Here is a 496,303-nt window from a genome sequence, read left to right on the forward strand (position 1 = left end):
TTAGCCTCTAAGTTTTTCATGTAGCAATTTTGTGACCTTTGATGTTAATTCATGTATTGTGGTTTTAATGTCCAGATCTGTGAAATGTAATTTTGGTTCTGGTTCGCTTTTCAAAATACAACCCAAGACAATACAAGCAATGTAATATGAAGAAATGAAAAATTAGATGATGAATTTAACCAGTTTATGAAGTTTGAACTCAAACTTCCCCTGGATTGCAAGATTCGTCTTTTTTTTCTCTATAATTACCAAAATACTTGATTCAGTTATCCAATTAATTTTATATATTAATTTTATATATAAACTTTAAATTGCAGCTTTTAATTGCCTTATTCCACCAGGAAGCATGTACATACTTTTTTCTTTTGAACTTTTTCTTGCTTATTTTTCCCTTTGCTTAGATTTATCCCATCATCTACAGTTAAGCCTGTTTTATAGGAAGTCTTTGCTTTCTTTAAATTATTTCTTTTAGTCTAATTCCAGCTCTTCCCAACTTTAATTCAGCATATATCCTGCACTTACCTATAGTACTTGTGTCAGCATTATTATTTCATTGGCAACACTGTCACCACTGGAAGTCAGTCTCAGTTGTGACAGAGAATTTGCTTAGGCATAACAATAGCAATATTGAAAAGATATTTTCAAAGTCTTTTGTAAAGAACTGAAATAAAATGCAAGCCTCCCTTTAATCCATTGGATCTTTTGCAGATAAAAAAATTTTTTAAGTAAAAATGCACTTCATTTTTCTCACTAATGCATCCAAGAAGATCCTTTTATACTTTAAGGAGTACCATTTTCACTTTCATAAAGAATTCTGAAACCTATTAGTTACTCAGATCCAGCAGTTTGTTCCTTTCCACAGATCGGGACGAGCAAACTGCCCTGGCAGGAAGCCACCAGAAATTCCAGTTGCAGACTGCCATCTTCCTTCACAAAAAGGGCCTGGAAAGTGCTAGCAATGCCCTATTCCTCTTAACCATCTCTAACCCTCACTCAAGAAAAGGGCAAAGGTTAAGTAAAAATGTTTGGCACAGTCGATTTTTAAATGAAATAAAAACACATACTCATACTATGGATAAACTCCTTTTTAAAGTATGTTCTGCCTTATTTTCTGGGGCATAAAAATATTTTTAAGGCAATTTCAATGAATCAGATTTCAAGAAACTACTAGAACACTTTTTGTGAGTTGCTTTCATTGTGTCTGAATTATGATACATATTTCAACACTTTGCTATACCAGGGTATGTAGGTTTGTCAGTCACTTCACAGCTGTCAAAAGGAAATTCTTATTTTAAATCTCTACATCATCATTAAATAGTTCTAATAATAAAAGGCCTAAATTTTAGGTCCTCAGGGACATCAAGGTATCTCATCTACTGTGTTGTTCAAGCTCTGGCAGCATGTTGTAAAACAGATATGTAACAGGCAATAGAGGGTAGGAACAAAACCTAACATTGTTACCTGGTGTTGACACCACCTAAGATGCTGAATAAGATGATACAATATTTTGTTTAAGACTAGTAGGCTATTTTAATAAGTGAACCAAACCGGGGTGGGGGTGAGGAATTCTAGGCACATCTATTTCAGGATACGACCTATCATTGACCCTTTTTCCTCCTTAAGTAAATGTATTCCTCTTCCTACATAGCTCAGAGCATTGTCATAACATCCTTGTGAAAGCAGTCATTTAAAAATGAAGTTCAAAGTCCACATTGCAGCCTTGTAAGGTGATCCAATTATGTGATGACCTTGGAGATTTCGCTCCAATGGGCAAAGTCTAGTGAAGTGGACCTAGCATAGCTTCGAAAATACAAAACCCCCAAATTCCTTTTTATTCTACTAAATATTTGTACTTGTTATGGTTTCCCTGAGAAAGGGTTGGTGCTGGTAAAAGGGCAACAAGCCCGATGGTCTGAATTTGACAGCCAAAAATAAACATGGAAAAACTCCTGACTTTCAGATGTGTGACTCTGAGATTCGGCCTAGGCTGAAGTCAAGTTTACCTTTGCACTGTAAAAAAAAAAAAAAAAAGTTTGCTAGGCAGACAGGTAAACAGTAGAGTTTATCTTACTTAATAATTACTTTCAAACTATCCAAGACATTTTAGGCTCAAAATTGTTTATTCACAAGTAATAAAGAGGAGCATTACAAACACACCTACAGAATTATCTCATTTTCATCACCTGATCCTTTTCTTTCCCTATCAGTTGTGTTGCTGTGTGTTTTTAAAGTAACAAAAGTTTTTTAAAGTTATAAATTTATAAAAACATTTGAAACTTTTAGAAAAGCTGTGAGATAGATAGACATGATATATGGAGAGAGAGAGTATATATGTATGTATTTTATACAGACTTTTCCCCTGGTGATTCTCAAGCGGAGAAACTGAACTGGGAAGCATTTGGAGATGGATGAGGGCGATGGAGGATCCTCAGTGATGGAGGATGTGCCAGGCAGTGAGCTACTGACATTCAGGGCCAGAAGCTAGGGATATGAAACATGCCGCAAGAATGGAGTGTTCCCTGTGAAGAAGTACAGAGACAGAGTAGTGTAGACACTCTATGTGGACTGTGGAGCCATACAGCTTGAGCTCAAATCCCATTTCTGGCTGTATGACCTTGGCCATGTTAACTAAGTGGTCTAAGACTCAGTTGCCCCATCTGTAAAATGGACATGCTGGTAATGTCTGCCCCACAGAATTTTGTTGCATGGATTAAACAAGTTAAAATATATAAAGTGCTTGACATATGGTAAGCTCTCAATGTTGGCTATGGCTATTACAAGTTCACTCAAGTCATTCATTTTATGTTAATCAGAACTGTTAAGAGAATGTATCAATATAAATACAGTTTTTGAAATCTTCATCTCCTAAATTAAAAAATTCTCAGTATGGAATCCATTATGTATTAGAAGATATTTCTGGATGATGACAGTCATAATGGAAGCACACTTTCAGTCACTAAATATGTTCAGACAAAGCAGTAGGAGAAGATTAACAGTAAGAGTGGGAAGCATTCTCAGGTGGAAGAAAATTTGTGTGGGCTGTAAAATAGGAAGAGTGTAAGCGGATACTTTACAGGGCGAAGGCATGCAGAGGAGGTCTGATCAAATTATCACCGTGAGTTTGTACAGTGGTGACGATGGCTGATGAGATGCAACCACGGAGAGATTATTACTGACCTAGGACCACGAGGAAAAATCAAATCCAGATCACAGTCAACTTGGAGGGTATTTGTGGAACACACTACACTTCCATGTGGCCTGCAAGCCTTGAGCCTATCAATGCAGACTCCCAACATTCTGAATAGTTAAATGCTTCTTTATATAAAAGAGAAGACTTCTCACTCAGCACCTAAATCTTGGATTTGCTGTTTGCATAAAAGGGTCTTTCTTATGCAACACTCATTTTAAACTATAATTCAGAGTCTTTTGAACACGTAAAGGAAAAGCCATTGAAAGCCAGTTTTATTTCTATTAAGGATTTATAAGCCCAAAAGTGAGCATTAAACTAATCCTAGTGTTTTATACATACAAAAACAAAAAACAAATACTGAATCCAAACAAGAATGAGGTTAGTGCCTGTGGGAAGAACAGAATAGCTCATCACAGGTGGATGTAACACATTTTTCATAAGTACAAATTAAGCAGCCTGAAACAAAAAGGACTAAAAAGATAAAAGTATACCAATCGCACTTCCAATTTTTCAAATCGAAGTTCTGTCAACTGTCAGATGTTTTATTCAATGGTTAAAATAATCAAGTGCTTTAATCAAAAATAGAATTGAGTATTAGCACCATTAGTAGGAAACTTCCAAAAATAGCAATAATAGTACTATGTTGATTCATTCTCTTTCAAAGACTGAGTCACAAAGTACAAAATCTAGTGATCTGGAATTGATGACAACTATCCCATTTCCCCTGTATCTTTCTTGGTTCCTCTTCCTGCCCTTTAAACCTTCACATCGCTAAAGGTCTAACAGCCTCCATTACGTTCTCTGGCTACACACTCACATCACACACACACACACACACACACACACACACACACACACACACACACACACACACACGCTTTTTGGAGACTCCTTAAAGTCATCTTACTGGCACTACTGTGAATGTTTCTCAAACCTCTGTCTCCAGCATCGTCCCCTCCCTTGCGCTCCAGTCTTAGTTTCTGAGAGCTATATTGCCACTTAAATACAAAAATTCTACCGTCAAATTCACATTTTCCCCCTTACATATCACACTCAAACCATCAACAAATCGGGTCTATTTTCCAAATAACATCCAAACGCTCACCCCACTCTCTCTGCTTCCGTCCTGGTCCGAGCCACCACCAACTCTTCCTGCACTGTGGTAGTGGCCTCCTCACTGCTGTCCATGCTTCCACCCTTCCCCCACCTCACTCTCCTGGACACAGCAGAGTGGCGTTTTTAAAATGGAAGTCACATCCCGACACAACTCTGCTCAAAACCCTCCAGTGGCATAATTTCTCTATAAGAAAGTATGCTATCCCACTTCTGCCACTGAGTTTGCTAGGGAAAGCTACTTAACATCTCTGAGCCTCTATTACCTCATGGTAAAATAAGGACATAATTTTCTTACTGATGTATAGGGAATATACATGCTCATTGCAAAACACATAGCTGAGTGTAAAAATTGTACTTAATTCTGCTGATCTCCAGGGAAGGCTTGTGTGGCAATGAAATGAGCCATATGATGTCCTATCAAGCTCAAGAATGAAGACAGATCTGCAGGGTTAGGTGGTAACTGAATCTCAGAGCATAACCAATCTGTGATTCTAAGAAAGAGCCCATGAGGATATAAGTGTAAGGCAGACCCACAACCAAAAGATCCATCCAAGACAGAGATCGCTGATTGGGCTCAATACTCAAGATCCAGGGCATCTACCTGGATGGTAGAGTGCAAGCAATCACCAATATGTTAAGTAGATGGAATGATCAGGTCTGGGAGGTCCGACTTTTTTACTTCAGTAAGTGAACCCTGTGATTTTAGTTGGACACACAGACACTCAGAATTGATTCTATCACCCAGCTTCCTTGGCATCTGAGTGTTCTGTTTTCTTGGGATGGCAGCAGAGGGATGTATGTAACTTTGGGGCTGTAACTTTAAACAAAAAAAGCATGTCTTCCAACCCCTCTTCTCCATTTTGCTGCTAAATAGACATCTTGGATCTTGATAAGGACCACACCCTAAGATAGTAGAGAAAATAAGACAGCAAAAGCTTGGGTCTGGGGACTTCCCTGGTGGCGCAGTGGTTAAGAATCTGCCTGCCAATGCAGGGGACACGGGTTCCATCCCTGGTACGGGAAGATCCCACATGCCATGGAGCAACAAAGCCCGTGCACCACAACTACTGAGCCTGGGCTCTAGAGCCCTCGAGCCACAACTACTGAAGCCTGCGTGGTCTAGGGCCCGTGCTCCACAACAAGAGAAGCTACTGCAATGAGAAGCCCACACACCACAACGAAGAGTAGCCCCCGCTCGCCACAACTAGAGAAAGCCCGTGCGCAGCAACGAAGACCCAACACAGACAAAAAAAAAAAAAAGAAAAAGAAAAGAATTTGGGTCTGGCTATTTTAAAGCTGCCATATTGGCCTTGAACTGTCTAAATTTATGCTTTAATATTGTTTGTTAGGACAGCCAAACTAATATATAGCAGATGACAAGAAAGCCTGTTAATTATCTAGCAGTAAGGTTTTTTAGAAGTAGCTTAGGTACAAAGGACAGGTTGTAACCTATGGACCCAGTCTATGCTGTCCCTGGGAGGTGCCAGCCCTGGCTCCAAGTTGTGACCTCAACATTACTCCCTTACATTGTGGCCAACAGTAGCTGAACACTGCCCCAGTCAGAGCTCCTGTGACTGCGTTTCCCTCTGTGGTTTGACACAGGGCTACCAGAGCCAACTCTGGACTCCCAGATTCTTTCCTATGCCAGCTTGATTGTGTGCTGGTGTGTGGTCATAGACCCCAGTTTTGTCCTTGAGGTTCTCTCCTGGCTTCTGATAGAAATTAAGAACTGAAGACTTAGGCTTCAGAGACCACTGTCATAAACAGGGAACAACCTATCTGATCCTAAAAGTCATTGGGATGGACCACTGATTTAATGCTGTGCAGGTCTTTCTCCAGTGAGTATGGACTTTAGCCTGAGATCAGCATTCAGGAAATTCCATATACTAAAATGAAGAACTCCTTTGTTATTAGATGTCTTGAAGTTCATTTTGGGTACCATATGCAATATGTAGATTTTCTCTATACTTCAGTAATTCCAAAACTGATAAATACCTTCTATTTCTGTCTCTCATCCTAGGGGGTATTTTTTTTTTTACTTTGCTAAAATATACATGATATAAAATTTACTGTTTTAACCATTTTAAGTGTATAATTCAGTGGCAATAAGTACAATCTCATTGCTGTGCAACTATCACCACTCTCCATCTCCAGAACTTTTTACCATCCAAAACTAAAACACTGTATGCATTAAACACTAATTCCCCATTACTCCCTCCTCCCAGCCCTTGGTAACTACTATTCTACTTTTTGTCTCTATGAATTTGACTACATTATGTACCTCAAATAAATATGAAGCATGGAATCATACAATATTTGTGTCTGGCTTATTTCAAGGTTCATCCATGTTGTAACGTGTTTCAGAATTTCATTCCTTTTTAAAGCTGAATAATATTCAATTGTATGTATAGACCGCATTTTGTTTATCCACTCATCTGTCGATGGATACTCGGGTCGCTTCCATCTTTTGGCTATATAGAACATTTTGCTGCTATGAACATGGGTATACAAATATCTGTCCAAGCCCCTACTTTCAATTCTTTTGGGTATGTACTTAGAATTGCTGGATTATGTAGTAATTCTATGTTTAATTTTTTGAGGAACCACCATACTGTTTTCCATAGCAGCTGTACCATTTCATATTCCCATGAGCAATGCACAAGATTCCAATTTCTCCACACCCATGTCAACATTTGTAATTTTCTGGGTTTTGTTTTTTGTTTTTTTTTTAAGATAGCCATCCTAATGGGTGTGAAGTTGTTTCTGCTTCTCATTTTTAATGTTCTCAATCAATTCGAATTTTAGAAACCCCTACCAGTCAGTACTGGCTTGAATCTTCTAGCCCTGACTATTCCTTGATTAAAGTGGTTAATGAAGGAGTTCAATGTGGGATGGACTTTCAATTCACCTTGTCTATTGGTTTTCACACCTCAGTCTCCAAAGCTGCTTCCCCAATTTTCAGCCAAACTACTTCTGACTCTGATTTCATCAGTTTTACATAGTGCACGTCTGAGTAAGATTTCATTTGATAAAAGAGTTCCTCAACTTAAAAGGAAAGTTTGAAAACTTAGTCCATACTCTCTAAGGTTCAGAGAAATTAAATGACTTTCCCAAGGTCTCTCAGCTCAGTAGTAGCAGAGGTAGAATTTGAACAGAAATACATCCAGTAAGACAGAAGGTATGCCTAGTAGCAGTCATGTTATGCATGCATTCCATCAATCATTTGTTTATTTCTTCAAGGTATACTGCACACACAATCTAACTGCAAAAAAGAATTCACTTACAAAATAGACTAGACCAGTTGGTCTTTATCTCTCACCAATTTAACAAGGAGAATGGTAAGGAATCAGAGGAATGAGACATGCTCTTGTAAATACCATCATCTTAGCAGGCACGAAATCAACGATAACAAATGAAACTTCACCCCTTCCTGCCAAGAGAACTACACATGAGAGATATACAGTTATATTGAAAAAGTATGGGGATAGTCAGTTCTAGAGAAAAAAAGTATCATAAGTCAAAATTTAATAATAGTTATGAAATTAAGAATATTTCTGTGAAATTCACTACATTAATACTATAGGAAATATAAAGTTGAAGAAGGTGGCATAGGCCATGCGTGTAAGAAGCTTATAGTATAATAAGGGGCTAAGACAAGTATACAAATAGCCATGAGCAGGGTAACAAATACTTGAGAGACCAGGGTAAAGTAAGAGTGCGGAAAGTTTTTTTAGAGACTTAAAGGAGAGAAAGATCCTATTCGGTCGGGGAAATCCAGAAAGGCTTTGGAAGGGACTTTGTAAAAGAGAGTCTAAAGGAAGAGTACGATGGCATATTCTCTGAAAGGTGGACAGGTGTTGAACAAGTAGATCTTGGGGAATCAAAGGAGGGAAGGCCAATTCCAGTTAAGAGAAAATATGTGCAAAGACACGAATGGGGATGATTACAAGTTGTATCCCAGAATAGGCTGTGTATGGGCTAGTTGCAGAATAAAGGCCTAAACAGATGAGTTACGAACATGTGGTGGAAATACCCTAGAATGGCAAGCTGTAATGCATATGCTCTCCTAACCAGAAAAGTAAAGGAGAGTCATCAAAGGCTTCTTAGATCACTGGGTCTTCGAGGCAGGTTATATAGACAAGCAGTTTCTCTGGGCCTCATGTTGTCATATGTGCTTCATGCCCTACTACAAGCACTGCTTTAGGAAGATTTATCTTACAGATTGTTCCCTCCCCTCAAATGTCACGGAGGACAGAGGCAAAGATTATGTCCGTATAAGTGAAGCAACTTGGTGAAACAAACTTAACTATTTGTGCATTGGATTAGGTACAGAGCTGATTGGAGCTAGGGTAACATTTAAGAATATTACAATAGTCCAGGTAAAAAGTAAAGGGCCATAACTAGGACCTAGTCATGAGATTGGACACACACTAGAAAAGCACACTGGAAGAAGAAGGTAGAGGACTTTGCAAACAACCAGTGGAGGAGGGGAAAGGGAAGGCACAGATAAGCAGGGCTGAGCTTGCAAGATTGAGTCATTGGGAGAATGATGGTACTACCCACCCAAGTAGTATGAGCTAGGAGGAAGAGGAACCAGTTTGGAGCTGAGGTTGTGGAAGATTATGGGTTTGGTTGGGGATCTGTTGATTTTATAGCACCAGTGGCCATCTGGGTCAAGTTATCCAACAGGAAGTTGGATTAGGTTGAAGGTAGGGCTACATTCCTAGGGACTGTGCAGAGTGGTGAGAGTTATTTAACCTACGGAGGAAGAGGCCTGCAGGAAGCCCTTTGAGGATGAAACCTTGAGAGATGGCCAGGTTTAAGAATAACCTGGAGAAGAAGAGACATGGACAGGTTGATTAGAGGGGTAAGAAGGAGGTCCTATTGTGCTTTGGAAAACCAGGGGTGTCAGATAACTTATACTGGTTCCTCCAGATTCCCTCTCCACCCTCCTACATTCTGCTCCCAGTCCCAAGGCTGCCCCATACGGCCCCATGCCTTTGGCTTTAGGATGTGTTTAGTCAAAGGGGAGCCTGGCAGGAGGTCCAAAGGTGGGAGAAGAGGGAGAGGTTGCCTTGGACTGTCCGCGACCTACCCTCCTCATTGCTCCTCTCACAGCACCTGCTGTGCATGACTCTCCTTCCAGGCTCCATAACTTTCCCTCACCTTTTCCCTTTGGGCCCAGGAGTGATAATTGCTCAGCTGCTGTCATTTCTGAATTCATCCTATCCCTTTTGGTTCCCTTAATTCTGCCTGCAGTTTTGTAATTAGCCTCTTATAAACCTTTCTAAGTTATCCTAATTTGAGTGTTCTACTTGTTTCCTGTTGGGACCCCAACTGATAAACTCACTAAACCCTAATATTAACAGTAAGTGGTAACTGGGAGTATGGGAACACTGACGTTGTCCTATCCCCAATCAATAGCTCCTTTTATTTATTGGTATCGACAGCAAAATTTAATTTCAGCCATAACTCTACCTAGTTCTTGGACTCCTACCCAGAAACTGCTGTGCAACTGACTAAAAGGGACCTTTGCTAATCAAACTAAGCTGTACCTAGGCCTAAAACCAAGAGCATACTTTTTGATAAAGTTGCTGATTGATGCATGAAGAAAGTGAGCACACACATAGATAAAAGGGAAGCATCCCTGATTCTTGATCCTCTCAAGACGGACACAAGTAGCACTCTTGGTCAAACGCTCTAGGGTACGAAAGAATCCCTGCTCCTTGACTGTCTGGAACACTTAGTGCTCTCCAGGAGGTCAGTGGCCAGCCATTGTTGGTAGCCCAGCTTCTCATAAGCTTCTCGATGTTCAGAGCTATATCTTAAACACTGATTTTTCTAGCTTAAAGAAGACTTCCAGGACAAGAATATCCAATTCCAGATATCTACCTGAATCAACGCTGGGGGCCCATAGAAACAGATGAACTCAGGATTTAGTGGTCTTTTTAAATGGAAAAATTTTAGTGATGAGAATTATAGAGGGAAACTTCAGTAATTCTGGGGTAAGCAGGGGTATAGGGAGACTGGTTACGTTTCTGAAATTTTATCTGTCCTTGCAGTGTAGAAGAATATCTAAGGACGGGGTTTTGTGGCCTTGTCAGGGATAAGCTTTAGATTTCCAGAGAGAAAGAAGGAGTCTGATAGTTAGGAAACATGTCCAAGTGGTGAATAAGCACAGGCACTGAGGTTTCTGAGAGCAGCTGGATTTGGGGATGTGAGGCTGTTCCTTCTCTCCTTATCATAGTGAGGCAGGCTTCTGTGGTCTCTGAGTATTTCTTTGGTCACTGGTCAGACCTGTAGTAGAGCTTCCCTGATCCTGAGAATACGTTGAGAATGAGCTGTCCCAAGAAGCTTCCAAACCCTTCAGCATTGCAAAGCCAGGGCTGGCAGATTTCTGGTAAGTGATGGGCCCTGCTTTTAGGATTCTGCAGCAAGAGTCATAGGGCTGGCAGATGCTGCTAAAAAAGCAAGCACATTCAATTCAAGGCAGTGCTTCTAGCATTTGGAAGCTGAAGTAGGGATATACTCTGGGGTGGAGCCAAGGCTTAGTGTTGGAGGTGAGAGTGATTTGATAGGTAAAGCTTGACCTCTCCCTTTAAAGAGGAAACTACCAGGAAAGGATTCTAAACCATGAAATAGGTTGCTGAGGTTACTTTTACTATCCGCAAGCTCCTGGCTCATATAATTATTGGTATTCCCAGTCTCACCTTGTGGCTCTAGGAATGGACATGCTATCCTATGATGGGTATGTTTTAAGTTATTTTTTCTATGCATTTAGTATCTTCAACAGAAATGCACCAAGATTTGCTATCAATAATCCTGATCAGGATAGTCAAAAGCTGTGGCCACACGACTTCCTATTTTTCTTCTACTCTGATTTGTATCTGCTGTGTTCTCTGAGATAACAGCGACGCTATTTATTACTGCTAATTCCTTGACACAGACTCCTCCTGAAGGGTATGTATCATTTCCCTTTTCTCCCAAACGTACATGCGTGCTAAAAATCTTTCTTGTAAGTGGGGAAATTTATAGCAAACAAAAAAATGCTGCATCAGTTCAAGTTTGCAGAGAAATCCTGAAGGGACTGAAGCAAGAACATTTAGCTGAGCTGAACGACAACAACACGAGGCTAATTCTGGGGAAGAAGAAGGGAAGGCGTGATTAGGAAAATGTAGACTGCAGTAAATGGACAGTCTCAAAACGACATAAATGCGAGGTCAAATTCATTTTTAATAATCAAATGTCTCATTCGCATTGTATTATTAAGTCCCGGACAGTGTTCTGAGTACCTGGCATGCACCATCTGATTTCATCCTCACATCAACACTCTGAGGTATAGGTACTGTCTTTATTCACGTTTGCTACATGGTGAAATGGCCCCAATCACGCTGTTTGTAAATAGTAGATCAAGTGTTCAATTTAGGTCTGTCTGACTCCAAAGCTCATTTATTTCATTTCCCCAACAAATATTAATCGGGCACCCACTCTGAGCTAGGCATTGGTAAACAGGCAGACAGTGGTGTCTGTCCACATGATGTTTATAATCTAGTAAGGGTGACAGATGTTAGTCATGTATTTAAGTTATAATTGTGATACACATCACAAACAAATGGTAGAAGGTATTCTCTAATATATTCCAAACTCCTAGACAGTGCCTGTGTCAGATGCCCAATAAATACTGGTAGAACGGTGGACTAAGCCCAGTCTTGGTAGAGGACCGGGAAGGCTTTTCTGTGACAGTAGTCTTGCACTTTGAGACGTGAAGGATGATTTGGGCTGATTGGGAAGGTAGGAGAAGCTTGCCAGAAAGGAGTGTTTTAAGCTGCCTGCCTAAAATACTTGATTCAGGGAAGAACCTTGGTAGTTAGAAGGGATACAGTGTAGACCAATGAAGTTGAAACACGGAGGGTGGGTGAGTGTGAGTGAGGGTGGCCGAAGACGAAGTATAAAGGTAAGAAGGGTAAGAGATCCAGGGTCATGTGGGCCATATAAAGATTTTTATCTTGATTTTAAGAGCAACAGGTTGCCAGGGAAGTGTTTTAATAAGGAGAATTTCCATTAATCATTCTTGCTGGAGTGTGGTCAGTGGGGAGGTCAGTTAGGAATCTATCACCAGGGTCCAGATTTGGACTAGGATGACGGCAGTGGAGAAGAGGAGTGAGCAGATACTCAGGAGGCAACTGCCTGGATATGAAGGGTAAGAGCGGGGGGAGTGTGTCCGTCAAGGTGCCTGTATTGTTATCTATTGCTGCAAGACAAATTACCCCAACCAACAAGTATTTATTATCTCACACAGTGTCTTGAAAGGTCAAAGACCTGGGAACAGGTTACCTGGGTGGTGCTGGCTCAGTCTCTCATGAGCTTGAAGTGAAGCTGTTGGCAGGTGTTACAACCCTCTAAGTTTTCACTGGGGCTAGAGGATCTGCTTTCAACCTCACTCATATGGTTGATTGCAGGCTTCAGTTCCTTACCATGTGGGGAATGCTTGATGTGAAGGCTGGCTCACCCCAAAGTGAATGATCAGAGTGAGAGAGAGAGCACGAAGTGACCAAGAAGGAAGCTTCGGTATTTTTCATGACCAGTCTCAGAAGTGACACACCATCACTTCTGCCATCTTCTACGGTGAACACAGACCAAGTCTGATACACATGGGAGGGGACTACACAAGGATGTGAACACCAGGAGGCAGAGCCTGTTAGGGGCCACCTTGGAGGCTGGTTACCACTGCGCCCATTGTGAAAAAGACGGCACTTTCAAATCACGATAATTTGAGAAGTGTGTGTGTATGAATAGTTGGTTTGTTTTCTCACAAAAGGACAATTTACAAAGAAGTGTGAAGGGAAGAGGAAGACCACAAAGGAATAATGCAAGTGTCCAGAGCTGGAAGCAGTAGAAGCTGTTATCACCCCTACGCCCAAAGGACAAGAGGACAGAGAGGTTGCCGGAACTCTGAAGGTGAGAGAATCATAGACAGCACGGCCACCTTGAGAGGAGCTGTGTTATTCTGTCGGGCGACACAGCCAGCCCTGTGCTAGGACACGCGGGAGCTGACTGCTACCATCATTTCCCAGCTCTGCATTCCATGATGTCACATGGGTAGCCACATAGTTTGTGGTTGGTAATATACCAGAGAAATCAGCGAATACTATGAACCAGAACTTTTTTTTTTCAGAGTGCCAGTTGTTAAACATTTACAAGCACACTGCTGGACACAGCCAGCCTGAGGCAACCTCTTAAACTGGGAGCTAAGAAAACTCACACCCGGACCTCACTCTCAAGATAGGAGGAGGACCAAGCTAAACCAGGAAGTCAGAGAACACAGGAGCCTCTTGACTCAATTAATTACTCCTGACTTGTTCTATTCAAACCATCCCCTAGGGGAGACAGCAAGTGGAGGAGGCTGGAGAGTGGATCCAGCACAGCATGACTGCCTATCAAGCATAATTCTCCATTTTCTTCTGTGAGCAATTGTGTGGACAGGGATTCATTACCGGAAATAGAAAAAAGACAAAGTATCATTTGTCACAATCTCTCTTAATTATATTGATACTTTCCTACCCATCCCCATCACTCCTGACACCCCACATCAGTGGATGTAACTTTGGCAGACAATTGAAAACTGGATTTTCTAATAGGGTCAGAGAATTAGTTCATTTTTGTTTGTTTGTTTAATGGTTTTAAACAATAGAAACTGACTCTAAGTTGAGAGAATTTATTAGAAAGATGTGAGAGAGTTCAGATAATCGAAAAAGGACCTGAAGAAGGAGGCTCACAAAGGGCAGAAACGGGGCAGCGCTGGCTCATCCAAGTGGTAGGAAGTAATCAATGATCTCAGGGCAACTCTGATGAAAAAAATCGTACTCCAATATTTTTTTCTTTCATAACAGTCCTTGAGTTGCTCTGCTCAAGATGCACTGTCCTAAAGTAAAATTTGATTGGCTAGCTTCAGTCAATGACTACTCTTGGCAAGGAGAAGGTAAGGGCTCCTTGACTGACAGTCTCACTGGCACTGTCACAATAAAGAGGCAGTAATTCCCAACAAGGAATTCATAATTAAGAACAGGAGGGTGGAGGCTTCCCTGGTGGCGCAGTGGTTGAGAGTCCGCCTGCCGATGCAGGGGACACGGGTTCGTGCCCCGGTCCGGGAAGATCCCACATGCCGCGGAGCGGCTAGACCTGTGAGCCATGGCCGCTGAGCCTGCGCGTCCGGAGCCTGTGCTCCGCAGCGGGAGAGGCCACAACAGTGAGAGGCCCGCGTACCGCAAAAAAAAAAAAAAAAAAAAAAGAACAGGAGGGTGAATGGGTGCTGGGAAGTCAAGGAGTAGCAAATGTCCACTATAGTCTGGGATATGACTTTGCTCCAGGGTCCCTCCTCAGCTGGGGGGTAGGGAGAGGAGCAACTTTCAGATCATTAATGTGGAAGTAACTGGAAATTAACTGTTCTTTAAAAATCTCTAGGCATAATGTCAATAGTTCAGAAATGTCACACGATTTGACATTAAGAGATATAACAGTGAAAAATCACAGGTAGGTAAATAAATGTTGGAACTAAAAAGGAAATTGAAAGTAAAACTGAAATGTGATGTTTTAAAAGGAAGATCAGCTGTCAAATATCAAAAGCGATGAACAGATAAGTGTACTGTTGCTCTGAGGAAGCGGGAAATCTAGAGTTAAAATGGAGACAGGCTGTTAAGTATTCTGAGTTTGTAGGAGGCTTTCTGGTATACCTCAGTTGTAAATATGAGTTAAGAGAAAATGCTTGACCTCTAAGACCATGGGTCCCCTGACCTGCATTGCTCTGCTCTCTTCACTCATCTCAGCTCTGCTGTCCTTCAAGATCCAGCACACGTCTTCTCCTCTCAGAGCTTCCTGGACCAGCTCAATCCAGCCCAATCCACAATTACATAGCACTTCTTGTCCCATGCACTCGACACTTCCTAAACGTCCCCACGGGTTGTTCCACGTCTTCTCATGTGTGCATCCTGATCCTCGTCGAGTCCAAGAATGTTAGAGGCAGGATCTCTGTCTTATGATGATAAGTTGGCTGTTGGAGGTTTAATGTAACTTTTTAAAACCTTGGTCTTTCTTCCCTTTTCTAGTTCCTCTTCTGCCTTCACCCTGAAAGTGTGGACCTTAGCAAGGATTTGCCCCTTTTCCCTCTTTTTTTCCTACCTCACAATGTTCTTGAGAGAATTAATGAAAGTATACATGTAAAAGCCCAGCCTTACACTCATGTTTTAATTTTTTTTAATTAATTTATTTTATTTATTCTTGGCTGCGTTGGGTCTTCGTTGCTGCGTGCGGGCTTTCTCTAATTGCGGTGAGCAGGGGCTACTCTTCGATGCAGTGCGCGGGCTTCTCACTGCGGTGGCTTCTCTTGTTGTGGAGCACGGGCTCTAGGCCTGCGGGCTTCAGTAGTTGTGGCACACGGGCTCTAGAGCGCAGGCTCAGTAGTTGTGGCACACGGCTTAATTGCTCCGCTGCATGTGGGATCTTCCCCAGACCAGGGCTCGAACCCGTGTCCCCTGCATTGGCAGGTGGATTCTTAACCACTGCACCACCAGGGAAGCCCACGTTTTAATTTTGTTTGCTGCTCTTTCCCCTATCAGTCGAAATCTCCTAAGCACATAGAAGATCCTTGTAATGGTTACTAATATTGATAGTATTTGTCTCATGCTACATGTCCTTCCTCAATGATTTCATCAGCTTGGGCAGTTTCAGCTGTGATCTTTAAGGGGCTGACTCGCTATCGGCCTTCAGCTGATTCATCTTCCAAGCCCCAGGCCCATATTTCCAACTGGATGTTCAGTAAACATCTCAGACTCGACACGTCCCTAATTGAACTCATCCTTCCATACAAACCCAATCTTTCTTTTTACTGAAGTACTTGATCACAAGTCATAACTGGGCTAGACATGACTGACTTCTGCTTGAAATATCAGAAACGTTCTAGCTCCAGCGTCTCCCTTTTACTCTCTCCCACCCGATATCCCGGTGGAGAGTACCTTGTGTTCCTAATGTTCCGTTTTCTCTGCAGCCCCATGTCTGACCTTTGTTAAATCTCAATCCAAACCTTACAAGAATGTCCTGGCTCGTCCCTCTATCTCTGCCCCTCCACCTCAGCCCATACTCTACACTGTCATTAGAGTTCTTTGCCTAAAACACTGATAAGATCTTATCAAACCTCAGCACCCTCCCCACATACATCAAGGCTTTCCGTCTCCCTCCTGTTGCATGTAAGTAATCGAAGCTGTCCACAGTTTGCTGCCCCTGCCAAACTTCCTGGCCTCATCTCCACTACAGTCCTCGAACCCAATGCCACTCCCTATTTCACATTCCCAGAATATGCCTTCCACGGTCACACAGTTAACTCTGTTGAAGTTGTTTCCATTGTCTTGAATAGTCTTGCCAACCAGGATCTTCCTAATCTTACCTCTTCCAAACCACTTTACTAATTTTAACAGTTAAAATCAATTGTTCTTTTAAGTAATAACTACCCATTATAGAGAACTGAATGTGTGCCAGGGGATTTACATACACTATCACAGGAATTCTCACCACAACTGAGCAAGTTGGGTATTACAGGCCCACGATCCCTTATCCACAGCCATGAGGCCAACCGTGCTTCCAAATTCAGAATGCCTTGTGTTTTGTTGTCAGTTTCCCCATCTGTAAAGTGTGGAGGATAAGGATTAGCACTCTACCTACCTCATGGGGTTGTTGTGAAACAGGCAATGTGTTCCATCAGAGAAGCGCCTAGGGAAATGCCCTTATTTATTGCATTTTGGGAATCTATTCATTTGTTATAAATAACTCATAATACCTATGACAATACCTTACTAGGAAATAAATGGATCTAACTTTTACAGTTACCTAATTTGTATCAGTAATTTGAATGGTGATAAGAGCCTCATTTTGTTGGATGTCGCATTTCTTCTTCTTTACTTTCACTTCCTTCTGCTGCATACCACACCCTTTACTCAGCATTTCCTACCAAAATTACAGGCCTCCTGCTGCTGCAGTAAATACGCTTTCTTCAGTTTTCTGGCCTATTTTACTATTAATTCATAATTTTCTCTGGCAAAAAAAAATTATGCTAGATAATTATTCCCTTCCTCTCTGACAAAAATACTTCATGACAATTATGCTAATTTTTAGGAAGTCAATGAAAACACCACTAACAAACTCATCTCCTTTACTCTTCCATGGGCTTGGATGCAGACGAGATTAAGAATGTAGTGCTGGCAGGGACCTTGAAGATCAGCTGGTACACATGACCTGGGTTTATTGAATTATCTACAGGCAGACCTCGTTTTATGCTTCACTTTACAGCACTTCTCAGATTTTGCGCTTTTTACAAATTGAGGGTTTGTGGCAACCCTGCACCAAGCAAGTCTCTCAGCACCATTTTTCGAACAGCATTTGCTCACTTCATGTATCTGTGTCATATTTTGGTAATTTTCACAGTATTTCAAATTTTTTCATTATTATTATATTCGTGTGGTTATCTGTGATCCTTTGATGTTACTACTGTAATTGTTTGGGGGCACCATGAACTGCACCCATGTAAGATGACAAACAATTGATAAATGTGTGTGTTCTGATTGCTCCTGTGATGGGTCAGTCCCCCGCCCCTTTTCTCAAGGCCTCTCTATTCCTTGAGACACAACATTTTTGAAATTAGACCAATTAATGACCTACAGTGGCCTCTAAGTGTTCAAGTGAAAGGAAGAGTTACATGTCTCTCACTTTAAATCAGAAGCTAGAAATGATTAATCTTAGCAAGGAAGGCATGTCGAAAGCTGAGATAGGGCAAAAGTTGTGCCTCTTGCCCCAACAGTTAGCCAGGTCGTGAATGCAAAGGGAAAGTTCTTTTTCTTTAAAAAAAAATTTATTTATTTATTATTTGGTTGTGTGGGGTCTTAGTTGTGGCAGGCGGGCTCCTTAGCCGGGGCTCGCCAGCTCCTTAGTTGCAGCACACAAGCTCCTTAGTTGTGGCATGCAAACTCTTAGTCGCGGCATGAATGTGGGATCTAGTTCCCGGACCAGGGATCGAACCCAGGCCCCCTGCATTGGAAGCACAGAGCTTTATCCACTGCGCCACTAGGGAAGTCCCGGGAAAGTTGTTGTTTTTTTAAATAAGTTTATTTATTTATCTTTGGCTGCATTGGGTCTTCGTTGCTTCGCGAGGGCTTTCTCTAGTTGTGGTGAGCGGGGACTACTCTTTGTTGCGGTGCGCAGGCCTGTCATGGCGGTGGCTTCTCTTCTTGTAGAGCACGGGCTCTAGGTGCGCGGGCTTCAGTAGCTGTGGCACTGAATTTATATTTGCCTTAAGAATAAGTAAATGGGGACTTCCCTGATGGCGCAGTGGTTAAGACTCTGCCCTCCCAATACAGGGGGCCCAAGTTCGAACCCTGGCCAGAGGAGCAGCAAATGAAGCTTCACTCGCTCACCCACTGCTCACCTTCTGCTGTGTGGCACGGTTCCTAACAGGCCACGGACCGGTACCAGTCCTCGGCCTGGGGGTTGGGGACCCCTGCTTCAAAGGACAGGCTGACTTTCTCATTAGAGGCTAATGCAGCTGGTGACTTTAAGTTGAAGCCGTCACTCATTTACTATTTTGAAAATCTTAGAACCCTTAAGAATTATGCTAAATTGACTCTGCCTGTGCTCTATAAATGGAACAATAAAGCCTGGATGACAGCCTAAGTATATATTATAATTTTTATGTGATAAAACAGAATTTTAATTTACTTTTCTAATTGTTCATTTCATTGTATAGAAATACAATTGACATTAGTATATTAACCATATCTCTTAAGTACTCATGAGTTCGAGTAGCTTTTTCTTGGTTCTCCAAGGGTTTTCTATGAATACAATCATTTCATTTGTGCATAAAGCCAAATGTATTCCTTCATTTTCAATATGAATGCCTTGTTTCTTTCTTTCCTTCTATCCCCACTGTCCTGCCAGGATCTCCAATACAATGTTCAATAGAAATGGTGAGAATGGACAAGCATGTTGTACTCTCAATGTTAGGGAGAAAACATTTAGTCTTTCAACATTAAGGATGATCTTAGCCTAAGATTGCTTTGTTTTGTTTTGTTCTGGTTTTTTGTTTGTTTGTTTTCGGTAAGCGGGCCTCTCACTGTTGTGGCCTCTCCCGTTGCGGAGCACAGGCTCCGGACGCGCAGGCTCAGTGGCCATGGCTCACGGGCCCAGCTGCCCCGCGGCATGTGGGATCTTCCCGGACCGGGGCACGAACCCGTGTCCCCCGCATCGGCAGGTGGACTCAACCACTGTGCCACCAGGGAAGCCCTGTTTTGTTCTGTTTTGAAGATGTCCTTTATTAAGTTGAGAGAGTTATCTTTTACTCCAAGTTTATTGAGAGATTTTATCATGAAAAACTTTACTCTTGATATGTTGAGTTACATTGATTGATGTTAACCAAACTTGCATTCCTAGGCACCTCACCCCCCCCCCAGCCCCTTGCTCATGATGTATTATCCTTTTTTTCTTGAATTTGATTTGCCAAAATTTTGTTAAGGATTTTTGCATCAATGTGCATGAGGAATATAGGTCTGTAGTTTTCCTTTGTCTATGCTTGGTTTTGGTGTCCAGTTAGTACTGACCTCATAAAATGAGTAGGAAATCATTCCTTCCTTCTGTCTTTCCCGAAAGTTTTTGAAAATTTGTATCATTTCTTCCTTAGGTGCCTGATAAAATTCATCAGTGAAGCCATCTGAGCCTGGAGTCTTCTCTGAGGCAAGATTTTAAATTACTAATTCAATTTCATTAGTAGGTATAAGATTATTTGGGTTTTCTATTTCTTGGTATGTCAGTTTGACAAATTGTGTCTTTCAAGGAAGTTGTCTATTTCATCTAAGTTGTCAGAGTTATAGACATAACTTGTTTATGGTATCTCCTTATTATCCTTTAATGTCTGTAGGCTCTATAGTTGTGCTCCCTCTTTTATTCCTAATGTTGTTAATTTGTACTTTCTCTTTTTTTCATTGATCTTTTCAAAGAACCAACTTTTGGTTTCTTTAATATTCTGTTTTTGTCTTTTTGTTTCATTGATTTTTTGTTTTTATTTACTTATTTGGTTGTGTTGGGTCTTAGTTGTGGCATGCAAGATCTTTTTTTAGTTGTGGCATGTGGGATCTAGTTCCCTGACCAGGGACTGAACCCGGGACCGCTGCATTGGGAGTGCGGAGTCTTAGCCACTGGACCATCAGGGAGGTCCCTGTTTCACTGATTTCTGCTCTTATCTTTCTTCTTTCTTTCTTACTGCTCGCTGTGAGTTTAATTTGCTCTTATTTTTCTAATCCTTTTTCCCCAGCTTTATTGAGATAATTGACATATTGTGTAAATTTAAGGTGTACACTATTTTAAAATTTTTGTAAGGTCAAAACTTTAATCATTGATTTTAGACCTTTTTTTTCACACTAAGTACCACTTAGCAAACAAATTTTGATATGTTGAGTTTTCATTATCATTCAGTTCAAAATATTTTCTTTCCCTTGTGATTTCTTCAATTCATGGGTTATTCAGACATGTGCTGTTTAATTTCAGAATATTTGGTGCTTTTCTATTTATCTTATTGTTATTATTTCTCATTAAAGTCCATTGTGATCACAGAATACACTCTGTAAGATTTCAGTCTTTTGATATTTATTGAGACTTCTTTCATGGCCCAGGATATGATCTGTCTTGGTGAACATTCCTTATGTACTTGAAAAGAATGTATAGTTTGAAGCTGTTGGGTGCATTATTCTATAAATGTCAGCTAAGTTATAGTGCTGATAATGTTTTTCAAATCTTCTATAGACTTACTGATTTTTTTGGTTGTTTGTTCTATTCATAACTAGAAAAGTACTTAAAAATCTATAACTATGTTTATGGATTTGTCTATTTCTCTCTTCAGTTCTATCAGTTTTTGCTCCATGTATTTTGAAGTTCTACATATATAATTATTATGTACCACAGCAATGCATAATATCATTATGAAATGTCCCTCTCTGCCTCTTATAAAACTTTTCTTGAATTCTGTTATTTTATTAATATAGCCACACTAGCTGTCTTATGTTTATGGTTTGCCAGATATACATTTTTTGATACTTTTATTCTAGTTATGTTTCTGTATTTAAAGTGTCTCTCTTACAGACAGCAAATAATTGGGTCTTGCTTTTTAAATTCAGTCTGACAGTCTAACAATCTCTGCTTTTTCCCCCCTTTATAAATTCATTTATTTATTTATTTTTGGCTGTGTTGGGTCTTTGTTGCTGTCAGCAGGCTTTCTCTAGTTGTGGCGAGCGGGGGCTACTCTTTGTTGCGGTGCGTGGGCTTCTCATTGCGGTGGCTTCTCTTGTTGTGGAGCATGGGCTCTAGGCGCGCAGGCTTCAGTAGATGTGGCACGCGAGCTCAGTAGTTGTAGCTTGCGGGCTCTAGAGCTCAGGCTCATTAGCTGTCATGCATGGGCTTAGTTGCTCCGCAGCATGTGGGATCTTCCTGGACCAGGGCTCAAACCCGTATCCCCTACATTGGCAGACAGATTCTTAACCACTGTGCCACCAGGGAAGACCCCAATCTCTGCTTTTTTATCAGAGTGCTTAATCAATTTAAATTTAACATAATTGTTGATCTCATTGGATTTTGGTCTACCATTCTGCTATTTGCTTTCTATTTGTCTCAACCAGTTTTTCCCCCGTTCTTTCTTTCCTACCTTCTTTTATGTTAGACAACTATTTATAGCATTTCAATTCCTGTATTGACGTTTTAGCTATATCTCTTGGTATTATTTCTTTAGTGACTGCCCCAGGGATTACAATCCTTAATTTATCAATCTACTTAGAGTAAATGTTAATTTAACTCTAATGTTAAAATATAGGAGCCCTGTATATAAATACATATAAATGTATGTATAAATCTGTATATATTATAAAATAAAAAATACTAGATCCCAAGTTTCTGCTCTACCATTCCTGACATGTGGTGAGATATTCAGTTTTAAACCACATCTTAAAAGTTATAATCTAATGCAACTGAATCAAAACCAATTTCTCATTGGGCTAAGAAATTTTCTAAAACATTTTGGGTCTTTATGCCATTATAAAAGCTAGTAATGGGGAAACCTGAGCAGCTCACTGAGATTTATTCCTTGACTCTAAAACAAACATATGGAACATTTAAATTTCAAAGCTGAAAGTGAATTAAAAATCCTCTAGTCAGTGCCCTCATTTTATACACAAAGAAGTGAAATCCAGACATCTAAGATCACATACTTTCATTTATTTAGTAATTTACTTTAAAATAGACATTCATTCTAAAAACATCTATTAATTGCTTACCTGTTACTGAAGATATAAAAGTGAGTAAACACTAAAAATCACTGAATTGCATACTTAAAATAAGTGAGTATTATGGTACGTAAATTATACCTCAGATGAAACTGTTTTAAAAAATGAGTAAAATTCAGTCTTTTCCATGAAGGAGATCACAGTGTAATGACAGTCTAAGACAAGCGTAAACAATTACAATAAAATGTGAACATGCTATAACAGACCCGTATGCTTAATCACTTTACACTGGAGTACCCTGGGGCTCAGGCTTGGACCTCTTGTGTCTTCTTTCTACAACCACTCCCTTCATGATCTCATTCAGTGTCATGGCTTTACATATCAATTGTATGTTGATAACTCCAAAATTTTTATCTACAGCAGATGTCTCTCCCAAACTCCAGACTCACTAATCCAGCTGACAACCTGACATTTCTCCTTTAAAGGCTAATTATCATCTCAAACTGAACATGTCCAAAACCAAATTTCTTATCTTCACTTCCATATCTGTTCCTTCCACAACCTTCATCATTGCAATTCATTAGTATCTTCATCTTTCCAGTTGCTCAGGCCAAAAACCTTGGAGTCATCTTTGGCTTATTTCTTTCTCTCGTTTACTCCATCATGAAATCCTACTGACTCTACCCTCAGCATGTATCCAGAATTTGACCACTTCTCACCATCTCCCCTGGCGCAAACTTGGTCCAAGCCACAATCTTCTCTTGTCTGGATTATTGCCTTGTCCTCCAACAGTCCATATTCCATAAATCAGAGGAAGCTTTAAAATTGTGACTCAGATCAAGTCAGTTTTCCAATCAAATCACCCAAAAACTTCCTATCACACTCCTAGTAAAAGCCAGAGTCCTCACAATGGCCTCCAGGACCCCATAAAATCTTGGCCCCCATCTCTACCCTATTACCTTTCTGATCTAGTCTGTTCTTTCTGCTCACTCTGTTCCATGCACATGGGCTTCCTTGCTGTTCCTCAAATATTATTGGCAAGCTCCTGCCTCAGGGCCTTTGCACTGGCTGTTCCCTCTACCTGGAGCTCTCTCCATCAGATATCCCCATTGCTCGCTCCTTCAAGTCTTTGCTCCCGTGTCCTCTCCTCACTGAAGTCTCCCTGATTACCCAATTTCAATCTGTAAACAATTTGTAGCCCCCTGCCCAAAACTCACACCCCCCACACACACTTTCTATTGCCCTTCCCACTCTGTTTTCTCCATAAGCACTTATCACTTTAAATATACTATGTAAAATGTACTTATTTGATTCATTGTCTGTTTATCTCCATTAGCTAAAAGCCCTATGAAGGAATGTTTGTCCAAGCATCTAGAACAATAGGCATTCAATAAAATATTTGAATAAGTGAACAAAAGTACCTTAGAGTATTAGTTTCCTTCTGCAACCAGGCCAGGTTTGTCTGTTTGGGTTTTTAGGGGCAGGGGGAGGGTAACTGTAGCTAAGATGGGGGAAAAGATTGCTGGTTGTTAGGGAAGAGTTAACTGTGGAAGTGGCAGTTAAACTTAGTTGTGAAGGATGATCAGGAATTTTCCAGACCAAGAAGATGGTGAAGGGTATTCCAAGTAGAAGGAACAGCATGTGCAAGAGCAGAACATTTTGCAAATTTGTGGAATGGTCATAAAAGGCCAGAGAGTTGAGTATTACACCAGGGAACTATGGAAAAGGGAAAGTGAATTGGTGGGTCCAGAGAGGAGGCCTGAAGGGCCAGTCAGGGCCAACTGTGAAAAATGGAGGCAGATTAGACCCTAGTCTCCCAACCCCCTTTCCAATGCTGTTTCCAGGCTTCATACAGCCTCACTTTTTCAGTCTAAAAGTTATATTTCTTTAGATATTGTAGGCTGATGCCTTTACCATTCACATTTTCCTTTATAAATAAAAATGCATTCATGATGCCAGAGTGTGAGATTTAAGCTAGGTGATTATAAAAAATATGCACATTTTAAAAAGCTAAAGGGGCTTTTATTTTGAAATAGATTATACATTGATTGCTTAGATGCAAAGGACTGAATAATCAAAACTTCCAGAGAAATGACAGCTGGTGCCTAGTGCAAGCCTTAGAGATCTAACCCTGTAGGAAAAAAGTGCCTACGATACAGCACACAGAGGGCTGTGGAAACAGATGTAAGTTTGGGGGGATTGAAAAATATGCTCCGAATTTTTTGGCGTTGGCAACTGTTAAATCGACATTGATATTATATTGACTATTGTATATTTGAATTGTTAAATTAGGAATGAAAAGTAGGAAATTGTGTGCAGTAAACTGATCATGGACTATAATATCAGTTTCTTATTCTTTTTTTCTTTAACATCTTTATTGGAGTATAATTGCTTTACGATGTTGTGTTAGTTTCTACAGTGTAACAAAGTGAATCAGCTATAGGTATACATATATCCCCATATACGCTCCCTCTTGAGTCTCCCTCCCACCCTCCCTATCTAGGTGATCACAAGGCACTGAGCTGATCTCCCTGTGCTATGCGGCTTCTTCCCACTAGCTATCTATTTTACATTTGGTAGTGTATATATGTCCATGCCACTCTCTCACTTCGTCCCAGCTTAGCCTTCCACCTCCCCTTGTCCTCAAGTCCATTCTTTACATCTGTGTCTTTATTCCTGTCCTGCCCCTAGGTTCTGAAACTTTTTTTTTTTTTAGACTCCATATATATGTGTTAGCATATGGTATTTGTTTTTCTCTTTCTGACTTACTTCACTCTGTATGACAGACCCTAGGTCCATCCACCTTGCTACAAATAACTCAATTTTGTTTCTTTTTATGGCTGAGTAATATTACCTTGTATATATATGCCACATCTTCTTTATCCATTCATCTGTTGATGGACATGTAGGTTGCTTCCATGTCCTGGCTATTGTAAATAGTGCTGCAATGAACATTGTGGTACATGACTCTTTTTGAATTATGGTTTTCTCAGGGTATATGCCCAGTAGTGGGATTGGTGGGTCATATGGTAGTTCTATTTTTAGTTTTTTAAGGAACCTCCATACTGTTCTCCATAGTGGCTGCATCAATATGCATTCCCACTAACGGTGCAAGAGGGTTCTCTTTTCTCTACACCCTCTCCAGCACTTACTATTGGTAGATTTTTGATGATGGCCATTCTGACTGGTGTGAAGTGATACCTCATTGTAGTTTTCATTTGCATTTCTCTAATGATTAATGATGTTGAGCATCCTTTCATGTATTTGTTGGCCATTTGTATGTCTTCCTTGGTGAAATGTCTATTTAGGTCTTCTGCCCATTTTTTAACTGGATTGTTTGTCTGATATTGAGCCGCATGAGCTGCTTGTATATTTTGCAGATTAATCCTTTGTCAGTTGCTTCGTTTGCAAATATCTTCTCCCATTCTGAGGGTTGTCTTTTTGTTTTGTTTATGGTTTCCTTTGCTGTGCAAAAGTTTTTAAGTTTCATTAGGTCCCATTTGTTTATTTTTGGTTTTATTTCCCTTTCTCTAGGAGGTGGATCAAAAAGGATCTTGCTGTGATTTATGTCAGAGTGTTCTGCCTATGTTTTCCTCTAAGAGTTTTATAGTGTCTGGCCTTACATTTAGGTCTTTAATCCATTTTGAGTTTATTTTTGTGTATGGTGTTAGGGAGTGTTCTAATTTCATTCTTTTACATGTAGCTGTCCAGTTTTCCCAGCTCCATTTATTGAAGAGGATGTCTTTTCTCCACTGTATATTCTTGCCTCCTTTATCAAAAATAAGCTGATCATATGTGCATGGGTTTATCTCTGGGCTTTCTATCCTGTTCCACTGACCTACATTTCTGTTTTTGTGCCAATACCATACTGTCTTGATTACTGTAGCTTTGTAGTATAGTCTGAAGTCAGGGAGCCTGATTCCTCCAGCTCCGGTTTTCTTTCTCAAGATTGCTTTGGCTATTGGGTTTCTTTTGTGCTTCCACACAAATTGTGAAATTTTTTGTTCTAGTTCTGTGAAAAATGCCATTGGTAGTTTGATAGGGATTGCACTGAATCTGTAGATTGTTTTGGGTAGTATAGTCATTTTCACAATATTGATTCTTCCAATCCAAGAAGATGGTATATCTCTCCATCTGTATCATCTTTAATTTTCATCAGTGTCATACAGTTTTCTGCATAGAGGTCTTTTGTCTCCTTAGGTAGTTTTATTCCTAGGTATTTTATTCTTTCTGTTGAAATGGTAAATGGGAGTGTTTCCTTAATTTCGCTTTCAGATTTTTCATCATTAGTGTATAGGAATGCAAGAGATTTCTGTGCATTAATTTTGTATCCTGTGACTTTACCAACTTCATTGATTAGCCCTAATACTTTTCTGGTAGCATCTTTTGGATTCTCTATGTACAGTATGATGTCATCTGCAAACAGTGACAGTTTTACTTCTTCTTTCCAATTTGGATTCCTTTTATTTCTTTTTCTTCTCTGATTGCTGTGGCTAAAACTTCCAAAAATATGTTGAATAATAGTGGTGAGAGTGGGCAACCTTGTCTTGTTTCCAATCTTAGCGGAAACGGTTTCAGTTTTTCACCACTGAGAAAGATGTTGGCTGTGGGTTTGTCATATATGGCCTTTATTATGTTGAGGTAAGTTCCCTCTATGCCTACTTTCTGGAGGGTTTTTATCATAAATGGGTGTTGGATTTTGTTGAAAGCTTATTCTGCATGTATTGAGATGATCATATGGTTTTTATTCTTCAGTTTGTTAATACAGTGTTATCATATTGATTGATTTGCATATATTGAAGAATCCTTGCATTCCTAGGATAAACCCCACTTGATCATGGTGTATGATCCTTTTAATGTGCTGTTGGATTCTATTTGCTAGTATTTTGTTGAGGATTTTTGCACTTATGTTTATCAGTGATACTGGCCTGTAGTTCTATTTTTTTTTGTGACATCTTTGTCTGGTTTTGGTATCAGGGTGATCGTGGCCTCGTCAAATGAGTTTGGGAATGTTCCTCCCTCTGCTATATTTTGGAAGAGTTTGAGAAGGATAGGTGTTAGTTCGTCTCTAAATGTTTGATAGAATTCACCTGTGAAGCTATCTGGTCCTGGGCTTTGGTTTGTTGGAAGATTTTTAATCACAGTTTCAATTTCACTGCTTGTGACTGATCGTTTTATATTTTCTATTTCTTCCTGGTTCAGTCTCGGAATGTTGTGCTTTTCGAAGAATTTGTCCATTTCTTCCAGGTTGTCCATTTTGTTGGCATAGAGTTGGTTGTACTAATATCTCATGACCCTTTGTGTTTCTGCAGTGTCAGTTGTGACTTCTCTTTTTTCATTTCTAATTCTATTGATTTGGGTCTTTTCCCTTTTTTTCTTGATGAGTCTGGCTAATGCTTCATCAATTTTATCTTCTCAAAGAACCAGCTCTTAGTTTTATTGATCTTTGCTATTGTTTCCTTCATTTCTTTTTCACTTATTTCTGATCTGATTTTTTATGATTTCTTTCCTTCTGCTAACTTTGGGGTTTTTTTGTTGTTCTTCTTCTTCTTTCTCTAATTGCTTTAGGTGTAAGGTTAGGTTGTTTATTTGAGATTCTTCTTGTTTCTTGAGGTAGGATTGTATTGCTATAAACTTCCCTCTTAGAACTGCTTTTGCTGCATCCCATAGGTTTTGGGTCGTCGTGTTTTCATTGTCATTTTTTTCTAGGTATTTTTTGATTTCCTCTTTGATTTCTTCAGTGATCTCTTGGTTAGTTAGTAATGTATGGTTTAGCCTCCATGTGTTTGTATTTTTTAGTATTTTTCTCTAATTAATATCTAGTCTCATAGCACTGTGGCTGGAAAAGATACTAGATAGATTTCAGTTTTCTTAAATTTACCAAGGCTTGATTTGTGACCCAAGATATGATCTATCCTGGAGGATGTTCCATGAGCACTTGAGATGAAAGTGTATTCTGTTGTTTTCGGATGGAATGTCCTATAAATATCAATTAGGTCCACCTTGTTTAATGCGTCATTTAAAGCTTGTGTTTCCTTATTTTTTTCATTTTGGATGATCTGTCCATTGGTGAAAGCGGGGTGTTAAAGTCCCCTACTATGATTGTGTTAATTTCCCCTTTTATGGCTGTTAGCATTTGCCTTATGTATTGAAGTGCTCCTATTTTGGGTGCATATATATTTATAATTGTTATATCTTCTTCTTGGATTGATCCCTTGATCACTATGTAGTGTCCTTCTTTGTCTCTCGTAACAGTCATTATTTTAAAGTCTGTTTTTTCTGATATGAGACTTGCTACTCCAGCTTTCTTTTCATTTCCATTTGCATGGAATATCTTTTTCCATCCCCTCACTTTCAGTCTGCATGTGTCCCTAGGACTGAAGTGTTTCTCTTGTAGACAGCATATATATGAGTCTTGTTTTTGTATCCATTCAGCCAGTCTATGTCTTTTGGTTGAAGCATTTAATCCATTTTCATTTAAGGTAATTATCCATATGTATGTTTCTATTACCATTCCCTTAATAGTTTGGGTTTGTTTTTGTAGGTCCTTTTCTTCTCTTGTGTTTCCTACTTAGAGAAGTTCTTTTAGCATTTGTTGTAGAGCTGGTTTGGTAGTGCTGAATTCTCTTAGCTTTTGCTTGTCTGTAAAGCTTTTAATTTCTCTGTCAAATCTGAATGAGATCGTTGCTGGGTAGAGTAATCTTGGTAGGTTTTTCCCTTTCATGACTTTAAATATGTCCTGTCACTCCCCTCTGGCTTGCAGAGTTTCTGTTGAAAGATCAGCTGTTAACCTTATGGGGATTCCTTTGTATGTTATTTGTTGCTTTTCCCTTGCTGCTTTTAATATTTTTTCTTTGTATTTAATTTTTGATAGTTTGATTAGTATGTGTCTTGCCATGTTTCTCCTTGGATTTATCCTGTATGGGACTCTCTGTGCTTCCTGGACTTGATTGACTATTTCCTTTCCCATATTAGGGAAGTTTTCAACGATAATCTCTTCAGATATTTTCTCAGTCCCTTTCTTTTTCTCTTCTTCTTCTGGGACCCTTATAATTCGAATGTTGGTGCATTTAATGTTGTCCCAGAGGTCTCTGAGACTGTCCGCAATTCTTTTCATTCTTTTTTCTTTATTCTGCTCTGTGGTAGTTATTTCCACTATTTATCTTCCAGGTCACTTATCTGTTCTTCTACCTCAGTTATTCTGCTATTGATTCCTTCTAGAGAATTTTTAATTTCTTTTATTGAGTTGTTCATCATTGTTTGTTTGCTCTTTAATTCTTCTAGGTCCTCCTTGTTAAATGTTTCTTGTATTTTCTCCATTCTATTTCCAAGATTTTGGATCATCTTTACTATCACTACTCTGAATTCTTTTTCAGGTAGACTGCCTATTTCCTCTTCATTTGTTTGGTCCGGTGGGTTTTTACCTTGCTCCTTCATCTGCTGCGTACTTCTCTGTCTCCTCATTTTGCTTAACTTACTGCATTTCCAGTCTACTTTTCGCAGGCTGCACGTTCACAGTTCTTGTTGTTTCTGGTGTCTGCCCCAAGTGGGTAAGGTTGGTTCAGTGCTGTGTAGGCTTCCTGGTGGAGGTGACTGGTGCCTGTGTTCTGGTGGATGAGGCTGGATCTTGTCTTTCTGGTGGGCAGAACCACATCCAGTGGTGTGTTTTGGGGTGTCTGTGAACTTATTATGATTTTAGGCAGCCTCTCTGCTAATGGTGGGGTTGTGTTTCTGTCTTGCTAGTTGTTTGGCATGGGGTGTCCAGCACTGGAGCTTGTTGGTCGTTGAGTGGAGCTAGGTCTTAGCGTTGAGACGGAGATCTCTGGGAGACCTCTTGCCGATTGGAGGTCTCTGGTGGACCAATGTCCTGAACTCAGCTCTCCCACCTTAGAGGCTCAGGCCTGACACCCAGCCGGAGCACCAAGACCTTCTCAGGCACATGGCTCAGAAGAAAATGGAGGGAAAAAAAAGAAAGAAAGAAAGAAAAATAAATAAATTAAATAAAATAAAGCTATTAAATTTAAAAAAAATTTAATATTATTAAGATAAAAAATGTAATTAAAAAAAGGAGAGGGCTTCCCTGGTGACTGCTAATGCAGGGGACACGGACTTGAGCCCTGGTCTGGGAGGATCCCACATGCCGCGGAACAACTGGGCCCATGAGCTACAACTACTGAGCCTGCGCGTCTGGTGCCTGTGATTCGCAACAAGAAAGGCCGCAATAGTGAGAGGCCCGCGCACCGCAATGAAGAGTGGCCCCCGCTTGCCACAACTAGAGATAGCCCTCGCACAGAAATGAAGACCCAACACAGCAAAAATAAATGAATAAATTAATAAACTCCTACCCCCAACATCTTCTTAAAAAAAAAAAAAAGGAGAAAGCAACAAAACCAATAATCAAATCCACCAATGATAAGAAGCACTAAAAATTATACTAAGATAAACATAAAAATCAGAAACTAATGCATCACATACAGCAAACCCAAAGTCTACAGTTGCTCCCAAAGTCCACTGTGTCAATTTTGGGATGATTCGTTGTCTATTCAGGTATTCCACAGATGCAAGGTACATCAGGTTGATTGTGGAGTTTTAATCCGCTGCTCCTGAGGCTGCTGGAAGAGATTTCCCTTTCTCTTCTTTGTTCGCACAGCTCCCAGGGTTCAGCTTTGGATTTATGCATGTAGGTCGCCTGAGGGCATTTGTTCCTTCCCAGACAGAAGGTGGTTAAAGGAACAGCTGATTAGGGGGCTCTGGCTCACTCAAGTCGGGGGGGGGAGGGGTACGGAATGTGGGGTGAGCCTGCAGCGGCAGAGGTCGGTGTGACGTTGCAACAGCTTGAAGTGTGCTGTGTGTTCTCCTGGGGAAGTTGCCCCTGTATCATGGGACCCTGGCAATGCCAGGCTGCACAGGCTCCCAGGAGGTGTGGGTAGTGACCTGGCCTTGCACACAGGACTCTTCGTGACTGCAGCAGCAGCCTAAGTGGTTCATGCCTGTCTCTGGTATCTGCGCTAATAGCCACAGCTCATGCCCATCCCTGAAGCTCATTTAGGCAGTGCTCTGAATCCCCTCTCCTCATGCACCTCAAAACAGTGGTCTCTTGCCTCTTAGGCAGGTCCAGACTTTTTCTGGACTCCCTCCCAGCTAGCTGTGGCGCACCAGCCCCCTTCAGGCTGTGTTCACGCAGCCAACCCCAGTTCTCTCCCTGGGATCTGAACTCCGAAGCCTGAGCCTCAGCTCCCAGCCCCCACCTGCCCTGGCAGGTGAGCAGACAAGCCTCTTGGGCTGGTGAGTGCTGGTCGGCACCGATCCTCCGTGTGGGAATCTCTCCGCTTTGCCCTCTGCACCCCTGTTGCTGCACTCTCCTCCATGGCTCCGAAGCTTCACCCCCTGCCCACCTGCCATCCCTGCCGTGAAGGGGCTTCCTAGTGTGTGGAAACTTTTCCTCCTTCACAGCTCCCTCCCAGAGATGCAGGTCCCATCCCTATTCTTGGTCTCTGTTTTTTCTTTTTTCTTTTGCCCTACCCAAGAAACAGGGAGTTTCTTGCTTTTTGGGAAGTCTGAGGTCTTCTGCCAGCGTTCAGTAGGTGTTCTGTAGGAGTTGTTCCACATGTAGATGTATTTTTGATGTATTTGTGGGGAAGAAGGTGATCTCCATATCTTACTCCTCCGCCATCTTGAAGCTCTTCCTCCAGTTTTTTATTCTTAAAAGTGGTATTTCTTGTACTTCAGTTCTCCTTAATTTGATATGTAAAGCTGAAGATCTTGCACTTTTTTATTAACTTCATTAATTTGGTTTTAGATTCCAAATGACACAAAAGCAAGTAACTATTTCTCTTTTCTTAAAATAACCATGAGGAATACATTGATCCATAGTGTAGAGAATAACCATTCAAATGAATCTGCAAATTTACAGTCTTGTTTGATTAAGATGAAACAGTTGTGAGAATCCCCCAAAAGCCCTATGGAAATCAGACCATTTCCATTGACTCATATGCACAACTGACTAAAACTTTGTTGGAAGTCATACCTGCCTGTATTTGCCTTCCTACAGAGATGTCACTTATATTCCTTGTATTGGAGTGAACTCAACCCCCATCTAGCCCTTGGGAGCCTGAACCACTGTAATAAGACCAATTTGCTATGCATTAAAATATACATCCATAGTATTTTTTAAAATATTTATTTATTTAGGCTGCACTGGGTCTTAGTTGCGGCATGTAGGATCTTTGTTGTGGCATGTTTAGTTGTGGCATGTGGACTTCTTAGTTGTGCCATGCGGACTTCCTAGTTGCACCAGGCATGTGGGATATAGTTCCCCGACCAGGGATTGAACCCAGGCCCCGTGCATTGGGAGTGCAGAGTCTTACCCACTGGACCACCAGAGAAGTCCCCATCTATGGCATTTTTAAATTACATTTCTTGCAGTATGTAGCAAGAGCCAATAAATGTTCTGTCACTTTGACCTAGCAATCCTACTCATGGGAACGTATCCAAAGAAGCTAATTCCACAGAAGGTGAAGTCTAGATGCACGAAGACATGTATTGCAAGGCTATATATAACAGCCAAAATCTAGGAGCAACCTAAGTTTCTACAACAGGAAAATGATTTAGAAAAGTATAGTGCATCAACAACATGTCCTATTATGTGATCACTAAAAGCCAGAATCATGAAGACTTCAGAAATGTCAAAAATATTTTTGACAAACCTGAAATTAAAAGGCAGTATTTTTTCAAATGGTACTGTGATTATAAAGGTGTAAAAGCAGATGAGCATGCGAAAGACTAGATGATAAAATGGAAAAATGAAAACAACTGTATTGGGATGATAAAATGGAAAAATGAAAACAACTGTATTAGGAGTTTGTTTTACTTATAAAAATGTTTCAAGTTTTGTTTTACATCAACTTTTCAACTGAAGATTATGCCAGGCAGAATCAATTCATACCATGTAGATATGTCGACAAAGATGACAAATAAAAGCTGGATTTTTACAGAGTTGACCCATTTGTGTTTTCTGTGAGCTCCTTACTATAACTGTCTCTGTAGTATCATCATTTGTACCATTGTTTTCAACCTTGCAGAGCTGTTTCAATATACATATGCTGGGCCCCATCTCAAAATCTACCAAATCTGAAACTCTGCAAGTGGGGCCTGGGCATATGTATTTTATTTTATTATTTTTAAAAATTGAAATATAGTTTCCATGCAATATTATGTTAGTTTCAAATGTACTACATAGCAAGTTGACATTTGCATGTATTATGAAATGAGCACCATGATGAGTCTAGGAACCATCTGTCCTCATACAAGTCATTACAATATTATTGACCATATTCCTTATGCTGTGTATCACATGCCCTTGGCTTCTTCATTTTATAACTGGAGGTTGTACCCCTTATTCCCCTTCACTTATTTTGCCCACCTCCCACCCCTCTCCCCTCTGGCGAACACCCATTTGTTCTCTGCATCTGTGAGTCTGTTTTCATTTTGTTTTGTTTGTTGGTTTGCTTTGTTTTTTAGATTGTATTTTAAATCCACCCCCAGGTAATTCTAAGTTGCAGCTAGGGTCAGAACCACTGATATCACCATGCAAGAGAACCAGTGGCTTCAAAGCCAGCCTTTTGGAAATTAAAAAATTTTAACTTCATTTTAAATAAAAAACAAAAATTACAATCAATTTTCAGGTGACTATTTTCAATTTTCATTCCCTGGGATGTAGGAAAATGTGGCAAATGTGTTCATACAGCTACAACCCAAGGCACACTTTCCTACGGTCCTCAGAACACACCAAACCAAAGAAGGAAGGTCCTAGAGCCACCGCAGACCTACCCTCAAGGCAGGGCCCCTGTGGCCATGGTGATCTTGTAAAACGGCAGGCAAGAGGTTCTTGGGAATTTCTCAGAAGGCACACATTTCTTTCTTCATTAAATTTATATGGTGCTCAAACCACTCAGAATTTTTATTTTGATTTCTAGAAATTTTCAGACACTCCACTGCTCTCTACAGGTGCATGAAGTTCCACTGCCTCCAGCATCCCCTACAGCAGGGTAGGTGGCAGCAGAGCATTCCAGAGGCAGAGGAGGAACAGAGCCCACCATAAATGGTCCTCTCAGTTCTGCCCTGAGGATGAGGCCTCTCCTCCTGTTTCTTTCTCCAAAATGGGCACCTTACAATTCACTCTATTTTGGCTAGTGGTTCTCTCCTTTTCTCTCTGATTTATAGGTTTTATAAATGTGCCATTTTTAGGTCTCAGAATATTAGAGTTGGGAGGAACTTGCCCCAATTCTTATATTTTTAAATTGAGAAAACCAAGGTCTAAAGAGGATAATAATTTTCCCAAGATCACATAACTTTGATGAGGCAAAACTGCTTCCTTGGGCTTTCCTGGTGGCGCAGTGGTTAAGAATCTGCCTGCCAATGCAGGGGACACAGGTTCGAGCCCTGGTCCGGGAAGATCCCACATGCCACAGAGCAACTAAGCCCATGTGCCACAACTACTGAACCTGTGGTCTAGAGCTCACGAGCCACAACTACTGAGCCTGCGTGCTACAACTACTGAAGCCCGCGCGCCTAGAGCAGGTGCTCCACAATGAGAAGCCACTGCAATGAGAAGCCTGTGCACCGCAACAAAGACTAGCCCCCCACTCGCCGCAACTAGAGAAAGCTCGTGTACAGCAACAAAGACCCAATGCAGCCAAAAATAAATTAATTAAATAAATTTATTAAAAGAAAAAAAAACTGCTTCCTTGTCTTAAAGTCCACTCTTCTCATTATTATTAGGAAACTTGTACCATCAATCCACAGACTACAGGGCATGTGCTTTAAATTGTTCTAATAGTGGGGAAGGTTGGCAGTGATTCATCCACACCCTCTTGCCCAACCGCCATGTGACAGGTGACACATATCTGAGACATCTGCTGTGACGTACTGAAAGCGTTCAGACGGGGTCATGCTGGGAAGGAAGCTCAGGAGGGTCATGCTGGGAGGGAAGCTCAGGAGAGACTGAACCTTTGACACCGGCCTTGTTAACTACACACCTCCTAAGAGCAGGTGGTCTTTGAGTAGAAAAGGAGAATCAAGATTCATTTGTAACCCTATGTACCCTAGATTGCGTGTCAACCACTCAACCACTCACCACAAAACGCCAAGCATGAGTTAAATAACACGGTACAGGGGCTCTGTCTATGTTATCAATCATCTATATTTCTATATTCAGGCAGTTGCCAAAATATGAATGAGATATAGTCTATATTACTTGAAAGGATTTAGTATTTGGAATTCTTTAGCCACTTTTGTTAGACAAAAGATTATAGAATGTTACTGCACAACAACCAACTTAGCCCCGTATTGCTGGATGTGGCACTGACAGGACATACTGAATTGTGTCCTCCCCAAATTCATATGTTGAGGCCAAGGGGCCCCTAGGCCCCATGTGACTGTGTTGGAGATAGGGCTTTGAGGAGGTGATTAAGGGTTAAATGAGGTCACCATCTCTGATCCCACAGAACTAGATTATAAGAAGAGGAACAGACACCAGAGCTCTCTCTCTCTGCCATGGGAGGACATAGCAGGAAGGCAGACACCTATAAGCTGGGATGTTTCTCACTAGAACCTGACTCTGCTTGGACTTGCAGCCTCCAGAACTATGAGAAAATAAATGTGTGCTGTATAAGCAACCCAGTCTATGGTATTTTGTTATGGCAGCCTGAGCAGACTACAACACTAACCTCCAAGAACCACGTGGACTCTCTGGGCTTGGTGTTCCCGGCTCCACAGCATGGGCCCAGGAACACATGGTGCTCCCCGCCCTGGCTGCCAAATGTCCAGCTTTGGGGGGAAGTCCAGAATCGGTAACAGTAATGCAAGTTCTGCCAGCTTTGCCAGCCATTCATAAGCAAGGTACTCAGAAATTAGGTGCTTTCATATATATACAAGAAAGAGCAACAACACACCAACGTATGCAACTGCTCATTCAACAAATATTCACTGAATACCAACTATGTGTTGGGCACACAGGCACAAGGGGTATGGTGGTAAACAGAACAGACAAAACTTCCTGTCCTCAGACAGCTGATCCTCTACTGGAGGAAGACAGATGACAAATGAAATAAGTAAAATATATGATATGCTAGACAGTGATAAGGAGAAAAATAAGGCAGCAAGGGGCTAAAGAATACGTGGTGATTTTCAATAGAGACATCAGGGGACGTCTCACTAAGAAGATGCCAGAGGAGTAAAGAAAGACCTGACGGAAGTAAAGGAGGGAGCCATGTGTATGTCAGTAAACCAACATCCCAGAATGACAGAAAGTACAGAGGCGTGTTGGAAAACACCAAGAACGGCGGTGTGGCAAGGACGAGATGAACTGGGGTGATAAAGATGCAGTACAGATCACGCAGAGCTTGTCGACCATTCCATAGACTTCGCCCTCTACTCTGAGCAGAGCAGCAGTACGACCTGCTTTATACTTGACCAGAATCTCTCATGCTGCTGTACTGGCAGAGCTGCTGTGGAGCAAAAGCTTGGAACACATGCTCTATTGGCTTCCTAGGGCTGTTGTAACCAGTTACCACAAACTGGTGGCTTAAAACAAACGTAATGTATTCTCTCATGTTTCTGGAGGCTAAGGGTCTGAAAGCAAGGTGTCAGCAGCGTTGGTTTCTTCTGGAACCTCTCATGGAGAATCTGTCCCATGCCCCTCTCCCCGCTTCTGGTGGTGGCAGCAATCCTTGGCGTTCCTTAAATTGTAGCCACATCACCCAGATCTCTGCCTCCATCTTCATGTGGTCTTTTTCCCCATGTGTGTTTTGGTGTCTCTGTATCTGAATCTCCCTCTCTTTTCTCTTATAAAGACTCTGGTCATCAGATGTAGGGCCCAGCTTAATCCAGTATGACCTCATCTTAACTAATTCAATCTGCAAAGACCCTGTTTCCAAATGAGATCACACTGACAGGTTCTGGATGGACATGAATTGGGGGAGATACTACACAACTCACTCTGCATACCTGACATTAAATACTGCATTTAGGCTTATAATCTGCAAAAAACCAGCCTTTTTTAAAAAATCAATGCTAAATTCAGGTCCTGCAGTTTATAGGAAGGAAAACACCATGTGAAATAAGGGTAGATCCCTCAGTAAGATGGAACTGGCTGAAAACAAAGTATAAATAAAAATGCCAAAGTCTAAGGGACTAATCCTTTGGGTTTTCTTGGTTCCCCTCCCCCAAGTAATAGTGAACTTATATGAGCACATACATATGAAAAGAAAACCAGAAAAGCCTTTCCACAAAATTACTTTCAGTAATGACGTGTTTAGCCCTGGCTCTGGGAGTGAATGGTCTTGACTCTGGCCAGGGGCTCAACAGGTCTGCACTCAGGCCTCCAGGATAAAGACGGGGTAAGGGCTGCCAATCCTTCCCTGGTGACTTTTAAAAAAGGGATATGTTTGTGCTCCAGGAAACAAAAATGTGGGATAAATTCAACCTCTGCAAATAATAATAATCGAACAAATTCTTAAAGTACCACATCTCTTCCCCAGGCTCATCCACTTGCCACCCGTTTCCACCGGGCCTTTGGAGCCTGGTTCACCAAAGTCCAGGAAGAAATCCCAGGAGAGCAGCTCAACAAGGGCAGCATGGTGCCCTGCCTCCTTTTCCTGCCTGGTTTGCCAGCGGCGCTCTTCAGACGGCCTGGTCTTAGCACATTTCTATACGGCTGTGTCCACCTCAGAATAAAGTCATGGAGCACTTCTGGAGAAAATACTGGGCACAGGAAGCTGCTTCGTAGCCATAAGCTAGTGATGTCTGGTGATCACAGGAATTCTCTCTTTCGCGCGTGTATTTGTGTCTCTTACACACACGCACACACTTTAATGCACTGTGTCTTCCGCACGCCATCTTCCGGTCTAGCTGTTCTTTTCCGCGCCCTCTCTCCACACATGCACATTTCACACACACACACACACACACACACACACCGGCACCTGGCCGTACGGAGCGCCTGCGGCAGCAGCCTTTCCACCCACGTGGAATGCTGCCCACCTGATAATCCCAGCACAATCCCGCGCCTTCCCATTCAGTGTGCCACATGGAGCTGTAGCTGGGTCACACAAGAAATCAGATTGCCTGCAACACGGCTCCACGCACGATTCAAGGCCTCTTAGGGGAGAGTCAGCCCCCAAAGCCTCCAGCCGCGAAGAAAACGGACACCTTTGCCTCTTCTCTCCACAGACAACCCCTGCCCCGGCGGCCCATATTTTTGGTATTTCAACACTAAGGCTACACTGAAGTACAGAATAAGTGTGAAAGCCCAACTATAAAGAGAGGTAACCACTTTCACTAAAAAACATTATTTTTGTGCACCACTGCATTAAGATTCAGCCTCTTTTGATAAAACATCAGTAAACTCCCACCTTTCTTCTAATTCTCCTGGGCCCCACCGGCGTTTTCACGTTTTCCTCAGTGCTCTCACCGGAGATGCGCGCAGCCTCCAAAAACGCCGAGGAACTGAAGAGAAATGAGAGGCGCTGGGAGAAAGGCCCTCTGCACAACCCGGAGAGGCCTGTCCCGGCCGCAGGATGGAGGCGAGGGCTGCAGAAGACACCGAGCTCCCCAGACCTCAGCTGACGGAGAAACAGGCGTCGAGAGGGGCCACGAGGACAGCGGCACTCACTTCCTGCCCCCGGGCCAGAGGAAAATCGCCTCTGGCACCATAGGAGTTTAAAACGCGGCTAAGCGCTCCTGCGGCAGGAAAAGGACGGTTTGTACGCAAGACGCAGGCGCGAGCGCGTCACGTAGGCTGCTGTGCTTCAGGCTGATTGGTCGATTGTTGGAGGGCGGGTGGCATGGAGGCTCCGGAAGGGAAAGTGGCACCGGGGACCTCTCCGGGGATAGGACTTTGAGGGATATGAATATTTTTTTCTTTTGTATTCATCAGAATAGGGGCCCATTATCCGGGGCTCACTTAGAATTTAGGATTAGGTGACACAGAAACTGTCTTAGTTTGCAATGAGTCCATTTCAAGAAGCAATTTATTAAGTGGTGAGGTCAGAACTGCTAAATCAAAAAGACTTAAAACAATACCTGAAATATGTGTGGGTGTTAAGTGGGTTCTGGTTTGCACAAATATGCTGCAAAAGACATTTTGAAAAACATGAGGTATATTTTAACATAAACTGAAAATTAGACTGTTGGGGAATTATAATGTTTGGAATTTGTTTTAGAATTTTAAACTTTTACTAAATCAAGGATACGGGGTTAAATGGAAGGCAAGGAACTATTATGGATTAAACAAACAAAAAATACCTAAGACCATATAAACTGAATGCAATAGATGGACCTTGCTTGGATCAGGATTTCTCTCTGTTAGAAAGCGTCATCACAATCAGGGGAATTTGAACATTGACTTTTTATTATACAACATTTAAAAAATCATTTTATTAGGGGTAATCAGGGTTCTTAGCTATGTATTTTTAAGTCCTTATATATTAGGTAGATACATGGAAGAATTTATCGTTAAAAATATTATCTGGGGGCTTCCCTGGTGGCGTAGTGGTTGAGAGTCCGCCTGCCGATGCAGGGGACACAGGTTCGTGCCCTGGTCCGGGAAGATACCACATGCCGCGGAGCGGCTGGGCCCGTGAGCCATGGCCGCTGAGCCTGCGCGTCTGGAGCCTGTGCTCTGCAACGAGAGAGGCGACGACAGTGAGAGGCCCGCGTAACGCAAAAAAATAAATAAATAAAAATAAAAATGTTATCTGGGATTTGCTTTAAACTATTCCAGGAAAAATGTTGGTGGGGGAATAAATGAAACAAGATTGGCAGTATTGATAATTGTTAAAACTGAGAAATAGGTACATGGGTAAGCTTATTATACTATTCTCAATTTTTTTTTTTTTTTTTTGGTGATACGCGGGCCTCTCACTGTTGTGGCCTCTCCCGTTGCGGAGCACAGGCTCCGGACGCGCAGGCTCAGCGGCCATGGCTCACGGGCCTAGCCGCTCTGCGGCATGCGGGATCTTCCCGGACTGGGGCACGAACCCGTGTCCCCTGCATCGGCAGGCGGACTCTCAACCACTGCGCCACCAGGGAAGCCCCCTCAAATATTTTTATATGTTTGAAATTTTCATAATGAAAGTTTGAAATGTATAATTTTCAATAGTGTAATTTAGATAGGAAACAAATGCTGTAGAGAGAACGCTGTTTCAATACCTGAAGCTGTTCATGCAAATAGTCAATTAACAATCTATAATAAGAAAAAAAGATTCAGCCTCTTTTGCCCTTCTTTTGTTTTCCCACTTTTTCCTTTAAATGTTAGCATATTAAATACACGGCTGTACCTCTTGCTTTTTAATACATCTTTATTGATGCATATTTTATGTGTCATATAATTCACCCATTTCAAGTGCAAAATTCATTTTTTTTGATAAATTACCAAGTTGTGCAACCATAACCATAAGTCAGTTTTCAATTGTTTCCATCACTACAATAATTGAACAACTTCAATTGTTTCCATCACCCTCAGGCCCATTTACAATTACCCCTCTCCACTCACCCCTCCCTCAGGCCCAGGCAACCCCTTTTGCCTCCTGATTAGAAACTATGCTAAAACAATTCTTGGTATTGTCATCAGAGTCTAAACAGACTTGGCCAGTTTCTTTCCCATCAGAGGAACCGGGCATTTCACAGTGGCTGTCTTCATGGACTAAACCCAGGGTAGCTGTAATAGTAAAATTGAAGGCTGGGGGAAGAGAGAGGAGGCTGTGGCTAGGCACATTGAACTGTGCTTGAACCTATAGGCCCTTTTTCCCCAAAACCACACCACAGTGACTGTCCCCTAAACCAGTTCTGGCAAGAACAACTTTTTTAAAAAAACATAAAAACCAAATTCACAGGAAAAATGACTATATGCCTGAATCTTAATTTACTTTAATTTTTTTAAAAGTAATTTAAAAAGAAATCCTGGATGATTATGACCAAATAGGTTTTTCAGAGCTAAAAAGCAAAAGTTGAGATAAAATGACTGAATCACTATCTTCAGGTACACAGGAAAATGCCTGTCACTGACCATTTGGAATGTTTTTTAAAGAAAGGAAAGAGTCAAAGCAAACACAGGAATCAAAACCCACAGAATTCTGGGCTTCCCTGGTGGTGCAGTGGTTGAGAGTCCGCCTGCTGATGCAGGGGACGTGGGTTCGTGACCCGGTCGGGGAGGATCCCACATGCCGCGGAGCGGCTAGGCCCGTGAGCCATGGCCGCTGAGCCTGCGCGTCCAGAGCCTGTGCTCCGCAACGAGAGAGGCCACAACAGTGACAGGCCTGCGTACTGCAAAAAAAAAAAAAAAAAAAAACCCACAGAATTCAAATTAAGACTCCATCAGGGCTGTTTTGAAGAGCAATGATTGATCACAAAATGAAAAGAAAGGTGAGCAAGTCAAGTTGTAATGCAAGTTGATTTACATAACAAACAGCTCTTGCTGCTTCCACAGCTTCCAGTGAAGTCCTCTATGCTCCATGAGAGGAGGAATACAATAGGTCCTCAACTCAATTAATGTTTGCCTCAAGAATGAGTAAATGGGTACTTCCCCCATGGCGAAGTTGTTAGGGACTCCGCCCTCCTGATACAGGGGACCCAGTTTCCATCCCTGGTCAGGGAACTAGACCCCACATGCATGCTTCAACTATGAGTTTGCATGCCACAACTAAGGAGCCCGCCTGCTGCAACTAAGACCTGGCGCAATCTAATTAATTAATTTTTTAAAATAGTTTAAAAAAAAAGAATGAGTAAATGAATGAAGGCCTATTATGTTCTAAGCACTATGCAAGGAATTGGGGATCGGAAATGACAAAGGTCCCGATGTCAAGAAAACCAAGTACAGTGGAGAAGCAGACATGTAAACAAATACTTTTTATGTAGTGTGGTAACCACTAGAAGTAATTTCAAGGTATATTATAGAGTTAGCTCAGAATGGGCAGTAACATGGTTGGGGTACGAGGTTACATATACTCATATTCTCTGGGAAAACAGTGACAAGGAGAGTGTTCTAGGCAGAAGAAATAGCATTTGCAAAGGGAATGAGTAGTTCAGTCTAAAGCGTTCGTTAAATGCATCAAGATAGATTTCCCCCTGGAGCCATGGGACACAGAGCAAAGGTGAAGGAAGTCCTGGGTGAGGTCAGATGTGGGAAGCAAGAAACAGTTTGATAGTCAAGTTCAAGGAGGTCTATGGAAAGCAAGAACTGGGCAAAAAGTAAAGGTCTTCAACAGAGGACAGACTAGATGGGTGTGAGCAACAGTGTGCAGAATAATGGAGCAAATTTTTTGTCCTAGTTTATGTGCAGGAGCTCAGAGCTGAGCATGTAGGAAAGTGGCAGGAGTCAAAGTCACAGCTTTGATGGAATAAGGTGGCAGATGGAATCGTATGTGAATTTTGTGGTGGGGCAGTAGATGTACCAGACAGAAGTAAAGGAATGCTCTTCAAATATGCTATTCAATATTCTGTGAAGAAGAGATAGTATATGGGTAAATGTGGACTTGGATGAATTTTTTTTTAAGTTACTTTACTCTTTCTTTTAAAATTAATTTATTTATATATTTTTGGCTGTGTTGGGTCTTCATTGCTGTGCGTGGGCTTTCTCTACTTGCAGCAAGCGGGGGGCTACTCCTTGTTGCGGTGCGTGGGCTTCTCGTTGCTGTGCGTGGGCTTCTCGTTGCGGTGTGCAGGCTTCTCATTGCGGTGGCTTCTCTTGTTGCAGAGCATGGGCTCTAGGTACACGGGCTTCAGTAGTTGTGGCTCACGGGCTCTGGAGCGCAGGCTCAGTAGTTGTGGCGCACGGGCTTAGTTGCTCCGCGGCATGTGGGATCTACCCGGACCAGGGCTTGAACCCGTGTCCCCTGCATTGGCAGGCAGATTCTTAACCACTGCGCCACCAGGGAAGTGTGGACTTGGATGAATTTAAACAGCATCCCCTAAACAGGTAGAGAAACAAATAAAATGAATAGTAGATATCAGGATTGTTAAGGTGGGCTGGGTCAGGATAAATTAGCATCTTGTCTGATGTATTGATACATACAGAGGTCTTTGTGGATAACGGCCCCCCACCCACCGGAGAAGTCAACTATGACTATAAGGGCAAACAGAGTAAGAAAGTACTCCCTCTTGGGACACCCTGGAAAATCTTTTATTGACTCAGTAGGGAGACAGCCTCTTCTACCCCTAAATTTATGTCACATTGCTTTGCACAGAAATCCTTTGGCTAACGGGATGTGGTCCATACACTCCTCTACAGTGTTCTTAAAAACGTTTTTTCTCAGTATTGGCCAAGCTTTAATTATATAGACAGTAGTTGAGACCCGCTCAGACCAGAGCACCATGAGATATGTGAATCATAGCTTCCCACTATCAAAAGGCATGCGATACACTGGTCATTAACCCATAACCTAAGAGAATATCTTTCTTGCAAGTGGAGAATCCAGTATGACTTTGATTAGGGTATAGAGATAAAGAGCTGGGTGTGGGAGCAGGAACCTTAGCAGTGGGGGACAGAAAAAAGGAAATAAAGTCTCTGACTCAGACAATAGTGAACTTGGGGAGAAAGGGCAGTTTCAGGTATCAGATTCAAAGCGGTGCACAGAGAGCAAGAACCAGGTTACAATAAAAGTAGAGACCAGGGCTTCCCTGGTGGCGCAGTGGTTGAGAGTCCGCCTGCCGATACAGGGGACACGGGTTCGTGCCCCGGTCCAGGAGGATCCCACATGCCACGGAGCGGCTGGGCCCGTGAGCCATGGCCGCTGAGCCTGCGCGTCCGGAGCCTGTGCCCCACAGCGGGAGAGGCCACAGCAGTGAGAGGCCCGCGTACCGCAAAAAAAAAAGTGGAGACCAGGAAGAGTCCCCAGACTGTGGTAGGCAGAGGAAGGAGGCTGGTATAGAGACCTGTGGTCAGGTCTCCGCACAGCTTGAGAGCTGTTGAAGATGCTGTTGATTGAAGGTTTTCACCACATATGTAAGGTTTGGCAAGCAAACTTAAAAAAAAAAAAAGTCATCCTAAGAGATCTCATTAAAAAGATCTGGAGAATGATATCAGAAACCTTTTAATTTGTTTGGGGGAAAAAAAGCATTGATACAAAGCAAATTATCTATTTCTATACAAAATTGTTCTAGTTCCAGAGAAATAATTTCACTGTCAACAAAATTTGCTGTGCTCTTTATAAATTCCAAGTTAACAAACCCCTCAAACCCCTCTGGTATTGTTTTATATATATACACACTACACACATACCTGGCCAAGGTGGGCAATAAATTTGAATCAAGGTCTACGTTTCCAAAGTAGCAGAGCCAAGTAGAGAGTCCCCCGGCAGCATTCTTTTTTTAAAAGGTTTCTTATTTATTTTTAAAGGATTTTGGGGTTCTTTTTGTGGGGGGCAGGGAAGGGAATCTGAGCATGCTCCATCTATCTACATGACACCATAATAACTTGTAGACAAGATAATCATGTGGTTCCAGGAAAGACATTGGGGACTAGGGTGAAGGCAACTCTCATTCAAGAGAATGGAAGCAAGAAAATTCTGAATGTGACTTCACAATGCGGGTAAAGGTGGTGGTTTGGGAACATGCGGTAAGGGTATTTATTTGCCTAATTTCAGCATTGCTAGAGCACATGCTAACAATGGTATTCCACTTCTGAAATTCCACTGGTTCTGGAATTCCAGCAAAGGTCCCTCCAGGTCATCGTGTTCTCCCCGACCTCATAGTGCTGCTTGGGAAGGCACTGCCTTTTCTTTGCATCACAAATTGTTTAGCAAACTATTCATGAAAGAAAAAATAAATTATTAAATTCTATGAAAATTGTCTTGAGCTCTGACTCAATGTATCCAAATATTTTTTTTTTCTGTATATAACATCCTTAAAAATGAAAACTCAGCTGAAGCTTCAACTAGTTGATCGTTTGGCATTTTGAGAAGTCAGGATTCAAGTAGAAGAGGCAGCCCCTTGCTTTACCACATTCATCCTGAGCCTGTAACTGAGACAAGATGTCCTGCCCTCTGGAAGAGGGGTACCACCACACTTTGTCACATCTGCCATTTTAGAATGTTCCCCAACAGCTGCAGCTGGGCCTGCCAAGGGGATGCTTCCGTGACACAAAAAGCCTTTCATTACAGTTTTCAATGCTATTTGAGATGCTTGGATTCTTCTGTTGTTACTGTTATTCTTGAAGTTTGCTTCTGGTTTGGAGCCCTATTTAAAACCTGGAGATCTCTTTTCCTTAGATCAAAGTTATCTTGTGCCCACAGACAGTGGTATATATGTACCGTAAACAGAGCTTTGGCACAAATGATCTTCCAGATGGGAGAAGAACACCTGAGCTATTCAATACAAACCCACATTTTTACTGTGACAAGCATGTCTTATATTTTCGTGTTATAGCCTTCTGACTTCAAGTCTTCATCCTACTTTAAATGTGCAGATTTTCTTTAATCCTATTTCTTAATGAAAAAAGAAACTATTAGGGAGATAAAAAGTTTAGCGTTTTTAAGTGTATGCTTCGGGGATATTGATTTATTCATTTATCACCCTTGGTAATCCAAATGAGAAAGGATATCAGGCTAACTTAGAAATTCGCAGGGTCTTCCCTCTCAGGCTTCTGTGCAATTAATTAGAACAACAGGGAAGGCTTTCATGAAAGTTATATCTTCAGGCTCACCCTCATGTTCTTTTATCTGAACATAACATGTTGGTTTCTAATTTCTTTTCTTTTTTCCACTCCCCACCAAATCATGTAGGTTAACAGCCAATCAAAAAGCAAAGAGATTTTCTAATAATAAGATTATGATGTATTTAATATGATAAACTACTTTCCTAATTTCAAAGTATAGCTTTCATGCAGAAAAAAAAAATGTCATTATGTAAGTTGCTCTCTTCAAACTGCAGTTAATATGATAATTAATTTCTTTGATTTTTGTCTATCAGTACATATTCTTGAGCTCCTGATGGGGTCATAGCAGTATGATCCATGTTATGCTTCTTTTGAGCCCGATTTAAATCAGGGATCTATCAACAGGGGTCTTGTTGACCAGTGGGGGAAGTCAAGTGGACGTATGTGAAAGCATCTTTACCAAGCTAGTGTTGGTTTTTATGGTGAGGGCTGGGGTGTGCTCTTCTTCAGTGTATTCCCCAGATTCTGGGAGTGATGGTGACCCCCAGCCTTCAGTGAAGTACTCCTCCCAGGATTGCCCTCAGCCAAAGACTGCCATCCCCCCAAGGTCATGCTCCCTCCCTGAACACAGCATTTATCCAATGACTGGTTGATGAGAGAGCAAGTATTAGAGGCTCCAGGCCCTGGCCTTGAGGCAGGATAACTCAGAAGGACCATCCCAGCTTCAGACAACCTGGGGAACCACTTACCTTTGCATTTTAAGTGCATTTTAAGTCACTCCTCTCTCTGCCCTCCTCTGTGCTAGTCCCCAGGGCACTGCCCAATATATTCCCAATATATTTCTTACATGCAGATCTGTCTCAGAGCCTGTTTTTTGGGGGGACCCAGCCACAGCAGCATCAAATGTTGATATAATGAAATCAGAATGCCCAGGTTTTGGTCCTGCTCCTGCCACCACAGAGAGTCCCCTCTCTCGACTTCCTTTAAAAGGGTTGCTTTTAAAGGAAATCTCGACTAGATTTCCAAAGTAACATCTCTCTAAAAGTCTAAGATAACTATCATAGTAAGCACTCAATCTTGATTGTTCTTCTAAATATTATAACTAATATCAACTGAAAAGAACATGGAATCAAAAATCAATGACCAGGAATCAGTTTTAATTACTAATTTGTTTGACAACACAAAATAGATTTCCCCTTACGTATCTATTCCACAACAGAAGATACGCTTATAAATCATCCCTATTCTGAGTTTAATTCAGCAGCTTTCATTCCATTCTTCTCTCTGCCCAGGTTTCCAGGAGCACAGGTAAATCCACTCAGTCATCTCCTCTCCATCTGGAACCAGAGCAATGATTGCAAGGAGGGTTTGTAGAATCCATCTGGAGTCAGATATTTCAGAATCAAGCAACAATGTGTTCGTATTCTTAAGTGGAAAAGTTTTAAAAGGAAAAGGGACTCCTTAAAAACAACTTAATGTAATAGGGAAAGAATTATAACCAACTTATTAAATGAAATATATCCAACTAGATAAAATATATGACTCCACTACTTAAAGTCCCAAGTCCTTTGTTTTTCATTTTATCCTCTTAGATTACTTCTTTGATGTAGGTATCATTAAAGCCATTGCAGTACTTGCAGTAACTCTATCCTTCTTGGTTGGTGCCTTAAGAGAACGTAAACACCCACCCAGAGAGGCAGGGTGTCAGTTCCTGCCACTAGCACCAAGGTGTTCTTGACCTTAGGGTAAAGTTTTTTTACAAATTCACTTTGTTTCTATATTTTCCCCTCCCCTTCCTTTCCTGTTTTATCCATCCTGCTTTTTGGTCCCTCCCTCTGGCATACACTTTGTCCTGCATCTTTTCCTATTAGGGTGTACTCTGTGCCCGCGTTTGACTGCTGTTACTGGGGTTGCTTCCATTCTCTTCCTGCCTGTTGGCTCCACAGCTTGCCTGAGTGCTGCAGAACTCACTTCCAAGTGCCCATCTCAGCATGAGGCAGCCTTCTCCTGGTGGTGTGGGGAGAGGTGAGGGTAGTGAGCTATTATGAGATGAGGTGTGGGGAGGCGTGGTGAGGTGTGGTCAGGTATGGTGAGACGTGGGGAGACATGGGGAGGTGTGGTCAGGTATGATGAGATGTGGGGAGACATGGGGAGGTGTGGTTCTATTTTTTCTAAAGTGACTCCATGCACAGTGGGAGAAACTATAACCTGCCCTGGAACACCTATCATTGGCCAAAAAGGCCTAGCTTTCTGGCAATACTGTCTGGTTACCCAGTTGACCCTGGAAAACAATCACATTCTCTGTGCATGTAATTTATCTCATCCACATAGGAAAGTGGCCTGGATTACCTACCACCTGACGTCATCAACTGTGGCAACCTACCATCCTAGAAGCACTTTGCTTTTAACCTACTACCACGTGGGAGGTGTGTGCAGACTTTTATCAAAAGTTTTGGAGAGGGCTTCCCTGGTGGTGCAGTGGTTGAGAGTCCGCCTGCCGATGCAGGGGACACAGGTTCGTGCCCCGGTCCGGGAAGATCCCACATGTCGTGGAGCGGCTGGGCCCGTGAGCCATGGCCACTGAGCCTGCGCGTCCGGAGCCTGTGCTCCGCAACGGGAGAGGCCACAGCAGTGAGAGGCCTGCATACTGAAAAAAAAAAAAAAGACTATAACTCCACTGCCTGTATTAATCTGGTTGGAATTCCAGTCTGATCTTACGTGCCTCTGTAACTAGGCAATCAGTATTATCCATTGCAAATCAGCGCAACTGTAAGTTTGTGACTTACAACCATAGACAAATCCTCTGCACTGCTGTGCAGTCATCCTATGTGTCTTTAAACAGCCACCTCAAACCTAAATTTCTAAACAGTGTTTCTAAATCTTTACCACTCTCCTCATGACCCCTCCCCAGAAATCATCATCAGATGGGAACTCCCTCAACCTCTTGCCCTTCTTCTACCCAACTACAGATTTATCTTCATTTACACCTGTCCTTCCCTCCTTCCATCTCATTTGAGAGAGTATTTAACCACTTATTCAAAGCTGCTCAGGATACCAACTTTTCTTATCTCCTTTAATGTTTCAGTCTTTTCATGTATCCGTTTTATGCTGTATCCTCAATCTCTCCCTCCCTACTGCTTTCTTCCCTTAGCCTATGAACAAGCCCAAGCTTTTTATCTTTAAGGAGAAAAAAAGGCCTTCTGTCTTCTACACAAACTCTCCTTCCATTCACAGACAACCTTCTGCAAAGATCAGTCTATGGAACCATCACTGCCTCTTTACTACCCTCTGGTTCACTACTTTACCCACTTCAATCTGGCTTCCAACCCCACTTGAATTGGGAAGCTACCCCCGCAGATGGCAGATGTGACATCTGTATCACCCAATCCAATATAAAATTCTTAGTCTTTGATATACACGCTGTCTCTGTGTCATTGACCATTGACCACATTTCTTTCTGAAGTCCCCTCTTCTTTGGTAACTGGGACATCACTTTCTCCTGGTCTCCTGCTTACCTCTGATGATTTCTTCTCAGTCTACAACTCCTAACACTTTAAATGCTTATATTCTCTAGGGCTCCACCCTCACCCTTCCTCTTCAATTCATTCACACTCTCCCTTGGTGATCCTGACCAACTCATACTTCCAATTCCACCTACAATCTGATAGTTCCCTAAATTTTCTGCCTAGATATCCCAGGCATCCCAGAGCTCTTCTGGGCCCTAGGACAGTAACTCCCTAATGGACATTTCTACTTGTGGGTCACACGGACACATCAAATTCAACATGTCCCAATTCAAAGTCCTCATCTTCCCCCCCACCCACTCCCCAGCACCTGCTCCTCCTGGGCTCTTATTTTGTCTGATGATACCATGACCCACCCAAGCACACAAGCCAGATATCTGAGTCTGATCCTCAGCTCCTTCACTCAAATCCTCTCTTTCTGTCTTCTACTCTCAGTTAGTAAAATCCTATCAAGACTTTTTAAAATCTCTTGAATTTGTCTCTTTCTCTCCAGTTCCTCAATTACTGCTCCATCATCTCCAACCTGGACTGCTCTCCTGACTCCAGCTTTGTCCCTTTCCAATCTGTCCTTCATAAGGCAGCCAGCAGTTGTCTTTCCTTGTTGGGATAACTTTCTAAATAACGTAACACTCAGCTTAGAGTCCTTAAGTGGGAGGAATATGGCCATTGGGTAGTAAAGTTACCTAAATTTATTTTACTTAATCTATTTTTAACCGATAACTTTTATATTAAATTTATAATTATTTATTTATTTATTTTTGCGGTACGCGGGCCTCTCACTGTTGTGGTCTCTCCCGTTGCGGAGCACAGGCTCCGGACACACAGGCTCAGCAGCCATGGCTCACGGGCCCAGCCGCTCCGCGGCATGTGGGATCCTCCCGGACCGGGGCACGAACCCGCGTCCCCTGCATCGGCAGGCGGACTCTCAGCCACTGTGCCACCAGGGAAGCCCTAAATTTATAATTTTTAAATAGCAGGACAAGTTTGGTAGAGGACTATGAGGGACTTCCATTCTAGAACCTCTTTCTCAGAATCAGGAAAGTTAATATGGCATTCAAGAGGTTTTTTTTAATATTTATTTTTATTTATTTATTTATCTATCTTTATTTTTGGCTGCGTCAGGTCTTTGTTGCAGCATGCAGGGCAGGCGGGATGGTTTTAGCTGCAGCGCGTGGGCTCCTTTCTAGTTGTGGAGAGCGGGTTTTCTTCTCTAGTTGTGGCATGTGGGCTCTGTAGTGCGTGGGCTCTGTAGCTTGCGGCACTCAGGCTCAGTAGTTGTGGCGCATGGACTTAGTTGCCCTGTGGCATATGGGATCTTAGTTCCCCGACCAGAGATTGAACCCACGTCCCCTGCATTGGAAGGTGGATTCTTTACCACTGGACCACCAAGGAAGTCCCAAGAGTTTTATATTTAATACTTCTCAGTTGCCAGTTTGGTGAAATACACACTATATATCCATGAAATTTAATGTGCAAATCAAATAATTAAAAATGTGTTTATTTCATTTATACAAAATTTTAAAGTTCTCACTATATAAAAAAAATCAGTTTGTCAGTAATTTTCTTAAGATGGGATCCAACTCCCTCTCAGTTCTCTGGGATCTGATGTGAGGACAGCTGGTTTATAATTGGGAAATACTGAGTGAATGCGGGCAGCTGCAGACTTTGTATTTATTTGTTTATGATTCCTTTTACCTAAATGGGAATTCCTTCTCATTTTTCCTACCAATCCTTGGGTCTGGGAGAGGAGGAAAATGGCAGCAGAAGGACCCAAATCTGTGCTTACACTAAATAGATATTTTTTTCTTTCTTGTTTTTTTAAATTGGGATATAATTGACATACATTATAATCGTTTCAGGTGTAGAATCTAATGATTCAATATTTATATATATTGCAAAACAATCACCACAATAAGTTTAGTTATCCATCACCACACGTAGTTACAAATTCTTTTCCTTTTTTGTGGGCCGCGCCCCTCGACATGTGGGATCTTAGTTCCCTGACCAGGAATCGAACCCACACCCCCTGCATTGGAAGCACCAGGGAAGGCCCAAATTCTTTTTCTTGTGATGAGAACTTTTAAGATCTACTCTCTTAGCAACTTTTGAATATACAGTAGAGCATTATTAACTATAGTCACCATGCCTTATATTTTAATCACTATAATTCTAAATGCGTTTTGATATCTGATATTACCGTTATCTCCTCTTTACTTTTTTTTTAAAGATCATATTATCTTTCATTTTAACCCTACTCTCGCTTTTCAAAATGTCCACTATTCTTACATGTTTATGCCAAATAATTAAGTCTTCGGTCAATAAATAGCAAAGGGATGGAAGGAGAATGGACATTTAGAATTTCTTTTTATTTAGTTTTCCAAAAGGAAGACTGAAAAGGCATTTAAAAATTCTTGAAATGCTAACTGTAGAGGTTAAGACTCACTCTGGAAGCCATGATCTCCCAGCTTTGAATTCCAGCTCCACCACCCACAAGCTGGGTAAGCTTGGACAAGTTTCTTAACTTCTCTGCGTCCTCAACAGTAACATTGGGATAATATTATTATACCTATTTAAAGTCTTTCTGTGAAGATTGCATGAGTGAATACATAAAGCTTTTGGACAGTACTTGGCAGGCAGGAAATGCTTAGTATATGTTAACTCATAGTAATGCCTGTCTAGAACATATGCACCACGAGAACAGGAACTTCTATTTTGGCCACAATCCTATTGCCAGCAATAAAGACCTTGCAGTTCAGTTCATTTAAGTTCAACAAATATTCATGAATACTTATGACATGCCAGACAGACACCAGAGATGCAGTGATGAGTAAGAATTTGGCCTCGCCCTAGAGAGGCGAAGACACATAGGAAGGTAGAATTTTCTCTCCATTCTTTCTTTGCTGTGCTGTTCCCTCTTCCTGGAACACTCTTCCGCCACTTCTTCACCTGCTTAATTCCTACCATTATTCATATCCTTAAAACTCTCAGCTCAGACATTACATCCCCACAGAAAACTTTCCTGACATTCCAGGATGGGCGAGGAAACTTCCCCAGCCCCTGTGCAAACTTCTGTTGTGTTCTTAGCAGATGCTGACTTGTCTGTCTCCTCTGCTGACTAGTCTAAGTAAACAGAGGTCAGGAAGGTGGATTGCAGCTCTGTGGCCTCAGCACCCAGCCCAGGATCTGCTATGTAACATGTGTGCAACGTGTGGTAAGAAACTAATGATGGGGCTTCCCTGGTGGCGCAGTGGTTGAGAGTCCTCCTGCCGATGCAGGGGACACGGGTTCGTGCCCCGGTCCGGGAAGATCCCACATGCCGCGGAGCGGCTGGGCCCGTGAGCCATGGCTGCTGAGCCTGCGCGTCCGGAGCCTGTGCTCCGTGACGGGAGAGGCCACAACAGTGACAGGCCCGCGTACCACAAAAAAAGAAAAAAAAAAAAAAGGAACTAATGATGATGAAGAAACCTGGTAATCTTTCCACGATGAGAGGACTCTTTCTGAACAGTCGTGCCATAGCTTTAAGAAGCAAAGACGTGTATTGCAGTACAAATTATGACTTCAAAATGGCATAATAGCGAAACAGACTCACAGACATAGAAAACAAACTTGTGGTTACCAAAGGGGAGGAGAGGGAGAGAGGGACAAATTTGGAGTATGGGATTAACAGATAAAAACTACTGTGTATAAAACAGATAAGCAACAAGGATATATTGTATAGCACAGGGAATTATGGACATTATCTTGTAATAATTTATAATGGGGTATAATCTGCAAAAATACAGAATCACTATGCCATACACCTGAAACCAATATAACATTGTAGATGAACTCTACTTCAATAAAATGTTAATAAAAATGAAAATGACATAATAAGCCAAACTTTATAAAATCTCCTTTTGACCCTTCCTAGGTACTACATTGTTCTGAAAGTTACATGAAAAGAAATAACTAAGTTAAATGGTGAGAAATGAAAATAGAAGATCACTGTTATCTCAGTGGTGACCATGTAGCCAGTAACACTAATTGGAAAAGCCAGACAGGTGACCGCAAGCCTGGGGTCATTTTTACACAGCAGCATCTATTTTACTCCTTTAAAAAACAGTGGGAGAGGGACTTCCCTGGAGGTCCAGTGGTTAAGACTCTGCGCTTCCACTGGAGGGGGCATGGGTGCCAACCCTGGTTGAGGAACTAAGATCCCACATGCTGTGTGGCCCTACCAAAAAATAAATAAGTAAATAAATAAAATAATGAAAACAACAACAACAAACTGTGGGAGAGGTGAATTCCCCTACGTCAGAAGTATTTTATAGAGTACCTTATAAAATTATCATTTAAGGTAAGCAAGTCATCTGGGCTCATACCGAAGGATTAACTGCTGTGATAATCCTGGTGGTGGTGAGGTTTCCGGAGACTCAAGTGTCGCTGATTTCTTCACACCATGTCCCCATATCGACCTTCCCTTCCTCTGGTATTCAGAGAAGGAGGGATGGCTAAAAATGGTTCCCACAGAGGGAAAAGTCTCTAAATCCCTTTTCTGTGCTTCTTCACCTCTTGGTGATCTTCCATGTTTTGCTCCAAGGGAGGCGCTGCCCCCTCCCCGCCATCACACATTCAGCCTCATCTCCAAAGAGCCAGGATCCCTTTGCTTTCTCTCCACCCAGTTGGATCTGGAATCAGTGAGGACGGTATCATCAGTGTAAATAAGGCCCAGAGAGTTTATCGTGTGATCCTGAGTAGGGATGTGAGTATTTTTATAGATGAAGTCTTGATCCAAGAAAATGAATTCCTGCTTTTCAAAGTTTCAGGCATCAACAAGCAAGCGGTGGGAGGGGTTTTGGGGTCTCGCCCATGGCAGCTGTCTACTCCACCTACTTAGATGTCTGATGTGTCTTCAGTCTTGGTTTCTATTTTTAAAAAACGTCTCTTCCTTCTTCCATAAAAATTTGCCTAGGGTTCTGGCCCATAAAAACATTACAATCGCATGTAACGGTTTGAGAAAAACCACAATTATGAAAACCTCAGGGTAATCTTACATCCAAATACTTCATATTATATGAAATTATCAAAAGTTAATACGGTTACCACCTCCCCCTCCCCAAATCAGAGCAGAGGGAAAAGGGTTTTGAATCAAACATCCTTTCCTCAGTTAAAATCATTCTGGAAAAAAAACAGCATTTGATCAAGTTTAGACAAGACTTTTTTGGTTGTTGTTGAAGATTGCTGCAATGGTTTCATATTAGGTTTTCTTGCCCCTTTCCAATTTGTTTACAATCATCCCTCCCTCCCCAGGGGTTTTGGAATGAATCATCAACTTTTCTTTTTCAAGTACACTATTAAATTAGGCTACGGCCTGGAATCAAACATTTGTTCTTACAAGCATTTCTTTCATGTCATCAGCTGTAATGGAAACCAGAAATTCAGTAGGCAGGCCTTATCTCCAGCAAAGCAGAAGCAGGGACATCCAGGCCCACACTTCTGCTGTCAGGCATCATTTGGACAAATCTAAAAATCATATTTAGGGGTTGGAGAATTGATACTAAAATTAGAAAAGGCCAACTTAAATTTATGTGAAAATTCATAATTTCTTTTAATTCAGAAGTGATACGTGTCATTCATATTGAGTAAGAAGTTAAAAATAGCTTCTTCCTCTGAATTTCAATCTTACATAAGATGCTTTTAAAGGACATCCACACTTTAAAATAAACAGTGTTTTTCAAATTCCAGCTTCAAGAGCTTAAAGATACCTTCAGTCCATTTTTAATTTCAGGAAACAGCAATTGTTGAATATAAAAATACTTATAAGAATGGCTATCTTTTAGTGATAAATTATTATGAAAACCAGACCTTCACCAAAAGATATAAATGAGATGACATATAAGATGACCATTTATCCATTCAGCCAATAGTGCTATCACTAAGTTAAGGATTAATGATGTAGCAATAAACAAAACATACAAAAATCCCTGTCCTGTGGAATTTATATCAAAGGGAAGGCAAGTGAGATAGATTATAAACAAAATACATCAATAAATATATAGAGAAACACTATAAAGAAAACAGAGCAGGGAAGGCGATTAGAGAGTGGTGGGGATGGGGAAGAAGTTACAGTTTTAAGTAGGAGGGTCGGGAAAGGTGGTGTTTTTGTAATGTCGTAAAGGAGATGTGACTTTGAAGAAGAGGACTCCATGCAGAAGGAACTACCAGTGCAAAGGCGCCGAGGCAGGAGTACCTGGCATAGTTAAGGGACAGCAAAGAGTCCCACGTGGCCTGTGCAGAGTGAGTAGGCCAGAGGGTGTGAAGGGGTTAAGTCATAAGTTAACCCCTTGAGTAGGGTTAACCCTACTCAACCCTACTTAAGTTAAGTAGGGTTGGGGTGAGCAGACTATATAAGGCCTTGGAGGGCATTGTGAAGATGTTGCTTTTTACTTTGAATGAGGTGGGGAGCCTTTGGAAGATTTTGAACAGAAAGTGACATGGTCTGACTTAAGTCCTTAAAAGATTACTTTGGCTACTGTGTTACAAATCGATTTAAGAAAGGGAAGGCTAGGGGCTTCCCTGGTGGCGCAGTGGTTGAGAGTCCGCCTGCCAATGCAGGGGACACGGGTTCGTGCCCTGGTCGGGGAGGATCCCACATGCCGCAGAGCGGCTGGGCCCATGAGCCATGGCCGCTGAGCCTGCACGTCCGGAGACTGTGCTTCGCAGCGGGAGAGGCCACAGCAGTGAGAGGCCCACGTACTGGGAAAAAAAAAAAAAAAATGACAAGAAAGGGAAGGCTAAAAAGAGGAAGACTAGCTGGGTACATACTGGACGCTCCAGAAATACTTGTTTACTACACACTGCGTTGTTACATTAAGTTCCCTCTTTTTTACTTATTTCACCTTTTAAAACTTTACTTCAATAACCTATAAGGGAAAAGAATCTGAAAAAAAAATAGATACATATGTATGTATAACTGAAACACTTTGCCATATACCTGAAACTAACACAACATCATAAATCAGTTATACTTCGATTAAAATAAATAAATAAAAGAAAGGCAAAAAAATTTTACCTTATTTATTTCCTTATTCTCCATGTTATTTAGGGCTGTAATTCAAATTTGAAAGCAATACAATTGCATTTCTTTGAAACACTGAATTCATCTCAGACTTTTCACCATCGAGTCAAGCTCGTCTCTCATTTAACTTCCTCTTTCCCCTTCCTTAATTTGGGCAAAGAGTTAAAAATAGTTTGTTCTCTGTGAGCAGAAACAACTACAGATCAACAGAAGTAGATAGGAGTAGGTTTAATACTAATGGCTAACATTTTTGGAGTGTTCTACATGTACTAGGCACAGTGCTAAATGTTAGTTCATTTAATCTTTACAATGACTTGCTGAAGTAGGTACTGTTATCATTCCCATTTTCACAGGAAGAGAGAAGTTAAATAACCACTTGAGGTTATATGGCTGGCAAAGGGCCAGGCCTGGATTGAAACTAAGGCCATGGGACTCAGAACCTGTGCAGGTGATGGCCACAGTATATTACTATTACCTCCCAGCCGCCCACAGAAATGCCCACGCTAAGAGATGGAGAGACAGGGAAGACCTCGGGAAACTTTGACTGGAGAATGATGCTGTGAAGTAACAATGGTCCACTTGGTCTTCTTGTGGTCTATATGGTTAATGAACAGATGGTATTTCTGTTTATAAATCAGTCTTCTGTGAGTTTGGTTTGCTTGAATCAGCACCTCCCCCTCCCCTTCTGCCTCCCAGACCCCACTGCTGCCCTCCCCATCTCCCTCCACTGCCTCAAGCTTTATCAATCCAGAGGCTGGACTACATCATGCAGGCTAGACTAAAGGTGCTGCCTGCCCCTAATAGACAGCTCTCCCTCTTTACACACCATGGTTCCAAATGACTATTCAGAGTTGTTTACAACCTAATACAAAATTATTCGAGGCTACGTTATTTTTGTGCCATGATTTTGATTTATTTAGGCTTCTTCCATGTAAGTGAAGAGGTTTTTAGTACATTTTGGAAATTTGATTTGTCATTTTGTGCTCTGGATCTCTGTTGCCTCTTGGGAATGCATGGTTCCTATCTTATTTGCCATCCGAGGTAGGGAAAGCTGAGGTGGTGGACATTTACATTTAATGCAGTTAATGTGACGTGGATTCTAGATTTATCCTTTGCTGTAACTAGATGTATCCTTTGCTGTAAGAAAACGGATTTGGAGTTTAAGTAAACTGGTAACTGACAATATTGGAAAAACACCAAAGAGTTTTCTCAGCTACTTCGCTCTCTTTTTTGTGAACAGACTCTTCATCAAGTCTTTGCGTTCCATCTCATTCCCTAGGACTGCTCAGCACATTGTTTTTCTTGTGTAAACATTTGATATATTTTGCATATATTTTATATGTGTGTACATGTATATGTGTATGTATTATATAGGTATGTATTGCTTTTATTTAAAAAAAAATCCTGCTCTTTTATAGAATATAGTAGTTGCTTGCAGGGAGAAGAATGTGGTAGCTAGGAAACAGGGGTGAAAAGGAGGTTTTATTCCACTTTGTATATTATTTTCTACCTTTTGAAATCTATTCTAGTTCATTAATTGATTTACTTTTACAGTAAAACTATTTCAGATTAAAAGAAATTAATTCTCTCCTTATGTAGTTGAAAACATCATATCCGTTATGATGAACTTATTTTTTCTAATTAGAATAATAAACTGCTCTTGATAAATATTGTTTTAGGAAAATATTTCCCCAAAATGGTTGTTAGACAAATATTGTATGATCTCACTTATATGTGGAATCTAAGAAAAAAAAAAAAAAGAACTAATAGATACAGAGGACAGATTGGTTGCTGCCAGAAGTGGGTACTGGGGGGGTGGGCAAGATGGGTGAAGGTGGTCAAAAGGTACAAACTTCCATTATAAAATAAATAAGTCCTGGAGAGGTAACAGATAGCATGGTGACTGTTAGTTAATAGCATGGTGACTGTATTGCATATTTGAAAGTTCCTAAGAGAATAGATCTTCAACATTCTTGTCACAAGGAAAGAATTTCATAACTATGTGTGGTGATGGATGTTAACTAGAATTACAGTGGTGATCAGTACAATATATACATATAGCAAATCATTATACTGTACACCTGAAACTAATATAATGTTATATGTCAACTATACCTCAATTAAGGAGAAAAAGAATGAAGACCCCATGGTCAGACAGCAGATAGCCAGGTAGAAATCTCAGTTATGTTACATTCCAGCTGAGTGTCCTTGGACACACTGGGTAAGCTCTCTGGGTGTCATTTTTTTCCCATCTGCAAACAGAAGATATGATGGTCTCTACTTCACAGGGTAGTTGTGAAGGTTAAACAAGTCTTGTGTGTAAACCCATAGCACAGTGCCTGGTACACAGTCAAGTCTCAATAAATGTTACCTTCAAGACAAAAAAATACAAAATTGTTTTAACCAAAACTTATAGCAAAAAAAAAAGTTGTTAAAGGAGACTACATCTAGTAGAAATTATAACAATATATTCTTAAAACATAATTTAAAGAGGTTTTACAGCAAAATCATATCTCCTCATCTTATATCAGTAGCAGCAAAATATAGATGCAGTAGCAGATACTGGAAAGCATTTATTACTCTAACGTGCCATACTCAGTTGTGGCAAAACTCTAGAAACATTCCCTTTAAAAAAAATTTATTAAAGTATACATGATTTACAATGTTGTGTTAATTTCTGCTGTACAGCAAAGTGGTTCAGTTATACATATATATACATTCTTTTTTCATATTCTTTTCCATTATGGTTTATCACAAGATATTGAATATAGTTCCCTGTGCTCTACAGTAGGACCTTGTTGTTTATCCATCCTATATATAATAGTTTGCATCTACTAATCCCAAACTCCCAATCCATCCCTCCCCCATCCTCCTCTTGCTTGGCAACCATAAGTCTGTTCTCTATGTCTATGAGTCTGTTTCTGCAGAAACATTCCTTTTAAAATGAAGAAAAATATGAAGATGATGTGATCATCATGTTTAAAAAAAATATCTGAGAAGACAAAATAATAAGTACAAATACTGTCAAGGAAAAAGCAAAGTTATCATTTGAACATGGTATTATTACTTGAAAAAAAGAGAAATCTATTGAATCTACTAGAAATAATGTTAGGTGGAAAGTTACAAGATGCTTAAAATCAATAGACTAGGAACAACTAGATATCCACGTGCAAAGCAATAAAACTGGACCGCTACCTCACACAATACTCCAAAATTAACTGAAAATGGATCATAGCTCTAAAAATATGACCTAAAACTACAGAACTCTTAGAAGAAAATGTAGTAGTAAATTTTTGTGACCTTGAGTTAGGCAATGGTTTCTAAGATATGCCAAAATAAAAAATAGATAGATGAGAATTCATCAAAATTAAAAACTTCGAAGGACACCATCGAGAAAGTGAAAAGAAAACACACAGAATGGAACAAAATATTTGCAAATTATATATCTGATTCATCTGATATTTGGACTATATTATTTAATAAACTCTTAAAACTCAACAGTAAAAAAAAAATAACCCAATTAAAAATGGGCAAAAGACTTGAATAGATTTTTCTCCAAAAAAGATATGTAGTCCCCCTTTGCCCATGATTTCACTTTCTATGGTTGTAGTAAACTGTGGTCAAAAATATTAAATGGAAAATTCTAGAAATAAACAATTCATAAGTTTTAAATTACATGCCATTCAGAATAGTGTGAGATCTTGCTCTGTCCTGCTTCATCCCACCTGGGATCATCCTTGCGTCCAGTGTATCCTGCCCATTAGTCACTTAGACTTAGTAGCCTTCTCAGTTATCAGATTGACTGTAGTTTATCGAAGTGCTTGTGTTCAGGCGACTCTTATTTTACTTAATAATGGCCCCAAAGTGCAAGAGTAGTGATGCTGACAATTAGGAAATGCCAAAGAGAAGCTGTAAAGTGCTTCCTTTAAGTGAAAAGGTGAAAGTTCTTGGCTTAATAAGCAAAGAAAAAGAATTGTATGCTGAGGTTGCTAAGATCTAGGGTAAGAACAAATCTCCTGTCCTTAAAATTGTGAAGAAGGAAAAAGAAATCTGTGCTAGCTTTGCTGTTGCACCTCAAACTGCAAAAGCTGAGGTCACAGTGCATGATAAATGCTTAGTTAATACAAAAAAAGGCATTAAATTTGAGAGAGAGACCACATTCACAAAACTTTCATTACAGTATATTGTTATAATTGTTCTATTTTGTTATTATTGTTGTTAATCTCTTACAGTGCCTGATTTGTAAATGAAACTTTATCATAACTACGTATGTACAGGAAAAACATAGTATATATAGGGTTTGGTACTATCCAAGGTTTCAGGCATCCATTGGGGGTCTTGCAACAAATAGCCCAAGGAGAAGGGAGACAAATGTCTACAAATGGTCAAAAAGCACACAAAAAGAAGCTTGTTGCCTTTCAACCCCAAGTGGATATTCTGAGATTCAATCTTGGCCATCCAGGGTTAGTGCAGACCCCACAAGGTAAAGGGCACGACTCCCACAGGACTGTCCTTACTTCAGATGTCAGATCCACTTTGGAGGTCCCAGGCCACCCATACTTCTGACCAACTGGCTATAAATTCAGGGCTTTCAATAACCCCCTTAAGTCCAATAATTCACTGGAATGCCTCACAGAACTCAGGAAAGCTATACTTAAAATTTTATTAGGAAGATTACAGATTAGAAACAGCTAATGAAGAGACAGCTGGGCGGAAGAGAAAATAGGAGCGATTGCTAATGGATTTGGGTTTCTTTTGAGGGCAATAAAGATGTTCTAAAGTAGATGGTGTTGATAGTGTACCACCTTGTGAACATACTAAAAAACCACAGAAATGTACACTTTAAAAGAATGAATTTTATACTATGTGAATAATATGTCTATAAAACTGTCAATAGGCTTGGTAAGAGTTAGGAAGTATAATGAAAAAGTATCCCATTGAACAATAAGAGCATTAAGAATTAACTTGATGGGCTTCCCTGGTGGCACAGTGGTTAAGAATCCGCCTCCCAATGCAAGGGACACGGGTTCGAGCCCTGGTCCGGGAAGATCCCACATGCTGCGGAGCAACTAAGCCCGTGTGCCATAACTACTGAGCCTGCGCTCTAGAGTCCGTGAGCCACAACTACTGAGCTCACACGCCTAGAGCCTGTGATCTGCAACAGGAGAAGCCACCGCAATGAGAAGCCCACACACCGCAACAAAGAGTAGCCCTCGCTCACCGCAACTAGAGAAAGCCTACGCACAGCAACGAAGACCCAACACAGCCAAAAATAAATAAATAAAATGAATAAATTTATTTAAAAAAAGAAAAGAATGAACTTGACATGAAATATCTTAGGCCTATGTAAGGAATCTACAAATCCTGATCTAGGGTCATAATCAAAGACCTAAATAAATGTTTAGGGTATGTTTCCAGATATTTTGAAATATTCTGAAAAGTAAATTCTTCCTAAATTCACATATAAATTTAATAGTATTCCAAAGGATTTCTTTTGAGGAGGATGTGTCAAAAGTAGTATAAAAATATATGAAAGAGGGACTTCCCTGGTGGTCCAGTGGCTAGGATGGCTAGGACTCCACGCTCCCAATGCAGGGGGCCCGGGTTCAATCCCTGGTTGGGGAACTAGATCGCACATGCCGCAACTAAGGGTCTGCATGCTGCAACTAAAAAAGATCCCGTGTGCCACAACTAAGACCCAGGGCAGCCAAATAAATAAATAAATATTTTAAAATATATGAAAGAATATATAATATAGTATAGTATAAAAATACATATGGAAGAAATAAGTCAATGTAAGTTCATCCATTGTAACAAAAGTACCACTCTTGTGGGGATGCTGATAATGTGTGGGGGCAGGGGATTTATGGGATCTCTCTGTACCTTCCTCTTAGTTTTGCTGTGAATCGAAAACTTCTCTATTAAGTATAGATCGTCCCCAACATAGGATGGTTCGACTTACAATTTTTCGACTTTATGAAATTGCGAAAGCAATAAGCATTCAGTAGAAACCATGCTTAGAATTTTGAACTTTACTCTTTTCCCAGGCTAGCGATCCTTTTTCATGATGCTGGGCAGCGAGCTGCAGCTCCCAGTCAGCCTCGTGATCACAATACACTTACAACCATTCTATACCCAGACAACCATTCTGTTTTTTACTTTCAAGTCAATAAATTAATGCTATATTCCACACTTTATTATAAAATAGGCTTTGCATTAGATGATTTTGCCCAACTGTAGGCTAATGCAAGTGTTTTGAGCACGTGTAAGTTAGGCTAGGCTAAGCCACGATGTTCAGTGGGTAGGTGCGTTAAACGCACTTTTGACTTAACAGTATTTTCAATTTATGTTGGGTTTATTGGGATGTAACCCCATCGTAAGTCGAGGAAGATCTGTATATATGGAAGAATACATATATAAGAATAATGGACATTTTGAAAAAGAGAAGAAGAGGTAACATTAAAGATAATATAGTCTAAAAAACATACAGAGGAGATAAGGGTCATATCAGATACCAAAACACATTATAAAACAATACTGATTAAACGTATAGTATAGGCATAGGACTCACAGACAGAACAACCAATCAGAATGAAAAGTCCAGAAGCAGATTTAAAGTTATTTACAAATTTAGCATGTATCAATGACAGCATTTCAGTTGAAAAGAGAAAGGATGGATTATTTTATAAGTTTGGGATAACTGCCTAAACAATAGGAAAAAAATAGACTCCTGCCTCACAGATATAATCAAAAGTTTAGTAGGTTAAAGATGTAAATGTAACAAAAGTTTCTAGGGCTTCGCTGGTGGCGCAGTGGTTGAGAGTCTGCCTGCCGATGCAAGGGACGCGGGTTTGTGCCCCGGTCCGGGAAAATCCCACATGCTGCGGAGCAGCTGGGCCCGTGAGCCACGGCCGCTGAGCTTGCGCGTCCGGAGCCTGTACTCCGCAACGGGAGAGGCCACAACGGTGAGAAGCCCGCGTACCGCACCAAAAAAAAAAAAAAAAAAAAAGTTTCTAATGAATCCATTAATTACTAGGAGAAAATACAGTTTCTCTTAGTTTATTTATATAATCTTGGGTACAGAATGTCCTACATTGTGTAGGACATTTAAAAAAAATCTTTATGCCCAGAAAATTAAATTTAAAGTTAAGACAAACCGGATGGAAACTTGTTAGAGTATATGTAGTTCTAAATGTAGAATACACACAGATGTACGATAAATATATAGACAGGGCTGTTAAAACTCAATAATATAAATATTCGAAGTCAATATCTTATGTTCAGAGGACATGAACAGACATTTCACAGAGGAAGCAATGTACATGGTCAATAAACATTGTTTTTAAAATTCAGTCTCACTAGAAATCAAACAAAAGCAACTAAAAACAAGATCCTATTTTTCATCATTAGATCAGCAAAGATTAAAAAGAATTATATACTCAGCGTGACAAGAGTGTGGGAAAGAGCATTCTCAGCCACTATTGGTGGGAATATAAATTGAAACAATTTAGCAATAAGCATTTTTTTTTTTGCTATAGCCCAGCAATAAGCATTTTTAAAAATCTTAAATATGTAACTACTCTTTGATGCAGAAATCCTACTTCTAAGAATTTGTCCTAGGGAAATACAAAAAAAGAATTTGTCCTAGGGAAGTAACCAGTTATTTGTACAAAGATTTATTTGCAAGGATGTCCACTTACACATTGTTTATAAAAGTAATAAAAAAGGAAATAATATAAATGTTTCATAGCAGGATATTGATTAAAGAAGTTATGATATGCCCATACTATAAAATAGTGCATCTGTTCAATATTTTAATGGTGTATTTATTGACATGGACAATATTTATTACATATTGGTAAGTTAAATTATAACATGGCATGAGTATATTTTCTAAAAATTGTAAACACTACTATATACACTATTTTGGCAAAAGTCTGAAAGAAAATAAACCACCAATGTTGATTCTGGTTTGTTCTGGTGACAAGATTATGGACACTTTTTCATTTATCCCATTTCCATCTTCTCTGTAATTATGTAATAAAATGATGATTATCAAAGAATGACAAAATTCAAAAATCTAAAAGGAAATAAATGGAGAAATAACTATTAAAAAATAAGAGTCCTGAAGACAGAGTCTCTTTGTGACTATATCTCTGAATATAAGTTAAGCTACATGGGTTCCATGAAAAAAAAAAATCCTCTGGACTTCACTAAACGCTGACCTGAAAGGGAGAGAAGCGCCTGAATGTTCTTTGCGAAATCCCACCTGCACGATGCTATTTTAAAAATCGTACTAATGGTCATAAAGGATCTTGAAAGGTGAAGGCTAAATAAATTACAATGATGGAAACAAATCAGCAAAAATAATCTATGATCTGGGAATTGTTATGTGTGTGATAAATCATCTCAGCAACAAAGGCCTGCTTTTCTTTAGATGCAGCCACATAACCCCTGCTGGGGGATTCTTAAGGAGAGCTGCCGAGCTGGCTGTTTCATTTCGTGATTTACTCTTCAGTTCTTCCAAGAATATTCAGACTGAAATTGGACTGCCTGTTGTTATGCATCCTTAAAAAACAAAAATAAATTCTAGCAGAACGGGAGCAAAACTTGGTTCTCTTATCTAACGCATTCAGAGGTCAGTTATAATAAGCAAAGAGACTACTCTGTGTGACAGACAAAAAGATATGGGACCAAACAGACATAAGGGAGAGTTTTTTCCTCCCACAAGTGTGTGTATGACGTGCAAAGTGCACAAAGCAAGCCCTGGGATGGCCCAATAGCGCACTCGCTACTCTGGGCACTTCCCACTTCATTTACCTTTTATATGCTGTGCCTTAACCTACACAAAATGTAGAGAAATTTGCATGATTTGGTTATTTATTATTTGAATATGCGGTTAATGAGGTCTCCTGGTGTCTTAGGTTGGGCACCAGGAAATAGACTCTGAGACAGAGATTTGTGGGTGGGAAATCTATTGGGAACAACACCTATAAGGGAGCCAGGGGAACAGGACAGGGGCAGAAGGTTGGGCTCAGGTGACCTCACGGGAAGTTCAGGAGGTGGGATGGCTCATCCGAGCTGTCTCATATTGAGGCAAGACAGCTGGATCTTTGTACTCTCTTCCACTTGTACCTATCACTCACCCCTTTGGAAAGGGGCCTAACCTTAAGAAAGGCTGCTTCCTTCAGGCAAGTCCTTGAGAGGACTCAGCTGAAAGCCATCAGGAGCCAACCCTTCCGGCACGTGGGGGTCTCCAACCTGAAGGGGGATCTAGGCTGGGTGCTATGGACTGAATGTTTGTGTCCCCCCTTTTCCAAATTCGTATGTCAAAACCATAATTCCCAGCGTGATGACACTTGGAGGTGGGACATCTGGGAGGTAGTTAGGGTTCGATTAGGTCATGAGGGTGAAGCCCCCATCATGGGATTAATGCCTTTAGAAGAAGAGGAGGAGACACATGAGATCTCTCTCTGCATGAACGAACCAAGGAAAGGCCATGTGAGAACGTAACCAGGAAGAGAGCTCTCATCTGTACCTGGCCATGCTGACCCCCTGATCTCAGACTTCCAGCCTCCAGAAACCTGAGAGATAAATGTTTGTTGTTTAAGCCACAGTGGTAATTAGTTTTGGCAGCCCGAAAATTTTAAGATACTGGGCATTGCGGTGAACACTATAGACAGTAATACCCTGACTTATATTAACAGTAGAACATTTCTCAACTCTGTCCTGCTCAGGTAAAACATGAGAGGCAAATTAATAGTTGAAGGTAGAGTTCTTAAGAAAGCAGTTATGCATTTTAATCAAAAAGTATTAACTTGACTTCTAGAATGGTAAAGTAGGAATAATTGTTACTCTCCACCTCTTGCCCTGTTATCAATCCAGGTCATGTAGTAAGTTGTTCTGTTAATAAAGAAGTGAACTTAGTATCCAAGAGAAAAATTTGAATTATATTTGTTTCCCTCTGTTTCTGTCACTGTCACTTTTCTATCTTATTTGGAAGACTAAAAAGGCCACTTAGGGACTTCCCTGGTGGCGCAGTGATAAGATGACACACTCCAAATGCAGGGGGCCTGGGTTAGATCCTTGATCAGGGAAGTAGATCCCACATTCATGCCGAAACTAAGAGTTTGAATGCCACAACTAAGGAGCCCGAGTGCCACAACTAAGGAGCTGGCAAGCTGCAACTAAGGAGCCTGCCTGCCACAACTAAGACCTGATACAACCAAATAAATAAATAAATAAATTAATTAATTAATTAAAAATAATTTTTAAAAGGCCACTTAGGGTAGGCTGCTTACATTTCATAATAAACAGTGAAAATTTTTTTGTTTGTTTTTCTTTTTTCTTTTATTGGCCATACTGCTCAGCTTTGGAGATCTTAGTTCCCTGACCAGGAATTGAACCTGTGCCCCAGCACTGAAAGTGCCAAGTCCTAACCACTGGACCTCCAGGGAATTCCCAATAGTGAAAAAGCTTTGATTTGAGTTTTATCTTGAAAAGTGAAATAAAAATTGTGAAAGTATATTTACTTTATATTTACCAAAATATAGGCTATAATGATAACTACAGGCTTACTCTTAGAACTAAGAACAAGTCCAATGACTGACTGGAATTTTTGGACATAATTTTTTCCAACAAAATCTTATAATGGCACAAGTGACATTTTTCCTTTGTATTTTATTTGTGCAGCATGAAAATGAAGATGGATATTTAACAAAATGCTTGAGGGTTTTATTAATTTTCCCACAGTCTCTCAATCCTTCATTTAAAACTCACGGGGAGTTGAACTCATCTTTGGAAACATCTCTGCTGTCTTCATTCTTTTGGATGTTTCTCTCTAGTTGTGGACATTTCCACTTGGACATCCAAGAGACATATCAGTCTTCACGAGTCCAAAACAGACCCTTGGTTCTCAATTTTCCCTGCCCCTTCCCCACCTCTACTCCATTTTCTCTCCTCCAGCTGCCCAAGACAAATATTAGGAATTATCCTTGATTTCTTTTTTTTTCTTCTCTCACATGTGACATTCAATCCATCAGCAAGTCCACCTGGCTCTGCACCCCCAACCTGACTCCTTCTCACCACCTCCACTGCTTCCTTCCAGAGCCAGCCACCATCTACACCTGCCCAACCAACTTCACCACCTTCCTAATGGTCTCCCAGCTTCTACTCTTTGTCCCTACAACTTCTCTCCACAGAGCAGCCAGAGTGATTTTTAAATGTATTTTTTTTATTAGGTACAACATTTACATGGTTCGAAGTTCAACACACTATAAAAAGACAGGCTCAGAGAACTCTATAACCTACTCTATAACTACTAACTCTATAACCTACTCCCCCACCCCAACTCTCTAATGATATTTATTTCCATTGGTATCTTTTTTTTTTTATCCTTCTAGGATTTTTTTTTTTTTTGCAGTACGTGGGCCTCTCACTGTTGTGGCCTCTCCCGTTGCGGAGCACAGGCTCCGGACGCGCAGGCTCAGCGGCCATGGCTCACGGTCCCAGCCGCTCCGCGGCATGTGGGATCTTCCCGGACCGGGGAACGAACCCGAGTCCCCTGCATCGGCAGGCAGATTCTCAACCACTGCGCCACCAGGGAAGCCCTATCCTTCTAGGATTTTTAAGGCAAATGCAAGCATATGCAAATATATCTCTCACCTTATTACATAAAAGGTAGCCTACTATAGAGACTATTCTACAGTGTTCTATATCTTGCTTTTTTTCACTTACCAATACATCCTAAAGCTCTTTTCATATTAGCACATAGAGATCTTCCTTATTTGTTTTTCCCGCTCTTATCATACCATCGTTTATTTAACCAGGTACCTTTTGCTGAACAAATAATGCAACAATGAAAGACTTCATACAGGTGTCATTTCATACATGTGGAGCTGCATCTATGGGATAAAATCACAGAAATACAGTTGCAAAATCATGTATTTTAGTGTATTTGCCAGTTTCAAAATGAAAATTTTAGAGATAAATCTGATTGTCACTTGCCCTGCTTAAAGGCCTCCCCCAATTCCCCATCCCAATCAGAATAAAAACAAAAAGCACTGAGACCCACAAGGCCATCCCTAATCTTAATCCTAAACAAGGCCTTTGCCTACCTCTTCAATGTCAATGTCTTTTCCCCTCTTTCACTGTGGACTAAGCTCATTGGCCTTCTTTCATCAATCTCATAAAATGATCTTTCATGAGACGCGCAATTTCACTTTGTAGTTGATTTCCGTTGTGTTTGGACTGTATTGTCAAGTATGTGTAAAAATCCAGTCATCAGCTCGAGACTTGACAAAGAAATTGACCCTAGAAGGGGAGAATAGATGTTAATGTTTAATGGGGATGGGTATTTATAAGCAGTCATTTGATAAGTAAACGTTTCTAAGTTACGATGACTTTTACTCTCCTTCATAACTTCAAACTTCAGGGATTCAGAGAATGAATGCTGAGATAATGAGGACTTTCTGTCATTCTGTAGCTGTGTGACCACAGATCCCAGACACATAAAGGTGGAAGTCTAACCTTACACAGAAAGCCAACACGGTCGGAAAAGAACAGTGGGCTGGAAACGGCAAGCGCTGTGTTCTGCCACTAAGTAAGCTGTGGGAGCTTAGGCAGGCCATTTCATCTTTCTCTGCCTCATTTTATATGTATGAAAAGGAAGAAAATGGAATTCATCATGAGTCTCAACCTTTTCACTCCCCAGGGATTCCTTTTATTACCCCCACTCATTTTTATAATATGTTGAGAAATTTTATCTACCGAAAGTTATTTGTTATAATTTATGTTACCATGTTCATTGTTCACTGTTAGCATGTTCATTGTTAATTTATCAACACTATATATAATTTTGAATTCTGCTTAGCATTAAATAATCAGCTGCTGTTGGTTGACCCAAAGCAAAGAAATTCATATTTTCATTTGCCTGTGTAGCTCTATCTTGTTTAATTCCTAAGGCTGGGAATCTCAGGACCTACATGACTGTAAGTTTCTTTACCAGTCTGGGAGTCAATGTCATGTATATAATCATCTAGTCCAGAGGATTTTTATTTTTATTTTTAAAATTTTTATTATTTATTTATTTATATTTTCGCGGCACTGGGCGGCTTGTGGGATCTTAGTTCCCCGACCAGGGACTGAACCCGGCCCTTGGCAGTGAAAGCATGGAGTCCTAACCACTGTACTGCCAGGGAATTCCCTAGTCCAGAGGATTTTTTTTTTTTTTTTTTTTTTTTTGCGGTACGCGGGCCTCTCACTGTTGTGGCCTCTCCCGTTGCGGAGCACAGGCTCCGGACGCGCAGGCTCAGCAGCTATGGCTCACGGGCCCAGCCGCTCCGCGGCATGTGTGATCTTCCCGGACCGGGGCACAAACCCGTGTCCCCTGCATCGGCAGGCGGACTCTCAACCACTGCGCCACCAGGGAAGCCCCTCCTGAGGATTTTTAGATGGTGCCTCACAGAGCCCTGGGGCTCAGAGCTGAAGTGACGGTAGGGAAGGAGGAGGTGAAGCAAGGAGTCTTAGGGCCCCCAAACCTATTTTATCTAGAGTACCTCCACTTTTTTTTCTGTCCTGTATATTGTGTTCTGCCTAGGATTTTGTTTGAAGAAAGGGTTTAAGCTATTAAAAATAATTTGAAAAATACATCAATCAAACTCGATTGTATAGATGAGGATAATGAGGCTCAGAAAAGTTCAATGAAATTTGCCCAAGGTTACAGAGCTAATTAATGGCCAAATGTTCATTCAGTCAATCAACACATACTTATTGAACATTGTGGAAATTAAAATTATAAAACTTTGATTCAGTCTTGGTCTAAAAACAATCTATGGGTCACCATGATGTTTGATCAGAAGCATTAGGATAAAAGAATCTTCTTTTCTTTTTTTTAATTCAATTTTTTTTTTTGGCCACAGCCCGTGGCTGGCAGGTTCTTAATTCCTCGACCGGGGATCGACAGTGAAAGCGTGGAGTCCTAACCACTGGACCAGCAGGGAATTCCCTAAAGAATCTTACTTTCACGAACTGGTGGAGAATTGACATTAATGTGCATGCTACTCCTGTTTGGTAAGAAAAGGAAGAGAGTGCAGAAGAATATCTGCATGCTGGTGACCGCGGGAGAGTGATGAACAGAGTCCTGTTAGAAGACAGGCCAGGTGGGGTAAAGGTCTTATTTCAGTTTAAATTCTTAGGGGTTCTGTCTCTGACTGTCACACTATTGCTATTTTTTAGTGTCACAGAGGAGGAGCCAAGATCATCTATAAGGTTTTTTATTTCATTTACCAAATTAAGCATGTTACCTCTGAGCTTGGAAAAACCTGTGGCTATGCGAAATGTGTTAATTTAATCTATAAGATATATTTGTAATAAAAGTCAATTGATTGAATTTGCTCAACTTAAGCTGATAATAAATTCTCTGGCCTTATGATAGTTTACCTACAACGGGGTGTTCGGTTTTTAGTCCAAAAACTACAGACTCTCTGGTTTTAGCTTTCTCCCTGCAAACTATTTGAAATAAAGCGTGTCTTTGGCAGATTCAAAGACAAATGTACCACAAAGCCTCATTCTTTCTCAGCACCAATCAAGTCAGCCATTCTTCTAGGCATTGAGGATACAGCAATGAACATGTGGAAAGAGTTTCCTGCTTCCATGGACCAGAATTGGTTCTCTTGGTTTCTGGTCCAATGCTGTTTCTGCTACACTGTGCAGACTGATTCTGCTCTTTTGCAAATACTTGTCATTACAGAGTGTGCTTATGTCTCCCCCATGTTATTTATTCATTTATTCCACAAATATTTATTGAGTAGCTTCTATTACCAGATTATGCTAAGTGCTAGGCATCCTGACATGAATTAGCTCTCAAGGTGCTCACAGACCTATGGAACAGAGACTTGTAAACAAATTTCAAACCAGCATAATAAGTACGATGGAGGGAGAAGAACGAGCTACAGACATACTACACAGCTGCAACTGATTAACTCCCTCTGGCATGATATCCAAACTTGGATTTGAAAGGTTAATAGAGGTTTCCCAGGCAAACCCAATGACGGCGGGAGTAGGAATGGCATATACAAAGGTACAGAAGAAACAAGAGAGAACATGCACATTCTCAGAACTATCTGCTGTTTGGTATTGATTGAGTTTGAAGCACAAAGTGGATGGGAGACAGGAAATTGATGGAATCTCTATGTAATGGCCTCTGTTTTCTCTGTGAGTGAAGAAAGACAGCATTTTTGGAGACTAAGGGAGGCAGAGGCTGGTAGGAAGTTTGAAGAGAGGTTTAAAAGAGCTGCTGAATTGTTTATAAAAATAGAAAGGATTAGGGAAAAAACAGAAGGTCCATTCATGGGAGACTGGCCTAATATAGTTCACTTGTGCAATGGAATACTATGCAGCCAGGAAAAAGGATAAATACTGATATTAAAAGATCTACACGATATCTTATTTAGTGAAAAGAAGCAAGATGCAGAACTGTGTGTACTACTTTAACTTTTGTGTAAAAGGCAGTAGGAAATTAAAAATATTTCCTTACATGCATAAAATATCTCTGGAAGAATGCATGAGAAAGAGATAGCTTTGGTTGCTTATGGTAAGGGAAGCTTGATAGCTGGGTTACATTGTAGGGGGGAACACTTTACACTGTGTAGTTTTTATTTATTTATTTATTTGGTTGCACTGGGTCTTAGTTGTGGAAGGCAGGCTCCTTAGTTGCAGCACATGGGTTCCTTTGTTGTGGCATGTGACCTGTTAGTTGCAGCATGCATGCGGGATCTAGTTCCCTGACCAGTGATCGAACCCGGGCCCCTGCATTGGGAGCGTGGAGTATTATCCACTGTGCCACCAGGGAAGTCCCCTACACTGTATAGTTTTGAATTTTGGATCACAGTAATGTGTTATCTACTCAAAAATAATTTAAAAGTGAAATCTCTAAATTTTTTTTAATAAAATGAGAAGGAATAGTTTCTTAGGACAATGGAAGATAAAACTAAATTTTGGTGTCAAGGCTATGTTCCTCTGGAACCTGGTACTTACGCCTAACTTGAGGAAATGCAAAGGGGAATCTTTATTTTCATTAGCAGAGCCTATTTAAGAAAGGTGATTTGGTTGAATCATGGGGATCAGAGTTGTAGAGAGTCTATAGAAAAACCTAACCAAGGCTTCTGGCTTGGCTTCTTGCAGCCCAGGGTCTCCAACCATGGCTTCTGCAGCTTATTTACAACATCTCTTTGGTTACATCCAAGCAGCCCCTTAAATTCCTTTACTGCACTTCTTGGTGCAAAACCATGTTGGTACAAAGTGAATTAAAACAGAACTTTGCTCTTCAGGAGCTAGGAAGTTAAAGGACCCTGATTATTTCATAATGCGTGAACAAATAACGAACAGGACTAATTTTTGCGTGTGGATTGTTGAATCTGGTTCATTCTCTCACAAGCAAACCCTTTTATCTCTAAGCAAGTATATAAAGAAATGTTCTGGGTGTCCGACAGCAAGCCTGTGAAGTACTGTCTACGGGCCACATAACATCAGGGAATGAGGATGCGGGGATGACCAATCTGTCATCCCTGGGGTCTGGGACCACACGGGGCAATGACAGAGACATGAAGAGAACATTGGAATAAAGTGTGGTCCTTGCTATCAGGGAGGCATGAACGAAATTCCGTGGGAGCCCAGAGGTAGGAGCAAGTAACTCTGCTTGCAAAGAGTTAGGAAGGGCTTCATGGAGGAGAAAATATGTAACCCAAGTCTTAAATAAGGAGTTGAAGTTGAGGGAGGTTGAGAAAGACATTCCAAGCAGGGAGAATACAGTGGGCAAAGGCAGTGAATATCAGAATAACCTGGTTCGTTCATGGGACACCAAGCAGCTTGCTCTGACTCCACAGCAGCCGCTTTTCAGGGAGTGGCAAGTATCCGGGCTAGAAAGGAAGGTCCGGACAGGGTTATAAAATGTCTTGTGTGCCGGGCGAACAAGTTCAGACTTTGTCATGCTCTCAGTCAACAGGCTCATTCGGTACTTTGCCATTACTCTCTAACCTGTTTTAAGCAGGTCGTCCTGTTGGCTTTCATACTCTTGTTAGACACAGAACAGGGATGTGGAAGGCAGGTTGGTAAACAGTGTTATCTTCCCCATTCTTCCTTTTTATTCTTCTCTCACATCTAATTAGTCATCAAAGTCTATTCTGTCACAAATGCTTTCTTTGTTTTTGCCTTAGATCAACCATTTAGCAAGCATTTGCCTGAGGCAAGTACTGGGCTAAAGACTTTATACACACCGTCTTATTCAACCTTCAAACAGCCCTGTGAGGTCACGTTTTAGTCAGTGTTCTTGGTAGCAGGCAACAGATGTCTTAAGTAGAAAAGCAATTTACTGGAAAGTTATCAGGCAACTCACAGAATTTATAGGAAGGTAGAAGACTAGGTTCAGGGAAGAGCCAAGGGAAGAAGCAGAGCACAAAGTTGGGATCCAACCTCAGCTACAATTCCCAGGACATGCCCCGCCATGCCTGTGGATGCTAATCTCACCACAGAGACTTCGAAGATTCTCAAGCTGACCACAGTGCCTTTGCATCACCACCCCCCAGCACAGAGAGGAGGGAGAGCATCAACTGGCTCTACTCAAAGCATGAGGAACAGCTTCTCTTTTGTGGCTTCCCAATCCCATTGGGATTCATTCAAATTAGGAAGGATGTCTAGATAATGCACTTCAAAAACGACAAACACCCATGAGTGCATTTTGTAGATGAGGGAATAGCCTTACAGCAGGTAGGTTAGGTAGTCAAGCAACTCAGCTAGTCAGTGGGGAAGCCAGGCTTGGAGCCCGAGTCAGCTTGTTTGCAAAGCCCACGTGTGATGCAGTCCTTTGCACTGCCTTCTCTAAACGATCCCAGCTCCATTTCACAGCCCACACACCAGTCCACGCTCCCGTCACCTCGTCTGCATTACCGCCTCCTACCTGATCTCCCTGCTTTGTGCTCCCCCGTCTCAGTTCATTCTCTACACAGTTGCTAAGATAATATTTTTTGAGTACCATCCACATTACATCAACCACTTGTTTAAAAATCCGTGACTCACCCCTTCGAGAGCCTTTCCTGATTGATATCCACGCCGATCACTCAGTAATCAGTGAAATAACATCGTTACAGTGCTATCACAGATGCATAATTTATACTACACTAGGTTATATTATGCATAGTCTCTAGCTATTCCATTGATGTGTGACTCTGCTAAGGTCGGAGAGCCTGTCTTCTGCTGCTTTTGCGACTCTAATGACAGTTACTAGCATCTAACACCTTGACTGTCTTCTAACTGAATCCTGGGGCCCTCCAGGAGAGTTGTGGTACTATCATCAATGTTATTATTTGCAGAGCACTTCTCATTGGCGAATTCATTATTAGCTTCCCTGACATTTCCCAATTGCTTCCTGTGTTTCTCTGCCATATATACTGTGCCCTACCTAGATTAAGTGTGTTACAAAATTGCTAATAATGCTAACAATTTTATTTCAGCTTTTGGAAATGTTTCTTTACTCCACCCCCAGATACTGTAAGTTGAGGAAAGGTAAAAAGTGGTATATTTTTTCTTTGAGCTGGGAGGTGAGAGGAAATATTATTTAGAGCATGCCCCTCCTTTCCAATTAGGAATAATAAAGGTTATATAAACATGGTGCACCACATGTGATTAGGGTGCCTGGCCAGGTGACCAGCTTGAGGTTCCTATAAGAAAGCCTCTTGCCTGGTTCCTGAATTGCTTTCAGATGGCAGAGGGCATCATTACAACTAATAATGCTCTGGACTCTCAAAACCCTCTAGACCCCTCTAAATCCAGATCAAGGAGGCCAAGGACCAGAGCGCTGTAGGTGTTCTACCTCCCACCTCTCTGTGCTCCAGTCTCTAGCAACGTTTTTTGAAGACTTGTCTCTTTCTTGAGTTTATGACATCAGAAGAGGTCATACCTACACACACAGCACACAACTTGAGGATCGCTCCCACCGCTAGAATGAACAAAACTCAGAATTTATTTAAACAATACTCATATATGCTGTGGTCTCTTCATAGATGTCAAGAGGAAGGATAAAAAGGTTAGGGTTTCTGTCTTCAAGGGGTTAACCTTCTGTATGGGGAGACAAATCTATTAAACGTACAATTGATGAATAATGGGATGAGGCAAAAAGTAAGTCTATGCTGGGTATAAGAATGGCACATGGAAGGGAGTAATCCACTCTGTTTGGTGGCGGGGCGGGGGTGTGGATACCCAGAGGCCTTACAGAGGATGAAATGCTTGAGCTAAGACTGAGGAAAAGAGTAAGAATTTGCCAGACAGATGAAGTGGGGAAGAACATTCTAGGAAGAGAGCAGAGAGGTGTACCATGGGACGAAAGGCTTAGGTTATTGTCAGGTACCTTGGATTCTGAAGATGCTTATTGAGCACCCATTCTTTCCTTCTCTGCAAATTTCCTAGACAGGGGGTTGAGCGTAACTGACCTCGCTCCCGGCTCCAGGGATGGGTCTTGATTGGCCTTAGCCAGCTGGCATAATCCATTCCCCTGTCATAGCTGGTTCCCAGAGAGGCAGGTCCTCCAGGCCTAAGAAAATCAGCCATGGCATTCCTCAGGTATATTAGTTCAGGGCTGGCTATGTCCAATCAGAAAGAAGCCCAGGACTTCGGCTTGATAGTTGGGGAAGAGGAAGCATGTAAACCTGAGAGCCGCTAGTTTCCACTTTGTTACTTCAAGGGGAGCCCACCAGAGGAGAAAGACGTCACATGGAGCTAAGGGAATTGCAGAGAAATGGAGCCAAATGGCCTGAACAAACTCCGACCAGAGATTAAGTGGAGCCTTGTGTTCCCTTCATTCTCTGAAAGATCAAGTCGGATTTTTTGTTACTTGCAGCTAAAATCATTCTACCTGACGCAGTGTCACTGGATTTGAGGTTGGAGGGGGTAGAGGGTGGGGAATGAATGGACTGGAGAGGTAGGCATGGGCCAGACGATGGGTATAGTTTCAACTCTAGAGACAGGGAAAGCTGTCAAAGGTTTCAGGCCGTGTTAGGGAGTAACAGGATCTGATGTGAGTTTTAGAACGATTACTCTAGCAGCGATGAGAAGCGTGGCTTCAAGGGAACACGTCTGGGGCCGAGAGAACAGGAAACCATGACACATTGCCACTTCCTTCATCATGCCATTCAAGGGTGCATGTTCTAGCTCCTTTTTGCATGAATCCCAAAAGGGAATCAGATTTTTTAAAATGCTTAATCTGAGAACATATGAAATAGGACATAAATTCTTCAGGATTTTATACCTGGGAAGTAAGGATGTATGTTTCAGATGCCCATAAAATTCTTCAGGGATTGAATGTAGGAGATCAAAGTTAGGGTTTTACTGTTTGGGCTGTCAGTAATACGTTGGCCTCCTTCTGTTTCTCGGTAGAACTTCCAATTTGTTCTATATTCCCTCTTAACTCTTTTTATTTATTTGTCAGTGCAGTCTTTTTTCTCATTGTTTTGAGTTTTTTGTTTTTGCTTTTTTCTCCCTAGAGACAGGATGGCAGTTGAAGAAAGAAAAACGTTGAGTCAATTGGCACAAAAGCCCTTTTCCCATGGTATGTCTTCTCTTGAGGGGAATTAACCTGATGCTCACCAATTTGACTCAAGAGGAGGCATCTTTGATAACAAATATTCGTCCCAATCTCTTTGGACTCCATTTATTAATTGCCAAGTAAATTCTATTGATAGGAGCTATGTGGGTATGTGACTCTGCTCCACTTCACTGGAAACTGTTCTGTAAAGATATTAAGATTTAGTTAATCTTTCTGCTTGCTTGTCATCGCTGAGCTTCCTCTTCATGCCTTGCACTGTGCTTGATACTGGGGACAATAGGAGAAGAAAGCTGAGTCTCTGCTTAAAAAGGCTTGTAGGATAAATTCTGATGATGGGAGGTGTTTTCCTAAAACCAAGTCAATGAGGCCTAAGCAATAACAGTGGTTCCTATCTAAGATGGCTGTGTTATGTTGATCCTTAAACTCATGAGAGGTTTTAAAAAGCCTGATTAGATATATACAAAGAGTTTCAGATGCCGTTCTGCCAGGACTCCAGTGACATTAGAATTTTGGTCATTGACCACTGATCTTCAGTCAAGGTCTTTGAGGATAAAGATGATCTCATTCTTTGTTAACAGAATCATTTCTCTCCCTCATGTGTACAATTTTAGATGGAAAATGGAGCCAAAAGCAGGTACTTGTAGAAAAATGTGTTATCCCCCAAAGTTGCCACAATACACAAAATGTCCATTCTGTAAAGAACTGTAGTTATATGTGAGAGTTAGGGATTGTTTCCTCCAAATGAATAAACCATCTTGCCCAAATGGCAATAAATTTCACCTCTTCCCCATTTCACTATTTCCTATGGGCGATATTCATTCTCCAAAGTTCCCATTTAATTCCTTCTTACACTTTTTTTTTCTCTTTTTTGGCCGTGCCACGTGGCTTGAGGATCTGCAGATCTTAGCTCTCCAACTAGGGACCGAACCTGGGCCCTCGGCAGTGAAGGTGCCGGGTCCTAACCACTGGACCACAAGGGAATTCCCCCTTCATACATTCTTTTAAACATTATTTGATGTGGGAGATTTACAGCAAAACTGACCGCATACTTGTCCACCAGAACCTGAGCGTAGTCCTGACCTTTATTTTCAAACCAAAATCTTTTCACATCAACTCCTCTCCTCTGCTTGCTCATTGGACTCTAGAGCCAGTGACCCTCTAATGATAAAACCAAGATATGAACCAAATCGAGCTCTGTCCTTGACTTCGCAAGGGAGTTAATCACATCTAGAGCCTGGCTCAGAGCAGGCACTGAGCAAATATTTGCTGGATAAAAGAATAAATGAAGATAATGTCTAAGGAGTTGTGAGTTAGTTTGAGTTTTCTTGAGCTAAACTGAGGACTCTGGCAGATTTAAGACCCTTGAATGACAAGCTGAGGAGGTTATATTCTCATTTCTGCTTTCAGTCAGCAAGTTTTTGAGACCCACCCCGCTCTAGGAATAATAGTCTCACTTCCTCTTGACCAAAGGCACTTGGGGTTCCTCTGCTCTTGGGTTCCTAAGAAGGGAGTTCACTGGTCACAGTCCCTGCCCCTTGCTTCAGCCCAGGTCAGGGCTAGTGTAAGGGTGGGTCTGCAGTGGCATCAAAGTTATTAGTAAAGAGAAAGCCAAGAAGGAACAGAAGCATACACTCTCTTCCTCCTTCTCTTTTCTTTCACTATTTCACCCTGTCACCATTTCCCTAGAGTGGGTTCCCACTCCCACTTCATTCTACCCTGTCCTCCGAGTTCCTCTGCAGAACATTCCAGAAGAGCTGGTTTTCCTTTGAAATATAGATGACCCTAATTCCTGTTTATTGCTGGCAGGAATGCAAAATGGTGCAGCCACTTTGGAAGACAGTTTGGCAGCGTCTCACAAAAATAAACATACTCTTACCATGCAATCCAGCAGTGTGGCTCCTTGGTATTTATCCAAAGGAGTTGAAAACTTAAGTCCACAGAAAAACCTGAACACGGATGTTTACAGCGGCTTTACTGATAATTGCCAAAACGTGGAAGCAACCGAGATTGAGTAGGTGAACGGTACCTTCAGACAATGGAATATTATTCAGACAATTCAATATTATTCAGTGTTAAAAAGAAATGGGCCATCAAGACATGAAGGAACTTTAAAAAACATGTTACTAAGTGAAAGAAGCCAATCTGAGAAGCCTGCATACTGTATGATTCCACCTTTACGACATTCTGGAAAAGGCAAAACTATGGAGGCAATAAAAAGATGAGTGGTTCCTGGGGGTGGGCGGCAGGGAGGGTGACTAGGCAGAGCACAGATGACTTTTAGGACAGTGAAATTATTCTGTATGATACTATATGATGGATACATTTCATTATATTTTTTACTTTTATTATTATTTTGTTGGCCGCACTGCACGGCTTGTGGGATCTTAGTTCCCCAACCAGGGATCTAACCCACACCCTCGGAAATGAAAGCACAGAGTCTTAACCGCTGGACCACCGGGGAATCCCCTATACATGCCATTACATGTTTGTCCAAACCCATAGGATGTACAACACCAAGAGGGAACCCTAAGTTAAATGATGGACTTGGGGCGATAATGATGTGTCATTGTAGGTTCACCAGTTGTAACAAAGGTACCACTCTGGCAGGGGAGGCTGTGCGTATATGGGAACAGGGGAGATATGGGAAATCCCTGTACTTTCTGCTCAATCTTGCTGTGAACTTAAAATTGCTCTAAAAAAATAAAGTCTATTCAAAACATACATAGATGGGTAGTTAGATGATACAGCTGTAGATATAGATATAGATACAGATATAGATATAGATACAGATATAGATATAGTTATAGATATAGAAATGAAATTTACTTCAGACCTTTGAGTACATGAAAAGCTATTTTTAGCCCAAGGTTTCCTGGGCTAAAGAGGAGTGGGGAGGATTGAAGAAGAAGATTAAGGAAAAAGCCTTGCAAAAGCCTGTGCTTGCTTCCAGCACAGGTAAGTAGGCGAAAAATCACAGGCTGTTTTCTGTTACTCAATGGGCGCCCCCACCAAAAAAAAAAAAAAAAAAAAAAAGACATTGGTCTGATCAGAAACATTAGATGCTACCAATGGAAGAGCATGCAGGCTGGCTAGTCTCTCATTCTGGGAAAGGAAAGGCAACGGGAGATGGGCCCTGTACTTGGAGACCCAGCCCTCTGTATCTCGGATCACTTTTCCTGTACCCTTCCATTGGATTCCCAGGTCTGTGGTTCCCGGATTACCCTAGACACCAAGGGCCACCTGCATCAGAATCACCTGAAACGCTTTATAAAGAGTCAGATTCTCAGGTCAAGCTCCCAGAAAACCAAGTTCAGCCATTCAGGGACAGGATCCAGGAATTTTCCAGAAGTTCCCAAGGCACTCAAGTGCAGCCGGGTTTCAGAAGCAAAAAACCCTTGTTGTCGAGGGAGTCCTAGTGCCTGCTGCTGGGAAGGGAATGGGGAAGGAAGGGAGGAGGGAAACAAATGGAGGGATGTTTATCTGATGTTCCTGGATGTAATTTAAAAGATATTCTTCCGGAGAAGCATCATTCGTCATGGAAGTCCTAGGCCAAGGGACTGCTAGTTCTGCACTGGAGGGATTTTGTGAGCCTGCCTGGGACCCACAAATGCATATTTGAGTCAGCAAGAAAATTCAGAGTTCAAAACAATGAATGCTAGACTTCCAGTAAGTGTGGACTTCCAATAAAGATGGAATCTCTATTCTCAGATTTTTGCCCTTTGAAAAGTTGGGACTTCTGCTGCAAGATGTTGTGGCCCTGACTTGTGACCCAGTTCTGATCATTAGATTTCTCCTTTGTTTTGAGACTAAGTCATCATCTCCACCCCTTTTCTTCTGTCCCCATGTTTTCCCTGTGGTCCCCTTCCAAGTCCTTCTCAGCTTTCCCCTCTTCCTTTAGAGGAGCTACTTGCCAGATGCTGGCCTCTTCCTTCAGATGAATGACCTTATTCTTGTTTCACAACAACTCTGGGAGTTTGGTGTTGTAATGTTACAGATGAAGAAAGGGAGGCTCCAACAGATTCAGTGACTTGCTAAAGGACACACTGGTAAGAGGCTCTACTCCCACCTTGCCCCCTAGTTTTGACACCTAGGACCCTGTCCAGGCCTCCTACTCAGAACACCAGTCCTTGAGACCCGGGCCCTACCTTGCTTTCCTAAGTTGTCATCTCAGATTTGAATGCCCTGCTCTTGAACCCAAGCCTGGAGGTGGGTGCAGAGCTGCCTCTCCGATGTCCTCGCTGCTCACTGACTGCCTCTGGCTCTCACACCAGTATCCCAGACCCCTCTCGCTAAGTGTGGGTTTCATCTGATGAGGCCGGATCCCCAGATCCCTGCTGCATTAGGGAAAACCCAGTTCTTCTCCTGTGTTTCTCCTTTACTCTCACACAACTTCCGCATGCACACTTCTGACACCAGATGTGTGGGGTTATTCTCCCATCAAGCAATTCTCTGACACCAGCTGGGTGTCCTATACTTTAATTCAATTCTGACACTGTCTACCCGGAGAGAGCACCAGTTCCCACAGGTTAAGGGCTCAGTCCCATGAGACTGCCCCCCACTTCAGATGCCAACTGAAAGTAGTAGGTCTCCAGGTCACCCCCACTTCTGTCCAATTTGGCTACAAATCAGAGGTTCCCACCACCCCCTCCTCTAATTCAATTGATTTGCTAGAATGGCTCACAGAACTCAGGGGAACACTTATGTTTACCAGTTTATTAAAGCATCTGATAAAGGATACAGATGAAGAGCCAGATGAAGAGATACATAGGATGAGATCTGGGAGGGCCCAAAGTGCAGAAGCTTCTGTCCCTGTGGAGTTGGGGTCCATCACCCTCCTGGTGTGAATGTTCTCACCAGCCTGGAAGCGCACTGAACTCCCTACCCTGGGGATTTTGTGGAGGCTTTCTCACATAGGCATGAGCAATTATGAACTCCACTTCCAGCCCCTCTCCCCTCATGGCGGGTGGGTGGAGGGGGGCAGTGCATCTCCAAGCTTCTAATCACAGCTTGGTCTTTCTGGTGACCAGCCCTCATTAGAACAAGAGATATTCCTAGTGCTCTTATCACTTAGGAAACTACAAGGGTCTTCAGAGTTCTGTGTCAGACACCAGGGCAGAGGCCAGGGTATATGCTTCTTACTATTTACACCTGCCCAGCTTTCTATTGCCAGACTAGACTGCTGAGGATGAGCCAGAAAAATACATGCTGCTTACTATTAGGAAAAGCTTTGGACTCAGCTCTGACCCTTTTCCCTGGACTAACCTTGCTTCCTATAATTGGCCTTCCAAGAGTGAGGAATCAATGCAAAAGAAGTTGCCTTGTCCAATTATTAAGCACAATTCTTCTCGTTTAATGCTTCCCTAAAAGCTTCCACGTCCTGCTGGAGTGGCAGCCCCCTTTCTGTTTCCTAGATCAGTGGTATCCAAACTGTGGCCTGTGGAGCTCTGCTCCGTGAAAACTTGTCAAGTGGTACACGGACACACATCATTATAAGGGTATTCATTTCCAGATCCTCAACATTTTTTTTTTTTTTCTCTTGCGGTACGCGGGCGTCTCACAGCTGCGGCCTCTCCCGTTGCGGAGCACAGTCTCCGGACGCGCAGGCCCAGCGGCCATGGCTCACGGGCCCAGCCGCTCCGCGGCACGCGGGATCCTCCCGGACCAGGGCACAAACCCGCGCCCCCTGCAGCGGCAGGCGTACTCTCAACCACTGCGCCACCAGGGAAGCCCCCCAGATCCTCAACTTTTATAGGTACTTTTTCCTAAAACCAATTTGCCTGAGGATCTGCCTGCATTTATGTCAGATGTTCTCCCATCTCATAAACTTTCCCCATTCCATGTCTTACTGTGGTGCTTTGCATGGGGTAAAAACAACAACAAAAAGGTACTACAAAATATTGATTTGGGGACTTCCCCGGTGGCGCAGTGGTTAAGAATCCGCCTGCCAGGGGCTTCCCTGGTGGCGCAGTGGTTGAGAGTCCGCCTGCCGATGCAGGGGACACGGGTTTGTGCCCCGGTCTGGGAAGATCCCACATGCCGCACAGCGGCTGGGCCTGTGAGCCATGGCCGCTGGGCCTGCGCGTCCGGAGCCTGTGCTCTGCAACGGGAGAGGCCACAACAATGACAGGCCTGCATACCGCAAAAAAAAAAAAAAAAAAAAAAAGAATCCGCCTGCCAACGCAGGGGGACACAGGTTCGATCCCTGGTCTGGCAAGATCCCACATGCTGCTGAGCAACTAAGCCCGTGCTCCACAACTACTGAGCCTGCGCTCTAAAGCCTGAGCGCCACAACTACTGACGCCCGCGTGCCTAGAACCCGTGCTCTGCAACAGGAGAAACCACTGCAATGAGAAGACCGTGCACTGCAAAGAAGAGCAGCCCCCGCTTGCTACAGCTAGAGAAAGCCCGTGCGCAGCAAGGAAGACACAATGCCTCCAAAAATAAGTTTAAAAAATAAAAATTAAAAAAATATTGATTTGGTGGAAACTTTTGTATCGAGATATAACTGATGTCTTAGTTTCAGGTGTACTACATCATGATTCAATACTTGAATATATTGTGAAATGATCACCACAAGTCTAGTTATCATCCATCACCACACATAGCTACAATTTTTTTCCCCTTGGGATGAGAATACTGCATCATTACATCCCCAGGACTCATTTATTTTATAACTGAAAGTTTGTACCTTTTTGACTACCTTCACCCATTTCACTCACCCTCCATCCCCTTAGGGGATTTCCCCTATCCCCCTTAGGGGGAAACGCTAACGGTTTCTAAGGCAAGTTAACTCACAGATCTTTCTGGCCTTCTTTATAAGTATTCCTGATAAGAGAGAAGAAACAAGGATATTTTGGCTCCTCTTAAGAGGTTTTGAATTCTATAAAGCAGAAATGGGGGTGCATATATCTTTTCTAATTAATGTTTTTGTTTTCTTCAGCAAAATACCGAGGGGTGAAATTGCGGGATCATATGGTAGTTTTGTTTTTTATTTTCTGAGGAAACTTCATACTGTTTTCCATAGTGGCTGCACCAATTTACATTCCCACCAAAAGCGCCACCAGGGAAGCCCCAACCTCTCCATATCTTTGTCAACATTTGTTATTATCTGTATTCTATTTTAGCCATCCTAATAGTTGGAAAGTGGTATCTCATTGTGTTTTTTTTTTTTTTTTTTTATTTGCTGTATGCGGGCCTCTCACTGTTGTGGCCTCTCCCGTTGCGGAGCACAGGCTCCAGACGCGCAGGCTCAGCGGCCATGGCTCACGGGCCTAGCCGCTCCGCGGCATGTGGGATCTTCCCGAACCAGGGAACGAACCCGTGTCCCCTGCATCGGCAGGCGGACTCTCAACCACTGTGCCACCAGGGAAGCCCCTTATTGTGGTTTTGATTTGCATTTCCTTGATGACTAATGATGCTGATCATCTTTTTATGTGCTTATTGGTCACGTATATATATTCTTTGCGGGAATGTCTATTCAGATTCTTTGCCAATTTAAAAATTGGTTTATTTGTCTTTTTACTATTGAATTGTAAGAGTTACTTATATATTCTAGATATAAGTCCCTTGTCAGATATATGATTTGCAAAAATTTTCTCTTGACAATGTGATTTTTGACATGTAACTCAGAAAGAATTCAAAGAGTTGAGTAGCACTGATATAACAAGACTCGTTCCACTCACATATATTGGGTTGGCCAAAAAGTTCCTTTGGTTTTTAAGTAAAAATAAAAGACACATTCTTCATTTTCACCAAGAACTTTATTGAACAACATATTCACCCTTTTGTTCCACTACCTTCTGCCATTTTCCAGGCAACTTCACAATCCCATCTTCCCAAAACTTTTTATCTGTTTGAGCAAAGAACTGTTCCAGGTGCTTTTACAGTCTTCCAGGGAATTGAAATTTTTTCCATTAAGAGAATTTTGTAAAGACCGAAATAAATGGAAATCCGAAGGTGCAATGTCTGGTGAATATGGTGGATGAATCACAACTTCCCAGCCAAGCTCTAACAGTTTTTGCCTTGTCATCAAAGAAACGTGCGGTCTTGCGGTATCCTGATGGAAGATTATGCGTTTTCTGTTGACTTATTCGGGATGCTTTTTGTTGAGTGCTTCTTTCAGGTGGTCTAATTGGGAGCAGTACTTGTTGGAATTAATTATTTGGTTTTCCGGAAGGAGCTCATAATAGAGGACTCCCTTCCAATCCCACGATATACACAACATCACCTTCTTTGGATGAAGACTGGCCTTTGGTGGGGTTGGTGGCGGTTCATTTCACTTGCCCCACGATCTCTTCCGTTCCACATTATTGTACAGTATCTACTTTGCATCACCTGTCACAATTTGTTCTAAAAACAGAACGTTTTCATTACGTCTAAGTAGAGATTTGCTGGCGGAAATACGGTCAAGGAGGTTTTTTTCGCTTATGTGGAACCCAAACATCAAAGTGATGAACTTAACCAAGCTGGTACAAATGATTTTCAACACTTGATTTGGGTATTTTGAGTATGTCGTCTATCTCCTGCATGGTATATTGTTGATTGTTCTCAATTAATGTCTCGGTTTGATTGCCATCAACTTCAACTGGTCTACCTGACTGTGGAGCATCGTCCAGTGAGAAATCTCCAGCATGAAACTTGGCAAACCACTTTTGACATGTTTGATCAGTCACAGCACCTTCTCCATATACTGCACAAATCTTTTTTACCTTTCTTGAAATAATAAAGCATAAATGGCTGAAAATGTTGCTTTCTTTCTTCCATCTTCAATATTAAAATGGCTACACAAAAATTCACCAATTTTGATGTCTTTTTTTAAATGCACACTGATATGACAGCTGTCACATACAATCTAACAAAATTGTTTTGACTGAAGTTAAAGACAACAAACCATCTTATGGAAAAAACAAACGAATACTTTGGCCAACCCAATATTTATATAAATGAGATTTCTTAGCCCTTATATTTACAAGATAAAATATAGGAACAGAATTCATCCTGAATCCTCTTAATTCTATCAGTAAATCATTATTTATCCTTGGATACAGGGGAATGTAAAAACGTAGCCTTGTTCATCTTGAATAATAATTTTCATTAAACATTTCTAGTTAAAATTTACTTTTTATGTTTAATAATTTTTATATACATTTCTAATAGACTTATGTTGTTTTGACCTATTGTGTACTAACAATTGTAAGGATCAGTTAATGTAGAAGAAACTTTTAAAAATCAGAGATTTATGGCCTTAGTATATTAAGTAAATCGTAGAATTTAAATATATATACATATTTTTTTGTTTGTTTCAGATAGTATTACAGGGAAATCAATAAAAGATCATCAAGCGTGAACTATTTACAACAAATGTTAATATTTACAAGATGCTAGAACTCAGACTTTTCGGAATATTTAAATTTATATACTGAAATTCTTCAAAATTCTTTAAGGTGGAATATGAACAAAGGAGTTTGAGAATCATTTTTCTGGCAGTAGTCTACTTCTTTCCGTCTTTAATCTCCATTAGAATGCCCTTTCCTGAGGGTGGGGAATTGGGGCTAAGCGGTCTTAGATTTCCTGAGAGTTAGCAAGAGTTCCCAACCTGGGTCTCTGATACTTGTGTGCCTTGCGAAATTGCACGTAAAATTGCACGTAAAATATAAGTGTACATATACATACACTCCCCACTCCAGTTGATCTGTAATATTCAACTGGTTTTTCATAAGGTCTGTGACCTAAAACGTTTAAGAACTACTGTAACTACTACCTTCCTCTCACCTGCCTATTAGTACACCTCATTTATCTCATGCTAGGCCTTTCTCTTGGGTACCAATTAATCACTTGTTGCCTTTACCATACCGCTATTATCGTCTGCCTGCTGGATATCATCTGCAGTTTTGTGTCTTCTCCCAAGGATCACCCGATCCCAGGAATTAGGGCAAGTTCCAGATACCAGTCTTTCCATTATGCTCTAGTGGAACAGAGTTAAACAAATCCTGAATGGCCTTTCTATTCATTTATTTAACGAATACTTAACAACATGCCTCCTGATATGCCAGGTACTATTCTAAAGGCTAGGAATACAACGATGAACAGGCAGACAGGTCTCTCCTCTCCCAGTGTTTCTCTTCTGGAAGAGGAAGACTAAGAACTAAATAAGAAACACACAAGATTATTTTGGGCAGAAGTAAGTACTGTGAAGAAAACACACCCGGGTGATATGACAACGAGTGTTATGAAGAAGTAGGGTTCGGTTGGAAGGTCAGGACTCTTTAAGGAGCTAACATCGGAGCTGAAGCCTGAGTGGTGAGAAGAAAGTAGCCGAGAGGTGAACACAGTTGGTGCAAAGGCCGCCAGGAGGAAGGAGGTTGGTGTTTCTGGGGAATTTCCAAGCCAGAGCTTGGAAAGTACTGAGCAGAAGAGGTGAGGTTGGAGAGGCGTTTCATCCCGAGTGCAACAGTAAGCCAATGATGTGTTTTAAGCAGAGGAGGAACTGATCTGGTTTATATTTTAAAACAAAATCCTTCTGGCTACTTTGATAAAAATGGATTGTATGGGTTCAAGAGAAGAAATAGAGAAAGCAGTTAGGCTACCATGGTAGTAGAGGCCAGAGATTATGGTGACTTGGACTGGGGTGGAGATGATATAAATGGGAAAATTCCAGATATACTTTGGAGGTGGAGCTGATGGGACTTCTAAATCGTCTGGATAGAATCGTGAAGGAAAAGGGAAGAGTCAAGGATGACTCCTAGGAAGTTAGTTTTGAACAAGTGGGTGAATGATGCAGTAGATTTAAAGATACTATTTGGGAATGTCTGGAACACCTACTAAACAGTTAAGTGACAGAGTGGAGTAGCTTTAGATACATGAGCCTGGAGTTAGAAATGTGGTCAGGGTAGAGATTATTATGGGAGTCAGGACCTTACCGATGGTATTTAAAACCACTGTGGCAGGCTGAGTAATGTCCCCCTGAATATGTCCATGTCCTAATTCCTGGAATCTTAAAGAACCTACTGTGTATGAAGGCACTTAAAATCTGTCACTTGTAAGCCTCACAACAACCCAAGGTGGGTGTTATTATCCTCCACTTGGCAGATGGGGAACTGGAGGCTCAGAGAAGTGGAAAGCCCTGTTTTGCACTGTGCTTTGAGACAGGTCCAGCTTACCTACCTCCTCGGCTGCCCAAAAACCTGCCTTATAAAATGCATTTCTACGCGGCCTGTCCCATTCCTTGTCTAGCTCTGGCATATTATTTTTCTCACCTTCAGAGCCCTTGCCAGCCCAATTACACCACAGAGACCATGACCACTCCTCAGCTAGCTTGTTAACTGTGGAAGGGCTTAGTGGGATTATCACATAACCAACTACTCCGCATGCCAGGCCCTTTGCCAGGCACCTAACATGCATTCACAAATCACAGATTACTCTATCCATCGTCTCTGGAGCAATCTAGAAAGGAAGGATTACTGGGGAATGGGAAGAAGTCAGGAGCAGGGGCGCCTGAGTTCAAGTCTGGGGGTGCTATAGCCCTGACTTGAAGCTAAAGTAATCCTGGTCTAGTAACTTAACCATCTAAGAAAACGAGGAGGTTAACACTACAGATCATCTCTGACCTCTATCAAGGATGCTTGCATGACAGCTTTTCTTCTTTTCCCACTCCTGGAGCTCCACTATTATGTGCAGTGGCAGGGCCGTAGCGACTGTCTGCTCCGCGATGGCTGCCCTTCAGTTCCCTGCCTTAGAGGCCAGACCCAGCCGTGACTCGGCCAATCGCCCAGGAGGCCGCGGAGCCCCTCAGGCCAGGAGCGGTGAGAAGTGGGCGATAGGTCATTTCAGGACAAGGAAGCGAAGGCTCTGAAAAACTACAACTCCCAGAAGCCCGTGGGGGTGCCAATCGGAGGCCTGTGGCTGGTGCGTCTTGGGAGCTGTAAACCACGCTTCATTGCAAGGCCGCGCCGGACAGGTAACTCGGGCGCATGCCCAGTCACGTCCCCACTAGCTCAGCTTTTTTCCTTCCTGCGGGATACTTCTCTTTCCGGCCTCGCCCAGGCGCGCTTTTCCCCGCCCCACCTCCGCCCCCTTTTCAGGGATTTCGGAGTGGGCGGGGCCACTGGCAAGGGCGTTCCCAGGAATGTGTACGCGCGCGTTCACGGGAGATTAAAGAGGGAGGGGACTAAATACTGGGTGTGGAAGGTGGCGAGGAGGCCGCGGATCACGGAAGGCGCAGGCGTTCTAGAGGCGGTGCCGCGCAGCTTCGGGAATGGCGGAGGGGCGGGGTGGAAATGGGCTCGTGGCCTGACGCATGCGCATTGGGCCGCCAGCGCCCCGCCTCCTTTTTCAGTTTCCCCTCCTCCTCCACCACCCTTCCGGAAGTGCAGCCGCCCTGGCGCCCACCAGCGGCCACCCCCTGCGGCAGGCTCCGCCCCCGCCGGCCCCGCCCCCACGGCTCTCCGCCCCCTCCTCCGGTGGTGGTGCCGGGTTGCAGCGCCGGTCGTGGAGGTTTCGGCGCCCGAAGCCGGGAGCGCGGAGTCGTTCCCGGGAGTGCCGGCCAGGCTATGATCGCGGGTCCCCGGCGGCCCGCTCCGGCCAACCAGAGTCCCTGTCTCAGCTTGTGCCCGTGCCCGAGCGGTCTCCTCAGCTCGACCCCGCGGCGCAGTTGGCGGCGGCGCCCGCAGTGCGCCCCCTCCTCCGATGGCGGCAGAGATCCAGCCCAAGCCGCTGACCCGCAAGCCGATCCTGCTGCAGCGGGTCGAGGGGTCTCAGGAGGTGGTGAATATGGCCGTGATCGTGCCCAAGGAGGAGGGCGTCATCAGTGTCTCGGAGGACAGGTACGAACCGCTGCCCCTCGGCCGCGAGGAGGGGCGGGACGCGCCGGCGGTCCCAGAGCCCGCTTCAGGGGCTGTGCCTCCACGTCGGCGCGAGTGTAGAGCGCTCTCCCAAGTTGTTATTATAATGCGTATCCTGGTGCTGCCGGTGTCCAGCTGCGCGTGGCCGCCGCTGCGTGGCTCCGGAAAGCGGAGCCCGGACAGCGACGTTCTGTTTGGCCTTGCCCGGGTGGCGCCTGCCGGGGCCAGGGTGGCCCTTGGACTAACGGTGCACCGGCCACTGGACCTTGGTCCAGCTCCTAGGACAGGAAGGGGAGAGGGTGGAGCTGCTCGGCCCTGCAGGTGTGTGCGTGGGGAGGATGCTCCAAGCCGCTTGTGTGACATAACTAAGAGGTTTTGAGAACTCTGGTATAGTTCTTAAGGCTCCAGACCCAGGAAAGCAAATGCCACTCCCTTCTCCCAGACATTCCCACCGAATCCAGATCTCCCAGACATCTTACACTGAATTCAATGAATATTGCAAGTTGTGAAGAGTATTAGGGCTTCTGCCCAGGAGAGGTGACTTCTCTGCTTTGCCCTCCTTGTCTCTTCAAGCTCAAGGGGAAGCTCCTAGAACTTTCAAGGGACCACTGCTGCAAATAGCTCTTGAGTTCCTTCCCTTTGCTTGCTTCCTTTCTTTTTGCCTAATTTTGCTTAATTTGCCGAAGTAGAACTAGTTGTTCTGCCTTTAGTATTCTCCCTTGTTTTTCAGACAGTGCGTTTTTTGCTTTAACTTAATGACCTTTAATGCAGAAATTATGCAGATGAAGCTAGTTTCCAGAGGAATGAAGCTTGAATATAGTAGTTATGGTTTTGATCTGGAATTGTTGCTTTTATAATATCAACTAGTATTCTAAAAAATGTCACATTATAGAGGTATATGTCAAGGAGCTTTTAACCTTAAAATAGGAGTTACGTTTTCTTAATGTAAGTTCAAATTATGCTGAGGTAGAAAATATTTTTTTCTTGGTGACTTGTAAAATTTCCAGGCAAAGGTAAAGCAACAAAGTGTTCATACTGTCTTTATAGTCATTTCAGTGCTTTGCATACAATGTGGCTTCAAAAAATATGCCTGATAGGTCTATTCATATTATAGGTTCTTCAGTATAACTAGGATGACTATATTAATGACATATTTTTGTCTACATCATACTCCATACAAATGGCCAAATGGTGCCTGATTCACTTCCTGTGCAGATTCAAGGGAAAACATTGTAAACATACACCAATGGCAAGCAGTATGCCAAGAACAGAAGAAATTCATGGCTGCAGTGGAATACATGGATGTAGAAACCATTTGAAATTCACGAAGAAGGCTTATGAGTGTTTAACTTTTCCATGGAGGCAAAATTCTACAAAAGAGATTGCTTCTGGACTTAGAAATTCTTTGTCACAGAATCGTGTTTTAAAAAGAATATATTGATAGACATCACTTTCTCTGTAACTACTGGAGATGAAACTGCTCAACCGAACTGCGGTAGGAAATTCATAAGTAAGTTTGTTGAATCAAGGAAGAGAGGCAGAAAGGTAGCTAAACCTAAGCTCCTTTAATAATCAGTTTTGAAACTTTTTGCTTTGGTTGATGCTTTGGGAGTAGAGGTTAGTTTTCATAGGTTTTTTTTTTTTTTTTTCCTAAGTGTTCAAAGGGATCTTAGAGGTTATTTGCTGTAACGGCTTCATTCTACAGATGAGAAAATTAGGCCAGAGAATTTACCTGCCCAAATTCATGTAACTAGTGGCGGAGCCGGGCCTGGCTCCTGTCTTCTGATTTCCATTTCACTGTGTTTATCTTGAAGGAAACAGCTTTAGTCGGGGTGCATTTCAGAATATTTGGAGAAGCTGAAGTCGCGTATATGACAGAGAGTGAAGATAAGTTTCATTTGATTATGGGACAACATAAATGCAATAATGTTTAACTATTTATTAAGCTTAATTTTCACTTTCCCAGTTTACAGTGTAAGTAATAGAAGATATTTTATTATGCAGTTGCTGTTAAATAAGTAAGGCTAGGATTTATTCTTTACATATCTTTTTATTATTACTCAAGTTGACCAGTCTATGTTTCTGTAGGTCATATAGTCACATGTGACAAGAACTTTGTTATTTAGAGCTCAGTTTCGATTATGGTTTCCATTAAAAGAGAACTGATCTGTATTCTTGCTTTTCAAAATCCAGTGTCACTGTCAGTTGACATAATTATCATTATCAAGATATGAAGAGAGAATATTGATTTTCATCAAAACCTACCAAGCCATTTCCATCAACCACTTCAGTTAGAAACTAGTAGTTTTCATTCCTGAACTGTAAGGTTAAGCCACAAAATATTGTCCCATTCCTGAATGGCAGCATCCCGTAAGTTCTTTTGAAACCTTGGTTTTCCTTTTTGACCTCTGATTCCCAATAGCCTTTGAAAACGCTTAACATTTTCCATCTAAGTGTTATAGGTACTTGTTATCCATTTATCTTCTTCTCCATGAATTCCCTAAGATGCTATGTGCGTCTTACTCATTGTAATATCTGTAAGGCCTAGTATGGTGGCTGGCACACAGTAGGCCCTCAAGAAACATTTGTTGTGTTGGTGACTGGTCTTTTTCTCGTTCCTGAAAGCACAGCATCTTAACTGTTGTAGACATTTCATTGATATTTGTTTGAATGAACTTTATGACAACCTGTGAAAGTTCTGTTGGACAAATGTACGGAAAAGGATTGGACTGGATGGCCTTTAAAGGTGCCTTAAAAATTTGAAAGTCAATGCATTGCTTCATTCATTCCATCAACAAATATTTGAGTCCCTACTGTGTTCTAAGCACATGTGTACACTTCATTGGTGAAAATAACAAGGTCCTTTCAAGATACTCACAATTTATTTGGGGGGGGCAGATTTTAGAAGAAAATAAAACCACAAACTCTAAGATTTAATATTGAAAAGAGAATTTTTAGATGGGGATTCCACAGCCATTGTTGTTCCCTAAATTTTACTTACCTTTGGAGGATTCTTCCACTTGGACTACCATTTGCACCCTATGGCTGCCGTTAGTCGTGGGCTGGTGATATTCTAATCTTCAGGCCCAAGAGTGGTAAAAACCCTTACCCTCAGTTCATCTGAGCACAGTTAAGACAGCCTGGACCTTTCCTGGATACCAAGGGAGAAAATATAAGGAAATAGAAGAAATATAAAAACGGGAGTTCCCTGGTGGTCTAGTGGTTAGTGGTTAGGACACAGCACTTTCACTGCCATGGCCTGGGTTCAGTCCCTGGTTGGGGAACTCCTGTAAGCCTCACCTCACAGCCAAAAAAAAGAAAAGGAAGAAGAAATATAAAAACAGTCTGACTTACAAGTATAGATTTGTGGTGCTATCATAAAATGGAATTTGTTCTCAGAACTCACTGTTCTTATCTGAGTCTGTCTTTGCTTTGGTTGTAGCTGGATTCTGTCTCCAAAGGATATTCCCAACTTTGGTACATTGGGTTCCTCATTTCCCAGCTTCTGTCTGGACTGTCTCTTCTGAGCGGCTGCCATTTTTTTTTTTTTTTTTTTTTGTGGTACACGGGCCTCTCACTGTTGTGGCCTCTTCCGTTGCGGAGCACAGGCTCCGGACGCGCAGGCTCAGCGGCCATGGCTCACGGACCGAGCTGCTCCGCGGCACGTGGGATCTTCCCAGACCGGGGCACAAACCCGTGTCCCCTGCATCGGCAGGCGGACTCTCAACCACTGCGCCACCAGGGAAGCCCGTGACTGCTATTTTAACATTCCTTGCTTAGGAGTTTCCTCACAGACATCTTGGGTCTATTTTGGTCAATACCGATCTCTAGCCTGCAGCTTACCAGGGTAGCTGGTAAGCCACCTGCAGCTCCCTTGTCCAGTGGCAGCCTCTTCAAGTGTTGAAAGCCAGAAGAGACTGCTCCAGGTGGGAGCCAGCCCTGTCCAGACGTTTTAACTGTGTAAATTCTTTATATGCATATCTTAACACAAGTCAGCAATCTTAGAATTCATACAGAGAGTTTCTCTAGGTAATTACTATTAGACAGTTATAGAAAATTGTGCCTTCACCAGGAGTAAAAGGGGGTCAGATTTTTATCTCATATAAGGAGATGTGTTGAAGACGGGTACAAACACCATCCACTGGGGTCATCGAAGCATCTTCTCTGCTTGCAGTGGTTAGAGAAGAGATCAAGGAGCTCTCTTCCAGGTGGGTCTTGTGGGATGAGTAGAAGTTCATGTGAGAAAGCTAGGGTGTTGGAAGGGGCATTCTAGCTAGAGGGGGAAGAGAAAACTCCTGGGGCACTGAGAAGCACTAGAACGAACTGGTTAAGAATGCACTCAGGAGCCATGCAGCTTGAATTCAGAACTCAGCTCTGAGTGTCACACTTGGAGGAATCTGGAAAATTGGTGTCTCCACAGGAGTAATTGTGATAGCGAACATTCCCAAAACCTCTGAGTGCAAGAATTTGGAATTCTCTTGGGAGATAAAAAGAGCTGAGGGTGTGGTGGCAGAGTGTTGTGGAGGAGACAATGGGGAGGGGTCTGCAGGGGAGAGGGTAATGGGGAGGGACTGCGGAGTTTGCGTTTTCATTTTTGGCCACGACTCGCAGCTTACTGTTTCTTAGCTCTCTGACCAGGGATCGAACCCGTGCCCCCTGCAGGGGAAGCACGGAGTCTTAACCACTGGACCGCCAGGAAAGTCCCGGGGAGGGACTGTGGAGAACTGCCACCTTATATTCTGACTTCATTTGGGACCAATTTAGGCAACATTCTTATCTGTGTTCTCTGTAGGCCCTAAGGGCACATAGGACCATGCAGTGGGTAATAGGAGGTCCCATTTTTGTCTCAATATATGGTCTGACCTCCAGTGCCTAGCACAGAGGAGGCAGCCCATATATATGTTCATTGAATGGATTAAGCAATGACTGATCTATCAGCTGTTTGGAATGGAATGGGCCTGAGGAGGTTGTGAGTTTCTTAGAGCAAAGGTTTAAGTTGAACCTGAGAGAAGCTTAGCTCCTTACTTTGGGCCAGGGTAGTGTTTACAACAAGGGATAGGGGTGGGAAGCGGTTGGAATGAGAGAGTGGTTTGGGTTTTTAAAAATCTTTAAGGCCTTTTTTCCCCAACTCTGATTTTTTTTTTTTGGAATATTTATTTATTCATTTTGGCTGCACCGGGTCTTAGTTGTGGCACGTGGGATCTTCGTTGCGGCAGGTTTTAGCTGTGGCATGTGGGATCTTTTTCAGTTGCGGCAAGTGGGCTTCTTAGTTGTGGCATGCAGGTGGGATCTAGTTCCCCAACAAGGGATTGAACCTGGGTCCCCTCCTGCATTGGGAGCATGGAGTCTTACCCACTGGACCACCAGGGAGGTCCCTTTTCCCAACTCTGAACCACTCTAAGAGTCACTACTTGACTATTTCTTCTTCTTCTTTTTTTTTATTGGAGTAATAATTTTTATTGGAGTACGGTTGATTTACAATGTTCTGTTAGTTTCTGCTGTACAGCAAAGTGAATCAGTTATACATATAGCCACTCTTTTTTAGATTCTTTTCCCATATAGGTCATTACAGAGTATTGAGTAGAGTTCTCTGTGCTATACAGTAAGTTCTCATTAGTTATCTCTTTTAATATATATAGTAATGTGTATATATCAATCCCAGTCTCCCAATTTATCCCTCCCCTTCCCCTTGGTAACCATGTTTGTTTTCTACGTCTGTGATTCTGTTTCTGTTTTGTAAGTAGGTTCATTTATGACTATTTCTTGAAAACTATGTTAAAATATCATTTATAAATCCTCATACTATTGGCTCATACCATTGATTCTTTTCACTGTGAAATTGCACTATCTCGGTTCTCTGGTTGAAACCATTAGTTTTCACTAAATACTTAGACCTTGGATCCGTTCAGTTGAGCTCATGGAGTTTTATGTACCATGCATTTCATAACACTTGGATCAAAACATTTTTTAAATGCAAATCAAAGTTTTTCCCAATGTGCAAGCATAATTCTGAAAGTTGAGGACTTCCTAGAGTGATGGCGTGAGGTCTCTGAAGTTGACAAAGTTAGAAGCCATCTGAACTATTTTTTGAGTGTGTCAAGTCTCTATTTAATGGCATAAAATTAATAAACTTTAAACTATGCACTAGAGATTCATCACTTGGAAGTAGTAATTGCTGGTTTCAAGGTTCCAAAATGGGAATTTGCCCCATATGATTTTGAAAATTAGACCTTTACCCTGAATTCAGAGCATGAGGCAGGCTTCATGTCAGCAAATCTGTCTGGAAACAGGCTGCCTCTGGGTCTCTAAAGGTCAGAATACAAATTGACTTTTTAAGAAAAAAATCACTATGGGAAAGCTGTTTAAGGAGCTTCGCTAGAGGGGCTTAGCTTCTAGTGACCCCAAAGCTCCTGAGGGTTCTGAATTTCCTACTTGATTTCCATAGTTAAACCAGACTCTATCCAGGAGCTCAAAGATCTTAATCAGGATACATTCATCGGGATATTGCAAGATAATGGAAAATGTTTGACGCTCCTAAAGTGAGTGACTCTCAGATTTTGAAATCCTGAGCAGCTATCTTGTATCTCAAGTGTTGCTAAACTTACTTTGAAAAAGAAAAATAGGTAAAAAATCATAGGACAGTAGTAGCCATAAGACACTTCAGAGAGTTGATCTTTTTCCAGGCAAACAAAATCAGAACTTTAAAAATGGAAATACTATTTTTTCCTTGCACAGCATCTTTCGCTGGCTCTGTTTTCAGTTTGAATTTGCCTTTGAGAGGGAGAGATTTTATGTTTGTTGCCGAGAGCCGTCTGGATGTCCTTACAAAGTAACAGCTTTGGGGAAATTAAAACAGCACCGTTTAGAAATCAATAAGTAAATGGTGCTTTAAGACAAAATAAGTAGTGATCTCTTGATATCTGTGACACTAAACTAAGTTATATTCAGTGTATACGTACCATCAAGCCAAACTGTTTTTCTCAATTACAGTATCAGAATAGAAGGAATTCAAAAGCAGGCAGCACTCGTTTATTTTTATGTGAGTAGGTCTCCCAAGGAGAGTGCCACAATTAACCTAGAAATTCCCTAATGCAGAAAAAATAACTTCCCTGGTGCAACTTCAGTAAGCAGTCTCATTAACTTTGTTTTTTATTTAAAGGGCCAGGGTCCTCCCCATCCAAATGCTTCATTTAGTCATTAGTCTGAAAAATTGAGTCAGAGATGTAAGTAACAAGACCAAAAGAGAAAAAAAGTCGTCCTGCTTGTCTCTTGGCAGGCAGTGCTGCTTTGTGCTCTCATGTGCCTTTCATTTAAGGAATCTTGGAAAAGAACTGGACTGGGAGTCTGTTCTCTGCTCAACCCTGCATTGACCTTGGGCATTGGGCATTTCATTGCTGTAAACCTCAGTTTCTCCATCTGGCAGAGGAGAGCCTAGGATTTCCTAGCTGTGACTCTGACACTGTGATGTACCCATATAAGGACTAGATAAGTGTAAAGTCTCTGCAGACCCATCATCCTACACCTGGAGCTGAAGAAAGTGTGCAGAGGGGGCAAAAAAGTGGCATGTGCTCTGTGAGGTGATGTAAAACGATGCCTTTGGATAGCGGCGGTTCTTTATTCCTGGATGAAATATTAAAGAGCCGTTTGTTTTGTATGGGTGCCTAACACCTAGTTGAACTGGGTTCACTACATTCTTATTTCCAGATAAATCCTTTAGTTTCAAACACTAAGCAGTTTAGGTCTGGGTGGTTTTCTGGGCCTTAAGTCAGGGCCTGGATTGTCTAGAGTAACGCTTTTGAAGCTTTTTTGACCATAAATCATAGTAAGAACTATATTTAGCATTTGCTACCCAAGACTCATGTACACTGACACAAAACACACATATGTAAGTGAAACGGAAGTTTTATTAAATGGTGTCCTTTTAAGGTGACACGCATACTGATATTTTCTGTTTTGTTGTAGCCTTCATAAAATCCTAGCTGTGACTCAGGCAAATGATTTCATGACCTGTAATGGGTTGAAAACCACAGTTTTGAAATACAGTGCCTTAGAAGAGCTGTTGAAGTTTTGTATCCTCTTTTTCTCTCTATGTAGTTTTGGTTTTCTAGGAGATGGAAATACAGTTCAACTCAGGGACCTGTACCCACCAGCCTACCCCACCCCTGGCCTGTCTTGCTTTTCTGAATTTCCATGGATTAGAGAATTGGCCTAGTCTCATTGGAAGCCTTGGTGTCAGAAGATAACTATTCTAAGCCCTTTCAGCCCAGAGCCGGAGAGAGTTCAGAAGAAACCAGGAGTGCAGCAAAAACAGCTGTTTACGTGGCTGCATTTTGACTTCCTGTGATGTGTTCATTTATTACTGAGTTAGGACTCAGAAATGATACATCTCATCTAAGTTATGAATGTCAGGTGCTAACCTCTCTATATGACTGTGCTTTTCTTTTTAGCTGGGTGGATTTACCTATAATGTGGAGCTATTTGGGGATTTTATGTATTTTTTATGTTATTAAATTTTTAATCTCAGTTTCTAAGGATCAATTTATATTTTAAGTAATCATAATCCCTCTGGAGTGTGTTTACATTTTAAATAAAGGTAATATAACCATAATAAAGAAGAATTGCTCATAAATCTCTTAGCACAATGACTGTTTGTATTTTACGTATTACCTTCTAGCAGTTTTTTTAATGCAACTTTCAGAAATATGACTGTAATCATACACTTTAATGTTCTTGCTCCCACTTAAAATTGTGCCACCAGCTACCTAGTCTTTAATTATCATTTTAAGTGGCTGTATATTTTTCTTTTCCTTCAGTATTCACCCATATTTATTTAAAGCTTGTACTATATGAATTTGGCCCTGGAACTCCCATTGTGAATACGATATCCTGCTCTCAAGGTACTGTAATCTATTGGGTACAGCATCATCATTTATCTATCACCTACTGTTGGCTATTTATTTTCACTTTTGTAAATGTTATGATGAACAACATGGTTGTGCATATAGGTTGTTTTGTTTTTTTTTTCCAGATTTTGGATTATTTCTTTAGGAAAAATTGTAAGAAGATTGCCATGTTGCTTTCCAAAAGTCTTGTGCCACTTTATAATATTTACAGCGACATATGAAGTATTAGTTTTGCCACATCTGAACAGCCATGGATATTATCATTTACAATTTTTTCTGGGGGAGAGGGATAAATTGGGAGATGGGGATTGACATATACCACACTACTATATATAAAATAGATAACTAATAAGAACCTACTGTATAGCACAGAGAACTCTACTTAATACTCTGTAATGACCTATATGAGAAAAGAATCTAAAAAAGAGTGGCTAGGGCTTCCCTGGTGGCGCAGTGGTTGAGAGTCCGCCTGCCGAGGCAGGGGACACGGGTTCGTGCCCCGGTCCGGGAAGATCCCACATGCCGCGGAGCGGCTGGGCCCGTGAGCCATGGCCGCTGAGCCTGCGCGTCCGGAGCCTGTGCTCCGCAACGGGAGAGGCCACAACAGTGAGAGGCCCGCGTACCGCAAAAAAAAAAAAAAAAAAAAAAAAAAAGAGTGGCTATATGTATATGTATAACTGATTCACTTTGCTGTACAGCAGAAACTAACACAACACTGTAAATCAACTATACTCCAATAAAAATTAATAAAAAATAGTTTTTTCTTGATAAATTGTAGAACTTCATTGATGTTAATTTGTATGTTTTGGCTGACTTGTGAATATTTTTCTGTTTGCTTGTTTACTTGTTATTTTCTTCTTTTGTGAATTGTCTGTTCCTGTCCTCTGTTTCTCCATTGAAGTCTCCTGGTTCTTCTGAACAATATTTTGTAAATATATATTCTATAAATATAGTAAGGCTATTAACCGTGTGTCTCTTATGTATCCAGATATGTCTTATACTCCATTGTTTGCCTTTTTACTTTTTATATAGAAAATGTTTACTATTTAGTTTAACCATCTATCCTTTATTATAATTTAAATTTCTTCCATCATTCCTAATTTTTGAACGTAATTCTTTACCCAGAGATTCATTGAATATTCATTTTTCTTTCATCCTAGTTATATAATTTGGTTAAAAAAATAACTTTTTGATTTATTTTGAAATGTATTTCATTGGTTGGTGTAAATTGAGGAATGTAATGATTTTTCTAAAAATTGCTGTTATTCAGCATCATTTATTTATTTATTTATTTTTTGCGGTACGCGGGCCTCTCACTGTTGCGGCCTCTCCCGTTGCGGAGCACAGGCTCCGGTCGCGCAGGCTCAGCGGCCATGGCTCACGGGCCTAGCCGCTCCGCGGCATGTGGGATATTTCCAGACCGGGGCACGATCCCGTGTCCCTTGCATCGACAGGCGGACTCTCAACCACTGCGCCACCAGGGAAGCCCCAGCATCATTTATTGAATGGTCCTTATGCTTTCTTTTATATTTATTTGTGAAACTACCTTATATTCTCATAAACAAGGCCTACTATGGGCTGTGTTGTATTTTGAGGATCTCTGCTTTTAATACCTGCCCTATACTTAAAAAAATTTTTTTTTCTTTTCTTTCTTTTCTTTCAAATTGAAATACAGTTGATGTACAATATTATGTTAGTTTCAGGTGTATTACATAGTGAATTGACATTTGCATATATTATGAAATTATCACCATGCTAAGTCTAGCAACCATCTGTCCCCATACAAAGTTATTACAGTATTATTGACCATATTTCTTATGTTGTGTGTTACGTCCCCATGGTTTATTTATTTTATAACTGGAGGTTTGTGTCAATCTCCTTTACCTATTCTACCACCCCACCCCCTTACACTTTTAATTATTGTAGCTAATGTGTTGTTCTTGATTGTTTGCCATTATGTGTCTATGATAATAGCTGGACTCTCTCTAGCGGGGTCAGCGAATTAATGGGAAAGGAATCATTTGCCTCTAAATGATTGGCTCTTTCCCAAACTTCAGGATTTCAGAGTCTCAGTTTCTTTATCTAAAAATTGGGAATAATGATTCCTCCCAGGATTGTTTGGAGGTTTACATGGGATGATATTCCTGTAGCACGTGGCATTGTACTTGGAGCATAGATGGTGCTCAGTACAAGTTAGTTTTATTGTTTGTTTATGGTACCACCATGCCTGTTGCTGTGGTTCCATTAAGGCTTGACTATTTTAAGAATCACCTTGGATACACCAAAGTGGGGCTATTGAATTTTTGTTGGCTTGTTTCATATAGTTCTGAGTCCCTTTATCTCCTCTAGATGTGCCAAGGTGGGGTTACTCTGTCATCTTTTTACTGCCGCTTCCCAAACTTGTTCTGTGAAAGCCAGGGGTCAGGGGAGGTATGTGACTGGTGGGTTCTGTGTTCTCTTTTGCAGCCTTTTATCTCGCTCCATTTGCCATCTTGTCCTGAAATGATGAGTTCATTGTCCCTGCTGGTCTCCTGGAGGGCCAGGGCTGTGTATCCTGCGTCTTCCATGGGGAATACCTTGAGGTAGGGATGAAATTTTAATTACCCCAGTTTAGCTGCCCTCCACTGGAAGACTGGGCATTATAAACCAGCAGCTAGTGGGCTGAGGTCCACCCGCAAACAGATTTTGTCTGTACACAATGTTTTTAGAAGTTTGAATTAGTAGCCAAGTTTTTAAAATCTGGATTTCACATAAAAGTCTGGCTTGTTGGCTTCTCTTGACAAATGGGAAGATGTAGCTGGGCCAGGCCGCAAGTTCCCCTGCTGTTGGTCCCTTGATCTGCCCACTTCGCCTACGGTCATCTGAGTGAGGCCATGAGAGGCCACGCCCATGCTGCCCCCGCTGCCTGCTGGTGGGAAAACAGGGCACAGTAAGTAGCCAGAGAGCTTTCCTGTTTTCCTCTGAATCTGAAAGGTATTTCCCCTCTTATGGAGTCAGTGGTTAGAGTTTTCTTGGTATTTGGAAGAAGAAGAAGGAGAAGAAGTTGAAAGATAACCAGAATGCCTGTATTTTTAAAAAATTAGGTAGAGGTGGAGGGAGGAAATTAATACACCTTTCATAAGAGATCCTGATGTTGTACACACAGTAAATAAGTGTATAAATAAAGGTGGGTGTTGGTAAATTAGGCGTGGCATCTAGCCTGCCCCTCTCTGGACGCCTTGTAACAGTGATTGAGGCCAGGGATCCAAGTCCCAGAAGCCTGGGTTTGACTCTTGGCTCTGCCAACTCCGAGCTGTATGATCTTAATCATTTCTTCAAAGCCTTCCCAGCTGTAAAATGGGAGTTCAGACAGTACCTGCCTCATAGTGTTATTATGAGGGTTAAACGAATAAAGTGCTGAGTCCCAGCCAGTCCTCCAGGAATATTAGGGTTTTTGCTGCCCTTCCTCCAAACTAGTTTTCTAATTATTTAATAACTCTCTTTTCTCTCTAACTCTTCTTTGTCTCTTCTTTGTCTTTGAATCAGTTTCTCTTTCCCTTTCTCCCTTAGTTTTCTCCCTAGTGCTTCTGGAAAGAGTGCTCAAGCATCCTTACACTAGTTCTTTGACATTTGGAAAGTCACTAACCCTCTTTGATCCTCATCTGAAATTGATTTTTCATAGTTTGAAATGACATAATATATGTGAAAATACTTAATATATCAAACGTCCTATAAAAATGTTAAGGATTGTTATCATTTAGCTGCTCATAAATATGAAACATGACTGTATACTTTGAATTTAGAGAGTTTTGTCTTCTTTATCCTCATTTTAAAAGCAGATGAATATAATATTTAAATACATTTAAATTCTAATTTTAGAAAAACTTAAAATTAACATTATTACCTTTTATTGTGTAGAGCTGGATTAATATTTTTCTGGAGTCAGTTATCCGTAATAGAAGAAAAAGCTTCCCATGTTGTTAGAGTCTCAGTAATCTGCTTTAGTATTGATATTGGCACTTATGGGACTTGGAAAATCCTAGCTGTCTGATGTTTTATAGGAAGATTTTGTTTGGGGAGAAAGGGTGTTGGGACTAGCTAGGTTATTTCATTATATTCTGATTTTTGAAATATTTTTGAATTCATATTTGAGTGGCTTAATAAGTTCTCTTTACATTTCAAAGTTTAGATCTTTAAACAATTTGAAAGAATGAATAATTTTTCTCCAGAAGGTCAAATTAAATTAGGGAGGTTAGTTATGCTTAATCTGATGTGTGGGTTATCTGTAGGTACGTATATGTCTGTGGGCTCTCATAGTTCTCAGGTGTGGTTCTCCTACCCCCTCCGTTTTATTTTTTGTTTGTTTTCTTTTAAAAAAATATTCTACCTTACTCTTTTTTTAAATTTAAGACAATTTTTTTAAGCGGTTTTAGATTTACAACAAAACTGAGAGGGAGGTACGTAGATTTCCCACACATATCCCTGCTCTTACACATGCGTAGTCTCCCCACTATCAGCATCACTCACCAGAACTGTACATCTTTAATCAAGCATGAGCCCACACTGACCCATCATTGTCACCCAAAGTCTACATTTTACTTAGGACTCACTCTTGGTGGTGTACATTCTACGAGTTTGGACATATGTATGATGACGTATCCATGTATAATATCATACAGAGTATTTCCACTGCCCTTAAAAATCCTCTGTGCTCTGCCTATTCATCTCACCCTACCCCATCCCAGCCACTGATCTTTTTATTTTCTCCATAGTTTTGCTTTTTTCCAGAATGTCTGTCATGTAGTTGGTATCATACGGTATGTAGGCTTTTCAGATTGGCTTCTTTCACCGTAGTAACATACATTTAAGGTTCCTTCATGTCTCTTCATGGCTTGATGGCTCATTTCTTTCTTTTTTTAAAAAATAAATTTATTTATTTTATTTATTTATTCTTGGCTGCGTTGGGTCTTCGTTGCTGCCTGCAAGCTTTCTCTAGTTGCGGCAAGTTGGGGGGCTACTCTTCTTTGTGGTGCGTGGGATTCTCATGGTGGTGGCTTCTCTTGTTGCGGAGCACGGGCTCTAGGCGTGTGGGCTTCAGTAGTTGTGGCTCGTGGGCTCTAGAGCGCAGGCTCAGTAGTTGTGGCTCATGGACTCTAGAGCGCAGGCTCAGTAGTTGTGGCTCATGGGCTCTAGAGCGCAGGCTCAGTAGTTGTGGCACACAGGCTTGGTTGCTCCGCGGCATGTGGGATCTTCCCAGACCAGGGCTCGAACCCATGTCTCCTGCCTTGGCAGGCGGATTCTTAACCACTGCGCTACCAGGGAAGTCCACGGCTCATTTCTTTTTAGCACTAAATAATATTCCATTTGTCTGAATGTACCAATTTGTTTACTCATTCACCTACTGAATTGTTTGTTTCCAAGTTTTGGCAGTTATCAATAAAGCTGCTGTAAACATCCATGTTTAGGTTTTTGTGTGGACATAAGTTTTCAGCTCCTTTGGGTAAATACCAAGGAGCACCACTGCTGGATCGTATGGCAGGAGTTTTGTAAGAAAGTGCCAAACTGTTTTCCAAAGTGGCTGCGCTGTTTTGCATTCCCACCAGCAATGTATGAGAGTTCCTGCTGCTCTGCATCCTCACCAGCATTTGGTGTTGTTAGAGTTCTGGATTTGGGTATTTGTAATAGGTACGTAGTGGTATTTTATTGTTAATTTCATTTTCATTTCTTTGATGTCAAAGAGTAGAGTATTCTGGTAGGGTATCTTCATAAGCTTATTTGCCATCTGTAGATTTTCTTTTTGGTGAGGTGTCTGTTAAGGTGTTTGGCCCATTTTTATTTTAGTTAAAGTCCTTTATCAGATGCGCCTTTTGCAAGTATTTTCTCCCAGTCTGTGGCTTCTCGTCTTTTTTTTTTTTTTTTTAATTTTTTATTGGGATATAGTTGATTTACAATTTTGTGCTAATGTCAGGTGTATAGCCTAGTGAATCTGTTATACATATATCCACTCTTTTGATTCTTTTCCCATATAGGCCATTACAGAGTATTGAGTAGAGTTCCCTTATTAGTTATCTATTTTATATATAGCAGTGTGTAAATGTCAATCCCAATCTTCGTGGCTTCTCTTCTAATCCTCTCAATATTGTCTTTTTACAGAACAGAAGTTTTTAATTTTAAAGAAGTTCAGCTTATCAATTTTTCTTTTCATGGATTGTGTCTTTCGTGTTGTATCTAAAAAGGCATCATCACACCCAAAGTCATTTAGATTTTCTCTTATGTTACCTTCTAGGAATTTATAGTGTAAGTGCCTGACATTAAGCTTTTAATTGCCGAGGCATCCATTTCAAATGACATCCATCTTTTTTTTTTTTTTTTTTTTTTTTGCGCACTGTTGTGGCCTCTCCCGTTGCGGAGCACAGGCTCCAGACGCGCAGGCTCAGCGGCCATGGCTCATGGGCCCAGCCGCTCCGCGGCATGTGGGATCTTCCCGGACCAGGGCAGGAACCCGTGTCCCCGCATCGGCAGGCGGACTCTCAACCACTGCGCCACCAGGGAGGCCCAATGACATCTATCTTGAATAAAACATTGCCAGCTGTATGACACAGCTACTAGCAAAACAACAGGATAATGAATTAGATGCCCCCCACCTGTGAAGGTCCCTTTTTCAGAAAGCCCGGGGTAGCTAGATAACTGACCACCTGAGTGACCCTGTTCCTCCCTTCCTGCATCCCATTTCCCACTCTTATGCTTGAAATTAGCCAATACAGAGTGAATTCATGAAACCCTAGACACCCCACCCTTGGACCCTAATAGAGGCAGGGCCCCAGGTCTGCTCTTGTATGTGCTCTCCCCCCTCATCCCTCCCAACCTGTGACCTTGCTGTGTGGCTCTTAGGTGTGCTGTATACCCTCCAAGGCCTGTGAGTAATAAATCTTGTCTCTCAAAGTTCCCTGATGGTGTTTTGCTGAAGTGCATCCTGAGATCAAAATAAGAACCACAAGAGCTAGCCATTCCATAAATAGGGGCCCCAGTGGGGGAGATGTCTGTTGAGCTCACTACAAATGATATGTACCTGAGCAAGGGCTACAGGCATTCCTAACACAGGCCCCTCCTGAGCTAGGTCCAAGCATAGGCTTGGGAGTGATATAACAGAGTTTTATTGTTTTGCATTTTACATTTAGGTTATAGTCCATTATGAGTTAATTTTTGTGAAGAGGGTAAGGTCTGTGCCTAGATTCATTCTTTTGCATGTGGATGTCCATTTGTTGAAGGGACAGTCTTTCCTCCCTTGTATTGCCTTTGCTCCTTTGTCAAAGATCAGTTGACTATATTTATAGTGGTCTGTTTCTGAGCTTTCTGTTCTGTTCCATTGATCTATTTGTCTATTCTTTCACCCATACCACACTGTCTTGATTACTGTAGTTTCACAGAAAGTCTTAAGGTCAGGTAGCATCTGTCCTTCAGCTTTTATTCTTCTTTTTCTATGTTGAGTTGGCTATTCTGGGTCTTTCGCTCCTACTTATAAACTTTACAGGCAGTTTTTCAACATTCATAAAATAACTTGCTGGGATTTTGATTTGAATTGCATTGAATCTATACATCAAGTTGGGAAGAGCTGACATCTTGACAGTATTGAGTCCCCCTATCCATGAACATGGAATATCTCTCCATTTATTTAGTAGTTCTTTGAGCTTGCCCACCGGAATTTTGTAGTTTTCCTCATAGAGATCTTGTACATATTTTACTAGGTTTATATCTAAGTATTTTATTTTTGGGGTTGCTAATATAAATGATATTGTATTTTTCATTTCACATTTCACTTGCTCATTGCTGGTATGTAGGAAGCCAGTTAACTTTTTTATATTAACCTTGTGTTTTGCAACTTTGCTATACTACCTATTCTTGAAAAATTTATAATTATTAGAATTATAAATTATAATTTATATTATAAATTATAATTCATTATAAATGAATTTTTAAGAGTTGCATCCATCTGAAGGTACAGATCAGTATCAATATTGAACCCAGAAGAAATATACACACTCTAAGTTGTTGATTTCTTGATAACTGAACAAAAGGTTAATTTCTTGAGATTACTCTGATCTGAGTAGCTTCCAGTGGTCCATTGGAACCAGGATGGCCCTCTTTAAGTGTCTTTGACTTAACTGACATTTTATATTTTACACTAGGCCCTTTTTGATATCTTACCACTAAATAATTACTGGTAAATTCCATTCTTGAGTCTGAAGGACTGAACTTGATCTTGAAAACTTGAAGCAATGGACATTTTTTACATTGCACAAATATCAAGTTTGTATTTTTAGGGTTGCTATTGTAGTCAGTATTTTTAGTGTCCAGCATTACTTATTTCTACTTTTCTAAAATGTTTGCTTAAAAAATTGATCTTAAAAAATTTTGTTGCCTAGTAGTCCCATGCCTACATATGTGGAAAATTGAGTTTAAAGCTGGTGGCAAATACTGGATGGATTTGCAGGGAGAATGGATCAAAATGGCAAAATATTTAGTTATTTGAAATGGGTTTTAGCTGGGAGAGTGCCTCACTTTGAGCAATAAATAATCATAGTCAAAAGAAGCAGGTTTTAAGGTTAAAAATAGTTACTTATTTGGTAGTTTATTTCCCTTAGGGACTGGTTCATGGAGACTATAACTGAAGTTCTGAATATTTGAATAAAAAATAGCAGGTAAAAATAGTTAGATACTAGCAGTATATTTAAAAAATAATTAAACTTGTTTTTAAGGCGATAATACATGCATATGTAAAATTCTGAAGGCTATACTGAGAAAAGTTGTAAGATTTTATGAAAGGAAAACTGATAGGATTTGCACATGCTCTGATAAGTGCCCTTATATGGATCTCTGGGCATTTCTGCTTTAGCGACTGTAAACTTTTCATTTGCAGAGCTGCTCTGGGATTAGCAATGCTTGCACAGGGCCTCCTCCAGATCTCCTGATAGCTGCATTCCCTTAGTTCACTCTTCATGTAGTTCACTCCTCACATGCATTGACATTTTTCTGCTTACCTTATGTTCTGGGATCCTCATCACTGTTTCTCAAGGCCTCCAGCTCAGGACTGAGAACATAGTAGGCAAAATTGGAGCAACAGAGGTTTGTGTTGTGTGTTAGTTCGAAGTGAGGCCTCCCTCTGGTTTATAGGGGTCACTCTGAAACTAGTTGCCTTCTAATACTATATCACGGTGGAGTCTCTTAGGTTTCTTTGGTACTGTGAACAGAAATCAGCCTGGCAGGAGGCTCAGGTATCTTGCAGAATCCAAGCAAGGATGGGGATGCCTTTGGGCCTTAGGAAGTGAACTAGAGACTGGAGCATATGGAGAACCAGGAAGTGCTCTTTCCATGCTGCTCATGGGTTTGTCTGTGTCTGCTTCATTCTTTTCTCTTGCTCACACTGGCTTCAGTGTTTCTTACTTAGTCCACATGGCAGAACATGGCTGCCAGCTGCTCCTGAATTTTACATGTTCTAGTCTAGATAGGCAGGGAGAGATTGATGTCAGGCACCCAGTCCCAGTTCCAGAATTCCTTGGGAAGGGACTTATTGGTCCAGCCAGGTCAGCTGTCCATTCTAGGATTGTGGCCAGAAGTGGGGTCATGTTGCAGGAATATGATAATCACTGCTGCAGCCTGTGGGTGAGGAGTGGAGGACAAGTCTCAGAAAAGAGATGTAAGGTCAACAATCCAGCATGTGCCCACCTCTGGGACGGGGTGGGCATGAGATGAGCCCATGCCCTAGCAGCCTGGCGTGTTGTTGGTTGTTGTTCTGGTAGCAGCAGAATAATGAACACTGACTCTTGCTTTTCTCATGATTTTCCTTGCCTTTTCTTTCTTGAAATCTGCTCATGTGTATAGTGTTGACATGTTCAGGTAGCCATTTTCTCCTCATTGCTTCATTTGCTGATTTGACATGTTGACTGCTGTTTTCCTCTAGTGAATATAAAGTGAGGAATGGGTAGATATTTCACAATGAATGTTTGCTGAGCAAAAAGCCATTGTTCTTTGACAAATTTCAGCACTGGTGAATGGACCCCATATGGTGACCATATTTCTAAACTCCACGTCAAAACACATGGCAACATAAAAGATTTTCTTCCTGATGGATGAATGTAGATAGATAGATGAACATATATGTAGATAGATATAGTTATATAATATATTTCATTATACATCTAGCAAACTGAAATCCAAAAAATGACTTGAAACTAGACTGCTAAGCACATATGGACACAGTATGTATCCTATTTCAGGGAGGAAGCTGAAAAGCCTCAAGGATATTAAAGTAATGAATAATAGTTAACATTTACTGAGTACATACCATGTGCCAGGCACTGTGTTTTAGGTGCCTTTTCTTATTTAATCCTCCAGATGATTTTAGGAAGCTAGTATTTTAGTCTGATTTGAAAGATGAAGGATCAGATGCAGCCGGGAAGAGGCAGAGTTGGGGATGTGCCTGCACCTGGTTCATTGGACCCCACAGCCCTTCATTCATCTTCACGGTGCTACACCAGCTCTCAGAGGCTCTGTTGAGGAAGGTGTAGAAGGACCAGTATGGAGCCTCCGTGGAAATCACAACAGGCTGAACTTGGTTTTTCAGAGGAAAAGCTAGCAAATCAGCTAACCGATCAACAAGTGACAATACAAATTAAGTAAAAAGAGGGTAGACATCCTTTTTACACCCTTGCAATGCCTTCTTTACCTGCTCTAAGTATTGGTATTACAAAATTGCAGATATGACTTTGAGTGGTATCAGGAAGGGCTATGCGTTTATTGATGGACAGCAGGGTCTGTGAATGAGGAGGGCCTTGTTGGCTGCGTGCAGGTGTTTATAGCCTGATTTTTCTCACATAACAAGACATCTGGAGATAGGTGGTCCTTATCTCTTTCTGTTCTGCCATCTCCAGCTTGTGGCTTTCATCCCTATGTTTGCCCCATGATTGAAGATGGCTCTTTGGCTTTTAGCTTCACATCTGGTCATAAATCTATCACAAGACCACCTAGCTACAAGGGAGGATGGAGCATTTGTTTATTCGTTGACTTATTCATTTTTAACACTTTAACAAATTTGGATATTGGGGAAATAAATAGTATGATCTCAAACAAGACCTTTGTCTAGGGGAACTGCACTGTACTCTTTGGGCCAGTGGGCTTTAAGCTTAGGAATAGATTGGTCCCCACATGGGTTCCATTTGAATTCTGTACCCTGTAAAACTGATGACAGCTTTTCCTCCTATTCCCAACTGTGCCTCTTCTCACATTGCAGTACTGCCTTTGCTGCTTGGAACAGATTCCCAGATTGGACAAATGCTGTAATCTAAATTCTAATATCAGGATTAGAAACCTGTGGTTTGTTAAATTCATGGATATAGATCTGGGACTTTTATGATTAATGGGTATAATTGGCCATGGACCACCCTAACGTTCATCAATTAATCTGGCAAATAGAAATATCAGAAAGTTTCCCAATTCTTGCCAGCCTTTTAGAACCACACGAAATCATTCATTTGCTCTTCTCATTTATAACCAGGTATTGAACTGCTGGAAGAATTTGTAAATGCCCAAGTATGGATGCTTTCTAATATATAGTTATAGTGTGTTTTCCACTAACATATTTAAAAAATTTTTATTTTATATTGGAGTATAGTTGATTTACAATGTTAGTTTTAGTTGTACAGCATAGTGATTCAGTTATACATATATCTATTCTTCCCAAATTACAGAGTATTGAATAGAGTTCCCTGTGCTATACAGTAGGTCCTTGTTGATTATCTATTTTATATATAGTAGTGTGTATATGTTATAATACATATTTTCCCCTCCCCCCCACCTTTCCCCTTTGGTAACCATAATCTACTAATGTTTTAATTCTAGAATATCTGGAGCAGAAGTCCTATTCTGGGGGTTTAAGTTATAGGTGTGGTGAGGTAGTGATGCTTTCAGCCTTCAGCATTGCCTGTTAGGGCCCGGAGCCCCTGGAGCCCCTGGGCTGAGTGCTTCTGGCTGGGAGGACCCCTGTCTCATTACTCAGGGTGCTGTCAAAGGTTGGGAAGCACTTCTGTAGGGACACTCATGGCTTTTTTTGTGTGTTTTTTTAAAATTTTTAAATATTTCAGCCGCGCCGCGCGGCTTACAGGATCTTAGTTTGACCAGGGATCAAACCCGCGCCCCCTGGAGTGGAAACATGGAGTCTTAACCACTGGACCCCCAGGGAAGCCCCTCATGGCTTTGACGCTGTACTTACAATAACCAACTCATCAAACCTGGCCGTATTTTCTCAGTGACAATTTGAGCAAGATATTGAAGGATGTTTTCTTTACATTATAATGTAAGTCATTTGCCCCAAATTTAAATCATAGAACTGTTCTTGGACTACTGTCAAGCAGTATGTCCTGTGGTAGAAAAAGCATGAGAGAGGGAATTATGAGACCTAAGTGAAAATCACGCTTCTCTCACTGTCTTCATTTTTCTTTTAGTTTCAGCTTCCTAATGGATAAAACAGGGAGAATAAATACGACCTTCTTCATAAGACTGTGATAAGAATTAAATGAAATAACGGATATGAAATTTCTTTGTAACGCTCTGTTAGGGGTCATAGACTCACATGGCCATAGGCACAAAGCGTGTAACATAAATGAGTGGAAAAGTCTGCTTCGACGATAATTACTAGTTGGAACTGGGTTGGGCCTCAGTGTGAGCCGTACAAGAGGGAGTAGTGAGGACTGTGGCAAACTGGAGGGTGTTTGCCTAGTGAAAGAGTACAGCTGCTTCTCAGCTCCAGCAGATGTTTGCCATGGGGGAATGCAGGCCCGGAGTCTCCAGATCACTGGATTTTTTCAAGAAGTACTGAAAATCCTGATGTGCATGTAAAACTCTTCAATTTTTAAAGTTAGTGCAAAAATGTTTTTAAAAACTCTGCCAACCAAGCAAAATATTAACATGGACCAGAGTCTTCCCTTTGTGCTGTAAATATTAATTTCTTTTGAAAATAATGCATGCCAATTTATAATATTTATTGACAATGTTCTCAGTTAGAAAAAGCATTTTTAAAAAAAAATGTTTTGGCCATTCTGCACAGCTTGTGGGATCTTTAGTTCCCTGATCAGGAGTTGAACCCTGGCCCCAGGCAGTGAATGTGCTGGACTGCCAGGGAATTCCCAGAAAAAGTATTTATATTAGGGTTGCCTTCTTCATTTTGTCCCCTCACAAATTTCTGCTTCATATTCTTCACTGAAAGGCCCTTCCCTGAGTATGTTGAGAGGAACATATAACTGTGATCCTGCCTCTATCAAATAGAAACTCATGAAGAGAGACTTTTTTCACAGTTAAGAATCAGATTAAGCAACTTCCCTGGTGGTCCAGTGGTTGAGAATCAGCCTTCTAACGCAGGGGATGCAGGTTCGATCCCTGGTCGGGGAACTAAGATCCCACATGCTGTGGGGCAACTAAGCCTGTGCGCCACAACTACTGAGCCCACGTGCCTCAACCAGAAAGCCCGCATGCCGCAACTACAGAGCCCGTGCGCTGCAATGAAGAGCCTTCATGCCGCAATGAAAGATCCTGCATGCCACAACAAAAGATCCCGTGTGCCGCAACAAAGATCCCATGTGCTGCAACTAAGACCCGACTCAGCCAAAATAATTTTTTTAAAAATTAAAAAAAAAAAAAAATCTAACCTCTTAAAAAAAAAAGAGAATCAGACTAAGTCATAACCTTTAGTTAATAAACAGAAATGCACCCAAAAGCCTAAGGAAAGGGGAGTTTATTATGAGTCTCCTGGAGAACTCCTGGAACCCAAGGGGAGAGGGAAAGTGGCTGAGCCTTGTGAATGCCACGGCTTGGGAATAGGAGAGACTTGAGGACTGGGTAGAGTTATATTGTCTAATATGGTGGCCACCAGCCACATGTGGCTTTTTAAGTGTAAATTTAAATTAATTAAAATTAAATACAATGAAAAATCCTTTAGTGGCACTAGCTACATTTCTAGTGCTCAGAAACCACATGTGGCTGGTGGCTACCATATTAGTGTGGATTATAGAACATGTCCATCATTGCAGAAACTTCTGTTGGGCAGTGTGGATAGAGGATCAAGGGTGTGAAGTGGGAGGTCTAGTTAAAGGTTAAACTAAATGGTGGTGGTGCCTGGACCGAAGCATTGGCAGTGGGGCACATTGAGAAGCAGTTCAGTTACTGAGGAAAGTTACCTTTGTGGAGGCAGCATTGGGTAGGGTTTAAGAGCAAGGACTGGTGTCAGATTTGAGCCCTTGCTCTACCATTTCTTAGCTGTGTGGTCTTAGACAAGTTACTTAAGGCTCAGTTTCCTAGGTTGAAAGATGGGGATTATTGAAGCCTCGGAAATGGATGCCATATTCCAGGGACAAGTAGAATGAAAAGGGAGGAGGTGAGCAGTGTGATCAAAGAAAGTGCTGGGGAAGCTTGCAGTGAGGAACGTTAGTTGGGGAAGATCTCAGAAAGAGATGGATGCTAACCAACTTTCTGAAGATGAGTGGATTTTAGAGTTGGTCCGTGTCCACATAAGGATAGCAATTTGGATTGAGAGCATGGGCGTTAGAGTGAGACCTGGGTTCAACGTCACCACTAACTAGCTCTGTGGTATTGAATAATTAGCACACAAGCTTGTAATTACCGGGACCTTTGTTTCCTTATGTGCGAAATGGGCATAGTAATAGAATTTATTTCAAAAGGTTGTGAGGATTAAGGGATGTAATTCATATAAGATTGAGTAAAAAGCCTGATAGATTATAAACATTCAATAGATGTTACTAAGAATCCATCCTTGAAAGGTAAAAGTTCAACATCAAATAATAGAGAATCATGGTGGATGTGGATTGTACAAAATTGGAGAATTTCCACCAAATATGTATAATTAAAACTAAAGGGCACCATGTTGGAAATTTAGAATGTGAAGAAAATAATTTTGGTGTAAATGAACAAGTTTTGCTTTTGTGAATACAGTCATTACTCGTGGAACTCATTATTCAGAGCCTTATAGACAAATATGTTTAATAAAGTTAAGAATAATTGAATTTCTGGATGATAAATCCACACTGGACGATTGAGGAGGATGCTAGGGGTGTTTGGTGCATCTGAGAGAGCCTGTCAAGATGCCCGAGACCTTTTAAATGTTCTCATTGGGGACTAATGGTCACATGCCTTACGGGATGCAGAGGAGGGGTTTCCAAGCATTTTATCATGTTGAGTTGCTTCCAAGATGACTTTTTTTCCCTTGTTACTCTATGAGTTTGTTCTTGTCTTTTATTCTAGCATAAATTGAAGCAATTCTCTTCTCACCGTAAATCAAAAGCTCAAGGCAGAGACAGCAAAAGGCAGTGTTGGGCGGTAAAGAAAAGCCAGATAGACCTGCCTGAATTAAACCCCAGCACCTCCACGTACTAGCTGTGTGACTTCTCTCAGAGAGGTTAAAGTCATTTTTAAAAGGTGTCATGGTGGGGCTTCCCTGGTGGTGCAGTGGTTGAGAGTCCACCTGCCGAGGCAGGGGACACGGGTTCGTGCCCCGGTCCGGGAAGATCCCACATGCCGCGGAGCGGCTGGGCCCGTGAGCCATGGACGCTGAGCCTGCGCGTCCGGAGCCTGTGCTCCGCAACGGGAGAGGCCACGACAGTGAGAGGCCCACGTACCCAAAAAAAAAAAAAAAAGTGTCATGGTGCTTGTATGTATTATAAGTATTAAAGTACAGAAGGAGTTGTATGTAAAGCTTCTGGTGCATGATAGGATTTTTAGATGTTAGAAAATGCCTTAATTCAGTTGATTTCCAATTCAGAAATTTAGGAGATTTGGTTTTTGGTGGGGATTTTCTGTCCATAGTTTTAAGTATAGTGTCAGGCACATTATAAGCACTCAGTAACTAACTCTGCATTAAATTAATAATTCAAGAATTTATGTAAAAAAACCCAAAATAAACAAAACAACAACAACAAAAAAGAATTTATGTAACTCTTTGTATAGGTGGAGAAGAAATTGCCTAGGGGTAAAGTTGTTACTTTTATTGCTTATTTATCTTCAGTTATACACCCAGGTCAGGTATTATTATTTCGTTGTTTGGGAAATAAGCACTTTGTAAATGGTAGCTATTATCACAATCCAGAAACTGGATTCTAAAGCAACAGTGTAGGAAATGCACCTATCACAAGGGAACTGTCATTTGACCTTTTGTTAACAAAATACATCTTGTTTATGTCAGCGGAGTATGAACAAGGTCATAACATGCCTATAAATGCAGTATTGTAATAAGAGGGAACTGGAACCTCTTTTGTAATTAGAATCATTTTGGTTAAAAATTGCTAATGTAATAAATACAATTCACAGTATGCCACTGCATTTTCAGTTTTTTGATAAAATTATACATTTTATCTAATAAAATTGAGATATTTGCCAGCACTGTCACTCTTAATTTATGATTCACAGTACCTACCTGAATAACAAAGTAATAATTTTTCACCATTTAATTCTAGTGATTGTTAGTTTCTTTCCCATTGGATGGACAAGATAATTTATCTTGCTCTAATATTCTGTGGCAGAAAGCAGTATCCCTGCAGTGCCAGTGATCACTTAATTCAGTGACTTCAACTACGTGAAATGTAACCAAAAACCGGAAAATAAGCAAAAATGACCTTTAGCAGCCAAAATGTGATATAGAAACCCTACTCACTAAAATTTGTGTATTTTCCTCCTAGACACACCCATTAGACACTTAAATACGCTGATATTATACTGAAATGTACTTACTGAAATACAATATTTCATTGACTTGAAGATCCACATTCTTTTTAACCTTTAAATTTTTCTGACGTCAGGATTTTAGTGGCTTCAAACAATTACTGTTTGCCCAAGGTCAGTGAGTTGGCCGGGGTGTCTGGTAGACCTGCCTGGACTTGTTTACTTGGTAGAAAGGCAGCAGCAAGAGAAAAGGGTAACCCCAGTGTGCAAGCAGTTTTCCAGCTTCTGTCTGAGTCACTTTTGCTAATGTCTCATTAGCCAAAGCAAGTTACAAGGCCAAGCCCAGAGTCAAGGAGTGGAGAAGTAGACTCTGCCTCTTGATGAGAGGGGCAGTCACATTGCAAAGTATGTCCACAGATACTGGGATAGGAGGGATTTCTGAGTGTATTTTTGCCAACCATCTACCATGATATTACAATGAAATCATAGTTTAATCAATGTTTTATCTTTCTCGGTCATAAATAAAATAATGTATCTATGATTAGTATCTTAGAGTTGATGAAATAGGGTATATATACTCAGTTTTTAATTAAAACAATACATATTCAGTGTCAGAATTTAAAGTAATATGTAAGTATATGAGTTGAAGTGCTTCCTCACTCTCTTTCCCCCACATTGCAGATCCTAGAGGCATCTTCCAAGGACAGTTCTGCGTATATCTTGTGTGGTGGCCTGAACAGTGGCCCCCCAAAGATGTCTCCATCCCTATCCTAGCCTCCAGATCCAGAGAATATGTTACTTTATATGGTAAAAGGGACTTTGCAGATGTGATTAAGGATCTTGGGATGGGGAGATATCCTAGATTATTGGGTCTTTAAAAGAGGGAGGCAGGAGGATTAGAGTCAGAGGAGGAGGCAATGTGAAGGTGAAGGCAGAGATTAGACTGATGTGACCATAAGTCAAGGAATGCCAGCAGCCTCTAGAAGCTGGAAGAGACAAGATTCTTCCCTGGGACCTGCAGAAGGAACCAGCTATGCTGACACCTTGATTTTAGCCCCTTAATTTAGACTCATTTGGACTTCTGACTTCCAGAACTGAAAGAGAATACATTTGTGTTGATTTAAGCCACTAAGTTTGTTGTAGTAGTTTGTTACAGCAGCAAATGGAAATGTGTATTTATTTAATTTTTTACTTGTAAAGAAATGCTTGGTTATTGGCTAGGAATTCAAATAAAATCAAAGGGTACAAAGTAGGGACTTCCCTGGTGGCACAGTGGTTAAGAATTCGCCTGCCAGTGTGGGGGACATGGGTTCGAGCCCTGGTCCGGGAAGATCCCACATGCCGTGAAACAGCTGAGCCTGTGCTCTACCACAATGAGAAGCCCACCCGTAGCAACAAAGACCCAATGCAGACAAAAATAGTAAATAAAACGAATAAATTAAAAAAAAAAAAAAGGGTACAAAGTAAAATCCCCTATTTTTTCTCATCAGCTCTTCCTACTGTTAATAGTTTGTTATGCATTTATAAGACTTCAGGATTAGTCACATTCATTCTCTCCTTTTTATACAAATAAGATCATATCAGACATGCATATTTCATTGTGCAACTTGCTCATTTAAATATGGTCTTGGACATATTTTCATATCAGAATAAGGTGATCTGCCTCATTCAGTACCATAATTTATTTTACCATTCCCCTATTATAGAACACTTATGTTTTCCTTTCTTTCCTTCTGTTACAAAAAGTGCTGAAATGAAGGGTCTTCTGCAAATCTCATTGGCTGTCACCTAAAAATATAATTGCAAGCAATTGAATTACTACCTGAATGAATGTCGCTGAGTGTGTGTGTGTGTGTGTGTGTGTGTGTGTGTCTATGCAAGTGTGTGCTGGAATAAGGGTGGGGAAACGTATCTTCCCATTCGACTTTTTACATATATGTTATTTTAATGTTTTTTTTAAGTTATGAAAAACACCTAAAACATAAATGTATAGTTAAGTGCGCTATTGGAAAGGAAACACCCATGTCAAGAAATTGAACAGTGTTGGCCCCTCAGAAGGACCTTGTATGCCCTTTCCTGATTACAGCCCCCAAAGGTAAACAGTATTCTGGCTTAATTATTTACCACTGTTAAGTAGAACTCTAACAAACTTGGTCATCTGGCCCTCAGAACATTAGGATCGTGATATGAAAAAAGGATATATATATATGAATCACTTTGCTGTACACTTGAAACTAACACAACATTGTAAATTAACTATACATCAATTTAAAAAAAGAATATTAGGATTATGAAAAGAGCTAATTAAGGTCTTCATAATAATATGATCAAGAATTGACAGTTGACCTTGGAAAAATTATAGAAAGTGGATATAAGAACCAAAAGCAAAGTGAGAGTTTGGGACATGTAGTGTTAGAACAAGCAGTTCTGGGACAGCTATATTTAAGGCATCAAAAAAAAAAGGTTAATTTATGTTTAAGAACAGATGAAAATATTTTAGAAAGGATACCATAAGCGTGATTAAAAGGAAAAAAAAATAGAATTTGAAAAGCTAACTGCCTGTCACCTTGAAAATTCACTCCGAGAGGTTGCCTCAGTGTGCTGCGATGTCAAATCTATGCATCCATTGTATGGTGCATTTGGCGACCTGATCTTCATTTTTAAAAACTGAATTGATTCTAAGGGAAGTTCCTAGGAGACTTGATTTAGAGCAAGCCCTGAAGGTCTAGTTCTCGTCCATTATGTGGTACATTTGGCCACCTGATCTTCATTTTTAAAAACTGAATTGATTCTAAAGGAAGTTCCTAGGAGACTTGATTTAGAGCAAGCCCTGAAGGTCTAGTTCTTCCTCTATTCTGTTTTGTAAACTCCCCAAAGGAATCCTTTCTGATCAGTGCTGATTAGTCAAAGGTGGAATGGAATCTTAGGCACATGTTAATTCTCGTCTTTTTTTTCTGACCTATACCCAAGCCCAGAGGGTAGTACTAAAAATTGCAAAGACAAGTTTCTACCGTCAGAAAGCCTTAACTAGGTTCTTTGGTTGTGGTGGTGAATGCATGGAGATAGAGATGCGCAGACAGAAAGGTAACATCCCTCATCTCAACAGCCGATAGCTGTGAATGTCCTGAGTTGCATTCAGAGTTGTATCATCTTGGCTGTGTTGCTCTCAAACTTATTTGGCTTTCTTTGGCCAAATAGCCAACTAGCTAATACCTTCCACTGATTTTTTATGGATATAAAGTTTCAGGGATTTCAGAAGTAAGAGGAAAGTTAAAACAGAAAACTTAAGGGAAGAGTAGTTAGAGTTTGTCATTTGGTTGTCACTGCGTATGTTGCAAATGCAAAGGGGAGTGGGGAAGTGGCTTTGTAACACAAAGCAATGCTTTCACACTGTCCTCTGCTTAGAAACAGATACAGGAAATCATGTATCTTTCTGAATAAAAAGAGAAAAGTTGGCATGGGCTTGGGTAAAGATCTCTAAAATGAATCCTTAAAAAGCTCTGCTGAACACTCATTTGTTTAGGAAATAATTTCTTTTCCCCCTCAAATAAATGTGTATAAGTATTATATATTTATTGCATGAAATTACTAGAGAAAAGTTCTTTTAACTGGACTTTCGATGAATACTTGCTTAAGTACGTAAGTTTCATTCCCTTTTCTGATTTGTGTGACTCCTTGGTATCGTATAACTCTGCTTTTGTGGATATGAACAGTTAGGCAACCAGATCCTCTTTGCATCCAATAATATTATTTATCTTGTTTGGTAAGGATTGCTGTGAATGTAAAATTTACAGTTGTCCCTCAGTGTTCGAGGGGGATTGGTTCCAGGACCATAGAGAATACAAAAATCTACGGATGCTCAAGTCCCTTATATGACATGGTCTAGTATTTGCATATAACCCACACAAATCCTCCTGTGTACTTTAAATCTTCCCAATTACTTATAATAACTAATACAATGTAAGTGCTATGTGAATAGTTGCTGGTGCTTGGCAAATTCAAGTTTTGCTTTTTGGAACTTTCTGGAATTTTTTTCCAGTCCAAGGTTGGTTGAAATCCATGGGTGTGGAACCCACAGATATGGAAGGCCAACTGTACTTGTAAGATTCTCGGTAAAATATATAATGTCAGATCTGCCGTTAATGGATGACAATCATGGAAAACATCCTTTGTAGGTTTGTTCTTAGGATTCTTTGGTTATCTGTATTTTGTGTGTATTTGATTGTTTCTATTCTGTAGATATTGATGCTATTTTAGCTCTACCCTTTGCTAGTATCATCTTTAGAAATGATAGCTGAAATGTGGTTCTGCTTTTTGGCCTTCATCCAGAATTGGGGGTTGCGGGGGAAGCAACGAAGAAGAATCTGATTAACTTATCCTTTGTTCTAATGATGAGAGCCTGTCAATTTCTTTCCCCCCCTAGATTCATGATTTTATTTATTTATTTAAAAAAAAATCAGAGTGATAATTTTTCTTTTAAATTTATTTTATTTTATTTGGTTTTGGCTGCGTTGGGTCTTGGTTGCTGCGTGCGGGCTTTCTCTAGTTGAGGTGAGCGGGGGCTACTCTTCGTTGCGGTGCACAGGCTTCTCATTGTGGTGGCTTCTCTTGTTGCGGAGCACGGGGTCTAGGCACGCAGGCTTCAGTAGTTGCAGCACTTAGGCTCAGTAGTTGTGGCTCGCGGGCTCTAGAGCACGGGCTCAGTAGTTGTGGCGCATGGGCTTAGTTGCTCCTCAGCATGTGGAATCTTCCTGGACCAGGGCTCGAACCCGTGTTCCCTGCATTGGCAGGCGGATTCTTAACCAGGGAAGTCCCCATGATTTTATTTTTGAGTGGTATGGGAAAGTAGGAGAAGTCAACAAAAACCAAAGTTATTGTAATTAACTTAAAATTACCCATGCTCTGATAATTTCATATGTTGGTGATTAAGAATGCTTGTCTTCAAAAATAGTTATGCAGTTAAGTATCAACATGGTAGAAATTTTGCTTTGTTTGCCGTGTTGTCCCCAGTGCTTAGGATAGTGCCTGGTACATAGTGGGTGCTCAGAAAATACTGCTGAATATAGAGTAGAAGTACATATTGGCTGTAAAACCTATTGCTGATGCTTCATATTGTCAATCTGTGTGTATTTGAAAAATGCATATATTCATCGTAGTTCAGGACCTCACATTTTATTATTTGAATTGTGATCATTAATAGTTTGCTGTTAATGACTTTTTAAAAAAGAATATCCTTTATTTTCAATGAATCTATTTCATCATTTGAGATTTTGGGGAACTCTGCTTCCTCAGTACACAACATTCTCCTTGAATGAATAATAGTGTCTTACATCTGTAAAGCATGTTATACTTGACAGTTTTTTCATGCTTTATCACTTGATCCTCACTGAAGTACTGTGAAGTAAGGGGTTCCCAACACTTGATTGTCTGCCTGGTTGTCTACTTCACTCTTTCTTGCTGGCTGAACCCCAGTTTTGTTCAGGTGTCCATCCCTACCCAACATGACATCAGAACTAAATTCTGATTAGTCTAAGCCTGTTATGGTAAGTTCCTTCCCTTTGCCATGGATTGGTTTAGGAATAGGCATGTGACCCATTTCTGGCCAATGATATGAGAGGGGAGGTCGGCTGGGAGTAAGGGAGGGAGGTACATCTAGGAAAATTCCCCTCCCTTTTCCCGGACACACAAGGAAGAAACAAGCTGTGTTTTTCTGCTACCTGCTGTCAGGACTGGATGTGACCACCTGGAGCTGCTATAGCAGTTTCATGACCGTAAGGAGAGGTAGCCCGAAAATAAGTCGGCATGTTGAATATGGTGGAAGAAAAAGACGGAAAGAACCAGCTACCAAATGAACCAGCCCTGGAGTTGCCCTGCTGATTGACTTGTTACCAGAGAATAAATTTTTCTTATTCCAATTCAGAACATCCTAACTGATATTGGTATCCTTATTGCCCTTTTATAGGCAAGGAAACTGAGACTCACAGGTCTTTAACTAGAATAATCATCATTAGAGGCTGACTTCACCAGGAGAATTGAAACACGTATTCTGGTTCCTCATCTAGTGTTCTTGCTGTTCCACTGTGTAGCTTCTCTATAAACAGCCCTGCCTCCCTGCTTGGGAGGGAACTGATTACCAAATTTAGGTACTTGTGTTTGAAATGCATTTTAGATAGTTCCTAATTATTTTGTGGCTGATTACCTGTGACAAATACTGCTTTGAAATTCTCACTGATATTGTTATCTACCTTCTTACCTTGAGATTTTGGGGAACTCTGCTCATAAATTGGAACTTTATTTACAAATTAACTCATACATTGGAACTTTATTTACAAATTAACTTTTACAATTAAAGTAAAAAAAGTAAAAGTAAAAAAAAAATTTTTTTTAATTACCTTGGGAATATACATTTCAAAAAGTTTGTCACACTCTGCCTAAGTTTGTAGATATATATTTTAAAAATTGTGTTAAATTCTGAGAAGTGGTATGGCTTATTTGTAAAGGAATTAAAATAATAACTGACTAACCTACTGGACTGAATGGGAGTAGGGGCTATATGTCTGGCTTTGGAAGCTGTACTGACATTTGTTAATAGGGAAAGGTATGGTTGATCATATACTTGATGTTCTTTGCACTGCCATTTACAGAATGGCCTTTGACTTTCTTGTCTGCATTCCACCCCGCTCCTCTCTCATTTTCCTTCCCCCTTACAGGTTGAGGGTAGAGAGACTGATCAGTGGCCTGCGGTCCATGCCTTCTTATTGCAGAGCCAAAGCAGGACAGTGTTCAATCAGAGGAAAGGAGTTCATTCATAGTTGAAGAATTCAGTTAAAAAATATTTAATGTCTTTTGAAAAACACTGATGGAGGATGGTTGGGTATTTTTTTTTTTTTTTTTTTTTTTTGCAGTACGCGGGTCTCTCACTGTTGTGGCCTCTCCCGTGGCGGAGCACAGGCTCCGGACGCGCAGGCTCAGCGGCCATGGCTCACGGGCCCAGCCGCGTCGCCGCCTGTGGGATCCTCCCGGACTGGGGCACGAATCCGTGTCCCCTGCATCGGCAGGCGGACGCTCAACCACTGCGCCACCAGGGAAGCCCGGGTATTTTTTTTTAAAGAAAATTATTCTTGGTGGAAGCAGTGACTGAGTCCCCCACCTCCTGGAGATTACAGTGTGTGTCTCCTTCCTCCCCTTCTTCCTTAGGCTGAAGCAGTGGCCATGTTGGCGAGGCCCTCTGTCGGGGGCAGAACCTGCTTTTCTCTCGGCCCTTTTGCTCCTTCCTCGGGTTGGAGGGCCGTCCAGCTGAAGTGAGAGGACTCAAAATAGCTCTTTAGCAGAGTGGCTAAATAGTTCCCTCAGCTTGTTCTTTTCCTTCCTAATCTAGTGAAATACTTTGAAGAATCTGATCTTGGACAGTGGTGGGGCTTTCACTGGGCACCTTCTAGAGTATTTTCTTAATTCTTAATTTTATTTAAAACTACAAGTGAGCCCAAATTCTTGGGAGTGATTAATGACAAAAATTAAAATTCAGTTTTGTATAATTAGTAAGAATATCCTCAGTGTGTGATTTTTTTCCCCCCCCACCATTGGAAAAATTTTTTTTAATTTCACAATAAAATGATCTTGTGTGGTGTCCTGATAAGGGTAATTTAGCACCAGAATTAACATAGGTGACACCATATGTTGCTGACTTCTCCTTAAGGGTTCTCTTGGATTTCTATTCAAAGAGCTTAATGATTTGATTTCCTCTTTTAAAATTAAATAAATCTGTGAATGGAGAACTTTCCCCTCAAACCAGCATAGCTGTTCTTCAGGAGACCATCTCGAGCCACAAAAATGAAGAGTATTTTAAGATCTATATGAAGATATTTGGGTTCACCATGACATGCAGTTTAGATATTACATTCTGCTGCAATTAACAGAAAACCTGACTCATTAATAATGTCTCACACAAGTAAGGGGGTTATTTTCCTCTTGTATTAAGAAGTCCAGAAGTGGGCATTCCAGGATTGGTCAAAGCCATCAAAGACCCAAACTGCTTCTGCCTTTGCATTTGGCCATCTTTAGTGATCTTGTCACTTTGAAGTCTCAAGATGGCTGCTCTCCAGCCAGCGTTGCATCTGCCTTCCAGGCAAGAAGGAGGAGGAGGGCAGATGGCAAAAAGACATGTACCAGCTGTGCCTGTTCTCTTTCAAAGAGCTTCCTGGAAGCTCAGTTCAGTGACTTTCGCTTGCATCTCATTAACCAAAACTGTGTTATGCTGCCACCCCCAGCTGTACACGAGGCTGGGAAATGCAGTTGTTGGGGTGGGGCATGTTGACACCCTGAATACAGTTGGAATTCTGATGGAAAATATTTTGAGAAGAATTGTGTGCCTCTTGTCTCTCAACTAATGAGACTCTGGAGGAATAAAATTAATGAACATTAATTGAAAGCCTGCTGCAACCTGGGTCCTGTACTGGATGCTTCTGGTGCGTTATCTTTTTTAAGTTTCATCACTCAGAGAGTTAGGTCATTTATTTTAAAATATTTTATTTAATTAATTTATTTTTTTGGCCACACCACTCAGCATGCGGGATCTTAGTTCCCCGACCGCGATCGAACCTGTGCCCCCTGCGGTGGAAGCGCAGTGTCCTAACCACTGGACCACCAGGGAATTCCCATATATACATTTATATAAAAGACTAAAGTAAGTTCAAGGTGGATTTAAAGAGCTAAAAAAGCAGTATTAATTTATTTGGGGAAATATTCTTGTAGTTAACCTATTAAGCTTGGAATCAATTTAAAGGACTATATCTTGAAACCCAGATATTATAATGGGAACTTTTGACAAATTTAGTTATGTTAACTTAAAAGAAATCAATGTGTTGAACCCCAGCATTCATAAATGGAGGCTTGGAGAAAATATTTGCAATATAGATTAAAATGTCTTAATATTCATAATAAAAAGCTTCTACAAGTAAATAATAAAAAAACTTACCTTATTAAAAAATGAAAAATATGGAAAAGCAGCCATTTCTCTGAAGCAAACAGTCAAGAAAAGTTGGAAAAAAACAATGCAAATTAAAAGAAATACTGAAACACCGTGTTTTTGATTCCTAGCTTGACAAATATTTTATAAAATTGATAATATCCAGTTTTGTAAGATTCTAGGGAGAAAAGGTACTTTAATATACTATTGGCAGCACTGTTAGATTGATACCATCATTTTGGAGAGCAGTTTGGCAGTACCTGTCAAAATGTGAAATGTTTGTACCCTTTGACTCAGCAGGCCCCTTCTTGGGATAAATTTTACAGAAAAAAGTGGCCTGATTTTACAAAGATGTTTATTGTAGCATTGCAATTAAATACAAACGTGGAATGGGCCAAAATGTCCATCAGTAGGGACGTGGTTAAATAAATTATGTGATGTCCATACAATGCAATTGTTAACTGGAAAGCTGTCTATGGACTGTTAAGTAGACAAGTAATAAAGTAACATGTATACTATTTTTGTGATACCTCTCCCTCTTAAAAAAGGAATCTATGTATGCATATAAAACAGTTGGAGTGAGAGGTCTGACGATTTTTCAGTTTTTATGTGTAGGTATTATTTGAATTTTTTGCAAGGACCAATTACTTTTGTGTGTGTGTATGTTTTGCAAGGATGAATTACCTTTTTAAAAAACTAGTAATGACTTGAAAGCAGAATTTAAAAAATAAAGGAATGTATACATTTTAAATTCTATAAAAATGCTAATAGTGATTTTTCTGACTTGTTTTCTGGGAGTTGTCGGGGAGCAGAGGGGCGCAAATGATGTGGTGGGGAGAAAACAGCCTGGATTAGTGAACAACATGAATGACAGAATATTGGAGAAGAAATATTATGTATCTTTCAACTATCTTCTATGAGTCAGAATAGGCTAGATTCTATTGCAATGACAAACAACCTCTAAATATCGGAGGCTTACACCACAAAGATTTATTTCTCAGTCATGGTTCATGGCTATTGAGAGTTGTCTGTGGGCTCTGCTAACAGCTGGGTGGGCTAACAGAGGCTCCACCAACTTGGGCATCGCCACTCAACACGACAGTGCAGGGGCTTCGTAGCTCCTACACTGGCTTTTATAGACCCTCTTCCCAGAAGTGACACACATCACTTCCACTTATACCTCATCAGTCAAAGGAAGTCTTGCGGTTACGCCTAAATTTAAAGAGGTTGGGTAGTGTCATCCTACCACTTGCTTGGAAGGAGGAGGTTCAGAAGATTTGGGAACACCCAGGTGACTCTCATAGCGCTTCAGGGTGGAACTGTGAGATGAACTTCTAGACCAGCACCTGGCACGTAGTTATAAGTGTTTTCATTTTCCTAGATACACAGTAATTTCTGCTAATCTAGATGAATTTCTTAAGAAATATGTAAGAGGGACTTCCCTGGTGGTCCAGTGGTGAAGAATCCACCTTCCGATGCAGGGGACGTGGGTTCGATCCCTGGTGGGGGAACTAAGATCCCACATGCCACGGGGCAGCTAAGACCTCGTTCTCTAGAGCCCCATGCGCCACAACTAGAGAGCCCATGCACCTCAACGACCCCAAATGCCGCAACCAAGACCCGATGCAGCCAAATAAATAAAAAGAAATATGTAAAAGTGATTTGTATATTTATTGAATGAACGAGCATTTGTTGAGTTCACATTATTTTACTAAACTTGTGAAAGATAAAAAGATTTGTTTGTGAATAGGTACTTCTTAAAAAAAATTGAGGTATAGTTGATTTACAACATTATATTAGTTTCAGGTATACAACACAGTGATTGAAAATTTTATAGATTATATTCCATTTAAAGTTATAAAATATTGGCTATAGTCCCTCTGCTGTACAATATATCCTTGTAGCTTATTTTATAGATAGTAGTTTGTACCTCTTAATCCGCTGCCTCTATCTTGCCTGCAGCCCCCCTCCCCGTAACCACTGGTTTGTTCTCTATATCTGTGAGTCTGTTTCTATTTTGTTATATTTGTTTATTTTATTTTTCACATTCCACATATGAGTGATAACATACAGTATTTGTCTTTGACTTAATTCACTAAGCATAATACCCTCCAGGTACACCCATGTTGCTGCAAATGGCAAAACTTCATTCTTTTTAATGGCTGAGTAGTATTCCATTGTATAAATATACCACATCTTTATCCATTCATCCGTTCATGGACACTTAGGTTGCTTCCAAATCTTGGCTATTGTAAATAATGCTGCTGTGAACATTGGGGTGCATGTGTCTTTTCGAATTAGTGGTTTCATTTTCTTTAGCTGTATACCCAGGAGTGGGATTCCTGGATCATACAGTAGTTCTGTTTTTTTCCATAGTGGCTGCACCAATTTACATTCCTACTAACAGTGTGTGGATAGGCACTTTTAAAGTAAGATTTTGTGACAACTTTTCGTAAATATCTTGAAAATCCTCTTCCTCCCTTTGTACATTCTAACTCTATGAAGAAAGTGTTCATTACAGGTATAAAGGAAATTTCTGTGAGGCTTTTGGTGTATTTTTTAAAAACTCTAACTTAGTGAGGTTTTAATCTATATAATAATAAATTCCTATTTATCATAGCTATCAGGAATGCATTTTTTAGCAGTAACTCTTTAGCTATGCTTGTTGGCTGAGTGGGAAGGCACATTCCATGAACAGAAAGGACGTCTTTTTCGACAACCCCCTATATGCTTGAAGTCCAAGGGCAGAGTTCTTAACTATTGTGATGTCCATCGTTTAGTAGGAAGTTGTTCTCTTCTGGGCTTGATGGAGTTCCTCTTCTCCTTCTAATCTTTCTTCCTTTCCCTATAATCCTCTGTCTTTTTTTTTTTTATGGTTTAAAATCTCATTTGTTGTTGGTTTTTTTTTTACAATTTTTATTTTGTTTATTTATTTTTGGCTGCGTTGTATATTCTTTGCTACACACGGGCTTTCTCTAGTTGCGGCGAGCCGGGGCTACTCTTCGTTGCAGTGTGTGGGCTTCTCATTGTGGTGGCTTCTCTTGTTGCAGAGCACGGGCTCTAGGTGCGCGGGCTTCAGTAGTTGTGGCTTGCAATCTGTAGAGCTCAGGCTCATTAGTTGTGGTGCATGGGCTTAGTTGCTCCGCGGCATGTGGGATCTTCCCGGACCAGGGATCGAACCCGTGTCCCCTGCATTGGCAGGCGGATTCTTAACCACTGCGCCACCAGGGAAGCCCTCCTCTTGTCTTTTTATCTTTATTTGGTCATAAGTTCCATCCTGTTTTCTCATAAATAAGCAGACTTTTCAGGTCCTTAAATTCCTCAGGATGGAACAAGACAGACAAATCTTTCTCCTAGGGTATGGGAGAAGGTAGAAAATCTCTCCTGCCACTTTAATCAAATGGTGGGTTGAATCTCAAGAAATTTCAAAAAATGTGTCCATAGCCTAATATATTTGAGATGTAGGCCAACTTCCTAGGCCTTCAATTTTCCATGCTGGGACTTTCCTGGTGGTCCAATGGTTAAGAATCCGCCTTCCAACGCAGGGGACGCAGGTTTGATCCCTCGTCGGGGAACTAAGATCCCACATGCCGCGGGGCAGCTAAGCCTGTGCGCCACAACTACTGATCCCGCGCGCCACAGCGGAGGATCCCGCATGCTGCAACTAAGACCCGACACAGTGAAAAATAAAATAAATATTAAAAAAAAATTTTTTTTCCATGTTAACTTGTTTGATTTCTTGGTTTTATTTTTCTTACTTCTCTGGTTGTTAAATAGAAAAAGCTCTTCATTCTTTGTAGTACTTAAAGAAGCTTGATTATAAAGGATGAAACTGCGCCTTTGTTTCTATTTAATGATCATTTGTCCTGCCATCATTCAGCAGTCTTGCACTGACCATAGGACTCAAACTCCTGTGAAGAGAGAAGTCCCACCTTAGCTGATTTAGAACTACATCAGAGTTTGGGGTGCCGCTTAAGTACAAGTGACAAGCCCTGTATGAACTCAAAAGAATTTTGTCTTATTCTCAGGCCCCCTGGGATTAGGGCTACATTTTGACAGCATTTCTTTCAGAGTAGCAGTAAAGAGAGGATATGAAAGATAATTAACATTCCTTTTGAGCACTTAGACTGTGTGCCAGCACTGTATTATTACACTGACCCCATTAGGAGTTTGCTCTAGGCTAACAGATGGCCTGTTTCTAAGACTAGTCAGTACCAGTGATATTGATAATAAACTAAGACTCAACAGTATGGTGCTTTACTAGTCTGTCTCTGCTACTAGCTTCCGAGCTTCTTGAGGGCAGGGGCTGTATCTTGTTCTACTGTGTATCCCCGTGGTGTCCCACAGTATGTATCAGTAAAGTTAGTTCAGTGAATGCCTGTGTAAGTGGATGGGTGAATGGAGGAACCGGTGGACTCAGTGGTACCACCTGGTTCCTAATCTGGAGAACTTCGTGATTTACAAATAACTAATGGATCTTGATATGATCAGTGGATGTGTGAAGGGTTTCCTATGGTAGAGTATGATGCAGCCTGACGGCGTTGTATAAAAGGAACCTACCTGTCTGTTCCCGTCACTCATGACATATGCCCAACCCTCGCTGTTAGTATATAGCGTCAGCCTGTGACTCATTAACCCATGTGCTGACAGAATGTTGCTGGAATTTCCCTGAACACAGAACATCCCAGTTCTAGAAGATGGGAGGCTTGCCAGAGCAAAACAATACAGGCTTGGAGGGCCTCCTCCCTGCCTGTCGCCATTGTGATCCTGGAAGAGGGCCTGGTGAAGAGGAATGAGCAGTGCCACATTCCTGTCAGCAAGCAGCTGTCATAAGACTGATGGAGCTTCTCCACCTTTGGTTAGGCTAGAGAAGTGAACAAAATATGTGATGCCTGTTGTCTCTCAAAAACTGTGCTGGGATGGTGAGCTGCAAAAGCTCAAAGTAGGGAAAAGCAAATGGTACCTCACTTTCTTTCGTTGACTTTCCATTCTCTCTCTCAACTATGTCTTTTCTCTCCTTCCTCACAAGACCCACTTCTTCCACCTCCAAAAACAGGCAAAGAAGGAAGAACTCTAGCAAGTGTTTAGTAGAGGTTCTCCCCCCGGCCCTTCCAAAATTAAATAAGGAACTGAGTTCCCTCAAATAGGATTGGGGACTGTTTTCCTTACTCTACTTCATATTGTGGGCAGTCAAAATAAGGGTAGAAGAAACAGTGGTTACGTAAGGTACACACAGGCAGAGAGAATGATTCCTAGTTTCTAGTAATCTGGGCTGATCCTGTTTACTAGCCCCTTCCCAGTGTGGAAGTGGGGGAATGGCCTACATATGGGTCAATCCATTACAATTAGTCTGATGCAACAGTTTAAGGAGCTTATAGATAAATGCCCACTTTTAAATATGTAGCGTGTTCTGATTATATTTCTTCTCCCTCCACATTTCTCCCTAAGGTGGCATCTGGGTGCGGTAGGGGTGGGGGGGGTGACCCACCTGGTGACCTCTGGATCCTTTCTGGCTCTGCCACGGAGTAGCTGCCCTGGTCCATCACCTGGACCGGGGATGGCCGAGGGGCGGCGTTCCTGCGTGGAGTCTGCCGCTGAACACTTCCAATGGTCGAGCTCCTGTTTTCCTTGTCATGCTTTGTCATGCCTGGTGGTGCCCTTGGCGGGCTGCGCTTCGCTTTGGCTCTTGCAGGTATGCTTCCCCTCTGGGTCTCTGCCATATCCTTCATCCAGCTCCCGGCCGAGTGGTCTGGTGCCCTGCAGTCTTTGTAGTCGCATCACCTCGCCCCTTACCGGGCACTCTGTGGCCCTCAACCCATCGCACCCGACCTGTATCTGCTCACTTCCATCCCACATCCATCCAGGCAGGATTTTCTGGGTCTTCTGGAAACAAAAGTCAGGCCATGAGGTGAAAGATAAGCACTAGCCATTGTTCTGTGTGACTTTTTTTTTTTTTTGCGGTACGCGGGCCTCTCACCGTTGTGGTCTCTCCCGTTGCGGAGCACAGGCTCCGGACGCGCAGGCTCAGCGGCCATGGCTCACGCGCCCAGCCGCTCCGCGGCATGTGGGATCCTCCCGGACCGGGGCACGAACCCGCGTCCCCTGCATCGGCAGGTGGACTCTCAACCACTGCGCCACCAGGGAAGCCCGTTCTGTGTGACTTTGCTGTAGCAGAGTTTACCTTACTTTGACTGACCTGGGGTTGGTGGCGTGGCCTGCGAGGCAGTCCTTCCCCAGAGTCTGAAATGGGAAGCATGGAAAAGCCCCTGCCCTTACGCTGTGGGCACACCTGCCCGTGGAGAGGTTGGGACAAGCTTACCCACTTCTCCTGATTCCGGCTCCCCTCTTTCCCACTTTCCTCTGGGCCAGGCCTCCCTCCTTTCCTCATCCTGTTAGATAGAACTTTTTTTTTGGGGGGGGGGGTCGTGTCATGCGGCTTGTGGGATCTTAATTCCCCGACCAGGGTTTGAACCTGGGCAGTAAAAGCGAGGAGTCCTAACCACTGGACCACCAGGGAGTTCCCCCAGAACTTCCTTTCCATATGAAACTCGATGTTGGCTTCAGTATGTCCTGTTGGCTTCAATGTTTATGAACTTTGGGATTCCTGCTGCAAAATCCTGTGTCCCCCCTCTCCCCTCACCCAACCACGTTTCTGTTCTAACAGAAGCCTCACTGAACCAGACAGGTAGGTGCCTTTGATAGATCGGGTGGTGGTCATGTTCGGTACAAGTACTTTAATAGCACAAAGATGCTCTCTTCATTAAATCTATAAGAATTAAAGGGACCTTACTTAAGACCATTTTGAATTGAAGAGTCTGTGGGCTTCATATCTTAAACAGAGTTGCAAGTAATAAAGGGGCAGCTGCCTCAGCTCTCTGAGTGAAAGTTTTAAAGTACACGGTGGCCAGATCCGTCCTATTGGGTTCCCTCGGGCACACATGGCAGTTGCCAGCAGAAAAGATACAGAGAAGATTAGATCAGCTCTGGAGCGGCCACATGGTACTAGTGGCTCAAAAACTTGGGTGGAGGGGTTTAAAGAAAAAAAACAAAAACTTCAATATTAATGTGATGATGCTGAAACTGCCCCAGTTAGTAATGCAGTGGGACGTTCTGGTTTCAGGTCAACAACAAAAAAATACTTCCTTCAATCCTTTTTTCTTGATTTTATCTTTTTGCTCAGTTTAACTAGATGTGCAGAGCTAGGAGTGTGTGGTGGTTGAAGAGAGAACGAGCAAGGGAACGACGGGTTGTTCAGCTTCATATAAAACAGTGCACTTTAGGTTTATAAAATTACACTGAAATTGGAGGTCATGATAATTTCCGGTTTCATGAGGAGAAGGGGTTAACCCAGAACGCATTTGTGTTGGGCTTTCTCCTCACTCCAGGAGGCCATATGCTGATAGTGAGAGCTTTTGCAGTATTTGCATCCCTAAAGATGATATTTGAATTTTAAAAGAATGTTTAAGTGGAGCGCTCAACATTCCTCTCTGTGTTCTGAGTCCCTGCTTCTTTAGGTAGCTTCTTTGTTTTAATTATTGCTCCTTATTTCAGTCTTGTGAATCTGTCCAAATACGTATAAGCCCACGCCCATTGTCTTGCAGCCACTGTCTCCCGTGGCGGCCCTCTGGTGGGTAAATGACTGTTCTTTACTTGGCCAACAGCACACATTTACAGTGTCCTGTAGCCCACTGGCTCTTTCTCTTGTTGGTCTCAGGGACAGCTGTGGAACAGTTTCCAGGTTTCCAATTCTGAACCTGGGGGAGGACAGTAAAATGAAAATTAACCAGTAGGGATTTTAGGATAACATTCATTCATTTGTTCATTTATTAAACATTACGAACAATATGCCTGGTACTGTGCTGGGTTGGGAGCATAAAAACACAGGATACACCATTCTGTTCTCCCAGTTACAGTAGAGAAGTTAAAGTAGAGAAGGGTGATTATTTAATCCAAACTGCAACACTTTTTTTTCCTTTTGGCCATGAGCAAGGCTTGCGGGATCCTAGTTCCCCAACCAGGGATTGAACCCGCGCCGTAGGCAGTGAAAGCACAGAGGCCTAACCGCTGGACTCCCAGGGAATTCCTAAACTGCAACACTTTAAAAGCAAAGGTACACTTAAAAATGGTTAAGATGGTAAATTTTATGTTGTGTGTTTTTTCCTACAATTGAAAAAAAAAAAACAACGGTTGTTACTACTTAGGTCAGGACCACAGACATATACAAGGGCCATCCTGGGCAAACCAGGTGAATGGACAGTGGAAGTCAGAGCTATGCTAGAAGGATGTAAGGGGGCCTGGAGGAGGGGCAGGGAGAATGACAGGGAAATGAAAGCACACCTGCCTTACTTTCCTCATCTGTGAAATGGGGATGGTTATAGCACCTAATCCATAGGGGTCCTTATGAGGATTCAGTGAGTTAATTCAAGCTCCTAGAATTCTGCCTAAGAGTTCAGCATATTTTTTTTAATCTCTTCACCCATTTTTCAGTAGTCACCTGTGACTCTCCTTGGTTGTAGATGTTGATATTTTTTTTGTTTTTTTACACAGTAGCCTCTCAACAGCTGTTTGTAGTTTAATCTTTCGACCTTATTGTAGTCTCATCAGTGAACCACTCACCTCTCCAGCACGCCACAGATCACACCACAGAATGCACATCCTGTGAACATTAGGAAGCTGCCTTATTTTCTAGCTTTTTCTCATTCTCTCTAGAAATTCTGGATATTTCGTGGTTCCTGTCCTCCCAATCTTATGGTCATTTCTGTCTTTCCACAACAGGCAGTTTTATATGCAGCTCTCTTTTAAGGGGTGTATCCTTTTTTAATTTATAGAAGTAATTTCTTCCCCTCCCACCCCTTGCTTTTAAAATAAAGGGGCAGAATAAAGAGACATAATTAAATGACTGTGCTCCCACTGTCACCTCATACTCCTTTCAGGAGCGGTCTTTGAAGTGATTGAACCCTGTTTTGAGATAATATAATAAAAGATGAAGGATTCAAGGAGAGATCAGGTTGGGAGAAACCAATATAAGTGGAATTGATTCATTTAATCAGAGGCTGCTCCAGGCACCTGCTTTTCTTGGGGTAGATGTGGACAGATTACTGCTGGGTCCTGATAGAATGAATTTGCTAAAAGCAAGAGTTCAGATTTCATCCAAGATCCTCTAACCCTCTATGTCTCAGGCCTTGCCTGATTACTTATAGTTGTTCCCAAGAACTGTGGTCTGAGCCATCACTGTTGCACTTTTGTGACTCTTGATTTGCTTTTCCGGTTCCATTCATCACTGGGAGTGGCTGGATCTTGTGTGCTGGACGTTCATGTGATCACATTAGGCCACTTTCACTCTGCCTGTTTTACTTTAATTCAGCCTGTGTTCAACAAATATTAGTTGAGTTCCTAATTGTGTCAGGCACTGTTCTAGGCAGGGGATAATGTTAGTAAACAAAACAAAGATCCCTTCTACTGTGGAGCTTATGTTCTTATGGGGAGAAATAAACAATGATCATAAGAGGTAAGTATTGGGCTGGCCAAAGAGTTCTTTCGGGTTTTCCTGTAAGATGTTACGGAAAAACCCAAACGAACCTTTTGGCCAACCCAATAAAGAGCGTGTTAGAAAGTGATAAGCACTGTGGGAAAAAAACACATAGCAGAATAAAAGGACTGGGAATGCAGGTGTGGGGGGCAGGGAAGGAGGTGATGTTTCCACTTTTTAAAAAGGAATGGCCAGGATGGTACTCACTGAGGAGGCAGTATTTGAATTAAGATTGGTAAGGTGAGGGGGTTAGCCATGGGGCCTTCTGGGTGCAAGTCTTCCTGGCAGAGGGAACCATTGGTGCAAAGGTCCTGGGGCAGGAGCATCCCTGGTATTGATCAGGGAGGTCAGTGTGGCTGGGAGGAGAGTGCTAGAAGGCAAGGTCGGGGACTGTCACAGGGTAAAAGGTTGCATTGTAGACCACTGTGAAGATGTTGAGTTTCACTCTGGTAAAATGGGAGCCACTGAAGAGTTTTGAGCGGTGGAGGGATGAGATTTGGCTTGTTTTAGTAGTATCCACTGACTGTTGTATAAGAGTTGCCTAGGTGCAGGGTGGGAGTGAGTGAGCCCAGAAGCTGGGGGGCCCTATCAGAGTAGTAGAGGTGATAATGACCGACCAGGATGAAGGTGGCAGAGGTAATGAAAGGTGGTTGGGTTCTGAATATACAGTCATCCCTCGGTATCTGAGTGGGATTGGTTCCAGGAAACCACCGCAGATACCAGAATCTGCAGATGCTCAAGTCCCTTATGTAGAATGGCATATGTAGTACAATGAATACTGTATATACTTTCATAATCCAAACTTTACTTAGCGGTTTCTGGTCAAGCATATTCTGAATGAATAGCAGTTTAACCACACACATTCCTAGTATTAGTGGATGGTTTCCTCTTCTGAGAGTGCATGTGTGTAGAACTTGTTTGTGTAAATGTTTGGGGTACAAAACTCCTGAGTTGAATCACTTTAAAGCTGGAACGAACGTAGCCATCTTTTAGCTTCAGTTATATAATAAAAGAAAAAGTATCTGTTTATCTTAAAAGTAGTAAGCCTTTTTTAAAAACCCAAAAAGATATTTATAATATACAAAGCAAAATTGTTTCACGGCAGTCACCACTAATGTTTGGTACCTATTCTTCAATAAGAGTCAGTAAGGATACTCCTCAATTTGGAGGGTTTCCGAATTTCAGTACAAACATGGCAGTTGTTTATAGAATAAGTATCTCTGGACTTGAGAACTAAGCAAAAATAGTACTGAGGCCAACTAAAATCATGTGGCATTCAGCCAAGATAGGCAGCTCAGAGTAGGGCCAGCCCTGGCTGAGGGCGGAATGCTGACAGGGCAGGGTTGAGGTGCAGCCAGAACTTCCAAAAGGAAACTGATATCAATGGAGGGAGTTTTCACCTGATGTAGCGTTTAATACTTAGCCCTCCAGTGAGTTCCTTCCGTTGGACTGTCTTAACAGTTCCTAGTTGGGTGGCCCAGAGCCCCGTGGCTGCCATGCCAGGGCTGCTGCCACACCAGCGGCCTCCCAGGGAAGATCTGAGGGGAGAGAGACACTGAAGGGGAAAGAATATTCTAGAATTTCACTTGAAAATCTTGAACTCTTAATTAAGTGAGGGAATGAGGCCCGAGTTTGTCTTTAGAACACAAATTCTTCAACAGTAAGGCCCAGATCTTTTCTCATTCTTCACAGGTACTTGCTCAGTGGAGGGAAGACAGGGTTTAGAGTGAGACTGGTCAGGTTCAAATTCCAGCTTCCTGTTATCTGTGAGCCGCAAACAAGGTTACCTCCCCAAGCCTCAGCTTCCTTCTCTGTACAACAGGGTTTTTTTCACATCTACTTACTAGGGGTGTTGTAAGGATCGGACCAGGCAACATGCACAAAGTTACAGGAAAGAAGCATCTTCCGTGCAAGGCTCATTAAATAGCTCCTTCCTCTTTCTCCACCAATGGCTCAAACCATTAATTTTGATGGACGATGAAATCATAGATGTCGATAGTTTGTTGAATTTTGTATATGAAGTATATCACATTTCGTAATTTATGTGATCAGTGTGGCAGGGCCTAAAACAAAGTGAAACCAACCTGACAAAAAATTTTATTTTGGTGAACTTTTGGTTTACAATTTGGTGTTTCCACATTCTTCTCTTCAGTGCCTCGTGTCACATTACTGAAGACAACAGTATCAAAGAGGCAAAGATTAATTTCCATTCTTTGTGGATGGAGAAGAGGAAGGGCACGTAGCTGCTTTACTCTGCATGTCATGATTTAACCGAATGGAATTTTCTTACTTGAGGCTTTTCCTATGTAAAAAGGACCTGATTGAGCAGCATTTTAAAAGTAGGCTCAGAACCAAAGATTAAGCAGCATGATAAATTCTTGCAGGGTTTAGCCCCTCTTCAGAAGACATCCTCATGTGCTCAGTAGAACGTTTCTGTTCATAACTGTGATCCATTTTGACGGTTTTCAACTATGTCTTGACAGCTTCCTTGTGTGTCAAACGCGGAGTTTGACTAGAATATTTCTCATGTGTCCTTCAGTTTTGAAATTGAAATTCTGAGATCCAAATTTTTAATTTTAAGCTATGCAGAAGCAGTCTTGGAAGATGCCTGTGAAGTTAGCCGATTGATACTCTACACTGGGAAGTCACTGACGCGCACCAAATGGATTGTGTAGGCTTCTCCTAGCCTGCTTTGGTCTAGACATTCGTTTTGTCTACAGGAGATTTAGGAGCACAGGTGGTTACTACTGGTCTTAATTAAATATCTAAAAGAATTAGAGCCCCTTGGAAATGGTGCAATATAACCATGAATTTGTCTTAATATTGTCCTTATGAAACATGGTACATGAAAAGAGAATGCTATTGGGGTAAATTGTATTTAAATTTCCCAATTTAACGTGATTTTGGGAAAGGCTCTTGAATGTTGGAAGTTTCAAAGTCCTCACTGCGAAATGCTCTATTTATCTATTTTTATTTCCCTGTATTTATCTGTAGAGACTGTAGTCAGTATTCATGAAATAAAACCATGTGAAAGGGAGCTGTTACATTCTGTACAAGTGTTACACTCTACATAGAGGATAATCATTAACAGCATCACAAGCTTTTTATACAAAACTACGGCAGTGTGGTGGAGAATTAGAACATTCTTACACACAACACATCAATTTGAAAGAATTCTAATTGGAAAACAAGGAGAAAATACCTATGTCATATGGCCAAAGAGTTGAGCCCCTTTCTTCAGTAGCTCTTCTCTTTTCCTTTTTTACTATGTATATATTTTTTTCTTGTTTCAGTTTATACACATATTACTTCTTAAAAAAATATGGAAAGTACAAAAGTCTGTAAAGCAGGAGGTAAGGAACCACCCATGATCCCACCATCTTGGAGCAACCACTATTAACAGATTTCTTTTAACTCTTATATTCTTCTGATTTGGGTATAGTTAAGATCATGTAATATATACAATCTTATAAACCTTGTATTCGCCTACCAGGATGTCCACAGCACACCAGAGGTGATGGGGTGGAAATATGGAGCCTTGGCCATTAAAGATATATTAGAGCTACTGAATCAACCAGGAAATGCCTGCCTTCCAGTCTTTTTGTTTAAATCAGATCCTTTTAGTTTAAATCACTTTGGTTGGGTGTTCTGTTATTTGCAGCTCAAATCATCCTAAATGGAGGAAACTATCTTGAATTTACTCATCCTTTCCATGTATAATTTCTTTTATAACATGTGGATGTAGAATACATTTCTACAAATGGAATTTCTGGGTCAAAGATGATATACTTTATTAGTTTTTGACCTCTGAGGGTTTCCTTTTATTTTTCTGCCAGCTCATCATGAGACTTTAAAAAATATTTTTTTATTTTAATTTTTTGATGTTTTAAATTGGCAAAGTTTCCTCTTTCTTCTTCTTTTTTAAAGTGTTTGGCTCACCACAGTGCCTTAGTGTTCTTTATATATACTCTTTTTGCACAACTATTATATGCCTGGCATTTTCTGCAGATGTGGCCTCGTTTAATAACCCAGGAAGGTGAGTGATATTTTGCTCTTTCACCCAGTTTGTGACTCTCTCTTTTATAGCCGTAGGTAACCCGTTAGTGTTCACTGAATGTTTGATCTTACCCTTGGCATCTTGTGTTACGTTTTCAAATTATTATGCTTCCTTATTGTTGGCCTTTTTCCAGTTTTGTCTTGCTTTATTTATCAAGTTTTCTGTTCTTTTAAAGAAGAAAAAATGGGGAGAGATAAATTAAGAATTTGGAATTAACAGATACACAGTACTATACATAAAATAAACAGCAAGGATCCACAGTATAGCACAGTAGGAAACTATATTCAATATCTTGTAATAACCTATAATGGAAATGAATTTGAAAAAGAATATATTGGTATAACTGAATCACTTTGCTGTGCACCTGAAACATGGTAAATCAACTGTACTTCCATTAAAAAAAGAAGAATGAAAACAGTTCTCTTTGTAACGGAGTTAATGTGTCCAATTTTTGTTCTAATGGTGGGTACCTTTAAAATTTGTACTTATCACTGGAACGGTGTCCGTGGATTCCCCTAAACCATATGCTTCAGCACGTTCTTTCCTTCCTTCCTTCCTCTCACCCATGAATTTTGTTGAAATACTTAGAAACGTTTGTCCATATGATTTTTCTTTTATATTTTGCTTCTTCGAACGTCCTCCTTGCTGAATATTTCTGTCACAGTGTCAACACCATTAGTGTGCATGATTTAGACCACTGTAGTTTCATTAGCTTTATTGCTCACTGGTATTTCTTCTTTCTCTTTTTTTTTTTTTTTTGGCTGTGCCACGTGGTATGTGGGATCTTAGTTCCTCTACCAGGGAAATGAACCTGTGCCCCCTGCAGTGGAAGCGCTGAGTCTTAACCACTGAACCGCCAGGGAACTCCCTGCTATTTCTTTTATACTTCTGTATGCCTACACTAAAGATGTCTATACTCCCTAAGATTTTTTTTTTCCCTGAAAAGTATGTGGAAAGTATACTTTTGAGTCTTTTTATGTCTATTAATAGATTTCTTCTGCTTTATAATAATGATAAGTATCGATACAATATTGATAATTTAGTTAAGTTTAGAATTCTTAGCCCACAGTCATTTTTCTTCCGACTTCTGGAAATCGTACTCCTTTGTCTTTTCGCAGTTAGTATGGCACCTGACAAACCTGATGTCCATCTCATTCATATTCCTTTTTTATTTTTAAAAAATCTTGCCGGGGGGTTTCCCTGACGGCGCAGTGGTTGAGAGTCTGCCTGCCGATGCAGGGGACACGGGTTCGTGCCCCGGTCCGGGAGGATCCCACATGCCGTGGAGCGGCTGGGCCCGTGAGCCATGGCCTCTGAGCCTGCACGTCCGGAGCCTATGCTCCGCAACGGGAGAGGCCACAGCAGTGAGAGGCCCGCGTACTGCAAAAAAAAGAAAAATCTTGCCTGAGATTCAGATTTTATTGGATTATTTTTTTCTCCCTGACATTCAGAAATTTGGGGAATGCATGGATCTTTTATGATTAATTCTGCCAAGTTCTGAGTGAATAATTTGTCTGAAAAACTCATTTTAAGTTGCTTTTCCCCCCTTATTAATTATTATTTCTCCTTTACTTGTTATTTCTCCCGTTTCATTTTCTCTTTCTGAAATTCCATAATACACATATTTGATCGGTTGTTCAGGTGCTGTCTTTTCCTTGATAATTTCTAGTTTCATCATTTTCCTGTGAGTTCTGGGAGCTTTCACTGAGCGGATCTTCACAGGCACCAGTCTGGTTGTCTGCAGTAGCCAGTCTGCATTTCACTGCCTCTGTTCTTCAGGCCACCAGTTTCACTTTTACCTTCAAATACTATTTCCTGTTGTTTTCATCTGCCTTTCATTATCGTTACATTTGTATCAGAGATTCAGTCCTTTTGAATCTCCCTGAGAATGTAAAATTTCAAATTTGTGAAGTTGTCTTGTTTCTTGCAGTTGCCCTAACTGTTCAGATTATCCCACTGGTCTTAAACATCTGAGTCTCTCTGGTTTGCTAGCTTCTCTGCCCCTCTGACAAGTGAGGTCTAGTTTGTTCAATATTGGTAGCTGAAATCTGCTTTGTCAGAGACTGTGTAGGTCATTGTTCAGTTCTTTTCATTACAGGCGAAAATAGGGGAAAAGTTAGGTGATGGTAGCTTCTCATCAGCAGCTTAGAGTTCTGATAGCTTGTGTGGGGTAGGGGCGGGGCTGTGGGCAGTGGAGACAGCTGCAGGGCAGAGTTTCCCTTTGTTGCAGAACAGTCTTCCTTTTGTGCTGCTTTGGCAGCTCTGAGCCTACTGGAGTAGTTTCCCTTCCCCCTGCATAGCGGCCTGGCCTGGCACCCAGGCAGAAGCTCCAGCACGGCTCTTTGTCCAGCACCGGTCTTGCTGCCTCCAGAGCCGTCTGCAGGCTCTGAAGAGGGGACCTGGTGGCCTTGGCCCCTCTGTGTGTATGGAGTGCTGAAGAGTTTAAGCTTGAGTTTTACAGCCATTGTGTCCCAATCCTGGCTTGGCTACTTAGTGGCTGTTTAACTTGGGGCATCTTGTTTAACCCTCTGAGCACCAGTTTACTCCTGTGTATAATAATACTGAAGTTTGTTAACAGCCTAAGGCACTTTGTAGGGTCTCTGGTTCTGACTGATGTTCCGGGGCCTGGCTGTTGATCAGGCTTCTCCACTCACTGTGCTCTTTCCTAACCCACCTCCTGCTGACTCTCCTCAAGGGTTCAGCTTTGTGGGTGGGGCTCTTGTTAAGTGGCCAGTTGGTGGTGAAGAATGTTCCCAGTTGAGTTAGTTGGGTGTTCCTACCAAGAAATGTTGGGGAAAGGGAGTCACATGCATCCAGGTACTCTGGCTGTAATTCTTTAAGCCACTGAAATTTATTTTAATAAATGGTGTGAGGTAAGGGTCCACTTTTGGGGAACTAAATAATTAGGGCAGCACCTTTGATTGTATAATTCATCTTTCCCCCATTATTTATAATATCTTTCTAATATGCTGGGATTAGTAGCATACTTGAATCTGTTTCTGGGCTTTTTGTTCCATTGCATTGATGGGTCTGTTAAATCTGGTACGGTATCATGATACTTGAGTCTTCCTTCAGTGGCAGGAATAGTTGTTAAGAGCATGGGGTTTGGAGACAGGCTGCCTGGGTTTGAATTTTGGCTCCTTTAATTCCAAAAAAGTTAAGTAAATTTCTTAAACCTCTCTGTACCTCAGTTTCATCATCTTGAAAATGGATGTAGTGATAGTGCCATCAATCTGTAGGACCCATATAAAGACCCATATTATTAAATCAAATAATTCTCACAAAGTAACTTCAACTGAAACTTGGCTCAATGTAAGCACTCATTAAATGTTAGTTATTATTATTACATCTTAAAATCTCTTGCCATATGTAACACAGACTTACTAATTTTTTTTTTTTTTTTTTGCGGTACGTGGGCCTCTCACTGTTGTGGCCTCTCGCATTGTGGAGCACAGGCTCCGGACGCGCAGGCTCAGCGGCCATGGCTCACGGGCCCAGCCGCTCTGTGACATGTGGGATCTTCCCGGACCGGGGCACGAACTCGTGTCCCCTGCATCGGCAGGCGGACTCTCAACCACTGCACCACCAGGGAAGCCCCCAGACTTTTTAATTTTTAAGGCCACCTTCTCAAACTGGAGATTGAAAAACTGGAAAGATTCTTCTGTTTCATGATCTTTTTTCCCCCTTATTTCCAAGCAGAGACATGGCTTTAATTATATAAATAACAACACCAAGAACTAATAGTGTAGGCTTGTGAAGTCCTGGAGGTGTGTTTTTTGAGGAAGAGTGGATGAAAACCCAACTCTGTGGGCATGTGAGGGCTGGGACCCCATTTTTACCCTTTCTGTGTTTCTAGTACTAGTCCTGGTTTGTGATAAGCACTCAATACATGCTTTTCAAAATGGAGGAAAAGTAATACTTCAGCCTCTTAATAAACAAAGATATTTAAAATATGGACCCAGCTGAGGGTCAGTTAAACTTTGGTAAATTTACAATCCCTTTTAGCACCTTAGGAGTGGCAAAGGCTAATTTTCTCATATGTTCAGTAGCAAGAAATAACTTTAGTAGAGCAAGGAGGACTTTTTTGCTAAAACGTTTGTGTATTGATCAAAGCAATCAGATGTGTTATGTTTGGATTAAGTGGGTTTCATCCACACTGACAAAGCAGAGTTGGAGGAGAAGGTAGGGAAGTACATATAGTTGCCCCAACAGGAAGCCCTAATCCTTTTAAATGGCATAAGAACAGTGGAGAGGTAAATCATGAAGTGATCATCATTTTCTATGCCAGACTGTAAGAACAGCAGCTCTGTGTAGCTGAGAGAATTTCGCAGAGCAGCATGTTTTTTGTCTGGTGTACCTCTAAGCGTATTAGATGTGATCAGATCCAGACCTGAATAATGCCCTGTGCAAGGTGCTCTAAATGCCTGCCAGCCATTTTCTTGGGTTCCTGTCTTCTGTTGTCGTCTAAGTAGTGAAAACTTCACCAGGCTTCCTTCATTTCTCCTGTTGTCCTCGTGGTCTGTTTTATTCCTCTTTCTGAGTGGTCAGGCAACTTCAGGAATAGTGTGGTGGGTAAGTAAGACCTAGGCTTTGGAGTCAGACTGCCTGGAGTAACTCCTGGCTTTTCCCCTCCGTGGCCTGGGGACCACAGTTCCTCACTTCCGAAATGGGAACAAAAACAGGACCCCCTCAGAACATTTGTGAGGATAAAGTGAAGGAAGTAAGTCACATTGTGTCTTACAGAACAGATGCTCGGGATGGTGGTGTCTTAGTCAGTTGGGGAGAGATCATGTGTCTGCTGTTTCTTCCTTGAAGGATGCTACTGACCCCCTTCACGAGGGCCCCACCTGCATGACCTAATTACCTCCCATCTCCTAACACCGTCACATGGGGCTTAGGCTTTCAACATATAAATTTGGGGGGAACCCATTTAGTTCTGAGCAGTTATTATTCCTTCTACTACTGTTAGCCAACTGTCTCAACGGATAGAGGGAGAGACAGAAGCTTTACTGTAACCACACCACTGCTCTCCATTTCTTTCCTGGTGTCCCCATATCTGGGCAGCGCCACAGCGTAACTCTCTTCTCAGACTCTGGAAGCTCCCATTTACACTTTCATCTGGCTTGACTCAATGGAGAGGATGCCCACCAGAAGTTTCTTCTTTTTTACAACGTGTTGGATGCCCACCTTTGTTTTCCTTGGTATCAGAAAGCCTGACAATTGTCTGTTGGGTAGTTGGTGATATTTCTTGAAAGAGTTTGGCTTTTTCTGGGTTTTGCTCATTTTTAGGTCCATGGGTCAGTTAGCTTCGGCTGCTTTCTATAGCTCACATTCATGCACGCACATTTACAGTCACACACTCTGATTTATAAATGTGCTTTAGACTGAAAAATTCCTTATTTTATGATTCTCCTTTGTTATCTAAGATAATCTGGCCATCATTAACTGGTTATTATCAAAACAAACTGGTTATTATCAAAACAGACCTGTGGGACATAAGCAGTAAAACTTGGGGAGTGACGTTCCCAGCAGAGGGCAGAAGGGTAACTGACCTTGGCCCATTTAGGCAGGATGGAAAACAGCCAGTCCGGTGGACTTGTGTTCTGTCTTTTTAATCACAGAAAGAAAAATCATTGCAGCAATTACCCAGGGTCAGTTAATTGAAGGGACTCACAAGACTTCACGAAGTATACTTACCTAAGACTTTGACGGATGCAATATAACAGGAGAAAGAAAACACAGGTAAACATCAAGGAGGTCTGGAATATTCCAGGTCCTTTCTTTGCACAGAATAGTTTTGTTTTTGGATCATGAGCCTTCAAGATCATATGAGAAAACCTGGCCAAGACAAATAGATCAGTGGAACAGGCAGAGAGTCCGGAAAGAGACCCACACACATACATGGTCAATTGATTTTTGACAAAGGAGCAAAGGCAGTTCGGTGGAGAAAGGACTCTTTTTTTCAACAAATGGTGCTGGAACAATTGGATATCCACATATTAAAAAAATGAACTTTGATCCATGCCTCATACACATACAAAAATGAACACAAAATGGATTATAGACTTAAATGTAAAACCTAAAGCCATAACTCTTCTAGAAGAAACATAGGACAAAATCTTTGTGACCAGAATCTGCATTTTACAAAACCCCCAGGTTATTTTTATGCACATTAAAATTTGAAAAGGACTGCCTTATAAGGTGAGATTTAAAGATGAGTACTGGTTATGCAGGTGAAGAGGGGGGATGGGGGAGAAACAGGTGCTTCAGCAGAGGGTCAGCGCCTTCAAGGGCATAAAGATCTGATAAGTGAGGGCAGTGGTTTCATTGAATAAGTTCACATGAGATTTCTCACCAATGTGCAGTGAAATTTTTTATAAAGGACAATATAATGAGCCTTTTGCATCTAAAATTAAATTTATTCAAATTTTAGAATTCTAAGATCATGTTCTTTTTGTAAAATGAATGTGTTAGCAAAATGTAGATTTTGTTTTTGTTGGCAAAATACAAACCTGGTAAACTGATGTTTAACTCACCACCCTTTCAGGTTTAGTTTTTGTTTTTGTTCACCTGACCTATGATATCCAACCAAAAGTTACTGACTATTACTGAGTTAGAGAACTAAGAATAGTTTGGTAGGGTATTGGACAGATGGGATGGTAGGGCCAGAGAAGCAGAGAGGCGTCAGATCCTGGAGGACCTGGTAGACCATAGAGTTGAACTTGAACCCCGCATCTTTGAAGGCTGTGACATAATTGGATTTGCATTTTAGAAAGATGACTTGAGTGACTGGGTGAAGGGATCAGAGAAGGGTGAAATAGGAGGCGGGAGACCAGCTTGGAGGCTCTTGCAGGTATCATGAGAGTGTGACCAAGGCAATATTATAGACAATAGAAAGACAACGGGTGTTAGTTATATTTTAGGAGGCAGGATTGACAGGGTTTAGGAATGTATTGGATGGAAGAACAATGTAGACAGCAGAGAGAGGAGACTTTAGTTATTGTACATTAAGGAGAATTGGCAGGAATTAGCAACCTACTGGATGGAAGAAGTAACTTTACATAATTTAAATTATTCTCTGACTTTAAATTTTGGCGAATTTAGTATAACCAAATAAGTGCAAGTCTGCCCAGTTCTCAAAACTCTTAAGTGGATTGATTTAAATGACTAGAGTAGAGTGATTGAGCATCTGTGCAGTGTAGTCCCTCAAAGACAAAGAGAAAATCATTAAAATGAGATCAGAGACTTAATCCATCTTCACACTTAAGTACCCATTCAAGAAAAGCTACGCTGTGTGTCAGAAAATGCTGATTTCATTCATTTTATTACATATATAACTCCTTGGGAGAATGCTGGCTAGTAAAAACATTGGGTTCTTCTAAGCTTTTTGGACTTTTATTTTTGCAGGGATTAACTCACTACTGCTGCATATTATGTAGAACAATAATTTACATAGCATGTTTGCTTTACAGAATGGCTTTTGGTGGAGGGGCTGTGTGTTATGTCAGCCTTAGCTCAAGATTCTTATGAATTTCAGAATCTTTTTGCAAGTAATGAATTCTTAAAAAGAATTTTAGAAAATAATTTTGTTTCAGCTATTACTTTTACCTTACTTCTCCCACAAAAGCATAAATGAGGGTTGACTAGTAAACAGAAGGTTCTGTTTTTTCGGCTTGCTCTTTTCATTTAATGAGTTTACACGTATGCTTTTCTGTTGGCATGGCTTAAATCAAACAGGTTTTCCAAGGGAGGCCAAGATACAGTGAATTATTTCCGGTAATAGACTTTTCTTCAACCAACTTATGAAGAAATTTTGTTGTTGTAGGTTCATCTGCACTTTTTTACACCATGTACATCAAGGAAATTCTATAGAAGCTTATGGGGAAGGTTCAATATGGAAGGAAAGTTAATGTGATTTTGATTTATGGGATTTATTAACATTCATGAGTATACAGTGTGTACCTCAAAAAGCCACAGGAAGGGAGGTTGATTGTAGGAAGAGAGGATATCTGTATACTCTGGTTTCTCAAGATAACATGAGATTTTTTTAACCATTCATGCTAAATCATCACTTTACTCAAGCAGACTTGTAGAGGACAGTAGCTACTGTTATATGTTTATTTGACCTGACAGAGTAAAGATGTAGTATCAGTGTCTTTTTGATTTTCCTGTTTTACACCTCCTTTGTACTACTACAAAGCATGTCAGATGGATTTAAAATTAGTGAGAAATATGGTTAGCCTTAGTTACTTTATAAAATAGGCTGGATTGTAAGGGCTTTTGTGATTCCATCTAGAAACTGAGTACTTGTCTTTGTCATAAAGGAGAGCAGATGGATGTTTGAAATAATGTAGATTATTTAATATGGAATCTGAGTTCATTTATGCCACTAGTAGCGAGGATAATTTAATCATCTAATGAAATACACTTAAGCACTGCAGAAAATAGACATTTTATCCACTCTGCTAACTTCAAAACAGCCCATATGCTATTATTGTCTCCTTTATCATTGACATATGCTACTGTAATTTATATATTGAGAATATTTAACATGAGAGCTCTAAAAAAAATTTCCAGCAGGATTATTCTGTTACTTGTGCCACTTTCCGTTGGGCGAATATGTTAAATATTTTGCCTCAACCGTTTACACCTTTTAAAGCATAACTTTTCAAGGTTGTTCATTCATTTTAGAGATCTGGAAGTTGTTGCCTATTCTCTAGAAATAGAAATCACATACAAATCACATTTGTATGTGATTTAGTAATAACTACAAATGATACTAAACCAATGCAGATTGCCAAGTGGATGACAAAAGTGTTTAGTATTACTTGAATTAATATGCACTACTGTTTCTCTATTCATAATCTCTCTGTACTTCCAAAGGAGGCTATGCCTTTCTGTTACATACAGTTATATACAGTTGTTGTAATGAGTCAAGGCCTCAAGATTGGTAAAAACAATTTATTATGGACAGTTTCAAACATATACAAAACGTGAACATAGCAATATACGATCAATATTCAATCATCAGTCTTTCGCCAATCTTGTTTTATATATCTCCCCACTCCACCCTTTGTTGGGTAGGGATGCTGGGATTCACTTTAAACGAATTTTGGATTACTGTATCATTTCATTTCACCTGTTAATACTGTAAATGATAAGTTGTTCTACGTTCCACAATGCCATTATCATCAGAGCTAAACTAACAATAATTTCTTAGCATCATTTAACATGTTCAAATTTCCCTAATTTGAATGTATATTTTTTATGGTTGGTTTATTCAGAGCAGTATCCAGACAAGGTTCACACACTGTATTTAAGACAATAGAGATTTATTTATTTATTTTTGGCTGTGTTGGGACTTCGTTGCTGCGCGCAGGCTTTCTCTAGTTGCGGCAAGCGGTGGCTTCTCTTGTTGCAGAGCATGGGCTCTAGGTGCACGGGCTTCAGTAATTGTGGCTCGCGGGCTCTAGAGCACAGGCTCAGTAGTTGTGACGCACAGACTTAGTTGCTCCGTGGCACGTGGGATCTTCCTGGACCAGGGATCGAACCCACGTCCCCTGCATTGGCGGATTCTTTTTTTTTTTTTTTTGCGGTACGCGGGCCTCTCACTGTTGTGGCCTCTCCCATTGCAGAGCACCGGCTCCGGACGCACAGGCTCAGCGGCCATGGCTCCCGCGCCCAGCCGCTCCGCGGCATGTGGAATCCTCCCGGACCGGGGCACGAACCCGTGTCCCCTGTATCTGCAGGCGGACTCTCAACCACTGCGCCACCAGGGAAGCCCCTACAATAGAGTTTTGATGTGACTTTTCCCACCATCTTTCTCTGTAACTGCCATCAAATTCCTCTAGGTTCCTAAAACCTTCACATAACCACTGGGAATTATTATATTTTTGCTTTTTTCATCTTAGAGTGTTTTGTAAAGGATAATGAGAATTAGAGGAAGGCAGACAAAATGGATGGACTTTATATTTTCTGCCTTAGTCTATTTAATTTCATTAGTGAAAGTTACTTCCCAAAGCCGTGTTTGGCCTGTGTCCATCTTATTCATGGAGCATTTCCAGTCACCGTTGAATTATAAGAGGTGGTATTGAAAAATGTATGTGGTATGTTTCTTATGAGAATGTGGGCAGCAAAGAAAAATGGTTATGATATAATGTTGCATGACTGGATTCCTATTTCCCTACCAAGGCCCACATACATTCTTAGAAAAAAATTTTTTTTGTCATTTTTTTTGTGAGTGCGTGTCTAAAGTTCTAGGATATCAGAAAAATAGGAGAATAGCTGAGTTACAGTCACTATCATGGTCTGATCAGTTCGTCTAGGAAAGGAAGTAACTTTTGATCTGATCTGGGCTAATTTCCTGTCATTGCTTGTCTTCATCTTAGAATCAGCATCTTTCAAAATTTCTTTAAGAGTCTGAGCCGTTATCTCTCAACTATTGCCTCTTTCCCCACTCTCTCTATTACTTCTTATTTATTTATTTTTATTGGAGTATAGTTGCTTTACAATGTGTTAGTTTCTACTGTACAGCAAAGTGAATCAGCTATACGTATACATATATCCCCTCTTTTTTGAATTTCCTTCCCATTTAGGTCACCACAGAGCACTGAGTAGTCTCTATTAGTTCTTACAATTATGCATATCTTATACCTTTTCATTCTAATCTTTTTTGCTCTGTCCTTCATGTTTTTAAACTTTTATTGTTTTCCATATCTTTGTGAGGACCGTATTGTAGATTGTTTTTTATTTATCTTCTAATTTATAAATTCTCTCTTTGTGTCTGATCTGTTTGGTTTGTCTATTGAAATTTTAATTTCAGTAATATGTGTTTCATTTTCAGAAGTTCTATTTGGTTCTTTTTCCAATCTGCTTACTTTTGTTTCATTTTTAAACCTTCTCTTTTATTCCTGAAACACATTAAATGTAGTTATTTTATATTCTGTTTCTGATGATTTTAGTACCTGAAGTCTTTGTTAGTCCCTTTTTGTTCTTTTGTTTTTGCTGGTTCTCACTAAGTGATACCTAGTTTCCTTGTGAATTTTGTCATTAAAAAAAATTGTGATCCATTCATTTTCCTTAGAAATTCACCTGGAGAAATTTTTTAAGGTCTCCTTGAAGTTGAGCTCCTCTGTAGGACTGTGTTTACTTTTGCTTCTACTGGTTGCCCAAGGACATTATAAATCTAGGACCACTTAAAATTAAATTCTCCACTTGAGGCTGCTCAGATGACATAAGTAGGTTATATTTGTACTGAATCTTTCATGAGGGTCAGCTTATGGAGAATAGCTTGAGTTTTAGTTTTTATTTTTCCTTTCATCCAGACAAGTTTCCTTGCTGTCCTGTTTTTGCATATGGGGGTTTATTTCTTATAAACTCTTACACTAAGGGTGTAGCCTTTGGAATCCCAGCTTAAATAGGGTCTCTTATTCGATTCTCCGTGTTAGTCGGGCCCTAGGCCTTTTCTCCTATATCCTGTGCCCAATGTGGGATATAGGAGTAAAATGGATGCTTAAGATCTCCAGGATCCAAAAGAAATTTTTAAGGTTAAAAGCTATTAAAAACTCCCTTATTAGAGTTTCGGGGATCTGCAGATCCGTCACTTTCAAAGAAGTTGGCAGTGTTTTAAAATAACAACAATAAAAAGAAAATCAAATTCTACTGAATTTTACCTAGCGTTCTGATTGTCCTAATCCCAGAAGATCTCACATTGCTGGAAATCAATGAGATTTTCCAGTTTCTGTCTCTCGGAAAAGTGATTTGACTTTGTGAGGCCTCTGCTTGTTTTTAAACTATGGGCTTGTGCATCCGTCGCAATCTGCCATCGTCATCCATATGGCCCTCCAGGCTGGAAATGTTGTAGTCACCTATGGCTCTTTCTCCTCCCCTTGATGCCCTGTTAAAAACATATCAAGGGTTTGGTTCTTCCTCCTTATTCTCCTGCCACCAGTGTATTCTAACATGTTGATCCCTATAGCAGGCTCTCACTGGTTTTGTAGCCTTTAATTTTTCTCCTGTCTAATGCAGGTTGCTCAGTACTGCCAAAGTAGTCTTTGAAAAACACCCCCTTTCATTATGTAACCTTACCCACTTATATCTGGTTCAGAAACTCTCCTTTGTTCCTCTTTTCATAGTATATCAAGTCTAATTCCTCCAAACCCTAATTTTGAATTGGATTTGAGTGCTGGATGGATACCCTGCTGCCCTACCCTGCTGGAGTGGGCAAGTGAATTCCTTTTACACATTCTCAGCCAGGACGCCCTCTGTAGACCTGTTCTAAGGCCAGTCTGTCCGCAGCTGTCTTCTAATTGCTGTGACTCCGGCAACTCTGTGAAGACTACAGTTTTAGAGAGATAGTCTTTCTGCTGTGTTTCTTTGTTTTAAAGATTAAAAAATTGTTTTCTTTTTTTTAATTGTGGTAAAATAGACATAAAATTTAGCATTATGACCATTTTTTAAAATAACTTTTAGTGGGGACTTCCCTACTGGTCCAGTGGGTAAGACTCCACTCTCCCAATACCGGGGGCCCGGGGTTCGATCCCTGGTCGGAGAACTAGATCCCACACGCATGCCGCAACTAAGAGTTCACATGCCGCAACAAAGAAGCCCACGAGCCAGGCTAAGACCCGGTGCAGCCAAAATAAGTAAATAAATAAATATTTAAAAAAAACAACTTTTATTGGAGTAGAGTTGATTTACAGTGTTGTGTTAGTTTCAGGTGTCCAGCAAAGTGAATCAGCTATACATATACATATATCCACTCTTTTTTAGATTCTTTTCCCACATAGGTCATTACAGAGTACTGAGTAGAGTTCCCTGTGCTATATAGTGGTTCTTATTAGTTATCTATTTTATATATAGTAGTGTGTATATCTCAATCCCAATCTCCCAGTTTATCCCCCCCCATGTATTATAACCATTTTTAAGTGTACGATTCAATGACATTAAGTATATTCACAATGCTGTACAACCATCACCACTACCCCTTTCCTAAATGGAAATTCCATGCGTGTTAAACAGTAACTCCTCATTCTCTCCTCCCCCAGCTCTGCTGTGTTTTTAAGGTATAAAATTCGTGGGCCTTTTGCTACCTGTGGCTACCTTGGAAGAGAGTAGTTAATCTATCTAAGCATTCAGAACAGTGGCAGCCAGGGGCATTCTCTGAGTCACTGCTCTTTCCGTTTACTATATCATTAAGTCCCTGTTGAGCATTTGTCACATGCCTGCCATTGTACCCGGCTGTAGGAATAGAGTGGTGAGTGGGATGACATAGACCCTGCCCTCCCGCTGCCTACAGAGCCAAGAACAGTATTTAAATCTGTAATATATTGTTCCTCTAGTGATTCCATCCATGGTCCTCCTAATGGGTGATACTGATGAACACTCTTGTGCTATTGACTTGCTCAGACTGACAGCTCAAGGCTTGTCCTCACGTTTCTCTGGCCTGTGAGGGACTCTGGCTGGGGAGCAGTTGGTGTTGCTGATGCTAAGATCCAGGAGCTGTCCACCCTCTGAGCTCTGGTGCTTCCCTATGGGCTGTTCTTCACCATTGCACTGGGAATGTGTTCAGTTTTTTCTCTTCTCTTTTATTTCTCGTTCTCTTTTGTCTTTAGTGTTTTTTTTTTTTTTTGCGGTACGCGGGCCTCTCACTGCTGTGGCCTCTCCTGTTGCGGAGCACAGGCTCTGGACACGCAGGCTCAGTGGCCATGGCTCAGGGGCCCAGCCGCTCCGCGGCATGTGGGATCTTCCCAGACCCGGGCACGAACCCTTGTCCCCTGCATCGGCAGGCGGACTCTCAACCACTGCGCCACCAGGGAAGCCCCCTTTAGTGTATTTTTATGACCTTTTTCAAGCATCTCTCTTATACTAAGTACTGTATGTATTCAAAATAAAAGTACTGTAGGTATTAAGAAAATCAAAGCTAAAAATTTTGAAGTCTTCAGGGAATTCATTGTCCAGTGGGGGAGATGGACTTGCACACTAGCCTTGATGGCTAATGTGACAGTCCTAACAAGAAACAGTGTGATCCCGAAGCTTGATTTTGCCCAGGAGTCCTGAAGGCTTGTTGGGGAGTTATGCTAATGTGGGACAGCAGACAGCCAGGTAAGAGTTGTTAGAGGGAAGGAGTCTGCAGATGCTAAAACCCACAGCTGTGCCAGGGCAGGAAGGCTGTGCTTAAATGTTAGCCACTAGGAGTTAAATTACCAAGACAACAAAATATGCAAAACAAGTCTAGACTGCAAGGAGACTATTTGCAGACACAGAATAGTGATTATCAGTAATAAAAGTACTCAGAATTAAGGGCTTGTGGGGTGCTGATTTTTTTTTTTTTTGGCCGCGCCATGCTGCTCGCGGGATCTTAGTTCCCTGACCAGGGATTGAACCTGCACCCTCAGCAGTGAAAACACAGAGTCCTAACCACTGGACCGCCAGGGAATTCCCCCTACTACTGATTGATAAAGATCACAATTCCATATATTTTGTGTGTGTTTATAATCTCTCACCTGGCATCTGTGTCCGTTTAACCTCATTTGGAGACTTCACTTCATAGATTTTAAAAAGCAGTGAAGATATTGCCACTTGATTGTCATTTTTCTTTCACAACCTTTGGTTGGAGAGAAATGACCCAACCGGTTAAAATTCCCTGGGGGGATGGCTGTAATAAGGACACCTTGATGAAGCACAGGGCTGTAAATGACCAGAATGACTGTTTTCGTTTTTAAAGCAGGAATAGCGTCCAAAGCTCAAGGTGTTGAAATATAAAACAGCCAAACGTCTTCTCCAGCCACCGATTGCTAGGTTGCTACAGCCATGGGAATCCAGGTATCTGCGGTTCAACAAAGTTGTTCAGGTCTGACGTAGTGAGGCAGTTAATACTTGGAACTGAGCCTCTCGCAGGCAGTAAGGTCTGGAAGCTGGAGAGCGCCCAGCTTGAGCCCCTGTCTCTGAAACCCCCCGGCCGCCTTCGTTTACTCCACACAGCAGCCTCTGTCCGTCCCTGGAAAAACCCTCAGTACAGAGATGCACAGTGTTCTGTAGAAGACTGGGTTTAGTTTATTTACAACATGTGATCTGAATGCATATAATGAGAATCTCATAGTTTGTTCTTACTACAAATAATCATAGAAAAAAATCTTTCAGTTCTGTTTTCCAAGAATTTCCACAACGTTCTCTGCATTAGAGGCATTTTTTTCCCTTTGAAACAAGTCACTGTAAAAACTACAAAAAGACATTGACTGACATCCCATTGCTCAAAGTTCTTCTCTTAGTTTGCAGATTGCTAGGGACTGCCTTCTGTTAGTATTGAGGTTGTAATGTGCGATCTATTAGAAAAACATTCCCTGAAAATTCAGGGTCTTCAAAACACAGTAGGATTCACCCCCCGTCTCCCCCCAGTTACTTCAGTGGTAGCAAAAATAACAATTGTCCCCTGGGAAATGAAGCTCATCGCTATGGTAACTAATGAAGGTTGCATCATTCTAGGGCACATTTTAAAAAGCCTGGATTTCGACATGGGTAGACGCCCCGTCTTATTTTACTCAGTAGCTTAGCAACCTGTGGTCTCCTGTTTGTCAGCACCCCCAATCTTCCCTCTTCCCTCAGAAAAGTGACCTATATAGATGGTTTTTTATTGTGGGCACGTTCTCACTGTGAATTTGGTTCAGTCTTATGTATGTTTATAATGACCTTATTTTCTGGACTAAAAATTAGTACACATGCTGGGTCTGAGAAGTAAAGGCTTTTTCTCCTACTTCCCTGGCAGCCCACACTGAGGTCTTCACAGATCTTTTATGTTCTGTACCCCTTAACTTTTAGTGTTATTCAGGGCTTTGTCTGTGGCCGTCTTTTCTTCGGCACCGATGAGTTACCTTCTGCTCGTGTGCTGGTGACTCCCAGATCTTCATTTTCGGCTCAGGTCTCGCACCGCACCGAGGCCTCCCGCGAGCAGGCAGGCCGTTACTTCACTCGCTCAGTCCCCAGGCTCAGCAAGTTCAAGATGAAGTCAACGTTGCTTTGCCACAAGAATCACTCACTGACCAATGGCACCATCGTTCACGCAGCACCCCACCTCCGGTCACCCCAAGTCCAGATGCTCTGAAACGTGGCCTCTTCTCTCCTCTAGGGCCTCATCCTTTTTTGCCTGCTTTACTGCCCACGTCCTCCAAAGTGGTTACTTCAGGGTAACCAGGCTTCTTCCAGGCCTCCCCCAAACAAAGTATTAGGAGTTTGTGACCAGCTGCTTATCCTCCAGCGGCTCCCCGGCATCCTCAAAGTAAAATCCACTCTTCAGTGGGGCAGACAGGGCCCTCAGCGGCCTCCTGACTGCTCCTTTGTCTAGGCTGGTTTCTCATCACTCCTGCCTTGCTCCCTCCCCTGCTTGCTCTCACCTCCTTCTGCTGCACCACCCTCTCTTCCTTTCCTCTGGCAAATGCCTCCTCATCCTGCATTTCAGACACCATCCTCTCTGGGAAGCTTTCTCTGCTGTCACCTGACCGGGCTGCATCGTCAGAGTTAGATGCTCCTAGGTGCTCCTGGAGCAGCACGGGCTTCTCCCTACTGTAGATCTTACCTTGCAGAGGTGACATTTGTTTGTTTTTGTGCATTTCACATACTAGTACCTAGTAGGTATTTAATAAATGTTTGTCGAATGAGTTAATGATCAACAAGTCGATTGAATGTGTAAGTGCACTTTTGGGGCGGTGGGGCAGAATTTCTAACTTTTAGTAGTCTTAGAAAATCCAAGTTGTTCCAGTCCCGGTAGTTCATTTTCCCCACTAGTATAAGCGGACTTAAAGATTGCTAGAATGTAGAACAAAGGATACATTTGGATAGGATGTGGGAGGGTGGACCTGGCGTGGTGCTGGCCGTATATCTATGTATAAATGTCTTCACACACAAACACACATGCACAGACACACAGTTCAGTAACCGTGTCTAAACTCTACTGGCAGCGTGTGGGTATCAGCACAGGTCAAAGCAAGGAAGTCAAACAAACGGAAATCTGGAGGAATCTCATAAAGGGAGCATGTGACTCCCCTGCTTGATTGAACCCCTCTGTGTGAACCTGTTGGCTGCTGGGCTGAGGGCTGCCTGTGAGGAGGACACCCCCATCCTGGCTAAGGTTGTAGCTCAAGACTGGCGCTGGATTCGGTCCTTTGGAGGGACTTGGGGTGGGATGGGAGGCAGCCTGGGAATACCATTCCCTTACTTATTTCTTTAGAGTGTTAGTGGATGCTGGCGCTGTAAAATGAAGAATTTCTAGCTGCTTCCCATCATCTCGCCCGACACAGTGTACAGATTTGGCGGGGTCAGCCCAGCTTGGTTGCTGCCATCCTGCCCAAGGCCCCTGTGCAGGTGTACCCAGAGACTTCCTGACAAGGACAGGTGGGACGTGGGTGACGGGAGGGACGAATGTTTAACCGATCCTTTTGATATGTCGGAAATGATGAGCACCAGTTTGGGACCTCGTGTGGGGCTTGGCCCTGGGGCAGATGCCAAGTACGATAAAGTGTGGTTTCTTCTGACTGTTTTTAGAGCTTAGCCACGGAGTCAGCCAGCTCTGATGCTAGGAGAGTTTTGGTAAATGCTACAATTTATCTAACATCTATTTTAACCCTAAAAACCAACAACAACAACACTTTTTTAGGTTTAAGGAATACTATTTAACGCCAGTATTTTAAAATAAGTTTTACTTCCTGACATGTGGTCAGCTGTGTCCAACGTAGAGTAAGACTATGCTATTTTCAGAGTGGCCCAGCTGCTGGACTGGTTGAGGCCCGCTGGGGGTACCTTGTCTTACTTTGAGATGAGCAGTGATTACTTCTCCCCAGTGTCTGTTTCTGCCTAGTGCTAAGAACTTGGGGGAGAGGAAGAGGCAGGGGGAGAAGAAAGCAGGGCGTGGCAAGGTGGGCTGTGCGGTGCTATGTTGGGTTCGTGTACCCCAGGGCTTTGTGTCGGGGGTGAATGCAGTTTCCCTGCCTTTCAGCAGGGTCATGCACTTTTCTTCCCCGGTACACTGACCTTTACTGGCTTAACTCTGACTCTTAATCACAGCTGTTTTTTCTTAAATTTTTTTTCAAGGAAAAAAGTTTTCACATAGTATTAAAAGCTTTTTATGTTGCTCTTTAAATATAATTTGCGGAAAAATGAACACTTGTAGGCTTTGTATAGTGGAATTTACATTTATTTAAGAAATTCCTAGCCACCCAAATTGTGCCTTTGACCTCTGGGTTGCAGTATCTTTTTTCTATTTTAAGCTGCTATTACACCTCTGAATATAAGAGAACAGATGTTTTTGTAGCAGTTTATTTTTAAGTTGTAAAACTTGTCAATTGCCAGGTACATGCTAGTGTAAGGAAGGTAGTATATTTAGTGCAGAGAGCACAGGATTTAAAATAACTGCATCCACTCACTAGTTCTGGGCAAATTGCTTAAGCTCTCTGGGCTTTACACTTTTACCTCGAAAGGATAGTTTCTATTTCATAGGGCTTTGTAAGGATTAAATGTGTATGTTTGTTACTATTATTAAAATTAAAACTCATAGTATCCTGCCACCTTTCTGACCTGTACAGCTATTTTAGAAAATCTTTAAACAAACCTGTGCTGACTGTATTGATGTGTACCTTTCTTAACTGGGATTTCTAGGAACACTGTTACTTAAACAAAATGTGTGTTTGTATATGCTTTTATATATTTTAAAAATAACTTATGCATCAGAAAGACCATTGGTTCAGCTAACATGACGATAGGGTAACAACCTTGGTGCACGTAGGGTAGGTGCTCCCTTTACCTGGAACCCTCATGTAAGAAGCTGCTCCACGTGTAATCGTTACTCAGATGATCTGTAGCCATTTTAAACGCAGAATGTTGAAGTGAAACTCGCCGGTGTTTTCCCACCTTCCTCCCCACCCCTTGTTAGGGAGCAGCTCCGCACGGTGTAGTGGATGAGAGAGCACAGCCTCTGAAGGTGGGTACCTGGCTCACCCTCGGGCTCTGTGCAGCCTGGGCCTCTCTGGGCTGCAGAACCTTCACCTGTAACATGACAGTAATAATCATACCCACCCTGTGGGATTGTTGGGAGGCCACGACGGGCATTCTGTTGGCCAAACGGTACCCTGGAAAGCCTGGTAGACTTCTTTTTCTTTGTTTATAGGAGTATCTCTAACACATAAACTCTGCTAAGCATCTGGTCTAGCTTGAAGTCTGTTGTCTTCTACTTACTGGCCTTTGTGCTCTGCCCATCCTTCTCTGGTCAGTCTAACTGCTGCTCAGGAAGAAGAGGAGAATGAATCTGGTGTAGACAACCAGCAGGCTTTGCCACCTGGGACTAACACCTTGTAGGGGTGCAGAATTTGCCATCCCCAAATATCTCTTTGGTTTTTTTTTTTTTTTTTTGCGGTACGCGGGCCTCTCACTGCTGTGGCCTCTCCCGTTGTGGAGCACAGGCTCCGGATGCGCAGGCTCAGTGGCCATGGCTCACGGGCCCAGCCGCTCCGCGGCACATGGGATCTTCCCGGACCGGGGCACGAACCCGCGTCCCCTGCATCGGCAGGTGGACTCGCAACCACTGCGCCACCAGGGAAGCCCGGTATATTAATTTTAAGCTAGTTATTTTCTAAGAAACAGTAGACATGGGAAAAACTCTGAAAATCAAGTAGGAGTTACCGTTTTGCAAGAAACATTTGCCTTTGTAAGGGAAATCTCCACTGTGTAAGGGTATCTCCCTGGATGCAGCAAGAAGAGGATGACAAATCTCTGGAAACTCTTATCGATGCAGAAAGCAGTGACTTAAATCTGCATCACAATCCTCCCCTTGTTCACTGTGCTTTTCCTGGGAGCTTCCCACAGCTGACTCTCCCTGTCCTCAACATCCTCTTTTGTCTTTAGCTGAGGATGGTATTGAAGGTGAGGGCTTCAGCCATTTTGGAGGGTTACTCAGTTTTCCCGGGTCTCTCCCATGTATACATGTTATTAAACTTTTGTTTGATTTTTTTCCTGTTAATCTGTCTCATGTCAATTTACTTCTTAGACCTGCCGGAAGAACCTGGAAGGGTAGAGGAAAATTTCTTCCTACTTTCATTCACCCAACAAATATTTATCATACATTTACCATGGCCATGTACTCCTAGGCTCTGGGTAGACAGTGATGAGCAAGTAAGAATATTCTTTATTCTCATGCTTCTTTTCTTTCTTCTTTTTTTTGGTCGAGCCACGTGGCTTGCGGGATCTTAGTTCCCTAACCAGGGGTTGAACCAGGCCCTCGGCAGTGAAAGCACTGAGTCCTAACCACTGGACCGCCAGGGAAGTCCCCCTCATGCTTATTTTCTAGTGGGCGAATCAAATTGTAACCGAGCAGGACCCTCTGGGGCCTTCCCTGGACAGACCCCTCCTCTGTATCCTGTGCTTTAACTCCTCTCTGGAGTACCTAGACAATAGTATCTGATGCACACTTCCTGAGTTGTTTTACAGATGCTAAAAACAACACCAAATGGAAGATGTTAACTACTTAATGACCATGAGCACATAGCCGCCAGGCCTACTGGAGCCTAAGGATTGATGTTAACCCCTGTGATACCGCCCTGTTACCTCACCATCAGCCAATCAGAGAACTGTGCATGAGCTAATCACAAACTCTGCCCCCCACCTCCTTTAAAAATGCTGTCCTGCAACCCATGGGGGAGTTTGGGGGAGTTTGGGCTTTTTGAGCACTACCTGTGCCGGATTACCTGTCTGGCGCCTTACAATAGTTGCTGTACTTCCCTTCACCACAACCCAGTGTCAGTAGATAGGCTTTACTGCCTGTGGATGAGCAAGTTTGGTTCGGTAACAGGATAATAAACACATTTACCAGTACGTAAATCAGATAGCAGACTGTGGCCGGTGCCATGAAGGAAATACATGAAATAACAGACGGTGCTATTCCTTCAGAGTCAGCACTTCCTGAACCTGCCGCCCTTTGCCATGTGGATTAGATACCTTTCCTACATGGCCTTAAATACATATAAAATAGCTTGCAGCTCTTATCAGGTACTGTTTTAATGATGTTTCCTTGTCTGTCCACATGGAGCTCCTGCACAGAGCCTGGCACATAGTAGACGTTCAGTACGTGTTAAAGAAATGCATGCAGGAATGGATAAATAATTTATGACACCTTTGTAGATTGAGTGTAAAATCCCTTATAACAAGGAGTAAGATGTTCAGTATGTTGGCAAAGCAGGAAAAGGTTTGGGATCTTGAACTCTCCCAAGCTATGGTTGATTGATAGGTTTTTTTGTTTGTTTGTTTGTTTGTTTTTTGCAGTATGCGGGCCTCTCACTGCTGTGGCCTCTCCCGTTGCGGAGCACAGGCTCCGGATGCGCAGGCTCAGCAGCCATGGCTCACGGGCCCAGCCACTCCGTGGCATGTGGGATCTTCCCAGACCGGAGCATGAACCTGTGTCCCCTGCACCGGCAGGTGGACTCTCAACCATTGCGCCACCAGGGAAGCCCGATTGATAGGTTTTTAAACAATAGTGATGATAATCACAATACTAATTGTTGGCATTTATCCACTGCTTGCTATGTGCCAAGCACTATTGTCAAGAACCTTATATTTAATCTTCAGAGCAACTCATGCCATAGCCTCTAATTATAATTGTCTTTTGTTCACTCATTAGGAATTCTAGGCTAACTTAAAGATACCTCTCACTCAAATGTTCAAAGTGAACTCATGATACTCCCCCAAATCTAGTCCTTTTCCAGTGTTCCTCATCTCAGTGAATGACAGTGCCATCCATGCAGTTGGACAAACCCAAAACCTAAGGAAAGGCATTCCTTTCTTTCGTCTTCTCTATCAGTTAACATGTATTCAGATCCTGGTAATAAAATCCACTAAACAGTGGCTTAAGGTAAGAAAAAATCAGATCATCTCACAAACAAGGCTAAAGTTAGTCTAAAGGGTTGGTGGGCCAATGGTGTTTGATGTCATTTTTTTTTTTCTGCACCACACGGCTTGGGATCTTAGTTCCCCAACCAGGGATTGAACCTGGGACATGGCAGTGAAAGTGCCGAATCCTAACCACTAGACCACCTGGGAACTCCCCTTAGCATGCCAACTTTTATCCTCAAGCTTGTTTGTCTCATGATCAAAGATGATTGCCTCAATTCCAGGCAAAGTCTTTATTGATTCTGTTCATTTTTCTTCATTCTTTTTCTTCTTTTTCCTCAGACTAGGTAATTTCAGTTGTCCTGTCTTGAAGTGTGCTGATTCTTTTGTCTTCTCACACCTATTGTTGACCATTTCTAGTGAATTTTTCATTTCAGCTATTGTACTTTTCAGCCCCAGAATTTCTATTTATTTTATTATATAATTTCTATCTCTTTACTCATATACCCTAATTGTTCATACATCCTTCTCCTGATTTCCTTTAGTTCTTTGTCTGTGGTTACCTTTAGCTCTTTGAGCATATTTAGATAGTTAATTAAAGTCTTTGTCTAGTAAAGCCAGTTAGTGTTTGGACTGCTTCATTGGTAGTTGTCACTTTTTTCCCTGTGAATGGGCCATTTCCTCTTTCTTTGCATACTTTGCAATTTTTGGTTGAGAACTGGATATTTTATTTAATTTTATTAAAAAATTTTTTGATGTCTAGAAATATTTTATTTTTTAAATTTATTTTTTAATTGAAGTATAGTTGATTTACAATGCTGTGTTAATTTCTGCTGTACAGCAAAGTGACTCAGTTATACACATATGTACATTTTTTTAATATTCTTTTCCATTATGGTTTATCCCAGGATATTGAATATAGTTCCCTGTGCTATACAGTAGGACCTTGTTGTTTATCTATTCTATGTGTAATAGTTTGTATCTACTAACCCCAAACTCCCAGTCCATCCCTCCCTCACTCCCCCTGCCCCTTGGCAACCACAAGTCTGAGAACTGGATATTTTAAATATTATAATGTGGCAACTGAAAATCATACTCTCCCTCCTCTCTAGAGATTGCTCTTGTTACTTGTTGAATGCTGCAGTTGTCTGTTTAGTGACTTTTCCCAACCCTTTCTGCAAAGACTATATTTCATGTTGTATGTGATCATGTGATCATTGAAGTTCCTGTTCTTTTATCTCTGAGGTCAACCTGTGATTTCTTTTTTTTCAATTTTATTCATCTATTTATTTTTATTTTCGGCTGTGTTGGGTCTTCGTTGCTGTGCGTGGGCTTTCTCTAGTTGCAGCGAGTGGGAGCCACTCCTCTCTGTGGTGCACGGGCCTCTCATTGCGGAGACCCCTCCCATTGTGGAGCACGGGCTCCAGGCACGTGGACTTCAGCAGTTGTGGCACGCGGGCCCAGCAGCTGTGGCTCGTGGGCTCCAGAGTGCAGGCTCAGCCGTCATGGCGCATGGGTCCAGTTGCTCCGTGGTATGTGGGATCCTCCCAGACCAGGGATCGAACCTGTGTCCCCTGCATTGGCAGGTGGACTTCCAACCACTGTGCCACCAGGGAAGTCCCAACCAGTGATTTCTTTTAATGCCTGAATTTCATAAAGGAGAGAAAGGTCTTCCTTTTAAATTCTTTTGGCAGACATTGCCCGGGAAGCCCTTCAGACCTAGGTGATTGAAACAATGGCCAGTATCTTCTGTAGTCTCTCAGTGAACTGCCAGGCAAATCACAATATGCATCCCCAAATTTTGGAGGACAGGGTTCCCACCCTGGTACCTGCAAGTCACTCCGTGACCATGGGCCACTGTCCCCACAGCTGCCTGCTCCAGGGATGGGGCACGCATGATGGTAGCTGCAAGTAAGATGTGAAATTCATTGACATATAGCAGCTTCTTCATCAGGCATTTCCATGGAGCTGCAAGTGTCTAACTAGACTTTAGAATTCTGAAACAGTGATTCTGACAGCTCAGTAGTTGATTTGGTACAGGGACTGATTCTTGGAGCTTCCTATTCTGACATTTTCCATGATGTGACTCCTGTATTTATTCTTGTTGAGATAATAATCTCCATATTAAAATGTTGTTTTGACATATATTATAAAAAGAATTTAAGTGAAGGCTGGTATGATATGTGTATAAATAATGTATGTATTGAATTCTTTCTTAAGAATTACTTTCCGTTATACCATCTCACAAATTGGCTGGTTGACCAAAAAGATGGACTTTTACATGTATATGTAGTGGTGTCACTATATATCACTACATCGTATCTTATGGCCATGCAGAGAAAGTGGCATTTCTTTATCGTGTCTGTAGTTAGTCTTTTTTTCCTATTCTGATGGGGAGACCCACTGATTAACTGGGGAAGAAATCCAATACAATTTAAAACTTTATTATGATGACTTAAATAGTCTATTTAGGTAGTGTCCATCTCTCTCTGAGATTAAAATTCTCAGTGTCTGCTTTTTACCCTAGGATGGTTTAAGGGTGTGGGGTGAGGGGTGTGGTGTATATGATCTTGTAGCAGCAGTGGGGCACTGTTCGTTTCCCTTGGTTTGATGTTTGCTACTTCCTCTGGTCTCTGGGGCAATATCCCTTTACCTCCTAGCTGTGTTTGCCTTGCGTGCATGTGCTGGTGTAATTCGTGGTAGGGCCTTTCTGGTTGATAAGAACCTCCCAGTATCCTCTGGTTCATTCTCTCTTTGGCCCCTCCTCTCTGAGCTCTCCTGGATGTCTGCTATGTCTCTATCTGGCCTTCTGGCCTGGAACTTCATCCACAGCCTTTGCTGCAGGATTACCCTGTTCCATGGTGCGTTGCATGGCCAGCCCTCTAGCTCAGTAATCTGAGTCTCAGAGTTTACCACTGCTTGACTGTGTTTGCAAAAACCTTCTCTCAAGACGATGCCGTGGCTTGTGAGACTGTGAATTTACTATGTCATCCTTCCGTGTGTGTCAGATGTTGCATATTGCTTCATTTTCTCTCCCTACTCCCTTCCGTAGTAAATCCTAATTACTCCCCAGAGAGATGAATGCTTCCAGCCGACTGGGGCAAAGGCCCTATACTCCCAGAGCAAAACAACTACAAAAATAATTTTCAAACACTATCCCATGCGTGTATATAAATATACATGAGTATAAAATTTAATTATCCTCAAATATTTAATTATAAAAGTCATATGTAATTTTAAATGTATACAGCCTTAAATTTAAGGAATATAGGAATATGCCTTTAGAGAGGCATAAATGGTGTGCACGCACATATATGTAATGTGTATATATATAATTAAAATATATATGCATGTATTATATAGAGATATGTTATACACAAACATATGTTATACATATTTGTATGTAATATGTTATTAATTATAACAATGTAGTTATGTCATATATACACACAGAGTTGACCCTTGAACAGCACAGGGGTTAGGGGCACTGACCCTCCGTGCAGTCTAAAATCTGCATGTAACTTTATAGTTGGCCTTCTGTGTCTGTGGTTCCACATCTGCAGATTCAACCATTCATGGATTGTGTAGTACTGTAGTACATATTTGGTGAAAACAAAATATGCTTATAAGTAGAATTATATAGCTCAAACCCATGTTGTTCAGGGTCCACTGTATATATAATTAAGAGGTTTGGTTTCTATCTGTCAACACTCCCATGACCAAAAATAGTGTGATTTAACACACACATTTTCTTTTGTTGCAGGACTGTTCGTGTGTGGTTAAAGAGAGACAGTGGACAATATTGGCCAAGCATATACCATGTGATGCCTTGTAAGTATCTGGATCTCTGTCTCTAAAAATCAGACATGGACCCCAACTCCCCTTCCTTCCCAGATTGCCTTCTCTGTATTTTCTTGAGTAGAGATGCTTGAGGTTGGGATTATCATGATAATGGAAAGTACCTTGTTAAATCATTCTAGCTCTCAGTATGTAAAATAAGAAAATTGTTCTGAAATTGACTATATATTCACAGTTTCTGAATAAGATTAATGGAAGGACTACAGCACCTAGACTCCTTAATTACACAGTCTCCCTCTCTTTTCCAATTTTTTTGTAAAGTACTTCCTTAGACAACTCAAAATTTTGTCCAGTGATTACATTTGTGAAGTAAATTTGTTCTTGCATTATTGTTATACTATTTATTCAAATTCAAAACATTCAGTGTTGAACATTCAGTTCTGAAAAGGATTTGCTTAGGATTGAAACGTTCTGATTAGAAGTCAGTCTTATTTCCCCAGAATCTTATGTGAGAAATATGTCCTTGCACTGATAAATAGTGAATCTTTCAAATACACCTTTAAAAAAAGATGACTGATTCTTAGATTCTTGCAGTGGCAGAAGTTCCCCTGCAGGGAGAGAGCTGGCTCCCTTAGATACGAAATTTCTTTTTTGTCTAGTGTTTTGTTGTTAAGATGACTGAAGTTTAATTGTCCTATTCCATATTTATTTTCATGTAAAATAATTATTTAAACTTATTTTCAGTTATATTATGAAATGTTTCTCTTACTCTCCTTCCTTCAAATCTTAATTGAAATTGACATGCTAGAAAAATGCCCCGGGTTTGTGGTTTGGGTTCAAGTACCCTCTGGCTTCCTGCAGTGTGCACCACTTCCCTCGATACGGGTATTCCAGTTTGAGTAGTACATGCCACCACGTACAACCAAAAGAAATTCATGCTATGCTGTAGATGTGATTAAGTTTATGCCTCTGGCAAAAGAATACTGTAATAACTTAAACAACAATTTTGCCTGTTTATGAACAAATACATTATTAAGGATGTAATGGATTTCTCTGATTTTCAAATTTGTCTTTGAGGTTTGCATTTCTTTAGAAGTGTAGTGAATAGATGATAGCCCGTTGTTGAACCAAGCATCCCACTCTACATTAGTGAAAAGGCAGCCTGTAATTCCAAGTGCTTATATTTTCCCCTCACCGGTCATGCTTCCAGCAGACACCGTTGCACAGCCAAGACCCTGGGGGAACTTCCTTTTAAGCCTTGACAGTGATGAGGGTTTAGGTAAATGGAAAGGGAAAGGGAAAGGAATTCTCTGATTGATTTTTTTTTTCTCTCATCTTTAAGTGGTATAACCAGTCTTACCTATGGTCTTTTTCATCACACTTGACATAATATCTAACAGGACGAGATGGTGAAGTTCTATAGTCCAGCAAGTTGAAGTTGACCCCAGAGGCTTGTCGTTCCCATATGACTGCGAAGACAGAGGAGAGGCGGACGTGGGTAGAGTGACGAGGGCTTGGGGATGGTGCACAAGGAGTCGTCTTCTTTTTTTTTTCTTTAATTAATTAATTTATTGCTGCGTTGGGTCTTCGTTGCCCCACGTGGGCTTTCTCTAGTTGCAGTGAACAGAGGCTCTTCTTCGTTGTGGTGCACGAACTTCTCATTGCGGTGGCTTCTCTTGTTGCGGAGCACGGGCTCTAGGCACGTGGGCTTCAGTAGTTGTGGCTCCTGGGCTGTAGAGCGCAGGCTCAGTAGTTGTGGCGCATGGGCTTAGCTGCTCCGCGGCATGTAGGATCTTCCTGGACCAGGGCTTGAACCCATGTCCCCTGCATTGGCAGGCAGATTCTTAACCACTGCACCCGCAGGGAAGTCCCAAGGAATCTTCTTGAGATGGACGTCGATACTTGATAGGAACCTCTTGAAGATGTTGGATCGTAAGCAGTTGCTTACCCACCGCCTCCCCCATACACACATCCATACACATTTGGTGTCATTCTCTAATGTTCTCTTTATTTGAATATCACTGAGGATACAGAGACGCCTCAAGTTGTATTTTCATCCTTTATTAAGCTGTATCCTTGAATGACTAAAGGCTGCTGTAGCTCTTGTACCTGGCATAGGTGCTCAGTAAAGAAGTACCTATTGGCAGGGCTTCCCTGGTGGCGCAGTGGTTGAGAGTCTGCCTGCCGATGCAGGGGACACGGGTTCGTGCCCCGGTCTGGGAGGATCCCACATGCTGCGGAGCAGCTGGGCCTGTGAGCCATGGCCGCTGAGCCTACACGTCCGGAGCCTGTGCTCCGTGGCGGGAGAGGCCACAGCGGTGAGAGGCCCGCGTACTGCAAAAAAAAAAAAAAGAAATACCTATTGCAGACTTGAATCTGATAATAAAGATGAGTTTCCCTGAGAATATTATCATACATTTTCCTAAATGACTGAGCATGATCTTTGAGAAGAAGGACCGTCTAATTATTTGCATAGTTTGCCTATGGCCTCCTACTAAAGGGAGTAAAGAAGGGATTACTTTGCTATTAACATTTGGTCTGTAGACCAGCAGCATCAGGATCACCTGAGAACTTACTAGAAATGCAAATACTGAGTTTCACCCCAGATCTACTGAATCATAATCTGCATTTTAATAATATCCCTAGGTGATTTGAATGCCCTTTTAAGTTTGAGAAGATTGCCTTTTGGCGTTGTCTGCAACATGCTGATCTATTTACATATGTTTATATCAACACATGCGAAGCCTCATGCATATATAGTGTTTATTTGTAAATACATAGATATAAGTACACGCTCTAGTTGATCAAATATTTACTGTACACCGACTGTATACAGGCCATCAAGCTAGGTGCCAGGAGATGCAGATGAACAACGCGTGAATGGTCAAGATGATTTCTGTAATCTTTCATTGTTGGATGGTTCCATCTACCGTGGAGAGGGGTAAAAGAACAAAAGGCTGCATTCTTCACAGTTGATCAGAAATTGGCTTTTATTTTCCTAGGGGTCATATGCATTCAGATAACATAGGAACTGATCTCTGAGCTAGACTATAAGTTTTGTTTAACTTGAGATAAGCAGAATCTTATTGCACAAGGAAATAGGCTACATTTTCGTGTCAGTTAGAATTTATTCCTTTTATTCATTTATTGAATTTCCGAAGGGCTTTTTTTTTTTTTCTTTTTTTTGGCAGTCCTTTCTATTGAAAGGTGTTTTGTTAAGAGGTTACTCAGTATTATCCCTAAATAACGGTTATGTGGTATTAATTACAAAGTAAGTGGAAAAGTACAGTATATCTGGAGGCTATAATATGGACACCGCAAGGCAGATATGACCATGTTGTGTGTTTTTAGTGGTACATAATAGGTAGTATTCCAAGTCCAGAAAAAAACATACAGAGACTATCTTGTACATGCAATATATGGTTTATCTGTTTATTTTGTCCATTAAAATACCTTAAAAAAAGAGCCGAATTCATAGAAACAGAGTAAAAAAGTGGTTGCCAGGGACAAGGAGGTGGGAGAGATTGGTAAGAGGGTGTAAAGTTCAGTTATGGGGTGAATGGAATCTGGGGATCTAGTGTATAACATGGTGTCTATAGTTGATAACACTGTATTGTATGATTGAAATTTGCTGAGAGAGTACAACTTAAAAGTTCTCACCAAAAAAAAAAAAAAATTAAGTATGTGAGGTGACAAACGTGTTAACTTGATGGCAGGAATCCTTTCACAATACATACCAATTCATCACATTGTACACTTCAAATATCTTACAATTTTATTTGAAAATTATACCTTAATAAAGTTAGAAAAAAAAATAAAGTCACAGAACCTGAAACAAACAAACACTGGAAAAAAAAAACCCTTTTAATATAGGATTTGTCAGGACTTCCCTGGTGGCTCAGTCGTTAAGAATCCACCTGTCGATGCAGGGAACACGAGTTTGAGCCCTGGTCCGGGAAGATCCCACATGCCGCGGAGCCACTAAGCCCGTGTGCCACAACTACTGAGCCTGCGCTCTAGAGCCCATGAGCCACAGCTACTGAAGTCTGCGCGCCTAGAGCCCGTGCTCCACAACAGAAGCCACCGCAGTGAGAAGACAGCGCACCACAGTGAAGAGTAGCCCCCACTGCCGCAACTAGAGAAAGCCCGCAGGCAGCAACGAAGACCCGACGCAGCCAAAAATAAATAAATTTATTAAAAATATATATATAGTATTTGTCATGTTCTGGGTAGGATAGTAATGTTTTATAGCATTGAGAAGAATTTGAAGTTGATTGGAGGGACGGGAGCAGAAGGCGTTAGACGAGAAAGAATGAACAGTGAAGGCCAAGTTTGAGGGCAGGAGTGAGCCTGAAAGGCAGAAACTGCGTGAACTTCAGAGAGTGGTAGGTGAGAGAAAGATGAAGAGGAGACTCATCACGATGAAAAACCCAGCCACTGCTTTGGGGGTGTCCTCATACCCTGTCTTTTCTGAGAAACTCCTGCTTCCCCTCCAGGAGGCATCCAGGAGAAACCAGATGTGTCTGGTGAAGGCTGTTTGCCCCTGAGTCAGATTTTCCCAGGAATTTAGAGTTTGGAATAGGATATGCTAGTCTCAACCTCGGCTGGTCCCTTGAGCTGGGAACACAGAAATGAAACAGCTGTGAGGCATTTGTGTGCATGAAGAAACAGTGGAAGCTGATGCCCTGAAAAGGAAGTGTGAACCAGGGAGGAAGGATCACTTCGCTCCAGAGCGAGTGAAGCCTGAGCAAGTGTTGCCTTAAGGTTTTCTTCCTCATCCTCCGAACTCCCAAGGCTGGCTCTGCTTCTGCCTTTGAGTCCAAGAGATACCCTCTGTCTCACTGCCATGTGCCCATTTGCGCTTGAGTCCATGCCAGTGGGTATCTGCTACTCGTCACTGCAAGTATCTGACTCAGCCTTGCCCTGACTGTACACCTCCCACTTCCTGTCTTTTTACTTTCTCCTGGATCTGTGATCTTTAAAGAGGAAGAACCGAGCCGTACATGTCCCTATTGGTGCCTCTGCGGTGTTGAGCTGAAAATAGTGTGGGAAACGTGAGGACAAGTAAAGATGAAAAGCAGAAAGAAATATCCTGTTTTCTTTCATTTCTTTGGACAGTGCATTCAACTAATTTTAAGTGTTTCTTCCATCCAAACGCCGTGCAATGTACAAAGGGTAGAGTGTTTAATACAACAGGTGATTCCCATCTTCATGGTGTGTACAGTCTAGTGGGGGAGGCAGACCTCAGAGGAGTACCGTGCATGGTGTGTGGTGTGGTATAACCAAAGAAGTAGGTGTAATGGGCACATGGTCACAAAGGGTCCCCAAGGGAGGTCTGTTTTAAACCCTGCTGTCTACAGAGAATTTGGGGTTTCCTATAAGCTGATTTTTATGGATAAGTGAGAAATAAGAGCATATCCTTATCAAATATTCTTTCAAAAATAATATCTTCTTGACATATCTCACATAGTAGCTGGAAAGTAGCCTATGACATGATCAAGTTACAGCCTGCCCAGCTGGGACCTGCCTGACCTTGGATACCAGAGGGACCTTCCTGAGGGTACAGAGTTAAGGTTTCAGTTATAGCCATAAATGTGATGATTTGTTCCAGGCTTCTAATAGATACCATTTCAGCCACCACATTTGCATCACACGGCGGAGGAAAAAAACCAACACATGAAAAGCACAAGCATTCCTGTTTTCATGGTTGAGTTATTTTAGATTTACTTTACCAAGTAGGTTTGCTATTCATGGCGTCAGACAAAGGAGTGGAGGAGAGAGAGTGCAAGCAGGAGCCAGGGTGGCAGGTGTTTGAGATTTTTCTTACTCTGCGGTATTGGGTATCAGGTCTGGGCTTTTATTGCCAACTTTTCCCCTATGGAGAATAGTTAAAGCAACTTGGCTGCCAAAGGTGTAGTGAATAGGAGGTTAAGAGGGCCAGCATCTCAGGCCTGAGTGAGGGTTAGGCAATTGGAAAACCTCTGTGGATTCTGTCATTGCCAGGACAGGCAGGTGGAATTTACTTTGGCTCCTAAGCGTTTATGGATTTGTCCTCAAAACAAAACAGAAGGTGGTTTTTCAAAGGTAATTACAAATGAAGGGTACACCTAATAACTAAAATGACCGATTTTGTCGTATATCCAGCTCTCTGCCTTGGCCTGGCATGATGGCATTTGTCCAGTCTGAGGCTGTGGTTGGGCCCCTTCAGTTTTCCCACCACTGTGGCCACTTTATCATTTGCTCAGCTAACTTTTAAAGCATAGGATCTCTACTCAGTGAAGTAGGTCAGACAGAGAAAGACAAATACCATGTGATTTCCCTCATGTGGAATATAAAGCACTAACAAAATAAATGAACAAACTAAATAAAAGTAAACACATAGACACAGTGAGAAGAGAGTAGTGGTAACCTGGGGGAAGGGAGGCAAAATGGATAAAAGGGATCAACTGTATGGTGACAGAAACTAAATTTTTGGTGGTGAACACGCTGTAAGGTATGCAGAAATAGAAATATAATGTTGTACACATGAAACTTACGTAATGTTATAAGCCAGTGTTAACCTCAATAAAAAATACATCTAAAATTTTTAAAAAGTTTAAAATTTAAACAAATAAATAATAGCTAAAAAATAAACAAGTACAGGAACTCTAGTCCTCACTGGAAACCTTAATTTTGAACTGCTTTCCAGTTTTTATCGACAGCCTGGTTGAGAGAAAGGCTGTTTATTCTTTACGGTGGGCAGCATGAAGGACATGCAGTTGATTATTCATCTGCATCCTGAGATTTCGTGCTTTGTGCCAGCCCTCTGCAGAAATGCCTTCGTTCACTGTGCCCTCAGCACATATTGCTGTGTGTATACAAGAGATGCTTTATCTGCTTTTGAAGTAGTTGTCTACCATCGTGCTCAGCGCCCCTTTGAAGAAGCACCAAGGGAGATTACTTTTCAGGTAGGAGAGCCAGAAACCCTGCCTTTCTCTAAGGCAGAACCTCCCATCCTGTGTGCCTCAGCATACTGGGATGATCCAAATGGATTATAGGCCCCGAGAACTGATTTCCTTTAGCTGGGCAGGGGTGATCCGGTCATCTGGGCCCTAGCAGTCTCTTCCATTTCCTCCAGGGACTGTTCACATCTAAGTTTCTGTGTGTATCATGAGGCGAAAAAGGTTAGGAGGAACAGCGCTAAGGACCTGGTACGAAGTCCTTATGGATAATGTGAAACATGGGATCTGTTATATTCCCAACGGATTTTTATTTTGATTTTCTGTCTGTTCTTTTATATATATTTTCCTCGGTCAAGACTTTTTGCTTATTTCTATCGTTTGTTTTTATTGTATCTGCTTTTAAAGCCATTTCCAGTTCTTTGCGAAATGAGGTAGGGAATGCATTGAATAAGTTATCTTAGTTAAGACAGAGTGATGCAGTTTGAACACAGTCTTACTGTTTACATTAAATACACCGAAAAACATGCGTCGTTTAAGATTATTCAGAATCGCTTGTAGGGTAACACCTGTGCCTGGGTGGGAAACTGGAATTTTTTTTTTTTTCCATCTTTATTGGAGTATAATTGCTTTACAATGGTGTGTTAGTTTCTGCATTATAACAAAGTGAATCAGTTATACATATACATATGTTCTGATATCTCTTCCCTCTTGCATCTCCCTCCCTCCCACCCTCCCTATCCCACCCCTCTAGGTGGTCACAAAGCACCGAGCTGATCTCCCTGTGCTATGGGGCTGCTTCCCACTAGCTATCTATTTTACGTTTGGTAGTGTATATATGTCCATGCCACTCTCTCGCTTTGTCCCAGCTTACCCTTCCCCCTCCCCATATCCTCAAGTCCATTCTCTAGTAGGACTGTGTCTTTATTCCTGTCTTACCCCTAGGTTCTTCATGACATTTTTTTTTCTTAAATTCCATATATATGTGTTAGCATACGATATTTGTCTTTCTCTTTCTCTTTCTGACTTACTTCACTCTGTATGACAGACTCTAGGTCTATCCGCCTCATTACAAATAGCTCAATTTCGTTTCTTTTTATGGCTGAGTAATATTCCATTGTATATATGTGCCACATCTCCTTTGTCCATTCATCCGATGATGGACACTTAGGTTGTTTCTATCTCCTGGCTATTGTAAATAGAGCTGCAATGAACATTTTGGTACGTGACTCTTTTTGAATTATGGTTTTCTCAGGGTATATGCCCAGTAGTGGGATTGCTGGGTCATATGGTAGTTCTATTTGTAGTTTTTTAAGGAACCTGTTCTCCATAGTGGCTATACCAATTCACATTCCCACCAGCAGTGCAAGAGTGTTCCCTTTTCTCCACACCCTCTCCAACATTTATTGTTTCTAGATTTTTTGATGATGGCCATTCTGACTGGTGTGAGATGATATCTCATTGTAAGGGAAACTGGAATTTGATTTTCATTTCTGCTGCCAATTTGCTGACTCACTTCGGGCAAGTCCTTTCATTTTCTCTGCTCTGAACACAACAGATAAACTGTCCATATTCTTTGTTCTCCGATTTTGGTTATATGTCAAATAAGTATTTGTAAAGTACTTTCAGGTTCTTTCAGTTAAGCAATGTATAGTATCATTGCTGATCTTTTTTTTTTTGGCCACGCCATGCTGCCTGCGGGATCTTAGTTCCCGGACCAGGGATTGAACCTGGGCCACAGCAGTGAAAGTGACGAGCCCTAACCACTGAACCACCAGGGAATTCCCCTATCATTGCTGACCTTAACCCAGAGGGATTAGGAAAGATTGGTTAATTTGTGAGGTTGTGGCTGGATTGGTTTTCTTTTCCCATTTGTTAGAACTGTAGTCTTAGAGCAACTTGAAATTGAGAATTTAGAAAATTAAAATGATTAACATGTTCATATTGATATGTTTATGTTTGGGATGGAAATGAGTTATTTTGTATGTAAATCGCAAATGTTAATTTTCCCATTGGTGAGGTCCAAGGATTTAGGACAATGTGTGCTGTAGTGTGCTGTCCTGCCCCTTCTGCTGGGTTTATTGGAGTTTGGGGGGAAATTCATGTGGGAAGATTAGTGATTGAAAGGTATTTAAAATAATGAATTTGGTATTTCTGTCTTTACAAGATAGTGATTGTTTGGGTGATTTTTAGACAATATCTTTAACTCAGTTGAGGGAGTGTTTTGGCAGTGGGGGTTATGTGCATAATTGGGAAATGCTCATCCTGTTGTTTAATTTATGTCTTATTTCAGATAACTTCTCGGTTCCCAGCTGTGAAGTATACTGCTCCCTTGTTGGTTTCTTTCTGGTATAGGTTGTATTATAGAACCATGTGTAGAAAATAACTTGTTGTTTTTACTGTTGACATTTCCAAAATTAATAGTATAATCTGGTCTTTTAATTCTCTGTTTACCAAGAAGAAAAGGTGCCCATGGAACTTTGATATGTAACAAAAGTGAAGGAAAACATAAATTATCCAAACTGAAGATAACAGATATTAATTAATCTGAATAATTATAGCATTAATTTAGCATACTCTTATTTGATTTTCATCTGACAGAGTAATTTAAAGCTTACTCTAGTTAGATCACTTTACTGTAACTTAAAACCTCTCTGGGAGAAAAAGGGACCACTGCCAATTCACTGTAATTTTGCTGGTGTTACTTAGACTAAATTAAAAGAAAACAAAGGGTTAATTTCAGTTGAGTGCATAAAATACTCGATTTAAACAAAAAACCCTTTTTAATGGTAGTCAGTTGAAGTCCTAAATATAAGTGTTCTTAATAAAGTAAAAAATGGGCTGAATATTGTAAACCTAATAAATATTGTCTTGTGACACACAGTTGAATGGAATAGTGTCCATGAATTAAGTCTTTGCTTTGTGGTGATGGGGTGATCTTTGTAAGCCTCTCTATTCAAGGCCCTCTTATCAGAGGATCCTGACATTTAACTCCACCAGGATGCCTTTGACACCTGAAGTTTTATTCACAGAAGTACTGTGGCTTATTTAAAGTTCCCACCAGCACATCCCATGAAGATTAGTGTCTCCTGCCAAATAATGCCTTTGGCATTGTAAAGCTGTCAGAGTGATTGAAATCCACAGTTCAACCTTCAACAGAACATGTGTTTATTTGAGTAAAGTTCAACTGATCAGCAAAGGACAGGAAATAAATTAGTCATAAAATGAAAGAATTATAGGTATAAATAATAGAAATTGGGAAAATTTCCCCCAAATAGAAGTATTTTGAGAATGCCTCCTCTCAATTTACATTTTTTAAGAAAGCAAGAGCAATATTTTTTCTTAGATTGCCCGTGGGATAAAAGTGTTAGAAATATGGGCTTCCTTGGTGGCGCAGTGGTTGAGAGTCCGCCTGCCGATGCAGGGGACACGGGTTCGTGCCCCCGTCTGGGAAGATCCCACATGCCGCGGAGCGGCTGGGCCCGCGAGCCATGGCCGCTGAGCCTGTGCATCCAGAGCCTGTGCTCGCAACGGGAGAGGCCACAACAGTGAGAGGCCCGCGTACCACAAAAAAAAAAAAAAAAAAGTGTTAGAAATACAAGTAGCCAGTTTCTCTCTAATCCACTTAATTATTGCTCTGTTGAAGTTGATGTTGGTTTCAGGAGCTCATTTTTGCCTACGGCTCATATCCTGAGCTTTTCTCCCTTCAAATTATATAGTCATTAATATAATCATCCAGACTGGTGTTTCTCTTTATTTTCACCCTCCCTAAATTTTAAGCTGAAAACCTGCCTTAAACTAGAAATATTTCATTTTTAAGAAACAGTATTATGAAAGTGTTTAATTTTATTATTATTTTATTTTTTTATTTTTTGCGGTATGCGGGCCTCTCACTGTTGTGGCCTCTCCCGTTGCGGAGCACAGGCTCCGGACGCGCAGGCCCAGCGGCCATGGCTCACGGGCCCAGCTGCTCCGCGGCATGTGGGATCTTACCGGACTGGGGCACGAACCCGTGTCCCCTGCATCGGCAGGCGGACTCTCAACCACTGCACCACCAGGGAAGCTCAAAAGTGTTTAATTTTAAAGATAAGATTTTGACAGGCCATCAAGGTCTAAAGTCCTGACACGAGTATAAGAGAATATTACTTCCCATTACCCACAGACCCCTACAAATTTCTTTCCTATCGTATTTGTACTTTTCATGATCTTGCTTCCTAAAATTTTGCCAAGTACATGTCTTTTGATTGTCGTCAGTCTGAGACAGAACGGAGATGGCAAATCTCGATCACATAGCTTGGAAAATGAGAATTCTTCTCTCATTTCTAGATGAAATGTATTTCATCTAGAGTTTTGGGATGCAGTTTTGATAGAGGAGTCCGTAGAGGGGAGCTGCATTGTAATCTTGTAGTCCTGGTTGGCCACTGTGCTCGGCTTGTGGAGAATGCAGTTTTAAGGTGGGAGGATAGAACAGCGTCTCAGCCAGGTTCATCTCTGACCTGAACTTTTAGCCATCAGAGACACCCAATTATTTCTTCTTCAACTAACTAATTATTAGCGTTATAGCATTTAAAGCTGAATTCTTCTTTGGGAAACATCACATCTTTGCAACCTGGCTATAAATATTGTGTTTAAATCATATTTTGTTTGTTTCCTACCTTATTCTTCCTTCCAAAGGATTCCCGTTACCATTTGGTCATAATTACCATTACTTTACTGTGTCTTATTATGCTTTGCCAGACAGTTTTGCCCTTTGATACTTTCTTGCATGGATGGATAGGCGCTTATTTTGTATGGGCCATAGCACTGGTCTTTCAGAGGTTGCTTTTTTCATTAATTTCCAGTGAGTTGAAGTTAGAAGGATCTCTGTGTCAATTTTTCTACTCCCCCAACATCCCAAAGGAAAGACATTTACTATAACAACAAATGTGGGCATTAGTATTTCTTTCAATTCATTTCTTTCCTCCTTGGCCTTGCGGGGCCTTTGGGTAACCAAGGCAAGGCCTCTTCCTATGGGAGTGTCACAGTTGGGAAATGGTTTGAGGACCATCATAAGACTCACCTACCAAAAGTCTTTACACACACACACACACACACGCACGCACGCACGCACACACGCAGGGTTGCTTGGTGTTTTACCATAATGCCTCTTTGAAGGCATGTTTGTACCTTTGGGGGCACCTGGGAGGTAATGCTGTCTGTCTCTGGCAATGCCCTGTCTATAACCATCTGGGTTCAAGCATACGGGTTCTGCAACAACAGAATTTCTGTTAAAACTTCTTTTGTTTATGGTCCTTGATAGGAAAAGTCTTTCCTTTTGAATTCTGGTGGCGTTTCTTACTATCAGTATAAAGTGATGTGGACTAAGGAGGTGACATTGGGGACAAGTTTTATATTATAGGTCCTATATATAGTTGGTGTCACAATCTATAAATTCCTGATGGCAGCTATAGTACCTTATATATCATTGCATCACATGTCTTGAACATAGTAAGCATTCTAAATTTTTTTTGAAGAATAACAAGAAATTTAGTAAATGGGGGAAAAATAAGGAATAAAGAAATAGCAATGATGATTTAAGGGTAGCCTGTGCAGTATTGTAGAAAAGTCTTTTAAATCACATTCAAAGATCAGTGGGTTTTCTAATTATTATATAACCAGATAGGAATTTTGGAGTAAATCATATAGCAAATACTTTTATGTGGTCAGGCAGGCAGCTAAGTGATAAGATTTTTCTCGACTATGTGTAGCCATTTGGGCTGCAGTCAAGTTTTGCTTCATACACTCATGCTTATATCTTAATAAATTGTTAGATATTTAAAATTTTTAACAGGCGTAGCAAAATAACAACTGAAGACAATGTTATAGGAATAATCTCAAACACAAGAACTGTGTTTAGTTTTTCCAGGTATATTTTTATGTGTATGTACTTTATGTAGTACCGTAATCAGTGTATTTTTTTCTTTTGCTTTTTTCTGCTAACATCATAGTTTTCCATGAAATCATTAAATTTTAATCCTGCACACGTTATGGGATTATGAGACCTGGTGTCTTAGCATCTGTGTAGAGATTTTGCCAACATAGTTTATAGGCCAAAGGCAAGTAAGACTGGCTTTCTTAGGGCAGTGCATTAAATATCGTTGGATTGCTTTTTTTCCAGCAGTGTTCTTTTGGGAATCTAGTTTAAATTTGTGGCTAAACCAGAAGAAGATATTCTGCTGTACTGGTGGAAGTTTGCAGTGGGGGGGCGATTATTTTTTACGTATTTCTATTTTCTAAATATATCGTGTTTGAAAATTAGAAAAAAGTACTTTATGCAGTTTAGAAGATTTTGTAGTTGTGGTTGTTCAGCGGCCTTTTATAGAGAATCAAAAAAATGTTACCAAGTGATGTGTTTATCAAGTGGCTCTGTTAGTAGAACTTGAAGTTCTTTTATAGTTTAAAGATAACCTAAGTTGGGTATTTGAATATAGGACTGTGTGTTTGAATTATGTCTTTGAACCTCCTCCAGCTTTTTTTTCCTGTGTGACCTTGGGTAAGACATCTAATCATAACTGAAAAGTAAGAATAAAAACATTTGATGCCGATTATGATTTTGATGATGGGTAGTTCATGACCTACAGCGCTACCGTGAAGATGTGCGGAGAAATTTAAAAGTTATGTTGAGGCCTTTAGAACACTATTTCAGTATAGAATAAGTCGTCAAAAGGCCCCCATTCTGATGAACAAGCATAGACAGAGAAGGCTGGTAACCGGAAGCTGACTTGGCCCCTCGTGGCTTCCAAGCACGTTTCGTTTACTCAGGCTTGGTGGTACTCAGGAAGTCAGTGCTGCAGAACTGGGAGACCCTGTCCAGGACTGGGTGAACTGACTCACCTGATTTCTTTCCTCTGGAGCCTGGCCCTGTGTCGAGTTAGTTCTCTTTTAGATTGAGGCAAAGCCTCCGTCTTTTTCCAATTGGCAGCCTCCAGCATATGCCTTGAGTACTGAGAGTAAAAGACTTCTGTTAGTTCACGTGCCCCAAATCAGTTCTGAATTAAAAAATAGATTTCTGTACTTGGTGGGGCGGGGGTCGAGGGGGTAATAAGAGCTTTCTTTCGTTTCCTTAGTTCAGAAAAAATTGGTTATTTCCATTAAAGATAGGGTTTGCTTGGAAGAGATAGATTGGTGACAGAAGGCTTATGCAGCACAAAATATTGTTAATCTAGTCAAAGCAAATTTAGACTTGATACAGAACAGCCAAGACCACGCCCCTTGGAACTTGTCCAGTTTGAGAATATCTTATTTGTTATATTCATTAAAAGGATAACAGAAACTAGGGGTTAGTTGTAAAATTACTGTTTTTATTTTTTGGTGAGTGGGAGTTAAATGAACTGTTTGTCAGGAAATTGTGGGAAAAAAATAGTCATACACTTTGAGCTAGTCACTCCTGAATCCATGAGAATCATCGTTTTGTTAATTTCATCAACATGTTCATTTCTTTCAGCTCCATGTTCATGCATGTCTTTTAACCCGGAAACAAGAAGACTGTCCATAGGTCTAGACAATGGTACAATCTCAGTAAGTACACATAAATAAGATTTTCAGTTGAAATACTTCCCTTCCTGTGGAGTATGTATATGTGTATTGTGATGAGAATTATTTATTAGTTTTTTTTTTTTCAAATTAACAAATTAATTTTCTTGCTAAGTTAAGTGGAAATTGCAGTGCAGCAAATTCTGGTGAGGTGCAGGGAGAGCTATCATCAGTCTCAGCTTAAATGCTGACGAGATTCAGTTTGGCTTACACGTTCACAGCAGCTAGAATAGTAGGGGCATTACCAGGCCACAGAGTGAACTACATGATCTGCGGGTTGGCGAGAGCAAGCTGTGATACTAGTGACTTTGATCAGATGGTTAATCGTGGTGTCACACGATTCCCCACGCAAGTGACAGAACACAAGGGAAATGGCTCTCTTGGACCTGCGTGTCTGATCTCGTCTTGATACTTGACGTTGTCCTCCTTCCTCTTTCTGCTCTTTGCTGTCTTCTTAACGCCCTCTAGTAGGTGAATAGAATTCTGTCAATTTGTACAAATTTGTTAAGAAAGCAGAGAATCTAGATTTAGTCTGTCGGGTAGATCCAGATAAATAGTAGACCCTTCCTTCGGTTATAGATCTTGAAGGAACTGAAGTGATCAGAGACTGGAATTTCAGGTTTTACTACTTAATCATGTTTTTGCATATTAATTTTCAACTAGTATATTAACTAGTAAGACAGCTGATCTGGTAAATTCTCCATTTTGGTATATTGTCCAGTATTGCCTTTAGAGACCCTGTTTTGGGACCTAGGAATTAGAGGAGCCTCCTCCGGCCACGCCTCCCCACAGGATGAGGGATCTGAGGGGCCAGGGTCATGTGCCCAGCCTAAGCCCTCACTCCGCCCACCCCCATGCTCTGGGTACCTGGCTCTGGAATTTCCTGCTCCCAGACAGCTTAGGGCCTGCTTCTAGGGCCTGCATGGGCCTTTTCCCTGGGTCCATCCAGAGGAGGATAAAACTAATAAATGTACCCTTAGCCTGAAGGGTGCCCCAGCGGCAATGGTTTGAGGTGAGTAGGTGTCCGCACGTGTGGGCAAGGTCCCTCAAGGTGTCAATAGAGCTGGGAATGGGAAAGGGGGTGTGGGCTGGCCCTCCCGTGTCACCACACTATGGTGTGGAACTTCAAGAGGTCTAAAAATTCTAACTTTGTACCTGTGCTTCCAGGCGGTTGAAGGTATATTTGTCAAGATTGGAGGAAGAGACCTTATTTAATAGTTTAACTTGATTGATAACCTTTACGTATTTAGGCACATGGAATGTGGGTCTCCACTTCTAGTCTTTACCCAACCCCCCTGAGGGGTCTGAAGAGGTGGGCCTGACATTTGCTATTTGATCTTTAGTCAAAACACTTGTCTGGTGATCTTTATGGAAATTTTTAACAATATTGTTACATATAAATCAGTCCATTGACAAATATTTATGGAAGTCCTATAAGATCTAATGCATTGTAGATCTGTAAAACCTGTGCCTTAGGAGGACGGAAGTGAAGATCACGATACAGACCTTTGTCTTCTTTAAGGAGAGCCATTTTTAATAAGTGGGGTGTACGTACGATAAACTTGTTTTTAAAAGATAAGGGGAGATAACTGGATTGTTCAATGAGTTGAAGTTTCACCACAAAGGAAAATCTGAAAAAATAAGCTGAGATCCATTTATTGCCCAGCAGTTCGTGCACTAGTATGTGTAACACTCACTGTCCGCGAAAAGCCTTATGTGTGTATAGCATATAGGTGATTCTTTGTATTTTTGAAATCAGTATAAGTGGTTAGTGGGTACCGATACATTTGGCTTTGAAGGCAAGTTGAGAGCAAACTAAGTTATGGAGAATTCTGGCTTTTATTGTAAATAAGAAGAGAGGCTGTGTTAGCCATTATTCCTTTAGTAAATGAAACTGCCAGAGAATCAGGACTTAAATCAGGAACCGGATTCTCCAGGTGTGTCAGCTCGGTGTTGAGATACCAAATCTTACCTTACCCGATCTTCTAAAAAAGATTAAGGACCTGGCTTGTATGAAATAATTTCCTTAAAAGTATTTCTTCTACGTTGCTGAAGAAGATGAGTTGTATAACCTACCTATTCTCATCTGAAGAATTGTAAAGAGCTCTGTGTTAGGGAACGATACAGTGAAAGAACAGGGTGTTTAAGGTTTAGAATTCTCATTGATCACTACAAAAATAACCGGTTCTTTACTGAAAATGCTTATACAGAGTCTCAGCTGTTTAATAGTTTACTTTCTGGATGTGAGAAATCCTTTCCAGAGACTATAAGTTTTCTGTTCCTTGAATATAGCAAATACATTTTGGAGGAAATACTATTGGTTAACTTATTTTGAAACACAGAAAGGAGGAAATTGGAAAGTAAATCCTTATTTCACTTTATTTTACTGAATAAAAGAGATTTAAGAGGCAGTTAACCTTGTGTAACTGAGTACTGTATTAAAGATGAAGTAGAGGTAACAAATGCAGACCACTCTTTCAGAAGTTTGGCCACAGAAGGAAGTGGAGAGAGAGAGGGTGAGTGCTAGAACAAGATGTGACAGTAGATGAGCAGAGGGTCCAGAACCATTTCAAGAATTTAGCTTTGGGAAAGAATGGGGAGACTTTCAATTTTTAAGGTAGGGAAAGAAAGAGACAGTATTGAGATGTAAGGGAGGAATGACCTTTTATTTTTCTAATGAAGTAGCAAGTTAGATCACCTACTGAGAGAAGCAAAAATGAAGGTGGTACATTTTCATGTCTATAACCTTTGTTATTTCTGATCATGTAGCCCAGAACCCACTTCTGCCATCTTGGTCTACAGTCCCGATTATCTCTCAAGGTCTTGTTCACATGTTATCTTTTCATTCTCTCTCTCTCTCTCTCTCTCTTTTCCTTCCTTCCTTCCTTCCTTCCTTTCAACAGGTGGGTCCTGAGACCTCCCAAGTAAAATTAAAGTTAATCACACACAGTACTCAATAGGTTAGTTATATCACATTGCTTATTTAACCTGTTTTGTAAAAAGTTTTCAAGTCTGTCTCCTCCATTAAATTGTTGAGTATTAAGGAACTGGCCAGTCTTTTATTCATCTCCTCCTTCAGTGGATCTTAGTGTGGTACCTTGTGCATATTAGGGACTCAGTGAATAATTTGTTAAATAAGTTGTTGACGAAAGTATAAATACTATTATTATTAATATAGCTGGTTGTAATTAGTACCTGCTTAAATTCTGAAACAGTTTATTGGTACAGTTCTTTTGCTATTCAAAATGTTTTTCACAATGGAATTAACTTCCATGGGGGGAAGAAGGTATGCCAATAATTTAATTCATCCTGAGTCTGAGTTTTCAGAAATGCCTTCTGTTTCAATGTTGACAGAAGTCAGATTGTGCTAACTGCTATTCATACTGAAGCAGGACTTCAGATTTTTCTGTCATAATGACTCATATATTCTAGCCAACCAACAAATATATAAATATCAACTGTGTGAAGAAGATTATGCTCAATTCTAACATGTGGCTCCTGGTCTCAAAGAACTTATTCAGTTGGGGCAAAATGAAAAATGAAGTTATGAAATACCTAACACATAGTAAAAAAAATAACAGCAAAAGTAGGCAGCACCCCAGTGAGCGTGATGTTGGCAAGGCAATGAGGTCAGATAAGAGTAGGAGAGAATGGTCTGGGGCAGCTCCATGGAGACTGGTTGTGAGCTAGGATTTGATTAGCTAAAGATAGGAAGGAAAGGTATTTCAGGCAAAATGAATGGCATGGGGAAAAAAAATGATACTCATCTTTATAAATATATTTTTTCTTCTGCATCACAACTCTTAGGGTGCCAAAATTTTTATTAAAATCTTGCCAAGATAAATGCATAGTCACTGAAGATTTTTCGAACAAGACCCCAAAATGATAAAATCTCTGTTCTTTGTAGATTGATCTCATACATGTGTTATGGGAAGTTTGATTGGGATGAGAGGAAACAATTGCTGTGTATAATGGTTAGCACTCAGGATAGAGGTTATTGTATAAAAATAAATGATATTGACCGTGTATGGCTTTGTTGTTACTGTTTTGGTAGTTCTTGTGGTTATTATATTCTTAGAGTTCATATAGTTTATTCAAGGGAATGAAAGAGGAAAGAGAATAAACCTTTATTGAGCATCTACTATGTACCAGGCACTCTGCTTTACATACATCCCCTCATTCCAGCTTCACAGTAATTCTATGATGTAGGTGGTATTACTCACATTTTTCAGATAAGGAGACTAAGGCCTAGAGAGTTCACAAGCTTCTCCAGCTCACTTAGCCAGGAAGCAGCTCTCAGCAAAGCTAGGGACTCTGTGTGCCTTGAAGCCTGGGCTTTCTTCTCACCCCATGCTGCTGGCCAGGAGCCACTGCTGCCTCTGTTAAAGGCTTTCCATCCTTCCTGTTGCCTCATTTGTTTATGGGTCTGTCTCCTTCACTAGACTGTCAACTACATGAAGGCAGAGACCATGTATGCTTCAGTGTTGTGTCCTGGACCACTATAGATGTTTTGTAAAAGTTCTGTTAAAGGAAGGAGAGAAGGCATTTCAGTTCCCATCATCAAGATGCTACAACCAAAGTTGGGCACTTAACCAGCAGGATAAAATTACTCTCAACAGTTGAGTGTTATTGTGTGCATTTACAGAGTGCATCGTGTGTTTAAATGACCGGTTTGGGCGTGTAGAAGAATTTGATGTCCATACGCTTCTTCCTGAAATTAATAACATAGATACACGAAGAAAGCAACTAAAAAACCTAAGTAGAAACGTTATGTTTTCCTGAATGTTTGTGGGACTGATGGAAACCCTTGGAGTTCCTTTCCTTGTAGGTGTGTCACTCTGGTCCCTGCCCACATCTTCACATTGGCTTCCTCTCTGTGTCTCTTTGTCTTCACATGGCCTTCTTATAAATCACTGGTTGAAGGACTCACCCTAATCCAGTATGATCTCATTTTAACTAATTACATCTGCGGAGACCTTAGTTCCAAATAAAGTCATATTCTGAGGTTCCATGTGGACGTGAATTTTGGGAGGACACTATTCAACTCAGTACAACTGGTAATAATATTGTATCTACAGAATTTCCCTAACAGTGTCCTACCAATTGATTAGGAAACCATTTTGTGAATGTGTAAAATGATGCCTTTGGGAAGAGGTACCTAAAGATATTAAAAGAGGGGAGAGATAGGATAAGATTAAAATGGAAAGGGAGACCTTAATTCTTCTATCTAATGCCACCTTCCCCTAGATTAAGTGACATATATTAGGTAGGTCACATGTCAAGATAGTGATGGCAGAACTAGGACTTCCTTGATCACTGGACAGATTTTCTTATCACACCAGGCTGATTTCTTCACACAACTAGGACAACCGAGTTGCAAGGAATTGCCCTAGGATGGTCACTAATGAATTGGAAGCTTGTGTTATTCCATGCATCTGGCCATTGCTAAAAAAAATATTTTTTAAAGAATTTGAGCCTTTAATGTAACAAGGTGTTTTGGTTGTTTATTGCTGTGGGTTATAATGAGCCTACAGGGACTGAACCCAAATGGTGAGGTCACGTTCTGCAGTGAAGAGAAGTAACTTATGAATAAAGCACTTCAGCTGTACCCAAGCTGACTGTACAGTCGGACCACTCCTGCTGGAGGGAAAGTCCTGTTAAAACCTTCACCTTGATTGGCTCGGAGACAACAGTGCTATAGCCGACTGGCTCCTGTTTGTCAACCATCATGGCACATTTCAGGTTTTGTACTTAGAGAAGAATTGATGTTGCTTCTGGAATTGCCCTGCCTCCCAGGATTTCTAATGTGGTACCATACGTGAAAAGTAGCCTAATCATGAAGTCAACGGAGGCTGGATTTGAAGACAGTTTCAAGAGGCCCTGTGTTCAGAGAAATGTGGACCTGGAATCTGTAGGGCTTCCTTTTAAACTCTTCCATAATCTCAGTACTTACACTAGCTTATGATTTTCTCATTCTCCCATGGTTTCTACCACAAAAGACCATCATTTCTGAGTCATTTCATCAATCTATGGCCCTGGGCTTTCTAGTGTGGGGAGTTCCTTTTATAGACTGTTAGGTGGCCATTCTCTTCTGAGCTTGTGCTAATAAGTTATAGTAAACTTAAATATGTATAAATATTTATATGTCAACATTAAATATCTACATACATATATATATCTTTTTTTCTGCTTAGCAGAACAAGAATCCCTGAGTGCAACATGCCAGTTGCTTACTGTTTATTCATACAGTATAATTCATTGAAGGTGGTTTTGTCAAAGAAAACACTTACTGCGATCATGGGAGTTGTTGTCCCTTCAGTATTTGTGTGGGTCACCAATCTTCTTAGAACCTCTCAAGGACAAGCCTGTCTCTTCCAATTGTGGCATTGTATAGGTAGCCCTGTCGTCTTTTGTTCAGTACCTGAATGTTATCTAAAAACCTGGTCAAGTAGTACTGAATGCATATGCCAAGGGCTTTCTTTGGCCGCCAGTTATTTTGTGGCACCTCCATTACAATTATGAATTTTTGAAGAACCTCTTGATCGCCCTTTTAGACCGATTCTGTAGCATGAATACTGGTAGGAACACCCAGATTGCCCTATATTTTAAACTGGGTGCTAAGGAGTTCCTGTAGAGTGTGTGGTAGATTGAAATCGTTTATACAATATCTACAGGAGGTATCTTCCACAAAGGATGGCCTCATTAGGGTCATTGTATTACTATTTTATTTATTTAAAAAAATTTTTTAGCCATGCCACGCAGCTTGCGGGATCTTAGTTCCCCGACCAGGGATTGAACCTGGGCCACAGCAGTGAAAGCTCTGAGTCCTAATCACTGGACCACCAGGGAACTCCCCGTATTACTATTTTAGAAGGTGGTCATCTTCTTTTTATTGGAGTATAGTTGATTTACAATGTTGTGTTAGTTTCAAGTGTACAGCAAAGTGAATCAGTTATACATATACATATATCCACTCTTTTCTTTTTTAGATTCTTTTGGTGGTCATCTTCTTATCTTGGCCACATCAAGCAGTGTATCTATGGTTCAGAAAGGCAATGGTTAGGAATCGATGAGCGTATTATGTTCCAAGTTACTTTCCCTTTGTCTTATTCCTTAATAATCTCTCCCTCCCCCTGGATCCTTCCCATTGGCTTTTAAACACACTCAAATTTCTTTTTCTTAAAAACAAATGTTGCTTATTAAGAACAACTCTCTTCCCTGTTCACCCAGTAGTCTCTCTCTCTTCTCTCATTATCAAACATCTCCAAAGACTTGTCTTTATTTTTTTTTTTTGCGGTACGCGGGCCTCTCACTGCTGTGGCCTCTCCCGTTGCGGAACACAGGCTCCGGACACGCAGGCTCAGCGGCCATGGCTCACGGGCCCAGCCGCTCCGCGGCATGTGGGATCTTCCCGGACCGGGGCACGAACCCGTGTCCCCTGCATCGGCAGGCGGGCTCTCAACCACTGCGCCACCAGGGAAGCCCTCCAAAGACTTGTTTGTAGTTGCTGTCTACATTTCCTCCTTCCCCTCTTTACTGAAACCACTGCCATCTGGCCTCCAGTCCCATCAATCTGTCCAAACAGCTCTGGCTGTGATTATAAAAGCTCTCCACATGCATCTGTACAACTGACATGTTTAGGTCCTCATCATGTTTGACCTCCCAGCAGCACTTAGCTCTGCTGTTTCTTCCTGAAATACTCTCTTCATGTCTATCCACGACACAGTACTCTGCTGGCTTTCCTCCTGTTCCCTGGCTGTTTTGCCTCTGTTTCCATCACAGGATGTCCTCGGACCAGCTTTGGTTCAGTGTTGGAGTTTCTCAACATTTGCCCTCCTAGGCCCCCGCTTCTCCTCTCTTTGGGCAGCCTCGCCAGTGTCATGGCTGCATTTGCTGCCCATGTGATCATAACTCTCAACTTTTAAGCTTTGTCCAGACCTTTTCTCTGTAATTCCAATTTCCTTCTTAATATTTTCTGTTGAATGTCTCAGAAAAGCCTCAAATTCATCAGGTCTAAAATCAGACTCCTTTTCCTCCCCTGGTCTTTTCCTCACCTGGTCTTTCTCAGTGTCCCCTGTTTACGTGACTATAACCACTGACCATCCTGTGGCACGAGCCAGGGCTCTTTGGAGTTACTTTCCTCCTTTACCCTCCACTCTGTCCAGTCCATTATTTATGGATTTTTGCCCCCTAAATACCTCTCAGCTCCCCTCTCTCTTCATCATCATCATCGTTATCGTCACCATCACCACCACCACCATCGTCATTATCCTGCTCCGTTGTCTCCTTGGACCCCGCCCCCTTCACTGGTCATCCCACATCTGCGCTGCCTCTTCCACTCTGTTTTCCATATTGGATCTATAGAAGGATCTTTTCAGAATACACATTTTATCTCGACATATCCTCTGCCAGACCTCTCTCAGGCTTCCCTTTGCTCTTAGCACACAGGCCAGAATTCTTCCCATGGCCTATGTGACCCTGCTGGGTCTGGCCCTGTCCTCCACAGCCACGCTTTCCGCAGTGCCCTTCCTCCCTGAGTTCCAGTCTTAGCTGCCACTCGCAGTTCCTTATGCCCACCTTGTTCCCTCCGTTCCCAGGGCCTGTGCCTGGAGTGTGCTTCCTTTCTCTTCGCCTACTTAACTCTCATCCTCCGGATCTCAGTTTACTTTTCCTTTCCTTGGGGACGTCTTCCCTGCTCTTCCGGCAGTTCGTGTCCCCAGATTATAAGTGTTCATAGCATTGAGCGCCCCTCCTCTGTAGCAGTTGTCATAGTTTGTATTTTATGTCTTTCGTGTGATTATTTGATTATTGCATGTATCCAGCATAAGCTCTTCAGGGCGGCAGCTATGTCCGCTTGACTCTCTTACATTCCTAGCATCCAATGCAGTGCCCATGAATTAGAAGTGCTCTGCATATATTTATAGAATGAATTAATGAGTGAGTGAATGAATAGATATAGTCTATCAGGTTGACAATACATAGAGGTTAAGACAATATGTAAGAGGTTAAGTCTGAAATCAGACTGCTAAAGTCAGATCGCAGTTGTGTACCCACAAGTGGTGTCACCCTGGGCTAGTTGCTTTACTCTCTGTGCCCCAGGTTCCTTACTGTAAAATAGGGATAATAATTGTATCCATTTTACAGGGTTGTGATGAGGATTGTATGACATACACGTAAAGCTCTTAGGACAGTGCCGGTATGCGTCAAGTGCCCCATCAACATTAGCTTCTTAGCAACATTATTGTCACCAGGAGCAGCAGCATCTTCCGTTGGCAGGAACTAGGAAGCTTTGGTTCAAATCTCTGTCACGTGGCTTTCGCAGGCCCATTACCAGGGGAGGAAATGTCTTAGTGATGGAACACTCCTTAGGATGCTTCAACTTATTTCTGGTTCCGTCTTCCATCTTTACTACATCATTACAGTAGTTCACCACTGATTTGTAAAACATGGGCTATCAAATACTATTTTTTTCTGCAAAAAAAGTTTATTATCCAAGTTATTATCATTCATCACCCTCAGGAAAAGGTTGCGCTTTGAGAGGACCCTAAAGATTGGAGAGGATGTAGCAAATTTTTCATCACAAGAGTCACCCTTCCTCCAGTGGACTGACTGGAGTCCTCCAGTGGACTGACTAACCCCAGTGGGTTACCAGCCATCGAGAGCTCTACCACTTTCTGTTCATTTGGGAATCTGAATTTTATAGGCCAGAATGTCCAGAGAGCTATCTATGGTCCTGCAAGTATTCTTTCAACACTAGGAATCAGTCTTGTATCACAAATCTTTTATTAACCATTTCCATCTAGACGTGTGAGAATAATATTCTCTCTGTGCACACATATTTTGCTAGTTTTTATTTTGAGTTAATCTCTTATACAGACTATAGAGCCCGACCACGGTTCTCATGTCACTGTCGGTTCTCATGTCACTGTCGTGTAGATGGCAAGGTTCAGAGCCCAGAGGGGCTGAGGGCATTTCCATGTCAATTACCTCTAAGGCATTCCTCCCAGAGTACCTTGACTGCAGCATTTGTAGTGAGGTGGATGGACCTAGAGACTGTCCTACAGAGTGAAGTCAGAAAGAGAGAAACAAATACTGTATGCTAACACATATGTATGGAATCTAAAAAAAAAATGGTTCTGAAGGACCTAGGGACAGGACAGGAATAAAGACGCAGATGTAGAGAATGGACTTGAGGACACAGGGAGGGGAGAGGGTAAGCTAGGACGAAGTGAGAGAGTGGCACTGACATATATACACTATCAAATGTAAAACAGATAGCTAGTGGGAAGCAGCCGCATAGCACAGGGAGATCAGCTCGGTGCTTTGTAACCACCTAGAGGTGTGGGATAGGGAGTGTGGGAGGGAGACACAAGAGGGAGGAGATATGGGGATGTATGTATACGTATTGCTGATTCACTTTGTTATACAGCAGAAACTAACACACCATTGTAAAGCAGTTATACTCCAATAAAGATGTTAAAACAAAAATTTTTTTAAAGAAATTAAAAGAACCATCTGACATTTATTCCTTTGCAATAAAGCTTGAGAACTCACTAGAGCCAACATGTGTGAAGGAAGCAGTTATTCTTTTATAGCCCCTACGGTTGCTGGATTGCCACCACCTGGTGTTACTACACCTACTCTTTAATCTGAGAGCCTTGGAAGCAGGCTACCCCCTTGCCGGCTAGAAGCTTATGGTAGCAGAGAGGGGAGTAGCATTAGGTATGCCCTGGTCCCTGGGGTGCAGTGCTGGTGTTCACTGCTGGGCTTGTGTTTCTTAATTTCACTGTGGTTGGATGCTGCTGACTCAGGGCGGTGGTAACCCAGAGGGGTTTTTGTTTCCAAAGGGGATGCCCCTCCCCATTTATTTACCGCTCCTCCAGCACCACATCTTGAATGTAGTAGGCGCCACAATCAACTCATCTCCAGTTTCGCCTCCTTAGAGAGGGAGGATGACTCTGCTCTCAGTTACCAGCAAATGTTACATTTTTATAAATACTCATTTGGTGTAGGAAGAAAACATCAGTATTAGACCATAAGCTCACTGAAGCAATTTACACAGTTGCAAAAAGACTGCTAACTGTATTCCCACATAGAACAAACAGCACAGCTTTTCCATTGGCTGCAATCACTCAGGGCCAACTGGTTTGCTCTATTTGAGAGCGGTCAAAACAACAGGGCAGGTTCTTCCTCCCAAAGCTTATCTGTCGTGGATGGGAGAGAAAGGACCTAGAAGGGTGCCTGCTGTTTGGTGAGTGGTGGCTGGTTAATTAGTGGGGCGCTGTGAACCCTGACCTCTCTCCAGACTTTCCCACCGGCTCTTCCTTCTCTCGCAGAGCCTTAGATGCTGATGCTCTCTGGGGTTCTACCTTGTGCTGCGTACTCTTTGTTGGTGATCTTCTCCTGTAATTATCCTACACCGACAGCTTTCAAGGCTCTGGCCCATTCTGTCCTCTGGAGCCTGAACTCACACTCCAGCTGCTTACTTGGCATTCCTCCCACCTGGGAGTCTCCAGGACACCTCTGATTTAGCATATTCTAACCAGAAATAATTCTCTTTTCCCCAATATATGCTCTCTCTCCTTATTCCTTCAGTAAACGGCATCACCAAGTAGACCCAACCAGAAACAGGAGTTAGAGTAGATCCAGATTTTCCCCCAGACCTCACAGCCATACTGCCCTGGCCTGAGTATCTCAGAGCTGCTTCCGGACTCTCCCCTTCTGTCTCCTTCCACGAGGACTTTGCAGGTTTCTGTCTGCCGCAGCATTTGCTTGGACTGTTGCAATAAACTCCAGACTGGTCCTCCTGTCTCTTGTCTCAGCCCCCGGCTACTCTGCCATCAGATGTCCAAAATTCTAGTGTAATTAGGCCACTCCTCTGGGTATAAACTCTCCATAACTTCCAGAAGGATAAAGTCCAAATTCCTTGATTCCTGCCCACTTTGTCAGCCCTATATATCACAACTCTCCTACCCAAATATCAGGTTTATTGCTTGCCCTTGTACGTGGGGTCCCCTTGCTAAAAAAGAGGTGTTATCCCTTACTGACCTCCTGCCCTGAGAAACTCCTCTCCCACCTTTAAGAATTAGCCTAAAGCCCCAAACACATTCTTCTGAGAAGGTCGCCCTACCTCCAGGGTATGGGGTTCAAAGGCTCTTCTTCTTCTTCTTTTTCTTTTAAACTTATAACACACACGTACACATCCTCAATTTGGTTTTGTTTGTTTTGTTTTGGTCACGCTGTGCAGCATGCAGAATCTTAGTTCCCCAACCAGGGATCGAACCCACGGCCCCTGCAGTGGAAGCCGGAAGTCTTACCACTGGACTGTCAGGGAAGTCGCCAAAGGCTCTTCTTTTTTTTTTTTTTTTTTGACTTTTTTTTAAAATTAATTAATTTATTTTTGGTGGTGTTGCGTCTTCATTGCCGTGTGTGGGCTTTCTCTAGTTGCGGCGAGCGGGGGCTACTCTTCGTTGTAGTGCACGCCCTTCTCATTGCGGGCTCTAGGCACCCGGGCTTCAGTAGTTGTAGCACGTGGGCTCAGTAGTTGTGGTTCGTGGGCTCTAGAGCACAGGCTCAGTAGTTATGGCGCACGGGCTTAGTTGCTCCGCGGCATGTGGGATCTTCCCGGACCAGGGCTCGAACCCGTGTCCCCTGCATTGGCAGGCGGATTCTTAACCACTGCGCCAAAGGCTCTTCTTAAGAGTTCTCTATCATTTAGTTCAAATTTCTACTTCAGAATTTACGTGATGATTATTAGTTCACATGTAGGTTTCATCTATATGATTGTGTATTAAATAACACATATATAGTTCCTAAAAGTACCCGGTATATAGGACAGATTTAGTCAGTGCTGATTCCCTTGTTTTCTTGACCTCTGTTAGCCCAAGCAGCTTGAAGGCAGGAGCCACGTTCTGTGCGTGGCCGTTTCCAGTACCCAGTCCAGAGCGTGCATGAATTGGAAGCTCAGCAGTAGTTTCCAGGTGAATAAAAACCAGACCGGTTTCCTCCATGTTTTCATCCAGAAGCTCTTTCTCCTTTCACTTGCATTCTTGTTTTCTAGTCATCCTTACAGAAGCCCTCGTTTCCCACCAGCTCTCTGATATGGAGGAAGCCGGTGTTTTAATTCTTTTCCCTCCCTTAATCAGGTAGAGCTTGCTCAGAGTTCATGGGAAAAATCATTGTTAACACACTGCCTTCATATAGCAGGGGTAGACCTCCTGGTGGCTGAGGCATGAACTTGGCTCCCAGAGAGAACTGCATCTGAATTTCAGCCCTACCATCTTTTAGCTGAATAATGATGGATGAGTTGGTTAACTTCACAGAAACCTCAATTTATGCACTGTAGATTGGGCATAATAATACGTTCCTCGTGGGGTCGTTGTGAGGATTACATGAGGTAATTTATATAAAGGCCTCAAAAACTGGTAATCATTATTTTTATAACAGAAATTCTGTTCATTTCAAGAAAAGATGAACTTGAATTTACTTCTTGGTAAGGTTAATAATTATATCTGAAATTAAAGAGTATTATTTTTCATTCAATTATTTGCCACCTCAGTTTAAAAATAATATTTAAAAACTCATAATTTTTAAACCAGTTTGTTTCTTGTGAGCACCATTTTGGGCTAGTAAAACTGATTTTATATGTAATTTTTTCCAGTCTTATTGAGAAATAATTGACATACGTCACTTCGTAAGTTTAAGGCATACAACGTGATGGTTTGATTTACATATACTGTGAAACAGTTACCGCAGTAGGTTCAGCTAACCTCCATCATCTCATATAGTTACAACAAAAAGAAAAGAAAGAAGAAAAGAAAAAAGAAAATATTATTTTTCTCCTTGGTAATGAGACTCAACTCTCTTAACTCTCCTATATATTGTACAGCACTGTTAACTATACGTAATGTTTGCTTTCTACTTTTGCTCACTACTTGCTATCTGCATATTTATTGGTTTGAATAATGTTCAGGGCTGAAAATTTGTGAATTTCAATCCAGAAAAAGGTACTTTAACATTTTAGTACAGAGACCATGGTTAGAGACAGTTAACATTAAAAAGCAACACATCACTCTGTTTTCCTATTGACTTAGGAAGTAAAACGTTGATTAGTCCTAAGATGTGAGTTAAAAGAGTATACTGTCCATTTTTTGGCATTGATTACAAAAAGTAATAGCTTAGCAATTAGGCCCTCTTCCTTTTCTCTTTTATAATTTGACCCCCTGGTAATTGTACATACTTTGATTCAAACCTACCCTAGCATTGAACCCTAAATAGAGAAATCTAGTTCCTACTTCCACATCTACTATTGATGAGCAAATCGTTGAATCCTTTTCTGGTGTTTTCTCTAAATGAAAACATAAACTGTATGTCATACTTATATACTGTAGCCATCACTGAAATGTTATACCGTATAATATGTTTGTATAGCATTATAATATAGTATTATTTGAAATGTTACACTGCATAATATGTTTGTATAGCCTTATAATATAGTATTATTTTCACATATTTCAAAAGTATATTAATAGAGAGCTACTATATAAATTAATATATTACTTAAAATGAGATTTTTTAAAAAATAAATTTATTTATTTTTTTTGGCTGCATCGGGTCTTTGTTGTTGCGCAGGGCTTTTCTCTAGTTGCGGTGAGTGGGGGCTACTCTTGGTTGTAGTGCACAGGCTTCTCATTGCAGTGGCTGCTCTTTGCAGAGCACGGGCTCTAGGCGCACAGGCTTCTGTAGTTGTGGCACATGGGCTCAGCAGTTGTGGCTCGTGGGCTCTAGAGCACAGGCTCAGCAGCTGTGGCACACGGGCTCAGTAGCTCCACGGCATGTGGGATCTTCCTGGACCAGGGCTTCAACCCATGTCTCCTGCACTGGCAGGCGGATTCCCAGTTACTGTGCCATCAGGGAAGTCCCAAAATGAGATTTTAATGCTTTCATTCAATTCTTCTAACACATGTATTTTGAGAGGTACTATGTGCCAGGGAGTTTTCTAGGTGCTTGAGATACACATCAATGAACTCTCCCCTCTCCCCTCAAAAAAATCCCTCTCTTTGTGTATGTTGCATTTAGTAAACATGAAATACGATAATTCATGTATGTTAGAAAGTAATAGATGCTATGGGGAAAACAGAGAAGAGTGAAGGGGATTGGAATATGAGGGTGGGGCAGGGAGATGGATTGTGATTTATTTTAAAGGTGGACACGTTAGGCCTCATTGAGAAGGTATCTTTTGGACAGAGGACTTGAAGCTTGGGGTAACAAATCACACTGATATCTGGGAAAACAGTGTTTATTTTATTTTTTATATGCTTTTTTGCCTTCTGTATACTTTCTTTTTTTTTTTTTTTTTTTTTTTTTGCGGTACGCGGGCCTCTCACTGTTGTGGCCTCTCCCGTTGCGGAGCACAGGCTCCGGACGCGCAGCCTCAGAGGCCATGGCTCACGGGCCCAGCCGCTCCGCGGCATGTGGGATCTTCCCGGACTGGGGCACGAACCCGTGTCCCCTGCATCGGCAGGCGGACTCTCAACCACTGCGCCACCAGGGAAGCCCCTGTCTTCTGTATACTTTTTTATTTATTTATTTTTGGCTGCATCGGGTCTTAGTTGTGGCATGCAAGATCTTTTGTTGTGGTGTGGACTCTTCATTGCAGTGCATGGGCTTCCCTCTAGTTGTGGTGCGTGGGCTCCAGAACACGTGGCCTCTGTAGTTGTGGCATGCGGGCTCTCTAGTTGTGGCACTCGGGCTCAGTAGTTGCGGCGTGCGGACTTAGTTGCCCTGTGGCATGTGGGATCTTAGTTCCCCTACCAGGGATTAAACCGGCGTCCCCTGCATTGCAAGATGGATTCTTAACCACTGGACCACCAGGGAGGTCCCTGGGAAAACAGTGTTAAAAGAGAGGCACAGCCAGTGCAAAGAACCTGAGGCAGGAGTGTTTATAATATTAGTACAATTAAAATCTTGACATATTTCTCTTTTATAAAAACAAGAAGTGATTATTCCTTTATTTTAAAATATTTATTAACTTTCATACGTGATATAATGGGAAAAATGTTGGACCTGTGGGAGATACTGTTTTAAGACAACAAAAATTCCATTACTTTCAACTTAAAATCTATAGGGAAGGATAAAATAATCTGATCAGCGATAGCTCTAATTTAATGCAGATTCTGATCAATATCATAAAAGAGTTTATAGTGTCTCTTGAACTTCAGCAAAGGAAAGATCTATTCTGCCTGGGTGATCGTACAAATGCAGACTATTCAACCTTGCCCAGAAAGTTAGGTTTGAAAAGTGTTGGAGATTGGGGAAAGGGAACAGTTTCTTGGGAAAGGAGAGACTCCAGCAGAGGCTAGGTAGTAAGAGATGTTTAGTCCACTGTCAAGGACAAATGTCATTTAGTTGGAAATGCACTGGCAGGGGCATGGGTTCAAGAAGGATGGTAAGAATCTGATGACTAAATGTGTAGGAGAAATTGAGTGGAGAGAAAGGGTAATTGGTGAAGATTACTCCCAGGCCAAACTCGTTTTGGTCCAGTTTACATCATTGCTCCTGTCTACAGCCAGCCTGGGTCCTGACTGGTCAGTGCCCATGACATACTGCTTGGTCCTGCTTCAAGGTGTCAGACTTGGGAAACAGGGATAATGAAGGAGGTATTAGTGGTACTTGGTGCTTATCTTTCTTTCATGTCTGCTGTATATTGTATTGTCATGCAGATTCTCTGAAGAGTGGAGTGATTTCAGAATTTGCCCTGTAATATTTTCCTTTGCTCATAGAAATTCAGTGAGACAGTCACCTGGTTTCAGTCCCCTTTTGAAGAGCCTCTTTGAGGTTTGTGTGAGTTAAAAGATCAGTAGATACAAAATTCAAGAGAGAGACCCGAGTTTCAAACCTGGGTTGTGCAATCAAGTACACCTGTGACCTTGAATAAGTCCCTTAGTGTCTCTGGACTTCAGTTTAATCTAAAGAATGAGTCATTGTGCTAGGACCCCTTACAAACTCTAAAATTTCAAGAAATCCAAACCTTAACAACCAAAAGGCCAAACTTCTTTCACCAGCTGCTCTCATAAGTAGGAACAGCAGTTTCCAGCCTTGGCCGTCGCACTAAACTTCATGGCGCCACCGATAAGCAGTCTGCAATTTCAGCAGGCAACTTTTCTGTCCAGAACAATTTTGTCGAAAGTTTTGAGCCTTTTTTTGTTTAAAAAGTAAGTATGAACAACTAGCCTTTATGTAAACTGATCTCCCATGTAATTTGCTGTTAATATTATGGCAGAATTTTTATTGTGTGTGGATGTTTTTACGGTATTCAGTCTCTTTCACTATCTGTGCAATGTAATGGGGACGCAGAATACTTCAGCGACTTTGTGGGATACATCAGTGTTCTGGCTTCATATTCTGGCCTTGAGCAGGATATTCCTTATTCACTGAATGACTTCCAAGAGCATTTGTCTTTAAGATTCTGAAATTTGCCAGAGGCAGCCACGGAAGTGCTCACATCTAAACTCGTGTATCTTTTGCCTCTTACCCTCTCTCTCCCTTCGATCCTGTTGGGAGAGATATTATTGAAAAACCAACTGCATCTGGTTACCTGCATTCGGTGCTGGAGGACTAGGGGTAGGAAAGCACAAAAACATGTTGCTGTTGATGTTAAGAAAGGTGAGGACAGGTAAACAATTAAGCACCCAGGCAAGCCTAGAGAGAGAGTAGGTAGACCTGTGTTTATGTGAGGAAAAACCTTGAAATTGTGTTTTGTGTCTAAACCTGTATCTGAAGGAGAATTTATCAAAAGAATTTGTAAACCTGAATTTGTTTCTTTGTAGGTGATATTTTGAATCTAGAGAGGCCAACAGCTGCTGTTGCTACACAAACCCCAATTATCTTTTCTCTTGCTTCAGATGCTTCCAAGTAATGTAACATGTTAGTCTTCTTAGAAATATGACTAAGGGTTTCTTACAAAGTTTAGACCTGAGGCTGGGGGTTTGCAGCTAAAGCATTCCTTCTCCCCACTTCTTAAAATGCATGCAGTTAGAAAAGATTAGGGCCATTAGGCATTTCATGGAAGGGGGAAAAGGCTCCTACCCTCCCAGTTCCTGGGTGGAGACAATGTTCCATCGTTTGGTAGCCAGCGAAGCCTCTTTTCATAATTTAAAAACAAACAAGAATAACTCAACTCTCCAGGCAAATTGGCAGAATCTGAGTGAAGGTTAATCAAAACCGAAAGTCAGGTCAGTCACTTACCCAGTTGTTCTCAACCTGTGATCCGTGAGGTCAAAGCTGTTTTCATAATAATACTAAGATGCTATTTGCCTTTCTTTTTTTCCATTTTCTCCAGAAGCAGAGACGAAGAGCCAACTATCTTCTATTAATGAGATTTGCAAAAATGGAAAACAATGCCACTCTTTCCACTTAATTTTTTGTTCTGCACAATATAGATATTTTCATAAAGTATGTTATTTATATTACCATGTAATAAATTTAGTATTGTTATTTTAATGAATTAATAGTCTACAATTTTCTCTGTTTTAACTTCAAATATGATGAATATCAATAGATCCAACCCAGCGGTTCTCAATAATTTTTAAGAGTAAAGGAAACTAGAGACCCGAAAGTTTGAGAACTGCTGATTAAACAAAAAGACAACTAAGAGGTGCAAATTGCAGGCCACTGATTGGTAAAGTGTGGAGACAGCCATAAATAAGAACATGAGAATATTCGAGGTTCTTTCTTAGCATCATCCTTCTGGGATTTGAATTTTTTGGTTCTTGTGCAGAAAGGAGAAATAAAGCACATATCAAAAGCAAATCCAAAGAGAGAGCAAGACATATTGGTAGAAAAAGGTCAAATGAGAACCCCATGGATGAGATGCAGACTCCTTCGCTCCTCCTTCCGCGGAGTAGTGACCTCCTACAGTGGATGCTTAGCCCAGAGGCTGGCTAGGGGCTTCATATGGGCTGGCTAGGGTCCTAGTGAGAAAAGATAATTAGGCTGTTCAGATTCCTGACTTGAATTTGAACCTGGAGGTACTAAGAGAGCAAGCCAGTGGGTGAAGGTAAAGTTGAAAGGTCACGTAGAGAGGGGCCAGAGGGGCAGTGATGGCCACATGCAAGCTCCAGTTATGAGGGAACAGAAGCTGAGTTGTTGGATGGGACTGGTTGGTTGAGAAAAGAGAGCAGAAAAAAACAGAGATAACAGGAGAGAGGCCCTGAGCCTGCAAGAGAGAGACAGAAGTGGCAGCGTGGTTTCAGTGGCCACCGCTTCCCATCTCTTTACAGTAAATCCTCTCTTCTTTACTGGCTTGAGTTCCCAGCAACCAAAAGAGCCTGAGTGAAACATACAGAGTAACACAAGTGTGCAGATTATAAGGACTAGCACAGTTTGTATGATTAAGACTTGAATTTGATTCTGAACCACCTGGTAGCGAAGGCAACAAGGAGACACTGTTAATCATGAAACTGGATAATAAAAAAGAAGGCAGTTATAAGGGTAGTTAAGAATTTTCTAATACTGAATTTATAGTCAATCACCTTCTTATGTATGGCGGTTCCTTAAAAGATTAAAAATAGAATTACCATATGATCCAGCAGTCCCGCTTATGAATATATATACCCAAAATAATTCAGAGCAGGATCTGGAAGAGAGATTTATACACCCATGTTCATGGCAGCATTATTCACAATAGCCAAGAGGTGAAAGCAACCCTAATGTCTCTCACTTTTTTTTTTTTTTAAATTGGGGTATAGTTGCTTTACAGTGTTGTGTAATGTCTCTTGACAGATGAATAGATTTTTTTTTAATGTGGTAAATACATATAATAGAATATTATTCAGTCTTAAAAAGGAAGGAAATTCTGACACATGCTACAACATTGATGAAATAAGCTTTCTGAAAGGGCATTTTGCTTTATGAAATCAGCCAGTTACAAAAAGACAAATATTGGGGCTTCCCTGGTGGCGCAGTGGTTGGGAGTCCGCCTGCCGATGCAGGGGACACGGGTTCATGCCCTGGTCCGGGAGGATCCCGCGTGCCGCAGAGCGGCTGGGCCCGTGAGCCATGGCCGCTGAGCCTGTGCGTCCGGAGCCTGTGCTCTGCAACGGGAGAGGCCACAACAGTAAGAGGCCCGCGTACCACAAAAAAAAAAGGACAAATATTGTATGATGGTCCTCATGTGGAGTATCTAAAGTAGTCAAAATCATAAAAAAAAAAAAAAATTAGAAAGATGGTTACCAAGGGCTGGGGGAGGGCTGGAAATTAGTGTTTAATGGGTATAGAGTTTCAGTTTCATAAAAAGTTCCTAGAGATACATTGTGCAACAGTGTGAATATACTTTACACCCCTGTACACTTAAAAATGGTTAAGATGGTAAATTCAATATTACGTATTTTTACCACAATAAAAAATGTCAGTCACCCTCATGTAAATTAATAATTGAGGTACTAAGTAATATATTTGACAATGTCCTGAACATTTTTAAAGCAGAAGCAGAAATGGATTTTACATGGAAATGTAAAATGAGAATTTTACCAATATGGAGCTTCCCAGCAAGATTCTGGCTTTAGATCAATTTCTACTTTATGAAGGCAGATGCAGGAAGAAGACACCTCTGTTCCCAACCAGAAATGTAGTACCTATGCGTTCAAGAAACTTTTTATATATTTCCTCTCCTCAGTAATGGCTTTGCCTAGGCACACATAGAGGAGTACCTCAGAGCTGTGTACTTTGTGACACTTTTGCTGGGTAGTTAAGCTGATGACATTCCTCCCTTCATTTTTCATCACGTTTGGGCTGAGTTAAGAGTTCCTGTTTATTTTTCGTATGACCTTGCTGGTTGGTTTGACTTTTTTTTTCCCCCTGTGGAAGAGGAAAACCTATACAGAGACTCTGATTCAGTTTTCCTTATAATAATTAGATTTATCAAGCATTAAATCAATTTATATGTTCTGATATGCAACAAACACAACAAAGACTCGATAGCAAATTATCTGATTTTAGACATTTCTACTCCCTCAAGTAGTGCTATATTTTAAGAAATAAGAGCTCATTGGCAAACTTTCAACTAAAGCAAGAAACTTTATATTTATATATATTTTTAATGTGGAAGATACCATGGTTCTATTATTAGAATTCTTCAGGATCTATTTCACTGAAGCTTGATAAGTGAGCAGGTGGGCCGTGCTTAGAGCTGTGTAGCATTCCCTTACTGTAAACTCAGACAGAGTCAGGATAACCATGGGAACAGCAGAGGAGGCAAGCTCCTTGCTTGCTAATTTAATTAATATCGATTGTTCAAAAGTTCTTATATTTTGCAGTGGTTGAACATCACTTTGTAAGAAAAGAAAGAGAGAGGGGGAAGGAGGAAGAAAGAAAGAAAACTGGTCAGGAAATATACTTGGTCTAGGGTGAGGGCTGCTGCCTTGACATTCACACAAAATTAGGGTGTCTTTGAAGCGGTGCGGATACTTTAATTTCTTCCAGCACCTGGGCCATACTGTGCTCCTGTCATGCCTGCCTGGTCCCTGGATGGAACCAGAAGCTGCAGCATGGCACTCTGGATCCTAGTCTGCTGTTCCATTACTTCCTGCATTTCCCAGAAGAATCCAGGACATCCCTGGAACTTGTGATGTGTAGGAGTCTAAGGATGACCAGAAAAAAAGCCCAAACATACCTTTCATTTGAGTGAAAACATAAAGTACTGCCTGTTAACCTCTTAGACTGACAAAAAGCTAAGGAACAACTTGACTCAGGTGAAGGTGACCTCTGTTACCAAACAAGAGCCCTGGTATCTACTTGACAGATGAATTTTTATAAACCCATAGGAAATAATCATCGTTCTTGTGAAACATGCCTTGAGAGGGTCGAGAACGGCATTGTGTGTACACAAGCACAGGCCTTGTTGACATTCTTTAATGACAGGGCATATTGGCAACTTTTCCTTTCGGTACGATGTTGCCCAAATAAAGGAATACTACCATCTGATTGACTCATTCTGCAGGACCTGGTTTTCATAGGAATTCAAAGAGACGAGGAGTAGTAGAAAAGTGTTGAAAAATGTATGAAGAAGCTTAATAGCATTACTCCATTTTTATTTTCTGCTGCACCCCCAGTCCAAAGCTCTATCAATAACAGCCCTTAACATTGGGACATAACCAGTCTTGCCAGTTTTTTTCTCTTTTCTTATCTTTCCTTAATTTGATCTGAAACATGCCTTCTTCCTTTCCTTCTAAATCCTGGGAATGGAATGGTGCTTCATTCTGCCTTGGCAGTCACCGTTGTGTTAAATGTCCCATGTAACCTTGTACCCTCTCCTGTATTGATCATGTCACTGTAGCTGCCACAAATCAAGATTTTTAGTGGGTCAGTAGTGTCTCCCAGGAACTGTGATATCACTATTTTTCAATTTTAGTCCAAAAACAGCAATCATAAATCTTTTTTTTTTTTACTCAGTTTACTGAGGAATGAAAAAACAATCCCACTCACAGAAATTAACAAAAATCTAAATATGATCTCAAAAAGAAATATATGAAACTTTGCTGAAGAAAATTATAAAGTGAAGAAGACTTTTAAATGTCAGTTCTTCCTGAATTTAGAGATTTAGTGCAATTCCAATCAAAATTCTTAATGTGATCTTTCTTTTTGTCACAAAAAAGGTTATTATAATGATCATCTAGCTGCATTTTTTTAAGAAGAGAAATTAGGACACACATAGCTTCTGTGTTAACACATACATTTTTTTAACACATATTTTGTACCCGCAGTAACTAAGTCATTTTTATTTTGACGTAAGAATAGAATAGCAGATCGATAGAGCAGAGTTAGATAACTACCGAAGAGACCCATTATATGTAAGAACATAAAATATGGTAAAGAAGACATTAGAAATTAGTTGTGGATGGGAAAAGTTTTTAAATAAATAGTGCTGAAGCAGTTGGTTTTCTCTTAAGAAAAAGATCAATTTTCGATTTTAATCTTCACTTCATGTCCTATACCAAAATAAATTCCAGGAGCTTAAAGCACCTTTAAATGTACAAAGTAAAGCTTTAAAAAAGAAAAACAAAAAGCTAGAAGTAAACAGACTGGGCATTTATAAACAGTCTCTATCAGGAAGAACATGTAAGCTTAAAACAGTGGAAATCACAAAGGAAAGTATCATATTTGATTACATAAAATTCAAAATTTCTCACTCTGAAAAAGCTGCTTGAATACAATTTAAATGAAAACAACAAATAGTTGCTTAAAATATGATAGAGAAAGGATACTATGCTCAATCTGTGATAAGCATATACAAATAGATAAAAACACTAAAATCCTGTAGATAGCAGAAAAAGTCACAAAAGAGGAAATATTAAGGGCTAGTAAACATTTTAAAGTGTTAAAGTTTTTTAATTCTATTTTTAGCTAAGGAATAGCAAGTTTAGAATTACAAATTGGCTAGAATTGAATAAAACAGGCTCTCGTACACTGATAGAGGGGACATAAATTGACACAAACTATTTAGAAAAAGTATTGGTGATATGCAATGAGAGCTTTAGAACTATTTGTACCTTTATATCAATAATTCCATTTCTAGAAAACCATCCAAAGAAAACCATCATAAAAACAGACAAAGATTATTTATAAAGATAATCTCAATTTTTTATAGTAATAAGAACTGGTGTTTTAGAAACGTTATGGTCAGGGACTAATTAGTTAAAATCTTATATAGCCTTCCAGTGGAATACTATGTAGCCATTAAACTTATGTTTTCAAAGAATATTTAATAACATGGGAAATGCTTCAGTAGTACTGCTATTCCAGTTGTGTTCTTATGTATACCAGAGCAAAGATTGAAGAGCAAAATAATCAAAATATTAACAGTATTTATCACTATTTGGTAGAGATATAGACAATTTAAATTCCCTTCTTGATACTGTTCCATAGTTTTTGTTTATAGTAAGCATATTACTTTTATAATCAGAAATTAAATATTAAAAATAAAGCACAATTCTCTAGTGCAGTTATTTCTGAATTTGAAATTCAAATAGATAAAAAATAAGGAAAAATATACACTATTTGAAAATTATCATCAAGTTTCATTGGATGGATATACAAATAGGTCTAGACCTTTGGATAAAATACATTTTTTTCTCATCTACAGAAGACTTATAAAATCGTTAATCTTGACCACAAAGAAAAATCTTAACTAAATTAACTAACTTAACTTTTACTTAACTAAAAATATTATATGTTTACTGAATATAAGCTAATAAAACTAGAAATTAACAAAAAATAGGCATAAATGTAACCGCTTATAATTAAGAGTTTTTTTCTAAGTAACTCCTAATTTAAAGAGGAAATGAATATATAAGTGATATATTTCTGTAATTCATAAAACAATATAGAAATTGTTTTAAAAGCAAGCAACTTTGTATCAAAACCTATGGAATACAATCAAATCTATATTTAGACAGTTTTACCTTAAAATATTACTACTTTAAAATAAAGATGTATACATGTGAACCAGGCATTCAGTTTAATTTATGAACAAGTGATAAAAATAAACCAAAAGAAGGTTGGAAGAGAGAATTATAAAAATAAATACTGAAATTAGAGATAGGGAAGACAAAAAGACAGCAAATAAAACCAAAAGCTGGGTTTTAGGAAGTACTGATAAAATAGATAAATTCCTAGCATGTGTCATTAAGGAAAACTATAAAAATAAAAAGCAGATGCTATTAAGCATAAGAAAACAGATACAACCACATTATATTTGTAACCACCTAATTCTGCTGTAACACAACATATGTTTTTTAAAATCACTGCACTGTGCAGAATCACACAGTTAAAACCATAGGACATATGGGGAAAATAAGGACGCAATACTCAAAAACTTTGTCCAAACAACAAAAACCAACCAACTTTGCTGGTGATATGTAAAAAATAAAGATAGGACACTCGTTAAAATACTAGCACAGTTTTTACACGTGTATTAAATGGTTGGGGAATCCATAAACATTACGATATATACAGAACTTTACCTGGAAAAAACCCTGAAATTTGCTTGTGGAAGTGGACCTCAGAAAGGTTGCAGCTCCTGGGACTCCCCTGGCGGTCCAGTGGTTAAGACTCCGCGCTTCCATTGCAGGGGGCGTGGGTTCCATCCCTGGTTGGGAAACTAAGATCCCGCATGCTGTGCGGTGTGGCCAGGGATCGAACCCGGGCCCCCTGCATTGGGAGCATGGAGTCTTAGCCACTGGACCACCAGGGAAGTCCTGAAAATGTGTGATTTTATAACAAAAATAAATTAATAAATTTGACTCAAGGAGAGGTAGAAAGCTTCCATAGACCAATAACTGAAATTAGAAAAATTGTTTAAAAGTTGCTATTTTAAAAAGGACCAGGCATTCATGATTTTATAGCTGAATTCTCTCTAATTCTTCAATCAGAATTGTTCATTATATTCCAAAAGATTTTTTTTTTTAAGGTAAGATGCTTAATTCATTTTCCAAAGGTAGCATTTATTTATTTAACATAACTCGCAAAGAGTACTTACTGTGTGCCAGGCACTGTTTTAAATGCTTCATAAGGATTAACTAATCCTCACTGCAGTCTTATGAAGCTATTACAGAGAAGAAAACCAAATCACGGAAATCTTGAGTAACTTGTCCAAGGTCATGTAACTAGTACATGTTTTAGCTGGGATTTAAATTTATTTATTTTTTATTTTTATTTTTGGCTGTGTTGGGTCTTTTTTGCGGTGCGCAGGCTTTATCTGGTTGCGGCGAGCGGGGGCTACTCTTCATTGCGGTGCGCGGGCTTCTCATTGCAGTGGCTTCTCTTGTTGTGGAGCACGGGCTCTAGGCGCGCGGGCTTCAGTAGTTGTGGCACGTGGGCTCAGTAGTTGTGGCACACGGGCTCAGTAGTTATGGCTCACGGGCTCTAGAGCGCAGGCTCAGTAGCTGTGGTGCGTGGGCTTAGTTGCTTCACAGCATGTGGGATCTTCCCGGACAGGGCTGAAACCCGTGTCCCCTACATTGGCAGGCGGATTCTTAACCACTGAGCCACCAGGGAAGCCCTTAGCTGGGATTTAAACCAGACAGTTTGGCTCCAGTGCCTGAGCTCTGAACTCTTACCTACTACTATGCTTTGTTATCTTTAAACCAAAACTCAAAGAAGATATCCTCAGTGGCTTTCTGAGTAGTATGAAGTACAGCTCTGGCAAGGCCTAAACTCTGACTTCCCCTAGTGGCTGCTAACAAGGATAGGCAGAAGGAGGGGGGAAATAAGTTCTGTGGAGTTGTGATCAAATTTCAAAACAAGGGAGGAGAGAGCTGGCAGATAAATTCCCTCTTCATCCCCCTCTCCAATGGGTTCTTCCAAATTCTGGTGTTTATTCTGTCCAGAGACCTATTATATGCTGGAGAACTAGCTGGGTTCTTCATGAAACACGGCTGAGCTTAGTGATACACCATTCATCTTTTTTTGCTTCACTTTGCTTCCCCCTCACTCAGACCACTGATATCACATCTCCAAACAAAGAAATAGCACTTAAGTTTCGCCTCTAACTCTACTTTTTAGGAAACCAGGCCGCAGTAGAATTTGAAGACAAAATTCATAAAACAAGAAATGAATATGGCAAATAAACATATAAAAAGTGCTCTGACTCATAAGCAGTTAGGGTAATATGTACTAAACCATAGTGAGTTATAACTGTTTTGTACATTAATTTGACAAAAAATTGAAAAGATGAGTAATATCTAATGCTGATGAGATATGGGGAAATATGCTGTCGTATGAGGGCCGGATGGTGGGGAAATGAAATACTGCATACATCTAGAAAGTGGTCTGGCAGAGTTTATTAAAATATTAAGTGTACACAATCTTTGAGGCCAGCAATCTTTTCAACATGTACATTAGTTCATATGTTTATGCATTCAAAGACATTTCTTGCCGTATTTTTGCAATAGTAAAAAATAGGAGACAAGCAGAATAAAGTCAATTTAATGGGGGATACTTGAATAAAATATGGCATATCCATATTTTGGAGTGTGTTTTGTCCTGGAAAGATAGTTCTGATATATTATAAATGAAAAGAGCAAGTTGTAGAATAATATCTATAGTGTGATCCTATTTTGTACAGCAAAACAAACCAAAAAAACTATATATGTTTGCATAAGGGTTTTCTTTAGAAAAAAAAAAAGATGTGGAAGGATACCACAGACCTTTAACAAACACGGATTCCTTCAAAGGATTGAGACAGAGGGTGGAGATAATTACTAACCTCTTCCTTATATATACTGTATTGTTTGATCTATTACTGTGAGCATTAAAAACAGGTGTGATGAGAACCCAGCAGCTTTCCCTAAAATCAGGTTCCAGGCAAGGCTAATGATTCCTTTTCAACATTGATTCCTTCTTATGATTCCTTTTCAACATTGTACTAGAAGCTCTAGCTAATGCATAAGACAAAAAAAATGGAAATAAAATGTATACTGATTGGGAAGGAAGAAATAAGACTATCTTGTTTGCAGAGATCATGATCATTTATGTAGAAAATCTAAAAGAATTGATTAAAAAAAAACTCGTGGAACTTATAAGCAGTTATATTGAGGTTTCAGGATTCAAGGTTAATATACAAAAATCAGTCATTTCTTGTATATCGGCAATGAACAAGTAGAAATTGAAATTAAAAACACAACACCATTTACATTAGCACCCCAAAAGATGAATTAGTTTATTGTAAATCTAACAAAATATGTACAAGATCTATATGAGGAAAACTATGAAACTCTGGTGAACGAAATCAAAGAACTAAACAAATAGATATTCCATGTTCATAGATAGGAACACTCAATACTGTCAGGATTTCAATTCTTCCCAATTTGATCTATAGATTTATTGCAATCCCACCATACAACCCACCAATCCTTGGTATTTACCCAAAGGAGTTGAAAAATCATGTTCACACAAAAACGCTCACACAGATGTTTATAGCAGCTTTATCTACAATTGTCAAAACTTGGAAGCAACCAAGATGTCCTTTAGTAGATGAATGGATTAGTAAACTGTGGTACATCCTGTCAATGGAATATTATTCAGTGCTAAAAAGAAATGAGCAATCAAGCCATGCAAAGGCATGGAGGAAACTTAAATGCATATTAGTAGATAAACGAAGACCATCTGAAAAGGCTGCCTAGTGTATGATTCCAACTCTGTGGCAATCTGGAAAAGGCAAAACTTTGGAGATGGTGAATAGATCAGTAGTGCCAGGGCTTAAGCGGGAGAGAAAGATGAATAGGCAGAGCACAGAGGATCTTTAGGGCAGTGAAAATACTCTGTATTATACTCTAATTGTGGATATATGTCATTTTACGTTTGTCAAAATCCACAGAATTTATAACACCAAGAGTGAAGCCTAGTGTAAACTGTGGGTTTCGGGTGATAATGATGTGTCAGTGTAGGTCATCAATTATAACAAATGTACCACTCTGCCGTGGGATGTTGATAAAGAGGGAGACTGCATGTGTGAGGACAGAGGCTTTATGAAAAATCTCTGTACTTTCCTCTCAATCTTGCTGTGAATCTAAAAATGCTCTTAAAAAATAAAAATTAGGATGATAGATATGTAGACAGCTGAATATAAAGAAGGGAGGGTAGAGAGATGGATAAAATAATTTAAAATGTGTATATCTTTGATTGGTCAATCCCAACAAGATAATCTAAGCTTCAGCCAAACTTTTACATTATATTGTTTGTAAGTTTAGTAGATAAAATCTTTTATAAAGTCAATGTGGTAATATCTATCAAATTTAAATGGTCATATCCTCTGGTCCAGCAATTCTACTTCTAGAACTTTATTTTATTGAAATATTGCTAGAAATATAAAGAGATACAGTACATTTTATGTGATTATTTTTATATACAACTCATTTTTAATTAAGATAATTGACATATAACATTATATTAGTTTCAAGTATACAACATAATGATTCAATATTTGTATATATGGCAAAATGATCACCACAAGCCTGTTTAACATTCATCACCACACACAGTTACACATTTTTTTCCTTGTGATGAGAACTTTTAAGATCTACTCTCTTAGCAACTTTCAAATATACAATGCAGTATTTTTAATTATAGTCGCCATATTGTACATATCTCAGGATTTATTTTGTAACTGGAAGTTTGTACCTTTTGATCACCTTCACCCCTTTTGATCATGCCACCCTGCCCTGCCCCTGGCAACCACCAGTCTGTCCTCTGTATCCATGAGTTCAGTTTTCTTTGGGGTGTTTTGTTTTGCTTTGTTAACGATTCCACATGTAAGCAAGATCATATGGTATTTATCTTTCTCTGTCTGCCGTATTTCACTTAGCATAATGCCCTCAAGGTCCCTCCATGTTGTCACCAATGGCAAGAAGTTTTTTTTATGGCTGAATAATATTCCATTGTAGTTATATATCACATTTTCTCTATCCATTTATCCACCCATGGACACTTAGGTTGCTTCCATGTCTTGGCTATTTGTAAATAATGCTGCAATGAATATGGGAGTATATATATGTTTTCAGGTCAGTGTTTTTGTTTTCTTTGGTTAAATACCCTGAGGAATAGCTGGATCATATGGTAGTTCTATTTTTAACTTTTTGAGGACCCTCCATACTGTTTTCCATCGTGGCTGCACCCGTTTACACTCCTACCAACAATACAGAAGGGTTCCCTTTTCTCCACATGCTTGCCAACACTTGTTGTCTTTTATCTTTTTGATAATGGCCATTCTAACAGGTGTGAGGTGATATCTCATTATGGTTTTGAATTACATTTCCCACATGATTAGTGATGTTGAGCACTTTTTCATCTACCTGTTGGCCATCTGTATGTCTTCTTTGGAAAAATTTCTGTTCAGATCCTCTGCCCAGTTTTAAATCATATTATTTGTGGGTTTTTTATTGATTTGTTTGAGTTCTTTATATATTTTGGATATAACCTATTATCAGATATATGATTTGCAAATATCTTCTCTCATTCAGTAGGTCACTTCTTTGTTTTGTTGATGGTTTCCTTTGCTGTGCAGATTTTCAGTTTGATGTAGTTCCACTTGTTTAATTTTGTTCGTGTTGCCTTTGCTTTTGGTATCATATCCAAAAAATCATCACCAAGACCAATGTCAAGGAACTTACCACCTATGTTTTCTTCTAGGAGTCTTATGGTCAGGTCTCATGTTCAAGTCTTCAATCCATTTTAAGTTAATTTTTGTATATGGTATAAGATAGTAGTCCAGTTTCATTGTTTTGCATGTGACTGTACAGTTTCCCCAACAGTTTATTGAAGGACTCTCCTTTCCCCATTGTATATTCTTGGTTTCTTTGTCATAAATTGATTGACCATGTGATATTTTTTTTCTAACATCTTTATTGCAGTATAATTGCTTTACATTGTTGTGTTTCTGCTGTATAACAAAGTGAATCAGCTATATGCATACATATATCCCCATATCCCCTCCCTCTTGCATCTCCCTCCCACCCTCCTTATCCCATCCCTCTAGGTGGTCGCAAAGCACTGAGCTGATCTCCCTGTGTTATGCAGCTGCTTCCCACGAGCTATCTATTTTACATTTGGTAGTGTATATATGTCACTGCTACTCTCTCACTTCCTCCCAGTTTACCCTTCCCCCTCCCCATGTCCTCAAGTCCATTCTCTACATCTGTGTCTTTATTCTTGTCCCCTAGGTTCATCAGAACCTTTTTTTTTTTTTAGATTCCATATATATGTGTTAGCATACAGTATTTGTTGTTCTCTTTCTGACTTACTTCACTCTGTATGACAGACTCTAGGTCCATCCACCTCACCACAAATAATTCAATTCCGTTTCTTTTTATGGCTGAATAATATTCCATTGTATATATGTACCACATCTTCTTTATCCATTCATCTGCTGATGGACACTTAGGTTGCTTCCGTGTCCTGGCTATTGTAAATAGTGCTGCAATGAGCATTGTGGTACATGACTCTTTTTGAATTATGGTTTTCTCAGGGTATATGCCCAGTAGCAGGATTGCTAAGTCATATGGTAGTTCTATTTTTAGTTTTTAAAGGAACCTCCATACTGTTCTCCATAGTGGCTGTATCAATTTACATTCCCACCGACAGTGCAAGAGGGTTCCCTTTTCTCCACACCCTCTCCAGCATTTATTGTTTGTAGATTTTTTGATGATGGCCATTCTTACCAGTGTAAGGTGATACCTCATTGTACTTTTGATTTGCATTTCTCTAATGATTAGTGATGTTGAGCATCTTTTCATGTGTTCGTTGGCAGTCTGTGTATCTTCTTTGGAGAAGTGTCTATTTAGGTCTTCTGCCCATTTTTGGATTGGGTTGTTTGATATTGAGCTGCATGAGCGCTTGTATATTTTGGAAATTAATCCTTTGTCAGTTGCTTTGTTTGCAAATATTTTCTCCCATTCTGAGGGTTGTCTTCTCATCTTTTTTATGGTTTCCTTTGCTGTGCAAAAGCTTTTAAGTTTCATTAGGTCCCATTTGTTTATTTTTATTTCCATTTCTCTAGGAGGTGGGTCAAAAAGGATCTTGCTGTGATTTATGTAATAGAGTGTTCTGCCTATGTTTTCCTCTAAGAGTTTTATAGTGTCTGGCCTTACATTTAGGTCTTTAATCCATTTTGAGTTTATTTTTGTGTATGATGTTACATGTTACATTCTTTTACAAGTAGCTCTCCAGTTTTCCCAGCACCACTTATTGAAGAGGCTGTCTTTTCTGCATTGTATACTCTTGCCTCCTTTATCAAAGATAAGGTGACCATATGTGTGTGGGTTTATCTCTGAGCTTTCTATTCTGTTCTGTTGATCTATATTTCTGTTTTTGTGCCAGTACCATACTGTCTTGATTACTGTAGCTTTGTAGTATAGTCTGAAGTCAGGGAGCCTGATTCCTCCAGCTCCATTTTTCTTTCTCAAGATTGCTTTGGCTATTTGCGGTCTTTTGTGTTTCCATACAAATTGTACAAGTTTTTGTTCTAGTTGTGTGAAAAATGCCATTGGCAGTTTGATAGGGATTGCATTGAATCTGTAGATTGCTTTGGGTCTTACAGTCATTTTCACAATGTTGATTCTTCCAATCCAAGAACATGGTATATCTCTCCATCTGTTTGTATCATCTTTAATTTCTTTCATCAGTGTTGTATAGTTTTCTGCATACAGGTTTTTGTCTCCTTAGGTGGGTTTATACCTAGGTATTTTATTCTTTTTGTTGCAGTGGTAAATGGGAGTGTTTCTTTAATTTCTCTTTCAGACTTTTCATCATTAGTGTGTAGGAATGCAAGAGATTTCTGTGCATTAACTTTGTATCCTGCTACTCTACCAAATTCATTGATTAGCTCTAGTAGCTTTCTGGTAGCATCTTTAGGATTCTGTATGAATAGTATCATGTCATCTGCAAACAGTGACAACTTTACTTCTTCTTTTCCAATTTGGATTCTTTTTATTTCTTTTTCTTTTCTGATTGCTGTGGCTAAAACTTCCAAAACTGTGTTGAATAATAGAGGTGAGAGTAGGCAACTTTGTCTTGTTCCTGATCTTAGAGGAAATGGTTTCAGTTTTTCACCATTGAGAACGATGTTGGCTGTGGGTTCATGTGATATATTTTTAATAAGGAAAACTGGAAGCAGTGTAAACATTTGTTAATAGAAGGACATTAAAAACATCCTATGCCGGGCTTTCCTGGTGGCGCAGTGGTTGAGAGTCCGCCTGCTGATGCAGGGGACACGGGTTCGTGCCCCGGTCCCGGAACATCCCACATGCCACGGAGCGCCTAGGCCCATGAGCCATGGCCACTGAGCCTGTGCGTCCGGAGCCTGTGCTCTGCAATGGGAGAGGCCACAACAGTGAGAGGCCCGCATACCAGAAAAAAACAAAAAACATCCTATGCAGTCATTAAAAAGATTGAAGTTGATAAGCATGTACTCATATGGAATGATGTGCGTGATTTGTTACCAGAAAAAAGTATTGTTAAATGATATTAATATTTTGTTTTATTATTCCAATTATACTTTCCATAATAATTATCTCTGAGAAATGGTATCATAAGAGACTGTTTAGTATTTATCAGTCTTACAATTCCTAGAATAGCATATTGTTTCTTTGATCAAAAAAGTAATAATGAAAAAGAATGCTGGCAATTTCCCATGCTTTCTCCATGATTATGTATCTATTTTCATAGGAAAAACAAATGAACAAAAAATTAAGTTTACCTATGCAGTGAACTGGTAATTGTATTGTGTATGTGTATGTTAATCCTAAGCACAGATCTTCAAGTTGTTTATTTTATACCCTGTCTGTTTCCAAAAGGAATGAATGTACCTTTTCCCCAAGCTAAAGAACCAGTTCAGTATATTCAAAATAGCATATGCACTAGATGAACTCAGTAAACACTTGCTCAAATAACAATCGTCTTTAAGAAATTTGTTTTGTTTTTTTGTTAGGAAATTTGGGGCACTCTAAAGTATGGGGCCCAGGGTTGAGCTACTCTTGCCGGGGATTAAGGGTGGTAGTGAACCGTTGCTCAGACACGTGCGTGGCTTCTTACCCACACTGTAAGCTCCTTATGGGAAAACAACTTGACTTCTTTAAAAATTAGTCTTCTCTCTTCAGTTGTGAGTCTAGCTCTTCAGAAACGAGAAATGAATATAGTGCTGCTCCTTGTAGGAATAATGATACGAAGTTTTAAAAGTGACAAGTTGAATAATGTTATTACTGAGACAATCATGGTGAAGAAATCCATTTGTAGATAAGCTTCTTAAGGAGGGCTGGGATGGAAAAGCAGACACCCAGAGGAGCTTTGTTACCGTGTTCATTCTCTCGCGTCACCTTGTGCTTTATTTAACTTTGTGGCATCTATCACAAAAACAGTATAATTATTTACTTCTGAAAAATCACACAAACTATATGAACTCAGTAAATACCCAGATTGCAAGTCACGAGTCTGTGTGTCTGTCCTCCCACCACCTTTCTTGAAGTCATCAAGGAGAAATTCTGGAGGCCTCCAAATGTTTTGAAAAGACTCGTTCTGTTTTTAAGTTCAGATAAAGCCATCAATTTATTACACTTCAGAGCTCTCCTTATATTTGACAGCCTACTGTTTAAGACTATATGGGCATTTTGCATTTGAAAGAAGGTAAGGGACTCAAAACCTGGCTGGGGCTTATAAACACTTGGTTGGCTTCTACATATAAGTCATTGTATGTGCTTAGGTGAAGCATGCAAACATACTCACACACAAAATCACCTCCTGTGTGTCCTCACAAAGAGGACACACAATGTGTTATATAGAAACTGATATTTTTGAGTACATTTGATATCCAAACTAACCTCGTCAGATTGGGAGATACCTTTTACATGTCCATTTTTTCACTATTTGTTGACTACCTACTGTACCAAAGCACTGTGCCGGGTGCCGTAGGGATAGAGGGATGAGTAAGATGCAGCCTTGTTGTACCGGGAAATAAGCTACTGTTATTAGAAACAGAATCTTTAAAATAACTCATTTATTTCCCTAATAGAGGGTTGCCATCCGTTTGCTCACTGGCCAGAGCCTTGCAAAATTTCAGTTGTGGTACCACAGAGAGAAAAGTAATTTGAATTGGATTTACCTTCAAAATTGACCAGGATCAAGACTTTGAACTTGATCCAGTTTTCTTCTCATGTATACTTGAAAAAAAAAAAAAATCAACTTCAGAGTTATAAGGTAAAAACTATGATAATCGCATTGGATTGTAATTATGATTGTTACTTTTAAAGAGGTACAGAAAATGCTGAGTTGATTGGCAAAATATCACGTTAGGTATAATTCTGTGATGATGTTTGCTTCATACAATCCAGTTTTACCAAAACATATTTATCCACTTAAAGAATTTCTTTTGGCTTAATATTTTGCTTCTCTTTTGCAGGAGTTTCTTCTATCAGAAGATTATAACAAGATGACTCCTGTGAAAAACTATCAAGGTAGGAACGAGAGCAGTGTTTTCATTGTCTTTGTGAAATGTTTCTCAGTGGCTTCCACTGCCACAAGAGAGGACTTAACTTTACAGCAGTCAGCGGGAACAAAACAGCAACCCTTTGTGGCGAATATTATCCCCATTTTTGAATTAAGAAGCAGAGGCCCAGAGAGATTGGGCGTGTGGTCTTGTAGCTGGTAAAGTGTGAAGCCAGACCGGGTCTGTGTGACTCCAGAGCATACAGCCTTTGTCCTTTGTCTGCCCGCTCCGCGCCGCTGCCTGGAAACCCTGCGGCAGACTTGGAGAGCGGGGCCCAGGGTTGGCTTTCCGTGGAGCTCATTTCATTTTTGGGTAAATATTTTAAGAGGCTGAAAGTGTTCATATTGTCTAAGGGAAGGAATTCAGGTTGTATTGTGTCTTCAACATTGGCAGTGTACTGTAAGCCCTTTATATAGTATAGATCAGGAGCAATTTTCACTGACGATTTTTTTCATCCAGGCCAATGTCAGGGGTCAGAACATTAGAGGTAGACGTCATTTCACTTAGACGTCATTTCTTCCAAATCTCGTGACCTCATTCATGATCATCCAGCCTCTCCTCTGATACCCTCCAAAGACATAGCAGCCCCTCCTGATTTTGGAAAATTCTAAGCATTGAGCTCTTTATTTCTAGATTTTGAGCCAAAATTCATTTCCCTATGGATTTATTCTTTAATTTTTTTTCACATATCACTTATCCAGTATTGATTGAGTACCTATTGTGTTCCAATAACTGAGAATTATAATAGTGAACAAGACATGCATAGTATCTATGCATCCCCCGTGAAAATAGATGCAAACACATCTACACAAAATTTCAGCAGATCAAATTCAGCAATGTATAAAAAGGTAAGTACATCACAACCAAGTGAGGTTTATTCCCAAAAGAAATGAAAGCAGGGACAGATATTTTTATACCCTTATGTACAGCAGCATTATTCACAATAGCCAAAAAGTGGAAACAACCTAATAAATGTTCATGTATGAATGAATGGATAAACAAAATGTAGTGTATCAATACAGTGAATTTTTATTTGGCCATAAAAAGGGAATGAAATACTGATACCTGCTACAATGTGGATGAATCTTGAAAACATGCTAAGTGAAAGAAACTAGACACAAAAAACCATACATTGTATGATTACAGTTATATGAAATGTCAAGAACAGGAGAATCCGTAGAGACAGAAAGTAAATTAGTGGTTACCCAGGGATGGGGAAGGGGGAGTAGAGGGTATGGGTTTCTTTTTGAGGTGATGGAACTGTTCTGGAAGTAGTACATTTTCTATGATGATTGCACAACATGGTGAATATACTAAAGATCAGTGAATTATACACTCTTAACATGGTTTAAATGGTGAATTTTATATTATGTGAACTTTATCTCAATTAACATTTTTTAAAAGGTCAGTGATACCAAAACCAGACAAAGACATTACAAGAAAGGAAAACTACAACCCAATATCTCACATGAGCTTAGATGTAAAAATCTTCAAAAAAATACTAGCAAATCCAACAATGTATGAAAAGAATTATACACGATGACCAAGTGGGGTTTATTCCAGATATGCAAAGCTGGTTCAACTTTTGAAAATCAGTGTAACCCATCACATCAAAAGACTAAAGAAGAAAAATGATCATATTAATTGATGCAGAAGAAACATTTGATAAAATCTGACACCCATTCATGATAAAAACTCTCAGCAAATTACAAATAGAGGGGAACTTCCTCAACTTGAGAGAGAAACGTCTATAAAAAACTATAGCTGGTCTTCCCTGGTGGTGCAGTGGTTGAGAGTCCGCCTGCCGATGCAGGGGACGCGGGTTCGTGCCCCGGTCCAGGAGGATCCCACATGCCGTGGAGTGGCTGGGCCCGTGAGCCATGGCCGCAGGGCCTGTGCTCCGCAACGGGAGAGGCGACAGCAGTGAGAGGCCCACGTACCACAAAACAAAAAAAACAAAAACAAACAAACAAAAAACTATAGCTAACATCATACAGTTGACCCTTGAATAATGCAGTGGTAAAGGGTACCAACCCTCCCCACAGTGGATAATCCATGTATAATTTATATCGGGCCTCTGTATCCGCAGTTCCTCCGTATCGCGGTTCCTCTGTGTCACGGTTCCTCCACATCCGCGGATTCAACCAACCTTGGATCATGTAGTACTGTAGTATTTACTGTTGAAAAACATCTGCGTATAAGTGGACCCACGCGGTTCAAATGTGCATTGTTCAAGAGTCAACTGTACTTAATTGTGAGAAACTGGATGCTTCCTCCGTAAGATCAAGGTCCTGGCTCCTATTTAAGAAGTACAGCCAGGCTTCAAGCCCAGGTTCCTGAAGCTTAACAATACGTATGTATCTTCAAAGGGTTTCTTTTCGAATAAGAGAATTCTGTCACCTTAGAAAGATTATGTGCTTTGAGTTTTAGGGTTTGTTCTTTGTTTGTTTTTGTTTGTCTTTTCAGTAGTCATAGGCAGCCTGACAGAGAAAGAGAACCAACTTTGGCAGAGAGACTAGGGTTTTAATTCTAGCCTCATCACTCATTGATTGTGTAGCTTTGAGCAAGCCACGTAACATTTTTGAGCCTCCGTCTCCTCCTCTGGCAGCTCAGAGGGCGGTAAACCCCCTTATCTTCTGGGCTACTGTCAACCCCTTGGACTTACAAAGTAACAGAAAGATCAAAGGCCCCTTCATGAGAAAAGGGAGCGAAGCGCTGGGGACCACTTTCTGCCTGCAATAGACGTGGGTACAGTTGAAAGTGAACCATTAGAGAGTTCGCTTTTATTCCACCATTGGTGGAACTTAAATTGGGCCTTTGATGACACAGACATGACAAGATCTTCAGAAGCTTCTCCAGGAAGCCCCATCTTTTAGTTTAAGACAACATTTTGATCTTGATGGTGGCCGATTCTCTGAAAGGCAGATACTGGGTAGAGATGTTAACAGTATTATTGTTTCTATACCCCTTCTCAATCCCTTTAGATTCTCCAAGCGCCAAATATCGGATTTTAAAACATCAGGCATCTGGTGAAATGTCTGTCCCGGAGGTATTCACTATGGTTCGGACTGTATTGTTTGTTAGCCAGTCTAGAAGCACCATCTTGGTAAGGCTGGGCTGTGTCTGTAAAAGGAGGAAAACACCCAGCTTTGCAGAGTCATTACAATGACTAAGTGAGACAATATCTTTAAGTACCTGGCACTTGTTAGACACTCAGAAATTGGCAGTGATGCTGTTATTGCTGATAGAGCTGCATTGATCCATCCACGTCCAGTCCTATTTTCATGATCCAAATGGGAAGCTGATGGCTTCTCTGTCACCTCGTCACACACAGGATGAGTCTCCTCTCACCCACCAGGCTGCCAGTTCCTGGGCACAGAGCCCAGTGGGTCCAAGTTCTGGGATATCAATCTTTGTTTATTCCAGTCAGCTCTGTTCAGTGGCCGTGGACCCCCTATACCTCTCCCCCTGGAATTGTGTAAGAGGAAGAAAGCGAATATTTTACTGATTTTATTTGGTAATTGAGAAGCCATGAGATTGGCCAAACTACTCAACTCGATCGTGCCTCGGTTTGCCCACGTGTAAAATAGGGAGATGGAGTAGATGACATGAATAGTTCTTCTAACTCTGAAATTGTGTGATGCAGTACTTCCGTGATGGTGTTGTCCTTGTATATAAGCAGCCCTGGGAAGTTTGCTCTCATTATGTATGCTTTGACGTAAGGGATATCTCATTCTTTTCTATATGGCACTTGGGAATAATTCTGCCCTCCTCTCCAAGCTCCAAGCGTTTAATTTCTCACAGAAAATTCATCTAGAACTTTGTTGTGGGTTTAAAAGCAAACCTTCATCAAAAGGAGAACAGTAATGCTCTTTGCTTTTTTTCAAGCTTAAATAAACAGACACCAGTGAGTTTATTAGCAGAACGTTGTTCCTAATGTGTTTTGTAGTCACACTGATCTGCCTTTCTCTAGTCCAGCAGTTCTAACATGTCTGAGAGAGGTGGTCCAGGCCCTTTGGGTGTTAGGAAAATTTTCTTTCTTTTTATAAAAATTAATTAATTAATTATTTTTTGGCCACGCCACGTGGCATGTGGGATCTTAATTCCCCAACCAGGGATCAAACCCACATCCCCTGCATTGGAAGCATGGAATCTTAACCACCGGACCGCCAGGGAAGTGGTTGGGGAAAATTTTCTTATGGAAACGTGGATGTGGTCTTCTCCAGGGGCATGCCTGTCCCCCTGATGAGAACCACTGTTCTAGCCCTTGTTTGTAACGATTATCTACTGTTCAGCTTACTCTGGAGTGGGGAGGAGGGAATGATGCATCTCTGTGGACCATGCTTTACCAGCCTCTTGTAGGATGCTTTATGGGTTGTTTTCTTGTCTCTTGGCTTTTAGCGCATCAGAGCAGAGTGACGATGATCCTGTTTGTCCTGGAGCTGGAGTGGGTGCTGAGCACGGGACAGGACAAGCAATTTGCCTGGCACTGCTCTGAGAGTGGGCAACGCCTGGGAGGTTATCGCACCAGTGCTGTGGCCTCAGGCCTGCAGTATCCTTTGCTGGACAAAATCCCTTGGTGGGAACTTAGCTGTTGACTTCTTTCTTTCATGAACATTTTGGGTATGTGCAACTTGAAAGTTTCTTGTTTTATTTGCTAGTTGCCCTACTGATTAAGATGCTTATAAACTGGGCTTCCCTGGTGGCGCAGTGGTTGGGAGTTCGCCTGCCGATGCAGGGGACACGGGTTCGTGCCCCGGTGCGGGAGGATCCCACATGCCGCGGAGCGGCTGGGCCCGTGAGCCATGGCCGCTGAGCCTGAGCATCCGGAGCCTGTGCTCCGCAACGGGAGAGGCCACGGCAGTGAGAGGCCCGCGTACCGCAAGAAAAAAAAAAAGTGCTTATAAACTTTCCTAACACATAAATCATCAAGGGTCCTCATGTAGGTGGAGTAAAGTAATTTCACCTGAAATAAGTTACTGCCGAGCAGGTTGTGGGTCTGCTGTGATACAAAGTCTGACATCTAGACAGTACACAGCCCAGAATTGTGAGCCTCAGCTGTCAGAAAGAATTATGGAACATGGAGATAAAACCATCACTGAAATACAGTCTTTTATTTTTGAACAGAAATAATTTACACATAGGTATTAAGGTTGGAAACATTCCCATTTTGGTGCCTGGCAGAAGAACCACAGGATTCCCGTTCATTTTAAGAATATTTATTGAGAGGCCACCATGCCGGGACCAGAGCAGGCTGACTGGTATCTACACAGTAATGCTACGCAGTCTTTGTTCCAGGTACCAGACTTTTCCAGGATATGTAGAACGATATTAACTCTTATCTCTCAAGTCTCCAGGGTCCATGTGCTCGGTGTGAACACCTGCCAATGCTGGGTAATCCTCACATCCAGCCCCCTGGGCTCCAGTGAACACAGGCCTGACAAGTGAGAAGCCTGTACTGGTGATGCTACCGCTCTGAGGAGTAAAGGACCCTGAGTTTCTTCTTTAAAAAGCGTAGAATCTCTCCACCTTCTGACAGATGAGGAAATAGTTATAAACAGATCACTTGTCTGCAAAAGCAGGATGAAACAGTAAGACTTGCTTTCAGATTTTCATCTAGTATTTATATGCCTGTTCAGTGATTTGCAACCACCTGACAAAGTATTGCACCTTGCTGTTTCCTTGCAGACATGTGGCAGTAGTTCTGTGTGTGTGTGTGTGTGTGTGTGTGTGTGTGTTTAGGCTAATGTCACTCTTATTTTCCAACTGGAAGGGCAAGATGAAGAAACTGAGAATGGCCATATGGAAGGCTGTAAAAGTGGCATGTTACCAAGAAGACCAGAAGCAAGGGCGACAAGGAATGGAAATCAAGATCACTTATCGGGCTTCCCTGGTGGCACAGTGGTTGAGAGTCCGCCTGCCGATGCAGGGGACACGGGTTCGTGCCCCAGTCCGGGAAGATCCCGCATGCCGCAGAGCGGCTGGGTCTGTGAGCCATGGCCGCTGAGCCTGCGCGTCCGGAGCCTGTGCTCTGCAACGCGAGAGGCCACAACAGTGAGAGGCCCGCGTACCGCAAAAAAAAAAAAGATCAACTTATCTTTGAGAGGGTGCTTAAAGAAAGAAACACCAAAGTTTACTTTCTAAAAGCCAGTTCAGACAAGCATAATGCTTGAATTGAAATACATGAACTCTCCTGCCAATGGATTAATGATTTCTTGTAGTGTTAGTATTGGATCTCCCTTAGAGATCATCCATCCAGTTTCTCATGTACAGGTGAGCCAGCTGAAGCCCAGAGAGGGTCACATGCCTTATCTGCAGCCACCCAGCTGGTATGTAGGAAAATCACCACCAGAACCCAGGTCTTCTGCCTTGGACTGCTGGTTTTTCCCATTATACTGCATTATCCCTCTGAGAACAGAACTAATGGCATCCATATAATTTGTTCTTAACATGCTGGCTTCTATATCACTAGCTACGCCTAGTGAGGTATCTTCTGTATCACCTAACCAGGAGTATAGAAAAAAATAGGAGTATAGAAAAAAATACAGATCTTGCCCTTAAGAAGTTTACTGTTTAAACGATCTGAAAATGAAAACAAAAAACAAAAAACCCCACAAGTACACAGAATTAAACTTGTCCTGACTCTTATAGTCTTTGACTCCTCTCTTCCGGCATCTCCAAAAGTCATCTTCATTTTTCGACTCTTCTTTGCCATGTGGTTTACCAAGCAGGAAAAAAACATGTGATTGGCTATCAGAAACTTGTGTGTGCAGTGAAAGCCTCAGGCTTCCTTCCCCAGTGCAAATGACCCTCCAGTCCAACCTTGCTATTAAGGTGGAAGGCAGCTGCAATACTGCAGACAGAGAGTACTGGTGATGCCTGGTGAGCCTTCCAGAAGACTCCCTCACCTCTACCAGCTCTGCCTCCTTAGCTCCAATTCTGGAACCACAGTGCCAGCCCTTGCACCTGGGAGCATCTGTCTGCCTGGTATTTTCCCAGTGCCGCATGCTGATGCATAACAGCACTGCTTTTGCAGACGAGACCCACACAACTTTCCCAAGGCTGCAGGGTTTTTTCTGGGAGCTGCCTGATGCATAGATTGTTAACGGGCAACCTATACAGTGTTGGGGTTCACGTTAAAATTCAGTTTTTAAACATGCTTTTTTCATGGGAACCCTCCTCCATCACCTCACCCCTCCTCTTCGTTCTGCCACCTTCTGTACTTACCGGTTTTTGGTTTTTTGGTCCTTTTGGTTTTTCAGTTTTTTAGTGATAAGGAAAGGAAGAAGATCTGTTAAAATAACATAAAATGTTCAGAATAATATTATGACCCCTATTTCTCTTCATAGTGGGCACTGGTGGTGTACATAAGAGTTTTCTACAGACGGATTGATTCTCTCCCATCTACACCTCAAATAGTCAAGCCAACAAGTGATAGAATAAGTCAGATTGACATTGCCCTTTTTCCTCTTCTTTCAGGCCTCTTAGCGGAGAAGTAAATAAGCAATGAAAGTAACCAAAATTCAAGTAGACAAATAAAGGATGACAGAGACTGACTAGTTCACAAGTTGAATTATCAATTTCGGAATCACCTCAAAATCTTTGTTGCTTTAAGTGAACTAATATTCACTTAACTATGTAAGTGAATATTAAGTGAACTATCATGTTAACAACAACAACAATAAGAAGAAAGTGAAGGTGATGAAAAAGAAGAAAGTATCTCACCTTTGCAGTCCCTGAGAGTTTACATAGTACTTCTACATAATGTTACTTTGTTCACTATCAAAACATAAAGACCTAATTCTCAATTTTCACGTGTAGAAAAGCCTCAGAGAGGCTCAAAAAGATTAAGAATAAGAAACCTTCTCAAGGTCACATGACTGTTAACTGGCAGAACCAGGATTAGAACTAGGGTATTAAAATCTTTGAGCTTGCCCTCTGCACAACTAGATATAGCAGAACGGAGGTATTTCTCAAAGGTCCCGTGGCAGGCTGATGTAGGAAACAGAACTGTTTTCCTTCCCCACTTCAATTGCTGGTCTTTATTTTTGTGAATACTTTACCTAGCCACACCTTTCAGTCTGTCATTTGACCAAGTTTTGGTCACATTTTTCATGCTTCCACAAAACTAATTCAGGTACTCTTCATTTTTAGAATTTATTCCTGTTGGAGATATTTCCAAGATGTCACCCTATATAGTCAAATGCCTTTCCACCAAGCGTTCTCTTCTATCTATTCCTATTTGTGGAAAGAGTACTGAAAAGCTATTAAGATTATCCTGATTTCCATATTTCCTCATATCATACTAAATGCGAATCACTCTGGCTTTGAGCATTATTATAAACTCTTAGGGTTTTGTTTTTTAATAATATATTCAGTATATTTCAGTAAATTGCACCCCCCCCTTTTTTTGATGCTCATATTGTCCCATCTTTGGCCAGTAAGAGCCACATCATGTTGGCTCCTATGTCTTTTTGATACAGCCCCACTAGCCTTTGATAGCATCTTTGCTTTTTGACACGACATGTCTTAAGCTCATCTGGTAACTTCCTGTCGCAGTCCTGGAATTGGCCATTTCTCTTAGTGAGGAATAGTATTCAGAGATAGCTAGCAAATATATGTATGTGTATTTAAAAAAAGAAAATAAATGATTAGTTCACATAATATTTCTAATTCAAATTTAACATTATAGCATACTTCTTTTTTTTTTTTTTTTGCGGTACGCGGGCCTCTCGCTGCTGTGGCCTCTCCCGTTGCGGAGCACAGGCTCCGGACGCGCAGGCTCAGCGGCCACGGCTCACGGGCCTAGCCGCTCCGCGGCATGTGGGATCTTCCCGGACCGGGGCACGAACCCGTGTGCCCTGCATCGGCAGGCGGACTCTCAACTGCTGCACCACCAGGGAAGCCCCTTTACGTCATTTCTGTACTTGATTCTTTTGGGCTAAAAACCTTTGTTCCTAAACATCAGCATAATTCTTTATTTGCTTTATCCCATGGTATATTTAAGTTGTTTTAAATAGTAATAGCAATATTATAATAGCAAGACTACTGAATAAGATTTTAGATTTTTTTTTTGCAGCTTTCTTTGTCCTGAGAATATATTCTACCAAGAATGTATAGTCAAAATGCTGTGTTTTAAAGTCACTTGAAATAATTCTTTTAACTCTGTGGTTATATCAGCAAGTTGACAGTAGGTTTACTCACTTTACTTTGTTGTCGATTTAGGGGATTTAAAAAAATGTGTAAGTATTTTTCACATGTACATAATTACAAGATTCCATAATGGAAACAATGTAATGAGAGAGAAGTCTCACTACCACCCCTTTCCCGTCAGCTTGTTTCTCACTTTTCCACTGGCAGCCATTTTTGATCAATCTTGATTTATCGAAGTGCTTCCTTTTGTAAATATAAGCGCGCGCGCCCACACACTTACATTTATGTTTCCCTCTTTCTTACACGAAGGTAGTGTAGCATATAAACTTCCATAAACCTTGGCTTTCCCCCACACACACTTAATAATATATGCTGGAGGGACTTCCCTGGTGGTCCAGGGGTTAGGACTCCGCGCTTCCAGTGCAGGGGTGCAGGTTCGATCCCTGGTTGGCGATCTAAGATCACACATGCCGTGGGGTGCAGCCAAAATTTTTTTTAAATAATAATAAATATAAAGTTAACAGAAGGCTATTAAGGCTGTAACATCTAAGTCTCTATTTAAAATATATATATATATATATATATATATATATATATATAAAATAATATATCCTGGAAATTACTCCATGTCAGATTTCCCAGCTGTGTAGTATTCTTTTGCATGGATGTATCATAGTTAAGAAGTCCTCTTTTGATGGACTTTCAAACTTTAGCTCTTACTGTAATACGGAGTGAATAGCTTCAGGCATGTGTCAATTCATATTTTGGCCATTGTGCCTCTGGGGTAGATCTCTACAAGTAGGATCTCTAGGCATTACCAACCAGGAAAGCTCACTAGAGACTCAGGGCCTTGGGTAGTTACTGGAGACTGACTGGTCACACAGGCACCCTCTTCCTGCATGTACCAACATTCCAGACTCCCATAAGGAGGCCTTCCCTGGTGTCCAGTGCTTAAGACTCCGTGCTTCCACTGCAGGGGGCACGGTTTCGATCCCTGATCAGGGAACTGAGATCCCACATGCCGCGTGGAGTGACCAAAAGAAAAAAAAAAAAACCAGACTCGCAGAAGGAAAGCAGGTGTTTAGCGTAAACCATATTGTTTGTACAGTTAAGGCACAGTCAGCCACTTTTGTTAATGGTGGGAACCCTCCTGAAATCCAAGTTCCCAGGTGCCATGCCAATCTTGTAACAGCAGCCTTTCAAAGGAGAGCCTGCTAGGTTAATTTTTTTTTTTTTTTGCAAAGCACCATTGTCATTTCTTGAACCATCCATTCATGTATCTTGCCTGTTTTTTATTAGGTTTGTAATCTTCTTCTGGATTGCTCTTTTTATATTAGGTATTCGGGCCTTTTGTGACATCAGTTGCAAATATTTTTTCCAATTTGTCTTGTGCTTTGCTTATTGCATTTGTTTGTTGTTTGTGTATTTGAGTCGTAGCTTTTTCCACTCCAAGGTTATAAAGGAACTCTCCCATCTAGAACTTCTATTTTTCATTTTTTACATTGGAGTTCTTCCTGGTATAAAGTGAAGTACAAATCCTGTTTTGTTTTTCCAAATGACTGGTTCAGTTTGTGCCAACTTTTCTTTTCGCCCTTCTTTTCCTTATTCATTTGAAAAGCCACCTTTATCAGGTATGTACTAAATTTCTGCATGCTTTGGGGCCTATTTCTAGACTTTCTTTTCTGTTCCATTGGTCTGTTTGTCTAAGCACCACACTTTCGATTAAAGAGACTTTATAACATGTTTTAATATCTGGTAGGGCTAACCTCCCCCATCACAGTACCATATTACTCTTATTTTCAGAATACTCCTGGCTCTTCTTGCCTATTTATTTTTCTATGTGAACTTTAGAATGAACATACCTAACTGTAGGAAAAAAACCCACATGTTGATACTTTTATAGGGATTATATTAAATTCATAAATTCATGTTGTGAAAATTGACATGTTTATCATGTTGAGTCTTACCGTCCAGTAAGTAATGTCTTTCATTTTGTTATGTCCACTTTTTGTGTCTTTCAGCATTATGTTCAAGTTCTCCTCCCGTGAGATTTGTGCATTTCTTTGACATTTATGTTTTTTCTGGTGTGTGTGTAGAGAGAGGGGGGTAAACCACCCACTCACTTTTGAGAAACGATCCTTAATGCTTACATGATAGATTTGATGTTGAAACCCGGCACGTGTTTATTGGTGACCACTCAGGCCAAGTAACCATCCTCAAACTGGAGCAAGAAAACTGCACCCTGGTCACAACATTCAGAGGACATACAGGTGGGATTGAAAGCAGACCCTCCATGTGCTGCTCTCACAGTGACCTATCACCCGCTGCATGTTCTGATGTTCACAAGATGTGGTGTGCAAGTGACGAGGTACAATCTGGGCTTGTGCAAAGATACACGTGATGCGTGTGACTGATTTCAGAATGGTTCAGTAAGAATGGTTCAGTAAGATACAATGTCAGAAATTTTCTCCATCAGTCAAACAAAAGAGCAAACAGTCTATTTCAAAAATGGTGGTGATGTGGTTCTTTGTCATGCTACGCTGGAGAAAGCCCTTGTTTGCATATGTTAATGAGACATTGTTTGAAGCTGTGTGGCAACTGCACAAACAGTTGGACAGAAGGACGGCTGCCTCGGTCTGTCCTTGCCATCCGTGGAGCGAGAAAATGGTATGCAAGACAGACTCCTACTTCCAAGACAAATGAAATGAAAAATAGATTTGTTGTGGGTAGCTAGCCTACATAAAAAGGTACAAGTTCCTCTTTAATTTTCCTTCCTCTGGGGCTCTTTTCAAGGCCCCCTTTATGTTACTGGTCTGCTCAAGGTCATTTAAGCAAGGTGACAGACTGTATCCACACTTAACCTTTGAAAGACTTGAGTAAATGATGATGACTAATTTTTTACTAGTATTTTTAACATGTGATGTTGACCCTGGAGAATGAATAACTGCCTGTTTTCCTGGTTCTTAACGGGCTTTTGTGTCTTCTGCAGTTTACCAGCCCATGATTCAGTATAGAACAAGGTTAATATTTGAGTTTAGACATCATATAAGAACAAAAGTAGGTGAATGAGGATGTAAAATGGGGTAGTATCTAGCTCATAAGGGAGTTCCTAAAGGGAAAAAGAGCAATGCAATAAAGAGAAAATTGAATCCAGGGGAAAGATTCATAAAAGATCATCTTAATTATCTACACCTGAGGCAGGAAGAGCACATAGAAACCTCCCTTGTGGATAGAACCCAGGTCTTTCCTGATTGGATTTCTCTTTTTAGCCACCTACACTCTGACCAAGCCTGGCCTGGTGGGCACCTGAAACTATCTCAGGTCAGGACTGTTTCACTGCTGAGTTCAGTCTCCTAATCCTTGGCTTCCCTAAGCCCTTAACTCCACCTGCACTTGTTCTTGCCCTTGTTGAGGAGTCCTTCCCTTGATCCCTCACTGCCCAGCATCTCTGCCCCATCTTCCCTTCCTCTCCATCGCTTCAGCCACACGTTTCCCTGCATTCTTAGTTCAGGCCCCCTTGTTCCTCCTTGTTGGTAAATTTCACCTGTGGTTCAGAGTATCCACGTGTCTCCTGCGCACTCAGCCGTGGAGTCTGCACTTGGGTTTGGGGTCACAGCACGAGCCTCAGCTCATCGTCCCCAGTGCAGAGTCGTCATTCCAGTCCAGGCTCAGGAGTTGCCTCACAGCCCCTCATGTAACCCGGCTCTAAGTCCTTCGTACACAGTTTGCTCCTTCTCTCAGTCCCTCAGCAGCTTTTTCAGACCTTCCCCGCTCTCCCTAGGCCTCCTTCAAAGAAAAGCAGAGGTTATCAAATACAAGCTTTTTAAAAATGTTTATTTCTTGGCCACCCCATCTTCCCTCCCCAACAAGCAAGCTTTTCCTTCGCTTTCTCCTCATCGCTCGCCCTCCCGCCTCGTGCTGTCCTTGGCCCCAGACTCATCCTCCTGGGGGTCTCCACATGGAAAGTTAATTTTTTGGTCTCCCTTTGGACCAACTCTTCTCAAGTTTCTAACATGCTGAGTTCCTTGCCTCTGTTAAAAACAAACAAAACCCCTCTGATCCCATCTTATTTTCTTCATAGCAGTGCCGCTTTTTTCCTTTGTTTTTCAATTGCAGTAAAATGTACACAACCTAAAATTGATGCTTTTGTCCATTTTTGTGTTCAATTCATTGGCATTAAGTACATTCACATTGTTGTGCACTGATCACCACCATCCATCTCCAGAACATTCTTCATCTTGAAGAACAGAAACTCTGTGCCCATGTAACCCCCTCCCCCCAGCCCCTGGCAACCACCATTCTGCTTTCTGTCTCTGTGCACTGCATATGAGGGGAATTGTGCAGTATTTGCTGTTCTGTGACCGGGTTAGTTCACCTAGAGTAATACCTTCACGTTGTCGCAGTTAGCAACGCGTCTTAAAAAAGTTATCATTTTCCCAGCCGTTTCGCATTCTTCCCTCCCGTTGGCTTTCCCGCCACCTGCAATTTGGCTCGTCTCTATCACTCCTCTCACACTGCTCTCCCCGAGGTGGCCAGTGGCCTGCTGGTAGCTAAATCCAGTGGACATTTTTTTTTGTTTTTTTTTTTTTGCGGTACGCGGGCCTCTCACTGTTGTGGCCTCTCCCGTTGCAGAGCACAGGCTCCGGACGCGCAGGGTCAGCGGCCATGGCTCACGGGCCCAGCCGCTCCGCGGCACGAACCCGTGTCCTCTGCATCGGCAGGCAGACTCTCAAGCACTGCGCCACCAGGGAAGCCCGGACATGTTTTAAACTCTGTCCTGTTTAACCTCGTGGTAGCGTTTTACATTGTGGCCATTCCTTCCTGCTGTGACTGCCCTCGATTGGCTTCTATAACACATTTCCTCCCGCACTGAAGTCTCTGACTGCTCTTTCTCCTCTCCTTTGGGGTCGTCTTGGTGGGTTCTGCCTGGGACCCTTGTCTCTTCACCTCGTGGGCTCTCCCTGGTTGACCTCGGCCACTACTCCCAGTCACAGAAAGAAAAGGCATAGGGCTTCCCCGTGAGCCACAACTACTGAGCCTGCGTGTCTGGAGCCTGTGCTCCGCAACAAGAGAGGCCGCGACAATGAGAGGCCCGCGCACCGCAATGAAGAGGGGCCCCCGCTTGCCACACTAGAGAAAGACCTTGCACAAAAACGAAGACCCAACACAGCCATAAATAAATAAATTTAAAATCATGGGCTTCTAAGAAGACCTCTGCTTAAAAAAAAAAAAAAAAGAAAAGGCATAGTCATTGTTCTCGAATTCCTCACAGCCCAGTGAGAGACAGAAGCTAAACAGTAATTATAGTGCCTGAGGGCCGGGGTGTGTGGAGGAGCGTCTGGGGCACGGGAGCAGCACCAAGCATGTCCAAGAACACGGAACAGCGCGTTGCGGGGATACACGTGGGAGTTGGTCAGGGAAGGTCTCCCCCCAGGGGGTGGGGGGGAAGATATGACTTCGATCTAAGATTGTGGCGGAGGAGTAAGTGTTGAGTTCATGAAAGAGAAGTAGGGAGAGCAGGGCAGGCAGAACAAACCAGCGTAATCCAAGGCCTGGGGATTTGCAAAAAGCCTGGCTCTCTTGGGAGCGCCTAGTTACTCCTTTTGGCTGGAACACTGAGTGTGGGGGTGGTGGGTGTCAGCCAGAAAGGAAGTGAGAGTCAGTTCGGATCACTGAGAGCATTATCCTGACATCAGGGGAAAACGGTGAAAGAGTTTTAAGCGAAGAAGTTAACCTGATCGGATTTAAAAGATTGCTCTGGTAGTAGAGTTGAGAGTGTGATGGGAGAGCTAGTAGGAAACTGTCCCTCGCAGCGTGGCTATGGTGATGGGAGGGCGGGGAGTGGATAGACGCACGGTAACATTTTAGAGGCCTTGACAGGCTGGAGAGTTCCCAGATTTGGTTGAGGCAGAGGTGGCTTTCAGCGTGACCTTCTGGCTCCTTAGAAGTCAGACGTTGCCCAGAGCACAGACAGGAATTCCCCGAGTTCTGTGCTGCTGCCTCTGGGTCAGGAAAGGGGTAAGTAGCTGCTTCTTACTGCTGTGAGGTGAAAAGGTGGCCCAAGGATTTCATGTCTTCCGGATTCGTTCCAATATAAAATACTACCCGATGTTGTATCTTATCTTTCTGAAAGAATGTAAACTATTTTCACATGATTTCATCATGAAATATCTTTGAGGAAGACAGGACGTAGCCCAGGAAGGTTGTTATCTAACACGAAGGCAAATAAATGTAGCAGGTCACCTATCTAATTTGTTATTATTCCTAGACAGTAGTATCTACCCATCTCCAGTCTGGCTACAGCACAGGTCATTCATTTAAAGCTAGAACAAGGGCACCTGAGAGATTCCACGATGATGCAAACATTGTTGAGCTCTTCCTATGCAGTAAGTCCATCTGGGCCCTGGGAGGTCCCAAACTCAGCCAGACACAATTCTGGAGAAAGGGGCTGTGAATGGAGAGTTAGTTTTAACCTCCTGACTCCCTTACCCCCCAAACAAAGACCTTAAGATGAACCTAGATCCATTAAAGAGTGATCTTGGGGATCTAATTACTCCAGATCCAAACTCAACAGCAGACAAGTCTTCAGCCATTCACCCATCACTCTCTGTTACAGTACAGAAGGTCATATAAAAATGTGAGTTAGTGTTGGAATCTGCCTAATAGCCATACCCAGAGGCCAAAACATGGCACTAACTAATCCATGGGGATTTAGAAAACTAATTTTATGTTCTTATGCTCCCTCTGCTGGTTTTATTTCTGGAGCTAAATGCCAAATATCATAGTTCTTTGATATTTCTGCAGAAATTAGAATATATTTCTGCCGAAATGTCACACGCTGATTTGAACAAAGGGGAAAAATATCAGATTTTGGCCACTGGAAACTACTAGTATCAATAAAATCTTTTTTTTTTTCTTCTAAGAATTTTTTTGGTTAGTATGAACATATTGGAAATAGGAGGGCTTGAATGTGAACCGCCCAAAGCATACTACTTAACGGAAAATTAAATCCAGACTTGTTCATTGACTGTTAGGAGAAGTATTGAAAGTAACAGTGTAGCTATAATAAAAATAACTAAAACAAGGACAGGCACAGTTTAGTGCAAATATGTAAGTTCAGATCATTAAGCTGAAAGCTTAATTTTTGTTTATAGTAGAGGCTTTCACATCTAATAGATGTGGATTTTCATCTAGAGTCCGTCAGGTCATTGGCTCTCCATGTGATGAGTGGTGCCCCTCATCGGTGAATGAAATCAGCCTAGTCCTTGCCCTGGTTCAAATCCCGCTCATGGAATTAAAGCAATAATTGGAAATACTATGCATGTAACAAGTGTTGTGAAGCCCCGAGGCCACGCATGGGCTTCTTTGGGAACAGTTAACAAGAGGGCTTCTTGTCCACAGAGTTAAAGGGGGGCTTCTAAGAAAGTGATGTTTAAACAGCACCTTAAGAAGACTGAGGAGTTACCCAGGTGGTGGGAACATTCCAGACCCCGGATGTAGGAAGCAGGTTTGAAGCCTGCAGTGGGTAAGTGTGAATGGAGTCCAGTGGCCTGTGTGGAGAGCCAGGGGTGAGGGATACAAGTTGACATCCCAGGCAACGTGAAGAACTTCGGATGGACATTGTTCTCAGGCAGAGGGAAGCCAGCGGTGGAGTTGAGGCAGGGTGGTAACGTGCTTTCCGTTGTAACGAATCGTGGTAGCAGCGGGTGGTGGATTGAGTGGGGACGAGGATGGATGTGAGGAGGCCTTTTGGAAGGAAGCTACCGCCGGAGTCCCTGGAAAAGGGGACTCCTGTCTGGACTGGGAGAACAGCAGCGGGTGTGGAGAGTAGAGGAGGGGTTCAGGGTCTGTTTAGGAGATGAGTCAGCAGCGCTTGATGATTGGTTGAAGCAGGAGTGGCTTCCACGTTTCTGTCTGGAACATTTGGGTGGACGGTGATGCCATTTACTGAAAATGGGAACGGCAGAAGTAACAGCAGGTTTGCGAGAGAATGTCGTGGTGCTTTAAACTGAACATGACCAAGAGGCCCCCTTGAGGAGGCGGCAAGGAGTCAGCTGGATGTCCCGCTGTGGGTCTCAGGAGGAGGGTGTAGCCTAGAGACGGAGCACATTTACCTTTCCAGAAACACTCATCACTTCAATCTGGAGCAAAATGCAGTAACTGAAAGGTTACAAACTCTATTCAAGAGGCTCCGTGGTCTGAGGACTTCCTTGGCTGCCTCTCCTCTGGCCGCATTTTGTCTGCACACCCGCACCCTGCGCACGTGGTAGGATGTGCCTGGTGAGTTACCAGGTTGCCCTGGTGGAGACAGAGCCAGCGGTTTCCAGCCCTGGCTCTGTGACCCTCCACCTAGTCTTTAGCTTTTGCAAGATATGTTGTAAAAGGCTCCAAAAATTAGCTCACTGAGCATTTGGTAACATGTATGAAATTTCTAAAAATGTTTATACTCTGATCTGGTTCCACGGTTGGGAAACTCTTCTAACTAAATCAGAAATGGGAATAAAGTTTTATGTATAAGAATGTTCATCCTAGCAAAACGTATAATAGTTGAAAGTTCAACAACCTAACAGTAAGTGAAATAAGGTACATCCATGCTTTGGGATATTATGCAGCTATTAAAACTTCCACTTATGAGAGTATAAAATAGTATAGATAAAACCTTGACTTTTAAGAATGAATTCATTTATGTTAAAAGTTATTCTGTCAGTTATATTGTGGAGGGCCAAGGCAGGGAGAAGCATATAATGAAACCATGAGGGAGAGCTCTGGAGTGGAAAGCTGGAGTGAAGGACAACGAAATGGAATAAATGATTTTTGTCAATTAAAATATCATAAACCCCGGAAACCCACAACCATCGCAGCCCTGGCTCTCATTCTCCATCCTGGTTACGGGTCATGCAGGGCGAGGAGGTTGGCCCGGGTGTAGATGGAGAGGGCGGAGCATTGTGTCTGCACTGCTCTGCGAGCTGGGCTCGCTGAGGTGGCTGACTCGCTGCCGCCAGAGGCGTCGGGTGGGAAGGGCTCTGCTGCTCATCAGGAAGCTGACAGAGGCAGCAGTCGCCGCAGAAAGAAGAGACTCCCCGCCCCATTCCTCTGGGCTCCTCTGTGTCTGCCTCTGTTGTGACGGCTTATTGCTCTCCTTTATCGTCCTCCCGTGCTGCTTTGCCATTCAATTAACGGGCCAGGTGAGTAAACATACACTGAGCACCTCTGGTGCACCCAGCTCTGTGCACTGTGCTTGAATACAAAGATGTGGAGCCTAAAGTCTACAGTGGGGACAGATTTATAATCCAGCAAAGTCGGGTCCAGTGAGTGATGGTGACATTTAGAGACGTGGGCAGAGGTGGGAGCCTCACCTAGACTGGGGGTGTTGGAGGGAAGGCTTCCTGCAGGAGAGGGCACCTGAGCTGCACCTTGAAGAGGGAGAAGAGGTTACCTGGGGGATAAAAGGTAGGTCTGGCGCTCCAGGCAGAGGGAGCAACCACGTCTTGTGAGAGAACGGCTCCACCAAACACAATGTGCGTGTCCTTCTCGTTCCCAGAACTAACATTGTATATTTGTATTGGTGTAGGGTCTGAGTCTTCTTTGTTTTGAATATATCCACAGAGCTTAGCACAGTGCCTGCCGTATAGAAGATGCTCAGTACCTGCTTATTGAACTGATTTGAAATGAATGCTGTGATTTACAATTTATAAGCCAGCCTCCAATAGAGACCCGTTGTTAGGTCATTTACATGGAACTGGGATGGGACCACAGGGTGATTATTTTGCCTCCCCAGTCCCATCCTGTGTCCTGTCTTGCAGCTTTTCCTTCCATCTTTCCCACTCTTCCTGAAGCCTGTGGTGTAACAGTCTGAGCCCTGGGAGAGTCTGATGAATATGCCCTGGCTTGCTTTAACCTGGTTGTCTGTTCACTCTTCCTGACTCTGTGTTACCAAGAACTCCCCTTCCCAGCTTGGACTCCTTGCAGCCTGATGTGATGTGCAAAAACTAGAGGTGGACCTTGTTTCTAAAACTTTAGTTGATCTTATGATGGTTGAGATAGCATGGGAACACGCTGGTCACTGCCTTAGGCTAACTCAACAAAAAACAGTGTCACAGAGATGGTCCAGATGAGGTCTCCTGCACTATAATCATAGCTCACGTTTATTGAGTGTTTCCCATGCACTAGGCACTGTTCCATGTGCTTATATATATTCACTCATTGAATCTTATAAATTTGTTTATTTTTAATTTTTTTTATTTTTGGCTGCACACGGTATTTGTTTTTCTCTTTTTGGCTGCATTTGGTCTTCGTTGCTGCACTCGGGCTTTCTTTAGTTGTGGCAAGCGGGGGCCACTCTTCGTTGCAGTGCATGGGCTTCTCATTGCGGTGGCTTCTCTTGTTGCGGAGCACGGGCTCTAGGCGTGTGGGCTTCAGTAGTGTGGCTTGCAGGCTCTAGAGCGCAGGCTCAGTAGTTGTGGTGCACGGGCTTAGTTGCTCCGCGGCATGTGGGATCTTCCCGGACCAGGGCTCGAACCCGTGTCTCCTGCATTGGCAGGCGGATTCTTAACCACTGCGCCACCAGGGAAGCCCCACTCATTTAATCTTAACAAAACTATTATCATCCCTCTTTTATGGATGAGAGTTCTGAGGCTCAAAGTCTTAAATAACTTGCTCAGGGTCATATACCTAATAAGGGTAGAGCTGTCACTTGAGCCTAGAATCTGGTTCCAGAGCCTTTGCACTTCTGATACCGTATATCAACTTCCCATTTCTTCGTCATAAACCATCCTTATCCCATAGTCACCAACAAAGGCCGGAGGGCCTGCTTCTCGTGGTGCAATGCTGGTAGATGTTGGTGTGTATTAGTTAGGAGGAGCTGAATGGTGTCTATCACTTGGCACATAGAAAACCCTATTTAAGTACTTCCATGTTTGTTTGGACAGGATGAACAGCCCATCCGATTCAGTCTTTAAAGTTAAATAAGCTTTCTAACCATTCTTTTTACCAGTGCCCACCATTATTTAAATCTAACACGATGTTTTAAAGAACCTGAGCCACCCATTTTACATGTTGTCTAAGTCCATTCTGGCCGCCATAACAGAACACCATAGCCTGGGTGGCTTATAGACAACAGAAATAGCATTTCTCACAGGTCTGGAGTCTGGGAAGCCCAAGATCAAAGCACTGGCAGGTTCAGTGTCTGGTGAGAGCCCACTTCCTGGTTTCTGGATGGCTGTCTTCTTGCTATAACCTCACACAGCAGAGTGGGTGAGGGAGCTCTCTGGGGTCTCTTTCATAAGGGCACTAATCCCATTCATGAGGTCTCTGCCCCTGTGACCTAATCACCTCCAAATATTGAATATGATTGGGGGGGGACACAAACACATGTTAAATAGGGGAAATCATATATTTGTCATCTTTCTCTTTTCTGTCCCCCTAATCCTTAACTAGTCAAGCAAGACCATCTCCAAAGCTTCTCCTTGAGATGAGCATTCCCTGACTTAACAGGTATGAGTAGTGGAATAGGTGAAGACCAGCACAGAGACAACACTGGTCAGCCAGGAAAAGAGATGTCATGTGCCTGTTTCATGTCCTAAGAACAGGCAAAGGACAGTCATCCATGTACTTCCTCCTTCGTTCAATCATTTGCTTATTGAATGCCCACTGTAAGGCAGGCAGAATTCTAGATCCTGGGGCTCCTGTGGGAAAAAGCCAAAGCCCTGGCCCTCCTAGAACTTATATTCTGTTGGGACAGTAGGCAATGCTCTGAAGAGAAATACCGTAAGGAGGAAAGTGGTAAGAGTGGTCAAGGGAGGTCTCTGAGGAGGTGGCATTTGTGAGGGAACAAGCCAGTGATAATCTAGGGGAAGAAAGTCACAGGCAGAGGCAACAAAATGCAGAGACCCAGAAGTAAGAATGAACCTGGCCTGTTCTAGGAACTTTGGGAAGCCCAGCTGACTGGAGCAGAGCTAGTAAGGTGGGGGAGGAGAGAGAGGGAAGCCCCTATAGTGGCAGAAGCCAGATCACCAAGGGCCTGGAGAGAACTGTGGGTTTTACTCTGAATGGGATGGGAAACCACAGGAGTGATTTAAGCAAGGGTGTCATCATCTGCTTTGTGTTCTTCAGTGATCACTTCGGTGGAGAATAGACAACAGGGTCAGGAGTGGAAGCAGGAAACGTTGTATGAGGCTAGTAGTATAATTTCAGAATTTAAAGAAGGTGCTGAGAGTCCCATCCATCCTTCACCCCTATTCCCCACATGTTAACATCTTTGAAAATTACAGTACACATATCAAAAATCAGGAAAATTTGAAACAACACTGTTCTTTAATCCGCAGACGTTAGTCACATTTCTCCGGTTATCACACTAATATCCTTTTTCTGGTTCAGAATCCAACCCACGACTACACCCCACGTTTGGTGATAATGTCTCCTTAGTTCCCTTAACCTGGAACAGTTCTTCAGCCTTTCTGTGCTTTCATGACCTAGACATTCTTTATTTTTAAAGATTTTTTTTTTTTGATGTGGACCATTTTTAAAGTCTTTATTGAATATGTTACAATATTGCTTCTGTTTTATGTTTTGGTTTTTTGGCCCCGGGGGCATGTGGGATCTTAGCTCCCTGACCAGGGATCGAACCCTTGCCCCCTGCATTGGAAGGAGAAGTCTCAACCACTGGACCACCTGGGAAGTCCCAACCTTGACATTTTTGAGTACTAGCCTGACTGTCCTTCCCCCCTAGAAAGTCTCTCCATTTGAGTTTTTCTGATGCTTCCTTATGGTTAAATTTTTATAAGAATAAAACAAAAGTGACGATATGCCTTCTCAGTGCATCATATCAGAAGGCACATGATACTGATTTGTCCTCTTACTGGTGATGCTAACTTTGATCGCTTGGTTAAGATGGTGTCTGCCAGGTTTCTCCATTGTAATCACCCTTTGTAATACATCAGTATGTTGTGAGGAAATACCTTGAAACGTTGAAACTATGTAATTATTCCATTTCTTATCATATATCTGACAAACTAACTAGAGTACTGTATTTGTATACAAATCTTTTTACATTTGGCCTTAGTACCATTTTTCATAGTTAATTTTGTCAATTCTTCCCCTAACCCCCTTCAGTGAGGTTGTACCACTTATTTGTAATATGGCTAGGTTCACTTGTTTCTGTTCATATTCCATTTTGGGTTCTCAGCAACACACACACACACACACTCCTAGTTTTTATTTTTTACTTGTTTTCGAGTATGTGAAATAGTAACATGATTCCAAAACTCAAAACCAAACCAAAACAAACACAATAAAAAGTGTCTCTCCTTCATCGCTTCTCCATTCCTATTCCCCAGCCTCTCCCACACACCTGCTGTAGTTAACAAATCTCAGTAATTTCTCATCTACCCTTTTTTCTTAGATGAGAGGTAGCATAATGTAGATATTCTTTTGCACTTTGCCTTTTTCCCTTTACAGTATATCCTGGAAATCATGTCATAGCCATCCAGCAGGTCTTCTCCATTCTTTTTCATAGCTGCATAGTACTCTGTGAATGTACCATAGTTTTATTTGCCCACTCTCTTATATGAGCATTTAAGTTGTTCCCAATGTTTTGCTATTTCAAACCATGCTGAGATGAATAGAGTGTGTATTTTGGTGTATTTGATGGGAGCAGGGACAGTATCTTCAAGATAAATTCCTGGAAGTGAGAGGGCTGGATTGAGAGCTCAGTGCATACGTAGTTTTGTTGGATATGGCCTTCCCCATGTTACTGGTTTGCATTCTCATCGACAGTGTATGAGAGTGCTTTTTTCCCCCAGAGCCTTTACAACAAAATGTGTGTCATACTTTTTAATTTTCTAGGCAAGAATTTTAATTGTGGCTCATACAAGGATAGTAGCAATGGAGATGGTGAGAAGTGCTTAGATTCTAGATACATTTTGAGGGAAAAACGAATTCAGAGTTTATAGTGGGTTGCTTTGGAGGCTAATGAAACAGTTTTCCAACCAGGGTTCTCTCTAATTCTGTTTAAGTATTAGGCATCAATATTAACAGTGTAAACTAATAGCTTCTTTTCACTTCTCTGACATTTTTGAAGCTTTGGGTGACTCTCACCTTCCTCTTGGACCAGCCTTATTATAATATTCTAGTAATTCTGTGGCATTGTAGTAGGTAATGGTACTGCTCTAACAAATAACTTTCAACATTTCAGTGGCTTAATGCAAAGGCGTTTTCCTCATGCATGTAACAATCCAGTGCAAATGTTCCTGTTCTTTTCCATGTGGTGATTCAGGGTCCCAGGCTCCTTCTAGAATTTCTCTGTGTCCTGGCGTCTTGGAGTCCTCCAGGAGGAAGTATAAAGAGAAAGTGGAAAAGGAACGTCTTAACTGCCTCGGCCTGGGAGGGATGTGTATGACTTCCGCGTACTTTCTGGGTTCCCTTGCTGAGAACTGGTCACATGCCCCCTAGTTGCAAGAGGGGCCAGTTAATGTGGCCCCTGTAGGAAGCAACTTTCCAGGGAGCGCTGTATATACAAGAAGAGGGAACATGAATTTCAGTAAACAATTAGCTGACTCTACCACAGATATTTAACAAAGCGAGTCATTCTAGTGCTGTGTGGGAATAAACATTTTGCACGATGGAATGCATATCCTGAAGCATTACATTCTCAGATACTGAAGGAAGGTTAAGGGTCGGGGGATGGGTACATGAAGTTTAATAACAGGGAGAGAAGATGAGTTATACAGGAAGAGAAAATATTTGGCTTTGAAAGGCTAAGTAAGCATAACAGAGGAGTTCCAAATAACGAGATTTGTGGATGAAAAAGCGATTTTTGTGTCTTCATTCATCTGCTCTTTCGTTCATTCAACAGGTACCACCAGAGCCTGTTTGCTGCTGGCCCTGTGCTTGTTTTGGGGTGGGAGTGGAGGAGGGAAGAGGAGATGGGAGCTGCAGGGGGTGGTCAGCACAGGTGCACTGGGGGAAGTGGTGTGTATTCTTACAGGGACAGGAATATATACAAGCAGAATGTTGTGCAGGTATAGGGAGAAGCTATTAAGCATAATCCAGGATAGTGGGGGTTTTTTTTCCTTTTGACCTTGAAAAAATATCTTCTGAGACATTATATGAGAGAAACTTTCCTAAAAGCTTTTAAAGTGCAGTACTTCATTAGAACAAATTGATGATCTAAAGAAGAAAAATGTCGGATTCCAACAAATAAGAAACAACTTGTATGTTCTTTTCAGAATATAATATTTTTCAATAAAAATGAGTAAAAATTTCTCATATTCTTAAGTATTCATAAGCTTTGTGCTCATCTTATACATAAAAAGTTACTATTGTTCTCAGTACACAAGAAGTTTGATTTATGATGGGACTGCCAGGGAAGAAAATCTGTCATAATATTTTATAGCCAAACCACTGGAGTGATGCTAATAACCATCTGTACTGCACACCACAGTTTACAGAGTGGTCCCAGGTAATTGGCCCCGTCATGCTCACTGTAACCCTGTGAGGTAGGGAGTGGTTAGGCTGATATTATCCTCAGTGGTATCGTCGTATTACCATCATCCCCAGTTTACAGTTGAAGAAACTGACACTTGAGGATGTAAGTAATTTTCCCAGAATCTATAAATTTAAATTCCCAGAGAGAGAAAATAAATTTTAAATTCTGATATTGTTGTCTATCAACACCTGTATTCAAGAATAAAATAAATCTAACTGAGCTTTTTTAAAGCCCCGTTTACTGCTCACCTGCTGTCGGGATGTGGGGTAGACGGGGATTAAAAACTGTGGTCAATATTTCCAAACAGTGCGGTATTTTCTGTTCTTAGAACTATGTCTATTTTTTGAAGGTCAATAATTGCCTTTTTCATTCCCCTTTGGTCTTTACAGTAATTGATTTTATGGTACATTAAATTTTGGGGAAAAGTGCATAAAGGGTGGGACTTTTATTCTTGGAGCCCATTTTTTTCTCTTTGGGGACTTAAATTTGTTCTTTCAACAGAAGTTTGTTGTGTGCCAGGAATTGCGCTAGCTCCGAACTCCTCTGCTCTCACAAGTTACTGGTGAATAATGTTGTCACTTTGTGACTAATGGCCATCTGTGTCTGTTCTCTCAGGTGGGGTGACTGCTCTCTGTTGGGACCCCGTCCAGCGGGTGTTGTTCTCGGGGAGCTCCGACCACTCTGTCATCATGTGGGACATCGGTGGGAGAAAAGGAACAGCCATCGAGCTCCAAGGACATAGGTAAGGCTGCTGGTGCTTTTATTTTTTTATTTATCATTTATTTTTTAAATTTATCTATTTATTTATTCATTTATTTATTTATTTATGCGGTACACGGGCCTCTCACTGTTGTGGCCTCTCCCGTTGCGGAGCACAGGCTCTGGACGCGCAGGCTCAGCGGCCATGGCTCACGGGCCCAGCCGCTCCGCGGCATGTGGGATCTTCCTGGACCGGGGCACGAACCCGTGTCCCTTGCATCGGCAGGCGGACTCTCAACCACTGCGCCACCAGGGAAGCCCCAAATTTATTTATTTTTTATTTTTGGCTGCACTGTGGGGGCGTGTGGGATCTTAGTTCCCCCACCAGGGATCGAACCCGCGCCTTTGACAGTGAAAGCACCGAGTCCTAACCACTGGACCACCAGGGAATTCCCTGCTGGTGCTTTTATGAAGAACTCTGGGAAAAGATTCCCGGCTGAAAGGTGGAACAAAGGCATGCGGGCCGGTCTTTGTGGCAGGAGCTTAGCCTGGGGATAATGTGACAGGAACGCAAATAATGGCCACTTTGATTTATATCTGTACATAAGTATGTTTATTTATTTATACCCCATTTTAACCCACAGAGGATTTGAGAGTGCTTACAAAAACCACAAAATAAAATAGTGGCAGCAAAGAAATAAAAGGTAAAAAAGAGAACCAGGGAAGACTATTAAGAGTAAAAATTTGAGAGTGAGAGAAAAAAGAGCTTCAGAATATAAGCTATGAAGGCCTACAGAATTTCTATAATTGAGTTCAAATGTGGTTTCAAGATTCCTGGCAGCTTAAGGAAAAGGTATCCTCACCCAGTACATGTTGTACTTCCCCAGATATTTACTGAGTACTCGCCTTGATTAGTATCAGGCTCTTCTTCCTTAAGGAGTGGATTTCAGGAGACTGAGAGGAAGAGCAGAGAAAGCTTTGTGCTTCCTTGGAGCAGTTCTCAAACTTTGTTGTCCGCCAAGAATCACTGAGAAATCTGTTAAATAGATTCCTGGGCCCTGTCCTCTGAGATTCTCTCCACTGGTCTGGAGCTGCGGGCATCTGTGTCGTAACAAGCCTCCCAAGTAGCTCTGCCAGTGACCCTTGGACCACACTCTGATTTGTCCCACGTGTGCTGCCCGAGGTCCCCGGAGGCAAAGCCTGATCGTGTTGCCAAAAAGAATTTTCAATCTGCTTTAGAACTCTGAAGCTAATCTGAATTGTCTTTAACTTTTAAAGTTTTCAACCTGATCTTAACTATGACTCTAATATATCAACTCCCATGAACTGACTGGTTTTAAGTGGCATTAGCTCCGCCTGTAGATCTGCCTGGAAACACGAGTTTCAAAAACTTCTCCTAAGAAGTTAAATTTACAGTTTGGAATTATTAGATATGAGCTAATTCAATTTTACAGGGCCCATGCACAAATACTTATATTTTGTGTTAGAGTTTAATTTTAGAGACGTAGCTACTAAGTCCTTCATTCCCACATGAGAGAACAGATCAGTTGTCCGGGGCTATACTTGGCTTGTGGGACCACTCAGACCTCAGTATCAGCTCATGAAAGGAATTACTCCCTTATATTTCTCTCCATGACAAGGGGACACATATCGAGATCACGTAGAAGGAGTTGACATCATCCATGTAAGTGAAGAGAAAGAAAAACAAAATACAGCCCTGTTTCCTAATACTTGGTTACCAGCTACTCTACCAAGTAATTTCTGCTACTCGGGCTCCCTCCGAGAAATCAGATACAGGCTTTGAATGAAGATCAGCAGTATTTCTTGGACTCATTCAGATTAGCTCATAACTAGTTTTATTTCTACACAGTGGTTCACAAAGACTGCAAGCAGGGCGAGTGTCAGTACTCACCGCCAGCATCACTGGGTGCTGCGTGTCCTTAGGCAGAACGTTGTTCTGGGAGACTTGCATCTACAGTTGGATAAGCAAGGAAAAGCTATAAAGTGGAGACAGAGTCTCTCAGTTCCAGAAAAATGAAGCCTAAACTAATAGGTCTTCCAGTTTCTGAGACATACAGGCTTGGCCTTTTAGAAGATGAAACGAACCATACTTGGAGTCCATCCTGATAGGATCGCACCCTGGAGCCTGGTGCGGTGGACAGGCTGGTGAGGTCAGGAGCTACCGGTCAGAACTGCCTTGAACAGGAAGAACAGCAGAAGGCCTTGCCTGGTGCTTTATTTATTGATAATTCAAGCTTAGTAATAAGGTGGAGTCTATGAGGGGCTCCTTGACACCAGGTCTTAGTCTGAGAGGGGTTGCCCTTGGTGTCACAGAACTAGGAGAAGTAAACTTCCTCAGCATCGTTGGTGTCACGCTGTGAGAGTGGGTTTGAGTGCCCGAGGTGGGGACAGGGAAGCATTGGAGCTGCTGACAGATGGAGGAAGACGGGGTTCACAAAGAAGGTGCAGGAAAGAAGGTCAAGGGCATCAGGCAGGATAAGGCCCACGTTCACAGCAGCCATTCCTCTGCCCTGAAAATTGTCCACTGGATTGGTGTTTGGTGATTCCTGTATTTATTTTTCGTTTTTTGTTTTTTTCAAATTATCTGCAATCTTTTCTTGTTTCTTTTTTTTTTAAATTTTTATTGGAGTATAGTTGCTTTACAATGTGTTAGTTTCTGCTGTACAGCAAAATGAATCAGCTATACATATACATATATCCCTTCTTTTTTGGATTTCCTTCCCATTTAAGTTACCGCAGAGCATTGAGTAGAGTCCTGTGTGCTATACAGTAGGTTCTCATTAGTTATCTGTTTTATACATAGTATCAGTAGTGTATGTATGTCAATCCCAATCTCCCAATTCACCCCATCCTTGATTCTTGTATTTGAGTAGCGCCTAATACTTTGTCAAAGAGCTTTCAAAACACACAGACACCTCAGTTTAATCTTACAATAACCCTATGAAAGAGAGAGGTCAGATATCATTTTTTCGGTGAGAATATTGGGCTTCCATGCTCAAAGACTCCAGCTGGTAGCTTAGGTCTCCCAGACCTCAGTTCAGTCCAGCAGAGAAAGCTTCTCAGAACCTTCTTTGTATCCAGCGCTGTGCTAGGCTCTGGGGAAACAAAAATGAACATTGAATAACATGGTCCCCACCGTGCCCCATGGTGTTTTCTTTCTTTTCTACTTCAGAGGCCAAAGACTTTCTGCCTGGGGCCTCAGGCTGCCCCTTGCTCTCCTACAATTCCTCATTTTCCCACCTTCCCCCAGGATGACTGTTGGTGGCCAGAGTTCCAAATCAGGGGCCCAATCATTGAGCTTGGGCACCGGGAAGAGCAGACTGGACCAGAGATTCCCCACCCCTCAGGGTGGGGAGACTGCCTTCCCCTCTTCTGGAAACGTCCAGCCATAGTGTGGAGGGACAGCTCCCTGTGGCTTCTGTCCCAGGTTCTGAGCTTTCACACCATCCTTCATTGGCAGAAATACAACATTAATGTAGCTAGTTTGATTTGATGTGTAAAAATCCCATCAAAGCAGAGAGAGCTTTAGCACAAGTAAGTGATTGATGACAGCAAAAATGTTTCCAAGTCCAAGGAAAAAAAGCTGAGAAAGTATACTTCTATAGTACAATATTATCTGCATTTGAAGCATTTTGGTATTTTTATTCCCTGCAGCAAGTAGAACATGATTACGTGCCAGCTCTGGGGAAAGAAAGGCAAAGAAAAGGTTCCAATTTCAGGGGCCAGTTATGTTTTTCAAGAATCAGTTACCAGTTAGATGGATATTATTGAAGCATAAACCTGGACATTTATTGTCCCGTGCCCACCTTGTCAAATCTAATCATGGGACTTGGACCTTTTAGATTCTTTTTTATTCTGATAGGTATAGGATAATACCTATCATTTCATGGCCACCTTTTCTTTCATGGCCATATTTTTTCTTTCTAATAGTGTTTTCTTAGGACTCTAAGACTTCCTGGCAATTTAATTTAATGGTAACTTGATTTAAAGCACAGGTAAAGGTCTGCGTGGTCCCTTGTGATGGACCCCTCCACCAGGACTGGGATCCGCGGGCTGCATGAGGCTCTGTCACAGCCGGGACCCTGGGCCCACGTGGCCTGTGTCTTTGCCTCTTTCCACAGCCCCAGCTCTGGGTTTCTCTCTTCCTCTTCTTACCATGGGTAAGACTTTTGTTATAAGCATCTTCGAATTCTTTTGGTAAAGAAATAGGCTATTCATAAATAAATAAACAGTGGGAGAATTTATGCTTTTCTCTTATATCAAAGTTATGAAAGGAAGTAAAATTCTTGCACTCAGGTTCTTCTGGGTTTGGGGGAGAGGGACCAAGGATAAATATGTATGAAAGCTTTCTCTCCTTCCGAATCTGAGATTAGGAGCGTTTCTCATTGTCACACCAGAGAATCATTAGGGGTGATGGGAAGAGATGTCTTTTCTATTTTTAAGTATTTAGCTAACTAAAGACATAATAGGTCAAAGTATTAGCAGCTAAAGTTCTTTACAGAGGGTAGCATCTTGTCAAAGACAGAGGGGTTGTATAGTGTGGTGACTAGTAATAGCCTTTGAGTCAGGCCAGGCTGTATACGAGGCAGCCCTTCTGCTGAGGGCTCTGTAGGCTTGGGCAAGACACCTCATCTCTGATCTTCAGTTTCCTCATCTCTAAAATAAGGACAATATTGGAAAGAAAAGCCCTCAAAGGTTGTCAAAAATCAGAAATAATACAATGCATGTAAAATAATCAGCACAAGAATAAGGGGTAATTAGTGGCAATTGTTAACATTATTCTTGTTAATAAAAATGATAATAATTCAAAAATCGAGCTTTCAGATAAGATTACTGTTTCTCCCTGATTGTAGCATTTCCAATGGAAATATTGCCACATACACCTACTCCCTCTATACCTAATATATTCAGCAGATGTTCATTGAGCTCCGTCTACAGACCAGACTTTGTATTGGGCTCTTAGGACCCAAAGGTGACTAAAAAAACAGTCCCTGCCTCTATGGGGCTGTGCTAGACGTATGAAAAGGTGGTAAAGGTGGGTCCGTTTGCCATTTTACTGGAAAGTAGGTGGCCTCGGTGGGGGAGATTCCCTGTTGATCTGGATCTTAGGAGATGAAGAGATTCTCACCGTTCTGCTGAGGATTACCCAAACAGAACTGCATGAACTAAATACAGTGTTCTCAGGAAACTGCAAGTGGACAGAGGGCCAGTGGCTAATCTGAACTTCCACTCTAGCCAGTGAACAGCAAATTGTTGCTGATGCACAAACCAGTGTTCCCAGAAGGGAGACCCCAAGTTCAGGTTCAGCCTTGGCTGTTGTCCAAGAATCCCTGGGGAGACGATCCTTCTAGGGTCCCTTTGGTGTGGGATAAGCCTAAGTGTCAGTTATCCTGGAGACCTCTCATGTGTGGCTCGGTCACGGACCTTCTCTGGTCCGAGGAGGTCTGGAAAACTTAGGAATGTGGGAGTTATGAATATAAGAGAGAGAGAGATCTCTAGAAGCAGATGCTTAGCTGGTTAGATTTCACCAAGTGGGCTGGGAATTTTCATACTTTGGAAAGTTTCATTTCTTTGCTGTACATTTAAGTCCCCCCTACTTTGGGGATGGAACAGGGCCTAAGTTGACGTTTGGGTAGATGTTAGCCTGTGTCTGAAAATCTGTTTCTATAAAGAGGATAAAGGCTTCTCTACCCTTTTTCCTTAAGAAGCATCAGACACAGGACCAGCCTTCATGGGCGTGTGACCTTTGCAATCACACGAGGCCTCACGCTTAGAAGGGTCCCATGCTTGGTTTAGTGCTCTACTGTCACCATCTTGTAATTCTTTATTTTTTTGACAAGGGGCCCTTTGTTTTCATTTTGCGTCGCGTCCTCCGTGTTACGCAGCTTGGCCCGATCAGAAATGCTGCCTCTAGGGCTGGTGAGAAAGGGAGTGCGGCCATCCCGCTAAGCATAGTCTTTGTAGATGGTGGAGCCTGTTGGTTGTGCAAAGTGGGGTCTTCATACACTCATAAGAGCTTTGTAGTGCAGTTCATGGAATGCTCATCTATGAAATAATAACCAGTTTTGAGATGCTTTCTAGTATAAATGCTACAGTGATGCCGGATCAAACATGAATGCAAGAAGAAGGTATCTTTTACTTTTTATAACCGTTGATCTGTGAACCTGGGGATGTTCCTTCACCTCGTTTTTAACTGCAAGGTGGTTGTATTTTGAATCCTTAAATCAAGAAGCCCCTGAGCATCTTTATTACAAAGCTTGGGACACAGCATTCATCACTGTGTTCTCCTGTGTTGGAATATTAACAGGACTGGAGTCCCATAAATTATGTATCTGTTGCTGAATGTTGCTGCCAGCTGTGAGTGGCAAAGCACTTCCTTCTGTAGCTTATTTCGTTTTGCAAGATCCTTGACGTGTATCAAGGTGTCTTAACAAATGAAATGTAGTTCAAATCACAGGGCGGTTATGAATCTGTTCAAATAGATAGATTTTCCTTCTTGCCCCGGAATGTCACAATGGTGTCAGTCCATATTCTAAAATGTATGAAGTAACAACCAGGAGAGATAGAAAACAATTGACTTTGTTTTTTAATGAATACATGTCAAAGATTTTATATTAGTCATTAATTAATAAAGGAGCTGGTAAGATGTTACAACCAGTTCAGAGGAAAATCCAGAGTAGAAACATGCAGAGGCAATGGAGAATGCTGCAATGAATTTGTATTTTCACAGTTGATTTCTTCCATGTGAGGAAAAGGATGTGGAAATTAGTTGCATCTTCACTGGATAAGATTCATTTGCAGTAGTATCAGTTTTCTATAACTTACAGAGTTATAAAATAGCGTAAAGATACTGAAGGTACAGACCCCCATAGAGTCAGAAAACCCAGAAGGGGGTGCTAGACCATACCTGATATTCCATTGAAAAGATACCCAGTAATTTCTTTTTGCCCATTTCAAAGTTTTTTGACCTACCCCTCCTCTCCTGTAATCAGAATAATCTGAAAGATTATTCTTGATCACACAAAAAAAGGCTGGTCTCATAAAGTTCGGCCTAATTATGTACACTGGTGCAATAAGAGTGTAAAGTAACCCGTAGGCCATCTTGGTTTGCTTTGCAAATATGGAGCCGTACATTATGGAGTGTTAAACAACTGTTAAGCCCACAAAATTTACAAAAGTTTTTATAAGGAGTCTTGGATTGAGCTTTTCAGAACCTCTGTTATCTGCTATCCCAAGGCTAGGAAACTGAGCCCAAGAAAATCTCCACCATTTTTTACCTATAGTACTTATAACCTTGGTTGAATTCCTCGAGGTTTTCAACATTTGCTAGCTTCCTGGCCTGGTAGCTTTCTTACCACCTGTAAGGCCAGGACCCTGCAAACCAGGTACCAGGCCAGTTTTCCTTTTGGGAGGGGGATGGTTATAGGCATTGACTCCCTTAATTCTTAAAGGGGCCAGTCATATCTGATTCAATGAACACTACCCTCTAATATGATACTCTAGGTAAGGCCTTGTCTGCCCAGTGATATACTATGGATAGATTCTAATTAAACCTGTGAAATAACTATATTGCCATGAAAATCAAGGGGACTCAGTAACAGATTTTGAATTCTGGGGGATCTCTGGGAATTGGATATCATTCTTAAATGTTTGGATTTAGCTTATCAAAGCAGAATTTACTAAATTGTAAGTTAGAGATAGCATAAAAAGTAAGAGAAAAGGCAGCCTCATATATCCAAAAAATAGAACATTAAAGCAACGTCAACAGTATTCCAGACAAGTAACCACAGTAAAACTTCCCTCTTCAGTTCATTCAGTCCTGTGTCATTAATTCTTGTTCTGCTGGTTTTTGGTTCAGCAGTCTGCATTTGTGAAGCCATCTGCATGCAGACTAAAAAGAGTCCAGAAATCCAAGAAAATCCTGACTCAATCCACTAGCACAGTTTACAGATTGTCTAAGCAATGTCAGTTCAGTACCCTTTGCCTAAGAGTCTATTCGTTTAAATACCAGTATTTAAAAATACCTGCTATATAGAGTCCTTTCCCAGGAAACTCTGAGATTGACCTTTCTGGCCTGTAGCTTATAGTGGAGGCTTCAGGCAAGAGTCAGAATAATACAAAGTTACCTGTAGATATTAGAGACTTAATGGTTAATTTTTACTGTTATAAATAATATCAGAATTGAGAAGAGTAAAATTCTCTATTGAGATACCCTACATAACTATTTCCTAAGAGATTTGATCAGTATTTTGCCTGCAGGTAAAAACAGACAATGAGAGCACTGATAAGTCTCCAGGGTCTTCCCATGCAATATACAGTTTCAGAAATATATTAATAATATTTTACCCATACTGACTTAACCTAGGGAAGACTAAGCATCTCCTCTGATCCGACGGCTCTTCCTGTAACACAGTGAACAAATGCGGTTAGTAACACAGCAATTATGTATAGCATCTCTATCTTTATAAGGCAAAGGGAACAAATCTTTATGATTTTTCTAGGACCCCTCTAGAAGATCTTAAAGATAGTTTTAGATAATCTAAAGATCGTTCTTAGCATTTAAAAATATACTAAAAAAATTTTTTTCCCGAAAATACAGGGTTCAGTGTGGGAAAGCAAAACCATTTTCAGAGGATACTTGATATCTTTAGATACTTGATTAAGATAGGAGCACAGGTGCCTAAGAAACAATACTTGGTTATCTATATAATCGAAGTAACAAGAAAACATTGGAAAATAAATGTAGAAAGGAACACAGTCTTAAAGAATTTAGGTCTTTTCACAAATGAGGGCCCTTGTTCCTTTTTCTTTTCTTAAATAATCAAGAACTTTTCAAGTCAACATAAAGCTCTGAAAATAATTTTCGTGAGACACAGAATCTCTGCTAGCTAGGCAGATTCCATAGGAGGTAAAGAATATCCTTTTGCAATGTACTCCAAGGCATTACTCAGTAAACTAAGGAAGCAAGCCATCAAAACCGAGGGAACTATGCCAAAATTTTAATGTATTTTATAGCTTTTTTTTAAAGACTCGAGTATTATAAACCAAAGCAAGTAAAATTCATTTTCCATGTTTTGTCTTTTATTTTTCTCTTTTATATTCTGAAACAAATTTATATTTTACTTTAGAATTGCCTTTTTCATTCATTTATGCTCTCTCGAAAGTATATGATGGAGTTTTCCAGAGGCTACCTGAGTGACATTATAACAAATGCAGAAAGAGATGAGTTTTTGGTTCTTGCCTATTAAGCCAGACATTAGAAAGACTTGCACAAATATTAAACAATGCGATTTTGTCTTCAAAATATTTTGTTTTGGGAAATATAGTTATTTTCCCCAAAATATATGTTATTTACGTTAAAATGCAGTGGATTCATCATTGCTATTTTCAGATGAATCAATAGTTTAAAAATTTCTCGGATTTGATTTGACTTCGCTGCCGAGGGCCTGGATTCAGTCCGTGGTCGGGGAACTAAGATCCCACGGGCCATGTGGTGCAGAAAAAAAAAAACCCATATTCTTTTTTTTTATTCTTCCCCCAAAACAAAAACACAGACACAATCGTATTTCCTTTTCATTACTGCATCTGGCATAGTCTCAACCACCCATTTTAATTATAATAATTAACCAAAGTAACTAACTCATATTTCATAGAGAAGATTGGGAGGAGGGAGGATGTGGATAATTGAGAACTTTCCATCACATGCAGGCATTTTAGCACAGCTAGACTCGCACAGCTCATGAATCACGTGACATCAATTTCTACTGTGACATACATCACTTTTGCATCCCCTGAAAGTGGCAAAAAGGAACACATTCATTTGACATGACACACCTCAGTTACAGCTTCTCTACAGCACACAAAAATAGGCAAACATATATAATCATATATGCTTATTATGCTTTGTAATCGAAGTTTCAGTTACTTAGAAATTATCTAGGTAGGTATCCAATGACTATCAATTAGCTCAACTTACTATTAGTCCATTGTAAGTTACCTAAAGATCTTGGGAATGATCTTTAAGTTGATATGCTATAAAACATAATTGCTGTATATATAAAAAGTTTATCAGAATAATTAATTGAACACAAACTTAGCTTTCAAAATCTTAAACATTATATAGGCATAATATTAGCTTATTTGACTAGTTATCCTATATAAATTTAGGAGAAATCAACCCAAGTAAAACAAAATGTACATTTGCATTATATTTAACACTGATTAATCCAGAAAAAGACATACCTGTGTTTTAAAACTCATCATGCAAGTCTTATTTGCCAAAGAGTTACCCTAATTTTGTGAACTTGGATTCTTAAAATATCACTGAGTTAGGGTGTATTTTCTGTGGAATAATTTTTAAGTCTAGTAAATTTAAAGTTTTAGAGGTTCAGCTTCCTTATTTTCTGTGAAGTTTAGGAATATTTAATTTATATAAGCGCTTGCTTATCTTTATAAGCAAGTGCTTATAATATAAAAGATGCCATAATCTAATTTATTGGTACCCTCTGGAAACAGGAAAGCATTCCACACACAAGACGTAAAGGCCCTTTTGAACTGCAGACACGGACGCACAGAGCTTAATGGCTTCAGTCCTACAACTGCAGCCGCAAGTGAAAAGTAAACACAAAAGCACACAAAAAATCACCAGTTGAGATTTCACAGAGTTATTCTCCTTCCCAGTGGCCACAGAATTCTTAATGAATTTGAGCTCAAAATAGAAAAATATTCAAACAAAAACAACCAAGAAACCAGATTCCTTGTTCTCTTTTTGCCACAGGAACATAGGTCTCTATCATCTTTTGTTGGTGATCAAATTGTCAGACCCTGAAACTGAATTCCCCACCAAGGGGGAACAACTTGTCAGCCATGTATGAACTAGAAAGAAAAATAAAACACAAAATCAGTAAAGAGGACATGAGAACTAGAGAGAGAATCAGTGAAACGCAAGTCTGTTGCTGTGTTGGATTCACCCTGGGAGCCGTCTCGGGCAGCACAGGTTACCTGGCTCCATCAGGTACGCCCAGCAGGCATTTCGTTGGATGACCTTACAAATGTAACATGAACAGATGGCACAGACTTTACTTAATTGATCATTTAAGGAACCAGTACAACAGCTTTTTTCCTTAAGTGTTGGTAACTGACAAAGACACCTCTCCTTGGGGCCTTAGCATCTTACACGAGCATTTTTAAAATTTGAGCTAAAGTTGATTTACAATGTTGTGTTGGTTTCAGGTGGACAGCAAAGGGATCCAGTTATATATATGCCTATTCTTTTTCAGATTCTTTTCCATTATAGGTTATTACCAGATGCTGAATATAGTTCCCTGTGCTATACAGTACGTCCTTGTTGTTTATTTTATATGTAGTGGTGTGTATCTGTTAATCCCATACCCCTAATTTATCTCTCCCCACTTTCCCCTTTGGACATAAATCATAGCAATATTTTCTTAGATCAGTCTCCCAAAGCAAAAGAAATAAAAGCAAAAGTAAACAAGTAGACCTAATTAAACATATAAGCTTTTGCACAGCAAAGGACACCATAAACAGAACGGAAGGACAACCTATGGAATGGGAGAAAATATTTGCAAATGATGCAGTCGACAAGGGCTTAATTTCCAAAATATACAAACACCTCATACATCTCAATATCAAAAAAACAAACAACTCAATCAAAAAATGGCAGAAAGGGACTTTCCTGGTGGCACACTGGTGAAGAATCTGCCTGCCAGTACAGGGGACACGGGTTCAAGCCCTGGTCTGGGGAGATCCCACATGCCGCGGAGCTACTAAGCCCGTGCGCCACAACTACTGAGCCCGCATGCCACAACTACTGAAGCCCGTGTGCCTAGAGCCCGTGCTCCACAACAAGTGAAGCCACTGCAATGAGAAGCCCGCGCACCGTAATGAAGAGTAGCCCCCGCTCGCTGCAAGTAGAGAAAGTCCGCACGCAGCAACGAAGACCGAACACAGCCAAAAATAAATAAATTTTTAAAAAATATGGCAGAAGACCTAAATAGACATGCCTCCAGAGAAGACATACAGATGGCCAACAGGCACATCAAAAGCTGTTCAAGGGGTTCCCTGGTGGCACAGTGGTTGAGAGTCCGCCTGCCGATGCAAGGGACACGGGTTCGTGCCCCCGTCCGGGAAGATCCCACATGCCGCGGAGCGGCTGGGCCCGTGAGCCATGGCCGCTGAGCCTGCGCGTCCGGAGCCTGTGCTCCGCAACGGGAGAGGCCACAACAGTGAGAGGCCCGCGTACCGCCAAGAAAAAAAAGTTCAACCTAGCTAATTATTAAACGAGCATTTGGACTTATTTTAAGTGTTGAAAATCTTGAGTACTCTCCCAATATTAGCATGTTGACAATTCCTCCGGTTTCCAAGATCTGCTCTTGGGTGGGGCTCGGTGGTGAGTGCGCATGTGACCCACTGCTGGGCCTCCTTCCCTCAGGGCTCTCTCTGCTCTTGGGAACTGTCACTAACTCTTGCTTCTTTCGCAGTGACAGAGTCCAGGCCCTGTCCTACGCACAGCACACGCGGCAGCTCATCTCCTGTGGTGGTGACGGTGGGATTGTCGTCTGGAACATGGACGTGGAGAGGCAGGAGGTAGGTGCCACAGCAGCCTCGGGCCACCCCCTCCTCAGCCACCGGGCTGGGCTCTGCAGCTCCCACCCTGCTGAAAAAAGCTTCAGCCTCCCCTCCTACTCACTTCTTCTTTCTTTTATGAGTAAACCGTGAAAGAAAACATGTTGTGTCAGAAAATTTAAAAATTCTGGTATGAAAGGAGCTTCCGTTTTCGTTTTTAACCCCTCATAAATTGGCACGTTAACACTTAACGTAATGGAGATTTCGTAAGAATTTCAACTGAGACTAAGCTGGTTAGACTTTAAATCTGTTGAACCATTACAACAGCAGTTCAGGCGAGAAAGAGGAAGCAGCTATTTTCAGGTGAGTAGCCGTTTGCTATAAAGTGCCTACGAAGACAGAAAGCGTAGTACTTCATGTTATTGGGGGAAGTGGTGGCTAGTGTGTGAGAAATGGTATTTGATGAAGGATCCTTAGTTTGGTATTAATAGAAATATTAGAAATATTTTTTGTGTGTTTGCGAGTCATATTCTAAGCAGTTCTCCAGTTATAAATATATACGTTGTCATTTTTTAGGCATATATTTAAGTTTTATCATAACATTCTTTTTTCAGTGAATTTTCTTTTTCCTCTTTGAGCATCTTAACAACGATTTGCTTACTGAATATCACCTTTGACAGGTACTTTGAAGTTAACCATTTTCTCATTTCCCTAGAATTATGCTGGGTGAACTTTCCCTTTGACAGTGTGTATTCTTCTAATTTATTTCCTTGCGGGATGCGAGACTTAGAAAAGCAACACTTGAAAAATTAGACAAAAGCGATTTCCCAACTTTCTTCCATACCCTCACCCCAATCTCATTTCAAGGGAGTAGTTGCTATTACCCATAATGCAGTGCCTTTCAAATACCAGTAATTAAATGCTTAAGGAGACTGAAGCTTGATTTGCTCAAACCATAAATCCACAGGAGTTCTATTAGTAACTAATTAAAATGATCCTTGCCGTCAGGAAGTAGGGAATTGTGGACTGTTACTTTTGAAAGTACCACTTGGCCCCATGGGCGTAAAGGCAGGGATGTCGGCACAGTGTGTGCTAGCCGTGCTAGCCAGGCCCCCATGTGACTCGTTATTCTGCATGGTGGCCTGTTTTGGGTGACAGACAGTCGCACCTGGACTGTCCTGGCTTCTTCCCAGGCCTGACTGGCCAGACTTGGGGAGGGGAACCGCTGGGCTCTTTTCCCTCTGTGCACACAGCCTCCCTCCCTGATAGACAGAGGCCCAAAGGAGGATAACGATGCGGTGTTCCAGAGACGGAACCAGGTGGTTGGTGGGCAGTCCTCCGAGCCATCTTGCTTCAGTTATGCCTTTTGACATGAAAACATCTGGGCGCTCGGTACTTGTTGACTATCTTAAATCTTCTCGAGCGATTTAAAGCTCTAAATGAGCAGTGCTGGTTCCATCCACTTTTTGCACGTGTCCCATTTTGTAAACATACATCCCCTGAGGTGTATCTGTGGAGCTAAGTGCCATGTGGCGCTCAGCTCAGGAGGCCTGAGGTGTAAGGAAACTGTCCCTGCCCTGAAGGGCAGGTGGCCTTTCTGGAAGAAAAGACATGGGGGAGAAAACGTCAGAGAACTATTCAGTGGTACAAATCGTTCAATCACAGTTGGTGTGGGTTAGAGCATCCGGGCGGAGGATTGTCATCGGCTGACGTTCTCAGCGAAGGGTCTGTGGCAGGAGGGAGTGCTAAGAGCTTGACGGGCCTGAGTACACTCTGACCAGAACAAGAAGCAGCAAGAGCAAAGAGCGGGCAAAGTGGTCGTGCGCAGAGGCAGAGGCAGAGAGGAGGGGGCGGCAGCCGGGGGGGGGGCCAGCGGGGGGAGACCTCAGGTGGCTGAACACAGATCAGGCAGACATCCCATAGGTTGAACGTGTGTTTGTACAGTTAATGAAACGCAATTTCTCACAATTTTATTATTTTTTTAAGTATATATAATACAGGTTCTTTGTAGAAAAGTTAGACTGAGTACTTGTTAACAAAGAGAATGTCAATTATTCATGATACCACCACCCAGAAATACTGCCCTTCACATGTTGGCAAACATCCCTCCTTACATTTTTCTCTGCAGATACATGTCAGATTGTTTTTTGGACCAAAAAATGGAATCATACTACACATGCTGATTGTTTTTCCCCCTTTTCAGAGCCCTACTGTCAGTTCCCTCCTCATAGACACCCACTTATGTATTTCATATGTGTCCTAAACCAGCACACTTCCTTGTAAAAGGTGTAGCGGGGTGTGTGCGTGTGTGTGTGTGAGTGTGTGTGTGTGTAAGTTGTTTGTAAATCTTCCTGATTTTCCTGCATCATAAGTGTACTGAAAAATCACAACATAGATAAGTCTTTTAGGGGTAAAATGTTGTCTTCAGCTAAAACACTTTGGATTATTTTATTAAATCTGTCTTTAAACGAATTAGGGCATGAAAATTACCAAGTAAGTGAAAGGCTTACTTCTTTTCTTCAGTTTTAATAAAATAAATAGACTAAGAATTAGAGCTCTTAAAATGTCCCCTTTTTACTTTTTTTTTTTCTGAGAAAATATGTAGCTTTCGGTTCATTTCTGCTTAAAGGTAGGGGAATAGGCTAAGTCCCTGAGTCTGTTCTATAACAGGTCTTCCTCAGAAAAGGATTACATCAACAAAGTCCTTCCTGAGCCTTTACTGTGCTGCTGTCCGTTGTGAAGCCCAGAGAGGGGAGGCCGTTGTTTACCATATTTCTCAAACTTGTTTGATCTCAGGCCTCTTTTACAGTAAGTGTCCTGTCAGTCAAATTGGCGTGCCCTGGAATTCGCTTTTGGGAAACGCTGGGGTTGGGTGTATTTTCCCCAATTCCTTGGGTTAGGTGATATATGGAAAGAGACCAATCTCTCTGCCAGAGGATGAATTTACAGAGTAGAGCATGGAACTCTAGAAGCAAATGTAGCGTCCCCCTATGGAGAATCTATAAAGATTTGATAAAGAATAGCTTTCAGCTTAACACATCCTTTAAACCTGTTTGACATAGTTTAGAGTACTCGCCATGGGGTTGGGGAATAGTGAACAAAGCCAGGATATTACATGACCCACGAGGCAAGGAGCAGAGCCTTACACCCTGCCAGGCCCTGTCAAGACAGAGGACCGGTAGCTTCCCTGAGAACCCGCCGCTGTGGTCAGGTTCTGTCCCTCCAACGCGGGTAGCTGCATGCATGTGTAATAGGCAGGTGTATGTAATTATACACAATCAGAGCAAATATAATTGCATATGATCGGGAAGGATGAGATAACGTCCTAAATCCTCAACATAGCTGTCAGTGGTGTGGCCCCTGCATCCCCTCCAGCCTCAGCCCTTCATACCCTTCCCTCCCCCCCTTACCCCCCCTTTTCCCTCCCCTGCTCCCCCCTTACACACACCCATGCGCTCCAGCCATCCTGCCCCTCTCTCAGCCCACTGTGCCTGGTCTCCTGCCATGCATCCCCAGGTCTCAGCTTGTTATCATTTGTCAGAGACAAAGTCCTGAACCCCAGCCTAGGTCATCCCACTCTCACAGCACTCTGAGCTTCTCCTTCTCAGGCCTCTGATCCTTACACTGATTCAGATAATAACTATTATTAATAAGATTTTCATATTAAGTCTTCCCTGATAAATTACAAGCTCCATGATGGTAGAGATTCTTTCTCTTCACCACTACATCCCCAGGACCTGACGCATCATAGGCATTTAGGAAATATTTTCAAAATGATCGAGAAATCACACCTCTGTTTCTTAGAAACACATCTTGATTATGTAAGTTTCGGCAGTGACACTGGTTCCACTGTCTGGGCTGCTTCTCACTGTGACCTGTTGTGTGCTTTATTTGACAAGACCCCTGAATGGTTGGACAGTGATTCCTGCCAAAAGTGCGATCAGCCTTTCTTTTGGAACTTCAAGCAGATGTGGGACAGCAAGAAAATTGGCCTGAGACAGGTGAGTGATACGGATGCTTCCTCAAAATGTAATTGTATAGAAATAACTTTACCTTGTGATCTTGGAGGAAGTAGCGCCCCTGGGCGAGAGCTGCAGTGGGAGTAAATTACTGCCCTGGAGTCACTTTGTGACCGCACGCTAGTTTATTCCCTTTCTCTCCTGTAGCTCATTCCTGCTGCATTCGGTTTCCGTAGTCACTTGGTGCCAGTAGTTAAGGGATATGATTTTAGAATTCTAGTGGCATCTAGTGAAATGTACCTTAAAATTAGAGGGGCCGTGCTTAGCTTATATTGGTACCAAACCATGAAATTATGTAAGTGATGTTTATTTCTTCTTAATTTCACTTTCCTTCCTTCCATCTTAGTTTTAGTTATTTATATCTACGTATAATACAGCATTTTCAATCTGATTCCACGGTTGGGTTTGGTCTGCCCCAAGGAAGTCAAATGCCAGTCGCCTAGCTTGAGCACGGCCAAAGTACGGACAGTGGATTGAGTCAGGTTTCGTCCCAGTTCTTCACCCAGCAGCGAAGCCTCTGGAGGTGGCACTTCTGGACACCCAGCTTTAAGATAACCCGACCGCTGGGTGGGTCCTAGTTCATACGGTGATAATTGGAAAGCACCGAGACTGGGGAAGGGGGCGGGGTCTGAGGCCGTGGCACGATCACGTGTTCTTCCCAAACAGTCCTCATCCTGAATAAACAGTCCCAAAAGAGGAGCACCTGGCGCGTTCCTTCAGTTTCCTGGAACATTCTGGTTTAGCATCCTCACCTGGACGCTATGGGTCACACCTGAGCCTACCCGGCCAGGCCGAGGTGCGCAGCCGCAGGGAGCATGTTTTCTCTCCCTCCAGCACCACTGCCGGAAGTGCGGGAAGGCCGTCTGCGGCAAGTGCAGCTCCAAGCGCTCCTCCATCCCTCTGATGGGCTTCGAGTTTGAAGTGAGGGTGTGTGACAGCTGCCACGAGGCCATCACCGACGAGGAGTAAGTCCCAGCAATCCGCAGAATTGTCGAGGTTAAGGAGGGAGCCGGGTCTAAGAGCTTCGCCCAGCGCCGCAGCCATGACTAATAGGGCCCTAGTCCTGCTGGTTTCTAATGCAGACCGTGGCTGGTGGGCAGAGCCCTCCTTTCCACCAAGAGATCATGTTCTCTTGTGGGCAGGAGGAGAGAGTGCACGCTGAGAAATCATCTCTGTGCTCTCGTCAGTCCCAGGGGTGTGTGCCGTGAAATGTTCTTGTAGCAAACTCTCTGTCTGCTCATTTTCTTGAGAATTGCCCAGCAGTGCAGGAGCCCTGGGTTTACTTTCTAGCCCAAGCCGGTATCATTATAGGACCAAATCAGCCCACAGGCTCCAGAGCTTTTGTTTTCCAGGAAGAGTTAAGCCACTTCTCCTAAGAGGCCAGTGCCGCCAGCTGCTGAGTCTTGCTGGTCGGTCTCGCCCAATAACCCAGGACCTGAGGTTACTGTGCCGCTGTGCTTTGTTGGGGGGTGGCAGGGAGGGTGGGACAGATCCATGCTGTCTTTTCATTTTTTTAATCTATGTTCCTTTTTTTTGTTTGGTTGTTTTTTTCGGCCATACCGCACGACATGCGGAATCTTAGTTCCTCCACCAGGGATTGAACCCGTGCCCCCTGTCATGGAAGCTTGGAGTCCTAACCACTTAGACTGCCAGGGAATTCCTCCCATGTCGTCTTTTTCATGTCAGCTGTTGTAAAACAGATGTAAACAGAATGGTCTTCACCAAGTTTCCCTTTTAGTGAATTACAACAGGATCTCATAGGGAACTTATTGCCCAATTCTCCCACCTCCACCCACCCCCACACCTGTTTAGAGTAAAATCATTTTACGTACTAGATGGGTGTCTTAAAAGCTGCATGTAGGGCTTCCCTGGTGGCACAGTGGTTGAGAGTCCGCCTGCCGATGCAGGGGACGCGGGTTCGTGCCCCGGTCCGGGAAGATCCTACGAGCCGCGGAGCGGCTGGGCCCGTGAGCCATGGCCGCTGGGCCTGCGCGTCCAGAGCCTGTGCTCCGCAACGGGAGGGACCACAACGGTGAGAGGCCCGCGTACCGCAAAAAAAAAAAAAAAAAAAAAAAAATGCATCAGAGGAGGTCAGCATTTAAAGGAAATTCTTGGCAAATTAATAAAACAAAGCGTTCTCTTACAGATAACCCTGATGTTAATGTATGTGTTTTTTTCATTCTTATTTAGTCATAGCAAATGTTACGTAAGATGCCCTTGCATAAGTAAGCATTTATGTTCATTGGTTATGTTCTGCTCATCGTATGTGGTGAAATTAATGAGTTCTCATTAAATTAGAGAGCTGCAAGAGACAGGATATTCTAGTTTAATTCTTCATTAAAGACACAGACCCAGAGAGTCTAAGTGACTACAAATTAAACCTAATTCTTTAATTCTAAATATTTTAAAGTGATCAGTTTTGGGATACTGAAGATCTGTTCTCTAGATTGAGCAATTAACAGCCATCTTCAGGGAGCCCATTGCCGAGGAGCGGCGACGTGAAACATGATTAGAAAACTGCAGTCTCCTTCCACGTCCCTGTCCCCTTTCCCACATCACTGTTTCTTCTGCTTTCTTCTCCGTGGGAACATGTGCATTGCCTCTAGAGTACCTAGGCAGTTGACCAGCCTTCTTACTAAAAAAATACACAGATTAAAAAACTAAAAAGCAAATAACATTGTTCGTTTATATATTACTTGTCAAAGCATCAGAATGCCACAGAAAAACCAGATCTGCAGTTATACCAGGGAAAAGAGGAGAAAGAATGAAGAGCCCTTAGATGAGAATGACAGTCTTGGGTGTTTTAACAAGTGTGCTTTTTTTTTTAATGCAATAGACAAAGGTAGACTATTTTACCAGCAAGTCCTTCTGAGATCAAACTTAGCAAAAGCACTGTGGGTCGTTTTAAAGATTTGTTTACAGCACAGGTAGAGAGCCTCACAGACTCAATCAGAGCAACAAAATCTCCAAAAGGACGTTTAGAAACTTTAACATCGTTTGACCATTTTGGAGAGTATAAGAATCCTTTTACCCTTTTTTAAAAAAAATCATAACATGTCACCAGGGAATAAAAGTAGCTCTGAGGAGCATTCCTTTTTTCTTTTTTTTTTTCTTTTTTTGCGGTACACGGGCCTCTCACTGTTGTGGCCTCTCCCGTTGCGGAGCACAGGCTCCGGACGTGCAGGCTCAGCAGCCATGGCTCACGGGCCCAGCCACTCCGTGGCATGTGGGATCTTCCCGGACCGGGGCACGAACCCGCTTCCCCTGCATCAGCAGGCGGACTCTCAACCACTGTGCCACCAGGGAAGCCCCATTTTTTAAAAATTTATTAATTTATTTATTTTTGGCTGCATTGAGTCTTCGTTGCTGCATGTGGGCTTTCTCTAGTTGCGGTGAGCAGGCTTCTTATTGCTGTGGCTTATCTTGTTGTAGAGCACAGGCTTTAGGTGCACAGGCTTCAGTAGTTGTGGTGCACGGGCTCAGTAGTTGTGGCTCGCGGGCTCTAGAGCACGGGCTCTAGAGCACAGGCTCAGTAGTTGTGGCGCACGGGCTTAGTTGCTCTGCAGCATGTGGGATCTTCCCGGATCAGGGCTCGAACCCGTGTCCCCTGCATTGCCAGGCGGATTCTTAACCACTGCACCACCAGGGAAGTCCCAGGAGCGTTTCTAATAGTGAAGTCACTTTAGCCATTTGGCTAAAAATTAGAGCTTAATGTCACTCTAGATCTTCTTCCTTTATATACTACTGCCTTTCACTCTTGGAAACTTTCTTTGCTCCCTCCAGACGTGCACCCACGGCGACCTTCCATGACAGTAAACATAACATCGTGCATGTGCATTTTGATGCCACCAGAGGATGGTTACTGACTTCGGGAACTGACAAGGTTATTAAGGTAGGATGCTCTCTTATCTTAGAAGCTTTCCATCTTTGGCTCTGTGTAAATATACAGGAGCCCCAAGACCACATGAGGTCTGCTCCAAAGCTTACCCTTGGCAATGAGCATTTTTGAGAACCTGCTACCTGCCGTGAACAGTCACTGGCTGTACACACCAAAATAAGACATGGCTCTCGCCTGAAAGGAACAGCTAGTCTACTGGGGACATACTTTTAAAAAGACAGTTAATAATAGGTCGCATGTTCAGCAGCCCAAAGAGTAATATGGACAAGAATTACTGGACGAGTTCAGGAGATGGAGATAGTGCTGCTGGAGATGACTTCAGGAGGGGGTTTGAGCTGAGCATTGAATGAGCCAACAAGTAATAAACAAGATCTTTTCCCCGTGAGATCAGTTACCCAGGAGCAGTCCTCCAGGGCCTGAGGACTGCGCTAGACCACGTGGATTTTGTGACACAGCAGAGGCACAGGACTGAAGGGGCCACACCTGTGTCATTCTCTGAGGCACCCAGAGGCTCAGGCTTGCCTCGTTCACTGAGCCCTACTTCCTGGGCCCGTTCTGGTCCCTTCTTGGAGGCAGCAGCAGGATGGGGCAGTTGAAATAACCCCCTTTGGAAGCCACCAGACCTCTGTGACTTTGAGCACGTTTAAAGTAAATTCTGGGAGGCTTGGTTCCTTTATTTTTGAAAATGAGACATTTCGTAGAACTGTTTGGAAGATGAGATGAGATATAGAAAGGACACAGCACATCTTGGTACCCATTTGTTGCCTCATATGTTACTTCCCTTCCCCCTTGAATGAATCTAATCTGCCTTTATTCTCCATCAGCCGGATTAAAATTTCCAGCTGCCATTGTCCTGTTTTTGAGGGTTATGTTGAACTTTTTGATGGACAAATACTATTTTATAGATTTATAAATGATGTTCGTATAGTACTTAGCTCCTTGTTAAGTTAAAAAATACACTTGAATTCAGTTACCAGGACTGCGGATGCTCAACACAGTTGAATGGTAGTTCATCAGAGATCTTCTTCTTTTTACAGTTGTGGGATATGACCCCGGTTGTGTCTTGATGCCCCTTCCAGGCACCAGAAAGATAGTATTTACTCAAGAAACGGTTGTTCTAACCTAAATCATGACTGGAGCTGTAAAGCAGATGCGTGAGTGGTGGGAGAGAAGCTGAAGAGCTGAGCTGAGCTTGCGTGTGACCCGCACACACGGCGGTGAGCGGTCGGGGAGCTCTTGCGAGGGAACTCTTGCAACTTGTTCATACGATATAAAAGAGGATATTTTTTTAACAAGTGGTTTATACAGTCTGGCTGTGCTACCTTGTTTTGAGTATACTGCAAACTCAGTGTGGGGTGTTTTAAGTTTTATATTTTTCACCACTTCGTTTTAGTTGTTGCTTTGTGTGTCGGAGAAATGAGGCGTGTATAACCGTTCAGGGTGTTTTCGGTAGTTATAGTTTCCGTGTTTCCTTCACTTGGACACATATCTTGTGGTCGGCATCTTTTCCTTCTCTATGTATCCACCCTCAGCTTCATCGGCTGTTCCCGAGTGTACGTATTCACAGTTTATTTGCAGTGTTTCTGCTTTCGTAGAAATCCCCTCCCATTGAGAGACCTGGAAAACCATTCACGTGGATTTCCCAGCTGACTCTTGAATCGCCTGAGAGTTATCTGTTTGTGATATCTAGGTCGTACATGTTCTCATGGAGTGGAAATGACCTTGTGTTTCTGCCTCAGTTTTTCTCTGTCTTTCCTGCATTAAAAACAAATGTTGTGAGAAAGCCACTCGCAGCCACAAAGTAGATTATCATAACTCAGGCCTTCAACTCTCAGTGCCTGGATCATTTCTAATTCAGCTGGAGCTTTCTGAGCCTTTTAGGTTTTAGTCTTATTGACACAGCTCCCTGTCGCTCTTCATATTAAACACAAAACAACAAAACCCTGTGTCCTTCAAGAATAGTGTCTTTAAAATGCGTTGTTCTATGTGATGTCACCTCTGAACTTGAACATGTTCATTGCTGCGAGGTTGTATCCTGCTTTATTCCTCACCGTATTTTCTTCTTTCAAAACGAGATACTTAAAGATTTTTATCTTCATGTATTTTATGAGAACACTTTGCACACTTTCATACTAAAATTGTGTGATCTGAGACATAAAAGGTACTGAATCCTACAGTTCATGCTGTGTTCCAGTTGGGAATGTAAAAAAAAAAAAGGGGGGGACAGGGGGACGCTTTAGGAGATGAATCTAAACTCTAATTTTAAGGGAATCCACTCAAACTTGATAAATTGAGATATTCTTGTGTGTAGTGACTCAACTTGGGATATTGAAGTTCTTTTTTAAAATCTTATTTTTGGGGGCTTCCCTGGTGGCACAGTGGTTGAGAGTCCCCCTGCCGATGCAGGGGACGCGGGTTCGTGCCCTGGTCCAGGAGGATCCCACATGCCGCGGAGCGGCTGTGCCCGTGAGCCATGGCCGCTGAGCCTGCATGTCCGGAGCCTGTGCTCCGCAGCGGGAGAGGCCATGGCAGTGAGAGGCCCGCGTATTGCAAAGAAAAAAAAAAAATCTTATTTTCATTTGTAAAAATAGAATTGATATTAGCAGCAGGCATGAGCTATGTGCTCGCCCCGTTCTAAGCACTTTACACAAGTGCCACCTCATTCAGCCCTCACCTGTCAGGAGCATTGGGGGATCCCCGGGTCCTTGGGGTTCATCAGGTTAATTAAGCAGAGCCTCACAGTTAAACAGGCCAATTACTTGCCCTTCCCTATCTGAGCCCTACCTCCACAGGATCTTGTTCTCTTTTGATCTGACAATTTGGGGTGGTAGTAGTTGAAGTCCTATTTTTTTTCCTCTTTTCCTGAAAGTAATTTTTCCCCCTCGTGATCATTAATTTTCTTTCTAACTGGGAGAAGGCCTCCCAGCCATACTTGGATTATCCCTCCCCCAACACTGACCAAGTGTGCTTCCGGGGGACGGGCTTCCTCGAGATGATTCTGCTGCTGCAGCTTTGGGAAGCAGGACAGTGGGTGTGCCCCATGCAGCCATGGTACGTGACAGCCATGACCTGGGACATCAGGGCAGATGGGCCCATGTGACCATACTCTAAGGTTGTGTACACACACACACACACACACAGCAATTACCACTTATCACTTAACTGCCACTTCCACACAATCCTTGCTTGCCATCAGCCAAAGCCATTATAACTAACTTGAGTCTCTTCTGCATGACTGCTCTGTGAGAGAGCTTTAAAAAGGGAATTTAAAATACTCAAATATTGGGCTTCCCTGGTGGCGCAGTGGTTGAGAGTCCGCCTGCCGATGCGGGGGACACGGGTTCGTGCCCCGGTCCGGGAAGATCCCACATGCCGCGGAGCAGCTGGGCCCGTGAGCCATGGCCGCTGAGCCTGCGCGTCCGGAGCCTGTGCTCCGCAACGGGAGAGGCCACAACAGTGAGAGGCCCGCGTACCACAAAAAAACAAAAAAACTCATATCTATTTTGTAGTTTACTACTAGAACCTGGAGCCACTTAACTAAGTTGTACGTAATAAAGGACTGTGTGTTGGAAATGAGTTGTAGGAAAGAATCGCTGTTTTCCCTTCCTGAACTTTGGAGCCCGGCCTGTGTATAGAGAGGCAAGCACAGCGATAGGGAGACGGTGGATCAGGAGCGCGGCAGACCTGACGTGGATCTGAGTTGGGTCTCGATGAGCTCAGACCCCACTGGGAAAGCTGATTGTCTCCTTTGGACCACATGTGACACCGTGGTCCCTCTGGTCTGTGACCCTGCACTTCAGTCCAGCCATCTCCCTCCCAGCCTGTCTGTATCCCAGCCCACAGGGCCACTCAGAGGTTGAAACCACTGGACACCTCGTTGGTGACGAGAGTCACGATCAGTAACCACAGATATGTCAAGGTATCCGTTGCCCTGCCTTTTCCTTTCTCCTCATTTGTGTAGGTGCTTGAACTTGGTGAGAAGCGCTTAGCACGCCAACTGTGTGTGTCTATAATACTGTGAATTCTTGAGTATTACATTATCTCCACCATTTTTGTAACTCGTAGATATGTGTTGGTGTCGGGGTGCCTTCCAAGCATTTTTATGGAATAGAGGCTTCATTCATTAGGAGTGGGAGCTGGTGCCAGCGCTTGGCTTTTCTCCTGTCTGGGTTAACTCTCATAGTTCTTGTTTTACCCCACTGGAATTGCACTTTATATATATTTTTTGCTCTGTTACTTCAACATACAGAAGCTCTGGCAAGTAAAGCCTAACAGGATTATGCTGGGAAAGTGGCAAACCCGCACATACCGTGCACGTGGCTGTCCTTCATTTGGTAGGATAGAACCAATCACATGCTCTCAGTTTCTCCAAAGAAATGATGTTACTGGAACCTTTAACTGCCTGGGTTGTCTCCACAGTAGCACAAGTGGTTGTAGATTAAGTACTTGGAGTCATGTGTCTTTTTATCTGAGGTCAATCAACCATGATGTATTTCTTACTGGATTGTTTGAATTATTCAAAGAATCATAAAATCACAAAACTGGAAGGGATCTTCAGACATCTAGAATGTTCCAAGCACAAAACACTATAGTCACACCAGGCAGTTAGAGATCGCAGAGGTATCAACAAGGGAAACCTGAAAGAATTTTCGAGGAACAGTTGTTTTAGAACATTAACTGGTAATGGCGTGAGGGGGAACAATGACTTCCAGCCTCGAGGCAGGGAGCTCTGGGAGCTGGGTCTGTTCCTCTCATTGTAGGCACAGCCTTTGGCCCCAGGCTGTGGTTCCAAGCGGATGGGTATGTGCAGTGAGGTAGTTCCTGCAGGTCTCCATCAGCATAAACTCCTTCCTACACTCTTCCCCACAGACCACCCCAGCTACAGAGTTTAAGTGGAAATCCAGGGGCACTGAAAGCCCACCTCACCCTCCGTGTGTGGGTTGGCGCTGAGCCAGTCTCTTCATTGACCTTCTTATGGAACATTGCCTTTCTTTTCCTGTTTTAAGATTCATTTTTTCAAAAGCAGAATTTATTTTTTTCTTAACATTAATCAGTTTTTAACGCCTGAATTTTGCCTTTTAAGCAAGGAACTAGATCTAAACTATGTTATCAAAGTTACTGGACATAAATATCCATTAAATGACATTCCTTTGGTTTGGCCTTTTCATAGTAGTTTAATTGTATGTAAGTGACCTTGTCCACGAAGATTTATATTTTAAAGTGAAGGAAAGCATTTTGCCAAAAACATTCTTTTTTTCCTCTCCTTTAAAACAAAGTTATGTTTTTCTGGATGTGCCTATCTAGTGCCTATCTAGTGCCTATCTAGCGACATGATTGGGAAACAGAGATTAAGTCCATCTTGAGCACTGAGGGATCTAGATGACCCTTGAGACTCCAATTCTCGTCCAGTCCAACCCTTTGTTGAGTGTCCACCACACTCCAGGCTTTGAACCAGGCCCGGGGTCACGAGGTCCATCCTGTGGCCTAGATGGATCATTTCAGTGCCAGGTGGTAAATCCAGTGACAGAGGGCTGTGGGGTCCTGTTTCAGGAGCTGCGCAGGTGCTCCTACCCGCACGGGTGGAGCCAGGGGACCTTGCTGAGGAAAGGGCTTCTGAGCTGAGAGTTAAAGGATGAGTTGTTGTGAGCCCAGGCTGTGGGAGCAGCGTAAACAAAGGCCCAGGACCTGCATCAGCCTGGTGCTCGGGGCCCACAGGCGGTTTGGAGCTGCCAGAGAACATCAAGTGCACAACTGCAGTCCTGGAGCCTGAGCTCTTGTCACCGTGAGACGCAGATGCCGTGGCCACAGAGAGAGGCAGCACATGGTTCACCACGCACCTCTACCCAGAGAGTCAAGTTTCCCTGCAGCTGAGGCTGGTATCAAAGTTTCTTTTCCTTTGGAAATACCTGGAGTTATTATCCTAAAATGACCCCTGGTAACTAATTTTTCACTGGAGGCTGTGAGGTGGGGCTGGAGACCACTGCTTGCACAGACTTGGCCTGGATGAGCTTATGGCATACTGATTCCGCTATTACCTGGGGGCCCAGGTTAGGAGCTCCCCTTTGAAAAAGGACAGGCCTTGACCTGTGGAGGAGGTTGTTCTGGACAGCGGTGGCACTGCACCCACACGGCCTTCCCATGAGCAAGCAGGCCACTGCTGCCCTCATTTCCCTCTGGCTTTGAATCGTTCTTGCAAGTAATGGTCATTTCAGCACAATGTGGTAAATGTGATAAATCCTCATCGCAGTGGCACTCGCCAAGCGGAAGGGAATGTTTTTCTCAATTCGGCGACAGTAAAAGAGCTCAGGCAGCCACCGCCCTGGAGACCCGACTCTACCGAGCAGGGGCATCCCGGCGTCCCACCGCGGGCCTCGGTACTTCCAGGTACTGATACTTGTATTCCATCCACTTGCCTTTATCCTTCAGTGCCCAAGTATCATGTGTCCGTAACTTAATTCAGGGACATCCATGTTTTTAGTTTGTAATTTTGCCTTTAAACATTATCCTTTCCACCAAGAAGCCTGTTTAGGCCAAACACAAGAAAGCAGGGTGTAAAATTAGATCTGTCCAACACTGGAATGGGATTCCTCTTTTGTGTTTCTTTTGCCAGGGAATTTTGGAACAGACAGTATGTAGCCCCTTGTCTATTTATAGTGGAATAGATGTGGAAAGGAGATTAAAAGCCTTGAGTAGAAGTTGAATTCAATGATTGTTCCTAAGATCCCTTCCAATCCGTGATCCTATGATTCCATGACTGTTATTACTAAACTGACCTAACCATTACCAGTGACCCGCCTGCACGTGGCTGACTTCACTCAGGTAAACGGGAGCATATCCCACTGCCTTTGTCTTGTGTCACATCAAGTAAACTGCTTCCAGTATTTTCCCGTCTAGAGCCCAGGAGGTCTGAAAAAGATGGTGAAGGTGCAAGTCAATCATAGTACCATCTCATTAAAAACAAATACCTCAATATGTTCACCTTCGTGAGTGTACAGAAATGTATCTGACTTTCTTGGGAGAGAAGGGGAATTGCAGGTCGGCTTAAAGGTTAGTTTTAGAATGTGACTTTGATATTTAGGATCCTTTCTCCTTTTTATCCCCCTTGGTTCTCTGGGAAGCATGAGCGGGTAAACTGTAACACAAAAAGGAGAAATGGTTTGAAAAAAATATTTCACTTATACACTTTTTCTTTCATTGAAATGGATGGCTGCCTTATGTTAGTAGCATATGAAGTATGGACCAAAATACTTGTGTCGCTGGTAACCACTGTATACTTACATATTTGTGTTTTACGCCATCTGCTTTTTTTCCAAATGTACTGTCATTTTGCAGAAGAAAATCTTTATATGAAAAGTCCAAAAACTGTTACTAACTGGACAACCGGGAAGGTGCTAGCCCCACATTCGTGCCTGCCTGCCACTGTCTCCACAACAGGGGACACAGACGCTTCCACCCTGCACGCCCACCAGTCTACAGCCACGTTGGAACCTGGCTGCAGCGGGCGTGTTGCTTTATGGATGTCTTTTTCTTTCTTTTTGAAATGAGATTCTCCAAGGGGTCAGGCTGAAAATGTAATAAGCCCAAAGCTGGAAGAGATTTATCAAATGTGGTTCTAGCCAAACCCTGCTGGCATTGCCATGGCCTCTGCCACTAGATTTCCCCCAACCAGACCAAGCAGTCTTGACATTGACTTCCTGAATGTGATTAGGTGGGAATAAGCAGGGATTTCCCACGATGTTAAATGTATCCAGTTCTCCATTCAAATGCTGCTGAATGTCGTGAACGTTTCTGAACTCTGCTCACTTTCCCACTGTGCTTCCCGCTAACCAAAATGAATGTGTAGCCATGACCAATGTCAAAGACTCAATGCAAGCTACCGCCACGGTTTAAAATAAATCTCTGGAAACCTTCCTGCACCTGTGGTCCTGTCATTGTTGTCGAGCTGTGCCATGTGACACACGCACTCCAGCAGCCCTGCGTTGGCGTTCACCATGGCTGGCTGAGCAGACCTTTTTATTTTCTTTATCTTTCACACAAGGCTGCTTTACCTGTGGCTGATAAACTTTCCAAATGAAGGAGAGAGGACTCAGGAAAAATACAGCCAGGAAAAGCCTTCGTAAAAATTCATGAGGCCCATTTTACAGATAAGTGGGAAGAAGTCGATGACTTGCACGCTGTCAAAGGGCCGGTGGGAGGGGCGGCTGGGTTGCCCCTCCTCCATCCAGCCTGCCCTTGCCCGCCCGGCCCCGCCCACACCCAGCACCGCCCACACCCAGCACCGCGGCAGCCCCCAGTGTCCTCCTTTAGGAAAGGAGAGATTCATGCCCGGGGGGCCGCTGCTCACTGATCTTCCAGGCGGACTCACCAGAAAGCCCCTTCCTAGGGGCTCCTCGGCTGACAGCCTGGACCTGAGCACCTCAGGCACGTCTGAAGGCCCCGCACCGTGGGACTGGTTGAGCGGTGCCCAGCTGGGTTCTCCTCCGCTGTGGGTTTATTTCGCCGTGACCATCCAGAACGTGTATGGAGCTATCCTAAATCTGTCCACCGATTTTTGTTACAACTTTCCCCAGCGTCACTAAGACATAAAATGCAAATAGCTTAGAAGTTTTACCAAACAGTAGCACCGGAATGCCAGGTGCGTAATTCAAGCCACTTTTTTTTTAACATCTTTATTGGCGTATAATTGCTTTAAAGTGAATCAGCTATGCGTATACATATATCCCCATATCCCCTCCCTCTTGCGTCTCCCCCCCACCCTCCCTATCCCACCCCTCTAGGTGGTCACCAAGCACGGAGCTGATCTCCCAGCGCAGTGCAGCTGCTTCCCGCTAGCTAGCTACTTTACTTTGGTAGTGTATGTATGTCCATGCCACTTCTAATCGTAGCAAATGTAAATAAGCCAGTCCATGGAATCTTAGGAAAAAACCACATCCCAAAGGAGAAATTTACACAGGAAAAGAAGATACTGCGGAAGAGGCAGATTCGCTAGTTCCCAGCCCCAGTCCTATTTACTTTAAAATAAAAGCTCCCATTCTGTGTGGCTCCTCATTGCTACAGGGGGTAACCTTTAGGGGGATTTTTTTTTTTTCCGTGAGTTTTAGCACACTTGTCAGTTAGATGCTGATGTTAATAGCTAACAAACATATATCAGGTCTTTACGACGCACCAAGCGCTCTTCTAAGTGCATTACTAGTAGTTCACTAAATCGTTAAAACCACCCCTTGAGGTCGGTAGCACTAAAATCTCCACTGACAGGGAAAACGAGGCCCCCAGAGGGTAAGTAACCCACCTGTGGTCCCACAGTGAGGAGATGGTGGGTCACGGCTTCAATACTAGGCTTTGTATAAAGAACGGGGCTGATTTCTATGACTGCAGAAGGAGAGGAAGCCAGCTCAGACCACAGCAGTGGAACATGGGCCAATCTATAGACGTGGGGTCTGTGTACTGGTCTACCCCTGGGCCACACCTTCCCATATTTTATGAGGCGGTTCCAGCCCCGCGTTGGGTCTGGCCTGGCCTATTTAAATCTCTGAGCTAGCTCTTCCAGGATTTCAATTAGTTTTTCCTCTTCAGCCGGTGAGGACGATGTCCTAGCAAAAGGCAAATGTGTGGGCACTGGTTTCCGGTCTAAAAGCGAGAGGGAAGAACAAAGGTGTGAGCAGCGAGGCGGCGTGGACGAGCCTCTGCCCACCACTCGGGCCCCGCGTCAGTCACGTCACGGACATCTGCTGGGGAGGGGCCCACACCGGACGGAGTTAGATGCCACCCCTGCCTTCAAGGGTCCCCACAGACGATGAGGTGCTACAGAAGGGAGACCGAGTTGGGGAGGACAGGTGTCGGGCTGGCTTTTGAGGGACTCCAGCGGGCTGGGGGGAGGGTCCTCAGGCATGGGTGCCGGCGGGGGTGGGGTTTGGGCTTGGGGAGTGTGGAGTGCTTTGAGAACCGGAGAAGGTACGGCCACGCCCCCAGCCTCCACAGGGTCACCAGAGCTCCATCATGGCTCAGGCTCAGGCAGCCACATCCGTGGTGGGGAAAGAGGCAGAAGGCCCTGGCCTCCAGCATCCGCCCTCAGCATGCCTCCTCTCAGACTGCCCGTCGGGATGCTGCCCAGGTTGGGAGCAAACCCGCAACAGATAACTGCCCCCGGAAGCAGAAAGAAGAGACTCATTCCCTTTGCACTGCTGCTTGCAGCTCCCATCCCCGGGTCTTCGGAGAGGGAGCTTTCATCTCCGCGGTGCCCACAGGGCCCGGCCTCTCCCAAGACTCAGGACAAGGATGACAACCCGAGGATTTCATCCTCAAGGGACCCACTGAGTTCAGAAAGGTGGATGGAAAAAGCGGGTGGTGCGAAGTCAGAGGTGAGGCCCTTCACAAAGCGCCCCGACAGGCGAAGGAAACGCCCTGCCAAGGAAGGCCGGGCACAATCACGGGGAAGGGGAACAGTCCCTCCCAGCCCCGAGCTGCACGGAGAGGAGGGTCGGTGGCGCCTTCACACCCAGGGAGGAAGTCACCTTGGAAGAAGCGGCCGCTGGGCTGCACGGCGGCAGTTGGGGCGAGAGCCAGCCACAGCACGGTGTCCGCGCCCTGGGCCTCAGAGCGCAGCCTGGCCCCCAGCCTGGCGTGGAACCCGGGCATCGACAACCGCACACCTGCAGGGGCGGGGTGGGGGGGGCACGGACAGGGAGGTGAGGACAGCATCCTCAAGCCAGGACGCTGCCCGCGCCTGGCTTCTTCCAATGACAAAATAACAACGATGAAATGGAACGGGACCACAGACTGCCCTCTTTCCACTTCAACACAGCATTCCGCCAGGCTGTCCAGATTTCACACAGCCTTGTCACAAAGCCCCTGAGGTGTCACCCTGTGGCCTGGGAGGGAAGTGCTGCTCACCAGAGCCCCGAGTGTGTTGGGTCCCGTGTCCCCTGGGCCCCGGGCGCCCAGACCAGCCCGTCCCCTGGGAGCAAAATCTCCAGCACCTCCCCGCTTTCTATCCTAAGAAAGGAGGGTCACGCTGAAGCTGAGAGGGGATCAGACTCCCGCTTCCTGGGTGAACCATCTCGCCAAGGATTCTGACCTCTCCGAGGATCCTGGCTAATGGCTCCTCGGGCTGCACTAGTGTTTCCTGCTTTTTAGGGAGGAGTGTAGTAAGAAGGGGAGGGACTTCTTCATTCCTCTGCCAAAGCTCCTCTAACTCGTCCTCCCCCTGCCCCCCACACCCGGCTACACAGAGGTTCCCCTCCTGGTGTCACCTCCCCAGGGCCCCCGTCCTCACCACGGGAGGCCCAGCCCCCCCGCCCACAGACCTCGGGGAACACACTGTCCCAACAGTGAGCACGCTGGGAAACAAAACTGTTCTCTCGTGAAGCCAAGGAAAGAAAAGGAGGCAGAGAAAACAACGTCTGAAAGCCGTAATGAGATCAGAGGATTTCAGAGAGAGAAAGGATCATCTAATCTAAGGCCCTCAGTTCTTATATTAAAAGTAATTTTTTTTTCTTTTCACAGAAACAGTACTTGCTAATTGTGGAAAAATGAGGAAATACTGATGAGCAAAGAGAAGGAATTTGAATCCTCTGTCACAGCACTCGGGGAGGACAAGTGTCCCCGGCCTCAGCCCCTGCCCAGCCCTCCCTCGGGCTTCTGTGTCCCCAGACAGGCCATCTGCACCCGAGAGGCCCAGTCGTTGCCCTGTGACCTGTGGACAATAGAGGGCAAACTGCACCTTGACCCCGATGGTGGATCCAGGGGGTGGGCTTGGAGCACAGATTTTGCAAGCACACAGGTTGACGTGAGGACTGTCAGGGTGATGTCCTTGGGAGGATGACAGGCTGGCTGCCCTCCACGGCCTGACGGAGCTACCTGGTCAGGCAGGGCTGGGCATGTCTCCCATCCGGAAGCGACAGGAAGCAGCCACCCTCTCGCAACACCCCTGGCCTGAGTCCCTCCTGGTGTGCCTGGCTGAGGACACCCCCTCTGCGTGTAAAACAGGAGGCTGCCCGACGTCCTCAGATCCGTGCCCCAGAGGGCGGGTCTGCGCCAGCTCTCCTGGCCAGGTCTCCATGGGATGCTACGTGGCACCAACATACGCCTTCTTCCATGGGGATATGGGTGTAGCAAAAATAAGACCCTAAGGCAGTACAGTTAGGGGGACTGATACCTTCACTTAATGGTATAGTGCAGTTTTCCTTTCCCATAGACATTTCTCCCCAGCAGTTTTCAGGGCTGAACAGATTTCTTGTACAGGTGCTCCATAATTTATTAACTCACTCTCCTAGCACGAGTGCTGTGATGAGGAACCTCATTTTCCACATCTCTCATTATTTCTTAGGATGAATTCCAAGGATGTATATACAAATGTTAAGGCTTCTGCTCAACCGGCTTTCAGAAAGGACGACAGCACGTGTTCGAGAGAGCCTGCTTCCCACGACACTGTGGCCGGGCCCAGCTGGGCCATCCTGACCCCCCCGTGCCTCAGTTTCCCCATCTGGAAATGGGCATGATGCTAGTGCCCACCGCAGTGGGGCTGTGAGGACACACGCGTCAGTATCCAGACACGGCTGTGAGCAGCTCTGGGCTCTCAGGTGTCCTGGGGGTGCTCCTGTGCTGCTGTTTTCAGGGGAGGAGGAAAGAGCTACACAGCCCACGTGATTTACCCGAGACCACGGAGTTGGGAGGGCCAGATCCCGAGGAGAGCTCTGCTCTCCCTCCCTGCTGCTCCAACGCGCTTCCAGAAAATTCCACGTGTCTCCTTCGTGATTGTTACTGACCTGTGCGCATCACTACTTCTAGGAACCCGGGCGGCGGCGAGGTGGCCTGGCCTATCCCCACGTTCCCAGCGTCTCCCGTTGACTTCCCTCGGTCCCTCTCGCCCCCCCTCGGTTCGGTTCGTTCCTCTCCGACACTCAGTGTGCACTGGCTCCGCCCGTCCCGAGGGAGGGGCCCCCAGCCGCACCCCACCCCAGGGCCACCCCCTCTCTCCGCCAGGCGCGGGGCAGATTAACAGCAGCTCAGCTGTGAGGACCGGCCTGCCCCTCTCAGTGGAAACGAAGCCATTCCTAGTCCTCCTGATACTGGTTTTAGGCCAGTCCAGGGCAGAGTCAGTCCTGCGGCCGCCCAAGATACCTTTAGATGAAACGCAGGCGCCGTGGAAATGAAAGACCTACCTGGGGTGTCGACCCAGCCGGGATGCATGCACGAGAAGTGGATGGCCGGGTGCGCTCGGGCCCACTGCTCCGTCAGGACCACCTGCTGCCTCTGCACGGGGTGGGTGGGGGGCGAGGATGAACAAACGGGAGGGGGGCAAGGGGGCCCCAACCCTGCCTCGCCCGCCCCCATGTCAGATTTCACCTTGCCCTAGAATCGGCTCTCTACCCCACAAGCTCTGGCTACAACCCAGCGCTGCGTCCCGGCCCCTCCGTTTGAGACGCAGACAGACCAGCACCGGAAATGAGGGAACGCCAACGCCGCACGCTGCCCGGGGGCTTCCCCCTCCCCTCCCCCTCCGGAAATGACACCCAGAGAGTCGTCTTTCCCAGTTGCTTGTGTTGCAGTGTTCGTTGCTGGGGCCCGCTCGCTGTGTACCCTGGCCACCGGCACAGGCCGGCACTGAGCGGGTGTCCGTGGACATGTGAAGGAACTCCTGCCTCGGAGTGTAGGACGCGTACTGGGGATGCTTAGAGAACACAGCTGTTGCAAATTCCTTGAAAAATCAAGTACCCCCCACTTAAGCCTCAGCTGCAGGGAGACTACTGCCCAATCCCAGGGCACTTGGATTACGTTTTGCAAAGAGCTCCATCTGGGCCTCATTTACGGAGTGAGTGGTTTGTTCCCATGTTCCCTGGAAAAACTCAAGAAGTATGGTTCCTTCAATTGTCAGGATTGAGTCATGAGAAGTAATCCACCAGGAGCTGGCCTGGGGCTCGCTGAGGGAAAGCGGGGCAGAGCCAGGGCGCAGGGGGGGCGGGGGGGGGGGCGGTTTCGGACAGAGGCAGACCACACCAACAGGAGGGACAGCTGGTGGGCACTGGCAGCTTCACAAACGACGAGGGAGCCCACCCAAGTAATGAACTGAGGGGCCAGAACTATAAATGTGGAAGGTATATAGCCGGCTTCTAAAAACAGCTGTGATGAGCTGATGAACGACGGCGTGACTACACTTTCTGTTAAGATCCGGCATGAGATCTGGACCCCTGCCCTTTCCTTTCAGAATTGGATGCACATGCCCTTCAAAGGGAGCCCAGAAACCCAGCGTTGTTCCAGGGGCATCTGTCCAGCCAGTGAGCAGGGGCTGCCCAGGGAGACAGGAGTGACTTCCTGGGTCCATATTCCCTCTGAGCCGTGCCGGGCAAGGAACCCCTGCTGGGCTCCTGCTGTGGCGGCCACCGGCTCTCACCATGCTCTTTGTGGGTCTAAGAAACCAGGGGAGAGAGGTGGCGGCCTTTGTGGCTCTTCCTAGGGGCTAGCTGAAGCCCCCCAGCCCCACCCTGGTCCAGACAGACCTGGGCTGGGCCAGGCTCCTGATGGAGAAGAGGGTTCTCTCTCCACTGGGGAACATTCAGGTGCTGCTGGGAATTACTAAGGTCCAAATTAACGTGAATCCCAGAATTAGCCTTCCTTGGGAAAGCACCCAGGTGGCAGCCTTGAGAAACTCCCCTCACTCACTTTGTTTTGTGCATAGACCATGGTACCATCGAATGCTGTCCTTTCTGACTGTAGGTCATCGGTATTCAGTTTCTGAACCAACATTCCTCCGGAGGAGACTGTTACCTGCAATAAATATAATGGAGATATGTACAGAAAAGTTCATAATACCCTCCCATCCCTCTTCTCTGTCAAGCAGCGTATTGGTTTCTTGTTGCTACTGCAACAAATGACCACAAACCTAGTGGCTTATGAAGTCGCAGATGAATCCCCCACTGGAAGCTCTGGAAGTCGGAAGTCTGAAATGTGTCTTATGGGGCTAAAATCGAGGTGTCAGCAGAGCTGCATTGCTTCTGGCAGTTTCAGGGGGGATCCGTTCCTTCCCTTCTCCAGCTTCTAGAGGCCACTCGCATGCCTTGCTTTGGGGCTGCACCATGCCGACCGCCTCTGCTTCCACTGTCAAGTCTCCCCTGACTCTGGCCCTCTTCTTAGGACCCCTGTGACTACACTGGCCCACCTGGGTAATCCACGATACCCTCCCCATCTCAATACCCTTAACTTAATCACACCTGCAGAGTCCCCTTTGGCCACGTCAAGGTGACATTCACAGGTGCCAGGACCTAGGACCTGGACCTCTCGGATCAGGGGAGATCATTATTCTGGCCCTCACAGCACAGAGAATGCAGCCTTCCTCCCAACTTCTCTGATTTCCGTCACTGTAACCCGTTAGCCTGTCCCCTCCCCTTTGAGAGGCAGGTTCTCCAGGAAGTGCACCCACCCACCCACTGCTGACTGCCTTCCCCGGCTGCCCCTGCTCTTCAGAAGCTCCCCTTTCTGAAGGCTTTGCCAACTCCCAGATGACACTGGGGAAGAGCCTACAGTGAGGGCTGGGGCTTTGCACAGCTCTGCCTCCCTTTTGGCAGGGGACTCGTTGGTTGTGTATGGGCAGCAGCCACCCAGCCGCGGCAAGAGGCAGGAGCAGGGAGGGTGGAGGGCCCCTGAGAGCGGGGCAGCGGGGGGAGGATCGACAGCCGGCTCCCAGGAAGTCTCTACTGCCAGAGCGAGCATTCTGGAATCCCAGGCCCCGCCTACAAGCCCCTCAAGTACGTGTGTCCTGAGGACAAAGCCGCAGGCTGACCCTCACCTTGACCTGGATCCCTCCCCGCTTCACTGGCCCCTCCCTAGACCCACCTGGACGCCGTCTGGGCTGGCACACCGCTGCTGGATCTCAGATTATCAAACAGAAGGCCCATGGACCCAGGGGACAGAATTTGGCTCCCCCTATGGACGTGGACAGCATGGCCCCCTCGGGACAGTTGGGGCAACAAACGTAGGACCACTGATTTCCCATCAGGAGCAAAGTCATTTACTTACAAAACATCCCCAAAGTCAACTCACCACTCTGGGGTCGTGTTCTTTCTCCAAGACGGGGATCAGGGCGGTCGTGAGAACATACACACCTGGGGAGGCACAGAGCATTCATGAGGGGGCATGGGGCCATCTGGTGCCGCGGGACCCCTCCTCTCAGGTGGCCGCGGGGTGGTGGTGAGGTAGCACCGTTTACCCGCTTCCTCCGGGTGAGCGGCAAGGGGCTGCCTGAGCTGCGGTCCCCTCCTCTCAGAGGGTTTCTAGTTGCATCGCTGGAACCAGCCCTGAGTTGCTACTACCCACTATCCTGTCCCTTCTCCAGCCTCATGGTTTCCTTTCCCCAGGATTGGAACAAAGATGCCTTAGAACCTCAGGGACTGAGACAACAAAATGTCCTCACCAGAGGAAGGAAAAAAGCAAACTGCACAACAGTCTGTGATCCCACTTGGCAGAGAAAAAAAATGTATATAGACACATATGTTCATTATGTCTAGAGTGTGCACGGAAAAACAAGAACAGGAAATGTGAAATGTAGCAACACTGCTTAGGCCCCAAGGGTGGGATTAAGTAAAGCGTTTGCTTCCTTTGCTGGGCATTTCTGTACGGTTTGAATTTGAATATTTCTACAATGAGCATATAACCTTATGGTTATTTCTGCAATCATAAAAACTGTATGTCTAACATTTGTAACAAAATGAGAAAAATATTGTTGAAGTGTATCTGACATGGAGATATTCACAGTACATGGAATGAGACATTTACAAAACGGCAGGAGGAACAGAATTCTGTTTTTGTGAGGAAAGATGTGTCAAAATGAAGAAAAAGTATCTGCAAGGATGATACTGTGGTGCACTAAAATGTTCAAAATGCTTATCTCTGAGTGGGCAATTATTATTTCTGTGTTCTTATGCTTATCTGTTTGTTTTTTTTTCCCAAACAATGAACATATATTACCTTGTGTTAACAGGTTGGGGGTCGGGGAATTGAAATGAAAGCCCTGGGCTCTTTTTGGGCCACTCGTCAGAGTTTCTGCCTGCCCAGCTGTGCCCACCACCTTGAGCCCGGCCCTGTACCCAGGCTCACCGGAGCAGCCTGGTGTCACGGAAAGGGCGCTGGGGGGAGCCAGGAGCCTGGATTTGAGTCCTGGCTGGCACCTACCAGCGGTGTGACCACGGGCAGGTCGACAAAGCATTTCAGCCTTGGTTTCTTTACTTGTGAAAGGGAGGCCATAGCTGGACAGCCCACCTCCTAGGATCACAGGGTTTTGTGGTGAAACGAAAATGTGCACGTAGACTGGAAAGCTCTCTGTGCACATTGGTTGTTGCCATTTTATTTCATTATTATTAGTTCCTATTATTATTATCAGCAATGCTGAGTTGTGCCCTTCACGCCACACGGCATTCTTGGTGTCTGCACCCCAACCTGTCGCTGAAGGTGCCTCGTTAGTGTGCAGGATTTTTAAAGTCTGGCAAACGCTGGGTCTCTGACAGCTGTTGGCCGCCGTGCAGTGGCCTTGAACACTTTCTTTGCATTCACTGCTGGTGACTTTCTCTGTGATTTAATTTGCGAGAAGTAGAAAGGACTTCTGCCAAAAGCTATCAGCCCCATCAGCCTGCCGTGACGGATTGTCATAAACGACTCCTTGGCGTGAAGGAAATGAAAGCTGGGAGCAGGTTCCACACCACAGGCCTGCACCCCTCCTCCAGAGGCTCCGCTGCTTCCCTCCCAGAGGCCCTGAGGGACTCGCCCGCACTCGCTCACCCCACTGGCCAGGCGCTCCTCCTAGACGGATGAGAGCTGGGGTAGCCCCTCTGCGCCTCTCCCCCGACCCAGGAGACCAGTGATGTGTTTTGTTTTCTGCTTCATCCTCTGCGAGAATATACCCTACCGGTATCAATTTAGACGCTGACAGAGTCACCGGCAGGAAGACTAGCTGGGCCATTCATCCCTACCAAATACGCTCACCTGTGGGGCACAGCCAGGTGGTAGGTGATTTTTTTAAAACTCCTGGAGAAACTGCAGTTTTTAGCAGCAGACCTTCAGGGCCCTTTCTATCATTAAAAAAAAAAAATCTCCCGCATTCCAAATCCACAAAACGGGCCTCTCCCATCCTGCTCTCTGGGTCCCCCCGCCCCCAGCAGATCTGAGCCATCGTGTGCTTCTATATGCCTTTTGCCTCCTAGGTCCCCAGCTTTATCATTTCAAAGCACATATATCACTCTTCACACACAGCAAGCATTTCTCCTCCCTGAGAAGGAGATGAAGCCTCTCTCTTTCCAGCCACAAGTGATTTATCATCCTCCAGCCTCCTAGCCAGCTCTCTGAGGCCGTTCCTGTGTACCCTCAGCATCTTTCCAGGCCAGCAAAGAGAAACACAGGAAGAATCTGCTACATGCCCAGTACAACCTCCCTGTTCCTGCTCCGTTCTGCCTATAAAATTTCTTGCCTTGTACAGTTCTTTGAGGCTCCTATCTATTGCTAGATTGACGTTCCCCAATTTAGGAATCTCTGAATAAAGCCAATAAGATCTTTTAAAAGAATCTGCTAAATTAATAACAGAAAAATATATGAGTAGTATGTATGTGTATATTTATATATATATATATATATATATTATTTTAATTAAAAGAATTGGAATTAAGAGGATCCCAGAGAGGTTCTGTGACTTTTCCAAGTTCCCAGCAAGTCCACGCAGAATGGAAAACATGGCAAATCTCCCTTTTCTTGAGTCCTTCAACCACAGAGACCCAACCGACTCCGGTGCCAAGGGAGCAGGAATGAATCCCGTTGTCTGCAAGTCACTGCTCCTTTAGGATGAACATGGCACCAGGAGCTCCTTGCCCAGCTCACAGATCCTACCACGGGCCCGCTGTTAACACGGGCGCCAATGCCACTCTCCTGCCCCAAAGCCCTTCAACACTCCAGGCGCCCAACCAAATTCAGCAGAAAACTCCTCGACCTGGTGTGGTAGACGTCTTCTGGAGATGTGCCCCATCCCCTCCCCTTAGGGCTGGGCCCTGCATCCTGTAACAACACGTAACCGAGTCATGACCCGGGGCCAGGCACTGTGTGTGAGCCACGCAACCTCGACCCCATGGGCAGAGGAGACTGAGTGAGGGGCGACACCTGAGCCAAGCCGTACCAGTCGAACCCTCCCCGCAAGAGCACGGGCACGGGACCCTTGACTCAGCGGCCGCCATATTTGGCCCATGTGCACGGAAAAGCATCCTGCAGAGACAGGAGGGCTGGGATAGAGTCTGTGGACAAGGGTCCCAGAGAAACAGGAGAAGTTCACCCCGCTTCCTCACGCTCTTCTGTCCTGTCCCTGACGCTCCCAAAGCCCAGCTGTGCCTCTGCCGCTAAGTTCTGTGAAGGCTGCCCTTGCCTCCCCCGCAGTAAATCAGTTTTGTTTAGTCGGCTTGAGTGGGTTCCTGTTCCTTGTAACCAGACAATCCCTAAGACACTGGGCTTGGCCTTAGCTAGATAATCCACCAGCTCACCTGTGCTCACCAGCTAATAGGAATATCCTTGGGAAGGTGCAAGCGGAGCGCTGCTGGAAACAGCTACAGGTGCCTCCGGGTCATTCCTATCTCAGTACGAACCAGTTTAGTAACTTCCATTCCCCCGAGACTGACTAGCCAAGATCAGGGACATCTGGGGGATTCAGAGCTTTGATGAGGAGAAAAAAAAAAAAAAAGAACCTATTTTAGTCTGGGCTCCTGGGGGAGGGCAGGTCTGGGTGTAGGGAAGACACCTTCAGCCACAGGATAATGTGCCCAAGCTGAGTTCTGCTCCCAGTAATAAGGAAAATAACTCATTATCATTATGACTCATTAGTATTTTTAATTTACACAATGCCTTCCTTCCAAGGAACTCATTATGTCGATGGAGGTCCATTACGAGAAAGAGATTTGGGAGTGGAATTTATGTTGGACGTAGTCTTCTAAAATACGGCAACAAGGACCTTTATGACATGGGTACATGACTTGAAGCCAATCTCTCTCTATAAGCTCATTAGGAAGGGATGTTACACTGTGTCGAGCCGGGTAACGCTGAAGGAGAGGTGCGGAGTACGCTTAAAGCACGCCTGAAACCACATTTCCATCCGAATAATAAACTCATGGTGCTCCTGAAATCATACCACACCATGGGTATGATATATTTCAGTAGCATTAAAAGTATTGTTTGATGAGAAAAATCTACTGCAATGTTTACATTTAGCATAGGAGAACTGACTGGAGTTTCTATTAAGAAACCTTCACAGCCAGCTTGAAATAAGGCCACTTTGGTTACTAAGCGGGTGTATTCGGGTATATGCTCCTACCAATTGTACTATCTGCCGGAGAAAATGACTGTCCCTCTACCCCTGGCAGGTTACTGGTGTAGATGTTAAAGGAGCAGACAGTTGCGTGATGAATACTATTGGGTACCTCTCCCATTGGTACAATAACACAAACATCCCATAGCGAGCCTAGGGGCCTCACACACTGACTTTACAAATTATATAAAGACCATTTCAAAGATCATATTACCTGGGGAAGCTGGGAGCACAGAGTCCCAGAGAAAATGAGGCATTAAGAGGCATTAGAGTCATCAGTTTCTCGTGGGGTATTTACTCTTGGTTTGGGGTCAGACAGCGGTGAGGATGAGTCAGATCTTTCCCTTTGCCCCCAACCTCAACTTCCCCCGCTTCCAGTTCCACTTGCTAAATGCCAGACCCAGTGATAAATACTAGGGATACTGTGAGAACTCCCTGACTGCAGGGTGTTCACCAGGCATTAACAGGTTATTATGTAATGAACCTACACCCACAGTGAGGTCAGTGCTGTGCAGAAGAGACTGCTCTGAGCACATGGGATGGGGTGGCGGTGGCATCGGGCCTGAGTTAGCAGTGAGGTGACACCTGAGCTAAGATTTAGAGGCGAGAGAGGCAGGACTAAGCTGCAGGGTGCTAGGAGAGGGTAGGGATGGGAGGAGGGTGTCCAGGCATGGAGCACAGTCTGTGCAAAGAGCCTGGGGGTGGGAGGGCTCACTCAAGGGTGGCTGAAGCTGTGAGCAGCTGGACAGCATTGTTTAAATGTGGGAATGGACACCTGTGAGCTCTACCTGTGAGGTGGGAAGGGTCCACCTGAGAGGAGAGGGGGGAGCTCTGGCACCTGTCTTGGGCTCCAGGTAACCCACAAAAGTGAATATGCTATCACCTCCTTGTCCTCCCCAGGCCATCCAAGGTCTGTACCTCAGGGTGCTACAGCTCAACCAGTGTTTCTGGTGGAAGATGACTGCATCACTCCCTGCTGTCACATCCGAGAGGGAGGCTGTTGGTACTACACCTGGGGCACAAGGAAAGAGCCTGCTTTACAGCAGGGAGAGAATGGGCTTATTAAAAGCATGAAGGTGCTTAATTGGGATTTTGTTTTTAAAATTCCCCAAATGGGTGTGTGGTAGAACTGCTGTGAGTAGCTCTCCTTTAAAAACACCCATGGAATCCCAGCCAGATCAACCCATAAGGTCCTGGGCCCCCGGGCCAGGATGGGGTCGGGCACCTCAATGGCTTCCTGAATTGGGGCCAGTGCTCCTTGGCTGGGAGAACAGGAGGTGTGGTCCCCACGGGGCCCCGAGAGAGCTCGCCCCGGCCCGGGCACTGCAGTGGCTCAGACACCACCCCAGAGTGGCGGGCAGGTAGGTGGGGAGGCCCATCGTGGCCCAGGGGCTCAGCTCTGGAAGGTGTTTGTGCCTCATCCAAAGCAGCCTCAATGGCTGGCAGAAAACCAAAGCCAAGGGGCAGAAGACCTCTGACTTTTGGGTTTATCCATTCTGTCCTTAGGAGGGCGGCACAGCCACCGCCCCCCACCCCCCCGCAGTGCAGTTTTAGACCAAGAGCCTCACCCAGGGCTCCAAAGCCGTTCTGGGGGCCGAGGGGTCCTACCTTGTAGCTTCAGGAGCTCCAGACCCCACCAGTCTCCCCTGATGCCTGAAGTCTAGCCTCCTCACCCCCAATCTATCAGTCCTCTGGGTGAAAATGTCTCAAGAATGAGAGGAGTGATGGGCTAGGGCTTGCCCTAGAAGACAGTAAAATGTATGTGAATAATGAGAATAGTGCAGTCGTGACAATAATCACTAGATTGGTGGAACGGACTGGAGCTTGGAAAGAGAAGCAACTTAGTGAGAATTTGGTACACGAGAGAGACAGCATCACAACTCAAAAGAAAGGAAAGATTATGCGATATGTAAGCAGAGCTGTGACACTGTTTATTAAAAAGCATGAGAAGAAAGAGAGAAAGAAAGAGGAGAAAAGGGTCCTTACTGACCTAATATCCAAATAACTTCCAGTGGACGAAAACGCTAAATAAGAGAAAATGTTGTAAGAAAATAAGGGAAAAAAACAAGTATTTAGAGTAACCAGGATTTTTTTTAACCATAAAAACGAATAAATCAGTCTTAATAATAGCTATACAGCCTGACTACATAGAAAATTTAAACTTCTGTGTGACCAACCAAAGCACCAAAAACAGAATTAAAAAGTAATTTGCTAAACTGGGGCGGAGGAGGTGTCAGGGAGGAACGCACTTGTGATAAATGTGCCAAAGATGGCTTATAAACCAACAGTTTAAAAGACGATGATCACAATTGAAAAATGGGCAAAGGACATGAACAGGCAACTCTGCAAAGAAATACAAATGGCCAATAAATAAGCACCATCGCCAAGTTCAATATCACTAGTAACCAAAGCAACGCAAAGAAAAGTAAGAGGCCAGATTTCATCTATCACTTTTGCAAAGGTGGGTGGGACCCAGAGCTTGCTGGGATAGGGAGAGATAAGCACTAAGAATGCTGGTGGGAATACAAATTGCTCCAATTTTTCTGGCGGGCAATTTGGTTAATGTATCATGTATTTGGCAATTTGGTCAAAGGTCTCAAAAATGGTCACAAACGAGGTGTCTGTAATTTCACTCCTAGGAATCCATCCTAAGGCAATAAGCAAAGATCCACACAAAAATGTATGAACAGAGGTACTCATGGTGGAATCATTTTCAACAGTGAGAAGTTGGAAACAAGCTAAATATCCCACAATAGGGGCTAAACATACTAAACTATGGCACATTCATACAACAGAATATATTCTAAAGAGAAGGAACATTTTACAGGATGTTTAATGACACGAGAAAACATTTATAACATAATGCTACCTGGAAAAACACAAGACTCAGAATGGTATACACACTGTGGCCCCTCCTCGGAGTAGGGGACACACATAGAAAAAGGCTGGAAAAAACAGACCCATGTTAATGGTGGTTTTATCTTAATGATGGAATTACGGGAGAGTCTTGGCTTCTCTTGGATACTTTTATTTCCCTGTTTTCTAAAAGAAGACACATTTGTCTTATGATTAGAAAAAAGCGATCCTGAATAAACACCACCTCCCTACCCTGCCCCCCACACAAAGTCCTAAGATGGCACCTGCTAAGATGAGCGCAGATCCTTGGTTACTGAGCTGTGAGCTGGGACCCAGAAAGGAGTGTAGCCCAAGGGAATAAGAGAGGGGAGACAAAATGTTTGGAGGGAAGGAACAGAGGAGGCGTGAGGAAGGGAACTGGGAATGGTGCAGAATGCGGGATGCTGCTGAAGCCATACTGGTTTTGCTGGGGACCTGATAATACTCCAGCATCCATTTGTTCCGTCGTTTGAAGAGATCAGAGGGCCTTGGGCATCTTGGGGCCAGATTTCAAAACAGGAGAAGGACACCTAAGGGAGCCCTCTGATGCAGCTGGACAGCAGCCCTCTCTCCCTCTCCCTCCTCCTGCATCTTCCTCTCTCCCTGCATCTCAGGGGCTTCTTAGGGGAGAGGTGGTGCAGAGAAAATTCTAGGACAACGATGGGGCCACTGAGGAATGATGGGAAGGCCAATGAGACACTGAGGCTGGCTCATCACCTTTTCTTTTGTGACTACTGCCTGCTTCCCAATTTTACCCAGAACCAGGTGGGCTCACAGAAATCAGGAACTCTGGCTCCAGTCAAGGGTTCCTCATGGGGTCACCTTCCCTCACCCCAAGACTCTCCTGGACAGCAAGACTGCCATCTCTCCGTCCATAGCCTTTGCGCATTCCACTATCCTCGGAATAGTGGAAGGACTTTCTCCGGCCTCTGCACAGCACAGCATGGAAGGTGCCTCTGCGTTTACTCCTCACCAACTGATGCCTTTTAGCACCTACCATTATCAGGCGTGAGCAGGGTGACCTGTGCTCTAGGCTGGAGGGAAGACAGTGCCCCTTCTGGGAGCGCACTGATTCAAGGAGGGCACCTCAAGTCAATCATAGCAAATAGTCTGCTTCTTACCAAGAAACAGACTCACTGTGCGGAGAGCTATGATACTTTTCTATCTTTTTGCTTTTTCTTATATATTTTTACATCCAGTAAAATTCTGTGTGGGGGGGGCGGGGGTGTGTGCAGCTCTATGAGCTCTTGCAAATGCATACAATTGGGTAACTCTATGCATTAGATTGTGCTGTGATTCACAACCATTCCGTCACCCCAAATATTCCCTCACAGTCACCTACTACCTTTGTGGTCACACCCTCCTCCCACCCCTAACCACCAGCAACCACCAATCTGTTCTCAGTCCCCATAGCTTTGCCTTTTCCAGAACATCATATAAACAGAATCATACAATGTATCCTTTTGAGTCTGGCTTGACTTTAGCCAATGCATTTAAGATTCAGCCACATTGCTGCAAACATCAATGTTTTGTTCCTTTTTATTGCTGAATAGCATCCCATTGTATGGAAGCACCACAGTTTATTCACCAGTTGAAGGACATCTGGGTTGTTTCCAGTTTGGGGTGATTATGAATAAAAATAAAGCAACTATAAACATTTGTGTACACATTTTTGCGTGAACACGTTATTTCTCTTGGGTAAATAACTTACAACTCCTTCTTTAACCCTCACCTCTAGCCTATAAAGGTATCATGATCTCCATTTTACAGAATGGGAATGTGAGGCTTGAGGAGGTTTAAGCACTTTGCACACAGTCACGTAGCTGGAGGAACTGGATTACCCACCCAGTAGGTCAGCTCAAAACGGACTGAGCTCCTCGCAAGGGCCAGGCAGTGCGTGCACTCAGTGATTCATGCTCTGTGCCAGAAACCACCTATCCAAGGGTGACTTCTATGGTGCTAAGATAGGGTCACAGAGGGTGCTCTGAGGGCCCAGAGGAGGAGAAGCACTGGCCAAGCTCCAGGCTGGTGTGCTCCCAGCAAGTCACGGAGGAGAAGTGAAAGTGAACCAGGAAGGGGACGTTCCAGGCACCGGAGCCACAGGAACAAAAGCATGGAGGTATCCTGCTGGTGACAGGTTCCAAAACTAATGGGCGGACTGGCAGAGGATCCATGTTGGGAAACCATGGAAGTATGTCTGGACAGGTGGGGGAGGTACCATAACAAAGGACTTCAGTTCCAGGTGAAGGGATCTGGATGTTACAGCAGTATTAGCTGACATTTCTACAGTGCTTACTATCCCCAGGTACTGTGTCTTTCTGGGAATCCTGAAGGTTTGGGAGCTGGAAGGTTTTAGGAGCCAAATGGCACATAGGTGAAGCTCCGAGTAAGGCTTATTGACACATAAGAATGCCTGGCACCAAACACCTTTAGTGCCTGAGGGCCTATTTCACCTTGGAAGTACTGTTCTCTGCTTTCCTGGGGTTTGGACCCCAGCTCCCTTCATGGACGGAAAGAGAACTTAACCATGTGGTTACTGACGTCGTTTATGTGTCTGACTCCCCCACTGGACCGGGAGTCCATATAATTTCTGAATCCTCATCGCTGACCACAGGGTCCAGCTTACAGTGTGTGCTCTTTAAATGTTTATTGAACAAACAAGATATTTTGCTCATTAAATATTTGGGGTTAATAGTTACCACATCAAAGTCAGATGACCCATTTCCAAAGACTTAGAATGTAATAAAATAGACCCTTGTTGTAGATTACTGTTTGACAATGTTCACCCTCTCTTCCCCAGTTACCTGGGAGGAGTATGTTTCCCTGACTCTTGATTTTGGGCTCTGTGAAATGACTTGCATTGGTCAGCTGGACGTTAGCAGATCTGAAGCAAGCAGGGGCTTGCAATGTGCTTGCACACTTGGGCTTCTGCTATTGCCACTGGAACATACTCTGGCCAGCCTAATGGTCCAAGGAGGATGCAAGAATTTGGAACATAATGCAGACCCAACTTGCTGCTTAGAGATACCCTACTGAGCTCAGCTGACGTTAGCCCACCCAGCAGACCTGCCTAAGAGTCAATAAGAAATACATGCTTATTTACTGTATGCCTAAGAGATTTGGGGGTTGTTTGTTATGTAGCAAGAGCTGATAGATACAAGCCTATAACAAAAATGGACCAAATATAATTTTGTTGTCCTTTATTTAGGAAGGTGAGTCACTCAGACTCTGATTTCAAACTACTTCTGGTCCTGTTTCCTTGTTTATGAAATCTATAAAGTTGTTATGAGAACTGAACGAGATAGTCCAAGAAAAACACTTAGTGGAGCCCCTGGCACATGGGAAGTGTTCAGTGTGTGCCATTATTATTACTATTATTATCATCATCATTATTAAGGTGTTTCTGGCCCCTGGGTCCCTGCTTTAAACAGCAGTTACCATTGGGTGTGGAGCTATGCCGGTGAGCAGAAAGCCCCAAATTACAGAATGTGAAGGGACAGAACATGTACCGTGCACTGATGTAGGCGCATCCTTCCAAGATGACCTCAACTGAACTCTCCCACCCTCTGCCAAAGATCTAAGGCACCACTGCCTGTTTATTACGGTCAATTAACTGATGACACAGCTGTCTCGGAGGAGGTGGATGGCATCCTTGTCTCGTGTGCCGGGGGTGAGAGGGGCTGAGAGGCGGGTGAGAGCTGTGATCGGCTGGTGCTCGGGCTGTGGCCAGCTGCCAGCACAGCACTCCGCGAAGCACTGCGCCCCCACCCCCACCCCCCACATCCGTCTTCACTCCTCACGGGCTCTGAATGCCACTGAACGCCAACAGGCAAAACGGATATGGTTTGAGAAGACCCGAAACACAGGGGCAAGTACAGCGACCAAACAGCATCTGTCTCATGAGATCACTTCACCTCCACGCTTCGTCTTCCCACACATCTACCCTGGGGCGGCTCATTTTCGTCCCTAGGAGAGTAAACTATGAAAATCTCTCCATGCCCCACCCATCCCCGCAAAAGGAGAGGGAGAATGATTTCCAACCTTTATCTGATTCATAGACTGTGATGTCTTCACAAAGAGCCACATGCAGCCTTGGGCTCTGACAGTATTTCACTAATCCACCACCTCCCGAACTCTTAGGATCTGGTGATAAATTCTGCAAATCCTACTGTGTCCTGTCCTCAGAGTATCAGGAATCTACTGATGTTTGGCTGGGGATTGGAAGTATTTCTAGAGGCCAAACGGAATCTTAGAAAATAGCAAACAACCTAACCTGTGTTACATAATCAGGCCATGAAAACATGTTTCACATTAGAAAGGCAGCCAGCAGTTTCCTAGGACTCAGACAGAGGTATGGGCTGTTTGCTTGGCTCTGCACCTGCTTCAGAATGACAATATTTGAACCTCTCTGTATCTCCTCATCTGTACAGCAGAAGCACGTCAAGCTGCCCTCTCTGTCACAGACTCGCTCCTGTGTATGTTGGACTACGTCTTCCCCTCTGGAGAAGAGGAATAAATATTAAGCATGAGAATTACTATGCTTCTCAGAGAGGTTGGCAAGATCAATAAAATGTTTCTAACACAGGTAGGAAATGAAAATGAAGAGATATCAAGGTCCTTAGAAGCAGACCGGATCCAAAACAAAAGTACAACATAATCAGCTGTATAATCAAAGAGGCAAAAGCAAAACCAAACAATAATAAATAATAAAATAAAATTTAAAAAAAAGGGAATTCCCTGGTCGTCCAGTGGTTAGGACTCTGCGCTTTCACTGCGGTGGCCTGGGTTCAGTCCCTGGTGGGGGTACTAAGCTCCAGCAAGTCTTGCAGCGTGGCAAAAAAAAAAAAAAAGGCAGTTCCGTGAGAGTCTATCAGATCTGCCCCACATTCTCAATCAAGGCAGATTCCCAGGAGGCCCTCTAAGCAGTGTCCCCAGCCCTGGGCCATGCTTCTCCTGGCACGGCTGGTCACTCCCCTCCCAGCCTCCCTTTAGCACTTATCTCACGATAACGCAGGGATGGGTCTGAGGCAGGAGATGCTGGGGGCTGGTAGAACTCATCTTGGTTATGAACATGGGCTCTGGAGGCAGACAGACTTGGGTTCAAATTCTGGCTCCTCCACTTGACCTTGGGCAAGTTATACAAGCTCTCTCAGTCTAGTGTTTTCATCTGTAATGTACAGGCAGGAATACTTCCATCATAGGGTGGTCACGTGGGTTCAGTGCCATATATACGTACGCCACCCACGAGTGCCCAGCGTGCAGCGCACACCCAGTAGAATTTAGCTGGGTGGTGGATGGGCAGGTGGGGAAGCAGCAGAGCAGGCTTCATCCTGTGCAACCCCACAGGGCCCTGCACTTTTTGAATACAGGGGCCCCCATTTTTGTTTGGCACTGGGCCCCGCAAATCACAAAGCTGGTCCTGGAGAGCAGCCACCTGGGAGGCCAGCTGCTAGGACCCTAGAAGTCCTCGCCATCCAGGAGAGTTAGAAGGCAAACCCTGGCATGACCCCCCATGTGCGTACTTTTGGTAATTTGGGCAAGGATACCACATTTGGAACAAAGCGAACATTGGGAATATTTTGTACTAAACCTGCAGCGTTTCATAGCAAGCTCCCAGGGATTTGTTTAAGAAGAAATAAATGCAACCTCAGTGCCAGGGAGAAAGGTTCTTCCCCACTCCAGATGCTCTCTTTCTCCTGGAGGGAGAACAATGGACATCCTCCCTCAGCCCCTTCCTCTCTCCATTGCGAGGACGGGACCACTTAAAAACTGGAGTAAATTTAGGGGCAGTAATCTGGGCTTGCTGAGCTCTGCTCCCCACGTCTTCCTCTTCCTGGGAGGGGTTGGTGGTGTCTGTCTGAGGCCAGCCAGATGCAACAAAGCAAGTGAGGCTGGCTAACTCTGGGGTTTAGCATTAAGGAAGCCACTTGGCTCTCACGTGAGCCATGCCCTTCAACCAGCCTTATCCGTAACAACAGTGATTTGGGGCTTTCATCCACTGTCTTAATCCTCAAATTGTTCAGTTCTTGGTTGGGAAGAGGGTTACTATTTAATGGACACCTTCAACGACAAACACAGGAACCCCCGCCATTCATCTTGTGACTTAGGATGAATTAAAATGCCTTATTAAGGGGCTTCCCTGGTGGCGCAGTGGTTGAGGGTCCGCCTGCCAATGCAGGGGACACGGGTTCGTGCCCCAGTCCGGGAGGATCCCACATGCCACGGAGCGGCTGGGCCCGTGAGCCATGGCCACTGAGCCTGCGTGTCCGGAGCCTGTGCTCCGCAGCAGGAGAGGCCACAACAGTGAGAGGCCCGCGTACCGCAAAAAATAAATTAAATAAATAAATAAATAAAAACTAAAATGCCTTATTAAAAGCTTCACTTCCTATGAGGAAATGGTATAGTCACTGGGGAGAATCTTAGATTCATTGCATCTCCGAGTTGAAAGGCACCGAAATAGTCTACGGTTGGTCCCTGACTTATGATGGTTTGAATTATGATTTTTTGACTCATGACGGTGTGAAAGCGATACACATTAGGTAGAAATCGCACTTCAAATTTTGGATTTTGAACCTTTCCCGGGGTGGTGATATGCGGTATGATGCTCTCTCGGGATGCAGGGCAGCGAGTTGCAGCTTCCAGTCAGCCAGGTGATCACAATAATGAGCAACGCTCACACTTACAGCCATTCTAGAGCCAGACAACCGTTCTGTTTTTCACTTTCAGTATAGTATTCAATAAATTACATGACATATTCAATACTTCATTATAAATTAGGCTTTGTGTTAGATGATCTTGTCCAACTGTAGGCTAATGTAAGTGTTCTGAGCATGTTTAAGGTAGGCTGGGCTAAGCTACGATATTCGGTAGGTTAGGTGGATTAAATGCATTTTCAATTTACTATATGATCAACTTATGATGGGTTGGCTGGGACCTAACCCCAATATAAGCTGAGGAAGATCTGTACTCCAGACCCCTTGGTCTGAGATGGAGAAAATCCAAAGAGGTTAAAATCCCGGTACCTTGGTTTTCAGACTTTAGTGTGCATCAGAATCATCCGGAGGGCTTGTTAAAACACAGACTTCTCAGCCCCATCCTAGTTTTGGATTTAGTAGAGCTGGGGGTGAAGCCCAAGAATGTGCGTTTCTACCCAGCTGCCCAGTGATGTTGATGCTGCTGGCCCAGGAACCCTACTTTGAGAATCACTGGCCTGGCACAAAATGAGTCGGCCTGTTATTACAGAGCAGGAACCGGAACCCAGGGGTCCTGCATTCCAGGTGAGTGCCCTTCTTGGCCCATCTTCTGGTCTCATGGTTGCACCTTTCTCAGCCCTGGCTGGAAGCTCCCCTGGCTACAGTTTTCATGTCTGCACTTTCTACCTAAGATGACCTTGCCCTTCTCACCAAAGTCATGTCTATAATGAGCCTTGAGCTTCCTAGGAAAAAAAAACTTTAACAATGCTAAGTATTCCTGGCACTAACACATATTATGTAAAACATGAAAAGAGTGTTTTATGAAGAAATAATAATGCAGTGAAGGATAAATTTAAAGTAAATGCAATCACGCCAAGGACCAAGAACCCAAAAAGTAGATCAATGTTTTTCTGATCCTTCTACAGTATCATTTATGTCTACATTTATTTTGCTAAAAGCAAACAAGAAAACTGCTTACACTTACCCAGAGTGTTGGTAGCAAAGTTTTTTTCAAGTCCATCTTCCGTGAGCTCTCTCTTATTGACCATGCAACCTGCATTATTGATCTAGAAAGTACAGTTCCCATTTCAAAATAAAGGAAAATAGGGCCAAAGGACCTGTTCCCAAACCCCACAGTTCCACCACCACCACTGGTCCCACATTCAGGTGACGACAACAGTTCAGCTCAACTGTCCCTTCACTCCAAACCCCGTCCTGGAAAAGGCCATTTGTGCAGCAGCCTCAGCCTCGGGACTGTGCAGAGACCTCCGACGACCAGGGCCTGGCCCGGCAACCTAATTCATGATAAAGTGCCCCAGGAGTTCGTCTAGACCAGCGCTGTCCAATAGAAATATATGATTTTAAGTTTTCTAGAAAGTGACCACATTAAAAAGGTAAAAAGAAACAGGTAAAATTGATTTTAATATTTTATTTAACTCAATATATCCAAAAGAGTATCATTTCAAAATGTAATCAATATAAAAATGTTAGTTTACTCTATTTTTTTTTTTTTTTTTTTTTTTTTTGCGGTACGTGGGCCTCTCACTGTTGTGGCCTCTCCCGCTGCGGAGCACAGGCTCCGGACGCGCAGGCTCAGCGGCCATGGCTCACGGGCCCAGCCGCTCCGCGGCATGTGGGATCTTCCCGGACCGGGGCACGAACCCGTGTCCCCTGCCTCGGCAGGCGGACCCTCAACCACTGCGCCACCAGGGAAGCCCTGTTTACTCTATTTTTCACACTAAGTCTTCAACATCGGCAGATTTGTACACTGGTGGCACATCTCAGTTTGGACTAGCTACATTTCAAATGCTCCGTAGCCATATTGGACAGCGCAAGAGTAGACCTGAGCCTGAGTGAACATTTCAGAGCACATTAGAAACTATTTGGGTAGAAACGCAGCTCAGCTCAGAGTATATGCGAGGAGGAGAAGGACACCAGCCCACCTGAGTCCTCTAGCTCTCTCTGGAGAGCAACTGACTGTGTTACTAAAAGATGTGCTTGTCTGCAGCAAGCGTTCTTTTGGACTAAGCTTTTTATTTAATTTCCCCCTGAGCCTCTTATTTTAATATAGCAATCCCCAAATCTACAGAGTTCAGGAATACCAGTATACAAATCATCATTTTATGAAAAAAATGGAACCTCCCCATCCCCCCCACAGACCCAGTGGATGGTCCCTTCCTTTCCCCACAAATCCAACCAATAGGGTTAGATTGACTCCAATGAGTGAACCTGATAACTGAACAGGCCTCCCCATAAAAGATTCTCACTAAGGTGTCACCATAAAGATCCACAAACATACACACCAGTCTACAACCACACAGGCAAGAAAGGCACATGCATGAGATTTACCCCCTACTTATGTTTACAAAGCTCACCAGGACATTGAGGGTATGTTCCTGCTTGAAATTTTCAACAAATTTCCAGACTGTCTTGGGATCAGATAAGTCCACAATGTGCAGAAAGATGTTCTAAACCAGAAAACAAAAAAAAATTGTAAAGCCTTAAAAAAAAAAAAGATAACATGTATTCTTTTCATTAAAAATAGTTTAAAAAAATGGTTTTAAAAATCAAATCGTTTGGAATGATACAAAATGGAAAGTCTCACTCTTCAGAAGTACACCATTGTTCACAGTTTCTTGCAAATCATCCAGAAATATTTTAAGTACATACACTATTTATAAATGTATTTTTCAGGCATTATATATTATACATTTTAAGCATTATGTGTGTGTGTGTGTCCCTTTTCCATATAGATAGGATCAGAATATACATTGTTCTATATCCTTCTTTTTCACTTAACAATATGTTTTAGAGATTTTTTTCTTATATATAAATCTACCTTCTTTCTTTTTTTTTTTAACCAGGTTGTTTTCTTATTGTTGAGTTTCTTTTTTTAAACATCTTTATTGGAGTATAATTGCTTTCCAGTGGTGTGTTAGTTTCTGCTTTATAACAAAGTGAATCAGTTATACATATACATATGTCCCCATATCTCTTCCCTCTTGCGTCTCCCTCCCTCCCACCCCTCTAGGTGGTCACAAAGCACCAAGCTGATCTCCCTGTGCTATGCAGCTGCTTCCCACTAGCTATCTACCTTACATTTGGTAGTGTATATATGTCCATGCCACTCTCTCACTTTGTCCCAGCTTTCCCTTCCCCCTCCCCATTTCCTCAAGCTCATTCTCTAGTAGGTCTGTGTCTTTATTCCCGCCTTGCCCCTAGGTTCTTCATGACCATTTTTTTTTTTTAGATCCCATATATATGTGTTAGCATACGGTATTTGTTTTTCTCTTTCTGACTTACTTCACTCTGTATGACAGACTCTAGGTCCATCCACCTCACTACAAATAACTCAATTTCATTTCTTTTTATGGCTGAGTAATATTCCATTGTATATATGTGCCACATCTTCTTTAGCCATTCATCTGTCGATGGACACTTAGGTTGCTTCCATGTCCTGGCTGTTGTAAATAGAGATGCAATAAACATGCATTGATCATTTACGTGCATGGCTGTGTGCACCACCGTAAAGGAAAAGGGGGCATTCAGCATGGCTCCTCCATCACGGAGTTCTGGGTCTACTGGGGGAGGAGGCCGCGTCCAGAGGTAACCATGTCACAAGGCAGCAACGGACACGCAACGTAAGCAAGGACTGAGTCACAGAAGAAGTTGTCATCTTATAGTTAGGATGTGCCTTCGATAATCTCTTAGGAGCAAAATATTGACAAAAACTCCCAAATGATTGGTAGGAAACAACGACACATCCATGCAAACGTATGTTTTGTGGCCATTACAATGGCCTCCTCCCCAGTAGACTCAGAACTCCTTGATGAAGAAGCCATGCTGAATGCCCCCTTTTCCTTTACGGTGGTGCACACAGCCATGCACGTAAATGATCAATGCATGTTGTCCATTTACCCCTTTTTCTCTGTACTCAGCACATAATTGAAACTTGCGTTCTCAGCACCCAGTGAACGTGAGGCTATTCCCCCTGAGCTCCAGCAGACGTCAGGGACTTATCACCAACCCAAGGCAGATTCCTGCTGCTGGGAGCTGAACCTACAGGCAAAACTGAGCAACAGCTGTAACTCCCTTGATAAAGCAGAGTTCAGGGCCCTGTCTCAGTTGCCCCATTAACTGAGCCATTGAACGCAAGTCAGAATTTCTTTCTACTGATTGATCTTAAAACATATTTCCTCACCCTGAGACAAAGGCTCAGAGAATGAGAAGACAGAAGCAATCCCACATTTTCACGCCTCAGAAGGTCTGTAATCAGCTTGAAGACCATATTTGGCTTAAGTCTGGAACAACTGAATCTTCCTCTGCCTTCAAGGAAGAGGAAAAGCACTGTCCGTACAGGACTATGCTCTTCTACAAAGTCTCTGAAGGCCCTCACCCAGACAGAGCGGACATGAGGCTGTCGACTCACACCTGGGTCAGCCGTGAGCGTCTACCAGTGACGGCAAAGCAGGTCCACACACCTAATCCTTTCGTTCTGAGTACTTCCCGGCAACCACCTGGAACTCCCTCCCACCAGCAGGGCTGCGACACTCACACAAAGCCAGGCTCAAAGAAACAACACAATTCAAATGAGCAACAAAATTCAAGTGAGCCAAAATCAATTTTACTCTGATCATCCCTCAATCTCCTTGAGCTTCCTGGAAGCACCCAAGGCATCGCAGAATTAAAAAGAGGCAGCAGCAGGGAAGAGGGACTCGCCATTATAGACAAATCAACCTTGGAGCCTGGTGAAATGAAGCGTCCTGAAAAGGTGAAGGGAATCATCTGGCTCCCTCTGCAAGAAACCAGGAAGCCCAAAGGCACCCAGAAGGAGAGGCCAGCAGCCTGCTGTGACCAGGGGAAGGAACCAGGCAGGTGCCAGTGTGTAAAACCCTGATCTGCTGATCTACACATGACGAGGCTGGACCTAGGAGACATTGGGGGCCCTATACTCACTTTAAAAAAAAAAAAATTTATATATTTATTTATTTGGTCACACTGGTCTTAGTTGTGGCACGCAGGTTCCTTAGTTATGGCATGTGAACTCTTAGTTGTGGCACGCATGTGGGATCTAGCTCCCTGACCAGGGATCGAACCTGGGCCCCCTGCACTGGGAGTGCAGAGTCCTAACCACTGTGCCACCAGGGAAGTCCTGTACTCACTCTTTAAACCTAAAGAGGATACAAGTCTGGTTATTGAAACTGAGCAAAACTCAACTGGGATCCTTCCTATAGGTGAACCACCATCATCTAGCTGCTGGGTGGCCCAGGAGTCATGAGTTGACATCACGGGAAGCCTCTACCCAGGGCAGAGGGTGAGTTTGAAGGGTAAAGGGGAGACAGTACATGAATGTGCCCTTGGAAGTAGAAATCACTATGTAGGAACGAGGTGATAATTACTATTAATGTCTAGTACTCAGGAAGCTAAACCAGTAATTCTTAAGAAGGTGGAATTCCACGTTGGCCTGGGAGAACTGGAGAGTAGAAACCCGTTTTTTATCTTGGTGTTTTGCTGTTGATGGGATCAATCTGCACAAGACAGAAGGCACATTGACAGCACCTTCCAGCCATATCAGGAAGTGCAAAGGTTGCACTGTACCTCTGTGATCTTTCTCCGGGAAACCCATCACTCCGTTCTAATCAATGAGAAACACAACCGGCCAATCCCAGTTGAGGGAGAGTATACAAAACCCCTGGCTAGCACTCCTCAAAACTGTCCGGGTCATCAAAAACTAGGAAGGTCTGAGACACTGTCACAGGCACGAGGAGACACGACAACTAAATGTAACGTGGGATCCTGGATGGGATCTGGGAACAGACAAAGGGCGGTAGGTAAAAACTAAGGAAATCTGAATGGACTTTAGTTAGTAATAATGTATCAATATTGGTTCATTTGCTTAACAAATGAATCATATTCATGTAAGACGGATATTAGCAAAGGGAAAACTAGGTGTGGGGTAAATGGAAAGTCTGCATTATTTTCACAACTTTTCTATGCATCTAAAACTATTCTGAAATTTTAAAGTTTATTTTTTAAAAACTGTTGCCCATGGGGAATTCCCTGGCAGTCCAGTGGTTAGGGCTCTGTGCTTTCACTGCTGGGGCCTGGGTTTGATCCCTGGCTGGGGAACTAAGATCCCACACGCCACTCGGTGTGGCCAAAAAAAAAAAAGAGTTGCCCAAGGAGATAACTGCCAGACAAAAGCGTGGTGCCCTTCTATCCAGGCAGCGAGATGGTGCCCTTCTATCCAGGCAGCGAGATGGTGATGAACTGCATGTGGCGAGGAGCTGAAGGAGGGTCCACTCTGACTCTCTCCCTGGGCCCAGCAGGAACATTGTGCCAGACACAGTGGCTGCTGCACTGGGAGTTTGCTCTGTGACAAGCGCTCCTTCCCCCAAGCTTGGGGCCACACACACCCACTCTAGAAAGAGCCCCGTGGCAGGATACTGAACTCTCCGTACTCCACACACCTGATCTTACCAAGCCAGTGCGTCCAAGCAGCTGGTTCCCACATGACCTTGTCCTTCCCTGGTGCCCAGCCTGCCCACACGTGCCTGGCTCAGCTGGCCTGCCACACACCCCACCCAGGCTCTCCTGCCCAAAGGACCACCGCTCTTTGATGTCCACCCAACTATGCACCCAGGACCAGTCCCGCCAGTGCCCTCCCTCCCTGCTTTACCGGCCCAAGCACTGATGAAAGAGAACTAGGGAACTTGAAAAGCAGAGAACATAAGGTTGGGAGTGGTAATAATATTAGCATAAACAATGTTGATAACAGCAATAATAGTGATAGCTTCTATGGATCGAGAGCTGTACATACTATGATGCCCTGAACTTCCCATGTCATAGCACTACCATGTTATGTCAGCCAGGGTCTAATAGAAACCACTTTCAACAGAGGGAATTGAACGCAGGGATTGGTTTCCCAGAGGAGAAGGGAGATGAGAACTCAGCTGGGACTGGTGAAGAAACCCGGAGACCAGCAGCAGCAGGAAGCGCCCACCAGCCCTAGGCTGCAGGAGCTACGGGAGGGGCTGATGTGACCTGAGCCTGAGAGCAGCGCTCGCCCCAGAAGCAGGAACCTCAGCGGAGATTCAGCTGTTGCCACGGAGGCCAGATATCCTGTTTCCCCATTCCTCCCGCCCCCTTCCTCCTAATCTTCCTCTAATACCCGCCGCTGGTCAAACGCAGGCACGAGGTGGCTGACGTGGGAGCTGGGGGAACACATACTTCGGAAGCCACGCCGTCCACACCTCCCCGCCCCACCGTGATACAGAGCCGATCAGGCGGGCCCAGGGAGGGGCACATCCTTTGTTGAAAATGCTTGTTGATCGCTTAATCCTTACAAGACTGCGAGGGGCTGTACTGCCTCTACCATGTCAATCTCCAGCTCCCAGCATGCTGCCTGACACGTTCACACTCAAAGAGATGTTCAAAAATGAACAAAGTAGTATCACCCTACTTTTCAGATGAGGAAACTGAGGTTCAGGGAAGCTAAGCACACTGCCCCAGCTCACAAGGCTTCGTGAGCGCAGAACCGGCACTCAGATGGGAGCCCCGCCCCTTCCCATACATCCCTGATGAAGCTGGAAGGAGCAGCCGATCCCGGGGAAGAGCCTGGAGGATGCACGAGTCGGGGAAACCACACCCGCGGGGATGAGCAGACGGGCACCACCGGCCCTGGACCCTCCGAGCGCTCAGTGCTGGCGGCCACTTACAAACACAAAAGAGGAGAGGATTTCCCGTGGGTTTGTGAACGTGAATGGGGGGAGGCCGCAGGTGAAGGGCTCCCTCTCCCCCCGCCCCAGGAAACATGCTTGCTCCCCCTTTCAGCACTACCTCCCAAAGATGGTACAGCTGGACATAAGGAGGTCTCAACAGCGTAAACAGCATCGTGTCCTCTTTTTCTATATAGATCTACTTTGTAGAAAAACATAGCCCAAACCAAAGTGGGCTGGGATCCAGACAGAGCCTCCCCTGCCCATAGCCTGAGATTAGTATTCCTGTTGCATCCTGCAGCAGCACCACTGAAAGTTATCAGCAGGCAGACAGCCAGCTTTCCATCTCAAGAACTGCAGCCCCCAGATCGCAGCTGCCCTTGCAGACGTCAGAGGAAGATTTAGAGACCCTCGAGCTCTCAGCCAGCCCTAAGCCTCCGGGAGGAATCTGATGGCAAGAGGCTGCGGAGTCTGCGGAAAGTCTCTTGCCTTGAAAACGTTACTTCAAGACGTGGAATAACCTTCATGAGGAGAGGCAAAATAGTCCATTCTAGATTGGGCATCTGTTTTCCCTTTAGCCACGGCCCAAGCCTGAGGGCGCGGGGCGCTGTCCACCCCTCGGCTATGGGCAGTTGCTGGAGAAGCAGGTGCACAGGACAGAGGAGGAAACTCCAGGTGGGGCTGGAAGCAACATGCTCTGGAGCGAAGGTGAGGGGCCCGTGGTCACTGCCAGCCAGCCCCCTCCTCTCCACTTGACACTGGGAGTTCAGGGGCCTCCATTGGGGCCGGCTTCCCGGGGTGCCACCTGCACAGGTGCACAGACCCCAAGAGGGCCCCGCTTGTTTTTTATTTCTTAATTCTTTTTTGACTACTCATTCCTTTCGTTATTACTGTGATGATTTTTAAGTCTCCTAGCAATAACACTTCGGACTTTGGAACTGTTAACTTTGTTCTTATTAGAGATTCTACTGTGTTCCTAAGCCAGAGTGCCTTCAAGGGGGAACTTTTTTGTGTGTGTGTGTGGTACGCGGGCCTCTCACTGTTGTGGCCTCTCCCGTTGCGGAGCACAGGCTCCGGACGCGCAGGCTCAGCGGCCATGGCTCACGGGCCCAGCTGCTCCGCGGCATGTGGGATCTTCCCGGACCGGGGCACAAACCCGCGTCCCCTGCATCGGCAGGCGGACTCTCAACCACTGTGCCACCAGGGAAGCCCCGGAACTTTTTTTTTAAATTACTTTTTATTGGAGTACAGGCCCCGCTTGTGTTAATGCTATGCCTTCGCCGTCCTCCAATTCTTAGGCTTTTAACACCAGGGTCCCACACCTTCGTTTTGCGCTGGGCCCTACAGATTATATAGCCAGTCCTGGTTCCGACTGTCTCAGAAGAGGAAGCCCACAAACCGTGAGCCAGCTGTGAAAGCTCTCGAGAGGAAGTGGCTCTCATCAAGGCCAAAATGTCATCTGTTGTCCCTCTTTCTCTGAAGACCACTGGGTCAGTTTACAGCTTGGCTCACCCTGAGTCACCTCTGATGTGTCTCACTGACGTGGCCTCCCTCTGTGGGGGGGCCCCAGCAGTGCCACGTCCGTATCATGTCTCCCCAGCAGGCGCAGATGCCTTCATGGGGCGTGGGATCAAACCTCACTGCCCCCCTTATCCCCAGTCCAGCCCAGACTTTGAAAAGCGGCAGCTCAGAGGAGCGAGGGGGGAGTGGGAGAAATTGGGAGGTTGGGATTGACATAGATACACTACTGATACTATACATAAAACAGACAACTCATGAGAACCTACTGTATAAAACAGGGAACTCTACTCAATGCTCTGTGGTGACCAGAATGGGAAGGAAATCTAAAAAGGAGGGGATATATGGGGACTTCCCTGGTGGTCCAGCGCTTAAGACTCCGTGCTCCCAATGCAGGGGGCCTGGGTTTGATCCCTGGTAAGGGAACTAGATCCCGTATGCCGCAACTAAGAGTCCATATGCTGCAACTAAAGATCCCGCACGGGGCAATGAAGATCCCGTGTGCCGCAATGAAGACCCAGTGCAGCCAAATAAATAAATAAATATATATATATATATATATATATTTTAAGAGTGGATATATGTATACGTATAACTGATTCACTTTGCTGTACAGCAAAAATAAATAGAATAGAATAGAATAAAATAAAATAAAATAGGACCTCTGTCCCGGAACACATTGAAAAAAAAAAAGAAAAGCGCAGCTCCAGCTCTGCTGGCCAAGGCTGCCCCCCAAGCGGAAGCACAAACAGGCCACTGCCAACTCGGGCCGCGTGGCCAGGAGTCCAGCCCCCCGCACTGCGGACCCCGCAGGCAGGAACCCCCAGCAGGAGGGCCACAGAGCAGCTCACCTGGTTCCCACTCTCCCTGATGATCTCACCTCTGGCACCTTCCGCTCGGTTTTCATCTCGACAAACCAGGTGAACTGTGCCACCTGGTGGAATTCAACAAAACCGTCTGTGAGGGACAGCGACAGTGACAGCTGTGGAGACCAGCTTTTCCAAATGCAGGACTAAGACATACGGGCTCACAGAAAGAGTACCTGAAATGGAGACTATTCTGGAAAATCTAGACAGATGGTCCCCACAGTCAGAGCAGCAGATGTAAGAGAGAGGGTGATCTTGGAACCCGTCCTCCTGCCTACCTGAGCTGACTGACGGTGCACCTGGGACAACGTCCTGACTTAAGGGTCTGAATATATCAAGGATGAGAAGGGTCGGTTTCTGTCATACCGGCACCCCTAACATCTCACAGAGTACCTGACACACAGGTCTCAACCTAGCCGCACTTTGGACCCACCCGGGAAGTTTTTAAAGCTCTAGATGACGGGCCCAGGCCTGCGGATGTTTTAAAAGCTCCCCGGGGAGTCTAATGTTCTGCCTAATATGCAGCAGGAACTCGATAAATATTTACTGAATGGCTGAGTCCATAAATGGCTCTCAGACTATTCCAGCAAAAGCCACACCGTCGTCAATCAAGGCCTATTTAAAGGGGACTTACGCTGTCTGCGGCAGTAAAGAAGTAAGCATTATGGAACCTGCCTTCTTCACCTACAATAGCTGCTTTTTAAAATGGGGTCTGTTTAATGGGAAGCTACACGCTAATCACACCACCAGCCCGTCTGCTTTATCCTCGTCCCCACAGCTCTTCAGAGTACCTCCCAGTTGCTAAGATGCAGTTAATCTTCCCCCTGACTTGGCAGATAATTAAATACAACTCCAAATGGTATAATATTCCCCTGAAAAATGCCTAACAATTTTAGAGAAAAAAAAAAATCTCGAGCATCTTGAAAAGTGATAAATTCCCAACTTATTTCCCCAACTTCTGCCGGAACATCCATTTTTCCTGGAGAAGGGGCTCTGGAGAGACACGGCAGGCTTTTCTAGCCACCACATTGCCACTAAGTGACCCAGGGCAGTTGAGCTTACGCAGGAAATTCCAGCATTTACCAGGAGGAAGACTTCAGCTGCCTGAATAATTTACGGGCACCCAGAGAGGCGCTTCCCCAAATCAAGCTTAGGGAGGAGAAAGGGGAGGCTGTCTCCAGCTGCTCGAAACCTGAAGGCTGGACACCAGGAAGGAAGAAGGAAGTTCACTGCACGCCCCTCCCCCGTTATTCTGGGGGCTCTGGTTCTTAACTAGGGTCCACAGGCAAATTGCGAGGGACTCCCAGTATCCTTCCCACCCCCGACCCCGTTGTTGTTGAGAAGACAGGAACTGGAGACCAAGTATGCAGGTGTTTTTTTGTTTTAAGGTTCCACTGGTGATTCAGACGCCTAGGGTTGGCCGGAGCCCCTCACTGTTCTTAATCAGAAAACAATGACATGTGGACAGGACCCCAGCTCTCCTGTGAATTAACCGTGTTGAGAAAAGCCTCCTCCAGTCACTCGCTCTGTCCGCCTCTAGCTTGAAGCTTACCGCACAGCAGCTGTGCCGATCAGCACGGGGTCACTGTTCAGGGCTCCCGGCTGTGCTGGCCGTGGCCTTCCTGACCCTCCTGTGACACAGGGCGCTCTCCCCGGCGTGGAGCGGCCACAGGCTGGCCTCGGGGCCCAGTGCGCGCACGAGTTAGCAGGCTGCTCACCTCGCCTGGCGATCTCGAAGGCAGTTGCTTTTCCAATGCCGCTGTTCCCCCCGGTGACCATGAAGGCTCTTCCAGGGACTTGGACGTCCAGGTCATCAGGGATGAAGTCCTTGGACGCAGATTCATAGCCACTCCTGGAAGCAGCAGAGCCACAGAAGGAATGGCCGTGAGTAGCTGGGAACACAATCTCCTGTGGGGAGGAAGCCTAATTCTGAGCTGGGCATCGTGCTCTCTCCGGCACATCACGCAGCCCCTTTCTTCCTGGGCTCCCCCTGCTATCCTCCCTGGTCTCATGAACACCACCATGTCCTCCAGGCCTACATTTCCTATACCGTTAGCTTCCTGAACTGAAAATGCTTGGCGATTCCAACAATTTGGTGGCCAAACTACCTTTCTCTGACTGCCTCTGATACCAGGAGGTGCCCTCCACCCAAAAAAACCCTTTGATAGATAGATCTTTTGGGGGGGGCCTTTTTCCCACAGTGGGGGGAGCGGAGAGGAGCTTAGGCGACCAGGAACATCGTGCCTACTGCACCGCAGGACAGGTGTCTCTACCCAGGTATAGAAGGACCATGGCAAAGAGGGTAGATTTGCACGTAGGGAATGAAGGAGGGGGCAGGTGCGGTTGTATGAGGGCTGCACGCCTTCAGAGGAAGCAAGCCTCCTTTGGGGCCACAGGGTGTGTGCTGCACAACTCTAGGGGGCGCCATTCCGATCACAGTGATGAGAGATTCGTATCTGCATCAGGACAACTTTCTGCCGGATGACAGCAAAGCACATAGACAGGGAGGTGCTTCTTCTAATTTGCACAAAGGCATCATATTGGACAGAAACAACCCTGAGTTCCTTAACTGTTTCTCTCTGCTTTTTGAGCTTCCTCTTCTAGCTTTACTGTCCTAGTATTTCCCAGCTACAAAACTGGCTGAGGCAGTAGAGGCAGAGTGTAGGGGGATTGGCAGGAGGAGACCCACAGGGCGGAGCTCTCCCCACACACCAGCAGGCTGGGGTCTCAGCTTGTGTCTCTCACCCAAAGAGCTGATTCCCTGCAATGCAGAAAGCAACTCTTTCCCCCAAAGGTTCTGGAAGAAGCCCAGTGCCCTCCCCGCACCCTGTTTACACACAGACTGCCAACAGCTGGTCTCCTGCCCCATGCCCTGGCACAGCACAACTGCCAATTACATGCCTGGACGCTGGTGAAGAGGGCCAAAGAATGTTTATGAGCTTGGGTCTGGTTTTGCCACAGGGGCGGTCATGGCCCCTGGTCTCACAGTCAAGAGACCAAGGAGAATGTTCCTGTTCTCACCATCTGTGACTCGCCCAAACATCCAGGGCGGCTCAGAGAATGCCCTTCCCGTTGCTTCCGCTGTTAGTGGGCCACTTAGCAGGGCAAGCAAGACTTCTGACTGTTCCAAGGCCTCCTGAAAGGCTGACTTGAAACTAAAAATAATATCAATCATAAGGGCTTTGGATCAAGCAACTTGGATTTAAATCACAGCTCTGCCTCTTAACAGTTGTGCCGTCTCATGTGCTGGCTTAACCTTTCTGAGCTCCTGTCTCCTCATCTGCACAAAGGGGATAATAAAAGCTACTTCTTGGGCAGCCTGGGTGAGATGATGTATGTGAGACATTTATCACACACTTGGAATAAATTAGGAACTCAATAAATAATAGTTGCTATCATTATTACTAGTATTAATAATGACATGAATACCTTTCACATTCAAAACTAAGCTCATTGCCCCCCCCCCACCTCCTAGCCCTTCAAATCATTAGGGACTTTGAGAGTAATTTAAACTATAACCAAAGATGAAGCTGGAAGATTTGTTTTTTTCCCACAGGTCGGGGTCCCAGGATCACTGTGAAAAGATTTTCTTGCAGAGGAAAGAGGTTTCTCAGAAAGAATCAAGGGCCAGGAAGTCAGTGAATAGGGGCCCAGGCAGGACAAGGCACTGGTGGGGAGTAAAGAAGAGCTTTCCAAACCACCACAGGGCCAGAGAACATGCCCCAAGTAAATGCCCCACAGGGGCCCGGCCCCAAGAGCCCCCTCCTCCTGGGGCAGGAAGCTGAGAGGCTTTTCTCTGTGACACACAGCTAGAGTAGACCTTAACCTCTGGGCTACCACATCGATCCTATTAGAGCCTTAGGTTTGCTGAGGACGGCTCCTGTGGATTAAACCTCTTCCTCAAACTCCAGACTGTGAGCCAGTTGCCAAGTGGGCGGTGCCAGGCTGGGCTAAAGGACACGTCATAATTCCCTTTGTCCTTTGCCTTCAACACAGGGATTCCATCCTGATCCAGTCTGTTGTTAATAAGACAACTTAGTTTGTTTTGTGTCCTCCCACCCTCTTTTTTCATCTTTATAAACTCTTGGTATCAGTCCTTATTTTTCAGACATAGAGAGACATAAATGACTTACCCAAGGTCATGAGATGGTAGGTAATGAAGCCCAACACCCCAGCCTAGGGCACCTTCTACCTCACGCTCAGAGTGGTCCCCAGACAAGCAGCATCAGCATCACCTGGCAATCCGTCCACAGAGTCAAACACTCCAGGGTGAGGCCGCGCAATCAGTGAGTGGTTTCACATGCCCTCCAGGTGATTTTGATTCGAGCTGAGCAGCCACTGTACTTAGTGTTTCCTGAACTCCCTGAATACAGGAATCAAGCTCCCCGGCAGGCTTCCCCCAACTTATCCAATATGGAATTTGCTAAGGTCCCACCCACACGTGCTAGGAGCTTAGGAGTCAGTTGTTGTAGCTGAACTACCCCCTGGTAATTCTTTAGGTTCGGGCAAGTTTAGGAAACTGTAACTAGATCCTGCTGCCTAGGGGCCCAACATGAGGAAGCTTTATAAAAATCCTGGTGTGCCATGAAAAAACACTGTAAAACCAAACTACAGACTCTCAAGTTGGAATCAAAGCGAGGTGTTGTCTTTCCCTCCAATTCACTAAATACATAATAGAGGGAAACCCGCCTAAGTTTGCACCCCTCCAACTTCATGGAAGAGTCTGGGGAGAGACTTTTAGAAGCCTGCTTTCCTGGGGCAGGAAGCTGACTCAAACTTTTCATGCTGCATTCCGTGTTAACATGGAAAGACCCAGCAAATGGTGGCCACTGCCTGTACACCCCTTTGAAAGAGGCGGCCACGGTATTCACCTAAAATCAGTGGGTCAGGGTTGACGGCTACACTTCCCACATTCTCTGCAGCACTGGCCCCTGAGGAGGGTCTGCACTTTTTCCAAAAGGATGTGGGGTGCAGAGAAGGGAGCAGCAGTAGCTGTCTCCCCTTGGAATGATGCCTGGAGTCCTGGTATGACGGAAATTTGCCCAGGCTGCCTTAGGAACTGATAAAAACCCTAGTGCAGGGAGGAGAGGAAGTCTCCTAGAGATGACTGGGATGCACAGGAGAAACACCTGTAGGATTTTTAAATAAAATGTCTGTCGAGGCCCCAGTGCACATCAGCTGAATCAGAATCTCTAAGGGGAGGGCCTGGAAAATGGTATCTTAAATTCTCCACTGGTGATTTGTGATTTCAGACAGGGGTGAGAACCACTGCGTAAGCCTAACTAATTCTAAGATAAAAACCACCTCTCCATCTGCCAGAAGTGGCCACCCCTTAAAACCACAGCGAGGGCGATCACGGGGACGGTGAAACCATCCAGCACCGTTCAGCAAGCTCACACTGGGTGCAGAGCTGACCTGAAACCCTCGCCCGGAATGTTCCAGCTGGAGGGAGAGGTCACAGTCCACAAGCCGCAGTTGATTAGTGAGGAAAAAAACACACCCAGGAAAGTACTAAACAGAATCTCGACTAGCAGCTCAGAACTAACCCCGTCTGACGCCGAAAACAGCCCCACGGAGCCTGTATCAGAGCCCGCCCAGCAGGGTGCCAAGGGAACACCCTGGAGGCTCTCAGGCGCCTGGGCCGCCTGACGTCAGTGGGTGGGGCCTGCGCTGCAAGGCCCCGCCCCCGGACGCCAGCCAGGTGCGGGGGTCGCGCCGGCCGCCGGCACATCTGCCCGCGGGCTGCCAGCTAACGGGCGCCTCCGTCGCTTGGTGGGTCCAAGAGATCGCGGGGAAGTCGCCGGCGCGTCCCCGCTAACCTCGCTCGCGCACGCCGAGGCGGGCCACGTGACAGCCGGACGGCCTGCCCCCCAACCGGCAGCCCCGGCCCGCGGCCCCCGGCGCGGTACCCTCTGCATCCTTACTTGGTGTATTCGCGCAGGCCTTTGGCGAACCACACGGCGCTGCGGTAGAGGAGCATGGTTGGGCGGGCGCCGCACGCAGTCTCGCGGGCCTGCTCTCCCGGTGCCCCCGCCCCGCCCCGCCCCCTGGGCCAGCCAGCGGTTACATCATCCCAGTTACATAAAAACCGCGGCCTTTCTCCACTGGGAATGCGACGGCGTCTCCGTACGACGTGGAACGCCCCTCCTGCCCCGGGTCTGGAGAGTGCCCCCTCCAGCCCCAGCCTCAGAGGGCTGGGGAGGGGGGGAGGGAGGGAGGGCAGACCGTGCTGCGGGCCGCGCTGAAGGTCTGCATAGTCACCTCTGGGTCGAAGCCGGGCGTCAGCACGTTTTGGGGGTATGACTAGGATGCAAAGATGGCACCGAAGCGCACCTCCTAGAATCTGATGACCCAGAAAATTGTGTGGAATAAAAGCGATGAGGCTTACTGATACTAAAAAGATGTCTTCATCTGATGGGTTTATCATAGGGGTTACTGAAAAACCAGCATTTTCTAAGTTCCCACCTACCTTGTTTCACGAAATGCCCCCAGTATCTCGGCGGAGGGACATGGCCTCTTCAGCAGGTGCAATAAGTCAAGTCAGTAACATGCACACAGTGACACGGTTGTGGAGAGGCAGGGCTGGGTCTCTCTCCCTCCGGAGAGGTAAGTCTGTCTCCAAAGTACAGACCTGTGCCACTAGTTCTGCAGCGTCTCGCAGTGCCAGGGGCCCTTTATCTCCTCCAAATCTTCATCAGCGTCCCCGATCCCCCAAGGCCAAATAAACATACTGTGTTAGTTAAAAAAAAAAAAAAAGCATAGTGGCTGTGTCAGCCTACAGCCTAGACAAGTCATCCAGCCCCTTCTGGGCCCCATATGTAGGAATTGGGCACCCCTGTCCACATCTGACCTCCATCTCTAAGTCCCAGTTAGGAAACCTCTCTCCGTTAAATTCTGTACTGGTTTACCCAACTCACCCAGAGACTGAGACACCCTTACATAAGATGCGCAGAGACCAGCTGGTTTAATGGCCTCATTACCTAGGATAGACGATATAGGATCACTGCCCCCTCCCAAGTGGGCGTGTATTTAATGCAGAATACCTTTTGAAACAAATTTCCCAAGAACAGCTTGCTCCTCTGAACAGGACTGTGAGGTTCCATGGCATTGCTCTTATTTTTGACAGAGTGATGAAAGGAAGTTTAAACAAGTGGCATTCTGTAAAGCCACCCAGCCTGGTGTGACTTTCAATGCCAGTCAGGTTAGACCAGGAGAACATTTTGGACCCCCAGAGTTACACAACTGTGCTTTGTACACTCTGTGTCAGTGATGGAAAAGGTATCAGTCTGCTCTGAATCTCTCTCACCACCTCAGGAAATGTGCTTTTGGCTCACAGAGGGGGTAAGAAATTCTTTTGAACCACACAGTGTATTGAGGACATCAGCAGCGCCTTGCAGTAAAAGGGTGGGTGGAAACCCAGCTCTCTCAACCTGCCGTGTAAAGGCCGGGATGCTGCAGACCTACTCCGTTCTTAGTTTTCTTGTTGGTAGAATGGGAATGAATATGCTCACTTCATGGGGTTGTTGTGATGATTAAAGCCATCTGTAAAGAGCTGAGCAAACTGCCTGGTTTCATTCGAGGTGATCAAAAAACGTTCACTTCCCTCAAGTTTTCTTCTCATTTTTCCCTTCCTATGCTACACCCATGCCGTGTACATTCCATCCACGTTCCATGAGTGCATGAAGCATGTAATGTTTATCCTCAAATCAACAAGTATCCACTAGGGACTGCATTGTACACACTTCATAGGAGGTTTTAAGAAAAGACAACCTCATCTCAAACGGGAACTCCAGTCTCCCCTGGATGACAAGCAACACACACACCAAAAAGAAACAAAGGACAGGATGGGATTAATGGGAAAAAGGTCCAGTTTAAGTGGGAGTTAGCTGAGCTGGATTTTAGTTCTGTTTTGTCACTGATTCTCAGTGTTACCCTGGGTAATAGTGATAAAATTTATTGAGGGTTTAATATGTCCAAATATTGTGGATTATCTCACTTAACCCTTACAATGACCTAGTAAGGTTGTTCTCACTATTATCTCCATTTTACAGATGAACAAACTGAGACTTAGAGGGTAAGCCACTTGGCTGAGGTCACAGTAAATACACACTGGAGCCAGGACTCGAGCCAGGCAGTGGGATTCCAGAGCCAACAGCCTCTCACTGGACCGTACTGTATGGGGGCAAGTCACCTAGCCTCTCTGGGCCTCAATTTTCTCATCTAAATGAAAAGGAAATTAGATAGATGACATCTGGGGCCCCTTCCAGCTCTGACTTTCTATGACTAATAAGAGAATTAGACAAAGATGTTACATAAGTTAGGCCCAAGGTGCTTTTAAAGGAGCGACATCCAGTGGGTGTAGCTGCTTCATTTCATGTGGGTAGAGAGCCTCGAAGATATTTCTTCTGTGTCCCTGGTTCCAATTTGCTACTCAAAAGCCACACAAAGAAATCATCCTCTAAAGCTTGCTTCTAACTGATTTAGAGCCCTGAAGCTAATTTTGACCAAACTGGAAGGAGAAGCAGGAGGTGAGGATTGAGAAATCCATGGCTTTCTGCACAACAGATACACATGATGGGAAGTCTGCGTGCACACACACACACGCACACACACACACACCAGTGTTTGCATCTCTTCCACTGAAATTCAGTACCAGTTCCTCCAGCCCAGTTGTCATGGCAACACCAGCTGCCAATGAGATCATGGAAGACATGGTTATAACGGCAGTGGTGCCTTAATATTTTACCTGGCAAAACCACTTAGGTAATAAGCTGAATAACCATAAATCATAAATCCATGGGAAGCGCAGGCACCGCTCATTGTGCGTGTTTAGTGTGCAGCTGGGGGTGGGGAAGAGACATGAAAGCAAAGGGAACAAAAAGGCAGGCGGGTGAGGTGGCGGGTCGGGAGGAAGGTCTCTGATGCTGATCCCTGTTTTCCCTCAGTGTCCTGACCCTGTCTGTACACGGATTAAGGAACCCGTCTCTTCCATATTCACGAGAAGGGATGGGCGCTCCCAGCCTTAATCGCAAAAGGCTTATAAGAAACCCGAGGCTGCCTCTTGGGGTTCACACTAAGGGAGGAGAGAAGCAGCCCAGGGATGACAGGGCAGACAATGGCCCACCCACACGGGCACCCAGCGGGAGGCAGAACCCCACTCAGAACTGCCTCTCCGGTTGCCTCCCCAAGTCACTTGGCGTCACCAGTTTAACAGACTCGCTCTCCCCTGGGGCAACCGTCTGCTGCCCATCTGAACCAACTCCCCGAAGGGCAGGTCCATGGATTTAAGGGTGTCCTTCCTTTCACAGGAAGCTAGTCATGGGGCGGAGGCCTCTGGTAAGAGATCTGTCAGTGGGGAGAGAGACTCTGCTTACACCAAACACCCTTTGGTGCCTTTGAATTCTGTACTATGTTCATGAATTACCATTCAAATTAAAAAACACACGAAGGCGCACCTTCTTTCCCTAGCCCTGTCCACTTTCCAAGAACCAGGCACGTGGACGAGATGGGCCAAGGGCGGGGCAGTCGTGACGCCTGGGTCGATCAGTCACCCTGTTAACGGAACTGATGAAGGAAATGGTTTCCCGCAGACGGGGCCTGTGTGGGTCTGAAAGTCTCACGCAGTCTGTTTCTAGGGCTGTCCTTTCAGGGCAGACAGGTCCTCAGTGCAAAAGCAGTCGGAGAAGCCAGAGGATGCTCTGAGGGGTTGCTGTGACTCACCCTGACCAATGCTCCCTGTACCACCTGGTTCCCACTGCTGGCTCGGGACAAGGGCCACCAAGGGACACAGGGAGAGGGCAGCAGACACGCAGTGGCAGGAACTGGGGTCAAGAGTCAGAAGGCCCGCGTTCAGCTCTGATGTCTCTTCACAGGAGACGCTGCACCCCTCCGAGCCTCAGTTTCCCCTCTACACGGCACTATAAACCACCCAGTCCTTGAGGCATAGGAATGAGGGTGAAACACAGGACCTTTTCTCTTATTTAACAAATCCTTATACTCTACTTGCCATGTGCCAAGCACTATTCTAAGCTCGTTTCAAATGAGTAGACTGAGGCACAGAGAATTTCAAGGTGTGTCCACGATCACACTAGAATCTAGAAAGTACCAGAGTCAGGATTCCAACCCGACAGTCGGGGTCCGGACCCCACACATTTAACCCCTTTTCTATAAGGATGGGACACTTCTCCTGGGGGCTTCTCTTCAGTTTCTTCCTTCAGTCATTTGTGTGGGGCTGGAAACTTCCTCTACCATCTACCATCTCCTTCCTCTTTTTGGTTGGTTGATTGGTTCCTGTGTTGACTGGGTGGCTGCAAGTTCACCGTTCCCTCCACCAGCATCTCTCCCCCACGCCTACCTCTCCCCCCGCCCCCCCACTAAGTCAGAGGCACTCAGAGACAGAAGGCGGGGCACTAAGACCTCAGTCAACTATGAGTGAGACTGGGTTTTTGTTAGCCTGTGAGCATGTGTGCCCTTACATATGCGTGGAATGTCTAAACGGCCCTGCCCTTGCCAGCTGTTTAATCCTGGGTGATTCCATCATTCTGGGGAGGCTTGGAAGGATTGAGGAATACGTGATTTTATTTACGTATTTTTAAATTGTGGTATAATATACGTAACATAAAATTTACCATCTTAACCCTTTTTTAAGTGCACAGCTCAGTGGCATTAAGTACATTCACACTGTCAAGCAGCCATCGCCACCATCCATCTCCAGAGCCTTTCATCTTACAAAACCTAAACTCTGTTCCCATTAAACATTAACTCCCTCTTCCCCCCTCCCCCCAGCCCCAGGCAACCACCATTCTCCTTTCTGTCTCTATGAATCTGACTGCTCGAGGGACCTCCCATAAATGAAAGCAGATAGTATTTGTCTTTTCGTGACTGATTTATTTCACTTAGCATAATGTCTGCAAGGTTCATTCACGTCGTGGTGTGTGTCAGAACTTCCTTCCTTTTCAAGGCAGAATATTAGTCCGTAGTATGCATACACCACGTTTTGTTTGTCCATTCATCTCTTGATGGACACTTGGGGTATTTCCACCTTTTGCCTATTGTGGATAATGCTGCCGTGAACATCGGTGTACAAATATCTTCTAAAGACCCTGCTTTCAACTCTTTGGGGTATATAACCAGAGGCGGAATTGCTGGATCATATGGCAGTTCTATTTTTAATTTTTTAAGGAACGTCCATGCTCTTTTCCGTAGCAGCTGCAACATTTTCCATCCCCACCAACAGTGCACAAGTGTTCCAATTTCTCTACATCCTCTCCAGCACTTGTTATTTTCTGGGTTTTGCTGTTGCTTTATAGTAGCCATCCTAGTGGGTGTGAGATGGTATTGCTCTGTGGTTAATTATTACTTTTGTTATGTATCTTAGAACACGTTTTATACTTTCTGTGATATTCAGGTGCTGCCTCTGTCTTGTGTTCATTGCCTAATACAGCTTCTTAATCATACACACACGCTCACACACAGGTGCTCTATTGGAAGGATAGTTTGCTCCTCACGTATGTGGTTTTGTGGATGTGAATAACACAGAACCAGTTCAACTTCTTTTCTCTCGCGAGCTTTAATCCACTGCTGGGGACTGCTGAGTTGCGTTGCCCTCGGGTGGGTCACGTGCCCTTGATCTAATGGGATCCTCAATCATTTCACAGGGAGTTTGGGTTCAGTCAGGCTCATTTGTTTGGCACACGAGGGGGGAACTGACAACTACTTTGTCAAACTGAGCTCTCAGTTGTTCATTTGGCAAAATAAAATGTCAAACTACTAGTTTTTCCATTTTGATTCACAGAAATGATCGGCCCTGACAGTTACAGAGAAAGTGCCTATTTAAATGAGTCTTGTGTGTATTGGTCATTTTTGAGGCAGGTCTCTTTGCGCTGACGATGGAAAGAAGTTCTTGGTTTATAAATGGAAAAGAGCAGGTTGCAGAGTAGTATGAATAATGTGATGTAAATTATATAAAAATCACATATTTATGCTTAAATATATACAGATATGTTCTGAAAAGAGACTAAAAGATGAATGCTGGTGACCTCTTGGGGGACTAGAACTAAGAGTTATGGTAGGGTTTGAAATCTTTTACTTTTTATTTTTTTTTATTTTTTCAGACAAATTTTTAATTAGTAAACTAAATGATCACATCACTTTTTAACCTAATATGCATATTAGCCTTATATTACTTTTTTAAATTTATTTTTATTGGAATATAGTTGCTTTACAATGTTGTGTTAGATTCTACTGTACAGCAAAGCGAATCAGCTATATGTATACATACATTCCCTCTTTTTTGGATTTCCTTCCCATTTAGGTCATCTTTTAAGTTTTTATAGCCTTTGACACTACTTGAATTTTTAGCCATAAGCATGTATCACCTTTATAAAGAAAACAAAGTTTTAAAACAGTCATTTTAGGAAAATAAAAGGGCTTATAAAAGGGACTATACTACTGATATAGCTTCTACCTCCAGCTGTGGAAAAATAGCCCTGTCCTGGGTCAGGTTCCCCGGAGGCAGAGCCTGAAGTGGAGCTTCACTTAATGTGATGTATTGAGGGAGTGGTCTCAGGAGAAACCAGAATGCAAGACAGGGAGGAAGGACAGGAAAAAGGAAGAAGCTGGGAAAGGATGTGGCTTCTGTGAAGTCTGGCCTGACCCCCTGGGGAGCTCTGGCACGTAAATGACACCAGAGTTTGACCTGCCCTGAAGCTGGGATGCCCTCTTGTCCCGATCAGTCCTTAGAAACAGATAACCACACGTGTGTGTGTGTGTGTGTGTGTGCGCACGCACGCGCGAGCGTTTGTGTGTGTATACGTGTGCATGTGCAAGGGAGTGGTAACCCATGCACAAGCCGGCTCTACCCAACCAAGGAAGGGCTCCGGAAAGGCTGCAGGTGTGAGCCATTAGCTTCAACAGCTGCTGCAGCTGGGGCGGCCCCACTGGGCTGGCACAAGGGACCGGGGAAGCTGGGCCACAGCGCCTTGCCCCCGAGGACTGGCAACTGAACTGAAACTGCCTTCTTTATAAACACACTTATAAACTCTAGACTGACTTGCAAAATGCCTTTTTTGTGTGTGTGGCTATGGAAAAGTACAGGCTACAGGACATTTTAAAGGCTGAAATATTAAAGTAAAGAGATAAAGAGTGAAAAAAATTCGTCTTGGAAGAATCCAATCAGACTGCAAGAGTTTTGCAATTGTGGGGAAAATCATTCACAGGAGCTCAGTGCTGTCGACCAGGGACAGAGCTATTCCGGAAGGAGACGATGAGTGTTCTCACCTGGATAGTGCTGGGGTAGGGGGGCGAACTTCATGGACAATGCATATCTTATCATTGATTATATCTCCTTTGATGATTTGGTGCTTGAGAAAGTTCAAAGCCAGACTTGAATCCAGGACTAAGTATCCAGGGAATACTTGGAATACTAATACTAAGAATCCAGGGAATATGGCCAATACAGGCAGGGATTGATCTTGGAGGGCGTATTGCAAGGCGTAAAAGTTCATGGGCTGCCTTGACATCTTTGAGCTTCGGAGAGGCCCAAAGGCCTAGCTGAGAGTCCCCTGCTTTCACCAGATCTGCCCCTGGCCCAGCGGGGAAAGCTACTCACCCAGCTAGTTCCCAGATCAGTCAGACTGGCCACACCCCACCCTCTCGGCAACCTCACAGGCTTCACCTCCCTGCCAGCCTGCGAAATTATTCAGACAAACCAATCCCATCCTCCTGCGGAACTAGAGGTTACCCCACCCTCTTGTAACTACAAAGCAGGACCCCTTACAGCCCTGGTTGTTCACTCCGTTTCTGCATGCAGTCTCCATGTGGCATCACACAGCAGGCCACATCCTCCTCCCCAGGCTGTGAGTATATGTGACTCAAAACAGGCTGTCAGGGCTTCCCTGGTGGCGCAGTGGTTGAGAGTCCACCTGCTGATGCAGGGGACACGGGTTCGTGCCCCGGTCTGGGAAGATCCCACATGCCGCAGAGCGGCTGGGCCCGTGAGCCATGGCCGCTGAGCCTGCGCGTCCGGAGTCTGTGCTCCGCAATGGGAGAGGACACAACAGTGAGAGGCCCGCGTACCACAAAAAAAAAAAAAAGAAAAGGCTGTCCATCTCATCTGTTCAATGTCAGGTGCTGTGTGTTTGGCGACCCTATTTAGGGCTGGGAACCCCTCTCTCACCAATGGAACGAACAGGAGATGATCAGAACAAAGGGCTTTTGAATCACGAGACTTTTCAGGAGCCTGATTAGAACATGCCATATATGTGAACCCTTGACACCACATCTGGTACGGTACAAACCTGCAGAAAGTACCAGTTGCCTTTTCTTTTCCTATGAAGTGGAACTATACTTCCATACAATGCAGTAAGAAAGTTTAAACTTTAAAAGCTAACTGATCTAAGGAAGCGTTCCAGAGAAAACAATACAAGATGTATTTGAAAACACCCCACCTCCTGAATGTAAGTTGGTACAGCCACTACAGAAAACAGTATGGAGGTTCCTCAGAAAACTAAAAATAGAGCTGCCATGTGATCCAGCAATGCCACTCCTGGGCATATATCTAGACAAAAATATAATTCGAAAAGATGCATGCACCACTATGTTCACAGCAACGCTATTTACAATAGCTAAGACATGGAAACAACCTAAGTGTCCATCGCCAGATGAATGGACAAAGAAGATGTGGTACATAGAGAAAATGGAATACTACTCAGTCACAAAAAAAGAATGCAATAATGCCATTTGCAGCAACACGGATGGACCTAGGGATTATCATACTAAGTGAAGTAAGTTAGACAGAGAAAGACAAATGCCATATGATGTTACTTATATGCGGAATCTAAAATATGACACAAATGAACTTTTATGAAACAGAAACAGACTCACAGACATAAAGAACAGACTTGTGGTTTCCAAGGGAGAGGGGATGGGAGAGGGATGGATTGGGAATTTGGAGTTAGCAAATGCAAACTCTTATATATAAAATGGATAAACAACAAGGTCCTACTGTATAGCACAGGGAACTAGATTCAATATCCTGTGATAAACCATAATGGAAACAAATATAAAAAAGAATGTGTGTGTATATATATATGTATATATATGTATTTCAATTTAAAACACAGAGACACCCATCTCCTATCTTCCTTCTGCTAAATGGCAAAATGCTGCCTCCCAAGATAGCCAAGATAACTTGGACGCTATGACCCCAGCTGACCTGAAAACCGAACTACTGAAATTCGATCTCTATAAAAGAGAGATTTGCTTTCTTCTTACTTCCATACTCGTAAAGAGAAAAATTACCACTAGAATCAATAAGAAGGCTTTTCTGTTACGTCACTTTTCTAGAATCTCCACTACAAACCCGTCCAGCCACCTGAGGATTATGAGTTCTGTGGAGCAACATCTGCCTAGAACAGGCCCCTGATGCTTGTCGGCTTCCGCGGGGAAAGTCTGCGCCTGTGGTGATGCCCCTGGTTTAAGAACAAGTAGAGTCCGAAGGCTTGGAGGAGTCTCTCCCCCAGGGCACTCTGGAAAGGTGCTGAGGAACAAACCGACCAAGTTTATTTCATCAACATGAAAATACCCCCAAGGAAGTGAAGCACAAGATTCAGCTACACAAACATGGAAGCTACTGACCGCTTTGCCTCTTCTTACGGTAAACCAGACGGAAATAACATGAAACGCTGGAAATAACATCATGTTGCCCTCATGGTCACCGCCAGGATCGGGCCGTCCTGGGTCAGTCTGTGCCTCTTGCGTGGGCTGAGGGCATGTGTGCGGTTCTCTAACCCATGGAATCAGCATCAGTGGGGACCCACACATCAGAATACCTGTGGGCTGGGATTCAGCATTTTAAACAAACCCGGGGGTAGCTCTGATGTTCACTGAGGTCTGAGACCCACTAGTGTGGCTGACCCCAATGGAATAATCCCTTTGCACCGCAGCCAACTGCAATCTCGAGAGATTCAGGCAAGGAGGAGAAAAGCACGATGGTGTTTTTGCATGACGCCCATCGTAGCAAATAGAATTAAGTGACTTCAGTGTACACTTTTTTTTTTTGCTGCAGACTTTTCTCAGAAGGGAACAACTGATTATTCCTCCTAACCGTGTGGGTCTCTTCTTTGAGTTTTCATAACATCCGGAAAGTTCAGCTGTTACCTTGTTCATTTCCCCAGAGCACCATTGCCTTAGGACGTCGTGCAGAGGAGGGGTGGCGTGTTTTGGGCCAGCCTTGGTGCTTTGGTCTGCAGGTACATGAGTGTAGAATGTCCACACTCCAGGGCCCTGCCAAGTGATCACAACTGTGAGCTTGCCACGCTCATCTTCTACCAAAAGCCCAGATGAGGGAAATGGTACTAATGGAATCAGTTCAAGGGCCAGCAGCCCATCACTTCCTACACAGTTTGCATGTCATCTCTGGATTAAGTCAGACCTTCAGAGAACCATGGTTGTGGACCATTTGCCTTGGCTCTGAACGGCTTTCTGGAAATGCGCCTCGTCATAAGCGTCTCACCATCCCTTGAGGGAGGCCCTAATAAATTACCATTCAGAGCCTGCCGGCATGTGAGTATAGCATACTGACGATATCACCCCCTGAGTCACTCAGTGTCCCCTCCGCAAAGTCATGCACAGCAGCTCTCTGGGGTTCACTCATTTTATTGCTGGCCCAGAGAACTGTCTGGGTCCCAAGCCCATGGAGCACCTAGCCTGTCCGCAGACCCTCTCAGGCCCCCAGCACGGAGAGGGCAACGTGCGGCACGACGAGAATGCCACGGGGCATCACAAATGAGGGCAGGAACTGCAAGCTGCAAACCCTCTGATCTTCCTTCACGGCTCAAGTGAAAAGGAAACTAGAAAGTACCCAGAGGGACAGGGGTGGAATAAGGGCTCTCCCCTCTCTACCCAGCAGAGGGCAAAGCTAGCACCTTCTTCTTACCTGGGAGGAAACCAGGACCAAACGTGACTCCAGGTGACAGATGCCTCCAAACTCGATGGAGATGCGCATGGGACTCACGGGTCCTTTTCTCTTAAAGCCACGGGGAGGAGTGAGCCTCTCTTGCTTTGAGCTGACACTTCTGATAAAGGAAGGTGCCCCACACCGGTGGCCACTCAGGGGTTGCTTTGATTATGAAGTACACACCCCCACACACACACAGCAGCCCAGCTCCGTGTAAAGACAGACAGAAGCTGTGACACATGTCAGTCTTCATCTAGAACTCTCTAGCACAGGGGCTCCCCCCACCCCGGGGGCTGACACCCTGACACGGCACCCCGCTCCTAGGAACCTCAGCTCACAGCGGCGGCGAGAGGGCACGGGAGTGGTGGCTGTTTGGTGTCGTCACGGACTTCCAAACAAATGGATTTATAGACTTCCAAACCCTAGCCTGGCATTAAGGAGATCTGCTACTGTAGAGTATTTAAACTCAGAGACCAAAAGCACCTACATTAGCCACATTGCAGGCAACCCAGCCAAAACCCACTAAACTGGTTTATGTCATCAGCGAACCACAGAGATGTACACACATAACCAGGGAAAGAAGCAGACTCAAGGCCAAGCAAAGGATCTGTAGTAGCACAGAACACGCTGTGAAAGCGACTCTCTCTCTGGATGCCCGGCTAGCGGGCCAGACCACAGCTTCGAGCAGGAATCTACTTCCTCGACCTTGGCAGATTTTACAGCTGCCCTTGGGAGGCCCCACCCGTCAGCGCAAACCCAGCTGATCTGGGGTTGGGAGAGATGCTCCTTAACTTTCCCCAAAGGCAGGTGGACTCGTTAAATAAGAGCACTGTTCTCCTTCTCGTAACAAAAGTCATCATAGCGAGTAGAGCTGTGTCTTGTGTGAAAGTCCATGCTTTCTATAACTTCAAGGTGTCGTGGCTGAATGACAACCCAGCAGTGGCAGCAGTAACAACAACAAACCTCTCTCTCCTAACAGTCATTGGAACTGCAACTGTGATTTGAAAAGGTCTCCCATTCTTTGTCTCATCCCTTCAAAAAAAAAAAACCCTTTGAAAACTCTTATGAATACAAAATCCTCACTCTGAAAAAAGTAAATGTGCCTTTCCTAGACCCAGGCAGGCCAGCATTTCTTTAGCCTGCTAGAATACTCAGCATTTTGGTGGATTCTTAAATGCCTGCAGGGAAGGTTTTATTGCTTTCACAGCGTGCCCTTCTCCTGCAACAGTGTGTGTGTGTATGTGTCTGTCTATGTGTATATGTATGTGCATGTATGCGTGTGCATGTGTGTATTTGTGCATGTGTATATGTGTGTGTGCCTCTGTGTATCTGTGCATGTGTATATGTGTGTATGCATGTGTGTGCATGTGTGTATCTGTGCATGTGTATATGTGTGCGCCTGTATTTGTGCGTGTGTATATGTGTGTGTGCATATGTGTATCTGTGCATGTGTATATGTGCATGTATTTGTGCATGTGTATATGTGTGTATGCATGTGTGTAACTGTGCATGTGTATGCATGTGTGTATCTGTGCATGTGTATATGTGTGCGCCTGTATTTGTGCATGTGTATGTGTGTGCATGTATCTGTGCATGTGTATATATGTGTGTGTGCATGTATTTGTGCACGTGTATATGCGTTGCCTGTATTTGTGCACATGTATATGTGTTGCCTGTGTGTATTTGTGCACGTGTATATGTGTGTGTGTGCCTGTGCATACTTGTGCACGTATGCATGTGTGCGTGCACGTGCTGGAGGGACTGGTTCTCAGTCTTCCTCAGCAGCAGACCTCCACCTGGACCACACGTGGACACAGCTGCTGCCCAGCACAAGTAAGCCCAGCACGAGGACACCTACTGCAAAGAGGTACAGGGTTTTGTCACAGTAATCCTGAGGCTGCTGGAAAGGTGGAATAAAATCTGGCAGGTAAACAGAAAAGACCCAGTAATTTCCCAGAAAGAACCAGAGGAAGGGGAAGAGGCTGAGAAGGTGGATGTAATATTTGTGTGCGTTCTGCCTCTAGGGATATACATCGTCGTCACCATCATCAATCACCACGGCCTTGGACAGAAGCCGCCTCATCCTGGTGGAGTTGTACGGTAGGAGAGACATCTGGGCCGTGGTAGGGAGCCAGGGGTTGGAGGGCAGAGCAACAAAGGAGGGGGAGGAGAGGGGACAGAAGGTAGGAGAGAAACAGAGAAAGATTCATTAGGAAAAGTGCACACACTGGAGTTGGAAATGCTGCCAAGGAGTGAAATTTCATTTGGAAGAATTAGAACTGGCGAGAATGAAGGCATCAATCCTTAGCGTCCTTGGTGGCATTCTATAGATGTGTGAATTGCTTTGGACATGGGATTCATTGACTGAAGTTCATCTCTGCGCCCAGAGTCTCCCTGTTGCTCTGGTTTGCTTCCTTAGCCTTGAGGTCAGTTCCTTGGCACCCCCTGGCTCCAGTGACCTGCTCTGCCTCCCTCCAGTGACCACCCCCTGGATCTGGTCATCATCTGGAAGTGCCCTCCTCCCCGATCCCAACTAAATGGTAGTTGTTTAAGCTGCCCCGTCTGTGGAATCTTGTTAAGGCAGCCTGAGCTGACTAATACAGACACGAAGTATTTTTAGGCGTATTGTTCTATGTAAAACAACCCTATGGAATGCACACCACTTTCCTCACTTTAGAAACAAAGGAATTGAGGACCAGTTGGGTGAACGAGTTGGCCAAGGTCACGTGGGTCAAAAGTGGAAGAGCCAGAGCATAACACCAGGTGTGTCTTCAGCCAAAGCTGGCAGGTGCCCTTCCCACCAAGCCCTCCTGTGTCTCTCAGACTCAGAAGTTCCACTGAATATCCTCAGGCCTCAGGCTCAGTATGTTAAAAACATAACTCAATCTTCCGTATTCATTTGGTGACATGTCCAAGCTAGAAACCAGGGATGCTCCCAGCTCCTCACCCGATATAACCAATCAACAGCGACCATGCTGGGTGTACCTCCAGTAGTTCTCTCCTACTAGAACGGAAGGGCAGGGTCCAGCTATTCTTGGTTCACTGCTGTACACCCAGCCCAGCACATGTGTGGGGTGTGGCCCATCAGAGAAGTCCTGTGCTTGACGTTCCAACAGTATGGGGCTGCTTCTCATCTCCATGCCCGGACTGTGTGCTCATGCTATCCTGGGACCCCTCTGCTCCCCAGCCTGACTCTTTCATAAACATCCAGACAGGTATCACCTCCTCCAGGAAGGATTCCAGTATCTCTCTTTACTGGGTTAGAAATCTTCTTTGTGCTTATCTGTATTCTCTGATTTTCTACACTGAAAAGTTATCACTTATGAAAGATAACGAAACCTAAGTGAAGTGATTAGGCCAGCATTTGGCCTATATGATCTCATTTAATGCTTATGCTAACCTAGGGGCTGTATATTATTATCCCTGGTTTGTGGATGAGAAAACTAAGGCTCAGAGAAGTTAAGTCACTTCACCCAGGTCCACAGTGAGTAAAAGGATGAGATGGATGTCGGTCCACACCTCTGACCACCATCTACACCATACTACCCAGGTGCTTAAATCAAAGCTATTAAGTCACAGGGATTTTGTTTGTTTGTTTGTTTTTTGGGTTTTTTTTAACATGTTTATTGGAGTATAATTGCTTTACAATGGTGTGTTAGTTTCTGCTTTATAACAAAGTGAATCAGTTATACATATGTTCCCATATCTCTTCCCTCTTGCGTCTCCCTCCCTCCCACCCTCCCTATCCCACCCCTCTAGGTGGTCACAAAGCACAGAGCTGATCTCCCTGCACAGGGGTTTTTTCCTAAACCGGGAAAGTGCTCCCAAATGGTCCAGTTTCCCAGGCTTTCTAGGAATAAGATTTGTAGCCTGGTTGGGAGGCAGAACATAAGAAAAAGGAAGTGAGGGCTTAAAGGGGTCCAGAGAGCCACTCACATAGAGCTGATGCATCCAGGGAGGGCTTCCTGGAAGAGGGGGTATATTCTGAGCCCCTGTGAGCAGGGAGAGGTGGGAATGTGAGTGGCATGGCAAAGATGAAGGGTGGTGGGTTTGGGAAACAGGAGAAAACCAGTTGGGAGGAGCAGGGCAGCCGAAGAGAAGGACTATGAGCTCGGGCAGGCGTGGGGTGCACAGGCGCTCAGCCATTTACCCTGTGGAAACCCAAGAGAAGCAACCTTTCCGCTTCAGTTCCCCCATCTGTAAGCTGGAGCTGACAGCGCAGCTCGGGGTTCAGTTACTCAGCACCATTTCCCTTCCTAGTAGGGTCCCATTCCCTGGGGGCTGGCCCCCACTGTCACGTGCATCTGGAGGGGGAATCCCAGGGCCTGTCCTCCCTGGAGGCACCTTCTCCACACCAGGGTCAGCCTGACACCCAAGGTCCAGGGACCTAGCCACCTTCCCAGGACTGGTTTGTGGGCACCTGATGCCAGGAGAGAGGAACTCTCTGGGGTTCATTTCACTTCACTGCTGGCCCAGAGCAACTGCCCGGGTCTCACAGCCCACGCTTCCTGGAGCCACCTGGTTCCTTCCTCTTTCACCAACCTTTGAAGTTGCGAGCTTTTTTAACAAATTACCTCTCAGGTTAGCCAGAGCTGATTTTTTGTTCCTTATATTCAAAAAATCCTTTCTGATACAAGGACCTGCCTCAAAGGGGCATTGTGAGAACTGAATACATTCAAAATGGGGGCCAGGCCCTTAGCACGGCACCTGGCACATAGCAAGTGCTCATGGGGTGGTAGCGATTATTACTAAGAAGTGGGGTCCTGGAAGATGAAGTGGAGTGTTAGGTAGACAAACGGCCACTAAGTCAGTGGTTTTGAAACTTTTTTTCAACACGGTGCTCAGTAACAAACACACTTTATGTCCCAGCCTAGTAATCGGGTAAGCGTATGCCCTGGCTGGCTCAGAGAGGTGCCAGTTTATGCTGTTTTCCTGGCGTGACTATTATTAAAGCCCCCCTGTACTCGCAACAGTGTCCCAGTTGGGATGATAAGTTACATGGTCACCTTACCATACACACGTGTGCATGTATATCACACGATACTTATCAGGCACTAATATTTTCTATTCTATTTTTTGTTTGTTTTCACGGTACGCGGGCCTCTCACTGCTGCGGCCTCTCCCGTTGCGAAGCACAGGCTCTGGACGCGCAGGCTCAGCGGCCATGCCTCACGGGCCCAGCCGCTCCGCGGCATGTGGGATCTTCCCAGACCGGGGCGCAAACCCGTGTCCCCTGCATCAGCAGGTGGACTCTCAACCACTGCGCCACCAGGGAAGCCCTATTCTATTTTTTTAAAGTGATCACAACCTACTAAATTCATTTCAGGATCTTCTAATGGGTCATGATCGTCAGTTCTTAGGTGACCCTCGGAAATGTCCACCCACTTCTCTCCAATACAATGCAATACGGTGGTGCTGTCTGATGCATCTCAGAGATGTTGCAGTGTTCCGTGGGGGTTAAATAGAAAGCACTGGCCTCACTAGTAAACCTCTCTGTCCGGGGATTCTATAAGCCTGTTTGCTATTGCTCTCATGGTTGTGGACTCACTGTGTATTGCCTCGCTGTGATGAGCACAAAAATTTAATTTGGCTTCAAACAGTTCTAGATTGCCAGGAAAAAAATCAATGCTGCTTATTAGGGCCCTGGTTTGTTCATTAAAATAAATTACCTTTGGGTTCTGGGCTGGCTTTCATAAAGGGCTGGCTTTCATAAAGGAAAAGGTTGCTGTTATTAAGAGGAACAGACTCCATGGACGGTAGTATCTCTAAAGGTAAGTTCTACCTTGCTCTACCTGATCATGAGGTAGTCCAGCGAGACAGGGTGGGGCAGAGGTAACTACTGCTGAAAACTCTGCCCTTGTTTTGAGCACCGCTATGGCACTCAATCCATCAGAGCTTTCTTCTAACACTCTGGGGCCACATAGGCAGACCTGTCGATCTAAGAGCCGTTGAGTTTCCTTGGAGCTAAACAGAGCCGCAGGTAGATCCCATCAGGATGTTAAGAGAAAGGATCCTGTATTTATACATTCCAGAACATTGCCCACCAGACCGCTGCCAAAAGAGGAGGGTATTTGACAGTGAGGTGATCTCAGACACAAAAGGCTCCAAATGCTTGCTCCAAATCAGACATGTTTCCCAAGACAGAATAGAGCTGGTGGCTACCGACTGCATATGAGAACAGCCATCTTGAAGACATTCCTTTGACGTCTCAGATCAATATCATGACCAGTGCCACTGGGCAGCCTCTTTTGAAGGCCCCCAGCACCAGAAGGAAGCTGACAAAGAAATCAGACAATGGGTCCAAATGAAACTTTATATATGGCACTCGATTCTGTTTGTGTGTGTGTGTGTTTATGTGTGCGTGTGTGTGTGTGTGTGTGTGTGTGTTTGTGTGTGTGTTATTGCTTCATTCTTATGAAACCATTTTGGAAAAACGGACACTCGTGTTTTCTAGCTTTTGATATAGAAAGCTTTGAGGTGGGATTGGATGGTTGGGAAGGGTCACTAATAAATGGAGGTAGGCCTAAGGTATTTTACACCTAAGGTACTTTTGGAAGGTGTGACATTTCTTTGGGCTTGGAATTTTGAAAACCTAACTGCAGACTATGCAGGACCTTTGATATTCTTTTTTCCAACACTTTTCCTGTTTCAACATATGTCAATACAACCCATGAGCAAATCAGCTCCCTAGACTGATATAAGCTTGTGAGTCACAGACGTCGCCCCCAAACATCGGAGTTTAACGTGTGATTGATGATTGCAGCTAACAAATTCCATGCTAGTCATTTGAGAACTAAGAGCTATGGTTAAAAACAGAAATAAGAACTGCTAAAATCGAACACATTTTAACCAGATGTAAACTCTACTGCCCTATACAGGAAACTTTTTTAAAAAGAAGCACAGAGAAAGGCCACGATTATGCCTGAATTCAATGGTATAAGTAATCGGCAGTCGGTAACTTCTCTGGATCAATTGTAGTCAGACCAAAGCCACAACTTAGCACACTGAACTCGGGGAAGCAGGAGGGAAGCTCTGGGTGAAAATTCCTCATCTGGAAAAATCCAAGTCTCTGCGGCAGGTATCAGGATCCACCTGGCCCTGTCGTTTCAACAACCCTGCGCTTAGCGGAAGCTGTTCTGTTAGCAAACAATTAAAGGATGCATTCCACAGTGCCTTAAGTTAAATTTCAACAAGAACTACAAACAATTGATAAATAGACATTACCTTTAAGGCCCTGATGATCTCAACCAGTAGCAAGTATAGAGGAATGAGGGGGTGTATGGGACAGTCCTCCAAAAACTTCACTCCTGCAAAGCGGACAGAACAGAAAATTGAGTGAAATGCTTTCAAGAACACAATGCCGGTTAGGAAAATGAAGTAAATGTCTACAAAAGCCAAAACGTTAACGACACAAACTGAAGCTCGACCCCTGCGCAGGGAACCTGCTCAGTCTCCCGAGCCCCCCAATCTTCAGCTTGCTTACCGGACAGAACGGCAGCCCACCGGACATCGGAGCTGGGGGCAAAGGTCACTGCACCACTCTGGATATTAGCTGGCTACAGGTATGCCTTGCTTTTATGAAAACAGTGAACGACAACCCGTGTTTCCAACCAATGATTCATTTTACCGAAGGATCCAAAGAATCCCTTTAAATATCCAGGCTTTTTTTTTTTTTGGCCACACCGTGCAGCATATGGTTAGTCCCCCAACCAGGGATTGAACCTGTGCCCTCTGCAGTGGAAGCACGGAGTCTTAACTGCTGCACCACCAGGGAAGTCCCTATCTAGGCACTGTGCTTAAAACAAGATCCAATTTATGGGTCACGTCCCCAAAATGCATCCAGTGTGTAATATAAGGCTCCCATTTACCCTGCTTCCAGGGCCCACAGGGCGGGGATTTGCCAGAAGAGGACACTTCCTCCGTGTGCAGAATCCTGTGCTATATTTGTTTCAGGCAACATATGATCATCATTGACCAATTCACTCACCCAACCCCAAGCTGGCACACGTGTTTACTGACAAATCCTTAGTCACCGTATTGGAAAACTACCAAACCCACACCCTTTCTTATGGTGATTTTTCTCGCCATAGCAATGCTTTCTCTCTACTTTTCTCAGGCCTTTGTCTCTTGGCCTATTTAACCAATGATGATATGAGGTATTATTTAAAATATAAGAAAGCAATTCCCATTTCCCTCAGTGACCAGTCTGGCTCCAACGACCAGTCTTCGGATGGGTCCTAACACATGTCTTGGCTGTGCAGAGACATTAACTGTTCAGTACGTGCCCCTCACATTTCCCAGCCCCCTTGCGGGTACCCAGGACTGTGGGACTTGTGCTAGCCAACAGGCTATGAGGCATTTGGGGGCCAAAGCATTTAAAAACTGACACATGATCCTTCGTTTTCTTCCCCTGCTTTGACCATGTGGAAACCATGGGCTGAGATGGTTAGTGCTCAAGACTGAAGCAGCTTAGAGTTCTACATCATCACGTCACTTGGGGGAGCCTTGGGGAGCCCTGGAGAGGGTCCTGATCCACGTTGGAATTTGCATGAGCAAGAAATAAACCTCTGTAATCAACAATGACCTACTGTATAGCACAGGGATCTCTACTCAGTATTTTGTAATAACCTATATGGAAAAAGAATATGAAAAAGAGTGGATATATGTGTATGTATAACTGAATCACTTTGTTGTATACCTGAAACTAACATAACATTGTAAATCAACTATAAAATAAAAATATTATACTCAATGTAAAATAAATATTAAATTTTAAAAACTTTTAAAGAAATAAACCTTTGTAGTATTAGGCCACTGAGATTCCAGGATTGATTTGTTCCTGCAGCATAGTTAAGTCACCCTGACCAATACGTTTGTCAACAGAACCCAAGAAAGGGGATTCTCACTGTAGAATTAAACTCTTCTGTTTAGGGGGACCTTCAAGATGGTGGAGGAGTAAGACGTGGAGATCACCTTCCTCCCCACAAATACATCAGAAATACATCTACATGTAGAACAACTCCTACTGCACACCTACTGAACGCTGGCAGAAGACCTCAGACTTCCCAAAAGGCAAGAAACTCCCCACGTACCTGGGTAGGGCAAAAGAAAAAAGAAAAAACGGAGACAAAGAATAGAGATGGGACCTGCACCAGTGGGAGGGAGCTGTGAAGGAGGAAAGGTTTCCACACACTAGGAAGGCCCTTCACTGGGGGAGACGGGGTGGGGGGGCGGGGAGGGAAGCTTCAGAGTCACAGAGGAGAGCGCAGCAACAGGGGTGCGGAGGGCAAAGCGGAGAGATTCCCACACAGAGGATCGCTGCCGACCGGCACTCACCAGCCCGAGAGGCTTGTCTGCTCACCCGCCGGGGCAGGCGGGGCTGGGAGCTGAGGCTGGGGCTTCAGAGGTCAGATCCCAGGGAGAGGACTGGGGTTGGCTGCGTGAACACAGCCTGAAGGGGGCTAGTGCGCCACAGCTAGCTGGGAGGGAGTCCGGGAAAATGTCTGGGGCTGCCGAAGACGCAAGAGACCATTGTTTCGGGGTGCACGAGGAGAGGGGATTCCTTCTCTGTCTGCCCACAGAAGGCAGAGCACCACCTAACAAAGCTCCAGGGATGGGTGCGAGCCACGGCTATCAGCTTGGACCCCAGAGACGGGCATGAAACGCTAATGCTGAGGCTGCAGCCACCAACAATCCTGCACAAGCACAGGTTGCCATCCACACCCACCCTGGGAGCGTGTGCAGCCCGCCACTGCCAGGGTCCCGTGATCTAGGGACAATTTCCCCAGGAGAACACACAGTGTGCCTCGGGCTGTTGCAATGTCATGCTGGCCTCTGTTGCCGCAGGCTCGCCCCGCCTCTGTACCCCTCCCTCCCCCAGGCCTGAGTGAGCCAGAGCCCCTGAATCAGCTGCTCCTTTAACCCCGTCCTGTCTGGGCGAGAACAGACGCCCAGCGACCTACATGCAGAGGCGGGGCCAAAACAAAAGCTGAACCCCAGGAGCTGTGCGAACAAATAAGAGAAAGGGAGATCTCTCCCAGCAGCCTCAGGAGCAGCGGATGAAATCTCCACAGTCAACTCGATGCACCCTGCGTCTGTGGAATACATGAATAGACAACGAATCGTCCCAAATTGAGGAGGTGGACTTTGGGAGCAACTGTAGACTTGGGGTTTGCTATCTGCGACTGATTTGTTTCTGATTTTTATGTTTATCTTAGTATAGTTTTTAGTGCTTGTTATCATTGGTGGATTTGTTTAATGGTATGGTTGCTCTCTTTTTAAAAAATTATAATTATTTTTTAATTTTTAAAATTTTAATGATTTTTTTCTCTTTCTTTTTTTTCTCCCTTTTCTTCTGAGCCATGTGGCTGACAGGGTCTCAGTACTCTGGTCTGGCTGTCAGGCCTGAGCCTCTGAGGTGGGAGAGCCAAGTTCAGGATATTGGACTACCAGAGACCTCCCAGCTCCATGTAATATCAATCGGCAAGAGCTCTCCCAGAGATCTCCATCTCAACGCTAAGACCAAGCTCCACCCAACGTCCAGCAAGCTCCAGTGCTGGACACCCCATGCCAAACAACTAGCAAGACAGGAACACAACCCCACCCATTAGCAGAGAGGCTGCCTAAAATCACAATAAGGTCACAGACACTCCAAAACACACCACCAGACATAGCCCTGCCCACCAGAAAGACAAGATCCAGCCCGACCCACCAGAACACAGGCACCAGTCCCCTCCACCAGGAGGCCTACAGAAGCCACTGAACCAACCTTAGCCACTGGGGGCAGACACCAAAAACAATGGGAACTACGAACCTGCAGCCTGTGAAAAGGAGACCCCCAAACACAGTCAGTTAAACAAAATGAGAAGACAGAGAAACATACAGCAGATGAAGGAGCAAGGTAAAAACCCACCAGACCAAACAAATGAAGAGGAAATAGGCAGTCTATCTGAAAAAGAATTCAGAGTAATGAGAGTAAAGATGATCCAAAATCTTGGAAATAGAATGGAGAAAATACAAGAAACGTTTAACAAGGACCTAGAAGAACTAAAGAACAAACAAATAATGATGAACAGCTCAGTAAATGAAATTAAAAATTCTCTAGAAGGAATCAATAGCAGAATAACTGAGGCAGAACAACGGATAAGTGACCTGGAAGATAAAATAGTGGAAATAACTACTGCAGAGCAGAATAAAGAAAAAAGAATGCAAAGAATTGAAGACAGTCTCAGAGACCTCTGGGACAACATTAAATGCACCAACATTCAAATTATAGGGGTCCCAGAAGAAGAAGAGAAAAAGAAAGTGTCTGAGAAAATATTTGAAGAGATTATTGTTGAAAACTTCCTTAACATGGGAAAGGAAATAGTCAATCAAGTCCAGGAAGCACAAAGAGTCCCATACAGGATAAATCCAAGGAGAAACATGTCAAGACATATTAATCAAACTATCAAAAATTAAATACAAAGAAAAAATATTAAAAGCAGCAAGGGAAAAGCAACAAATAACATACAAGGGAATCCCCATAAGGTTAACAACTGATCTTTCAGCAGAAACTCCACAAGCCAGAAGAGAGTGGCAGGACATATTTAAAGTGATGAAAGGGAAAAACCTACAACCAAGATTACTCTACCCAGCAAGGACCTCATTCAGATTCAACAGAGAAATTAAAACCTTTACAGACAAGCAAAAGTTAAGAGAATTCAGCACCACCAAACCACCTTCACAACAAATGCTAAAGGAACTTCTCTAGGCAGGAAACACAGAGAAGGAAAAATCCTACAAAAACAAACCCAAAACAATTAAGAAAATGGTAACAGGAACATACGTATCAATAATTACCTTAAATGTAAATGGATTAAATGCTCCAACCAAAAGATATAGACTGGCTGAGTGGATACAAAAACAGGACCCATATATATGCTGTCTACAAGAGACCCACTGCAGACCTAAGGACACATACAGACTGGAAGTGAGGGGATGGAAAAATATATTCCTTGCAAATGGAAATCAAAAGAAAGCCAGAGTAGCAAGTCTCATATCAGACGAAATAGACTTTAAAATAAAGACTATTACAAGAGACAAAGAAGGACACTACATAATGATCAAGGGATCAATCCAATAAAAAGATAACAATTGTAAATAGTTATGCACCCAATACGTAAGGCAAATGGTAACAGCCATAAAAGGGGAAATCGACAGTAACACAATCACAGTAGGGGACTTTAACATCCCACTTTCACCAATGGACAGATCATCCAAAATGAAAATAAATAAGGAAACACAAGCTTTAAATGACACATTAAACAAGATGGACTTAATTGATATTTATGGACATGCCATCCAAAAACAACAGAATACACTTTCTTCTCAACTGCTCATGGAACATTCTCCAGAATAGACCATATCTTGGATCACAAATCAAGCCTTGGTAAATTTAAGAAAACTGAAATTGTATCAAGTACCTTTTCCAACCGCAATGTTATGAGACTAGATATCAATTACAGGAAAAAAACCTGTAAAAAATACAAACACATGGAGGTTAAACAATATGCTACTGAATAACCAAGAGATCACTGAAGAACTCTAAAAGGAAATCAAAAAATACCTAGAAACAAATGACAATGAAAACATGACAATCCAAAACCTATGGAATGCAGCAAAAGCAGTTCTAAGAGGGAAGTTTACAGCAATACAATCTTACCTCAAGAAACAAGAAAAATCTCAAATAAACAACCTAACTTCACACCTAAAGCATTTACAGAAAGAAGAAGAAGAACAACAAAAAACCCCAAAGCTAGCAGAAGGAAAGAAATCGTAAAGATCATATCAGAAATAAATGAAAAAGAAATGAAGGAAACAATAGCAAAGATCAATAAAACTAAAAGCTGGTTCTTTGAGAAGATAAACAAAATTGATAAACCATTAGCTAGACTCATCAAAAAGAAAGGGAGAAGACTCACATCAACAGAATTAGAAATGAAAAAGGAGAAGTAACAACTGACACTGCAGAAATACAAAGGATCATGAGAGATTACTACAAGCAACAATATGCCAATAAAATGGACAACCTGGAAGAAATGAACAAATTCTTAGAAAAGCACAACCTTCTGAGACTGAACCAGGAAGAAATAGAAAGTATAAACAGACCAATCACAAGCACTGAAATTGAAACTGTGATTAAAAATCTTCCAAAAAACAAAAGCCCAGGACCAGATGGCTTCACAGGCAAACTCTATCAAACATTTAGAGAAGGGGCTTCCCTGGTGGCGCAGTGGTTGAGAGTCTACCTGCTGATGCAGGGGACGTGGGTTCGTGCCCCGGTCCGGGAAGATCCCACATGCCGTGGAGTGGCTGGACCAGTGAGCCACGGCCGCTGAGCCTGCGTGTCCAGAGCCTGTGCTCTGCAACGGGAGAGGCCACAACAGTGAGAGGCCCACGTACCGCAAAAAACAAAACAAAAAAACAGAAAACATTTAGAGAAGAGCGAACACCTATCCTTCTCAAACTCTTCCAAAATATAGCAGAGGGAGGAACACTCCCAAATTCATTCTATGAGGCCACAATCACCCTGATACCAAAACCAGACAAAAATGTCACAAAAAAAGAAAACTACAGGCCAATATCATTGATGAACATAGATGCAAAAATCCTCAACAAAATACTAGCAAACAGAATCCAGCAGTACATTAAAAGGATCATACACCATGATCAAGGGGGGTTCATCCCAGAAATGCAAGAATTCTTCAATATACGTAAATCAATCAATGTGATACACAATATTAACAAATTGAAGGAGAAAAACCATATGATAATCTCAATAGATGCAGAAAAAGCTTTTGACAAAATTCAACACCAATTTATGATAAAAACTGTCCAGAAAGCAGGCATAGAGGGAAGCTACCTCAACATAATAAAGGCCATATATGACAAACCCACAGCCAACATCGTTCTCAATGATGAAAAACTGAAGCCATTTCCTCTAAGATCAGGACCAAGACAATGTTGCCCACTCTCACCGCTATTATTCAACATAGTTTTGGAAGTTTTAGCCACAGCACTCAGAGAAGAAAAAGAAATAAAAGGAATCCAAATCTGAAAAGAAGAGGTAAAACTGTCACTGTTTGCAGGTGACACGACACTATACATAGAGAATCCTAAAGATGCTACCAGCAAACTACTAGAGCTTAATCAATGAACCTGGTAACGTTGCAGGATACAAAACTAATGCACAGAAATCTCTTGCATTCCTACACACTAATGATGAAAAATCTGAAAAAGAAATTAAGGAAACACTCCCATTTACCACTGCAACAAAAAGGATAAAATACCTAGGAATAAACCTACCTAAGGAGACAAAAGACCTGTATGCAGAAAACTATAAGACACTGATGAAAGAAATTAAAGATGATACAAACAGATGGAGAGATATACCATGTTCTTGGATTGGAAGAATCAACATTGTGAAAATGACTATACTACCCAAAGCAATCTACAGATTCAGTCCTTATCAAACTACCAATGGCATTTTTCACAGAACTAGAAGAAAAAATTTCACAATTTGTATGGAAACACAAAAGACCCCGAATAGCCAAAGCAATCTTGAGAAAGAAAAACAGAGCTGGAGGAATCAGGCTCCCTAACTTCAGACTATACTACAAAGCTACAGTAATCAAGACAGTATGGTACTGGCACAGAAAGAGAAATATTGATCAATGGAACAGAATAGAAAGCCCAGAGATAAACCCACACACATATGGTCACCTAATCTTTGATAAAGGAGGGAAGAGTATACAATGGAGAAAAGACAGCCTCTTCAATAAGTGGTGCTGGGAAAACTGGGCAGCTACATGTAAAAGAATGAAATTAGAACACTCCCTAACACCATACACAAAAATAAACTCAAAATGGATTAAAGACCTAAATGTAAGGCCAGACACTATAAAACTCTTAGAGGAAAACATAGGCTGAACATTCTATTACATAAATCACAGCAAGATCCTTTTTTACCCACCTCCTAGAGAAATGGAAATAAAAACAAAAATAAACAAATGGGACCTAATGAAACTTAAAGGCTTTTGCATAGCAAAGGAGACCATAAACAAGACAAAAAGACAACCCTCAGAATGGGAGAAAATATTTGCAAGCAAAGCAACTGACAAAGGATTAATCTCCAAAATATACAAGCAGCTCATGCAGCTCAATAACAAAAAAACAAACAACCCAATCAAAAAATGGGCAGAAGATCTAAATAGACATTTCTCCAAAGAAGATATACAGATTGCCAAGAAACACATGAAAGGATGCTCAACATCATTAATCATTAGAGAAATGCGAATCAAAACTACAATGAGGTATCACCTCACACCAGTCAGATGGCCATTATCAAAAACTCTACAAACAATAAATGCTGGAGAGGGTGTGGAGAAAAGGGAACCCTCTTGCACTGTCGGTGGGGATGTAAACTGAAACAGCCACTATGGAGAACAGTATGGAGTCTCCTTAAAAAACTAAAAGTAGAACTACCATACGACCCAGCAATCCCACTACTGGGCATATACCCTGAGAAAACCATAATTCAAAAAGAGTCATGTATCATAATGTTCATTGCAGCACTATTTATAAGAGCCAGGACATGGAAGCAACCTAAGTGTCCACTGACATGAATGGATAAAGAAGATGTGGCACCTATGTACAATAGAGTATTACTCAACCATAAAAAGAAATGAAATTGAGTTATTTGTAGTGAGGTGGATGGACCTAGAGTCTGTCATACAAAGTGAAGTAAATCAGAAAGAGAAAAACAAATACCATATGCTAACACATATATATGGAATCTAAAAAAGAAAAAATGGTTCTGAAGAACCTAGGGGCAGGATAGGAATAAAGACGCAGACGTGGAGAATGGACTTGAGGACATAGGGAGGTGGAAGGGTAAGCTGGGACGAAGTGAGAGAGTAGCACTGACATATATACACTACCGAATGTAAAACAGATAGCTAGTGGGAAGCAGCCGCATAGCACAGGGAGATAAGCTCGGTGCTTTGTGTCCACCTAGAGGGGTGGGATAGGGAGGGTGGGAGGGAGACGCAAGAGGGAGGGGATATGGGGATATATATATACGTATGGCTGGTTCACTTTGTTATACAGCAGAAACTAACACACCATTGTAAAGCAATTATACTCCAATAAAGATGTTAAAAAAAAAAAGCACTCTGACTTTTTATCCATATTTTGGAGAATAAAATATTTACATGTTTAATTTTCATAAGTTAGGCCACCTGTAAAGTACTGTGTGATATAATGTCAATAAAGTACTTAAAATGGCACTTCAATGTTTTATTTAAAACCATATATCATGCACTTTTTTTTTTTTTTGGCTGTGTTGGGTCTTTGTTGCGGTGCACGGGCTTCTCATTGCGGTGGCTTTTCTTGTTGTGGAGCACAGGGTCTAGGCGCGTGGGCTTCAGCAGTTGTAGCACGCGGGCTCAGTAGTTATGGCTCGTGGGCTCTAGAGCGCAGGCTCACTAGTTGTGGCGCACGGGCTTAGTTGCTCCGCGGCATGTGGGATCTTCCCAGACCAGGGCTCGAACCTGTGTCTCCTGCATTGGCAGGTGGATTCTTAACCACTGCGCCACCAGGGAAGTCCTGAAACTTGGCTTTCTTACATTTGGTTGGTTCATGTGACAGTCCCTATGAAATGAGTGGAAGTATGATTCTTGGATTGAACGATTTTTCCAAAATGAAAAAGCAAAACAGCCGTGGTAAAAAAAAAAAAAAAAAAAATCTTCTGATTAAATGGCATTGAAAGTTTTAGCTTTGAGTTGACATTTTATTTCCCACGAAGCCCTTGGTACTTAAACAGAGGAAGTAAAGCATTTTTCTATGACTATACCATATTCCATTGAAATGAATAAACATTTCTAGGTATAGAGAGACCTACAAATTCGGGGTAAAATCAGAGTAAAATCAAATACACACATTGATCCAATCATCAGCCTACAGAGGCCTGCCTCTATAGATATCTCTGATGTTTCGCTGAAGCCATTATTAGATGGAAGTATTTTCCAAGCCTCAAGAAAACCTTTTCGCTCAAAGACCTTTAAATATCAGTACTTGATGCCAGAGTTGTTGGGTAGGAACTGCTTTTCCGTTCAAAGTCCAGCTGTGAAATGAACATGAGTAATGACTTACACACCTGCTCACTGCTAATGAATAAAAACAGCTGCTATCGCAGCAGAGCCAATCAGCACACAGATGGCTTAAAAGGACCCTAATAAATGTAATAAAAGCATCTTTCCCTGATGTGCTTCGTGTACTGCCTGGGACCTCTAGATTTTCTTTCTGACTGACCTGCAGTACCACAATTACCCTCTTCAGGCTTTAGAAATCTCCCCAATACAGTTGGTAAAACTACCAGATGTAGTGATTTGTGGGGGGTGGGGGGGGGAGGCAATATTATGGAAGTTTAAAAATTATTTTAAAATATTTTTATTGTGATAAAGTATATATAACAAAAATTTTTGCCATTTTAACCATGTTAAGTGTACAATTCAGTAGCACAAATTACATTCACAAACATGTGCAACCATCACCACTATTTATTTCCAAAACTTGTTCATCACCATAAATGGACACTCTATTAACAATTTAGCGGTAATTCCTTGATACCCACTGCAGGCAGCGGATGTAGCGATTTTAATATACCGCTATGGGAATTGGCCTTGTGGGATCTTGCCTCATTTATGCAGCCATGTTAGCGAGTGAATTGTTTCGGTTAAGTTCATTATTCAGATAACTGAATCACAGGTTCCAAAAGCTTACTTTTTACTCGATAAAAAAAAATCTATCTTTTACCAGTAGATTTTTGCATAGGACATTTTCTTACGGGGAACTCTTAAGCAGAGTATACCTGACACCTTGTAACTCTTCTTGATAAAGCGGAGCCGTATAATAAATGTTCACTTTCAAATTGCCCTATAATGATGACAGCTTCAGGGCCTGCTGAACCGGCTGGATTGTTTGCCCTGACACTAGATCGCCCCAGACTACTTGGCTATATGAATTCTGTGCAAACTTGAGAATTTTATTTTGTTCTTTTATTTCCTATCAAGCTGTCAGCTTTCACTTGTTACAAACCTAAGAGTACTGTTTTTATATTCATTTTTGGGTTTAGTATTGTCGATTTTTTAAAAAATCGAGGTGAAATTCACATAACACAAAATGAAACATTTTAGGTAATGATGAACCTAGCGGCAGAGCAGGAATAAAGACGCAGACATAGAGAACGGACTTGAGAACACAGAGGGGGAAGGGGAAGCTGGGACGAAGTGAGAGAGTACCACTGACATATATACACTACCAAATGTAAAACAGATAGCTAGTGGGAAGCTGCTGCATAGCACAGGGAGATCAGCTCGGTGCTTTGTGATGACCTAGGTGGGTGAGATAGGGAGGGTGGCTCAAGAGGGAGGGGATATGGGGATTTATGTATACATATAGCTGACTCACTTTATTGTACAGCAGTAACTAACACAACATTGTAAAGCAATTATACTCCAATAAAGATGTAAAAAAAAAACGAAGAACCTTTTTAAAGGGAACAATTCAGTGGCATTTAACGTATTCACAATGATGTGTAACGATCACCTGTATCTAGCTCCAAAACATTTTCATCACCCCAAAAGGAAGCACCATCCCCATTAAGCTATTTGAATACCTGGTGCTTTTTGTTTGCAACAATTCCTATGTCCTTTTTTTTTCCTTCCAATGCCCTTTTAAGTTCTGCTCCAGTATGCTATGAACTCGGAGCCTAGAGCACCATGCTTGCTAGACCTCTCTGTAAACAGGCGTAGCTAGATTCCACGTGCAGAGCTTGGAGGCTCCCATCAGCAACATTCAAGGCTGTGAGTTTAATTTCACTGACGTGAAAACGATTTTTGGCTACTCAAGGAGTTTCCCACCTCCTCAACCTTTCCTCAAACTTCATACTTCTGGATAATTGAGATCATTTAATATATGTGACTAATGGAAATATTTACTCATTCATTCAGCAAAAGAATGTACAGAGCGCCGACAATGACCATAGCCTGACATTCGTTTTTCATATTGATCCACGTGGGAGCATAGGAACTGGGAAGGGTCCTTGGGAAAACTCTCGCCCAGCGGCTCCCAAACTGGGCAAGAGGTACCACAATCTTCTAGGGACAGAGTTTTAAAAGCAGATGTGTCCTCACCGCAGACATACTGCAGCAGTATTCCCCAGGGCAGGTCCCAGAACTCCATCTTTTTAAAACATTCAGCAAGTACTTCTGTGTGACTCACGTGTGTCTACAAATCATCAGCCTGGCCAGCTCTTCCTAGTGCACATTTTGCTTTTGTTTGTGTCTTTTTCTGGCCACACCCCAAGGCTCGAGGATCTGAGTTCCCTGATCAGGGACTGAACCAGGGCCACCGCAGTGAACGCGCCGAGTCCCTACCAGAGGACCGCCAGGGAAGTCCCATCGCACACTTTATGTTTAATGATGGAGTACCATCGTCCTGGCCGGACGTGGCTGGCCTGGGGCATCCAGCAGCTCAGAGGCCAGCTCGCCCGGGAAGGCCATGGACAGCGGGAGAGCCATGGAAGTGCAGAGCAGAAACAGGAAGCAGGCTGTAAGGGAAGGAGCGAGAGCCGGGTCAGAACAGAGACTCTCATTTCCTTTCCGCTGCACTTTACTTACACCTTCCGTGAAATCTGCCCTTCTCTCAAGGCAGCAGACGGGGGAGGAGGTCACCGCTTGCCTGGGGCTTCCGCAGGAGAGGCAGGGCGTGCACGCCAGGACTTGCATCTCTGAGACAGCTGAATGTCTCTTCTGATCAGGCTGCCAATTCGAAGGCCCAGATTTCCTGCACGACCTCTCCAAAGACTGACAGCTTCTAGAAAAGGAGTTCATAAGCTGCTGCTCTGCCAGTGCCAGGATGCCAGAAGCCACCGGCGTTCACGGAGCCAGGCGGCATCTACCCTGTGCTTCCTGGGAGCCTGTACCCACTGCAGATGGCTCTTCCCTACCGTGCATAAGGTTCACTGACAACTTGCTTTATCACTTAAGGAATCTGCTTCACAAAGTCTTTTTCCCTTCCATTTATTTATGGATTATATATCCCATAGTATATATTAGACGGTCTCCTACAACTTCTTACTGATACACAGTGGAACAGAGCTCTGAACTGGCTTGGGGTTGTTCTTCCTATTCATGCAACCAATTCACCCTCTGGCACTGGGAAAGGACAGAGGCACGCAAGTTAGACAGATCTGTGTCCAAATCCCACCTCTGTCCCTCATTAGCTGTGTGGCTTTGAGCGAATTAGAATTAGTTGGCCTCCCTGAAGCCTCATCATTCTCTTCTGTAACGTGCGTTAGCAGATGCACACACAAGCTCACTATACAGCAACCATTACGATTTTAGGCAATTACTTCCCCTTGTTGGTTCTTGGTTTCCTTGTCTGTTAAGTGGCCTGCAGATATAGGTTTTGCTTGGTCAGCAATTTTTTAAATTATGAATTTGAATGTCTCTTGGGTAGGACGGCACTCCTGTTCCCACGTTTAAAGTTTAGACAGGGGCTTCCCTGGTGGCGCAGTGGTTAAGAATCTGCCTGCCAATGCAGGGGACACAGGTTCGAGCCCTGGTCTGGGAAGATCCCACATGCCGTGGAGCATCTAAGCCCGTGCGCCACAACTACTGAGCCTGCACTCTAGAGCCCGCAAGCCACAACTACTGAAGCCCGCGTGCGCCTAGAGCCTGTGCTCCGCAACGAGAGAAGCTACTATAATGAGAAGCCTGCGCACCTCAACGAAGAGTAGCCCCTGCTCACCAAAACTAGAGAAAGCCCGTGCGCAGCAACGAAGACCCAACACAGCCAAAAATAAATAAAATTAATACATTAAGAAAAAAAAGAAGCAAAGCAAAAAATAAAAAATAAAAATAAAGTTTAGACAGCATCACACATTTATGTTTTCTGCTAGGTCAGGCGCCAGCCCTGAGAGCAGAGAGAGGGTCTCTGAGGTAGATGGCATGGTAGCCTCCAGAGCTTCCAGTCCGTCCTCTCCAGGTAATCACCCCATTTTGTTCTGGTCTCCCCACCTCCCCATTCTCCTATGCAGTTCATGTGCTCTGGTACAAGCTGACTCCCCCTGGGCTTTTGAGAAGGACGTGAGGCTTAGCCCTAAGTTACTGGCAGAGTTGCACTCACTGGATATGTTTCTGGCTGGTAGATGGGCTCTTGGCTCGTTCTGGGCCAAGGATACTCAAGGGGAGATTGACTGAGAGAAAGGTAAAAAAGCTTTCTCACTCTTCTGATAGAACTTCCAAGAACAAGGCTTCTCTCCCTCCCTGGACACCGGTGAGAAAGCAAGTTGCTCTGGGGGCTGCTGGCCACCATCTTGACACCGAGAAGGGAAACCAGCCTGAGGATAAGACTGACACGTGGAAGGCAAAGTGGAGAGGCAAAAAGTAACTAGGACCTCAGTGGCACCTGTCACCCACTGAATCACACCACTCATGAAGCCGAACTACTCCTGGACGTTCCATTGACATGAACCAATAAATCCCTTTATTATCTGTGCCACTTTGAGTTCGTTTTCTATTACTTACACTGAACCCACTTTATTTTTTTTTTAAGTTAATTTTAATTTTATTTTATTTTTGGCCGCATTGGGTCTTCGTTGCTGCATGTGGGCTTTTCTCTGGTTGTGGCGAGTGGCAGCTACTCTTCCTTGTGGTGCACGGGCTTCTCACTGTGGTGGCTTCTCTTGTTGGGAGCATGGGGTCTAGGTGTGTGGGCTTCAGTAGTTGTGGCACATGGGCTCAGTAGTTGTGGCTCACGGGCTCTAGAGTGCAGGTTCAGTAGTTGTGGTGCACGGGCTTAGTTGCTCCGCGGCATGTGGGATCTTCCCGGACCAGAGCTTGAACCCGTGTCTCCTGAACTGGCAGGCCGATTCTTAACCACTGGGCCACCAGGGAAGCCCCTATTTTTATTTTTTTAATTTATTTTTGGGTGCATTGGGTCTTCGTTGCTGCACGCGGGCTTTCTCTAGTTGCGGCGAGCGGGGGCTACTCTTCGCTGTGGTGTGCAGGCTTCTCATTTCTGTGGCTTCTCTTGCTGCGGAGCACGGGCCCTAGAGCACGCAAGGGCTTCAGTGGTTGTGGCACATGGGCTCAGTAGTTGTGGCTCGCGGGCTCTAGAGCACAGACTCAGTAGTTGTAGCACACGGGTTCAGCAGTTGTGGCGCATGGGCTTAGCTGCTCTGCGGCATGCGGGATCTTCCCAGACCAGGGATAGAACCCATGTCCCCTGCATTGGCAGGAGGCTTCTTAACCACTGCACCACCAGGGAAGTCCTAAACCCACTTTAATTAATTTAATCTACTAGGTCCATTCCAGTTTCAGATTGTCAAACATCTCAGATCTATTTGTGAGTCTCAGTCATCTCTGGAGGCTGCAAGTGTCTGCAGCTAGGAACCTCACAGCCACACCACTAAATCCAAGCTCTGACACTAATTCTCCAAGCAGAGATGGACATGGCGGGGTCATCCCTCTTCTTCAAGAAGCCCCCTTAAGTTGCCCTTCATGCCAATCTTGACCTTTACTTCCAGGAAATGCCAAAAAAAAGGGCAGGCATGCAGACTGATTTGCCCCAGTTTTCACTCCTCCCCTCAAACCACCCTCCTCTGAATTAGCTATAATATTTACTGATCATCAGAGCCCGCTTCCTGGGCACACAACCTGGGCAGTCACATGGGGTCCTGTGCTGAGGACCTTGCACTTGGTTTACTGCTCTTCTGTTGCGGTCTTGAATTTCTCAATGAATTTTTCTTTGAAGCTGTACTTTGTAAGTGAAGTCTGATGGGACAATGGAGCACAGGTGTGAGCAGATACATGTGGTGAGTGTGGCTGCCTCTCCTGGCTGTGTTCTCCAGTTCTGCTGGGCCCACGGGTGTGGACGTTCAGTAAGACTCAAAATGAATATAAAGTAAGTGTGTCACGTCTTCAACTGAGTGAGCAGGGGCACCGACAACCCTGAGAGGCCACCTTTTTCATTTGAACCAGAACTTGCTTCAAACGCAGACAGAAGGCAGTGGTGTTCTAAGTAACACAAATGACCAAGAAGCCCTATCACATCCTTTCTTATACAGGAGAATTCCCTGAATCAGCCAACCACTCACCCCAAAGTGATGACACAGAAGGAAGGGAAAGATAGGGCAATCCCTAGATCTGTTTCTGTTCAGCCCTTCCTTACTCATCAGTAAGCAGAAGGTAAAGGGTGTTGGTAGAAAGCATGTGTATCAAGAAGTGAAATGAAAAGAGCTGCATTACTTTTGTGTATTATTGCCACTGTTCTGGTAAAAGCCAAATACACATGCATGTAAGAGCTACGAAACACAAAGCGTGTGATTTTTGGTGATTCTACATCTGGGTTAAATGCTCTTATAGTTGCATTTAAAACTGTCATTATAGGGAATTCCCTGGTGGTCCAGTGGTTAGGACTCGGTGCTGTCGCTCCTGGGGCCCTGGGTTCAATCCCTGGTCCGGGAGCTAAGATCACACAAGCTCCATGGCTGACCCCCCCGCAAAAAAATGTCATTATATAGTATTAAGGTGAATGGTAAACTTTATGCTAATAATTTTAGATTGTTAATTAACAAGGTTTCTTTTTTCTTTACTTAAAATGTCATTAAAAGGCAAACGAAAAATACTATGACAGATCAAAAGAGACTGTGGAAGAAAGGAAAAAGCTTTCTCTTTCAGTACCTTGAACAGGGCTTTCTTCCTGCTTTTTGAACAAGGTTTTCTGCCTTTTCATTCTGCAACTGGTCCTGGCAAGTTCCGCAGCGGGGTGATCTGTTGATCACGGGGAACACAGCACTGCCGGCAATGTGGCTGATTAAAGGGAGAGTGTCAATTAATATAGCCACATCTGTTTTAATTCCCAGTTTACAATGGGGGTCGAGGAAAAAATTTCCTGCTGATACGTGACAGACAAGCAGGAAGCTGAGAAATCCCGTCTCTGTTTCTGGGCTCGAGCTTGTTATCACAGTGATAAGGTGATCAGCATCCCGGAAAACCCTTCACTGCTCTGGGAGCTTGTGACAGATGGTGCCACCTGGCCACACGTGTAATCCAGGTGTTCAGTGACACAGAGGCCCCTGTCACGCAAGCTTCCTACCTCGGAGCAAGGCTGAGAGAGACGGCTGGGGCCAGAACATTCCTAAGGACCACCCAGAGGAGAGTAGGACCACTCGCCACCTAGAGCCAGATGGCCCGGGCTCACATCCCACCCCCTGCCCTACAGTGTGGATGGCTGGGCTCTTCACCCCTGAGGTTTCAGTGTCCTCATTTAAGACATGAGCATAATCATAGGACTTTCCTAAGAGACTTGTTAAAATGATCAAACGTCATAAGCCACGTAAGGCACTAAACACGAGGTCTGCTACACGATAAACACTGTGTAAATGTTGGCCCTTATTATCATCATCGTTATTCTCCCTTCGTGACGGAAGGGGTGTGGCTTCCCTTTTATCTCAGACACTACCTCCCCCAGCCCTTCCCCGGGATCAAATAGAGAACTGAAGAAACAACAAGCGAGGGAGACCCGGTGGGTCCCACGGACTTCGAATGAGCCGTGATGGGATGCTCTAAACCTGACATCACTCCCTGAGCCCATCTGCAGCCCAGGCTTCACTAGCACCAGACTCTCTGCGTCACCACCGTCAGGGTCTCAGGCTCACTTCCGCTCTCACCCTTGCAGATGTAATTCTGAGAATCCCTTGGGCTACTCTGGACCTAAGAAGTCAGAATCTCTGCCAACACGACCTAGGAATCTGTGTTTCCAAGGAACTCCACCAGTGACTTTGAAGTAGGCGTTCCACACGCCACCCTTTTTATAAGCTGTGCTGGAGATTCTAAGCCAGGCCCTCCTTAGTGTCTGTTTGCTCAGCGAAGTGCGAGGTGTTGGGGCCACGCGGGGCTGTGGGATTTCACTGGAAGGGAAGTAACCAGCATTACTCACACGGGGACCTCTTTACCACTCAATCCTAATGAGGACCCCTCAAGCCACAGCCAGGGACTGGAACCCCTGCTCCCGCCCCCGTATCCCCCCGCATCCCAGGAGAGCTGGTATGCAGTCTGGATGAGGACAGCCCTCTGAGACAGCAGCTGAGTGTCCTGCTGGCCTTGCTCAGGCCAGGACAGGGGTTTGATAGCAATGACCACCTCTAATAAATACCTCCCTGCCTTCGATTCCAATGTGGCTCAGAGGGCCACATCCTGGTTTCTGATGAAATGAGTTTCTATCAAGTCCATTCAAAAGAACTGAGTGAAACTGCCAGGTCAACCAAGGGTCCCAAAGGAGAAAATAATTCAGAATTAGAGCAACGGTGGGAGAAGGATATTAGGATCGAGAGGTTGGAGCTGAACCATTCTTTATGCCAAGAACACAGAAGAACTGATTCCTGACAATGAAGGCTGTGAAAAAAGACCCCCTGAAAGGACAGCCTCCCGGGGCGGTGTCAGGATTAACCAGCTCAGGGCTCCCGCTCACATCCTGCAGTGGGTTTAACGCTGCTGCTCTCACCGTCATTTGTTAAAGACATAGTAGCACCTAGCTATCAGTCCAAATACATGACCAGAAGTATCCAAAGCATTTTTAAAGGGAGCAATTTTGATAGAAGTGGGTGGCTTCTAGCTTAGACTGCTCTCCAGGATCTCCAGAACCTGGTTCTTTTGAATAGCAAGTGTAACCCCTGCTCTCTTGCTTAAATAGTTTAATGGGGAAACTGAGACCAGGACCCAGCAGCTTTTCTCTGCAACACCACCTTTTGGGGGCTCCACTCAGCGACCAAATACCCAGGAGGCAATTGGCAAAGGGTCCAGGAGGATAAACTCAAACTAAAGTCCTCTTTCCAAACTGCCCTCTCCATTTCCCTGCGTCTATAGAGGCACCAAAGCCTCAGTCACCTGGGCCACTTCTGCCCTCTCCTGGTACATCCAGTGATTTTGTCTCTGCCTCACTTTTTGCATCCTTCCCTCTTCTCCAGCCCTGTATCAGCACCCGCATCACCCTCTCACCTGGCCTGTTCCTCAGCCCCCCACTAACTCGGCAACACAGACCTCACAACCCCATAAGGGAGATGAGATGTGCACCCAAGGGCCAATACAGATCAGTGTGTGAGAGGGGTCACGAGAGGTGCGTGAAGCGGTCAGGAAGCCCAGGAGACGGAGGAGACCCAAGGAAATCAAGCTTCCACCTTCCAGGAGGAGGTGATACTGGCACTGGGCATTGATGAATGGGTAGGGTTTGGGCAGGCGGAGTGGCTTTTCAGTCAAAGGGAAAATCCTAAAGGAAAAGATTCAAGGAAGAAAAGATCAGGGTGGGTTTGGGGGAGTGACAAATCCTCCCGTTTAGCTGAGCACAGGTCATCCATAACAGGTAAGTGGGAAATAAGACTGGAACAAGGTATTGAGAATAGAGGGCATTTCCAATCTACATCAGGGCATTTGGATTTTATTAGGAAGATCAAGGGAGTTGTAGGATTTGGAGGTGGGAAGTGACATAATCAAAGTCAAACCACTGGAAACAATGAGTCCAATGGAATGGAGATGACAGCCGAGACCAGTGAGAAGGCTGACCCATCGTTTATCCTGGAGGGTGATCACGAGGTGTAGGGGGGCAGGCTCTTGAGTACCAGTTAGATACATAATAAAGGAAAGAAAGGAGTAGAAAATGGCTCAAGTGCTGAGCTTGGGTGACAATAATGGTGGTGGCATTGACAGAAATGGGAGAAATGGAAAGAGGAGGAGCTTTGGGGAAAGGACGTGTTTGGTTCAGAACTCACTGCATTTAACGTGTTGGGAGAACCTACTGGAATCTGGGAGCCCCGAGCTCCAGGATTTTCTAAAACCACCTCCATTGCCCACGTGACTTGCCAAGGGCTTAAGACTCTCCACCATCCGTGTAATAGGATGATATAGTAACAAGAATCATGCTGACAGGTGTTAGAATCTTTTTTCTGATCCCTGACAAGAGATGCCAAATTTTGCGTCTTGGAGCCCACTGAGGGCAATTCCCTGGGATTGTCCCAAGGGAAAGGGATGGAGGAAAGTGCCCAAAGGGGAGGAGCAATGGGGCAGAGCGGTGTGCACGGGCAGGGAGACCTCGTAGGCTGACGAGTGAAGTTCTTGGAAGGCTCTGCGGGTGGTGGCCCTCTTCCTCGCAGCGTCCAGAGGGAACTGCTACAAGGAGCACCTAGGGAGGGGCCACCAGGCCCCCCGGCTTGGAAAGACCCCAACATCCCAAGCTTGGCGCAGGTGCTGGCCCCATGGTAGGGACAGAGCGCACTGCTATGCGGTCTGTGCAGGAAAGATGGGGTGGGGTGAGGCTAAGGGATGAGTGAAGGTGGAAATCCCTCTTGCCTGGAGGAAGCGATGCCCTTTTCTTGGAAGACAACTTCCTAAGTTGTGTGTCCTTGAGGCTACCGCTACCAGGAGGGAACCTTTCAGAAGCTGCACAAAGAGTCTGTATAGGCCTATGATGGCTTTGCCCGGAGAGCAGGAGCCTCCCCTGCCCCAACCCGCCAAAGAGGTGGACATGATCCCCCTGCCCCACATCCTGAATTCTGTGACCGCAATGCCCAAGACTGATTTTTTTTGCTGGCAAGTAGGAACGTGAAGTCAGTTTAATTTTACCTACAAAAGGAGAAGTTTTCAAGTTTTAAAAGCACATTAAAAAATCGGGAGGGGGGGTGGTCTTCCCTGGTGGCGCAGTGCTTAAGAATCCGCCTGCCAATGCAGGGGACACGGGTTCAAGCCCTGGTCTGGGAAGATCCCACATGCCACGGAGCAACGAAGCCCATGCGCCACAACTACTGAGCCTGTAAGCCACAACTACTGAAGCCCGCACGCCTAGAGCCCGTGCTCCCCAACAAGAGAAGCCACTGCGATGAGAAGCCCGTGCACAGCAATGAAGAGTAGCCCCCGCTCGCTGCAACTAGAGAAAGCCTGCGCGCAGCAACGAAGACCCAACACAGCCAAAAATAAATAAATAAAATTAATGAATTAATTTTTAAAAATAAAATAAAATAACGCGCTATTTCTCACAGTCAGAATTGTAGCATAAACTGCCTCTCGACACTCAGTATATGGACTTTCATGAGCCTCTGTCCACCTCCCTGGGGGCTGAAACACCCAGGGTCACGGGCCTCTGGTCCAGTCTCAGGGTGGAAGGCCTCTCCCCCAGTGTTCCCCTGTGCCTGCCTTCACTGAGCTGCCATCTCCAAGTGGTGCTAAGAGGGCTTCCCAGGACGCCGATAGGTGCCCTGACCTGGGTTCAGCGTACCAGTCGCATTTAATTGTGTCATCCCGTGATGGCCAGAGGCTGGCTGCACACACCGCACGTGCATTCATCAAGGTTTCATTGCTTCCCAGTTATTAAATCGATCCTCCAGGCCAGCCTCAGGGTGCAGGGAAGCAGCCGTACTACAGCAGAATGAACTTGATGGAAGGAACGTGTGAGACGGGGAGGCTGACGGTCAGGGCTGGGCCGTGGCCCAGGAGAGCTTTCCTGGTGGCTGGGTGGGGTCTGAGGCCGTGACAGAGACTGCCTTGCTCCCTCGATGGACAGACAGATGGAAGGGTCACTCCTTCAGGCCTCAAGACCCTCCCCTCCCCTCCCCTCCACCACTTAGCTAACTTCACATGTGGATAGGGACCAGCTGCCAATCCACCTAAAGGGAACATCTGAAGATTGTTCTTAAAATAGAACTTTGCTTTGTCATTACATAAGTATGTAGTACTTTACAGGAAATGTAGAAAACCATATAGAAGAAAATGTAAAAGTCACTGGAAAGGAAAACGCTGTGGTGTAGACACATCTAGGGCAGCATTGTAAGAAATTCAGGATAAGACCAGGGAAGCTTTTTTCCAGTCTAAATTCTAAAAGAATTGTTAATTGTGAAAATTCTCAAACATCCAGATACCTGCCACTCAGTTCCTCTTGTCTATATGCTTCCTGTATTAAGTTTTTAAACTTTTTAGTTGGAAATCATCCCAGTGTATTTCCTAAGGATAGGGACATTCTCTTATAACCTCAGTACAGTTGGCAAACTTCCTTAAGTTCACATTGAGAGACTACTTTAATCTACTGTCCATATTCCAATTGGGTTGGATCCAATCCAAGGTCAGGTATTGCCTTTTGTTGTCGAATCTCCTTGGTCCTCTTGAACCTAGAACATTTCCACAGACTCTATTTGTTTTATATCATGTTGACATTTTTGAAGAATATGTTTGTTATGGACTGAATGTTTGTGTCCTCTCTAAATTCATGACGAAACCTTAGCCAAATGTGATGGTATTTTAGGAGGTAGGACATTTGCGAGGTAATTAGGATCAGACGAGGTCGTGAGGGTGGAGGCCCCACGAATGGGATCAGTGCCCCTATCAGAGACAAGAGAGACCCTGCTTCCTCTCTGCTCTCCGTCACGTGAAGACACAGGGAGAGTCAGCAGTCTGCAACCTGGAAGATGCTCTCATCAGAACCCAGCTTTGCTGGCACCCTGACCTTGGACGTCCAGCTTCTAGAACGGTGAGGAATAAACCTTTGCTGTTTATACGCCACCAGTCTATGGCAAATTGTTACAGCAGCCCAAAAGGGCTAAGACAGCAGTCTCCACTTCGGGTTTGCCCCTGTTCCCTTGTGTTTGGATTAAGGTTGTGCCTTCTCAGCCAGACTTCTGCACAGGTGATGGCCATCCGTCCCTCGGTGGTGATGTTAATTTTGAACCCGTCAGAGTTTTCCCCAATTTCTCCACTGCATAATTACTATTTTTTTCTCCCTTCCAACCAATAATGCAGTTTGGAAGGCCCAGGGGAAAAGGGGAACCTGGTGTTTTTGTCTGGCTGCATTTTCCAGGGTGAGAAGGGAAAGAAGAGGAGATGACACAGAGGTGAACAGGGGTCCACTCACAAAGGGTCTTTCAAGTGATTTGAAGCTCACCTTCTCTTCTGCAGGAATGGGTCCAGGACCATTGCCCCCACTCTGGCCCGCATATAGTAGGTATGCTCCAGAGATGCAGGGGGCTGTGCGACCTAGAGCCATTGCAGGGAGTAAAGTGTCAGGCTGTGTCTGAGGAGGATGAGATGGGGGTTGGGTACATTAGCCAGAGGAGGCGCTTGTATTGGGAGCTGGTGGTTCATTCATTCACCCATCTAGTCATTCGGTGGACAGTTACTACACTCCTACTACGTGCTGGGCACCATTGGAGGTGCTGGGGATGCAGCAGTGAACGAGCTGTCCTGAGAGGAGAGGGAGGTGGGGAGTTGGTGATCATACATGGGTATCAGCCTGTCAATACCATAGTCACCAGGCACCCATCCACCACCCCCTTGTCTCCTGACCCTATACCTTAGCCCACTCTACCCTCTGCCTGCTGTTTCCAAATATTACTGCTCTAAGATAAGTTGCTTAAGACTTCCCACGAGGGAGATCAGCTCGGTGCTTTGTGACCGCCTGGAGGGGTGGGATAGGGAGGGTGGGAGGGAGGGAGACGCAAGAGGGAAGAGATATGGGAACATATGTATATATATAACTGATTCATTTTGTTGTAAAGCAGAAACTAACAAACTAACACACCATTGTAAAGCAATTATACTCCAATAAAGATGTTAAAAAAAAGAAATTAAGGTTAAAAAAAGAAAGAAATTAAGGTTAAAAAAAAAAAGACGTCCCACGAGATTCCCTTTACTCACACATCATCTGTATAAAGGACAGACCACACGTCTCAGTAGGAGGTAAATGCTTTCACCCCAAGGAGCCCCAAGGGCTGGGATTTGTTTTAAGGATATTCCAAATGTTATGATATAGCCTGGGCCTTCTGTAATGTGGCCCAACCCCTCTGGACAGAAGGGCCCCACCAGGAGATGGTGGGGAAAGTCCAATTTGGCAAGGAGACAGGGTAGGATGGGGGTGCGGGAAACCACCCCAATCCAAATCCACTCACATCTCCCTGCACGTCCCCTAGCTCCGCTGCCATTACATGTTGGTTGTATCAGCGACTCCATTCACTCAAACATTTTCCAAACACAGATTATGTTGAAAATACATCCTGTGCACTACGAAAAGCTAAACGTTCTTAAATAAGGAGTAGAAGTAGGGGCATCAACAGAGGTCAGGACACTATCCCCTCCCAGGTCTACCCTGGGGCCACCCTGAGCCAAGCACAGACCACCCACAGGGTTCACTCTGGGCTCTAACAAGTCATGTGATTTCAGAAGCCCAAATCCTTCAAAACTAGGACATTTCTCAGAGCTGTGACTCACCACTGCTGGCAATCTTAGAAATGCACCAATGACACGCCTTCTCCACATCCCCGGCATTGTTCTCGCTTGCTGACGAAGTTCTGGGAATCAAACATAATTTATTCATAATTTATTAGAAAAGCTGTGGCAGGACTGACACGGTGCCAATTAACCACCTCTGTGCGTGTCACCTGTGCCTGCAGGTGGCCTCAATCAGCCTGGATTCAGGGTGCTGGCTTTGACACGGTCGGCCTGCAGGTGTGGCCTTGTTAGCCATGATCAGACTGAAACACCCCTCATTTCACAGATGAGGGAACCACGCTCAGAGAGGTTAAGAAGCTTGCCCACTGATGCACAGCTGGGAAGACACAGGGCCTGGAGGGCAAGGTAATAATAGGTACCATTTATTGAGCAATTGCTAAGTGCCAGGTGTTAGGTTAGCACTTCACGTACATCTTCTCGTATTTAATCCCCACAACAATCCTGGGAGGTACTATTAACTCAGTTTTACAGATGGAGTCTTGGAGACTCAGAGAGGTTAAGATTCGCTCTAAAGCCAGAGCTAACAACTGGCAGAGCCCAGATTTGACTCAGATATATCGACAGAGCTGAAGCCCTTCTCACTTCTGCACACACATGTAGCTCTCTCGATTATAACACCATTCTCCAAGGTCCACGGAAAAAGGGTAAGCATGGACTTGACCATAGCAGCCTGGACTGAGACCCAGGAGGCCTGGAGACCCACCACGGCTTCACTGTGGACTTGCTATGGTCTGAGCAAGTTGACACTATGAGAAAGAGCTTCCCCTCTTTGGAAGAAATATCCATAACTTTTAAAATAGGGACTTCCCTAGCGGTCCAGTGGTTGGGACTCCACCCTTCCACTGCCGGGGGCGGGGGTTCGATCCCTGGTCGTCGGGGAACTAAGATCCCACATGCCTCGCAGCGAGGTCAAATAAATAGATTAATAAAATAAAATACACAACCAAAATCCAACCAATCAGGTAGGACAGCAAATTCTCCCGCCCAGGGAATGAGGCAGCCCTGTAGAGGCAGTAGGTTGGGAGCGGCGGTGGATGCTCTGTCCCTTTGCCCCTAGTGCCTGAGTGTGGGACAGTTCTGCAATTTTCTACCAGTTTGTTGCTTGGGAGAGGTCAGCTCCGGGGGTGAAGGGTGGGGTGCTGGCTGATCCTGACAGGACCTGGGGCAAACATCCTCACTTCATACGCAAAGTCCCTCCAGGAACCTGTCCTGAAAGGGCACAGCTCCATTTTCAAGCACACTTTTAGAAAGGCCTCATTGCTGGTACCGCAAAGATTTGCAGACCAGGGGACCGCAGCATTCGGCAGTGCCGCCCGCCGGCTCTCCCAGGTGGAAGGACCTGAGCGCAGCGGATGCTGGCAGTGAGTGACGGGATACGCGTGGAAGTGATAACTAAGGAGAAGAGCACACGGCCGGAGGCTGCTGCTCGCAGTGGCCCCGCCGTCGCTCAGCGTGGGCCTGCCGGCGGGGGGCCACCCTGGCAGGCCGAGCTCGCTCTGGCAGCTTCTCTCAGCTGCTGATCCTCTGTTAGCTCACAGGCAGGGCGATTCAGCCAGTGCTTTCAGCTCCAGGGATTACAATGAGATACGGAGCTTTTATTCCCTAACGCTTTGCTTCTAGGATGTGTCACACTCAGAAGCTGGCTTGGTATCTGCAGGAGCCCCTTTACAGCAAGTCGGAGTCGATGTGATGGGAGACGGGTCAGTCTGAAATCAGAGGCAAATCCCCAGCGCCCTACCAAGGTCTCCCACGTGTCACCTCATTTCGTCCCCCTTGGCTGCCCAGGAGGCACAGGGAGAACCGAGATTCAGACAGTTCACATGCTCAAAGCTGCTTAACTACTGAGTGGTAGAACTGGGATTTGAAATGAGGCTTCTGTGACTCATTTGAAACCTGGCCTCTGAGACTTGCAAGCCCAGCCTGTCCTTCTTACCACCGAGCAGGAGGAAAGGGGAAGAAACCGAGAAAGGAAGGGCTTCCCAGGGAGAGTCAGGGGCTGCAAGGAGGTGGGCGCACCTTCTCCATCAGTCCTGTGGGTTTGCAATCGTGTTTCACCAGGTAAGGAGCATCGTGCCCATTTCACAGATGAGGAGATGGAGGGCCAGAAGAGTTAAGAACGTGCCCAAGGTAACACGGCTAGATTAGAAGGCAGGGGTCGTAACATCTGTCAAGCCTGAGAGGCCTGCTCTCACTTGAGCAGAACTGGCTTTCATAGTTTTGATTGCAGTGAGAAAACAGGACGCGAAGCATCCGAGCTGAGCACGAGGGTGTCATACGCCCTTTCTCCCACAGAACGCAGTGCTGGGCAATTCCCAGCTATCCCCTGATGATCCTGCCTCCTGCTGCCTTTCCAGAAACAACTGTGGAAGACATGCGTGCACAGCCCGTAGCAGGTCTTCAATATACATTTAATGAATGATTCCGAGAACCACTGTTAGAATGTCTCTTCACGAGGATTCGTTCTTTCTACAATGTGCTTGCAAAACCTGTCGCCTTGGTGGCCCTACACACAGAAAATCAGGGGAACTGAAGCCCAGATTAAACAACAGCTTCCTCCCCATCACTGACTTGGCTTTTCACCAGGGGACATGAAACTAGGCCAGTTCCCTGGCCGGATGGGGTTTACCAGGTGTGCACCCTTTTGTCAAACAGAAAGGAGGCCCCCAGTCGTCGACAACTAGTTACTGAATGAATTACAGATGTTTTTTGTTGGTGTCCACACTTGTTGAGGTCGATGACCACAGGGGTGCCACGTAAGCTAAGCCACTAAAACCCCATCTAGAAAAACAACTGTCCCGTACCCAAGGACAAACCCGGTCTCAAAGGGCAGGACGGGGTTATGGCCCAGCAGGGCTCCTAAGGGTCTTTCCTAACCTCACTTTTCTAGATGTAGAACAGGTGTGTCCCTGGTTATGACGCAAAGCACTTGCTCTGGGCGAGTCTCATCATCGGTGGGGTGTCCGGGGGAGAGAAAGCCCCTCCCTGTGTCACTGGCAACATCACCGAACATGTCACCAGTCCCCACACACCTCTCTTCCTGTCTCAGCTCCAGATGCTCCGCATCCTGCCCTCAGACAGCCCTCTGGAGTTTCAGGACTTGTAAGCTTCAGTAGCACAGGGAGCAGCACATAAATAACACTGAGAAGGTAGTGGAATTCTCTCCTCAGGGGTTGGTGTGGACTTCACATCTAGCCAGGGGCCAACACTTTCCTTCTGTGTCATGGAAGGGAAATAACAGGGGGAAGAGAAAGAAGGGCAAACTGTTCATATTCGTGTGGTGGAGTTGCCACAAATGTATAAATTTTCTTTAAAACAACATGTGAATTGTTCCTATCATACCTACAACCCAAGATATCACATCTTCAAATGCACAGCAGCTTTTGTGGAAACCACCTGTATTTGTCTGTGTTACATCATAACACAAGCATTTGTACCTTGGGCCACTAACTGGGCTAAGAGCCACATGCTTTAGTTTCCTGTGAACTTTGAAGAAAACAAACAAACAAACAAAAAACAGTGTAGGGATACAGAGAGATTTAAAAAATTTTGAATATCCCAAATGGACTGCTTTCTTTAGTCACTAACTGCAAACAGTGGTAGAAACATCCATTTAAAAAAAACACTGATACCCTTATCGGTTATAACATCAGACCCAATGAGACAAACCGACACAGGGTACAGGTATTAGATCCATCTTATAAATGAGGCCATTCTTATTCCTTCAGGCTTTTACTTTATAAACTGGCAAGATGGATGAGAGGTAAAAAAGAATGATGTGCTGCTAATTCTGTCACACCTTAAAGAATGTTCCTTAGGAGACAGGTGGCTCTGATGTGGGCAACGAGCTTTAGCCCCAGCCAGAAGGAGGAGACAGAATTCCCACACAAGGTCCCAAATGCTGGACAATCGACTTCGTAAATTATGTTCAACGTCACACAGTGATAAGGAATGAAGTGTTAATTAAAACAACCATGAGGTATCAGCAAAGATGAAGAACAGTTTAGGAGTCCAGTGAGCGGGGGGGAACAGCTAGGCTACGTCGCCGGTGGTGCCACTTCTTTGGAGGGCAATTTGACACAACTTACCACAAGCAGAGGGGGCAGAGGGGTGTGTCCAGTACGATCTCATCAATGTAAATGATGTCCACATGTGTACCGACAGGCCTAGGAAAAGATGCAGCACACACAGCAAACCATGTTAATACCCGTCACCTGTGGAGAGAAGTAGCCAGGTATAGGGCCACAGGGGTCGGGCCAGAGGAAAGTGCTGGAGGAAGGTGTGAGAAGTATGTTCATTTCTACTCTTTACCCTAATACTGCTTTGTTTTTTCACCCATGAGCAGGTTTATGTTTATAATTTAAAACATTCAAGAAGCATCACTGGATTGAATTTTTAATTAAAAAAAGAGGAGTGAACCCTCCCTCCAGCAAATACATGTGTACACAAACGCACAATTAGAGAAAACTCATGAATTCCCAGAAAGTTGTTTTCTCCATTTCCACCAAGAAAATGTCATGAAGTCTCAATGCCAGTATTTTGGCAGAATTAAGCCTGTAGCTCTCTCCTCCCTGGAGTTATGAAACATGGATCATTCATGTAAATTAATTTGAAATAAATGGATCTACTCCAAAAGAAAAAAAAAGTGTCATTGAAAAGGAAACGTAAATTATTTCCCCAAATTCCAGAGACAATAAGTAGCTTGTAGGGGCGCAGATAAGCAGAAATAAGTCCCCCAAGAGGAAAAACAAAAAGAGGGGCTATGATGTGATGGCGGAGAGGAAATATTTTTTCTTCTTTTGTAATATTTTCTTTAAAATTATGAAAGTAAAGTAACAGAAAAATTAGGTCATAGAGAAAAGAAAACCATTTGTCATTATAAACAACTGCAGGACTCTAGCCCGACAACTGGTGGTATTTTGGAGCTTTTCTTTCAAGTATATATGTATGTATGTATATGTACGTGTACACACACACACACACACACACACTTTTGATGGCTGTATTCATAGGGCACATTAAATTAACACTTCACATTTTTTGGGGGGGTGGGGGCCGTGCTGTGCAGCTTGTGGGATCTTAGTTCCCCTACCAAGGACTGAACAGGGGCCACGGCAGTGAAAGCGCTGAGCCCTAACCACTGGACTGCCCGGGAATTCCCTTTTTTTTTTTTTTTTCCGCATTTTGACACAAGAATTCTTTCTATAACTGTGTGGTCTTTGTAACCACCATTTTAACACTTCTATCAATATCACATTCTACAGAGCAGGATATATCATACTATACCCAACCTATACCTTATTGTTGGTTACTTACAATTTTTCACTATCTTGACTAATCCCAAGAAACATATCTTTCCATTAGAATAAATAATTTGATATGAGATTACGGAATTAAAAAGCATGAGCATTTTTTTTTGGTTTTTGAGGTAAAATTAATTTCCAAAGGACTTGTATCCATTTACAGTGTCACTAGCCAATATATGGAAGCGCCAGTTTCACCGCACCACAGCCAGCATTGGGTGTTAGGAAGACTAGATCATTTTAATTACTTTCATAGGCAAAGATGAAAGTTAATTGTTATTTTAGTTTACATTTTGGATTACCAGTGATATTGCACATTCTTTCACTGATTGTTTTCTGGTTAATGTCCCCCTTTGTGAATTACTTTTTATGACCTTTGATAATGGATTTATTTCAATTCAAAGCAAAAATAAATATGTTTTGAGTGCCAAACCCACAAAAAAGCTGCAGTTTGAGAAAATAATAGTAAATCTGCTTTTTTATTCACAGAACTCACTGTGTGAATTTACCAATTCAAATATGCTATGATAGGTATACACTTATTGTCATGCTGTTAATCGTTTTGACTGTTTTGTAGTCCCTCTGCTCCTTCCTCTTCTCTCACTCTCTTCCTTTGTGGTTTGAAGACTTTCTTGAGTGGTCTGCTTATATTACTTTCTCTTTATCTTTTATGTATTTACTATAGGTTTTTGCTTTGTGGTTCCCATGAGGCTTACATATAACAATTTGTATCTATAGCAGTCTATGTTAAGTCGATAACATAAGTTTGATTGCATTCTAAAGCTCAACATTTTTACTCTCCCCTGCAAGTTTTGTTTTAGATGTCACATTTTAGGTCTTTTTATTTTGTGCATCCCTTAAGTAATTATTCTAATCATAGTTATTTTTACCACTTTTGTCTTTTAACCTTCATACTAGCTCTATAGGGGATTAATCCACTACTTTTACTGTATACTACCTTTGCAGTGGGATTTATTGTTTCATATATTGTCAATTAATTTATGACAAAAGAACCAAGAATATACAACGGGGAAAGGACAGTCTCTTCAATAAATGGTGTTGGGAAAACTGGACAGCCACTTGCAAAAGAATGAAACTAGACCACTATCTTACATCATACACAAAAATTAATTCAAAATGGATAAAAGACTTGAATGTAAGACCTGAGACTGTATAACTCCTAGAAGAAAACTTAGGTGGAAGCCTCCTTGACATAGGTGTTGTCAATGATTTCTTCGATCTGACACCAAAAGTAATAGCAACAAAAGCAAAAATCAGTGGGACTGCATCAAACTAAAAGCTTCCGCACAGCAAAGGAAACCATCAACAAAAGGAAAAGGTAACCTACAGAATGGGAGAAAATATTTGCAAATCATATATCTGAGAAGGGGTTAATATCCAAAATATATAAGGAACTCATACAACTCAATAGCAAAAAACAAACAATATGATTAAAAAGTGGGTAGATTTGAATAGTCATTTTTCAAAGAAGACATGCAGATGGCTAATAGGTACATGAAAAGATGTGCAACATCATTAATCATCAGGGAAATGAAAATCAAAACCACAATGAGATATCACCTCACACCTGTCAGAATGGGTATTATCAAAAAGACAAGAAATAACAAGTGTTAGCAAGGATGTGGAGAAAAGGAAACTCTCATACGCTGTTGGCTGGAATGTAAATTGGTGGAGCCAGTGTGGAAAGCAGTATGGAGTTTCCTCAAAAAATTAAAAATAGAATTCCCATACAATCCAACAATTCCACTTCCAGGTATTTACCCGAAGAAAACAAAAACACTCACTCAAAAAGATATATGCACCCCCATGTTCACTGTAGCATTATTTATAAAAGCCAAGATGTAGAAACAACCGAAGAGTCCATCGACGGATGAATGGATAAAGAAATTGTGGTATATAAAAACAGAATATCATTCAGCCATAAAAAAGAAGGAAACCTTGCCATTTGTGACAACATGGATGGATTTTTCAAGGCCATTAAGTGAAATAAGTGAGACAGAGAAAGACAAATACGATACGATCCATATATGGAATCTCCAACAACAATAAAAAGAAAACCCACAAGCTCATAGATTCACAGAACAGACTGGTGGTTGCCAGAGGTGGCAGGTGTAGGGGCAGAGGAGTGTGTAGAAATGAGAAATGGGTTCAGGGGGTCAAAAGGTAAAAAACAAACAAACAAACAAAAATACGCTATGAAAGATCTATTCACTATTATGCTGAAAACATGCAAAATTCACAAAACTGAACCACATGCTCCCCCTGGCCCTTTCACATGGAAGCTCTTCTAAGAGAGGGTGGACCCCTCATTCACAACAGATGCTCAACAGAGTAGATCCATGATAATTATGGTGGTAAGGACCATTTTAGGCAATTTCTAAACTTTCCAAGTACTAAGAAAATGAATATGTTTCTTGCTGGGTAGAAAGTTTCCCTATTTGGTAGAAATCTGAAACAGGAAGAGATTGCGGGAGTGGGCTGGGCAGCCCCTTCTCTCCAGTGGGAATAAACAGTGATTTGTGTATGACAGTGATGGGATTGTTTGTCTCTCATTTGCTTCTGCATCAATAAGAGTAGTGATAATAGCCCCTGGCGTGTCCTCTCCTATAAGTTTAGTGATAATAAAGGGCATTAACTGATAAGAGGGAATTAACTGATAACAGTTACTGAATGACAATTCTTCACACACTTTCACTTTTCAATCCAATTGGTGTATCTCAGTGGTAAGCAACCAGGGGTAATTTTGCCTCTCAGGGGACAGCTGGCAATGTCTGGAGACAGTTTTGATTGTCATGACGTGGTTAGTAATCAGCAGACGGAGACAAGGGGATGCTGCTAAGTACCTTGCAAGGAACAGGGCAGCACCCCACGACAAAGCATTAGCCAGCCCAAAATGCCAGTAATTCTGAGTCTGACCCTTTTATAACTAACGTTCCCAGTTTCAGTGTTCAATTTTATACTACTTTTACTACAAATTTTACTACTTTACCTTAAACCTCTGGTTTGTGTCCTAATTCCACAGCGAGACTGTATCTGCAGACATCTAAGTTTTTCTTAACATTTAGCACTTCAACAGTACTTCGCATTACCTATTTTCACCTCAAAGCTCCAATCTGAGCACATTTTTGACTTGGTGAGTGTGGTTTTTAGTGATTGACTTGGTAAATTACACTGTTTATTCCTAAATCAGATGTGATGGGAACCCCAGCTCATCACTTGGTTTTGAATAACGTTAAAGGCTAAACATTAACCACCTCCATACCTGTTCCTCCAAAGGCAGGTGTTAACCACAGTTGTTGAATATTTCCAACAAATGTTCTGCGTGCTCAGGACACAAATCCTTTACTATCTGCAGCTCTTTATGTAGCCTCTGCTCCATTTGCCCTCCTAACTATCCCATCCTGCATGAATTCCATGGAGGTAACTGCGTATCTGTGTGCCAGAGTGACCCCACCACTTCCCTATGTGTCCTTCACTATTCGGTCCCTATGAAATGGAAAATGTACTTCCTCTGAGCTCTACCACACTTTTATAATGACCACGTCAAAGTCACCTGCTCAGAGACCCAACAGGGGATCCCTCCTCACTGCTCTGTAGTTACCAAGATGTTTCTAAGAGCCCAGCACAACTTGCTTTCACTCTGAAGTTCGTTGTTCCTTTACAACTATTCTTTCCACGAGAAAAACCATTTTCCTTAGACTCAGTGAAGATGAATATTTTCTTTCCCTCCGCACAATTAAGAAAAGCACTTTCATAATGTAGTTATTTTCTTTCCAGGAAGCACAAATCAGCACATTGTCATCTTCCCCTGAATGACTCCGAGAAACCACCTGCTAGGATTCTTTCTCCAACTTGAAAGGCTGCACAGGGCTGTCCCAACTCACCTTTTGAGCTGACGAAAGAGCCAGATCCAGAACCGGGCAGAACTGGGCCACTGTGGGTTCGGGGTGGTCCAGGTCTACATCTTCCAGGTCTTCTCTTCGCTGGCGGGTCCCCCCCTCCCCGCCGCACGCTTCCTTTCTCTGTTTCTCGTCTCGGATTTCTCGCCTGCTGCAGGACAGCAACTCCTGGCTTTCCCTGGGAGGGACGGATTATCTCGCGTTCCCACTCCCACGTGTGGGGAAAGCGCATCCCCATCGCCAGCTTCGACAGCCTGCAGTACTACCCAGGGCCGGAAGGGGGCAGCAGCGCAACCCCGGGAAGCGTTTGAAAGGTGGGCTGTTAAAATTCAGGGCCGAAGTTATAATTTAGTGGAGTTGTGAATTAGTGCTGGAAACATTCCATCTCAGGGCCTTAACTTTAGTTGGTAGTGCAGGCGTACCTGGCAGCCTCTTCTCCTTTCTTGCTCTCTCTACTTGCTGGTGGATTGTGAGGAAGAGTCGACTGAACACCAACTGTTTAAACTTAAAGAGGCTTAAGGTCCTTGAAGAGGGCTCAGGACCCGAGAGACACCTTAGTGCTCGAGGATTGAGATGTAGAAAAGAGATGAAACCTATACAGTGTCATTCCAGACTCTGGATCTGAGACAGAGTGAAGTTACAGGGAGACAGAATGGTGCCCAGTGTGATAGACTAACCGCCGTTTTTTTTAGATCTAAAACAGGCGACTTCGGGAGGCTGGGTAAGGTATGCTGTGACAGGTGAGCATCAAGGAGAAGCTCTCCACTGTTAGTTTATCAGAAGTGCCTGAGGCTCCTTATTAAAATGCAGGTTCCCGCCCCACCTCCCGAAGATTCTGAATCTGTTGGTCTGGGCTTGGGCCCAGGAATCTACATTGAAGACCCTGCTACGTCTCCATGGACCACGTGTGGAGAAGCAGGGGAGTCCTAGGACATTAAAGGCCTCCTCCAACATTTTTTTCTTTTTTTGTGGCCGTGAAGCGCGGCATGCAGGATCTTAGTTCCCCCACCAGGGATCCAACCCGCGCCCCCTGCAGTGGAAGCCTGGAGTCTTAAGCACTGGACCCAAGGAAGTCCTGCCTCCTCCAACCCTGACATTCTCAGTTTTGTGTTGTTCTCGTGGAAAAGGATGGTATAAAGGGGTGAGACCAGGTGGGGCAGAAAGGCACCTGTTGTCCAAAATGTAAGGAAGGGCTCCTTTTTCACGCTGACCCTGCACTTGCGTGGCCCTGAGGGTGACATCTCCTTCAGTCTTGACTCTCTTGTCTCACCATGGTCCTGGCCGTGCCAGTCTCCAGCCCTGAACCCACGCTGAAGACTTCACACCACGTGGTGGGTTGGTGGAACCTGTTGGAGGAAAGAGTGGCATGTGAGGTGACTTGAATCTTCTCTGCAATGTTTGGCCGCACCTCCCCCGAGCAGGTTGAAGTGGGGTGACTGGCTGTGAGCAGGGAGGACAGAGCCTCCCGACTCCCAGACCCACTGTCGTAGCCTGGGGCTGCCTGAAGGACAGTAGCCCTTTTTGAGCATGTTTTAGCCCAGGGCTCAAAACAGACTAAACTTCGGATTATAGGGCCGTCCTCCCAGGAGGTCAGTAAGGGAAGGAATCAGGGCTGGTCTCTCAGTAGCTTTTCCAGGTGGCCCTGCAGATGCAGCAAAGAGGGAATGTTTTCTCCCAAACCAGATGATACATATTTTAAGTACAGAAATAGAGGAATTTTTTGAAAAAGCAGGAGTCTTTGGAAAGTGATTATGAGGTTCAGAGGCTAGATGTCAGTAATAATAAAAATAGTTTTATCACTTAAGAAAACAGAGGGAATTTAATGTGGGGAGTTAGTTACAAACGTGATGGAAGGAGGGAAAAGCTGAAAAGAAGACGTGGTGGTCAGGGGTGGGGGGCGACCCAGAGATGAGCAACAGAGTGGAAGCAGCTACTGTTGGAAGTGAGTGGAAAACCACTGTTGAAAATACTGCCCAAAGCAAAGTAGGTGCTATTATTATCCCCATTTCACAGATGAGCAGAGTGAGGTACAGAGAGATTAAGTAACTACCTAAGGTCACCAAGCTACCAAGTGTATAATGAACTTGAACTTAGGCAATGCAATCCAGAGTCCAAGCTTTTGGCCACTACAATCATTGCCATGTGAATAAAGGTCACGTGTTAGTACAACCGAGTTACAAGCTGAATTCAGAGTATAGATTTTATTATGCATGTTGTTCCGTATAAGCCTTGAGGTGGCCTACTTAGTGGGGCTCTGCTGGTAAAAGTGAGTTCACTCATTCATTGAATAAGTAGTGCTCACTCCAAGCCAGGATTGTAAAAGGATTATTTTATAAAACCTAATATATCCCATGAGGAAATTTAATTCAAAAGAGTAATGAGTTAATGAGCGTATGCTTGAGTTTAATTACAAAGGAGTCTGTGAGTTAATGAGGGTACGCCTGACTTCTTGACAGAAGCCATGGAAATGAAGGGAGGTATTAAAGTCGGCCAAAGGCCAACCTGTGCACCACACGATGAGTGATCAGGGGACGAGTCAACACTGACTCCCCCGTTCCCAAGTGTTCCTTCCCACCGGCCTCCCCCAGACTGTGCAGAAGGCTGTCTCTTATTGTGTGTTATTCTCAAACAAATTAGTTCTGTGTAACCATTCTCATTCTCTTCAGGCTCTCCTTGGAGAACTTTCCATTCTCACGTTACCCTTCTATTTGAGTCATTTTTTTCTGTATTTACCATCCGCTAATCCTGATGGCTTCCTAACTGGGGAGAAACCGTCAGGGACCCTTCTTTCAACTTCCACCTGAATCACAAAGCATTTCATTTTCTTTTTGACTTTTCTCAGCGTTATAATTTTCCTGAAGATAATTTGAGAAAAAACAGAAGCAAACTATCTCAGTCCCGAACTAATTCATAGAAGGAGAAGAACGAAAACACAATCAACTCAAGCTATAGCCTGGATGAACCTTGAGGATATTGTACTAAGTGCAATACGCCAGGCACAACAGTACGAATTCTGTATGATTCCATCTCTCTGAGGTATTCAGAGCAGTCCCAGTCACAGAGACAGAAAGCACAATGGTGGTTGCCAGGGGCTGAGGGGAGGAAGGGATGGGGGCGCTGTTTAATGGGTACCATTTCAGTTTTGCAAGATGGAAAAGAGTTGTGGAGATGGATGGTGGTGTTGGTTGCACACCAGGGTGAATGTATTTAACATCACTAAACTGTGCACTTAAAAATGGTCAAGATGGTCAATTTTATGTTATGTATATTTTACTGCAATTTTATAAATAAAGAAACTCCTGGGTCTAGGAGAAAAAAGAAAAAGAAAAAAGACAGTCAAACTTTCAGATTCTAAGGGCCCTGTGGAACTGGGCAGCCACCCCAGGTGCTCCAGGAAAATACTGGGGTGTCTCTGAGCCCCGGTTTCAGCGGTCCCAGGGGTTCTGGGGAGGATGTGAGGACACGCCCCAAGAGACTGGTTCCCTCCTCCCTGAAAGGTTTCCAGCCTCAGCCCTGCCACTCAGTTCTAGCTGGCGCCTTAGAGCGGGCTTGGGGAAAAGGAATAGTACCCGTCCTCAGGTCGCTGTTCTAGCTGCTGAGTCAGCAGTGTATCAGCATCCCCGGGACCTGGGTCAACGATGGGAAAGGCATAGCACCAGCTGCAGAGGTTCTCCCCCCAAAACCCCACCTCCTCCCACTGGCTGTTCGCCTTTCTCTGAGGCCCTGGCCTCTGGCAAGAAACAGTTGCCTTCCCTACCACTTGGGCTCCAGCCCTGGCAACCCGTTTGCTGTCCTCGCCTGGAATCCTGAGACCAGAGACTGGGGCCAGGCTCCTCGTTTTCCTCACATGTTTATTTTTCCAGATTACTTTTTCAAAGATGATTTAATCAAGTTTCCCCAGGGGGAAAATCCTGGGGTAATTTTGTTCCAGATTGCATTAACTGTACAAATCCCTGGGGAGAGAGCCGGCATTCTACGCTTATTTTTTTCTGAATAGTTATCAGTTCTAAAATTTCACGTTGATTCTCTGCCTCTTTTTTTTTTTTTTTTTTTCTGCCTCTTTTTTTTAAGGTATAAAGTCAAATCATCTGCAGGTAATGATGGTTTTACCCCTTTTTTCCTAATTATTTACACCTCTTGTTTTATTTCCTTCACAAAATGGTGAATGCTACCTCCTTTGTCCTGTTCTTGATTCTAATCATGTTTTCAGGGATGATATTTTTTAAATATTTAAAAACTAGACAAGGGCCCTGACCAGTCAGAATAGAAGGGACAACCAATCAGAACACGTGTCATGTGTGCAGTGACAGACACGACAGGCATAGTAAGCCCTGAGTGTTTTCTCACTGAGCATGACGTCATTTGTTGATTTGCAATAGATTTTAAATAATATTTTAACTTTATTTTACCAAGAGCTTTTTCAGGAGACAGTCAGGCTCCTCCTAACCTGGTCTCAACCTATCTCCTCAGCCTTCTATTTCTCAACACGCCTCAGTGTGCACCTGCTTACTCAGGATTCTTCAGCAACTGTCTAGCATTCCTGGGGCGCTGTCTAGTCACACAAAACAAGGGCTTCAGGCTCCCAGGGTTTCATTCCTTCTCATGGGGCTGCTCTCTGTTTGGGCAACCCTCCCCACCTGTAACCTGGGAAACTGCCTCACTTTTCAGGACTCAGCCCAGACATCATTTCTGAAGTCTTCCTCGACTGTCACCCACTTTCTGCGCACCTCCAATCAACAGTCAAGAGCTGGTCCCTTTCTGAACCTCTTACACTGCTGGTGGGAATGTAAATTGGTACAGCCATTATGGAAAACAGTATGGAGGTTCCTCAAAGAACAAAAAAATAAGAGTTACCATATGATCCAGCAGTCTCACTCCTAGGCATATATCTGGACAAAACTGTTAATTCGAAAAGATACATGCATCCCAATGTTCACTGCAGCACTATTTATAATAGCCAAGACATCGAAACAACCGAAATGTCCATCGAGAGATGAATGGATAAAGAAGATGTGGTACATATATACAGTGGAATACTACTCAGCCATAAAAAAAGAATGAAATAATGCCATTTGCAGCAAAATGGATGGACCTGGAGATTATCATACTAAATGAAGTAAACCACACAGAGAAAGACAAATATCATGTGATATCACTTATGAGTGGAATCTAAAATATGACACAAATGAATATATCTACAAAATAGAAACAGACTCACAGACATAGAGAACAGACTTGGGGTTGCCAAGGGGGAGAGGGGATGAGGGAGGGAAGGATTGGGAGTTTGGGATTAGCAGATGCAAACTATTATATATAGGACGGATAAACAAGGTCCTACTGTATAGCACAGGGAACTATATTCAATATCCTGTGATAAACCATAATGGAAAAGAATATGAAAAAGAATGTATATATGTATAACTGATTCACTTTTCTGTACAGCAGAAATTAATTAACACAACATTGTAAATCAACTCTATACTTCAACACAATTTTTTAAAAAAAGAGTTGGCCCCTTTCTCCTTTGTGCCTCCCCAGTGGACCCTACACACACTTCTAATGCAGTGCCTTTCACACTACACTTGTATCTGGTTGTTTCCACTTTGTCTCCATTTGCATACTGGGGGCTCCTCCACCCTTAACACAGAGTGAGTGCAGGGTTTGCCGCTTAATTAGCACTCAGTAAATATTTGTTGAATAAATGAGTGAATGAGTGACTCTTACTCTGAGCATGAAGATTTATCATGTAAAACAGATATTTTTTTCAGTGTGAAACTGATGCATTTTCATTCCTCTTAACTTATGACGTCTTGTGAAGAGCAGTGCAAGTATCATTGTTCAGATTATCTATAATTGCACAACTGCTCCAAGTGGCATAAAACAACAATGATCATTTATTATTATTCTATCTGGGGGCTGACTGGGCGCAGCAGACAGACAGATGGTGGCTGGCGCTGTGGTCATCAGTAAGCTTCCTCATTCACGTGGCTCGTGGTGACTGATGCTCGCTGGAGCTGGGACCTCAGCTGTCAGCCAGAACACCACACAGGGCCCTGGGCTTCTTCACAGCATGGAGACAAGGATTTAAGAGCACATGTACTGAGAGAAGGAGAACCCAAGGAAGCTGTACCACTTATGATTTAGCCTCAGAAATGGTGGTTTGCTGGTAAATGTTTAACAACCAGCTCGGTGTGAGTATGATTGTGATTGTAGCATTTGCTGGCTTCTGCAATTAAATAATCTCACCATGGCCGTCTTCAGGCTACTGACGTGGCTCCACTGGGCGTGGAGCTGGGGAAAAATGTTCAAGACCATTGGCTCCCTGGCAGCAAGGGCTCCAGCACACGACAGCTCAGCAGTCACGTGGCACCGCTTTCTCTGCGGCTTGCTGGTTGAAGCCATCCAAAGATCCACCCAGGTTCAAGGGGAGGAGACAGAGTCTGCTTCCTGATGGGGCACTGGCGAGGTCACAGTGTTAGAGGAGAATATGGGATGCACAGAAGAAAGTGTGATGTACACAGAGCCTCCAGAGGATAGGCCGGTGAGGAAGTCTTTCTTCCACTGGAAGAAGATGGGAGGGGCAGGTAAGAGCAAAACCTCCCCTGGGATAAACAATATGATGGAGAGGAGCGAAAGAATAGAAACCACAGTTATACAGAGAGAAAATCTGCAAGTACAGACCTTTTCTCCTGCTTTGATTTAAAACTCTAGGAGTAGAACATTCATTCATTCGGTAACTGTGTTTACTACATGCCAGACACTGTTCTACGTGCTGGAATGAAGCAGTAAACAAAACAGAAATCCCTACTGTATTAGTTTGCGGGAGCAGCCATAACAGAGTACCACATCGGGGAGCTTAAACAACAGAAATTTATTTTTCTCACTGTCCTGGAGGCTTGGAGTCCAAGATCAAGGTGTTGTCAGCATTGGTTTCTTCTGAGATCTCTCTCCTTGGCTTGTAGATGTCCAGCTTCTCCTACCTGTGTCTTCATGTGACCTTTCCTCTCTGTGTCCTAATTTCCTCTTCTTGTAAGGACACCAGTTGTATTGGATTAGGGCCCACCCTAGTGACCTCCTTTTAACTTTTAAACTTACCTCTTTAAAGACACAATCTCCAAATACAGTTACATTCTGAGGGGTTAGGACTTCACCATACGAAATTTGGGGGCACACAACACATCCTGTAACACCCACCTTCATAAAGGTTATATTCTAGGACGTCACATGGTGCCCTCTTAGCAACATCATGTGGTTGTGGCCGTAGAAACGGTGGCATGGGATGCCCAGGGGAAGCCTGCAGGTATTGGCACGGACTTCAAGGTGGGATCAACTCAGTGGAACAGTTCACGCTCCCCAGCTACCCAGTGGATCAGGCTGTTGCTATTCTCCAACGGAGACACATTCCTACACAGTTTTGCCCCTGTCCTTTCCTGCTTCCCTCGTTCTCCTTCTCCCAAGAACCCTCCCCCAATAGACCTCAGGCTCTGCTTCTGGAGAATCTTACATATATAAGACAGTCACACTGCATTACACCAAGAGGCACGTGATAGATGGTCGACCCACACTTTGTGGTGTTAAATTAACCTCTAGATAAAGATGATAGACTGATCCCTCCACCATACAATGGTATATTTCACTTAGACATAGAATCTGTGGTGCTATTTGGGGCAATACAAATGTCTAGTTTCCCCATCAATCATTCGTCTAGTGGTTTTAAAAACGATGAATGAAAATGCCAAAAATATCATTAGGTATGTGAAATAGTGGTTTCTTTCTGATTCTGTCACTTCTTCTACATATATCAGCCAAGGTTCTTCTGCAAAGCTTTCCCACATCAACAGGGGCTGTTTGATAGCATGGTCTACAGTTTCTAAATGAAAGGCGGCATACGTTGTTCATTCTTTCAACTGTCCTTTAATTTTCAAATATTCCTTTAATTTTCAAATTTTCAGAGAAGTTAATAGCCTTAATTGCACTTTAAATGGTGACAAGTGAGTTTTCTCTTTTTAAATTATTAGTATCATTGTAGATTCATGGATTTTAGAGATTGAATAGATTTCAATTAACCACAAACATTATTCTTTTTGATGGTCAAATTCTCACAGTTTGGTCAGTGGCAGCCTACTCAAGTTGGCTCCTTTTGACATGACAAGAAAACTTCCTTGATTTCTGGAAAAACATGTCTCAGGTTCACTTTGTACCTTCCTTTTCCTATGCCCAGAAACAGTCATTTATCAGTGGAGCCCAGGTAGGGGATGGTATTAGCGGCTAAGATCTGTGCACAAGGGCGATATTCATGGCTCCTGGGATATTGTTGCTATTAGCCCATCACAATAAGCAGAAGTATACATGCATATTTTTTAAAGTCATGAGTTCATTAGAATTTTTTAATTTAAATTTAATACTATATAGTATTTTATATAACTTACTTGATGTTATAATTGTATCCCTTTTCTTTTACACTGAAAATCTTGATTCCTAATCTTATTAATACAATTACTTGTATGCTTTGTGATACAATAGGAAGTTTCAAAATAACAATACGAACACTACTAAAAAAATAAAACGACCAAGGTGAGATTCCAGATTTCTTTGTAGTTTTTTTATCCTTCAATTACATCCCCCTAAGGAGGCAGAGTCAAAACACTGTGCCCTAAAGTCAGTTGAAATAACTCCTTCCTCCTCTGTGTGGGTACAGTACTATTAGATGTATGATTATGCTCATGTGTTTGTTTCCAATTTTAAGAATTGTTTTCAGAGTTATTCAAAGACCAAAACCTTCTAGAAAGGTATTCACAAAGGGGTCTTGCTTCTACCCCGCTTCCTCTATTGTTTCCCTCATAAATAACTGTTTTTATTAATTTGGTGTTTTTCTTCAAGTATTTCTTTGTGAAAATGTAAACAAATACCTAGGTATATATTCCTATTTTCTTTCTTACACAATATGTAGCAGTATCCTAGACCTTGCTGTTTGTTTCACTTCGTATATATTGGAGGTTTCTTCATATCAGCCATTGAAGCCTTTGCTCAAGTTTTTACAGCTGCATAGTACTCTGCCGTGCGGACATGCCACAGTTTACTTAAGTTGTTCCCTATTGCTGGAAAATTGGATTCTTTCCAATCTTTTGCAGTTTCAAACAATACTCCAGTTAGTTGAATAACCTTCTGCAAGTATCACTTTTTACTTGTATAAGCGTACCCGTGGGATAGACGTCTAGAAATGGAATTGCTGAGTCAACAGGTAAATGCATCTACAATTTCACTAGTACTGGCAAACGCACCGCTATAGGGTTTGTAACATTTTGCATTCCTACCAGCACTGTATAAGGGAGCCTATTTTCTCACAGTTTTGCTAACAGAGGGTATTGTCAAACTTCTGCATTTTTGCCAATCTGACAGAAGAGAAATGCAATATTTATTTTCAACTGCACTTCCCTATAATGATGCTGGAAATTTTTTCTTTTGTTAAAGAGTCATTTGCATTTGTCTGCAATCAATGTATTCATATCCTTTGGCCATTTATCTATTGGGTTATTAGTCTTTTTCTGCTTGATTTCAGAAGCTCTTTGTAAAATGAGCATGGTGGATATAGCAGGAACACAACAAAGTCTGTCTTCACAGAGCCAGCTTCCCAGGAATGATCCCTTTCTGTGACTAGTGCTGCCAGAAAGAATTCTCTATTTTCAACACGGAGACTGAGGCCATAGCAGTGATGATGAATTATGTTGCCATTGCCTTCATTTGTGAGCAATTTTCCAATTTGACCTACTCTTCCAGGAACATAATCTATATTCCTAATGGAATAAATCAATTTCCAGAAGTAGGGGAAAGTGTACTCTTGCAGTTATAGAAAATCATGTTCTCAGAAATATTTAAAGAAATGGGGAAGTTTTATGACATATTATTACATGAAAAGGCAAGACACAAAACAGTATGCACAGTATAAAACCAACTGTTTAGAATATACCTAACTGCAAGTGCAGGAAAAAGATTGGAAGGCTATACGTCAAAGTGTTTACAGTACTTACCTCTGAGTATTGGGATTATGGCTGATTTTAATTTTCTTCTTCATCTTTGTTCTATTTTCTAATTTGTTTTTATCATGAACATGTATTGCTTTGAAGACTAACAAGAATGATGACACCATTTTTAAAAATAAGAGTACTGAACAAAATTTAAGCTAAACTCTTATCTTGAGTAAAAAGGAGCTGTTGATTTGGTGCAAAGAATGGGAGAGGGAAGCTTGTCCTTTTCGATTATGTGAGCTCACTGATGCTGAAGTTCATTTATTTTTAGTGCCCGTTCACATTTAGCAATAGTGATCTCTTACTATTTCCTTACTATTACCTGTCTATTACTATCTAATACTCTTTCCTTACTATTTCCTTACTATTACCTATTAACTATCTTACTATCTCCTCCAGAGACTTTAAGATTTACTTGGAGTAGCAAACACGAATTGTGCATCACTGAGGATCCCAAGGTTTTATGTAAGAATACTCTACCAACTCATCTAAATCAACTCTATTTCAACTTCAAATTTCTAATTGGTGCACAGTTCTAGGCACTGAGACCAGGTACCTTAGCCCTGTCCTTGCTTCCTCTACCTTCCTCCCATGCAACCACCTGATCACCTGTTGAGTCTCTCTCTGAAATACTCCTTGTAGCATCTATTCCTCTCTGATTCCCCAGCTACAATACTACTCATGTCTCAGACTGTCTGCCGCCTCCATTATTAGATCAATCTTCTGCATTAGAAAAGAAGAACGGGGCTTCCCTGATGGCCCAGTGGTTAGGAATCCGCCTGCCAATGCAGGGGACATGGATTTGAGCCCTGGTCCAGGAAGATCCCACATGCCGCAGAGCAACGAAGCCCACGTACCACAACAACTGAGCCTGTGCTCTAGAGCCTACAAGCCACAACTACTGAGCCCACGTGCCACAACTACTGAAGCCCACGCGCCTAGAGCCCGTGCTCCGCAACAAGAGAAGCCACTGCAATAAGAAACCCGTCGACACCACTAGAGAAAGCCCACGCGCAGCAACGAAGACCCAACGCAGCCAAAAATAAATAAATAAATTTTTTTTAAAAAAAGAAGAATGCTTAAAAAACAATAAATTAGGAATCTTAGAATGACTAAGTAAGGGCACAGGATGGGTTTAGAGCCTCCCTAAATCTTCATCTCCAAAGAACTGTTAACAGTTGACTGGTTTGGGCAGTTCACTGAAAAGCTCCACCCACAAATCTTGTCTTTATTTGACCTAACTTAATGCTTAGTTTACGCAAACAGCCCTAGCCTCAGGGCATTTGTCAAAAAAATGAGTGTAATTGTTTAATATCACAGCTGTCTGAGGCTGTGTTACCAGCTGGGGCTAATAAGAGGCTGACCAATAATTTAAGAATAACTGGGGAGTAAGATGGAAGCTTTTAAAAGTTCTAACATATTTCTGGGAATCTGGAAGGTCACATGCGTGTGAGTGTGCACATGCCCCAAGAAGACCTGAGGAGGCTGTCATTCCTCACTTCAGGCTGACCTTGAGGCCCTGCACAAGTAGGAAGTGAAGGCTCAGGCAGAATTGTAAACTGTCTGCCTGAGCATTGAAGGCATGTCCACACACACACACCACACAGACCCTCAGCAAAGGAAGGGAGACTAATCAGTTCAAGGAGAGCTCTTAGTTCAATCATTAGCTGACCACTAAGCTAATGAAGCAGACTTCAGTGGCCACACACAACAGAAAATACAGACTGTGCAGAATTAGTCCGGGAAAGTCACTGAACAAACAAATAGTGATAATAACAAAACAACAACAAGCCTGAGGAGGGGGAAACCTCATTTCAAGAATTATCACATTATATTGTTTGTAATATATTATTTAAGATTATATTATTTTAAATGTTCACTTTTAACATAAAGTTATATGACATGCAAAGAAGCAAAAAAGAATGGCTCACAATCAGGGGAGAAGGCAGGCAATAGAAACTATGATTCTGAGTTATTTTCTTTTTGGTTAAAAACTGTCTCTGAGGAACTACAAATGTTGACTTACTAGACCAACTAGCTGTTATAAACACGATCAAAGGACTAAAAGAAACCTTGCTTAAAGAATTAAAGGAAAGAATGAGAATGATGTATGACCAAATAGAGAATATCAATCAAGAGATAGAAATTATTTTTAAAAAAGAGCCAAATAGAAATTCTGGCCTTGAAAATAAAAAAATAGAGGGGCTCACAGCAGATATGAGCTGGCAGAAGAAAAAAATCAGTGAACTTGAAGACAGGTCAATTAAGATTATCCAGTCTAAGCAATAGAAAGGCAAAAGAATGAAGAAAACTGAACAGAGCCTCAGAGACCTGTGGGGCACCATCAAGCTACTAACATAAATATAATAGGAATCCTAGGAGGAGAGGAGAGAATGAAAGAGGAAGAAAGAATATATGAATAAATAAACTTCTCAAATGTGAGGAAAATCTGCATCAAATCTGTACATTTAAGAAGCTCAACGAACTCTAAGTAGTATAAACTCAAAGAGGTCCACATTTAGACACACCATAGTCAAACTGGCAAAAGACAGAGACAAAGAGGGAATCTTGAAAGCAGCAAGAGAAATGATTCATCACATACAACCCCTCCCCGCCACACTGAAACATGATTCCCCGGAAGCCTGCTCCTGGACACAGTCCAGGTAGAATGTGAAGTAACGATCATTTGCGAGTCATCAACAGCCTATTGGTGAAGTCAAAGATGGAAGATGAAGTCTTTCCAACCTTTCATGTTCTCCCTCAACCTTTTAGAGTCTCTCATTTGGTTCCCCATCTTGGCCCTCTCCACCCTGTGACTCAGGACTGAGAGGGCTCTTTGCAAACAGTGTTAAGGGAGCCTATGAAAGCGACATCACTAGGGATCTGATGTGACAATGACTGCCGGTCCTCTGAGGGCTACAGGACTTGCCCAGTTGGGAAATATAGCTAAGCAGTAAGTAACTGTTGGCTTTAGATCGGAGAGGATTGGCTGTAAACATAGCTTGATATATAACATTTCCTTTAAAAATAAGTTCCTAGCCTTGAATTATAAGATTGAAGGTTAGGCATGCGTCTTTGACTCATGTTTTTATATCTATATAGACACATGTTTACAGTTTTATATTGTACTTTATATCTAAATAGGCATCAATGTATTTGATATTGTACTTATTTTATCTCTTTCTCAAAGATAATTTAAGTGGAATGATAAAAACTTCGGAGATAAATTTTTTTCCAGCATTCTAACCCAGAAGACTGCCATTCAGTCAATGGACATTTACTGAACATCTATTACGTACCAGACATTGTGCTACATGCTGGACATAGAGATGGGGGATGAAGTGTTCCTAGCGGGACAGGAGGGGTGTATGCTCAGTCTGAACTTGATGGGAGAGTTTCAGAAGAAGCTGCCTAGGAGAGCGGACTCCTTATCTGAGTCTTGAAGTGTTAGTTAGCGAGACAAAGTGAAGTGGGCTTAGGCCAGACATCCAGTGAGAGAGAATAGCATACAATGGAAGCGGGGAAAACTCGGCACATTTGAGGAATTCCAGGTGGCCAGAGCCTAGGTGTCAGGGGAGATGGCTGAAAGGTAAGGCTAAAATTTGTAGGGGCAAGTCATGATTATCCCAGCATGCCATTCTAAGAAGATTGAAAATGACACAAAATAGTAATTATAGTTATTCTTATTTCCTATTTATTGAGCACTTGCTGTGTGCCAGGCACTGTGCTAGGCACTCAACATACCAATTTATTCCCCACAAGAGCCCTATGAGGTAGGTTCTGCTTTAAATGCATAAAGTATACTCCGTTGGGAAAAGGAGTCCACAAAGAGACTAGAACCAAAAGGGAAGTAGGAGGAGAACAGAATGGCCTGGCCTTATAGACGTCAAGAGGGATAAGGACTAAACAACTAGCGGCGAGTGGTGATCTTGAGAGGTACAGTGTCAGTGGAGTTAGGGGACAGAAGACCGCTGTAGGACAAGGGTGCGGATGCAACACATGAATGGGGATAGTGATCACCAACTGCTCTTTTAAGAAGACTATTTACTTTTTCCTTTTTTTTTTTTTTTTTAACCACAAGGCGCAGCATGTGGGATCTTAGTTCCCGGACCAGGGATTAAACCCGTGCCCCCTGCAGGGGCAGCATGGAGCCCTAACCACTGGACCACCAGGGAAGCCCCTAAGAAGACTAAGGAGGAGAGGGCTAGCCATAGGTAGAGGGAGTCAGAGGATTCTGTTTTGGGTTGGTTGGTTGGTTTTAAAATGAGACAGGCTTGAGCACGTTTTTGTGCTGAGATGTCAGGATGAGCAGAGGGCGAGATGTGGATGGCCCATGAGTGAGGGATCACTGACGAAACAAGGTCACTGTACAGTCAGCAGGAGATGGGGGGAAGGCCTGGCCTTGCCTGGGAGCCCAGAGGAGGACATTAAAGATGGCTGTGGATGCCAAGAGGGTGAGCTGCGAGTTTCAGCTCATGGACCTGTTTTCTCCGCGAGTAGGAACCCAGGTTCTCTGAGAACAAGGGGTGTCCCTGAATACTTGACTTACGATATGAGTCTTTCTATAATACGTTTATTCAACGAGTGCCATAAGCAGATCTCTCCTGCTGCTGCTCAAGTGGGGAGCTCGATTCAGGGGGAAAATTGTGTACCGTGAACCCTGAGTGCTCACTGACTTACAGTCTGTAGTTCTATTCTCAAGGGACTCCGTGGACTGGGCCAGCGACCTTGAATTGAATTCACTCATCTTTGCAGCTGTCTCCTCTTCATAAAGGCAGACACACTCTGTTTCTTTGTGGAGAGCAGCCCTAAAAGGAAAGGCCACTAAAAGCAACGACTGGTGTTAGACCTGCAGAAAGTGTGAAGCCACAAAGGGCCAGAAAATAATGGCTGGGGTAACGTGGATGGGGTGAAATGTAGAACTGGGTGATAGTTGGTATCTGTGGTAAAAAGGAGAGAGGAATTTATTAAACTGTTTCAGCAAGTTGTCTAGTTAGTGCAAACATTGCTTATGGAGTAAGAAATAAAGCTCTAGTGTAATTTGGAAGGTGATCACTTTCGGCACGGGCATATGTCCAGGAAACACGTAGAAGAAAGTCAGAAGCCTGCACAAATGTTTCCTTATTGTGCAGGGGACACACTGGGGACAAACAGGTCTCACACAGGAAAGGGAACTTCTGTAAACCTTATATTTTGTTTGTTGGAAAATATAGTTATTTTCTTTAGTGATAGCGTTCAGTGTTTTTAAATTTGCTTCTTAGCGTGGGTGTCTGTATATTTTCCTTCAGTTGGAGGGTTGTATGAGGAGGGGAGGTTTCATTTGAAATTAGTGACCAAGTTGCTAAATGCTTTTACTATCACTCAGTCCAGTGCTTGATACAAACATCTCTTAGACACACACAAACACACACACACAGAGCCACGCACATGCCAGCTATGTGTCCTTCCTTCTCCCCTACTGCCTGTTCCCAAGTCAGAAAGTAGAAAAACAAGGAGGAAACCTGGAAATCGCCTGAAGGGACTCACGGTGCTCTAGGGTGTGGTGCTCAGCGAGGCCCACGGAGTGAGGCCAGACCCTGGCACCTGCTTCCAAAACAGCTCAACATGGAAATCAATGCCCTTGCCTTGTGTACACACCCGTTGTCTCCCCTGCACTCCGACTGCTGTCCCGTGTCCAGTCCTTTTTCTCATCTCTCAACCCATCTTGGTTACCAGAATTTTGGGGATAGTTCTGAGATCTGATACCTCAGATAACGGCAATGTGTGGAGATCCTCCCTCCCTCTCTCTCCTTCTTTCCTTCTCTTCTTTCTTTCTTTCTGCCTTTCCTTTCCTTTATTTCCTTCCTTCCTTTCTTTCTTTCCTTCTTTGTTCCTCCCTCCCTCCCCCCTTCTTCCTTCCTTTCTTCCTTTCTTTGTTTCCTTCCTTCTTTCTTTCTTTCTCCCTAGCTTTTATTTTACTGTGCTATACAATGCATTTACTGGAGTAATAGAACATTTGTATACAGCTTAGCACTTCTTTATTATAACATACAGGCAACTACCACCAAGTAAAGAAGAGGGACACTACTGGCCCCTCAGAAGCCCCTCTCATGTCCTCACCCAATCACAACCCTCAGTATCCTACCTCCCCATTCCCTCCCTCACACACAAGTAATTACTTTTTAAAAAAAATTTTTATTTTATATTGGAGTATATTTGACTCACAATGTTGTGGTAGTTTCAGGTGTACAGCAAAGTGATTCAGTTATGCATACACATATATCTATTCTTTTTCAGATTCTTTTCCCATATAGATTATTACAGAGTATTGAGTAGAGTTCCCTGTGCTATATAGTATCAATAGGTCCTTGTTAGTTATCTGTTTTATATACAGTAGTGTATATATGTTAATCTCAACTTCCTAAGTAATTATTATCTTGACTTAATGGGACTTACTTCCTTGCTTGTCTTTTTGTGTTGTCACTTAAGTATATTTCCTTAAACAATAGAGTTTAATTTTGCTTGTTTTGGAACTTTTTCTTTCAAAGTCTTTGATCCTGATTCTTTCTTTCAATATTATAAAGTTCATCCACATTGTTGCACGTAGCTATGCTCTCCATTGCATGAACAGACCGCCACACTTGAACTCCATTCTATTGTGACAGTCATTGGATTGCTTGCAGTGTTGAGCTCTTGTGAACATAGCTGCTTGAACATTCCTGTACACGTAACCTGGACACAATTTAGAAGTTCCCTCAGGGCATGTATCTGGGAGTGGAGCAGCTGAGTCATAATGTGTCTTCATTATTGTTCAATATTACTGGCTACCATGTGAGAATTCCTCTTTCCCACATCCTAGCCAACATTCAGTGTCATCTTTCACCTTTTGGTTTTAAACTTCTGTTCCCAAAATAGATTCTTCTACTAAACTCGACTCCTCCAGGTCTGTGGGTCTCACCTTCTGTTTCCCACATGGCTTATAACAGAAGATATGCACACGTGTGGCCCCCTGCTGTGAGCACACCCAATAGGAAGGTTATGAACAATTCCCAAGTGAGAAAGCCAAAACCTCAGATGTATTCTGGTTGACGTAACACAAATAAATCACTTGGGGCTGTGGCACTTGATTATTTAAAAGCAAAACAAAACTGTGACTCACCTCTAAAGTGATCATGTCACACGTGTGTGTCCTGACACTCTGTTTGAGAACCATTGTCCTTGTTGTTTGATATTCTATTATTTCAGTAGCCTTGAGCTTGAACGTACTGACTACCTCTTCAGTGCAAAACCATGACCAGCCAGCATCTTTCTCTACCACAGCTTGTCCCTCACAAATGCCACCAAGGGGACAAAGAGAACAATGGTTAAAGTGTCCCAATAATGAACCCTCTTACACTGTTGGTAGAAATGTAAATTGATACAGCCACTATGGAGACCAGTATGGAGGTTCCTTAAAAAACTAAAAAAAGAGCTACTGTATGACCCAGCAATCCCACTTCTGGGCATATATCCAGAGAAAAACATGGTGCAAAAGGATACATGCACCCCAATGTTCATTGCAGCACTGTTTACAATAGCCAAGACATGGAAGCAACCTAAATGTCCATCGACAGAGGAATGGATAAAGAAGATGTGGTACATATATACAATGGAATATTACCCAGCCATAAAAAAGAATGAAATAATGCCATTTGCAGAAACATGGATGGACCTAGAGATTATCATTCTAAGTGAAGTAAGTCAGACAGAGAAAGAGAAATATCATATGATATTGCTCACATGTGGAATCTTTACAAAATGATACAAATTAACTTATTTACAAAACAGAAACCGACTCACAGACTTAGAGAACGAACTTATGGTTACCAGGGGGGAAGGGTGAGGGGAAGGGTTAGATTGGGAGTTTGGGATTGACATGTACACACTGCTATACGTAAAATACGTAACCAACAAGGACCTACTGTATAGCACAAGGAACTAAACTCAATACTCTATAGTAACCTAAATGGGAAAAGAATTTGAAAAAGAATAGATACATGTATATGTAAAAAAAAAAAATTGTAAGATTAAAAAGTCATTCCCAGTAATGGCACAGACTCCAGGGCTTCCGCTCTGGGATGTGATACTCAAGGGACATGTTCTCTCTGGTGCCCCCACAGGGTTGGACCAGCTGACCTGGACTTGGCCAGCAGACCTGTCCTCCATCGCAGTCACCCCAGCATCCTGGCTGACCAAGACCATGTTTCCCTTCAAGGTGAGCAAGTGGGTGGAGCCTGCCTGCTTCCACTCACTGGTGGTCTCCTCACCCAGCATTCGCCAGAAGAAACTAATCCACAAGCTGCAGGAAGAAAAGGTGTTTCGGGAAGAGATAAGACACTTCCGTGAGAAGATAGAAGGCTTCAGGGAAGAGATGCGGAATTTCCGTGGCAAGATCTGCGCTTTCAGGGGCCAGATCTTGGGCATTTGGGAAGAGGAGAGACCTTTCTGGGAAGAGGAGAAAACCTTCTGGAAAGAGGAAAAAGCCTTCTGGGAAATGGAAAAATCTTTCTGGGAAGAAGAGAAAGCCTTTTGGAAAAAGTACCGAATCTTCTGGAAGGAAGATAAGGCCTTCTGGAAGGAGGACAATGCCTTGTGGGAAAGAGACAGGAACCTCCTTCAGGAGGACAAGGCCCTGTGGGGGGTAGAAAAGGCCCTGTGGGAGGAGGAAAGCGCCCTTCTGGAGGAGGAGAAGGCCCTCTGGTGGAAGGGGGTGCTCAGGCTGTGGAGAAGCAGAGGCTGGCAGGGGGGCATTGCAACGTCATGAGCACAGGAGACGAAGGGCTGGGGGGTCCACACTGCTGGATTGGGACTCGAGTCCGGGGTGACCCCATGTGCTGAAGAAAATATGCTCTTATTTGTCTCCTGGCTTCAAAAGATCTAATAAAGTTCTGAGGAGAGGTCTGGAAAACCAACTTCTGTAAGGAGCCCAGCTGCATTTTTTCAGGTTTTGTGATTCTCAGAGGTCGTACTCCCGTCCTCCAGGCTGCACTGCTGTCCACAGAGCTTGGTTCCGTGAGCAGCTCCCCGTGAGCGCGGCATGTGTGGGTGGGTGTAAGTGGAGACCCTGGACTCTCCTGAAAAGAGTCAGAACGGGGATGGGGGCGAGGGCAATGCCAGCAAGAGACACGTAGGGACCGGGGGCGGAAATATCTCTGCCTCTGCGGAGCTGTGGGGCAGTCATTTCTCCTCCACTCTGGGCAGTCTTGGAGGCTGGGAGCGGGCTGACAGCTTCCCAGAAAAGGCTGCAGTGCTGTTAACAATTCATCTGTGGGTTCCTCACCTGGCAGGCCATTTAGAACACAGAGGCAGCATTCCCCCCAACTCACTCACTCACGGATCCAGGTTTCCACCAAACTTCTCAACTGCCCATTCTCTGTAGCGTGAGAAAGGGGCGTGCCATTAGGCTAAGGCTCTAGAGCTCCGCCCACAAGAGCACTGCCCTTCCCTGATGGAGTCCTGTGGACCAGGCAGGGCCATCTGGGAGGTGTCAGGGAGACCTCCCTGCCCCGATACTCCTATTCACGCAGGTCTCACATACCTGTATTTCTGCATTATCAATTCCCTCCTTTGTGTTTCCCTCATTCCATTCACTTAAAATTAAAATGCCCCAGGGAGGTAGTACATTAAATGAATGTACACTAATGTGGTCAGCAATTTACATGCCTAACTTCTCCTCTGGGCTTAGACCATCCATATGGGCATTGGTATGGAAGGGACCAGAATGTGGGCAGAAGAAATGTAAAGGCCAACACCGCCTGCTTCCCCTTTGCTTGGGCGTGGCCCTCACTGTCATTCACGTAGCAACCTACCTTGCCTTTGTGCATCCCTTACTATTTGATAAGCACGTTCACATCTGCCAACTCATGTAAGCTTCACCACAACTCTATGGGTTGACAGGGAAGGTACATAAACCCATTGTACAGGTGAGGAAACAGAGACCTGGAAAAGCAGAGGGACTGCACATGGCCAGGCAAGTAGCAAATGGAAGGTCCAGGACTAGAGCTCACATCGTCTGCCCGTTGGTCCCACTCCTTTTCTAACACAGCCGGGTCCTGGGATGTGGCTTTAGAGTAGCTCAGCCAATGACGGCATCAGGGCTGGAGGAGCCTAAAGCGCTTGGGGATTTCACTGTGGTTTGGGGTGGTGGTCGACAAACAGGGAAAGGAGGGGACAGGGTCCGCCTCGGTGTGCCGAGCAGACGTCCGGGTGCAGGAGAGTGGGCCAACTCCAAGAGCCGTCTCCATGGCTCCGTGCCACTCTGAGAAAGCTGGTGTTCCGTGCAAGGCCTCTGACCCTCAGGAGTCACGGCCAGGGCGCTAGGAGCCGCTTTCTCCTTTGCCACAAACCAAGTTTTGCATCCTCAGCTCCCAGCAGGCCCCTGGGCAAAGACGTCAGAAGCGGAGGGAATAAGATGCTGGTGTAGAGAATCAGATTTCAAGGGGAGACAGCTAGGGGCCCTCATGCAAGGAGACCTGTCCATTGGATGGTGTGCAGGATGGTGGGAACCCCAGTGCAGCAAGAGCTGCAGATTCAGCAAGTCCAGTGGTTCTGCCCCAAACAAAAGCAAACAGATTGTTGACCTTAAGCCCAGGTGGAGGCAGGAACTGGGAATGTGCATTTCCCTCCCCCAGAGCCTCCCACAGAAACCACTGGGAGAGACAGCTGTCACTTGAAGGACTGGAGGAGGACAGGTGGGTCCCTCTGTGAGTCCACCCTTCTTCCAGCCAACTGATATACACGTCCACTGTTCCAGCTCTGTCCTCTTAGGTCTCAGTGGTGAACACACCAGTGCATCCCAGCGTGACGTGCCTAGCTCATCTTTGGGACTTGTGACATAGTTTTAACATCTAATTCAGAACCAGAAGAACAAAGGGTCATGTATAACTGATAATAGTCATGCAAGTAGCATGAACTGATGAAACGGACTTAGCTTATGGTCCGACAGGGATGGCCAGGAGCCAGTGTTACCTCCATCATTTACCAGAATATGACTGTATGAATTTCCTAGGGCTGCCCTCACAAATTACCACAAACAACCAAAATGTATTCGCTCGTAGCTGCGGATCACGCTGTTGGCGGTGCTGGGTCTCTCCGCGGTCTCTGAGGGAGAACCCATCCCATGCTACTGTCCCAGCTTCCACTGGCTACCTGCAGTTGCCGGCGACTTGGAGGTCGGCTACCACTAGGGTGGTGGGGACACGGTGCTCCTTGACTCTGTTTCTCTGGAGAACCCTGACTGATAGAGCACTACCCGGGGGGCCCCAGGACAGCTGACCTCTAGAGCCTTGCTGTCGGTCACCATGTGACACCCACCACAATCAAACCTCTGGAACAACTTCATGTCTCACTTTTATCCAGAAGTACAGGGCCAAGGAGGGAAGGACTGACCAATCCTTTAACAACAGGTGGTCTACCGGGAAGCCCTATTTCCTCATTAGCAAACCCAGGGCTCTCTACTCTGATGCCACTGGCTGTCTGGCCAGCTCCTCACTCTTTGAATTTCTCAGGCATGACTCAGACCACCATGCTACCCAAACTTTAGGTGCCATATTTTAAGCCTCTCAGTGATCTCCTTAAAGCCCTCCTCTGTCTTGACTTGGGGTAAGATGTAGCCCAGAAGAAGCAGGGATGAAAAGAGAAGAGGAAGGGATTTCCAGTTAAAGATCACATACAGATGCATTCACCAGCTTCTACTCCCTCCCCAAATCCCAGTAAAACACGGTAAAGAGATTGTTAAAAAGACGGAAATCCACAAGAACAAAGAATAGGAGAGAAGCCAGTTGCAACCAACATTTTGAAAGCAGAAAAGCAGATGGATGAATGGAGCTGACCTAGCAGAAACACAGCTGAATTTTCAACTGGCAGCGGGGGGTGGGGGAAAGACAAGGACCAGCCCAATTTACACTGCAGAGCCACCTTCCTCCAGAAAGACATAGGAGTTAGCAGGTCAAATACTTCCTGAGGCATAGGTAAAGGTGGAGCTGATAACGGGAAGACCAGATGAAAGTCTTTTTAAGAAGCAAACTCCTAGGTCCTCTCCCCAACTCAGTAGAGCCGGAGGCTGTTGCTCCTCCGTTATGTAGGAGGTTGGAGATTTACTCTTTGAAGAGGACAAAACTCAGGGTCTTAGAACTAGAGATATCAGGTCTAGCTGAAGATGGTGATACCTTGCTAAAAATGGCTGAAGAGTGAAGATGTACCTGAAAAGTGCTGAGACACCCCACCCATCCCTAGTGGTCGCCAACCTCTAAGGTGGCTCCCAGTGGATCTGCCCTCCTGGTATGCATGCCCTGGGGCAGTCGCCTCCCACACTGAAAAGGGCTGATCTGTGTAACCAATGGGGTATTGTGGACAATGACGGAGTATGACTGCTGAGACGAGGTCATAAAAGACATTACAGCTCTGCCTTGCTCTCTCTTAAATCACTCACTCTAGGTAAGGCTGCTGTCATGTCATGAGGACACATGGGGAGGAAATGAGGCCTCCTGCAGACACCAGCAACTTGCCAGGAATGTAAGTGAGCCACTTTGGAAGCAGAACCTCTGGACCCAGGTAGATGACTTTGGACCCAGCCCATATCTCACTATGACCTCATGAGAGACCTGGGCCAGAACCATTCAGTTAAGCTGTCCTGGAATTTCTAACCCAAAGTTTGAGATGATAAACCTTTTGTACCCAAGGTTTTGGAGTAGTCTGTTATGCAGTAATAGATTAATCTCTCTCTCTCTCTCTCTCTCTCTCTCTCTCTCTCTCTCTCACACACACACACACACACACACACACACACCATTTTTTCTCCACTCAGTTCCCAAAATGCTGGCAGCCAAGCCAGCATTCTGGGAGGGAGACGCAAGAGGGAGGAGATATGGGGATATATGTATACGTATAACTGATTCACTTTGTTGTACAGCAGAAACTAACACAACATTGTAATGCAATTATATTCCAATAAAGATGTGAAAAAAAAAGATGAAATTGGTGGAATACTTAAAGTGACTGAACGGATTGAGAGGATATTAACACTGCTGGGGGAGAGTCTGAGGGTAAATAACTAACTGTTGAGTAGGGAGAAAACTGAGCAACTGGAAGAAAGCAACAGTTGTACAGTAACGTGAAACAAAGACGTGTGCAGAAAAGGGAAAACAGCAGTAGAATGCTGCTCGCTCGGCCGTGAAGAGCATTCACATAGTTAGGTAAATGTAAATACTGACTGTGATCTATCCAAAATTACAATACACAATATTAGAATAAGAGGGGGGATGGGAACCTGCCTTTTTTTCTTATCGTGAGAAGTCAGTATGTAATGCCTAAAATTAAAATGCAAAAAGCAGGTGACACAAGCATATTATTTAGAGCAGTGTTTCTCGCACTTTTGCCTACATCAGCCCCATCCTTTCTCCAGCCACCCAGAATGTCTCTCCTTCCCTGAACTTGACCTCCTTAGTGAATCTGAGCTCTTGCACCTGTCACACCTGTAATCAGAAGGGTCCTCCTTCCCTCATCCTTCACCTTTGCTGATAAGCTCACACTCATCCGTTAAGGATCGTATCACTCGCCCTAGGTTGCCTTCCCTGACGCTGGGTGGGGATCCTTCTGTGGTCCCTCTCGCACCTGTACCCACCCTGGTCACTCTGGGCTGTCCCCTCTGGTGTATTTGCCTGAATCCTCCAGAAGACTGTGAAGGTTAAGAGGGCACAGATAATGCATGTTTGAAGGCTTTGTGGCTGCCCTGGGATCCTGGATCCCAGGATCCCAGCACCTTTGGAATACCCTTCTTATGTCTGGGGAATTTCTCACCTTATAAGGGAAGGTCAGAAATTTATTTCCCAGCCTCCCTTGCAATCATGGCTCACACATGCGACCCAGGCTCCACCAATCACTCTCATCCATGCCGGACTTCAGTGAAGAAAAAGATGCCAGGCAGAAGTCATCATGTGACAGAGGCAGGAAACGAGTTCTTAGAGCCAGCAGAGCTGAGGCCCCGGCAGAAGGGTCCCTGTCTGGCACAGCGGCGTGAGCCTCAAAGCCCAAAGCCCAACTGCAGGGATGATAGGAGCTCATCTGGGGTGATTCAGAACAGTGTTCTGGGCAATGTGCCTAGCTGCGTAGCCACCAGCCCCAGTTCTCTGACTATTGGGGAGATTCTGTAAGCAACCTATTATCTTTCAATAAATACTTTGATAAACTAGCTAGAGTGTGTTGTTTTGTTTTTTAACTAAGTACCAGGACAAGGTGGAGAGTAACTGTCCCACTTTAGGCTTTATTCTCAGTGCTTAGCAAACCTTGGGCACTTAGTACTCAATACATGTTTAATGATATAGATGAATGAATGAATGAATGAATGAGGGGAGAACACGTCCCCTGAAGTCAGTGGCCCTGACCCCTGACTTCCCAGAGGGGAGGAATGTGGATGGCTGTAGGTGTTTCCAGCCCTGCCCCTTCTCAGCTTGGAAACACATATCCAGGTTCCCACTCAGGCCATGCAACCCCAGACCCCAAGAGGTGAATAAGAGATACTCCGTTGTTCTACAGAGGATACGACACTGAAGATGTATGACAATCTCTTTCACCCCAGAGAAGGGGAAATCATATGGGTGATTTCTCTCCCTCCAGCAGGTGGGTGCAAGCACACATCATCACTTCTTTTCTTTTTTTGCCCATTGTGAGCCCCTCCAGCTGGAAAGACTGGTTTTGCTCATGCTTTGGGACTGTGCTGTCTGTGCATGCCTCCCTCCTCCTCCACACTTGAAATGAGCCTTGGGTAACATAAAACAATGCTTAGCAACAGCCTGACTGGGGCTCAATTGCTAGGGGGTCACTGCACACGGAGCTGCACTTTTTGCAGAACTCAGAGCTGGTTGCTTAGCAACAAAATGCGATGCTGGTTTAACTAGTTCTAGATCTACATTTTCCTAATCAATGCAGGCAAAAGACACAGCTGAGCCCTGAGAAGAGCGAACGCTTGCTGATGTTGGTTGAGAGCTCACTCGGCTTTAGGCACTGATCTAAGCGCTGCCCACTGCATGCGTTACATCTCAGTTAATCCTCACCACAACCTGGTGAGGTAGCACCAGTATTAGCTTCAATTACAAATGAGGAAATTGAGCACAGGGAGTCCAGGGTGACACAATCAATAAGAGGTAGAATGGGGATTTGAACCCAGGTTGTCTCTGCTCCAGAACCCAAGCTTTTGTCAACTAAATTCAAATGGCCCCATTCGGTGGGCACTCCCAGAAGCCTTTCCCTTAAAACAGCTAAGGCAGAAAGCTCTTCCAATGGACCAGATGGGCATTCTTCAGCCACGTAAAAAGTTAAGCAGATCTTGGGGACTTCCCCGGTGGCGCAGTGGTTAAGAATCCACCTGCCAATGGAGGGGACACGGGTTCGGGCCCTGGTCCGGGAAGATCCCACATGCCGCAGAGCAACTAACCCCGTGCACCACAACTACTGAGCCTGCGCTCTAGAGCCCGTGAGCCACAACTACTGAGCCCACGCACCACAACTACTGAAGCCAGTGCGCCTAGACCCCATGCTCCGCAACAAGAGAAGCCATCGCAATGAGACACCCGTGCACCGCAACGAAGAGTAGCCCCCACTCGCTGCAACTAGAAAAAGCCCGCGCGCAGCAACGAAGACCCAATGCAGCCAAAAATAAATACATAAAATAAATAAATTTTAAAAACAGAGTTAAGCTGATCTTAACATATTCCTTATATCTTAAGAACTCTCATCAATGAATGACCTGGTTTGTTTTGTTTTTGTTTTTTTGTGGTACGCGGGCCTCTCACTGTTGTGGCCTCTCCCGCTGCGGAGCACAGGCTCCGGATGCACAGGCTCAGCGGCCATGGCTCACGGGCCCAGCCGCTCCGCGGCATGTGGGATCTTCCAGGACCGGGGCACGAACCCGGGTCCCCCTGCAGTGGCAGGCGGACTCTCAACCACTGCGCCACCAGGGAAGCCCAATGACCTGGTTTTGATGGCAAGCCCCCTCTACCCCCTGCCACACACGCGCATGCACACACACACACACACACACACACACACACACACACACGAAGCATCACCACGAAGATATTCTAATGACAGTTCCCTTGACTCTCCACCACCTGCCCCTCTCCAAACGCAGTAGAGTGTCAACCAAATTCTGACATGGCCCAGGGGACATTTCTTGGCCCGAGTGTCCCTGGGGGATTTGACCTGGTTCAGGGTGATGGGAGGCTGTGGCTCCATGAGGGGGGGGGTCTAGCTGGAGAGAGAGAATTGGGAGGAAAGAACCTCCTTGCAGGAGTCGCTGACCTGGGGTAACCACACGCCTCTCCAATGCCCACGAACAGTCCCCGGTGAGACTCGGCTGGCACCCAGGACACCCCTCACTGAAGGCCCCAGGGAACGAGCCCCGTCTCTTCCTCCTCAGACCCCAACTCCAAAACCAAAGCCTTTTACCTTCAGCCCTGTCCTTCCTCCACCTTGGGTGTTTAGCCCAAGGCAATTCTGTTCTAGCTGCTTTTCAGGTCTGCCTTTGGTCACCTGGGTTGCTGCTTCCTAGCCCAGAACTCTTCTTCTAAGTTGGGGCTTCTCTACTTCTTTTTCATCCTCATCCCCGGACCCTCCTCCAGTTTGTTCTTTGCAACTCTCCTGGCTGGGGTGGGGACGCCCTCCGGGAAACAAGGGAGCAGGAGGGCGACCAAACCACTTGTCAGAGCATTGTTCTATTGGCTTCTGGAACATCTCCCACATCCTCCCTAGACTCTACCATGACCTCTTCCCTTTTGAAATTCCCTGTTGGGTCTTCCCTTAAAGTGTGGTCATCAGACCGCTGTTGGCCCCTTAGGTTTGGGAACCAGGGAGTCATGAACTCATTTCATTAACATACGTGTCACCAGTTTGAAACTAAGTTTAAGTGTGAGGACCAGAAATCCTGTCGGGTTCTTCATAATCATTACATATGTAGCAACTTACACAGGCTACAAAGATTACCCTGTTCATGTCTTGGGTAACACTCAGTTAACTTCACTTCATATCATTTGCATACTTTCATTATTTACTGTTAAATTTGCATGTTTGATTTTATTACTGTGTTGTCTTATATCTTCATTTCTAAAATTGAGTCACTGGCTCCAAAGTGGCTCACTAAATGGAATGTGATGGAATGGAGGTGATGTTTAGGGAGTAACGGGTGGTGAGAAAGTGGGTAACGAAGGGTCTGGAAAAAATCAACGTTAAGTGTCTAAGTTTGTTATTAGGTATTGGAAAGCCATTAAAGGTTTTTGTTTGTTTGCTGGCACGTTTTTGTATGTGAAAATTTCTTTTGCTATTTATAATCCCAACTAGTTTACAGGAGATGGGATTCTGTCAAAAGAGTAACATTTGTTGGCAGAATACTCTGAGGAGTTTGAGATGCAAGCTGGAGGGCAGGGCAGGAAGAGAGCAATTCCCTGGGATGCTAACAGGAAAAACCTTTGGAATGCTTAGCTGGTGGTGGCTCTAGAATTTCTACCCTGCAGGGGATTAGAGATTTAGTTGGCAGGGAGCTCTGAAGCTAAAGCCCCTTCTTCCAGCAAAAACTTGTCACCCACCATTGTTCCCAGGGCTGAGCTGAGAGGCAGGGAGTGAGGGCCAGAGACGGAAGAGAGAAAGAACGCGGCGCAGGCCGGCTCTGTATGAGTGGCACTGTATGGGTCCTCTCTGCTCTCCCTCAAGGACTATGCAGCTCAGGACTTCAGAGGATGAAATGTGGTGATGTATGTAAAATGCCAAACACATAGCTCCTCAATAAATGTCTGCTCCCTACTTTTTCTCCCCTCCACCTCATGTAATATGCCCCATTACACTGTAAGGCAGGGCAGAGAATCTGCCTGGTCCATCTTTGTTTCTTCAGCTCCTTCCACAGACCCTGGCTGATAGGAGGTGCTCAGTAAATGTTTGTGTGCATGAGAGAATGGGACCTAATTTGCTAAGTGCTTCTACCAGCATTGAACCTTATGTTTGTTTGAAATTTTTCTTCTTTATCGATATCACTACAATGAATATATTTGTTCCTATGTTGGAGTTGGACTCAAGGAAGTAGAAATAGTGAGTCAAGGAGTAAATTTCCCCAAATTATTTTCTGAAGTGTTTGTATTAATTGATCATTTTACCAGCCTTGTATAAATGGCATTGGTTTTTCTACCTTCTCAAGAACTTTGGGTATTTCCATTAAAAAAAAAAAGATGCAAATGTGTGAAAAATGGGACCTTGTTCTGGATTTTAAAGTTGTATTAATTTGACTTGCGAGACTACACATTTTCTAATGCCTGTTTACTAGTTTTACTTCCTCTTTTGTGTTGATTGTCAGTTCACATCGTTTGTTTATTAAACTACAGGATTTTAAGCAATTTTCCTATCAGTTTGTATGAAGTTTTTTTAAAAATTTATTTATTTTTGGCTGTGTTGGGTCTTCGTTGCTGCACGTGAGCTTTCTCTAGTTGCAGCAAGCGGGGGCTACTCTTCGTTGCAGTGCACGGGCTTCTCATTGCGGTGGCTTCTCTTGTTGCGGCGCACGGGCTTCAGTAGCTGTGGCACGCAGGCTCAGTAGTTGTGGCCTGTGGGCTCTAGAGCGCAGGCTCAGTACTTGTGGCACACGGGCTTAATTGCTCCGCAACATGTGGGATCTTCTGGACCATGGCTCGAACCCGTGTCCCCGGCATTGGCAGGCAGATTCTTAATCCACGCCACCAGGGAAGCCCCTGTATGAAGTATTTACAGACTAAAGATATTAACTCCTATCTGGTTTGCTGCAAATTCTTTTTCCACTCTGCTGTTGGCTGTGTTATTTAAGTTCTGCTGTATGATTTTATTTCAGCTATACTGTGGTCACTTAATTTTTAAAAAACTTGCAGTTGTGTTTTTTGCTTTTCTGTGTTTTTTTCTGGAAAATTTACACTTAAAAACTTCTCCTCTGGAACTCCCCTGGTGGTTCAGTGGTAAAGAATCTGCCTTCTGATGCAGGGGACGTGGGTTCGATCCCTGGTCAGGGAACTAAGATCCCACATGCCGTGAGGCATCTAAGCCCGCGTGCTGCAACTACTGAGCTCGCGAGCCTCAACTAGAGAGAAGCCCACGTGCCACAATGAAGACCTGACGCAACCAAAAAAAATAAAAATAAAAAAAAAGTTCTCCTCCATATACAGATTTGATAAATATTCACTTTTATTTTCTTCTGGTTTTTCTCCCTCCAATAGCTCATTGTTAAGTGTGTAACTCTTGAACGTATATGGAATTACATTAGTATCTGGTGTATGGAGAGAGGTCAGGGCCAAAGATATGCTTCTGAATTGTCAATTAGGAATTCCTTCACAATGTATCAAATGACTCTTCCTTCTCTATGTGAAGCCTCCTTAGTTATATATTAAATTTATATATAATATGATGTTTGTGTCCCTTCTATTTAATGTTTTAATGCATTAGTGAGAATTTCTAAAAGGACATTATATAAAAATGGTAACATTGGGTTTCCTGGTTTTGTTTTTGGTACTAATAATGGGTTGATCTGAATTTACTCAGAGATTCTGGGAATTTAAGCAAACCTCCCTTAGCTGGGCAAGAGAGGCCCCGAGCCCCACGGATCACAAATACCAGCCAACAAAATTGTTATAATTACGATTTTTCAATCTTGTTAGAATTATTTTTGAGTTTTGTGACTGCTTTGGTAAATGGGAGTTACAAAAGGCGAGCTATGAGCAGAACTGGGTCTCCCAGAGCAGGTGACGGTAAGCACCCCAGCCTTGGTCTGACAGAAGAGAGACGCTGTAAACTCAAGAGTTCTCCTGTTCATGTGGGCTGAGAAGCAGAGCCAACCAGCCTGCAGCACAGAGAGAAGCAGAGAGACAGCCAGGGACAGGGACCCCCGGGTTCCTGGGAGCTCACTGCTTTCTGGTCTCTGACTTTTCATGACTGCGCTGCTCTATGAGATACTCTGGTGTCCTTACAAGACTTTCTCCTTTTTACTTACATTAGTTCAAGTGATTTCTATTTCCTGAACCTGAAAAAGTCCTAAGGAACAAGACCTCACCTTCGCGAGCGACCACAGGTTTTGCTGTCTCCACCAGGAACTGGACAAGCTGTCTCCTGCCGCTGTTCACAGAAGCAATCCAGCAAATCAGTGATTGGGAACATTGCTGGGATGACTCTAAGGTGTTCCTGCATCACCCAAACCTGCAAACAGAGAATGCAGTGATCAGAAATTTCTAAAATTCAGAGAAGACTTGGAACATGGGTGAAGTTACGATCAGCAGTGCGTATAAAGGCAAATGAAAAATGTGTCCTTCATCTTCTCATCACCCATGCCTCACCACACACACAATCCTTCTCTTTCCATCAGGAATTTCAGATCACCTGTTTTGTGCCAGGCACTAAGGAGAGTGAGACTTAATTTCAACAGATTGTTACACAAGCTCAGGGAGAGCTTTACAGAGGGTGCTTTGGAGTGTGGAGAAGGGTCATTTAGCCCAACAAGGGGGTCAGGAAGGGCTTCCTAAAGAATAAAAGGAAGGATAAACAGGGCATCAGGTCAGCCTCACTGACAGCAGAGTCTGGTGATCCAAACAGCTTCTTGGCCACGTTGAACGTGCAATGAGGGGGGATGGGAGGTCAACAAAGCTGTTTTCAAGCTTAAATTTGATTTGAGAACATTAGTAATAGAACAGATATGGGTAATAAATAACAGAGTCTGGGGGGTGGGAGGTGGGATGAATTGGGAGATTGGGATTGACATATATACACTAATATGTATAAAATAGATAACGAATAAGAACCCGCTGTATAGCACAGGGAACTCCACTTCGCTATACAGTAGAAACTAAGCACAACTTTGAAAAACAACTATATCCCAATTTAAAAAAGAGAGGCAGGAAAAGAAAACAGAGTCTGTAGTCTTCGTGGGTGCTTATTTCTAGAAGGTAGTAGGCGGCTGCAATAATTCTGAAGCTCCTAGATTGTTGACTTTTAAATTCAATTCCTTCTACCCAAAAGAAGTAAGAATTCTACGCTGAGCTGTGAACAAAGAAGAACTGAGAATCAACTGAAACACTTGAAGAGACTGCTGTAGTTGTTATCCTCCTCTGGATGTTATCACCCTGAGGCATGGGCTGTAGTAGTAAAGTATTTGGAAGTAAGAATTGGTGGTTTTTTAGAACCTGACTGGGATGTCCAAGACATTAAGTAACGATGATACACTTAGGGGAATAATTTTTTTTTAAGTAATACTTTTTGTTGTACAAAGTTAAACAACAAAGAAGAAACAAAGAAAAAATTCTCCACTCCGACTTCCACATAGCAATCCCAATATAGTGAAAAAACAAATACAGTCCTCCTTCAGTATGGGGGCATGAGGGCAGATTTAGAAACAAACAAACCACAGCAGACTTCCTGGGCCAGAGGGAAGAGCTGGGAGAGAGAGAAACTGGGGGAGAGAGACTAGATTTGGGAGGCGTTCTTCCCCACTGCTCCTCCCAGGTCCTGTCCTCCACCTGGAGAAGAAGGAATCTTAGAACAGTATGAACTTGAGTCTGTGAAGCCTCCAGGAGAAGCCTGCGTCTCACAGAGAGAGGAATCTGTGTCTCACAGATCCTGTGCATGTCATGTCTCTTGGCTTGGAGGTGAGGGCCCAGGGGAGGTGTCACTGAGGCCACATCTCTTTCAGGAGGGCTCTACCGAGGGAAGTGGCCAGGTCACTGTTCAGACATGAACCTAAGTGATGAGCCTGTGTTTAGGGCCTACGTGGAACTCACTGGCATGTGTCACCCAGTGGTCATTCAGCCGCTTATATCAAAGCAAGAGCCCCCACTGTAATGTTCTTTCACGCTCTTTCTCTTCAATCTTCTTGAAAGTTTCCGTCAAGGAAGGAAAATTACCAAAGGAAAAACCTCGCTATCCGTTTAGAGTTTACAGTTTGCAAACCACTTTCAAATTGATTATTTCATTTCATTCTTTCCCACAAAGCCTTTGTCTAGTGCATAGGGATTTCTTGCCTCAGCTGTCAGATTTGCCAAAGGGCACAGAGATCTTAAATTTAGCAATGTTTGCGGCAAGCCTAATTTATGTTTTTTCTGTCTCCCAACAGTTTTGCTAAGGAGTTTATGTTATTTTCCGGATTGCCCTGGAGAGGAGTTTACAAAATCTGCTTGGCAAAGGCCCAGGATTCCAAGACTGTGCCCAAGGGTCCCTGGGTTGGGGGTGGAGGGGCGCTGGGGGTGGCAGCACTGAGGTTTCTGTGTCTTGCTTTGTGTGCTATTTTCCTTCAGGAGGTACCACCTGCAGAGAGGATTCTGCAGTGGTGGCTTGGGGAGGAGGGCCAACTATCATTACAGGGAAACAGAAGGGGGAAGAGGCAGGTGTCTCATTTATTTTCAAATCCCTAGCTTCAAGCCTTTAGAAGGTGCTCAATTAACATTTTTGGAAAGAATATTTGGAGGGGGAGAGGGTGAACTTGATCATCGTTGTTGAGGAGTCGGGCAGGGGACAATGAAATGGACCTGAAAGTCAAATGAAAGCTTTCTAAGGTCAATGATTTTTGAAAAATATTTGTAAACTTGGGCTAACCAAACTCTGAAAATCAGGTGGATTAGTCGTGTAATGCAAAAATCATTTTTAGGGATTTAGCTTTCTCCCAGTAGCAATACAGTCTTTTTTTTTCCTTTTTTTTTTTTTTTTTAAGATAAATACTGTCTTATTTTCATGCCCAGAGGTGGAAGGGGTGAAAGAGATTTGGGTCAGGGAGGGGAGCTGAAAGACTATCCTTTTCCTGCCTCATCTGAGTCCCTGTAGCAGCTGCTGGCTGTGGGAAAACTGAGGGAGAGCAGGATTGGTCTGACACGCTTGGGAAACAGGGGCTTTTACTCCCGTAAGCCATCTGTAGATCTACTGGTTTGTGTCCACCGAAGCCTGGAGGGGGAGCCCCCACTCACCAGAACACTGCATTTGTCACCTCACCGCCGCTGAGCCCCCGCAGTACACCAGACTCGTGTGGTCGGGAAATAGCTGGCACAGGTGAGCAGCTTACCTGCTTACTTGCTTTCAGGCCCATCCCCTTTCCCTGTTCCTCTCAGATTGCTGGGGACTGGCCAAGTTTCCAGGTTCCTGTTCCCACTCGCTTTCCATTAGGTTGGGCCAGTGGGAGGCACGGGTGAATGAAGGGGAGAAGCTGGCATACACCAGCCCATCCTGGCCACCCCCCTTTCCAGCCTTGCCTGGGGCAGTGGCTGCATCGCTGGCAGTGACCACTTTTCCTCCTTGGACCCAGGTCTGCCACACAGCCCCTGCCCTCTCCCTCCCCACTCTCCACCATCACCATGGCCTTCCCCTTCCAGCTGCAGCTCCAGCCGGGCAGCCAAAACCCTGGGGCCTCAGGCAGCCCCTACCCCATAGTTCCAGCTTCCAGTTCCTCTAGTCCTAGGAGTGGTAGCAGCTTCCTGAAGTTGTTAATCTCTGGGTTACCTCCACCGCCCCTACCTCCTCACATCCCCCCACCCCATTTCAGCTCTTGCAACCCCTTATAGCTAGCATGCTGTATTAATTCCTTCTCCTAAACTCCCTGCCCTGGGATCTCCTTTCTTGACAGCACCCAGACTGAAACATAGGATTAACCCAGTAAGTGTTCTCAGCTAATCTGTTCATAACTCTTTCTAATCTCTGACAAACGGTGTAAGTCCACCCTTCCTTCTCTTTGTTTGTTTGGGATTTTTTGTTTGTTTGTTTTTGGCCGTACCATGTGACTTGTGGGATCCTAGCTCCCAGACTAGGGATCGAACCTGCGCCCTTGGCAATGAAAGCACGGAGTCCTAACCACCAGGGAATTCCCCATCCTTCCTTCTCTTTGAATTGTAGGCAAAAAAATTTTTTATTAAAAAATAAAAAAAGAATTGTAGGCACACACTCAGTAAACACCGACCCATCTTGCCACCCTGGCAGGAGCTCTGCACAAGGCTTCCTTTCTCCAAAGGTCCACAGAAGGGAAGGCCACCAAGGAAGACCTTCTTGAGTGGAGATTAGCTTAATCTGCCTTATTTGCATTTCTCAAATGTTTGCTCAGGAGATCAAGAAAGTTTAAACTGTATCTATTGTTTTGGCCATCTAAAAAGAATTTGCCTGTATTAAATGCATCAAAAGCTCTGTCTCCCTCAGTAAGAAAGTAGATGCAAAAACGGATCTCAAATCAGAAAATTTTGGCTTTCCATAGACAGACCAAGAAGACGTCAAAGGTTCACCCATGGGTTCTTTCTGTGCCACCGACCTTCCCCCATCTCAGACCCTGCTCCTTTCTTCCAGCTGAACCAGGGTCTGCTGTCTCACAATCACTCTGGTCCTGCAGCAAGTCAGAAAAACAACGACGAACGTGTGCTTTACCGGAGCTTTCCAAAGACAATTTTCATTTTAGAGAAGTTGTGCAAACATCTCTTCCTCTGGCTTTTTTCCACATGTACCTCTGCTCAGCCACTCCACCCCAAGAATATGAGCATCAAATGATCGCCACCAGCCAAGGGCTTGACCACCAGGGAATGTGATACTGTTTAGAGGAGGCAGTGGGTTCGGTTCTATGTTTTGGAAAAATGTTTCTTATTTAATTAATATTATTTATTGAATATGTGTTCAGAATGAAGGTCATCTTGAAAGAGATGTTTTTAAAAATGTAAACATCATCCTGAAGAAGTCTGCTATCTTTTGCAGAAAACAACCTGTTAAATCATCAATCAGAACTTTATATGACTTTAATAATAATAATAATAATAATAATAATAATAATAATAATGAATGGCAAAGACAGCAATGCTGTAAGCAGAGTGAAGAAGAAAGGGTTCATCACACAGGACAGAGCCTGAAAGACCTGGGGGGCCAGCCAACATTTGTTTATTATCAGAGGTTAAATAGATAGAGACATATCAACACCTGCACTGGAGAACTGCATGGGGAACACGTTTGTATTAATCACAACTTTAAAGGTTAGAAATGACAGAAACAGCGCAAATCATTAAGCAGAGTGTGGAACTTACTGGTTCAGGTAACTGAAAGGGCAGCTACAGACGTGGCCTCAGGCACCACTGGATTCAAGAACTAAAGCAACGACTCAGCATATTCTCTTTTGGTGTCGGTCTCCTTTTCCCGCGTGTCAGGGGACAAGGACATGAGCTCAGGTAACCCCAGCTCGACGCCATCCCAGTTAAGGACGAGCCAAAATGAAAGAGTAGACAAAAAGGGCGGAAATTCCGTAGGAGGGCTCTGATTCGCTGGGTGTGGGTGACGTATTCAGCCCTAGAGCCAATTACTGTGGCTGAGGATGAGGTGATGGTGATTGGCCGAGTCTGCGTCACATGTCCACGCATTTGGCTCTGTAATTTATCGCCCAGTCCCAATTCCAGGTAGCTGGAGGGTGGGAATCGGATGACTGGTAGTGTCCTCTCAAAAGGCGTGAAAGGACTGAGAAATTGGCAAAAGAGCAAACCCAAATGTGTGGATGGTAGTTACAGCCACTCTGAGGAAAAGAAAGCAGGGTTGGCCTGGCTGAGATGCCTGTGGTCTTGGGGGCGGTTTGAGGGGAGAGGCCGACAGCCCATAACCAGCGTGGCCTTTGATAGCACTGCCCCCTTCAGCTGCAGTCTCGGGGTGGGAAGCTGTGTCTGGAGGTGGTTTTCTGGATCCTTCCACATGTGGGAGTGGTCGCCCTGCAGGTAGAGATCCCATGCTGTGATAACTGCTGGGAAATCGAGCCTCCAGACAAAAGATTCAAGTCAGATTCCCAGGTGGGAAATGGGTGGAAGGGGTGGAGTGGAGTGTTCACCAGGGGATCCACCTGGGGACAGTGGCACAGAGATCTGCAGAACAGGGCTGAAGCTAGAACTCCCGAGGAGGGGCAGGGGCGGCATTTCTTCATCTGCAATCTCTTCCCACCCCACCCCTCCCAGCTAGACACCTACACCACTGCCCACTTTCCTGATCCTCTGCCCTGGGATGGGGGTGGAAAGGGAAAACCGCTGAGAGGGCAGCTAATAATCGTCTTTATGACTACCACTATGGAGTATTTCCTACGTGTTGAATGCTTAACACACATTATCTGAAAGTACCCTGTGATGTTAAATATTCTCTCTGGGCTTCCCTGGTGGCGCAGTGGTTGAGAGTCTGCCTGCCGATGCAGCGGACACGGGTTCGTGCCCCGGTCCGGGAGGATCCCACATGCCGCGGAGCCGCTGAGCCTGCGCGTCCGGAGCCTGTGCTCCGCAACGCGAGAGGCCACAACAGTGAGAGGCCCGCGTACCGCAAAAAAAAAAAAAAAAAAATTCTCTCCACTTTTCAGATTAGAATACAGGATCCCTGAGGCTCAGGACGCTCTTGGCATGAGTCTCTCTCAAGGGTTGTCTGATCCTCCTCCTTTCTGTAGTTATACCTCATCCCTTTCCTGTGGATGCTGCCTGCTTTAGAGAAGCTCTTTTCATCAGGGAGAACAAAGTATGTTAAGGTTCTAGGAGCATTCAGCAAACACTGGGACCTCACCACAACCAGCATAGGAAAAGTCCAACATTCCACATCCCAGGAAAAGCCAGCCTGTGGGAAATCTAACTCAGCACACAAGAAAGCTTTCTTTATTCTCCAGCTCCCTGCAGCAGAGCCATCAAGGACAGTGGTGAATACAAAAGGTGTTCAAAGCATGTAACAAGCCATGCAGCTCGAGGTGTGTGTGTGTGTGTGTGTGTGTGTGTGTGAGAGAGAGAGAGAGAGAGAGAGAGAGAGAGAGAGAGAGAGAGAGAGAGAGATGTATATGACACAAATAGAAGGTTCTTGTTGTAAATATTGAAACTGTTATCATTTCAGAGACTGTTTTAAATTTGAGAGGCACGTATCAGCAGCAGAATTTCCAGGAGAGAGTCCTCCCACAGCTTGGCTAAAATGCTCAGGGCCAAGTCCACGGTCAGCGCCATCACTGCCGTCTGGGGAAGGCTGTTCTCTGAGGAGCTGTGGATGCACATTCCCTACCACCTCACCCAAACGATGTTAGCAGGCAGAGCCCGCTGAGACTGTCAGACAGGCCCAGCTGGCCCTAGGGGACACCACTGCACCCGCCTTCTTACCGTGCAGTGTCTCCAGAACCCTGCTGGGTACCTCTGACTGTAAACTGTTCCCTGTTAGCAGCTCAGCCAGCCTCCGAGGCCTGCCTGCCTGACCACCAAGAGAACAGTGGTTCTCAACTAGACACATGCATCAGAACCACCCATGGAACTTACGTACACATATATAAGTATATATATACATATATATAACTTACACACATATATACTGAATCTGAATCTCGGGAGTCTGCCACAACTTAGCCACCACAGTTGCATGGGTGCCAGAGAAGAATGAGACTCCTGGGTCAGAGGCAAAGGACCTTATTACTCATGGCACGGCAAGCAACATAAGCTTCATGTTCAAGTTGGTCCCCTTGTTTCTCAAGTACTGCAGGGTAATACAGAGTGGCCAGGCAGATAACTGGGCACATACTGGGTTTGTGTCAAAGCAGAGGAACCCCAAGTTCAAGAAACCCACATCTTTTCAAGGGACTGCAAGCAAACCTACCCAACACTGACACCAGAGTGAGACATTATCTTCATTACCCTAGACATCAAGTAAATCTGCCCTCTGCCCTGGAAGAAGACAATATTTCTGTCTCTCAAGGCAATTTGCTTTATAATCTTCCATGAAAAGACAGTTGAAAAGATAGTCTGAACAAAAGTGCAGTGCCCCCAGCTCACAAAACATGTCAAAACACAAGAGATCCATGGAGAATTTTCTCCTAAAACACTCCTGGTTAAGAATCACTGATGTAGGGTATTGTTTATATATCTATATGCTGTTCATGTTTTCAAACAACTAATTGACGAATGAGCTCTTTCGATCCTGTCTTATGACTGGGGAAATGGGCAAGTGCCTTATGGTTGAGCTACCACTACACAAATACAGTTTATTTGTATATAAAAAATAAACACCAATTCAAATTTGCAGCTGTAAAAAATACTGTGAGGGTTAAGCAATACATGCAAAATGTTGGTACACAGCAGGCAATAAAATTTAGTTCTTCTCTTCTTCTACGCTTTGCCTGCTTCATAGCCTTGCCTGAAACTATCCTGAACATCAAGAATGGCTTAGATTTATGTCTTTTTCCTGCCACTGGTGACGCAGCTGAAAGGAGTCCATTGAATCCTTTAAATGAGTCCCAGGAGAGGCAACCAGAATTCTATAAGGGCAATGAAACCGACTGAGCTGCTGACAACCAGTTACCTGTGATTTTATGACCTGCCACTCACCTGACTCTACCATTCCTCCTGACTTATTTTCCTACCTCCATCTGCATCCCATTCTGTTGGCTTCTCAAGCCCACTTTTGGAGACTGTCTCCACCTTATGTTCTTTACAGCCACAGCTCTTACTTGTTTATTCACTCAGTAATAATTTGCCGATGACATGATCTCTTATATAGAAATGTCTAAGGAATTCCACTAAAAGAATGATCAGAACCAACAAACAAGTATAGTAAGGTGACAGGCTACAAGATCAATATACAAAAATCAATTGTATTTCTATACACTAGCAATGAACAATCTGAAAATAAAATTAAGAAGACAATTCTATTTGCAATAGCATCAAAAAGAATACAATACTAGAGAATAGATATAAGAATTGCAAGGCTTGTACAATAAAACCCATGAAATACTGTTGAAAGAAAGAAAATAAAGCCTAAATAAATAGAAAGACTTCATGAATCAGAAGACTTAGGTATTGTCAAAATGACAATACTCCCCAAATTGACCTACTGATTCAACACAACCTCATCAAAATCCCAGCTGGCTTCTTTATAGAAATTGACATGTTGACCCTAAAATTCATATGGAAATTCAAGTGATCCAGAATAGCAAACAACAACAGCAAACAAACTTTAAAAAGAAAAAATATATATGTAAAAAGGAGAATAAGGTGTGGCTTCTAATGAATACCAGGGTTTTGGGGGTGGAGTCGGGGGGAGAGCTGAAAATGCTCTAAAATTCAAAAGTGGTGATGGTTGCACAACTTTATGAATATATTAAGAACCACTGGGGACTTCCCTGGCAGTCCAGTGGTCAAGACCGCGGGCTTCCACTGCAGGGGGCACAGGTTTGATCCCTAGTCGGGGAGCTAAGATCCCACATGCATGTACACAATAAAAATACTAAGCATTAAAAAAAGGAACGTGGGGGCTTCCCTGGTGGCGCAGTGGTTGAGGGTCCGCCTGCCGATGCAGGGGACATGGGTTCGTGCCCTGGTCTGGGAAGATCCTACATGCCACGGAGCGGCTGGGCCCGTGAGCCATGGCCGCTGAGCCTGCGCGTCTGGAGCCTGTGCTCTGCAACGGGAGAGGCCACAACAGTGAGAGGCCCGCGTACCGCAAAAAAACAACAACAAAAACGGAACGTAACTATATACTCAAAGGAGATTTTTTTAAAAATTAAAAAAAGAGAACCACTGAATTATAATCTTTAAAAGGCTGAATTTTATGGCATGTGCATTATATCTCAATAAAACTTATTTTTTAAAGAGCAAGGCTTCAAACTTCTGAGACTTGTGATATTGATGTAACCTCATGTGTCCTCACAAGGTTGTGAAGGAAGAGAATCTAGTTCTGTTACACACTTTAATGGGGTGTGTTTACTGGGTGCAGTCTCATTCGGCCCAGCCAGAAAACTGTGCCTGGTACCTGACCTACTAAGAAGTCAAGTTTCTGGCATTCAGTGCAGAAATACTCCTGGTTCTACAAGGAAACCCACTGCAGCTAGAGGGGATGGTGCCCTGGCAGAGCTGCTTATAGCCACCTGCTCATTCATGCCTCACACCTCTCTCAGCAGTCGATGGCCCTTGCAACAGGTACTTCTAGAAGTTAATAAAGCCAAGGAAGCTCAGAAACAAAGAATAACCCTCCCCCCCCGACCCGGCAAAAATACAGAAACACGTGAGTTTATCCAGGTAAATGGCATCACTGGCCACCCAAGGAGGAGTCTTAGACACGTCTTCAGTGCCTCCATTTTCCTCACTCCCCTCCCCCGGTGCCCACTCCACCCAAAGTCCCCTCACTGAACCCTATGACAGTGGCTCTTCCAAGTCTGTAGACTCCACTGCTCCAGGCCAGGCTCTATCAACCCTCGTCTACATGTAGCCTCCTCCCTGCTCTCCCTGCCTCCAGTCCATCCTGGCTACAGTCTACCCTGCAGAAGGCCTCAGAGGATTCATTCACATTCCAGCATTGCTCAAAAACTATGTACTACTCCACTGGGCTTATCCGTCTAACACAAACATACCACACCTTTCTCATTCTGTCCTCCTATTTCAAAATCCAAGAGAGGAGCATTTTAAGAAGAAGTCAGTCACCTGGGTCAGAGAGCACAGAGAGGCCACGTAATTAAAGGACTGAAGTGAATGGCTTGGGATGGGGAGACCTCCTCTTAGGAAGGTCCAAAGGAAGGAGCTGTTTCAGCGATGAGGTAAGAAGCCAAAGTGCATTGGATGAAAGAATAACACAAATATACATGGATTCTTGGTCTTACGAGATGTTAAAATCAAGAGAGCAAACGAATAGAGCACTGGTGTTGAATATAGTTTCCACGCTGCCTTGTTATATTTCCTCGGTGGGACCTAGGGAGGGTGGGGCATTGCTTCAACCTCCTCAGACCACATTTTGCTCTTCCCTGGCCTTGTATGTAAAGACTTAGGAAACGCTGCTGCCGTGCCATCGAAGGCAAGAGGTCATCTCCCCACATGCCTCTGAACCAGAACTTTAAACCCTTCAGCTCCTGGATGGCTAAAAAGAATTGCTGAGAGAAATGTTGCAAATCTGGAAATTGGAGGAAAGTTATCATTTTATTAAATACGTTAGAACACAGGTTTTCTAAAGAATGTGCTGTCTCAGGTCGGATTCTCTAAAAGGTGAGCCCAAGATGGGGATTCTTGTTCAAGTGAGTGTTAGGGGAGGGCTCTAGGGAGAAGGAGAGGGAAGGAAACAAGATGAGCAGAGAAGAGAGCTAAGCAAGCATGTGGTCGCAGCTGGAAACTAACAACAGCCTGTCCCACAGGGAAGCTCTGATGTCTGTGAATTGCTCCATAGAGTTGGTCCCAGTCTCGCTTTAAAAATATGTTCCAATTTCTTTGGCCCTCCTCCCTTCAAAAGGTGGAGCTTAATTCCTCTCCCCTTGGTGGTGAGCAGGACTTAGTGACTTGCATCTAACGATACGAACGAGGCATGTGTCATGCCATGTGACTTCTGAGGTGAAATCATAAAAAGCTTTGCCACTTTGCCTTGCTCTCCTGGACTGCTCACTCACCCGGGGGGAAGCCAGTTGCAGCTCATAAGGATTCTCAGGCAGCCCTGGGAGAGGCCGCGTTAGAAGAACGGAACATCCCATCTACAAAGAGGGCCATCTTGCCAGCCAGGTGAGGGAGTCGCCCTGGAAGCAAGTCCTCCCTCCTTAGTCAAGCCTTCAGATGACTGCAACCTCACGAGAGACCCACTCAGAACCACTCAGCTAAGCTGTCCCAGAATCCCCGACCCACAGAAACTGTGAGATAATAAAAGTCTATTGTTGTCTTAAGCCACTAAGTTATACTCTGAGGAATAGATAACTAATAGAGCCCTGATGGCAATCAGTCATTGGTTATGGATGCCAGCGAGTGGGTAACCTCCTGAGCACTGTGCCTTCTGTTCTGCAGAAGGGGACAGCTACTGGGGCCAACACTCATAGCAGCTGGGATATGAGGGAAGTAACAGGGACCTGGGCAGGGAACCAACTGCATCCACCATAGGTGTTGCTTATGAACTAAATATGATTTTGATAGTTCTGTGTGCACACACACACACGATTATGGAAATATACTCTTTTGTGGGTCCCACCTCTTTAGCTGGTTAACCAGGAGGCACGCAATTAGAGTGGCACTGATGAAAAGCAGCCCAGAGATGGAGCAGATGGAGGCAGTGAGGTAGCGCAGAGCACTTCATGTGTGACTAACCGGGTCCTGAAAGGTCCTTGCAAATATATAACTTCATGTGTGACTAACTGGGTCCTGAAAGGTGCTTGCAAATACGTAAAGTGCACACAGAGATGATCAGTAATAACGAATTACAGTGTTTTCTGTTCATTACTAGTCAAGCCTTGCTTCCCAGTGAGACACTTCATAACTCATCCCTAAGTGTGTGTGGAGGGAGGGAGGGGCACAGGGGGAGGCGGACGAGCGGAGAGACTCCACAGCACATCATGGCTGACCACGCCTCAGCTGTCACATGAGCTTCCGGTTGCTTTCTCCACTGGACAGGCTGAGAAGGTCACCCAGTAGAGGGCAAACTGCCCTCCAAGTACCTGCCCCTCCCCCAGCACACTCTTTATCCCAATCCCCAGGGGTAGAGACAGGAAGCCGTGCTATCTCATGAGACAGAAGCTAAGTTAAAACACCCCAGAGTCTCACTTTCTGGAGGGCTAGAGGAAGAGGCAATGGCCAGGCTCTATTAATGGTAACTGAAAATTTTTTTAAAAAAAGCAGCACGTGTGTGTGTGTGTGTGTGTGTGTGTGTGTGTGACAAAGGCTGCTCCACAATGCCCAAACTTTGGCTTCAACAGGTTGATGGTAACCATAATGAAGCAGGGGCAGGGGCAGGGGCAGGAAAGAAGAACCTGAGTAGCTTAGGCTCTGGCAGAATCAGACCTAGCTGGGCAGCCAAAGCCTCTCCACCAGCCTGCCTGCTCTGATGTGCAGACTTAGTGATGTCATTTGAGTTTCTCCAACAGTCTTCCGTGTGTGTGTGCGCGCGTGCACATGCATGCTTAGAAAATAAGACCTGGTCACCAGGGGCTCAGATGCCAATAACTCCTTATAAAAATGTGTCTATACTGGGCGAAGTGAACACTCAAGGCCAGAACAGAGTGTCTGTGGCTTGTGGCCGCTGGGAGTTCAGTGGTCTCTGCAGAGCTGCTTCCTATTCACCATCATCATCATCCTCATCATGGACTTCAAGATTACTTGTTGGCTGGCTTGCCATGATAACAACAACGATGATGGTGATGGTGATGACGATGATGGGGATGAGCCCATGGACCGGTTTTAGTGCTGCCTCCTGTAGAGTTAAGGAATACACAGTGGCAGGAACTGTATTCAGTAGCACTGGGTTTCAGGCAATTGACTAATGACTGCTTGTTACTAGCATATATGCAGCTCTTACGATGACTATGAGGTCATTGTTGTCGATGATGGTGATGATAATGAATAACAGGTAGGTCTGGGAAAACATCACCTCGCCTCCAGTAGCTAACGGATGGTGATAGATAGTGGTAATGGGTAATTCTCCCTAGGCTTGAATAGGAATTACAGGTCTGTGCATGGGAAAAAGGAGGCTCTAGATCAAAAGAGATGAAATAAGCATGGCCCGTTTTCAAGGTATTGCGAAAAGTACCAGTGCAGAGGGGGAGAATCTTGGACTTTATCTGCTGGGGGAAGGGATGCCATCATCAGCCAGGTTTCTTAACCTCATCACTGGTAGCCTTTTGGACTGGATCATTCTGCGTTGTGAAGGGCGGTCCTGTGCATCTCTGGCCTTTAACCACTTGATGCCAGCAGTTACAATAAAAATGTCTCCAAACACTGACGAATGTTTCCTGGGGGAGGTCAAAATCACCTCTAGTTGAGAACCGTAAGGAGAAAGGGAGACACTGCAAAGCACTTGGCAGAGAAGATCCCCTCGCAGAAGAAAAGTCAAGCTGAAGGTGGCTTGTGCAGGAAGAAAGAGATGGTTCCTCTCTGGAGAAAAGAGCCATCAGTAGGAGCAGGCCCCAAAGCAGGACTGCAGGAGCAAAAACCACAGAGGTTCAAGATTTCAGAGCAGCCTCGGCACCCGCCGTCCCCACAGCTGGGTGCAGCAGGGCAGCGGAGCCCCGCTCACCACGTGGGCTAGATCAGCACCAGACCCTTCCCCCCAGACAGGGAGATGCTTTTGCCCCCTTGGGACCCATTTGTTTGGACAGCATCTTCTTCAAGGTTCCGAAGGAAAGCCTGGATTCTTCTTTAGCAGCTCTCTGAGATTTTTTTTTTTTCCGGCTGGCAAGTTATCTCTGAGAGCAGAGCAAGGGGGCAAGTCCTAGTAGCAGAGTCACCATCCAAGCTGGAAATGGAATCCTGAAGTGTAACCCCTGCCTCTGGACCCCGCTGGGTCCCTATAAGAAGCCTCTGAGTTCTAGGATGCACAATGTGATCACGGGCTATGCATTTAAAAGACTGCACTCTGGTTTCCAAAGAAACAGGATATCACGGTGAAAGACGGTCCTTATTATCCCTGGTTAATGTCCGTGCGCGTCTAAGGACAGGGGCCCATGGTGCTGCGCTAGAGAGTGACTCACAGGACTCAGCCTTCTTTTCTGGGGCAGCTTCACTTGTTGGGGTTCTGAAGCAGACAGGTGGGCATCTACCTCAGACTCTTAGAAGGAGAACAAATGACTCACCCGAATGAATCTACCACTGTACCTCAGAGGTGATTAAGGGGTCTGGAGTTGAGAGCCAGTTTGGCTTTTCCCAGGCTGTGTTTTCTTGAGGGACTGAAATCCACTCCCGGCAAATGGTCAGCCCAGCTGGGGTTTTTGGAGCAAGAGCTGGGCAGAGCCGTGGGCAGGGTGGGCTATATCTGGGGGTGTCAGAGCAGGACCCCCAGCCAAGGAGAACTCCTCAGTCACTAAGGGGACTCTGAAGCATCTGATCCAAAGGGAGAAATAATCCCCTAATGAGTACAGCCTGACAGAAGAGAGGGTAACTGAGGACAGAACTGACTCACTGAAGTCCCCATGTGAAACAGCGGAGGGTTTGTAGGGCTCCGGTGGCCTCACCCATGGGCCCCAAGCCAATACAGACACCCCAGGGAATCCCTGAGACCCCAGCGCCTCGGTGTCCTCCCATGAAAGATCATATGAGAAAGTGCTTCACGGCCTTGAAGTGTTATGTGAATGCTGGCTAGTTGGTCCAATTCCACATGCTGTACAAATGGCACTTTTATAATAAAGCATCTGCACTTCTATGGGAGAAGTTACAGGGTGACTTTAACTCCTGATGAGAAGATAAGACAAGAGAGCCCAACCCTAAGGCATTCAAACAGTTGGCAAACAGGCCTGGGCTCCCGGCCAAAGCAGGCAGGCACTTTCCCGGGTTGCCAGGCCTTGAGGTGGTGGGAGCGACAGCAGCTCAGAGCCTTGCCCACCCTCCCCTAAATGTGCAAGAGTTCCCTGTGGGCTCCTGAGCAAACACCCAACTGCCCTTCAATGCTGGGACCAACTGAGGGGAGGGAAGTGACGCCCGGTCCACACACCAGCAAAGGCAAATGAGCTGGAACTCCACTTCTTTCTGCCCTTCCTCTTGGATCTGATCAATTCAGAAAGGCCTTGGTAACATTCTAGAACCAACCGGTCTGTGGCAGATTGTCTGCAAAGATGGCTACAAGAACCGGCCCATCCCACAGGGTAAGTGTTCCTCCCCTCCCATCAAGAGCATCTGGGGTGACTCTGTGATTTACTCTGACCAAACGGAAGTGACGTCACACACCTTCCAAGCCTTAAGAGCCTTGTGGCTTCTGCTCTTGCTCCTTTTTTTTTTTTTTCGCGTACGCGCATGCTCAGCGGCCATGGCTCACGGGCCCAGCTGCTCCGTGGCATGTGGGATCCTCCGGGACCGCGGCACGAACCCGAGTCCCCTGCATCGGCAGGCGGACTCTCAACCACTGCGCAACCAGGGAAGCCCTGCTCTTGCTCCTTTGAGCTGCCCTTGCCATCCTCTAAGGAAGCCACCTCTAGAGCCCTTAATGAGAGGCCCTGAGACCTGGATTGATTTTGTTTTCTGTATCTGATGCTTTGACATCCGGGGCTCACTGACCAGGAGGGACTGCCCCTCCCAGGGCTGGCCAGTTCCTAGATATAGGAAGCTGCATTCCCATGAGTGTGCCTTTCATACACAACACCAACCAATCCAGGGTCCACACCCCAATCACCTCCTTTACTGGGGTCTCACACTCTGGGCCACTTTCCACCTGCCTTCCACACCCTAGACAACTAGGGACAGTCCCTAAGCCCCAGAGCCTGATGAAATGATTCAAACTCACCAATCCTAAACCTGCACACCCTGCCTCACCTGTTCCTTCCCATGGAAACCACAGGAAAGGCTGTGGTCCTTCACTCCCTCTGCCTCCTGCCTGACTCTAGAGCTTGCCCATGGGCCCTGTGGGACAGGCGCCTATGCCTCCTTCTCTTGGGATTTGTGAGCAAAACAAACTCTCTTTTCAATGGCAATCATCTCCTGATCTGGAGATGCAGAGGTACTGGCCTCGCTGTACCTGAATATCAATAAAACCTATATTGTCAAACACTACTGCATAGAAAGGTCCAGATGGCCCAGCAAACCAGCTGTGCCCATCCCTGGGCTGAACCCCCCACCCTGCTCCAGTTGAACACAACAGCATGAGTGAGCCCAGACAAGACCCGCACAAGAATCTCCGAGGCAGCAGAATCACGAGGAATAACAAATCATTGTTTTCAGTCACTAAGTCCTGGGGTCATTTGTTAAGTAATGATCGCTAACTAAACCGCACACCACCTTATCACCTTGGTGTTCCAGTGTTTCTGGTCTGAAATCATTGATTTGGATCCTTGACTGAGATTTCTCCCCAAGGCAAAGCCTGGTAGGTAGTTTTACAAGTAAAATTCAAATTTTCTTATTGACCTTTGCTTTACTGAAAAGATGTTTACTTAGCCCCTCCCAAAGGAAACATCAAGCTTTCCAGATTTACCCCTCCAGGAACGGGCAAGTGGCTCGCCTCTGCCTAACACGATCCTCAACTATCCCACGTGCAACTGAAACACACTAACCCCACCCCCAGCAGGAGATCCAAGGTGCTCAGAAGGGTGTGGGCACATAGTGAGCGCCCCTCTTACCCGTTCGTGCTAGCATTCCCGCTCTTGCGCTCCGTTTCTGAGAGAAACTCTGCACCTCCGTGAACATGTGTGACGTACCATCCTTCACTGAGTTGTCGTCTCCGTGCACGCTCATACCTCTGCTCACCCAGAGCGCTGGCTCCTCAGGATAAGGACCAAAGTACCCAGCAAAATGTCCTTCACGTACTGGTGTGTTGCCAGAGCTGCTCCAGGTCTTTGCTCGAAACCCATCAACCGCCACTGTTAGCAGAAGTGTCCTTGCTCAAAAGCTGCCAAACCGGGCTTCCCTGGTGGCGCAGTGGTTGGGAGTCCGCCTGCCAATGCAGGGGACATGGGTTCGTGCCCCGGTCCGGGAGGATCCCACGTGCCGCGGAGCGGCTGGGCCCGTGAGCCGTGGCCGCTGAGCCTGCGCGTCCGGAGCCTGTGCTCCGCAACGGGAGAGGCCGCAGCAGTAAGAGGCCCGCGTACCGCAAAAAAAAAGAAAGCTGCCAAACCGCCACCGTTAGGAGGAGCGAACGTAAGTCTTTTTAAGTTAAAGGGTCCAGAGATAAGAAACGAAGCTACACGCAAAAAAATTAAAAACCGGACGGAACCAGCTGGGACCAAGATGGCGGCGAATCTGACCCTCGAACAGACCCTGCGTCTCATTATACGCTGATTTGACTACATTAGCATATTAAATGACACGCCCACCAGCGGCCAGGACCAGACATTAAGGAACAAAACAGGATAACAAGGGGGTGGCACCTCACACCCTTGAAAAGGCCCTGCCCCTTCCCTGGTAGATTAATGCATATGCCTGCCCGTTACTAGCCTCACACCTCCTCCCTTTGTCTTTACTCTTTAAAATTAAATCACTCTTGCCAGGCGGGTGGGAAGTTGATCTGTGAACTCAGTTCCCAATTCCCCATTCTTCGGCCGCTCAGTGAAGCTTGTGCTGTGTCGCAGCTTCGGTTTCGTGTTTGTTCTTCACTACTTGAACCTAACAGAAAAAGAACCCTGCCCCGCGGAGGCAGAGAGCCTGGGCCAGGCTAGGGTCCAGGCAGAGGCCATAGATCTTAATTCGGTAACAGGTGTTTTGTGATATTTTTGCTTAATTAGTTTGCGTAGGCCCCTGATTTTTCCTTGCAAGGCACCAGTTTGCCGCTCTTGTGAGCCTGCACTGACCTGATAGTGGGCGACCCTGTTAAACAAAAGTCACATGGTACCACTCTTCTGCCAGGATGCCACTGCACCTTATCTTGCTCTCACTCAGAGCGGCCCAGGCCCCTCTCCTTCCCACACTCCTTCTTCCCAGGCCTCCTTGCCGCTCCCTGAACATAACAGGTGCACTGCTGCCTGGGCGTTTGCACTAACCATTTCCTCCACTTGCGACCCGCTCACTTCGGGGATCCACATGGTTGGCGCCCTTGAGTGTTTGCTCCCCCCATCCCCACTTCACCCTGCACCCGCTGCCTCATTTCCATCATCTTTCTCCATCACCGTCTGACAGACCATAGATTTACTTGTCTGTTGATTGCCGCCCTCCCCCCATCATTACATACAGGCCCGAAGGGCAGCAATTCAATTGCTTGTACTCCCAGAGCCTGGACCAGTGCATGTAGCAGGTATTCAATGAATACTTAGAAGTGATTGAATAACTGAGGGGAGGCAAAGCTCCTGAGCCCTGGGTTTTCATGCTTTTTCTCTGTGTGGCTGCCTGTTACTGCCCTGCAAGCAGCCTTCTCTGCTGCATGTGGAGGCAGCAGGCTCAGGTGTCACCCATGCCTTTAAAGGTCAGCACAACCCATGCATCCCTGACAGAGCTCCCAGCCCACAGTGCCTTCACAGGAAGTGGATCTCCAGCTCCAGACTGTGAGATTGGAAAGAGGGTTTCCACAGTGCATCACTTGGCCATACTTTTAAAGAATCTCCCATTAAACATCTTCATTCTTTCTCTGAAGTTCCTTTCTAGGCAGCCCCCAGTTATTTATTCAGGTCCCTTCCAGGGAGCCTGGTCTGTCCCCTCTCCCAGGCTGGGTAGGTGCCCCAGGCCATGGGCTTCCCACCAGAGTGGCATGGACCACGCTGTCTGCACATCTGCCTGCCACACTGGCTTATAAGCCCCTGGAAGACAGTGACAGTATCCCCAGTGCTCAGTGCAGTCCTGGCACACAGTTCACTTTTAATAAATGCTCGTTGAATGGATGAATGGATACCTGAGCAAATGAAGCAGAAGAAATACTTCGGAATCTGTAAAGCAGACTGATGGAAACGATTATGAGAAGGATGTTCAGAGTTATGAAATCCACCCTCCTGAGCCCAGGGTTCTGTCTGACATTCACAACAAACAGGTGTCCATTAAACCAAGCTTCCCAAGGAAAGAAATTTCACAACTTCCCCTCTTCCTCTCTCTGGCCACAAAGACTGTTGATTCAGACACCAAATTAAGCAATGGATGAGTAGACAAAGTGCATTGCCAGGGCTTGGTCTGCGCTGTTGTTGTCCTGAAGCTAATGTTTCCATGGGATACAGTTGAGGTCATCTCCTCCCTCTGAGCTTGGACTCCTCTCTTCCCCCAAAAGGCAGGGCCAGGGACCTCAATCTATTGCAAAACAATTCTAACGAGATACATAAAATCCTAAACAAATAACCAAGGAGCTAAGGAAAGCAGTTTGCTTTTACCTGTAGCATTTTGAAATTTACCAATGAGTTTTTTGGTTTTTTTTTTTTTTAAATCATACTGGCACCAAAGAAATGGGAGGGCTGCCCCCTAAAGGGGTAATTCAGCAGAATGAATCTCTTGGAATGACTGTAATTATATTGTCTGCCAGCTCTCTCTTCGCCAGTGACAACATGTACTTATCGAGCTGTTCCCTGGTGAGCAGGTTCTGCGTTCCTCTTTCTCTGGATTTGCAGCTGCATTGCAGGGGCAGCTTCAGATAACCCACATCCAGGCCAGGCACTGATGTGGAAGTGAGACTCTCCGGGCTACAGAGCCCGAAGCAGGACCACCCCAAGTCTGCAGCAATTATAGCACATGTCCGCCTGGGGATGCTGAAGAACAGAAGCTTCCAGGGGATCAGGACATTTAGGAAACTCAGCCCTGTCCTATTTGTTGGCATTTTCTCCTGGAAAATGTATCCACAGGACAAACTACTGAAGTCTCTGGAAAAAAAAAAAAATCCTACACGTGCTCTAAAGATGACAAATAAAATCATCGAAGCGTGTTGCCGTCAGGTGGGCCTGTGGTAATTAAGCGGCGTGGCTGGGATTTGGGGTGCATTTGGGAGAATGGAAACAGGAGGAGAATGCCAGAGGCTGTTAGCCTCCTGTACAGCTGCAAACGCACTAAGAGAGATAGTCAGGCAAAGCTGACATCTGCCGGGGAACAATTAGCTGCCGTCAAGCCCTGAGCCTCTGCTCTGCACTCTGCAGGGTTTGAGATCTCTCCAGATGTCCTCATGTTTCAACACAGTCTCTTTTTTTTTTTAAATTGTATTTATTTATTTATATTTGGCTGCACTGGGTCTTCATTGCTGCGCATGGGCTTTCTCTAGTTGCGGTGTGCGGGTTTCTCAACGCTGTGGCTTCTCTTGTTGCAGAGCACGGCTCTAGGCATGCGGGCTCAGCAGTTGTGGCTCATGGGCTCTAGAGCATAGGCTCAGTAGTTGTGGCGCATGGGCTTTGTTGCTCCACGGCATGTGAGATCTTCCCGGACCAGGGCTCAAACCTGTGTCCCCTGCATTGGCAGGCGGATTCTTAACCACTGCGCCACCAGGGAAGGCCAACACAGTCTCTACTTAACACACATCAGGAAGAAGGAAGCCAGGGGTACAAGCTGTAAAAAGTGCCCACTTGATTGCCAAGTTCAGCTTAGCCCAGGGACGAGGACCACTTCCAAGGTGCTATGGGCCAACATGAGTTGGATCATGGAACGCACCATGTAACACCTCATTTCATCCCATAAAACCCTATGCGGTGGGTCACATTAAGCCCCTTTAATGAGCAAGGAAACTGACACTCAGCGAGGCTAAGGAACTTTATCCTGAGGTGGAGAAAGCCAGGCAGTAGAGGTCAGCCACGTTATATGTGTCACAGTGGAAATACCAGCGCTCCCCCGCTGTCTCGCCTCTCTTGAGGCTGCGTGCGGCATCCAGGGCCAATCCCACGGTGCAGAGGACCCTCAGACATGTCCACTCTGACACCTGAAGTTTTTGTGACAGCCCCTTGGTCCTCTCGTCTCTCAGGTCATCTGCAACATTTACTGCCACTGACATTTCCCTCCTTAAAAATCCTTCTCAATGTCTGGGTAGCTCAGAAATGCATACTGTGGTAGAGTGGAAAGACATGAGGTCTGGGATTTGCTTTAAACCATTTCAGCCAACCAAAACAGGGGAAAAAAGAAAAGAGGAAATAGAAAAAGCAAATTTGGCAAAATCGTGACAGTTACTCAGTTCAAGGAGAGGCTCAGGTGGGTGTATGGGGATTCCCCTTGCTATTTTCTGCACTTGTATACACTCGGAGCAGTTGACCGTTTTCATTATAATTTTTTTTTTAAAAATTTTTCTTTGCTGGACCTCCTGTTCACACATCCTCCCTGGCTCTGTTCCTTCTCTTTCTCTACCTCGTCCCTTAAAAATAAGTGTTTTCCAAGGTCTTTGCTCACTTCTTCTGTGTCACAACTCAAAGTGCAGGGCCTGCCTACTGCTTTACTTGAGCTGTCTGTGAAGATGCCCTGACTCTATAGCTTCAGTCATGGCTTCTCTCCAAACGCCACACCCATGTGTATTTTTAAAAATTTATATATATGAAAAAAATATATGTATATATGTGGAGAGAGAGGGAGAGAGTAATGTAACAGAACTCATGTACCCACCACCCAGCTCTAACCAGTGCTGTCATTTTGGCATATTTCCTTCATATTTTTAGAATCAACATGTTACAAATATAGTGGAAGACCCTAACACCCTAACATACCTCTCAAACACTCCCAGACCCAATTCTCTTTCCTTTCTCCTCAGAGGAAACCCCTGTTCTGAACTCAGGGAGTATCTCCGGACTATGTTTATACTTTGACTGTAGAAGTCTGTGTCTACAATATATGGAACTATTTTGTTTTTTAAATTTACAGAAAGCAATTTCCCTCTACGTGTCTGTCGGTAACTTTTTCCCCTCCACATTGCGCTTTCCAGAGTTACCCATATTGATACAGGATAGATCCGGTTCATGCATCTTGAATGCTGCAGAGTATTTCGGTACATGACACACAGCACAACTTTTCTCTTTATTTCCCTACTGGTGGACATCTTGGCTGTTTCCTGTACAAACAGTGTGGCAGTGACTGTCCTTTGTAGGTTTCCTTGTGTACACATGGGCGAGTGTGCCACTTTCCTCTGTGGGTCACCTACCAATGGCCCTTTAAAACGTTACTGTGGGGCTTCCCTGGTGGCGCAGTGGTTGAGAGTCTGCCTGCCGACGCACACGCCGTGGAGCGGCTGGGCCCGTGAGCCGTGGACGCTGAGCCTGCGCGTCCGGAGCCTGTGCTCCGCAACGGGAGAGGCCACAACAGTGAGAGGCCTGCGTAACACAAAAAAACAAAACGTTACTGTGCTTGTTTGCTTTTCTTATTGCCCCACTCAACACCAAGCAGCAGTACTTATCTTATCTTATCTCTATGCTATTAGCATATCATACCTAACTCTTAATGGCTTAACCTAAGGGGAGGGAGGGCAGGAGAGAGGGAGGAAGAAAAGAAGGGAGGGAGGCAGGCCATAAAGCTTTCATCATCAAGGTCAGGATCAAAGGACTAGGGAGCCAATGCATTATTTTATGGAAAATACAGGTAAGAAGTTGGTAGTGACGAGTCCATGAGGCATTTTAATAGTGATTTATATGCCTGGGATCAAAGAACACATTCTCAGCATGCTTTATACTCAGTAGGAAAAGAGAGTTGTTGCCTATATTTTGCACTAGTGCTTAAACAGACTTCTCATAAAGGCCAGTTAAAGACTACTTTGTGTAGTTTTTCAGATGAAGTGAAACTACATTGTCTGAAGCAGGCTAAGACTGGAGAGTTAAAAGACAAGACTTTGTTAATTTTAAAAATAAAAGAGCCAGTTATCTTACCAGCAGAATGAATTTATTTGGGAATAGCCAAAGGAATTGCAATTTGAGAAGGCAAGCTCTGGCAGACCATAGGCAAATCCAGAGAACAAGGAAGAGAGCGTGCTTTTATAGAGGAAAGGGGAGAGTTGGAATGGGGGGGGTGGTCACAGGATGGAGATAAACAGGTGGGGGAGAGGTGGACGTTACATCAGTTAATCTTCACAGACCATCCAATCCGGGTGAGTTATCACTTGAAAAGGAGTTTCACAGTTAGAGCACCAGGAAACCCTCTGCACACGCCCTTGTCTTGAAGCCTCACTAGACAGATACACACGTTAAGTGTTCTGAGACGTCATCTGCATTAAAGAGTCCTTTTTATACACCAGTGTTTTCCAGACTCACTCAGCTTCAGGGCCTTCTCTGGAGAAGCTTGGGAGGGTCTGGGCAGGCTTAGGCTGTCCCTCCCAACACCAATCCGCCCAGGCGCCTGCAGAGACCTTAGGGGGGCAGGTTATTTTCCTATCACTGCTGTAACAAAGTACCACAAACTCAGTGGCTTCAAACAACACACATTTATTGTCTTACGGTTCTGGAGGTCAGAGGTCCAAAATGGTCTCATGGGCTCCAATCAAGATGTCAGCAGGGATGGGTCCTTCTGGAAGCTTGAGGGGAGAATTCATTGCCTTGCCTTTTCCAGCTTCTCAAGGCCGCCTGTATTCCTTGGTCTGTGGCCCCTTCCCCCATCTTCAAAGACATGAATCTCGCTTCTATCCTCATACCTCCTTGTCTGACTCTGATCCTTCCACTTCCCTCTCATAATGACCCCGTGACTGCACTGGCCCACCCAGATAATCCGGGATGCCCTCCCCATCTCAAGATCCTTCACTTAATCACATCAGCAAAGCCCCCTTTGCCAGGTAAGATAACAGTCACAGGGTTTGAAGGTTAGAAAGTGCGTATTTTGGGGGGCCATTGCTCTGTCTACCCCGGTGTGTGGTGTTGGACGGAGGCACTGTTTGAATCCTGGATGGGAGTCAGGTGACAGAACGTCACCTTGTGGAGCTGGTTGGGCAGTTTTCTTGGAGGAGCCTCTGGGTCAGCAAATCCAGATGAGTCCCCGGGAAACCCACACTGCAGCCCACCAGTGCCAGGAGGTGGGAGGACAATCTTTTGTCAAACCCACTCCGATTTTAGACTCTGAGGTCTGACCTGTGACTCAGGCCTCCCTGCCCCTTGTTTAGGCCTTGCATCAGAGCCATTCAATGAGGACTTTCAAGAAATAGGACCCGGGCTTCCCTGGTGGCGCAGTGGTTGAGAGTCCGCCTGCCGATGCAGGGGACACGGGTTCGTGCCCCCGTCCGGGAAGATCCCACATGCCGCGGAGCGGCTGGGCCCGTGAGCCATGGCCGCTGAGCCTGCGCGTCCGGAGCCTGTGCTCCGCAACGGGAGAGGCCACAACAGTGAGAGGCCCGCGTACCACCAAAAAAAAAAAAGAAAAGAAATAGGACCCAAATGAGCTAATGAGGAGCCGGCTTTGTGGATCTGACATGGCCTCTCCGTCCCCAGTCATGACGACCTGGGGCAGCGACGGAAAGGGTGGCTTGTCAAGGTCAGGAGAAACAAAACGGTACCAGCTGTGCTGCATCCGCACCGAAGTTTCGGAAGAGCATCGGCCGGCGGCCGGAGCCCCTGTCTCAGGGTCCGTGCAGGCTAGCAGCCACCCCGCAGCTGGCCCCGTCGGGGATGTGAGGGAATCCTGAGAGACAAACAGCTCCAAAGCTACCTGTTAAAAAAAACAGAAGGAAAGAAAAGGAAGGAAGGGAGGGAAGGAAGAAGGAAGGGGAGAAGGGGAAAGAGAAAGGGGAGGGGAGGGGAGGGGAGGGAGGAAAAAACTCCAACCCAGTTAGGCTCTGGGCCCTCCTCCTGCAGAGACGAGAGCCCCTTCCTCCAAAGCCAGGAGCCCCTCAGTTTTCACTGCAGGTGAATTTCCTTCCAAAGGCAGAATCTAGCCCGTTTGCATCCACTGCATGGATTTCCAGGTGAGCACGTGCTTTGGGGCATGCTTCTGGAAGAAGCATCCTTTGGGGTTCTGCGAATTCTCTCTGAGTTAATGAATAAACATCACTCCCGCTCCCCGGTGGGGCAGGGTGGGAAGAGAAGGGATTCGTATTCCACTGGGGTTTGGAAAGCACACCTTCCTCAGCCTTGCCCCAGATGGACAAGTGTTCTGCCTTCCCTGCCTGTCACCCCTGACTGGGACTGTCACACGATCTTCTGGAGACAGGAGCCCCGCCCAGATGCTGTTTAAACTCTCCTCCGGGCCTATGGAGGGTCTTCACCATCCTGGAGCGGGGTTGAGGCCAGGAGGGGCCAAGGTTGGCACGTGCTCCTCTTCCTAGGACCCCTAGCTCTGCACTCTTGTGGCCACTATTCAGAGGATGAGAAGGGAAGGGGCGGCAGAGTCTCCGGAGTGGGGGGAGGAGAAAAAAGGACCCCACCCCCAGCTGTCCCTGCTTCCCTGTCCTACACCAGTTACGCCTCCCTCCAAACAGTGCGGCCCCGCCCATCTCTTCAGCCCCTGTCCCCTCGTCCCCAGTAGCCAGTCCACTCTCCCCTCCACACGCACCACCTGGACCCAATGCCTTCTCCTCTCCCGCTGAGCAAACCCCTCGTACACTTGACCTTCACTCAGTGCTCACCCTCTCTGAGGAGCGTTCCTGGAACACCCTATGCCATCACGATCCTGCCTCTGCACCCACTGGCAATTGTATCGTGGAAGGAGAGATTCTGTGGTCCCTTTAGTATGCTTGGGAAACTCAGGTTTTCATGCTCAAGACTTCACAGAGACATTGATGCAATAAGAATTGGCAGGAGGTGGCCAGCCAGCCAACCAGAAGCTTCCTGTGGAGCATCCCCTGGTACCCATCCCCCAGCCTCACATAGGCTTCAGCCAGCCCACCCTAGCCTGCACCCCACTCGGGCCAACCCTCCTACCTTCCCGACGCTGGCTTCACAAATCCTACCCTCTCCTCGAGACCCTTCCAGGCCACTTTCCTCAGTGGCTCCTTTGTAAATATCTCTTGTGCTTAAAAGGAGTGCGCCAGGGCTCAGCTCCTACTTAGTGTCTAATCCGTTCCCCCAAACTCCACTGCCTGTGTTCAGGTGACCCGGTGAAGCAGCTTGAGGACAGGGTTCCTGTGTGCGCTCCTTCCAAGGGCTCCTCTCTCCTGAGCACCTCAGCATGACTCCCAGGACATGACTGATTAAAACCACATGGAAATAGGGTCAGCCTTCTGATAGTTTCTCAATTGCTCTTATACCACCAACAACAGTATTGCTTATGAGCACTTCCAATAGAATTTGAAAGAAAGAAGGAAGTAATTCTAACAACAGATGTTAACAAAGGTAGAAATAACTTTTTTCTTTCCTTTTACTAATCTAGATGTTTTAACAATAGCAACACATATATATACATATACACATATAGAAATATATATTTGTGTATACACATACATGTATATCTACATATAATAAAGATACATAGAGAAATGACAGACAGATAGATCCCAAATGTCGCTTGAGTTAATTATAGAGAGATACAGAGAGACGTGTACCAGAACCTTCCTTTATAGCTCATACCCTTTGCACGTTCCCCCTACCACTTGCCACACAGCTCTGGCCAACCAGGCTGGCCACTGGCTTTGCCCTGAAGGCCCCTTTGCCCCTCCAGGCGTCTCCCTCCATGTTCTTCCATGAAATTACAACCCACCCTTCAATGGCCAGGTCACACGTGACCCTCCTCCCCAACACAGGGACAAGATGCAACTTTCCTCTCCTCTAAATCCGCCTCCTAAGGCACAGAATCTCATCCTGCCCATTAGAGAGGGGTGTGTGTGTGTGTGTGTGTGTGTGTGTGTGTGTGCGCGCGCGCGTGTGTGGTGGTCGTGAGTCTCGCGGGGAGGAGGGGGGAGGCAGGCTGGTGGGGGGATGAACAGAGAGGAGAAGGAAGGCTGAGTCATTTGCACTGAATGTCCTTAGAGTGGACAGGGAAGAAATGATGAGTAAAGAGGCATGCACATTAATAATTACCTAGATGCCCTTCCCTGGCGGTCCAGTGGTTAGGGCTCTGCACTTCCACTGCAGGGGGCACAGGTTCGATCCCTGGCCAGGGAACAAAGATCCCACATGCCAAGTGGCGCAGCCAAAAAAAAAAAAATGACCTAGAAGTGGGTGGAGCTTTAAATGGAGAACGAAGTCCCCATCCTGAGGTATCTAGTATTTTTACTACTTTACAGGAAACCCCACTAGATCCAAATTTAAGTGTATCTAAATCCATAGACTGGCAGCATACATCTCCTTTACTTTCCTAGAAGTAACACATTTCAAAATTTAGCTGTATTCTAAGCACATATGGAATTTAGCCTTAACTCTAACTATTAAGCAGGAAGGAGAAAACAGACGTTGATGAAACAACCGTATTCCTCCAGACCCCAGCGGGATTCTCCCAGTGCCCAGTGGAGGGCTGGTGACCCAGAGACTGAATCCACATGGTGTCATGGCCGCTCCACCTTGGTGACGGAAACACCACAGCTCTGTGCTGGGTGTATATTTAGCCCCCAAGTTGGAGTCATCAGAAATAGCAGAGCAAGATCGTTCTATTTTAATCAAATGTTAGTGCGTTTTTTTAGGAAACCATACCTGAGGTGACGTAATTCTACCCTGGAGAGAAGGGAAAAATGTCAAAAAAGACTGGGGGAAGTGATCACACTTCTAAATATAATGCAGATAAGTCGAGTGAGACAAGATCCTGCCTTCTAAACTAAACTGCTGTGCACACTACTGAGCCCGTGTGCCGCAACTACTGAAACCCACGTGCCTAGAGCCCGTGCTCCGCAACAAGAGAAGCCACCGCAGTGAGAAGCCCGCGCACCACAACAAAGAGTAGCCCCTGCTCAACATGACTAGAGAAAGCCCGCATGCAGCAACCAAGACCCAATGCCACATTTCCCCAAAGAAGATACAGACTGCCAACAAACACATGAAAGGATGCTCAACATCATTAATGATTAGAGAAATGCAAATCAAACTACACTGAGATATCATCTCACACCAGTCAGAATGGCCATCATCAAAAAATTCTACAAACAATAAATGCTGGAGAGGGTGTGGAGAAAAGGGAACCCTCTTGTACTGTTGGTGGGAATGTAAATTGATACAGCCACTATGGAGAACAGTATGGAGGTTCCTTAAAAAACTAAAAATAGAACTACCATACGACCCAGCAATCCCACTACTGGGCATATACCCTAAGAAAACCATAATTCAAAAAAAGTCATGTACCAAAATGTTCATCGCAGCTCAGGACATGGAAGCAACCTAAGTGTCCATCAACAGATGAATGGATAAAGACGTGGCACATATATACAATGGAATATTACTCAGCCATAAAAAGAAAAGAAATTGAGTTATTTGTAGTGAGGTGGATGGACATAGAGTCTGTCATACAGAGTGAAGTAGGTCAGAAAGAGAAAAACAAATACCGTATGCTAACACATATATATGCAATCTCAAAAAAAATAAAAAGGTCATGAAGAACATAGGGGCAAGATGGGAATAAAGACGCAGACCTACTAGAGAATGGACTTGAGGACATGGGGAGGGGGAAGGGTAAGCTGGGACGAAGTGAGAGAGTGGCATGGACATACATACACTACCAAATGTAAAATAGCTAGTGGGAAGCAGCCACATAGCACAGGGAGATCAGCTCGGTGCTTTGTGACCACCTAGAGGGGTGGGATAGGGAGGGTGGGAGGGAGGGAGACGCAAGAGGGAAGAGATATGGGGATATATGTATATGTATAGCTGATTCACTCTGTTATAAAGCAGAAACTAACACACCATTGTAAAGCAATTATACTCCAATAAAGATGTTAAAAAAAAAAAGACCCAATGCAGCCATAAATAAATAAATAAATAACTCTATTTTTTTAAAAAAGATCTAAACTTGCAGGAATATTATATGACGCTAAGGCACACGTGACAACAAAGGAATGTCACTGCTGAGTCATCCCACTGATGTACTCTGCACCGCTAAGAGCAAATTTGAGAAGGCTCAAACCCTGGGCTGCAAGTACAGATATAAACACATCGTAGAGGCACCCAGTGCCAGAGCTAACTCCAGCCTCCCGCTCTGCCCCATCACCCACATTTTCATTATGATGATGTCTATTTGAATTTCCAGATGCTTCCAAAAACTGACCAGGAGAATGTGGGCTCTGGCTATAGACTGGGAAGTTGTTTTGGTCAGAGAGACACCTGGTGGCTCTTGAGATAAACCACACTGGCCTGCCAAAGAACACTTCTCGTGTCCCACGCCAGGCACCAAGGGGTGGCGAGGAAGCCCAGCCTCTCCTGCTAAGGAGAGTACCCAGCATCACCTTTGCAGGGAGTGGGTAGCCCAGAGGGGCACACGGGCTTTGTGGCCGGAGCAAATGGGCTTGAACACTCAGCCTGACTCTTGTCTCCTGGACAGTCAGCTTGACTGTTGAAATGGGGCAGGGACGCAAGTATCTCTTCACACCACTGTGAGGACCAGCTGGGCCAAAAGTGATGGACCCAACTGCGACACCCACAGTATTTGAACGCTGTCTGTCCCCTGAACTTACGGGTACCTGGGTGGCCATCAGTTCACAACAGGGCCCCTACAGCACCTCTGTGCTCAGACGGTTTTAACGTGGTCAGGGAGCCGGGTCCCCCATGGGCAGATAGGCTTCGCTGTCTCAGTGCCCCAGTGCTGTCCCCTCACAAAGGACACCCCTCCATGAAATCATGTCCATGGGGTTTCCTTTTTTGGGGGGGTGGTATTATGGCAGCCTCTTCCCCCCTTTATAAATTTCTGCATGCTTCAGTTTTTGCTACAAGCAGTTTCATGTTTATATAAAGAAGAAATGATTGCCATTTCCTTTTCAGTGGAAAAAAATGTTAAATTTCCATTAGCTCTTGTTTTCATCTTAGCCCTTAGATGATTTTCCATCAGTTTATTTATTTTTTTAATCTTTTTGAACAGAGTAAAGGAGACTCTGGGATTTCACAGCGTTATTTAACATTCTCATATTCTATCCTGTAATTTCAGCCGTTGTCATTGTCTTTACACAAAGGAACACGGCAGACAAGCAGACATCTCCCTCTGGAAGGCACCAAAACAGTGGTGCTCATGTCTCTGCCCAAGCTGAGGTTGAAAATGAAGAAGGGAGGGTGGTTTCATTCCTAAGAGCTCCACAATACTTTCCAATACCAACTCAGCTTTCCCACACATCAAGGTAATCTGAAGGGGAAACCGAGCGTCAGCACGACTGGCTGCCTAAAGCATTTCTTCGTGTATGCTACTCCTTACTTTCTTTTAAAACAAAAGATGCAGTGAAGAAAAAGTTGTATGCAAATAAAACTTTTCTCACTCCAGAAGAATTTTATACACATTAGGGAACTTAGCTGCTGAAGTATCATCATGAATTTTTCAAAGCAAAAAGAAAAAATCCTTCTGTAATTCAAACCTTTTTCTAATTCACCTATTTGATTGGCTGAGTTTGGCTTACGCTGGATTTTCTTAAAATAAAGGTCATTTTTTTATTAGTCTTGGTTCCACAGTAAACCAGCAAAACAATTTGGGGACCGATTTTTGGACATGTCAATTTCCAGGTGCCGTTGTTTAAGAGAAGGAGAAAATCTAGAATTATTACATTCATTTATTTAATAGGTGATCCTATCACAATTCTTCACTAAGGTCTTAAAGGCTGAAAAGTTATCAGGAATGGACAGATGTTATGATTTATTCGGGTGCATGTGGAATCCTATCAGGGAAATTTGCTCAAGTTTTAGAAAACATCTATTTTCTAAAGAAATGGACTCAACCTTCCCTTTCCACAACGGGACGTGCATACGACATGAAATTCCCATAGCCAGGCCTCCAGAAAAGGCGTCCAGCAAGCCGGGTGTCAAGTCCTAAGGCTGTGCTGGAGGGCACTTAGCGTAGCCCGTGCCTGGCTCTCCAGCTGTGCACTGACACCAAGCTGCCAGACAGTCACCTTAATGACTCTACAGAGAAGTGTTGGTATCAGGATGTGACAGAGGGGGAAATCTCTCAGTCTGATGAAGGATTAGGTCACCAGCATGTCTGTGGAACCTACAATCGGGGCAAAGTTCTGAAGTGTTACAGTTTGTGTTGGTGACGACAGCAAAATGTCTATTTCCCTTTTAAGGCAGGTGACCACACGTCCCAGTTTGCCTGGGTAGTCCCAGTTCAGGCCAGTTGCCCTGTCATAATTGTTAATAGCACCTCCTTTCACTCTTAAAAGTATCCTGGTTTGGATGACGAATGACACTGTCACTTCACCTCTAGGTACAGCTCCCCCCCCCCACACACACAAGATGCTCACAGAGCCTTCCCAACACAGCACTTTGGTCCAGACTTTTCTACTACCCCTCCCACCCGATTCCTTCAGGGCCAAGGATCCCAAAATATAGCTGTTCTGATTAAATGTGTGCATTTGAGAACAGCCATTTGTAGACAATCGCCCTCAACCAGGGAAGTGCATATGATGGGGTCACCTAGGCCCGTGTCCGAACCAGCGGGACAGGTACCCTGAGGCGGTGCTTTCCAGAGCTCTCCCCACAGACCACTGAGGAAGGCCTTCGGGAGAGGGGCTCACACAGTGCTGGGATGGCCCATCAGAGGGCTCGGGCCACCCTCCTGGCCTCCACTGTTAAACCGCATTCTATTCTCCCCCTGAAAAGGCACTGAGCAAAGCCAGCACCTCGAGGTTCTCACCAAAGATGGCGCTGCACTGGCTCCTACACGCTTCCCACTCGGAGCCAGCCAAAGGCAAATTTTTAGATGAATAGAAAAAGAAACTTTATTCTAATATAGCATGGGAAAGTTTTTGAAATAGGAATTCTTCTTTTCTGACCAAAACAAACTTATACTTTGAACATCTCTGAAAGGTTATTTTCTGTACAATTATATAAATATTTCCATGTCCCTATAAACATGACATCTATGGTCCTAAAAGCTTTTTGAAAAATCAATACAATTAGATTCTTTAGACAATGATTAGCCCAGTTACAAAACAGGACACATTCCCCAAGCACAGCCAGGAGTAAAGAGAGGACACAATTGGGAACACAGAGCAGGAAGGGGCTGGGGAGGGGAGGGAAGACTGGAAACCATAAAAACACAACAAAACCCTGCACATCAACTGTAGAGGCTAAGACCCAGCAAAAACTAAATTATATGCAAATGGAAAGGAACCATCCAAAGGGAACATGACATGACCTCGCGGTCAGATCTCACCCCAAGTCAGCAAATATATCACCCGGCAGGTTCGGTCTTCCGGGAGCGCAAGGGCCTTTTTCTCGTTTATTCTTATTGAGCAAAATATTCAAGGTAGGGCCAAGTTAGAGAAAAGACTTCAGAGCCAACAGACATGAATTCAGATCCCTCTTCTGCCACGTATACTGGCTGTGTGATCCTGGGTGGGATTCCTAGCTTCTCTGAGCCTGTTTCCCGCCTGTGAATTATCTAACTTTGCTGGCTTGTTGGGAGGATGAGAGGTAACTTATAAAAAGTGCTTATATCCCCCTGGAAAATAACTGACAGTAACTAACTAAAATGTGTGTGATAAGGGCTTCACCTTGGAACTTAGAACAGGCTCTGCACTGCCTAGTCTAAGATTCTGATAGTACTAGTCTACCCCGCGTGGTCTGCCAATCACCACCAAGCCCTGAGTCCGCCATGGGCCCCACTGCTGCCCCTCCGATGCTGTGCAACCACAAAGGCCACTTAAAGTTAGAAACAGATGTTCTCTTGGGAAACTGTGGTCACCCCCTTCCCTAAGGCACCAGCTCTGCGTGCAGAAGTCAATGCGTGTGGAGGACTGAGATTTCCTCTCTTGTTTGGGTATCATTTCCCCGGATTGCTGTAGGCACTGGGGCAGCACTGACCTGACTCCCACAATGCACCACGTGGGATGACAGTCACATAGTGGGCCATGTAACTGAAGCCCCTGGAACGGAGCAAGCAGGTTCCTGCACCACATGCCTCCCTGGGTCCCCTCGGACCACCCCCACCCCACCCCAAGAAGCCGAATTTCTCAAGTCTCGGGCTCTGAGACCCTCCCTCCAGCTGGGCAGCGACAGTCAGCAACAGCACTGGATTCGGCGGCGTTGAGAAGCCAGGACTCCACGGAGAAGAGGGTCGTAAGCAACAAAGACCTCTCCTCACCCCGAGGAGAAAGAAGCATGGCGGCTCTCTGGTGGCCGTGTGGGCAAGGGGTTCAGGAAGGAGCACATGAGCCCCCTGCAGAGCAGCCGCGGGGACGTGAGGACATCAGCCCGGCCCTCAGACGACGGGGTGCCACAGCCCCAGGGTCAAGGACAGAAAAGGAAGAGATGGCGCCAGCAGAAAAGACGGGGACACCCGAGGTAAGTGATGCTCTCGGATACGCGATGCACGTGGGTGTCGTCAAAAAGCGCCGGAGGGCTTCCCTGGTGGCGCAGTGGTTGAGAGTCCGCCTGCCGATGCAGGGGACACGGGTTCGGGGCCTGGTCCGGGAGGATCCCACGTGCCGCAGAGCGGCTGGGCCCGTGAGCCGTGGCCGCTGAGCCTGCGCGTCTGGAGACTGTGCTCCGCAACGGGAGAGGCCACGACAGTGAGAGGCCCGCGTACCGCAAAAAAAACACAAAAAAACAAAAACCAAAAGAAACAAAAAGCGCCGGAGCCCGAGGTTTTAATGAATTCTGTGGACAGGCCCAGCTAAGTTTTTGGACCCAACGAGATCGTCCTCGTTTCACAGGCAGTCATCCCAAACGCTACGGCACAGGATGCGAGGAGGGCTGGCTGTCCCTCCTCTTCTCGAGGCCAGCAAGGTTTCCAATGAGCCCATGGGACCCCGGCAGCGTGGTCCACAAGCCGCGGGGAGGGGTGATCTAGAACGTCCAGGGCTGGCGAGGGGCTCCGCCGCCTGCTGCTGCTGCTGTCAGGCTGGAGCCTCGGCCACACAGGGAGGGGGGCCGGGCGGGGGCCACAACCGCCTGCGGCTTTCGGACGCATGGCTCCTCGTCCCGGTCACTCAGGAGCGGAGGCCACTTGCTCCCCGCTCGTCGCCGGCCGCGGTGCCGTGCCGGGACAGCCCGTCAGACTTGAGGGAGGACAGGGACACTTGGCTGATGTAGCGGACCTGGTCCCAGGGCGCGGCCCGTGGGGAGTCGCGCCGCCGGTTGTCCATGCCGATGTGCACACTGACCTGGGACTCGGTCAGGGGCTTCATGCGGCCCTGCGCCTGCGCCTCATACCACGCCAGCTCCGGCTTCCTGTAGCTGCAAAGCAAGAATCCAAGAGCACCTGAGCCATTCTGGACACACAGCCTTTTTCTGTAAAGCCCGGTGAAGGCCTCTCATGAAGTCTTTAATAACACGCAGTATCAGGGCCTCAAGGCTTTTAAAGGAAAGAAAGGCCACCAAACTCCCATGGCTCAGGGCAAGTTCCCAACTTAGAAACTTTCTAGCCAAATGCCTGGTACATAGTAGGCTGTCATTAACTTTTGTTAACTGAAAGCATAAGTAAATAAAGATCCCTTTTAAAAAAGGAAAAATGATCACAGACAGGGATCCTACAGCTACCGCTCGACACAGACAGCCGTCGAGCAGAGTAACCGGGAAGAAGCAGTGCGAGGTGACTGATCAGAGGCAAACTTGGCTCGCGGTGGACAAGCCGTTACACAAACACACGCCGGGCCCCGCTCGGGGCGCACACCCACCCCGGCCCCCGGGCCCGCCGCAGGGACTCACCACTTGAGCTGCAGTGACGAGAGGACCACGGACACGGAGGAGGCAGCCATGGCCGCCGAGCCCATCCACGGCTGCAGCACGACGCCGATGGGCATGAAGACACCTGGCCAAGAGGGGGACTGCACTCAGGCCGCAGCCCAGGGCGGACAGCGAGGGGGGCCCAGCCTCGCCGCCCACCAGAAGCTCTCCTCAGGGCGGCTCGGAAGCCCCTGGGCTGGCCGCTGACCGCGTGCCCGTGGGCCTGAGGCGGGCGGTCTCAGAGCTGGGCGGGGGGCGGGGGCACCGTCAAGGGGATTGGGGTCCCCCACCCACCCTGACCTTCCTGGGACCATCCAGACGTGCCCTCACCTGTTTGGGGGAAGCGCCAGGGGACAGGGCGCCCCAGGGACTTGCAGGTGCCACCATGCGGGGGCACCTCGGGGGTGTGAGCACCGGGGCAACACGCTGGCGAACATGGGCCCTCTCTCCACGGAAGGTCCTCCCTCAAGGGCGTCAAAGCACCTTGATGAGGGGCAACAAGACCAGGTCCTGGGACAGAGCCGCAAGCCCGGGAGGGGACCAGGTCCTGAGCCGGCCACAGGGCAGGAATGCACCTGCCGGAGCCGGGCTGCGGTGGACGCGCTGATCCACCGCGTGAGGCAGTGCCGACCGCTCGGACCCAACAGCGGAATGTGGGGTGCGGCAGTCACGTTTAAAAATAGGTCTTGGCCCATGTAGGCGCTTTCCTTGCAGGGGTCTTTGGAACAACTCTTCCCTCTCTGGTGACACAAGATACAGTGGGGGAGGGAGGACTTAGGGAGCAGACAATATCCATCTCTTCCCATGATTATTTCCGAGTCAGGATAAAACCTAGGCGGGATTAATTCTTAAGACAAAGTTCTAAAGCACTGATCCCGGGCTTAGCGTGTAACGGGTGCCCCATAACTGTTAATATTGATTATTTTTCAGACTGTATGTCTTAATAATGTTCCAGAAAACAGGGCCAAGGTAAATAGGGTTGAGCAACTTGGCCAGCTTTTCAGAGAGGCCAGCAGTGAACAGAAGGCTTGGGTTCTCCCTGCAGTCTCTCATTTACGTTTGGAGACTTACAAAGCGGAACATAATAAAATCAACTCTTTCTTCAAGGCTTCTGGCCACAACTAGGGCCAGAGGCAACAGGGCAGCGAGGGCCTACCTGCTGCAATGGGGATCCCGACCAGGTTGTAGATCAGTGCCAGCACCAGATTGAGTCGTATCCTCTGGACGGTCCTCTTGGAGAGGTGAATGCTGGCCACCACGTCGAGCAAGTCATTCTGCAGGAGAGGAGCACACGGTGAACTGCGAGCTCCGCTCTGCGGCCCTCGGCACTCCTGCTACGGGCAACAGCGAGGGGAGACGCAGCAGAGCTCACTCTGATGAGGACGACGTCAGCTGCCTCGATGGCCACGTCCGTGCCCGTCCCGATGGCGATGCCCACGTCGGCCTGGGCCAGGGCCGGGGAGTCGTTCACACCGTCGCCCACCATGGCCACTCTCTTCCCCTCGTTCTGGAGCTCCTGGACCTTGGCCACCTTATGAGAAGGCAGCACCTCCGCAAAGACTTTGTTGATGCCAACCTGAAAGGAAAGAACAGCAGTCAATAAAAAAGCAAATGCACAATAACATCCGGTGTTGCCGAGGGGCAGGAACAGGAGCAGAAGCCTAGGAGCCCTCAGCCTCCAGGTCCCGTCACCAAGTCCTGCAGATGCCAGGTCGCACGGCAAATGTACCCCCTGCTCCCATCCCAACACCCCGCGGTGGTCTGGGACCCTCGCTGGCCTCCTGCCCACATCCTGCCCTCCCAGCACTCTTCTCCAGATGCCGTCCTGGTGACCTTTCCGAAACAGTAATCATTGGTCACGTTACTCTCCTGCTTCAAGGCCTCCAGCGGATCCCACTTCCCTTAGGCCAACGTCCAAATTCCTCTGCCTGCCTCCCAAGATCCCCAGGTCAGGTCCTGCCTGTGCCCAGCTCCCTGCACCCCACCCCCCGGCCCCAGCGGGCCCCGCCTTGGCCTCTCCAACTCGCTGCTACCTTGCACCCGCAGGCGGTGCTCGTGCTGCCTGCTCTGTCCTGCAAAGGTCACTTTTGCTGCCCCCAGCACCCCTTCTTCTTCATCTGACTCCTGCAGGCCTCCTCTCCCCTGGAAGGTGTCCCCGGCCCCCGCCAGGCTGAGGGGTAAGCTGGCAGCTCCCATGTGTCCCGTGCACTCTTCCACTGGAGCGCCCAGCACCTGGTTTACACTTGGTCCCTGGGCCACCCTCCCCACGGGACCATGAGCTCCTCGAGGGCGGTGCCCTCTTCACTCCTCTCTGTCACAGGGGTGGCGCTTAGTAAGTGCTTGCTGAATGCAGGAACAAGTTTTAATGCGGGAGTGGGTGTACTCTCAGAAGGACGACTGACGGGGCACTGCCGCTCCCTTCCCAAGGAGCAATTCCTTCTCAAAAGCAGACAGCTTTACACACATGTCCTCAAGGGGTGGTATACAGTTGTCTGGAGTTTGCACTGGAGCCCTCCCCGCGAGGCAGGGCAGGCAGGCATGCGGTCGTGCTGCCCTCGTGGCCCAAAGTCAGACCCTAGCGCCGCAGAAGAACTGCCGGGACCCAGGGGCTTATCTGGTGCAGAGTGAGAAGAGCTGGGCCGGCAAAACACTCCCTTAATATAAAGGCTACAAGGTTGTTTATTTCAGCCCTCAAGCCATGGTCTTTTTTCCTCAGTGCAGCGGCTGGAAAATAAAGAATGCTGGGACAGCCTTTCCGGGGCTGCAGCCACCATGCAGGGATGAGTGCTGGCACCCAGGCCCCAGCAGCGTGATCTTTGGGGCAGCAGCAAGGTGGTCCCCTGTGGGACATGCACGGCTCCGAGATCAAAGCGTGTGGAGAGAAAAACCCCAGCGAGGGGGGAGGACCAGAGCAAAGCTGAGTGCTCAATGCACTAGTGCTTACCTATCTTCCTTAAACTGCTTCTGCCAGCTTGAAATCGCTTGCAGTTTCAGATGTGGGAGACATCCCGGCCCCCGGCCCTTACCTGGGTGGCAATGGCTCTGGCTGTCTTGCGGTTGTCCCCTGTGATCAGAACCACATCCACGCCCATGCTCTTCAGTGTGTGCACGGCCAGGGCGGCCTCCTGCTTGACCGCATCTGCGATGGCGATCATGCCACAGAGTACACCTGCAGGAGACACCGCAGGTGAGCACACGTGGCAGCGCCCTGGGCAGCCCGAGAAGCAAGTAAGACTTCATGATGCGGAACAGTTTTCCTAATACCGTGTTACACGCCCAAAGCAAAACACCAAACTGTACAACAGAATACGGTTTTGATTTTGTTTTTTTTTTTAATTTACATACATTTCCAGATGCGTACAAAAGTCTGGAAGGACTGTTAAAAAGTTAACAGTGGCTCTCTGAGGGGTAGGATAATGAGGGATTCCATTTTTTTTACAGCTCTCGGAATTTTCTAGATTTTCTGCAAGGAACATCTCTTCCTTTGCAGAGTGCCTGACTCATAATAACTCAATACCTGTTAGCTATTAAAACATGAGAAATGCAACAAATGCTACTTAAAAAGTGACACATGTCCAAACAGCTAGAAAATCAATCCTTCCTTTCTGTCTCTTCCTACAGAAATACTTTGTAGAATTTTTTTCTTTTTTTTTTTTTGAGTGACTCTTTGGGTACTGACACAGGAAGGCATTCGAGGACTGGGGACTGAGGTGTGACGGGAGCAGTGACGGTGAGGATGTGTAAGAGGTACTTTTAATTGAGCCATTTCCAGCTTGACAAGCTGAGGGGGTTGTGCGTTTAAAGGACTCGGGGGAAGGCATGGCAGTGAGAGCCGGAAAAAAAGACAGAGAGAGGGGGGGAGAGAGAGAGAGAGAGAGATAGAGAATATGGGAAAAGAGGAGCATTCAAAATATAGCAATTAAATTATTTCTTATTTGCATGTAGTTTTTACTTCTATTAGCAGAAACTAACAGTAACAAAGTGATTCTAATCTACCTGAGATGTAAAGCCCAGGATATAACCTGAGTACTAAGATACACACAATCTTGAGAAGCTCTGTGAAGGCTGCAGGGGATTTCAGTGTGTAAAGCGTCTTAGAGTTAAACCTCTTAGGAAGTCAACTGCTGTTTCGCCTGCAGTGATGAATGAGAAAGGATGACTTTCAACTGCCAACCTGGGCAGATGCAAACGATGGTGGGGAAGACAGTTTAGAATCCCAAGAGCAAAGAGGCTGAAGCCATCTTCACTCTGGTGGCGAAGATGGAGGTGGCCAGAGGGGGCCTCAGGATCGACAATGAAGTGAAAAAAATGGCAAGACAGCCTTTTCGAAAATAGAACTAAAATTAACAGTGAGGAAGATTTACTTTAAAAAAAAAAAAAAAAGGACTCTATTTCTGCCTGACGTCTCCAGCTTCACTTGAGAGCAGAGGACAGGGGAGCAGAGCAGTACCGTCGATGGCCACCAGGATGGCCGTCTGGCCTTTCGTCTCGTGATCGGTCATCGCGTCGCTGATGTCACTGGTGACGGTCAAGCCGTTGCGCCTCATCCACTCTCGGCTGCCGATCAGCACAGAGAAGGTCTGCGGGACCGCATCTGCTCAAAGGAGTGTGTGGTTATTCCCAAAGAGGCCGAGTTCACTGGGAGAAAGCACTAAAAACCATGGGATGGTTTCAACAGCAAAACGTCCACTTGACGGTTCTGGAAAAACCACAACCTAATAAACACCTCTTGAAAAACCATCCTTAAAGAACCAGGGGAAAAAGAATAACTAACATGCAGAACCGCGGTATGAATTAAAACATGTAAAGATGTTACAAACATATTAAACACCGCGTAGTGTACCTACTGGCCTTTAGGGGTATCTGCTGCTGCCGTTAGATTGGATTAGAATTAGGATTAGAAGCGGTTAGTTATTTGGTCAGCGCCGAAAGCCAGTGTGGACTAGACCCATCACTGCTTGGTACAGATGATGCAAGGTGAATCGGCTAACAACCGGCCACCGTGTATGAAAGGTTTTGAAGCTATACCTCCTAAGAGGCCAGCTGAGTCCTGCACCTGTCACCTCTACCTTAGGTGTCACTGATAGACCAGTCCCTGGAAGGCAAAGGAAAGGTCATCCCAGGGCTTTAACTTGCCATAAGGTGGTAACAGCTTCTAACAAAATCTAAATCAAGATTTAACTACTAACATACTTAAGAGCAAACACTAGACATGGGTTTTTTGGTTTGGGGGCGTTTCCACTCTCTTATGCTGATGGCTAGCACCCTTTGAATAAGAAAGGCCGTTATTCAAAGAGCAGCTGTCCCTCCAGTGCCCCTTCTTGACTTGGGCAGACCATTTCCGTTCACTTTCCCTGATGGCTGCCAGCTCTGTAAATACGTCACGTCCCATCAGAGTTGACCACATGGAGGTTTCCTGTTTAGGAGGAACAAAAGGAAGACTCCCATCTGCCTACCCTGTAGCTTACGAGTCTTATCCCAAGACTAACCTGGGCTAAGAAAGAGGAGACTCGAGACTAGGGAGCAGGGAAGCAATACTCCGTGACTCTAAGTCACACACTGCTTTTGTCTGCCATTAGCGTCAAGATTCAGCCACATCGAGGACCACGAGAGAAGCTGCAGGCTTCCCTGGGAGACGGCGTGCGGCGCAGCAGCCCTGAGCCACCTTCTCCACAGTCGGGAACCACGGGGCAAGCCTGGCATGGCGCCCTCCATGGCTGGGCCCAGCCCCCGGCGGGCCAGGCAGCGGAAACCGAGGCCAGGGATACCTGTTTCCATGGGGATGCTGCTGACCCCGTTCAGGTGGGCGGTCGGTTGGCCACGTGGGCGCTCGCCCTGGGCCAGGATGCCCTCCACGTTGCTGACTTTACAGCCGATCCCACAGCCGGGCACCGCCTGGAAGTCCGTGCAGTATCCCAAGGTCTCTGTGCCAAGTTCCTGGGAAGGAAAGTGGGGGAGAGGAAGCAGAAAACAGGTGAGTCGAGAGGGAGTCAGGACAGAGGTGGGGGTGAGGCGGGGGGAGAGCAGCAGACACCAGGAATTTAGAGGGAAGGGAGGGACGGGAGGAGAACTTCCGGGAAAGGCGGAGAGATCGACGCTCAAGTCAGCTACTCTTTCTCTCTCATAGGACACAGTCATTTAAAACAGCCTCAACCCTCTCCTAGAGTTTGGATGCCTGGGGAGAGTGGACAGGTTGCAGTCCAGAAAGGAGAAAGGCAATTCACATCCAACACCCCAAATTAAGGGCTGGGGTCGGCGGGTGGGGTGGCGGGGATGAAGGTGCCAAAGGGAGGAAAGATTTTCTTTTTCTGTTGCAAATAATTTCATAAAAACGATGGAATAGGTAAGTGGTAACAAACTATTTTAAGGCCATCAAGGGATAATCGCCCATGGCCAGACCCTGGTGGGGAGGGCCGACGTGGCAGGAGAAAGGGAAGGGCTGGGTTTATTTGGGTAACACAACCCAAAGGAAGGATGCCTGGGGGTGAGCAGAATTCTTTCTGAAACATCAGAAGGATGAGAGGGGAAATAGCCGCACCCTACACAAAGGACACGATGACGCGAAATGAGATTTCTGAAAGATTCCCTGCCCAGGAAGACTTGTCAACTCTTCCCCAAGGCATCCATGTCACCTTCTACATTTACTGATAATTGTCCTGTTCAGACAGTTGACATGTTTTCAGGGCAGTATTCTGGTACGTCCTGCTGCCTCCACGCGCAGACTGAAAACAGAGAAAGCTAACTAGGCCCTCTCACCTGCAGAGGTCAGAAGGGAAGGCTCCCCACTAACTGTGCCAACAGCCCACAGTCCTCTGGTCACTTCTGCTGCTTCCTCTCCGTCTCAGGAGTCCCCAGTGGATGGATTTCTCCCGACCTGGCTCCGAGACCCCCTTCGTTTTTGTATCCCTTTGCACGAAGCGCTCGTGCGGGACTGAATACGCCTGTCTTCCCCACCCGACCATCAACTCCCAGCCGGCAGAGCTCGCCTCTTATGAATTCTTACTCCCCTGAGCTCGGGATGCTCAGGAAATGCCTAATGAATGGCCATTAGCTCATAACACTGAACTGCTTTGTGAAGATCTGGAAACATGACGAGGGACCTGCCGCTGTGCGCTGCATCCCCACCTGCTCCAGGGGGCCTGCTCAGCAGTTTCCAGACCACACGAGCCAAGCCCTCTGTGGAGGCAGCTGACGTGGGGGCCAGGGGCAGCGAGGAGGAAAGGCGTGTGAGGAGGAAGGAGCCCGGAGTCTTCCAGCCCAGCTGAGGAGAGCGGGGGAGCCGGGGAAGCATGGGCCCAGCAACGCCCAGTCCACCTACCTCTTTACAGTATCTGGCGACTGCCACGCCCAGGGGGTGCTCACTGCTGGCCTCCGCAGTCCCCACCACAGCGAGCACCTTCCGGAGGGGCAGCGTGGCCACGTCCACGAGCAGAAGGACCCGCATGACTTTGGGGACCCCGTGGGTGATGGTGCCAGTTTTGTCAAACATCACAGTCTTTATCTGCCCAAAAAAACCACATCTCAGTGACCAAAACACAGATGGAAGGGACTCTCAGAGTCCTCACAATCTCGAGGCAGAACTTCACTCAACCCACCCCAAGCAGGTCACAATACACTCCTTCATGACACGCTACAGAATCCTCTGCGTCCATCCCAAGGCTCAACCACTCCCTCTGCCAAAACATTGTTTCCCTCTCTGCCCAGTTAAAAAAAAAAAATCCGCACTCCGGCTTAACCTGGACCAGGGTGAGCCAGAAGCTCTCACTCTGATGTAACAGGGAGGCATCACCGTGCAGTAACGCCGTGCGGCCTCCTCCTCGGGTCGGGTCAGGAGCGTGACCCTGAGGGGTCTGCCCACCTCCCGGTCCACCGCTATCTGCCGGGTCAACCACTGTTTCCTCCGGCCTGCATCAGTGCAAAAGCCTACGGAGAATAGTGTTCTCGAATTCCAAGTTCACAAAAGGAAGGGAGTGTTCCTTGGCCGTAGTAACAAGCAACCACAGAGCTAGTCTGGGGACCCGTCCCCCTCGGTCAGCGGCAGCTTGGCACTGGTCCCCACGGGTCTGGGCTCAGCCAGTCGGAAGCAGCCACACTCGGCGCCTGAGCTTGCGTGGCCGGAGCCCAGCAGTTCCCTCGCTCCACGCGCCCCTGGACCTGGTACAAGGTCAGCCCTTGTTGCACTCAGACTGCGTGCTGCAGGCTTGGTTCTCCCTCATTTAGCGAACAACAGCTCCGCTTCTTGTTTCTGACTGAGTGGGGCCTCCTCACCACGATTAACCGGCCTTCCTCTGACAGTCCTGGCCAGCTTCTAGTCCAGCCCCCGCTCCGCCGCCAGGACGGTCTTCCTGCAGGCGCTTCACCCCCGCCCCTGCCCCCGTGTGTCCCTGCTGCTCTTGGTTAAGCTCTGGACCGGGACTGAATAACCCTCCGAAGCCCTTCAGGGCCCCTCTCTCCCCTCCTTCCTCCTTCAGGACCCTCATCTCCTGTCAGTTTCTCTCTCTTTCTGGCCCTCATTTAGTTATTGAGAAAATAACTGTGGAGTGACTCCAACGTGCCAGGAGCGGGGCAAGATGCCGGGGACACAATGGCGGGGACATGTTCACGGTCTCCAGTCCTACGGAGTCTGGGACCAGGCAGCACGGCCCCCCCGGGTCCTTTCCACGTGCTGGTCCCACGGCCGGGATACCCCTCCCAACCTCTGTTGTCAGCTGACAGGTCTCAGACCTCCCCTGAGCACCTGCACCAGCGCCCACCCCATCCAACACACACGGATCTACGGTTAGGCCCCTGAGGAACTGTCCTCACGGCATCTCACACTCTCCACGGCGCCTGCTGCTTGCTTGCTCCGTGTCTGTCTTTCCTGCTGGACAGGAAGGTCCTTGAGAGCCAGGGCCCAGCACAGGACCCACGCAGAGTAAACGCTCAACAGATACCGAAGAAATAAAGGGAGGATGGAAGGCTGGGGACTGCTGGGCTGAAGGGAGATTCTCCATAGACACTGCTACCTGCTGCTCCACCCGAGGTCCCAGGACCCTCCCCGATCACGCGGAGACAGCGCAGCTACTTTCCCCAGAGCCTGACCACCTGGCTGTGAGCCCGGAGCTGCACATTTTAGCTGCAGGCCTTTGGCAAGTCGCCCAGCCCACTCCTGCTGCACTTCCCTCACCTGTAAAATGGAAACAACCAGCACCCACCTCAGGGCTATCGATGAGATTAAATCAATATTTATACAGCACTTAGGTCTCTGACCGTGAGCTGCTGCCGGTCCTGTTGTCATTCCCAGTTAGTCCTGGCTTCCTGTTTTACTTAATTAGTAGTGCTACCCTCAGTCCTCTTTCAGGTTTTTCTCTGAATATGAAATTTAAACAGGTACTATTTTCACTAGGACTCTCTAAGTCAAAAAAGAAAAAAAAAAAATCATGCAGCATATACAGCTACAGAATCACCCCAGCCAAGACCTCGAAGGAAGCGGGGGCCAACCTTGTGGGCCAGCTCCAGAGGCTTGCCTCCCTTGATGAGTATGCCGTTCTGGGCGGCCACCCCCGTGCCCACCATGACGGCCGTGGGCGTGGCCAGGCCCAGAGAGCAGGGGCAGGCGATGCACAGCACCGTGATGGACGTCTGGAACGCAAACCGGAGGACCACCTCTGCCTGGGAGATATGCTTGCTGGACGTCTGACGAGAGGAAAGAGACAGAGGCAGGGTGGGAGTTAGAGGAGGTACCACACGTAATTCTGATCATATGAGAACATTCCACTCTGTCGGGGCCTATATGGGAGTAGTATCTAGAGAAGAGTGGATACATGTAACTGATTCACTTTGCTGTACAGCAGAAAATGACACAACCATGTAAATCAACTCTACTCCAATAAAAATTAAAAAAAAAAAAAAAAGAACATTCCAGTGCAGGTGGGGGACCTGAACTGGCGTGATGAGCTGGGCTCCAGGAGACACGGTGCGGCCCGCTCTGCTTTGCAGGTATCGCGTGGTTCACTTTACTGCTCCAACCTGATCCTACAGGCTTTCCTCAGGGAAAGGCATTATGAGAGGAGAGAGGCACATAAAAATCCCCGATAGGGGAAGAGCACAGGCTCTAGAATCGGACCACGTAGGTCTACATCCTGGTTCTGACACTCCGTGTCTTAGCTTCCTCACGTGCAACATGGAGGTAATAATACCCAGCTCACAGGTTTTTGTAAGGATGAAATAAGGTAACATACATACAAATACATACAAACATAAATATACACAGTACAACACCTGATGTAGGAGAGAGGAGTCTGAGAAAGTATAGCTATTACATTATCATTATTATTTTTATTATTATGAAAGCTTTAAAAAACTATAGCTCTTCAAGGAATCAACTCTAAGGTAATAATCATGTGGGAAAAGATACAAGGATATTTCTCACAGTGCTTTTTCATAAAGGGAAAAAACTGGAAACAACCAATGGGGGATTGGTTAATTAAACTGCAGGTATGGCGTGCATAATGGAATATTATGCACATGTTAAAATGATGATGTATACATATTGACATGGAAAGATATCAGTAGCATTGCTGAATTTAAAAAAACAAGCATAAAATGGCATGTGTTGTGATTCAATTAGTGCAAAATTATCTGCCTATATCTCTAGATAGCCTTTCAACAATACTGGAAAGATGTTCACCAAAGTGCAGAGAAGTGCATATAGGGATGGGATTTGGAGCCATCTTTATTTTCTTCTATTTTCCACCACTGTTTCCTTTATAAAAATCCAAATCCAAAAAAATACAGGTCTCCTTCCCAGTTACCTGGTGACACATATTGGTATGATTATTTGCATCCTAACATCTTGAGTTACCTTGGTTTATCTTTCAAAATGGCTAGTATCTCTGGAGAAAAACTGAGAGATGCTGTATTCACTTAATTACAGTAAAATGCATGTTTTCTAAATCGAGGCTATAGACCACAATCTCTTTAGATCCATCTACCCTCTATTCTTTGACTTTGAAAGGCAGATTCTAAAATAAGCTACATGATTAAGGGTCATTCAATTTTCACAGAAACAGTTTGATTTCGGTAGAAGGACATGCTGTTTAACACATAATGTGATTTTGTAGAGGTAAGGATGAAGTGTTGTGTTGTGTTGTGTTTTGTTTTTAACCTCCAGAGACTCTTGTCAAAATCACACCTGGCATTCTGAGAGGAGTGGGGTGGACTTCTAGAGGTTGACACGAACCCTGTCCCTACAGATGACTTGTACAGAGCAGAGTGACAACAATGTCTTAAAGGAACATGCAGTACCTCATTTGTCAGCATCCTCCCTGATATTGCAGATAAAAACAAAAGAAGTGAAAGTAAGATGGAAAGGTAGGGAACAGCAGGAAGCCAGATATTCCAACTTGTTTAGGACTGAGTTTCCCACAGCCACATGCCAATGAGCTGCTCTCCCACAAAAGCCAAAATTGTTGGCGGTCAGGTGCCATAAAAGCCACTGGCAAATTCTAGGAATACAGTCATAGGCTACTCTTAAAACACTGAAATCTCCCTAGATGTCAGAAAGTGTTTCACTTGGACATTTTAAGATAGGAAATTTGAGGGAGGAAAATCATATCTAAGTGAATGACAAGTACACCAAGAATATATGATATGCCTTTAACTACGGATAAAAATTGTTTTAAAAAGGAAAAAATGATCTATTCTGTATTTCCAGTTTCTTATTTTATGGCTCTAAGGTAAAATACATATTAGACTGTGCTAAGTATGAGATATTTTAAAAAATAAGGTAAAACATTGTTCTACTCACTGGGCAGTTATCAAATACTACTCCAAGTGGGCCATTAGCTTTTTATGTCTCTCCAGGTTTCTCCAACTCAGCACTATTGACGTTTGGGGCCAGATAATTCTTTGTTGTGGGGACCTGTCCTGTGTGTTGTAGGATGTTTAACAGCATCCCTGGCTCCTATCATACACACTAGAGGCCAAGCAGCACCCCTCCTCAGCCACGACAGCCAAAAACATCTCCAGACGTCACCAAATCAAAACCACTCCCCGTTGCCAATCACTGATGTATGTGAGTTCTTACTGCCGAAGCAGAAAAGTTTTGTATTTTTTTTTGAATTTTGATAAAACTGTATTTCCTAAGATAGTATGCTTCATCCACTTTTTAAACTCAAAGCTATATATTCCATTGCTTCATCTATAATGTTTAATAAATAATTATTAAAAAGCTATTAGTATTACTTGGGAAGCTGCAAGGTTAGATGGTCTATATGGAGGTAGCCAGCAAAAAATCTATTTTTCTTAAAACTGGTCAAATAATATTATCATGCTATTGTGACTGACGTGACCTATCTTCTGTGATGTGTGCCTCATAACCTCAAAAACGGCCAATAGTGCAAAATGTAAATGCTTTAAGCATTACGCCTGAGAGCCAGTGGTGTTTGAAATGATCTAACCAGAAAGCAAAAGGCATCTTTAGTGAAAACCCGCAGGAGTTGCGTAGTTGCATAGCCAGGATTGTCCTACCCTGGCTGAGGCTTTGCTGCCAATAAGTGAAGCAAGCAAATGAGATGTAATGGGTAATTAAAGCCCAATGAATTTAAGACATGAAAAAATAGGATTAATGGCAATCGAACGCTGCCCACAGCGTTCAACTTACAGGGAAGTATTTCTGAACAACACCGAAATCGATAAAGCCGATTGCAATCCATACCACCAACGTCAGAGTTGAAATGATGATGATAAATGGGACAAAGTACCCACTAAACCGGTCAGCCAGTTGCTGAATGGGCGCCTATGGAAACAAAACACGAAGACCGCGGGAAGTTACAATCTCCAAAGACATAAACCGCCACGAGCATGGACAGGGACTGGGATTCCTGGCTCCCTCATTAACTACATTTATTAGTCAATCTCTCTGCTCAGTAAAATCTGCCTGATTCTACGGGACTCTTGGAATAATTTCTAGAGAGAGGCAGCTGAAGTTATATTGCCTTTAAAATTCCTTCACGGGACTTCTCTCGTGGCGCAGTGGTTAAGCATCCACCTGCCAATGCAGGGGACACGAGTTCGAGCCCTGGTCCGGGAAGATCCCACATGCCGCGGAGCAACGAAGCCCGTGCGCCACAACGACTGAGTTCTGCGCTCCAGAGCCCGCGAGCCACAGCTACTGAAGCCCGCGCGCCTAGAGCCCGCGCTCCGCAACAGGAGAAGCCACTGCAATGAGAAGCCCACGCACTGCAACAAAGAGTAGCCCCCGCTCGCCGCAACTAGAGAAAGCTTGCGCGCAGCAACGAAGACCCAACATAAAAAATAAATGAATTTTTAAAATAAATAATAAATAAAATAAAAAATAAAATCCCTTCATTACCTTGGACATCTGAGCATCTTCTACCAGCTTCACAATCTGAGCCAAGGTGGTGTCGTTGCCCACGTGGGTGGCAGTGATGAGCACGGAGCCGTGGGCGTTCATGGACCCAGCGATCACCGTGCTGCCGGGCTTCTTCGTGACGGGCATGGCCTCTCCTAGAGGTGGAGAGGAGACCAACGCCACGCGCTGAGTCCCGTCGGCATCCCTGGGGCCTGGCCAGGGTGCTGACGCCCACCCAGAGGGACGGAGTCCTCACCTGTGATGAGGGACTCGTCGGCCATGGTGCTGCCTTCCAGGACTCTCCCGTCCACTGGGAACTTGCCCCCGGGGACGACCTTGATGATGTCGTCACGCTGCACCAGCTCCATGGGCACCTGCTCCTCTCTGCAACAGACGCCACTCGGGTTACACTCGGGGACCGCGCACGGGAGCTCACCCTCCTGGCCTGTCACCTAGGTCGGGTTCTAGACAAACCGCCTGCTTTACACTGAGCGGCAGTAACCACTTTATCCGCCATTTACAGACTGAGTCAAAACTGTGCAGCTGCTAAGTACAAGGCGCTGTCCTAGTTCCTGGGAAGCCGGCTGCGAGCAGGACAGCCGAGTCCCAACGCTCATGAGGGCAATTCTGTGGAGCTAACAGACAACAAGCAAGATAGTCCCGGGTCTTAAATAAGTGCTGTGCTGACAACGATGTGACTGGAGGGCTTCCCTCGGTGGTGGCGGAGGAGGAGAGAAGTGGGAAGGCCTCACGCGAAGATGACATTTGAGCCGGACGACAAGAGGGCCCCATATACGGGGAAGGAAAACTCAAGGGAGAGGAAACAGCTAATGCAAAGGCCCTGAGGCGGGACAGAGGGGGCCTCCGATAAATAGGAAGCCAGCAAGCATGGCTGGAGGGACACGAGTGAACCAGGCAGAACCCGGACCATGTCAGGTCTTGCGGGGCAAAGTGCAGGCTTTGGGCGTTAAGGTTTTCAGTGGGAAAGTGACATAAGCCGGTTCGCATTTTCAAGTCAGCTCTCTGGCTGCTGCATGAGAATGGGCTGTAGGGGCAACAGCAGAAGCTGACAGAAGAGTTCGGCTGTGGCAGCAGTGGCCTGGGCTGGAGACGGAGGGAAGAGATGCCCGGGAACTCTGGGGGGCATGACGTGTCAGCAAGATGTGTGTGTGCGCTGAGCGCATAAGAGGAGCAAGCATGAGCTCTTCGTTTCAGTTTGAGCAACTGGGCGGATGAGAAGTTGTTTAATGAGATGGAGACGCCTATGTAGAAGCGGCCACGGGAGGGAGAGGGAAGAGAAGGAGTGGAGAGGAGATGAAGATCTCTGTTCTCACGTGTTGGGTCCAAGATGTCTACTTGACTTCCACGTAGACATGTCAAGTCGGGAGAGCAGGGAGCTGAAAACTGGATTCAAATGGGGAAGCTGTCACAATATAGATAGGATCTAAAGCCTGAAATGGTACCAGCTTCCTCAGGAGTGTGCCTGGAAGAGAGACCTGGGCCCTGGGACACGCGCATGTCGGGAGGCTGATCAGGCGGAAGGGCCAGCGAGGGATGGCGGCGGAAAAGGAGAGAGTGGGGCCTTCAGGAGGGAGCACCCATCGCACCGCATCGCATACGGCGAGGTCGTTACCTAGACACAGATACGTGTAAAACTCATCACGCCGTACACTTGGGATTCGTGTACTTCGGTGAAGGTAAGTTCTCTCTTAAAAAAAAAAAAAAAAAAAAAGGCGTATTTTAAAGGGCCAGAAAAGGGGGTAGTTGCTGGTGAGAGGCTGCAATGAGGATTAAATAAGAGCAGTGGTTGATTTGGTTCATGGAAACGACGTGATGTCTTTGGCAAAAGGGATCTCAGAAACCGGTGGAGGGACAAGGTTGGCTGGAACGGGCTGAGGAGAGGCTGGGAGGTGAGGAAACAAGAAAGCAGCCGAAGACAACGTTCAAAAGAAGTTCTGTGTGAAAGAGAAGAGAAAACCAGCAGCAGAAGAGCGTGTGCATTAAGACAGGAAATTGTGAATTGTGAGTATGTGTGAACTGTCTGCTGGGGAGAACGGTCCCACAGAGAGCGAGAGAGACAGATGGGGGGACAGGAGGGGACGACAGGAATAGAGTCATCCAGGGAGCGAGGACGGCTTTGGCAGCATCTCTCTGAAAGCGTCACAGGGACCAAATTTACTTAACTGTATATGTAACGTTGGCTCATGAACCAATGGGGAGGAAGTCAGACAAGCAGGGGCGTAGAGCAAGCGGGGCTCTGAGGTTATTTTATGCCTTCCTTTCATTCTACAAAGACTACATTTAAACTATCACAGAGAGAGGGTACAGATAAGCCACCTTACTTGAGAAGGAAAACCAGACATGTATTGAGTGCAGGTGCTGTGCTCGATATTGACATGAATCCTCCCCAAACCACGTGAGGTAGGTGACAGTCACCCCTATTTGTTCCCAGGTTGACCTGAGATGCTGCCTGTGGGCACCGAGGGCAGGGCCCGCTGCACAGTCAGTGCTGGTGACTTTGACCATCACCTGACGGACGTGTTCACTGTTGACCGGCCTCTATGTACCAGGCACTGTGCTGGGCTGGGGTTACACACAGGACAAAACTCTCAGGTCTATGACCTAGTAACTAAAGTCAAGCTGGTTTATTTAAGTTCAGTAATGGCCACAATAAAAGAAAGGGAGCACGGAAAAGGAGAGACCTTTAAAGGGGAAGCAGGCAGCAGCCTGAGTCTTGAGTGCTGGGAACAGATGTGTAAATCTGTTTGGTGGCTGGGGGAACAGTAAATGAAAAGAAGGGGAGGATCTCTACAACCGAGAATATCCTCTGCTTCTTTTTAAAGTCTCCCAGAGATGGAGACGCCCAGGCTCCAAAGCTCCCCTCCGAGGCCCATCTGCACAGCCTGGAGTTTACCGTCCACAGAGGTCTCCGCGGCAAGAGAAGCCTGTGTCAACGAAGGAGCAGCTGCTCCCGTAGAAAGGAGGTGACGACGGGGCTGTGGGCAGAGCCTCCTCTCCCATAACCTGACTCCTAAGCTTTAAAATGTTTGCTTAAAAATCGTGATTCTTGCCTCAAATGTCCACTGGGTGTCTTTCTAAGAAATCGTTAGTGAGGCTCATCTCCGCTTCCTCTAACTTTGAATTTCCCCTTTGAATCTGAGTTAACCATATCTTTCTTACTCTGAACAGCTGAGTTTATGGGGAACAGCCCTCTAGGGGGGCAGGTGGCTCCTTCTGGTGAATTCCCAGTCGCATTTCTGCTTCAGAAGCTCATGTCCCCCAAACGCCAAGCTGTGGGAATACAGTTTTTTCCGAGCATTTCTTCAGCTCTGAGGGTTTCTGCCGGCAGCCTGCTCACCTCACCTGTCCCCTCTTCTCTACTCTCCTGCCTCATCTAACACAAAGCAAAAAGACGAAGAAAAAACTTACAAGAGAAGGGCCACTGGGCTATATAACATGTATAATTCCGTTTTCCTAGTTATAAGAAACAGAACACTTCAACGTGGGAGATTGGGGACCCGCTGTGCAGGGCTCAGTGTCAAGCACACGCACATGTACGATGCATTTCTTTAACATCTGACGGTCATTTCGTGCATTCAACTAGTGAGGATCTGAGCGCCTGCTACGTAGTCCCAGGACGACTGGAGGCACCAAGGGCTCCAGGCCCCAGAGGACAAGGCAGTCTGACCAGGGGACAAGGGGTCAGGCAAAGGGGAAGGAAGAAAGGCATTGGTTGGAGGGCGGGGTGGTGGGCGAGTGCAGGGGTGCCTCCTCCTGGGACCCGCCAGCGGGGTGGCCGGGAGGAGACGGAGGGACGTCAGGACCAGAGGCTGAGCCCAGGAGGCACAGGCGCAGATGCCAAGTCTCACGTGCGCGTCTAGGGATGCGGACTTTATCCTAAACCTCCGAAGGACTGGCAGCTACAGAGTATCAGATCCGTGCCTCCAAGAGCTGGATGGTTTGCACGTGGAAAACATCAGGAAGGAGACAAGGCTGGAGCAGGAGGCCAGGGAGGGGCTGTTGCGGGGCTTTCGGGGAGAGAGCCCGGTGGCCTGAACAAGCACGGCAGCGGTGGGAGGGGCAGCGGCCGGGGCCACCAGAGCTTGTGGAGCCGGAATCAAGAGGACGGAGACCAGCTGTGTGGACGAGGGAAGGGAAGGGGTTGCAGAGGACGGCCACTGAGATCTGACGTAGGTTTGGGAATGAAGACACGGGGTCGAGGGACACAAAGACAACAGGGCCAACGCTGAAACCCCGACTATCACCCACATTTAAGGAATGAGGGGCGCGAAGAGAGTGCACAAAGGGAAACGCAAGTAGCAGCTAGGGAAGAAATTACCACTGATCATCTACGCAGATGCTCCTGTCACCCAAGACTCCGGGCGGAGAGGAAGGACACGTGCCTCTGGCAGAGGGACAGAGGGAGGGACGGGCTGAGTCCCTCTGAAAGGAGCCAGCTGAGGCGCAAAGCCCCGGTGGCCTGCAGGGGGCGCCGCAGACCTGTCCACGCCGGCAGAGGCCCAGGCCCTGCAGGAGGCTGCCTGGGGCCCCTGGCACAGCACATGCCACGTTACAGGAAGCGAGAGAGCGGCCCTGGTCCTGGCAGGGCAGGTGTGACCACGACCCCGAGCACCCCGTCAGGAAGGTGAGGTAGGAGTGACCACTCCCACCTTTCTGACGGACACGAACTGCAAAACACAGGAGGGGACCCAGCTCCAAGCACGTGGCCTGTCTCAGGCAAAGCCAGAAGGAACTCTGGTCTTCTGGCTCCTAGCTTAAAAAGTGATACCACCACACGTGATGGCAGAAGCCAGGCACACAATGTGGGAAAGAACCGGGAGATGCCAGGTGCGGCCCCGCCCTCCTTCCGCATCGCGGCCGGCCTGAGCCTTCTGGCAAAGACTCGCATCTCCTTGTACTCAGATCGGTGGAGCTGCCCGGGGGGTTGGCATCCTGCCGTCACAGGCCCTTCGAAATGAAAGGCAGAAAGTAAACGCAGCTGTTCATGGCTCAATCCCCAATCCGAACGTCTGCACAGCTCAGGCACTCTCATGTCATTAATTTATGAGGAAAAAGGCAGCCAAGGTACACAACCATGAGAGCCACCAAAGCGGCCACAAGCCAGCCGCACTGTCACACGGGCTCCTCCCGGCCAGGAGACAGGGCAGCGGAGGCATAGCAGGAGGCTGTGTCTCCAGGGGCCCAGCCCCCTCTCTGCTGCTCACCTGCCACGGACTCTGGACAAGGTACTTCCCTCCCGAGCTGGGCGCCCGAGGACAGGCGCCCCCTCACGAGGAAGCCATCAGGGTTACATTCGATTATCTATGCGCAGTGCTGGGTAGCATACGTGGCACACGGCAAACTCTCCAATCTCAGCCGTCACTACCATAATTCTGATGATTACTTAAAAACCAGTGTGCAGGCAAAGCCGGTGCTGCTGGGCTTGGTCAGCCTGGGCCTCGGAAACTTGCAATCCTCACGTCTCACTCACTGGCCCACGGGCTCGACAGAGGTTCGCCCAGTGGCCCTCGGGAAGGAAGGGACCCGCCTTGGCCTCAGGGGTCTGTCTCTCGGGGACACAGCTAGGAAACCAGCAAGAGTGTGATGGACCAGCGGGTGCGCAGTGGGAGGGGCACCGATGGTCGCTTCAGTAGTGGGAGAGTTTGGAGTAGGTTGTACTGGATGGTAAGAATCAGCAGAGACGGGGACACTGGAGATAGTAAGAATTCGACAGAGGATGGCTCTAAGCAGAGGCCCCGGCGGGGGGATGCCTCTTCTTCCACCGGTGCGGTGGGGAAAGGCAGCTTTGCAGGCTGAATGACAGGAAACTGATGGGTTTCCCATCACAGTTTCTATTCTCAAGTCAGAAGTGAGATCACAGGCTAAAGGGGAAAGTGGTGGGTCCAGAGAGAATTCAGGAATGCGAGGGAGGCCAATAAATAACCATTGCCTAGAAGAGGAAAATGAGGCTGACCGAGAAACACAGAAGCCTTAATTTGTAAAAATGCCCACGTTATTAAATACGCTTTAAGAGTGTAAAGAACACGGGCTCTGCAACCAGCAGCGTAGGTTCTGTCCTAATTCCACTACTTAATACCTGTGTGACCCTGGGCCAGTTGCATAGCCTCTCTGAACCTCAGTCTCTGCATCTGTACAATAAGGGTAGTAAGAGTCCCTTCCTCATAAAGCTTTTTCTTGGATAGATTAAATGCAAACAGGTTAGTATAGCATCTGGCAAACAGTAAATGCCATGTAAGCCCCAGCAATGACGACAGTGAGCGTTATTGTTTTCAACGTCTGCCAACCTGATAGAGAAGAAAAATAGTTCTCCCATTTTTATTCTTTGGCAAGTTGAACCCCTATCTCTCAGCCTGTGCAAATCCTCCAGATCCTGGGGGCAAGACCCAGCTCATACTCCATGTTCTGTGAAGCTCTGCTTGACCACCACGAGCCTTCCTCTCCTAAGTTCCAGAAATACTGCCTGTACCTCTCACTCATCATCTAGCAAACATACACCCCCTTGAACCCTTGCTCATCTTTTAGTATATAAATGCTTTGTTTACGTAACTGGACTGAGACGGGGCATCTTCCTAACATGTACCGTCTTTGCCGGCCCTCACCAGGTCTAGTGTCACGTCCTTCACACGACAGGTGTGCGATGTGTAGCACACAGGGCTGATCTAAATTGATCAAGGACGTGTGACCAAGACAACCCACCTGATGATTAAGTTGTCCTCCCCAAGGGTCACGACGGTGGCTTCCGTGGCTTGTAGAGACATGAGTTTGGCGAGGGCTTCTGAAGTTTTGCTCTAAGAAATAACCAGAAGGTAGAATGAGAGCGATACTAAGCTGGCCTGTGCAAACCCAGACCATCAATCACAAGGCTGGTGTTAGAGAAAACCCCGCAATAAAAGGCTGCCTCCGTAACGCGGTCCCTCTGCACGCCTGCGGGCTCTCCCGGGATGAGTGTCACTCACTGCCCGTCAACACGCAGCCGTGCCATCCCCGTGCTGAGTGTACAGTGCAACTGAGTTCTATGAATTACATTTCAGATTGAAGAAACAATGCCAGTCTGTCCAATGACTGTTTTCTTTTAGGTTCGATTTAATTTCTTTCAGGACCTGAGTCCCACTCTCCTATATTAGGATACATTGAAATCTGGGAACAAGGCAGGGTGCTAAAAATGGCACGACCCTATGGTGGAAATGTGGATTTCTAGACTAGGAAGCGACACACTCAGTTATGTACCAAGAGGTTCGGTACGAGCTCTGACCCGAAATCCAGGGTTCTTTCCACTGCACGATGCATCTGAACACAGGTTTTAATAATTAACCAGATTAGCTGGGATTTCAGAAGCAGAGACCAGTTTGGAGATTCGTGGTCAGAACACCTAATTATACGTAGGCTTCATGTTTCTTTAAGCCTTGCCCTAGATTGTGTATGATTAGTAATTCTAAACATGGTGCTCAGATAAATTAAGGCTTGTGTTACTGAGGAAACAGTTCTTCCTTTAACCTGAGGCTGCAGTTACCTTTGCCACGTGTTCCAGCCACCGCCCCAGGGCAATGAACACGAAGAGCATGGGGGGCGTGTCAAAGAAGGTCACCGGGCTCCTCTCCGCCTTCTCGGCGATGGCCACCACCAGGATGACGAGGGAGTAGACGTAGGCGATGCTCGTGGCCAGCACGATGAGCACGTCCATGCTGGCCGCCCTGTGTCTCAGAGATTTGTAGGCCTGCACGTAGAAGTACCAGCCCCCGAGGAACTGAAAGGTGGTGAGGGAGAGAGACCTTTGTGACAAGGGCCCTCGGGACTGTAAATACCCTGGGCTCCCCCTCGACGCTGACATGACTTTTTTCCTCCATAAGTGATGTGTACGAAATGTACTTCCTGATTCAGAGGACTTCTGACCACAGGAGTGGCTGATCCAGGGAGACCTTTAAGACCCAGAGCACTGGACAACCTAGATGTCCATCAGTAGGAGAATGCTCAAGATGGTGAAAGAAATCATGGTGCGTTCATACTGTGGACAGGGCTATGCGGTCCCTGAAGACAATGTGCTAGGCCCCTAACTGCTGATGTGAGAGATGTACACAGTACGTGGTTAAGTGAAAAAGCCAGTTATAAATCAGTGTATCTAGTATTATCCTATTTCGGCCAAAAAAAAAGCCTGTGTCTATAGTGTGTGAACATATACACACACGTACATACGCACGTAAATATGTGTTTTTTTCTATGCAGATGAAGATCTGGAAAAACCAAATTGAGGCTATAAACACTTGCCCCCAGATAATCCTAATTAATATTAATTAATTCTAATATTAAGTCAGGAGTTTCATTTTCTATTCCAAAATAAATGGAAGGCGCACTTCCCACTAGAAATACAGCTAGCTACTTAATGCGGTCCCCAGGGCAGAAGTTACACGAAGCCTGCCCCTTTTAAATTATGATTCCTCAGGACCACGTTTCAGTCATTCAAGCCAAGACGTGGAAGAGAGCAGCATGAGCTCCAGGGTGGTCCAGCTGCTGCTTCTAACATCGAATTCAGCTGAACAATAAGCAAACAAGGCACACTGGATCTCCAAGCCTTGCCGCAGGGGGCTGCTGTTCCAGGGGAGTCTGGTCATCTGTGGAACTGCCTGTGAAACCAGGCTCTCTGTCATCCCCCATGTTAGAGGACGCCCCCCAGCTGGTTATAAGACAAGAAAGCAGCAGCTGGCTGGGTGGTGGGAAAGCGGAAACGAAGCTGCACTTGGAGCGCTCTGAAGGGCTGTGCTGGCCTAAGAGGACAGAGCACCTGCTGGCCACACACAGGCACGCTGGGCAGGTGTGCCCACCCCCCGATACGCACCTGGACAAAGGTACACAAGATAAAGAAGACGAGGTTCAGGATGGACAGTCCCGGGATGATGTTGTGGTCCAGCAGCATAGACTCGTGGGGCTCGTGGCTGGGTATCAACATATAGATCATTAAACCCATGACAGGGATGCCAAACACCAAGCTGCACAGGAAAGACTTCTTCCACCTGGAAAGAAACACAGCAACACCGACATATCAGGTACCGCCGGTCACCTGGCTTCTGGCCCCGTCCCCTCCCGAGGACTTGGTTTGAGACTGGCCTCTGCCACATGTCTGGGACAGACCAGCAAGGGCTAAAGTGAAAGCAAGGCTCTCTCCCTACATCGGCCATCTGAGGGGAACATCAAAGGTCTAAACTTCACTGCAAGGATGCTCCAGAGATGTTTAGACACAGCCCCTGCCTGCCCGTGGCTGACGTGGCACCTGCAATCTACAGGTGAGGCAACCAGGGTCCAGAAACTGAGAATTCAGCCCCAAAGAGGTGGACCATCCTCAGCCTGTGGCTGCTACCGCTCTTTTTTCAAACCACAATCGTTTATAGACTCCCAAGAAAAAACCAGATAAAAGGAACATTTCATTAGTATAAACTTATACATTCAACTTTTAAACTATTACTTAAAACAGAGTCAGTGTGAACAGTGCAGCTGCCTGGATGAAGTTTGAAATCGGGGTCACAGGTGACAGCCATGGTCTCACATCAACCTCACCAACCACAAAATTCCAACCAAGCGCTCGTGGAAGCTGTAGGAGGCGTAGCCTCACCGCTGATCCGAAGACCACGGGCCTGCGAGATCGGAGTCTCACACTCCCAGGCCCCTGCCTCCAAGTGCTCTTGGAAGCTGTAGGAGGCGTAGCCTCACCGCTGATCCGAAGACCACGGGCCTGCGAGATCGGAGTCTTACACTCCCAGGCCCCTGGCCCCAAGCCCCGAAAAGACCTCGTTTCCTACCCCACTCCTCTCAGACCGACAAACTTCCACTCATTCTTTGAGGCTCAGATCGTGTGTCCCCTGCTTGTTAGCTTCCCAGACTCCCCAGAACCCACCTGCATCATTGCTCACCCACTCTTCCCAGCCCAACCAAGGGCCCCTCTAAGGTAGGGGTGACACCCTATTCACCCCTAGCACCCGGCACAGTGCCCTGCATACAACAGCGGGCTTGTGTTTGTTGAATGAATGAATGAACATCTGCAACAGTGAACGAGCTCAGGTCTCCTGCTTCCCGAGCCATTTTCTTTCCACTTGGCCGTAATTCCTGTCCTCGGATCCTAGATCTCGACCCACTCCAGTAAAGTCTTGAAATACTATAAAAGAAAGAACCCACTCTTCCCTTCCTCCCAACGTAAGTGCTGTCCAATCTGTTAGTGACCAGCCATAGGTAACTATTTAAATTAAAATTAGTTAAAATGAAGGGAAATTAAAAATTCACTTCCTGAGTCACACTGGCTGCATTTCATACTGGGCAGTGCAGATATAGAGCGTTTCTGTCACAGCAGAAGGTACCGTGGAACAGCGTTGTTTTAGAGGATTAACGTTACGAGGGTAAAGGCCACTAATTCAGCAGAAGGCGCCGTGGAAGGTGGAGGTAGCAGGGACACCAATTAGCACCGAATGAGGTAGAGGTGGGCCAGGGGAGAGGCAGCCCTTAGAGCTACAGTTTATCTTCTGTGTTCTACCTACTGCTTTATTTCCAGCTTGTGGTCCAAGTGATGAGCACTGGGGTTCCTCTGGGCCAGGGAGACATGAAAGCCGATTTCCTTGTTATTAGAAAGAGGAAACAAGAAAGAAGGTACTTGGTTAAAACAGGCATCGGTAGAAACCATTTTACATCTTTGGAAATAAGAAAGTTAACCTAGGGCTTCCCTGGTGGCGCAGTGGTTCAGAGTCTGCCTGCCAATGCGGGGGATGCGGGTTCGAGCCCTGGTCTGGGAGGATCCCACATGCCGCAGAGCGGCTGGGCCTGTGAGCCACAATTACTAGGCCTGCGCGTCTGGAGCCTGTGCTCCGCAACAACAGAGGCTGCGATGGTGGGAGGCCCGCGCACCGTGATGAGGGGTGGCCCCCGCTTGCCGCAACTAGGGAAGGCCCATGCGCGGAAACGAGTACCCAACGCAGCCATAAATAAATAAATAAATAAATACATTAAGAGAAAAAAAAGTTTTTTTTTTTAAAAAAAAAAGAAAGTTAATCTAAAACCGCCTCAGAGGACTGTATTGGTTTTTCCGCTCACGACTTCTGTCCCCACGTCACTGTACAGATCCCGTCGGAGGTTCCAAGGCGACTGCTGCTCCTTCTGTGGGCAAAGGCAGCAGATGCCGGGAGGTGACTTAGCACACCCTGAGCTGATCGATGCTGAGTTATAAACTCGGGATCTGTGAGCTACGGACTCCCCAGTATCAAGAGTTATGTTGGAAGAAAGAGCATGTAAGGCCATCTAACGACAAATCCTTTACAACTAATACCGGCCTAATTACATCAGGAAAAGATGCCTCAGAGATGCAGGAATGGGGGCCAGACATTGGCAATACACCTCCAGTAAGAACAAGCAGGGGACTGCGGCGGGCTGGGCAGCTGGGTGGAGGCCAGCAAGGATTAGTGCCTCAGTTGACTGCTCTCCCTCATTAATGCCTTATCACTACTGTTCTGTAAGACCCGTGGGGTGGCAGAAACTGGATGCCCACTGAGCTTGGAACTAGGAGATCTGGGTTGGAGCACCAGCTCTGCAACCTTTAGCTGGGGACCAGGGATCAAAGTCTCCTAACCTCTCTGGGGGATCTCTCCTCATCTGATAAAGAAGTTGCATTGTCTGCCTCTAAGATTGAGGCACCGTTATCAACAGCAGTAGCAGTATTTGCACCTCAAAGAGCTCTGCATGGCCAGACAACAGACAGCATCTCTCTTAACACACACACACACACACACACACACACACACGAAAATTTAAAACAACTTGAAGCCTGCTATGAGATGTTTAATTTCATAAGGAATTTCATAAGCAGTAGTTTCTGCTAAACTTCACCATTCGTTGTTATGAGTTCATCTTGCTCGGTTTTGACCAGATATCTTGACCCATTCAGATCACCACTAATGCTCATCCTCTCCTGGTGTGATATGATACAGACCTGAGAGGGGACACAGAATGTCTGTGGACAAAGTGAGGGAACGATGGGGGTGGCAGTACAGAAAACTACTGTGATTGATTTTCCAAAGGAGAAATGACTGAACTCTCCACCTGTAAAGGAGGCCTAGTATAGTGGTCAAACACAGTGTAATTCTTCCCAACACCAACATTCCTTTGGTCTGTAGATACGTGGCACAGATGTAAATATTACTTAAAAAACTTATAATTAGGCAATTTTTTTGGGGGGGGGTGGTCACACTGCATGGCTTGTGGGATCTTAGTTCCCCAACCAGGGATCGAACCCAGACCGTCGGCAGTGAAACACTGGACAGCCAGGGAATTCCCACAATTAGGCAATTTAATACCATGTGCCAGGAATCTTGGCAATACTGCTGTTTCTCAGGGAATATCTGAAATTAAAAAAATAATAATGTCTTTTTCTCCCCATCTTTTTCTTACCCATTCACTGATTCCCCCTCAAATTATCTGATATTTTCTAAATGCTCACAAGTTGAGTCACCTTATTTCCACGGGAAATCTTGCAGGATTTTAGATTAGGTGTTTTTTTTTTTTTTTTTGCTTAGCTATAGTTTGCTCATTTTTCTATGATGATTATAAATCACTGTGTTTTAAAAGGTGGGTACGATAGTTTTTTGATAAATGATTTACCTCGATAATTTTGACAATATCCCGCGGACCGATAATTTCAGGATCAAACTTCACATGGGCTTTGCTGGTGGCAAGAGCCACAGAGGCGTAGGTGATGCCGTTTGTCCTTGTGAGCTTGGACTCTATGTTGTGAACACAGGAAGTGCACGTCATCCCCGTGATCTGCGGCAAAGGATGACAAAGATCCCACTGACCCAGAGGATCCCACCAAAGGCACGCAGGGAGCTGGGTTAACAGGCAGCCACCAGTCTGTCCTCCTTCCCAAGACGCTGGACTCACAACCCCCAGGTGCAAGATTTTCACCCCGGACATTCCCACAGGAGCCTCGGGGATATAAACAGCGGTGCTTCCTCAACTCACATACAGGAGACCAATCGCTAAGCAGATGGCAAGGACCGAGGCCCCACTCGCAGCTCTGCTAACAACGGGCTTTCACAGCACTCTATGCCCTGTGTTGGTTATGCATTTCTGCCACCCCGTGCTGTGTGCACTGAGAAAGAAGTTCCAAGTGAGCCAGCCACCCCTGTACTCTGCATTAGGCAAGCCGGACAACTCACTCTTCTGAGTATCAGTGGTCAGCACTTCCCAGAATACAAATTAAATACAGACATGAAATGCCTGAGCATGTGACGACAATACAACTATAGGACACTGTAGTAAGAAAAAAAAAACATTGTTCAAAACGATGTTTTCACCTTCCCCACTGATTGTCTTGCTCTAGATTTCCACACCGTAGTGTGCGCAGAGATGTGCACCTCAGGCCCTGGAGGTCTGACCCAGCGAGTACTACACTGTGCCCCTCTGCACACACCGAGGCCCATCCAGAGCAAAGGATTTGCTCTGCAAAGAACTCCACTTCTCAGGAGCTCAAAGTGCCACGTGTGTCCGCAGTACTTTTTCTTCAAACATTTACTTACCTACCGCTAATGGCAGTGACTAAACATAGCAAGGAAGTTTTCACTTCAGTTAACAGCGTTATTCAATTCTTCGTGGATTCCTTCTAAGTCTCCCTTTATTTGCACAAAAAGAGCTTTGCGCAGAAGTGTTTGTGAACACGGTGTATTTGAAATACTAGAGATATCTTCTGTCCTTGATGGTTTGTTGACTAGTGCCGCTGGCAAGAGTGGGCAGACAGGAAACAATACCAGCGCCTCGTCCCTCCGCTCCCCAGCAGCCCTGGAAACAGCACCACCCCCGGCGTTCACCCCGGACTGAGCGCCTGGGGACACTCTGGTCACCAAGTACCTTGTAGACACACCTGTGCCTACAAGGTGGCCCCGACTGCCTCGCTCACTCCCATCCCGTCCCGGGGCCTCGAGACGTCTCTGGCATTCCAGCTTCCTCTCGGCCTCACGGGACGTGTTCCTGTTCGACTCCCTCGAGCCACAAGCTCAGGGCAGCTGCCGTCTCCAATTCCTCTTCCTCCAACGCCATTGCCTCCTCCTCCCGATACCCTGACACGCCTGGCGGGACCTGGCGGGACGCGCGCCTGCGACTTTCTGACATAGTGGACATTCCTTCACAAAACGAGCAGGTCCTTGTCACTGGCTTCAAAGGAAAACCCAATAGCAACGAACAGGATACATGCAAGAAGGGGGAACGTCCTGACCACAACCCCGGTTGCCGTCAGAAGGCCTCCCTGGGCTGTCTCAGGCCTGCACCCCCTGGCCCCCGCTCCAGCCCAGCCGCTGCGCTTACAATCAGCTCGAGGTCGCCGTCTGAGCCCGCGCAGTCCTCCATCACCTCTGCCTTGAAGCCCAGGTCCTGGATGAGCTGCGCTATCTCCAGGGGCTGGATAACTTCCGGGTTATACTTCACCTCTGCCTTTCCAGCCATCAACGCAACCAGCACTGAGAGAATCCCTGAAACCAGCAGGGCACAGCTGGAACACTCCAGGCAAGGCCTCGGGGGATGATGTGTTCAACATAAGCTAACAAAGAAAAACCTCTGCCCCAGAAGCTTCTAGAACAGTGGTTCTCACACTTGGCTGTGCATTAGGATCACCTGGGGTGGGGGCAGGGGGGAGGGCTTTTAACAATCACCTGACTGGTGATTAACTCTTAACCCAGACCAATTAAATCAGAATCTCTCAGGGTGGATACCAGGCATCTTTTTTGCCCTTTTTAAAGCTCCCCAGGTGATTCTCACACTTTGTTGGGCATATGACTCACCTTAGGCCCTGGTTAAAGCAAAAACGCTGGTTCAGTGGGTCTGGGGAGGGTGTGAGGTTCTGCAGGCCTGCCCGGCTCCCAGGCACGGCCCATACTGCTGGCCCGGCGGGCGCCGCTCTGAGGCAGGCTCTGGGGGACACAGGTGCGGGCACACACCTCAAAGCAAGGGACAGTGTCTGCACCAGGCAACTGCTGTCACATAACGGGTGTACTTTTTTCTCCACTTCCAGACACCGGAGAAAAAAATCACTTTCAAAAGTGGTTTTCCATACTCTCCTTCAGTTTTTAATCACTTTCAGGAAAGAAAAAGAAATCCTGCGGACTATCTTGCTACCACTGTTGTTTAGTTTAAGGGGGAAAGAAAGGCTCATTCACATAAATGAAAGGAATGATGTGCTTTAGAAAGAATGTCATAAAGGATAAATATGAGGGATTCAAGTCGGGAAGAGAATCATGGGCCCCGTGAGACACAGGTTAGCTTTTGAGCCGCCAGCCCACAGGCGACAGAGGAGCTCCTAGAACGCCTTGGTGTGAGAGCCACCTTCTAGAGCTCCAGGAAGCTGCAGGCTTGATGAGCAGGAGGCGGGAAACATGTTATCCTTGAGCCGGAGCAGAAGGACCCACGTACAGAGCCACGGGAAGAGAGAAGGTGACCCCGGAGGCCGGCAGAGTCACGGTTAAGGTATTTTCCAAACAAAAAATTGGGACAGGATTTTCGCTACACTCTCAGCTTTAAGAAACCAGATTGGTGGGCTTCCCTGGTGGCGCAGTGGTTGGGAGTCCGCCTGCCGATGCAGGGGACGCGGGTTCGTGCCCCGGTCCGGGAGGATCCCACATGCCGCAGAGCGGCTGGGCCCGTGAGCCATGGCCGCTGAGCCTGCGCATCCGGAGTCTGTGCTCCGCAACGGGAGAGGACACAACAGTGAGAGGCCCGCGTACCGGGGAAAAAAAAAAAAAACAGATTGGCAATGTCGTTTAGAGGACAAAACTTTGGCATTTCCGCAACACGCTATGATTTACAATGACAACAGGACAGAATGCAGGCTATTTACGTGTTTGACCGTAAGAGGCTTTGGAAGGGAAAACCACAGACTACTACCAGGACAAGCTAGTTGGGAAGGCCACCCATGACAGTACCTTGACCTTTAAACTGGATTCCCCATGGCTAACTTACTCCGCAATCCATTTTATCTCAAACTAAGTACTTCTTAAAGAGCAGGACGCCAATTGCCCCAGAACATTAGACAAACATCTGTCCTATCACACAATGAGCCGCTGCCAGATGATCAGGGCTCCTGATAAATGCAGTCAGTGGAGACGCCCAAGGCCATCTCGTGCCAAGGGCACACCGCCCCACGCTGCTGACCGTGGCCTCCGGCAGTCTACACGCTACCATCCACAGCAGCATCCCAGCTCGGCGCGGTGGAGACCTCTTACCAGCTTCTTTCTGCAGGTTCCTCTCTATGTTGGACACACAGGACGCGCAGGTCATGCCTCTGACCTGTAGAAAGCACTTCTGCGGGGCCGCGGTTTCGGAGGCCCGAGGGGACTTGGACACGAGGCCGGGGTTGTGGTTTGTAGGGAGACCCCCGGGCTGGGGAGTCCCGTTCTGCACGGACACAGGTGCACCAGCCGCCGTGTGCCCCGTGGCGCTCCCAGCACTGTGGTTCCCAGCGTGGGTGCTGGAACAGTTTTCTAGGATAGAATGTCACAAATCGTTCAAATTAGAAGAATGGATACTTTTTTTTCCGGAACAGGAGGCTCAAGCTTGACAATGTTCAGATGAAAGTTCCTGGAGAAGATAAAGGGGGGTTGGTGTTTCCATCACTGTCTCTCCCTCCCCACAACCAGACGGAGGCACTCGATTCCATACATAGGAGAACACGCCGATACTGCAAGGACGGAATGTTCTGGGTAGACGAATGCTCTAATGAGACAATGACGGTAAAGCAGTGGTAAGAACGCACCAGGCACCCTGCTAAGCACACGTCTGGCCTCCTTTAACTGTTAACATAGCCCTGTGGCAAGTACTACTACCATCCCCACTTTACAAGTGAAGAAAAGAGTTACAAGAAATTAAATGCTTTGCCCCAAACCCCTCAGGTATGAAGCAGGGAATCGAGCTTCTACGCCTGGCCACATCCTGGTTAACAGAGGTCCTCTCCCTCCCCATGAGAATCAAAATGCCCCAAAACACCTCTATTGAGTCGCTGGCCCTTTTCTCGTCCTTTGTCTACGTCCTACATACATTTTGGGCAGGAACCCTTTGTCAGCTGTACCCACTGCAAACACTGGCTCCCAGTCTGTGGTTTGCTTTCTCACCCTCATCTAACGGTATTTCTTTTGATAAAAGAAGTCCTTTGATGTTAATGAAGCCCAACTTAGAGTCAACTAAACCTTCAGTGGTGAGTGCATCCTGTGCTCTATTAATAGATGTGTCCACCGCCACGCTGAAAATATCCATGACATGTTCTCCTGGCACCTCTGTTATTTTAAATGAACCTCCACATTCAGGCCACTGATATACTTCAAATTAACTTCCGTGTAGGTCTGAGCTGATAGCCAAGGGTAATTTCTTTCCATTTGGACTTCCAGTAGTCCGGCTCCAATGATGAAAGTTCTCCTTTCCCCACCGAGTACCAGGGGTCAGGGAGCAGACATCTTTGGGGGCCATTACTCCACCCACCACGCATATATAGACCAATGTAACTAACCGTCGACCAGATCAAGATACAGAAAATTTCATCACTCTAAAAAGTCACAGTTTTGTGATGACACAAAATACCTTGAAGAGTACGTAGGAAAAAATGACATCATTTGATGATGAACTCTCCTTACTTCAAAGTCCACAGCTGCAAAACATAGAAGCTCATTTTCTGGAAAGTGCTAAAACTACTTCCATTCACTTTAAGAGTGCAGTCGATGGACGAAGACCCTCCAGTGCTCTGGCCTTACAGCCCTCCACCTTCTGGATGCAGAGAGCATCACCTCACCCAGCACAGCTCTGCTCTCCTGGACTTTGTCCTTCTTCAAAACGACTCCACCCCTTGGATGTCAGCTCTTAACATTCTAGCTCCTGCACCTGTCCAGCCCCTCCCTCTTTTTCCAGTCCATCACCACCTCCTGGATTCACTTGCCTTTCTACCCAAATATTGTTGTCAGCAATTTCAGTAGTATTCGTTAGACCTCCAACACTGAGGTCTAACTCAACTAAATTCTGGGCTTCTGGAGATTGCTAAAAAAAAGTTTAAATAAATTAACAAAAACCCAAATAAGCCTATGCTACTGGGTCCTTTATCCACCTATGCCAACACTACGGGTGGGCATATAAATTGATTTGACTTTCTGGAAATCTATTTGACAGTATTATCAAAAACGGTACCTCTAATTGCTTGGCACTTAGTAGGGGCACAATAAATATTTGTGATGGAATGAAATAATGCTGATACCCTGTGACCCAGCAATTATGCCTTCAGATATTTATCACAAGGAAATAATTAAGGACGTGCACAAAGGAGAAACAAATCACGTAGTCTGAAGACTGTCTTCATGGACAATTGTATTTACAGTCACAACAATCCTATCAGTATTATTTACAATGACATCCACACAAAATAGATGGGAAAAATAAAGAGGAAACGAAGTTATGGTACACCCATATGCTGGGATGCCATGAGGCCGCTGAACATGGTACTGCAGACACACGGATGGACCCGTAAGTTATGGTTATGATGCGTCACAGGGCGAAAAAGAGATTACAAAACTATGTATGATACAAACCTATATATTTCTATATAAAAATGATATAGGCTCTGGGAAAAGTCCGGATGAGCAGCTATGAAATGAAGAACACTGTGCATTTGCAGGGAGAGCATTCCAGACACAGGGGACAGCAAGTACAAACCCTGAGGTGAGAACAAGCCTGGTAAGAGGAACTGAGTCAGGGCTAGAAAGGTGGTGGGTGAGGGAGCGGCTTAGGGACCACCATGAAGACTCTTACACTCACAATACAAGACGGGATGGGCCAGGAGGGTCAGTAGCGCGACAGGATCGCTGTGAAAGCTGGTTGGGGACCGGGCTGGAAGGCAGGAAGCAGGGAGACCAGTTTGGACCCCCTTCCAGGATCCAGGAGCAGAGGACGGTAGCCTGCACCAGGGTGCTGGCCTGTCTCCTCCGCCTGGCGTGCAGTCCTGCCCTTTCCTGCCTGTTCAGATCCTATCCATTCTTAAATCCTATCCACGCCCAACTCCATGGTCACCCCCACATCATGTCCTTGGGAGCCCCACAAGCGGGTATTGGATTCTCTCCTCTTCTGAATCCCAAAAGCATCTGACCTACACCTTCCTTGTTACAACATTTATTCTAACCTGCCTTGGATGATACAAGGGGCCTCTGTGACCTGCTTCCCCGGGAGAGCGTGAACTGCTGTGGGCGGGTGCTGGACTGCCGCTGAGCACTTCACGGCAGCTGGCACAGGACCCGGGCCCCAGAAGACCCCCAGCACGTGCAGGGGTGAGGGAACCGTGCCCTGAAAGTGACATCACTCACTTATGAGGGTGAGAGAAACATGCTATACGTAAGAGATGAATTTTCCTCACTTTGTATTCATGTATCCCATCCATCCATCCATCCATCCATTCAAAAACTACTTACCACGCAAACAAGGGAAGAAGTAACAGCTGCCTTCTACAACCAGGTCTAAATGTATTTTAGCTGTCAAGTAAGGGACTGAAACTCAATGCCTGTCTCTTGCCCCTATGCTCTCAGACCCTTTCCCTCCCTCCTTCCCCCTGCTCCACTACCGAGGGGCTGACCCCTGCAAACCACTTTTCCCAGGCTCCCTTGTCAACTGGTTTCTGATTAAATTTGGCACATGGAGGTAACAAACAGGAAACAACAGGACAGAAAGGAGGAGGACCCAAGTGTTTGCCATCTCTCCACCGGGGCCCCGGCTCCTGCCATAGCCTTGCCCTTGGCCAGTTCCCACCAGGCAAGCTCAGCCCCTGGGCTCGTGTAAACTAAACACCTGCCTTCCCTCAGACCCTCCCATCTGTGGGTGTTTTTCCTGTTTTTTTAATTTCTTGTTTTCCCTCCCAGTTCCTGTTTGGTTTTTCAGCTCTGTAATCTCTCTCAAGAGTTCCCTCCATCGGCTGACCTGAGACCCTGCCTGTCCCAGCCCATTATTTCCTTTCTCCTTCGTTTCCTTCACAAGCACCTACTGTGTGCTGGGTGCTGCGGGTCAAAGGAGAAACAAATCACATGGTTTGAAGACAGTCCTCAAGGAGCCCCTGGTCAATCCAGAATGGCCGACCAAATACAAATAATGCCTTTTTCGCATTTAAGTGGCTATAAAAGACAGTCACCAGCACACTTATGGTTTATCCTAAATTAAGACTGCCAGGTAAAATACAGGACATCCAGGTAAAATTGAATTTCAGATAAACAGTAATTTTTTAGTATGTCTCAAATACTGTACAGGACATACTAATAGTAAAACGTTACTCATTGTTTATCTGAAATTCAAACTTAACTAGGTATCCTGTATTTTTTTCTTTTTTGCAGTACGCGGGCCTCTCACTGTTGTGGCCTCTCCCGTTGCGGAGCACAGGCTCCGGACGCGCAGGCTCAGCGGCCATGGCTCACGGGCCCAGCTGCTCCGCGGCATGTGGGATCTTCCCGGACCGGGGCACAAACCCGCGTCCCCTGCATCGGCAGGCGGACTCTCAACCACTGTGCCACCAGGGAAGCCCGTCCTGTATTTTTATTTGCTAAATCTGGTTCCCTAAATACCTCTTGGGCTAAACATAATTCTCATAATTCTGGCTAATAAAAATCCCTGTTTTCTCTCCAGGTTTACGTAGTCAATTATTCTGCATTATACAGTTCAATGCAAATTTCTTTTTACTGCTGATAACTTGATTCCACTGTTTTAAGACTTTAAACCTTATACAAATATAGCAGATGGCGACTACCTACTACATGTCTTAGCTTCTGAGTACAGGATTTACTGTTCCAGTTTCCTTATTGATTTTTGTTTAAAAAACCAAAACAAAACAAATCTCCTTCCTGAAACTTGGTACAAAGACAAAGCCCAGAATGGGGCCCAGTTGCTCCACATGACTCACCCGCTCCCCTTGGGGGTGGGTGGTGCAGGGGCCTAGGAAGGGCTCCTCGGGGTGGGGGGAGTGAGTGGGAGTCAGCCATGAGGGGCAGGACAGGGGGCCCGGCCGTGTTTCTGCCACCTCCCATGGCTCACTGGCTCACTCCCACCCCCCCCCCCAGAGGGAGCCCTCCCTAGAAGCCCCCCTTCCCCCTCACAGGGCTCACACCTGCTGCCCCGCGTGGTTTCCCCCTCCCTGCTACCACATAAGTTCTTGGGGTGGGGGTGGGGGAAGGTACCTCGCTGCTCAGCAGCCCACAGCTCACACAGACCTGGTGAGGGGCAGAAACACGAAAGACGCTAAGACAACTTGCTGGGCTCCCGAGTGAAGGCAATGGAGGGGAAAACAGGCAAGTGAGTGGCTGGCGGGTCAATGGGAGGGGGCCTGGGGACAGCCACCACCCTGGAAACTGTCTAGTGACGGTGGCATCAAGGTATGTGGGCACCTTGCTTTGGGAAGGCTGTCACACCCCCCCTCTTCTCACAGCCGTGGTCGGGGGTGGGTGGGAAGGGAAACCATCATCATATCCTTCCCTTCTTTCCCACTTTCAACAGAAAGGGCTCCAAGTGGTGAAACCACGGTCCTGTTGTCTTTATTATTCTGTTTTGTTTAGCAGAGAAATCTCCGAGCAAATGATGATGTTTCCTTTGGAGAGAGAAGGGCCAGGTGTTCCCAAAGTACTCTTTTTAAAAAGAACACAGGGGTTTCCCTGGTGGCGCAGTGGTTAAGAATCTGCCTGCCAATACAGGGGACACGGGCTCTAGCTCTGGTCCAGGAAGATCCCACATGCCACGGAGCAACTAAGCCCGTGCGCCACAACTACTAAGCCTGCGCTCTAGAGCCCGTGCACCACAACTAGTGAAGCCCGCTCGCCACAACTACTGAGCCCACACGCTGCAACTCCTGAAGCCCTCGCACTCTAGGGCCCGTGTGTTGCAACTACTGAGCCCACGTGCTGCAACTACTGAAGCCCATGCTCCCAGAGCCTGTGCACTGCAACAAAGAGTAGCCCCCGCTCGCCGCAACTAGAGAAAGCCTGTGAGCAGCAACGAAGACCCAACACAGCCAAAAATAATAATTAAAAAAAGAAGAACACAGAATCAGTGTTCTCTTCAGAAAAGAAGCTAAAAATCCAAGGAACTTAGCATCAACCACGTACCGGCCAGGACAGAGGCCTTGAATCCCATGTCCTCCACCGCAGCTCGGAGTTCTGCTGGGTGAGTTAGAGATGGATCGTAGAGAACCGTTCCTGTCCCTTCAGCCAAAGACACTGAGATATGCTGCACTCCCTCCCTCTGGGAAACCAGGCCCTCGATGGACTGGACGCAGGACTCGCAGGTCATGCCAGCGATGGCCAGCGCTGCAGCACAGCGCACGCCAGGCGCCTGGGGGCTCCTGGTGTCTGTCCCACTCCCTTCCGCTCCATCAGGTAGAGAGACTTTAAAGTTCCCAGGTGGCAGAGCCTCAATGGCCCTCTGCAGGGTCCCTGGGGAGATGCGGGAAGGGTTGTACTGGACTTGGGCAGTCCCGTTCTCCAGGGACACTTGGATACTCTGAACCCCTGGCTGCTGGCCAATATTTTCTTCGATGTTCAGGACACAAGACTTACAGTGCATTCCATCCACTCTCAGATACAGGGGCACCCCCTGGCTCCCCGAGGTCTCTAAGTTATTGCCATTCTGGTTAATGGAAGCCTGAGGGGCCTTTGGGTGGCTGCGCTGGAGCTGCCTGATGTCAATAGGTCCCAGGCTCACGGGGGCCACCTTGTTCTTGATGACGGCTTCAAACCCCATGTCGTTCACGTGGTCCCTGAGGTCTTGGGGTTGGATGAGGTAAGGCTGGTAAGTGATGACTGCCTCCTGGTTGCTGAGCGAGACGCGGACCCTCATGACGCCCTGCAGTTTCCCGATCTTGCCTTCTATGGAGCTGACGCAGGACTGGCAGGTCATGCCCTCCACCCGAAGCTTGACCACAGCCGCCAGGGCGGGCGAGAACCTGGATGGCCGGGAGGCAGCCTTTCCCTCCGCCACAGTGGCCTGGAAGCCCATGTCCTCAATCTGACAGCAAACCTGAGGCAGGCTCAGGACCGAGGGCATGTACCTCACCATGGCGCTGCCCTGCTCCAGGGAAACCTTAACGCTCACGATGCCTTTCAGACTAGACACCCTGCCCTCGATGGACTTCACACACGACTGGCAGGTCATGCCCACGATGCTGATGGTGCCGGTGGCCGTCTGAGAGGGGTGCACGCCATCCAGGCCATCCTCGTAGCCACTGTTGTCAAAGGCAAAACTCTGCTTCATCGTTGGCTCCCAGGTTCGAGCAGGCCAGGAAATCTCAGGCAGGATCTAAAAGGAAGAGAAAGAACATTTTTTTATCCTTAAAACTAAACATTTTCTAAAATCTCCCAGCTTGTGTGACACTGAGAAAATGGAAAACAATACCACTGGTGTCCAAACATCCCAAGAGTATGAGAACATTAAAAAAGGGGAGGAAATCTATAGACATTACTTATCATATGAAAGGGTTCAGAGGGGTTCCTTCTAGCTCTCTGACTTTCTGTGATTCTGAACCCAGAAGTCAACTGCCCACCTTGGTAGAAGGCATGAAGGTTTCTGTGGGAAAGGAGAGCACGATGGGGCTGACCCGCACAGAACAAGCACGGCAGGCCTACGACAGAGGCAGAGAGCACAGCAGCCCACAGCAGAAGGGCACAAGACCCACAAGACCTCCCCGACTCCGGCTGACACCTGAAATCTCCCCCACTGGACTTGGTCCTTTCAGCTTAAACTCTGGACGTCCTGCTGGAATGCAAATACACAGAATAGGCCACACCCTAATTCTGCATCTCTTTCTAGGGGTGTCCATCTCATTCTCTTAGCAGGGGTTAGACTTAAGAGCCATAGGGCACATGTTCCACATGCAGACCTCCCAGCGCATGGGGCCAGACCACAGTGCCTGTGAAAAAAGGTCTCGAAGGACGCCCCTGGAGCCACGGAAGTGAGCACAGCAGTGCCAAGGGGACCAAGAGGAGGGGGAGGGGGAAAGCTGGAAGAACAGGAAGTTGGGCTGAACAAGGCACTTGCCTTGTTCTGCCTCGGCTGAGTCCCTGCCCCGCCGGGTGCTCAGGGCCGCTGTAGACATTACCTAAAAACGACACGTGCTTCACCAAATTAAACGGATTCATTTTCTTAGCGTATCACAGCTCAAGTGTAGTTTCCTGATGTCTTCTCATGATGTGGCCTCAGCCATTCTGTTAACAAAACTTCCCTTTCGCAGGGTCCCAGCCTCACCACTCTCTTAACTAGATATAGTTTTTATACCAGTACTATTACCTGCTTCAGGCATTTGGGCACAGGCCTTTGTATACGGCAACGGATAAAAAAGCACGTCACTCGACACCTACACAAGCCTATTCATCTTCAGCTGAAGCTCGATTACATGGATTGATCTTCTCTGTCCCTGTGCATAAAATGCTTATCTTTCCAACTTCAGATTTTGAGCAGCTTCACAAGATGAAAGTTTAAATAACTTTTAAAACAGACTATAAATATTCATTTGTATATCCACAGAGGAAATCACAAGCTAGTTTGGGATTAATAATTATAAGGAATTTTAAAAAGTATTTTAAAATAGAGAAAAAGGGATAATTAAGTAATTTATGAGACAGTAACTCAAAAATTTGATGGATTCAAAAAACATACTGAAATTATCTATGGTGTAAATACAGAAATGTATATGATAAGGATGACATGGCATAACAGTATTAACGGACAACTGGGTAGACACCTGGGAAACCTATTTGGAAAAATATAAATTTGGAATCTATATATCAGAAGACAATTCAGACAGATCAAAGATGAAGACGTAAAAAGCAAAATAATAAAAGTACTAGATGAAGACACAGGAGAATATCTATTATAATCTCAGAGTGGGGAAAGCCTAAATATGACAAAACAAAAGCAAGAAAATCCAGAAGCTATAAAATAAAAGTTTGGTATATCTAACCACAATAAGAGGAAAACAAATTGTTCAAACCAAGGCAGAAGATAAACCGAGAGAAAAAAAAGACTTGCTTTCACCTTAAGCAAATTAAGAGCTAATTCCTTTAATATATAAAGAGCTCCTTCGAAAAAGAAAAAGGCCAACATTCCAACAGAAAAAAGAAGGCAGTTCATCAAAAAGGAAATGCAAATGGCTTCTCAATATATGAAAAGCAACATTAAAGGAGAAATATAACATTCCCACCTCACATGTGAGGTTGACATGGTCTTCACCATTCAAGTTGGCACCCACTGACTCATTCCCCAGGGTTAGTGGGAATGTTACCTCTTGGGAGGGCAACTTGGCAATATCTATTAAAATAACAAATTCACATATTCTTTGACCCAGTGACTCTCTAAGAATTTAGGCAATAAATATATTTGTTTGCATGCAAAAGGACGCATGCAACAAAGATATTAGATGCTACAACACATTGAAAACAACATAAATGTCCATCAATAGAGGCTGATAAATTACTGCACAAATGTACAATGGAATACTATCTAGCTCTTAAAAAGAATGAGGCAACTCTATAAACAGCGAAATAGACTGGTATCTAATATATGGTTCAGTGAAAACAGCAAGGCACAGAATATACAGCACATCTAGGAACTTCCCTGGTGGTCCAGTGGTAAAGAATTCATTTTACAATGCAGGGGACTAGGGTTCGATCCCTGGTCAGGGAACTAAGATCCCACATGCCACGGGGCCACTAAGCCCATGCACCACAACTACTGAGGTCGTGTGCCTCAACTAGAGCCTGTGAGCCGCAAACTAGAGAAAAGAAAACCTGCATGCCGTAACTAGAGAAAAGCCCACGCACCACAACGAAAGATCCCGCATGCCTCAACGAAGATCCTGCGTGCTGCAACCAAGACCCAAAACGGCCAAAAATAAGTTAAATAAATAAATAATAGATAAGTCTTTTACAAGAAAAAAGAATATATAGTGCATCTAGTATTTCGGTTATCTGCTGCTCAAGACAAACCAAACTTAGTGGCTTATGACGACAGCTCACAGTTTTTCAACTTGGACAGGGTTTGGCAGGTAAAGCTCATCTCTGGGGTGGCTGAATGGGGCTGGAGGTTCCACTTGCAAGAAGATGGCTCATTCATCACATGGCTGGCAGGTTGCTGGTGGCTGCTGTTGGCAGGCACCTTGGCTCTCTTCCATGTAGCCTCTGCACGTGGCTAGGCTGGGTACCTCACCGTTGGGGGTTTCTGGGTTCTGAGAGGGAGTGTCACAGTAGTTAGCATTCACAGAGAACAAGTCCCAGTGTGCGAGCACTTAGTAAGCCTCTGCTTGCATCACACCTGCTAATCCACCATTGTCCAAAGCCAGTCACGTGGCCAAGCTCAGTCAATAAGGAAGAGAATTACATAAGTGCTTACGTACAAGGAAGTGGAGTTCACTGGGAGGATCACCAAAATAAGTCGATCACAGCATGCTAGCACTGTTTGTGAGAGAAAAAGAATATGACACACGCAGATGTTTATGCATGTATGGAGTTACCTTTGGAAGAACATATAAGAAGCTGGCACAGAGTTTGTGGACTGGGCAGCTGAAGGGGTCAGGCAGCTGGGGTATAGGAGTGGGAAGGAAGAGTTACTTTTCACTGTACAACTTACTGTACAATGTACACGTGTTACCGAATTCTAAAACATAATTAATTTAAACATTAAGTTAAAATAATGTGAGAATAAAGGAGATCCGCAGCAGTGACTTGATTGTAACTGGTATGAATTAAATACTTATTTAACTGAAAAAAGATGCAGGTCAGGGGGAAAGACTGTGGTTAAGACTGTGCACTTCCACTGCAGGGGGCCTGGGTTCAATCCCTGGTCCAGGAACTAACACCCTGCATGCCACGTGGTGTGACCAAAAAAAAAAAAAAAAAAAAAGATACAGGAAAAACTAAGAAGATATTCTAAAGATATTTAGATACTTCAATACAGTATCTTAGTAAAGCAGAAATTACCTCCTTATAAGACATAACTCTCAATCACCCAAGTCTGTTGGAAAAACAAATCCCTAATGATTTACTACCCAACTTTGTTTCTTGGTCCCAGGTCGAGCTACAACTCACCAAACCCAAGCCACAAAGCTGGCTCTTAATCCCTGGATTATCGAGTCTATGTTCCTGCTAAAGGAGTCTGCAGAAGTGTTGGAAGCTATTTGTAGCAAATAATACTCAGAGGTCTCCCTTCTACACAGGCAGGCTTCTAAAGACAAGCAGTTACAGAAGACAAAGCTTTGCAAATAACATAACTTTATGAAACACCAGCGTACCTGTTGGGTTAGGAGCAATCTCATAACAGTTGTCAGGTATCTGGATCGTTTTTAAGTGTACACACATACTGTGCTTTTAATTCCGTTCTTCAATGAAGACAATCTCTGGGGTGGGGAAAAACTCCCCTACTGAGTTCAAAGAAACAAACATGTCTAGGTTTAAGGGCTCATCAGAAGCAATGGACATTGGAGAGTGGGCCCAGGGTACAGACTGTGTGTCCAGGGAAAACGTGGTAGAATTCCCAGTGTTGTCTACGTCCCACTAAATTATACACTCCTTGAGGACAAACACTGGGGACTTCTTCTGCAGGCCCAACATCAGGCTGCTGGCTTCTGAATTTTCAATAAGCTATTAGTACGGTAGGCATGAGGTTGAGAAGCGCCTGGAAACACCAGAGAAGAGGGTGATTCCACAGACAGGAACCCAAAAATGAATTGCAATTCTTTGCCACCTCTCTAGGCGGCCTGGTCACATGGAATTTGCTGAGAGTACCAGGGCTTTTAAACAAAAAGATAGGGAAAGGTATATAAACTCTTGATTTGCTAAGATGGAGCCAGGAAAGGAAAATAAGAGAGGCCAGTCTAGTATGAAGAAATTGGAAATGGGGTGGTATGTTTTAACGAACGTTTTCAAAGCCAGACTGAAATTGCAAAGCCCAGAAATGACATGCCTTGTAGAAAATGGCTGTGATCACAAATCAAAGAGCAATGCTACTACACGTACAAGGGAAGAACCACTCGCCGCTTCTGAGCTCCCTTAGTTACAGGTGGATCCCCATCAGCCTTAAACTGGACACCACTCACCCACTTATCCTGAGACTTCTTTCACTTTGTTTTTGTGTTTGTTTTTTTGCGGTACGCAGTCCTCTCACTGTTGCGGCCTCTCCCGTCGCGGAGCACAGGCTCCAGACGCGCAGGCCCAGCGGCCATGGCTCACGGGCCCAGCCGCTCCGCGGCATGTGGGATCCTCCCCGACCAGGGCACGAACCCGTGTCCCCTGCATCGGCAGGCGGACCCCCAACCACTGCGCCACCAGGGAAGCCCGACTTCTTTCACTTTGAAGGATATGGAACACCCTTAACTTATGAGGCAAAAATATTATACGTGCCTGCAACTTTTCCAGTATATAACCTCCACCCCATACAACCCTATACACCTGAACTTTCATGGAATTCAAAATACAGAAAGGTCCTGATTTTTTCATATGTACACAGACCCGATAGTAGCAAGTAGTTAATGATTCTCGGCGTTACTTTATGAGGATGGCATTTCATATCCCTACTGCTCAAGATAATTCTGTAAGTAGATATTCTTATCACCATTTTACTGCTGAAACAGACTCAGAGGTTCATCCAAGGTTATTTAAATAACGGAGCTGGGATCTAAATCCAGCCCAAAGTCCAGCAGGCTTTCTATTTCTTTTAAAGAAATTCGAAGGTTACTTTTTCTTTTTAGCCATGTTAATTGGGGAAGAGACTACAATACTGAAGAGCAAAATGAAGAAAACAGAAAAACAGCCACATACTACTATAGGGGAGCAGAACTTACCACCCTAAAATGCATCTCTTTGGCATATTGTCTTAAGCGAGTTATTTTCTGGTAAACAGCAGACACTGAAAGGGCTCTGAAAACCAAGTAGGAATTGCCTTTTTGTAAGAAACACTGATATTTGTAAGGGAAATCTCCATTTGTAAGGGTATGTCCCGCTCTGTCCCTGGAAGAGGAGGCTGACCAAATCTCTAGAAACTCGATTTATCAACGGAGAAGGAAGTGACTGAAATGTGTACCACAGTCACCCTTGCTTACTGTGCTTTTCCTGGTAACTTCCCCTAACTGACCCTCCCCACCCTCAACATCCTCTTCTGTCTTTGGCTGAGGATGGCATGTAAGGTGTGGGCTTCGGCCACCTTGGTGAGTTCATTTTTCTTGGTCTCTCCCATGTATTCATGTTATTAAACTTACGTTTGACTTTCTCCTATTAATCTGTCTCTTGTCAACTTCATTCTTAGACCAGCCAGAAGAACCCAGAAAGGTAGAGGAAAGCGTCTTCCTCCCAACACTACCTATCAGGTAACAACAGGCTACATCCAGGTGAGTGAGCACAGCATGGAGGTGAGGGTGTGGCTAAGATCACTGGTCGGCCTGGGTCTGGGCCTGGCCTGCAACCCGTAGTATCTGTTCTATTCTCTTTTTTTCCTTTTTTAAAATTTAATTTATTTTTGGCTGCATTGGGTCTTCGTTGATGCGCCCGGGCTTTCTCTAGTTGTGGCGAGCGGGGGCTACTCTTCGTTGCAGTGCATGGGCTTCTCACTGCGGTGGCCTCTCTTGTTGCAGATCATGGGCTCTAGGCACACAGGCTTCAGTAGTTGTGGCTCGTGGGCTCTAGAGCGCAGGCTCAGTAGTTGTGGCACACGGGCTTAGTTGCTCTGCGGCATGTGGGATCTTCCTGGACCAGGGATCGAACCCATGGCAGGTGGATTCTTAACCACTGTGCCGCCAGGGAAGTCCCTCTGCTCTATTCGTATCTGAGAATTCTCTGAGCTTCAGAGATACACGGGCAAGAAGGTTCAGAAGTGACTGACTCAAGAAAAGATCCCACCCAAACCACACCAGGCAAATGGGTGCCGGTCTCTAAGACCCCGAAAGACCTCCACTGAAGAAGAATCAATGTACCCATGTTAAACCTGTACTTACATAGATTTAAGCAAATACGTACTTAGGTATTAATACATAAAATTGAGGTTATCTACGGGTGAGTTATGACGTTCTGATTTTTCACTATCTGTATATACTTTCCAATTAGTAAAACCTGAAAGAAAAAACAGACAAGTACTACATTTTTTTTTTTTTTTTGTGGTACGCGGGCCTCTCACTGTTGTGGCCTCTCCCGCCACGGAGCACAGGCTCCGGACGCGCAGGCTCAGCGGCCATGGCTCATGGGCCTAGCCACTCCGCGGCATGTGGGATCTTCCCGGACCAGGGCACGAACCCATGTCCCCTGCATCGGCAGGCGGACTCTCAACCACTGCGCCACCAGGGAAGCCCAAGTACTACTTTTATACCAGAAAACAAATGTGGTTTTTCAGTTTCTCTAAGGCAAGGAAGAAAATGTTTTGTTAAACCACACTGACATAAGTAGCGATAACATTATCATTGTGATAAAGATGACAGCAATGATGAACAGATGACATATTTCTACATGGCTTTATCCCCTAAAGAACGTTTTCACATCTATGTGTTTAAATATCGGCCATTCCGATTTGCTGTGAACTTCTTGAAGGGATGTCCGACGGTCTTGGGTAGGAGTTCCAGCCTTGGCTGAGCAAATCCAAGCCTCAGGTTTCTTAGGTGTAAAAGGAGGTAACAGTAACGCCCATCCCAGTTCTGCAGGGAGGTCTGAATGCTAAGAGGTCTTAAAATGCTAACGCCATAAATGTTTGAAAATGACTGACTATGAAGACAAACATGGGCTCATTCGATCTTCAAAAGCGGTCCAGGGAAGTAGGCAGGGAACTTGTTATTCTCCACCGTTTTACTGATAAGAACTAATAACTAAAACTCGTGTACATATTCCCCCACGCCCACCTCAACCCCTTCTAACTGTCCTTTAACACTGGCTCACAAAGGTCCAGAGAGAACTTGCAGTGAGAATTATTTACAGTTTGTCTACTGAAAAAACAACCCAAAACTCAGGCATTAGTTCAAACACCGAAGAGGGCGCACAGTGTGCCTGGACCATGTGGGCTCCAGCCTGACCTCTGGCCGCAGGGCCACCCCCAGCCCTGCTGTTCACTGTGCACTTTCTGGGCAATTCCACACAAATGACCATTTACTGCCTGTTTCTCTCTCTTGACCACGATGAGGAAAAATATAAACCCTCACTGAAAAACTGAAGGCACTGTATCATTATTTGCCCAGGAGAAAAAAAGAGAATAAAATTAACAACAAATAAAATTAACAAACCTCAACACATACAGACAACATAGCTTGTTTTCCACGTACAAAAAAAATAAAATTTAGAAATTCACAAACTCTAAGACCTCTCCAAGAAGCACTTCCCAATAGTACCTCAGAAACCCCGTTTGCAATCTCACTCCACACAGCTTCACTATCAGCCGTTTCCATTGCTTTTTTTTTTTTTACATCTTTATTGGAGTATAATTGCTTTACAATGGTGTGTTAGTTTCTGCTTTATAACAAAGTGAATCAGTTATACATTTACATTTGTTCCCATATCCCCTCCCTCTTGCGTCTCCCTCCCACCCTCCCTATCCCACCCCTCTAGGTGGTCACAAAGCACCGAGCTGATCTCCCTGTGCTATGCGACTGCTTCCCACTAGCCATCTATTTTATGTTTGGTAGTGTATATATGTCCATGCCACTCTCTCACTTTGTCACAGCTTACCCTTCCCCCTCCCCATATCCTCAAGTCCATTCTCTAGTAGGTCTACACCTATTGTAACAATTATTCCATCAGACATTTATCAATTAACGGCATTTTTTTCTGCTTCAGAATCTTCTCTGATAACACTCTATATTTCAAGCCTCTCCCAAACAAAGAAATTTTAAATAGCAGGCCTGTCACTATCAAGCAACTGTCATCATCTTAGAACATTTTTTTACATTTGAATGAAATAGTCTGAGTGAGAACCATAAGGTCATAATTCCCTAGTCATTTCCCAGAATGATGGTAAGATCATGATATGACTTTTTCATGATATGATCTTTTCATGATATGAAAAGACCTACGTTAGATATACGCAATGTTATGACTGGTTAGAAGAAAATATCACACAATGTTAAGTTAACTCGGGTGTTTATATTATGTGATGGAAGTCAACGAACTTGGGATTATTCTTCTTGTTAATTATTATTATTGATAAATTGCATATGGTCATCAGATTTGATGAAATAATGCCGTTATTTTATCACAAAGAAATGTATACTAGAATGGTTAATGAAGGTGGTGGTTTCTACCTAGAATTATAGGTATGACCAGCTGTACAGAAAACAAATATTCCTTTGAAAGACTTAGGTATAAACTTAATATTTATAATTTATGCTAATCTACAAATGCACGATAGGAACTTGCTACTTAAAATAATCCTCAGAAAAAGAAATGTAAGTGGTTGATAAACCATTTCAAAAATAATAATAATATATGGTCAATTAATATTTGATAAGGGAGCCAAGAATACTTAACAGAGAAAAGGCAGTGTTTTCAATAAGTGGTGCTGAGAAACTGGGCATTCACATGTAGAATGAAAGAATGAAACTGGGACCCTGTCTTACACCACTCACAAAGATTAACTCTAATGGGTTAGAGACTTACGTGCAATATCAGAAACGATAAAACTTCTAGAAGAAAACATAGGGGAGAAAAGCTCCTTGACATGGGTCTCAGCAATGATTTTTTGGATATGATACGGAAAGCGCAAGCAGCCAAACAAAAAATAAACAAGTGGGACTACATCAAACTACAAAGCTTCTACACAGCAAAAGAAACAATCCACAAAATTAAAAGACGGCCTACAGAATGGAATAAAATATTTGCAAACCATATTCAAAATACATAAAGAATTCATACAACTGGGCTTCCCTGGTGACGCAGTGGTTAAGAGTCTGCCTGTCAGTGCAGGGGACACGGATTTGAGCGCTGGTCCGAGAAGATCCCACAAGCCGCGGAGCAACTAAGCCCATGCACCACAACTACTGAGCCTGTGCTCTAGAGCCGGTGAGCCACAACTACTGAGCCCACATGCCAAAAGTACTGAAGCCTGCACACCCAGGACCCGTGCTCCGCAACAAGAGAAGCCACCGCAACGAGAAGCCCGCGCACCGCAACGAAGAGTAGCCCCCGCTGGCCGCAACTAGAGAAAGCCCGCACGCAGCAATGAAGAACCAACACAGCCAAAAATAAATAAATAAAATAATTTAAATAAAGAATTCATACAACTCAATAGCAAAAAAAATTAATCCAATTAAAAATAGGAAGAGGAACTGAACAGACATTTTCCCAAAGACATACAAATAGCCAATAGATGCATATAAAGGTGATAAACATCACCAATCATCAGAGAAATGCAAATCAAAACCACAATGAGATATGACCTCATACCTGTTAGAATGGTTAGCATCAAAAAGGCAAGAGATACCACCATATGACCCAGCAATCCCACTACTGTGCATATACCCCGAGAAAACCATAATTCAAAAAGAGCCATGTACCACAATGTTCACTGCAGCACTATTTACAATAGCCAGGACATGGAAGCACCCTAAGTGTCCATCAACAGATGAATGGATAAAGATGTGGCACATATATACAATGGAATATTAGCCATAAAAAGAAAGAAATTGAGTTATTTGTAGTGAGGTGGATGGACCTAGAGCCTGTCATACAGAGTGAAGTAAGTCCGAAAGAGAAAAACAAATACTGTATGCTAACACATATATATGGAATCTAAAAAAAAAAAAAAAAGGTTCTCACGAACCTAGGGGCAGGATAGGAATAAAGACGCAGACGTAGAGAATGGACTTGAGGACACAGGGAGGGGGAAGGGTAAACTGGGACGAAGTGAGAGAGTGTCATGGACATATATACACTACCAAATGTAAAACAGATAGCTAGTGGGAAGCAGCCACATAGCACAGGGAGACCAGCTCGGTGCTTTATGACCACCTAGAGGGGTGGGATAGGGAGGGTGGGAGTGAGATGCAAGAGGTAGGAGATATGGGGATATATGTATACATATAGCTGATTCACTTTGTTGTACAGCAGAAACTAACACAACATTGTAAAGCAATTATATTCCAATAAAGATGTTTTTTTTAAAAAAAGGCAAGAGATAACAAATGCTAGTGAGGATGCGGAAAAAAAGGGAACCCTTGTGCAACATTGGTGGGAATGTAAATTGTTACAGCTACAATGGAAAACAGTATGGAGGTTCCTCAAAAAATTGAAAATAGAACTACCATATAATCCAGCAATTCCACTCCTGGGTATTTATTTAAAGGAAATGAAAACACTGTGTTGAAGAGATATATGCACCCCCATGTTCACAGCAGCGTTATTTACAATAGCAAAGACATGGAAACAACCTAAGTGTCCATCAATAGATGAATGGATATAGAAAATGTGGTGTATATATACACAATGGAATATTATTTAGCCATAAAAAAAGGAAATCCCACCATTTGTGACAACATGGATGGACCTTGAGGGCAATATGCTAAATCAGACAGAGAAAGACAAATACTGTATGACCTCACTTATATGTGGATCTAAAACAAAAAGAAAGAAAAAAAACTCAGAAAAAGAGATCAGATTTGTGGTTACCTGAGGTGGCGGAGGGGAGGGGGAATAGGATGAAGGTGGTCAAAAGCTACAAACTTCCAGTTATAAGACAAATAAATACTAGGGATGTAATGCACAACATGACGGCTATAGTCAACACTGCTGTATGGTATATATGCAAGTTGTTATGAGGGTAAATCCTGAGTTCTCATCACAAGAAAAAAACACATTTTTTCCCTTTTTTTTAAGAAAACTCTATATGAGATGATGGATGTCACTCACTATATGAGATGATGTTGGTAGAACACAACCTTTTTGAGAGCAATGAAGCAATATCTGTCAAAATATTAAATGCCCATTGCCTTTGTCCCAGTAATTCCACTTCTGGGTTTTTCATCATATAGATATACAGTGACACGAGAATGTCCATTGGTACACTCACTAGTGAAAACGTGGAAACCATCTAAATATTCGTCTATAGAGAACAGGTTACATAAAGTATCCATCCAATAGAATTTTATGTAGTGGCTTTTTAAAAAAGGTGAATTTACATGTATTGACATCGAAAGACATCCCTGGTAGATTAAAGGGGGGAAAAGTTGCAGAACCATGTAAGAGTATACACTGTTCCCTATTTTTCTAGAGGAAGAGATCCACATTTCTATACGTTGTTATTGATGTTTATATCCAGCAGACACTAATTTTAGGGGAAAATAAAGAAATACAAGTTCTCTAGAAGAGTGAATAATACTATAGTACGGTTGATGGTGATTCCATGACAATTTGCTAGTGACATCTTTAAGTGACTAGATCACTCCCTTCAGCTATTTTTTTCCTTTACTCAGCAGGGGTATGCCTGTGCCAGCTGGGCTGTCTTGGTTTCATTTAGGCAAAAATAAAACCCAGCCTGACCACCCTCACCCAGCACAGACTCCTGTAGGTTGCTTTCTAAAATGGTTAAGCCCACAACCCAACACTCTCATCACAGTCATCAATCAGTTCAGTGTTTCCAACATCAGCCCTCCTTCCTGCCACAGAAATCACTTCCGGTTCACGTACTTGTTCACTCACTCAACAGCTTACTTATTACCGTAGACTAATACACTGCCTGATGTGGAAGAGAAAGACACATAACACAGCGGCCTAGCTTGGCAACATCCGTCAGGAAGGCCATGGGTAAGGAGGCCCAGGCAGGCAGTGCTGAGCAGAAAGGGGCATATTCCCTACACCCTCCAGCTGGATCGAGGACCAGGAATCTCGGCTGCCCACAACTCCCCAAAGGGGTTCTGAGAGGTAGGAGCCTGTTTCTTTCCAGGCCATCGTCCCGGGCCTGAGAGGAAACAAGAGCCCCGGGGAGGCCTGTGGACGCAGGGCCAGAAGAGCCAGGCCAGGGCGCTGAGGCCCCCGCCTTCTCCTCTTTGGTGAGCGCACTCCTGGCGGGGTAGGGGTGGTGGTGGAGTAACTGCCTGGGAAACCCACCAGGCGTGGCCTGACCCACGGAGCCTGCTCACACCAGCGAAGAGGCGAATCTAACATAGGTGGGAGGGAGGGATGGCCTCTCCAGACTATGCTTTGACCAGTTACGCCTTTCAGAAAGGCACTTCCCCCTCTGTCCAAAACACAGAAGAAACTGACCCCTTGCCCGACATCACGTCTTCATTCTAAACCGCGTAGAACATACTCTACGTGATATGAGAAATGTAAATACAAGCACACAAATCCACTAACCACAAACACAATTTTGAAATGTTTTCTTCAGAGCAGCTACCTGCATCTTTTGTGAACAATGCATAACCTAAAAGCTAACTTTTCATTCACTACGGATTAGCAGCTCTGCAATACTCAGATGTTTTCAAACCCTATCTCACCCAACATGTTAAATACTTCCCTGTCCCAACAGAAAAGCAAGGGGCCTGTCCTCAGACAGACCTGGTATTAAATCCTTCAGGCAGATTAACTAACCTTTTTTTTTTTTAAATTAATTAATTTATTTTTGGCTGCGTTGGGTCTTCATTGCTGCACACGGGCTTTCTCTAGTTGGCGGTGAGCGGGGGCTACTCTTCGTTGCGGTGCGCAGGCTTCTCATTGCGGTGGCTTCTCTTGTTGCGGAGCATGGGCCCTAGGCGCGCGGGCTTCAGTAGTTGTGGCACACGGGCTCAGTAGTTGTGGCTCGCGAGCTTAGTTGCTCTGCGGCCTGTGGGATCTTCCCCGACCAGGGATCAAACCTGTGTTCCCTGCATTGGCAGGAGGATCCTTAATCACTGCGCTACCAGGGAAGTCCCCAGATTACCTAACCTCTTGATCTCAGGTTTCTGTCTGTTAAAGGAGGATAGTGATTAAATGAGGTGACAAGTCCCTTCCACATACCAAGTACTAAATAAGACAGCTCTCAAGTAGACCCAGAGTTTGATTTATAGCAGACTTTGAGTCAATACACTGTAACAGTGAACAAATACTCAATTGTAACTGACATTTAGTTTGGTTCTTATCTTAAACCAGCTACTACAAATTTCTCATTTGAGGGTAATTAATTTAAATTATATAATGTATATGCATGTGTATGTGTATGTGTGTGTATATATATCCACAAAATATTAAGTAAAAAACAGAAGGTATATAGTACTACGTACACATACACAAACTCACGTATACACATTCACATGTGTAGTGGCAAAATGGCTGAAGTATGTGGCTGTTTTCATTTTCTTTACATTTTTCCATATTCCCCTTGCCTCATGTTAAATTTGTTTTGTAGAATGAGCAGGTGTTACTTTTACAATCAGAGCTTCAGAAAAAAATAGTTGCAACTGTGCTCAGATGGATTAACTGGCTGACAGAGTTCTACCAGACATTCAGAGAGCACCAAACACATCTCCGAGCTGGGAGTCCTGCTGAAGTTCATTTCGGCAGAGATGATACCATTGTGCGTTTACACAGTACTCGACAAGGTGCTTTCACGTCCCAGAGAGGCAGGACTTCTCATTCCAGTAACCTGAAGCTGGAGGAGTCCAAGGCTCACCTGCCAGGTCCCACAGGCCAGCAAGGGCGCAGATCTGCACCTGACTCTCTTGCAGCCACAGCCTCTACCCAGAGCCCTCTTTCTGAAGGGCTCCCCGGCCAGGTTCAGGTTGCTTTCCTCGTCACATGAGGTTGGAAGTGGCCATTAAAAACCATTAGAATATTTCACATTCAAATACCTCAGACATAGGCTGAATTTTGTCAAGTAGTAGTTTGAACATTTTAAAGAAATGCTCTCAAAAAAGAAGAAAGGAATGTTCTCAAGCATTTTACAAAAAAAAAAATTATTTTGCTATCTTAAGACATTCAACTAGAGACATAAAAGTTGACTGTGTACTGCATAAATGGATGTTCATAGATCTCCTTCAACATACAAACATCTCTTGCATAGTACATTTCAAAAATCTCTACTCACAAAATTTCCCTTACTTTTAAAGACTTTTTAAACAATTAACACCAGAAGAAACAAAAATAACTCTTCAAGGAGCAAAAAGGACTTACGAAAACTTTCCTTTATATCTAAGTCGTATTTTTTTTTTCCATCTACTCATGTCAATGAAAAGGACCCCACACAGACCACCAGTCCCACCCAGAAATGCTGCTGCAGCACCACTTATACAAAGCGTTAGTTACACTGCCCTGCTTTTGAACATGACCTGACGTTTGGGTTAACAAACCTTCCGTTTGCTTAAGAAGAGCGGGTTCATTGGGCAGCAACACTTTCAAAATGTTTATTTAGATGAAATGTGAAGATTAACAAAATAAGGTAGACACGTTAAAAAATAAAAAGGGGGAAAAGATCCATTTTTGTCTGATTTGCGTTTTGGGAAACTTGTGCACCACAGACGTTTACAAAATATCCTGAAACTAAGAAGCAACAAAACCCAAGATTTATCCACCATGAACTTAATCCCTGGAAAATTCCCCTGGACTCCTGGCTCACTCCCTACCCCAGAGCTGCTTGCTCTTGGCCCCTCTGACATGAGACACGCGGGAAACCTCCATCTATAACCTGGAGCTTTTATAAAAAGCCCTCCTGGGTTTTCAGCCCTTCTCCAACGGCACTCACCTGCTTGGAACTGACCTCCTGTGTTTTATTCAAAACTTTCTGTGAAAATTCTCCCTTCTCTGATGGGGGAGAGCATTCCTCCTCCGAAATCACTGGCCTGGAGGAGCCCGTGACCCTAGGGCTCCTCCTGAAGGACCACCGCTTGTGGACAGACAGCAGGGTCACCTGAGGGTCACCCAGAGTCACCAGGAAGGACGGCTCAGGGCTCCCGGGCATCTGGCCCCCAGCTCTCTCCATCGCTGTGTTCACAGTCACACCTTCACCTCGCACAACAGCAGTTCACCTTCTCCAGGCTATTTGGTCATGTTAGAAGAAAACGCTCGAAAAGCATCCCCCTAACTAGCAGAGGGGAGGCTAACTGGGAGGCCCAGTCGCGCAGGTTCCCCTCTGCCCCTGAGCCAGCCCGGGAGAGGCTGCCAGCCAAGCCTTCAGGAACTTGAGCAGGCTGCACACCGCTGTATAAATATTTGCTCTTGTTTATTTACCCCTATCAAACCAATTGGCACCCTCTCACTCGTCCGTGGCATCTGGCACTGGGGATGTTTGCACACGGCCCTACGTGTACCCAGTGCCGCTAGGACACCCGGCCGGCGCGTACAGGAGCCCAGCACGCAATCACGTCCCCACACTGAGCAGTTTCCTTTTGGCCCTGTGCACTCCCCAAGAGACCAGCCTGGAGGCAGGGGAGAAATGTCACTTCCTTTTACTACCAAACTTCGAGCGCTTTCTTGGAATAACTTCAGTTGCCTCTTCCATAGCTCCAGCGCTGGTGGGGTGCAGATCACTAGGGGAGAAAAGTATTTCCCAGGCAACATGACTTGCTTTTTCAAGAAGGTGTTAAGAGAGTTCCATGTCTCCTGCAGCTCTGTTCTCCCTTGGACCAACAGCTTGACTTCACTAAGAGCTGACTGCAGAAACTCACGGGCAAACAAGACTCATCCGTATTTTATATGCGGCAGAACCGTCGGGAACTAAGTCACAGTTTAGGCTTCTGAGGCTACCCGCTGCTCCACACGAGGATTAAGGGTGGCGTAGACATTGGGGCAATCGGGGAGCCTCGTGCTGTGTGTCGGGCAGCCCCGCCTACCTTCCCACCCTCACCCACTCAGACACAGGAAGGAGGCGACCTCATCCCCCATGGGAGGAAAAGCTCTGCCAGCCGCCAGCCCTGGCAGCACCTCCTGCGGCAGGGACGTGCAGGGTGTCCACACTGAGGACGGAATTCAGTCAGTTGGGAAAACAGTTACTCTGTGTCCTGGCTTACTCCCCCCAGCTGAATGTGCCCTTAGTCTGGGAAGAGGGGGTTGCGGGGGCGTGCACCAGAAGAGGGCGTTTAGAACCACGCCCCCTTCTGCTCAAGGCCACTGCAGGCTCTGCCGCTTTATGGGTTGCCTACAATCACCCCTCCTCCCCCATTAAAACTGCCATCGCTGCCCCCCAAGAACTCCTGGCCAAGAGACCTGTTCTCTCTGAGAGAAGGCGGGCTCACCACGGGTCCATTCCTCACGGGTCAGTCCTTGAAGACTCTTCCTTATTCTTCCGCCTCTCATTTAGTCCGTGGAGATGTAACAACTTGTTTGCTTCCACTTCTGAAACACGCTCAGGGCAGCCAGCTCCCAACTGTGTCTGAGTTGCCTTATCTTCCATGTGTTCAAAAAAGAATCCACCTCCACTTCCAAGAAATGCCATTCAAATCAGTGACCCAAAAAGGAAAGGCATGCTTGATGCCAAGGACCTTGGCCCCCAAACCCATGCAGGGGTCAGCGTAGATGAGCCTGGCGTACCCGTGATCACTCAAATCCTACTTCCTTACCTATGGCTTTCATGTTTCCTGATAGGATCTGTCAGGAGCTATGTATGCCTGCTGACCCCCTCACATTTCCTTTATTGGGCATCATCAGTGTGTTTCCATCTCTTTGAACACCAGATTAAAAAAAATTTTTTTTACCATTTTGGGCAGAAATCCTCCCCAAAGGTCATTTATCTTTCTGTTATCTTTTCAAATATGAGTTACTACTCTTAGTTCAATTTTTCCTTGGTGATACGGGATCGTTATCTGCTTCTGTGCTGTAGCTATGAATAGCTAATAAGGAAAGTATGTTGTCCTCATATGTTCTAAGTGCTTTTCAATAGTCTACCCTGTTAGCACAATAACTATGGAAAATTTGAATACTTTACTGCAAAATAATTTTAATTCTCCTAAATGGTCACTCAGACTCAGAACACAGCCAGAAGAAGGAGGCTGGGCCAGGTTAGGCCGTAAAGGGTAGGAAGTTTAGACTTTATCCTGTGGATAGGGGAGAACCACCAGTTTTGAAGCAGAGGACTTACATGATTACATTTGTGATTTAGAAATAGGTTGGGCAGGCATGAGAACTCAGAGGAGGGGGGATTATAGAGTTACAAGGAGCAGAGAAAAGGAATAGCAGAGCGGGATTAATAGCAGAGGAGGCCCTCAGGGCTCTGAGATCAAGAGATCACAGCAGGTGACGCAAGTTTGGCAGAGAGGAGGTGGAACTGGGTGGGGGGCAATTCTGGGGATGGAAATGGTGGATTCACCCTGGTTCCTTTGGAATCTAAGGGACCCGCAAAACAGCCAGGACATGAGCCAGGTTCCCAGACTAGAGAATCAAGTCCAAACCCCACTTTCTGGCACCTCCCCTTTCCTCATACCTGACCCCCAGGTTCCCGCCCCTTCCCCATCTAATCCTCCTTATCCCTTAAGTCCTGCCTCTCAGGGAGTCGCCTCCACCCAGCCTGGAGGGACCAGTCTTCTCCCGCCACTGAGGATGCACTCAGCTAAGTCCACAGTTGGCCAAGCATGCGCTCAGCACCAGGTGTTTGTCGAAAGCCTGCTTTTGGTTTTAAGGTTCGTTGGATTCACTGGCAAAATAGCAGCTCAATACACAAAAATAAACAGCTTTAATCAGTTCTTTAATGAAAGGTGATTAAACTTAATTTTAATATACAATCATTAGAAGGAAAGCAATAAGAATATTAGAGACACACAACAGAGTACACATCACTGAATTGGGCCGACACCTACTTCCAGATCCAAAGAGCAGCTGGGAAGTCCCGAGGGACAGCAATCTGGCACCCCAGTTGGGAAGGGTCCCGGGCGGTGCATCCACCCCACGGGTGAGACTTCAGATCGGAGTTCTGGGGGCTTCCGTTTATAATCCCAGGCCGCAAATGGATATCATCAGTTTGCGTGCAAAAATGCAGCTCTGGACACACGTTGGCAATGCTGTTGGTTTCACCATGTGAGTCACAAGATTTTCCAGACCCCGCAGGGCTGGCCAGGTCCCCAGGGCTCAAGAAATTCCAAGACCCACTCCCTTTCTGATCGTAAGGGCCACCTGACTTGCTAGCAGCAATTGTTAGGTGTGCAAGCAAGCACAGTCCAGGTAGGGTCACAGGTCGGGCAGAGGCCTGCTTCTGCCTCTGAAACCCGAACGAGACTACTTCATTAATTTTCCCAACACGAGGAAACATGTAAGCTCCTGGAAGACAAGGTCCTTATGTCTTATCTGCCCATAGGTTTAACGAGGTGATGAACAAGTATCCGATGTCAAACACACGCTCACTGAGTTGGACTACAGACTGGATCTTCAGGGTGTTCGTGGAGGATTTTCATCCGCAACACGATGCAAGGGCAAACTCCACTAGTGTCTCGCACCCCTTCTAGAACTACCAGGCTTCAAGTGTCTCCATGCACTAAAATAGTTTGCCTCCCACCTGTACAAGGTTTTTCAGCAACTTTCCAAAGTAAAATGCATCTTGTTTCTCTCCTACCCACCTCCCCAGGCTCTGTGAATCTTTTCTGTTTAAAAAGAAAAATCGCTTTGGCGTCCCCGAAGCAATCCTATTATTACCCGAGAAGGCTGGGCCCAGAGGCAGATGGGCGGCTCCTGTTTCCGTGAACCTCGGGGGACAAAGGACCCCGCTTGGAGGAGGTGCATCTGGCTCAAATATTTCAGCATTCACCAAGATTACCTGGCTCCACCCAGGGGGAGGCTTCTCACAAAGAACCCTGGGTCAGTCCTCCCAAGGCCGGCAGAGGAGCCGGGATGCCGTGATGGGACAGGAGGACAGAACCTGACACTAAGCTGTGTGCCGGGAAGCAGCGGCCCGGAAGGTTCCCATAACACCCCAGAGGCCGACAGCCAGATATTTACGTGCTTCGTGCAAAGGAAGACACAAGAGACACTTGCTGCCCTCGGGAGTTTATTAGCAAGTTCGGAGAGAAGACCAGTAGCGGAGAGTGTTGAAGTAGAAAGAAACCACTCCGACATGAGGTGCTGGGGGTGAAGGAGGACTTGCCAAGGGAAGGACTGGTGGGCTGTGGGGTCTGCTCCATGTGCCCCGGGGAACTGGCCATTCTGAGACTGAAACAGCTAGCGCAGCGTGACAGCAAACAAAAACAGCTACAAAACGCCACCTAGGCAAGCTCCCCGGAGGCAGTGATCTTCAACAAAACTGCACGTGGCTCAACAGCCCAGAGGGAAAAAAATGACAATAGTTCCACATTAGGAAGAGACTGCATGGGGCCAAAGAGAGAAACACGGAGACTCTATCAAAGAGTCAAAGCCAACCCTCGGACTCCCGCAGGAATCACACGTACCTTCAACTTCCTTGGCTGCCCTCCTTACCTGGGGCCAACGCTGCTCACCTCTAAGTTCCCACACTCTCCAGGTCTGTCTCCTCGGAGCTCCACAAGGATAAAATACAACACGCCCCCAGGCTGGCTGGCCACGCTCTGATGCCTGACCACTAACCTGGAGAAGCCTTGGTGCCACCGGCAGTCCAGCTCCATCTCCCTGGTCCTCACCCTCCAGGCCCGGGTCTCACACCCTCCCTGCCCCTCAGACCTCCACTCCCACCCCCACCCTCCATCTCTAATGACCAGCCTGACCCCTGCTTCCTGAAACAAAGGATCAGAAAAGAACCTGCAGACATCTCAACCATCCACCCACCTGATTAGAGCCTGCTGAGCTGTGTGGAGCCCAAGGTCAGCCTCCAGGTACCCACAGCTCCTGGTTTCCCTCCTACCCACCCCCCACCCCCGCACAAGAGACCAGTCCCCAGACCTCGGAGGGCTGCAGTGGCTCCCAGCTCAGCCCTTGGCTTTCTTCCCTGTCTGTACTCCTTGTGATCTCATTCAGTCCAGTAGAAATACCACCTTACAGGGACTTCCCTGGTGGTCCAGTGGTTAAGAATCCACCTTCCAATGCAGGGGACTTGGGTTCAATCTCTGGTCCGGGAACCACATGTCGCACGGCAACTAAGCCCACGTGCTCTAGAGCCCACGGGCCACAAGTACTGAGGTCGCGCACCACAACAAAGATCCCACGTGCCGCAACTAAGACCCGATGCAGCCAAATAAATAAATAAATATTTTTTTAAAAAAGAAAGAAAGAAATACCACCTATAGGCAGTAACTCCCAAACTCCACACTTATGGACCCAAAAGCTTAACTAACACCTCCTGTTAGATATTTAATATGCATCTCAAATGTTAACTTGTCTAAAACTGAGCTCCCGATATGATGTCCCTAGAGAAAAAAAATGTCGCCTGCCATTCAAGTTCTAGAAGGATCAAGCCATAAGCAGCCGCAGTCACCCACCGAAAGCGCCTGCTGCTGGGAATTCAGGCTGGAGAAAAACAGGAAACATGCTGTGTTCTGGATATGCTGGCCCGAGACAGTTAAGATGCATATCTAAGGAAAAATTTCAATGAGCCCAGATTCTTGCATCTTCCCGTACAAAGAAAAGCACTAAAATCATTAACTTGAGAAGTCTGTGCTCTGTGATTAGCTGTGACCTTTTTATATTTGACTACATGTTTTTTCCAGCAAAAAATTCATATATATATCCTGGCTCTTCCCTTGCCTCTTTGGAACAGTTCCTCAGAGTAAAGTGAGAGGCTGTCTCCTGGTCTAGAGAATTCAGTATGGTCCCCGAATAACACTGCAATTCACTGCTCTCACACTGTGTATTTTTTTTTTAGTCCACATACCCTCTTCCTGCTTCTTCCAGTCTTCCCCATCTTAGTATATGGCAACTCCTTCCTTCCACTCGCTCAGGAAAGAAAACCTTGCATTCATCCTGGATGAGAACCATCTCGTCCTTTCAAATTCCCCTATAAGTGAGTGTTCAGCAAATTCTGTCGGTTCTATCTCCGAAATACATTCAGCATCCAACCACTTCTCAGCAGCCCCACTACAACGAGGTCCAGGCCACCACCAGCACATCTCACCCGCATTACTAAAATAATCTCCTCAGTGACCTCCTGGCTTCTGCTTTTACCTCCTAAAGTCAATTCTCAAAACAAAAGCCAGAGGAACCCTCTTAAGGTGGAAATGATGAGGTTCCCCTAAAAACCCTCCAGGGGGTTTTCACATACTTAGAGAAAAACCTAAAATCCTTACAATGACCTAGAAGAACTGTGGAGTTGGCCCCTCCCTCTCCCTTTCAGCCTATCCTCACACGCCTCACTCCTCTGCTAAGACCATTCTGATGCTGCTGGTCCTGGCACAAAGGCACGCTCCTGCCTCAGGGCCTTTGTCCCGACTGCACAGCCTGCTTACAAATATCCCTGCCCCAAACCCCTGTATCCAGACGACTCACTTCCTCTCCTTCTAATGTCCCTGCTCAAATGTCACCTTCTCAGGGGCTTCCTCAACTATCCTGGGTACAATTTCAAACATTCCCACTTCCTATGGTCCTTTCCTACTTATTTTTCTCCAGAGTGCTCAACTGCTGCCTGATATAATAACATATATTTTGCTGATTTGTTTACTAACTCCCCAATTAGGATGTAAGTTTCACAAGTGTAGGAATTGTCTATTTTCTTCACTCACCGCTATATACCCAGCACGAAAACAGTGCTTGTGTGTTAAAGTTTCTCAATGACTATTTGTTGAATGAATGAAATGACAGAGCGTACCAAAAACAGCTTACTTTATTTGCTTGCTATCAAACATGGACTGCTAAACTTTCAGACAGATATCCAACATTCAGAAGGCGCCCCATGCAAAGCTGGCTCTCTCCTCCTTCACTTACTCATTCCTTTTTTCCTCCAAGCCAGCAGTCTAGGCTCAAATACTACAGTTAAAAAGAAATAACAAGCCCCCTAATAAGAACCTGCTGTATAAAAAAATAAATTATACAAAATTCAAAGAAAACCCCGAAATAACAAGCCTCAAATGCAGTCATTTGCCCCCCACTGCAGCAAATCAAGACTTAATTGTAGTTTCAACCCCTCTCAGAAAGGTGACCTTTGAAACAGTCAATCTGAAATTTCCTAATCAACACTAGTGAGATAATCTGCATGATAAAGATCCCTGCCATTCCCTTCCCCCACCCCCACCCCCGACAAATATGTCCTGGCCCAAAATAATTCCCCCCCCCCTCTTTTTTTGGCTAATACCTTCATGCCCCATCCTTCCACCTATAAGAGCCTTCCATTTTGTACCACTGCTCCTTGGAGCGGACTTCTAGTGCTAGGCAGGATGCCAGCCACTTCAAATTTACTCAGTTTTTTAACACTACCAAGAGCAGGCACTGACCCACATGAGCATGACAGGTTGGGTAGGGTTTGTGGCCACATGGAGAGCTCATGCTACACCTAAAAGAGGCAGCTTCTCCCAGCTCCCGTCAAATGGCCTGGGGTCACCAGAGTTTCCAAGAGAAGGGAAGTAGCCAGTTTTACACGTTAAAAATCTTCTAATTTTAAAATGTTGAAAACGGATGCAAAGTTGTGGCGAATGAAATATAAGAAAAAGTTGTTTGTCAGGGCTCCTGAGGAGAATCGTTCAAAGAGAGGGCGGGTTTGTCCTCACCCCTTCCCCATTTCTGCTGTGCACAGCATGAATTAGGGGGTCGGGGTCCTAGCAGCCATTATAAGGCAACCACGAGAAAGCTGGTGTGGCTCTGCTAATGACAAAACAAAACTCGTATTTTATGGCAAGACAAGAAAAGTTTAAAACATAAAATTGTTCTCTGCCGGTGTGGGCCTCCTCCCTCCCCTTTGGTGTGTGTTGTGTGTCTGCGTTAACCCGACTGTGCTTTGACCTCTAACGGGCAGAGCAGGCCTCAGAGCTTTGTCAGAGACTGTCTTCCGGGTTAGAAACCTCAGGTTAGCTCAAATAAAATTCTCCATTTCTTTCTTAGGTCAACAATTGACTAATTTTTTTGTCGACACTAATATCAAACAAGATAGACTTCAAAACAAACACTGTTATCAGAAACAAAGGTACATTTTATAATGATAAAAGTCAATCCATCAGGAAGACATAAAAGTCATAAATATATGCATCTAAAAACAGAATACAAACATAGATGAACCAAAAACTGACAGAAATGGAAAGAAAGACAATTCAACAGTAATAGCTGGATACTTCACATGCACGTTGAATAACTGACAAAAACTAGGCAGAAGATCAACCAGGAAATATGTGATAGTATTTATAATAAGAAACACATATTTGGTCTTTGTTCCCTTTCTGGCACAGAGTTTCCAAAACCCTTGGAATTTCCAAAGTGATGAAAAAGGTGTCTTTTGTTATGGCTAATGAGGTGACTTCTGGAAAGACCCTAGATCACCAAAGGATAGGAGCTGGTTGCCAGGGGAACCAAGGAGGTGATTACAGGGTTACACCTTTCAGTCCCACCCAGACCTCTGGGGAGGGTAGAGTGGCTGGAGAGTGAGTTCAGTCACCAACAGCCAATGATTTAATCGTTCGTGCCTCCATAAAAACCCGGAAGGACTAGTCTTCTAGAGTTTCCAGGTCGGTGACCACGTGGAGATTTGGGGAGAGTGGCATGACCAGAGAAAGCATGGAAGCTCTGTGCCCCTTCCCACGTAATTTGCCGAATACATCTCTTCCATCTTGCTATTCCTGAGTTGTAACCTTTTATAATACACTGGCAATCTAATAAGTAAATGTTTCTGAGTTCTGTGAGCTCCCTCAGCAAATTAAACCCCAAGAGGGGGTTACTGGAACCTCCGATCTATAGCCGGCTGGTCACAAGCACAGGTGGCAACTTGGACTTGTGACTGGTGTCTGAAGCGGGTGGGCGAAGGGGCCAGCCTTGCAGGACTGAGCCCTTAACCTGTGGGATCTGATGCTATCTCCAGAGAGACAGTTTCAGAATTGAGTTAAATTATAGGACACCCGAGAATTGCTTGGTATAGGGGAAAAAACCCACACATTAGAATTCGTATCAGAATCACAAGATAGAAAACATGAACACTATAAACCAACTAGACCTAACTGACATCTACAGAACCCTCCACCCAACAACAGTATAATACACGTTCTTTCCAGGCAGTGCACATGGAACACTCTCTAGGCTACACCATATGTTAGATCCTAAAACAAACCTCAATTCATTTAAAATAATAGAAATAATGCAAAGTATGTTCTCTGACAACAATGGAATCAGAAATCAGTAACAGAAACAAGTATAGGACACTCACAAATATGTGGAAATTAAACAACACACTCCTAAATAACCAGTGGGTCAAAGAAGAAATCAAAAGATTAGGAAATACTTTGAGATGAATGAAAATGAAGACACAACATACCAAAACTTATGGGATGCAGGTAAGACAGTGCTGAGAAAGAAACTTATAGCTGTGAATGCCTCCATTAAGGAAGAAGGATCTCAAGTCAATAATCTAAACTTCTGCCTAAGACACTGGAAAAAGGAGCCTAAACTAAACCTAAAGCAAGCAGAAAGAAGGTGTATCAGTGTCCTAGGACTGTGACAAAATACCATAAACTGAGTATTAGAAATTCATTCTCTCACAGTTTTAGAGGCTAGAAATCAAGATTTTCCTTTTTGGGACTCTGAAGAAGAATCTGTTCCATGTCTCTCTCCTACCTCCTGGTGGTTGCTGGCAATCCTTAGCATTTCTTGGTTTACGGAGGCATCACTCCAATCAGTCTCTGTAATCATATGGCTTTCTCTTCTCTGTGTCTTCACATGGTGTCCTTATAACAAATTCAGTGATTGGATTCAGGGCCCACTATAATGCTGTAGGACCTCAACTTTATTTAACTAATTAGATCTGCAGCAGACCCTATTTCCATATAATATCACATTCACTGGTACCAGGACTCAGGACTTCAACACATCTTTTAGAGAACACAATTCAACGCACCCAAAAGAAAATAATAAAGGTTAGAGTGGAATAGCGAAAAACAGAGAATAGAAATATAGAGGAAATTGTCAAAACCAAAAGCTGATTCTTTGAAAAGACCAACGAAATTGACAAACCTTTAGCTAGAATGATCAAGAAAAAAGAGAGAGGACTAAAATTATTAGAATTAGAAATGAAAGATGATTATTACTTATCTTACAGAAATAAGGATTATGAGGGAATACCATGAACAATTGTATACCAACAGATACCTTAAATGAAATGGACAAATTCCTAGGAGGACTCAAATTACCAAAACTGACTCAAGAAGAAATAGATACTCTGAATCAATCTGTAGCAAGAAAAGATATTCAATTAGCAATAATAAAATAAACTTCCCCAAAAGAAAAGCTCAAGCTCAGATGGCTTCAACATTGAATTCTATCAAACATTTATAAGAAGGAAGCACTTCTCAAGTCATTCTGAGACAAGTATTATACTGATACCAAAACCAGAAAAGACATCACAAGAAAACTACAAACCAGTATCTCTTATGAACATGGACACAAAATTCCTCTACAAAATAGTAGGTAACCAAATCCAACAACATAAAAAAAAAAAAGACTACATGACCAAGGAGGATTTGTCCCAGGAATCCAAGTTTGGCTTGACAACTAAAAATCAATTAAAGTACTTCACCATATCAACAGAATAAAAAACAAAAGACATATGATCACGTCAATAGACACAGAGAAAGCATTTGACCAAATCCAAAATCCTTTCATATAAAAACACTCAACAAACTAGGAGTTGGAGGGAACTTCCTCAACCTGATAAAGAGCATGAAAAACCCACAGCTAACATCCTACTTAACGGTAAAAGGCTGAAAGTTTTCCCCCTGAGCTCAGGAAGAAGAGAAAGATTCATCTACATGATATGTTCACAACAGGCAAATCTATAGAGACAGAAAGTAGCATAGTGGTTGCTTAGGCATGGGCGTTATGGGGAAATGGGGTGTGATAGCTAAAGGGTACAGGATTTCTTTCTCAGGTGATGAAAATGTCCTCAAATTGATTGTGATGATGATTGCACATACCTGTGAATTGTACGGTATGTGAATTATATCTCAATCTAGCTATTTTTTTTTTTAAAAAAATGTAGTAGAGAGGCCATTAAAATAAGAATTAGAGAGGATATGCCTTTGGCATTCATGGAAGCCTAAACAAAAAAGGTTTCAGGGAAGCGGCAGAGGATGGAGAGCGTGCTAGACCAGCTCAAGCAGTTCACCACCGTGGTGGCCGACACGGGCGACTTCCACGCCATCGATGAGTACAAGCCCCAGGATGCCACCACCAACCCGTCCCTGATCCTAGCCGCGGCGCAGATGCCCACCTACCAGGAGCTGGTGGAGGAGGCCGTCGCCCACGGCCGGAGGCTGGGCGGATCACAAGAGGAACAGATTACAGATGCTACTGATAAACTTTTTATGCTGTTTGGAGTAGAAATACTGAAGAAAATTCCAGGTCGCATATCCACAGAAGTCAATGCAAGGCTCTCCTTCGATAAGGATGCTATGGTGGCCCGCGCCCAGCGCCTCATCGACCTGTACAAGGAGGCTGGGATCAGCAAGGACCGGATTCTGATAAAGCTGTCGTCTACCTGGGAAGGAATCCAGGCTGGAAAGCAGCTGGAGGAGCAGCACGGCATCCACTGCAACATGACGCTGCTCTTCTCCTTCACCCAGGCCGTGGCCTGCGCTGAGGCGGGGGTGACGCTCATCTCCCCCTTCGTGGGCCGCATCCTCGACTGGCACGTGGCCAACACGGACAAGAAGTCCTTTGAGCCCCTGGAGGACCCCGGAGTGAAGAGCGTCACCAAGATCTACAACTATTACGAGAAGTTCGGCTACGAGACCGTCGTCATGGGCGCCTCCTTCCGCAACACGGGCGAGATCAAGGCCCTGGCGGGCTGCGACTTCCTCACCATCTCACCCCAGCTCCTGGGGGAGCTGCTCAAGGACCACAGCAAGCTGGCGCCCACGCTCTCGGTCAAGGCAGCCCAGGCCAGTGACCTGGAGAAGGTCCACCTGGACGAGAAGGCCTTCCGCTGGCTGCACAACGAGGACCGCATGGCCGTGGAGAAGCTCTCGGACGGGATCCGCAGGTTCGCCGCGGACGCTGTGAAGCTGGAGCGGATGCTGACGGAACGAATGTTCAGCGCGGAGAACGGAAAATAGCTTGGCACCTGAGGCTGGACCACAGATATGCCGCCGACTTTGAATTGGGGCCTAATTGCACATATGCCTTGCGACGAATCTTGGATTTTTTTTACTAATCGGAGCGGGGATTAATCACAGATTTCTGATTTTATGTAAAATTCTGCTCAGCGCATTAAAGTTGTCACTTTTCAAAAAAAAAAAAAAAGGTTTCAGAAGAGTGGTGAGGCAACAGAAGTGGATAGACTGCAAAAAACCTACAAAGCACCACATGGCCTTCAAGGAGAATGGATAAACTGTGCTGCATTCCCACAACGGCACACTGCACAGCAACGGATCTTAGAAATATAATGTTCTAGTGGGAAAAGCAAGTCCCAGAAGACTAAACACACTATAATATCATTTTCACAAAGCTCAGAAACAAGCAAAACTAAATAATGTATAGTTCAGACATTCATGTATGTGTGATAAAACTTCGTATACACACAAAAAAGCTAGGTTACAACAAACACAGAATTGAGGACGGTGGTTACCTCGACAAGGGGTATTTCTACAGGTCACACAAGAAGACGAGGAGGGAATAGCTGGGTAGAAGCCGTGGCATTGATAATACTCTTGTTCTTCAGTCAGGTGGTAGGTTCACAGGTGTTCTCTATCTCATTAATGCTTTATAACTATGCATGTGTGTTTATATATTATTTCTTTTCTATTCAATAACTAATAAAATAATGAAGGGGAAATATTAAAGTGAGTGGAGGCATGGAAACAAGCAAGTGCAGATGACATTTTCTGAAAGACTGAGGAAGAAGGAGAGGGAGAAGTAGTACAACAGCCAGTGGGAGACACGAGGCAATGAAAGACTTCAGAATGAAGGCAGGTGGACGACTTTATAAGCTGAAGGGGACAAGTCTGCAGAGAGAGGGAAAGACTAGAGGCGAAGAAAAGACAAAACAAGACCTGATCAAACCAGTAAAAGGCTCCAGAACAGGCAGAGGAAGGGGCAGGGGTCAAGGACACAGGGAGAGAAGAGAACCTTGAAAGGAAGGTGGGCCTCCTGAGACTAGAGATGAGCAACTGAAAACAGACTGTAGATCTAAACAAAATTTGGGGAGAAGATGCGTAGAGATAGGCAGAAAGTTGAAGAAAATTACACACAGTGGTGTCAATTTTCTCGAGGTAAGAAGTGAGGTCAGGGACTTCCCTGGTGGCACAGTGGTTAAGAATCTGCCTGCCAATGCAGGGGACACGGGTTTGAACCCTGGTCTGGGAAGATCCCACATGCCACAGAGCAACTAAGCCCATGCGCCACAACTACTGAGCCTGCGCTCTAGAGCCCACGAGCCACACTACTGAAGCCCGTGCACCTAGAGCCCATGCTCCGCAACAACAGAAGCCACTGCAATGAGAAGCCCGCGCACCATGACGAAGAGTAGCCCCCGCTCACTGCAACTAGAGAAAGCCCGCACGCAGCAACGAAGACCCAACACAGCCAAAAATAAATGTTTATTTAAAAAAAAAGAAGTGAGGTCATTTGTGGAGGATAAGGGAAGGCAGAGACTGAGCAGTGGGCTCGCTGCAGGTGGGAAAGCCTTGAAAGAGTGACTTGGAGGTTGACTAATAACAAGACAAAGGCATTTGCAGGCACAATCGAGATTAGAAACAAGTTGCCGGCTGCACCGACCACGCGGTTCCACGGGCAATTTGTTTCTAATCGCGATAGTCAGCGGCACCAACCGCATGGTTCCTGAATTTCCGTGGCAATTCTGTCGCTCTGGTGTAGGAGCAGAGAGCGCAGTTTGTACACTGATGCTGGGGCAATGGGATGGATGGACAAGAAAGTTCAGGGTTCCAGTGAAAGAATACTTCAGACTGTAAACCAAGAGTCTGTCAGGACAGAGAGGCCACAGACTCCATAATGATAATAATAATAACAGACCCATTGATGGACAGCTTTTAAAACTGTTTTTAAAAAGTAAATCTATAATGTTAGCACCACTGGGTTTAGAAAAAGAGGAAAAAAATGAAGATAGACTGGAATGAAAGATGCCAAAGATTTTAATACTGGTTATCATTGAGTTGCAAGAATACATGTTTTATTTCTAAAAACTAATAACTAGTGCAGCAAAAGCAAACAATAAAGGAAGTTTACAAACATGCTAACAACAGTCATCCTGTTAAAAAAGAAACAACAGGTCCCAAATGGAGTCACTTGTGCTCAGCCCCACATAAGTAAACTGAGACTTAATACGTAACCTAACTGCAACTTCAGCCTCTCCCAGGAATGTCATGACCTTCAACCAGTCAGTTTGCAATTACCTGGTAAGCACTAGTGGGGTAATCTGCCTGATAAACCCCTGCTTTCCCCAACAGGAAGCTGACCTTACCTGAAACAACCCACTCTTTGCTACAATAACTTTCTTGCCCCGCCTCACCCTGCCTATAAGTCTTCCTTGGAGCCCCCTTCTTTCTGTTAAGATAGGAGGTTGCCTGATTCATGAATAATTAAATAAAGCCAATTAGATCTTTACTCAGTTGAATTTTGTTTTTTAACAATCCTAAGACTGGCAGGAATAGAAGTAAATTTCACCTTTTGGTCTTTACTTTCCAAATTTTTGTTATGGAGTTAAATTACTTTTATAATAATAATTTCCTAAAGAATTTTAAATGTTTCTAATGCCCAATGCAGAGTTACTTTTAGTTTCGGGAGAAATTGGGGCTTCAACAAAACTGCTACATTCTAACACCATAGATTTCACAATTAGTGGTGTTTTAAAAGTCTTATTTGCAGTATTAGTTACATCACAATAAAAGGTCACTCTCTCTGCTTTGCCCTCTACTTTATCTCATCAAACTTTGATCTGCTCAGATTTTCTCCTTTGACCTGGTTAAAAAAAAAGTCACAAACATTCCAGAATTTCACTTGGCAATAATTCCAATCCTATAGATAAAAATAACATTGTGCACACCTGAATTTGGATACGTCCTTGCGATCTGTGCTATAGTATTAGTGAACTGTATTCATGTCATTGGCCCATCCCCATGCTTGCAATGGAGAAGAGAATGTATGATAAAATAAATAAATGTAAGATAAAAACGCATTTAAAAAGCCAGCGCTCACACCCCCATAGTTTATTACTCAGTTACTTTACCAACTCTGCTCTGTGCTATTGCTGTCAGGACCACCACTACCCTGTCATTAGGAGTGTAGACTCCACGGGAAATGGGGCAAAACAGCCAACTCCAAGTTCCTTTTTAGGCTTTTCAGCCACCTGCAGTTTACATGGGGTTGGTCATCGTCCAAGACCTCTAGCAAGTCGCCAGCAGCTCCACTCCCTTGAGGAGGGTCTCAAGACTGCTGTCCCATGCTCAAACTCTCCACTCTCGGGCATAAAGTCCGAACTCCCGACCTGAAAAACAGGGTCTTTCATAATCACTTTTCAAGCCACTCACAGCCTCCCAAATGCATCTTTCCGTTCCCATCCTTGGACCTTTGCACATGCTGGTCTCTGCCGGCAACGTCCTTCTTTCCATTCTACTGTGTGTCCAGCCAACGCCCACTCCTCCTCCAAGACCTCACTCCTGCACTACCTCCTCCGAAGTTCTTTCTGCGTCCTTCCCTCCCTCTCTGCCTCCCTCCCTCCCAGGAGAAGGCTATCACTTGATCATTCTCGTCTATGAGCGCTGCACTGTGAGGACACCTCTGTTCCAGCCCCTATGCCTGCTGGCTCCAAGAGCACAGGGCTGACCTCTGTTCATCTCTGCATCCCTCTGCTTGGCCCAGCACGAGGCGAACAGAAGGTGCTCCATAGTGTTCATGTACTGAAGGCTAAAGGCCAGGTCATGGGCCCCCTCCCTTTCTGGGAGGGTCACTGACGCCCCACAGAGAGGCCTCTGAAGAGAAAACCAGGTGAAGGGACCATGTTCTAATTCATTTATTCGAGATCAAGTGGTCACCTGTTATGTGCTGTGGAGAGAATTTTTTAAATGATACTAACCTGGTACTCACTTTCAAGAAGCACAGAGTTGCAAAGAAAAGCTCTAATCAAAGCTATATTGCAAAGAAAAGTTTAATCAAAGCCGGTGGTATGACCAATTGTCAAGTAAGTCTGGAAGAAAATACACATCTGAGAAAGTAAGAAAGGCCAAGCTGGGACTCAATCCCAGATCTCTTACCAGCTGTAGGACTTCAGGCAAGTTACCTAACTTCTCTCTGCCTCAGTTTCCCCAACTGTAAAGATGACGAACACTGACCTCGTGTTGTACCTCTTCCCCTCCTTCCCTCTGCTCCTGCCACTCTGGCTTTCTTACTGTTCCTCAAACATTCAGGTCACTCCTGACATAGGAGCTGGACACCCTCTGGTTCCTCAACCTAGAACACTTCCCCCCAAATCTGAGCCATTCGGGTCTCCGTGCAAATGCCACCTCCACCGAGAAGAATTCCCTGACCACCTGCTTCAAAGAGTATCTCCACTCCCACGTCATCTTAATGCCCCTACCCTGATTCATGCACTTCACAGCACTCCTCAGCACCAGAAATAACACTATTTGTTTACTCTTTTTTTTTTCCTTCTGTATCTCCTTCTAGGATACAAATTCCTTGAAGGCAGGGTCTTAGTCTCAGCTGGATCCCCAGTGCTTAGAATGCCTGGCACATAGTAGATACAGGCACACCTCGGTTTATTACTCTTCACAGATAATACGTTTTTTAATAAATCAAAGGTTTGTGGCAACCCTGCATCGGGCAAGTCTATCAGCACCATTATTCCAACAGCGTCCGCTGACTTTGTGTCTCTGCGCCTCATTTTGGTAATTCTTACAATATTTCACACTTTCTCATTATTATTCTATTTGTTATGGTGATCTGTGATCTTCGATGTTACTATTATAATTATTTGGGGGCACCACAAACTGTCCCCATATAAGATGATGAACTTAGTTGATAAAATGTGTGTGTTGACTGCTCCACCAACCAGCAGTTCAGAGCAAGGGCCTAACTTTCTACAATTCTATGAAGCCTAAGAGAGGTGAGGAAGCCGCGGAACAAAAGTTTGAAGCTAGCAGAGGTTGGTTCATGAAGTTGAAGGAAAGAAGCCGTCTCCGTAACATAAAAGTGCAAAGTAAAGCAGCAAGTGCTGATGTAGAAGCTGCAGCAAGTTGTCCACAAGATCTAGCCAAGATAATGAACAAAGGTGGCTACACTAAACCACAGAGTTTCAACGTAGACAAAACAGCCTTCTACTGGAAAATGCCATCTAGGACTTCTGTAAATAGAAATAAGTCAATGCCTGGCCTCAAAACTTCAAAGGACAGGCTGACTCTCTTGTTAGCGACTAATGTAGCTGGTGATTTTAAGTTGAAGCCAGCGCCCTTCTGAAAATCCTAGGGCCTTTACGAATTATGCTAAATCTACTTGTGCTCTACAAATGAAACAAGGCCAACATGACAGCACATCTGTCTACATGTTTTACTGAATATTTTAAGCCCACATTTGAGACATACTGCTCAGAAAAAAAGGATTCCTTTCAAAATATTACTGCTCATTGACAATGCACCTGGTCACCCAAGAGCTCTGATGAGCACGTATTGGGTTGGCTAAAAAGTTCATTCGTGTTTTCTGTAAGATGTTATGGAAAAACCCGAACGAACTTTTTGGCCAACCCAATACAAGGCGATTCATATTGTTTTCATGCCCGCTAACAAAAAAATCCATTCCGCAGCTCATGGATCAAGGAGTCACTTCGACTTTCAAATCTTATTATTTAAGAAATACGTTTTTGTTTTTGTTTTTTTTTGCGGTACGCGGGCCTCTCACTGCTGTGGCCTCTCCCGTTGCGGAGCACAGGCTCTGGATGCACAGGCTCAGCGGCCATGGCTCACAGGCCCAGCTGCTCCGCAGCATGTGGGATCTTCCTGGACTGGGGCACAAACCCGCGTCCCCTGCATCGGCAGGCAGACTCTCAACCACTGCGCCACCAGGGAAGCCCAAGAAATACGTTTTGTAAAGCTATAGCTGCCATAGATAGTGACTCCTCTGATGGATCTGGGCAAAGTCAACTGAAAACCTGGAAAGGAGTCACCATTCTAGATGCCATTAAGAATATTCATGATTCATGGGAAGAGGTCAGTGTATCAACATTAACAAGAGTTTGGAAGAAATTGATTCCAACCCTCGTGACCTTGAGGGGTTCAAGTGGAGGAAATAACTGCAGATGTGGTGGAAAAGCAAGAGAACTAGAATTAGAAGTGTAGCCTGAAGAAGTAACTGAACTGCTGCAATCTCATGATAAACGTTCATCAATGAGGAGTTGCTTCTTACGGATGAGCAAAAAAGTGGTTTGCTCATACATGGAATGCACTCTTGGTGAAGATGCTGTGAAGATTGTTGAAATGACAAAAAAAGATTCAGAATATTACATAAACTTTACCAAACTAGTTGATAAAACAGTGGCAGGGTTTGAAAGGATTGACTCCCATTATGAAAGAAGTTCTACTGCGGGTAAAATGCTATCAAACAGCATTGCGGGCTTCCCTGGTGGCGCAGTGGTTAAGAATCTGCCTGCCAATGCAGGGGACATGGGTTCGAGCCCTGGTCCAGGAAGATCCCACGTGCCGCAGAGCAACCAAGCCCGTGTGCTGCAACTACTGAGCCTGCGTGCCACAACTACTGAAGCCCATGTGCCTAGAGCCCGTGCTCCGAAACAAGAGAAGCCACTGAAACGATAAGCCCACGCACTGCAACAAAGAGTAGTCCCCTGCTCGCCACAACTAGAGAAGGCCCGCGAGCAGCAACGAAGACCTGATGCAGCCAAAAATAAATAAATAAAATTTATAAAGAGAAAAAAAAACAGCATTGCATGCTACAGAGAAATCATTCACGAAAGGAAGAGTCAATCGATGTGGCAAACTTTTTTTTTTTTTTAAGATTTTTTTGATGTGGACCATTTTAAAGTCTTTACTGAATTTGTTACATTACTTCTGTTTCATGTTTTTTGGTCGCAAGGCACATAGGATCTTAGCTCCCCGACCAGGGATTGAACCCACACCCCCTGCACTGGAAGGCAAAGTCTTAACCACTGGACCACAGGCAAGTCCCAATGTGGCAAACTTCACTGCTGTCTTATTTTAAGAAGTTGCAGTAGTCACCCCTACCTTCAGCAACCACCATGTGATCAGTCAGCAGCCATCCACAATGAGGTATTGACCAAAGGTGAGGGGGTGGGGTGAGGTGGGGGGATGGGGGGGAGTCAGTATATATACGATTTTAGTGAAGGGGAGATGCATGCAATCGAGCATACCTTTTGGCAGAAGGTTGCTGCTAGTCACGAGGAGCAGAGGTCTCCATTAATGATTTTAGTGCTTTTCTAGATATGAGAAGATACAAGAAATTGGGCTCATAAAATCTCTTGAAAATATCTAACTATCTGAAGGCCTGTTCCGCCAGTTTTTCCCAAAGCACAGAGTACCTCATTCCTGATCTCCTGCCTCGGCCCTTAACTCCTTTCAGGGTGTGCTGAAGGTCAGTAACTGCAGTGGCCAGTGACTTCATTCTTGTAGAACCACGTGGTGAGTGACAATTCTTAGTTGGTAGTGGCAAGACCCACCACTGGCAAAAAGATTACAACTCACTGAAGGCCCAGATGATGGTTAGTATTTTTTAACAATAAAGTTATTTTTAAATTAAGATATGTACATTTTCTTTTAGACATGATGCTATTGGACACTTTATAGACTGCAGTATAGGGTAAACATAACTTTTATATGCACTGGGAAACCAAAAAGTGCCTGTTTGCTTTACTGTCATGGTCTGGAATTGAACCCACAGTATCTCCAAGGTATGCCTGTACTAAAAAAATTATTGAATACATGGTGATGACAAGAAAATACCTACATCAAAAGGTTTTGTGAGGATTAACTGAGTGTACCTGGAGGAATATAAAGTGCTTCAATACAGTGTCCAGCACATAGTAAGCTCAATAATGTTGGCTAATACCATTATCAAAGGAATCCAGAAGAGGGTGAGGTGTGGCATGAGCAGAGGCAGTTACACAGTGTCAAGAAGAGGCAGGTCTTGAGCTTGATCTGGAAAGATAAGGATTTTTCTGCTGGGCAGAGAGATGGGGGCACGGCAGGGGGCTGGAAGAGTCTCCTCTTCCATACAAGCTGCCCCTCCCTCACAGGTGCTCTCCCAGCTCCTCCATTAAATGCAGAGTCATCCCATGAAGAATCATCTACTGACCAGCCTCTCTCTGTCCATCCATTAATCCATTTATCTTTCACTTCTACGCCACCAGGGCCTAGATGAATTTCACCCCGAAAAGGCACACAATAATGTTGTCGAATTGATTTCTGAAATCTGTAGAAAAGGCACAGGCTACTCTTCAGACCAGCAATCCTGGCCTGGGGACCTATCCTAGAGAAATACTCAAAGGTCAGCATGAAAAATCACATACAAGGATGTCCACTACAGTATGGCGTGTGAGGGGGTCAAAACAGAAGCAACCCGAATGTCCACCCATGAGAAAAGAATAAATACACTATGGTGCATCCGTACTGTGCAGAGGTGAGACTAAGTAACACAGATGCTTATGTACCAGCATGAAAAATCTCCAAAATATATTGTTAAATTGGGGGAAAAAAAGGTTGGAGGGGGACTTCTCTGGTGGTCCAGTGGGTAAGACTCCGTGCTCCCAAGGCAGGGGGCCCAGGTTCCATCCCTGGTTGGGGAACTAGATCCCACATGCATGCCACAACTAAGAAGTCTGCATGCCACAACTAAATAAAAAAAGATCCCGCGTGCCGCAACTAAGGCCCAGCGTAGCCAAAATAAATAAAATAAATAAAAATAACAACAACAAAAAAAAAGGTTGGAGGTTGGAGAATACACACTACATGATCTCACTTATGTAAAACAAGCAAATATTCTAAAACCACACACACAAGAACCTAAAGATTTCTCTGGAGATATAGATAAGCATTAACACGATAGATACATGTTAACACCACTGTGCGTTTCAAAACTGTGCCTGAAAAATACCAAGTTTTCAATGAGCATTTGCTGAATGGATGAAGACATATGTACATGAGCAGAAAAAGACTGGAAAATGGATCTGCTTTTCGTGCTAAATATTTCTGTACTATTTGCATTTTAAGAGGCCGCACTAACGTATTACTTGCATGATTTAAATGAACTCAAAATAGTTCTTCAAAAACAAACAAAAAAACAAACAAACAACCGTTGCAGGACCTGGATAGATCATAAAGGGGTCTATGCACCAACTCTTGAATAATTTTTCAAGGTAGTTAATTTAATCGTACTGACCAATCAGGGATCTTACACAGCAACTCAACTCTCACTTTACCTCTCCAGCATCAAACTTCTCAACAGCAGACGAACAGAAAAGTGGTGCGTTTTAAACTGTTCTGAAAAACAGTTAATAGCATGCCCTTCCTAAAGGGTATTCTAACAAACCACGCGCCGGGCCTCCCCCGCGCACACCAAGGAACCCAGTAAGGACCGCGGGCGGGCGCGAAAGGTCCTCCAGGCAGGTGTGCGCACACAGAGCCCCGGGAAGGAAACTCACTCTCCGACTTGCCTTTTCACGATCTGTAATCTGTCTCTCCTGCTGAGGCTTCATCTCCCGGAGGAACTAATTTCTTCTGTGATGCAGCCCAGAGCCCAAGGTCACCTGGTCAGGGGAGGAGAAGCGCGATGTTAAAACCCCGGGAGAAGAAGAGCGCGCAGTGGATGGCACCCTCGTGGTTTGGTTCTAACCCGAACCGACACCTGCATTTCAGACGAGGAATCGTCAGCCCTCATCACACCTGCTAATTCAAACTTGCGCGCCATTGCGCCCCAGAGGGGAGGGTGGGCCGGGAAC

General features: G+C 44.4%; 6 protein-coding genes and 3 long non-coding RNA genes across 24 annotated transcripts; 5 read left to right on the forward strand and 4 right to left on the reverse strand.

Moving 5' to 3' along the window:
• The first annotated feature begins 9,077 nt into the window (after positions 1 to 9,077).
• Positions 9,078 to 21,815, forward strand: LOC117203126 (uncharacterized). Its single transcript, XR_004485769.2, has 3 exons — positions 9,078 to 9,173; positions 13,125 to 13,264; positions 20,022 to 21,815. It is a non-coding gene; the product is annotated as an uncharacterized LOC117203126 (long non-coding RNA).
• A 25,578-nt stretch (positions 21,816 to 47,393) lies between these two features.
• LOC117203111 (uncharacterized) lies at positions 47,394 to 89,442 on the reverse strand. Its single transcript, XR_007473048.1, has 4 exons — positions 89,039 to 89,442; positions 68,956 to 69,151; positions 68,576 to 68,742; positions 47,394 to 48,905 (listed from the first exon to the last, which is right to left on the reverse strand). It is a non-coding gene; the product is annotated as an uncharacterized LOC117203111 (long non-coding RNA).
• A 430-nt stretch (positions 89,443 to 89,872) lies between these two features.
• On the forward strand, positions 89,873 to 272,648 carry WDFY2 (WD repeat and FYVE domain containing 2). 3 transcript variants are annotated; one of them, XM_033436916.2, is made up of 12 exons: positions 89,873 to 90,253; positions 164,051 to 164,118; positions 178,507 to 178,580; positions 213,538 to 213,592; positions 218,026 to 218,176; positions 224,935 to 225,047; positions 238,877 to 239,003; positions 251,482 to 251,587; positions 255,466 to 255,567; positions 256,420 to 256,550; positions 259,369 to 259,477; positions 271,809 to 272,648. In XM_033436916.2, the coding sequence occupies exons 1-12, from the start codon at positions 90,117 to 90,119 to the stop codon at positions 271,839 to 271,841; spliced, it is 1,206 nt and encodes a 401-aa protein (XP_033292807.1). In that variant the 5' UTR covers positions 89,873 to 90,116; the 3' UTR covers positions 271,842 to 272,648. The 3 variants fall into 3 exon arrangements, with proteins under 3 accessions (XP_033292807.1, XP_004274668.1, XP_033292808.1); XM_004274620.4 differs by lacking the exon at positions 271,809 to 272,648 and adding an exon at positions 260,521 to 267,399 and having other exon boundaries at positions 89,874 to 90,253; XM_033436917.2 differs by lacking the exon at positions 89,873 to 90,253 and adding an exon at positions 143,979 to 144,165.
• DHRS12 (dehydrogenase/reductase 12) lies at positions 236,605 to 414,103 on the reverse strand. Of its 14 annotated transcripts, XR_007473227.1 has the most exons (13): positions 305,420 to 305,557; positions 301,214 to 301,347; positions 299,481 to 299,563; positions 291,769 to 291,861; positions 290,379 to 290,460; positions 275,519 to 275,580; positions 274,142 to 274,246; positions 272,644 to 272,734; positions 268,773 to 270,132; positions 267,849 to 268,058; positions 247,006 to 247,383; positions 240,873 to 242,076; positions 236,605 to 237,280 (listed from the first exon to the last, which is right to left on the reverse strand). XR_007473227.1 is itself a non-coding variant. In XM_049701341.1 (10 exons), the coding sequence occupies exons 2-10, from the start codon at positions 305,473 to 305,475 to the stop codon at positions 269,852 to 269,854; spliced, it is 987 nt and encodes a 328-aa protein (XP_049557298.1). In that variant the 5' UTR covers positions 305,476 to 305,497; positions 414,098 to 414,103; the 3' UTR covers positions 268,477 to 269,851. The 14 variants fall into 14 exon arrangements, 11 of the variants coding, with proteins under 11 accessions (XP_033292803.1, XP_049557298.1, XP_004274669.1 ...); XR_007473226.1 differs by having other exon boundaries at positions 240,873 to 247,383; XR_007473225.1 differs by lacking the exons at positions 236,605 to 237,280; positions 240,873 to 242,076; positions 247,006 to 247,383 and having other exon boundaries at positions 267,463 to 268,058.
• Positions 318,135 to 392,315, reverse strand: TMEM272 (transmembrane protein 272). The gene is given in 9 exon segments (XM_049701352.1): positions 318,135 to 318,565; positions 323,677 to 323,759; positions 340,242 to 340,370; positions 347,802 to 347,881; positions 350,852 to 351,035; positions 351,908 to 352,033; positions 357,028 to 358,388; positions 387,136 to 387,278; positions 392,111 to 392,315. Coding segments are annotated over 3 exon segments (480 nt in total). The 5' UTR covers positions 340,294 to 340,370; positions 347,802 to 347,881; positions 350,852 to 351,035; positions 351,908 to 352,033; positions 357,028 to 358,388; positions 387,136 to 387,278; positions 392,111 to 392,315; the 3' UTR covers positions 318,135 to 318,220.
• On the forward strand, positions 336,032 to 338,058 carry LOC117203115 (uncharacterized). Its single transcript, XR_004485759.2, has 2 exons — positions 336,032 to 336,512; positions 337,457 to 338,058. It is a non-coding gene; the product is annotated as an uncharacterized LOC117203115 (long non-coding RNA).
• Positions 375,113 to 377,570, forward strand: CCDC70 (coiled-coil domain containing 70). Its single transcript, XM_049701350.1, has one exon. It carries the CDS (start codon positions 375,133 to 375,135, stop codon positions 375,847 to 375,849), a length of 717 nt encoding a protein of 238 aa, XP_049557307.1. The 5' UTR covers positions 375,113 to 375,132; the 3' UTR covers positions 375,850 to 377,570.
• Positions 414,104 to 420,918: 6,815 nt separating the features above from the next.
• Positions 420,919 to 474,481, reverse strand: ATP7B (ATPase copper transporting beta). Its single transcript, XM_004274638.4, is given in 22 exon segments — positions 420,919 to 421,299; positions 421,302 to 421,521; positions 421,993 to 422,095; positions 423,167 to 423,284; positions 423,383 to 423,586; positions 425,037 to 425,179; positions 426,461 to 426,604; positions 427,779 to 427,947; positions 429,329 to 429,511; positions 431,491 to 431,685; positions 434,654 to 434,788; positions 435,365 to 435,519; positions 435,621 to 435,748; positions 442,082 to 442,173; positions 442,896 to 443,129; positions 444,216 to 444,390; positions 445,903 to 445,979; positions 448,013 to 448,174; positions 449,711 to 449,874; positions 451,621 to 451,878; positions 457,504 to 458,692; positions 474,062 to 474,481. Coding segments are annotated over 22 exon segments (4,653 nt in total). The 5' UTR covers positions 474,299 to 474,481; the 3' UTR covers positions 420,919 to 421,131.
• A 9,184-nt stretch (positions 474,482 to 483,665) lies between these two features.
• LOC101285531 (transaldolase-like) lies at positions 483,666 to 486,633 on the forward strand. Its single transcript, XM_049701139.1, has 2 exons — positions 483,666 to 483,671; positions 485,442 to 486,633. The coding sequence occupies exons 1-2, from the start codon at positions 483,666 to 483,668 to the stop codon at positions 486,444 to 486,446; spliced, it is 1,011 nt and encodes a 336-aa protein (XP_049557096.1). The 3' UTR covers positions 486,447 to 486,633.
• Positions 486,634 to 496,303: the final 9,670 nt, after the last annotated feature.

The sequence above is a fragment of the Orcinus orca genome, chromosome 18 (genome assembly GCF_937001465.1).
Source record: "Orcinus orca chromosome 18, mOrcOrc1.1, whole genome shotgun sequence".
Lineage (NCBI taxonomy): Eukaryota > Metazoa > Chordata > Mammalia > Artiodactyla > Delphinidae > Orcinus > Orcinus orca.

Excerpts from the sequence above, each read along its gene's own strand:
- CCDC70 (XM_049701350.1), top strand. The coding sequence starts at position 375,133 with ATGGCACAGACTCCAGGGCTTCCGCTCTGGGATGTGATACTCAAGGGA.
- WDFY2 (XM_033436916.2), top strand. The coding sequence starts at position 90,117 with ATGGCGGCAGAGATCCAGCCCAAGCCGCTGACCCGCAAGCCGATCCTG. Across the intron at positions 251,588-255,465 it reads TGGACGTGGAGAGGCAGGAG|ACCCCTGAATGGTTGGACAG; the intron begins GTAGGTGCCACA and ends TTATTTGACAAG. Across the intron at positions 255,568-256,419 it reads AGAAAATTGGCCTGAGACAG|CACCACTGCCGGAAGTGCGG; the intron begins GTGAGTGATACG and ends CTCTCCCTCCAG.
- DHRS12 (XM_049701341.1), bottom strand. The coding sequence starts at position 305,475 with ATGCTCCTCTACCGCAGCGCCGTGTGGTTCGCCAAAGGCCTGCGCGAA. Across the intron at positions 291,862-299,480 it reads TCAGGGAGAGTGGGAACCAG|AACATCTTTCTGCACATTGT; the intron begins GTGAGCTGCTCT and ends TTTCTGGTTTAG. Across the intron at positions 275,581-290,378 it reads CTTTGCTACCAACACTCTGG|GTGTGTATGTTCTCACGACC; the intron begins GTAAGTGTAAGC and ends GTGCCTCCCCAG.